At 38.2% G+C, this 576,716-nt stretch overlaps 1 protein-coding gene and 2 pseudogenes across 8 annotated transcripts; 1 reads left to right on the forward strand and 2 right to left on the reverse strand.

Moving 5' to 3' along the window:
- The first annotated feature begins 29,367 nt into the window (after positions 1–29,367).
- LOC129485594 (uncharacterized) lies at positions 29,368–29,512 on the forward strand (annotated as a pseudogene).
- A 128-nt stretch (positions 29,513–29,640) lies between these two features.
- On the reverse strand, positions 29,641–423,228 carry TPK1 (thiamin pyrophosphokinase 1). Of its 8 annotated transcripts, none has more exons than XM_055284385.2 (10): positions 423,102–423,192; positions 422,697–422,755; positions 353,716–353,787; positions 263,285–263,354; positions 229,562–229,634; positions 203,899–203,994; positions 170,560–170,706; positions 124,177–124,288; positions 107,963–108,068; positions 31,300–31,399 (listed from the first exon to the last, which is right to left on the reverse strand). In XM_055284385.2, exons 2-10 carry the CDS (start codon positions 422,737–422,739, stop codon positions 31,393–31,395), a joined length of 726 nt encoding a protein of 241 aa, XP_055140360.1. In that variant the 5' UTR covers positions 422,740–422,755; positions 423,102–423,192; the 3' UTR covers positions 31,300–31,392. The 8 variants fall into 8 exon arrangements, with proteins under 8 accessions (XP_055140357.1, XP_055140358.1, XP_055140360.1 ...); XM_063642321.1 differs by lacking the exon at positions 31,300–31,399 and adding an exon at positions 42,881–42,926; XM_063642322.1 differs by lacking the exons at positions 31,300–31,399; positions 423,102–423,192 and adding exons at positions 42,881–42,926; positions 422,838–422,970.
- LOC129485155 (putative elongation factor 1-alpha-like 3) lies at positions 227,610–229,398 on the reverse strand (annotated as a pseudogene).
- Positions 423,229–576,716: the final 153,488 nt, after the last annotated feature.

Raw genomic sequence — 576,716 nt, forward strand, 5'->3', positions numbered from 1 at the left:
TCAATATCAAGAGATCAGCATGGGAAAGGCCTACCCCCATGATTCAATTACCTCCCACTGGGTCCCTCCTACAATAGGTGGGAATTTGAGATGAGATTTGGGTGGAAACACAGCTGAACCGTATCATTTAGTCCCTGGCCCCTTCCAAATCTCATGTCCTCATATTTCAAAACCAATCATGCCTTCCCAACAGTCCCTTAAAGTCTTAACTTATTTAAGCATTAACTCAAAAGTCCACAGTCCAAAGTCTTATCTGAGACAAGGTAAGTTCCTTTTGCTTATGAGCCTGTAAAATCAAAAGCAAGTTAGTTACTCCCTAGAAACAATGGTCGTACAGGCATTGGGTAAATACAGCCATTCCAAATGGGAGAAATTGGCCAAAACAAAGGGGCTACAGGCCTCATGCAAGTCCAAAATCCAGTGGGACAGTCAAATCTTAAAGCTCCAAAATGATCTCCTTTGACTCCATGTCTCATATCCAGATCACACTGATGCAAGAGGTGGGTTTTCATGGTATTGGGCAGCTCTGCCCCTGTGGCTTTGCAGGGTACAGCCTCTCTCCTGGCTGCTTTCACAGGCTGGTGTTGAGTGTCTGTGGCTTTTCTGGGCCCATGGTGCAAGCTGTCAGTTGATCTACCATTCTGGGGCCTGGAGGATGGTGGCCCTCTTCTCACAGCTCCACTAGGTGGTGCCCCAGTGGGGACTCTCTTTGGGTGCTCTGACCCCATATTTCCTTTCTGTACTGCCCTAGCAGAAGTTCTCTATGAGAACCCCACCCCTGCAGCAAACTTCTGCCTGGGCATCCAGGCATTTCCATACATCTTCTGAAATATAGGTGGAGGTTCCCAAACCCCATTTATTGACTTCTGTATATTTGCAGGCTCAACACCATGTGGAAACCGCCAAGGCTTGGGGCTTGCACCCTCTGAAGCCACAGGTTCTACCTTGGCCCCTTTCAGCCATGGCTGGAGTGGCTGCAATGCAGGGCACCAAGACCCTAGGCTGCACACAGCACAAGGACCCTGGGCCCAGCCCATGAAACCATTTTTTCCTCCTAGGCCTCAGGGCCTGTGATGGGAGGGGCTGCCCAGAAGACCTCTGTTATGCCCTGGAGACGTTTTCCCTATTGTCTTGGGGATTAACATTTGGCTCCTTGTTACTTAAGCAGATTTCTGCAGCTGGCTTTAACTTCTCCTCAGAAAATGGGATTTTCTTTTCTATTGTATTGTCAGGCTGCACATTTTCCAAACTTTTATGTTCTCCTTCCCTTATAAAACTGAATGCTTTTAACAGCACCCAAGTTACCTCTTGAATGCTTTGCTGCTTAGAAATTTCTTCCACCAGATATCCTAAATCATCTCTCTCAAGTTCAAAGTTCTACAAATCTCTAGGGCAGGGGCAAAATGCCACCAGTCTCTTTGCTAAAACATAACAAGAGTCACCTTTGCTCCAGTTCCCAACAAGTTCCTCATCTCCATCTGAGACCACCTCAGCCTGGACTTTATTATCCTATTGCTGTCAACATTTTGGGCAAAGCCATTCAACAAGTCTCTAGGAAGTTCCAAACTTTCCCACATTTTCCTGTCTTCTTCTGAGCCCTCCAAATTGTTCCAACCTCTACCTGTTACCCAGTTCCAAATTTGCTTCCATATTTTTGGTTATATTTTCAGCAACACCCTACTCTACTGGTACCAATTTTCTATATTAGTCCGTTTTCATGCTGCTCATAAAGATTTACCCAAGACTGGGCAATTTACAAAGATAGAGGTTTAATTGGATTTACAGTTCCATGCAGCTGAGGAGGCCTCACAATCATGGTGGAAGGCAAGGAGAAGCAAGTCACATCTTACGTGGATGGCAGCAGGCAAAGAGACAGAGAGCTTGTGCAGAGAATCTCCCCTTTTTAAAACCATCAGATCTCATGAGACTTACTCACTTTCATGTGATCAGCATGGAAAAGACCTGCTCCCAAGATTCAGTTACTTTCCACTGAGTCTCTCCACAACCTGTGGGAATTTGAGATGAGATTTGGGTGGGGACGCAGCCAAACCATATCACTTCCTTATTCCCAATTTCCATAGACAACCTAAAAGTTCAATTTGATGAATGCATCTGGCACCCGTTCCAGGATCACTGAATGCTATACAATAGTCACTATATCAGATTAGGACCTGGCTCTTCTTGGTCTGCAGATCTAACAGCTAAGAAGACAAGTTTCTGCTGCCCATATAACTAGTACCCAGTGGTAGAACAAGAACAGATTAACATCAATAAACACATTCTGGAAAGCCAAGAATGGAAGTTATAAGCATTCACTCTTCTGCTTTATTGGCCTCTTCTCACTAGAAAGAAGGAGCTCTTCTTCCACTTTCTGGCTTTTTTCTGCTGTCTGAAAGGGGTCTCATAGTTCGAATTATAATGTATCCCACTGTGTAATTAGTGTAAATGATGTTAAAGTGTCTGGTGGGGAGGAGAGAGGCGAGTATCTTTGAAAGGGGCAAAGACATTTCCCAAGGAGGAAGAGGTCATGGTGGGAACCCAGGTACTGCTTTGGCGATGTTTCATACGGAGGGAGAGGAACCCCACAGGGTTGGCTTAGTTTGTTTCTCAGGACACCCAGGGGAGCTGCCATTCCACCTGTTTTTCCTTTTTCAAGGCTCAGTCTTTCCTTTCTTCTTCCCTGCCTCCCTTACATATTTCTGGAGCACATGCTGTGTGCAGACAGCACTTGGAAGTGGCCTGTGGATTTATCAGGGAACACGTGATCGTTCTTACCCTGTTGGCACCAATAGTCTACTGGGAGAAAGAATTATAATATTGTGTGATAATTCTTAAAATGGAAATATTATCAATGTAATCTGGGAGGAGAGAAAAGGAAATGGCCAGCCCTAGAACATTGGTTTCTTCAGTGAACTCTTTATTAATTTCTGTGGTATTGTGCTCTCCTGAATCCTTATCTCAAGAAATTCTTTGACCCTTTGTTTTTTGAATGTACTTTCTCTGTCTCATATCTTTGTACTTCTTTTTAATATCCAGAGGAATTTATCATGGGTCTGTTTTTGTCCTCTGGGTTTCTTCAAATCTTATAAACTGAGGCAGTATGGGAATTTATGGAAAAATATGCAAGTAGCTCATACATTCTAGCAGCAGTGAAAAACCAGACTTGGAAAATGACTTAGCAGAAGAGAGTATTTGGATATTGAATGTATAGACATTCACCTTTAGACATTCTACCTTCTGCATCCCTTGGAATTTGTATTTCCAGAAATTGAGTTTTGTGTGGCTGTTTTGGTTGAAACAGTATGAGATAACTGGAGGCCGGGCTCGGTGGCTCATGCCTGTAATCCCAGCACTTTGGGAGGCTGAGGTGGGAGGATCACTTGATCCTAGGAGTTCAAGACCAGCCTGAGAAACATGGTGAGACCCCATCTCTACAAAAAATAAGAATCTTACTCCAGTAAGATTCTGGGTAGGGCATTACCCTGGGAACCTTGACACTAGAGTGGTGGTTGCTGGGACATCTCTCAACTCTTTCTGCATTTTTGAGTCTCCAATTCAACACACCAAGTCCTGAGTGGAAACATCTAATTGACCTCACCTTGATGTGTGTTTACATCCTGGTCACTAGAGGGTAGGGGGAGGGAACAACTGACTTCTTTGCTCCCATAGTGAGGGGTGGGGCCCTGCTCCCACCAAGATCCACACAGTAAAGGTTCTTCCAAAATAGGAGAGTATTTGGATATTGAATGTATAGACAAGCAACTTCTCCCTCTGTCATTGCCTGCCTCTATTTTATCAGAAAATTCTGATTCATCCCAGATTTATAACTCCAGCTCTGACCATCTACTCCTGGTTTTCCAAATGCATTCAGGGGCATCCTCTTGGGTGCTCCATGGGATCTAAACTCACATAGGATAATGACCAGGCACATCATCCTTCTTCCCCTTCTCAGACTGTTTCTTTGATAATGACCAGGCACATCATCCTTCTTCCCCTTCTCAGACTGTTTCTTTGATAATGACCAGGCACATCATCCTTCTTCCCCTTCTCAGACTGTTTCTTTGAGAATCATCTGAGAAATGAGTTAAAAATGCAGATTTCCTAGACTTCCTCTCCGTCCTCTACAGTGCTGATTTTTGAGCTTCTGGAGGAAAGCCCAGGAATCTGCCATTTTCAGCAGGTGGCCCAGGAGATTTTCAAACTAATAATGGCTGTGCTCTTTGGGAAACAGGGTTTTCATCTATTACAAATTTTTGCTAATGTTTTCTCTGCTGTATCTCTCAAGTCTTCCCACTCTTTTCCCTAAAACAGTATGTCTTCTCTATTGCAAAGACTATGTTCAAGCCATCTTTATTATTGGCTTTTTACTGTATCTGTCCCACCATCACCAGTACAGAACTCATAGGCCTGTCTACCTATTCTGTGGCGATAGCATCAGGGAGATCCAGGGAAACTACCTTCTACCTTCTGCATCCCTTGGAATTTGTATTTCCAGAAACTGAGTTTTGTGTGGCTGTTTTGGTTGAAACAGTATGAGATAACTGGAGGCTGGGCTCGGTGGCTCATGCCTGTAATCCCAGCACTTTGGGAGGCTGAGGTGGGAGGATCACTTGATCCTAGGAGTTCAAGACCAGCCTGAGAAACATGGTGAGACCCCATCTCTACAAAAAATAAGAAAATTACCCGGGTGTGATGGTGCATGCCTGTGGTCCAAACTAGTGGGGAGAATGAAGTGGGAAGATCACTTGAGCCCAGGAGGTTGAGGCTGCAGTGAGCCATGTTCATGCCACTGCACTCCAGCCTGGGTGACAGAGTGAGAAACTGTCTCAAGAAAAAAAAAGATAACTAGAAAGGCACAGGTAGTGACCATTTAGAATGGGTACTGACTAGAAGCAATAGGTGACTGATGCAAAAGTGGCCTGAATCCTCATGATAGTAAACAGTAACTCTTTGACTAGACTTCTGTTTCTGCATCCCAACAGGTTTTCCCTAAGGCAGATTTGCACAGGTCATGCCATAAGTCAAATTATTTGTCAATGTGACCTGGCCCTGCTCAAGGGATGTTCTGTGTGACCTGCGGTGAATATTTACTCTCTCGTTTGGGCACAGTATGGGCTCATTATGATCCAGCCCTTATGATCTCCTTTGGATCTTTCTTTTCAACCATCCATGGTTTTGTACCATGGAACTATCCATAGAAAATTATTTTCGGGGTTCTTCTATTGTTCACTTGCCTGGCTTAAAAGTATAGCTTTACTTTCTGTCTTTACAGTAAGTGAGAGGTTAGAAGGATATGCTTGAATAAGGAGACGGCGTTCCTCTACACTGACAGTATTTCATTAAGAGGATTAGAACATTTTCTTTGTCTTGTGTTTTATATATTGATATGATTTTATGTCTTCTCTCACCTTGAAACTTTCTTTGTAGATTTTAAAAGGTGAAGAAGTAGGCCTCAATTTCCTTGATTCTTTGAACTCTGAGTTGGAAGATGATGGCAGTAAATCATTGGAGGCTTAGAGGTGACAGAGTACCATTTGTCCTGGGAGGATTCTACATCGTAAATTTGTACTTAGATGTACAAGAATGTTAAACACCAAAGAAAGAAACCTACATGATCTCTATTCTCGACCTTGAGCAAGGATTAGCATTGTCCTGGGCGGCCTGTAGGAACACACGGTATCACTGCTCCCTTGTGTTTGTGCGCTAAAGCTCTGCTCTTCCTGGTCAGTCAGAGCAGTACAACCAACAGCTGAATAATATGGGAACTTATCCTGAGAGCTTCCAATTTATTTAATAACGTATATATGAATCTAGGTTCACATATTCATATACGTGAGAAATACTTTCTTTTTTTTTTTTTGAGATGGAGTTTCACTCTTGTTGCCCAGGGTGGAATGCAATGGTGCGATCTTGGCTCACTGCAACCTCTGCCTTCTGGGTTCAGGCGATGCTCCTGACTCAGCCTCCTGTGTAGCCGGGATTACAGGCATGCGCCATCACACCCGGCTAATTTTGTACTTTTAGCAGAGACAGGGTTTCTCCATGTTGGTCAGGCTGGTCTCGAACTCCCGACCTCAGGTCTGCCTCGGCCTCCCAAAGTGCTGAGATTACAGGCTACTATCTTTGTCTATGTTCTCCAAGTCAGTCTAATTTTGACTTTGTAGGCTGTATCTCTCGAGGCTGGCAAGAAATTGGGCATGTCATTCTGAGGGTTTCTCTGGGTCCTGGGCCTTATACAGAAGAGACCGCCTGCTTCTCTGTTATTTGTCCTTATAGATTATCAGAGACATCTGCTCTCCTTGTCTACACATTCTCTTTAGGTCTGAGATGTCTCTGCTTGGGAAAACAAGATATTCTGGGCTGGGCATGATGGCTCACACCTGTAATTCCAGCACTTTGGGAGGCTGAGGCAGGCGGATCATGAGGTCAGGAGATTGAGACCATCCTGGCTAACATGGTGAAACCCCGTCTCTACTAAAAATACAAACGAAAAATTAGCTGGGCATGGTGGCACGCACCTGTAGTCCCAGCTACTTGGGAGGCTGAGGCAGGAGAATCACTTGAACCCAGGAGGTGGAGCTTGCAGTGAGCCAAGATTGTGCCACTGCATTCCAGCCAGGGTGACAGAGCGAGACTCCGTCCCCCTCCCCCCCAAAAAAAAGGTATCTGTAAACTGTAATCTGTAAACTGGTTCAGTGGTTCTATCTCTGTAGAAGCAGCACAGTCCTCTTCTCTGAGGTCTTGTTTCTCCTCACTGACACTCCCCACCTTCTCAGCCCATGGACAGATCTTTCTTTTATGAAGCTCCTTCCTGCTGTCTGCTTTTCCACTCCATTCTACAATTTCCCTCAAACCTTGTTCTTACGTTGAATCACTAATGACAAAAATTTAGTTTCCCTTTCCTTGAGAAAACAAGGACAAAGGCTCAGAAAGTGAGCTGTCTATTTGCATCTTATCCTTCTAGTGTAGCAAAGAAAAAAGGCTGATATTAGAAGTCTCATATCCTAACAACCAGGCATTTGTTGAGTTCCTACTATGTACAACACTCAATACGTATTCCTTCTTGTGAATCGGTGCTGACGGTAGCTTAGGCAGTCTGTTAAGCATTGAAGGCATATGGTCATCCTTGCCCACATCAGGTGAGGCTCAGGGTGCAGTCAACAAAAATCAATTCTTGCAAATTTAAGCAAAAGGGGCTGGATACATCAAAGAAGTCCCCACTCCCCTCCCGCCCCCTAAAAAAAAGAAAAAAAAATGATGTGGAGTTAGCCCGATGAATGAGAGAAAACACTTAAGAAACACGTAGGGGTCAGGTACCAGAAATGAAGAAAGGCAAATAACAATGAACAATCTAGGCTCTGCCCTCAAAGGGCTTTACAGCTTGGTGAGGAAATGGAGCTTTCTGCTCATAATACAAGGCAATGAATGAAAGGAGGCAAAGCTAGTCACAGTTCGGCTTGGAAATTGCAGCATCAGGGCTTTCAGAAGAAAAGTTGGTCTTGAGCAGCATATAACCTTTAAATAGTAACACAGTGGTGGAGTTGATGTTCAAATTGTCTGGACAGATCAAATCTGTCTGGACAAGGGAGAAGAGAGTAGGCTGCCTTGCATAAACAGTAGAACGTTCTAAATGGAGAAGCCACTTTAAAATTCTCTTCCTTGAAATCTTGCCTGGTCAGTGGCAAAATGTCATAGCTGAGTTTGGAAGAAGACGTACCGTTTGCATTGATTAAATCATTTTCATTAATCAGGGCAGTTAATATTAACAGTGTAATGCTACCTGCTGGATGGATGTGTTGTTAGGTACCATTGCTACTTATAAAATAGCAACACCTGATCAATTTGGAAGAATAACTTATTAAGGTGTTCATCTGTATTTTAGCATCATTGCTATAAACAAATCAGAAAGAATGGAAGCTATTATTTCTTTGTGGACAACTCAATCCTCTCACCCCACACATCAACATTTTCTTTACCTAACAAGCAGAAATTTGAAACCAAGACCAGGGATGGTGACAGTGGGGTCTTTGCTGTCCCTAGAGCAGATTTAGAGGAGTGCATTCCCTCAAATCTTTGAATCATGGTGTGGAGGAAAAAGGTAAGGGCTTTGAAGAGGCTGACGGGCCAAACCTGGAAGATAGTTTATCTGCAATGAGAAAAGGGGTAAGTTCATGACACCATTTCATTCTCTCTTTTTTTTTTTGTTAGTTTTTATCTCATAATCTTAACTCTGCAATCCAGCTAGATGTGGAAGAGAATAAGGAAAATAGAGAACCCAAAGAATTATAGCAAGAGCACAAAGATTATAGGATGCTGAGAGCAAGTAGGGTGGAGGGATGCTCTCCTGAGCTCCAAAAGGAATGGTCTGGTAGCTAAGGTAAAACACAAATCAAATTTATTAGATTTGTCCACAGTCAGCAGTGATGACCTTCTTACTGGTCTTGCCATTCCTAGAACAGAAGCACTCCATGGCTTCCACAATATTCATGCCATCTTTCACCCTGCCAAAGACCACATCCCTGCCATCCAGTCACTCAGTTTTGGCAGTGCAGATGAAGAACTGGGAATCATTTGTGTTGGGTCCAGCATTTGCCATGGACAAGATGCGAGGACCCGTAGGCCTCAGGATGAGGTTCTCATCATCAGATTTCTCCCTGCAGATGGACTTGCCACCAGTGCCATTATAGTGTGTGAATTCACCACCCTGACACATAAACCCTGAAATCATTCTGTGAAAGCAAGAACCCTTATAACCAAATCCTTTTTCTCAAGTTCTTAGAACAAGACTGTTTTCTGCGGTCTTTGGAACTTTGTCTGCAAACAGCTCAAAGGAGATGCTGCCCAGGGGCTTGCTATGGCGATGTTGAAGAACACTGTGAGGTTGAACGTGGCTAGTGGCAAGGGGCTCTGGGTAGCATGGGTGGCATAGGCAAATCTCCCCCCATGACTATTTCATGTGTGTATGTATGTGCATGTGTGTTTGTAATGTGTAAATGGTAAAGATCCATGCCCCATTTACACATTACTTCCTATTTGGTTAATAGAATTCTGTCTGATGTGTGAATGCTTGGGGTGGGGATAGGAGATGAACTCTGAGATCCATGCTCTTGAGGCTTATCAAGAAGGATTGCTAGGCCTAGGCTTAGAATAATGAAATACACCACCCATCTGTGAATGAATGACGTGGGCTCAGACAGTGAGCTTCTCAGCAGCAGTCTGCACTAAAGATTCTTATGCCCCAAACATTACTGAGTTTGAGTTTCTCAACATGTTGGTGCATGAGAGCTAAAGATCACATTTAATTTGATTCAGGTGTTATTACCAATAACATAATCTATAAAGAAGTTGCAAGGACTGCTTGCAAGGGTGTGTTAAAATGATGAAGCCAAGTTCTTTTTTTTTTTTTTTTTGAGATGGTGTCTTGCTCTGTCACCCAGACTGGAGTGCAGTGGTGAAGTCTCGGCTCACTGTAACCTCTGCCTACTGGATTCAAGTGATTCTCATGCCTCACCCTCCCGAGTAGCTGGGATTGCAGGCATGCACCACCATGCCCACCTAATTTTTGTGTTTTTAGTAGAGACAGGGTTTTGCCATGTTGGCCATGCTGGTTTTGAACTCCTGACTTCAGGTGATCCGCCCACCTTGGCCTCCCAATGTGCTGGGATTGCAGGCGTGAGCCACTGTGCCTGGCCGGAAGCCAAGTTCTAATTGTGAATTCTGTAAATACTTAGAGCTTTCTGATGTGGCTATGGAATAGACTGCTGTCCAATAGAACTTTCTGTGATGATGGAAACGTTCTAGATGTGCACTGTTCAGCACAGTAGCCACTATATGTGGCTATTTAAACTTTTAATTAAAATTAAATACAATTTTAATTCCTAAGCCACACTAGCCACATTTCATGTGCTTGGTAGACACATATGGTAGTGGCTTCCATATTGGATAATTCTGGAATCAAAAGAGTCTTCTGTATAGGTGATCTTTATAGCTGGTATTTGGGAAATAGTTTTCAACTTTTCTGCTAACTCTGATAGATTAATCGATCAGAAGGGGCTGCTTGAAGCATTGTGTGGGGAGGACTTGCAATCATATTTAGATACACTGAGAGAGAATGTTGTGGTAGATGGTAATCTGAGTGTGGGAATGAGGTACAGTGTTATGGTTTAATTATTTACCTTTTCTCGTTTTAAACTTTTCCTCACATCAGAGAGACCATGTGTGTTAAGCAAACCTTTCAAAACCTCACTTCCCATATGATCCTGCTTCCCATCTGTTTGGTTCGGCTGTCTCAAGGAGACATCTGTTTCTACTCTTTGTTAAGGGTGGAGACAGTGAATGCGCCCCCGTCCCTATCCCCACAAATCACATACAGTCACACACAGAGTGTACTGTAGTTGATCAGCAAACTTGCCTGTCCTGTTCTCTCTTGCAGACTTACATGTCAGATCCTCACAGAAGACTCAGGGAGATGGGAACTGGGCAGGCAAGCCTTGATTAAAAGGAGGAGTAAATGGTGAAGGAAAGAACCACTTTTTCTGTCCTCATTCCCCTATAAAATTTACATATTTTTTTTTCCCACTGAGAACAACAGTAACATCTCTGGTAATATTATGCTACCACAAACTAACATCTTCCTTTCTTTCCCTATTTTGAACCCTTGGGTGATTTGTCTGGCCATCACACATCGTGATTTTTGAAAGAGTTAAGTACATTGACCTCTTGCTGTTAGCATTTCTGTAGTTTGCTCAAGGAGTTTATTTGGGGAAGGGGAGAGGAAAGGTTCATAAGAATAATTTCTTTTTATTTTACTCCCTTATTGTGTATGAGTCAATTTTTTCCCCAATAGCTATGAGCTTCTTACAGTAAGGGACCATCCTGCAAGTAAGGATGTAAAGTATGAGTCTATTTTTTCCCCAATAGCTATGACCCTTACAGTGGTGTCTAGAAGAGAGGTTGACAAAAGCCAACGTGCAATATAGGATTTATTGAACTGAGGTGCCTGGGATTTAATGGAAAGCCTTGTATTTAGGACTATGTCAATGATACACTATCTGATTTTCCCAACTTCAATGGCTAAATGAAGATTATCAGAGCCCGAGTCGCTGTTTAGCCCTGGTACCCTAATAATGCCACTTGTATCAATCCCCCATTTTTTCAGTACTTCATCATTAGGATATTGTGCATAGGGTTTGCAGATGGTGGGCCCACTGAACTGAGCTGAAAATATAGATGTCTACTTGGCCAACAAGTAGTGGAAATAGACACACTACTTGTATATATGTGGAATATACACATCATAGTTTAGTAAGGTTTGACTGCCACCTGGTGGGGGAAATTCTGCAGTATGTTCATTTCAATGTCAAATGCATAAATAAGACTCAAGTCATTAGTCACCTAACTGTATGCTTGGATGCCTAAGATATTCCAAAATAGTTCAGTTGCCTTAAAGGAATTAAAGACTTATAATTGTGGTTGTGTTAGGGCATGCGCCTGCTATCTGCAAATATGATTGCTCATTAACCAAGTAAGTCCCAGGCACCAGATTCATTGTCTTCGAGGGTTCTTTTCTAGCTCTAAGGTTGTGTCAGTCTTCACCTAGACTTTGAGAGTAAACTTGAGGCCAGAATTATTAAGATTTTTATTGCCAGTTGGAGCTAACATACATCCTACCAATTCCAAGCCGGGTGTGAAATCTCCCAGAAACCACCCACTCTTAGATCTCATGGAACAAATTAGAACAGGAAGGAATCCTCATCTCTGTTTATCAGAAAATAGCCCTGTAAGCAAGGAGCATGTAAAGAAGTAGAATGGAAAAGCAGGCAAGTTAAGTTTTAACAATGCTAAGCACACCTAATAGATTTTCCTTAAGTTGATTCTTTTTTTTTTTTTTTTTACCAATGTCTGAAAAAAAAAAAACTACAAAAAACAAGGAAAATGATCTACTTTCGTTGGGTTGTGGAACAATCTAGCGTATAAGGAAGACATCTTGATCTTGTAGAATGACCAGTATAACAATATGTTGTATCAGATTTATACCCTTCCCAGATTTCCTTGCTCCCTTTTCCTGGGCCACTGGCTGCTGGCTCTATGAAGAGTCCCATCACTGCTGTCCCCTCATGGAACATCACTGTCCACCTTGTCTTCCTCCAATGGTGAAGGCCCAGTTCAATGGGTCTAGTCAGGTCAGGTGTGGGCACCAACACCGCTGCAGCTCCCACTGGGCCAGGTGCAGTGAGAGCCATGCTGGAGCTTACCTTCCCCTGGGAGAGGCCAAGGGAGATGTCACTGAAGTGCCTGGACTCGGCTTCCTCACTGGCTGCCTAGAAGAACCAGTGACAACCCTAGTGAAAGTGCAGTGGTAGGTGCTGGGTCATAGGCAGAGGGATTTGCTTGTGCAAAGGACTTGGGAGAGCAAAGAGAGTTCAGAGAACTGCACATTGTCAGTGTGGCTGGAGTGTGATGAGCAGATGGGAGAGGAAGGCAGACAGACGACACAAGGCTTTGCAGGATGACCTTGAACCTTAGCCTGTGTCATTGGTAAGCTATGTAAGCAAAAGAGTATTGCAAGCAGGTTTGTGGTTTAAGATCTGGCTGCACGGTAGGGACGTGATTAGAGGGAGACAGAGCTTGAGAAAGGGAGATAAGGAGGTGGTTGGGGGAATGGAGACTGGAGGTGATGGGGGCACTACGTGGTGGCAATTGACTTGTAGTCAGGTGACCAAAAGTCCTGTTCTGGCCCTGTCACTAACTTTGGTTGAATTATTTAAGTCGGCTGTTCCATGTTCTCATCTATGAGTCAGAGTTAAAACTACCTCAGCTGGGTTCAGTGGCTCACATCTGTAATCCCAGCACTTTGGGAGGCCAAGGCATGGAAATGACCTGGGCTCAGGAGTTTGAGACCAGCCTGGCCGACATGGTGAAACCCCCTCTCTACTAAAATACAGAAATTAGCCAGGTGTGGTGGCACGCACCTGTAATGCCAGCTACTTGGGAGGCTGAGGCAGGAGAATCACTTGAACCCTGGAGGCGGAGGTTGCAATGAGCTGAAATCACGCCATTGCATTCCATCCTGGGCCAAAAGAGCAAAACTCCATCTCAAAAAAGCAAAACAAAAGAAAACAAAAAGTACCTCATTCCTAGTCTTGAGAATTAAATAATTTGAATGCACTTACTAACTAATAGGTGCTTCATAAATATGATTTGGGTGTGAAAGGTGTGAGGACGGAGTGGCCTCCCCTGAGTTAGCACAGCTGTCAGGCCAGCTGAGCACAGCCACTACCAAGGCCTCACTAAAGTAGGCCCTAGGTTTTCTCAAGATAACAAGTGATTTACTTGGATGTAAGGAGCGTTATCTGTAAATACTGTCTCCACAGGATTAAGGGGCCAGAACGATTGCCGGTGATAGAAATGTCAACACCAAAAGGCCGGTAGGACGCTAGAAACAGCAGTCAGGATGTGCCAGCTGGCATTTGCTGCACGCTGTGCTATGCGTGTGTGAACACACAGGTAAACATTGTAATTAACCATCCTGGGATGATAGTATGTTCATACAGTCAAAACAGGTGATAGATTCAAAATGTAATTTGAACTTAATCATTTGGGTGGAGTGATTTCAGAGTCAACTAACTTAGCAAACCATTTTTAAAGGGTGCTAATTAAAAATTGCCTAGGGTTATCAATTTGCTGCCAGAACTGCAGAAGAATGGGCATGGAAAAATTTCAGTCCAGCTAATTATTGGCTAAAGCATAAGACTTGATTATCACCATGTCAGGGGAATTTTTTAAATGGGCATATTTTCATTCAAAGCTTTTAATTTTTTAATTTAGGGGAAGAATTATTGAGACACTAGAATTATTATTGGGAGACTAGAATCCCGGGATGGGAAAGACATGGTATCTTATTTGCTTTATTTTGTTCATCATTAATTATATCTAGCATCATTAAGGCAAATACGTTTCTGTGTACTGGATCGAGGAACCTTGGAGTCCTAGTTTGTAGACGCTTAATTGTCTGAGGTAGCGCTGAAGCCTAAAACACAAGTGGACAGTTACGGTGTTTATATCAGTTGGCAGAGTCTCAGGGTTTGATGAGAGCATTTAGTGTGCTGTGAGGGTGGCTGATGCAATTCTTCTTGGTGCTTTTCCACTTTCCTGTAGATATTTTAAAAGTTAGGTGACCAGGAAATCTCAATAAGAATCCGACTGTGAAGTTTAAAGGGACAGACAGCATGATGGTCTTACTCTGTGCTCAACTCCCAGTCCTGGCACATGGGAAATTCTCAGCAGGTGTTTGTTAAATGAAGGAATACATCTGCCCTGTTGCTCTAGAGCCTTGGGAAACATCAGTGAAAACAACAAAAGTCGCTGCCCTCATGGAGATTACATTCTAGCAAGGGGAAGAGAGATAACATAATAAATAAGTAAATTATGTGGGATGCTAGGTGAGGCATTCTTTGGAAAAAATAAAATTAACACTAAGTACGGGGCATTGAAAGTGCCAGGGATACGGTGGGGTGGAGTTGGGTTAGTGGGCCTATTTCTTTACTCAGTACGAAGCTCCAAGGAGGCCTTGTTGAGAAAGTGAGGTTTGAAAAATGATATGAAAATGGCAAGGGCCCTGGCTAGACGGACATGTGGGGAGGTGCATTCCAGGCAGAGGGAACAGCTAGTGCCAAGGCTGCAAGGGTTGTGTCTGAGGAGTAAGGAGGCCTGTGAAGCTTGAGCAGAGTGAGCAGAGGGAGAGCAAAAAATAAGATTAGAGAAGTAATGAGGGGAGTCAGTCAGGCCATCTAGGACATTTCAGTCCATTGTATAAAGACTTGCCTTTCTTCCTAATCCTAAGCAGGATTTTAAGTAGAGAAATGGCTGACTGGATGTGGCCACTGTGCTAACGGTCAGGAAGGAGCTCAGGGTAGAAATAGGAGCCACTGGGAGGCTACTGCAGTCCTTCATAAGAGAGACCACGTGGCCTGAACCAGAGTGATCATGACAGAGACAGCAAGAAGGAGTCAAAGTCCATTTTGAAAGCAGAACTAGCAAGTGCAAGAGAAAGAGGAAATCAGAATGACTCCAAGGCTTTGGGCTTGAAAACGAGAAGGACGGGATTACCAGCAATTGAGATGGGGAGGGAGGAGATGACACAGGCTTTTGGGAGAAGAGTACCAGTTTAGTCTTAGACATGCTGAGTGCGAAAAGTCCATCAGATATCAGAGTGGAGATGACAAGTAGAAGATTCAGTATGTGACTTTCCATGCACACGTTGTTGGAGACCATATGTACTAGGTGTGACCACTAAGAGTGAGCAGACACAATGAAAAATAAAAGAACAAGGCCTTACCTAGGAGCCGTCCTACATTAAAAAGCTGGAGGAAAAGATGAGGAACCAGTGAAGGGTACAGAAGACTGACCAGGGAGATAGGAGTAACAGCAGGAGAATGGAGAGTTTAGTGTCCTGGGAGTCAAGGGTAGAATGTGATAATTGTGTTAAATATTGATGAGATATGTCAAGTCCAGTGAGGACTGAGGCTTGACCACTGACTTTAGCAATATGGAGGTCACCAGCGCCCAGTTGTTTTGGTGGAATGGGGAGGCCAACACATGCTTGGAGTGGGTTTAAGAGAGAAATAGGAGGGGAATTGGAACTAGAGTGCACTTAAGACAACATTTAAAAGTATACTGGGAAGGAGAATAAAGAAATGAGATGGTGGCTGATAAAGGAAGCAGGGCCAATAAAACAATTTAAGGAAGTACTTTTTATGCCAGTTGGAATGATCCAGGGGAAAGGGGGAGAAAAACCCATGATGTAGGAAAGAGAGGGGCAGGTTGTAGGATGACCCTGAAGGGACCAGAAAGGAGAACTGTGCACAAGTGGATGGCCAGCTTTGATGGGAATGGTGGATGGTTCAACGATGGTAACAGAAGGAAAGGCGGCAGGGGCAGATGCTGGTGGGTGGAGAAAGGGATGGAGTCTGAGTTCTTTTTTGATTGCTACAATTTTCTCAGAGAAGTTGGACGCTAGGTCATCAAATGGAAGTGAGGAGTTGGGGAAGAGGTGTTGAAAGTCTGAGGAAGAGGAGCAGCCATAAAAGAGAAACAAAGAAAATGGGAGAATGAATGGATTGGGGACATGCAGTAGAATTGCCAGGCATCGTTAAAAACCCACTTAAAAAAGGTGTATCTGGATGTGTGCATGCACTTTTAAGTGAGGTCAGTCGTCACAGTTGTCATGTTTTGTTTTTGTATTTTTTTTTTTTTTTTTTTGAGACAGAGTTTCGCTCTTTTTGCCCTGGCTGGAGTGCAGTGGCGTGATCTTAGCTCACTGCAAACTCCGCCTCCTGGGTTCAAGTGATTCTCCTGTCTCAGCCTCCCGAGTAGCTGGGATTACAGGCATGTGCCACCATGCCTGGCTAATTTTGTATTTTTAGCTGAGACGAGGTTTCTCCATGTCGGTCAGGTTGGTCTCGAACTCCCGACCTCAGAAGATCCACCTGCCTCGGCCTCCTAAAGTGCTGGGATTACAGGTGTGAGCCACCGCTCCCGGGCCCTTGTTTTTTTTTTTTTTTTTTTTTTTTTTAATTCCCCCCCCTAGCAATTTTCAGGTGCAGGAGAGGGAAAGCGTGGGATTGTGATAGGTTTTCGCCTGGTAAGCCTGAGTCCAGGGGATAAGCAGTAGCATGATTCTGACTGAAATGGAGTTTGCCCAGATGCTTAATGATTGTCTGTTGAATGAATAAATGGTTTAAGGAAAAGCTGAAACTTTATAAAAAAGAAAAAAACATGTGCATGGGAATAATAAGTGCCATCTCAATGTCTGAGAAATTGCACAATGAGTCAGACAATGAGGGTCTTCATGCTGGCTGCTGTTCTTTGCGCCCTGTCAGCCTCTGTCTATTCCTCTGTCCTCCTTCTGTGGCCTGTCTACACATTTCTATTCATGAGGACCTTGGAGAATTAGAATGTGTCTGCCTCTGTGGGCCTCGTTGAGCCTCTCTGTTTCTGTGAATGTCTTCATAATGTTTGAATAATAATTTACTGAGAAGGTTTATTTTTTTCTTATATATATTTTAAATATTTTAAATCAAATACAACTGTTTTTAAAAATTCTGATTTATAAACATACATGTAACCTAATTTACAAAATATAGAAAAATGTAGATAGATTTATAATGAAAAAATTTACCTACAATATCATTATTCAAAGTCAACCATGTTAAAAATTTAAATATATTCTCTTCCAGTATTGGCTATTATTTACATACATGTAATCAAAATGTACATATGCACTGTATCCTTTATGCTCTTAATATTAGTCTGTTATAAATTTCTCACAAACATTGTTTTTACTGGATGCATAAAAGCCTATCTTCCACTTCTATAGTAACTTTGGTGTTAATAATTTAAGGTAGGCCAGGCACGGTGGCTCACGCCTGTAATCTCAGCACTTTTGGAGGCTGAACTGGGTAGATCACCTGAGGTCAGGAATTCAAGACTAGCCTGGCAAACATGGTGAAACTTCATCTCTAATAAAAATACAAAAAGTTAGCCAGGCATGGTGGCAAGCACCTGTAATCCCAGCTACTCAGGAGGCTGAGGCAGGAGAATCGCTTGAACCCAGGAGGTGGAGGTTCCAGTGAGCCGAGATCGTGTCACTGCACTCCAGCCTGAGCAACAAGAGCAAAACTTCCTCTCAAAATGACACAAAACAAAACAAATTTGAGGTAATGCTGTCACTCTGAGTGGTTTAGAAAAGGGAAGCAAACTTTCCATTCTCTTCTTCTTTCCCTGTCTCCTGTGCCCACAGTGAATGCCCCACTTTTGCACTCTCTGCAGTCTTCCCCGTCTGTGTTTCCACGTACTTCTGCCTCTTTTTCTTCCTCTTCTCATGTCTCTTTGACTCCTGGCTCCTTTCTCTCATTTGTCTCCTATTCATTTACCATAATGGAAGTTCTGTGAGGGCATCCTTATACCCTAATGTCTGTCTTACAGTAGGTACTAAAATTTGCGTGTAAGGACAATGACATGTCAACCTGGAATATCCCGTTTAACTGGACTGTCTGGTTTATTGAAAGTTAACTGCTAATGAAATGGCCAGGGTTAGTTTCCTGCTGGGGACTGTGGAAGTCTCATCTACCCAGGGAAACACACTTTTATCTACATTCTTGCATCCATAGTATTACAGAGAGCAAACTCTTCAGTCATAAATCTTCTGCTTAGAAACCTGACCAGTAGATGCAGTATTGGTAAATTTTCAATGAGGCCATAAGAATGCATTTACAAAAAGTACAAAGTTAAGGGTGCTTGTGATGATTTTAGTTAATCAGCACAATTTTAGAAGGAAGCAGATACATCTGTCCTTTCCCTCAAACTTCATATAGCTATAAAATGTTAGATTTCCTGGGGAGTTACTCAACACAGAAACTTGGAGATTAATTTAGAGGCCAGATCCCCACAAGCATTTGTCTAGACTTAGACTGAACACTTCTGTTGCCAGGAGCTTGCCATGTCTACTGGGAATGGGTCTGTTTTGTAGTTGTTGGATGGAAAAATTGTTAGCAGAGTCTTTTTTATGTTAAGATGAAAAGTACCTCCCACAGGGTCAACAAAAAGTTCTGGTATATGGAATTTTTTAAGGAGGCTAAAGTATGAATAATTGGAAACTTTAGTAATTTGAGGCTTCTGTGATTTCTCTGACTCCTTGTAGTCAATCCATTTATCCCATCCCCTTTAATGCTAACATTATTTACTTGATTTTAGTTCTGTGAAGCTTTGGCTTTCATAAATATTTGACACATCTACCCAAGAGAATGGTTAAGCCTTAGAGCAACTTGTGGAAAGTTTTCATTCCTCAAAACCGGAATGAATAACAATGGCCTCGATAAGACTAACATTATTAATGTATTTATATGGGTACATAATTACTAGCAATATCTAGAGAAGAAATTATAAAAATGATTTGCATATCCATTTCTTAAAATTTAGAGCAGGGAGGCCAAGGTGGGTGGATCACGAGGTCAGATCAAGACCATCCTGGCTAACATGGTGAAACCCCATCTCTACTAAAAATACAAAAAATTAGCCAGGCATGGTGGCATGTGCCTAGTCCCAGCTACTCGGGAGGCTGAGGCAGGAGAATCGCTTGAACCCGGGAGGCAGAGGTTGCAGTGAGCTGAGATAATGCCACTGCTCTCCAGCCTGGGCGACACAGCAAGACTCTGTCTCAAAAAAAAAAAAAAAAAAAACACTTTATCCTTTATCTCTCAAGCCTTGAAAATAATATATTGGCTTCTTCATGATTTAATCCAGGGCTTCCTCATGAAACTCATTGCTCAATGCCGCTGGCATGCAAATATTCCAACTGACCATGCTGCTCAGTTCCTTGCAATAGAATTGAATAAAAACTTGGATTAAAAAGTCAACTTTAAAATATGCCTAATAAATTCACTGACTAAAAGCTATCCCAACAACTTTCTGCATCATTTCTCTTCATCTCATTATTCATGTAGGCTTCCCTGAATTTTAAGGAATGCAAATAAAAGAGCAGAATGTGTGGAGCACTGGGGCCTAGGACATTTTTTTCATGAATACGGAACTAAAGGTAGAGTGAAAGGTATTTCTTAAATAAATTACGTTGATATGGTGTTGAGAGTATTGATGGATGCTTATGTATTTTCTATAGCACAAAAAAGTAAAACTCATATATTAACCTAAGAATCCCTTATTTTATGTCCTTCATATATTTGGTCCCATAGCTGTAATATTGGGAGCCTCATTACTTCAAAATGATTATTTTAAAAATTTCCTAACCTATGATACTAAAATTATTGGGGTTATTCAGGAAGTTGTGGTGGGACAAAGCATGAGAATTTCTATAAGGGAGAAGTGAGCAGAATGTCATAATACTACATAGAAAGCTTTCTCATGCATTCTACAAATAGTTGCTGAGTAACCGCATGTGTTAATAAAAGTGATATAAAGGTAACACTTTTGGAAGGAATGAGATCATGTCCTTTTCAGGGACCTGGATGAAGCTGGAAGCCATCATCCTCAGCAAACTAACACACGAACAGAAAACCAAACATTGCATGTTCTCGCTCCTAAGTGGGAGTTAACAGTGAGAACACATGGACACAGGGAGGGGAACATCACATACCGGGACCTGCTGGGGGTTGGGGGGAAATGGGAGGGAGACCATTAGGGCAATTACCTAATGCATGCAGAGCTTAAAGCCTAGATGACAGGTTGATGGGTGCAGCAAACCACCATGGTACATGTATACCTATGTAACAAACCTGCACGTTCTGCACATGTATCCCGAAACTTAAAAAAAAAGAATAACTATACAATAAAAATTCTAACTCAAAAACAAACAAAAAAGAATTATTATGAAATAAAGAAGAATTCTAACTCAAAAACAAAACAAAAGATAACATTTTTGGGAGGCTGAGGCAGGCAGATTGCTTGAACTTAGGAGTTTGGGACCAGCCTGGGCAACATGGAGAGACCCCATCTCTACAAAAAAATACAAAAAAAATTAGCCAGGCATGGAGGCTCATGCCTGTAGTCCCAGCTACTTGGGAGACTGAGGCATGAGAATCACTTGAACCCAGGAAATGGATGTTGCAGTGAGCTGAGATTGCGCCACCGCACTCCAGCCTGGGTGACAGACAGACCCCTGTATATAAAAAAAGCCCACGATCCCACCACTTTGGGAGGCTGAGGGGGGCGGATTACCTGAGGTCAGCAGTTCGAGACCAGCCTGGCCAACGTGGTGAAACCCTGTCTCTACTAAAGATACAAAAATTAGCTGGACATGATGCCAGGTGCCTGTAATCCCAGCTACTTGGGAGGCTGAGGCAGGAGAATCGTTTGAATCTGGGAGGCACAGGTTGCACTGAGCCAAGATCCTGCCACTGCACTCCAGCCTGGGCAATAAGAGTGAGACTCTGTCTCAAAACAAAACGAAACAAAACAAAAAAGCACTGAATCCAAATCACAAATAATGAGATTTAGCATAGGGAATTCAGTTGCAGACAACATAGCGTTTATTTTTTTATGGTTTTAGACTCCTCAGGCTAATTTCATATGCATGTTAAAGGTTTAATTTGTAGAACAAGTAAATTTAAACACAAGTAAAATATTAGAATTGAATGCCAAGGTCTCACAGTATTTGAAAATTCCATGTACTCTTTTTTTTTTTTTTTTTTTTTTTTAATTATACTTTAGGGTTTTAGGGTACATGTGCACAATGTGCAGGTTTGTTACATATGTATCCGTGTGCCATGTTGATTTCCTGCACCCATTAACTCGTCATTTAGCATTAGGTGTATCTCCTAATGCTGTCCCTCCCCCCTCCCCCCACCCCACAACAGTCCCCGGAGCGTGATGTTCCCCTTCCTGTGTCCATGAGTTCTCATTGTTCAATTCCCACCTATGAGTGAGAACATGCGGTGTTTGGTTTTTTGTCCTTGCGATAGTTTACTGAGAATGATGTTTTCCAGTTTCATCCATGTCCCTACAAAGGACACGAACTCACCATTTTTTATGGCTGCATAGTATTCCATGGTGTATATGTGCCACATTTTCATAATCCAGTCTATCGTTGTTGGACATTTGGGTTGGTTCCAACTCTTTGCTATTGTGAATAGTGCCGCAATAAACATACGTGTGCATGTGTCTTTATAGCAGCATGATTTATAGTCCTTTGGGTATATACCCAGTAATGGGATGGCTGGGTCAAATGGTATTTCTAGTTCTAGATCCCTGAGGAATCGCCACACTGACTTCCACAATGGTTGAACTAGTTTACAGTCCCACCAACAGTGTAAAAGTGTTCCTATTTCTCCACATCCTCTCCAGCACCTGTTGTTTCCTGATTTTTTAATGATGGCCATTCTAACTGGTGTGAGATGGTATCTCACTGTGGTTTTGATTTGCATTTCTCTGATGGCCAGTGATGAGGAGCATATCTTCATGTGTTTTTTGGCTGCATAAATGTCTTCTTTTGAGAAGTGTCTGTTCATGTCCTCTGCCCACTTTTTGATGGGGTTGTTTTTTTCTTGTAAATTTGTTTGAGTTCATTGTAGATTCTGGATATTAGCCCTTTGTCAGATGAGTAGGTTGCAAAAATTTTTTCCCATTCTGTAGGTTGCCTGTTCACTCTGATGATAGTTTCTTTTGCTGTGCAGAAGCTCTTTAGTTTAATGAGATCCCATTTGTCGATTTTGGCTTTTGTTGCCATTGCTTTTGGTGTTTTAGACATGAAGTCCTTTCCCACGCCTATGTCCTGAATGGTATTGCCTAGGTTTTCTTGTAGGATTTTAATGGTTTTAGGTCTAACATATAAGTCTTTAATCCATCTTGAATTAATTTTTGTATAAGGTGTAAGGAAGGGATCCAGTTGCAGCTTTCTACATATGGCTAGCCAGTTTTCCCAGCACCATTTATTAAATAGGGAATCCTTTCCCCATTTCTTGTTTTTGTCAGGTTTGTCAAAGATCAGATAGTTGTAGCTATGCAGCATCATTTCTGAGGGCTCTGTTCTGTTCCATTGATCTATGTCTCTGTTGTGGTACCAGTACCATGCTGTTTTGGTTACTGTAGCCTTGTAGTAGAGTTTAAAGTCAGGTAGCGTGATGCCTCCAGCTTTGTTCTTTTGGCTTAGGATTGACTTGGCGATGCGGGCTCTTTTTTGGTTCCATATGAACTTTAAAGTAGTTTTTTCCAATTCTGTGAAGAAAGTCATTGGTAGCTTGATGGGGATGGCATTGAATCTATAAATTACCTTGGGCAGTATGGCCATTTTCACGATATTGATTCTTCCAGCCCATGAGCATGGAATGTTCTTCCATTTGTTTGTATCCTCTTTTATTTCATTGAGCAGTGGTTTGTAGTTCTCCTTGAAGAGGTCCTTCACATCCCTTGTAAGTTGGATTCCTAGGTATTTTATTCTCTTTGAAGCAATTGTGAAAGGGAGTTCACTCATGATTTGGCTCTCTGTTTGTCTGTTATTGGTGTACAAGAATGCTTGTGATTTTTGTACATTAATTTTGTATCCTGAGACTTTGCTGAAGTTGCTAATCAGCTTAAGGAGATTTTGGGCTGAGACAATGGGGTTTTCTAGATATACAATCATGTCATCTGCAAACAGGGACAATTTGACTTCCTCTTTTCCTAATTGAATACCCTTTATTTCCTTCTACTGCCTGATTGCTCTGGCCAGAACTTCCAGCACTATGTTGAACAGGAGCGGTGAGAGAGGGCATCCCTGTCTTGTGCCAGTTTTCAGAGGGAATGCTTCCAGTTTTTGCCCATTCAGTATGATATTGGCTGTGGGTTTGTTGTAGATAGCTCTTATTATTTTGAGATACGTCCCATCAATACCTAATTTATTGAGAGTTTTTAGCATGAAGGGTTGTTGAATTTTGTCAAAGGCCTTTTCTGCATCTATTGAGATAATCATGTGGTTTTTGTCTTTGGTTCTGTTTATATGCTGGATTACATTTATTGATTTGCATATGTTGAACCAGCCTTGCATCCCAGGGATGAAGCCCACTTGATCATGGTGGATAAGCTTTTTGATGTGCTGCTGGATTCGGTTTGCCAGTATTTTATTGAGGATTTTTGCATCAATGTTCATCAAGGATATTGGTCTGAAATTCTCTTTTTTGGTTATGTCTCTGCCAGGTTTTGGTATCAGGACGATGCTGGCTTCGTAAAATGTGTTAGGGAGGATTCCCTCTTTTTCTATCGATTGGAATAGTTTCAGAAGGAATGGTACCAGTTCCTCCTTGTACCTCTGGTAGAATTCAGCTGTGAATCCATCAGGTCCTGGACTCTTTTTGGTTGGTAAGCTATTGATTATTGCCACAATTTCAGAACCTGTTATTGGTCTATTCAGAGATTCAACTTCTTCCTGGTTTAGTCTTGGGAGGGTGTATTTGTCGAGGAATTTATCCATTTCTTCCAGATTTTCTAGTTTATTTGCATAGAGGTGTTTGTAGTATTCTCTGATGGTAGATTGTATTTCTGTGGGATCGGTGGTGATATCCCCTTTTTCGTTTTTTATTGCATCTATTTGATTCTTCTCTCTTTTCTTCTTTATTAGTCTTGCTAGCGGTCCATCAATTTTGTTGATCTTTTCAAAAAACCAGCTCCTGGATTCATTAATTTTTTGAAGGGTTTTTTGTGTCTCTATTTCCTTCAGTTCTGCTCTGATTTTAGTTATTTCTAGCCTTCTGCTAGCTTTTGAATGTGTTTGCTCTTGCTTTTCTAGTTCTTTTAATTGTGATGTTAGGGTGTCAATTTTGGATCTTTCCTGCTTTCTCTTGTGGGCATTTAGTGCTATAAATTTTCCTCTACACACTGCTTTGAACGTGTCCCAGAGATTCTGGTATGTTGTGTCTTTGTTCTCGTTGGTTTCAAAGAACATCTTTATTTCTGCCTTCATTTCATTATGTACCCAATAGTCATTCAGGAGCAGGTTGTTCAGTTTCCATGTAGTTGAGCGGTTTTGAGTGAGTTTCTTAATCCTGAGTTCTAGTTTGATTGCACTGTGGTCTGAGAGACAGTTTGTTATAATCTCTGTTCTTTTACATTTGCTGAGAAGAGCTTTACTTCCAACTATGTGGTCAATTTTGGAATAGGTGTGGTGTGGTGCTGAAAAAAATGTATATTCTGTTGATTTGGGGTGGAGAGTTCTGTAGATGTCTATTAGGTCCACTTTATGTAGAGCTGAGTTCAATTCCTGGATATCCTTGTTAGCTTTCTGTCTCGTTGATCTGTCTAATGCTGACAGTGGGGTGTTAAAATCTCCCATTATTATTGTGTGGGAGTTTAAGTCCCTTTGTAGGTCACTCAGGACTTGCTTTATGAATCTGGGTGCTCCTGTGTTGGGTGCATATATATTTAGGATAGTTAGCTCTTCTTGTTGAATTGATCCCTTTACCATTATGTAATGGCCTTCTTTGTCTCTTTTGATCTTTGTTGGTTTAAAGTCTATTTTATCAGAGACTAGGATTGCAACCCCTGCCTTTTTTTGTTTTCCAGTTGCTTGATAGATCTTCCTCCATCCCTTTATTTTGAGTCTATGTGTGTCTCTGCACGTGAGATGGGTTTCCTGAATACAGCACACTGATGGGTCCTGACTCCTTACCCAGTTTGCCAGTCTGTGTCTTTTGATTGGAGCATTTAGCCCATTTACATTTAACGTGGAAAATTCCATGTACTCTTGTCTGGAATCCACCTCAACTCTTGACAGCCATGGTCATGCCTTGAACTTCCAAATCGAGAAATCGCTCCAGCTACAAGATTTCTAACTCTGAAAATTTTCTCTTAACCTCTTACTTCTTCTATTTTTCCTGTTAAATGAGGTCAATTAAACATGCTCTTCACTTGCTGGGAGTGGTGGCATGTACCTGTAATCCTAGTTACTTGGGAGACTGAGGCAAGAGCATCCCTTGAGTCCAGGAGTTCGAATCCAATTGGGGCAACACAGGAAGAACCCGTATATTAAAAAAATAAATAAATAAATGTCCTCTTTGTATTTACTTTGACTCTTTCAGCTTACACTAATATTCTAAGCCTATGTGATTACTTGCCTCATGGCTTTCCCATGAACATGCTAGCCATTTTAAGCAACTGAAAATTGCTTGGCCTTTTGATTTTCCTTTGTTACTAGCTGAATGTTTTGCCCTGGACAATGCCTTTAAGCCTGGCCTTGGACTTGCAATATCACTTTCTTCTTCAGATATGTGAACAATGACAGATGCAACCAGATTTAACCAGACTAGGTTTAGGATATTTATCTTTCAGATTGAGGAACCCATTCAAGGGCAACATTAACATACAGAGGCTTCTTGACTTATGATGCGGTTATATCCCAATAAACCCATCATAAATTGAAAATATCATAAAGCAAAAATGCACTTAATACACCTAACCTACCAAACATCATAGCTTAGCCTAGCCTACCTTAAACGTGCTCAGAACACTTACATTACCCTACAGTTGGGCAAAATCATCTAACCCCAAACCTATCATAATAAAGTTATCATAAAGAATTTTACATCAAAAGTCAACATTCAAAGTAAGGCTTCTACTGAATTCTAGCTTTTACACTATTGTAAAGTTGAAAAATCCTAAGTCACACCATTGTGAGTCAGGGACTGTCTGTATCTACTTTAAATCTTGGTTAGTTAGGGAACAAGGAAAGAAAAGAACAATAGTTGTCAGGGACTAGAGAAGCAGTGCAGTATGTTCCCTCAGCACGGGTACAAGCGGGGACTTCAGTAACTGCACTAGTGGTGCTGCACAAATATTCACTGCTCACTTGCTACAGACAAGGCCCTACTCTAGGAATAGGAGATACAGCAGATGACAGTCAAGGACCTCAAGGGGTTCATATTCTAGTAGAAGGTTCATACTGTTTAATGGTTAACAAAATTATGCCATTCAGATGAAACTCTGCTCAATTCTTGCATAATTTTATTCTCATAATTTCCCATGTTTATTGTTCAAAAATACAATGGGCTATTAAATATTCACTAGACTTTAGGCTTTAAAAATATAAATGTTATGGCATGATTTGCCACCCTACATTTATCAGTTCCTTTGACTATTAGCTAAAAACACTTTTCTACCTCTGGACTCTGTATGCAGCTCAGATTTCTTGGTTCTCGGGGACCAGCTATGGGTCCATTGTGAGAAATTTCCTACTTTTCAACTGTGGGTGCTATCAGGGCCTTGCTTACGTTTTTCAAGTTATCTGCAGGGATGGAATTGGTTTTTATTTGTTGTGTACAAAGTCTTGCTTTCGGCGGTAGAATGAAGTGCTTAGAGAACAGTCCATGGATCTATTTACTTCCCATGACCTGTGAAGAGGAGTGATGTTGCCAGGACCTCTTTCCTGGGTTGTACCCAGAGCTGTTTTGTGCACGCTCTGAGCCTCCAGGGATGCCACCCAATGGAGGCTAATTGATCAAGGCTGCCTGGAGAACTGTTTTGAGAGATTCTGAGGCTCAGGCTGGGGCTCATCAGAAAATAAAATTATGATAAGTGAATCTGCTGTGGTCAAGGAAGGGCAAACTTGTACTGTACATGCCAGGAATTTTCGAATCTGTATGTGACTCCCAAGAAAGGCTTGACCTTGTAGCTTCGATTTTAATCTCCGCAGGTATAAGGATAATTCATTTTATTTTGAATAGAATGCTCTAAAGACAATTTGAATAATCTAATACCCCTGACCATTTCCTAAGAAAGTTGTGTTGATTGTTTTATTCCCAAATAGGATCACATTCAACCCGCTGTCATTGGTAGATTATTCCTCTTAACACACATGTAAGAATAAAAACTATTATTAGTTTGGTGATAAAGGCAGTGAAACAAACATCAAGAATAGGAGTAGAAAAGTGTTCTGTGTGACCTTGGTTAAATTATGAGGCAAGTAAGTTGAAATTATCTCCAGATATATTCTCACTTAAATATGCCAGTTTTCAATAATTTATTGAAATCATTTAAATCCTGAAACATATTTTTTTTTTTTTTTGAGATGGAGTCTCGCTCTGTCGCCCAGGCTGGAGTGCAGTGGCGCAATCTCGGCTCACTGCAAGCTCCGCCTCCCGGGTTCACGCCATTCTCCTGCCTCAGCCTCTCCGAGTAGCTGGGACTACAGGCGCCCGCCACCACGCCCGGCTAATTTTTTGTATTTTTAGTAGAGACGGGGTTTCACTGTGGTCTCGATCTCCTGACCTTGTGATCCGCCTGCCTCGGCCTCCCAAAGTGCTGGGATTACAAGCGTGAGCCACCGCGCCCAGCCGAAACAGATTTTTTAAATACTTTAATAATGGGATATCTTAATACTTTGATGGGAAATATTTTTTAAAATTACACTCCTATTGTCCTAAATTTATGAAAAAAAAAGTTCAATGCAGAACACTTGCATAAATACACACACTTTTTAAAAAGGTACCTTTATGCATTTTGCTCTGCCCTTAGGTGCTCTTTTTCCAATCTAGAACATATTTCTGGATGTTTTTCAATTGAGAATAAAATTACTGGAGTACACGCATGTTTTATGGTGTTTGTCTGTGTCTACGGACTGAGTCACAAGGTATACCAGATGTATTTCTAGTGGGTCATGGTAAATATAGTCTGAAAGTCACCATTCTGACCATACCCCTCTCATAATCACAGAGCCTTGGAGAAGAGCAGTTTCTTGCTACGTACTGACTTGGCACATACCATCAGTCGCAATCACGCCAGATCTATGTGCTGCTTTATTTTCACAGTTCAAGTAAAGCTGTGGAAAAAGTCTGAGCAGCAGTAGTAGGCAAGGTCTGTGCCACCCACGGAAGCATAACGCAAAATGCATTCCACACACGTAGAAGCGTGACGCAAAAGTTTGAACATTTACCTGTATGAATGCCCCAGTCTGTGTCCACCGCTTCTTTGCTCTGAGTGATGTTCGCCCATGCCCCCCTCTAGCCCCAATTCCTCGAACCACACATATAACTTATTACATGTCATGGTCATGTGTGACTCCGACCAGGTTGCAATAGCTGCAGCCATTTTCATATTTTCCCTGCTTTCTAAAGAGAAGTGAGACCAGAGCATGTTTTCACTAATCAGTGATTTAGGTAGACAGATGACATTTGGGGGGTGACAATAACTAGATTTATAAATGCTATAAATCCGACCCATAGAAATAAGAAAGTGACTGTAGTCAGAAGGTCAAGGAGCACCTGTCACTTTCCCAGCAGGGCCCAACCTGCAGTCTCTTTTATGGCTGCAAGCTGGAGGTCAGGATCTGAACTGAACAGGAGTGAAAGAAGAGGGACTTCCTGGGGGGCTGATAGTTCACTGGGTGTACCTGAGATCTCACCATCTGCTGACTTGTATTGTTATAAAAATAAGTGGATACTTAACTGCCACGGTGGGGTAGCACATAAAGAGAAAAACACAGGTAGTTTTAAGGAATGGGAAGGGGTGAAATATAGTTGTCCCCTGATATCTGCAAAGACTGGTTCCAGGACAACCTCTCCAACCCCCAACCTGCAGATACCAAAATCCGTGGATGGGATACTTAAGTACCTGATATAAAATGATGTGGTATTTGCATATAACCTATGTACATCCTCCCCTATATGTTACATCATCTTTAGATTACTTAAAATCCCCAATACAATATAAATGCTAAGTAAACAGTTGTTATACTGTATTTTTTAGGAAATAATGACAAGAAAAATGTCTGTATGTGTTCAGTACAGATGCAACCATTCTTTACAAATATTTTCAATCCATGATTGATTGACTGAATGTATGGATGTGGAACCCACTGATATGGAGAGCTGACTGTAATAAAACCAGTACCTAGCGCTGTATGAAAGGAGAGAAGGTTAGCACTCCCCTTGACAAGAATGGAAGAGGCCCTTGGGCCTGACAACACACATATGGTTAAAACTAGCACCTAATTCCTCAGTAGCCTGGCAGGAACTGGGAATGGTGGCCATTGTTTTAAGAGAACCCCTTCTGTGGGCCCCCAATGGCTACAGCCTGATACTCAGGTGGTGGTGTGAGATAAGCCCCAATGCTTTTTTTTTTATCCCCTGTCCCCCAATATTTACTAAGCTTCAGGAAACTATATTCTTTTTTGATAAGTATCCATTTATTAACACTGGTAACATTTTTAGGGCAAACAGAACATGCATTCTTTGGTAGCAAAATTTTAAAATCATAGATATATTTCTTTTATATATTATGAATATATTTCTAGTAAGGACTATATAACTAGTCTTCAGAAACTGAAGATGGAAACATAGCTAAGCCTCAACTTCCGGTCAAGCAGAAAGTAATGAAAAGTGCCGAAAATGCTACAGTCACGTGGGCCACTGCTCCTTAAATGCCACAGTCACATGGGCCACTGCTCCTTAAATGCCACAGTCACGTGGGCCACTGCTCCCTTCATTCTCTACAGACAACCTGAGTCTCACACTGTCATAGCACCAAGAAGAAAACAGTTACTGTCACTTTTCTTATAGCAACATAGGGATTTGTGTACATAAAACATGTTGGACAGGATCTCCTTCAATCATGGTTTGTATGTCAACAGTTGGTTTCATAAAACAGATAGAGAAAGGTGGAAAGAAGATAGAAGATGGTCTCTTTACAAAAGAAAGATGAATACATTTCGATGCACCAGGTTGTTTAGGCTAAGTCAGTAACTGTGTGTATTATCAGCCCTATGACTGCTAAGTGTCAATATTTAGAATTTCGGTGTGGGAAAGAACCTCAGACACCATCAGTCCAACCGCTTCCATTTTACAGCTAAGGAAAAGGGTCCGGAAACTTAGGTGAATATCAGACTGGGATGAGAACACAGGCTTTGGAGTTACGCTCCTTAGTATATGAAGTTCATGTATCCCCACAGACAAACTCATTTTCTGGTAATACGAATATACTTCTGGATGAACCAACAGTTTTTCAGTCTAAGGTATGTCAGAAACGAATTCAATTTTTATGCTTAAGTTTCCTCTGCACAGCTTTTTCCATTTAGGTTGTGATGATGATGAGGACTGTCACCCCCTCTAGACTTTTGCATTCTTACTTTTGAATTTGGGGGTTAATGTGTGAATAGGGCTCCATGAATCATCACTTATCTTTCACATCATTTCTCTTTTCACCTATTGCTTATATAACTACCTATTTTTAAATTTAACAATTAGGTCAATGATTCTTGATTTATTTAAAAAAGACAATACCAAAGACAGTAATAAGGTCAGAGTGACCTGGTGCACTTCTACCACCCCAATCTGAAAGGAATTTTTTTCAGTATAAGATATATCATATACAGAAAACTAATACTAAAAGGTACTCAGAGGTAGCCCTTGTTGTTAGACATTTAAGGATGTTCTAGACTCCAAGAGGAACCTCAACAGTTTTCTCTGCTTCAAATTAAAAACAATTTTCTAGGATAAATGGAATGATTAATAACATAAGAAGAATAATCAGTACTGAATTGTATAGTGGAATGATTCCCATTAGGTTCCAACCAAATATAATGGAGCTTATTTGCTTTCTTAGCATGTATCTTTCCCACTACTATAAAATTGAGATCTGTCATTTATAATGTTACCTGTATTATCTAAACGCTAACATCTTTAAACCCAGTGGGCTTCCCCTAGAGAGGTTTAGATTCTTGCAAACCCAGGTGAATCGTTCTTGTTGAGCAATGAACCATTGAGAAATGAGATAAGGCAGAGGCACACTTATGGATGCCAGTCGACAGGTTAGTTTTTGATGGCCATGGTCCAGAGGAGTGGGTGGTCAGTTTCCACAGTCACAACACCAGACCCGTCGTAGGTATTGGAAGTACTGACTAATGTTCCAAAAGCAAGCACATCATTTGCTGTAAGAAAATAAGGGAAAAAAATTAGTAACTATTTCTTTTCTTCGTCCAGTGTAGATTAAGTTTGTCACTTACCAAAAAGCAAGTAAGCACACACTTTGATAAAAAATATATAAATGTGGGATAGGTGAAATATATGATATATGGCTTTAAAATGGGTTTCTATAACTTGCTGTAAACATTTCTATAACTTGCTGTAAACATTCTTCCTGGAATTGGTTATTGACCATTTTGGGTTATATATCATTCTCAATATTAAATTTTATTAGAATCTTTTCTTTTTCTTTACTAATTATAAAACCAAAACCTGTATTTTTAATGCGCTACTTACTTCCTTCCCTGGGTACAATTTTAGTTTCTCTTGATAATTCAGAATTAAAATCTAATATGTTATTACACTCTATGAAATGTAGTTTTAGCTTCAAGTAGAAATGATATGAGACAGATAGAAAATTACCTAAAAAATGCATGTGATTTTGGTCATTGTTTTCTCATAAAGAAAAGCCAAAGCGAATACAGCTTACATTCTGTAAAATTAATAGAAACTCAAAGGTCAAAGCCGACTTTCAAATGTGTAATCTTGAGCAAGTCAGTTAAGCTCAGCCATAAAGTGAGGGCAAGAGATGATAAGATCCTTTAAACTACTTATCAAAGTAAAAGGCTTATGAATTAAGATTAGAATTTATATATTTATACATTTCATAAACATATAGCTATAAATATAGTTTTTATTTTCTAACAAGTTAATGCCTAGGCATAGATTGGTAACTTCACCTCTCTTTGCTGATACAGGAGCAACTCACTTCATCAACATGACTCTAAACTCACAACTGTCCTATAAGCATCCCTTGGTAACCAATATTATTTTCTTTACCAAAATACAGAGAGAAAAATGAACAAATGTTATGGAGCCCAAACTATCAGAGTCAGAAGAGGCCCCTTTTCCTTCAAACAAAACCTATGAAGTTATACACACTGCTTTGGGGGAAATCAATCAATTACAATGCTCACTTCCCACTAGAGGGAGCCTCCTGTCTTCCTGAGGAAATCTTGAAAAGGCAATTTAAAAATTCAGGAACAGTACTGCAAGATAACCTATCGTCAATTTTACCAGTTCACACAGCTTATTTATTAAAACTCAAATTATTTTTCATAGTTCTTAATGTTTTTACTAGTGCAAACACAAAAGTAAAATTACACAGTAATACAGAGTGAATCTCATGTGAATATTGCCCTGATATGAACTTCAATATAGGAAGCTCTTAACTCTTGGGTCATTTGGGACTTGGGACTTCTGTGAGATGATGTTTCTGAACACTGGTGATATACACAAAAATATGTATTGATCTAGACACTGTTACATAGTTGGTAGATCAGGCTGGTGATCTCTGAAGGATTCACAGCAAAGTCAATTGAAATCTCTACCTCTCCTGAACGGTGGTCTTGCCTGGAACCTGGGTGCTTACCAAGTAGCTTACTGAGACCTATCCCAGGCCTATGGTTTCAAGGTTTTCCCAACAGCCAAGAGGGAGGGAGTCAGGCAGCACTTCACACCACTTCATTGCGAAGGCAATTTAGAGTGCTTCAGCAGGCCTGCCAACTTTAAAGTGGAAACTCTCTTGTGAAGACCCATGCATGCACAACCCACTTGAATTTGACACATACATTATATGATTCGAGAAACTGGATTAAAATCCTAGTTTTTACTTAGGCCCAAAGAACAGGAGTACAAAATTGTGCTTCAAGTTTATAGCTGCATATAAATTCCTTTCTGATTTTTGAAGCCATACTATGGATTTCAGAATTTCAGTGGTAGCTACCCGGATTATACATATTAGGCTAAGACACTGTTGTAGCCTAATTAATTTTCAAATGGGAAAATAATCAAAGTGGTTGTATTTGGGCATAAGAAGATGCAATTTTTTTTTGAAGGAAACATTTCTTTGAGTTAAGCAAGGCCACTGTTAGCCATACTTGTAAATTATGTTTTTATTTTATTTTATAATATTTAAAGTTCCAACAAGACCAGTTATACAGTTACAATTAATTAAAGACAACAATTGGTTTTGGTTATCTCTAACTTTATGGAAAGTACAATAAAAATGATAGAAAACTAAGATGAATAAGTTGAGAGACAAAGTCATGAATTTTAATTTACTATGTCATTACAATTATTTTGGAATATATTTTCTTCAAGTCACAGAATCATATTTTTAGACAAAACCTTAGAAAAATAAAAAATTTTTAAGGAAAATATTTGGAATTATGATGAACTTCTTCTTCCCCAAATATCTGAAGGCCAATCATGACATAAGTACATGAAACTAGTAAAGAGACAGCTGTGTACAGATAGTAGAAAAAACAAATTACCTCTTCGTTTCTACCCTAGAGGATTTGTCCAACACTTTAGCTGGCTGAACTATAGAAAATCTGACTTGGATTTCCCCCCCGCCCATTGTTTGCAGAGTAGACTACAGCCAACCATAGTTGCTCAAAGACAACCAGTTATCAGATCAAGTCCTGTTTTCAACAAAAGGCAAAAATAAAAGTTACAGATCTATGTGCAAGCTTATAAGCAATGATATTTTGTGTGATAAACACATTAACATAGATTTTACAATTTTCATCCATTATCTCAGGCTGTTTTATTTCCCAAAGGTAAGGATGAGAATTAGCACTCCGGGTTCTATTGTTTTCAGTGATGTCCTCCCAGCTTTTCTCTAAAGCTGGAAAGACAGGGGACTACAAAGCAAGAGCTGGCAAATCGGTGGAAACCAATTATTCAACTCTTTTCAGTTAGTGGTGCCATTTGTCCCTGGTTTCTTGCCCATCTTTCCTCCACAAGCTACATTAGTGAACTGTGGCTCCTTGGTTGGAGCTGGAAGCGTGAAGGAGTACTCTGCAAGGCCTCGGATGCTTTTGGCACTGAAAAGCAACAGTGGGAGGCATTCATTCTCTGTGCACCTGCATGACTTTTCTCATCAGGTGCTTTTATAGAAAAGGCATCTCTCTATCAAAGAGCATGACTCCATCATGATGAAGTTAATAAGTTAGACCTAGGTTCAAACCCTGGCTCTACCATTCACCAGCTTTACAAACTCAGTTATTTAAACTCTTTGGCCTTGTGTCATCAACAGTAAATATGTAGAAAGTATCTACTTCACAGGGAAGTTGTATGGATTATGTGGCCAGTCTTACATATGATACATATTCAAGTAATTTCCATCTTCTTTGCTTTCTCCTGTTATCCTGCCGATAAAACAGATCAGGTTTGTCTTTTAAAATTAACAAAAAGAGAGACGTCGTGAGCTGAACAACTAGCAAAGGCCTGAATTCAAGTGATTAGTTTATAGCCAGCTGAGAAGTAGAATGAGGTACACTCGTAACTTTTCCAGGCTAGCTTTTGTGAAATACTTAACATCATTTCAGGTGATTCCTTGGCCTGCATGTATGTATGCATTTATTTAATAGATATTAAAGCCTCATTCTGTGCCAGGCACTAGGGTTTAAGGATGAGTATCTCTGCCCTCACTAAAATGAGGACTCACATTTTAGTAAAAGGGAAAGATATACAATCAAACCCAGCAGACAGAAGAGAAGCATGAGGTGGGCCAAGGAGGGCAGAGGTGCCTTCCTGGCAGCCAAGATGGGTTGTGTATTCAAGAGGGAGGTGAAGCCTTTGACAGTGGGGGGATACTGGCATCCCTAGAGGCCTGCCCGCTGACCTGGCTTCCCAAGAATCTGTAGATCGACGCTGGTTCTTTTGTAAAAATAAATAAGTTATTTAAAAAGGCAATGGAAACATTTCTAAAATCAATAAATCCTGAGGGCAAAATGGAGTGAACTAGCTTTGCCTGGGAGGTGTTATTTGAGATGGGCATAATCCTCATTCATTCAAGACGTGATCTGAGTCCTTACAGTATACCAGGCACTCAAGGCATAGCTAGGTTTTATCTTCCATTTAGAGATAGGGAAAATGAAGCTCAGAGAGGCTAAAGTCATAGGCTATGATGATAATAAAAGTGGTCAGACACTAACAAGTTAGTAAGGGAGGTTAAGGCGATTCTTTGAAGAGCTCTAAAGAAGAGAACTGTTGCTGGTCTGTTCTCCTGAAGTACAGAGCTGTCTTTCGGCAGCCTGAAGGAGACTTAAGGAGATGCGTTAGTGACAGCCTAAAAATCACTCTAAGACTTAATGAATACTTTACATCTCATATAGACAAATGCTTAATGAACCCATTATGATGAATCTGAAGGCTCCCTACCATTCTGGAACATTAGGTTAAGTTCTGAGCGTTAATTAGACATATTAGACATCGCTAACTATTTAAGACATAATGGGACCACTGTCTACACTCACCATTTACTCTCTGAGGATTCTTAGCCTATGTGGAGAAATGGCAACAGATTAAGAAAATATGACTCAGATTTCATTACCAGGAAAAGCAAACTATACTGTCTGTAACATCAGGTCACTATTATAGGTCTTTAAAATTTTAATTTTTGACAAATATATTTTTTAAAAAGGTCTTTTATGTACACACATGAGGCAAAAGATTATATTTTAAAAATTGCTAATTTAAACTAAAATATGAATTCTGGGAAGGGTTATTAGTGAATTTGTTTCTTATAAAATGGCATTTATACTTATGGTTGCTCTTGAAAATTTTCAAAAATAAAATCAATATGTTGTGTTTTCACTTTCTTGAAGCCAAAAACTCAAAGTAGTCCTAATGTAAAGCTGTGGAGTACATGCCTTTTGTGTACTTATATTTCTATTAGAATCTTAGGAAATACAAATTTGAGACCATCTATAAATATATTTATTTATCTCAGCACTGCCAAATAAAAATAAGTGATCCACAAATCTAAATTTTCTAATAGCCACGTTAAAAAAGTAAAAATAGGAAAAATGTTAATATCTTTTTCATTTAGCCCAATATATCCAAAATCGTTTTAACATCATCAGTATATAAAATTTGAGGTCTTTTACATTCCTTTTTCATACTAAGTCTCTGAAATCCATTTACAGCATGTCTCAACTCAGACAAGGCTCATTTTAAGTATTCAATGGCCATACATAGCTAGTGGTTACTATATAGATTGAACAGTGCAGTTCTAGGTTGTTGAAGCAGGAACTATATTTATGATTCAATTATCTGCTTTTTTCAGAGGAACATTATTTTTTGGTTTGATTATACAGATACTAAGTTTCATTTCGTATGTAGATATGCAGTCACAGAGTCCAAGGTTATAAAGAGAACATTAAATTCAAAGTGAGCATATAAAATCATTTCGAGTGATTTAAACTTACGATGTGAGTGGATCAACAAACACTTAAATACTTAACACGTGCTCAGCAGCAAGACAGACTCAGTCCTCTGCCCTTCAACTTGAAGGCTGAGACTATCTAACAGGAACTGTAGAAAGGACAACCAAAAATCCAAAATCCAAGCAAACCTGATGTAAAATTACCAAGAGAATATATACTACATTCTATAAGGCATAGAATAAATAGATGCCTGCTTGGACATGTGTCAAATAATCTTCCTTTTTTTGAAGGGGGGAAGGAGTTATTTATTTTTATTTTATTTTATTTGTTCATTTATTTCCATAGGCTTTTGGGGAACAGGTGGTGTTTGGTTGCATGAATAAGTTCTTTAGTGGTGATCTGTGAGATTTTGGTGCACCCATCACCCAAGCAGTGTACACTGTACCCAATTTGTAGTCTTTTATCCCTAACTCACCTCCCACCCTTTCCCCCAAGACCCTCAAGTCCCCAAAGTCCACTGTATCATTCCTATGCCTTTGTATTCTCATAGCGTGGCTCCCACTTATAAGTGAGAACATATGATGTTTGGTTTTCCATTTCTGAGTTACTTCACTTAGAATAATGATCTCCAATTCCACTACTGGGTATCTACTCAGAGGAAAAGAAGTCATTATACAAAAAAGATACTTATAATCTTCTAATTGTACTTGCAAATAATCTTCTAATTTTTCTTCTAATAATTGCAAATAATCTTCTAATTGTACTCCTTTCTCCCAATTATTACCTTCTCTTCCCACTCCTCTAACCCTTGTGAAAGAATAACTGGCGGACCCTAATTGCCTATAATGAAATGTTCAGAACAAAGCAAACACATTCCCTCTTCCCGGCCCTAACATCCTGGCATGGCACTTAAGGCCCTTTGTCATCTGGCTACTTCCTCCCTGCTTGCCAGCCACTCTCTGCTACTTGCTATTCCTTGAATAGATCAGGAATTTTCTGCTTCTACGAAAATTTTTGACGTGTTCCCTCCAAGAACAAATGGGCTTTTTCTCTGCATATTTTATCCTTCAAGTCTAAACTCAATGTCACTTGCTACCCTGTACCGCTCTTTGATTCTCCAACTGCTACAGGCCAAATTAAAAATTCTCTTTTCTATTTACAAAGGACTTGATTGCTTCCCTGGAACACACTTTGTATTTAAAGCTGACTATTTAGATGCCTTGTCTCAAGCAGGCAAAGTACAGAGTGAGCTTGAAACATCTTGCTCCAGAAAGCAAGAGGGTGCTCAAAAACAGATGTAGACCTGTGAAAAGGACACAACGACTGGAACTAATTTGGGGCATTAGAAAAGAATCCTGAGAGAGAGAGAGGCATTATAATATATTGAATAATGAATTGCCAAAAGCAGGTGGAGAGAAGAAAACCTATTCTTTACAGAAGAATGCCAACTACTAAAGGAAGGAATGGCAGAATTAGAGAATTAGAAAGGCACCATTTGCAGCCAACAGTGTAATAACTAGTTTAGGCAAGAACCATCAATGGATGAATGCTAAAACTACTGGATAAAATGTGGAGAAGAAGGATAGCACCCATTTCCAAAGCAGTACTCCACGTATTGCTTTTAATTTCAAAAGAAAAAAAGGTAGGAGAGAGATCTCATGAGTCCGATCGTAGCTAAATGATCAACCTTAGCATCACCAATAAAAGGCCATACTGATATCATGTGCCTCCTGCTATGATGCTAGGGATGAATACAATATCACCCATGAACACTTTTGGCCAAAAATGCCTGACCTGAATTGAATCATGGGGAAATCGTAGACAAATGCAGAATGGGGGCAGATGACAGGTTAGTGGGCCTGAACTCTTAAAAGCTGTCAGTGTCATGAAAGACCAAAAAAGTGAAGGGACTTTTCTGGATTAAAACAGACTAAACAGATATGACAACTAAATACAATGCATGTTTTTTTAGTAGACTCCAGATTTTAGAAAGTTATAAAGGGCACTACTGGGACACTTGGGGAGTAAGAATATGGACTGTACACTATTATTCCATCAATGTTACATTTTGGGAGTAGATAATAGCACTGTAGTTATGCAGGAGAATGACCTTGTTCCTAGGAGATACAAGCTGAGGAATTTCAGGTGTTTATTATTGTCCTGTCTTCAGCTTATTTTCAAATAGTTCAGAATGCAATGCACATACATTCATACTCATATATTGTTTGGAGATTTGTCCCTGCCCAAATCTCATGTTGAATTGCATGAATCAGCATAATCTCTGATGCTGGAGGAGGGGCCTGGTGGGAAGTGTTTGGGTTATGAGGATGGATCCCTTGTGGCTTGGTGCTGTCTTTGAGATAGTGAGTTCTCTTAAGATCTGGTCATTTAAAAGTGCATGGCACCTTCCCCACAATCTTTCTCTTGCTCCTGATTTCCCTGTGGGGAGTGCCTGCTTCTGCCTTGCCTTCTGCCATGGGTAGAAGCTTCCTGAGGCCTTCCCAGAAGCAGATGCTGACATGATGCTTCCTGTACCGCCTGCAGAACCGTAAGCCCAATTCAACCTCTTTTCTTTGTAAATTATCCAGTCTCTTAGCAATGCAAGAATGGCCTAGTACACATATAAAGAAATAAATGCAAATGTAGAAAAAAATGTTAGTATTTAATGAGTCTCAGTGAAAGGTATACAGATTTTGCTGTACTGTCCCTTCAGTTTTTCTGTAGGTTTGAAGTTATTCAATATTAAAATTCCACATTACAATCTGGGGAAACAATTTGGGAAGAAAGGCTAGCAACTTAGAAAGGGAAGCGTTTCTCTCTTGGTTCACCTTTGGTTTCCCTGAAAGCTGAAGTAATGCCATTGCAAAGCATTAAGAAATGTTCATTGATTTAAAGTGCATCAAAATAAATCCAAGTTGAAAAAAAAGTGCCAAATTCAGGAAGAAATTATCTAGTCTATGATATATCTGCATTGCAGCTTCTTGGAAAAGTATATAGAGAGATGCCGAGCACACAGACTGTGTGTGGTGAGGACCCTTCCTTTGTCAACTCATTGAAGCTCACCAAGAACAGCCTTTACTTCTACTCATTGATGCAGGAGGCCCTGGAAATTAACATGCAGTGTCTACCAGAACTTCTTAGTGCTTGTGAAAATGATAAGAGTAGACTTATTGTTATGCGTGTCTCTGATAACAAGCCATCAGCTGTGCTTTCTTTTTGGGCCTTATCTCTCAAAACCCTGATCTGCTAAGACTCTTCCCAAGGTGAACACTCATCACTTCCCTCTCCTGACAACTAATCCTTCCTTGAACTCAAATGTCCAAGGAAGGGCTATTGTAATTCTATTTGAAACTGGCTGCATTTATCTTCATCTCTCTCAGAAGTCACATTTCCCTTGCCCTTGGATGAGGGCTGGAAGGCATTAGAAGGCTTCTGATGTTCAATTATTCTTCCTTCTCCACATTTTCTGTGTTATGACTCAGCCTGTTGATCGAAAAACAATTAGGCCAGGAAAATGCTGCTGCTTGGAGGAATCAAAACTAATTATGCCAGTCAGAAAATGTTTACAAAGATCATGACTTTCAAACGTTTAGCCCTTTCTAAAATAAACAAAATTGTTATTTTTATTTGTTAAAGAGAATTCCCTAATGTATTATGTCATCAGCATGTTCTACTCATAAAAGGTCCCATGTTCCAGTTAAAGAGCCAATCAGAGCTGCTTTAAGAAAAAAGAAAAGCTTACTGGGCTTATAAAATAAGAACCACAGTCCAAATCCACAAAATGTGACCTTTTTGCATTAATTATTAGAGGTAAAGTGAATGAACTGTGTAGAACTCTGTGAAAATTTTCAGTGTGGAAAGTCAGTATCAGATTTAAACATTTGTTCAAAGAAGAGAAAGGCTGTCCACAGGCTGTTCTGAACTGATTTACTTTGCTCTGTTGCCTTCAAATCCTGTGTCTTGGTGTTGCCTCCTGTGGACACTGGTCTGCCCCAAAACCATCCCACAGGGGTGAGAATTATGACCTGCAGATGCCAAAGATGACTGAGTCGCAGCCATCCTAATCTGTTGCTGCCCAGCTGTAGAGCAAGGCAAGTCATTTTGTACTGCTGGGCCTCAGTGCCATCCCTGAAAACAGAGAGTTGAACTTTTCACTGTAATATTTTATGACTTTTGTTAAAAGTCCCTCAGGTGACCTCAGCATCCATTTGTAAAATGCCAATAATACTTGTCTCCAGTTATCTCTAATACTGCCATTGTGAAGATGAATGAGTTAATGTGCGTGAAGAGCTTTGACTTCTCCAGAAAAGTGTTGAAAATGTGTTGTATTATTATCATCATTTCATCTGCACTGAGGAAGCTTTAAAGTGGCATTTGCTTCTATCCTTCAAATGTCAACAGAGATTATTACAAGTACATCAAACAAACAGAAATGTCATAGAAAAGTGAAGAAAGGGAGGAACATGTGTGGTAGCATGGTATGATTACTTAACATCAATCTCAAACCTGCAGGTGGTATCTATACAAATAAGCTAAAGAGACATAATCCAGGCCCTTTTAGAATTTACCAGTCAAGAGGGTCTCTGTGAATTTGCTGTGATTCTGGAGGCTGCCGGATTTGCAAATCGTTCACTTCTCAATTGAACTCTTTTAAATTTAATTCGGCTGAAGTTTTTCTTTTATCAGATGGTGTCAGAAGTGGGATCCAAAGTGGAGCTTCTAGTGTCCCCCAGCAGCGCTGAGTGAATATGCAAGGTACCTGCAGGACCCACTTGTGTCCACTCATCTCTCAGAGCCTCTGGGGATCATGGGTAAGCTCCCTCTTGGATTTCATAGCTCCACTCATCTCTCACAGCTGCTGGGGACCATGGGTAAGCTCCCTCTTGGATTTCGTAGCTCCACTCATCTCTCACAGCCACTGGGGATCATGGGTAAGCTCTCTCTTGGATTTCCAAGCTCCATGGATTTGTGTTTTGAGCTGAGTTTCTTTGAGCAAATTTCTTATCCAAACTCGGTTTGGAGTCGTGACAGAAACTGGACTGGGTCCAGGAATGGATTTGATCTGGGAATTAACTGGCTTGGATCCAGTTAGAGGCCTCTTACGTCTGACTGGGTCAGAAAGGAACTGGTAGTAAGCAGTAATATTGCAGAGTTATAAAATTTGGCTTTTGAAAAATCAGATTTTTGTGTTATACCCCTTTGTTTCATTTTTCTTACACTTAAGTAGGAAAAAAAATCACTGGCTAAGTTAATTAAGAGAACCTGAGCATAAGGCCAATATTTTAGGTAAAAATGGGATCCTTAGTTTCTGGAAAACCGAGTTCTTTCTGGCTTATACTTTAGGCCTGGGAGGCAGTGTAACAGAAACAGCATAATCTTACTAAAGATAACTTACAGTGGAATGTTCCGAATGAACAACAATGCATTTGAAGTACCTTTTAAAAATGAGGGCTCTCAATAAAGTCCCTTTTGTCTAAGAATGGGTTTGGCACTACAGCATGTCAACTGCTATTCTTTTTGGAATAATCTGCCTTGCAGTCTTTGCTGACAACTGTGGGTGACAGGATTAGACATGTACAGGATCGTGGGACATGGGGAGCTTTTTCCTCCGTAAAAGGGGAAACTTGAGAGATGATGGGACTACTGGAAAAGATCCCTTCGCTACCTAGAAGCAGCCGCCTGAACTTTTTTTTCAGTGTTGCTGCAATGGGTGGGTCTTTCTTTGGCCTCCTTGATCATTTCGCCTTCCCCACCCTGCCTCAGGCAATGCTTTTCTCTCTCTCCTTTCCCTTTCTTATCTTTTCTATTACTCAGGGCAACCATCTTGCCCAGAGACCACAGGCTGAAACTCCCGGTCGGAGGTTGGATTAACGATGATGGAGACCAACCAGGGGCAAATTTGAGCCTTGCCAGTTTGATACTGGGTGCTAATCAGAGTAGCTAACGTCTATGTTTTTGTCACACGTACTTGACTCTGGCCAGAACAGAAAAAGATAATTTTCCTTTCTGATGTGGCTTTGCCCCAGCGCGATGGTGTGGCAAGCTCAGTCACGAGGGCCGTTGAGGGAAAGAGAACCCAGGAGCCTGGCATTCCGGCAAAAGGGTAAGAATTTCTTACCAGTCAGACTTCTGGCTTCCCTCTTTCTGTGCAAATGGTTGACTGAATGGTAAAAACCACTGTTTATCTCCATCTTGTTTTATGTCCTTGGGAGCTTGACCTTGTTACTATGTGGCAGTACTTCCTCTTGGCCTCCGCCTTCCAGGGAACAGGAATTTTAAGGTTTATGTCATAATTAGCTCTAAAAATTATCTTGAGTAGTTAAAAGCCTTGTAAGCTCACAATTAACTACTCTAGATGCCTTCTGGGAAGAACAGTGAAGACTGCCCTGTGCTGTAGCTCAGTAGCTAAGGCTTTGCCCTTTCATACTGGTGGTCTGGTTTCGATTCCCTGCTTGTAAAATAAAAGCTTTTTGATTTAATTTCTGCATGACCTTGTCTAGTCTCTTCTCCTTCATGTACTATCTTAAATTTTCCTTTCGCTGAGCACCTGGGAGGTTACCTTTGGTAAAGTTCAAAAGCCGGAAATATTGGAGTGAAATTTAGGTACTATCAGAAGTCAATTTTCCATTTATTTGTGCTTGTGAAGATCTAGTCAGATTAACCAGATGACTGAATCCTTGAATTTACAGAAAACCCTTGAAGTTCTGAAAGATTTGCCATGTAAATCCCTCTAAGATACTGGCTCAATCTTCATCAATTCAGCCAGACTAACTGGTCCACTCAGGCCACCTCTTGCTGGTGAAATTCCCACTCCTCTCACAAAGGCATCTTCCCTGCTGCCTGTGTCCCTACGTGGTGCCCTGCTTTCCTCTTTGGCTCCACCGCCCACTCCACTTGAGATTCCCTGTCACAGTGAGTACTTGCCACTCTAGATCCTCCAGATCTCCTGCCACCCTCCTGCACCAGCCCCTCCCTGACCCCCTGCTTTACCCTACAAGGGCCACCAGCATGACTTGACCTTTGCTCCTTTAATAATAGATGGTCTTTCTTATACCTCAGTCTGAAACTGTGACAATCCCAAAAATGAAATCTCAGTGGTCATGGTGGCTTTTCATTGTCTTATGGAAAAATATTTACAACACAGAAATAGGGGATGAGTGTTTACCATCAAGCAGAATCCATTCAATCATATGGCTGTTTTGAGAATAGAATTTCATTTAGTGAGAGTCTGACCACTGCCTTTTGGGAAAAACATCATTTGATTTAAGTTCAAATGGTCTAATATTAACAGATATGACTTGTTATAGCAAAGGTAATGAAGCAATGTCTTAGACTTTGTCCATAAACCTATAAATATACATGCTTGCTCCTAATATATTTCATCATGACCTATTTTCATTTTTAATTTCCCCTTGCTGATATACAATAATAATATTTCATGTTAGGAATAGCTGTCATCTTCCTATATGAATATTCTAACAAGTCTGAAAATATTAGCCATTCTTAGAAACAAGCTACTTTAATTCACAATTAATATATTCTCTTTCTCATTCTAGTTATAATAATCAATTTTTTAATACTCATGCCATGGACTTTTTCCTGATGACAGCCTGAACTTCTCTTTTTTTGATGAACCTTCTTTGCATTAACTATCTGCATCCAAAGTTGCACATTATCCCAGGCTCAAATTTATAACCTTCTACTTAGCATTTTACTATATCATTGTGGAGTGCTGACATGTGTAATACTATCTTACACATTAAATGTTCAAATATTTTTTTCTACCAATTAGATTATAAGCTCCTTGTGGGCAGAAATATGACTTGGTCTAACTTCCTTTATTATAGAATGTCTAATCTGCAAGAAACCTTATCTATTATTTAGTTCAGTGGTTTAATACAGATAAAAGTGAGGCTGCTCCTACTTTAACCAATTTAAAGTGCTAGGCTCAGAGTTCTCTTCACTTGACTTTACCTTATAACCAAACCAAGTTGGCCTTTGGGAACCAGCTAGGTCTTCAGTGCTTCAGAGAATGTATTTAAAGAGCCACTGATGTAATATCCAAACACTTTATTTCAAGACAGGGAAACGAATTAAAGATACCTTATTGACCTCGGATGCCCAGCACTAAAATTCAAGTCTGTTGACTTGTAGCTCAGTGTATTCTCTATTATAACAAAATCAAACTATGGGCCAGGCACAGTGCCTCCCATCTATAATCCCAGCACTTTGGAGGCTGAGGTGGAAGGATCACTTGAGGCCAGGAGTTTGAGACCAGCCTGGCAACATAGTGAGACCCCATCTCTCTCTATATAAAAAAATAATAAATTTTAAAAACCCAAAGTCAAATTACAGGCTTTAACAAATTGGTTGGCTCCTCAGAAGTATTTTTGGATTAGCTAAGCAAAGCTAAATGATTAAAACTACATACTGAATATTTGAACTGCTTGAACATGTGGCTATGTTACCTATTTTTTCCTAAAGCTTAGTGAGTCACGTAGATTGACTAAAGTCACAGGCTTCAAGCCAGTGGCAAAATGGATTCAGAAGTTTCTCATCCTTGATTTTTTTGTAAGCTACAGACCACAGGACACAATGTACTTAACTCAAACACTCCGTACTGCATTTTCTTATTTAGAAAATGCACCAATTCCATTTATAAACCACTATCTATAGGAGTGTTTCTTTTGTTGTGTCAGCCATTATTTAATTAAGTAGTATTAACAGTCTAGACAAGGAGGAATGAGGAAATGGTCACACAGGCTTAGCTGCTAAGGCATGGTTCAATATTTGGCTTTTAGTAAAAACATTTTGCTGTATCTGTAGTAAACACATTAGATAAAAATTAAAGGTGAAATTTCAGTTAATCCACTTTCACTGCTGATATGGCAAGATTATTGGAAGACAGGCTAACTACAGAGCCTTTATTTATGATTTAGGAAAATAGACCTATATTGTTAGAGAAGAAAAAAACTCACTTGTTATGAATGGCTGTATTTGCAACTAAAAGAATATCAATATATCAGACATCAATTACACCAAAGATAAGATGATTACAAACTTTCTATGCAGAAAAAACTTTCATTTTGAAGTATTGGGAGACAGGGATGGAGAGTGGCAATTTTGTTTTTATACTAAAAAAATCGTTCCTCAAAAGCTGAGTTGTGCAGTTTGTACAAACTAAGATTATATTATATCAAAGCTGCAGGTTAGGAAGTCATATTTACTTGGTATGTATAGACAAATTTACAACTCTAATCACTTTGGTAAAAAGTCTACTAAAATTGAACTAATTTTTTAAAAAGCCTGTTATATCACAACTAGTATGTATGTGTAGAAATGGCTTGAGATAGCTTTTCTGTATTCTTAATTAAGAAATAAACAATCCCATATATTCCTTGCAAGTATCTAGCCTGAAAGGCATGAAAGATCCCTGGCTCCTCCCTGTGCCTTTGATGCCATCGGTGGTATCTAGTTGTTGGGGGTTTCGGGGGAGCCTCTGATTCAGACCCTTGTGGCACCTTGTTGATGACCAGGGTCTTACCTACTCATTGTGGTCCAATCAATATTGGGTGGAACCCTCTTGATGGCTACCATTTTGACCTCTCACCCTTTTTCTCTTAATCCATGACTCTCTTTGCAAGAAGCAGTCTGGCAAAGCAGATATCCCCCTTATTCTTCCTAAAACATCCAAGCCATCTGGAGAAATGTGATGAATAATTACCAATATGCCTTTTTAGTGTTGTGCCTGCTGAGTGTTGGTGAATCTCTTCCTCCAGAGATGATGGACACAGTTGTGATGTCTCACTGTTCTATACTTTGCTTGGAGGTGACTACAGACTGGCTTCTACTTGGGCACTTGAGGCCATCTGATGTGTCTGGAGTAACAGCTGCTTCTGATCTTGGGCTTGGGGCAGCTTCACTTATGAGTACTGACTGTGAGCCTCCGAGGCTTCATTCTGTTAGTGCTGGGGTATCTCATTTTCCACTCATTGATGGAGTGACAGTGACATGTGTCTCCTCTTCTCTGAGTCAAAGAGGCATCTCCTACAGGACACGCTGCAGGTCTGTGGATTGGTGCTGAGGTGTTGTAGGTATTTTTTGTTCTAAGCGTTAACAGGACTGACACTATCTATTTTGGCCCTTTTTCCATAGAGGTCTTTTCCTTCCAAAGAAATCCAAAGGCATACACAACCTATCCCATATTCCGTTTCCCTGTTGAGGGATGAAGAAATCATCTTAGCAGATTGTTTCTTTCCTTCTCATCTAAGAGATATGTTTATATGTGTACATGGCAACAGGGATGAGGAACCTCCAGATTCTTGGCACCATTTCACACATCTGGACACAGCCCTGCCTCTGGTATAGGGCCTGGTGTACTTTCTTCCTTGTATCCTCCCAGGCATTTCACTGGAGAGTGATTGATCTCTTCTTGAGTCAAGACTTAAATATACTTCAACATACTAATAACTTTTATTTACTAAATTTGCCATTTAAGCAAGTCTTTATCTTCCGATGTTGCCCTAGTATTTATAATATCTGAATCGAAGAGGAATAGATTCTTGAAAAACTGTGCCACACACTCTAGCCTGGGTGACAGAGCGAGACTCCATCTCAAACAAAACAAAACAAACAAAAAACTGTGCTACAAATTCAGGCTGCTTTTTTAAACAGTAGTCTTGTATGGCTCTTTTAATGTGCAATGCAAGAATAGTGCTATGTTTTAGCATGAGATGATGCTGCTTATATAAATGATTTTATATCTCATGAAAAAAATCTATAAAATCAAAGTAAAAAGTTATCTTTACTCTTTTAAAAAGGAGGCTCATATATTAACCATATTGAACCTTATTAGACAGATATCTATCAGGCTTAGTGATGTAAGCTCATGACTCTCAAATGCAGAACTTTAAGGCACCACTAAATTAATATACTGGCACATTCTGCAGGCAAAAGCATTAAATTTTTAACAGTACAATTTACTGTATGTGGTTCAACCTTGAAACATGTTGCTTGTGAGTAATTGCAAAATACACACTCTGGTATGTGACACGTGTTATTCGTTTCTAAAATGCAAAGACAGAAGGATCTATTTTCTGTTTTGATTTAGCCACAAATCCAGTGTACAAAGAATTTACTCAGCCTGGAAAATAGTTAAGAGGATAATAAGAAAATAGAAAAGTAACAGACTAACTTCAGACCTAGGTTCCTCCAGTATAGCTAATTTATGATATTTGAGGCTTAAGAGATGATAATAATTACCATGAGAAAGAAAAAAATTACATTTTAAAATCCTGTCTCATTTTCAAAGACTACAGAAAATTTCTACTTGGTGCTTTAATTGCCATTTTAGGATGCTTGAAATCTCTGTCCCTTTTTACTCCCTGGAAATGTTTTAACACTTTGTAAAAATGATGAAAAAGGCCAAGTTTCTATAATCTACAAATACATTCAAATGCTTTATTATGTGCCAGAGTAATTCTTAAGAGTAGGGAATTGTATATATAGCTTGAAAAAAATCCTAAAATTATAATTGTGTTACTTTAAGTAAATTTAACAAAATTTATTGTGAACATTCTGACATTACATGTGATCTTATGTTTAGTAAAAAAGAAAAAAAAAAGATTCATGGGTTTAATAAAGGTAAGAAACATTGGAATAAGCAAGCATTCAATAAGAATGCTAAAATGTGCTACCCCAATCATTTTGCTACTAATTCATTATGGTAACGGATTTGCCAAGTTCCATAGTTCAAGACTTTGGCATTATAACAAATACCAGCAGGGCTCCTAGGCAGAATTAAGGGTTCAGTGTGTGTGCACAAAATTAGGGCCTTGGTGTTATTAGCAAAGAACTGTATTAAAAAGAATGAGGGCAACTGCAATTCTGTTCTACCAAATAAAACATTTTGTTTAGAGATTAAAAAAACCAAAAACAATGAAGGCTATGTTACAGTTATGCAAGGGCTGTTCTCAATTAGTAGAAAACAGTATGCCAATTTGAGAAACTCCATTAAAAACAGAGAATTCCATAAAGGTAGCACCCTAGTTATTACATTAAACAAAAGTATTAATATTGAGTATTATTGCTACAGTTTGTTCATTACTCAGAATCATGTGAGCTCAGGAGAGACCAGGTTTGCTCTGTTCTCTATTATTCCTGTATATTTAGCATATTCAAAGAAAATATCCTAATTATAGATTATAATTACTACATAGCAGACTTAATATAAATATTTATTGAATGAATAAATGTGTATCTGAATAAAGATGTCTGCTCTGCAAACCTTCATCCAGGCCCTGGGTCTACATCTCAGATAATTCACCCAGACAGCCAAGACAAACAAACCCAAATTCCTTTGGTATTTCTTCTCCCTAAGCTCCCTGGTCAAGGGTCTCTAAATGGCTTCAAAGGAGGCCCCTTTCCTCGAACTCAGCATTTCCTTAACTGGTGATTGCTGATTGAAGCACACCACCCCCAGGCTTTCCAGAATGTATTTAATATTGCTTCTAGGCCACCTTATACGGGTGTGTTCAGAAGCACTGGGGGAAAAAGGAACACTGGGCTCAATGGCTAGATCCTTGTTTCCCACTCGTTCCCTTTTCATAGGTCTCCCTGCCCTTTGAGATCATGAGCAACTTCAGATTACCTCTGAGCCTTAGAATACCATGCATCCATGGATGGAGCTTTGGGAAATGCTGCTGTGTTTCTGATACACTAAGTGTTTGTGAAGCTTTCACTTTAGCACAACTTTAAAGTGGAAGTAATGACTCTTTCCAGCTGATATCAAGGTATTTCCCTCACTAGATGCAAAAACCACTTTCTATATGGCTCAGTGGTTTTATTACTGGTGGAAGCATCCCATTAGATTTTCTTATCAGGCTGTAAGGAGAAAAGAAATTCATTATGTGAAGAGAGACAAGGTAAGGGTTCACTATATAATCAATCAATGGTAATATACCCTTGTTTCTCTTATCAGGTAAACTGCCCCTCAAATATTTTATAGGAACAGGGGAATTTCTCTAATCTCAACAAAGAATCCTAAAAATATGCACACTCTGACATACCATTAATCCTAACATTTATCATCCCTTATGGTTAAACATTTATAAGGTTACATTCTCCTTAAACTTTCTTAAGCCTGTAAACAGCTACAATGAACAACAGGTAAGTTTATTATGGTTTTAGACAGCTCTGTGGAGTAATTAATGAAGCGTTTAGGTCGATGTTTTGCATTACTCAAACTTTCCAATTCCAAATTTGATAAAGAAATTTGCAACATGATTGATGTAATGGCTACTTCTCAGGTCAATGAAAATGAATGAGCGCTGGGTTCAAGTCCAGGCCCAAGCAAGTCACTTATTTCTTAAGTCTCTATCCTCTAGTCCATTGGTCTGAGAGATCTGGCCTGAAGTTCCACTTTCAAGTGTATTGGTCCGTTCTCACATTGCTATAAAGAACTAACTGAGACTGGGTAGTTTATAAAGAAAAGAGGTTTAATTGACTCAAAGTTCTGCAGGATATACAGGAAACACGGCTGGGAGGCCTCGGGAAATGTACAATCATGGCAGAAGGGCAAACGGGAAGCAAGCACCTTCATCACATGGCAGCAACAGAGAGAACGAAGGGGGAAGTGCTACACACTTTCAAACAACCAGATCTTGTGAGAACTCTATCTGGAGAACACTAAGGGGGCAGTTTGCCCCCATGATTCAATCACCTCCCACCAGGCCCCTCCCCTGACACGTGGGGATTACAAATTTACATGATATTTGGATGGGGACACAGAGCCAAACCATATCACATAGCTTGGGTTTACCTTGACCAAGGCTCAAAACAAGCTGATGCAGTTTCTTAAATTTTTTCTTTACTGCACAGGTTAAAATTACATGTTAATTTCTTAAATGTATTCCCACAAATTCTCTTACTTCCATTCCATTACTGATTATTTCCTGAGTCTCATCTGTCTCTCAGATTCTATATTCTTTTAACTAAAGGAACAAGGGTTTCTAAAGAGAAGGTCATTTCAAGTTTCAATAATAATAATAAAAGTGGTAGGAAACTTTATCTGGACAATTTTATATGATCTTGCCAAATGGACAATGGCAAGATCATATAAAAAATAGAATTCTGACCCCCACTGTAGAAATGTGCCCAGGAAACCAACCCCTTATCTGCAACAACTAGCCTGGGAAATCAGCCCCCCATAAGTCAGACTTGCAGGGATTCAGAACACAGGAAACCAAACAATAATTTCTGCAACAATTTGCCCCAAATGGCCATGACTTAACTGGTAACTGACAGTTTCCCTAATTTTTGGCTCCACTGCTAACTTTAGCACCAACCAGAGAAAGCCAAATATGCTCCTCTGACCTATCGCATAGGATGCTTGCTTCCAGTCAGCCTGCCTGCAGCTTCTTTGGGCCAACAGACTCCAATTAGGGTACATCAGAAGCCATCCCTTGCTCCACTACACAGCATTCCCATTTCTTTCCCTGCCTTTGAATCTCTGCTGAAATGAGTTACTCTGCAAGAGACTGAATAAATAGCCTTGATTTATTCTCTTTTGGTTTGTCTTTATTTATTACCACTGTGCGTGTAAAAAAGGATACAGAGAGCACACTCAGCTTCAACTAGATCCACAGTTGGGGCAATCTTTCTGCTTTCCTGGTTAATCATTAAGTTCTTGCTAGCTACTATTTAAAAACCTACACACTAAAACCTCCTACCCTTCCAAATGCCTAATGCCTATCTACTTTGAACATATGACTTTACCCCATCTTCTCAGGGAAAACAAGCCCAATAAAAACTTGCTCCACATCTTCTCAACATTCACGCCAGTATCTACAGCCTCATCCTTTCAATTCCTCCCTTCCTGTGGTTGTAATAGAAATGTAGACATGTCCTCTGTCCAGGCTTCTGGATCTCACTTCCCTTACTGTCTCACAGCTTTGATCTACAGATTATCATCACTCTCTCCTGTTCCTTCAAACAGTTCTCATCAACTTATTTATTTCTATGAACATTTAGATATGTTCATGGCTGTTTCATTTTACTCTCTCTCCCACTCCAAGTCCCTTTCAGTTATCAATCTCTCTCTCTTCCCCACTTCAGAGACCAAACACTGGAATTACTCATATACCTTTCAATTTCCATTCATTTCATAACCTGCTGCAATGTAGGTTCCACCTCTATTACTGCACTAAAACTACTAAGATCATCAGTGACTTCATTTTCCCTGAATACAATGTGTATTCTCAGTGCCTACAACTGTGACGGACATAGAGTAGAGCCTCACTTCTCTGGATTTCCTAATTTTAAAAATAGTTCTGCATTGGCTTATGGCTTTACCTGAATTACGTCATCTGTTACAACAACCTGATAAAGTAGGTATTATTAATGTGATTCAGATTTGGAAACTGGAGCTCACAGAGGTTAAATCTCTCCCTGAAGGACAGACATCTGTTCTGCCACCTAAGATTCATCCTTGCTTCTTCCCTCTGAAATAATAAGAGTATTAGATAGGAAAATATACTGAAAAATCCTTAGCAGATTTCCTGGTATAAGAAAAAGAGCTCAATATATGTTGAGTATTATCATTTTTCTACCACCTAAACCAGTGCCTGGCACATGAAATATACTCCATAAATACTGACTGATTAAATGTGCCCAGAGAGGTCATAACAGTGATGCTCAAATAATTATTTTTGCTGGGAACTGTGGCCTGCTGGGGCTTTAAAGCAGGTAGGGGCATTTTTCCTAGATCTGAAGGCCTCTAGAGGGCTTTACCTGGTCATACTAACTTTAGGGAAGAATAAGAAAAAAATATTTTTACTTCTTCGTTCTCCAAAATGTTCACTCATCCATTTCTGAAAAGGTAAAATTATAGACAATGTTACTTGGTAATCCCTATCATCTTTTTCAGAAAAGGATTTGCCTTTATCTTATTATAGCAAATATTAGTTTGTAGGTGTGAATTGAGAGGGAGAGCAGTTAAGTCCTTTTTTCTATTATGTACATGTATAAATATTGAAATTCATGAGATTTAAATTTGAAAATCTGCTGCTCTACGAAAATGAAGTATAGAGTTGAACAGAACAAAAGGGGAAGTAAAAGCATAGATGCACTGATTTACTATCTTGCCTTCCCTCCCACTGGAATCAATTTATGCTGGATAGAGGAGCTAAAGACAGCTGGAGGAACAATAGGTTGTTAACACAAATTATAAGGAAAGGAACTCCCTCTAATTTTTGGGAACTCAGCCAAGGGAGAAAATTGAAGTGAGATACTGTATTTATATTACACTATAACAGTACTCATGTAATTTTCTGAGCTCCTCAAAAATCTCTACTAAAATAAAAGCATTAGTATCTATTTCTCATTCTGCCTAAATATTGGTAAATGCATAGGCAAAAATCCCCAGAAGGTAGCTGCCAGTTTGCCAACATGTCCTATAAAAACTTTTTTACCAACTAGGAGACGTCTTTCCTTAGTGTAAGAACAAAGAGATACAACAGGATGCATGGACACTGTGTTACTTTAATGATGTTGCCTTTAAGAAAAGACAATTATGCTGGAATCCAAGATGCAAAAAGAGACTATATAGGAAGCAAAGAGTTCACTAGCTGCAGACTCAGTTGGGTTTCTGGCTTGAAATGCAATACAAGTGAAATATTTGGCAAGAAACCTGTAAACTACATAAAAGAGGCTTAAAAATCAAATTTGGAAGTTAAAGAAAAAAATCACCCAGATAAACTACAAAATGCAGGTAACATAGATGGATGTGATATATTTCTGGTTGTCATATTGAGGTCATGAGGATATTCTGGCATTCTCATAAAGGCTAGCTCAGAGCACTCCCAACCAGTGAGGTCCTCTATTATCAACAAAGAGCATGTTAAAATTCCAAACAACAGGGTTCTACATTTTATGACAGATGAAATATTGCTATTACATAGTCATAACTCTGAGGACGGGCTCACCATTGGAAAATAGATATGGAAGGGTTTCCTTAATTCAAGTGAATATGTTAAAAGATGGGAAAAATAGGAAAGCTAAAGATCTGGAAGGTCAAAGTATCAAAATGTGCCAAATTCAATAACAAAAAGGGGCTTCAAAGCTATGCTGGAAGCAAAGGCATTGATTTCTGCCTGAAGAAGATGCTGTGACATCAACTCCAGGACACTTACTTGGCACTCACATTCTCCATCACAGAAAATGATCTCACGTGTTGTACACTGGAAGTTGAACTCAAGATATGTGATGTGATATTAAAGTTCTGTTTACTTGGCCGGGCACGGTGGCTCAGATCTATAATCCCAGCACTTTGGGAGGCTGAGGCGGGTGGATCACGAGGTCAAGAGTTCAAGACCATCCTGGCCAAGATTATGAAACCCCATCTCTACTAAAAACACACAAAAAATTAGCCGGGCATGGTGGCAGGTGCCTGTAATCCCAGCTGCTCAGGAGGCTGAGGCAGAGAATTGCTTGAACTCGGGAGGCGGAGGTTGCAGTGAGCCGAGGAGGTTGCAGTGGGCCGCGATCGCACCACTGCACTCCAGCCTGGGTGACAGAACAAGACTCCATCTCAAAAATAAATAAAGTTCTGTTTCCTCAACTCAGATTACTGAAAATAATTTCCAGCTATTACTCTCGAGTGATGATATGCCTTTCAGAGACTATAATTTTATTTTTGTACATTACCAAGAATAACATGGTAAAGTATGGGCCAAATGGTTATACAGACATATGAATTTTGAGATATCAAATACTTTTCCCAAAGAGTACTGATTAGTGGCTGTTTGGAATGGCCTTGAATGAGGCAAGAGTCTGTCCTTGGACTACCTCATTCAATTTCCTATCACTGTCTTGGAAGAACACCAGTAAAGTTAATCTGATCTGTCAATAGAAAAATATTGAGGAGGGCTGGGGGGAGGGAGAGCATCAAGAAAAACAGCTAACGCATGCTGGGCTTCCTACCTAGGTGATGGGTTGATAGGTGCAGCAAACCACCACGGCTTGTTACCTGTGTAACAAGCCTGCACATCCTGTACGTGTACCCTGGAACTTAAAAAGTACTAGGAGAGAGAAACTAAACAAAGAATCAAGATTCACCAGGATTCCAGAAACTTAAACATTATGAGCCAAAAGCAATGGGAAGATTGCACACTTTAAAAGAAATAATTTAATGGTTTCTGAATTATGTCTTAATAAAGCTGTTATATTTTTTTAAAAAGTAACAGGAGAATGTTTAACTGGAAAATGTAAAGCCTCATATATTTGAGTTAAAAAATGTACTGAGTAGAGAAAGCTTCCCTGTTGATAGGCTGAGGCCTGCAGTAGACTGTGGGCTCAGGAGCAGGTGACAGTCTGCTGGAGTCTTGGCTTCCTCAGCGGCAGCCTCCCCCTAGACCCTCAGCACCTGACATCATGTCCGTCACAAAGGAATGCATAGCAAATACCTGCTGAATAATTATGCTCCTTAAAAACAAAACAACCAAGAAAAGCCAAGAACACAATCTTAAACTTTACAAAGTTAAAAATAGGAGTTTCTTCTCTAATAAATCTAACATGTATAGAGAAAAAAGACTGGAATAAACATCAAAATACTAGCAGTAGTTGTCTTTGGGTCAGAAGATTATGGGCAAATTGTGATCATTTAATTTCATATTTCTATTTTCCTGTATGTTCCGATTTTGTAGGATACAGAAAAGTATATCCTCTGTTACCCCTCAACCCTACCCCAAGGCTGTTTGAAGGACAATGAGTACGTTGAAACATTGAGCTGCTTGAAAAATTTTTTTATATATGTTACTTTGAATTATTTATATTTGTATGTCTTTTCTTTCCACTTGAACTGTAGATACTCAGATTGCAGAAGTGATATTTTATTATCCTTGTATATAGTCTGATGCTAAGGATGGCAGCAAATTCAACCACCTTCTCTTGCAAACGTTATTACAACTGAACTGGGAAAAAGACTAGAAGTTTACCCACATGGCTGCTCTAATGTCATCCTAATATGATATAATTTCTCTAAGAAAAGACACTTGACTCAAACTAAAACAAAAGTCAACACTATGACTCAAAGTTTAGGCTAGATGACATTTCTGAAGATCTTTTTATTTCTTGGTGGTGAAGAAAAAAAAACACTCAGATATTACCTTTTTTTTTTTTTTTTCCAGTGTATGTGATCGGTAGTAATTTATCTGACATTATCCCAATACTCCTGATGGAGGACTGTCATTTCAAGTTCTACTTCACAGGAGGATTTTATCGCCCTCTCAATCAGTTTTAGGAGTCATTAGAGCAATAACAGAGAAGAAAAATCAAGGCCACCTATTTAGGCAGGGTGCTTGCCACAAGGTAGTGAAACAAAACCTCTAAGATCTTTATGTCTGTACCAGTGTAGAAGGGAGTTGGCCATTTAGCTCCCATAGTTGTGGGGAGCACTAGGCCAGACTGCCTAGATGGGGCAATTCCCTGGGGCCTCAGAAATTAGTATTGGTAACAGCTTATATTTCTACCACTTCGCATGAAAGAAACCCAGAAATTAGCAATTACCCTTGAATACCCTGTATAAGTTTGCAGGCTTCTCTAGAAAGGCATTAAAAATAATTACAAAATAACATAAATCCACAACCAAGCAACCAACCCTATTCACTTTACAAGCCACATTTCATCTCTCTAATTTTCCCATTATTTAAGACCTGCAGCCAGAAAAACTTTAGTGGGAGAAGTAGAGGTGAATCCAATGCAACATGAACCAAATCTCTATCATCTTCGTGTCACCATCAGAAATGTTTTAGCTAAACAAATTTGATCGTTTGTGATATGTGCACAAATTGATTTAGATTATCTTGACAAGTCCAGTTAGTCCATCCAACCAAATCAACTCAGAAAAAGGAATCTAAGGAGTCAAAATAGAGAATTCAAATCAGGCTGCATGCATAGGCACAGCCACAATGCATCTGAGCCCAAATGACCTGAACCTCATTACTAATAATAATATTCTTAATTATTCAGTGCTGAAAATACAAAATGTTTAGTCAGAACATGGTTTGGGATTTAAAAACAGAGAAAAAGAAATGAATACCAATTTTTGGTATGTGGAGCTACAGAAAGATATAACAAATTAATCTGAATAATTATAAATAAATTTAAGAAAGTAAATGTGCCCTAAAATTCTTTCAAATAATTTGTTTATCCAAATAGTTTAAATGACCTATTGTTTATCCTGCTACACAAATCCTTTTTCTTTAGATAATATAAGATTTAATGAATAAACACACATTACAAGTTAGTGACATTTACATAAAGAATCATTAATCATACCACCTTCAAATATAGTAATCATAAATATTAGCAGTTACCAAGTCCTTTATCATGTATGGCCTCCATGACTTAGTCTAGATGAGAATACTACCTTTTGCAATTATGGGTAATACATTCTTTTTCAATCTACTTTTGAATTTGAGGATTGGAACCAAAGTTTATCATAAGAAACTGTGACTTAAGTTTCTCTATACATCTGACTGTCACATATGTAATATTCTCAATTTTTTTTCTTGCCTCTGGCTATTCTAGTCTTTCCCTAAAACCCACTAAAAGTTACTCATTTTAAAGCAATTGTTATTTACCGTGTACTACTAACTGCTTTCTGTGAAAAATGTGTATTCTTGGATGTTGAAATACAGGGAGAAGAGATGCTCCACCAGTAGCTCTGGAAACTTTTCCCATTAAAGTAGTATTCCACAACATACATTCAAACGTCACCACGAATATTGATGATCCTGTAAAGTGGCACTGTCTTTCAAGAGACAAGATTGATGAGGATAGAAAGAACCAGATAAAGAAGGCTTTGAATTATAGACTATTAAGCAGTAGAGAGTCATTGCATAACATTTTTATAAGGAGTGGTTGGATTAAACAATATTTTGAGAATATTCAACAAATATGATACAGCACACTAGTAGGAATTGAAATAAAATACTTTTAGCATCGAGCATTCAATATGTTGTTGCCCTACTAAGATAACTACTAATCCTTTGCTAGTGAAAACCCAGGCTTTAAATTCTTTTATTGAAAGCATTTAACTATTTATGTTGGTTGATGAAGTCAACTGCTCAAGTGAGACTGATACCCTGGAAATGTCTAGCTGGTCTTAATGGTTCAGTTTGGGAGCTCTTGGTTGGGAAAGCACTGATCTCAGTTCTTTTGACTAAGATAGCTTGATTCATTCATGTCTCCAACAAGTATTTTCAAATATCTACAGCTATATGTGAAAGCTGACAAATTTAAGAAAAGAATAAAAGTAATGAGGTTTCCACAACTTGATCACTTTTTGAGTATAAAAATTAGGGAATGGAGTGTAGAGGGTAAAAGCTATAATATCCATTCCTTAGGTTGAGATTTCTGATGCATTATTATTGAAGGTTATTGAAGACCTAGAGTTTCAAGAATTTCACTTAAATAAGAATATCAGTTTAACTATATTGTCTTTCTTTCGTGGAGGCTTTCTTAGGTACAACGTTAGGTCCAATTTCTCAGGAGTTCTCTTTGTGAGCAGTGTGTACTCCTCTGCCTCTTGATGTGGGGCCGGCCATATGACTGTTTTGGGTATATGACCAAAGAGGATCGTTTGCCAGGTCAGAAGCCAGGCCTTTGGGGTCTTTGTATGTTTCTGCTTGCTGTCTTAAGTGTCTGCCACTGCCTTGAGAAGAAGTTAGCCCCAAGTCCAAAGACAGACTTAAAGAGCATGGCCAGTCAGACACCCAAACATCTATTTTAAGAGGCAGAGCAATGACGTATCGGGTGCTGTGTACAGAAGTTCAGCTTTAGATGAGCCAAATCTTATCTGCACTGCAGCTGCAGTCAAGTAAATGACTGTTATGGACCACAGAGCTTTGAGGAAGTATGAAACACAGTATCTTTGTAGCAATAGCTAATGGATACAGTGGCAAAACAGGGATTAGAACTGAGGCTTGGAGGCTCTTATTTGAATGTATTTTATCTATCACTTTTTTTTCCTGTTGCACTAGGCATGACACCGTCATATGTAGAACTTAATCTGTTCTATTTTTGTGCCCTTTCCATTGCCTTTTTCAGTAACTTTTTAACTATCTTGCCTTCCCATTTTTTTTTTGTTTTGCTTCTTTATTTTTTTGAGACAGAGTTTTGGCCTGTTGCCCAGGCTAGAGTCCAGTGGCACAATCTCGGCTCACTGCTGGGCTCAAGTGATCCTCCCACCTCAGTCTCTGGGCTAGCTGGGACTATAGGCATGCACCACCACACCCAGCTAATTTTTGTAGAGATGGAGTTTTGCCATGTAGTCCAGGCTGGTCTTGAACTCCTGAGCTCAAGTGATCGAACCGCCTTGGCCTCCCAAAGTGCTGGGATTACAGGCGTGAGCCACTGTGCCTGGCCTGTTTTGTTAGTATGTATGTATTTCCCTGCGCTTTGGAACCAATTTTTCCACTTTACTGACATTTTGTTTTCTTTCCTTCGAAACTTAAGTCTTTCAAATAATGGCCAGTTTCTCTAACGTTTCTTTCCACCTTAAGATCCTTACAGACTTTGAAAAGCAAAAATATAAAAAAAAGCCACTCATAATAATCATTCTTATTATCTTATTATCATTTTTAGCTTTGTTTAATCTTATCCAAACTAGGTCATGACAATTTAGGGAATACTTCCAAAGACTTGCTCTGGTATTTTTTCTTTTTTAAAGAGAAGTCCATATATCGGAATGCATGAAGAAGAAATGTAAAGTTAGAAACATATCCCATGAAGTGCTTTGGACACTCTGACAGCTGCAATTTATCAACATAAATTACTGTGCTCAGCTGCAAAGCTTTTGTCACAGGGAGACAGGGCACTTCCTAAATGGCTTGCTGCCCTCTTTAATAATAATCTTAGTTTTTACAATCCAGATAACCTAGGGCAAGAGGCAGCCTGATGCATACAGAAATAGAAGAATTCAGGCTTTTATGTACATCACCAGGAGCACTGACATGCTACTCTATTCATTTTTAGATTAGAGTCTTTTCCCCCTTCTGTCTAGATGTGGCAATAGATGACTTAGAAAAGAAAATGTGGGCAGGAGAGCCAGGACAGGAAGCTTAGCAGTAAACAAGTCAGCCGGTCTGCTGTCTCACTTTCCTTTTAATCAAGGAAAAGGCCTAACAGAATTCACTGTCATCATCTTAGCGGTGGCTTCTAACAGCACTGGATAGGGAGAATCCTTTTATTTCTAGCATCACATCAACAAATTGATTTTTAAATTCATGCATTTAACATGTGTTCCTAAAGCCATTATCATTTAGTAAACAGCATAACTAAGTGTCTTTAAACTACTTTAGACATTTTAAGTACTATTTTTCTCATTTTAAAAAAGTTTCAATCTGTGTTAGAGATATTCAAGATATGCTACTATATAAAGTTTTGTACCTATTCATGAAAATCTAATTTTGGGGGGACGTGGTTGAATTCCGTATCTCAATATTGGACTTTTCTAATACGGTAGATGAGCTGAGCTGAAACCTGTTCCCAGGTCCCCTTAACTCCAAAGCCCCTGCTCACTCTACCGTACATGCTGCCTTTACAGAAAGCCCCTGTCTGTAAGCTCCATTTTAAGAAAACCAGTTTTAAGACTGCTATCCATAATGCCAAATTTCTAAGCTGCTTTATTCTAGTATTGGAAAAACAGAAATGTCTAGTTTAGCCATTATAATTAGGAATCAGTAACATGCATATCTGCCAAGTTCCCTGCCTTTATGATCTGTGCTCCTAGCCAAAAAGGGCTGTAAAGGCAAGAACAAAGTTATCTATAGTCTCTCTCTCTTTTTGAGTACTTTCAAATTTATCATTTGTCAACAGATGTACAGCAGTCTCTAGCTTCAGTACAACAGGACACGAGTAAAGTCATCTGGGGTACACACAATAAGAGCTGCCCAAAGATGTCTACCTTCTAATCCCTGGAACCCGTGAATATATATGTTACATGGCACATGGGGAATTAAGGTTGCAGATGAAATTAAGTTTCCTAATCAGCTGACCTTAAAATAGGGAGAGTATCCTGGACTATCCAGGTGGGCCCAATGTAATCAGAAAGGTCCTTAAAAGTCAAAGAGGGAGGCAGAAGAGGAGGTGAGAGTGATGTAATATGAGAAAGACTTGGCCCAACTTGGCTGGCTTCCAAGATAGAGGAGACGAACCAGAAGCCAAGAAATGTGGGTGGCATAGAGGCTGGAAAACGCTGGGAAACAGACTGTCCCCTGGAGCCTCCAGAAAGGATCAAAGGCCTGCTGACATTTTGTTTTAGCCCAGCAAGACCCATTTCAGACTTCTGAACTACAGAACTACATGAGGAGAAATTTGTGTTGTTTTAAGCCACTAAGTTTGTGGTAATTTGTTGTAGTAGCCACAGGAAATGAATATATCATTTATTTGTGAGACAGGTTACCAGGAAGGTTGTCTACCTTACAGATAACTGGGAGACAATTTGACAAATACTTGACAAATTATCAGAAATGTATTTGTTGTTTAATGGCAAAAGTAAAAGAATAATATGCTTTTGTTTTCTTTTAATTTATTTTTCCTTGCTGGATTGTGTGCTTTAATTTATAACTACAATTGCTTTGGCTGTTATTTGGCACTCCAAATGGATCAGAAGTAAATTGGGATTGATAAATAATTTTTGTAATTAAATATAATATTATAGCAAAGAAGAATTTAAAATATAAACAGCATCTTATTTCAATAAAAATAGTGTTAGAGAAGAACAGAAAATCATAAGTAACTAAATAAAAAAATAAATTTGACTTTATCACAAGTAAAAACTTCTGTGCATCAAAGGACAATATCAAATATGTGAAAAGACAGTCCACATTAAAAAATTTTGAAATCATATATCTGATAAAGGTCTAGTATCTAGAACATACAAAGAACTCTTGTAAGCCAACAATACAAAAGGCAAATAACCTACTTTTAAAAAGGGCAAAGAATATGGGTAGGTATTTTTCCAAAAAACTTCAAAACAATTGACCAATAAGCACGTGAAAAGATGCTTAACATCATTAATCATTAGGGAAGTGCAAATCAAAACCACTATGAGATACTAATTTACACTCATTATGATGGCTATTTAAAAAAAAGGAAAATGGTGAGGATGTAGAGAAAATGGAACTATAATACATAACCAGTGAGAATGTAAAAAGACACAGCCCCTGTGGAGAACAATTTGGCAATTCCTTGAAAAGGTAAATATAGAATTTTCATATGACCCCACAATGCCACTCCTAGGTATACACCTAAGAGCACTGAAAGCATGCTCATGCAAAAACCTGTACACAAATGTTCCTAGCAGAATTATTCATAATAGCCAAAGAGTGAAAATACCACCAATGTCCATAAACTGATACATGAATAGACAAAGTGTAGTACGTCTATACAATGGAATATTATACAGCTATAAAAAGGAATGCATAGGTGAGCCTTGAAAATTCTATGCTAAGTGGCAAAAGCCAGACACAAAAGGCCACATATTCCATTTATATGATATGTTTGGAATAGTCAAATCCACAGAGACAGAAAAATTATTTCATTGACACATAAGTGAGGGATATGAAATCTATTCACAATAGGAACTCATGGTAGGTATCATTTATGTAGCTGAGAAAGCTCTCAGGCAATAACACACAGGAAAGTGTGTCAAAAATATCTGCAGAAAATGTTATGTGAATGTCTTCATACATCCATTATATCCTTATTCCTCCTTCTGTTCCAAATTTGAGCTTTACTGAATAGAGTGTGAGCACCTGCAGGCAGGGGCTAAGTCTTATTTATCTTTGCATTCTCAGTGCTGAACATAATAGGCACACAATAAGTTTGTTCTATGACGGGATGAGGAGATCAAAGCAAAGAGTAATGGCTCGCAGTGATGGCTCCTGACAATAAGAAAGCCTTTGTAGTTAGGAAATACATTCTTAAATCCCTCAAATACTTATTTAAGCTACAGAGAGTGAAATATTACCTTATGTAGGAATGTTCAGTGACCAAAATGGGAAAATTACAAATATCTGTTGCTTTAAATTCTTTAATTTTTGGCAAATTGAATATTATGCATTTTTTCTATTTTTATTATAAATAATTTGTTTCAGTACTATGACTTATTTCAGTATAAATGAAATAAGTTGAGAAGGGTTATTTAAAATGGTAAACATTTAACCATTTAATGGTTAATTAAAATGAGGAATTCAAGTTTGAACATAACCATTGAAGTCTTTTTTTTTTTTTTTTTTGGACAGAGTCTCACTCTGTCACCAGGCTGGAGTGCAGTGGTGCGATCTTGGCTCACTGCAACCTCTGCCTTCCAGGTTCAAGTGATTCTCCTGCCTCAGCCTCCTGAGTAGCTGGGATGACAGGCATGTACCACCACGCCTGACTAATTTTTGTATTTTTAGTAGAGACGGGATTTCACCATGTTGATCAGGCTGGTCTCGAACTCCTGACCTCGTGATCTACCCGCCTTGGCCTCCCAAAGTGCTGGGATTACAGGCATGAGTCACTGCACCCAGCCCCATTAAAGTCTCTTAATTCAATGAAGGGTTCACTCAGCCTTATTTGAAAACATATTTGCTCACAGATAATTCTATTGTAATATTTTAATCCTCCAATATGTACTGATAAGGAACATTACAAAATAACAATACATCATTTTAATTTTATCTTTAGAGATTAAGGCCTTCTGCTTCTCTGTCAAAAAATAAAAAAGATCAAACAATACCAGCTGTGATAAGCATACAACTTGTGATTATATTGTGCTAATAGGTCCAAGGATCTATGGAGATAAAATCTGATTAATATATTTATCATCTTTTTGTTTCTTTTATAAAAGAGGATTCATAAGTTTCTATTTCATAAAGAGATATTTAACTTCTTCATCGGGTCATTCTAAAGTTACCTTTAAAACATAAGAAGTACCTTCTACCTCTTAGCCAAAGAAAAGTCAAATATACGCAGAATACAGAGGGATACAGAACAGCTAAGTGTCACAAAGCCATAAGCCTTCTTTCCCCCAAAAAAATAAAGATCAAAATGCTATGCTAGAGAACATGTTCAGGTTTTTGAAAGGGATGTAAGGATATGCAGGTAAAGAGCAAAGCCTCATTTCTTTTCTGCGTATATATTAGCATGGATTTTAGCCTATTTATATAAAAAAAAGAAATATAAAGGAGAGGAGTTTTTATTGGAAATATGATGACTCCATGTTTCGTATTTGATTTTCTCTGCTGTTCATATATGTTTTCTTAATTCCTTGAGAACTGTCCTTTTAAAAAAATTGTGAGTGTATCATTTACATGAACTAAATGACCAACACTACTTGCCCTGCCTAATAAGGAGCAATCTCTGATTCACCCAGGATACGTGGAGGCCTTAAAGTTTGAGAGTCCTTAATTGCGTTTGTGGCTATATATCTTGCTATTTTGCACCTGAGTGTGTTTATCACACTGTCTTATACATGGTAGGTGCTTACCCAATCATGACTAGTTTTAGATATGTTTACTTGGTGTCCCAAATAGATTCTAAGTACCTTGAGGGCAGAGATTATGTATTACATGTTTTTAGAGTATTTCACAACCTTTAGCTTGGTGCAGAGCACATGGGAGGTGCCAGTTAGCCAAGGCAGTGTAGACCCTTCTTTTCATTCTTGTTATGAGAAGAGTATAGATGATATTGGGACTCCTTAACTCCTTACCCATTTACCAAGACACACACATGCGCACGCGTGCATGTGCACACACAGTCTGTATTTGATGAAGCAGACGCAGATTAATGAAGATACATTTGATCACAGGGAGTTTTATTTTTACTCTGTGTGTCATCAGCAGTTTTTGCATATTACCTCTAGAAAATGTTCAGAAAAGTTGTACTGGTAAATAGAATTCCAATTCTTTGTGATGGAAAAAGTACTTCAGCAATAGTGAGCCCTATGGTGAGAGCTAAATCAGCAGCTGGCAGGGCCCTCTCTCCATTCTCCCCTCTATGGATCAGCACTCCTTGGTATTCAGAAAGTAGATTGTAAGCAAATAATTTTTTCTAGTGAGGCTGGAAGATTTACTGTGTAGTATTTTACAGAAAATATAAAGTCTTTGATAAAATGTAAAAGTCAGTTGTTGAGATAAAATATGACTACAATGAAGACCACTATAAATTTGAATATATTTTTCAAAGTAGCATTATAAGTAAGAGCTAATTTCTCTCTCCTAGCAGTGTAGAAGGTGGAGAGGAAAGAGTATTATGTGACAGGTAAGGAAACAGAGGCAGATAAAGTCTACATGATTTACTATTGATTGGGAGCCAGTAGCCAGAAGCCAGAACTCAGGATTCCTGGCTAAATCAATGAAAAAATTATTAATGACTTCTACTACTTATAAAATATTATACTAAAACTTTCTTTTTGAGATAACTGTAGAAGAGTTAAAAAGACAATATATAAAGATGTGATAAGTTAAATTACAACAGAAGCATTATAGATTTCCAAAGTAAATGATACCTATACCAAAGGGGGAAAAAAGAACATAAAAAAAACACCTCAGGAGATTGTTTGGGGCTGTGGTGTTTTGTAGATAGTAATTTCCCACTCTAAGTTTTTTCTCCTTCCATATTGAACACTGGGACTGGAAGATAAAACCATATTGATTTTCTGTCCTTCGCCATCTTGCCCAAACTTCTGTTTTTTAATCTTTCTTTCAGATATTGGAGGAAAATGTTTGTTGTTTCTCATCTAGAGTTAATCCCTTTTCTTACGTTCCATGGCTCCTCATTGCCCATTTATTCTATGTCCTTACTCCTCAGAGTGCAATCTGTGAGCCAGCAGCAGCAGCATCCCTGGGGACCTTGTTAGAAAGGCAGGATCTCAGTCCTCACCACTGCTCTAGAGAGAACCAGAATCCGCATTTTAACAAGACACATTCCAGTGGGAGACCTGCTGATCTCGGCCATTCTTTCAAAAATCAGCCTCTCCATTTCTAGCACCATTAGTCTCTCTTTTTCCCTCACTATCTCCTTTTCCCTTCTTGAACAACCCAGGGGTCATTATTAAGAAACAAAACAAGAAACATCCCTCCCTACTCCCCATCTTCAATGACTGAGATCCCTTTCGGCTTTCAGAGCACCTCACCTCTGTTTCTGTGGTGCCCACATTCCTGGAATGAATTTTATGCCCCTGCTCTCTTCATTTTTAATTCAGTCAGTTTCTTCTTAAAACTTGGAAACTTTCACTCTGAAGCAGTTTGAACACATAGGCCACGTGAACTCACACACGTGCACACAGAGGCACACACATGGGTGCACCCACATGCACACACACAGATGCAGATGATTAACTCTGATAAGGTTAGATCAACTTTTAAAATTTCCATAGTTCCTATACTGATGGGAACATTAATTATCTGAGCCACATTTGGTTCCTGATGATTTTGGTGTGCCCACTCCTATCGTGAATCTATTTAGGATCATCTACCTGTCTGTGATCCTGCTTAGGTGGCTGGACTGACCTACACCAGGCCAAATTTACTGAATGCCCCTGTGGTACAACCGTCCCAATCCTGAAAGGGAAATCTTGTATCTCTGCATAAATATCCCAGCAGTACACACAGATGTAGGTTTATGAAAGTGAAACAAAATGAGACCTTGTACTTAAGGCCTATCTAAGTTAGGTTTTCTTCCTGAATGCTTCTGCTAGGTAAATCCTAGAAGACAGAGGCCCATCTGTAGTCTTGTGTTAGACGTGAAGAAAAGGAAGAAGTTGCCAATAGATTCCCCACCATCAAGTATCATAGGAAAAAGCTTATACCATTGAGGAACCAAGAAATAAAAACAATCTTCTTCTTAATTCCAATGACTTTCTGAAGTCATTTCATACAACAAGGTTGGAAGGTTGAGATGTTTTGAAATTTACTGGGTACCACCATCCACTCACCTTCTACGGGTTTTGAGCAATCTGCTCACTAGTGATTGGATGTTGTGTTATTCATCAGGCCTGGTTCTTATGAAGAAAAATGAAGAGCATAAAAGAAAAGAACCACAGTGAAAACGGGGGTGTGCTGAAAGGTTAATGTGCTCTTCAGCCTAGCACTTCAGACAGAACACGGAGCGGCCAATCTGTTTATCTGATGCATGCAGACAGTACTGTCATGCTTCACCTTTGGAAATGGGCCATTACTTCTGCTGACAGATTATGAATTGTGGAATATGGCTGGCACCTGGCCAGACAATGGAGAGTTCATAAATCAGACTCAAAACGGAAATACCTGAGTAAAATTCTTGAGTTATTTGAGGGGTTGGAAAAGGATATGTAATGAGAGAATTCGTTAAACCCATGTGCGCGGATGTGTAGGTGGGCATGCTGTGTATGTGTATGTGTGTATGGGGCGGGTGTTGATTTTTAAAAGTCCTTTCTTAAGGTTCTACAAAGAAGTATTTTTTGTTTTGTTATTTTCTGGTTGGCTGAAGAATTTTGCTTCAGCATGGAATAGACTGGTAGTCGGGGATCAGGGTAAAGGATAGTTGGGATAAAGATTTTGGTTTTTAACAGGAAATTGGTTTGAGCCTTCCAAAAAAAAGAGAGAATCAATCAACTCTCTGAACAAAAGGAGTAAATAGTTGGTTTACAGGGATTAATGTTTGTTTATTTTACAAATAATCTGAAAAACAGGCCCATAGATCTGGAAAACAGCCACAACTGCGTAGATAATACTACACAAATTGCTAAACGGATGAGAATAAATTAAAATACAGGCATATAAGCATGTGAAAATAGCCAGAAAAATATCAACTAAAATAAAGTGTTGACGCATAAATGTCCTTGAGGAAAAATAACCTAAACTCCTCGTAAGAAGATGGGCTCTAAAGTTTTGTTTTGTGATGAAGGAATGAAACCTAAAAGTGATTTTTAAAACTACTATCTGAAAATATGCTCCAGTGTGTCCCCAAAGGCCAGCACAGGTAGGTAATCTTCTAGAAAGGTACTAGTAACACACAAAAGGTAGGATTCCAATATTGGCAACTCATGCTAGGTTGATTAAGTGCTTATGACCAAGGAGTTGAGAGTGGTTGTTTAGTTTTCCTCGTGCTCAACCTCAGACAACAGCCATCAGGCTGAGGGTAATTCTCCATCAGGATAGGACCACAAGAGTCTGTTCTTTCTTGAGAAGAAAAACAAGGATAGGTAAATATATAGATCATTACTATAATGTCACCAGCAAATTTTTAAATAGCTCTATTTGAAAAAGATCATTCTTTAGGCATTTAAAAAATGTAATATATAATACCATGTATAAAAAGTAGAGAAAACTTTTATAAGAATAAAAGTTATAATCAAGCCTTTTAGTACCATCTCTAATAATATACTTAGTACCACCTCTAATATTATACTTTGTACCATCTCTAATATATACTCTGTTTATCTAAAGGCTACCTCATGGATTTTCAGAATTCTGATAAATATATCAATTATTTTCAGCTATGAAGTACTATCCTTTTTTTTTTTTTTTCTGTTTATTACAAATATCAACGACTTAAGTTCTCCGGCCAAATTTAGTTTCTCTGGTGTGGAACTAACTTCCGACAGAAACCCTCTACTCTTTTTGTACAGTTGTGACATTGACCAACATTTTTACATCAGCGGCCAGACTAATCCTCAGGCCTGGAGTCTCACATTTTAGGCCACCAGCGAACTCCCTGTCAGGTGCTGCCTTTGCTTGTTGCTGGCAAGAGAGTCCAGTGCAACTGGTAGGAAAAGATGCTTCGTTAGCAGGTGCTAAAATGACTGGAAGCCCCTTACATAGATAACACATCCTACCTTTCAACTCTCTTTTTTCCTTTTCTGCTTCAAATGTGCCTTCAATCTTCCTTTTAAATGGATTTCGTCAGTATAGAGATGTGTAATACGAAGGCATGCATCTTACCTATGTGGCTTCTGATCCCTCTGGGCACCTGTGTCTGGATGCAGACCTGTGCACACCTGCATCCCAACCCCTGACGAGGCACATCTCTGCTGTTGGGGGCCTGTGTCAACCCTGAGCAGCTCCCCAAGGAAGCTGCTTTTCTGGGTCTGTCTAGCCAGCTAACCTATTATGTTCATTTTTCTGGCCCTTAGTTAAAAATGCTCTATTAGGCAGGGCACAGTGACTCACACCTGTAATCCCAGAACTTTAGGAGACAGGCAGGTGGATCACTTGAAACCAGGAGTTCGAGACCAGCCTGGCCAACATGGCGAAACCCTGTCTCTACTAAAAATACAAAAAATTAGGCGTGGTGGTACCTGCCTGTAATCCCAGCTACTTGGAAGACAGAGGCACCAGAATTGCTTGAACCCAGGAGGCGGAGGTTTCAGTGAGCCAAGATCACACCACCGTACTCCAGCCTGGGTAGCAGAGTGAAACTCTGTCTCAAAAAAAAAAAAAAAAAGCTGCTTTATTATCCGAGTGCTAAAAAAAAGGTATAGGCTTTCTTTGTCAAGATACCTTCTCGAAGTCAAAGTCTTTTATCAGTCTTCTACTGTTTTTCAGTAGGGTCCTGGTGTATTCCTCTGTCAGCAGCAATATAAATTCCAGTACCACACACACCAAAACTTTAAATACGTTGGTCAATTTTAGGTTACATACGTTATCTATGTGACGTGAATAACGTGCATTGTTTCTATGTTTCATTGCACCTGGTACAAGTTTAAAGCATAATAAAACATTTCCGGGCCAGGCGTGGTGGCTCATGACTGTAATCCCAGCACTTTGGGAGGCTGAGGCGGGCGAATCACGAGGTCAAGAGATTGAGACCATCCTGGCTAACACAGTGAAACCCAGTCTCTACTTAAAAAAAAAAAAATTAGCCGGGTGTGGTGGCGGGCACCTGTAGTCCCAGCTACTCAGGAGGCTGAGGCTGGAGAATGGCATGAACCCAGGAGGCGGAGCTTGCAGTGAGCCAAGATCCCGCCACTGCACTCCAGCCTGGGCGACAGAGTGAGACTCCGTCTCAAAAATAATAATAATACATTTCGGGCTACTTTGTATTTATTCTGTTGAAAAAGAATGTTAACAGTCGTCTGGCCCTGATTTTTCATTCTGATATTATTTCACTATTTCCTTCTAACATGTCTCCAAAAGAAATTACTGCCAGACATATGTCTTAGAGAAATAGTGATTCAATAATTATCAGTAAATTGCCAGATAATCTTTAAACTAGCCAGGAGTATTACAAGCAATATTTATCCTAAAAATCAATTTCCCTATCCCAGAAGAATAATTGTATTTTAAGGTTTCTGATGGAAACCAGTCTTTGAACATCCAAGCATTAGACCCAGTTCCTTACCCTCTGTATAAGGCATCCTGTTAGGGGCTATAAAGAAAATCCTCAAGAGGTATGAAATTTATATAGAAGGTGACACAAGCTTCACTTCATAGTAAGTTTAATTGCATTCAATCAATAATTCAATATAAATATACAAAGAATGGTAGGAGTCAATATGTTTTCCAAATGAATTATAGAAAGAATAATTGCTACAAAATTTACTACACTGGCATTGTATAGAAAAATTGGATGTAGAAAGATAAAAGTTGCCTTTCAAATAAATGGCTAGCTTTTGATTAAGAAGTAAGGAGGAAAGCATTTTGAGCACAAAAGCTCCATTTGTTAATTCCTCTAAATCTTCAACAAACAGAGTACAAAGACAGAGAAAATGCTCTTTAATTACTTCTTTTGATGTGAGCTAATACAGCATTAATAACAAAGCCTGTAAAACCTGGTTAAGATAACTTTAATAAATACAAAATAACTAGTGATAAATTTGACAAAAGATGTGCAGGAACTATAAACTAAGAATTATAAAACGTCGTTGAAAGAAATTAAGTCCCAGGGAAATGGAACAATATTGTGCTCATGGGCCAGAAGATTCAATATTGTGAAAAAGATCAAAGCTAGAGGATTTACACTATCTGATGTCAAGACTTATTATAAAGCTACAGTAATCGAGACACTGTGGTATTAGGATATGAATAGTCATACAACAATGGCACAGAAAGTCTAGAAATACACATAAACATATATGAACAATTTTAACAAAAATTTCAAGGCAATTCGGTAGGCAAGGGAAAACATTTCAACAAATGCTGTTGGAACTATAATATATCCACATGCAAAAACATGGACTTCAAACCTTAACTCATTTATAAAAATAAATTCAACATGTATCATGGATCGAAATGTAAGAGCAAAAAATGTAAGACTTCCAGAAGAAACATAAGAAAAAAAGGGCTGGCCACAGTGACTCAAGCCTGTAATCTCAGCACTTTGAGAGGCTGAGGCAAGAGGACTGCTTGAGCCCAGAAGTTTGAGACCAGCCTGGGCAACACAGTGAGAACCCATCTCTAAAAAAACAAACAAACAAACAAAAATACAAGATGATGTTTTAGAGACCTTGTGTTAGACAAAGATTTCTGAAATAACACACAAAAAGCATGAATTATGAAAGAAGAAAGTCAGTAAATTAGATTTGATCAAAATTGAAACCTTTTGCTCTTTAAAGGAAGCTATTAAGAAAATGAAAAAGCCTGGGAAAAATATTTGCAAAACATATTTTAAAAGTCACTTGCATCCAGAGTATACAAAGAACTCTTACAACTCATCAACAATCCAATAAAAATGGGCAAAATATTTGAACCATGGTTTTTCAACTATGCTGTCAGAGACACTAGGGATGGATAATTTTTTCATTGTGGGGAGGCTGTCCTGTGAACTGCAGGTTGTTTAGCAGCCTCCCAACATCCACCCAGAGATGCCAGTAGGATCTGAAGTAATGACATCAAAAAATGCCTTGAGATATTTGCCAAAGGTCCCATGGGAGGCAAAATTACCTCAGATGAGAACTACTGATTTGGATAACACATTAATCAGAGAGGATGTACAGATGACAAGCCTACAGAACCTATGATAATCAACTAGAAACTATGGAAAACAACAGAGTTTGAGTTATTTAATATGCAAATATTAGCAAGATGAAAATGCAATACTGTTTTTATGCCTGTACCATGCTGTTTAAATTACTAGAGCTTTGTAGTAAATGTTTTCAAATCAGTAATTGTGATGCCTCTGGCTTTGTTCTTTTTGCTCAACATTATTTTGGCTATTCAGGGTCTTTTGTGGTTCCATATGAATTTTAGGATTGTTTTTTCTATTTCTGTGAAAAAAATATCATTGCATTTTGATAGGGACTGCATTGTTTCTGTAGATTGCTTTGGGTGGGATGGACCTTTCAGCAATATTAATTCTTCCAATACATTAACATGAATATCTTTCCATTTATTTGTGTTGTATCCAATTTCTTTCATCAGTGTTTTATATTTTTCAGTGTATAGATCTTTCCTCCTTGGTTAAATTTGTTCCTAAACATTTTTTTTTTGTAGCTATTGTAAATGGGATTGTTTCCTTGGTTTCTTTTTCAAACGCTTTGTTATTAGGGTGCAGAAATGCTACTGATTTTCATATGTTGATTTTGTATTCTGCAACTTTACTGAATTCATTTATTTTAACAGTTTTTTGGAGGAGTTTTTATGTTTTCTATTTATCAAAAACATAAAACATTAAATTGTCTATACAGATGACGTGATCTTATAAGAAGATCAATTTAATTTCAGAGACAATTTAATTTCTTCTCTTCTGATTTGGATGTCATTTATTTCATTCTTTTACCTAACTACACTGGCTAGGACTTCCAGTACTGTCCTGAACAGAAGTGTTAAGAGTGGGCAACCTTGTATTGTTCCTGATCTTAGAGGAAGCTTTTAGCTTTTCACCACTGAGTATGATGTTAGATGTGGGTTTTTCATATGTGGCCTTTATTGTGTGAGGTACATTCCTTCTATACCTAATTTGTTGAGAGTTTTTATAAAGAAAGGATGTCAGATTTTGTGAAATGCCTTTTCTGCATCTATTGAGAGGATTATATGGTTTTTGTCCTTCATTCTGTTAATGTGGCATATCACAATTATTGATTTACTTAGCTTGAATTATCTTTGCATCCCAGGGATAGATCCCACTTGATCATGGTGAATAATCCTTTTAATGTGCTAGTGAAATCAGTTTGCTATGCTTTTTTGTGGATGATTTTTGCATCTATGTTCTTTGGTGATATTTGGCCTGTAGTTTTCTTTTCTTGAAGTGTCCTTATCTGGCTTTGGTATCAATGTATTAAATGTTTTATTTATTTAAGCTAAATAAAAGGACTAGAAACAAAAACAAGAAATTACTAACTCTGAATGACAGAAATATAAATGAGAACTCTATTATTTTTCTACACTTGGCATTTCAAGAAATTATCAAAAGAATTCAAAGTTTCTAGAAGGTAAAATAAATAAGCACATGTGTTTACCATGTCAGAAGACAAAGTACAAATTCATTTACAACACATACGATTCAATAACTAATAGAAAAGAATTTGTTCAATAAATGGGAAGATGAATAAGCCTACTGAAAAATGAGCAAAGACAAAGAGTGGTCAGTTCAAAAACACAAATTTACAAAGCCTATAATAATTAAGTAATTAACAATTAAATTGCAAGGAAACTTTCTACACTAGATTGACCAAAAATCTAAGTTTGAGGATATATATAAATATATATATCTTCACCTCCACCCCATGATCCAGTTGTCCTACATCTGGACATTGGGTCATCTTGACTATTTATATTAAATACAAGTACAAGTGCAAGGATTTTGATTGCAACACTGTAATAAAAAACCTAGATAATCCATATAGAAATCATATTGGAACTACTTAAATAAGTCACGATACCTCTATACAACATAATTCTATGCATATATTAAATGAATTAGTTAGATCTCATTTGTAAGATAAGACTGTATATTTAAAATACAGAAAATATGTTCTTAAGTAGAAAAAGCAAGTGTGGAAGATTATGTTCATTATTACTTTTTGGTTAAAAATATACATATATACACATAGAAAAAGTTCTAGGAAGAAAATTATCAAATTTTATAAGTGGTAACCTATGTGGTTAGATTGTGATAGGACCTCCATTTTGTATGTTTTAACTGTCTGTACTGTCTCATTACCTCAACAATATAATTTTTATACAAATTGATAAATTTTTATTTTAAAATGTATTTATTTTTCAAGCAGCTCTTAATCAAAGACATGGTTCTATAAGTGGCTTGGGATCCTCAATAGAATTTCTGAAGATTTTATTTAAAGGGAGTGAGAAAGTAATAGGATAGTATGTGTTTCTTTAGGCAATGTGCTCTATAATATTTTATTGTAATCTAGAGACTTTGTGGTAATTACTAAAGTTAAAGCAGTAATACCTTGTTGACTCCCCTCCTAAGTAAAAATAATTTTAAAGAAACAAAATAATCTATGCTTTTCCACACGAATACAGTATTTGAAATATTTATATATACTTAAAGTAGGTCATATTTCACCCTAGTTGTCATTAATTCATCTAATTCTTGACATGATATGTAATTTTTAATGACTTGCAAAAAATTCTGGAAGTACTCTCTCCAAAATCATCTAAGCATTAAGATAAACAGTTTTAGTGACACACTAAACATAGACAAAGCTTAGGACAATACTTCCTCCTTTTCTATCATAAAATAGTTAAGTTTAGCTCACAAAAACACAGTACAGGCAGCAATGGAGATTTTTCCATAGCATCTTTTGATAAATAGTACCACTGCAAACCTCAACAAAGTCCTAAGACATTTTAAAATTAGCAGTTTAGTTACTAGCTCCAAAATAAATCATTGTATTTATGCAATGGCTGAGACAGTCTTAGGGACATGGTAGAAAGTCTCTCCGCATCTGAGTGACTCAACTGACAGCCACCCCAAGTAATTCCCTTGAAGTCCAAAGTCAGAATCATTTCTAAGATTTGTCATCTCTAGTGGAGTAGCTAACGTGCTCTCTTGGTCCCTTCTACTTAAGTGAATTCAATAAATGATGCTGGAAGTACTTCACTAGGTAGGGTCTGTTAATTTACTAAGAAATGTGTTTGACTTCCCATAGAATGTACAAACTGAGTTTGTACTGAAGATTTCTCTAAGAACTGTTGTAATGCTTGGTATTTAAAGAACAACAACCAAAGCGAATACATTCAGCTGAGAGAATGGTTCATTTTAGGTGGCTTAATGAAGAAATAATTTGATACAATTTGACATTTACAGTTTGATAATGATAGGTAGACTGTACTTGTCCCTTTACTCCTTTACTAGGAGAACAACTATAGAACAGCTTAGGTTCATATGCAGAAGACACCTTATTTTTTCTGCATTTTTTTTTTTTTTTTTGAGATGCAGTCTCAATCTGTCATTGCCCAGGCTGGAGTGCAGTGGTGCCATCACGGCTTACTGCAACCTCCACTTCCCGGGTTCAAGTGATTCTCCTGCCTCAGCCTCCTGAGTAGCTGGGATTACAGGCACGCACCACCATGGCCGGCTAATTTTTGTATTTGTAGTAGAGATGGGATTTCACCATGTTGGTCAGGCTGGTCTCCATCTCCTGACCTCAGGTGATCCACCAGCCTCACCCTCCCAAAGTGCAGGGATTACAGGCACAAGCCACTGTACCTGGCCTGTTCTGCATTTTTATTATTATATAAATAGTATTCTCTAAAGGCTGGAAAATTTAAAAATCGCCTCTCATCTTATTATGTTTTCCCACTTTCTGCCTTTATGCATATAAGTGATTATTTTACACAGTTCAATCACAACATACGCAATTGTATATTATTTTTAAATTCATTTTCCTAATGAAAAATTGTTTCTCAACAAGCAACTTTCTTCTTAAAAATGACACAGCCATTTCAAGAAGGAAGGGTACAAAAATATTTTAATTGAATCAGCTACTTATTAATATAGTGTTTTATATTCTTTTTTGTAATATTTTGGAATCTCAGAAAAGTTGTAGATCTTTTCCTAATTCTGCTCTCATTAAGTTACTCTGAATCAAACCCGTTAAGTCTGACTCTACTCCATAGTGCAGTGTTCCTGCTGAAATACTTAGAGATTCAAATGCATTTGTTAGACACTTGCAAATTATCATTCACTTAATCTCTAATGTAAATGTTTGCTCTTTTTCACTTCTAATTTTACTTGCTTGTGATTTCTCCTTTTTTTGTTTCTTGATGGCCCACTGTCCAGTAGTGTCTCTTTTTAACAAATTTTTTGACTGCTTAACAATTTTGTGATTTAAAATTTCTCCTTTGATCGTCTTTGTGTCTTTCATTTGACTTCCTTATATTCACTGTATTATTCCATTTATGACTTCTTGACTTAAAAACTGATCCTTTTTCTTTTAAAAATATAAGTATTAAAAGCCACATATACTGTATCCTGAGGTGTGCAGGGATTATTTTTCAATTCTTAAAATGCCTTTTGATTTAAAAGTTGCTTAAAGGTACTTTTAATTTTGAGGATATGTTAGTTATGAATTTATGAATTATATTTTGTATTTTATTGCATTGGGTCAGACTGTAGAATGTATTTATTTATATTTCAGGGCTGAAACAATGTTTTTGTCACTTAATAGTCCATTTTGTAAATTTCTAAGCAAGTTTAAAATGGTTTCTGTTATACAGGTTTTAATCATATGCATATATATGTTGTATTTATGTATATTTCACATATACATATATGTATAAACATATATATGTATATATACATTTATCCATATTATGTAATCCTTACTAATAATTCACATCTTTCATATCTTTTTGTTTACTTTTCTTCCTTTCACATCTTTTGGTTACTTACTGTTTTTTGTTTTTTTTTTTTTTTTTTGAGACGGAGTCTGGCTCTGTCGCCTCGGCTGGAGGGCAGTGGTGGCACTATCACGGCTCACTGCAACCTCCGCCTTCCGCATTCACACCATTCTCCTGCCTCAGCCTCCCGAGTAGCTGGGACTACAGGCGCCTGCCACCACGCCCGGCTAATTTTTTTTGTATTTTTAGTAGAGACGGGGTTTCACCGTGTTAGCCAGGATGGTCTCGATCTCCTGACCTCGTGATCTGCCCGCCTTGGCCTCCCAAAGTGCTGGGATTACAGGCGTGAGCTACCGTGCTCGGCCAAGGTTACTTACTTTCTTAATCTGTCTTGGGTTGACAGAGGTTAATTAAAGCCTATAATTACCATTGTATTTGTCAGTTTCTTTTTTTAACCTTCCTTTAATTTATGCTATATGGATTTTTGTGCAATAGAATTTGGGTATACATACTTATACCCTCATTATGTCCTTTAATATTTATTACAAATTTCTTACTTATATCTCTGTTGACATGGTTTATCTTGAATCTAGCTTTGTACAATAAAAATCAACAACAGCTTTGTTCTTGTTAGTACTTCTAGTATATTTTATCTTTCTAAATCTAAGTTAGAACCTTTCTAATTCTTATTCTAGTTCTTCTAAATTAGAATCTTCTAATTCTAATAAGAACCTGTTCTTATGTTTGGTTTGAAGAAATCACACAACATACATTCTTATACACAAAAGTGTCTGTCCATCATCTAGATTCAAACTTCCTGGACAGTTCCATATTTATTAATTTTTGAATCCATTAAAATTCCCAGGGCCATGCATAAAGATTGGATTTAAAATACTTACGTTAGCTGACTTGAATTGAAATGTCAAAAAGAGTGAATCACCAGCAGTACAGCTGAAAAATAATCGACAATTCAGTGGTGATAAATTTGGGGCAGGAATTTTCCTGGCCTCCCTGGAAGCACAAAACCTCAGTTGCTACATCCTTCAACAATGTGCACCTGCTATTTCTGTACTTGGCACAGACTAATCGGACAGACACACTTCTAGTCAATAAGAAATAAAGCACAGTCCCTTTTCAGTCACCTTGCCTTTACTACCAATCAATCCACAGGCAGTTCTACTTTGGAACGAGAGTTTAACTGCCCTGCTTGCTTCTCCGAGATCAATGTAATGGATGAAAACAGCAATAAAGGAATAATTCAAACAAGTTTAAAATTCAAAGAAATACAGACAATTCACAGGCCTGAGAAAGAGCTGCATCCAATGTAAGACGTTCTCTCTTTTCTCATTTCACTTAAGCCTCTTGTTATCTCTGCATCCTTGTAAGTTATGCTTCACTTACTTTAAAATTTAGTCTTCCCAAATATCCTTTGATAGACACATTTCTGAATTCTTTAAAACAACTTTTGAAAGAATAAGGCTGCAGTCACTGCATTTTTCTTCCTATGCTAGGCTCAAGCAGATAGAAACTTAAAAAACATTTAAAAAGCAACTCCAAGGGTCAGTTGGCCTACCTGTTCTACCCACAGTAAAAAGAGTTTTGCCTTGAGAACCCTGAAAAACGTGGGATGTGGTGGAGAAATGTGGATAGGTTTGTTTTGTAGAAAAAAGGATTATATTTTTTAAAACAGGCATGTATGCTTAGAAGATAATCTACTAAGTGTTGTATTTCTGGATACAAATGGAATAAAAACAATCACAGCTAGATAGAAACCAAACGCTCGACTGATAGGAAGCTATGCTGAATGAATGCTTATCAGATTACCAGAACGGGCACTGTAAGTATGAAAATGCATGGTGTCTGGTATTTGAAAAAATTCAAAAAATCTCAAGAAAGCCTATGGCTTAGGGAAAGGAATACCTCTTCTCCTCTCTCCTTTTGGTAAAGAGGAAAACTAATTTTGAAAGGTCATGTTCTTTGAGTATTAGTCAGTATAGTTTTCAATACTATAGGGTAAGTTTTTTCACAATATATCAAACTAATGACATTGTTTTCTGAAATTGTTATATCAGTCAAGCTTTGTATACTCTGATATGAAGTAATTATGACAATAAGCTAAAGTTAAAAACAAAAAATCAATAAACGAAAAGGATGGTAGTTGGGGAAAATAGAAATGTAGCAAATAGCAAAATATAGAAATGTTTAGATTTATTATTCACTCCACTTTCTAAGTGGTTGTATCAATAACAGGTGGAAGATAGAAAACGTTCTTTATTTCTAAAACCTTATTAGGGTTGTGAATTTTGCTCTTACAGCTTTGGAAGAAAAATTGGAAAGAAATTGAGCAATATGGTTCTCTAGTATGATATACATATATATTTGACAGAAACTAAATAAATTCAAATCCAGGCAAATGAGCATCTTTTCTTTGTAAGTGTCAAAAAATAGAATTTGGTTTCCAATTCATTTATATACTTCAGGTTTCTGTATTCTTTATCACTCTTCCCAAGTTAAATTTACAAACTTTGCACAATAACTGTCAGGCCATTCACTGTAGATGACTGAACAGGTGGGGAGCACTCTGGTACCAAGCACCCTTGTACATGTGTTGAAACCGCTGAGCAAGCTACAGTCTCATTTGTCAAAGTTTTCACATTCTGACAAAACTGACATTTTTATTCCAGGGATAAAAAATCTGCCCCTGGTCTTTTCTTCGTATTTAAATTTAAAGGGGGTAGAAAGCAAATAATCTCTTTAAAAAGTGTGAACAGACATCTGACAAACATTCATGCCTTTGAATAATGGACGGGTGATTTTAAATGCCCACTTAGATTATTAGGCTCTTTAAGTCAAACGGCCCAATTGTTTCTTTTTCTTCTTCTTTTTTGAGACAAGGCCTTGCTCTGCCACCCAGGGTAAGTACAGTGGTGCCATCACAGCTCACTACAGCCTCGACCTCTCAGGCTCAAGTGATCCCCCTACCTCAGTCTCCTGAGTAGCTGGGACTACAGGCACGTGCCACAACACCCAGTTAGTTTTTTAATTTTGTAATTTTTTTTTGAAATGGGATCTTGCTATGTTGCCCAGGCTGGTCTCGAACTCCTGAACTCAAGCAATCCTCCCACCTTGGCCTCCCAAAGTGCTGGGATTGCAGGAGTGAGCCACCACGCCTGGCCTCCCAATTTCTTATTTATCTTTTGTTTGTTTGTATAAAACATACTGAAAATGATGACTCTAATTCAATTCAGTGGGGCTCTCCCTGGCTTCCATGGTTTGGAGAACATCACTTTTCTACTTTTGTGCTATATACACAATAACTCTGTATACATTTTTAATTCACAATGCTTTCTAAACAAACTTCCTCTATGGTGGTAGATCTCATATGGAAGAGAATACAAACCCCACAGTTTACAGATTTGGGCTGCAGCAATACTGGCTAAAAACAGTTGTCTGGTGCTGAGTTGTATCATCTCTGAATTCCATCAGAATTTAAGTTACAGGATGGATTTAGAAATAAATGGCTCAAGTGGCATAATGAAACTTGTGACTGGTGGGAAAATGCACCTAAAAGAACTGCAAATTCAATTCAAAAAATATTCAGAAATCTTCCACATTTTTGTGTTTTTGACTTAGGTCTTTAGGTCCTGAGGTTTTGAGGTTAAAAACAGAAAGAAACACCATCTATTCTCCATGGCAAAAATGGCTTGTAACCCCCCAATATCCATTTTTCTCTTCATCCACAAGAAGAGAACCACTGATTTTTAGCCAGATATATAGTTCCTGAGAATAGAGATAATACTTCTCAGCCTCCTTTGAAGCTAGGTAAGTCCGAGAAAGTTTCGGCTAAAAAGATATATGCAGAATTTGTGTAGCAATTAAAGGAATTTTCCTTAAAGAGACAGCTGAAGCTTTTGCTTCTTTATATCTACACTGCTACCTGGAACGCTGATGGGATGGAGCTCTAGATTCCATCTCTGACCATGAGCATGAAGGTCCCACCCAGGAATGCTCCAGGAACGCTGGAGCAGAAAGGCGGAAGAAGCGTGTCCCCGACAACTGTGTGAAGTGGAACCACGAGATCATCCCTACACTGACCTGAATGGGCTTTCACAGGAGAAAGAAACCCTTCCTGTGTTTAAACCATTGTGATCCTGGGCCTTTGTTCTTTCAGCTGGACTGAATCCTAATGGATACACTCTCAATGTAGGCACATACTGAAGAAGTAATTACATGTGTAATGAAAATAGAAGTAAAGAGTGTTTTAGAGGCTAAGCATATTGTCTATTCATTGTCTGTCTCCACACTTACTACTAATTGAGTGGTAGAAATGACATTTTTAGAATTCATTGTCTTTGGCTCAGTAATTTCTGAGCATTTATCCTAAGAGGACAAATCTTAAACACAGATAAAACTTCTTGCATGATGATGTCTATTTATTACAGTGTTATTTATAATAGTAAAAGCACCCTCATTGTTCAAAGGAAACAAACACAAATTTACATTGCATTGAATATTGTGTAGGTAATAAATATATAACCATAAGGACTATATACCAGCATATGATATGCTTCTAAGTCTGTTTTAAAACAGCATGTAAAAGCTGTATATATAGTGTAATAACTATGCACATAGGAACAATGAGAAGAAATATATAAAAACTGCTGTTATTAGTTATATTTGAATGATATAATTACTGATAATATTTAATTTTGAATGTATATAATGTTTAATTTTTTAACATTCTAAATTTTCTTTAATGAGCATGTGCCAGCTAACATAAAAATCACATCAAAACAAACTTAAAAACAATTTCCCTGGCTCTAGGAAACTATCAAGATAAAATGAAATAGGGACAGTAATAAGGTCTTGCTATTACATTTAAAATAGTAACAGAATGTTAGGGTGTCTGACTTACAGTATCTCAGGGGCCTGACTTACTTACAGTATCTCATATGAAAGAAACACAAGAGTATTAGTTGACTGTAAGCTCAATATGAGTTGATAGTGGTGTCATGTGACTATTAAAAGAGCTATTCTTAAGTGATATCGAAGAATAACCAGAAGGTTTAAAAAAGGATAGTAACAACCTATTGATCTATGTACTCATCAATCCAGTTTTAGAGCACCATTATCAGTTCTTGGCAACACATTTTAAGAGAGACATTGGCAACTGCCACATGTCCACAGGAGAGTGTTTTGAAGGTATCTAGAGAAAATATTATATGAAGAATCATTAAAGAAATTAGGGATATTTACCTTAAATACATGTTCACAACCAAGGCATGTTAATTGACTTCAAACATGTGGCGTGTGCTAGAAAGATCAGACTTAGACTCCATAGTTTGGGGGATAGAATCAGATCCAATATGAAGCAAATTATGAGGCTTTTATGAGACATGAAGAATTTAAGACATATATTGTTTAAAATCTTATTTTTAATTCTGTCTTCTTTCTACGACCCTTTGGGCACATATAGTCCATTTCCTCCTTGTCTATTAATGAGTATTTGAATTTTTACTAAAATCAAAATCCTATTTTGACAAGAAGGCATTAGTTAATACTTTTTTTTAATGAAACAATAAAAAGCGAATCAAACCTTGTAAATAGTAAGAGTCTTATTCAGCTCCAAGATTTTGTTGCTGAATCTGTATCTCTCTGAAATACCACCCAGGCAATACCTTTAAAGTAAAAGCTTCTTTCTTTTTTGAACTTAGCAACAACCCTGCATTATAAGATTATTTGATTTTTGTCCTACATATTTGTGGTCGGATTTTTCACCATGGTTTTGACTTCTTTCTCTATTTTGATATTCTATTTCAAATGACTTATTGCAAATTCTGCCAATCTCTTTGTGGAACAAAGGAGGCCACGGGAGTGCAGGGGAAAAGACTCTCACATTAGTAAATCAGGAAATATAGGTTTCTTCAAGGCCATATAACTCAACTATGAAGCAGATGTGACTAGAACTGAGAGCCTCTGATTCCAGGCCGATTTCTGCTCTCTCATGGCTGCCCCTCCAAACTCCTATTTCTCTCCTTCCCTAGTCTAGGGTTATCACTATGAACTAGCAGATAACACAATAAATAGTGATATGGACAGGAGGCAAGGAAATTCTGGGTAGAAGAGGGTGCTTCCCTGGCAAAGGCCCCCACCTAAAGCCTGGAAACCTGGTGGCCCTAAGTGGGAATAGGCATTCCTGTTTTCATGCTCAAATGTTGCCTTTTCCAAGACCACTCTGGCCTGCCACACTCCTATCCTGTGCTCATATAAACCCCCAAGCTCCACGAGCAGAGGAACAGAAGAGCAGCAGAAAGGCACAGCAGAGAAGGAGAGAAAAGAAGGAGCATTTGAACATCAAGAGGCGTTTGGCTGGGGACAGTCAGAGAGGAGATTGGCCGTGGGATGGCCAAGCTCCAGGGGATGATCATCTTCCCACTCCATCTCCTTTCCAGCTCCCCATCCATTCTGCTGAGAGCCACCTCCATCACTCAGTAAAATCCCCATGTTCACTATCCTTCAAGTCCGTATGACCTGATTCTTCCTGGATGCCAGACAAGGACCCGGGTATCAAGAGGGCAGAGTGTAAAAGGATGTCACCCTAACTCTCCACTGAGCTGGCGTTAACACTTAGCCATCCATGGATAGCAACTGCTAAAAGAGCATTAATTGTAACACACCTCTAGATGCTACTGTGGGGCCAGAGCCCAGAAGCACTTGGCCCAGCTCCTGCACCAGCCCATCTGCATGCTTCCTGTCCTGTAAGGGGGTGTGGGCCAAGCAAATGAGCCACACCCCGTCACAAGTCCTGTGAGGGGGTCAGGGAACGCTCCCATTTCATAAATAGATCCTCTATAACCTCATTTAATACATCAATTTCTTGGCATTCTTAAATTCTAAGTAATTTTTCATCATGTTCATGTTTGTCTTAACAACCTCACTTCAACTGGAATCTCCAAGGTATGACTACAGTTCAAAAAGATGGGCCAACTAGATAGGACTAAGTTTTCTGGATGCAGAGAAGAACATTACCACCTCCATATATATGTTGTTCATGTCTGTTTTTCAGGGAGTCAAATGTAGTCAATAAATGTGACCAAGATATATCTGCCCTTCCCCCGACACACACACAACTTTAGAAGGATGCTGAGAAATCACGTTATCTGAAAAGCATTAGATAATCTATATAAGCAGTTGTAAAACTTTAGGAAATGCAGTACTACTGAAGTATTTGTTTTTTTTGTAATGCAGGTCAAATGATTCTTCAACCCACAGGTGTAGGCTCCCTATCTACCCCTAGGCTGCCTAGCTTTCTAGTTCAGGTACTTTTATTTGAGAAATCAGCCATATTTGACTGAATTACCATGCTGAAATCCTATATTCTTTTCCTAGCCCTCTCACTCTAACTAGCAATTCTCTGAGACATAAAGTAAAAAGACTTGGGGAAAGGCACAGGCTAGAAAAGACAGCCTCAATGTTCCAAAGACGTGCCATATCCCCCAACCCTACCCAGCCACCCCAAGAAAACAAGCTAGAGCTTACAGTTTAGATTAATTACTCTCTGGTTAGAGGTTACTTTTCTGGTAGGCCAGAGGCTGTTTCCAGGAGTACAGAATAAGGCCATCAACACATAAAGCCATCATCAATCATTCATCAGTTACAATTACCATTGCATCCATTTATCTAATCACAGACTGCAGTAGCTACCACCCACGAACAATCCAAAATCAGAAACACAGAAACATTGAGGGTGATTATAATATAATTGCCTACAAATTCTCTAACACTATCAAAGATATATGTCTCCCCTGTTCATGTTTCATTTAATGAATAATATATGTTCTCTCTCCCCCATATCACAAGCCTATAGAGGGGTAAAGGAGGGTACAATAGTGCATGGCAACCAGAATATATGAGTAATCATATGCCACATTTCTTCAGACTAGAAAAGGCACAAATCCTTTGGGCTGCTCATTCCTGGGACTGTGGTTTTAAGCATGGTCTCTTTCTATGTATGTAACCACATGAAGTGCATGATTATGCAAAGCTGCCTTATACTTCCATTCATCTTCCGCTCTGCTCTCGCTCATTAGCTCCCCAATCATCATCTTCCTATTGCTGTTTTTGCTTTTTTTTTTTCTTTCAGCCAGGCTTTATCTCGGCAGTTTTTACATCAGGTTCTTTTCAAAATTACACTTAGCTTTGACATTTCTACATGTTCACTTTATCCATGACACCTTTTGGGTGTCATTATAAATACTAAAAGCTCTAAAGATGGTCACTGACAGGAAACTAAATGACCTCCCTTTTTTCCTGTATTCCGAAATGTCTCATGCCTCTCTTTTCATAGTCATGCACACATGTGTGCATGTGTGTGTATATGTGTGTGTGGACTCAAAATCATACCTCGCTGGCCAGACATATACTGAATTGGTTTCTGTTTACTTCTTGTTGCATCATTCACATGTTTATATACTTTGTACTCTATATGCCCTAATTTAAAGGCCTTGAACTGTCTAAACACTTGTTTTCCAGTCTCTAATTTGAAAATGCTAATAGCTATTTTATAGGGTTTTTATGATGAGTAAATAGTGCCTAAGACTGCACAAGGCATTTAAATCTGCATTTAATAAAGGTTTCTTCCTCTTCCCCTTTCTCATGTGCTCAAATAAGTCATCTTTTTTTTTATTTTTTTTATATTCTAGAGACAGGGTCTCATTCTGACGTGCAGTGGTGCAATCATGGCTCATTGTATCCTCAAACTCGTGGGCTCAAGCTACACCGGCACCTCAGTCTCTCGAGTAGCTAGGACTACAGGCACACATCACCACACTCAGCTACATTTTTAAAAAGAGATGGGGTCTTGCTATGTTGCCCAGCTTGGTCTTGAACTCCTGGCCTCACAAAGTGCTGGGATTATAGGCATGAGCCACCACATCCAGCTAAAATGGTAAACCCTTACCTGAATATTTAAGTATAACACAATTTATTCTGAAAAGATACATTTAAATAATATAACACCTAGGTGACAGCAACATTATTTTGTTGTTAAAGGATACAATTCTAGCAAGACTTAAATTGTATTAATTCACTGTAATAAGGTACAAAGACCTAGGGAACCAAGTAGAATATCTCTAGTTAAATGATGCCTATGTCACATAGGCTGGCCTTGCTATTGGCTGTATAAATACAGCTAAAAAACTTTGTAAGAAACTTCATGTTTTGTTACATTTCATGCTTGCCATTTTAAAATCTTAACACATTAAATTGAAGGATGGCATGGGAGAGAGAAAAAGGGAGCAAAAAAAAAAAATTAACTGTGGAGTTACCTCAGATGGATTTAACAGAATTTCTTTTGTTTTTATGGTAAAAGAATCAGTTGCTGTTTGCATCTTAGTTGAAAATACCCTCAAGGAACTTGAAAACTTTGGTCAAGACAAAGTACTATTTTCGGGTCACTATCTCCTCCCCTTTCTCAGCCCACATTCAGATCTGTTCTTCCCCTACAACGGGTGCTGAAACCTCTGTACTCCTCAGTCCTGTTATATATGAAGCAGCATAAAAATTGCCTTCACTCGGGTGTATGACAGGCCTATCTTTAGCCTGTAATAATATGATAATTAGGTTCCAGGATATTTTAAGTGGAAGGAGAAGGTGGGTTGCTCAGTTGCCAGGATGCTCATTCCTGCCTCCACATCTAGATCTGTATTCTCCCTCCTGCCCGGAATGTTCGTTTTCCATCTCTCTCACTTGCCTCTTCCACTTTTTCGCCTATTTATCTTACCCAATTGTTAAGGCTCAACTCAAAGGCCTTCCCAGAGCATGACAGTGATTTCTCCTATACTTCTTGCTACGTATTTTCTGAAATACATAACTGTATTTTGCTACATACTGTCTTCATCTATGTAGAAGATCTTACGTCTTCCAAGTGACTGTGATGCTCTTCAGATCAAACAGGATGCATGAGCACTGTGCTTGCTAGGCTTACAGGGATGAGTAATATTTATATTGGTGTTTCTTAGAACTTGGAATTTTATTTGATAGGGAAAGATGATCTCTTATGCCTTCAATGTTCAGCAATTGGATGTTTTTAGACTGTTGCAAAACTAAATAATGAACAAGTAATGTTAAAGCCAATTAAAATGGAGCTCAAATGTAAGCTCTAACTTGAATTTACTGTTGTGTATTTTAAATTAGTTTTTATTTTTTTTTGAGATGGAGTCTCGCTCTGTTGCCCAGACTGGAGTGCAGTGGTGCGATCTAGGCTCACTGCAAGCTCTGCCTCCCAGGTTCACGCTACTCTCCTGCCTCAGCCTTCTGAGTAGCTGGGACTACAGGCATCTGCTACCATGCCTGGCTAACTTTTTGTATTTTTAGTAGAGATGGGGTTTCACCGTGTTAGCCAAGATGGTCTTGATCTCCTGACCTCATGATCCGCCTGTCTTGGCCTCCCAAAGTACTGGGATTACAGGTGTGAGCCACCGTGTCTGGCCTTAAATTAGTTTTTATGAACATTATGTTTACAAACTTTAAAATGCTTTGACCATGGGTGTGTTATAAAACTAGAATCCATTTAAAGATGTTTTACAGTAGTAAAAATGGGTTAATACACTCATCAGCAGTTACGCATGATTATCTAAAGGAGTAATGGGATTTATGGTACATCAATTCTATAAATATATCCAACTGTTTATATAGCATTTCTTAGAGGTAACATGCAAAATGAAATACGCAGAAAAGAACTTGAAAAAATACCCCTTGTTCACATATTTTGAAATGCGACATTAGAATTATTTATTCATAAGAATTTCATTATACATTAGTAAGCATGCCGCAGGATATTTTGGAAAAGTAATGAAGGCTTAATAATGTGAAATTTTTCTCCAGCCTTCTTTTCTAAGAAACAAATGAGGTGAGACTTTCATTTCAGTCCAAGACTTTAGCTCTTCCTATTCATAATCTCATTTATCACTTCATCCTGTGCATTTGTATATCTGCTTGTTCTTTTATGAATCTGTTCCCACTCCTCTGCTAGACTCTAAGCCCTCTGGAGACAGATCCAGGATTTGACCCCTTTTTGCAAGGCCTAGTGGGAGAGTGTCCATTGTAAAGTACTTGCACATGATAAGAGCAACAAAAGCTTGCCAGACAGACAAGGGGAAAGGAATGAGAATGAATGTGAATGACGATCTGGTTAGCACCTACTGTCTACTCAAGACTGTGCCACTATGCTACCTTGGCACTTGATTAAACTTATTAATCCACACAGCTACCTTTACCCAAAATCTTCATGCGACATTTACTGAAAGCATCTTCACTCCTTGGCAGTTTTCTCCGCATGTCCCCAGGGAAACTCATAAACAGATGAGGACGTTAAATATACATATGGTACTGTGAGTTCTGGATTGTAATGGTCGGGGTAGGAGTGCAAGGGAGAAAGTCTCTTTGAAAAAGTGAGGGGCTGGCCTGAGTGAGAGCATATTGGCAGGTAGAGGAGCAGAAATGTCAACAGGAAGGTGGGAACAATTTGGGAGGTGCTGGAGTCTGAAGGCAGTTTGCTGTTGCTGGACTGAAAAGTGCAAGGCACAAAATGGTGAGGAATGAGTATTTAACAACAGACCATGTCCTAAAGGACTTGATGACCTGGTAAACGGGCTTGAGTTTTGTCTTGTGGGTAGGCAATGGACATCCATCAGCTATTTAGGGAGGAGAGTAACAAGATGTTTTGGATAGTTTACTCTGGCATCATTTCCTGGTTAAAACCCTTAGATGATTCTCTAATGCTCTTCGAATAAAACGCACACCTCCTGCGGTGGCCTACCAGTTTTCCCTCCTGCCTACCTTTTTCTCTCATATCCACATCAAATTCAGCCACTATTCCCTGTCCTAGGCCTCTTTATTGGTCTTCAGAAGTGCCAAGGCCTTTGCATTTTACATTTGTTTCCCCTCTGTCCAGATTCTCTTTCCTCAGTTCTTCTTGCAGTGGGTTCTTTCTCATTCTGTAGATTTTACCTCCCCAAAGGGATCTTTCATGGAAACGTTATTAATGGGACCTTCCTCAGTTATTCTGTGTGTTTTGAATTTGCTAATTTACTCCATGGTACTTATCATACTGTCTATCTTGATTGTTACACTTTTGTTATACTTGGTATATTATCACTTCCCTCCCAGAATGTCATAGGAGCCCTTGAATTCTTGAATTTATCACAGGCACATTAGCACAGTGGTACCTGGTACATGGACACCATTAAAATAAACGTGTATGTGTGTGTGTGTATGAATGCATGAATATAATGAATACACTTGGAAGGTGAGTTAGAGGAAGAAGTCCACTGGTAGGGCCAGAATTTACATCTAAGGCTTACCTGACTCTGAATTTCACTTTTATCCACTATCCAAAATACTCCTCTTTGTTTTAGAGTAAATATATATTCCATTCATTCATATTGTGAAGCAAATGCTATAAATGATGACTCAGCCTACAGACACTATTCTCAAGACAAAACCAAATATAAAATAAGTGAAAATGCATTTAACTTGCCTACGAGATACTTTTGTGCTACGAAGGCATATATCTATCTATAGAACTATTATAACAAAGAATGTTTGAATTCTTACATGGGTAATTAGCAAATCTGGGGAAAGATACGGTGTTTCCCCATTTATTTCTCAGAAAAGCCTTAAGAAAGACAATAGAGAAATAACCTCCGTGCAAAAAAACTATTTTTATAATATGTCAAAGCACATTAATATCCTCTATAGCATTTTAGCACCAAAATTAACAAGTAGAATTTCTTAAATAAAATTAAAGTCTGTCTTATACAAACTTAGGCTGGTTTTCTTTTGCTTCCTTTTTATATTGCTTCATATAGTATTTGTACCCTACCTTGGGAAATATATGTAAAATTCTCTAAAATTAAATAAACGATATACTAAAATGATCTTAATTTACTACATACTTCTAGATCCTTTTATTCTATTTTTTTTTAAGTCAGGTAATACTCTATACCATAAGCTAAATAATATAGAGCAATTAAAATATTATGTATTTTCCTTAAGACAAAGAAATATATCCAGTTAGAAATAACATCCTATCAGGAATAATGTGTGAGGATAATATTAAAGGTATAACTTCCATTTTGAATTCAATTCAATTTCAACCCCCTTTTAATGATATAAGTTCTCGAATATTATAATAGCATGCTTCAGGATCATCTGAGACTCTTAATAAACATGAACACTGGCAGGCCCCAACCTATGTGATGTGGGGCTCAGATATATACATTCTAAAAGTACTTCAGGAAATTATGGGGGGAAATGGGGGGATGTTTTACATTTTCTAAATTTCTAGAGCTCTACCAAAAGAAAAAAAAAGATTCTTGGGAAAATACCTAAATTTTATAGTACCTATAGTTTATAGCACTTTTCCATCCATTATTTCATGTAATTTTCAGTACAACAGTAATATAGGAAGAAGAGGTACAGGTGTGCCCATTTTAAAAATACAAACCAAAATTCAAGGAGAATAATTGACTATCTTTCCACATTTGTTCTACTTACTAGCAAAGTACAGTTATATTTATTCAGTCAAATAACAAATATTTGAAGACCTGCTTTTGTGCCAGGCATTGTTCTAAAAACTTGGAATAAATCAGTGAACAAAATAGATAAAAATCTTTCCCTCATAGTGATTATGTTCTAGCAGTTGGAGACAGATATAAGCAGTAGAGATAATAAATACATAAATAATGAAACTAATAGTCATTCCAATACAATCTATTCAAGGTAACCAGAAAGTCATCTTACACAGATTATCAAACAAATTTTTGAAACAAATGGGCTATCCAGTTCATCAATATAATAGGAAACAACACTCCATTGCCTTAGGAGTCTAGGTAATAGAGCCTTAAGTACAGCAACAGCATTTTGCAAATATGCAACCATTTTTCTATGTAGCAAAAAAGCCTTACTCTATGTACACAGCTAATTCTAAACATATACACATCTTATTTCCCTTGTGGCTACATTAGCTGAAGTGCACAGGAGAAACAGAATCCACATTATCCAATCTATTCTGTAGATGGCACTGCAGGTCCAACAGTGGGCTTGGCTCATAAGTCTTGCTATCACTGTCGGGCTCAGATAAGTGTCACACTGAACTGTAGGAAAAGCACATTCATTCTAAAAGCAGAAATCACTTTGCAGTGGCAACCGTCTTATACAATTGCAGGACACAACTCCAATTTGTAATTTATTTGAAATTTTTCTTATAATGTATTAGGTCATACAAAGGCTGAACTGGTGAAATCATTCTGTTTATCTTGTAGCATCTATTTTAGTTTATTGCCAGGAATAGAATAATGCCTGTTCCCTAAAGTGGAAAAACGTTTCATTGATAAACCTATACATAATAAATCATTCCTGTGGACTCTGGGTCTGACTAAACCAAAGGCACGCTTTTTATGGCATTTTGAGTTTCACTTCCTACCCCAGGAAGTTGAGTAATATTCTGCAGGGAGGCAGATTAGTGTCTGCTGAACGTAAAGGATGAAGGGATAAAGTCAGAGGTACTGCACCACAGTCGGACTCTAATGCCAAGGAGGGTGAGCCTGTCATCTTAAGCCAGAGTAAGGAGCTGCTGGAAGTCAGATGAAGTATCTAAGAAAGAGAAAAGTCAGGCTTTGGGTCCTGAAACCCAGACTTTTATTTTATCTTGTATTGACTGATGGATTGATTAACCTTTCTGCAGGGGTCACTAACGGCGAACGTAATGGAACTATAGAAAGAGGAACAAAACAATTCAAACTATGCCATAGGGATCAGACTAGTATCTTTTCCCATACACTTGAATTACACTTATTTTTTTTTTCTGGCAAAAAGCAAGTTCTAGCCTAGAAAACAAGTCACGGTTGATCAGACATTCAATCGCATATTCATCAGACTGGCTTTTCTTTACAGGTACATCCTGAAACATATAGCTGGGACAGCAAGTCTAAGCAGTTAATTATCATGGCAATTCGAGTGTCAAGTTGAAGTTTCTCAATTAAAAAAAAAAAATTCTAGCCAGGCATGGTGGCTCATGCTTGTAATCCCAGCACTTTGGGAGGCCAAGGTGGATGGACCACTTGAGACTGGGAGTTCAAGACCTGCCTGGGCAACATGGTGAAATCCCATCTCTACCAAAAATCCAAAAAAATTAGCTAGGCATAGTGGCTCATGCTTGTGGTCCCAGCTACTCAGGAGGCTGAGGTGAGAGGATCGCTTAAGCCTGGGAGGCAGAGGTTGCAGTGAGTTGAGATGGCTCCACTTCACTCCAACCTGGGTGACAGACTGAGACTCCAACTCAGGAAAAAAAAAAAAAAAAAAAAAAAAAATCTTAGATAGCTGAGACAACCCAGTGCTCCTACAGTCCTCACCCTCTTGGCTGTTTCTGCACTGTGTGAAACTGTGCCATGCAGGCTGTACTGAGCTCTTGCAGCTGATGAACACAGGGTCACCCAGGCCATGGCAATAGCTACTGCCATAGCTACTCTCTCTTGCCTTTTGTCTGAGTCAGTTACTTTCAGAGGCTGACAGAAGATGAGGTGTTCTCTTTCTCTCCCTTCCTTAGAGTGTGTTGCTTCAAGCAGTCACTCATATTTCCCACTCATATGGCCAACTGAACCTTAGTGACTTTTACCAAGAGTGTGGAATAATAGACAGAGATGCTTCAGATCCAGACACAGTCTGAGGGTGCTAGAATGACGAGAAAGCCGAGTGGCAATCTGGGCACACAGAGAAAGAAAGGATGTAATACATCAGTCCTGACCCACAGTTCCTCAGCTCACCACAATTATTTTATTTTTCAATTATCGAGGAATTGAGGTACTGAAAGGAATCTGACAAGGACCCAGGGCTCTTAGAGTCCTGGGGGGCAACAGCCTGGATCAGAAAACCAACAAACAGACTGTCAATGCAATGCCATTACTCTTCTTTTTCTATAGCGCAGGTTTTAGTGCACAGCTGAGTGGTTTGCCTTAAAGAAGTCACAAAATTTACAACAAGGTCAATGCATCATTTGGCATAATAATTTCAGTAACTCTAATATCACACATGATGTATTTTAATTGAAACAAAATCAAAATGGCAACTTTTTAGTGAGGCCCTGATTCAGCACTCATTGTTCTGTGCATTCACAGTCAGCAGTTACCAAGCGGGGAGCTGTTCAAGAGGATTCTGCTCTCTGCCCTCCAGCTAAAAGCAATCCTATAGGCTACTGGTACAAATTAACTTAGACCTCAAGAATATCAATTATTATTTTTCTCAATTCGTGTCTTTGTAGGCAATTATTTGTCTTCATGCTTCCAAGGATTCTGTTAATCCCTGTTGTAACACAATTCTCAGAAAAAAGAAAACTTACCTACAGGACATAGGAAGTTATGCAGAAAATAATTACAATTGTAATCTGGATGTAGAAAGAGAAAAAAGGAAGCAGGAAGCCACAACATAAATTCTAATTTGTAATTTAAAAAAGGAATACCTTTAATATGACAGGACAGTGAACTTAGTAGAACTAAACAATCATGATTTTAAAAAGTCACAAGACACCAAAATTAGATTGGGGGAGGAGGAACTTACGGATTTTTTGAGGGTGGGGTAGGGGATATTATACCACTAAACAGCTATTTGTTTTCTGCAATGAAAATCATGTGATGGTATATAATCCATTTTGTTTCCCAGAAAACAAGTGAATATACAGTTAATTACTCTAGACAGAAACATAATTGCATGCACATGCAATCACAGAAAACAGCTCATCTACTTGCCACTCCTTGGCTAATAATAATTTAGCGATGGGCATGTAAGTTATTATCGTCTTTCTTTACTTATATTTTGCTAGAGCTGTGGCTCCCTTCCTGGACACTAGCCATTTTGCTCTGTCATAGTCATAAGGAAGGGGTTGCATATGACATGTCCTCCGGCTAAAAGCTGTAGTGTGGGTTACTAAAGAAATATTAAGAGCTCCATGTAAAGAATAGGTTTCTGTTACCACTGCAGTTAATTGACATAAACAAATGTTTCCTTCCAACAGAATTTGTCCATTTTCAGTCCCATGTTCTATGCTCCAGTGCTTTTCCAAACTTTGAGATTGTATTGCCTCTCAAATCACAAACATGTTATAAGGCCAGGGGTCATAAAACGTATATACAATGAATGGGACCACCTAGACTATTGCTCAAGAATCCATTTGTGAATTCTTAGGGTATTACTGGGTTCTGTGGATTGATATGAAGATATTAAACGCTCAGGATTACTAAGAGGTCCTGTTACAGGAAAACAGAATGATTTCATTTTTGTGGCCCACCTTACTCTGCCAGTTGCACCTATGTAGCTGCACACCTTATGCAGGCAAATGCATGAGCACAGCAGCTCAGCTTTCAGAGCAGCCCTCTCAACCTTGGCTGCACAGGCAACACCTAGGGAGCTTTTTAATAAAACAAAACAAAACAAAAACCCAGCATCTAGGCTACACCTGAGACCAATTACCTTGACCCTCAACATGTGGCACCAAAGCAGCAGTACTTTTTACAGACTCCCAGGTGATTCCGGTGCACAGCCAGGGTTGAGAATCCAGCTCTAACTGCATTTGCTTCAGCAATTCGTCAGGAGGTATCAAAGAAGGTAATAAGAAAAAACAAACAAAAAAAAACCCCTGGCCCTTGGGCTTATTAGAAAGTCATCAGGCAACTAATGCTCTGCAAAATTCTCTTCAAGCATGTCTGAAAAGAAGAATCTCTCCATAGCAGACTTGTGAATTCTGAGATGCTGGTCAAAGATCCTATCTTCACGGTAGGTAGGAGTGTATCAGTGGTAAGCACATGGGCTTTGGCGGCAGTTGGCCAGAGGAAAAAATAAATCCCAACTCCACTGCTTACAGGCTTTGTGATCCTGGGCAACAAAGCTAATATTTATAAGCTTCAGTTTCCCCACCTGTAAAATAGTACTTGACACTGTTAGATTACAGGAGACAATTCACAGAAAGCAGTTGAAGAGTTGCTGACACAGAAGGAAGCACTCAGTATTCACTTCATTTTTATGAGCTATTATTTTTTGCAGGAAAAAATAGTCCATAAATAAAGTGTGAAATTCATGTACAATGTTATGAACTTATTTCAGTGATTTTAAAAATCTTACGTGATAAAGCACCCTATGTGATAGCATTTGTATTAGACTTCGGCCGAAACAGTTGCTTATCTATCTTTATGCTTTAAGATTCTAAGTAAAATTTGGTAAGCAAAGGCTTCTGCAGTTTAAGAAGGTGTTTAAAATCCTTTGGCTTAACGTCATTAATTTACTCTTATTGCGTAGATTTTAAAACACATCATTAGAAATATTTTGGGGCAATGGAATTTTCTTTATGAGGCCTCTCTGACTATGTGAATTAGATGGATGCCTGCTGTAAATGCAAGTAAAGCTACATGGCCAAGTTTTTGGCTTTCATGTGGTTTACGAGGCAGTTTTGTTTGGCACTGCACTGAGGAAACTCTGCTGACAGTGACAGTGATGCTGATGAGACTAAGGCACAGATTTTAACTGAATTAAAACCACTGGGAACATGATAAGCCTTGACTAGCACAGCGCTAAACATGGCCTTGAATGTTCAGAAACTTTACAAGGTTTTAATTTAATATTTAGGGGAAAAGTTTGATATTCAGTTCCAGTGGAAATACCCTAATTCAGCTGTCCATCACGCTCTCAATGAAGATAGAAGTATAATTTATTATTGTTATTACATTAGCTGGTGACTGGAAACACATTACCAATATACAAATTAGAGTCTCTAATCCTAAGGTAATTATCAGCCAATTTCAGAGTTGTTAACAGGATTAAAATTATGAATATATTAGCTGATTCACCCTTACAAATCAAATTTTGATTAGATAATACTACATGCTGATATGAGTAACATTCAAATGTCGTAAAAGCCTTCTTAGTATAAAAACTTTGATACAATTTTTCAATAATGTATGCAAAGCCAGAGAGAGTGAATGAATGATTGATGGTTTTTCCTTATAAGCCTTATTAAAGGTCCTGATTTGGTTGGTCTCCAACTGTTTTGGCTCAGAATTAGGAATTCTAGTTTTGATGACAGCTCATGTGCACTGATTAGAAAAACATCTCACAGAGCTATTAAAAAGGCAAGTTAATCACTAGAAGCATAACAGTGGATGGAAAATATTTCATACTGAAAGTTCTTGAAGATTCTGCTTTTCAGTTTGTTACAGGATATATCTTCTTAAAGAAGCATCATTGAACAGTTAGTACCTACCTTAGTACATACTAACTCATTTCATGTAGGTCCTCTGTGAATTCTACCTGTAAGCATAATCCTTCTAGCAACAGTAACGGGCAGTGTAAAATGCAGTCAGGTGGGTGAGTAGTTGGTGAGTATGTAATTGTGACATTTTTCTAATGTCTAAAGGACTTCATTTGTGGTACATCTGGACTTTAAAATACATCACTTCACCTTAAACAAAAGATAGTTGGGTCATCAGGTTTGGTCAGAACAACAGCACAGAATATATTACAGAAATAAAGTCCTACCACATCTCACAAGGAGAAGAGACATTTGCAATTTTGTTTTTTGGGAACAACCAAGTAATTCCACAAATCATAACCTTGAAGACAGAAAATCCTTATATTCCCTTCCATGTAAGCAGACACAGAAGGTGAATTTGGAATTTTAAAGGTAAATGATACATATTAAAAAAGATAATACAGTTAATGTAGCCAAAAGTTTTAAAAATGGTGCTCAATAGATTTTTTTTTTTTTTTTTTAGAATGAGTAAGAAATGCTTTTTTTGAGTGTTTATTCAGGTAACTGAGATAAGCTTCTAGTTTACTATATGGTCTGATTTTAAAAAGGAGCAAAAAATCTATTTACTGTATCTTTCTGTAATACAACTTGCACCTGATTCCAGAGGCATCTTTGTGAAACGCAAAGGTGAGCATTTCCCCCACACCCAGGCTTAAAATCTTTCCCCGTTACCTATAGAGTAAATCCAAACATCCTGTTATGGTACGCAGGGTCCTACATGAGCTGATGCCGCCAATACTTCTAGCATGCCTCTCACCTTTCCACCACCCATACTTGCTATGCCAGCGATGTACATATCCCTTACCCATCAGGACATACTCTGCAAATGCTGCACCACGTTCCCAGAATGTGCTCCTGTTTCTTTCTACAGTGCTCCAAAAGATTTCTAAGATTATTTGTAATTGTGACATATCACTGCATCCCAAAAGGAAAAAAATGAACTTTTGGTGTCAACGGAAATATTCAACTATGGGGATATATGCATTTATACATAAGTTACACATATTTAAATCCTGTGTGAGCAAGTATGTGTTTTTCCAAACTTAACAAACAACAACAAAACTTATCTGTCTTGATCCTATTCATAGCCCTAAGGCAAAATAGAAATTACTGTAATAACAAACTCATAGAAATACATGAGCATAATAACAGACTGCAAATAGATTTAATATTTTTCCATGTTCAGAAAACCAAGTCAATGTAGCTCATATCCCTACCCTCCTTGTTTTATGGTTCTTGGCAACCCTTTTGATTATTTCTGTTCTCAGGCAGGGCTGCCAAATCCTTTTCTCAGCTCCATCCACTCTACAGTTGAGGTCTCTTCGGTTCCAGCTCTTGCTGTGCTGCCAAGCTCCCCTTCATTGCCTTGGCATCAAAGATGAAATGTGGCCAAGGAAGGAAGCTCCCTAGCAATCAGCATGTGCAGGGCAAATCCAAATTTCCTTAAATCCTTCTCCTTAAAAAGATCAAAGAGAGCATAGCTTTGCATCTTATAGTCCTTTTATTGGGAGTTTGCTTCTGCTTCTATTATGTCTGCCTCCTCCCCGGTCCTTTCTCTTTATTTATTCAATTATGTAAGCATAAAGTTGGTTTTTAAGTATGCAAGGACATAAAATACCAAGATTTTTAGTGTCTGTGCTGCCCGGAATGAAAATTAAGAGATCTGATGAGAGCTGAAATAATTGAGTTAGTAATTCTGATAAATATCCTGAACATACACTATGGTCTACAATTGAGTATATTGATTCTTAGAACTTAAATTGCTGTGCCACACAGTATCCGAGAGGTTGGTTAAATGTTAGCATGTATTTTAGGCAAAAGGTCAGCAAGTTTCTAACTTTTAAGAAGTTTCTACAAAATTATATCAGCCTCCCCAAAGGCCCCCCGACTTTTTTTTTTTTTTAACAATGTAATCAGAACTACTTTTCATTCTCTCAGGGATCCATCTGTCCTCTGATAAACTTCCTATCCACTTTTCCAAATCAATGTGACCAGTGTATACTTTGATTAGAATTTCCTGTTTTAGAATCCATTCCTTTAAAAACAATTTATAAAGGCAAAAGATTCTGGGATTTGTTCTCCTCAAAGGTATAAAGCACAAAGTGAAGCATTATTAATACTTCTGAACACACATAACAAAAGAAATCATTCAGCACCATTTCAGCATATTCCCCACTCAGGAGATTCATGCATATTTAAATGAATTAATTTATTTTCTGCAATTTGCTCTTTAAGTGCTTAAGTGCCCATTTGCTATTGCTTATTTCAGGATTCTGTGCCCTTGTTCTCTGAGTAACCAACTTATAGCTTGAGTGCTCCAGGTGTATTTATGCTCCCAAAGTATTTTAAATTACCCATTGGGAAATCCAATTTCCTATTTATAGGACTCAGAAGTGATTTTCCACTGTTACCTTTTTCTTAATTAAGAATATGGGCCTAAATTCACAGCTGAGTTTTTGGTACAATATTTATTTATTGGCTCCATGACAGTCAATATTATAGAATGTACCAATATTAGACTCTCAGATAGTCACTTAAGATGGGCTACTCTTGGATTCTATTGGGATTGACATTTTGGGTATCCATAAAAATCATCACCATAACAACATCCACTACTTATACTGTGTGCCAAGCACTGGACATGCTCTGTCTCATTTAGTCCTTTCAACATTCCTATGAAGAGTTATTTTCTCTATCATTATTTGTTTTACAGATGAGAAAATATAACTTACGTGAAACACAAGGTCACATACCTAGCAAGTAGCAGAACCAGTATTTAAAGCACGCTCCGTCTTCCTTCTAAACTTTATAATGATCCATTTGTGTCTAAGGCATGTGATTGTGTTTTGGCAGGTATAGAAATGACTGAGACCCAACTTCTGCTTTTAAAGACACTCAATAATCTCACTCAATAATTTCAGACAGTGATGATTGCAATAAAGAAAACAAAACAGGGTGATGTGCTGGAGAAGCTTTGTTGGTGGGTTGGTCATGCTAATGCAGATCTGGTTATTAGAAACAACCTCCTTAAAGAAGTAACATCTAAGCTAAGACTCAAAAAATACAACGTGGGACATCCACTGAAAGACAGGAAAAATGGTATTCCAGGCAGAAGGAAAAGCAGGTACAAAGGCCTAAGGCAGAAAGTGAAAGGTCACTGAGACTAGAGTTAAGTGAGTGAAGGGAAACTGGCACCCAGGCTGGGGAAGAGAGAACAAACCAGGTCATGAGATGCAGGCAAGAGTGTGGCTTTTATGCTAAATGTGAAGGAAAGCCATTAGAGGGTGCCAAACTGGGGAGTGACGTAAGTTTTATTTTGGCTTCAAAAAGATTGCTCTGGTTGTTTTGCAAAGAATGATTAGACAAAGTGATCAATAAGGAAGGAGACCACTGCAGGATTCCATGGTAGAGATCACCTAGACTAGGATGGGACTAGGAGATGGAGAAAACAGAAGAATGAGTTTAAGGTTTTTGGTTTGAGCTATTGTGTAGATGGTGGTTTACTGACATGAGGAAAACAGAACAGGTGAGGCAAAAAGCAGGTTGTTGTTTACGGTCACTGGGTTAGACAAGGTTTTTAGGCATTCACTCAACAAAGATTTACTGAACAACTCAGTGCTCTTGAGGGCACTAGAGATAAGTTGTTAACAAAGCAGATGAAGTTTCTATGCTCTAGTGAGCTTACATCCCAGGAATCTTGGTGCAAATGGAATAGTCAGAGAGGGCAGGAAAGGAACTATGTATTTGAGAAACAATGGCATTCAGATGTATTTAAAGTCATGGGTCATGGTAAGATCATTTCGGGAGAATTTACAGATAAAAAGAAGAAAAGGACCCAGGACCAGACCAAGCAAAGGGGCATTTTCTGTTGAGAAATGGTGTACGCAAAACATATTTGATGACTTCTAGTTTAAAAATTTGTCTTCATTTTTTTTGAAAATACTGACTGATATGGCAAAGTGACCTCCCCTCTATCCCCGATTGTATTTTTAGATTGCTTAGATACAAGTGCAAGAAATTTGTTGATGCGCTACTCTCATTTTCTTCTTCCATTCAATACCTTCTTGTTATCTTTTTTTTTTCTTTTTCTTTTCTTTATGAGACAGAGTCTCACTCTGTCGACCAGGCTGGAGTGCAGTGGCTCAATCTCAGCTCACTGCAAGCTCCGCCTCCCAGATTCACGCCATTCTTCTGCCTCAGCCTCCCCAGTAGCTAGGACTACAGGGTCCCACCACCACGCCTGGCTAATTTTTGGTATTTTTAGTAGAGACGGGGTTTCACTGTGTTAGCCAGGATGGTCTTGATCTCCTGACCTCATGATCCACCCACCTCGGCCTTCGAAAGTGCTGGGATTACAGGTGTGAGCCACCACACCCAGCCAATACATTCTTGTTTTCTTTTTAAAGAGATAGAGTTTCACTCTGTCGTCCAGGCTGGTGTGCAGGGGCACGATCATGGCTCACTGCAGCCTCGAACTCCTGGACTCAGGCAGCCCTCCCACTTCAGCCTCCTGAGTAGCTGGAACTACAGGTGCACACCACCATGACTAATTTTTTGTATTTTTGCCCAATACCTTCTTTATTAAAAATTCATTCATCTGGCCGGGGCAGTGACTCATGCCTGTAATCCCAATACTTTGGGAGACCAAAGCAGGTGGATTGTTTGAAGCTAGGACTTTGAGACCAGCTTGGGCCACATAGCAAGATCACATATCTACAAAAAATTATCTGGGCATAGTGGCACATGCCTCTAGTTCCAGTTGCTTGGGGAGCTGAGGTGGGAGGATTGCTTGAGCCTGGGAGTCAGATGTTGCAGTGAGCCATAATTGTGCCACCACACTCCAGCCTGGGTGAGAGAGCGAGACCTTGTCTCAGAGAAAAAAATTAATTCATCAGAAAAATTACACAGAAAACCCAACTAACGATAAAACATGAACCACGAAACTCTAAATAATTTGTGGCTGCCATAACAATTAATGGTAAATCTGTAACAGCAGCTGAATCCATGAGCCACTTTCAGATGAGGGGGAAAGCACATATAATTTCCACAACCCTGATTCTAACTCCACAGGTTTCTTTTCAATTCAAGGAAGTACACTAAATCAACAGTGAGAGGCATTATTTTAGGAGCGAATTTTAATCTGCTTTAATGAGTTTTTAAAAACTCAATCAAAATCACGAGTACTTACACTTAGTTACAGAGTACTTGGGGCCTAATTGACAGGTGATTGAGACATATTGTGGCCCTTGAGAATGGCTGCCGAGGGCAGCCTTGCCCACAGTCAGGGCCTCCAGTCCACTCTGGCCACTATTTCCTACTATAATTCTGCTGCAGGGAAATTCAGAACTGAAAAATACTTTATGTTCAACATAGTTTAGTCCATGTTGTGGTTCAAAATTTAACCCACTCTCCTTGATAAGTATTTTAAACTTCCTAAATCCTACCCTTAACCCAGTGCCTTATCCCCGATGCTGTGGTCTCTGTTTTGGTAAAGACTCTTGCCACCTATCAGTGCTGTCATCTCTGAGTGTCTTCAGCTTCATACCTAACTCATCATCTCTCATTTCGTTGTCTCTACTTTCAAAGGTGGAGCTAAACATACTTTTCTTGGAAGGCTCCCACCCCCAGTCTGAATTCCATCTTCCATCTTGAGGAATACCACTTCCACACTTCACCCATCCTCTCCCCATTTCTTCCATCTCTCCCTGGATCTCTGGAGTTTCCTGGTCCTTTTTATCTTTCAACATAAATAGACTCCTCTCATCTTGGACATAAAGGCCTCCTTGATAATGAAGCCTTCACATGTATGTATCTTCTCGTATCACTGATAAACTTCTTTTTAAAAGTTTAATTTCCTGCCATTGTGCTTTCAGTATGTTTTTAACACCTTCTTAATGAATAGAAATCTGGCTTCTGTTCCTACTACGCTATTACTCCTCTGCATTTTTAAGAGTGACCAACACGTTTCTTTAGTAAAAATCCAACAATTTTAATCTCTTTTACATATGATCCAACTTATTAATCCCTCTTTCAATGATAGCTTAATTCTTGGCTAACTTCTTCCTGGCCTGCTCACCGTTCATTCTTTGCCTTTTGTTTTTTATATAGGATCTGCTATTTTTTTTTAACTAATCTGTAAACATGACAGTTTCCCAGGGCTAAGTAACCCCTTTAGTTACTTCTTCTAGTTAACAATGCCAGAGAAATGTGTAAGGTCTGAATATTTAAAAGCAGCAACCCTGATAAGGAATCCTATTATTAATCAATGCCAATTAAGCATCTAATATTAAGGATTTACTAACTACGATGAGCAAAATATGAAGGGCCTATAAACTAAAAGTGTATACAACCTAGTTATGTGGATAAAACATACAAAATAACTGGAACAAACATAAACCCACCTTTTACATATGTGTAACACCATTACAAATGCCTGTTGGAAACAGTAGAGTAAGGTGAACTAAGATTTTTCTGTTTTCTTTCTTTTTGCAAAGCAAATATTACAAGTTTTGTGAATGAGGACACACTAATGCAAGAACCAATTTCATTTGCCTTTGTTTTTACAATGATACCTGCTCTCAAATAAGAGTTCTGTACAATTTTCAGCATCTAAAAGGAGAATGAATCTAAATGAAATGCTTTAGACCTTGACTCACGCTCAGAGCAGTAAAGAAATGAGCCAGAAAAAAACATCTTGGGGAGCAGAGGATGCATTTAAAACTCCAAATCCCCCAAAAGGCAATGATTTCCAAAAATTCCTCCACTGCCACTCCCTAGGTAAGCCCCTGTCTGGACACACGCAGAGACACCTACACATACATTCACTTAGACTCAAAAACCCTCTTTTGTAATAGGCACATTTTGGATCATATTACTTTAAACCATATAACTTCTGGCAGGGTTTGCAAGTATTTTTACCCTTAAAATGGAACTTATTCTTCATTCTTCTAATTGCTTTAAAAGTTATAATAAAGAACTCTTGCTTGAACATTTTTTACCATAGCACAATTAATTCCGTGTCCCATTACAGAATTCATGTGGGTAAAATGCACTTGCTGATTTAAAATAAAAAAGGTGGTTAATTACATAAAATATGCAAAGGCACTATTCTGGATGACTAGGAGGGGACACAGAAGACAAGCACCAAATTCTTGAGGCAAATCTATTCTAGTCAAGGGAAAAAGCAATATGCACAAATAATGATGCTATTTATATGGAAGAGTTACATGGTATACTTTAGGAATTCAAAGGAAAGAGAAATTGCATTTAGTTACAAAAGCTTCATGAAGGATGTGATTTGAAATGGCCCTTGTAGATGAGTAAAATTTGTGCAGGGGGAGACGTTAAAGGGAGAACACATTCTGAGAATACCAGGGGGTGAGGTCATGTATTATGGGGAAAATGGAATATATGTTAGACCTCAAATGCTTTTAATAGGCTCTCAGGAGGAGAGGACAAAATAGTACAATTCTATTACTGAGAATAAAGAAGAAAGACTAATGCGAGAGATGAAAAAGATTTTGAGATAGTTTAGTTCAAAGTTACTCATTTTAAAGAAAGAGAGCTACATAGTAAGGATAGGGGAGAACTGAGCTCATACTTATATCATCATTGCAGCAGCAGGGGATGAAGAGGAGAAGGCTGCCAGAGCTATCTCTGTCCTCATTCACTTTGTCCTACAAGCACAAGACAGACTTCTCCCTTTGGTACTGCACCCACCCATAGGGAATGAGCCTTATTTATCAAATTTATATGGTAGTTGGCATGTACCATGGCAGCAGGAAACGGCACCTCTTCACTGTTATCTCTAGAAAATCAGCATTTGGTGGGATACAAGTTAGCGAAAACACCACAAGTTTCAATTTACATTTTTCTTAATTGTATGTCAAATTTAAATTGTCCACAATTTGTTTCTCTCTCCTGGCTGACTTGCCACTTGTACACTGCACATAACTAATTTCTTAATGGTTAAGACAAAAATTAGTTATCATCTGTAGTTGTTTAAGAAAAGAGAGTCTGAAAGCATTCTTGTTTTTTCCTAAGCACATTAACACACACACACACACACACACACACACACACACACACACGAAAAACCGGATTTATAGATAGATAGATAGTTGTTAATTTGAAATTAAATGTGTCCAGAAAACAGTTGAGTAGAAAAGGCTGATGTGCTTCTCCAGAAGTGAAACCTTGCAATTAAGATGAGAAGACAGCCCAAGTGTGACGCTGATGCTGGAGCGGCTGGGGGATCTCAACACGGCTAATGAATCATCATCAAAGTGATTTATTGACTGCAGCCAGAGCTTCAACTCTGTCTCAGTGTAAATGAGGAATAATAATAATTTCCCAGTCCTCGCTTGGCTGTGAACTTCTGAAGAGTGAGAACCTTCAGCAGGAGATGATAAACTGTAGTGATGCCATAGGATGTCTTCTTTCACAATGTTCAAAGCCACTGTCATACAGTGAACTACATCTCATAAAACTGACAAGAGACGGGTATGCACAGTGCGATGTCACCCCAACACAGCTTCCAAGCAAAAGTCCCCTGAGTCTCATCCTATTACAGCTTCTCATGGGGACCGTTCATTGCTGCCACACAGGAATGTAAGGAAGAGAGGGATGCCTCCTTAGAATATCAAGCTCCTGACATCTAGGATCTGGACTCATGCACTTCTCTGTGGCTTCAGCGGCCATGGTTTTCAAACAAAAAGAAACCTTAGCTACCATCTATCATCATATATACAATCAGTCCTCTTTGTATATATGAAGAATCCATGTTGCTTGTAGTACCATTTAATTCATTAGTTACAGAGTCAGACTTTGAACCCTATTGGCATCTTCCCTCCTCATTATGAATTGAAGTAAACAGATACATACTTTGTTTCTGCTACATTTTAAGGAAAACTCAAGGTATAAATTACACACAGAGAAGGTAAGTTATATATTATGCAATAATCTCCAGAGATTTTTTTTGTCAAGATGTTTAAAGCACTGATTTGAGTGTGAGCTAATACTGAGTACACACGGACACAAAGAAGGGAACCAGAGACATCGGGACCTACTTGAGGGCAGAGGGTGGGAGGCGGGTGGGAGGACGGCAAGGATTGAAAAACTGCCTATCGGGTACCGTACATACTACCTGGATGACAAAACAATATGTATAGCAAACCCCCACAACATGTAATTTATCTAGAGAGCAAACCTGCACATGAACCCTAAAGCTAAAAGTTAAAAAACGAAAAAATAAAAGAAGGCATGGATTTGTTCTTGTTTTTGACTCTTTCATAATAGTCTCAAAGCCAGAGGATCTTTACCCTCTCTTGCTGGTTCAATTCTACTCTTTTCTCTGGAATGGAAAGAAAATACTGTATAATTCCCTCACGTACCCCTTTAGCTTGGGAATTTACCTGCTCTCCATGTAACCTATGCCTTGATTTTCCTTGAAGTATAGCTATATATGCATATAGCTATGCAAATACTTCACTACTATTTGGGATACATGGGTATATGTAAAAGGTCTCTGATGCAGATACTTCTATTTTGGTCTCCATAATGGGCATTTCTCCAGTTTGATCTCCCCTCCTTTTAATTTAAACCTAGTGTTCTCCAAACATTTTTAGCTTTTCTACAGTTTGATCTCCAAACAATCTAAAGGACAAAGTGGTGGCTCACTGCTGAAAAACCTGCATGCAGTGTAAACCTCCTGCAACCTTGTCTTCCCAGCTCTGTTAACATGGTTCTTTTTCACCCTTTAATCTTTAGACACTTAAAAACACTGTTTTAACCATTTATTCTCCTTTGTGGATGCTAAGTATCTTTTTTCTTCCCTCGAATCCTTACCACAAATTCCTTGAGAACCATGATGAATGACAACAGTTTATAATTACCCTAGAAATCAGATATCACAGTAAGCCTAAGTTACACTTAAATTACACACTACAAATCTACTAGCTTGTGCACTTGTGGTTCACGGAGTGGAAAGGAATCTCTTGGATGGTGCCTAAAACATGATTTTAACTGCTAAGATGTTTGCTATCTTTTTGTCTTTGAGCCGGCCCAATTTCAGAAAAATTTCATTGTCAATTAGAAAAATGACTTGGAAATAGGCTATTTAACTACTACCACATCCAATGATTTTAAAAATGGTTATATAAATGAATCCATTTATGTATATAGAGGACTAGGTTAGAAAATAGGAACTTGGACAATTCATCTGGCATCTTGTGTCTCAGTTTTCTCATCTATAAAATGGGGATGATAATACTTTACATTTTAAAAAGGTTGATATTATACAAGAATGAGAATGAGTATAGAGATACAACAGGTAGGAGACACATGAAAGACTTATTCAAGATATAAAGTATTGTTATTTGGAACCAGCAGAAAATTATATCCAGTGTGCCATTCCCAGAGCAAAAGTTTATTCACCTGCACCCCTTGATTCTTTCTCTACAACTCATGTAATCACCAAAAGTTATTGCTTTCTTGTCTCAGTGTATTAACTGGATGGTTGAATGCACAGAGCTCACATCTGAATCAGCACAAAAATGAAACCCGGAGGAGGGGAAATAGAAAGGGACTTGGGCTTACACTGAAGTCATTCTCATCACTCAACCTGCCCACACAAATACTGAGAAATCAACTCATTTAAACAACTTGGGAGGCAAGCTTGGGTTATAATAATGTTCCTGAATGCAGGTCAGTGAAAAATTGGCCTGCACACAAATTCCCACTTGTCATATTCTCTACAAATGCACGTTGATTGTTTTCATATTTAAATGCCCAGAATCAACCATAACAAATGTGTCAAGTTGTTGCGAGTTTTTTAAAAACAAAACAGGATGAACTATGGCATATGGTAAATTATTGTGGGTTCCTTGTGCTCTCAGCAGAATCACAAAAGGGCAAGGACTTAAGAGAAATCATTTGTGTCTGGTTCAAATCCTACAACATAGAAAATGGAATTGGAGCTGAGTTAATGAAATATATTATTAAATCCCAGTTTGTAGTTGGCTGTGTGTCATTAGTCTTATATGCCTGAAAATGTAGTATTTGCTTACAAGTAGAATACTATACAATCTTCAGAATGACATAATCTAAAAAGTAATCTTGTTTTTCCATGTATTTTTCTCTATAGAGAAATAATATCTCCTGCTAATCAACCCCCTCCCCAGTCTTTGCCTTCTTCATAAAAGCTAGGTCCGAGAGTTTCCCACGATTGCCCACTGGTGCAATCATTCCTCAATGCTAATATTTGGAACTCATCAAAGGTGGCAGTTTTGTGGTCTATAATCCCCAACTGACCAAATCTTGTACATAATAAAAAACCTAAACTTGTATTATATCAGAGTGTAGGTATATGCGGGTGTGGAAGGGGGAGGAGTAAGAGTGATAGCCGTGTAAGTAGTCCACCAGCAGTTTAATGGTGTATGTGTGCTCAGTGAAGTCACTGATAATAAGGACCCTTAGAGTCCTGAGACTCATTATAATAACATGTGGCCAGAAAGGCAACAAAAACAGAAGGGAGAAAGTTTTGACTCTTTCTTGTTGCCTTTACAGCCACATGTTTTTAGAGTCTCGGGAATTTTATTTCCACATCAGATTGCTGCCTGTTATTGGTATAAAGTCTCTCGTATAAGTACAACTTAAAAAGGCTAAAAAAAGAGAAGACATGCAAAAAGGCTGGGAAACATATATCTAAGAAGAGACTGGCTAAAACCTACCACAGAGTGAAGAGCGAGCTCTAGCCTAAGTAAACCTGCTGACTTCCTTCCTGGTTCTGAAGCATCGAAATACACACGTGGCAAAACTTACTACAATTTTGGAGAACAGTAACTACATTGAATGGAAAAGGTAGTCCTCATTGCCTGTTGAGGGCATCAAATAAATCCTACTTGCACAATTCGTTTTGTTTATGTCTTGATTCTTCCTGAGGCAAGATGAATGACAACACTAAGTTTTTCAAATAGAATACAATTATATACCGTTTTTATACATCAATTTTCAGAGCAATTGTACAGATTCAATGGCATGATAATTGTATTCAAGAAGTATTATTTTAGAAAATCACTGGATTACTATCTGATATAGTAGGCTGAATAATAGGCCACTAAAAAGTCCTCAATTGTAATCCCCGGAACCTGCCAATATGCTACTTACATGGCAAGAGGAACTTTACAGATGTGATTAAGTCTGATTAATCTGATTAATCTTGGGACGGGATTATCCTTGGCTATCCAGGTGGTCCTAGTGTAGTCACAAGTTCCTTAAAAGGAGAAGGCAGAAGACTCAGAGGCAGAGAGAGAAAAAAAGAAAAAAACGTGACAGCGGAAGGAGAGGTCAGAAAAAGAGGGAGATTTGATGCTGCTATGCTGCCAGTCTTGAGGATGGAGGAAAGGGTTAGGAGCCCGGAAGTGTGGGTGGCCTTTAGAAGCTGGAAAGGGTTAGAAAAAACTTCCCTCTTACAGCCTCCAGGAGGAATGAAGCTCTGCCAGTGCTTGTATTTTAGTCTCATGAGACTCATTTTTGACTGTCCTCCAAACTGTAAAATCATGACTTTGTGTTGTTTTAGGCCACTAAGTTTGTGGTAATTTGTTACAGCAGCAATAGGGAACTGATAAATCTGAAAACTTTTGAAAATTTTAACAAATATTGTCAATTTTTTTCATCTACCTATCAAACAACACCCATTCTAAGTCTGTCTGTCTGCTATCTATCTATCTATCTATCTATCTATCTATCTATCTATCATCTATCTATCATCTGTCTATCTTCAAATATACTGTCAAACATAAAAATTTTCTACACTGTAAAATTCCCTCTATGTCATGTACCCCACATTCTGCATCTTGCCTGCTAACTCTAATTGGGTTGTTGTTGCTGCCTTGGCTGACTTCCCCAGTTTCTCTCTTGAATACCTGAACCTTAAGAGCAGATCTCAGTATTATCCTGATACTAAAACCAGACAAAGACATCACAAGAAGAAAAAGCCACAGAACAATGTCTGTTAGGAATATGGATGCAAAAATCCTCAACAAAATAGTCAGAAACCAAATCCAGCAACATATAACAATAATTATACATTATGACCAAGTGGGATTTATTCCAGGGATGCAAGTTTGATTTAATATCTGAAATTCAATTAATGTAAAACATATCAATGGAAGTTTTAAAATCAAATGTTCATTTCAACAGATGCAGAAAGATACAAAATCCAACACACTTTCATGATATAACCACTCAACAACTGGAAATAGCAAATAACCCCCTTAATCTAATAAAGGACATCCATGAAGAGCCCACAGTTAACATCATTCTTAAGAACAGAAAACTAGATGCTTTCTTCCTAAGATCAGGAACACAACAAAGATGTACACTCTCAATACTTTTATTCAATATTGTACCTGAGGCTCTAGCCAGGGCAATTTGGCAAGAAAAAGGAAGAAAAAGCATCCAGATTTGAAAAGTAAAAGTACTTCTATTTGCAGAAATCGTGATCTTGTATATAGAAACTCCTAAGAAATCTGCTAAAAATCCATTAGTCCTAAGGAATAAGTTCAGCAAGGTTGTAGGATACAAGAAAAATTGCAGAAATCAATTGTATTTCTATACACTTGGAATTAATCCCCAAATAAAATGAATTCCATTCACTGCAGCATAAAAACAATACTAAATAATGTAACAAAAGTACACAACTTATACTATTTAAAAAGAACATGAAAAGAAATTAAATGAGATCTAAATAAATGAAAAGTGTTCCATGTTCATGGATTAGAAGGCAACATTGTTAAGATGGCTATACTCTCCAAAATACTCTACAGAATCAACACAATCTCTATTAGAATCCTAGCTGTAATTACACAAAATTACTTAAATATAAAAATTAATTCAACACAGATCCAAAACCTAAATGTAAGCACAAAAACTGTAAATTCTTAAAAGAAAATGTAAGAATAAGTTTTCATGACATTGGATTTGACAACCAATTCTTAGATATGATGCAAAAAGCATAAGTAACAAGTGAAAGAAATAAGGCTTTGTTAACATTAGAAGTTTTTCTTTTTGCTTTAAAGAACACCATTAAGAAAGCAAAAAGAGAGCCCACAAAATAGAAGAAAATATTTGCAGATCATATATCTCATAAAGGACTTGTATCTGGAATACATAAAGAACTCTAACAACTCAATGATTAAAAGACAAATAGCTCAATTAAAAAATGGCTCAAGAATCTGCATGAAAGGTATACAAATGGCCAAGAAGTACTTGAAAATATATTCCACATCATTATTCATCAGGGAAATGCAAATCAAAACCACAGTGAGATATCACTTCACACACGCCAGATTGGCTAGAATCAAAAAGTGAGATAAAAATAAGTGTTGACAAGGACATGGCAAAATTGGAACTCTCATACACTGTTGGTAGGAATAGAAAATGGTGTAGTCCCTTTGGAAAACAGTCTGGAAGTTCTTCAGCAATTAAACATAAAGATACAATAATGCCCAGAAACTCTACTCCTAGGTGTATACCCCTCAAAAATGAAGACATGTCTACACAGAAATTTGTACGAGTATCTACAGCAGCATTACTTACAATAGGCAAAAGGTGGAAGCAATTCAAATGCCCATTAATTGCCAAATAGATAAAATGTGGTATAACCATATGGTGGAATATTATGCAGCCATATAAGTGAATGAAATACTGACAAATTTCTACATTGACGAACCTTAAAAATGTTATGCTAAGTGAAAGAAGTCAGTCACAAAAATCCCTATATTACATGATTCAATTCATATGAAAGACTAGAATATCTAGAGATAGGAAACAGAGCAGTAGTTGCTTAGGGCTAGAGCAAAAAGGTATGGCGGGGATGTGAGGGTGACAGCTAAAGGATACATGGTTTCTTTTTGAAAAGATGAACTTTCTAAATTTGGTGATGACTGTACACATATTTTAATATACTAAATACTATTTTTTTTTTTTTTTTTTTGAGATGGAGTCTTGCTCTGTGGCCCAGGCTGGAGTGCAGTGGCACAATCTCAGCTCACTGCAAGCTCCGCCTCCCGGGTTCACGCCATTCTCCTGCCTCAGCCTCCCGAGTAGCTGGGACTACAGGCACCTGCCACCACACCTGGCTAATTTCTTGTATTTTTAGTAGAGGCGGGGTTTTACCGTGTTAGCCAGGATGGTCTTGATCTCCTGACCTCGTGATCCGCCCGCCTTGGCCTCCCAAAGTGCTGAGATTACAGGCGTGAGCCACGGCACCCGGCCTACTAAATACTATTGACTATACATGTTAAATGAGTGAATTGTATGATATATGAATTATATCTCAAAAAATGTTTAAAAAAACAGATATCATTTCTTTCTAGCTTAGTTCACTAGAACTAGAATCAACGCTTGCCTCCTAGAAGATCATACCGGTCTGATTCCTCTTGCTTACCTTGGCTCAAAGTCATGGCCATGATCCTTTTTAGACAAAGATAGCACAGCATAGCTCTTTGTGAGACCTCTTCCCAGTACACAAATACGGAAGTGACATAACCAGCCCTTTGTTTCCAGGGCTACCACTGACCTCTACTTGGAAGTTAAATGGTATTTTGCAATAACAAAACACAGTTTTTAAAAAAGACTGCAACAGTTTGTGATCCTTAAAATATCATGAGTGACTGCAATTTGGTTTGTTAACAAACAGTTTTTAAAAGGTAAAATAATGGCTCATACAAATATAAAATGAACATGACAGATATTTTATTTAAGTCATTAATTAATGAGAAAACCTGTAAATAAAAAAAAAACTGCTTCAAGGAGACTCTACAAAGGACAGGCACATCTACAGATAATTGGGAATGCTGACATGAGTTTGCTAATGAATAGGAAACTGGCCAATTCTATAGGGTGAGAATCCACTGCATTTTAACAGAACAAAAACTCATTTGACTTATACAAACAGTAATCATTTACATTACAATCAGCCCCTTACAAGTTAGCTTCTAACTAAACAGAGTTGCAAAATCATCAAAAACAATGAAGGGCTTAACTTTCCTATAGAATCAGATAACCCTGAAAGGATCTTTTAGACCAAGTCTAACAATCCATCAAAAGACATTCAGGAATCTTTCTGTTTCTTAGTTTTCACTGTTCACTTTTATTTTAGGTTCAGGGGTACATGGTCAGGTTTGCTGTATAGGTAAACTGCGTTTTATGAAGGTTTGGTGTACAGATTATTTTATCACCTGGGTAATAAGCATGGCCCCGATAGGTATTTTTTCTGATCCTCTCCCTAATCCCACCCTCAAGTGGGCCCCAGTGTCTACTGTTCCACTCTTTGTGTTCATGTATTCTCATTGTTTAGCTCCCACTTATAAGTGAGAATACTTGGTGCGTTATTTGGTTTTCTGTTCCTACATTAGTTTGCTTTGGATAATGACCTCCAGCTCCATCCATGTTAATGCAAAAAAGACATGATCTCATTCTTTTTAATGGATGCATAGTGCTCCATGGTTCATATGTATCACATTTTCTTTTTTTTTTTTTTTGAGACGGAGTCTCGCTCTGTCGCCCAGGCTAGAGTGCAGTGGCGCGATCTCGGCTCACTGCAAGCTCCGCCTCCCGGGTTCACGCCATTCTCCTGCCTCAGCCTCTCCGAGTAGCTGGGACTACAGGCGCCCGCCACCACGCCCGGCTAATTTTTTGTATTTTTAGTAGAGACGGGGTTTCACCGTGGTCTCGATCTCCTGACCTCGTGATCCGCCCGCCTCGGCCTCCCAAAGTGCTGGGATTACAAGCGTGAGCCACCGCGCCCGGCCTTTTTTTTTTTTTTTTTTTTAACTTTTAGGTTTAGGGATACATATGAAGGTTACATCAATAAACACATGTCATGGGGGTTTGTTTTACATATTATTTCATTACTCAAGTACTAAGCCTAGTACACAATAGTTATCTTTTCTGCTCCTCTCCCACTTCCCACCCTCCCCCCTCAAGTAGACATCAGTGTCTGTTGTTTCCTTCTTTGTGTTCATAAGTTCTCATCATTTAGCTCCCACTTGTAAGTGAGAATATGTGTTATTTGGTTTTCAGTTCCTGTGTTAGTTTGCTAAGGATAATAGTCTCCAGCTCCATCCATGTTCCCATAAAAGACATGGTCTTGTTCTTTTTTATGGCTGCATAGTATTCCATGGTGTTTATTTATCACATTTTCTTTATCCAGTCTACTGTTGATGGGCATTTAGGTTGATTACATGTCTTTGCTATTGTGAATAGTGCTGCAGTGAACATATGCATGTGTCTTTATGACAGAAATAGTTATATTATTTTGGGTATATACTCAAAAATAAGATCACTGGGTCAAATGGTAATTCTGTTTTAAATTCTCTGAGGAATTTCCACACTGCTTTCCACAATGGCTGAACTAATTTACACTTCCTCAGCAGAGTATAAAGCATTCCCTTTTTTCTGTGACCTTGCCAGCATCTTTTATTTTTTGACTTTTTAATAATAGTCATTCTGACTGGTGTGAGATGGTATCTCACTGTGGTTTTGATTTGCACTTCTCTAATGAATAGTGGTGTTCAGCATTTTTTTCATATGCTTGTTGGCCACATGTATATCTTCTCTCGAAAAGTGTCAGTTCATGTCCTTTGTCTACTTTTTAACAAGGTTGTTTGTTTTTTGCTTGGAATACAGCTAACCAGGGAGGTGAAAGATCTCTACAATGAGAATTACAAAACATTGCTCAAAGAAATCAGAGATGACACAAGCAAATGGAAAAAGATTCCATGCTCATAAATAGAAAGAATCAATATTGTTAAAATGGCCATACTGTCCTAAGCAATTTAGAGATTCAATGCTATTCCTATTGAACTACCAATGATGTTCTTCACAGAATTAGAAAACACTATTTTAAAGTTCATATGGAACCAAACAAACAGCCTGAATAGCCAAGGCATTCTTAAGCAAAATGAACAAAGCTGGAGGCATCACCTGACTTCAAGTTATGCTACAAGGGTACAGTAACCAAAACAGCATGGTACTGGTACAAAAGCAGACACATAGACCAAAGGAACAGAATAGAGAGCCCAGAAGTAATACCACACACCAATAATCATCTGATCTTCAGCAAAGCTGACAAAAACAAGCAATGGGGAAAAGACTCCCTATTCAATAAATGGTGCTGGGGTAGCTGGCTAGCCATATGTAGAAGACTGAAACTGGACCCCGTCCTTACACTACATGCAAAAATCAACTCAAGATGGAGTATAGACTTAAATCTAAAAACTAAAACTATAAAAATCCTGGGGATAACCTAGGAAATACCATTCTAGACATAGAATCCAGCAAAGATTTCATGACGAAGACACTAAAAGCAATTGCAACAAAACCATATATTGACAAATGGGACCTAATGAAACTAAAGAGCTTCTACAGAGCAAAAGAAACTGTCAAGAGAGTAAATAACCTACAGAAAGGGAGGAAATATTTGCAAACTATGCATCTGGCAAAGGTCTAATATACAGAGTCTATAAGGAACTTAATTTTCTATTCGATTTGATCTATCAAATTTCATCAGTTCTAACATGGATATTTTCCTGTATCTGCAATTATAATTAGTATATTTTTTCTTAGTATACATAAAATAATACATATCTTACAATCAATGGCATCATAAATGTGATAAAATGCAATCATTTCACCAACTCGTTAACTCAAGAAAAGGGTTTGGGGGTGGAAGACCTCAGCTAGCATCTATTTTAGGAAGGACCAGAGGGGAAAAGATTGCTATTGCTAATTTTATTGTCACTTGTGATCTGTAATGCATCTTTTTTTTTTCTAGAAAAATGTTAACATATTTAATTCAATTCAGAGTAAGTTATTGATTATAGAAGACTTACAGTATGAAAGACATCGTCCTTGACTCAGACAAGAAATACTGATGTCACAGTTTCAGAGTGTCTTTTTTAAGCACTAGTCTGGAAAATCAATAATTAATATAATAACAAAGACATCTAAAAACACGAAACATCTCACACATTAGTGGCACTAGCTCACAAGAGGTTATAACCTAAGTGGGAATAGCTATAGCTATACTATGACAACTGCCTACAATCACTTTGTGAGTTGCAGTGGAGTGAGAATTAAAAGCATTTCTCACTGAAAATGCATTACTAGCAAGTGTAATTTTACAGATGCATGAAATGTTCCCTTGTTAGGATGGCACTTAAAAATTTTCATAGAAAACTCCTGCAGAAAACCATGGTACCTGTATATGCTTATTATAGCTTTTTTATTTTCATAGAGATGAAAAATCTTTTCAAACTGTTTTCTCATAATTTCTCTCTTTCAAAACTCTTTTCCCTAGGTTAAAAGAGTTGAGTCTCTTTTAGTCAATGCTGAGAAGTTATTTCCTTGTAATTTACTTCTATATTTCTTTGAAAAAAACATAAAAGAAAGAACAATGAATACATAATTTCAGTCTCAATATGAGTGCTATATAAAGGGGCCTGGGCAAATGGAAAGCAACTCCATTTAATATTTTCCTTAGGCAAAAGTATAGAAAAGTTAAAAGTTCTATCCCTCAGAATTTCACTTTTCTTGCCATTACTTTCCATTCTGTGCCATTATCTTCTCTTTCGTATCACCTTTGCTTTCTCATCTAGTTACCTTCCTCCTATCTTCTCTTTATCCAAAATTTACATTCTCTTTATTCCATATTTAAATTTTTTAAACATCAACTTATTTTATATAAGTCCTTCACTTACTAATTGGAAACAAACATAAATAGTATTGAAGACTTGATTTCAAATTTTGAGTGCATTAATCCATAATTATGTAAATTTAGGCCAATTACAGATTTTAATTACTATTTCCATTTCTGAAAAATACAGACAATCCAACCTGTCACTATTGTAATATTTAAGACTTTTTAAAAATGTGAAATATCATATGAACATTAATATTACAATTCTGATTATTGTTCCCATCCTTTGTGAAAAGTCAAAAACTTCTGGAAATACCACAAACCCATACATAGAGTATACTGCCACTTGACTGTATAGGTATTACATGGAATATCAACCTAAATACACCCTGCTAAATTCACCCGGATTATCTAGGAAGGAAACCTAACTTTGAGCTATTAACACCCATTAACACAAATTTATAAATCAGATTAAGTAGCTATCTCCTGGCAGGAGACTTTGAAAGACTGGAGGAGTTTTAGTAAATTATTGAAGAGAATCTTTGTTCTGGGAATATTTAGAGTATGGAACATGGCTGAGTAGGGAGACAAGAGAATGGGGAGGATGAAGCTATCAGGAGGCAAAATCCAGTGTGCTGGGTTCTGAAAAATATACAAAAAGGGGCAGGATTCTAGGGTTAATGATTAGGATGAGCAGTGGCTCCATTTAGAACTTCAAAAATCAGAGTAAGTCTGGAATTCAGATTTCCCAAAGGTGAAAATATGAGTGTTGGAATGTTTACAATAATGATTTGTATTTATGTTTCCATGAGTCAAAGTTTGAGTAGACTCACTTCAAAATATAATTGTGGCCTCTGAAAAACCTTGCTAGAGCCTTTGCTGTTAACTTTTCCCCTTCAGAGGGTTCCCTGATGCTACAAGTGTCCTACTCAAGCAACCTCAACTAGGAGATGTGGAAGATTTCCATTCTGGCCATACGGTAGCCCATATATCCTGAAATTCTCCTGATACCAGACTCTTAGACATAATACATAATTTATTATAAATGTTCTGTAACTAACATGCTAAGCTCGCAAGAAAATAAACTCTTCAGTGGTATAAAATTGAAGGAGCTGGAAAACAGGGCACCTGCACAGAGAATGTTGACTTCTTTCCTTAACTAAGATGCTTTTCTTTTCAGATACATGTCAATCAAGAATCAACATGTCGGGCCTTGACAAAGTAAGAGTTAGGACTGAGGTTCTATATAAATTCACTGCTACATCTTTAACAGAAGGGTAGACTTGTGTCTTAGTCTATTTGGGTTGCTCTAATAAAATACCATAAACTAGATAGCTTACAAACATCACAAATTTATTGCTCACAGTTCTGGAGGTGAATTACAAGATCAAGGCACCACAGATTTGGCATCTGGAGGGTCCACTGCCTGGTTTATAGATGGTACCTTCTTACTGAGTGGTGGAAGAGGCAAGTGTCTCTCTCAGGCCTCTTTTATAAGGGCATTAATCCCATTTACAAGGGTTCATGATCTAGTCACCTCCCAATGTCTCCATCTCCTGATAACATCACATTGATGATTAAGTTTCAACATACGAATTGGGGGCGGGGGCATAAACCTTCAGACCATAGCAACTAGGAAATAACTGGTCTGCCAGAAAAGGTTCAGAACAAGGAAACATCTCTCTATCAGCCTGGGCTTTCACAGATGCAAAAACTAAAAAAGACACCTCAATTCCTTGTGGTTTTAATTAACAATGAAAGCGTCTTCAGGAAAACCTTATACCAAGATAGCTAAGTGTTCCAGGATTGGTTATACCTCAGGGCACTGGCAGAAGCAACTTAAAATCCTATGTCAAAGAACATGCTTAACCTAACCTTCTACATATTTCCACAGGAAAAAAAGACAACCAAATATATAAAACACGGGATAAAGTGTCTATCACGAGTGAGAATAAAAGAAATATTTAAAAATAGCAGTATTATCAAAAAGTCAAAAAATTAATAGATGCTGGTGAGGCTGAAGAGAAAAGGAACACATATACTGCTGGTGGGAATGGAAATTAGTTCAGCCACAGTGGAAAGCAGTTGAGCGATTTTTCAAAGAACTCAAAGCGAATTACCATTTGACCCAGCAATCCCATTATTGGGTATATACCCAAAGAAATATATAATCATTCTACCATAAAGAACACGTACATGTATGCTCATCACAGTGCTAGCCACAATAGCAAAGACACTGAATCAACCTAAATCCTCATCAACAGTAGACTGGATAAATAAAATGTGGTACATATACACCATGGAATATCATGCAGCCATAAAAAGAACAAGACCATGCCCTTTGCAGCAACATGGATGGAGCTGGAGGCCATTATCCTAACTGAACTAACACAAAAACAGAAAACCAAATACCACATGTTCTCACTTATAAGTGGAAGCTAAATGCTGAGTACATATAGACACAAAGAAGGGAACAGACACCAATGTCTAGTTGACGGTGGAGGGTAAGGATTGAAAAATTACCTATTGGATACTATGCTTATTACCTGGGTGGTAAAATAATCTGTATATAAAACCCCTGTGACATGCAATATACCTATATAGCAAACCTGCACATGTACCTGTGAACCTAAAATAAATGTTAAAAATAATTGGAAACAGAAAATTTGAGACTCCCTCTCAAGAAATAAAGGGAAAATAGCAGAATTAGGTCAAAAAAGAGATGAAGAAACTAGAATGCTCAAATACCATACTGTATTCCACCCAATATAAGATACCATTTATTATAATAGGCCCCAATTTTTAAATATCTAAAAAAACTCCTATCAATTAAATTATGACATCTTTAACAATGTAATAAATAATTCACCTCAATATCTGATATTTTAAAAATCTGCTTATTTAAAAAATTAAATATATAATTAAAACACTGGCAACAAGATGTGGTCTTAAATTTTTTGAGATAAAAAAGAGTGAAAAATACAATCTATGAAATTCAAAACCCAATCATTAAATGGCAGATTAGAAACAGCCAAAGACAGAAATAGTGAAAAGAAAGATGAAAAAAAAAAAAACAAAAAAAAACTAGAATGCACAAAGAATAAACAAGGAAAAGAGATGATGAGGCCTAATATGTTTACTAACAGTTCAAGGAGAAAAGAATAGAAAAAAATGGAGGGGAAGCAATCGAAGATAAATGGCTAAGAATTTTCAGAATTGATGAACTATACCAATTATCAGATTGAATAAAAAGCAACTAGAACAAAAGAAAGGTTACATGTAAACATATTGTTGTAAAACTTTAGAATGTCAAAGCAAAACATAAGGTCTAGAAAACGTGACAGATTATAAACAAATCAGAATTAATTTCATTGATTGTAGGTTTTTCAACAGAAACAACAGCAATCCATATGAATATGGCTGAAAGAAAACTAAATTTTTTATGATACACATAGATAAAATGTTCAAGATGATGAATGAAGCAAAGGCATTTTTTGACAGAAGAGCAGACTCCTAGTCATTCTCTTCTTCCTTACTGATGGAACCTCAGTTTTATTTGGAGTGACAATGTAGTTGGATAAAAAATTGCACACGTAGCCTCCCTTGAAGCTAGGGTGGCTATGTGATACAATTCTGGCCACTGAGGCAAAAGATGAGACACAAGAAGGGTTGCTGAGAATGCCGGGAATCCCTGAAGTCTCTGATTCCTGTTACAGACCCTTCCTGCTCCCTTCCCTTTCCTCTCTTCTGATGCCCACTGGGCACAACACACCTGGAGTTGCAACAGATATCTTAGATTTTGAGGCAAAGGCTGAGGAAATAATAGAAACCTTGCCCTATAGGTACTTACCTCTGCACTTTGTTACATGAGGAAACCAACAAAAAGGCTTTTTTTTTTTTTTTAAAAAAGCCACCATTTCAGTCCATTATAGTAATTTAATTCTATTTGTCACAGACTGCAGAAGAAAACTTGATTATTAACAGAAACACGATTGTGTATAGAAAACCAAGTGACTCTATAGTCACATTTTCAGATATAATAAATGTTCATCAATATATTAACATTAAAATAGACAAAAATGAATTATATGTCTATATATCACCAACAAACAGAAAATGTAATTTTTAAAGTATAATTTATACTAGGACACAAAATATAGGGTTTATAGAAATAAATCTTATAAAAATGCATAGGATGTTTATAGAGAAAATTATAAAATTATTGAAAGGAATTTAAAAGTTCTAAGTAAATAGAGAGCTAAACTAAATTTGTGGATGGGAAGACTCAATTTCATGTAGACATTTTCTTCCCCAATTTTTCGATTCTTCCCAAATTAATCTAGACATTAAATGTAATTGCAGTAAAAATTATAATAGAATTGTGTGAGAGAGGCACTTGTCAAGTTACTTCTAAAATTTATAAAGAAGAGCAGGCTGAGTGTGGTGACTCAGGCCTGTAATCCCAGCACTTTGGGAGGCCGAGGTGGGTGAATCACAAGGTCAGGAGTTCAAGACAAGCCTGGTCAACCTGGTGAAACCCTGTCTCTACTAAGAATGCAAAAAAAAAAAAAAAAAAAAAAATTAGCTGGGTGTGGTGGCAGTCGTCTGTAATCCCAGTTACTCAGGAGCCGAGGCAGGAGAATCACTTGAACCCAGGAGGCGGAGGTTGCCGTGAGCCAAAATTGCGCCATTGCACTCCAGCCCAGGCGACAGTGTGAGACTCCGTCTCAAACAAACAAGCAAGAGCAAAATGCCGGGAACAGAGTGACAATTTTGAAGAACAAGGTCTGAGGACTCAACTTAGCACATTTCAATATTTATTATAAAGCTATGGTAATGAAGGCAGTGTGGCTCCAGCACAGGAAGAAGTATGTAAGCCAATGGAACAAAACAGATCCGAGAAACATACCCATACATATGAACACCTGTGCTACCCTGCAAATCACTGGAAAAAGGATTAAGAAATGATGTTAGGGCAATTCATTATCTTTTTTTTTTTTTTTTTTTTGAGGCGGAGTCTCACTCTGTCGACCAGGCTGGAGTTCACTGGCGCGATCTCGGCTCACTGCAAGCTCCGCCTCCCGGGTTCACGCCATTCTCCTGCCTCAGCCTCCGAGTAGCTGGGACTACAGGCGCCCGCCACCACGCCCGGCTAATTTTTCGTATTTTTTAGTAGAGACAGGGTTTCACCATGTTAGCCAGGATGGTCTCGATCTCCTGACCTTGTGATCCGCCCGCCTTGGCCTCCCAAAGTGCTGGGATTACAGGCGTGAGCCACCGCGCCCGGCCCATTATCTTTAAAAAAACTAGATCCTTATCTCATATCATATACAAAAATCAATTTCAGGTGAGAGAAAAGACCTAAACGCGAAACTTAAATGAGAGAATTTTATGACCATGAGGAATAGAAAGATAACTTACACAAAAATGACTAATCTGATACATTTTGACTGCATTTAACTCAATAAACTCTGTTCATATAAAAACACCATAAACAAATTGAAAAGCCAAAGTACAGCCAGGAAAAAGAGTCTTCAGAACTTCTAGGAATTAACATCCCAATGGAAAAATAGGCAAAAGAAAGTAGCAATTCACAGAAGAAGAAACCAGCATGAAAAAGATGCTTATCCTTATCAGCAGAGACCACAAAAACATCATTTACACTCATCAGGCTGGCAAAAATGGTTAAGTTTGATAATAGCAAGAATTGTTGAGGATATGGAGCAGGGGAACTTCATATGTATTCCTGGGCTGAGTGCACATTGGTACGACCACTGTGCAGAGCAATACGGTGTATCTCATAAAGATGAAGATGTGATTATCTATGACACAGCTATTTTACTGCCAACTGTATATATCCCAGAGAAACTCTTGTACAAGACACAAGTCAAAGAATATTCATAGCATATTGCTATGAAATAAAAGACTGTAAATATAGGTAGCTTCAGTAATATTTGAAAAGTTTCACTCCTGGGTGATCGGTACCTAGGTATCATTCATACAATTTTTTTTTAACATTAGAATGGCGTGTGAAATATTGCAAACTGGTAACAGATAAATCCAACTACTTTTAGAACTTCTGGCATCATGTACTTAGAGTGGGTGGAGATAGGTAGAGATCAAGCCACGGGGCCACACATGAGGACCTTGACAAGTTTCTTTACAAAAACTTGCTTACTCCCATTAACCCAAGAAGTGAGCTGCCCCCGAATAAGTGTCTGCATATTCTCTTTCTGCAAGCCCACCTTCACCCTGTCCCTTTGTAGCCATGACTGACAAAATAACCCTGACCTCAGGGCTCTTTCACAGACAACAGCACGGAGGAAGGCAGGGAGCCTCTCTGTGAATGATATCTACCCACTTTTCTTCAAGTCAACATGATGTCACATTTATTTTTATTAAGTTTTAATGAGGCAATGTTACCTATCAGAAGACCCCATGAATTAGCACTTTTACAACAGGTAATTGATGAAACACTTTGTGTTTCAACTTTATTGCTTTGCATATTCCATGAAGTTTTTTTTTTTAATGAAGTTTACAAAAATAATTACTTCAAAAGTCAAAGTGATGTGTAACCATATAAATAAGTAATGGCATATTACATGCAGACTGGATCAAAAGTTATCTCAGGAAGGTTAAGAGCCCTGCCCTCATCATGCTGAAGGCCCCCTTACCAGAGAAAGCCTTACACAGAACTAGGATGTGTGATACGATTTGACTCCAGGTTCCCACCCAAATCGCATGTTGAATTGTAATTCCCAATGTTGGTGGAGGAACCTGGTGGGAGGTGACTGAATCATGGGAGTGGGCTTCCCCCTTGCTGTTCTCGTGGTAGTGAATGACTTCTCATGATATTTGATGGCTTAAAAGTCTGCGGCACGTCCCCCATCACTCTCATTCTCTCTTGCTGCCATGTGAAGAAGGTGCCTGCTTCCCTTTTACCTTCCACCATGATTGTAAGTTTCCTGAGGCCTCCTGGTCATGCTTCCTGGTAAGCCTACATAACTGTGAGTCAGTTAAACCTCTTTTCTTCATAAATTACCCAGTCTTAGGTAGTTCTTTACAGCAATGTGAGCATGGACTAATACAATGTGCATATTACTGTGGGAAATACAGGATCAAAGGACATTCTAAAGATCCCAGAAGAATCATGTCTAACGTATGACTCTTTTTTATTACTATAAGATAAAGGAAGCTGGGGCACCTGCTCCTAGTGCCAACGTTCCTCTCTACTTTGCTCAGTGCTCCTTTGTCATGGTGCCAGCCCTGAAAAGTGTGATTGCTCCTAGATCCAGCAGAAAGTTCACCACTGTCTAGATTGGGTGCCCTTGGAAATAATGAGAACTATAAAAAATAAAACAGTTGTTTGGGGCCAGAATGTTTTCAAAAAAGCTTCCAATGGGAGCTCATGTCAATTTCAGCTAAACAGCTTCAAAGCCTGTCACATATTTCTGTGCACTGGAGGAGATGTATTCTCACAGTCCTTTCAAATTCTGATGAGCTCTCTAGACATTTGTTTCAAAATATCTCTAGTGTTTCCTAATTGTTTCTGCAGTGGCTCACAGAAAGGTCTTTTTACAAGTCTTTTTGTTTCAAAATATTTATCTCTTGGAAAAAAATTTATTTTCTTGTGGGAATCTAAGTGCTTTACTTGTTAGAAAAGAACGACATAGTTGCATATTTTACTTGTACAGCTTTGCCGTATTGGTCAATCAGGAGATGATCCCTTTGATATTCAATCACAACTCTTTGATTAAATTATTGCTATCCTTAGAAAGGCTAGAATTGATTCATTTCACAATGACTGATGATTCCTTTTGGAATCAGCATTTATCTCATGAACAGGACCCCCTTACTTTTTAATATTTTTAACTCAGATAGTTTTAGTACTACTAGGACCTAATACAGTTCACAATTACTGGAAAACATTTTAAAATTTAATAAGAACAGCAAATCTTATGTCAAAGATTTGACTACGAAAATAACTTGCTGCTTCTCCAGGAAAGTAAAGTAGGTTTTTCAAATATACAAAATTGTGAAGAAGGTGGGGCAAATAGTTATTTGATATGATATCAAAAATATGATCCATAAAAGAAAAACATAGACTTCATTAACATTTGTTTATTTAGTTAATTAAATTTCAGAAAGTGAAAATATATGCTAAAGGCTAAAAAATTTTTGCAAGTCACACACCTGGGTAAAGGACTTGTCTCTAAAATACATAAAGGACTCTTACAACTCAATGTAAAAATAGCCAATTAAAATATGGGTAAAAGAGCTGAATAGACATTTCTCCAGTGAAGATATATGAATGTTCCATAAGCACAAGAAAAGATGCTCGACATAATTAGTCATCAGAGAAATGGAAATCAAACCCCAATAAGATGCCACCTTCACATGCTTTAGGATGACTATAAGCCAGCAAACAGATAACAACAAGTGTTGAGAATGTGGGGAAACTGGAACACTCTTATACTGCACATAGAAATGTAAAATGGTTCAGGCACACTGGAAGGTAATCTGGCCGTTCCTCAATAGGTTAAACATAGAGTTACCATGTGACCCAGCAATTCCTCCTAGGTATAGACCACAGAGACATTAAAAAAAAAAAAATAAATAAAAATAAACAGAGAAAAAAAGAAAAAAAATCATTCCTTTATGGAAAGGTTCTACTTACTGAGGTTCCACTTGAGGCCTGTGGTTGTAACCTGCATACAAGGCTTTCCAACAGGAATAAGGCCACACCAATCACCCTCCATTCCAGTGTCTACATGCAATCTGTGCTTTCCCTGAAGGAGACAAGAAATGATCATTAAGAAGGGGAAGAGAGAAGGAATGTTAATGTGCACTGAAGACCTGAGCAGGATGCGTCTATAACCCTCACATGGCTTATCATACTTAATCCTCACAAAAAAATGTTTGCAATATGTGCTAAATAATCCTAGGAACTTTCACCTGACTTAATCCTAACAACAATTTTACAAAGTATCTGATATCTTATTGTTAATTATGTTTCACCTATGAGAAAATTGAAGCTGGCAGAGATTAACATAGGACCACACAGATAAAGATTCCTACCTACACCTGCCAATTCCAGAGACCAAACTGGCAGCAATAGGACTGTCGAGTTTGAAACCTATCCTAAATGAAAGGTACCACACAAAGAGAAACACACAAAGACAGCTGCTTCTCAGCAGCCATTACAATGTATTCTGCTTTTTTTTTTCTTTTTTAAGATGGAGTCTCACTCTGTTGTCCAGGCTGGAGTGCAATGTTGCAATCTTGGCTCACTGCAACATCTGCCACCAGGGTTCAAGCAATTCTCCTGCCTCCTGAGTAGCTGGGACTATAGGCGGGCACCATCACACCCAGCTGATTTTTATATTTTTAGTAGATATGGGGTTTCACCACGTTGGCCAGGCTGGTCTCGAACTCCTGACCTCAAGTGATCCACAGACCTTGGCCTCCCAAAGTGTTGGGACTGCAGGCGTGAGCCACAACACCTGGCCTTGGGTTTTTTTTTTTTTTTCTAAAAAAGTTTTTATTTTCTTTTAGGTAAGAGCTGCCTTTATTCCTGTGTATAGAATTCCCCCCTAAGTTTTTTATATTGAATAGCTTGAAAGCTGAAACTGGATCCCTTCCTTACACCTTATACAAAAATTAATTCAAGATGGATTAAAGACTTACATGTTAGACCTAAAACCATAAAAACCCTAGAAGAAAACCTAGGCAATACCATTCAGGACACAGGCGTGGGCAAGGACTTCATGTCTAAAACACCAAAAGCAATGGCAACAAAAGCCAAAATTGACAAATGGGATCTAATTAAACTAAAGAGCTTCTGCACAGCAAAAGAAACTACCATCAGAGTGAACAGACAACCTACAGAATGGGAGAAAATTTTCGCTACCTACTCATCTGACAAATATCCAGAATCTACAATGAACTCAAACAAATTTACAAGAAAAAAACAAACAACCCCATCAAAAAGTGGGCGAAGGACATGAACAGACACTTCTCAAAAGAAGACATTTATGCAGCCAAAAGACACATGAGAAAATGCTCATCATCACTGGCCATCAGAGAAATGCAAATCAAAACCACAATGAGATACCATCACACACCACTTAGAATGGCCATCATTAAAAAGTCAGGAAACAACAGGTGCTGGAGAGGATGTGGAGAAATAGGAACACTTTTACACTGTTGGTGGGACTGTAAACTAGTTCAACCATTGTGGAAGTCAGTGTGGCGATTCCTCAGGGATCTCGAACTAGAAATACCATTTGACCCAGCCATCCCATTACTGGGTATATACCCAAAGGACTATAAATCATGCTGCTATAAAGACACATGCACACGTATGTTTATTGCGGCACTATTCGCAATAGCAAAGACTTGGAACCAACCCAAATGTCCAACAACGATAGACTGGATTAAGAAAATATGGCACATGTACACCATGGAATACTATGCAGCCATAAAAAAGGATGAGTTCATGTCCTTTGTAGGGACATGGATGAAACTGGAAAACATCATTCTCAGTAAACTATCACAGGGACAAAAAACCAAACACCGCATGTTCTCACTCATAGGTGGGAACTGAACAATGAGAACTCATGGACACAGGAAGGGGAACATCACACTCCGGGGACTGTTGTGGGTTGGGGGGAGGGGGGAGGGACAGCATTAGGAGATATACCTAATGCTAAATGACGAGTTAATGGGTGCAGCAAACCAACACGGCACATAGATACATATGTAACAAACCTGCACATTGTGCACATGTACCCTAAAACCTAAAGTATAATAAAAAAAAAATAAAAAACATAAACTTATATTGAATAGCTTGCCACACAAATTTGAGATTTGTTTCTTCCTACCATTCTCCATTATATAAATAATTCTCTCTCAACATAGATATACTAAACATAATACAAATGACCATCCCTAGATGCCAAACATAGCACACTTTTAAAACAAATGCTCAAAGGGGTAACAAAACCTTCTTTCTAATAGAAAGAGTTGATGAGGCCAGGCGCGGTGCGCCTGTAATCCCAGCACTTTGGAAGGCTGAGGCGGGCAGATCATCTGAGGTCAGGAGTTCAAGACCAGCCTGGCCAACATGGTGAAACCCTGTCTCTATAAAAATACAAAAATTAGGTGGGTATGGTGGTGGGTGCCTGTAATTCAAGCTACTCGGGAAGCTGTGGCAGAAGAATTGCTTGAACCCGGGAGGCAGAGGTTGCAGTGAGCCGAGATCGTGCCATTGCACTCCAGCCTGGGTGACAGAGCAATACTCCATCTCAAAAAAAAAAAAAAGGAGTTGATGAGACAGACGTTTTAGAAATTCGGATTTCCTTAGCATTACATTGGCTTCAGCAGAGAAGGAACAGGAATTGGTGGTGACTTATCATGTAGGTGGATTGCCACCCAGTTTCCTGTTGAAGGGCAGTACTCTTAGGGTTCCCATCAGAAAACACAGCAATTTCAGAGGGGTTATAGGTAACCTGTAGCATTCTGGACATTGGGTTGCAGAGAGTGTAGGGCTCAAGAGAGCACCAGTGGAACAAGGAAAAGAAGATACACCTTGTCCAGCTCTCTGTACTTCTGCATCTGATAACAGTGCTTCTGACAATGAGACCTGCTGTTAGAGTGCGACTTCTCCATCACTTATCAAAGAGGAATTCCTGTGTTCTTGAGCTCTCTTATTTTCAGTGTGTTACAGTTAGTTCTTGTCTCTTAATTGATGACTTTCTTTCCTCTGTCTGTGGCCTGCTTAATGGTTTGGCACTACCTAGCTGAATACATTAGCATGTTTGGTGCTCCTAGGTGACTTCTGTTAAGAATGGCGAAGCAAAGAAGGAAATGTTTTTCAATTTGTGGTATTAACTCCCTAAGAGAGTATTCTTCAACTTGTATCGTATAATGCAAAGGAAACAGCATATATACATGCTAAGTTTTATTCTCCCAGGGAGAGAGGAGGGCTGTTATAAAATCCAATGATTTAAATGACATAGTAGTAAGCATGTTACATATTCATTGCCTTCCTCATTATTTTAAGAATCAACAGACCTTAACATTTTCAGTCTGGGAATAAACTCGTTTGTGGACTTGAGAAGCCACAGATAGGCCTTAGCCCACAATCAATTAACCATGTTTTCTCTTGTTCCAAAAAGGTGCTTAGCCATATGTGAATGGTCTTTGTGTTTATAAACATGCAAATACAGTTTTTATGGTTAAATGAGAGCAGTATTTTGCTTTCCTCCTGTATCTTCAAGTCTATATGACTTCTTTTGAAAATGAACAATTGTATAAAGGAATTTTTGTTCATTCCCCAGATTTCTTAATTCATAATATGTGCTAGCCTATATGTGATTTGACACAGGCAGGCATACAGGCTGACATTAAAGAACTTCCCTATGGATTTATGCCATTACTGGAGACTAGAGGCACATGAACTCATCATTTACTTCCATCTTCTCCCATGAATCATTTCACAGGTTCCTGCTCTGGCCTCTTTTCTGAACTAAGATAACTCTTTGAAGTCAAAGTCAGTCCTATATAGTAAAGAAAGAACAAAAATCAATTACAGTCAGGTTGTTTTTCCAATTGTGGTTATTTCAACACATCTAACAACCTTAGTAAGTATGAAATTGTAATTTAGGGAAAGGTAACACAGTTGTTGCTTGGTATGTGTGCTGGAAAGCATACTTATGAACATGTTAAAGACAAACAGCATAATAGTATTAGTTTCCCTAGACTGTCATGTCAGGGTAGAACAAAATACACACAAATATGAAGGGGTGAGAAATCGCTGTCCCTTTGTTTTGTATTATACCTCCACTTTCCAAAGGACAATGACATAACTGAGAGAAAAGATTGAAGCTGACTCTAGATTTTGCCTTTGAAAAATACCAAACATTGACTGGGCATGGTGGCTCATGTCTGTAATCCCAGGAATTTAGGAGGCTGAGGTGGGAGAATCACTTGAGCCTAGGAGTTGGAGACAAGCCCGGACAACACAGTGAAACCCTGTCTCTACAAAAAAAGAAAAAAAAAAATACCGGAGAGATATCTGAATTCTGTTTACATACCCACATCCTTAAATCCAATAACTATGCCAAGTTTTGTGCTAAGATATTTCAGTGTGGATATCACAAAATATACAGCAAATTAACAAGATCATTCACAAAGCACTGAACACAAAAAGAACATAAACGCATTAGATTTAGTGTAAAAAAATTCAAGGAGAAGGTGCCAATGCTAGTTTATAAAGTGGCCATGCATTAATCAAGTTGTTGTTAATGCTGAACCTACACTCTGAGGCTAATGGCAGCCACAATTAGTGGCACATGGTTAGAACCTGTATGAATGAAACATTGCTGTAGACGGATTTAACACAAGGCCAGTCTCTGGTAGCTCATCTTTTGTTAGCTGGTCCAGGTACTTAAAAAATTTATCAACAAACACTGCAGGAAATTAAATAGCCTGCAGGAAAGAAGAGTAAAAGAAGTAGACAGAAGTATCTACATTATACTTTGCAGGAAAAAAAGGTTACTTCTATACAACAGACTTTTGTGCTGGTATATTTTCATACTGTGATTGCTCACATAGCTGAAAGTAGTCACAAGATAAAGGGTCTCCCCAGTGAACTTGTAGTTGTAAAACCTCAGAGTTGGGAGTCTTATATATTTTCTTTGATTCTGCTCCACAAATGTAGAATTCAAAATAAAAGTGTATAGGGTTTATTTGAAATAGCCTGTATCAAATTAATGTTGCATGTATATATATTAAATTGAGGGGTGTTCCCTTTGAAAAAGCATTAATATGTTATCTACAGATAGCTTTTAGAATTTCAAATCATGTTAGAACATTTTCTAAAGTGCTTTCCATAGAACATTACTCCCACGGTCAAATACAGATTGGAAAAATCGCTTTGTCAATTCACCTCTTGGAAACCACGATTTTTGCCAGCATGTTAGATGTTCTAGGCAATCTTGCAGCAAAAACAAGTAAACAGAAACCCTGTTTACCTGAATAAGTGTTTCCCAAATTTACTTCACCACAGAACCTTCCTCTGCTGCTCAAATATCATCTCGTAATTTCCCATGGAAGCTTCATTTCATGAAATCAACTTAGGAAAATGTTGATTGGGAATAATATTTTTCACACAACACCTGAAACTAGCAGATTTTGGTTTAATATTTCCATAGTCAGAACATTTCAAGAATATGTTTTGAACTTAATAACTTCCATTTGATTTTTGTTTTAGAAGTTAATAACCTCTGGCTGAAATCACATACATGTTCTGACATGAGCTAGCTGTACTATTAAAGGGTTAATGACAATACTCAACAGTTATCCAAAAGAAAACCTTCTTAATGCTAGTTAAGTTAGTTTGTTTATTCAAAAGTCAAAAATATGTATGAAATGCCTACTGTTGTTAGAGATAGTAAATTACTCTAATGACAGGCTAATTTCCTTATCAATTGCCTTACGTTGGATATTTCAAAATAAAACATGACACTGATGTCTCTGCTTTGTTATCACCTCTGCATTTATGCCTTTTTTACAATGGATCATATCTTATCTTCACGCCTTCCTTTTATTCCAGTCAGAGAAAAACCCACTCTTGGCCTCTTCAAAAGATATAGACATTTTAAATGATGACTTCTAGAGACAATATTTACCCCAGAAGTAAGCATTACTGACAGCAGAAACAGGACAGGTTGCATTGAAAGATATATTTTGAGTTAGTGTGATCTCAGAGTTTTCAAATTAATTTAGATAAATGCTTTTCTTAAGATAGCATCTGATCAGGATGCCCATGCTCTCCTGTCTGCTTCTATACCGTTTCTCCATCCTTAATCCAGAGAAACATCAAAGCAAAATGCAAGCTTTACTTTTTTAATGAAAACTCCCTATGTGTTCTAAATAGCAAAGATGACTTCCTCCTGAATGCTACAACTTTAATTATTTATGCTACAAAATGTAGCACTTTGGTACTGTATTGCATCCCTCAGATAGGTTCATGTTGTATCCCTAAAAACAATAAACTTTCTTTGAAGAACAAGAATCTAATTTTTTTTCTATTGGACTTACAGCACAGTATAAGGAACATATGTATCAAATAAATGATTGTTTCATTGTTTAAAGAAAACGTATTGATGAAAAGGTGTCAATATGCTTTGAAAAATCTTCTCTCAGTATCTGAGTAGATGAGGGAAGGTCCAGGTGAACTGAAAGGACTCAACAGACAGACTCAATATTCTTTGTTAAGATCAAGCTTGCCCAACCCGCGGCTCATGGGCTGCATGCAGCCCAGGACAGCTTTGAATGTTGCCCAACACAAATTCGTAAACTTCCTTAAAACACTGTGAGATATTTTTGCTATTTTTTTTAAAGCTCATCAGCTATGTTAGTGTTAGTGTATTTTATGTGTGGCCCAAGACAATTATTCTTCTTACAATGTGGCCCAGGGAAGCCAAAAAATTGGACACCCCAATCTAGATAATGTTTGCTTAATTGGATACAAGTAAACTGTACATAACCAATAATCATGAATACCCTGTCACTAGTGCTCGAAATACATTTAAAATGTAATTTTATGTGTTTCTGTAAAATGAGGACTACAATATTACCTCCCTGAGCTATTTTCAGGACTAAATAACACATCGAAGGTGACAAGAATAGCATTTCAAGCACTCATATTATACATGTTGATTTACTTTTCTCCCTTTATCGGGTCCTCAGGTTTAATTTGAACCCACACTTTCTTTCCTTTCTGCTTTTTTTCTTTTTTTTTTTTAACAACCTGGCCACTTTGCTCCAGTAATTTTTAAAGAAAAATAAGTGTGATTAGCCCTCAGAAGACTAACGTAAAATATTAGCAGAAAGAAGGCAAAAGAAAAACATTTTAATGCTATACCTCCATGAAACATTAAGATATCTTTTTTTTTTTTTTTTTTTTTTTTTTTTTTGAGTCAACGTCTCGATCTGTCGCCCACGCTGGAGGGCAGTGGTGCAATCTCGGCTCACTGTAACCTCCACCCTCCAGGTTAAAGCAATTCTCTTGCCCCAGCCTCCTGAATAGCTGGGATTACAGGCACCCAGCACTGCGCCTGGATAATTTTTTTATTTTTAGTAGAGACGGCGTTTCACCATGTTGGTCAGGCTGGTCTCAAACTCCTGACCTCGTGATCCGCCCACCTTGGCCTCCCAAAGTGCTGGGATTACAGGCGTGAACCACAGCGCCCGGCCGACATTAAGATATCTTAAGGAGAGTCATTTCTCCAATTTGTCATACAGAAGCTCTAGTTTTTAGTAAATGAATTTTTAAGTAAGAGCATACCTCTCTTACTCTGTTCATCATTTTAAAAAAAGTTCTAAGAACTCCTTCTGAAGCCTAATGTCTGGTCACTAAACCCAACGTGAAATTCTTCAAGTTGTTTTTTGGAATTCTCAACATGAATTTAGCCAAATACTGCGATAACTCAATGTTATCTTTTTTTTAGTGATAGTAATAATTTAAGTAATATTTCATTCAGATTCTAAATATACTAACGTGTTTCCCACATTTTCTCATAATTGTTAAAGAGTTGATTGGAATGCTGGTACTGCAATACGTATTTCAACTTTCTTCCTGTATTATTAACTGCTCCAACTTTCTTACTATAAAAGAGCTACCAAAGAGAGTCCCCTTCAATAGACAATCAGCTTCCCACAATTACTGTAAGCACAAACATTCCCTTCTATCTGAACCCCCCACCTTTTGTCAGATGAGCTATTCATCAATCCCCATGCACTTCGCTTTGATGTTATCTCAGAAGCTACAAGTCATTAAGACTGGCAGGAGAATGGAGGATAAGAGGGGAGATGGTTCAACCGTAAGGAGAACTACTGGAATGATCCTATTCATTAACAAACTCCAGGCAGCGTTTCTGCTAGCTGAGAATGTGGTATGGCTGACGTTCAGCATGCTTAACTGAATGTTGGGTGTCTGGCGATTTTTTTCACTCGTGTTAATAATGCTCATGGGATATTGTTAGTGTTCCTGAAGAAAGTGTGTGGGGAAAGACAACAAATTTGCATTTATTTCGAAAACCAGCATGACTATCAAACTCTATAACCTGGAAGAAATAATGAGAAAAATCTAGTTAAAATAAAAACGGGGAGAAAAATGAGTATCTTGGCCAGGCATGGTGGCTCACGCCTGTAATCCCAGCACTTTGGGAGGCTGAGGTGGGCAGATCACCTGACATCAGGAGTTCGTGACTGGCCTGGCCAACATGGTGAAACCCTGTCTCTATTAAAAATACAAAAAAAAAAAAAAAAAAAAAAAAAAAGCCAGGCGTAGTGGCAGGCGCCTGTAATCCCAGCTACTCCGGGGGCTGAGGCAAGAGAATTGCTTGAACCCAGGAGGCGGAGGTTGCAGTGAGCCAAGATCATGCCATTGCCCTCCAGCCTGGGGGACAAGGGTGAGACTTCATCTCAAAAAAAAAAAAAAAAACAACAACAACAACAAAAAAACAGAAAAGAAAAATGAGTATCTTAGTTTATTTGGGCAACTATAATAAAACACCACAAACTGGTAGCTTATAAACAACATAAATTTACTTCTCAAATTTCTGGACCCTGGGAAGCCCAAGATCCATATGCTGGCAGATTCAGTGTCTGGTTAGCACCTGCCTGCTGGTTCATAGATGGCACCTTCTCAGTCTGTCCTCGCGTGGCGAAAGTGGCAAGGGGTCTCTCTCAGGCTTCCTTTAGAAGAGTACCCATACCATTCAAGGGTTCCATTCTCATGACCTAATCATCTCCTACAGACCCCATTTCCAAATTTGGGGTTTAGGATTTCAATATAGGAGTTTTGCACAGGGGAGGGGAGACACAAACATTCAGACCACAGCAGTGAGGAAACAATTTTTGAGTATTTGCTAGGTGCAAATATTCTGCTGGGCACTACAGTTCTCATAACAACCTTGTGTGGTAGAATTACTGCTAAAATAAAGATTGTAGACTCAGGGCAGTCATGAACTTGTTCAGGATAACTCAACTAGTAACAGTAGGTGTGATATCTCAACCCAAGTATGCTGTGATTTTAAAGCCCACTTGTTTTCACTATGTCATCATGTCTTTCTAGGCTCTAACTTTAAAAGCCAGTCCGGCTTTTTATCTCATTGCTTGCTTTTTCCCCATTCTTCCTTTTTGTTCCCTATATTCAATTTCCAAGTTAAGCTTTTGCATGACCTTGCCTAAAGTTTATCCTAAATAATAAATACTCGTACAGTACATGAATGAATTAATAAGTCAGTGAATGCCTATCTTCTTTGACCTCATCCACGTATCTTCAATAGAATGTCCCATTCTCTTTATTTACTATGTCATCATGTCTCCATTTATTTTGCTGTTCTGTGTTGGTGACTGAATATGGGGAGGATGCAGGTAAGTCTGCGTGAAACACCTATTCATGTTTTCAAAACATGCCTATTGGGTTTTCCAGAAGTTCACAAAGAATGGTTAAGGCAAAATCAATAACTGGGCTACGAACAAGAAAACTGAGATACAATAGTCATTTTTTTAAAAAAATTCAGTACCATAAGGCAAGAATAAACAGGACAATTTTGCTTCTCCTCTCCCCCGATCTTAGAAAATATTAATGAAAAGCAGGTAGGCTTAATATTCAGATGGTACAAGTCCCAACACTCAGTTCAGATGCCACCTAATCCGTTATCCTTCTTCTCAGAATCCTTCGTTGAACTTGTGATCTGGGCTACTTGCATACCTTCTCCTCTCCAAACACACTATTTCAAGTCTAATTGCCTTACCAGAAGATAAATGCCTCAAGGAGAGAAGCATATCTTATTGATTTTTTTTTTTTTTAATTTTGAGATGGGTTCTGGCTACATTGATCAGGCTGGCCTCAAACCCCTGGGCTCAAGTGATCCTCCTGCCTCAGCCTCCTGAGGAGCTGGGACTACTGGCATGTGCCACTGCACACAGCTTCACTGACATATATATGTGTGTGTGTGTGTGTGTGTGTGTGTGTGTGTGTGTGTGTATATATATATACTATACATACATATATATATATGTATGTATAGTATTAAGTAAGTACACAGTAGGAGTACAATAAATATTATCAAAAGGAAAACACTAAGCTTAGTAGTTTCCATATAACAACTCTTGACCTCCTTCATCTGCCATCTACCACCTCATTACCCCATTTATTTGTTCCCATTTACATTAAGATTCTTAGAAAAGGCTGTCTAAATTCACTGTCTCCAATTCTTCTCCTCTATTCGTCTTTGATATAGTTTGTATATTTGTCCCTGCCCACATCTCATGTTGAACTGTAATCGCCAACATTGGAGGTGGGGCCTGGTGGGAGGTGACTGGATCATGAGGGTGGATTTCTTATGAATAGTTTAGCACAATCCCCTTGATGCTATTCTTGTGAGAGTGAGTTCTCGTGAGGTCTAGTCATTTAAAAGTGTGTGGCACCTCCCCCCACCCTCTTGCTTCTGCTTTTGCTGTGTAATGCACCTGCTCCCCCTTCACCTTCTGCCACCTGCTCCCCCCTTCACCTTCCACCTCAGGAAGCTTCCTGAGTCCTCTCCAGAAACAGATGCTGCTATGCTTCCTGTACAGCCTGCAGAACCTAGAGCAAATTAAACCTCTTCTTTTATAAATTACCCAGTCTTAGGGATTTCTTTATAGCGATGCAAGAACGACCTAATACTGTCTTAGAGCCATAGCAAATAAGCTTTTGCCCCCATCACTCTTCCAAACTGGCTTTCACTGAGAAATCCAATGACCTCCAAGTTGCTAAATTCAATCATCAGCTATTAGTTTTCATTTGAGCTGACCTATCAGCAGTGTTTGCAATGGGTTATCATTTTCTCTTTTTGATAAATTATCTTTACTTTGCTTCCAGAATATCACACTCTTTTGATTTTCCTCTTAACCCATGTGTCTTTCACTGGCTCCTCCCCTTCTTTTCAAACTCTCAATGATAGACGGTCTCAGCTCCTTCCTCTCAGCAAGATCCTCCATCTGCCCATATTCACACTCTTTGTGATCTCAATCATCTAGATGTTGTGGAATCCCAAATTTGGATCTCCAGCCCAGACTTCTCTCCCAAACTCTGCTTTTGCATGTCCAATTGCCTATTTTACATATCTTGACCTTTACCTCAAACCCACCCCATTCACAGCTTTTGATCTCAGTTGAGAGCTACTCCATCTTTCCAACTTCTTAGGCCAAAGCATTTCTTTTCCCATACCCCACATCTAACTCATAAAGAAATCTTATCGACCCTATTCTAGTTTCAAAATTCCTCTCACTTCCTATCACATCTCACAGTCTCATTCATTACCACCCTGTGCAATTTGCCATAATAAGGTCTCCTCTTGCCTCACTAGAGTCTGTTCCCAAACCAACAGTTGAAAATGATCCCTTTAAAAAGTAAATCAGACCCACCTACCTCCAGGCTGACCCCTTCCCTCAAGAGAAACACTCCCAGGTTTCAGAAAGCATTCCATTTTCTTTTTCTAACTCGTGAGAAGTCTGAGGATACTACAGATTCTGTCCATGGAGTCTGAGGAAATCATTGTCATTGTTAGTGAATCCTTCTTCTGAACTTGCCTGGGTTAATCTACCCTGTATGCAGTGTGACCATTAAGAGTATTGTAAGCCACGCGTGGTGGCTCACGCCTGTAATCCCAGCACTTTGGGAGGCCAAGGCGGGCAGATGACCTGAGGTCAGGAGTTCAGGACCAGCCTGGTCAACATGGCAAAACATCGTCTCTACTAAAAATACAAAAATTAGTGGGGCATGGTGGCGGGCACCTGTAATCCCAGCTACTCGGGAGGCTGAGGCAGGAGAATCACTTGAACCCAGGAGACGGAGGTTGCAGTGAGTCGAGATCGTGCCACTGCACTCCAGCCTGGGTGACAGAGCAAGACTCTGCCTCAGATGGATGGATGGATAGATAGGCAGATAGATAGATAGATAGATAGGTACATACATACATACATAGACAGACAGACAGACAGAGTGTTGTAGGTGCTGGAGAAAGACTTCATGGGTTTCAATCTCTTTCTATCATGTCTAAGTTTCATTTTCTTTAACTACAAAACCAGAATAAAAATGTTGTTGTGGGAACTTAATGGCTTGAAACGCAAAGCCCTTAGAATAATGCCTGCCAAAGAGTAAATGTTCCAAAAACATCTGCTATCATGAGTTTAGAAAACAAACGGATTAAATCACAGGTAACACAATTAATTACTTTTACTTTTAGAAAGTCAACGTACCTGCCTTTCATTTTGGGGATCTCGAATGTTGGGATACAGTTGTCTGCTGAAAGCAACTTGAGAAGTACTTCATAACCTACAATCTACTGTGCTTGGGCAAGAATGTCAGAATAAACACTCCTTTCAAGTTATGTAGATTACAATCTTCATTGTTACAGCGGTCTTATTTTGATACTTCTTCTATATCAGATAAGATACTTTGATATGAGAAATGTAAAAGCACTGATACTGGTGTGTGTGTGTGTGTGTGTGTGTAAATATATAGATTTTTATCCTTTAAGGTAAAATTGTGGTAATATTTCTGAGAAAAATATGCCTTAATGCAACTAAGCTTTCTATTTCGGTGCTAGAAAAGATTATTGTAATGAAAGTATAATTAAGCATACTAGATGTGACAGGTTGGGTTAGAATTAACAACTGATATTAAGCAGCCTTTACACTTGTCACAAACCAAGCACAATTCAGGAGAACGTTATCACCCTCACCCTGGACTTGACTCAATTACCCAGTCTTCTCCTCTCTCCTGTTCATATAGGTCTGTGTGTCTGTTTGTCTACCACTCTCTCTCCTATTTCTCTGTGGCAATCAAGCTCCAAAACAGTGCCCAGTGAACCTTGCCTCCTGGTATTTGTGCCCTTGCGTTCCCTGCACTGAATAAGCTAACCTGTATGACCAACAGGAGATTGCAGAAGTGCAGGTATATTGTAAGTTCTGAAGCTAGATCATTAAAAAAAAAAATACAGCTGCCTCTTGCTTAAAGCGCTATTGAAGATTACTTGCTCTGGGGGAAGCCAATCCTTATGTTATGAGGACACTCAAGTAGCCCTTTGGAGAGGTCCATATTGAGAGGAATCCAACTTCACACCCATCGCTGCCACCAGCCGGTATCAACTTATCAGCCACATGGAATCTGATGCCTGACGCCAGGACAACCAAGCTATACAAGACCCTAAGCTTGAAACGTCCAGCTAAGCCCAAATTCCTGACCCACAGAGAAGCTTTGAAAGATAATAAATGTTTATTGTTGTGTTAAGCCACCAAGTTTTGGGGCAATTTGTTACACAGCAATAGAGAACTAACACACTCTCAGTCTCTTGCTGTCCCTCTCCAGATGGCTTTGTCTGCACCATTTTATCTTTGTATGCCCACTGCCTTTTTTCCTTCTCATTCCTTGTGCTCTTTCTGCTTTTTTAGGCCACCATAAAACAGAAAAATCATTTTTAGTGTTTTTTATGTGTTTGTTCAAAAGAGTTTAAGGGTCCCTTTTAAAATTGTAAAAAATAAGAAGTTTTATTTATTTATTTTTGTTTCTAAAATAAAAGAAAATGACCACTTTTCCCTCCTCTTCTCTGGGGGTTATCTGGACTGTTTTTTCCCCCCCTCCCGCTTATCTTTGTTTTCTCCTGGGCTATCAATCTGAGAAAGGTAATGGTGAAGTCAGAGAATAAAGGTTCCACTACAGTTATTTAATGAAGATGGAAACATAATCATTAAAACAGAACACTTTATGCTTAACAGCACTGTAAATGCTCAAACACACTGTACTGTATGTGATTGCTGAAAAAGCCTACATTTGAGCAAGAATGAACCACATGTCATGATGAATTTGGCATACTGGGGAAAAAAGCATTAAAAATATTATACATTAACTATCTCCGTTCCTGTCCAAAAACCACTTATGCTGTCTTCATTCAAATAAATGGTAAAATATGACCATATTGTTATATTGAATTTGATTGGACCTTGTAAAGTTTTCAAAATTGGATAGTCCAATTCCAGACACATTTCAAAAGCAACATGCAAAAAGCTGTTCTCTACCCTGTATTGCCTACTTTTCTAGTATTTTTAATACAATAAAATATTTTAGTTTTGCAGTTATCAATTTTTAGTATCCTAGTAGAAACTCCACAATGATGAAAAAGAACAGGTGCTCACAACAAAGCAGAATTACCAACATATTTATGGCCTTATCATTTGACAGGGAAGGTCAAACCTCTCAGAGTTTATTCATAACCTTGCATTGGCTTTCAATTCTTTGAAAATTGCTCCTTGATACTCGACTTCCCTGAAATCACAGAGAGTGGCAGCCACTCTCTTAAGGTATAAATCAGATTCTAAATAACTGATAGTGCTGTTTTCCTCTAGACATGGACAAGAAAAGCACTGCATTTTCACTGCTGAATGCCAGTACTTAGACCAGCGCACCAAGGATGTTTTCAGGGCTTAATTTCTAAAGTCATCTATAAGAAACTGTCTTTGAGATTTTTTTTTTAAAAAAAGGTCTGGCTCTTGTGTGTCACTGGCATTTTAACAACCTCTCTTCTTTCATTCTCCAAATTCAGATTTAACACAATCACAAACTTAGTGACTGTTCATCACTATAAATTCTATGACGATGTAGTTGTTCCATACTTAAGAAGATGTGGAGAATTTTGGCTCACTCTAATGCCAGCTGATGACACAATGGCAAGTGAAAATAGTCACATAGATGCATATGCAACTAACAATTTAGGAAAAAAAAAGTAAAATTAAGGACAAATAGAATAAGACAGGAAAAAATCTTGTGAGTTTTTTTTCTCTATGAGATACCAGTAATTGTTGCTGGGCCGATTAAGAAGTAGGTCATGGGAACTCTTTATTCTAATAATTAGTAACATTATTTAAAAATATTTGTCATTTAGCAGCTCAGTCATGGCAGCTAGACATTTCTTCTGAAATGTACTGACACACCTGGTGAACAGTCTGAAAGCCATACAATGTGAAAAACAGGAATCTTTAATCTGCTGCCATGTTTTCAACTCATGAGTTATCAATACACCCTTTATAAAAATAATGAAATGCTGCTTTTTCATTTAGCTGTTTATATTAATAAAATTAATATAATCATAGTAAGGTTCATCCAGATGTCTGTTTTATCACAAAATACTGGCATTTGATTTCAGTTGCTATATTTAAGTTTCAATTCATAATTGCTTGGCATCAAACAGTACCAAGAGAATCAGCATCATTGTAGTGAGATTCAGCACAGACTCTGGCATTTGGCTACCTGGGAACAAATTCTATTCTGCTACTTATTGGCTGTGTGACTTTGGACAGTTAAATTAATCTCTCTGTGTCTCAATTCCTTAATTTTCAAAATTGAGGTAATATTTGTCATGGCTAATAACTGAGATGGTTTTAATATGAGAACAAGCACTTGCATCAATTCAAAAGGCAGCAGTTGTCACAACATGTGATATGAATGAAAGTTCATTGTATAGCACTATACATGTGCTGTTGTAAGGCCTACATGATAGAGAACTCCAATGAGTAGGTATGAATGGCACTAAATCCAGTGAACATCCTTGGAAGTCTGTAAAGGAACCCGTCTGCTGCAGGGTATCAAAAGCTGAGGATCAGGTCTAGGACTTAATTATAGATAGCAGAGCTCCCTTGAAGGTTGAATTCTCAGCACATTCTTTTCCCCAAGTCTGCTACATCAAGGTCAGGGAACTAACTGGGAAGGAGTAGGACCCAGAAAAACAGAATAGGAACATCTGAGTTCAAGAACTCAAAAAACTTTGCATTGCTTGATTCATCTGAAATCTACGGATTTCAGAAGTGGCTCTTTCTTCCCAGTTAAAGGCTAGCACTCCCCTTCTCCTTGAGATTATTTAGAACCTCTGCCTTATAAGGGAACATGTCACCCTTCCAGATTTACCCCTCTTATTCCCTCCTGGCCACCAGTTCAATAACAAAGGTGAAGGTCCAACATAACCCAGCCATGAAAGGGCTGACACTGCTGAGGGAAGAAGGGACTACATTCCAATAGAGCTGCGGGACCTAGTCAACTTGGTATAATAAAAGGACTGGTCCCCAAAGATGCTGGATCAAACAGGGTGAAACCTAAGGTAAGATAAGGGCTAGTTTATGGATAATGAAACACTTTGGCATGACAGAGAACGTACCACCCTACAGAGGACTCTAGTAGACAGTGGTAATAAAACTCCAGTTGGCTCTGGAAAGTTGGGAAGAAGTGATGGTTTATTGTAAATGAAATTTAAATTTCTAGAATTTCAATGGCAAATGGTGAAGGATGGAAGGGATCCAAAGGCTCAGAGACGTGAGCACGCTAGAGTAGATATGCCACCCAAAGCCAAAGTCCATCAGTTAACTCTGCTCTGTGAGAAGCTGGAGGACAAAAGTGAGAAGGAATGAGCTAGTGAAAGGGATACCAGAATCCAAAAGAAGTCCTGTGGAAGCTGTCCTCTATAGACTAAGACTGGTAGGAAAAGACGCAAATGGCAGAAGATGCTACATAGAACTGGGCTCCAGGAGAGCAACTGAGATGACAGGATCCTAACATAACAGACCAGATGATGGCCACTAACTGTCAAAAGCAGGGTAGGCTCAATTATCACAAAGAGTGATAAGACTAGTTACAGCCAGGGGCACCTTAACCACAAAAAACTTTGGAGATGGTTACTAGGACACAAAGTTCCAGGAGACAAGATAAATGGATTGCAACAGAAATATTGCTTCATTTATATGATTAAAATAAATCAGTTAATAAAGTCATAACCTTTTGCCCAATTTCTGGCCATAAGCCAGTTCTCGGAAGTAGAAACCATTAACTGAAAGAGAGGATGAGTTCTCAGGAGGAAGGACTCTGTCCCCTCAGTTATATAACTGATGATTCCTAGTCCTTCCCTAAAGAGATCCACAAGTGTTTACTGAGGTAACCATGGGAACCTCTGGGGTAACCACTGGGCAAAGGAGGACACCCACACATTGCATGGAGATGAGCCACCACTGCTGAGTAAGAACCTGAGGTGACATTAAGACCCAGGGACCTGAAGCATCATCATGGCCCACTGTCAAAGTGGGGGTAGATGGGGTAGGGAGAGTAATAAACGGAGTCCGGGACCTAGTCTGGCTCACAGTGAGCCCACTCAGTCCATGAACTATCTGGTGCTTGACCATATGGTTAGAAGGAACATACTCAGTAGTTGGCAGAATTTCCACACTGGTTCCTTGGCCTGTGGGATAAAAGCTACTAGAGTGAGGAAGGCCAAGTAGAAGTATCTGAAACTGTCACTCCTCTCTCTCCTCCTCATTAAGAAGATAATCTAAAAATAACACTGAACGCAGGGGAGAAAGAGATCAGAGTCACTCTTACAGAGTGACTCCCTCACATCCTCATTTAATGCTTTACTCTGGTCTGCTACAAAAATCAGAAAGATGTGAGAGAATGACAAAGTACTACAAACTCAACCAAGTAGTAGCCTCAGTTGTAGTTACTCTGCCAAATGTGGTATCTGCTAGAGAATATTAATACAGCTTCGTGGCAAAGGAGGCTAGGGTACATCCTAGACTCCCCAGCAGTGGCCTGTAGTAGCCAACGCGAGGTGCAATGCACACTGCTTCTCGGCCTTCCATGCACATGCCTTCATTTTTTCCGTTTTTTTTTTTTTTTTTTTTAACTGTGTGAAGTAGACATGAACCCTGGCCAACTCTGGAAACTCTATGTTGATAATAGTAGAGCCTGAAACACTTTGGGTGCCTAAATGGCTGTGTGGACAAAAGTACCCCACTGAGCTGTTCAACAGCATACAGTTGTCATGTAAACACGAAATATTCTTCTTTGGAATTTGAACAAGCAAAAAGGGAGGCATTAAAAATATGCAAACAGAGAATAGGGGATTACAACAAACGGTTAACAGGAAAGAGTTGAAAGCTAGGGTAAGAGTCACAATCACTGACTGATGAAAAACTTCGCTTTCATTCCATGCATTTGACTTGTAACCATGCAGGTAATGGTTTCATGTTGCCATGAAGTATTAAAATATTTAGTAGCTTTGTTCTCTCCAATATTCTTAGTTTATTCTAAAAAGAAAAGTACTTTTTTCCATTTTTTTTTTTTCTGAGATGGAGTCTTGCTCTGTCCCCCAGGGTGGAGTACAGTGGCACGATCTCAGCTCCCTGCAACCTCCGTGTCCTGGGTTCAAGTAATTCTCCTGCCTCAACCTCCAGAGTAGCTGGGATTACAGGCACCCACCACCACACCTGGCTAATTTTTGTATTTTTCATAGAGATGGCGGTTTCACCATGTTGGCCAGGCTGGTCTTGAACTCCTGGCCAGGCTGGTCTCGAACTCCTGACCTCAGGTGATCCGCCTGCCTTGGCCTCCAAAAGTGTTAGGATTACAGGCGTGAGCCTCCGCACCTGGCCTTTTTTTCCCAAAGTTAATGTCATATTCTATAAAAGGGATTGTTTCGTATGGAACTGTAAAAGTTTGAATACAAGTAAATAAGGATTTAGAAAGATATTCAAGGATTAGGAATACTGAAAACAGAACATGATTAGTCTCAATCCTTAGAGTAGCTCAAAATATAACTGAGAAACTAAGAAATAAGTAAGTAAAGACAGAGACTATGTGTCAGTGTTAGAAACAAGAAGATCCCTGAAATAATGGGCCTCTGTTGGTACAAGAGTGTTGCAACAACAAGTTCAGAGCTAGCCATTACTTCTTGATAAACTTACAAACCTGTAACCATAAATTATAAATTAATCTATATTAGCCAGGCGCAGTGGCTCACGCCTGTAATCCCAGAACTTTGGGAGGCCAAGGCAGGCGGATCACTTGAGATCAGGAGTTCAAGACCAGCCTGGCCAACATGGTGAGCCCCATCTCTACTAAAAGTTCAAAAATTAGCTAGGCATGGTGGGGAGCATCTGTAATCCCAGTTACTCGGGAGGCTGAGGCAGGAGAGTTGCTTGAACTGGGGAGGCGGAGGTTGCAGTGAGCCGAGATGGCACCACTGCACTCCAGCCTGAACAACAAAAGTGAAACTACATCTCAAAAAATAAATAAATAAAACAAATAATAAATTAACAGATTAATTAACCTATATTAATCCTGTACTCTGTCATTAAAAAAAAAAAAAAAAAACCTTTTGTTAAATCTATCTTACTGAGAAGGTCAAAAGATTTTTCCATAACATAAAATGGTTGGCTTAAATTTCCAAGAAGTATTTATTTATGTCTTAGGCCAAAATATGGTTGGGTTTGTTTTGGTGTAGAAATCTTTTTTGTCACCTAACACCATAACTGTTTCTCACTGAAAATCAACTTTACTCAGTATAAGTTAACTTACTGTGACATCACTGACCTAATTTTAAATAATTCAAAATTTTGAAAAAGACTGATGCTTTCCTCCAAGTAAGAAACACAGGTAAAGGTATATTTCCTCTGTATTAGTCCATTTTCATGCTGCTGATGAAGACATACCCAAGACTGGGGAAAAAAAGAGGTTTAATTGGACTTATAGTTCCACATGGCTGGAGAGGCCTTAGAATCATGGTAGGAGGCAAAAGGCACTTCTTACATGGCAGTGGCAAGAGAAAATGAGGAAGAGGCAAAAGTGGAAACTCCTGAGAAACTCATCAGATCTCGTGAGATTTATTCATTATCACCAGAATAGCGCAAGAAAGACTGGCCCCCATGATTCAATTACCTCCCCCTAGGCCCCCCTTCAAAACGTGGGAATTCTGGGAGATACAATTCAAGTTGAGATTTGGGTGGGGACACAGCTCATCCTCCTTTTAAAATACACTTTCAAGTAAAATAATTAACAGATAACTTCACATCTCAATGCAGAATCTCAAAACAGTCAAATTCTAACTTTGATAGTAAAAAGTTACCTTTATTGAGAAATACAGTGCTGCTCCTTTACACATTGCTAGAGACTTACACTGAAATAGTCATTTACAGACTTGTTGAATTTTACTTTTTATATTTTAATCAAAATGTCTTATTTGGTAGTTCTACCCCCAGAGTGAAATAGACTGAAACTCATAAACAAATTCATTCACAGAAAGAGATAATTAAATATATCATCCACTGCTCTTCAATTATTTTTGCCAAATTTTGTGAAGTCGCACTCTGAATATGGAGATTTTGGCAGTCCAGGGACGATCATTCCTGTGCCGCTTTATATAACCCATGCTCTTACAATGTGCAGGTTAAAACAAGGCCAATGGCCTCATTGCTGAATTAAGATTTTTATATTGTAGATGCCTGAAAGGAAAATATGACCTGAAATGGGCAGAATAATTCTAGGATTCCCTGGTTATAAACATACCTTGAAAGGCATTTGCCATCCAGCCAGATCTTGTCTCTAACTATTAATGTAACCTTCAGTAGAAAACTAGACTTTATGGTGCCTCTGACTTCAAGTATTTCAGCTACATCAGCAAAATTAACCCTCATGTGGAGGAGGATAAAAAGGGGAGTAGAGAGAGGACTCTCATCTTCAAGCATTCCCATCCCACTGGGAGGAATCTCCCCAGCATGAGAATGAGCACATTCATTTTCCTAAAATCTGATACTATCAGACATCGGCTTCCTCTCACTCCTATCATGCTAATTCCTTCTTGACCATCAGTCCTCTGATTATAATTTGACTTCTAATATATAGTATGTCTCTTGGGAGGGGAGCAGTGAAAAAACATAGATAATATGGACCTCACGTTTTCTTGATGCTGTGTTATTTTCTTATAAATTACCGAAGTACTAATGAGAGATCAAGCTGCACACTATTTCAATTACTATCATAGATACATTTCTCGTTATGATGAGTGAAATTAGTTTTATAGTTTTCCATTTTTAAACAGGTATGCTGTATGAGGATAGAGGCTTTGTTTTTCACCTTTAATTATTCTCTAATTTTGCCAGACAAGCCAATGGAAAAAAACAAAAAGCAGGAGATGGGTTAAAACTTGTATGCATTGCTTTTACATGAAACACATTACAACAAATTCACCTCTGTCCATATTACCCGGGTTCAGCCTCAGTCCCCATCCTAAGATCAGTCTATACAGGAGTGTTAGGTCACTTTCCGAAAACCTCAAGGCTGTTGTGAAAACATAGACTAAATAAATGGGTATAGTGCCTAGTGTAGGAGAAAGAACAACCAATAACACCAAATTGCTGTTTGTCTTAAAAGCACCGTAATTTGAATACTTTTACATCCTAGCATCTCCATAAATGACATACATTCACGATTCAGAGTTTGGGCATTCTGTCCAAGTAGCAATGAAAATGTGAACCCTTACATTCTGACTCTAAGTTGGACATCACAGTGGATATAAGAAGTTATTGGAAAAATATAATTTTGTGGTCATTTTACATTCTCAATGAATTTTAAATACTACTTAAAAATTAGCTGTTCAATTTTTTATAAACTTTGGACATTGGTGGAACCGGAGCTAGGTTTGCACGTGCATCCAATAGAGATAAATTAGGATTCATTCTGAAGGAGTTGTCTTGTCCAACTTTCTTTTTGTTAAGAAAAAAAATCTGACATTACAAAGTATAAAAGGAAAGTTTTAAAAACCAGGCAGTTTTTCCCCTATTAAATAGTTTCTACTTATATTCATCTTCTGAAAGATAAAGGATGATGCCTTATTAGCTTTGAGTATTAATAAATGACCTCATTCAATTTAAGGAAGTTATAAAAAAAATGTATTCCGAAGGGAAAGACTGCTACTACTTCCTCAAGTGAGGAAAGTTAGTATCTAAATGTTATCGTAAATAATGTACTTTTGCAAGTAAAAGAATGATATATATGATATATATATGTGTATATATATATGTGTGTGTGTGTGTGTATATATATATATATATATATATATATATATATATGCTTTTAAGATAAGTAGCCACACATTTTAACTCATCACTTTTCAGATACTAATGAACAAAAACATATAGGTTCTCAGTCCCTTCTCCCCTAGCCTAAACTTCTACAGTTTCTGCTGCATAAGAAGTCTGCGTGTTACGGCAAAGGGCAGTGTCATGAGAGCACAAAATTAAGGTAAACAGATGCTTAATGACCTCATAGAAATCTAGTTCTCCCGACCCATTTGAATTGTACTCTTCACTTGCCCTCCACGATTAAATGTGTTAATGCATATGCTTCGTGCTCAATGGTTCGTTTGGTAATTCTTACTGGATAGGAAACTTCTAGACTAATCCAGTTTTAAAATAAAGGAAGGTGTAAAAGCTAACAACATCATAAAGTTAGGAGTGATGTATAAAAAATGTGAAAGAATTAGGGCAAAATAAAATATAAAGCTCCTGTACCTATGAGTACTCAGAGTTCTAGCACTGCCAAGATGAGTTGCTAAAATTGAGATGTGTCAAGATTTAACATTTCAGAGCTGGAGTCTAGGTTATGACAAGTCTTCTAAGCACTTAAAACTTAAATGACTATAGAGTGGATAATGAGATTTTTTTTTTCTCTAAAATGTAAACCTGATGAATGATGCCTGAAAGCACCACCAGGCATTTTTATGAGTCCTCAGCAAAGCAATACAAGGCATTTTTGTTTTTTTGTTGTTTTTTTCTTTCTCTGTACCTAAAAGGAAGATTTTCTTTATTTTAGCTTTTCTAGGATGGTCACATCCCCTTTTGGAGAAAATGTTACCTCTATAAACTTAAATAGCTAAGATAATATACTTTCTTCCTACATAATAAAAATCAAACTATAAATATAGTTTAGGATATAAATTGTAAATATGTATTAGTAATTTTATATCCTAATTAGGATTTTAGGACTATTTACAACAACCAAAAGTACATATATGTGATAATGAATTAGTTACAATTTATAAAAAGTCAAATTACAGATATATAATTGTGTATAATAAGAATAATTTTTTATATGAAAACAGAAAGTAAATCCTGTAAAAAAGAAACACAGTGTGGGAGGAATCTAAAATTAATTATCTTCGTGAACCTTAAAAAAAGTATATTAATATTAATGTTTGGCTCAAGTATTTTTTCCTGTTGTTTTCAAGCCCAGTTGTCAAAGATTAATTTCTAACATCAAAGACCTGACAAGAATTCTATGGAAGTGTCTTATTTCTATTGAAAAAAACTTCAACAATTAAAGAATTATTTTTATTAGCAATAATTCTGAAGTATTTTTTACCATGTAAAAAAGGATACACACTGCAGGTCTATAAACATTTTCTTCTCAAGGAAGACGGTCTTGAAAATATAATATTCAATGCTTGATAACTTAATCCCATGAACATATTATAAATTTGCATCAAAAATATCTATTTCCATATTCAATTTAAATATGAGAGTCACCTTGAGCTGTTTCTTAGAATCTAAATGTAAAATGGAGAAATACCACTATTTACAAAGGGAACAGTAAAATTTTCTATGAAATATATCCAGAGAACCCTTGAAACAAGCTAAGGGGGCCAGAGGGGAAGAGGACAAAGGGGGTTGGACTGCACATTTCTTTGGGAACTGTGACTATATATTGATTAAATATTTGGGATAAAATATATGATAAAAATTATATATGTAGCAAAATAAAAAATCCACTATGATGCAATTCAAAGTGCCTTCAACTGCAATTTCTTTTGTTTTTTCTTTTTTTTGAGATGGAGTCTCACTCTGTTGCCCAGACTGGAGTGCAGTGGCGCGATTTTGGCTCACTGCAACCTCTGCCTCCTGGGTTCAAGCAATTCTCCTGCCTCAGCCTCCTGAGTAGCTAGGACTACAGGTGCATGCCACCATGCTCAGCTAATTTTTGTATTTTTTGTAGAGATGGGGTTTCACCATGTTGCCCAGGCTGGTCTCAAACTCCTGACCTCAGTTGATCTGCCCCACCTTGGCCTCCCAAAGTGCTGGTATTACAGGCATGAGCCACTGCTCCCAGCTCCAGTTTATTAAGTAGAAATTTTGTCAATAGCTTTAAACAACAAAGTACCAGTTTTTTAAAAAAAGAAAACCTTCAAGAAACAAAAAAAGCAATTTTAAAGGTTGATACTAACAAAACCTCATCTTTATTCCAGATTCACATATCTCACTACTTGCTTAAGAATTCTACCTGAAGGTTCAATGCATCTCTAACCTAATACAGCCAAACAAAACTCCTGTTCCCTGCTCTAGCCTACCCTATTTCTCTCTCAGTTTTCAGAATATTTGTAAATAGTACCGTCATCCAACAAGCCAAAGATTAAACTGATGAATCTGTTCAACAAAGGGCATCATGAACAAAGCTAACAGACAGATGATGGTGTTAGAAAAGGTATTTTGTAATGTTAAAAACTGACATGATATTCATATTTAAAAGGAACAGTTACAAATCAGTTTAAAAAATACACAATCTACATATAAATATGGGTAAAATCTAGTAACCACAGGAAGAGGTGTTCAGACTCATTAGTAATTATAGAAATTTAAATAAATAATACAGTGAGTTACCACATGATACCTATATATTTATATCCAGAAATTTTGATAATAAAAAGTGTTGGTGGGGAAATGGGGCTAATTCTAAAACACAAATTAAACAAAAACCATGTTGCTGACCTGCTGAAACCATTCCAGACAGCAATCTGACACTAGTCAAATAAAACAAGGACATGTCTTATGTTCTAACAATTTCTTTCCTAGCTATATATCCCAAAGAAACACACAGGTCCTTAAGGGCATATATGTGAGTCTGTTTATTACATTATTTGTGGTGGTAGAGCTGAGTGGGGTTGGGACACTAAGATTTTGAAGCAACGTGGTATCCATCAGAGAGTGGATGGGCAAATGTACTAGTTGTCCATCCCATAGTGCTATTAAAAGGAAAAGAATCAATGCAGACATAACAACATAGATCTTAAATATATAATGCTAAGTAAAAAAAGATCATCAGAAAAGACACGAACGAAGCTTAAGTTTACATCACGAAACAAAACAAGCCAGTCTAAAAAGACTACATACTGTATTATTTCAATTATATAACATTCTGGATAAAGAAAAACTATAAGAACAGTAAAACGATCAGTCTCCCTGGTGTATGGGAAAGGTGGGGAGCAATGAATATGCAAAGCTCAAGGGATTTTTAGCGTCTTGAAACTATACTTCATGGTATTTGGTGGCTACATGATATTACAGGATTTATCAAAACCTATAGGGCTTTACAACACAGAGTGAACATTATTGTATTCAAATTTTAAAAAATCATTTAGAAAGTTGGAGGATCTCCGCAAAGAATGTAGACTGTGACAAGAAAATCTAATTGTATTACAAATATATGGAATGACCTCATTGTATGGGGTAAGAAAGGTGCTGACCTAACTTTGGAAATGAATAGAATCTGTAAAACTAAAGGCAAAAGGACCTGCACATAACTACTGCACTCGAGCTAATAAGGTTGTTTCCTACAGGGGTACACGTTAATAATTCTTATATCTGCCTACAAGTTCCTCATCTCCATCTGAGACCACTGCAGCCTGGATTTCATGGTCCATATCATTATCAGCATTTTGGTCAATGCCATTCAGTAAGTCTCTAGGGAGTTCCAAACTTTCCCACATTTTCCTGTCTTCTCCTCAGCCCGCCAAACTGTTCCAATCTCTGCCTATTACCCAGTTCTAAAGTTGCTTCCACATTTTTGGGTATCTTTACTGCAGCGCCCCACTCCTGGGACCAATTTACCGTGTTAGTCCATTCTCATGCTGCTATAAAGAACCGTCCAAGACTGGGTAATTTATAAAGGAAAGAGGTTCAGTTGACTCAGTTCCACATGGCCAGGTAGGCCTCAGAAAACTTATAATCATGGTGGAAGGGGAAGCAAACATCCTTCACATGGTGGCAAGGAGAAGTGCCATGCAAAGGAGAAAAAGCCCCTTATAAAACTATCAGATCTTGTAAAAACTCACTCACTATTACAATAACAGCATTAACCGCCCTCTTGATTTAATTATATCCACCTGGTCCCACCCTGGACACATGGGATTATTTCAATTCAAGGTGAGATTGAGGTGGGGACACAGAGCCAAACCATATCACCACCTGTATCAGAACTTGCCCCCACAAACATTTTTTAACTGCTCTGATTACAGCTTTAGAGTTAATTACAAAGATACAGAGGAAACAAATTATTTAGTGACAGTGCCATAAAATCAGTTCAGATTTTGGAAAATTCCATAGAACAAATGACAATGTTTCTTCAAAAAAATGTTAAAGGAGAAAAAGAAGAAGAACACAAAGAAGGAGAAGAAGAAGAAGAAGTGGAGACAGAGAGACTTATAGATTAAAACGGATTTTTAAAAAATAGCCAATTGCAATGTGTGGATGTTGTTTGGATCCCTACTCAAATAACAAACTATATATTCCTTTAAAACAATGGAGAAAACATAAACTCTATATTTTACCATATTAGTAACGATTTTTAACTTTATTTAGGTGTAATAATGGCACTGCAGTTATAGTTTTTTTTTTATTATACTTTAAGTTCTGGGGTACATGTGCAGAACGTGCAGGTTTGTTACATAGGTATACATGTGCCATGGTGGTTTGGGGCACCCATCAACCGGTCATCTACATTAGGTATTTCTCCTAATGCTATCCCTCCCCTATCCCCCAAACCCCCGGACAAGCCTCGGTGTGTGATGTTCCCCTCCCTATGTCCATGTGTTCTCATTGTTCAGTTCCCACTTATGAGTGACAACATGTGGTGTCTGGTTTTCTGTTCTTGTGCTAGTTTGCTGAGAATGATGGTTTTCAGTGTCATCCACGTCCTTGCAAAGGACATGAACTCATCTTTTTTTATGGCTGCATAGTATTCCGTGGTGTATATGTGCTACATTTTCTTTATCCAGTCTATCATTGATGGGCATTTGGGTTGGTTCCAAGTCTTTGCTATTGTGAACAGTGCCACAATAAACATACATGTGCATGTGTCTTTATAGTAGAATGATTTGGTATGTATAAAAATATCTTTAAAAATAGTCATAAAAACAAAATATATTTTGCAAATCACATACAAACAAAAAGATAAAATGATATATTATGATGGTTTCTTATGTAATGTAAAGGAAATCTAAAGAATGACAGAAAAAATAATCAGCAAATCCAAACCAAAGAATGAAACAAAGTGAGCGGTGATGATAACGTGCCATGAAATAAGGAGCAGGATTAATGCAACTATTTCCACTAGAAGCCCAAAGTAAAAAAAACAAACAAAAGCAAAACACAACAATGGTAATTTCACATGCATGGCCCCAAACATTTAATTTTCATGGAAATAATGTGAATCATCATTTCAATCTTACAGATGAAGACATTGAGACTGAGAGAGTTCCTCAGGATTGGCAGTCAGTATACCACCACAGTCAAGCCTCAAACTTCCCACTCAGAGCCAGAAGCCCCAGAACACCTAAACTTGTATGAAGTAATTTAAAATTTCCAGCCCTAACAAACCACTGGATTGTGACGCCATGTTGCTTCTTCATCCACTCGCTTATGAAATATCTATGCTCTAATTAAATATGATATACAGTCTCCTAGTTCCATTTCAGTTATGAATGATTCCCTTTCTTTGTGTATAGTTCCTTTCTAGAAGAGCCCTGTTGCAGTAAACTTGTTTCTCACTTCTATACTTATTTTTTAAGAGTTTTTAACATGAACAGATGTTGAATTTTGTTAAATGCTTTTTCTACATCTATTGAGATGTTCATGTAGCTTCTTTTTTTGGGGTATAAATGCACATTTTCAAGTAAAAAGCATTGTAGATAAAAGGAACAGAGAATGAAATTTTGAGCATCGATTTATTAATGTTGCAGTTCAACATTTTATGCTAAGTTCTAGTTAGAGTTGGTTTCATAAATTGTTTTAAATGAAGTGTATGTTAAGGATAATTTTTAAAAAATTATACACTATTTAGCTTTAGAAATAAAATTCTTTAAGACAACCTGGATGACATGCAGCATTCAGTGTTGCTGCTAATAATCTTAAAGCCACATTTAACCTATTCAAAGTTCTGTCATGAATGTAGCCACAATGAACTAGTGCTTTCAAGGGCAGCAATCTGTACATCTAAGATGTAAGTTCAATGAACACAACGTAACATCTGCATACTGAGTTGTATCTATGGCCAGTTGGTCTAGGCTCTTGTCATTAGAAACTGCTTCAATTTGTTTTTCTCAGGGAGAGGATAATGTAGCAATTAAGGGCATGAAACAGTGCCTGTGTGACCAGAATGCCGGGTACATGCCATCTCTGCACCTTGCTAGCTGTAAATAATACCTTGTGCTTATGTTTTTTCACCTGAGAAATTGGAAAAATAAGAATAGCTACTTTACAGAATTGTTATGAGCTTGTTATACAAGTTAAAAAAAAACAAAAACAAACAAGTTAATACACATAATCACTCAGCATGGCGCTGGACACATGGTGAGACTCAGTCAGCATTAGCCACGATCACTATTTTCATTACGAATGAAGAGCCTGGCTGCTCCCCACGTTTGATAATTGTTATTGATAACTAAATGTGAAGCTCCTATCTATGAATATCACTAAACCCTCTCCATGCTAACTTATAGGACAATGAGGTATGTAAGAATTTTTCTGAAATAGCTGGTTCCCAAGTAGAAGTCCATGGACAGACAGGCTCAGGGCTTCTATAAACTCTTCAGATAATATTTAAAATTTTACGTGCATTTATAAAGGTACATTTTTATGGAGAGAAGATTGACAGTTTTTATCAGATTCTCAAATGGGCTTATGACCCAGAAAAGTTAAGAATCTCTTTAAACTCTAAAAGATAAAATCCAAACTCTTTCCTTGGCACAGGAGCTGATATCTAATTGCTTCTCTGCCCACCTTTTTAGCCTTATCAACCACCATCTCCTTCTTTTCTCTCCGAGACACAACAGGTTTTCAACAGTTCTCCCAAATAAACTGTGCAGTGTCTTAACTGCATACATTTTGCTCATCTTGTCCCTTCTAGGGGTCTCCTGATCCCTTCCCTCTTGGTAACACTGATTCTTCTGCCTATTTTGAGGCAGGCTCAGGAATGCCCTCCCCCAGGAATCCTTCCTACGCCAGTCTGTGGCATGGCATGTGCTGCTTCTCTGGGCTCCCATAATATTCTGTACATACTTGCAATACTGTTTTTTAAAAAATCTCATTCTATAGCGTTGTTATATTTAGTGAAGAGACTGTTAGCTCTTTGAGAATAAATTATCCATCTTCAATCCAGCAAAGTGCCTGATACAAATAAGTCCTTAATAATATTTTGATCGAATGAATACTTTTAAAAAATTGTTCAGTGCCTTTTATTTTCATATGGCTTTCTCTGCTCCTGGAAATACTATATAGTATGAAATATGCTCAGAAAATAATGTTAAGATCCTTTCATAGCTTTCAATTACTATTACCAAAATTTCAAAGAGTGCCCACTTCTTAATAGGCTAGCATCTCTCCAGAGAAAATCAATCCTCCTCCACTGTCCCTTGAGCAACATTGTATGTTAAACTTGCCTGATAAAATGAGACCAATGTTCTATACTCTGTGCCTTTTACCTTGAGGTCTCCTACTAGGGATAAAATTGGCTTACTGTCATAAGACAGTAGGAAAGGCCAATGTCTCCACAGTGAATCAATTTTGGGGCTCCTCTGTCATCATGCCTTTTTCCACAAAGGAAGCAATCCAGTTTCTCATCAACACTATCTTAGCTAAAACAGAATATTCTTCCTTCTTGATAAGAAAACTGATTACATCTATTCATTTCTTTCTATTTAGAAATTTATCTATGTGCAATAGAAGGTGGCAGGTAACCGGGTGCAGTGGCTCGCACTTGTAATCCCAGTGCTTTGAGAAGTCAAGGTGGGAGGATTGCTTGAGGCCAGGAGTTCAAGACCAGCCTGGACAATCTAGCAAGGCCCTACCTGTAAACAAAATTTTTTTTTAATTAGCCGGGTGTGATGGTAGATGCCTATGGTCCCAGCTAATTGGGAGACTGAGGCAGGAGGATCGCTTGAGCCCAGGAGTTTAAGGCTGCAGTGAGCTATGATTACACGGCATTGCACTCCTGCCTGGGCAAAAGAGCAAGACGCTGTCTCAGAAAAAAAAAAAAAAAAGAAAGAAGGAAAAAGAAAAGAAAGGAAAAGTGGCAGGGAAGCCTACTTATCTGTTATAGAAGAATTTTATGGTCTTTATAGGTTATATTTGCATAATTCATTTACTTTTTAAAATTTACCTTTAAAATTACGATTCATTCTTCTACACTGAATGGCATCATACAACGCTCATGAATCATCTTTATGGAGACAGAACTGTGGAGTGGAGAGAGTTAAAGGCTCAGTCTAACAAGGTTTTGAAATGTGGCTTTATCACTAACTGAGAAAATAACCGTTGACAAGTCCCTTTGCCTTTTTTAAGAACCAGTTTGTCCATCTTTAAAATTGGGTCATATCACCTCTACCTCATAAGGTTGCTCTGAGAACAAAATTGTTCTTAATAGGAATCTACACAGAATCACTTGAAGAACATTTTCAAAACATACATGCCCATTAACTCAAAGCATGCACTACATCGTATGAGTTTCCAGTATGTTATTTCCAAAAGCTACACCTGCATAAATCATGGTCCATTTAGGTAAATCTACACAGTAGAGTAGTACTAAGCAGCCATAATAGAGGAACAAGGATGATCTCTATTACTGCATATAGAGTAGGCTCCAAAATAAAGTAAGTGGGGAAAAAAAAGAGACAAATGCTTATAGTATACTAGATTTCTTTTATTAAGAATAAGAGGAAAAGGAAATATATATACTTTTTAAATATTTTGTGCAAGAATTTCAAAGATTCTGAAAGAGGATGGTGGTAGTGAGGCTAGGAATGAAAAGAAGACATCTCCTAAGACTGTCTTCTTGTTGACCTTTGCTGTCTGAACTATGTAATTACTTTAAATAATAATGTGAAATTGAAAACTAAAGCCTTATAATTTCAAATAAACTACAACAAATGAATCTAATATTTTAATAAATTGATATAGTCACAGAAAGAACAAAACTTTGCATTTCAAGTGACAAACTTTAGAGACAATACTCTGACTGAGATATAACTTAACTACAGAAACACTTCCAAAGTCTTTAATTTCACTCAGTTTTACTGTTTGTATAAATATGAGTATCCTAATTTTGAAACTAATTACTATATATTATAGTATAAAGTATGTTATTTCAAACCAGAATTTTTAAAAGACATATAAACATAAAAAAATTTAAAAATTCATATTAAAACTGAATTCAAAATATCAATATTAACTCATGATTTATAGATATATATGTATACGTATACACACACACACAATTTTTCTTAGCTCTGTTCACTGGAAGTCTAAAAGCAATACCACCACAGTAGAAATAAGCACACTTATTGCTCAGATCTTGGCTTCTAAATATTATTCCCCATATTGAAGTATTTAGAATAATATGATACGATATCTGCAACATATTTTCAAGTGGCTCAAAAAGAAAATACTTCTATATAGAGATACTAAATAGAATATATGTGATAAAGTGTTAAAAGTTAAAAATGTTTGGAACATATTGTTCACTGTTCTATTTTTAAAAATTCTCTGTATGTGGCCAGGTGCGGTGGCTCACGCCTGTAATCCCAGCACTTTGAGAGGCCAAGGCAGGCGGATCACGAGGTCAAGAGATAAGAGACCATCCTGGCCAACATGGTGAAACCCCGTCTCTACTAAAAATACAAAAATTAGCTGGGCACGGTGGTGCACGCCTGTAGTTCCAGCTACTCAGGAAGCTAAGGCAGGAGAACTGCTTGAACCCGGGAGGCGGAGGTTGCAGTGAGCCAAGATTGCGCCACTGCTCTCCAGCCTGGCAACAGAGTGAGACTCCATCTCAAAAAACAAAAAAAATCTGTATGTATGATAATTTTCATAATTAAAAAATTGATTGGGGAGAAAAAAGCCACATAGATTATTTCAGTGCTGATATGGATATGTCCCCACTCAAATCTCATCTTGAATTTTAGCTTCTATAATTCCCACATATTGTGAGAGGGACCCAGTGGGAGGTAAATGAATCATGGGGGCAGGTTTTTCCCATGCTCTTCTTGTGATACTGATTAAATCTCAGAGATCTGATGGTTTTATAAAGGGCAGTTCCCCTGCACGCCCTCTCTTGCCTGCCACCATGTCAGATGTGCTTTTGCTCCTCCTTCACCTTCTGCCATGATTGTGAGGCCTCCCCAGCCATGTGGAACTGTGAGTCCATTAAACCTCTTTTTCTTTATACATTACCCAGTCTTGGGTACGTCTTTATTAGCAGTGTGAGAACAGACTAATACAAATGCTTACTCCTAGGTGAACCTCACAGTGCGTAGAAGATACGTAAAACTGGTTATTTTTTTCTTAATCCTTTTGGAGCCTTCCATATGTATCCAATAAAATTTAGAGAGTAACTATGGATTCTTATAAAGAAAAGGTATAGAAGTCGCGTTCAGAAAATTCCTGGACTGTTGATGGATTTACCATGGATTCACCATGTTGTTCTATGCATAGTTTCTTCATCTCAGAAGTAGGAAAAATGTACCTAGCCTGCTTACTTAAAAGGGCAGCTGGGAGAATCAAATGAGATGATGACGAAGGTAGTTCATAAATTGTAAAAGTGTTAAGTGTACAAAAGTGTTCAGTATATAAGTAAAAATGTTATTGTTTTTTAATTTTCCATCCTTTTGGATATTTTATAAATCATGCGCAGCAGTCAAGAGATTTAGTATATTAATATTCAGTATATCTTCAATGTTTAGACTATCGAATCTACTTAATATTTTATAAGCAGTTTCTCAGTCTGATTCAGAAAACAATATGAAATTGAGAATACCTCTCCTCTTCTATGTTTATTCAAAGTAAGTTTCTCTCTCTGTGTGTGTCTATCACCTTAGGTTATATCCTGCTAACCTGCTTTCAGACTCTGAAACTTTTTAAAAAAATATTTCGCTGGTATACTATTCTATATATATCTAAGTCATATATCATAATTCAGATAATAACAAAGTTATGAAGAATTAATTAGAGCTTTTAAAAGACACACATACCAGTTTTCAAAAACAAAAAAAAATCCTTCTCAATAGACCTGAGATCTAGAATCCTTACTTTCCTTTTTCTTAGTAAAACTATGTGGTGTGTGCGTGTACTTATATATTACATGTGTTCTATGTATATGTATGTATTATGGGGGAGGGAGACATCTTACACGATTCCTTGAAGGAGCTTCAAAATATCTAGGGTGAATGTACGGTCTGAATAAATACCCTCCAGCCCCACCTGTCCTAGCTTAACTTTCTTTGTAAAATTTTCCACTTTTCTTCACTTTAAGTTTTGATCACTTTCAGAACAAGTAAGATGAAAATTCTCCCACATTTGAAGGAAAAAACCTTAATTGGCCGAGAACTAGAACAACCCAGCTGGAGCTGTGTGGAGCTCTTTATATAGAAACGTTCACTTATGCCAATCTTCTTCCCAGAGGCTCATTTCATTTCCCTGCTGGTAACACTCAAATCACTTCACAGTTCATTGATAACTGCATTGGCAACCTTTTGTTTTCAATCAAAGGAAGATGCTGCAGCAATGCTCAATTGAACTAAGTATACATGACACAGTGTACCAGTGTCCTTGCCACAGAGGACTGTGGGAGGGGGGATACAGGAAAAGATGACATCCTGCATCCAATATTCCATTACTTTACCTAGAATTGGATTATAATAAATTATGGTGACAGAGCTCAGACAAATGCTGATGCCATCTTTCTATTTTCTATTGTTGCACCTGCACACAGCACTCTTATGGATTGCATCAAGTCTCCAAACTGATTCTCTGTCACTCATGGTTGAAAATAAAAGGCCAATGTACAAATAAGTTTTTAAACAATTTCCATGAAGATTGAATTTGATATTTCCTCCCTTACTGCTTTGAAATCACTGAGGGTCACAATAGGTTTTTGCTGATGAACATCTTTCTACAAAGCTTCCTTGGTGAAAGACTTCTTTAAGGTCAAGGAACCTCTATGCTGTGTGGGTGAGAGGCAGGTATCAGGCTAGTGTCTCACTCCTTTCCCCTTGAAACATCATCATATATAGGTTGCTTTAAAGCCCACCACCACCACCACCACCACCACCACCACTATCTGCATGTATTTGTTCAGCAGTAACATGCTACCAACCACCAAAAGAAACAATCACTGCCCCAAGTAAGCACCCAAAATACAAGGAAAAAGGCAAATGTCAAATGCGAAATAAGTGGAGCAAGTTATAGCCTCTGACTCCTAACCAGGGATGTCCAGGCAGCCCACATTTTATAACACGAGGCAATATTGGATGCTTCTGGTAATGGACTAATGCATTTAGATTATCTAAAACTTCCTATTTATTTAGACTTGGCTAGCATTAGATAAACTGTGATAACTGTTATTTCATCTTTTATCAAAACATGCAATTATATGTTTTTTAAAGTTCAGAAACAAGAAAAGTTATAACTCAATAAATTTTGTTTTAGGTTTAGAGTATTTGAGGCCCAAAGGAGAAAAAAAAAAAAAAAAAAACATTAAAAAAAGTGCTTGGTTGTTCCTAATGTTCCTCACGCACTTGCCTCCCAATTCATCTGTTGAAACCTAATCACCAATGTGATAGTATTAAGAGGTAGAGCCTTAGGGAGGCAATTAAGTAATGAGGGCAGAGCCCTCATGAATGCGATTAGTACCTTTAAAAAAAGAGGTCCTAGAGAGCTTAGTTGCCCCTTCTGCTATGGGAGAACACAGTAAGAAAGGGCCAACCAGCCAAGGGGCCCTCACCAGACATTCAATCTACTGGCGTCTTGATCTTGGACTTCCCAATCTCCATAACTATGAGAGATGAATTTCTGTTGTTTATAAAACCAAGTTTATGGTATTTTGTTATAGCAGCTGGAATAAGCGAAGACAAAAGATGATAAAAGTGATCCAGATGAAGGAGGTTTAGAGGGTTTCTTTGGAAATGCTGCATAGAAGACAAAAATTTTGAGTCGGGTTTTAAAAGACAAAAATGACTTAAAAATATATTTGAAAGTGTACAGTGAGTTCAGAAAAGCAGAGAAAAGAGTACTTGTGGAATGTTCGGACCAGTTTTCCCTAGACCAGAAAAGGAGTCTAAAAGGTTTGAAACAGAGTTCCACCATGCCTTAGCCCCATACCACAGATGTTCAAGTAGAAGAGGTGTCAAAGGGTTTATAAGAGATGTGGAGCTGGGGTTTGGGCCAGGAGATTCTTTTTCTTTTTCTTTTTTTTTTTCTGGAAGAAAATATTGGTTAAAAGTAGGGTGAAAAGTACTTCTCCAGTGTATGCTGGTATAATTAGTGTCCATGAATATCTGCAGCATTTTACAGACATGCAGCATGGCAGCTGCACTCTCAGTCATGCTGCACAAGATACAAAGGCAAAATCCCAAATACATGTGCTATGGTTTTGTTTTTAACTTGGAAAAATGGTCTCACCAAAACAGTTTTATAAGCCATTATTAGTTCCCAGTTTAGCACAAAAAAATCAACTTCTATAAGGGAATGACAAAAAAGGGTAAACAGTAACACAAAAGAAAACAAATATATTTCAACTGCCCTTCCCATTTAATACTCAACTCATAGTAATATAGTTTCCACCCATATTGTGCCATAGAAACTTATCAAAATTTCTTCCTGGCTAATTTCTTCCTAGCTGCCAAATCCATTGTATCCTATTTATTCTTGACATCCAAGCTCATCACTCTTTTGCCTTTTTACATATTGACAATTTTCAAGGTATACCTCCAGGCCAGACCATATATCCTTCGAGGCAATTCCATTTGGTTCCAAAGATAGATCTTTCTCTTTATATCCCAGAGTCAACTGCTGATCTTCCCATTTTGATCTGCTCTTCCCATTTGCTCTATCTCAAAGAAGGACAGCACCCAGTTCCCTAATGCAGGATGCAGGTATTACACCGACTCCTCCTTCTGCATTTCTACGATGAAGACTTCTGAGCACACCTCCCAACAAACTCCATCATCTTTCCTTCACTCTCATGTTTACTTAAGTTTACTCACCATTTGTTCCTTGGATTTCCAAGAGAATTGGTTGGCCTCTATTTCTTCCATAAACAATCTATACTCCCACCAAATTAAACTTTCTAAAATGTCAATCAAATGCCACTCATTTGATTAAAAAAACCCTTAAAACCTGACCTTTATTCTCAATATAGAGACCACTTCCTGGGGATTCAAGGAAGCCCTCATGCTCTAGAGCCTGCTTCCCTCCAGCTGCACCTCCAATGGCTCCCCATGATCCAGCAGTTTGCTGTTCCCCAAACGTGCCAAGTTTTCTTGTTGCTTTATATTCCTTCCACATTAAATGTCATTATTCCTTTCTTTGCCTGACTTCTTAGCAGTCTGGAGTTCAGATATCATCTCCATATCACTTATGGAGTCTTGATATCATCTCTTAGAAACTATTCAAGTCTCCAAAACTGATTCTCCATAACTCATGGTTGAAAGGAAAGGCCAATGTTCACATAAGTTTTCAAACAGTTTCCATGAAGACTGAATTCGGTATTTCCTCCTATACTGCTTTGGAATCACTGAGGGATCACCTTAAGTTTTTGCTGATGGACATCTTCCTATAAATCTTTCCCAGTGAAAGGCTTCTTTAAGGTCAAAGGGCCTGCATGCTGCATGGGTGAGTGGCAGGTATTAGGGTTGGGGACCACTGGCCCTGTGTCCCGTCTGGGTGAGATGCTTGATTCCTGCCATCCCCCTAGCTCCCCGTGTTTTCTCATACGTATTTCTGAATTTTAATATTTATTCTGTCTCTTGTACTAAACTGTGAGCAGCAGAATAAAGGCAGTGCCTTTTATTTCTGTACTCTGAGTGCCTATCACAGTGTCTATCACATCATAGGTATTTACTGAATGTTTGTTTTTGAAGTATCCTACTCTGTGAATCAACAAAACAGACAATAATAGCTACAAGGTAAAGACAAGTGTATAGTTTAACTTCTTAAATGAAAATTAGTTTAATTGAACATGGATAAAACCATAGAGGAAAATTTTCTATGGAGATTTAAAGGGAACATTAGGGCACTTAAAAAATGAGAACTGTATAGCTCTGGAATTTTATTATCTTGTTTCATACTAAAATGCAAGGTTTTCCTGCTTACGTGTATGAAATTAACACATACTACAACAGGATAGATTTTTGTGTTATTTTTTTAAATGCCATGTAGAGGAGGAGGAAAAAAAGAACACAAAGGAAAGGGGAAAGAAAAGGAGAGAATGAGTACTGAAAATTGTTTCCTAGAAAGCCAGGCAACACTTTAAGAGAGGGAAAAGAAGAGGACGCTTAGCAAAGATGTGTCCGTGTGCATTCCATGTGAAGAAGAATCTGCTGCACTGGCATGGCAGAGCAAACAAGTCCAAGAAAGGAGAGAACCAGGCAAGGACAGAATTTGAAGGTAAAGAGTATTTCAGCCAGGCGTTGAACCCTGAGTGGCAAAACTTTCCCAGGGCAACAAGCTGAGGTGGGTGTAGGCCAGGTAGGAACAGGTATTCACAATGTGCCTTTTGGAAGATGGAGGGAGGTTGGGAAGGTCAATGTAACAGGCCATTTCTGGTATGAAATGCCTATGGCCCTTTTTCAGACTATTACTGCATCAGATCTTTTTCAATTTCAGTATCAATTACCTACCAAAGAAACACTGCATATAACCTTGGGCAGATCACATAAATGTCTCTGCAATTGCTCATCTATAAAATGATCTCTAAAGCTTTACACTATTTACGCTATTTAATAGTTTATTATATTTAATAATATATATTTAATAGTTCTGTGATACTATGTAGTTTATACTAGGAATTCTAAAAGGCCAAGCAACAATAAAAATTACATGAAAGATACAGAGGAAGAATAAAATAATAATGATTATTCCAAAGAAGGGAATTAAAATGGGTAATAAATAGTGTGGGAAGATTTCAGTGTTGTCTAAAATTGAGAACTCTCTGTCGCCTACTTGAAATCACGCTGAGAATCACTTCTTTGATGTTATCACTGATGACGTTGTGCTGGACATGTGCGCACAAGGGTAGACCGACCCAAACGCCCAGTTCTCAGCAGAAACCATCAGGCATAACAAATTTATATCATGAATATTCAGCTTCTTTCTATCAAACTCTCAGCATATTTTATCATATTCATTACCAGCATTACAAATGTATAATGTAAATAATGTTAGGACATTATATAGTAAATAATTGATCTGGTGAAAGAGAAAAAAAAAACAAGCAGCAGTAAAGCATGACTAAAATGATGAGGAAGAAATATTTACAACATATTTGCAAGTTTGCTCCAGTGAGATAAAAACTGACAGAAGTCTGCTCTGTGTCACCTTCTCCTATATCAGATACTGGAATCCTGAGCGGGAATCCACCGAGCAAGGTTTAGGATAATCTAAAAGGCATGCCTTATTAACTCTTGGACATCTCATTTCTTGGATATAAATCCTATTAACTTGTATTACAAACTGCCATAAAACTTGGAGATAAAAGATAATTTATGCTCAGTGTACAGAAGCTAATGTTTCTGTACTCCTGAGAAGCACAGGACCAGAAAATGAGAAAGTATGTATGTGAAACCTGGAGCCGCCCACACTCCGCACAGGCAGCGTGATAAACATGGCTCCGAGCAGCTGACTCTTCAGCAGGAAGATGGCCTAACTAGTTACTGACATCAGCGATGTTTCATGTCTGAAATGTCTGTCATCTATTTCATAGCATCCCCTCCTCATAAAAGGTGATGATGTCTTATCAAGAACACATTTCTGGAAGTAAAAGAAGGATGTTTATTTTAAGGAAGGGACTATGATGGATCCTATTTTGAATTTTCTATTTTTCAAATGGCAAATTGAACATTCCTACAAAGTAAATGCTACCTACCAACGTGTTCACTCATAATGACATTCTGACCCATAGTAAGTGAAATATGCCCAAAATACCATATGAAAAACCTTACATGCTAAAAAAAGCAACCAGCTAAAAAAAAATTCCAAACGTCTTCCCATATTCATTTTAACTGGAACTACCTCATTGTATCCTTGTTTTAAAATTCAATTTATAACTAATAAAAATACATCACAGAGAGGGGACTGAAAAGAGAACACACACTTTAGACTTAAACAAACTATACACTTTAAGTGAATTGCTACTATGACATATAGATCAGTCTGAAATGACTAAAATAATCTTAATGAATGGAAGATAATTACTTATTTACACAACCTAGTCTCATGAGAGTCTCACATGTAAACACTCCAAAAGAAACACAGAACATCACAGAAAGATTAAGATGATACGAGGATAGGCTTTGTTAAAAAGATCAAGAAAAGTGCATTCTGGTTCCAGGGACTAGGACTATTCTAGCCAATTAAAATTAGTGTAGCAGATATAACACAAGCTCTCTTACCAAGTTACTAGACTAAAAAAATTATCAGATAAACAGTTGCTATAAGATGACTTATTCCTCCTATTATCTTTAATTTCAAATCATCTAATTGAAAAAAAAATTATAAAACACACTAGGCTCAAATCTCACACTCATAATAATTAACATTTATATTGAATTTTTACCACTTTAGCAAAGCTTAATGGTAAATCATTTAGTCTGCTTAAATGATGAAAGATTATTGTTAGATATAAATTTTATTATAAAACTTCAGAAAGTCATTTTTCCTTAAGGATACAGCAACAAGATGAGGTATATCCTTAAAGTGCATCCAAGATTTATCTTACTTGAAAATAATATCATAGGGGAAAAAACATTTATGTACACATACACACACACACACACACACATATATTTATATATACACATGCACACACTAACCAACCATCAGTTATATACTGCTTATGGATAATTACCAGCCTATGGGCTGTGACTTGTTTCAAGGGTTTATTATGTGCATCTTAGTCCATTAACCCATGAAGGAGGAAATGCAATGTTGTGGAAAAAGTGTTGAGACAAAACACTTCACTGTGTGACCATATTATCCTACTTTTCTCCCAGTATTGTTATAAGGCTCAGATGAGATGCTTCTTGTAAAAGTATCAGTATTATCTTCCTCAACAACTATATGTTGACTTTAAAAAAAATTAAAAATTTAAAGTTTTTTTTTCCCAGTAGATTGTATAACATTTTATTTTTTTGTTTTCTTTATTATTTATTATTTATTTTTTATTATTGTACTTTAAGTTTAGGTTAATGTGCAGGTTTGTTACATATGTATCTATGTGCCATGTTGGTCTCCTGCACCCATTAACTCGTCATTTAGCATTAGGTGTATCTCCTAATGCTATCCCTCCCCCCTCCCCCGACCCCACAATAGTCCCCTGAGTGTGATGTTCCCCTTCCTGTGTCCATGTGTTCTCATTGTTCAATTCCCACCTATGAGTGAGAACATGCGTTGTTTGGTTTTTTGTCCTTGTGATAGTTTACTGAGAATGATGGTTTCCAGTTTCATCCATGTCCCTACAAAGGACATGAACTCATCATTTTTTTATGGCTGCATAGTATTCCATGGTGTATATGTGCCACATTTTCTTAATCCAGTCTATCGTTGTTGGACATTTGGGTTGGTTCCAAGTCTTTGCTATTGTGAATAGTGCCGCAATGAACATACGTGTGCATGTGTCTTCATAGCAGCATGATTTGTAGTCCTTTGGGTATATACCCAGTAATGGTATGGCTGGGTCAAATGGTATTTCTAGTTCTAGATCCCTGAGGAATCGACACACCAACTTCCACAAACTAGTTTACAGTCCCACCAACAGTGTAAAAGTGTTCCTATTTCTCCACATCCTCTCCAGCACCTGTTGTTTCCTGACTTTTTAATGATGGCCATTCTAACTGGTGTGAGATGGTATCTCATTGTGGTTTTGATTTGCATTTCTCTGATGGCCAGTGATGATGAGCATTTTTTAAAGTCATTCTTTATCTGGCACTAAAGCATACGAGACATTTTCTTAAGCCTACTTTTGCAATATTTTTAAATGATTTCAGTTTAAATTTATAACATTTCTCCTGCCCGTCCTGTGACTGTATATTCTAAAAATAATGAACAGTCTGCTGTAGATGTCCATTCTGAATACCTTCCCCAAAGTATGCACACTATGTAATGCACAGGCACATTTAGTGCATGTATCACATATATTAATAACACAGTTATATGAAGTAACACCTGACAGAGCCAGTTCAGACCCAATGGTACAAGTCTCATTTTTAGGATGTAGAATGCTTCTGTGTAGTAATTCTATAATTGTTTTTTTTTTTTTTTTTGACGAAGTTTTCCTCTTGTTACCCAGGCTAGAGCACAGTGGCGCAATCTCGGCTTACTGCAACCTCCACCTCCCGTGTTCAAGCGATTCTCCTGCCTCAGCCTTCCAAGTAGCTGGGATTATAGGCATGCACCACCACGCCTGGCTAATTTTGTATTTTTAGTAGAGACATGGTGAACCATGTTGGTCAGGATGGTCTCAAACTCCTGACCTCAGGTGATTGGCCCGCGTCGGCCTCCCAAAGTGCTGGGATTATAGGCGTGAGCCACCACAGCTGGTCTATAGTAGTTTTTAACTGATCTTTAGTATTAAACCCATTCACAGGTATACAATTAAAACTTGTTACCAATATGGTGGATCACATGAGATCCATCCATACCTTAAACCCCTAAACATATTCACTTCAACATATGCATTTGTGTTACTAATTTTCTTGCTATTTGCTTACTAAAAGTGATAGAAAAGCAGAGAGCCAGGCTGTGTCTCCAGAAAGAACTCCCTAGAACAGAGTGGCCAAGACGAGCAAAGGCTGTACTGCTAACCCCACAGATGGAGGCCTGTGCCTGCCATTGTCACTCCCTTAAAGAACAGAGAGTGTAATCTTGCATGAGATTTTTGCACCACGCTATGTAATAACTACTTCATTAGGATAAGGTAATTTTGTAGTTATTCCAATGACACAAAATCAAAATTATCACAGAGAGAATCTACATTGCATTATATTTGAGGATTTGGCTACACAGGTACCCTTAACATGTTTACCACTTTAGAGAACTGGGGATTCTGCCTTAATAACTAACTAAAGCCTAACACATTGTATGTTACATTCCTATAAGTTATGTAGGGTCACGATTCCAGAATTTCTTTCAAGATATCCGTGTCTGGCAGTTTGAGGGAGACTTGCTTTGTAAATCAGTGTTTCCTCTTCCTGGGCCCACAAGCTTCATTTCCTAGACTGCCTTTGCAGTTGGGCTGGGGCAGCAGAACTTCATTCCTGCGGAAGGTGGCACAGGCTATAGGCAGGCCTGGCCTTTAAAAAACGTGGTGCCACATTCTACCAATCAGTTTCTCTGCTTCAGCAATGTGTTCCAGTTAGCTTAGATATAAAATGTGGGATGCCTCTCAAGCCACATCAGATATTCTATTAATAAGAAAAAAAAACTTAATAAACCTCATCTTGGAAAACCTCTCAGATCTGGAATTGATCATTACTGCAACATAGACAGGGGGTGGGGGGTAACTGAGGTACAGAGGCAATATGATAGATTAGTGCCCTGGCCAACTGAAAACAATAAAAATATTTAAAAAATATTAAGAGAATCTTCTAAAATGCATCAAATGTATCTTTAAAAAAAAAAGAATTCTAGGAGGCAGAGGCTGCAGTGAGCCTAGATCATGCCACTGCACTCCAGCCTGGGCAACAGAGGGAGGCTCTGTCTCCAAAAAAAAAAAAAAAGAAGAAAAAGAAAGAAAAAGAATTTTGCCCAGAAGCCAAAAACTACATTTTGATATAAAAAGAAGGCCAAGGCTAACTTTCATCTGGAGAGTGGTTAGCAAATCAGATGAACCTGAGCTTCAGTTTCTAAAGCCCCCAACTAGGGAAGGTTGTCAGAAGACAAAGCCCAAGGCCTGCCCAAGGTGGACATCTAAAAGGATGCTGTACCACATAAAGCAGAGATCCGAAATATCAAGATGAATATGAATAACACTCCCACTGGTCTGCTAGGAAAAGTGGCCAACCAAACTTTGGCACTCCATAACTGAGATGAGAAAAGTCTCCCCTGAGCATTTGTAACCAGACATCAAATTCTCAGCAGTGTTACACTCAAGAGTCTACACTGACAACGTGGTCCAAAATAGTCTCAGACAAAATGTCCTAAGTAGTTAATGCTCCCACAGAACTGGGCTACAAGTCCACTCAGCAGCCAGGCAAAAGCAAATGTAAATTCTCCTTGGATTTACTTTTAACCCACGCCTCAAATAATTCCCACACTTAAAGTTCTCAGAAATGTGAGGTCCCGCCGAAAATCATAAAACAGAGAAGGAATTGAGGTCACGAAATATGAAAGCAAAAGTGAACATAAAAGGCAGCTGGCTTACATTAGAATTATTCTAGACTATAAAACCAGTTTGATAATTATGTTTTAAGAAACAGCCCCTCGAAAATGTGAGTGAAGGGCAAGCATGTTAAGAAAGAATAATCATGGCAGGAATTAAAAATGCAGAGGGTGGGTCTAGCTGCAGATAGGTAGAGATGAAGCGGGACAGTGAACAGAACACAGAGGTAGTGAAGAACTTCAGAATGCAGCCGAGAGAGATTAAGACATAGAAAATACGAAAGTGCTGAGATATATATGGCACAAGTAGAGGATCTTAAATACATTTAATTGGAGGTACAGAAGAAAAGAGAAAAAGAAAAAGGCAATATTTGAAAACATAATAGTTGAGAGTTTTCCAGAAATGATGACAGACAACAATCTATAAATGGAAGAAAATCCAATGAATCCCAAGCCAAATGCATTTCAGAAAGCTCATAATTATACCAATTATAGGGAAAATACAGAAACCCAAAACAGTAAAAATACCTTAATGTAGAATTCATATTTTAGATGTGGCTTATTCTATCAGTGAATCTGCCAATTATAATTTTAAAAAGTATTGTACTGCATCTTTAACTAGTAATATATTGACCAGAGCATCTATACAGAGACAAGTTACAACTGAATACTTTAGCAGTCATACCATCAATTCAGTGCAATATAACAAAGCCCATTGCTTCACAATAGTAGTAAGTTTGAAACTTCAGAAACTGTTGGGAGTCTATGGGTATTTAACAAATTTGATAAGAAATCTAAAAAGCATATCTGTACTGCTAACCAAAATCTTTTAATGACTTTCCAAAACCTATGGCAAAAAGAAGTTCACATTCCATTGTGTGGAATTTAAAGCTCTTCATAATCAGTATCCCGATTAGTTTTCTAGTCTTATCTTCTGGCATTTTTCCATACCACAGCCCATATTTTAGCTGCACAGAATTACCTATAAATCCTATAACATATCCTGCATCTCCGTGTTTCTTTCCTGGCTCCTCTTGAATTAAATAACTTTCCCATCATCTTCCATAGCAAGAATCTACTCATCCTTGAAGACTCTGTTGAATTGTAAGCTTAGTAGAAGGTATGCTGCATGAAAGGATTTCTGTTTATATTGTTAACTGCTCTATCCCTAGAAAGGAGCCTGGCAAATAGCAGGTACTCAGTAAATGTTTGTTGAATTACTTGAGTGAATACAATGTGAGTGCCTCTGTGAAGACTTTTCTTACTACACACATGCCCCAGTTTTCAGTTATTTCATTTTTTGGTACTAATCTTTCAACACTGAATTGTGATTACATTTGTATAAATGGATCTTTCATTGCACTTAATCTGGAGAGCAAAGATCATACGCAACTATTTATTTTTATCCTTAATTGCTATGCAGTGCAACAAATACGTAGAAGGCAGTCTGTAACTGTTGATGAAATAAATGGATAGTATAGTTTGAAATCTGAATTCTTCTCCTCCCCTTCCATATTTACCCAGAAAGCAACATGGCTAGGACACGCAAAGAGCCAGGAAAAAAATGTAAAACTGGCTAAAGAATAGTGAGCATGCACTAAACCCACCCTATTAACCAAACCACAATTCCTAGTTACGCCGGCTACAGATGGTGTGTAGCAACAGGGTAGAAGCAAAATTGTAAGTAGTAGACTACAATGAGAGGCAAAAATGGAAGGAACTATCCACTAATATACCTAATGTTAAATGACGAGTTAATGGGTGCAGCACACCAACATGGCACGTGTATACATATGTAACAAACCTGCACGTTGTGCACATGTTCCCTAAAACTTAAAGTATAATTAAAAAAAAAGTTACCAAATGATATTTTTAAACTGAAATCCACCAATAAACCTCATAAAACTTGTTTGTTTAGTAAGAATTCTGTTCTATGCACTACATTGAGAGAAAATGTCGTTAATGTTTATCATTGGAAATGAAAGACATCATTAGAAATTATTCCGAGACAGAGAACTAATCACCAGGCAACTTATGAATAGTAAAAGCTAAAGATTGTCTTCTAAGTGCCTAATGAAATCAAAGCCAGTTTCCAACTATATCCAATTATAATGACAACACTCAAAATACATAAGAATTACATTAGCAACATTTGCCAAGCCTTGTGTTTCCCCTACTGAGGTTTTTCTCAAATATCATTCACATTCAGCTGTTCAAAACGCAAAAAGTGCTCAATTTAATTCTTAGTCGATTTAGAGTTACGACATTTTCTCTTGTTTTCTAGATAAAATAAAATGAAAACTTTCAGGATCCTCCTCCACATTTTTGCTGGTCAGTGACCTGGGACAAAACTAAAGTGGCCACAAGAAAGAGCACATGTTAAATCCACTCACAGTTCAAAGACCCAAGCAGGGCCAATGTTTTCTCCTAGTCTACTCAAGTGGTAGAAGCTTTGTGAAGGAAAGGACTTACATTATATTCACTTTTGACTTACTGGTTGGAGCAGGTAGATCAGCGATTCCTCTTGGATTATTATAATTGGAAAAGGAGTGATGTGAGTCGCTTGGAACAAGGTATTCACAGATGCCATAATCTGGTCAAAACGCCCAGCAAGGCCTCCTAGTGTCACGATCACATCAACCTAAGCAAGGAAGGTAAAACTGGGAGTCACATAGAGTCACATATAAAAAATAAGTAAAAATACAGAATATTGGTGTTTAAGTTTTAAAATAATACATTAAAAAGACTTAATGTGTGATCCATAAAGATGGCATGACTTTAGAATAATAACCTGTTAACCAAGCACCAACAGAACCTGTTCAATTCCTAGAGAAATAGGTGGTATCAGGTCATGAAGCCAAATGTTGTGTTTCTCTGCTTCAATGATTACACCAGGGATTTTGCAAAGTGCTTTACGTACAAGATGTTCAAGAGTTTGACGAATGAATAAATGAAGACATTGCAAGAAAAGACTCATTAGCCTAAGGAAGAAATAGATTAATTGCCATACTGTGGGAATGTATACTTCAAAATGGGGTTCCATAACAGCACTAAAAGTAAATTACAGAGAAGAACCAAGTTCTGAAATAAGTTTCCTATTTGTGACCTTATCAGAATGTAAAAAGAATGGGAATTTTTACTAAGGGTAACATGCTTCACATTAAGCTTAAAATACTTTAAGACAGGCAAACCAATAGCTAAAAGAGTGTAACTGTATTGTTTGTAACACAAAGGATAAATGCTTCAGGGGATGCATACCCCAGTTTCCATGATGTGATTATTACACACTGCACACCTGTACTAAAATATCTGTATGTTCCCCAGAAATATATACATCTAGTATGTACCCAGGAACATCAAAAATTAAAAATCAAAGAAACCAGGCAGGCCGGGCACAGTGGCTCACGCCTGTAATCCCAGCACTTTGGGAGGCTGAGGCGGGCAGATCACGAGGTCAAGAGATCGAGATCATCCTGGCCAACATGATGAAACCCTGTCTCTACTAAAAATACAAAAATTAGCTGGGCCCACGTGGTGGTGTGCACCTGTAGTCCCAGCTACTGGGGAGGCTGAGGCAGGAGAATCACTTGAACCCAGGAGGCAGAGGTTGCGGTGAGCCGAGACTGCGCCACTGCACTCCAGCCTGGGTGACAGGGTGAGACTCTGTCTCACAAAAAAGAAAAAAAGAAACAGAAACCAGGCAAACCATGTATCTGAAGGATCTATTATTCTCCCTGGAGATCTTTTTAGAATTCGAAGAATTAGGTTTTGTGGCTCAGAAAGACCATGTACTCTAGGAAGTATGTATTACTCCAAATACACAGGCAATGTCCAGGACATCTGTTAATATTCAGAGAAAAGAGTTAACTTGTAAGCCATTAGACATAGACTTATCAAACGGATGGATGGCTTCTGTTTGTGATATCAAGTTAGGTACATGATTTCTATTTATGTTTTGGAGGCCTTATTAAGAGGGCCTCTACAGACCAGCTGGGAAAGGCCCAGAGATTATTTATGACTTCAGGAAAACTAGAGCATTTGCTTTAAACTGAAGAGAAATAAGTAAATAAGAAATTGTATTAAAAATATAGAGAAAGTTCTAAGGCTGCAGTAAAAAGCTCATGGCATATTCCTATCCACATAATCCTAAATTCATATCAGAAGCAAGGCCTGACAAAAGTTTATTCACTATACAGAATCTGAAATCCCCTTTTTAGGTCCTTAATTTTTCATTACTATACACTAAGCCTTGAGGGATCCCATAACCTTTAAGACTGAAATTTAATCCCCATCTTCTGCAATGGGATATCATGATGAATAAGTAATATCTGTAAATCAATCATTAATTTTTTTCAGAAGAAAGTAGCAGCAAGATTACTTCTCATCACTACTCATTTTCCCTACAGGAGTATTTAGCAAGATTGATTAAAAACACTAGAGGATCAATGCAAGCTGCAGGTGGGGCAGAAAAGGAATTGGCTTTGGATCATTTTTGCAGTTCTTTAGTTCTGGCTGTAAGTAGGACATTTGATATTCACAGAGATATCGGAAAGAGGACAGAGTATTCAATCTAAAATAGACCATTTATAGACTGCAAGTGTGTCTTTTCTATGTGAACCCAAACCCCGGTGCATTTATTTCTAACATTAGCCAGTCACACTTTTTTATAAACATTGACATACTTGTGAATCTCTCCTTCTAGAGGAGGCCTATGAATCACAGTCGCTAGCACAGTGTTTGCAACAGAGTAGACAACAGGTATTTACTGAGCTTCCCTTGAGCATATAAATACTCAGGAAAAACTGAATAAATAACCAGAGAGGCAAGAAGCTAATTATTAGGCTGAGTTAACATCACCTAACTCCTACAAAATAGTACCTTCTTACTTGGAAATGATTCCAACAGGTAGTAACTTTTGAAAAAAAAGCAAACACGTCATATTTATTAGCTCAGATATACATCTGATGCTTTTATAAGCTTCATTTACAAGCTGATGACAAGAAAAATTCAACCAGTGTTTGTTGATCATTTACCATGTGCTAGGAAATATCCTAAACAATTAGGATATATCAGCAAAAACACATAAGCCCCTGCTTTCATGGTGTTAATATTCAAATGAAGGATAATATACACTTGATAAAAAGGTTTTTTTAAATGAACATATAAGTTAGAATGTGAAAAAGGTGGTAAATGCTAAAAAAGAATAATAGAGTGGAGAAAGGAAGATAAAAAATGTTGGCTGGGGGGATGTTTCAACTTTAAATAAAAGAGCTACAGTAGGCTGCATTGGAAAAGTAATAAAGTAGACAAAGACTTGAAAGAAGTTGAGGGAATTAGCCACATATGTGGACATCTGGGGCAGGAGAGTAGGGGGTGGGATGATGTTTCAGAGAACAGACTGTAGTAATATAGTGACAATGTTCCATGGCTACAGGCATTGGCAAAGAGCTTTAGAAGTTAAGTTGCTAGAGCAAAATGAGAAATTAGTAGAAGTAGGAAAAATCAGGGTAAGATACAAGTGTTAGATTTAGATAGAGCTTTGTTAAATCATTGCAAAGTCTTTGGTTTTTATTAACATTAAATCGGGGCCATTTTGGGCTGAGGATTGACATGATCTATATATTTTAAAAAGTTACCATGCTGCGTGTGTTGAGAATAAACTGTGGAAAGGCAAGAAGGAAAGTCAGGAGATATAAAGAGATCATTATAGTAATACAGATAAGAGATAAGTTTGCTACCCCTTATTACTCCATCAAACATGATTATCCATGGCATCTACACAGCAAAACTCAGTGGTCAATTCCCAGTCCTTTTATTACTTCACCCTTCAGCAATATCTGACAAGTGAAAAAAAGTAAGGATAGCTTAAGAGACTTATGGGACACCATCAAGTATAACAGCTTACACATTACTGGTGTACTAGAAGAACAAGAGAAAGAGAAAAGAACAGAAAATATATTTGAAGAAATAATGGCAGAAAACATCCCCAGCCTGGGGAAGGAAATAGAAAGCAAATCCAAGAAGCCTATGATAAATCAAATAAGATAAATCCAAAAAAGACCCACATCAACACACATCACTGTCAAAATGTCAAAAGTTAGGGTGTTGAAAGCAGCAAGGAAGAAGTGAATTGTCACATGTAAAGGAATCTCCACAAAAGTATCAGTGTATTTCTCAGCAGAAATATTGCAGGCCAGAAGGGAGTTAAATGATACATTCAAAATCCTGAAGGGGGATGGGGGTTGTTCTGTCAACCAAGAATACTACTCCCAGCAATATTGTCTTTTGAAAATGAAGAGGTAATAAACACTTACTCAGACAAACAAAAACTGAGAGAGCTTATCATCACTAGACTTGTCTTATAAGAAATGCCAAAGAGAGTTCTTCAAGCAGAAGAGGATACTAATTAGTAACATTAAAATATATGAAAGTATAAAACTTTAAGTATAAAAGCAAGTATATTGTCAAATCCAATACACTCTAACACCGAAACAGTGCTGGATAAACAATTATACCTCTAGTATAAAGGATAAAAGGCAAAATTACCAAAAACAAAACTACAGCTTTAATAATTTTTCAAGTGATTATATATTATAAAAAAACATAAAGCAAGACATTAAAAACATAAAATGTGGGAAGTAGAAGAGTAAATGTGTAGTGTATGTGATCAAAATTAAGATATCAATTTAAAATAGCCAGTTTTAAGTATAAGATGTTTTATGTAAACCTCAGGGTAACCACAAAGCAAAATCCTATAAGAGATACACAAAAGATAAGAAGAAAAGATCTAAAGCATACCACTACAGGGAGCCATCAAACCACAAAGGAAGAACATGAGAGGAAAAAAAGAACAGAAGATCTAAAAAACAACTGCTCTACAGAAAACAATGAACAAAATGGCACTAGTAAGTCTGCACCTATCAATAATTATTTAAATGTAAATGGATTAACTTTTCCAATCAAAAAGCATAGAGTGGTTGAATATATTGTTTTAAAGACTCAATGTGGAATGCTTTTTTTATTCCTTCATTTTCAGTCTATGAGTGTTCTTTGAAGACTTGCTTTACTTTAAAGGACACTCGTAGGCTGAAGGTGAAGAAATAAAAAAGACATTACATGAAAATGGAAACAAAAAGAATGCAGGGGCAGCTATACATAATACAAACAAAATAGACTTTAGGTAGAAAACAGTAAAAATAGACAAAGAAGATTCTTATATACTGACAAAGGGATCAATTCATCAAGAGGATATAATAATTGTAAATATATGTCCACCCAACATTAGAGCACCTAAATATATAAAGTAAACATTAAGAGATCTGAAAGGAGACAAAGACTTCAACACAATACTAGTAGGAGATTTAAATACCCCACTTTAAACATTAGAAACATTAGACAGGTCATCCAGACAGAAAATCAATAAGAAAACACTGGACTTGAACTGTACTTTAAAGTACCACAAATGGACCCAAAAGACATATATAGAACATTCTATCCAACAGCAACAGAAGACACAATCTTCTTAAGTGCACATGGAACATTCTCCAGAATACATCATATGTTAGGTCATGGAACAAGTCTAACAAATTTAAGAAGATAAAAATCATATTAAGTATCTTCAACATAGTCCTGAAAGTCCTAGCCAGAGCAATTAGGCAAGAGAAAGAAATAAAAAGCATCCAAACAGGAAAGGATGAAGTGAAATTGTATCTGTTTGTTGATGTCATGATCTTATTAATATATACAGAAAATCCTAAAGAAGCTACCAAAAAATGGTTTAAACTGATAAATTCAGTAAAGTTGTAGGGTGCAAAATAAAAAATCAGTAGTTTCTATATAGTAACAATGAACTGTCTGAAAAAGAAGAAAACAATCCCATTAATAACAGGATCAAAAAATGTTTAGGAGTAAATTTAATCAAATTATAAGTGAAAGATCTGAATACTAAAAACTATAAAACACTAATAAAAAATTAAAGATGACACAAATAAATTAAAAGATATTCCATGTTCTTGAATTGGAAGAATTAATATTGTTAAAATATCCATATTACTCACAATGCTACAGATTCAATGTAATCCCTATAAAAATTCCAATGTAGTTCTTCACAGACATAGAAAAAAAATTCCTAAAATTCATGTGGAGTCCTAAAAGACATCAAATAGACAAAGCAATAATCAATAAAAAGAATAAAGCTGGAGGTATCACACTACTAGATTTCAAAATATATTACAATGCTATAGTAATCAAAACAGCATGATACTGACATAAAAACAGATTCATCAACCAATGGAGTAGGATGGGAGCTCCAAAATAAACCCACATATCTATGGTCAATTGATTTTCAACAAAATTGTGAAGAACACACATTGGAGAAAGTGTAGTCTCTTTAATAAATGATGTTGGGAAAACTAGATATCTACATAAGAAAGAAAGAAATTGGAGGCCAGGCATAGCAGTTCATGTTTGTAATCCCAGAACTTACGGAGGCCAAAGCAAGAGGATTGCTTGAGGCCAGGAGTTCAAGACCAGCCTAGGCAACACAGCAAGACCCCATCTCTACCAAAATAAATAAATAAATAAAAGGTAAAAAATAAAAAAAATTAGCTTTGCATGGTGGCACGCATCTGTAGTGGCAGCTACTTGGGAAGCTGAGGCAGAAGGATCGCTTGAGTCTGGGAGTTGCTTGGGTCCTTACCTCACCCCTTATGAAAGAATCAACTCAAAATATATTAAGGATTTACACATACGAGCAGAAACCATAAAACATAAGAAGAAAACATAGAGAAAAAGCTCTATGACTGACATTATTCTGGGTAGAAACTTCTTAGATAATGACCCCAAAATCACAAGTTACAGGGCTAAAATAGACAAATGGGATTGGTTCAAACTAAAAGGCATCTGCACAGCAATAGAAACAATTAATAAAGGAGGCACCCATGAGCTGGGAGAAAATACTTGCAAATCATACATCAGATAAGGGGCTACTATTCGAAATATACAAGAAACTCAGACTACTCTGTAACAAGATAACAAATAACCCTTTTAAAATATAGGCAAAGGATTTGAAGACCATTTCTCAAAAGAAAACATAGAAATGGCCAACAGATATGTGAAGAAATGCTCAACATGCTTTAATTATCAGATTAATGCAAATTAAAACCACAGTGAATTATCACCTCACAACTTTTAGATTGACTATTATCAAAGAGTTGAAAGATAAGTGTTGGTGAAGATGTGGGGAAAAGGGAAACCTTATACATACACTATTGGTGGTTTTACAAATTAGTACAGCTATTTTTCAAAAAAATGTACGGAATTTCCTCTAAAAACTGAAAATAGAATCACGATATGATCCAGCAATCCCACTACTGGGACATACCCAATGGAATGGAAATCGGTATGCTGATGAGATAACTGCATTCCTGCATTCACTGCAGCATTATTCACAATATAGTCAAGATATGGAAATAACCCAAGTATCCACCAAATGGGTTAAAAACTGTGGTATCTATAAATAATGGAATACAATTCAGCCTTTAAAAATAAACTAGGAAATTACATCATTTGTGACATGAATGAACCTATATAAGCCAGAAACAATGAAACAAATACTGTCTGATCTCATATGTGGAATCTATAAAAGTCAAACTCATAGAAGTGGAGAGTAAAATGATCATTATCAGAGGCTGGTGTATGGGGGAAAAAAAGACATTGGTCAATGAGTACAAAGTTACAGTTAGAAGAAATAAGGTCTGGTCTATTTCACAGCACAGTGATGACAGTTAATAATGTATATTTCAAAATAGCTAAAAGTGAGGATTTTCAATGTTCTCACCACAAAGAAATGATAAATACTTAAAGTGATGGATACTCAAATTATCCTGATTTGATCATTCCACAATGTATATACATGTATCAAAATATCACTGTGTACCCCATAAACATATACAGTCAATTAAAAATTTAAAAAATATTTATGCATACATACATAAAGGTACTCAGCACATACCTATTATGCCATATTTTAAATATATAAAATGTAAAATATCAATTTCTGACTGCTTTCCATATATTTCCTGAAGTCAGGATATTTTACATGGACCTTTTTGTTTACCAGATGAGTGTGATGGGAATAAAGGTGGCCTGTGGTTTTCATATGCAATCCCATCTAGCGAAAAGGACCTTGAAACCCTGGATTAAAACATTGGAGGTCTAGCTATAGCACTGTATGCTACTTAAGTAGCCATAGAACCACATATATGTTACATGACCACTTTGTGATCTAGGTCATTCATCTGTAAAGGAAGGGGATGTACTAAATTCATTATCATATTTTTCAAGATTCTTTTCACTTATAAGTCCATATAAGGTTCTCTGTTTTCCACCATAATAAGTTAAATAGTCATAGTGTGTATTTTGTTTGGAAAATAAATGCAAAACTCAGCTTTGCATTATTTACCTTAATAGAATCATGACAAGACTGGTTGAGGGACATATAGCACCAAAAGAGAATTTCATTTTTCTATTATGGCAGTAAAAATCTTTTAGTAAACAAATGACAAGTTTTACTCCATATGTCCTCAAAAAGACTTAGAGACAGTATGCACGAAGTCTACAGCAGGCACAGTGGCTGTCAGCATATTTTAATTACATTTACTTTCCATAAATTGAATTCTAGAAATGCATAAATGGACAATTTCTTTGTGGCTCTCCCTGATAGATAGGGTGATCATAATATTTAATGTACAAACTGAGACACTTTTGAAAGTAAAAATGGGGCATTATAAATAAATTACACCAAGAATACAGGCATAAACTGGGACTATCTCATGTAAACCAAGGCATATGTTTACCCTACTGTCTGATAGTTACAACTAACATTAGCACAGCAACTTAACAAAATTAAACACTAGGGTATAAAAAATTTAGATTATGCTTAATAAGTTTCCTTTAACTCTCAAAGATGTGTACTGCACTCCAGCGAGGCTTCAACAGAATAATGAAATTCTTGGTTTGTTTGATCCTATAATTTGAAGATGGAAGAGCCAATAAAGGGTTTGGAGGAATGAGTGGGATCAAGATAGAGCAAGAACAAATAATCTAACCAAAAAAAAAAAAAAAGCAATACTAAAACATGTTTTAGTAAGCCTACAAAATAATTCTACTGATTAATATGAAGCTCAATGAGAAACCAGAGAAAGTAAAGAACTCGTATTTTATAGTACCAAGGTATGTTATATGAACAAACACAGGATATATCTTGTTGCATCTTGTCAGGCTACGGAAGCACTACTACAGGGATCCTGTTTCCATTTCAAGCAGGCTATATTATAATGTAAGGTCCAGTTTAATGTAAGCATGTTTGGGTGAGATAGAAATAATGCCTCTTGCAATGCCAAAATTTTGAGGCTTCCATTCATAGATAAGAAAACCAAGGAAACTCTAGATTTATCTCAAATAATGCTTATTTCATCATCGTTGCCACAGCCTTAATTCAGAAATCATAATTCTCACATGGATAATTCCACTGGCCTTCTTATCTACAATGTTGCTTCTATAACCAAGTCTTTCAATTGGTTATGACAGTAAGTTTTCCAAATATTAAATCTGAGCTTGCCAATGTTCTGCTTAAAATTAGGTATTGGTGCCGGGCGCAGTGGCTCACGCCTGTAATCCCAGCACTTTGGGAGGCTGAGGCGGGTGGATCATGAGGTCAGGAGATCAAGACCATCCTGGCTAACACGGTGAAACCCCGTCTCTACTAAAAATACAAAAAACTTAGCCGGGCGTGGTGGCGGGCGCCTGTAGTCCCAGCTACTCCGGAGGCTGAGGCAGGAGAATGGTGTGAACCTGGGAGGTGGAGGTTGCAGTGAGACGAGATTGCACCACTGCACTCCAGCCTGGCAACCTGGGCGACAGAGCGAGACTCCATCTCAAAAAAAAAAAAAAATTAGGTATTGGTTCTTCAGGCTCCACAAGATGAAGTCCATTTGCCTCCAGTTCTGTCCCATAAATCACATCTTCAACTCCCACCCCACATTTACATTCTAGAAATACAATCAGCTCTCTGTATCCATGGGTTCTGCATCCATAGGTTTCAACCAACTATGGATCAAAAATACACAGAAAAAAAACTGTGTCTGTACTGAACATGGGCAGATTTTTTTCCTTGCCATTATTCCTTAATCAATACAGTATAACAGTTATTACATAGTATTGACATTGTATTAGGTATTATAAATAATCTAGAGATGACTTAAAGTATACAGAATGAGGTACATAGGTTATATGCAAATACTATGCCATTTTATATCAGGAACATGAGCATCCACAGATTTTGGTATGCATGGTAGGTCCTGGAACAAATCCCCCATAGATACCAAGGGACAACCATACTTTAATTCTCAGAAAATGGCCAGGCGTGGTGGCTCACGCCTATAATTCCAGTACTCTGGGAGGCCGAGGCAGGTGGATCACCTGAAGTCAGGAGTTTGAGACCAGCCTGACCAATATGATGAAACCCCATCTCTACTAAAAACACAAAAATTAGCCGGAGATGGTGGCATGAGCCTGTTATGGCATGATGGCACACATCTATAGTCCCAGCTACACGGGAGGCTGAGGCAGGAGAATCGCTTGAACCCGGGAGGAGGAGGTTGCAGTGATCCAAGATCGCGCCATTGCACTCCAGCCTGGGCAACAAGAGCAAAACTCAGTCTCAAAAAAAAAAAAAAAAAATCCCAGAAAACATCACAAGATTTCCAACTTTAGTGCTTAAACTATCACCTTTCCCCTCCTTTCCTTGTAAAGCATGTAATTACTGTATTTCCAAACGATGCCTACCTCCACCACCTAAAAAAGTGAACTTGGTTGGATAGAGTGTTTTCATCCTACTTTTCTAAACTCTTAACAGAGTGTTATTAAGAAATGTGATAAATGTGTTGTCTTAGCTCTGGCCGCTTTAACAAATTAGACTGAGTAGCTAAACAGCATTTATTTCTCACAGTTCTGGAGGCTGGAAAGCCCAAGAGCAAGGTGTCAGCAGATGCAGCTCTGGTGAGGACGCTCTTCCTGGTTTGCAGATGGCCATCTATTCATTGCATCCTCACATGGTCAGGGCAGAGAGCAGAGAGGAACAAGCTGTTTTTTATAAGGGCTAATCCGATTCATGAAGTCTCCACTCCCCTGAACGAATTACCTTCCGAAGGTCCAACCTCCTAAATACAGTCACACTGGGGGTAGGATTTCAACATATGAATTTTGGGAGACACAAACACTCAGTCTATAACACATGATTATAAAAAATCTTTTTTTCAACACGTTATTTAAAAAAAAAAGATGTTTTTAAAAAAGGAGGATGAACACACACATGAAGAGTCAGCAATGTATACAAGCTTCTTTGCATCTGAAAAACTACGGGAGCTGTGATGAGGATCTGTGCTAAGATATGTGTCTGCTATAAACCATAATCCCCTGGTAAAAGTTTTAGCATAAAATCCCAGGCAGTCTATACCCTCATTAACTCTCTAGCACTGATGCCCCTGTACCTCTCTGAGAGCTCAGCCAAGGGACTCCAACTTCCTTGCATAAGTCTTAGTCTTGCTGGCAGAGGTCCTTGACACACTAAGATAGGAACCAGCAGTAGAAAAGTCCAGGAGAGATTGACCAATCCCAGTAAAGTTCTCTGCTAGCTTGTTAAAGGAAGCAAATGTAAATATTGCCTGAAACCAGGGTGTATGTGTGATTATTACATTCTCTCAGGACTGCCTACTCTTTGACAGCCTAGAATTAAGGGGTTTACCTTTAACTCTGAATACTCAAAATAAATACTCCCCTTATTCTGGTTAGCCCTTACTATACCTTCAAGACTCAGCAGACTGACCACCTCCACTAGGAAGGAGTCTTTAAACACTCTAGGCTGGAAAACGTTTGCTTCCAATGGGCTTCTCACTCACCCTATCAGACTTCTACTGTAGCACTACTGACAGTGTATGAAGATAATCTGATTACAAGTGCATCCACCCCAAAAGACAGGACCGTCTTAGAGTCAGAAACTGGGTCTCATTCAGTTTGCATTTCTCAATCTATAATACTTAGCAGAGTGCCTGGCACATGCATAATAGATATTTGTTAGCTGAATAGTTTTAGTTTTGAGGTTTCAATTTTGTCAAAAAAAGATCAATCAGCACCAAGTATATACTTTAAGGCTAATTTCTGAGGTCTCTATTCCTTTCTCAAATTCTTGATGGAGAAAATGACTAAAGTATTGTTCTTCAAAGAACACTATAATTGGTTCTTTTATTACTGTCATTAGATTTTCCATCCTTCAATGCAGCTTGCATACAACCATTACATTATTTTTCTAAATTGCCTTATGATTTTCTGTTCAAAATTGTTTAATAGCTTACCATTATCTATATAGATCAAGGTTCAAATTTCTTATCTAGAAATTAAAGATTCTTCATATGTTGACCCCAAACAACCTAAATCTGATGACTGCTGTGACATTTCTCCTCCTTTAGAGCACTCCCTAGCTACAATGGATGCAGTGCTTTTATCCTAGGTGTGTTCTGTTTACCCTCAGATTTCTTCAAAGAATCTCTAAAAGCACTTTAATTTCAGGTACTCCGGTCATGACAATGTATAGGACAATGACACAGAGTTCACTCCCTGAACAATGAAAACCTTTTCTGATTCACCCTGGACAAGGATTTTGAATCTTTTAATTAAACATTTCAAGCCTGGTTGCCTTATGATTTTGTAATAATCGTGGTTGTAATAACAGTGCTTTCCTCACAAAGCTGTCTTGAATATTGATATTTCCTTGATTAACTGGACTATAGGTTTTCAAGCCAGACCAATGAGATCCCTATAGATGGGACATTTTTTGCATATAAACAAAAACAACAGTGTTATATCTAGAAAATATAGAAATATGTTATTTTTCTTCCCCATATAAATACACCACGGGACAGGAAGGGCAAATATGCATGTATTTACATTTCCCTATATCAGAAGTGAGTGATAACGAGAGCTGAATGGAATAAAAAAACTCTTGTGGGAAGTTTCTTTTTTAACATAATTTTATTCAACTTATCTTTGCTGAAAATTAAATTCTTTGAGGAGAAGAGTAGGAATTATGAGTAAATAACAATACATAAAATTAGGGTCTGTATAAACAGCATAGATATTATAAAACCTACTAGAGGTAATTATGGTGTGCGAACCTCTCATATTCTCAGGATATAAAGATATTTTAGTGAATTCAAAGGCATTCCTTTTGACTTACAGAGGTTATGAGGAATGGAAAGATCCCATTGTTTGTGGTTTAGAATGGCCATAATAGCCAGTGTAGCATCTTTTTTTTTTTTTTTTTTCTTTTTTTTTGAGATAGAGTCTCACTTTGTCGCCCAGAGTGGAGTGCAGTGGTGCGATCTCGGCTCACTGCAAGCTCCGCCTCCTGGGTTCACGCCATTGTCCTGCCTCAGCCTCCCTAGTAGCTGGGACTACAGGCACCCACCACCACGCCTGGCTAATTTTTTTGTATTTTCAGTAGAGATGGGGTTTCACAGTGTTAGCCAGTGTGGTCTCGATCTCCTGACCTCATGATCCACCCACCTCGGCCTCCCAAAGTGCTGGGATTACAGGCATGAGCCACTGCGCCCGACCCCTAGTGTAGCATCTTTAGCACACTAGGTGTTTAGTGTAAAATGAAAAATGCAAGTGTGACTTATATCATATTCAGAAACAATTAGCTATTTGGAAGTAGACTTTGAAAGGATATTACAATTTTATTTTATAAATGTTGCTTGGTACACAACTGAAAACATCCCAAAATTTATTGTCGAAGTCTTACTCAAAAAGTACCAAGTATTGTTTACTCTGGTTAAAAATTCTCTAACATACATAATGTCCCGCTAAAGTTGAATACCTGAAAGAACACTAACCAGTCACTCCTTCCCTTTCTATGGAAAATGGGTTATGATAGCTCAGAATCTGTATCCTCTTTCTTCAGTCACACCCACCAATGGTCAAGTTGACAAAAGACAATTTTCCAAGCCACTTTGGAGCTGATTGACTGTGATAAAGACATGCTCTAGTCCCAGGAGATTAGTATATTTGTACTTGTGATCATTTCTTAATAAAAACTATCCTCTCTTTCATCATCATGATTCGTTTAAATCTGAAAATATTTCTTGCTTGAATTCAGCCATGAAATAAGTCTTAGTTGCATAGTTTCATTGAAAGTGATACATGAAACACCTGGCTTCCATGTCTGCATAAATTAGATTTGGCTATTTGTACTATTTTTGGTGTATTATTTCCCCCAAAGTTTAGTGGTTTAAAACCCTCTCCACTTTTTATTGCCCAGTTATAGCAGGTGGCCATCAGACTTGCTGTAGTGCAATCCTTAGATCTAGCAATCTGGTGTAATATACAGTTTACGTTAATTATCCCCTTTCCACCTTCTGGGAGAATAGAGAGCATTTTGATTGCAAATTTTGCAGTTTGTCATTAACACTCTGGTTTCTAGATACGCACTGGACCATTTAATAATGCCAAATGAGAATGTTAAACATGTTACTTCAGTGACATTAATTACTTAAAGTGTATTTCTTGCAATGCAGTAAGTTTGCTTCACAAGTTGAAGCAACCCCCAGGTTGACCTTAAAATGATAAGCAACACTATTTGCTATTTTACTTAAATGTATTCCATATCCATGAGCATCACAGTAAATCTGTAATCTGGGATAAAATATTTGTTCAAATAATAATTTCCTCTCTAAAATAATTCCCTTTATTTATAAGAATGCTTTACAAACAAAAATCAGAATCTTTAGAGTCAATCTGATAGGCATCTAAATTCTCTAGTAGAAATAGATGAGGAAATAGAATTAAACTGCAATCGATATAACTTGATTTAGATATTACTATTTCCTAATGTTTCAAGATACGCTGATCCAGTTGTTCATATTGAGAATTATATACATCGACATATATGTTCACAGGGGAAGGTACACAACAGATTCAGGAAAGAAGCTAGTATCATCTTATTTCTACTCCATGCATCTGGATTTTCGTATGCCATTTTCTGTTTTGAAACAGCACGTTAACCATGGAGTGCTAAGCACAAATGGAAAAGCAGAGGGTCATGGACACAACAGAAACATCTTCTACTTCCAGCTACTAACAGAGGAGACGGATAGAGAGTGAATACTATAGGATTCCATCTTCCTCTTTAACTTAAATGGAACTTTCTGAGATACCTAGGCTCATCACCTAACACAAAGCAAAAAATTACATGCATCTCTTTGCTTCATTATCTATTTAATCACCATTAAAAATATATCGATCTGACATATGTAGACCTGTAATGAGCAGTAACATCATTCCAGTTTTTCAGTCGTGACTTAAACTATAAGCCAAACATTTATTTTTGTTTGTTTGTTTTTGAGACAGGGTCTCACTCTATTGCCCAGGCAGTGGTGTGAGAACGGCTAAACTGCAGCCTTGACCTCCAAGTCTCAAGCTATCCTCTCCCCTCGGCCTCCCAAGTAACTGAGACTAAAGGTATGCACGACTACACCCTGCTAATTTTTGTTTGTTTGTTTTTAGAGATGAGGTCTCAGTATGTTGCTCAGGATGGTCTCAAACTTCTGGGCTCAAGCAATCCTCTGCCTCAGCTTCCCAAAGTGCTGAAGTTATTGGCATTAGCCCCTGTGCCCAGCCCCAAAACATTTCTTAAAAATATGGACAGTATTATCATTGTGGACAATCATAATTATAGATATAGGGACTACCACATGTAATATCTCTGGCTAAGGAATATACAGAATGAGAACAAATTTTATAATCTACTAAGTAATTTCAGGATGTTCTATTATATGTGAAATTTTCTTACAAAAATCCTCAATACATAGTTTCTCTCTCCATCTGTAATTTGTGCATTCTCACAATGTTGTAATTCAAAATAAAATACTCCTTTTCACGTAAGGTCAGCATGTCTTTTGCAGAGGAGCCCCACACCAACCAAATCTGGAATTCTCTGCATTAATAAGAAATTTTATCTGGCAAGTGAGTCATCAAGCTGAGATTCCTGGTAAGCAGATAAACTTAACCCTTGTCTTGGGGCCTATAAAAAGCGTGCTTCTCCTCTGGCAGGGATGGATTAGGTTGCCACAGCCTCTAAGGTAGTAAGCTTTTTATATCCGTAGCAACATCTCCCAAGTCACTTCCAAGCACTGAGTTTATCTATTTTCTCTCATTGCACAGCACTATAAAAAAGATTGCTGATCTCTAAGAAGGAGAAACAGAGATGTGAATTCCTCTTTTGAAGGCTTCTCCAAAATGATCTAGGAAATAGCCTGCTAACACAGGCTGATGCCCAGAAATCTTTTCCTTCTCTTTGCTTCTTTGTCTGATACTTAGCTTCCACTGCGTTTGTTCCAAAATCTGAACGTGTAAGTAGTTACTTTGGCACTCCACAAAGAGAACAATGTTGTTATATACTAAAAAGCAAGGAGTGGTGTATGTAGATATACTTATGTGTAACTGAATGATTGAATATATATAAATAAGTATATGTGTCATGTTACTTTCTAGAATCTTACACAAATTATCAATTTAAGCTTACCATATCCCTTTGAGGTACATGGGCACAGGCAAAAAGGTAGTGAAACTTGTCATAAAAGTATTATGATGCTTCAGTTACACAGCTGATGTTGGAATTGAACAGTATTCCTTTCCTTGTTTTTTCTTCAAGAAAGATAGCAAGATTTATTATTATCATCAAGTTCACAATGGCAATGGCATATGAGACAAGCTTTATGTATTCTCATGTTTTAACTCTTGACTTTTACAAATAACTTAGAACTTGGAAGAAGAAGCAGGTCCCAAAAGTTATAAAATACCAATTAAGGAAATGAGAGGAAGATATTATATGAACTGTACAATTTTTACTTACACACAACATACATCCTACTGAAGATTCTCTGTTATAGGTATAAATACTGAAGGTATTTATAATCAAATAATCATACATAATCATATAATAGTGGATATATAACCATTTATAATATAATTATATATATAATCATATAATAGTAGATATAATAATGGATATTTCCATGTACTGCCAAAATAAACTTACTGGGTAAGTTCTGTGGCAATAGAATAAGCCTTGTTAAGTTAAAGCAGATACTTAATGTTTGCTAACATTTGATAAGAGTTTGTTACAAGATTCTTCTGTATTTGTAACTACTGATTCATTTAATAAATATTTATGGAGTGCCCACTATGTGCCAGGTATTGTTTTAAGTGCTGAGGACACAGCAGAGTACAAATATGCAGAATTCCCTGTCCATGTGAAGTTTATAATATATTGAATGAATATGTAATAGAAACAAATATCCTAAATATGTAGTATGTCAGATGGTGACAAGAACATTGAGCAGGGGAAGATATAAGGACAGCTCACCCAAGGGATTCAAGACGTAGAGGTGAGGGGTGCTGCCTTAAATACGGTGTTCACAGAAGGCTTCAACATGAGCTGCAATTTCATTAGAAAAAAACTATATTATCCCATTTTCTCAAAAAGGAATTATATATAAATAACTGCAGAGTAATCTATCCAAAAGAAGTTGAATCTATTCTGAAGAGGCAAGTTACAGTATTTATTACAGTAGTCTAAATCATTCTATGGTCACCTGTAAATCTGCCTCCTCTATTAGACTGAAGGCTGTTTGAGATCATGGACTTAGTCAAGAAATCACAGCATATTGACTTAAAAAGAACAGATATCAAGTAAAAGTTTGTTAAGCTGACTGGAAGAAGATACCTAATAGCCTCTATAGTATATCTAAGAGGAGGAAGTTGGCCTGAGGAACTCTAACATGAACTTTTGCCTAATCTTAGGGTAATATATCCTTCCATGAGCATAAGGCATATAACGTCCATACTAGGATTAGCAAGGGTAAAGCAGATCCTTCCTTTTTTCTCCACACAAAGGCAAGGTACAAAAATAGTTACCTGGGTTGTGCAGGTTGTACAGTCTCTGTTGGATTCCACTATTAAATATAGCGATATATTTAATATATATAGGTTCCCTGGGAATAGGGGAAGTTTCAGACCTCACCTGGGAAATAAATTAACGTGTAAGAAGTTCTCAGTTTCATTCAAGTTTCTGATATTGAGAGTTCTTGTAAAATTAGAATATGTCAAAAAAAAAAAAAACCCCACAATACTATATTGAGAGTCCCATGAACCTGGGTAAAAAACTAATTTAAGAGATTTCTAAGACATAGTCTAATTCTTAAGTGATATTATTCCACAAAATCTATTACATTTAGTTGCACAAGAGTGTATTACTATTATTACCACCACTATTGCTAATTTTTAAAATAAGGACTTCCTATGGGACAGGCACTGAAGTAAGTGCTTTACCCTGTAATGCTCTGTTATAGGTGGGTTAGTATTCTTTACAGATGAGAAAATCGAGGCTTAAAGAACTTAAATACTGGCTGGGCGCAGTGGTTCACACCTGTAATCCCAGCACTTTGGGAGGCCAAGGTGGGTGGATCACCTGAGGTCAGGAGTTCAAGACCAGGCTAGCCAAAGAGGTAAAACCTCATCTCTACTAAAACTACAAAAACTAGCTGGGCATGGTGGTGTGTGCCTGTAATCCCAGCTACTCAGGAAGCTGAGGCAGGAGGATCGCTTGAACCCAGGAGGTGGAGGTTGCAGTAAGTCAAGATCACGCCACTGCACTCCAGTCTGGGTGACAGAGCAAGACTCTGTCTCAAAAAAAAAAAAAAAGAAAAAAAAGAAAAAAAAAAACAGTAACAAAAAAAAACTTAAATATCTTTCTCCTGTCATGCAGCTAAAAAGAGTGCCAGGCCGATCCTGAGCACCTGAATACCTGACTTCAAATTACAATGCTTCGAAGATTAACATTTTATTACAGTTTAAGGTGGTATTATTACTTTCAATAATAAGAATATTCATTATCACAATTGGTAGAGACAAGCAAGATTCTAAAGCACCTGGACACATGTCACAGGAGAATTAACATGGCATCAAGAATGCTAGCAAGAAGAGTCCTGCAGAAAGTTCTATATGCCAGCTAAGTTTTAGCATAATGTCCTTTGGAATGGAGAAAATTGATGTTATTAGAAATGCATTTATTCGTTAAATAAATATTTCTTGAATACATAACAATGAGAGACAATAAAAAATTTAAAGCAGATATAGATTTAAGATAAATGATATGAATTTTGGTAAGATAATGTACTGAAGGGGGCAAGCAGAGGCTAATAAAATAACCCAAGTGAGAAATGATAAATGTTTGAACTCACATAGTGGCAGGAAGACTGCAAAGATAAAAGTGGGCACAGGACAGAGATCTGAAGAATTTCAGGGAACTGTGACCAACTGTTGAAGGATGGTAGAGTAAAGCATAAAGTTACTCTTAGGTTTCCGCCAGGCAGGTGGATGGTAGCGCCATTGAATGAGAAAGGAAATACAAAAAGAGAAAACAAGATTCTTGTGAGAACAATGATGAATTTTGTTTTAGACAATAAAATGAAGTTCCTCTGGTCTTCCAGTTAGCAAGCAGAAAAACAGCTTTGGAGTTTAGGATTAAAGGTACAAATTAGGAGTTAATGAATGGCACAGAAGTGGTAAGTGAAAGTCACAGAAACAAGATAAAGAGGAGAAAAGCAAATATGTCAAAAAGTCAGCACAGGTAGTGCCGGAGAGAAAATGAGAGGCTGAAGGAGACCAGGACACAGACTGACAGGCAAGAAGGAGAGGCAGGAATGCACAGGTTAGTACTTCTAGAGTTAATTCTGATAAAAACATATCTAGTGACAGTTCTACCTTTAATAGAGTCTTATCATATTTTTAAATTTATCCCTTGGGAAAGTGGGAAAGAGGGAAAGTTGAGAGCATCTGGGCTGTCTCCATAGTTTAAAGACCATCGAATGTCTACCTAAGATTTTCTGCCAGGCATAATTTTCATGTAAAACAGTTGTCTAAATATGCAGCAGAAACTCACAATTTGAAATTTCCTGAGGAAATATTTTAAAGGTGGGAGAGTCCATAAAAGGCATTTTTTTTTTTTTTTTTTTTTTTTGCCTAAGTACTAAGAAGCACTTGCCTTTATTCTGTATTACTGTGAGCCATTCACTAAAAGATTACACCTGTTCTATGGTAACAGCATATTTGAAACAGTGAATATATTTTCTCAATGAAGTGTTGTGTTTTGGGATAATTTTAGATTTACTAAAAAGTTCCAAAAATAGTGCAAGGAGTATACTCTTCATCCAGTTTTCAGCAGTGTTAACATCTTGTCTAAACAAGGTACATAGGATAAAACTAAGACTGACATTGGTCACTACTATTAACTAAACTTTCAAGCTTATTCACATTTCAACAGCTTTCCACTAATGTCCTATTTTTCCACTACACAACAGAAATCAGGTTACCACGCTGCAGTTAGTTGTCATGTCTTCTTCATCTCCTCTGGCCATAACAATTTCTCAGTCTTTCTCTGTTGGCCTTAAAAATTGTTGGTCAGGCATTTTATGGAATATTCTTCAATTTGGAGTTCTTTGACTATTTTAAAGGTTAAAGTGGAATTACGGATTTTAGAGAAGAACTCCACAAGTGCCCTTCTCAACTTACATCCATGTAGGAGGGTGTTATTAGTATGATATAATGATGTTAATGTTGTTCACATGATTAATGTGGTATCTGCCAGGCTTCTCCACTACAAAGATTTTTTCCTTTTCAGAATACATTTTGACACATACACACACATATATTTTCCTTTAGATCATGCCAAAGATATCAGCTCATGAGTGAAGCAGGCTGTACTGAGACACCAGAGTACCTGGAAAGACATCTCTTCGGGTACTATCATGGTTTTTCCTGCAACCCCATGAGTCACATCTTTTTATGCTGCTGAGTAATTAGTCCAAACAGATAGTTAGCCTTAAATTTTATTTTCAATTGAGGAGAATGTTCATATTTAGTATGAAGATAAAACAAATCCACTAGTCCATTACAAAAAAAAATGTAGACCTAAATCCAATACTGATAGTTAGAAGATAAAATATTCTAAGCTCATAGAATTTGCTGATGTATAAAGATAATGTATCTATCTGAGAAATGCCATGTAGAATTTAAATAGAAAGACAATTCTTAACAGAGTCCTAATGGTCAAGAGTCAATAACTTCAATTTGGACATAATCAAATAATACAGAAATGTCTTAAAATATGTAAATCACAATTCAGTACTTGCCCAGCCTATTAAGAAAATAAAAAATAATAATATGTAATAAACCCATGGCCTTCAGTAGTATTTAATTCACAGTCATTTGTGTGTGTGTGTGTGTCTATGTGTACATATATATATATATATATATATATATAATATAAGCATTTGCCCTCATTCATATAACCTACTCACCATCCTTCATTACTTGATTTAAAAACTGCTTAAGAAATTACATGGCATAATATAAGCGGGCTAAAATGTATTGAGGTTTCAGCAAATAAAACTAGTATTGGTTTAAATCTCCAAAGCATTCAGACTGAAATTAATGGAAACTTTTCTGCTCAGATTTTGTCGAATATATAGTCTATGTTTAAAATTGAAGTAACTGATTCTGTTGCCATACAATACTAGTAAATATCCTAAAGAGACCTATCCTGTTATTCTTTGGGCCTCATAATTTATTTCTGCTTTATTGTAAAGAATGTGCATCTTATATGTTTAGATGTTTAGAGAGACAGCTTTTAATGTTTTCCACCAAATCCCAGGGTTTAGATCTCAAGTGTGTATCAAAGCATCCGAAAATATATGTGTCCTTTGAAGACTCAGACATATCAGATGGCATGCTGATAATGTATTACTCATGACTCAGTTACAGATAAACAACGTGGCAACATGAAAGCAAAGCCTTAAAAAGTCCCAGGTATGAGAGAATCCTTTTGCGGAAGAATAAATGTTAAGGGGGATTAGGTTTCAATTAGATGGATACATGAACTAATAAGGTAATTTAGGGGAATTAAAAAAAAATAATCTCATGTTCTAGATAGTAAACTCCTTTAGGATCAGGACAGACCTAATTCAAATTCTATGAATTTCTAACATATAGTTCTTTAATATATTAAATACTATTTTGCATTTTATTTACAATTAACATTTTATAGTAAGAGGCCTATTATAAAATATACTTTGATTATAGATTCATATTTATAATTTAATAAGTAGAAATACAAAATATATAATAATTTGATATGATTTATTAGATGGAGAAGAGGCATATAAAGATTTGATACAGTTTATGTGTATCATCAGGAGAAATTTTAAAAAGCCTTCATGATCTCATATGGAGGTAGGAGTATGGATGGAGGGAAATCTTGTATTATTTTCCCTTCTAATGTTGCTTTTCTCTTGCTATAACATCAAATAAAATCCAAGTTAAATGTAAAGTCAGGTGGAAGCTCACAGATACTCCACTTCCTCAGATTTAATATAATCACTCTGCCCACTTTTTAATGGGGTTGTTTTTCTCATGTAAATCTGTTTAAATTCCTTATAGATGCTGAATATTAGACCTTTATCAGATGCACAGATTGCAAAAATTTTCTCCTATTCTGTAGGTTGTCTGTTTACTGTTTATAGTTTCTATTGCTGTGCAGAAGCTCTTTAGTTTAATTACATACCATTTGTCAATTTTTGCTTTTGTTCCAGTTGCTTTTGGTGTCTTCATCGTGAAATCTTTGCCTGTGCCTGCTTCCTGAATGGCATTGTCTAGGTTTTCTTCTAGAGTTTTGAGAGATTTGGGTGTTACATTTAAGTCTTTCATCTGTCTCGAGTTGACTTTTGTATATGGTGTAAGGAAGCGGTCCGGTTTCTGTTTTCTGCATATGGCTAGCCAGTTCTCCCAGCACCATTTACTAAACAGGGAATCTTTCCCCCATTGCTTGTTTTTGTCAGGTTTGTCAAAAATCAGATGGTTATAGGTGTGTAGTCTTATTTCTGTTCTTCTCCATTGGTCTATCTGTCTGTTCTTGTACTGCAGCCCTGTGGTATAGTTTGAAGTCAGGTAGCATGATGCCTCCAAGCTTTCTTCTCTTTGCTTAGGATTGCCTTGGTTATTTGGGCCCTTTTTTTGGTTCCATATGAATTTTAAATTAGTTTTTTTCTACTTCTATGAAGAATGTGTTGGTAGTTTTATTATTCAATTATTCAATGGGAACAGCATTGAATCTAGTAATTACTTTGGGCAGTATAGCCATTTTCATGATATTGATTCTTCCTGTCCATGAGCATGGAATGTTTTCCCATTTGTTTGGGTCATCTCTGATTTCTTAGAGCCGTGGTTTGTAGTTCTCCTTGAAGAAGTCCTTCACTTTCCGCGTTAGCTGTATTCCTAGGTATTTTATTCTTTTTGTGGCAATTATGAGTGGGGAGTTCATTCATGATTTGCTCTCAGCTTGCCTGTTGTTGGTGTATAGGAATGCTAGTGATTTTTGCACATTGATTTTGTATCCTGAGACTTTGCTGAACCTGCTTATCAGCTTAAGAAGCTTTTAGGCTGAGACAATGGGGTTTTCTAGATATAGGATCACGTTATCTGCAAACAGAGATAGTTGGACTTCCTCTCTTCCTAGTTGAATGGCCTTTATTTCTTTCTCTTGCCTGACAGCCCTGCCTACAACTTTCAATACTATGTTGAATAGGAACGCTGAGAGAGGGCATCCTTGTCTTGTTATAAAATAACTCTTATCTTTCGGGGAGGTTCCAAGATGGCCTAATAGGAACAGCTCCAGTCTACAGCTCCCAGCCTGAGCAATGCAGAAGACGGGTGATCTCTGCATTTCCAACTGAGGTACCGGGTTCATCTCACTAGGGCTTGTTGGACAGTGGGTACAGGACAGTGGGTGCAGCCCATGCACCATGAGCCAAAGCAGGGCGAGGCATCGCCTCACCCAGGAAGCGCAAGAGGTCGGGGAATTACCTTTCCTAGGCAAGGGAAGCCGTGATAGACAGCACCTGGAAAATCAGTCACTCCCACCCTAATACTGCGCTTTTCCAATGGTCTTAGCAAATGGCACACCAGGAGATTATATACCATGCCTGGCTCGGAGGGTCCTATGCCCACAGCAGTCTGAGATTGAACTGGAAGGTGGCAGTGAGGCTGGGGGGGTTGGGGAAGGGCGCCTGCCATTGCTGAGGCTTGAGTAGGTAAACAAAGCGGCCTGGAAGCTCCAACTGGGTGGACCCCACCACAGCTCAAGGAGGCCTGCCTGCCTCTGTAGACTCCACCTCTAGGGGCAGGGCATAGCTGAACTTCTCCAGACTTAAATATCCCTGTCTGACAGCTTTGAAGAGAGTAGTGGATCTCCCAGGACGGAGTTTGAGATCTGAGAACGGACAGACTGCCTCCTCAAGTGGGTTCCTGACCCCCCAGTCACCTAACTAGGAGGCACCTACCAGTAGGGGCCGACTGACACCTCATATGGACTGGTGCCCCTCTGAGACGAAGCTTCCAGAAGAACGAGCAGGCAGCAACATTTGCCGTTCTGTAATATTTACGGCTCTGCAGCCTTTGCTGGTGATACCTACGCAAACAGGGTCTAGAGTGGGCCTCCAGCAAACTCCAACAGACCTGCAGCTGAGGGTACTGACTGTTAGAAGGAAAACTAACAAACACAAAGGACATCCACACCAAAACCCCATCTGTATGTCACCATCATCAAAGACCAAAGGTAGATAAAACCACAAAGATGGGGACAAAACAGAGCAGAAAAGCTGAAAATTCTAAAAATCAGAGCGCCTCTTCTCCTCCAAAGGAATGCAGCTCCTTGCCAGCAATGGAACAAAGCTTGACAGAGAATGAGTGATGAGTTAAGAGAAGAAGGCTTTAGAAGATTGGTAATAATAAACTTCTCCGAGCTAAAGGAGGATGTTCGAACTCATTGCAAAGAAGCTAAAAACCTTGAAAACAGATTGGACGAATGGCTAACTAGAATAAACAGTGTAGAGAAGACCTTAAATGACCTGATGGAGCTGAAAACCATGGCACGAGAACTACATGACGCATGCACAAGCTTCAGAGAAAGCAGGAAAGATCTAAAATTGATACCCTAACATCACAATTAAAAGATCTAGAGAAGCAAGAGCAAACACATTCAAAAGCTAGCAGAAGGCAAGAAATAACTAAGATTAGAGCAGAACTGAAGGAGACAGAAACACAAAAAAACCCTTCAAAAAAATCAATGAATGCAGGAGCTGGTTTTTTGAAAAGATCGACAAAATTGATAGACTGCTAGCAAGACTAATAAAGAAGAAAAGAGAGAAGAATCAAATAGACGCAATAAAAAATGATAAAGGGGATATCACCACTGATCCCACAGAGATACAAACTGCCATCAGAGAATACTATAAACACCTCTACGCAAATAAACTAGAAAATCTAGAAGAAATGGATAAATTCCTGGACACATACACACTCCCAAGACTAAACTAGGAAGAAGTTGAATCCCTGACTAGACCAATAACAGGCTCTGAAATTGAGGCAATAATTAAGAGCCTACCAACCAAAAAAATTCCAGGACCAGATGGATTCACAGCCAATTTCTACCAGAGGTACAAAGAGGAGCTAGTACCATTCCTTCTGAAACTATTCCAATCAATAGAAAAAGAGGGAATCCTCCCTAACTCATTTTATGAGGCCAGCATCATCCTGATACCAAAGCCTGGCAAAGACACAACAAAAAAAGAGAATTTTAAACCAATACCCCTGATGAACATCGATGCAAAAATCCTCAATAAAATACTGGCAAACTGAATCCAGGAGCACATCAAAAAGCTTATCCACCATGATCAAGTGGGCTGCATCCCTGGGATGCAAGGCTGGTTCAACATATGCAAATCAATAAACATAAGCCATTATATAAACAGAACCAAAGACAAACACCACACGATTATCTCAATAGATGCAGAAAAGGCCTTTGACAAAATTCAACAACCCTTCATGCTAAAAACTCTCAATAAATTAGGTATTGATGGGACGTATCTCAAAATAATAAGAGCTATTTATGACAAACCCACAGCCAATATCATACTGAATGGGCAAAAACTGGAAGCATTCCCTTTGAAAACTGGCACAAGACATAGATGCCTTCTCTCACCACTCCTATTCAACATAGTGTTGGAAGTTCTGGCCAGGGCAATCAGGCAGGAGAAAGAAATAAAGGGTATTCAATTAGGAAAAGAGGAAGTCAAATTGTCCCTGTTTGCAGATAACATGATTGTATATTTAGAAAACCCCATCATCTCAGCCCAAAATCTCCTTAAGCTGATAAGCAACTTCAGCAAAGTCTCAGGATACAAAAGCAATGTGCAAAAATCACAAGCATTCCTATACAGCAATAACAGAGAGCCAAATCATGAGTGAACTCCCATGCACAATTGCTTCAAAGAAAATAAAATACCTAGGAATCCAACTTACAAGGGATGTGAAGGACCTCTTCAAGGAGAACTACAAACCACTGCTCAACGAAATAAAAGATGACACAAACAAATGGAAGAACATCCCATGTTCATGGATAGGAAGAATCAATATTGTGAAATGGCCATACTGTCCAAGGTAATTTGTAGATTCAATGCCATCCGCATCAAGCTACCAATGACTTTCTTCACAGAATTGGAAAAAACTACTTTAAAGTTCATATGGAACCAAAAAAGAGCCTGCATTGCCAAGACAATCCTAAGGCAAAAGAACAAAGCTGGAGGCATCATGCTACCTGACTTCAAACTACACAACAAGGCTACAGTAACCAAAACAGCATGGTACTGGTACCAAGACAGAGATATAGACCAACGGAACAGAACACAGCCCTCAGAAATAATACCACACATCTACAACCATCTGATCTTTGACAAACCTGACAAAAACAAGCAATGGGGAAAGTATTCCCTATTCAATAAATGGTGCTGGGAAAACTGGCTAGCCATATGTAGAAAGCTGAAACTGGATCCCTTCCTTACACCTTACACAAAAATTAATTCAAGATGGATTCAAGACTTAAATGTCAGACCTAAAACCATAAAAACCCTAGAAGAAAATCTAGGCAATACCATTCAGGACATAGGCATGGGCAAGGACTTCATGTCTAAAACACCAAAAGCAATGGCAACAAAAGCCAAAATTGACAAATGGGATCTAATTAAACTAAAGAGCTTCTGCACAGCAAAAGAAACTACCATCAGAGTGAACAGGCAACCTACAGAATGGGAGAAAATTTTTGCAATCTACCCATCTGACAAAGGGCTAATATCCAGAATCTACAAAGAACTTAAACAAATTTACAAGAAAAAAATCAAGCAACCCCATCAACAAGTGGGAGAAGGATATGAACAGACACTTATGCAGCTAACAGACACATGAAAAAATGCTCATCATCACTGGCCATCAGAGAAATGCAAATCAAGACCACAATGAGATACCATCTCACACCAGTTAGAATGGCAATCATTAAAAAGTTAGGAAACAACAGGTGCTGGAGAGGATGTAGAGAAATAGGAACACTTTTACACTGCTGGTGGGACTGTAAAGTAGTTCAACCAGTGTGGAAGACAGTGTGGCGATTCCTCAAGAATCTAGAACTAGAAATACTATTTGACCCAGCCATCCCATTACTGGGTGTGAGGGATTATAAATCATGCTGCTATAAAGACACATGCACACGTATGTTTACTGCAGCACTATTCACAATAGCAAAGATTTGGAACCAACCCAAATGTACAAAAGTGATAGACTGGATTAAGAAAATGTGGCACATATACACCATGGAATACTACGCAGCCACAGAAAAGGATGAGTTCATGTCCTTTGTAGGGACATGGATAAAGCTGGAAACCATCATTCTGAGCAAACTATCCCGAGGACAGAAAACCAAACACCGCATGTTCTCACTCATAGGTGGGAACTGAACAATGAGAACACCTGGACACAGGGTGGGGAACACGACACACGGGGGCCTGTCATGGGGTGGGGATTGCGGGAGGGATAGCATTAGGAGATATACCTAATGTAAATGACATGTTAATGGGTGCAGCACACCAACATGGCACAAGTATACATATGTAACAAACCTGCACATTGTGCACATGTACCCTAGAACTTAAAGTATAAAAAAAAATACAAAAATAAAAAATACAATAAAATAACTCTTATCTTTCAAGCTTCTGCACGTAAGTTAAATGCTTCTTCACAACGTACTATTCTTTGTCCAATCTAGTATATAAAGCAACAGGCTTTAAGTACTTCTCTGGGTCTTCACTTCTTTATGTGGGCTCCCATGCCACGTAAAATTTGTATGAAATAAAATTTTGTGCTTTGCTCTTGTTAATCTATCTTAGGTCAATTTAATTCTCAAGGCGCAGTGAGGACCCTACGAGGATGGAGATAGGAGTTGTGCCCACTCCTACAAAGTGCTATACACACTCTGTGTGCACTACAGTACTTCCTGAAACACTCTTCTCCCCTTTGCTGTCTGATGTGGTCTGGATGTTTGTCCCCTTCAAGTCTCATGTTGAAATGTGATCCCCAATTTCTGAAGTGGAGCCTGGTGGGAGGTGTTTGGGTCATGGGGGTGGATCCCTCATGAATAGCTTAGTGCCACCTTTGTGCTAATGAGTAAGTTCTCACTCTTTTAGTTCACAAGAGAACTGGTTCTTCTGGTTCTTTTGTTCTTTTTTTTTTTTTTTTTGAGGCAGAGTCTTGCTCTGTCGCCCAGGCTGGAAGGCAGTGGTGCGATCTCAGCTCACTGCAACCTCCGCTATAGGGGATCGATCAGGGTGGTGGGAGAAATTATGAAGTTACAGGAAACAGACACAAACCTTCTCGGAAGGCCAGTGGGTTTGCATAGTTTCAGTAAAGGATTTGGCTGAAGACAACTGAATTCTCTTAAAAGCTTAGGGCAAAGATACATAGGAATGTAAAGGAGTTTATCTAAATAGCTTTTTTATTCATGTGGTCCTAAGACCAACCTTTGATCATGTGTGGGCTCATGACTGCTCTCTATTCGGGGGATCGACAATGTTAATTACCCTCTAGTGGTATTTACTTGAGAACTTTGTCATTTAATTTGTACTAAATAAATGCAAACTTTGCCATCTTATGGAGGTGGAAGCTGCAGACTCAGGCAGCAGAGCCCCTTAGCCCCACTGACAGGCAAAATATCTGTGTCAGTGTATGTCTTTCATCCGTTGCTGGGTCAGGGTCTGCCGGTTGGACCCGGCACTCTGCCTCCTGGGTTCAAGTGATTCTCCCTCCTCAGCCTCCCAAGTAGCTGGGACTACAGGCATGTGCTATCACCCCAGCTAATTTTTTTATTTTTAGTAGAGATGGGGTTTCACCATGTTAGCCAGGATGGTCTCGATCTCCTGACCTCGTGATCTGCCCGCCATGGCCTCCCAAAGTGCTGGGATTACAGGTGTGAGCCAACATGCCGGGCCAAGAGAACTGGTTCTTACGAAGAGCCTGGCATCTTTCTTGCTCCCTTCTTGCCATGTGACAGGCCTGCTACCCCTTCACCTTTTGCCATGAGTAAAACCTTTCTGAGGGGTCATGAGAAGCCAAATAGATTCTGATGCCATGCTTGTACGGCCAGCATAGGCATACACCAAATACAACTCTTACCTTTATAAATTACCCAGCCTCCGGTATTCCTTTGTAGCAATGCAAAATGGACTAACGCACTGTCTACCTCCTATTTGCTTATTATGTCTCAGCCTTCTCTAAAAAGCCTGTCTCCTAACTGTGTTATGTTCCACTCTCCTGTGTGTTCTTGTAGTGCATAAGACGTACCAAACTTTCAAGGAGTACTTCTTATATGCAAAATACTGCTGTCAAGTTATGAACAAGCAAACCTGAGCTCAGCTTCATGGGCTGTACAGTCAAGCTGGTAAGAATGACTTTAGGCAAACAATTAGAAATAATCAGTAAAATGATCAAAATTGTTCAGAATACCCTAAAGAAAAAATAAAGGAGTAGCTAAATCCAACCTAGAGTGATAGTTAAGGACAGCCAGTCAAACTCTGCCATGCCCACTATTCTTTTTTTTTTTTTTTTAAATTTTCAAGGCTAACTTTAGTTTTTTTTTGTTAAAGCTGTTCAATGCAGCAATTTATTTTATTATTATTATTTTTTTAAATGGGTCTCCTATACTTTATTATTTTGCAACTGCTTAAAATAAAATAATCGAAGGCTGCTAGAATTAGAAGGGAACTTGGAGTTCTCCAGTCGAAATCTCTCATATTGCAGCTAGAAGAGGCCCATCAGGCAGGTGCCTCACCCAGCAACCTGCTAACTCCTTATTCGGATTCCGTGGGGAAGCTCAGGCCACCTGAATACCACTTGGGCCACCAGTATTTCACTTTTCCATTCAGCCATCAAGTGTCTTCAGTTTTAGCAAATTTTTTTGTTTGTTTGTTCTTTTTTTTTAATTTATTTTTTTTTAAAAGTACAAACAAAAAGATGTATATCAAACATATTAGGAAGGCTGCACATGGGAAGACGGGGAATAGAAATGGGGGGTGGGAATTAAAGAAAATAAATGAGAGAGGGACTTTGTATGGATCAATGATAATAACTCAATCCTCTATTTGACACAGAAGAAGGAGAAGGAAGAGGAAGAAAAAGAAAGTGGGATAAAGGATCAGAAAGGGAGGAAAATAGAAAAAATTAGAGTATGACTCCAGGGTAGACCTGTTTTGTTGTTGCTGGGTTGGTTGGTTGGTTTGTCTGTTGTATTTTTCATGTTTCACCATGTTGGCCAGGCTGGTCTCGAACTCCTAGCCTCAAGTGATCAACCCGCCTCGGCCTCCCAGAGTACTGGGACTACAGGCATAAACCACCACGTCCAGCCCCCACATTGCTTCTGGCCTCTGTGGTAGACCTCCCAGATGGGGCGGCCGGGCAGAGGCGCTCCCCACATCCCAGACGGGGCGGCCAGGCAGAGGTGCTCCTCACTTCCCAGACAGGGCGGCTGGGCAGAGACGCTCCTCACTTCCTAGACGGGGTGGCGGCCGGGCACAAGGGCTCCTCACTTCCTGGACGGGGCGGCTGGGCAGAGGTGCTCCTCACATCCCAGACGATGGGTGGCTGGGCCATGCCCACTATTCTAAGCGAAGTAACTCAGAAATGGAAAACCAAATACTGCATTTTCTCACTTATAAGTGGGAGCTAACCTATGGGTGTGCAAAGGCATAGTGATACAACGGACACCGAAGATTCAGAAGAGGAGAGGGTGGGAGGGGGTTGAGGGATGAAAAACTACCTATTGGGTACAATGTACACTACACTGGGGTAACAGGTGCACTCAACTCTCAGACTTCAACAATGTACAATTCATCTATGTAACCAAAAACCACCTGTACCCCAAAACCCATTGAAATAAAAAATATATAAAAATAAATAAATGTATCAGACCTAAAAAAAAAAAAAAAAAAGAAAGAAACCCTCTAGCATGCATGATCTAGACAAAGAAAAGGAAAAATAAGATTCCAAGCAGAGGGGGCAACATACACAGAAACACGTTAAAGCAGGAGAGAGGAGAAAATACAGCATAGTTTAGGAACAAGGAGAAACACTGGTGTAGGATGGGGCTGGAGAATGCATTGGGCCCAAAGCATGTCGGGGCCTGAGGCAGCACAGGCAGTGTACCACTGCATTGCTCTTCAAAAAAGAACTCACTGTTAGGCTCTGTGGAGGCCAGTCATCCGTCATCGCCCTGCTGCAACCCCTTCAGCAGGCAGCACATCACAGCCACCAAGTCTGTACTCTTCCCCGGCAACCTCTGAGCCAAGTCCACACTCCTCATGAGCACCCTCTAGTCTGTGACTAAGCACAGTTGGAGTACAAGGTTGTTGCTATTTCTGCCCAATGCAGGGGTCCTCTAACAGCTACTCTTGCTTCAAGACCCCCCACAAGATTGGCCAAGACTGTCAGATTTGTTTGCAGGTCATACCCTCCTCTCCCAGTCTGGGGCTCTCTCTAGATTTGCGCCTTGTTGAGTTTAAGATATGATGATTTGTTTCAAAGCTCAACGACAGAATACTGTATTATAGATACTATCGGTTAGACACAACACATTAGACTCACATAATTGCATCTTAGCTTTTAATCATGTCAGTAGAAGTGCTGGGAAAAACAAAAGACAGCTGTGAATATTTACATTGTTTTTCCTAAGAAACACCAAATAAGTGATATCTGGATGAAATAAATAACTCTCAATTGGCTGTTTTCTGCTTTTATTAAACAAATATTTAATTATATCAATTTACTGCTGGAAACAGCACAATACATTTGATATAGATCAGCAAAGCTACAACAGAGATGAGAAATGTTCACTCAATTATTTTTGTTCGAGTTCACAGATTGAGCTACTTGCCAATTGTGAGTCAGCAAGATTTTACTTCAAACGGAGAAAAGAATTTACTACTTACTGCAACTTGGTAAATACATGCTAGAGTGTATCTTTAACCAACTTTTGCTAGAGAGTAAATTTTTGTTAGAGCTGCCACTCTGATATCTATCCCATCCTGCCAAATATGTATTAGCCACATAGTTTGAATATATAAGACATGTGGATTGATCCCACACCTGGCTCCAGCCCAAGACAATCAGGATTCTCTCATTCTCCTTTGCCAAGAGCAAGAGTAGTTTAATGGAGAAATCCTAAGGGTTAAGTCCGATGATGGTGGGAAGTATCTCCCCAGCTCTATGCCTTAATCCCCCTCCATGTGAAGGGTAAAATGTTACTGCAGGCGGCAGTTGGAGACAATCAGGGAAGCTAGTGTCAAGACAAAACCTACAAAGCGGAGCCAAGATAAACAAAAGAAAAAGAGCATGAGTTCTGACCGAGCTCTGTCTCAAGACTGCCCTGTATCACTTGGTTATTGAGAGCAGGTTGACATGCGTTTTCTGTTACTTGTACTACCAAAATCATTCTAATATACAAGGGTGTTTTCCTACTTTTCTTGGTTTAAAATTACACAACTGATCATTCATCTCAGCTTAAAACTTATTGCCCCTGCTAGTAGGGGGAAAAAAGGTCAATTGTCATTCATTGCTTCAGGTTTAATTTTGTAGCTCTTCATTAAACACAGTCTTAAAAAACTTTGCATACCATTTCAATAGGTATCAAAAAATAAAGCATAAACTTGTGTACTAACTAATTAATACAATTAAACATTTGGATGCTAGGTGAAAACCAGTACTGAATACCTTAAAGAGCACAGAATGCAAAGCAGTAGATTCTTCTCTGGCTTAAAAAAAAGCTGATAGTTGTTTAAATAAAAATTTGCAATGATAGCCCAGGGGCCAAATCAAGGCCATATTTGTTTTGCCCATATAACATGTAAATAGACATAGTCCAAAAATACATGTAGCTCTTCATGGCAACAATCAACTGTAGACGAATAGTAGCTAGTCGCTTTCAGGCAAGAATGAGTTCCCAGTTTTGATTACTTGACACACGGTCCAGCTCACCCATTTTATTACCATGCCACTGTAAGATGTTTACATTTGTGTCCCCTGGTTTAAGTGCACATGTTAATGTTTTGGCAACTAAGTGCAGATTTATCTGCTATACATGGGAAAAAAAACCTGACAGCAATCAAAAAAAAAAAAAAAAAAAAAAAAAAAAAACAGCACAAAAGTAAATATCCATTTCAGCTGAGTGAAAAAATAAACACAAATTTTTTTCATATCCTTGGAATAACCACCAAATACATGTATATATTACCTTTAAGTCTTTTTCTTCTATCTTCTTTTGGAGCATTTCAAGGCACTTAGTAAAGTCAGTGTGGTCTTGATCAGGAGTTGAAATGAGCTCACATCCCTATGTATTAAAGTAAAAGAAAAGGTAAGAATAAGTAGTAACTTCACCTTTATGAACAAGATCAAGAGTTACAAAAGAAAAGATAAGGTACCAATAGACATATCCTATCATGCCTTTACTATTCCTGTATCATTAGAATCATTATCATTATCTTTTTTATTTCACATCATGGGACGTTTCAGGAATGGTATTAGAGTGTTACAATAATGGACTGATTATGACAATCGTTTTATTTAAGAAAGTACAGATTATATTACATTAATGGGTCTTTAAAAAATACTGATGTGATGACATTCACGATTAACATAAGGACTTTGATATATGTATAATAAATTATATTCTCAACTACCTGAAATTAAAATGAAACTATTTTGATGAAACTTTGAAGTTCTTTAAGCAGAAATGACAAGTTTACATGAATGAAAAAGCTAATATGAATACTGAATAATAAAACTTCACATTTTAAGTAAAACCAAGATAGCTGTCCTATAATATTATTTGATAAAAGCCTCTTTCTCCCTTGTGAGACACAGAATAAGGAGCTATGCCTGTGTAAATATGTCTCCTGGATTATCTTTTGGACATCATGAAATTATAAGTTCTTTGCCTTCTCTACAAGATATCTTACCCAGTGAAAAACACTGAAATATATTTATAAGTATGAAGCCACAAAAGTGCCAGTTTGTTGGCACTAGTGAACTTGGATGGCTAAAGAGACCATATTTTTGAAATGACACCTTTTCCTCCAATGTCATACAGAGGCAAAGGTACGTAAAAGTGAGCACGATGGGACTTCAGACTTCTTAATTCAGGAATAAAACAATTCTTGGACTCTGACAAACAGCTGAGTAAGGTAAAGTTAAATATAATCTAGTATATAAAGTTGCCATTCAAAGAGTTTTCAAGGATACAACACCCATACTGCCTCTTAAATTATTCTAAGAACCATTCTCGGTAGATTTAAAGGTTCTTCTTTTACTTCAAGGTCTCTTTAAATGTGTCAAGCTCAACCTGTGCTTCATTCGTTTATGACTGTCCTACAATATAGTGACCAATGAAAAAATTAATTTCTCATCATTCAGAAATATATTATGCTCTAAAAGATGTATATGTCATCTTTACAAGATCATCGACATATACTTTCTTGACCCTAAAAGAACATTGAAATTTACTATAATCACCAAGCAAGGACATAAAGAAGTGACCCTTCTTAGGTTAACACTCCTAAAAAGGAAGATGGAAGCATATGGCAGGGCACACAGGAATATTAGCATGGTTGAACAGAACAGACTGCCACCAAACCAAAAATCATTACACTGAAAGTTCCTCAAGGGCAGGTTCATTCATTATTGTTTCCAGTGCCAGGCACCAGTTTGTTGCATAGTAAATGTTCAATAAATGTTTAAATAATATTCTTGAGGAAGAAAATTGATTTTTACAAATACACTTATAAAAATGTACACTGGCTAGGGAGTATAATCGTGCAGTATCTTATTGCTAAATATACCATAAATGATAACGAAAGTTGTCTTCCTCTTTTAAATGCTAACAATAGACATACTCACCAAAAAGGAAATAAAATTTAAATGGCAACTAGAAACTACAACATAATGGATGATTAATAGATCATTATCTACCTTCACAGAATCCACATAGAAAGCCATGGGAAAAATGATAGTTAAACAAAACCCAGGAAGTAATCTATCTAGTACCACCACAACATTTTGTAGATTAATAAAAACAAGAACAAGAGATAAAAACTGACTTGTTGACAACTGGACAGCTAGCTAGTAATTAGCAGCAAAGCCATGACTAGAAATCCTATTTCTTTACTCTCACAAAGTGAAACAAGTTCTGGGATAGCTGACTGAAAAATGTCATATTACATCTCTAGAGTTAGTTTCACAAGAAGGATACTATAAAAGAAAAGCTACTTGAAACATATGAGCAAGGTGGGAATATCTTACTTTACCTCATCATTTACAATAAACACATAGAAATGCTTGGCTCAGGACATGGACAGAGATTATTAGCACTGAGAAAATCAGACTGAATCTAAACCAAGAATTTCTATTAAACTTGTTGAAGGTGTTTAACTGCTAAACAGCAGCCATTCTAAAGTTGAAATGGTTCTAATCTCATTACAGACTGAGAATGAACTCACTAGAAGTGGAAATAGCTCTAATAACAGGGCAGCGTCCGACAGTTAGAAAGGAGACCTGAAAAACAAAATCTTAACCAAAGTGCAATAACAGGCCTGTGGCCAACTAAGGATGTGTTCACTGTTTTCTGGGTCTTAGGGTAACATATTAAGATCTAAGAGAGGAGAAACAGAAAGGTAAAGATGAGAAATGGCCAAGATCCTGCAAACAAGGAATAATGTAGAAATATTATAAGGTATCAAGTGATACTCATCTACTATATATTAATAGTTATGATTATTTTTATATAGAATAAAGCCCAATTTCCTAGCATCAGAAGCGCTGAGGTGCTGTGAAAAATTCCACTGATATGATATTTTCTTAAAAAAAAAAAAAAAAGACAACCCTCATACTCACTATCCAAGGACTGAGAAGACATTAAAGGCATGAAATTTAGCAAAGTAAGAAAGTATATGACTTTCTAATAAGTAGTTTGTAATGTTAGTTTCCTAATAGAAATGCACAAAACATAGACTTATGATGCCAGTGAGTGGGAATTTTTGTTTCAACTACTTCGATTTTTTTCTCAGTTACATAAAACATATTGTTTTTAGGATACAATGTATTATGTTATGAACCAACAAGTGGCTCCATTTTTCAGATTATACTTTTGCTTTTTTCGTTTTTTCTTTCCGAGACAGAGTCTTCCTCTGTCCTACAGGATGGAGTGCAATGGCACAATCACAGCTCACTGCAGCCTTGACCTTCTGGACTCAAGCAATCCTCCCACCTCAGCCTCCCAAGTAGCTGGGACTACAGGTGTGCACCACCATGCTCAGCTAATTTGTGATGGGGTTTTGCCATGTTACCCAGGCTGGTCTCAAATTCCTGGGCTCAAGCAATCCTACGGCCTTGGCCCCCCAAAGTGCTAGGATTATAGGTGTGAGCCACCACACCTGGCTAATTAGTCTTAAAATATAATTTTTCACATATACGTGGAAAGAGTATCAAAGACTCACAGGGATAGAAAGATAAGAAAAGTCATCTACTGAGTCGACGATATTTTTTGCGGAACTCAAACGATTATGATTTACATGAAAGAATAAGGGACCAAAAAAAAAGCAAAGGCAATTTTGCAAAACAACACGGTAGTTGAACTTGCCTTTCCGGATATTCAGATATACAAAGTAATTAACACAACAGGGTACTGGCAAAATGAAACAGTGGAATATTAGCACCACAGAAGCATAGGTATTTGCTTGTGTGATTCACAGCTGTCTTCTAGAAACTAGAACAGTGACTGGCACAAAGAAGTGTTCTTTGTGCCATATGGTTGGTAAATAGATATCTGAACAGAATTGGGAAGACAGAAATATATACAGATGCATATTTAAAAACATACTAGCAAAGTCTCCAAACATTTACAAAAAAAAAAAAAACAGAAAAGAAAATGATTGCAGTAGGTAGTATTTTAAACAAGGTGCAAAAATAAATATAAATCTGAAGAGAAAGAACTGATAAATTCAGCTACTTTTAATTAAGACCTTTCTTTCATCAACAAACAATATGCATAAAGTAAAAAAAGAAAGCTTCAAAATGAAAGAAGGTATTTTCCACAAACATAACTAAAAACAAAAGGTTACTATCCAGAATACATAAAGAATCTGTAAAAATCTATAAAGAATAAATAACTGGATGGAAGAATAGGCAAAATATTTTAATAGGCAAGTTAAAGAACAGCAAACCTGAAAAAGCCAATTGAATTAGTCCATTTGCATGCTGCTGATAAAGACATACCCAAGACTGGGCAATTTACAAAAGAAATAGGTTTAATGGGACTTACAGTTCCACGTGGCTGGGGAGGCCTCATAATCATGGCAGAAGGAAAGGAGGACCAAGCTACATCCTACGTGGATGGCAGCAGGCAAAGAGAGCTTGTTCAGGAAAACTACTCTTTTTAAAACCATCAGATTTCATGAGACTTACTCGCTATCAAGAGAACAGCAAAAGAAAGACCTGCCCCCCATGATTTAATTACCTCCCACCAGGTCCCTCCCACAACCCATGAGAATTCCAAATGAGATTTTGGTGGGGACACAGTCAAACCATATCACCAATACACATGAAACAGCCAATAGACCTGTAAGATTGCTTGAGCGTAGGAAATTGAGACGAGCCTCAGTAACACAGCAAAAGCCCATCACTACAAAAAAATTAGCCGAACATGGTGGTGCACACCTTGGGAGGCTGAGGTGGGAGAATTGCTTGAGCCCAGGAGGTCGAGGCTGCAGTGAGCCATGAAAGCAAATACACAAAATATTTTAATAGGCAAGTTAAAGACTAGCAAAACAGAAAAAGCCAATACACATGAAAGGATGTTGATTTTCATTAGTAATCTGATAAGCCCAAATAAAAATCACTGATATACATTTGTCGTACCTTACATTAACAAAAAATCTGTGGCATATTTAAACACTGGGTTATTCTATGACAAAAATGAACAACAACAAAAACATAGAAGAATAAATGTATGATACATTCATGAGTTACAGAATGACACAGGCAGTATAACTGCATACATATACACAATGTAAAAACATGCTTATTACCTTTACGTAGGTTTAGTGTTGCTTTTGTTAAAGTATTAAGAAATATAAGGGAATAAAAATTTTTAGATTTAACCATGAGAAAGGGCCACAGAAGTCTTGAACTGTATAGGTAGCATTTATTAAGTTGGATTGTGGCTACAAAATTATTTGGTTTATTATTTTTTATACTTGTACATATCTTAAACATTTCTGATATGGCTTGGCTGTGTCCTCATCTTGAATTGTAGTTCCCATAATCCCCATGAATTGTGGGAGGGACCAGGTGGGAAGTTATTGAATCTCGGGAGCAGTTTCCTCCATTCTGTTCTCATGATACTGAGTGAGTCTCACGAGATCTGATGGTTTTATAACCATCTGACATTTCCCCTGCTTGCACTTACTCCATCTTGCCTCCCTATGAAGAAAGTTCCTGCTTATCCTTTGCCATCTGCTATGATTCTAAGTTTCCTGAGGCCTCCCCAGCAACACAAAACTGTGAGTCAATTAAAGCTCTTTCCTTTATAAATTACCCAGACTTTGGTATTTCTTCATAGCAGCGTGAGAACAGTAATACAGTAAGTACCAGGAGAAGGGTGCTGCTGTAAATATGCCTGAAAATGAAGAAGCAACTTTGAAACTAGGAAACAGGCAGAGGTTGGAACCATTTGGAGGACTCAGAAGACAGGGAAGTGTGTGAAAGTTTAGAACTTCCTAGAGACTTGGATGGTTAAGAAGACAGGAAGATGTGGGAAAGTTTAGAACTTCCTAAAGACTTATTGAATGGCTTTGACCAAAATGCTGATAGTGATATGGACAATGTTGTCCAGGCTGAGGTGGTCTCAGACGGAGATGAGGAACTTCTTGGGAACTGGAGCAAAGGTGACTCTTGCTATGCTTTAGCAAAGAGACTGGTGGCATTTTGCCCCTGCCATAGAAATATGTGAACTTTGAACTTGAGAAAGATGACTTAGGATATCTGGCAGAAGAAATTTCTAAGCGTCAAAGCATTCAAGAGTAAGCAGAGCATAAAAATTTGGAAAATTCACAGTCTGATTATGCAATAGAAAAGAGAAACCCATTTTCTGGGGGAGAAATTCAAGTCCACTGCAGAAATTTGCATAAGTAACAAAGAATGGAATGTTAATCCAAAGACAATGGGGAAAATATCTCCAGGGAATGTCAGAGACCTTCATAGCAGCCCCTCCCAACACAGGCCCAGTGGCCTAGGAGGAAAAAAAATTGTTTCATGAGCTGGGCCCAGGGTGCCCCTGCTCTGTGCAGCCTCGGGACATCGTGCCTGTATCCTAGCTGCTTCAGTCCCAGCTGTGGCTAAAAGGGGACACGATAAAGCTCAGGCCATTGCCTCAGAGGGTCCAAGCCCCAAGCCTTGGCAGCTTACACATGGTGTTGGGCCTGAAAGCGCACAGAAGTCAAGAAGTGAGGTTTGGGAACCTCTAACCAAGATTTCAGAAGATGGACAGAAATGCTTGAATGTCCAAGGCAGAAGTTTGCTACAGGGGCAGAGCCCTCATGGAGAACCTCTGCTAGGGCAGTGCAGAGGGGAAATGTGGAGTCAGAGTCCACACAGGGTCCTGACTGGGACACTGCCTAGTAGAGCCGTGAGAGGAGGGCCACCATTCTCTAGACCCCAGAATGGTAGGTCCAGCAACAGCTTGCACTTCCACCTGGAAAAGCTGCAGGCACTCAATGCCGGCCTCTGAAAGCAGCCAAGAGTGAGGCTAGTCTGTACCCTGCAAAACCACAGGGGTGGAGCTCCCCAAGGCCGTGGGAGCTGACCTCTTGCATCAGCATGACCTGGACATGAGACATGGAGTCAAAGTAGATCGTTTTGGAACTTTAAGGTTTAATGACTGCCTTATTGGATTTTAGACTTGCATGGGGCCTGTAGCCCCTTTGTTTTTTGGCCAATTTCTCCCATTTGGAATGTGTATATTTACTCACTAGGAAGTAACTAACTTGCTTTTGATTTTACACGTTCATAAGCAGAAGGAACTTGCCTTATCTCACATTTGGACTTGGACTTTTGAGTTCATGCTGGAATGAGTTACGACTCTGGGAGGACTCTTGGGAAGAAGGAGTGATTGTGTTTTGAAATGTGAGGACATGAGATATGGGAGGGACCAGGGCCAGCATGATATGGTTTGGTTGTGTCACCACCCAAACCACATCTTGAATTGTAATCTCCATAATCCCCACAAGTCGTGGGAAGGTCCTGGTGGGAAGTAATTGAATCATGGTGGCAGTCTCCCCGTGCTGTTCTTGTGATAGTGAATAAGTCTCATAAGATTTGATGGTCTTATAAGCGTCTCGCATTTCCCCTGCTTGCACTCACTCCATCATACCACCCTGTTTAGAAGGTGCTTGCTTCTCTTTGGCCTTCTGCCGTGATTGTAAGTTTCCTGAGTTCTCCCCAGCAATGTGGAACTGTGAGTCAGTTAAACCTCTTTCCTTTATACCCAGTCTCAGGTATTTCTTCATAGCAGCATAAGAATGGACTAATATAATTTCACACTATTTTTAAAGTCATTTAGTGCTTATTACTAAGGAGTGGGGTCAGTTTTAATTCACTATGATATCCCCAGTACCTAGAAAAATGATTAATACACAGTAAACATACATTAAACATTTGGTATATGATCAAATTGAGTCCCTTCTTTATCCCTCACACTAAGCTGGTACAAATTTATAGTGACAGGAAATTTCTAACTAGCCCATTGCATATCTCAATAATTCTATTAAAATTCCATAAAATTATTGTATCAAGTATATCTCCCTTGTCTTGTAACTGGTCTTAGTTGTACCTTCTTGAGATCGTATAGAAAAGGTCATACATTTCTTTTAAATTAGAAAACTCTGTTTCATTTTCTTATCTCCATTCCATTGATCCTGAGATATTTAGGATCCAGATTTATACCCAGTAACATATAAACTATCCCTCTCAGCTCCAGTAGACACTCACAGAGGCGATAAGCATGTGTTCCCCAGCTGCGTCCACATCTCAGCCCAACACTGACTAGGACAGGTGGGAACAGAATCCTTTACCAAAACAGTAGCAGTCTCTCCAGTGCTGGGCATCTGAATATCAGTACAAGACAAGGCATATTCTCAACCAAAACCAAACTAAATGAACATATATCAAAAAATAACAGTCTGCAAAAGCAAGATATTTTATTAAGAAAATGCCATAAAGCATTAAGTATTATGTTTTCAAATATTAGTGTGTGATTTTTCCAAGAAAATAATTCCTCAAGATGATTTATGTCAAAATGACAAAGAACTTACAATGATTTTCCTGCAGTTTTTAAACAATTCAAATACTATTGCTTCTAGTTTCATCAACAAAGCTGTTATTATCAAAGCTGCTACCTGTATATGATAAATAATCATATACAGAGGCAGGGAAAGAAACACTATTTTCTTACATGGTATCCTGTAAGTAATGAAGATTCAGAAAATAGATATATCATGCTGTGAAACCTATAGTATGAGATGGATTGGAACTCATTAGAAATAATAACTTACTTAGAAAAATGGCAATAATAATTATAAATATTTCCTGAAGGTTCTACACTAGATCATTCACATAAAATTTTATATATACACATATATGCAAATCTATATGCTATGAGATATAAACGTATTAAATAAATGTAAAACATTATGACTTCAATGATGATAATCACTAACGACAAATATTAGTTATCTAACATCTGTTGAATCAATGAGCTAATAAATGAAAAAATATAAAAATTAAAACAAAGGCAAAAATAATTAGGAATGAAAGGTATAGGAAGAACACATTAATTGCTGACTAAATAGAATCTTCTCACAAAGAAAGAACAACGGCAAGAGGTGGCTGGTGCTTCTCCACTCCTAGTCTCTCTGACCACCACCACCACGGCACAAGAAAAAGTACACTAAGTGTGTGTCGCTATGTACATACTGTATGTGCTTGCTGTGCAAATACAAAGTCAAAACAGCTTCCACCTCGAACTCTACTCCCCTCTCCTAGAAATTCAGAACCCTCAAACTGCCAGGAGCACACTCAAATATGCCATATATCCTCAACATAAACTGAAGATTTCACTTATGAGTATTTATCAACCACAAAGAACTGTCATTTTCTACAATTCAATTGTTTACAAAATCTGCATGAACCAGAAAATTTCCAGCTCTCCCTAATTTTATACTGCCCCAGCCTCTTATGATTCTTGTGTGAAATATGAAGAGGATACAATTCATATCAAAAAGTAGCTGTTGAATTTAAATAAGACAGATATAAAAGGTCTTCATAACTTCTTTCCTTCATCTAATCTTTGTTAAAATTTCACCTTCTTAATGAGGCACACCCTGATTACCCTACTTAAAACTGTGACTTCACGCACTTCCCTCTGTCCGACCCTAGCAAGCTTCATCTTGACTGTCCCAACTGCCCTTACCCTACGCAGAATTTTCTGTTTTCTCCAAAGGAAATAACACTTTCTAACACATTACATATTATTTATTGTCTCTTTATACCAGGAGGCAGGGCTAATCCTCAGTTTTGTTTTCTGTTTTATCCTGAGTACCTCAAACAGCACACAGTAAGCACTCAGTAAATATTTACTCAATAAATGAATGAATGAATATTTGCTGTAATGCAGATGTCTCCTGCCACATGTTTGAATAGCAGTACACGTTCTACATATTGTACCTTGGTGAGAAAATACTATTGACAATGACAAAAGGAACATTTTGTTATTTCCTAAAATTACAAAGCTGCAAATATATTAGTCCACTTTCACACTGCTATAAAGAACTGCCTGAGCCTGGATAATTTATAAAAGAAAGAGGCATAATTGACTCACAGTTCAGCCTTGTAAGTTCAGGAAACTTACAATCATGGCAGAAGGCAAAGGGGAAACAAGGCACCTTCTATACAGGGTGGCAGGAAGGAAAACAAATGGAGGAGGAACTGCCATACGCTTATTAAACCATCAGATCTCATGAGAACTCGCTATCAGGAGAACATCATGAAGGAAACCACCGCCATGATTCAATTACCTCCAGCTGGTTTCTCCGTTGACACGTGCAGATTATAAGGATTATGGGGATTCAGTTCAAGATGAGATTTTGGGTGGGAACACAGCCAAACCATATCAGATATAGTCTATGCTTTTCAGCTGGACTGGCACCTCAATCTCTTGGTAGCCTAAATTAATCAATAGAAGACTTTTCCCAATTAAAAATAATTAAACAAGCAGTTTAACATTCTTGTAATAGATGAATGCTAATAAAATATTTTGAGACTAAACTCAAATAGGTGACAGGTGAATATCTGTCATATTCTTTGGAATTTTTCATTCCTCTGTATGTTAAAGTGAGACTACTGGAATTGATTTGTACCCTGCCTCACCTCACAAATACACCCAACTGCAAGCCTTTCTGACATCAATGCTAAAAACATACAGACAAAACATACAGTCCCAGCTAAAATGGAAACTTGCAATAGATTAATCTGTCATGGTAATATGAAGATAGTGTCCTTTTTATTTCTCCCATTTTCTTCAAGTTCTTAGGATGAACACTTCACCAGAACAAGTACAGTGGACCCCCTTTTCCATAGTTTTGAGCTCCAGGGTTTCAGTTACCCACAATCAACAGCTGCCCAAAAACAGGTGAGTATAATCCAATCAGACATTTTGAGAGAGAATCACATTTACATAACTTTTATTTCAGTCTATTCTTATCAATGTTCTATTTTATCACTAGTTATTATTGCTAATCTCTTACTAATTTACAAAGTAAACTTTATCAAAGGTATGTATGCATAGGAAAACAGTGTATATAGAGTTCAGTACTATCCGTGGTATCAGGCACCCACTAGGGATCTTGGAACATATCCCCTGTGGAAAAAGGGGACTCCTATATAGTAAAAAAAAGATACTACATCCCCAGCATGCATTCCTCCTCTTTATTAGATACTAGCACCTGACTTTTCTTTGAATATTTATTTACCCTCTCTCAAGTATACAATTAGATACTCAGTTCTGGAGGTATCAGGACTGGTAAAGATGATCAACATAATTTATCCCCTTATCCACTGCAAATTGTTTGGAGATGAGCACATGCCACAGTTCGGGCCAAAGAGAGCACAAGAATTGCTGGGGTGTGTGCATCAACCCTGCAAGAGACTTCTGCTCTTCAGCAGAAAGACATGTTGAGATGGCAGCCAGTCTGCAACACAAGAGGACAGCCTAGAGCCAGAGATCCACAATGTGGCACCCGAGAATGAAGCTGGCAGTGCGGGTCAAAGAGTTAAGAAACAAGAAACCAGTACCTGGGGGCTGTTTTGGTAGCCCATCAAGCCTCACTGAAGCTGAACTCTCCTCTATCCTTTTCGGTTATGCGAATAAATAAGTGTTTTATTTTGTGTGGTTAAAGCTATTTGTTTTCATTGCTTGGCAATATAAGCAGTTCTTACCACCAGCCTTCCCACAGATGAAGAAAATATTCATTTATATGGTAGGGCTGAAACAGAAGACACCTAACAAATGACTTCTTTTTTCATTTCAATGTTTCATTTATTTATTTAATTTTTTTGAGATGGAGTCTGGCTCTGTCACCCAGGCTGGAGTGCAGTGGCGTGATCTTGGCTCACTGCAACCTCCACCTCCCGGGTTCAAGCAGTTCTCCTGCGTCGCCTCCTGAGTAGCTGGAACTACAGGCACACGCCACCATGCCCGGCAAATTTTTGTATTTTTAGTAGAGATGGGGTTTCACCATTTTGGCCAGGATGGTTTTGATCTCTTGACCTCGTGATCCGCCCGCCTCGGCCTCCCAAAGTGTTGGGATTACAGGCGTGAGCCACCACACTCGGCCCATTTCAATGTTTTATCTGCATTTATACATGAAAATTACTACTAGGTGGATTAAATATTTAGATTCTTGCCTGTCATGCCCAGGTCAGTATCTAGGAATTTAACATCCAAAAATTTGAAGACTATGTACATTGGGAGGCCAAAGGAAGATAAACATTGAAAAGTGTATAGATCTACAGACTGGGAAAGCCGTGGTCCCTAAAGACATAATATGTTGGCGTGGTATTAGCAAACTCATCATCAGGTTGGGTAATGAATTTGTGCTAATCAAGTATTGTCATTATAATGGTGTTCTACTTCTTCAGCCATTTCAGCACAAGATAAGAGTTTATAATGACATATATAATTTTACCATAAAACACAGAGAATTAATAGCTTAGCAAGTGTTTTATCCTTGGTATTACCTAAAAGGTCCTAGGACATAATTGAAAATTAGCCAGAAACAACTGTAAATTAAGTAAAATAGGAACCAAAATTGCAAATTTTATATATAAATAGATACGTGTATGTGCACACACATATATACATCATGGAAAAGACAGAATTTAGGAACAACCTGGTAATACAAAAAAGAAATTTTCTTCCACATGTAAATTTTCCTTAAACTTTCATTTGACTAGAAACTAGAGACCTGCCAAAAAGTTTTAATAAATAATACATTATAAGGATATGTTCCATTATACTTGGCTGTAACAACAAAAATAATAAAAATTGAATTGAAAAGACATAACAAGCTGAATACCAAGTTCAATAATAACAAACTGAAATAATTCACAATGATAAAGGAAATATCACAAGTTCACATTAAAATGATGAATGCCCTAAGGTCTCCAAAAACAAAATTTGAAAGCAAATATTAAAGGTGCAGAAAGTTACAAATAAGGTAATTTAATCCTAATCGTCAACATGATCATTCATCAGGTTTGAGGAGACTGAAGAACAGAAAGAGGCAAAAAACTTACTAAAACAGAAGTAGTATTTTACAAAGGGATACTCATGGAACAACTTAAAGTGGTACAACTCAATCTCACATATACACAGGCAAAAATTCTCGTCTGGAAAATCTTGTCTATTATTTGGGGAAAACACGATCTTCAGGCAGAAAGTGTAAACGCAACACTCCATGCATACAGGGAAACTGACATCTGCACTCTCAGTCACTAAGTTACTATGGGCACATATCAATAAGTCAATAGACGTTTAGTGGCTAGACAAATGATGGTTGAATTAAAACCATTTCTCTCCTCATGAAAATAATGGTATTTTTCTCATAAACATAAACACATATAAACCAGAAAATGAGTCTCACACAGAGAAGAAACACTTACTCACTATATACTAATGCTGCCTTGAGGAAATTAAATAACTCTTTTCTATTTGGACACAATTAATGCAGATTCTTAAAATAACAAAAATTAGCATTTCATATGCAATTAAGTAAAGTTTAAAATACATTAATGTTAACAAAACTAACATCCAGTAAGGAAAATTGAAATATACATGCACATCGAGGTTAACAAATGCAGTAGTATAAAGTACTACAGAAAAAATTCAGAATATGTTTGAATAAGTTTTTACTTGTTTTTTTAAAAAAAAAAATGACAAGGAAAAAAACTGGTATTGGGAACTTAGCAAAAAATTAACAATAAACATTTTTCGGAACATGCCATGGAATGATCAGGGTTCAGCTCAATTTCCCATACTGCCAACATCTAGAGCTATAGCAAACATAAAATATATGCTTGTAATATATGGTCCTAATCACAATAAAATCACAGATCATCTAAGGGATAGGTTTATGTTCAGTGTGGTATATGCATGCATTTTTTAAAAATCAAGAGGGTCAAACAGTAAGGTTTATGATGAATATTTTAATCAAATAATTTTACTATTGGATTAACCTAATATTTTATTAGTATATTAATTACTTAGGTCTATATGAGTATGAAAGTCTCCATTATGAGTATTTACATATTTTATTAGAATAACCAAATAATTTTATCATATAGAATTATCAATCTACCCATGACTATTAAAATATTAATTGAAACATAAGCTTTAAGCTGTAAGCTCCTTGAAGCTACCCACTGTATTCCTTTGTTTACGATTGTATTCCCAAGACAAGGGCCCAACATGGTATGCAGCAAGTGGTAAGCACTCAGTAACAAATAAGGTCATTTATAAAGGCATAGCAGATGAAATAAATTATCCCTCTAGGCAAGGGATCAGCAAACTTTTCCTATAAAGGGCCAGATAGTAATTTTTTCAACTCTGCAGGCCACAGGGCCTGTGTCCAACCTACTCAACTCTACCTGTGTAGCATGAAAGACTCTAAAGCTAATAAATAAATGAATGGAAATGGCTGTGTTCTAATAAAACTGAAATTTAACTTGCTTACAATTTTCATGTGTTATAAAATTTTCATTTGATTTTTTTCAACGTTTAAAAACATAAAAACCATTCTTAGCTTGCCAAAACTAGAAAAACAGCTATCAAGCCATATTTGGCCTGCGAGTTGTATTACTAGTTTACCAACCAACCCTTGTTCTAGGCCTACAATTAGATATTGTCCATATACAACTAAATGCTGTATACTGTAAGAAATTTAATACGAGGAAAAAGGCTTAGATTGAAAAAAAATCCCTCTGAACTTCATAGCTCCATCTGTAACAGAACTAATATAAAAACCAGAATTGCTGGTAAGATTAAATGAGATGATGCATAGTGATGAATACATATCAAATGCTCACCTCAGAACCTGGGAAGAATCTTTAGAAACAGCAGCTATTACAGGCAGACCACCTCACATCAAAGTATACTACAGTGAGCAAAATATTAATATTCTCCAAAGAACTTTGTGTCAATATTTGCAAAACTATTTTTAATTTACTGACAACTGAAAGAAATTATTACAAGGCAATGAGTGTCAATAATCAACCTAATTTCAAAAGACCAATGCAAAAGCCATTAGACTGTCATTCTCAATTACTTAATTTACTGTCTGCCAATAATTTAACTAATATAGGTTAATGAGTTTATACATTTTACACACATAAAACCTATCAGGTTATACTATGCTGACTCCTCTAAAATTCTTTAATGGGAAAGAAAACATATCCTTTGAAAAAACTTGTAATAACATAATAATTGTTATTTCATGGACTATATCCAGAGAGACTTGGCTTCATAAAACAAGAGGCAAGGAGTTAAGTCTGGTGAAAACATTCCCAAGTTTCCTATTAGCTTATTCATTTTAGGTCAAGTCATCATTTAGTACCCATCCCTTTATCCAGGACAGAAAACACCTGTGCAAATTATCCTGGCAAGATGTTATGGGGCTCTGAGACATCTACTGTAACTTTATGGACTGAGTTTATAAGGTTAGGAACTTAGAAGTGCTATTTCCTCCTAGGTATCATGCATGTCAATTTTGAAAATTTATTTCCAGTGACTTGCATATAGACCCTTACCTAGTATAATTAAATACAAGGTATATATAGCTAATAAACTCTAGGATTCTTTTCAATAAACTAAAATTCTCCAACAAAATATAGCCTAATTCTCTGACAAATAAGATAACCTTTAAAGTATCCAATCTTAAAGGATATGATCTATTGACAACTGTCTCCCTCACTAAATGAGCAACATTAATAAGAACAGTTGAGTACATCTAGTATTATATGAGATATGAATCACTTTACATGAATTACATTTCTGAATCCCCATAATAACCTTATAAGGCAAGTGTAATTTTCACATTTTAAAATATGCAGACTGTAGTTCCCAGAGATTAAATAACTTGCCCAAGGTCACACAATTGATAGGAACACCGTGTGGGATCTGAACCTATCTTGCTTTGTACTTTGCTTAGTACCCTGCTTAATTGAACTTTTGTTATTTGGGCATGACTAAGCAGAAAAATGCCTTTATAGTTTATAGGAACATTTATTTAGTTATTATTCTCTAGTTTTAAATACCTGAACATCCATTAGCTGTTAGGCGGACATGATGACCCCACATGACCATGCTGCATCAGAAGACTTAGAAATTTTCATGGTTTTTGCAGCCTCCTGAAAATGGGCAATGAATGCTTATCTATCCCTCTCTCCCTTTTTCCTTCTTCTTCAACTCATTACATTATCATTATCTTTATTATTATATTTATGACATAAGTTGACTTTTTCTTTTTCTTTTAAACATATCATTACAATCAACATCTCTGTGTATAAATGTTTGGTTCTGGTTATTTTCTTAGAAATGAATTCTGGAAATAAAATTACTGGGAAAATTATGAGAACATTTTCAGGTTCCTTGATATTTGATGCCAGAGTGCTTTCTAGGAAAGTTGTAAAAATATATATTCCTATTAGTGGTATATAAGGATGAACAGTTCATCCTTTTAAAATATAAGTAATTTTAGGAGAGACAATTCATCATGGATTTCTTGCTGTGAATTAATTGAATTGATTTACTTGCTCCTTAATAGCAAACAGAAATCCGTTTCATTATGGGAAAGATGATTTCCATAAGAGGAGAAGGAAAGAGAAAGTTAAGATAATTTTGGAGTGTGCAACAGGGATAGGAAGTGGTTCTTTCAGTTGAGGATTGAGTGGCTAATGGACAGTATGAAAAGAAACGGACATGCTCAGAGGGGAAAACAGTTGTCTATCAATAAAGTAAAGTAAACGAGGTAAGAAGAAATCAAAGACCATCTTTAAAGTTGGCTCTGAAAACATGAAGTATAATTTCCTATACCTTCATATTCGCATATTGATATGGATTTTCTTTAGCAAATAAGCAATGATAAAATTTTACTTGGTTTTAACATGTTAGCTTCTTTATTTTCCCCTATTCATTGCTGACATTGCCTTTCTTCTCATCAGTATGCAAGATATACACTTAAAATATTTTGGGGGGATATTTTCAAGAGTCTTGGAAGAATTGAATATATTCAAGGTTTAATAATAAGAGTCCATAGTCATTCATTAAATGGAATTGACTGGAACTCTGTAATTAAAAACTGCCTGCCAGATAAAGGGCACAGCAGGCATAGAGCAAAATGACAGATACTCCAAATAACCAAAGATACAGGTCTAAAATTAGCTCAAACTTATTCTCAGATTTGCTAAGAAGGGGAATAGTTCCATAAAGTAAACTGAAATCTAAAAGATCTCTGTTTGTGGATACAGGTATGAACATCGTCTTTTTCCCTGCAGAGATATAATCACAAAATAACCAATTCCCACTTTCTTCTTCATTATATAAAGTATACTGTGGCAGATTGTTCCTTTTATTTACTAGGCTTCTAGAAACATTTATACTTTTCAAGCTAAAAAGGTTGTTTTTTAAATCATCAAATAACAGCCTTCAAGGAATGATTTCTTCAGCAAGAATGTCACAGGATTCAACTCTTAAAAACCTAAGTAACCGTATAAAAACTCTAAGCATATTGCCTAATATAATCTAGTATTCTCTTTCTGGTATCTAGATGGTGTATAAAGGAAAAGAAGAAATGCAATTTAACCTTATAGCAATTCTCCATTCTTTCTCAAACTTAAAGAGACATTCTAATCTAGCATAATCTTCATTGTCCTATGTGTTGTAAAATAACCTTTTCTTTCAACAAGGCATTGAACGAAAGCTATAGTGTTTCAAACAAGAAAGTCATCCCTTCTGTTAATGGAAGTCGAACGTCTTTTTAGAGCAGCACAGGGTTTTAAATGATGGCTTTCTTCCTAAAACCAGAGCCAGACTTCTGGGTGAAAGAGGGTACAGGGAAAACTCAGCATAGCAGGCTTGAGACTGCTGTCTTTAAAATGGCCTGCTTCCAAGATTGGCTTCTGGCTGGCATCAGGAAACTTGAATGGTAAATAGTTTCTACACTGATAGAAAACTTTCTTTCTTTGAGAAAGAGTCTCACTCTGTCTCCCAGGCTGGAGTACAGTGACACAATCTCGGCTCACTGCAACCTCTGTCTCCAGGGTCCAAACGATTCTCGTGCCTCAGCCTCCTGATTAGCTGGGATCACAGGTGTGTGACACCACGCCTGGCCAATTTTTTTTGTATTTTTAGTAGGGTAAAGAGTAAATGTTCTGGGTTGAAATACATTTGAGAAATATTAAGGTAAAATTAGATTTTTGGCAGACTTACTTAAAATGATACATGCACAGTGGGTTTCCAAAAGGGGCATAGAGAATGTGGCAAATTTCACAAAATCATTTGATCACAGAAATCTTTTTTATATGAAGCAAAGCAGGACCAGTGCTTTTCTGTTTTAGTTCTAAAAGAGGGATCAGATAACTGCTTCATATAAACTTCAATCTGAACCTACTAATGACTGGGGATACCAGGATGAATGACCGCAGACTTCAGCTTCCAGAAGTTCACATGTTAACAGGGAAAAGGAGTAAAATGATGATAGAATTGTTTATCTCAAACTCAGCAAGAAAGTATAAACAAGGGACTAACCACCACCTCCAGATGGGAAACTGTGAAGGGATGAATTCATAAAGGAAAGTGCATATAAAAATATCTGGCATATTTTAAGCACTAAAAATATTTGGTTATTACTTTTAAGATTATCATAGTTGGTTGGTTTAGGTGAAGGAAGAATCCCATGAGTCAGACGAAAGAGGGAAGACAGAGTCACAGAGGCCCTGGAGAACACAGAGTGTAACATCAGATGAATGAGGAGAGGCAGGCAGGTGCTCCTGGAGGTCCTGTGTGTCTCACTGGGAGCTCTTCAATGTAAAGGGCAAAGTCTCGCCCTCTCTAAAAGCCTTCAGTATGTTAAACAAATTCAAACAAAACAAGCTTCAAAAAACATCGATGGCAATAAAGTCAATTTGAAAGGACTATGATTGAGGCAAGCATAAGAATTAAGGTATATTCAAGAGATAGTTTCACATAATGTTCCCCTGGCAGTCTCATCATTCCCTTGGTGAGATGCTAATAAGGGTTAGACAGCCAGTCTAAGGAATATGAAGTGAAGAACCTGTCACTCAGTTGTCAAGGGAAACTGACTGTCTATAATTCCCTTAGCAAAGCCTTTATATCTTAGCATATGTTAATTAGACTTCATGCTTAAGCCTAAAAATTTATTACATTCCCGGCTTTGTTTCATTTTGTTTATATTTTTTAAAGAAATATATCAAAAAATGGAGTTGAGCTTTATATATTTTGTATAGTTTCCTCTGTTTGGCATAATAGTCAAACTTACTAACGGTTCACAATTTCTAACAGTCCAGTTTGTCATTTTCTCTAATTAATTTTTCATCTAAAAGTTGTTGGCATGTGTCTGAGAAGAACTGAAAAAGAGACGTAGCTAAGAGTAGAAAATAATAAGATTCATGAGATTAGGTGGATCAGTTCAGATGTTTTTAACTGGAGATTCTGTGAAATGTAAATAGAATCAAACCTGAGGCTTTATCAGATTCAAAAGGATATCCAGAGCAATTCTGATTATGAATTACATCTACATTCATAAATTATGCACTTACAAAGATGAAGTATTTGAAAATATTTTTAAAAAGCAATGTTACTGAGAAAAAATAAAATATTAAAAAGGTCTTAAGCAAACAATTTTAGGAAGTAAAATAAAACACTACCAGCTTATATTAAAATAGTGCTTTAGTATTTCCAGAGAACTCTACATGTATGCCATCATTAGATCATTACTATAAGCACATGAGAAAGTCAGGGATATAACACCATGATTTAGTTTCACGTGTGGTGGTAAGACTTTCATATATGTAAATTAACAACACAAATGTAATTTGCACTTAATTCAAGAAAACAATCACTTTACTACTTATAAAAGCCTAAAAACTAAAATGCACACTGCTAACAGCCAAGATTAAATATTAGTTATTTGATATCCACACTTGAATGCACCCTTCACCCAATAACCCGCCCTCCCCACTATTTGAGAATCAGTGTCCCCATCTTTAAATTGGAATTAAAATATAAGCATTTTCTGCTTGTCATCAGTAGTCCATTTATGAAAAATCAGATATTCTATTCAAATGCCAACCAGGTGACAATTTCCAATTATTTTGACTGAGAAAGTTATATTTAAACCCAAATCCCCAATTCCCTAAAATGTAACGGAAACACATTTATACAGGTAATAGCCATTATGATGAAATGCAAAATGATGAGACATTTTTCTGCTACTGCATCTAACACTTATAGTGTTTTATATTTATAAAAGGGAGTACTGGTTTTTAAAGATTAGATACACTACCTCTGCCCATCGAGAGCACTCGTCAAAAATTTGGGTATGGCCACGCAAGTATTCAATGACAATGGGAAAATACTATAAAAAATATTGGTTTTATAAGATATATTCTTCAATAATTCATGCAATTTGCTTTAAAAAACCCTTATCTTTCCCAAGAGGGAAAAAGATACAATGAAAGACAGGAGACAAAAATCTGCCTACATTTCTTTCTCCATTCCTCCAGTTTATAGTGCTAGAATTATCAGGGGACCTGGAATTATCTTATTTTCTCTGTAATAGAAAATCTGTGGTTCAGCATCAACTCACCCCTTCTGCTAGCCCTCATTCACCACATATACAGGGGTTCAATGTTTCCCTTAACCAAGCTTGTCTTCATAAACAGTTACAATGAGTCTTTGGGCACCTTGTTGCAATATTCTTGATGCTATGTTCTTCTAAGACTTGGAAGGATTAACAGAGAAGATAAAATCAGAACTTGGACCTACAGTCCTCTTCCTGACTTATGCTTGGGTTGTTTTCATCATACCGTCTAGAACATGGCCTTGTGTTGATAGCAACACTTTCTGGAATGGCAAAATACTCATTGGTAACACAAAGAAAGACATACTAAAAATTTGCCTGTACCCTTGATAATTTCATATTACCAAATCACTCTGATTCTTCAGTGTTCTTCTATCTTGGCTTAATCCAATATCTTGTAAGCAGCTTTTGTTAATAGGTAATTTAAGAATTTATCAGTTTATAAGGTTTTGCTCTTTCCTGGTCTGGTCCAACTATTGCACCTTTACCCTTGCTGCCTCAGAATCAAAGGTTCAGAGGGACATACCAGAAACATAATGTAAAGTATTTGATTATGTTGTTGACATTATGTCACAATGACAGTGATAGTGGCATTCATTCCCAGGGATGCTACATATCCAGCGCAAGGAACAACCGTCTTACCCAATAGGCCAAAGGCTTTACCTGTTGAGAAGCAGTAGCAGTGACCCAGTCCCAGTTCTAACAACATTCTTTTTACAGAAAACATGGACATTGATCCTAAAACTGTCTCTCACTAGTTCTACCATTTTGTTGAAGTCGCTTAGCTTTCTGGGCTTCAGGTCCCTCATCAAAAAATTGGGATAAAGAATATTGAATAATTTCTTCTATTTTAAATTACAGTAGGCCCTTCATATCCACAGGGGATTGGCTCCAGGACCCTAGAGAACATCAAAGTCTGAGGATGCTTAAGTCCCTTAGTAGGCCCTGCATATCCCAAGGTTCCCCATACACTGTTGGATGAATCCTTGGATACCAAGGGTTGACTGTATTTCATATTTTTATTGTATTTCTATATTTTAATTCATATCCTATAAACCTACATTTATAGCAATCCCTTGATATTCTGTAATTTTTAAGGCATCAGCTAAATCCTGCAAGTTGTTCCTTAACCCCCTAAATATTAAGGAAACAATTTTAAAACTCCCTTTCCTAAATCCATTGAAGACCCAACAGAATACAATAATGAAAGAATATCAGGAGTTTGATAAGATAGCACGGTTTCTTCTAAAGTTCTCAAAAAATTAACATGGTGGTAGGCATAATGGATAGAAGTAGGCGATTTTTAGCTTTCAATCAAAGAAGCACTGACTGACCCAGAAAAATGAAAAATAAAATATCAAGAGGAAAATCAGTAAGAGATATTCCTCATTCTGAGTTAACAGCAGTGAACCAGGCAGAGACGAACTAAGACAAATAGGCAAAAGGGAAAGCACCAAGATGTTACAGCTACCTGAAAACGAGGACTTTATAAACTAAGGACTGTACACCAGTTGCCAAGCTCAACACTTTGTATCAAGAAATGTTGGCTACACAATCCACTTTTTAACCAAGTTTTGGTATTTTAAATTTCTTCACTTTACTAGATCCCCAGTTTCACCTTCATTGCCAACTCAGACCAGGTAGGGAGGGGCTGTATTTGAAAATGAAGATAACCGCCTTTCAATTGTGAAAGAGCAGCGTAAACGCTGTTTAAGTTGGAGATAATGGCTTATATGAATTGTGTGTAATATTGCATTAACTTGTTGTAATTGTCATGGTTATTAAAACTACAGCCAAACACTCACTATGTGCTCTACAGGGCACATTAACTATATAAAAGACATCATCTGTGCCCTCTAGGATTAGCCTAAAAGTTCAAAGCAGTGAGTTTGATCCTCGCTGATACATGAAGAAAGTGGATTATACTGTATCAACCTAGAACTATGCAGTTCAAGAATTAGAAGATTCAGCTAAATCTTACTTTAAAAACTAAAACTCAACAAATATCATTTAGTTTTTAAGGTTAAAATAAAGTGAAGAAGGAAATATAAGAGAAATTCATCAAGAGGCATTAACTCAAATTTTTCCTCTATCCTTGACCCTCATTTTACTGCCTATAGATATAAAAAGGCTGGCTTCCCCTATTTTCTTATCTTGGATAGATGTGATCAGGCTGGCACTTCTGACTTTGGCAAGCCAGCAGCATTAAAGAAGGGGGAGAGGAGTCACACCTGACCAGATCTTCAACTTGTTTTTGAGTCTGCTTGTCCCTGCCTCTCTTGCTGTTTCTTCTGCTCTTGAAAATATGATTAACATCTATGCATCTGTAAAACTCTGCATTGTAAGCAAGGCTGTGGCTTTTCCATCCCAACGAGGTTGAGGTATGGAGTTAATGAGAAGTGAGACTGTGAGGAATGAATAGGAACATGCCAATGTTAAAGTAATTGAGCATGAATATCAAACACTGACTTGGGAACAGTCTTCATTTGCTGAGGGAAAGTCTGATCAGCTGGTGGGCAGATGGGATGTGCAGAGACCTGCATTCACTGCCAGCCCCAAAATTTCCATATCATAACAGGCTATACCTTATAAGCATAGCACCTTTGTGTTTCCACCTAGAATCATGTTTCCTTTTTCCTCTTTCTTTTCATTTTCCTACCTTTTTCTCTTCCCTCCTTCCTGAGAAAGGTTCCTTCTCTTCTTTTTGAATTTATCTCATCTCCCCCCAAGCCTCATGAAGAATTTAAAGTTTTGTGATTTCAATACCTGATGTTTCTTTTTAAAACAATGTGTACTTTGCTAACGCCAGTTTAGAATTAAACACAGATGATGGTGTTGTGGTTAGAAGAATTACCAATGCTACAATTTTTATTTGAGAAACTCTTCATTGTGTTCCAAAACCACTGAGACCTTGAACTATTGGTTACTTTAATACACTCCCACGTGCCTTATATCATTCCCAATTAGATTATTTATATGTTCTTAAGTGGCAAGGATCTTTGAAAGATGTGCCCAATATTGAGAAAATTAACACCTTTTCAAAAGATGTAGGTTATTATCAATCTCAAGTTGTAGGGAATAGTTTTATTCAAAACACAGCAATAATAATTTCAAGAAAACTAAATGTTAAAGAAAATTTTCTAACGTTAGTCCTAAATTCTTATGAATACACAATTATGCATTTTTACAAAAATTCATTTACAAAGATGATTTTAGCAGAGTTTACAAAGCAAAAAAATGCACACCTGAAACGTACATTAATTGGGAATTGGTTAAGTGAAATAAGGTACATTCATTAAATGAAGTTAAAATGATCCACGAGAAATATATAATAATTAATGAGGATATAGGCAACAATTGTGTATTATTAAATGAGCATATACAAATTATAAGCTCTTTTCAAATATATATGTTTAAAGGATTAATTTTTACATAATGGTGATAAAATTTCCCCAAGATTGTGTTCCAACTTGTCATTTTGTAAGTTTCCATTTTTTTTCCTCATTAAACTTTTTTAATGGGTCTCAAAATTCTGTGACAAATTTTTGGTCAAGTTGTTTCCATTAAAAAGTACTGATTTTAAAAACTAGTAACTTAAAACTGCCACACGCAAAAAAGAAAATCAAGGTGGTCCACAAAACATTCTCCTTTCCTTCTGAAAGTTTTATGATGCATTGTTATCATTAACCAGTCTTTTACTACTAAACGTAAATGGCCAATTGAAACAAACAGTTCTGAGACCGTTCTTCCATCACTGATTAAGAGCGGGGTGGCAGGTACTAGGGATAATATTCATTTGGCTTTCTGAGCTTTCTGGGGAGACTTGGTGACCTTGCCAGCTCCAGCAGCCTTTTTGTCCACTGCTTTGATGACACTCATGGCAACTGTCTGTCTCATAGCACGAACAGCAAAGCGACCCAGAGGTGGATAGTCTGAGAAGCTAACACACATGGGCTTTCCAGGAACCGTATCAACGATGTTAGCATCACTAGACTTCAAGAACTTAGGGCCATCTCCTAGCCTTTCACCAGAACAGTGATCTATCTTTTCCTTCAGCTCAGCAAACTTGCATGCAACATGAGCCATGTGGCAATCCAGTACAGGGGCACAGCCAGCACTGATTAGGCCTGGATGGTTGTGGATAATCACCTGAGCAATGAAGCCAGCTGCTTCTATTTGTGAGTCATTTTTGCTGTCACCAGCAATGCTGCCATGATGAACATCCTTGAGAGACACATTCTTGACATTGAAGCCCACACTGTCCCCAGGAAGAACTTCACTCAAAGCGTCATGGTGCATTTTGACAGATTTTACTTTAGTTGTAATGGTGACTGGAGCAAAGGTGACCACCATACCAGGTTTGAGAACACCAGTCTCCACTCGGCCAACAGAAACAGTACCAATACCATCAATTTTGTAGACCTCCTGGAGGGGCAGGTGAAGGGGCTTGTCGGTTGGACAAGTTGGTGGTAGGATGCAATCCAGAACCCCAAACAGCGTGGTTCCACTGGCATTGTCATCCTTACCGGTGACTTTCCATCCCTTGAACCAAGGCATGTTAGCACTTGGCTCCAGCATGTTGTCACCATTCCAACTAGAAATTGGCACAAATGCTACTGTGTCAGGGTGGTAGCAAATTTTCTTAATGTAAGTGCTGACTTCCTTAACGATTTCCTCGTATCTCTTCTGGCTGTAGGGTGGCTCAGTGGAATCCATTTTGTTAATACCAACAATTAGTTGTTTCACACCCAGTGTGTAAGCCAGAAGGGCATGCTCTTGGGTCTGCCCATTCTGGGAGATAACAGCTTCACATTCACCAACACCAGCAGCAACAATCAGGACAGCACAGTCAGCCTGCGATGTCCTTGTAATCATGTTTTTGATGAAGTGTGTGTGTCCTGGGGCATCAATGATAGTCACGTAGTACTTGCTGGTCTCAAATTTCCACAAGGAGATATCAATGGTGATATGACGTTCACGCTCAGCTTTCAGTTTATCCAAGACCCAGGCACAACTTGAACGAGTCCTTTCCCATCTCAGCAGCCTCCTTCTCAAATTTTTCAATGGTTCTTTTGTCAATGCCAACGCATTTGTAGATCAGATGGCCAGTAGTGGTGGACCTGCCTGAATGTACATGTCCAATGACGATAATGTTGATGTCAGTCTTTTCCTTTCCCGTTTTGGCTTTTAGGAGTAGTTTTCATGACACCTGTGTTCTGGCGGCAAACCCGTTGTGAAAAAGTGTAAGTTTCCATTTTGCATGTATGTTACAATTGCCAAAATAAAAAAAACTATGAAAAGTAACCAACCAATGAGTTTATCAATCTCTTCCTATACAGCATGACGATTGGAAACAACATAGAAAAAGCAACCACATGAGAAAGATCTTGAACAAAAAAAGTGTTTATAATTTACCTTAGTAGCATAGTATTCTCTGACTTCAGGCCTAATAGAATCAAAGTCTCCATTGATGAATTCAGGCAAAAAGCTGAAAGAAACAGTAAGTCAAGTAAGTCAACCAATTATTTCTATTTATTTTTGAAACTTTAAAACTGTGGCCAAGTGCAGTGGCTTGGGATTGCAACTGTAATCCCAACACTGAGAGGTTGAAGCAGGAGGACTGCTTGAAGCCAGGAGTTCAAGACCAGCCTGGGCAACATGGCAAGACCCTATCTCTACAAAACAATTAAAAAATCAGCTGGGCATGATGGTGCACACCTGTAGTCTCAGCTACTTGGGAGGCTACACTGGGAGGATCACTTGAGCCCAGGAGTTCGAGGATATAGTAATCCATGACAGCATAACTCCAGCCTGGGTGTCAAAGCAAGTCTCCATCTCTAATTTAAAAAATAAAAAATAATAACTGTGATTATAAGGACCAAAAAGAAAAGCAATGTACTCAGAACAAAACCAAAAACACAGAAACTATTTTTAGAGAGAATAGGATGTTATACCATATACTCTTGGTTTCAGTGACTGAGGCAAACAACAGGTATCCAACCAATTCATCAACTCAGTCACAATGTCAGAGAATATTTATCTTTTTAAACAAATCGATACAAATTAAAGATTACTGGTTTAAAAAATCCTAACAGAAATACTCATCATCTTTGCATATTACCTTGTACATATATATAACGTTTTACATTATTGTACCCTCGCACAAGTTCAGAAATTTCAACAGGTATGAACAGAACGAATGATCATGAGGATTCTTTGAAATCTGTGCCAAGCAAGAGTCAGTTCAAAGACATTTTCCAAATATTCTATTAACATATGTCTAGACACAGGCATCTTTTAGATAAATCTGAAATACTACAAGAGTCAAGGTTATTAAATATAGAGATTCCCAGATGTGGTTATTTCTAATAATATTACTACTGCCTTTACTTTTTTCCCTGCTATATTTTTAAGTCATTTTAGAAAGCATACCTTACTCCATCTATTATACACAAACCATCATTTGCTATTTTTACATAAAATATTTACATAACTTGGTAGAGATTCTTCCCACTTAAAACACATAATTGTAGAGAAATAAAACATCCCTGGATTTCTCAGTACTATGCAGAAATCCTTAGCCTGCTGAGCCTCAGAAATGTATATGATACAAAGAAAGGAATGGTTGCTTTCACTTACTGTAAAAATATTCCACCCTTCACATGCCATGAGAATTAAGACTGTAACCATTTATCTAGTTAATTGCTTTGATCCAAAATACTAAAACTTCTTAGGTCTCCTCAAGAGGGCCAAATTGTTATCCGATGAACTAGGTCCCTAGCTAAAGAAGACTGGGGTGTTATATTTGTGGGTATTACGTGTTAAAAAAGGTGAAGCCCCAGAACTTGGAGAAAACTCTATGTCATAACGAGAGATGACAGTGTGCTGGCAGCCCTCGCTCGCTCTCTCGGTGCCTCCTCGGCCTCGGTGCCCACTCTGGCCACAGTTGAGGAGCCCTTCAGCCCGCCGCTGCACTGTGGGAGCCCCTCTCTGGGCTGGCCAAGGCTGGAGCCGGCTCCCTCAGCTTGCAGAGAGGTGTGGAGGAAGAGGCGTGGGCTGGAACCGGGGCTGCATGTGGCGCTTGTGGGCCAGCGCAAGTTCTGGGTGGGCATGGGCTTGGTGGGCCCCACATTTGGAGCGGCCGCCCAGTGCCACTGGCCCCAAGTAGTGAGGGGCTTAGCACCCGGGCCAGCAGCTGCGGAGGGTGCACCAGGTCCCCCAGCAGTGCCAGCTCGCCGGCGCTGCTCTCAAATTCTCGCTGGGCCTCAGCTGCCTCCCCGTGGGGCAGGGCTCGGGACCTGCAGCCCGCCATGCCTGAGCCCCACCCCCCACCCCCCGCCATGGGCTCCTGTGCAGCCCAAGCCTCCCCGACAAGTGCTGCCTCCTGCTCCAGGGCGCTCAGTTCCATCAACCGCCCAAGGACTGAGGAGTGCAGGCACACTGCGCGGGACTGGCAGGCAGCTCCACCTGCGGCCCCAGTGCGGGATCCACTAGGTGAAGCCAGCTGGGCTCCTGAGTCTTGTGGGGACTTGGAGAACCTTTATGTCTGGCTGGGGGATTGTGAATACACCAGTCAGCACTCTGTGTCTACCTCAAGGTTTGTAAACACACCAATCAGCACTCTGTATCTAGCTAATCTGGTGGGGACTTGGAGAACCTTTATGTCTAGCTAAGGGATTGTAAATACACCAATCAGCACTCTGTGTCTAGCTCAAGGTTTGTAAATACAACAATCAGCACCCTGTGTCTAGCTCAAGGTTTGTAAATGCACTAATCAGCACCCTGTGTCTAGCTCAAGGTTTGTAAATGCACCAGTCAGTGCTCTGTGTCTAGCTAATCTAGTGGGGAACTGGAGAACCTTTATGTCTAGCTAAGGGATTATAAATACACCAATCAGCACTCTGTGTCAGTTCAAGGTTTATAAATGCACCCGTCAGTGCTCTGTGTCTAGCTAATCTAGTGGGGACTTGGACAACCTTTATGTCTAGCTAGGGGATTGTAAATACACCAATCAGCACTCTGTGTCTAGCTCAAGGTTTGTAAACGCACCAATCAGCACCCTGTCAAAAAGGACCAATCAACTCTCTGTAAGACAGACCAATCAGCTCTCTGTAAAATGGACCAATCAGCAGGATGTGGGTGGGGTCAGATAAGGGAATAAAAGCAGGCTGCCCCAGCCAGCCGTGGCAACCCGCTGAGGTCTGCTTCCGCACTGTGGCAGCTTTGTTCTTTTGCTCTTTGCAATAAATCTTGCTGCTGCTCACTCTTTGTGTCTGCACTGCCTTTATGAGCTATAACACTCACTGCAAGGTCTGCAGCTTTACTCCTGAAGCCAGCAAGACCATGAACCCACCGGGAGGAATGAACAACTCCGGATGGGAGAAATGAACAACTCCAAACGCGCCACCTAAAGAGCTGTAACACTCACCACAAAGGTCTGCAGCTTCACTCCTGAAGCCAGCGAGACCACGAACCCACCAGAAGGAAGAAACTCCGAACACGTCCAAACATCAGAAGGAACAAACTCCGGACGTGCCACCTTCAAGAACTGTAACACTCACCGCGAGGGTCCGCAGCTTCATTCTTGAAGTCAGTGATACCAAGAACCCACCAATTCCAGACACAATAATATATAAAACACGGGGGGGGGGGGTTATCTGGCTCCTGGAGACATTTTATTAATATACCAAAGGGGTTATGATTCAGGTCCAGAAAATTTCTATGGAGACTCTTTCACGAGGGGAGAAACACAGCTGTATATTCTACTTAATAATAAGAAAAATAAAAAATAAAAACACGTTGTCTTATCCTTCACCTATGGGTGTGCAACTACCAGCAGAGGACAATGGACCTGGCTCTCACTGCTTGGGCCAAGGGGTAACAAACTAGGGCAAAGGGGACTAATGACACATCTCTCTCAGAAAATCTGATGTGTGAGTTCAGAATAAAATTAATAGAGACAAAATTTGGAGAAAAAAATACTAACCTTGTCTTTTAGCACATTTCTTTTTGTAAGGTTCTTGACTCAACTGGAAATATTTCTGAGGTCAAACCTATCTAATTGGTCCGTGTTGGGCCACCTCTTCTTTGAGTTACCACAAAGATCTGTACCATATAAACTCCTTAGCTCGGATGAGCTAGGCCCAACAATTTTTTATTAGTCAATTCATTCCACAAATATTCACTGAACACCAACTATATGCCAAAGACTACAGCTAATTTCAGAAAAAAAGTAGAACTGGAAAGTAAATTAAGTACTTAGGTGTTCAAATCACATCTGGTTTCAACATCTTCCCATAAGCTTTCTTCCTGGAAACTTCCCTGCACACCGTATCTATTACTTTCAATTTCATTTTATACCTATTTAGGTAAATAATATATACCTTACCCCTGCTGTTAGGACCAAAAATAGACTATTAAGTTTTTTTCTCTTTATTTTTTCTTGTTGTATAAATTCATTCATTTTCAAAGTTTCTTTACAATGTTTCACCTATCACCATATAACTGCGTGCAAATTAATACTCAGATGAATCACAGAATATTAGGGCTGGAAGGAATAAAAGAAATTATCCTTCTACTATCCTCATTATCCTTTCTGAAGAACTGAGATCCAAGACATCAAGGGCATTTTGTGTGTAAAGCCAATATCCAATCTATTTCACCAAATAAAGCAACCATTTAAAATTAGGACTCTGGGTCTCTGCTGGTTCAAGCAACATCCTGGGAAGACTGACTTTATGTTGCTCTCCAAATTTCAGTCTGTCAGATCTCTAGAACCAATTTGGCAGTTTCCAAATAGCATATTGATTTTGTCAATAAATAAAAATGAAAAATAAAAGCTGATACACACAGGCAACTGAGCATCTATCCCCTTAGGGACAAATCATCCTAAAGACAATTAGATCTCCCTATATCTTACACTGTGAATAATGAAAGAAAGCATTCATACAAATTCACTTATATTTTAGTGGAAAATATTAACAGGAAAACAAACATATAGGTAGTAGATACCTAACTTCTGTTAACTTTTAATATAATTTTCTCCAGTGTAACATGTATGCTTTCAAATTGAATCAGGATGCTTACTTCTAAGAAGACCCATGCCAAAAATACACCTGGCATTCATGCTGAGATGACTAAAATAATTATAACTTTTCGTCATGTAATGCGCTCGTTTTTGAAACTTGCTGAAATCTACTTTTTGACGCTGCAATTAAAAGCCCGTCTCACTTTTCCTGAGGTGCCTGTTGCCATGGTGCCTGGGCATTCTGAAGAGGTACTTACTGAGGATGACACTTCACAGATGTAGAAGAGCTATGTTATGATATAAATGACAGTTTACATAAGCAGATTATTTTCAGAACTCTTTGGGGACTGATTACACGTAGCAACTGACTATGGGTATGTGGATTTGTGTAGCCACTGACCACGTTTCTACCTACTGTCGACTTAGACACACCGATCTATCTTTTCTTTGCTATCCTCAATCTATGGGCACTGACTTGTTAATACTGAAAGGTGTCCCAAACTCTCCACAAATAGCTCAGACTCCTTAAACATTTTCATTTTAACTCTTTCCATACTGGTCACTCATTCATGATAAAATAAGAGTCCAAAAAGTACTGAGATCAATTAGTGAACTTAAGATCCATCACACGTAATAATCGAGAGGGAGGCTGACAAATTTAGGAAATATTCTAAATACAATGGAGTAGATAGAATATAACCACTGCCTTTACAGGGTCTTTCCTGATCCCACTAAAGGAAACTGTCCCTCCATAAAGCCGTTTTTTTTTGTTTTGTTTTTGTTTTGCCCCCAGGAAAGATACTCTTATTCCCTTAAAACTTGAATAGCACTAAAATCTCTTACTTTCCATTTCATTTTAAGCAAGTTCTATGTCTTTTAGCTACTAACAGATGGTAAGGCCTCTGAAGCAAGTCTGTCTCTGATTGATCTCGGTACGCCCCAAAGGACGAAGGACACTGATGCTGAAAATGATATAAGATGAAGAGGCAGAGAAGGAGAAAGAAGGGAAGAGGGAGAAAATGGGGGGGGGGGGCGAAAGGGAGAGAAGAGGAAGTAGGAGGAACAAGGAGAAGAGGAAGTAGGAGGAACAAGGAGAAAAGGAAAGAAGGGTGAAATGGGGGAAAAGAGTGAAGTGGGGGAAGAGGAGATAGGAGGAGGTGGAAAATGGTACAAAGAGAAAAGCCAGGAGAGGAAAGATAGGGCAAGAGGAGAGTAGAAAGGAAGAATAAGGAAAGAAACATTTACTAGGCACTTATGCTTACAACTGCCCCTCCCCCCACTTCCTAGCTTGTGCAGATTATTTAAGCTTTTTCTGAACCTCATGTATCCATGTATAAAATGAAGATAATTTCAAATGCTTGTGAGGATTAGGAGTTAATATATGTAAAGCACTTGGAAAATGCCTGGCATACAGTAAGCACAGTTTAAGCTACTCAGTTCAAATAAAAATTATTGCAAGTGAAGTTAAGTAGTTTGCCCTAGATTATAAGGCTAATAAGAGGTAGAGCCAGAACTCAAATCCAGGCAGTTCACTCTTTGTTCTTTAATGGCTAAGTATACAGCCTCCCACATACATGCATTTACAAAACAGAATAATGATGTTTTTGGTAGAGAACGTTCTCTGCATAAATGTACTCTTTCCTGCTGATTTTATTAATCACTACTAATTTGGTCAACCTATATAGTTTATAAAGGTTTCCCTGAGGCACAAGAGAAAAAGGATTTGTGCTCGTGGTACCAGAAGTAAGGACAGGATTTTGAGGACAGACTATGTTAGAAGAAGAAAATTTGGGAATATTGTTGAAGAAGAGCATGACTACAGACATAGAAAGTAGTATTCAGTCTGAAAAAAGAAGGAATGAATCATTTAAAGATTTGTGCTAACATTCTCTGTAAAATCATATAAATTTGGTGGGGGGGAATAAGGGTGACACAAAATGTAATACATAAAAATGTTACCACATTTTGACTGTGTTTATAAACACAATCAGTTCAACTGTTTGCAATAAATAAGTCTCTAAATATAATAATAGTGTCAAAAGATATTTAAATATCTGTGTAACTTTGGGTAAGAGACATTCTTAGGAAAGACAGAAAACACAACAATAAATAAGTTGACAGATTATGTACAAATGTAACAATATGTTAATACAAAGGTCAAATTATGACTTTTACAAATGCAAAATATATAACCCATAAGAATTGCTGTCCCCAACACAGGAAGAGCACCCCACAGTCGTAAAGGAAAAAGATACAAATAGAAAAAGTGCCAAAGCCTATTCACACAAGCAGTAAGTATATGAAAACATGGTAAATCTAAAATAATTATCAAGGAAATAAATTTTAAAGCAAAAATAGAGTACTTTCTTCTACACAAAAACTCAAAAACTAAGAAAAGTGAAGTGGGTATTGACAAGGCTGAGCAAAAATAGGCGCAAACACAGACTAGTGAAGTCGTGACTAGGATACTGCCTACAAACCGGCAATCCCACTTTGGGAATCCATCCTGGCTTTTTTGTTTGTTTGTTTTTGTTTCGTTTTAACAGTACCTAGGATATCTGCACAGTAAAGCAAGGGATATAAGAAGGAGAGAAACAAACGGAATGTTCAACAATATAGGAAAGGTGGAATCAAACATTATGTAACCTGTTAGGGAAAGTAGGCAGCTTTTAGATGAGCTAATCACTGTCTACTGTTCTCGAGGGAATGCCCATCACACGTTACTAAGTAAAACAAGCCTAAATATATTTGTGCATTTTTGTATAAACACAAAGGAAGTTATGGAAGTGAATGATTCAAGCTATTCACACTGATTATCTCAGGGGATGGGATTAATTTTTCTTTGAAAAATGTTATAAAGCATACCTTAATTTAATAACTTAAAAGAAAATTAATAATGACACTTGTGAAAGCAAATAAAAATGTGAAGGAAAATGAAAAATTAACTGAAAACGCTTAGACTCTGATTACACAAGAACATTAAATAGTACTTAGCAGCCACTGAGGTTGTTATAAATGACTTAAGTTACCCAAAGAAGACAGTGTTTTATCTCTTAGAATAATTGATCGCATCGTCTCAAACTGTCTAGCCCAGGATTCATCACAAGGCAGAAAATAACAGTGTTTCCCAAAATAATTATTTAAAGATGTCTTTATATGCTAACAACATCCAGAGGGAAAAAACAGTAAAAAAAAAATTAACAAATGAAATACAGATAGAATCTCCATATCACACAGTTAAAATAATGACTGGGGAACAGAATGAGGATAGATCAATGACGAGAAAAAATATATAATTTTGCAGAAGACCTCTTCATTGAGACAAAGAGGGAAACACAGAAAAAGCTGCCAAAAAGAAGAAGACTTGAGGGCTCTTATCCTAGAGAAAACCTTCCAGGAAACATTTTTTTGAATATTTGTTCTATGCCAGTCTCTGCATTTTATTCATACATTTATGTTTATTAATTAATATAATTTTAGCTAATTTCCATAACACTCCCATGAGGCTGATTTTTATCATCTGAATTTTATGGTAGAAAGCCAGGGCTGAGTGATATGAAGCCACCTGCACTGGTGTCACACAGATTCAAAAGGTCTTCTCTCCTCCTCCTCCTGCTTTCTTCACTGAACAACATATGCCCTTGACCAGCACAGAGAAATAATCCTGCTCTACCTCCTTCACAGGATGCAGTTTCACTTCTTCCAAAATCCTGGCCCTTGTCTGTAATCTGCCTTGCTTGCATGCCCAACAGAGGTGCACAGTCATCAAGCCACAGCAAGAGGGCAATGCAAAGTTGCTCCACAGCACAAGTGACAGGTCCCCAGGCACACTCTCTCGTGAAGCTAGGTTCATGGTTTGTTTTTATGAACGGAGAAGTGGGGAAGGGAGGCACCATCACAAAATCACATGAGGCTTCCAGACAGCATATTTCATTCTAGTTAGTAAACAAATTGAATATTCAATTCCATAACTGAGCAATCAGCATAAGCAATGTAAATTTTATGGGTCAGTAGGAAATTAAAACATACAGACTGCTGCTTCCACCCCTGCAATGGGAATTAACCTCTCACTGCAGCCACTTAGAAAACCACACAAAAGAAGTAGAAATTCAGACAGTGGAAAAATGACAGCTCTGGGCAGTGATTACTGTATGATTCTATAATGGTGGATACATGTCATACATTTGTCCAAATCTATGCAATGTAAAACACCAATTGTGAACCCTAACGTAAACTACAGACTTTGGGTGACAATAATGTGTCAATGTTGGTTCCTCAATTGTAAAAAAAAAATTCTATCACTTTGGTGGGGGATGTTGATAACCAGGAAACTAGGAATGTGTGGGGACATGTGGTATCTTGGCTGTCTTTGTATCCTTCTCTCAATTTTCCTGTGAACCTAAAAACTGCTCTTAAAAAAATAGTTTTAACAGAATGGACAATGGACTTGAATAGAGGAGAAAGCAATCTGGCAATAAATGATTAAACATAGAGTTACAATAAAAACATGGCAATTTTATTCCTAGGTGTATTAATAGATACAGACAGAAATGAAAACACGTGCATACAAAATCTTGTACACTACAACTGGGATGAACCTTGAAAACATTATGCCAAGTGAAAGAAGCCAGGCACAAAAGTCCACGGAACGTATGATTCCTTTTATTTGCAAATACCAAAGAGGAAAACCTAAAGGGACAAAAAGTAGATTAGTGGTTGTTAGGGCTGGGGGAAGGAAGAAGGATGATAGTTGAAGGGTACAGGTTTCTTTTTGAGGTGGTGAAAATGTTCAAATTTGACAGCAATGAAAGAGAGTTCTTGTTGCTCTGCATTCTTGCCACCACCGAAAATGGAGATGGTTGCAGCTATCTATGAACACTAAAACCTCTGGACTGTAGACTTTAAATGGGTAAATTATTTAGAATATGGCTATATCTGAATAAAGCTGTTAAAAAGTAGTAAGAAAAACGCTATCAGACAGCTTCATCTAACTGGTATTTCTAGAATACTCCAGCCACCACCAACAGATATATACATTCTCTTTAACTTCCGCATGAAACATTCTTCAAATTAGACACTATTCTAGTCCAGGGAGCAACATTTTTAAAATTTTTTTTGAAACGGAATTTCGAATTTCACTCTTGTTGCCCAGGCTGGAGTGCAATGGCGTGATCTTGGCTCACAGCAACTTCTGCCTCCCAGGTTCAAGCGATTCTCCTGCCTCAGCCTTCCGAGTAGCTGGGATTACAGGCATGCGCCACCACACCCGGCTAATTTTGTGTTTTTAGTAGAGACGGGGTCCATGTTGGTCAGGCTGGTCTCCAACTCCTGACCTCAGGCCCGCCTCAGCCTCCCAAAGTGCTGGGATTACAGGCATACGCCACCGCGCCAGGCCTTACAATTTTTTTCTTAAAGAGCGAGACAGTCAATATTTTAGGCTCTACAGGCTATAAGGTCTCTGACACAACTACTTCACTCTGCCATGGCAGCATGATAGCAGCCGTAGAAAATAAGAAGACAATGGGCATGGCTATGTTCCAGGAAAACTCTGTTTAGAGTAGTTTGCCAACCCCTGTTTTAGGCCATAAAACAAGATTCAATCGATTTAAGAGGGTTGAAATCATAACAAGTATGTTCTCTAACACATACCTTTCTCTCTTTTCTCCCTTCTTCAAATTAATCAACTATAATTAGTACTCTCCAGAATGGACTATGACTGCTATCAGAATTAGTTGAGGCTTTAAAACCTCCATTTATATAAAGCAGGTCTGTATTAGTTCATTCTCACACTGCTATGAAGAAATATCCGAGACTGCGTAATTTATATAGGAAAGAGGTTTAATTGACTCACAGTTCCGTATTGCTGGAGAGCCCTCAGGAAACTTACAATCATGGCAGAAGACAAAGAAGAAACAGGCACCTTCTTCATAGGGTGGCAGGATGGAGTGAGAACAAGCAGGGGAAATGCCAGATGCTTATAAAACCATCAGATCCTGTGAGACTCACTCACTATCATGGGAACAGCATGGGGGAACCACTCCCATGGTCCAACTACCTCCTCCTGGTCCCACCCTTGACACGTGGGGATTATGGGGATCACAACTCGAGGTGAGATTTGCGTGATGACACAGAGCCAAACTGTATCAAGATCCTTGAATAACGTGCTTTCATTCAAGGTCATCTCCTTATAAGGTTGATGAGGAAAAAACCTGGCTAGAGCCATTAAATGTATAGGGTCTGCATGATCTCACTACGTCTATGTGGATTTTCTCTAGGTACTCTGGTTTCTACCTACATCCCAAAGATGTGCACTTTCGGTGAGCTGGCTGTCTACACAGTCCCACTGTGAGAGTGAGTGAGTGAGAATGTGTGTGTGTGTGTGTGTGTGTTTAAGTGTGCCTCAGAGTAGAATGTGTCCTGTCCTGGATCAGTTCCCTCCTTGTCCCCTGAGCTGCCCAGAGAAGCTCCAACTGCCCATCACCCTGAACTGAAATAAGCTGGTAAATAATTATCTTGCTTGTTGTTTTCATTGATCTTTCTTCACTTGATCTTAGCTAAAAGGCTGAGAAGTGATTTTTATTGATTTTTCTTAAATGTACATAGAGCTCATATTTATTTCAGTGTTAAATATTAGAAGTGTTTGGTCTTTATTCAGAAGTTTGGTGATGTTTTTGTGACAAGAAATATGCCATAGGAACTTAACTCTTGCTGATACCAATTAGCCTAGGGTAAAATGGGTTCTCTTTTATGCCATTTTGGTTAAAATCAGTTTCTAAAAAACTATCAACAATGTTAAGGATTTACTGTACACAATAATACTGATATTAATTGAAACCAATTATATTAAAGCAAGTTAAAAATTTTAATTTTCCTACTCATATTGTATCCTACTTATTTACACTAGTTTAAGTTGTCCCACTAGATTATATATTTAGTTAGATCTTATATTTAGTATTTATTCATAATTATATTTAATGAATATACAGCTAATTTGGAAATATTTTATAGTTCAGGCACACACAAATTTTGAAAAAGATACATTTTAAAAAGTCACTTTATCATTGCCTTACATTATAATTTCAAATTTTAATCAGTACCTAAAATGTTACATAAAGATTATTCTTTATAACAGTAATTTCATAATCACATATTTAATTTAAAAAGTTTAATATTCAGTGTAACATTTGCTAAGATACTATTATACTAGGCTTCGTATGATTTATCAGAAATGATTTCATTGTATCTCCAATGCTAGCAGTTTAGTATTATACATTTAGGTGGTAGAATGTGTTGTCAATAACTTTCATGACTCATGATGACAGATTTTCCCTATAGGAAAGAAAATATTGGGTCTGCTTTTATGGCTTTGCTAGGATTTCAAGGTTCAGAAAACTCTATATAAGTGGCCAGCAGCTTCTGGAAATGAGATTATGTCCAGTCTAGAGAACCAGTTTACATTTTTAATGACCGGTCTAGTTGGAGAAAAGGAAGGATGAGATATAAGGAAGAAAAAGGTAAAGTCAATAGCAAACCTAAAGTAAAAAGGTTTTTGATGAAAAGCAGTTTTAAAATTTACTATCAACTTTTCGCCCAAAATGTACTGTCCCCTTTGCTCTAGAAAAAGAAAGCTGAAATTGCTAAGAAAAGAGGACAAAGGAAATAAAACTTATAGAATATTAACAATACATACATGAAGAGCGAAAACTGTGCACACACAATTGTATACAATTTAGTTAGGTACTACATATGAGATACAATAAACAATACATTAATTTTTATGTACTATATATAACCTAGCAAATTTTCTCTGAGGTGATTAATATGGCAAGAACTAAATAGGAGTTTCTGTGAAGATAGTTTCTGTACTAAATCACGTGTTATATGATGTGATTCCAAAAAGCAAAATTTATAATTACACTGAAGCACACTGACTATAGTCATTTTATTCTCTTTCATCATTCCTGAAAGATGCTGAGAAAAAGAAAAGTGGGTTGCCATTTACTTAATTAAGGCTTATTGCTGCCCATCTAAACACATGGCAAGCAGAATGATTTAATATAAAACTCTTCCAACAAGCCACCACCATCTATTCCTATAAGATAGGCAAGTCACTAAGGCATTCTATAAGCTGATTCAATCAACCTTTCTAATCATATTTCCCAACATTCTCTTGTGTAAACAGTATACAATCTTAATTTTAAAATAAAAAAAAAAATGTGAGTCTTGTAAATAACAAGAATAAGAACAATATTTTAGAGTTTGAGATTATAGAATATTTCAGGGTCCAAGTTCAGCTAAAAGTTGCAAACGCAGAAGGAGAGCTCAGGAGAGGCCAGAGCCAAAACTACACACTGGTGAATCCTCCATCTATAGGATACTTAATCAAATTCATCAAATATTTATTAAATATATATTTTAAATACACTAGACTACTGATACAATAGTTGTCACAGTCCCAACAGGTTTGAAGTCTAAGAGTAGGGCTAGACAAGCCAGGCCATCATGGAAGTGACACTATAAGTAATTGACAGAGTGCTACAGTGGCACACAAGATGTGCCAGGCTTGGGGGAGCAAGCTAGTAAGAGAAAAGGAAGGAAAGGCTTCCTAGTAATTGATACGACAAGAAAAATCCAAATAAATAAATGAAGCCATGGCAAGAGGGTGAGAGAGAAAAATAATACCCACATTCAGGGAGTGGAAAGAAAAGTAGGAAGACAAAAGTGTTTGTAAAAGAAATGGTATGAAATGAAGGAGGAGCAAGGAAGACCATGAAGGCCACTTCATTTCTTAGCTCACAGCTTGCTATGTTCTGAATATTTATGCCTCCCCCGCCAAAATTCATATGTTGAAACCTAATTCTCAATGTAATGGTATCAAGAGGTGAGGCCTTTGGGAGAGGATTAGGTTAGATTAGTGTCTTTATAAAAGAGGCCTGAGGCTGTTTGCCCCTTCCACTATGTGAGGACAAAGTGAGAAGATACCATTTATGAACCAGAAAACAGTTCCCCACCAGACACAGAAGCTGCTAGTGCGATGATCTTGGACACTGCAGCCTCCAGAACTATGAGAAATAAGCTTCTGTTGTTTATAAACCACACTGTTTATAATATTTTGTTACAACAGCCCAATCACTTAAGGTCAGTATTGCTGTGTGTGAATTTGATCCTTTCATTATGATGCTAGCTGGTTATTCTGCAGACACATTTACGTGGTTGCTTCATAGTGTCACTGGTCTGTACTTCAATGTATTTTTGTAGTGGCTAGTAGTGCCACTACAAATATTTCAGGGTTCTGAAAAGGACCATATTTAGTGCTTTCTTCAAGAGCTCTTGCAAGGCCTGGTGGTGACAAATTCCCTCAGCATTTGCCTATCTGAAAAGGATTTTATTTATCCGTCGCTTATGAAGCTTAGTTTGGCCAGATATGAAATCCTGGGTTGGAAATTCTTCTCTTTAAGAATGTTGAATATTGGCCCCCAATCTCTTCTGGCTTGTAGAGTTTCTGCTGAAAGGTCTGCTGTTAGCCTGATGGGCTTCCATTTGTAGGTGGTATGGTCTTTCTCTCTGGCTACCCTAAACATTTTTTCTTTCATTCTGACGGTGGAGAATCTGATGATTATGCATCTTGTGGTAGATCTTCCCATGGAGCACCTTATTGGGGTTCTCTGCATATCAAGAATTTGAATGTTGGCCTAACTGGCTAGTTTGGGAAGTTCTCCTGGATGATATCTTGAAGTGTGTTTTCCAACTTGGTTCCATTCTCTCTGTCTCTTTTGGGTACCTCAGTCATAGGTTCAGTCTCTTTACATAATCCCATATTTCTCAGAGGTTTCGTTCATTCCTTTTATTCTTTTTTTGTCTATTCTTGTCTGCCTATCTTATTTAAGTAAGATAGTCTTCAAGTTCTGAAATTCTTTCCTCTGCTTGGTGTATTCCACTATTGATACTTGTGATTACGTTGTGAACTTCTCATGTTGTGTTTTTCAGCTCCATCAGGTTGGTTATGCTTCTCTCTAAACTGGCTATTCTGGCTATCGCTACTGTATTGTTTTTATCATAATTCTTAGCTTCTTTACATTGGGTTACAACATGCTCCTTTAGCTCAGTGAAGTTCATTATTACCCACCTTCTGAAGCCTACTTCTGTCAACTCAGCCATCTCAGCCTCAGCTCAGTTCTGTGCCCTTGCTAGAGGAGCATTGCAGTCATTTGGAAGAAACGAGGCAGTCTGGCTTTCTGAGTTTTCAGCAACATTAAGTGGGCTGAATGCCCCAATTAAAAGACACAGAATGGCAAGCTGGATAAAGAGCCAAGAAACATTGGCATGCTATCTTTAAGAGACCCATCTCATGGGCAAAGACACACATAGGCTCAAAATAAAGGGATGAAGGAAAATTAACCAAGCTAGTGAAAAACAGAAAAAAGCAGCGGTTGTAATAGCTGGAAAACCCCATTGTCTCAGCCCAAAAGCTTCTTCAGCTGATAAGCAACTTTAGCAAAGTCTCAGGCAAAAATTGCTAGCATTCCTATGAACCAGTAACAGGCAAGCAGACAAGCAAATTATCAATAAGCTCCCATTCACAATTGCTCATAAGAGTGAACAGACAACCTACAGAATAAGAGAGAATTTTTGCAATCGATTCACCTGACAAAGGTCTAATATCCAGAGTCTACAAAGAACTTAAACAAATTTACAAGAGAAAAAAACAACAACCCCATTAAAAAGTGGGCAAAGTACATCAACAGACACTTCTCAAAACAAGACATACATATGGCCAACAAACACATGAAAAAGAGCTCAACATCACTGGTCATTAGAGAAATGCAAATCAAAACAACAATAAGATGCCATCTCATGCCACTCAGAATGGCTATTATTAAAAAGTCAAAAACCAACAGATGCTCATGAGGTCGAGGAGAAAAAGGAATGCACTGTTGGTGGGTGTGTACATTAGTTCAACCATTGTGGAAGACAGTGTGACAATACCTCAAAGACCTAGAGATAGAAATACTATTTGGCCTAGCAATCCCATTATTAGGTATATATCCAAAGAAATATAAATGGTTCTATTATAAAGATACATGCACACGTATGTTCACTGCAGCACTATTCACAATAGCAAAGACATGGAATCAACCTAAACGCCTGTCAATGATAGACTGGATAAAGAAAATGTGGTACATATACACCATGGAATACCATGCAGCCATAAAAAGGAATGAGATCATGTCCTCATGTCCTTTGCAGGGACATGGATTGGGTTGGAAACCATTATCCTCAGCAAACTAACAGAGGAACAGAAAATCAAACACTGCATGCTCTCACTTATAAGTGGGAGCTGAGTGATGAGAACATATGGACACATGGTGGGGAACAACACACCCTGGAGCCTGTTGTTGTGGGGAGGGGAGGGACAGCATCAGGAAGAATAGCTAATGGATGCTGGGCTTAATACCTAGGTGATGGGATGATCTGTGCAGCAAACTGCCATGGCACATGTTTACCTATATAACAAACCTGCACATCCTGCACATGAATTCCTGAACTTAAAATAAAAGTTGAAGAAAAAAAAATAACAGCCCAATCAGGCTAAGACATAGCTGACTTCTCATTCAATCACTTGTATTTACATGTGGCTAGCCATGCTACAATTTTTAAAGAGTGAGTGACTTTGCAGGATCTCTTAGCCCCAAAACAGGGCTTTGTATAATATTAATGTATTCAATAAAAGTTGTACAAGTAAACATTTCCTCTGGCTCTGAACATCAGGTCACTTCCCCTTCAGTCACTTGTTGTAATTATTTGTTTTCCAAAAGAGGCCAGAAGGGGTGAGAAGAATGAAAGGTTATTTGAATAGAAACTAACCTACGGAATACTTTCCTAGAAGGATGTGGTAGCGGCAGTAGGGTAAGGTAGTGCCAGAAAATGCGATATAGATATTTAGAAGAATCATGCTAACCCCTATGTAGTCCAGAGTGGAAGGTTTCATCTTTTCTGATTTACACACATGAAAGGGTCCCAAAGTATATTTATAGGTTAATGTCAATTCTTCACCTTAACAAATATAAAAAGCTAGCTCAATGATAGTGAATTACTTTGTGTAATTTGTTTGCTTTATGCTTCTCTCTGTGATTCAGCTGAGACATAATCCACAGAATTCAATAAATACAGCTAGTGATTAATGCCATTAGGGTCACTAATAGGTTGTCTGCTCCTCCCAAGTTTTCCAAAGGGAAGAGTAATAAGCTGCCTAGCTACAGTTTCTGCTAGTAGAGTGTTTTTCATCTTGATTCTGCCTTTCCAATACAGCTTCCCTCACAGCAGGAACTAAAACCTTACTTAAGAAAATGACACAAACACACGAAAAAAGAATTTCTTAAGGCATACACTTTCTTGGTGAAGTAAGTACTGTATTTTCTACCTTGGATAGTTTCTGTTTTTATCTTGCTGCAGCTATCCATTATATAGATGTATGAGTCACTGTCCTAAAAGACAGAGACTACAGCATGGGTGGTTCTCTATGGTATTTAATACTGATCTCTGCATTATAGGAATCCAAAAGAATGCAGCCAGATGATAATGGCTTGGGTACAGGCCACCCAGAAATCATAAAATCATGAGATGACTATTATTAAAATTAAAAAGAATATTAGGAAAAACATTTGAAAGAAATACAAAAGACAAAGGGTGAGTATCCTTGTTCAGAGTTGATCCCAATAGTTTATTAAATGAGAATAAAATCACATAGGAAAAATAAAACAGAAAAAAGACATGACACAAAAAGGGAAGGAATTTAAATACCTTATATATAATCTCTAATCACACACACACACACACACACACACACACATTTTCCAATGTCAAAGACTTCCATATTGCTAAATCTAATGGTCAATTATCCTATGTTACTTTACCCATCAGATACATATAACACAAATGATCACTCTGTATTCCTTGATTTTCTTTCATCATTTAAGGACCATGACCATAGTTTCCTAGTTTTCCCCCCAACTCATGGGTTACTCCTGCTTTGTCCCTCAGAATTTTTAACACTGGAGTATTCCACAGCTCAGTATCTGTACTTATTTTGTCTTCTGTCTGCAGTCATTAGGTTATTTCACTGTCTCATAGCCTTATACGGCTCTCTATATACTGATGACTCTGTATCCAACAACCTACTCAATGTGAGATGGATAAATAACTCAAACTTAAATCACTCAATCTCTGCTCTTTCTCCCACTGAAACCACTACTCTTATAATCTCCCCAATCTCATCTAAGGAAACATCATTCTTTTCTAGTTGTTTAGGTCAAAATCCTTAACTTTTCTTGGAGTCATCCTTGACTTTTCTTTCTTGCACCTAGTAACTGATTTGTCAGTCAGTTCTATAGGCGAAAATACATTCTCAATCTCTTTCTTTGCATCCTCCATGGTACAATCCTGAAAAAACAGCTGATGGCATTCCTCTGCTCAAAACCTTCCAATGACTGCCCATCTCATTCACAGTAAATCATCAATATTATCTACAAAGGAGCTTTAAGACCTACCCTGTTATCTTTCTGATCACTCTCCTTCCTCTTAAGTTCCCCTCATTATCTCCACTTGTAGATTGTTTGCACAATTATCCATAATTATTTCCTCCTCCCAATCTATACTCCTTTATAATGTGACTTTCCAGACTGTTTCATCACAAGCTATTAATATGCATCCCATTCCCCACCTCAAGAATTTGTATTAGCCTTGAAACCTGCTTTCACTTAAAAAATGCAGTGGAAGTGACAGCATGGCAGTTAGGAATGGAGGCCTCAGGTGGAGCTGCAGCCTTCCCTTTGCTCGCTTGGAACCCTCCCCTGTTGCCATGAGAGTAATTCTGAGCATGCCTGATGGATGGAGGATGAGACTGGAGTCAGGTACAGCTTATAGACATCCAATCTCTAAGCATGTGAGTCCTTTCTACATGCTGACATCACCAACAAAACTGCCTACCAACTGTGATATCATGATACAAGAGGAAACAAACATTTGGTCTTCACCTCTGGTTTCTGATAAAAAGAGTTGCCAAGACCCTTGGAATCTCCACAGTAATGGATGTCTTTCGGTATCCTGATGAGATGACTGGTGGCTGGGGGCCTCTAGGAGAGTTTCAAGTTGGAGGCTGATTCCCAAGAAAGACAAAGGCATGATCAGAGTGTGGAATGTTCACACCCACCACTCCCAGTGGAGCTACAGATTATGCTAATCACTGATGGCCAATGATGTAATCAATCATGCCCATGTAACAGAACCCCCATTTAAAAACCCTAAACAACGTAGTTCAGAGAGCTTTCAGGTTGGGGAACATATCCACATGCCGGGAGGGTAGTGTATCCCAAATCCAAGGGGGATAGAAGCTCCTGCCCTAGGACTTCTCCAGATCCCACCCTCTGTACCACATCAGCTGGCTGTTCACATTCATCCTTTATAACATCCTTTTTAATAAATTGTAAACATAAGTGTTTCCCTGAGTTCTGTGAGCCATTATAGCTAATTACCAAACACGAGGAGGGAATTCTGGGGACCCACTAGTTGCAACTGGCATTTAAAGTGCGCGGCAATCCAGTGGGACTAAGTCCTTTATGTGTGTGTGTTGGAGAGTGGTGGTCTGTGCTTATTCTGAATAATGTCAGATTGAATTAAATTGTCGTATACCCAGTTGGTGGCCACAGACAACTGACAAATTGTTTGATGTATAAAACCCAGACAGTTAGTGGCAGAAATGTTGTCAGTACAGAAACAGTTTTCCTTTACCAACCCATGTAACTGGCACATGAATGAGCCCACAAGATATGCCTAGCTGACCTTAGACTTGTGAGTAAATAAATCATTGTTTAAAGCCATTAATATTTGGGGTAGCTTATGATGCAGCAAAAGCTAACTGATATCATTCTCATGTCTAAGGGCCTCTGCACAAGCATCCCCACTTCCTGGAAGGTTCTTCCTTTGGCTGAGCAAATGGCTTGCTTCTCCACCCCCTGCAGGTCTTAACTCAGAAGTCACTTGCTCAGTGAGGCTCTCCCTCACTTTAATTGCTAACAACCTACTGCAAAGCATGCTATCTCTTCTCCTGCATTATTATTCTCCTTCTCACTAGTAATATACTTTATATTTTAATTATTTGTCTTGCTTATTTCCTCTATGGAAGGTCAATGAGGTCAAGTATTTTGTTCTCTGCTACATCATAGGTGACTACAATAATGCCTGTTATACAGAATGACTCCATAATTAAAATATGCTAAAATAATAATGGAATATGATTTCCTATGTAATGCATCAATAAAACTTAATAAAGCTGGCAAAAGCAGAGAGAAATGTAAGTTGTCTTATACTGTTGATGAAGGTTAACTTAAGCACAAATATTCTGGAAAGCAAGTTGTCAACTTAAATACATTTTTTAAAATTTATAACTTCTGGACCATGTCTTAACTTCTGTGAAACTACTGTGTCAGAAACTCATACACTTATAATAATACTTAATGTTTTTATAATACTTAACAAAGTTTTATTTACCAAAGATTTAGTTATAAAAAACTTATAAGCTGTCTGGGAACAGTGGCTTACACCTGTAATCCCAGCACTTTGGGAGGCTAAAGTGGGTGGATCACCTAAGGTCAGGAGTTCAAGACCAGCCTAGCGAAACCCCGTCTCTACTAAAAATACAAAAACTAGTCAGGCGTGGTGGCGCACGTCTATAGTCCCAGCTACTTGGGAGGCTGAGGCAGGAGAATCATTTGAACCCGGGAGGAAGAGGCTGTAGTGAGCCAAGACTGCGCCACTGCACTCCAGCCTGGATGACAAAGTGAGACTCTGTCTCAAAAAAAAAAAAAAAAAAAAACACAACTTATGAGCTACATAACTTTCTGATATATGGAGAATGGTTGAGAGATAAAAATGTAACAAAATTTATATATAATGACCTGGTAGCATGTTCATAATATAATGTTAAAAAACAGGCATGATGTAAAGCAATGTATAGATAAAAATCTGTATTTCATTACATGTACACACATACATACACTGAGCAAGAAACATACAAAAATGTAAAATTGAAAAAAATTATATATGTAAAAATATTAACAGAAGTTATCTATAGGGGTGGGATTTTAGGTTATTTTAACTTTTTTCGTTATGTCTTCCTCTATTCCCCAAATTCATTATAATAATCCTATGTTCATAAGTGGGGGAAAAGTTAGAGGCGATAGCGGAGAATTTGCCTTTTAAAATATATAACGTTTAAAAGAAAGGTAAATACTAAATGATACAAATTTGAAGTGTTTATATATTTTGTAATTATGACTGCATCAAAAATTACTTGAATATGGTTTTATTTAAAATTGAACAAATAAGCTCAATTAAAACAAATAAGTTCTGTTCAGATTTCTGCCACACAATTTGGCTAAAATCTCACTTTGATAATCCCTGCCTCCTGTATCCTAACTTGATTGCATCCTATTAAAAGCATTAGACGGCATCAGTGTAATGCATGATCACTAACTCTCTCCTCCCACATCAGAATTAAGCTTTGGCGAGCAACTGCCACATGGAGAAAAGTCGCTGGGAAAGCTCTACTACTGCTCATAGGAATCATAAGGCCACACTATTATGCAAAAATGTTCTTTTTACTGACTGATAAAATGCCAAGATGACACAAACTGGAGTTGTTTTTCTTGTTCCTAACACATGGAACAGCTCTCCAGTTACTAATAACCAACTAATGCACAGTCGAGCAGGAAAAAAAATTGAATACACACTAGAGGCCGCTAGTGATAAATAAGTGAATTTTGCATGAAGTGGAAAAAAACTGATGCTAGCTCTACAAAGAAAACTGCATCCTAAGCTTCTAAGCTTCAGCTGCCCTCTTAACTACTGTGTTGGAAGTCAGAAAGCATTTTTTTCTTAATTATTTCTCGCCTTAAATATTCTTTTAAAAAAGAACTAAATCTGGGAAATTTTCATCTTGGGGAATTTTGTAAAAATTTATCATTATTGTATATTTAAATTAAAGCCTTACCTTTAAGTAATGAAACCTTTTTATATATTACAAAATTAGAAAAATAATGTTATTCTCTCACTTAGTTGTCACAAAGACACAAAAAACCAACTAAAGAAAGCTCTATGTTGTAAAAATATAAGCTTGTCTTGGTAATATTTCATTTAGAGGGGGGAAATATTTTTAAATGCAAAAGATATCTAAAAAAATTTACAACCCTCTCCCCGGAAAGTTATGAATCATAAGAGTAAAATTTTAAAGTTTACTTGGAGACAAATGTAACATGAATTCAGAAAACAAGAATCTTTTCATTAAAAAAAATTTTATAAAACTAAAGAGGAATTATACTTCTATATACTTTTTTTAAATTTGAAAAGAATGTTATTAAATTTCTCAGAATACACGAGAGGCTTTTTTGTCACTTATTTGCATGATAAATGACCATTCAATTCCCTTTCACTGTCATTAGTGAGGAATAAAAACAGTTCCCAACCAGGGGCATTTTATACCCCAATAAGTTAGGGACGTGTATGGGGAGGCAGAAGTAAGGAGGAGATTAATAAAGACTATTAGACTATCCTAGGGCATGAAGACAGCACAGGCAGCAGAGAAAAGATGCTGTTGATGTATACGCATGAGGATTCTTTTTGGGTGTTTTTGTTTGTATTTACAGTTGGCTGGTCCCACTTAGGTGTACAGAAATTAGCATGGTCTCAGTCTTGACGGGAGGCAAATCCCACTCCAGAAACAAACACAATCAATAGAAACAAGGACATGGGCAGATATTCTCTCAGAACCACTTCAACTCAGTTGAACACCATATTACACTAGAAAAGAAACACAGGAATTCACCTGTAGTACACCCAGTGGCCAGCTCACAGATGGCTAAGTGCAAGTCCTAACTTGTTCTTAAGAGTGTAAGCATAGCTGTGGATCTAGCTTCCAGCTTCCCTTGATTCCTAAATGTTTCCCAAGCCTCCCAATTCCTGCATATTCCCCCAGCCTTCCCACTTTCTCTATTAATTATATCACCCTTGATTTTTGTTTACATTGGCCAGAGTTCTTGTTCTTTGCAACTAAAAACCCACACCAATACAAAAAGTTAAATGAGTCCTAATATTGTTAACAGAAGAGATTTTGTTATCAGTCTCTGATTCTCCTCTTAAATAAAAATAATCTTAAGAATTACCTTTTTGGGTCAGAAACACACATTCATACTGCAATCCATGACAGTAGGCTATATGAAGTTTTGATGAGTATTTCTAATCATTTTTTAATAACTCTTAAGCACATAGTTAAGAACTAATTGCTGGGGATGAGACAGTAAAAATGCTAGAGAAATGTATGCTTTCACTGAGGTTACAGGCTGGTGGGAATACGCAAATAGGTGATTCTAATACGTTGTGATAAATGTTTGATAATGGAAGTGTTGGATAAGAGAACTTCAAGGACAAATTACGTAAGAGAGATGCAGAATAATAATGTAATATAACCTGGTAAGGTAAGAAATCTAGCCATGAAAGACCCTTAGTTTATTTAGGATTTGTCACCTACTTGCTTAATTGAATACGTGGGTAAATTATTTTCAAGGTGAATTGTCTAAAAGGAGTAATGCTGGTTAGTTAAAAATATTTACTTATCATCTATTAGTTATCAAACGTGATCCTAGCTGCTAGGATTATTTCCAAAGATGAATAAAACAAGAACAGGGAATTTTTCCCAATTAAATAGAAGCACCCATGGATAATTTCAACATCATGTGGCATTACGGTGAAGGACTGCTTTGAGAATTCATTCCTAACTTGGGTGTGTGGAAACTAAGATTTCTGGGGAGATACAACACATGGGCTGAGTTTTGAAAGATAATGATGCATAACACATGGAAGAAAGCAGGAGGCTTTTAGAAATTAATTACATAGTGTTCTGTAAAAACAAACAAACAAACAAATTTAAAAACTCCATTTGTACCTAAAACCTGCTCCTTGATATTTCCAAGGGCACTCCGATGGTTTGAAAATAATAGGCTTTTTTCAACATTTAGATGGCACAAAGATTTTAAATGATCTTTTAAACAGTGTTAACGCATACACATCTTCTCCCCGACATGGCTCCTCTAGCCCTGGGTATCACACCCAGGTGTCAGCACGCCTACATGACACCCAGCAGAAACGGATGGAACCTGACATCCAAGGTGAAACGAAAGTGTTCCCTGGTCTAAGCCCTGTAGAGAGGGACAACACCATCTTCCTTGTAGTCTAAGCAGAAGCACTGTTAGTCTCATTCAACAAAAGTGCTCCTTGCAATTCAAAATCATAGGATTTAGAAGAGTCAGTGTTTTTAATATTTATGATTTTTTATTTTAGTTCCTTTCAGTCTAGTCATTCATATACTAAATGCCCTCTTATTCACCATTTAAGTTCCCTTCCTCTGACTTTCTCTAGCTCTCTTCTACTTCCAAAAGCTAGTAACAGCCAGAGTTAACTATCGCGTAGTTAAGTATATTGCATATAATGTACACACACACAATGACTTTTTTCTTAGTCTGGTATAATATTTTCTGTTGTATTTTAAATGCCCTCGCTGAGATTCTTCAGCATATTCTTGACCTTGCTGGCTACAGAAGCAAAACTGAAGTCTTTAAGGAATACACCTCAAACAACTCTCAGATTCCTAACCCCACATTCCAAGGGATAGTTCAGTGCTCATCTTTGTGTAATTGCCATTTGGATATTTTCCCGTAAAATTTATTCACTAGCCCTTGCTTAAACTGAATTCCAGCTGTCACTTCTGTTCCCTAACAACTGGAAGACCATGGATAGCTCAGTTGCAATCCTATCATCAACTAAAATGTCCTGCCCTATAGTGATGTGTCAACAAGTAATATAAGCCATCTTGCCTAGTGTTGGAGTTATTCTGTTTGCTCTTGGCCCAATAATACAAATCCCAACTCTTAATAACAAGAAAACCATGCAGGAAGAATCCGAGGGTGTATTTGCAAGAAGACGTGTATGTGCGATCACATAAGTGTGTGTGAAAAACCAGACAGGGACCATTCCACAACTTTTTAAGAAACAATTTTGTTTGTGTGGTATTATGTGATTACTTTCAACCATCACTTCTTAACTCATTGATCTAAAAATCTATTAAAAATATGTCTAAAACATGACAAGAAAACATGAGTTCTTATATTAACAATCACTAAAACAATTCGACATTCTTTTTTAAAAGTAAAATTTTAAAAGCCACGTTACTCAAAACTTTTGACAAATGATCTAGCATTCTCTAAAAAATTACTGGAAGATAATTTACTTCTGAAGACTTCATCCACAGTGCTGGAAGGGAAAAGGGTTCTGTCAGGAACATACTTTATGAAATAGAATAGCCATAAAAAACAATTCCTCTGATTAAATTTAGTTGTAAACTGACTTCCTGCAGCTGCTTAAAATGGTCTCGCTCTGAAAATTTATTTTGAGTTCATGCATGATCTGAGAAACATAGCACCTTCGCATACACATTCCTCCCTCCTCTAACACTCCAAAATGATTCATAGCTATGCATGGATAATTTTGAGACCTCTGATTTATAGCATTTGATAACGAACAGACTAAAATATATTACTAAGCTAATCTAATCAATAATTTGATAAATATGCCTTCACAGTTTGTTGTGTAAGGTTCTTTAATACCAAGACTTCTGTTGTAAATTATCTTTTAAATGCACCAATCATTTTTACCTTCATCATTTTGATTCAAAGACCTAATAATGTTGACATGCTTACAGAGCTTGGTAATTTGATTGCATAAATACTTTTTAATGGAAATTTGCTGAAGCAAATGACTAATCACTGCTAAGGCTAGGCTTATAAGAATCAACTGAACCAAAGATCTTTGGTTCATATTTGTTTCCTTTCTGCATATGTTAAAGCATATAGAAATTACATGTTTTGACTATTCCATGAGAGGCTTGAAAAGCAGTAAAAAAAAAAATCACAATCAGTGAGAAAACTAGTCAGAGAGAGACTGAAATCAACTGCCACATATATTGGAGGTTATCAAGACCACAACTTATGCTCAGATACTTAACACCAACTTATTTCACACTGATTTCATGTTTATTGTCTTGTTCCTTTAAAAACAGAATTGAACGAGCTTTTACATACTTTTTACTAAGATACAGCAAATATAGACCTTACATATAAGTCTTTACTACTATTTTATATAATGTCTAGGATTGAATTGAAAACATTGAGAATTTTGCTTGGTTCCAACTAAAAGAACATGTATTCCAAAGAAGCACATAAAAAAATGACAACAAATTTCAACAAAAAGGCAAGTTTTAGAAATCAGGTTCATCAACTGTGTAAAATAAAGAAAGAAAACTGTGGTGTACCCATATACTGGAACACTACTCAACAGTAAAAAAGAACAAACTACATAACATAATAAATACATAAAATACATGGATGAATAAAATACATAAAATAACACGGATGAATCTCAAAAGCATATGATAAGTGAAAAATGACAAGACAACAAATTGTGTGATTTCATTTGTATGACATTCTAGAAGTCTACAGGGGGACACGGTGTGGGAGGAGGCGAATGACTGCAAAGCAAGAGGTAGGAACTTTTTGGGATGATGGACGTGTTTTAATTTTGACTGTGGTGGTGGGTATCAACCATATAACGCTTCAAAAATAATTGAACTGTATGTTTAAAGTGGATGAATTTTGTTGTATGAAATTATAGCTGAACAAAGTGGATTTAAAACAAATCAGATGCCAAACACTACCTTCCTATATGCCAACCACTATCTGAAAAATGCTTACAACCTTTCTGAAAAGTAATACAATTATTACATTCAGAATAGTTAAGTATGACAAAAATATTTACAGCTATGGCCTAAAACTACATCAGGTACACACTGAACTATTCAATAATTTATCATTATAGCTTTTAAGAGCCATGTTCCAACCTCTTGATTTATCCAGATCTTCTGTAATCAGACACAGTAATGTTACCTCATCAAGATTTCTCTGAATACTCCAAAAGAAAGTGATCTCTTCCTGAAAGGTCATAGATGAAGAAACTACAGCCCATGAAGTTAAATTACTTGTTAAAAGTAATGAAGTGGCAGAATCCTATTTTGAACCTTAATCTAACTCTCTGACTACATAATGTCCATTCTGGAGGCTGCTGCTACCTGCAATGAAATGAAACGAAATTGTTCAAAGTTACTCACAGATAGCCAGACTTAGACTGTCACTGATTAAAGAGTAAGCAGATACTTGCTACCAGATGCCTGGGTTAATTGTATTGATAAAGGCTTTAGAAGCTAATTCCTTTTTTTTTTTTTTTTTGAGACGGAGTCTTGCTCTGTCGCCCAGGCTAGAGTACAGTGGCGTGATCTCGGCTCACTGCAAGCTCCGCCTCCCAGGTTCACGCCATTCTCCTGCCTCAGCCTCCCAAGTAGCTGGGACTATAGGCACCTGCCACCATGCCTGGCTAATTTTTTGTATTTTTAGTAGGGACAGGGTTTCACCGTGTTAGCCAGGATGGTCTCGATCTTCTGACCTCGAGATCCGCCCGCCTCGGCCTCCCAAAGTGCTGGGATTACAGGTGTGAGCCACCATGCCTGGCCTAGAAGCTAATTCTTAAGACCTATCCTCCCAAATTATTCAGTTATTTTAATTATATTTTCAACTTCGTTTAGCTGGGGCACAAATAGTTGTAGAGTTAGAGTTACAACAGTCATCCCCTTCACACTTGACTAATCTAAAAAGTAGATCGATCTGATGAGTAAGTTGCATGATTATATAAAGCTCAAAGACTGAAATTGTAACTGTGAGAAAATTAATGAAGTGAGAGGAAAAAGGGATCAGGAATGTATTTTGCTTTTCTGTTTAAATAGGTCCTCATCATCCTGCCATTGGTAATGAGTGTTTAATTACGTGGTCATTTCCATGAATGCAAGGAATTTTTGTTAGGCGCCCATATTTAAACAGAAAGGAAACTCCTAAACATTTGAGCTACCCTTGAGTAATGTTTATATAAAGATACTCTCCTGTAGAACTTTCCATTCAGGATTCTATATTCATTAATTACTCTGAGAAAACTAACCTAAAAACAACCCTCCCCACATCCTACACACAATATTAAAGATATCGCAACTTCTTAGACTGTTATGCTGATGAGCCTGAGAATCTCTAAGTACCACAAAATCACAAATAAATAAAAAACCCTCACATTTAGCACTGATATTCATGGTACAAATTGCTCTCAAAATACCAATGAATTCAAAGGCAAGGACCTTAGTTCCAGGACAAAAGATTCATTTAGACAGGAATTAGAATGCAACGTAACATAAGATATTCTGGAAATAAGTGGGATATACATTATACATGACTTTAGACAAAAATACACAATCTTTTTAGATATAAGCCATTTCTGCCTTATAATACTATTAAGATATATAATTACCGAAAGTTTCTTTAACAACAAGATATTTCCAATAGCTGGTATTGTATCTTAGAAATCCTTGACTTAACAAAACTTAGTCTTACATCTCTGCTAACGTATCAAGGAAAAATCATGAATTCAATAAATTCTCAAATGCTCATTAGTGTAGTAGATATGAAGCATATAAAGATGATTAATTATGATTGCTGCCTTCCAAGAGTTTACCACCTAGTGAAGAAGATACATCTACCCATAGCTAAATCACAAGATAAAATGGGAAAGTAAATAATTACAAAGTATTATGCAAAGTTAAAGGGCAATAGAACACTAGCAATTTACAACCTAGTAAAGAATATAAGTCTTTACAGCTTTAAATCAAGGTAAAAGGTGAATGTAACATTGTGATTTAAGAGTATTATTACAGTGTAGGAAATGCCAAATCACTTCAGGCTGGAAGGGAAGAGGAGCCCTCCTGGAGTACATGGTGTGTTAGTTGAACACTGATGCATGGATAGGACTGCTACAAAACATGCTAGCACATGCTGCTAAAACCATCTAAGAATGAGTACAGCATAGGATCTACCATCACTGATTATTTCGAATGGCTGCACAATTGTAATGGACTATGGGTGGGGCTAATGTGTACGCGATCAGCCATGAGAAAGGGCCTGAGCAAAGGCAGAGAGGAGAAAGCGCACGGCAGATTTAGGACAGTGCGCAGTTCTGCTTGACCAGAATACAAGGGAAGAAATTGGGCATGCCTAAAAAGATAACCCTGCATCTCAAGGTAGTTAATTTAGATTTCATCCAGGAGACAAAGGAGAATCTCCCTGCCTTTCCCCAGTCGCTACAAATGCACACACATATGTATACCTCACATGCTCTGTGGTCCTGATCTTTTACAGCCCGTTAGGATCCTCAGAATATTTTCTAATACCTTCACTCTGATCTAACTGTCCTTGCTCCATGTCTTCCTTTGTTACAGAATCTATCACACTGAACTAGAATTTTCTCTTTATGTCATATAATCTATCATACTGAATGGCACCAGGGACCTTGTTTACTGAGCTTGCATCCACTTAACAAGTAACTACAGAAAAATTAATCATATGTCCTACTGTCCTACAGGTCAGAACCAATAGATATGAATAGATACATTGCAATTCACGATAAGAAAAAATAGTTAGGGCTTCTTTATCAAAACAAAACCTGATAAATGAAGAGAGGCTGCTTTCATAGTTGAAACAAAGACAGACGTTTATGAAAGATGGAATGGCCTTGAGGACATTATGCTACATAAAATAAGCTAGTCACAGACAGACAAATGCTGCAAGATTATCTCATCTGAGGTATCTAAAATAGTCAAATTCATAGAATCAAACTGTAGAATGGGGTTGCCAGGGGTGGAGGAAAGTGAGAAATGAGGAGTTACTCATCAATGGGCATAAATTTTCAGTTAAGCAAGATGAGTAAGTTCTGGAGATCTAATGCATAACACTGTATCTATAGTCAACAATATGTATTATACACAAAAATTTGTTAAGAGGTAGATCTCGTGTTAAGTTTTGTTACCACAATTTTAAAACAATTTTAATAAAGATGGTGTGCAAGTATTTCACACATGTAGTACAGAACTGGACCTAAGCTCACAGCTCTTTTCTTAATTAATAAAAGTGATAAATAAGAATTGTGTTACAAGCTATTATATATCAAATCATGAAATACCAATGGTTAATAAATACATGAAAAGACGCTCAACATCCTTAGTTAACAGAAAAATGTAAATTAAAATCATAAATTCCATTCACAAACACTAAATGGCTAAAATCAAAAAGATAAAAAAGAACAAATATTGGTGAGGATATGAAGCAATACAGACATTACTCATGGAAATATAAAATGGTACAACCACTTTGGAAAAGTGAAATGTCAGTTTCTAGAAAGTTAAATATATATTTACCCTGTTACCCAGAAACTTCATTCTTTGTACCTGCTTCTCAAAATTAAAACATGTTCACAGAAACCCTTGTATAAGAAGTGGCATTTACAAATAATAGCCAAAAACTGCAAACAACCAAATGTACATTTGGTGAATAAACAAATGTAACTGTGGTATATTCATACAATAAAATACTACTGAGCAATAAAAAAGAACTACCAATACATGAATGAATTGCAAAAACATGTGAGCAAAAGAAAAAAAGACACAAAAGAATACATACTATATGATTTCTTTTGCTCGAAATTCAGTAATAGATTTTTTAAGGTTTATAGTAATGGAAATCAGAAAGTAGTTGACTGGGGGTAAAAAACTGGATTATCAATCATGAGGGAATTTTCTGGGGCTAGAGAAATGTTCTCTCTCTTGTTTTGGATGGTGGATAAGAGGCTGTAAATAAATGTCTAACAAAACCCATGTAATTAAACATCTATGATATGCATTTTATTGTACATTAACTATGCCTAAAAATTATATGTGATTTATATAATACGCATGATTTATATATATGTGTGCATATATATATAACCTTTATATATGTACATAAAGATAACTTTTTACAAAGAACATAGGATCTAACTTAAAGAAGTTTATATTGGCCAAAGATGAGACAATTTGAACACTGAAAACAATGATAACTGCACATCTGTAATAAAATGAAACCTATCTAATATGTATAAGCCAAGAGTTTGGGAGCACTAGTTCAGTATTCTGAAAGCAGGTAACAGAAGAACATTAATCACCTCTACTTCATAAACTACGTTTCCGTTGTCTAATCTTGGACTTTCTGGGCTGCAGGATAAATGGGCACTATGTTTCTACTTGCTGATTATGGCCAAATCCAATACTCTTTTCTGAGTCTTCTTTCTACTACACACATCTCCCCATGGGTCCCAGCAGCCTCACCTGCCACACTTTAACCTTCCCTTTCCCTCTGGGTCCATGAAAGAGTAAAGGAGCCAGCAGGCCCAGGCAGGGGCCTGGAGCACACCTGGGTCTTCTTCAGGCTCTCCTAGGGCCCTGGCTCCATGAGGGACAGATGTGGACCTGAATGTCCCGTGGTATCCAGAAGCAGAGTGACACGGGGCCTGGGGCCTCACGCCCCGCCCCTCCTCAGCCTGAGCAGAGGAGAGAAGGTCCCATCACCGATTTTTCCTTCAGCTCTACTCCTCTGTAAACTTTGTTCCTCTACTACTGTCTATATGTCTTCCTTCCTTCCATTCCAAATGTACAAATCTTTTGTCTTCAACTGAGGATGATTCTTTAAAAATGCATGTTTTATCACATAATTATGAGCCATTACATTGTACATATGGATGTTAAGTAAATAAATAAGAACAAGGCAAGTAGTGGTCCTCAAAGTACATACTGGCTTTTTAAAACTCATGCATATTTTTTCTTTTTTTATTGTGATGCCTTTCTATTAGAAATACAATTAAGAGGAATTACGCTTAGTCACCTGAATCCAATTAGTTTGACTGGTTAGGGTTTGTATTTAGAGGCTGATTCAAGGACTTAATTCCCACATGAGACAATCAGTTTCACTCATCTTCCTATTAGAGATTCTACCCTCACCCAGGCCAGCGATGTCCCTGGGCATCAGAGTAGGATGCAAACACATAATTACAACTAGAAAATCAATGAAAAGTACAATGTTTTATTGAACATCTTCATACATGAACAAACAGTTGGTAAATTATATAAATCTTCTTGGAAGACTTCTGTAAGATTACTTATAAATGGGTTGAGACACATCACACGTGGTCACACGTGGTTATTGTGAAATTTGGGCAAAAAATAGTGGTACTCGCCCCCTAAATCTGGTAATCTGTTTTGCTTTCAAATATGAATAAAAGTGTTCTGTTTGAAATCATCTGCTTTGTAGCAACATGGATGCAGCTGGAAGCCATTATCCCAAGTGAATTAATGCAGTAACAGGAATCCAAATACTGCATGTTCTCACTTAAAAGTGGGAGCTAAACAGTGAGTACTCATGGACATAATGATGGCAACAATAGACACTGGTAACTACGAGAATGCGGACGGAGGGGGTTAGGGGTTGAAAAAGTAACTACTGGATATTACGCTCACTACCTGGGTAATGGGATCATTCATATCCCAAACTTCAGCATCACACAATATACGCATGTAACGAAACTACACACACACACATATATATATATATATGCCCTGAATCTAAAATAAAAGTTGAAATCATGTTTTAAAGTGCTCTGTTATCTTTCTTATTAGTGTCCACTCCAATTCAGTAAAAATAATCAATAATCGAGAGTCTGTATTTTTTCACAAGAATTGTCGACAGATCTTATGATCAAAGATCACTTGGAAGGCACAGTGTTGAGATCCTTTCACACTTGTCGTTACAATTACGTTCACAAGCTACACCTGCCATTAGAGAATACTTGGCACCAGATTGTTTGCCAGCAAGCAAGCTACAGGCCCAATACAGAAGCTTGGCCTCATGGGCATTACGCTCCTATCTGAAGTAACTGGCCTGGACCCTTTTTTTACAACACATACTTGAGTACTTTTTCACACATTGACCATGTCAGGTCTTGGAGGATACTGTCAGAGGAATCTGTAAAGTTACAAAATAAAGGAGCAAAAAATGTTAAGAATTTAAGCTGTCTTCTAGGCTGTCACTCTTGCTATATTTTTTGATAATGCATCTAGTCCCCAGACATTAGCATTAGCATGTCCAGTCTTGAAGGAAACATGCCTTCCTCCAATAAGAAACCGGCTGCTTTCAAACAGCAGCTCCAGTGTTAGAAATTTTGATCCCATAAAGAAAAATATATTATTTCAAAATACATACATTTAATTTGTACCTAGAGTGTGTTACATCATAATGTTTTTATTTTTTGCAGCAAGGAGGTAATTTATTTAACTATAAACATTTCAACATAATAATACATATGATAGAGATGAAACTATGTTTCATAGTTAGTCTACTTATATGTTCACTATAAATTCTTGTGTTTGCCAAGGTGTTTGGACTACAAACACGTTCACAATGAGCTAGGTTTAAAATCCGCTTCCATCAAATATATTATCTTATCTAAAAATACCTTACCGCATACAGATAAGAAAAATCAGACAGCAGGGATAGTAAATCTTAAGGAAACTCTTTATCTCCTAAGTGTATGCATAACTGAGAAATAATTAAGTTAAATTATACTGGGCTTTACTCAACACTAATATAAAATCTCATATTTTCTATGAGGGAATATACATCTACTTTAAATAAAATCAGTTTTCATTAATTTACACTGAATAACATCTCAAATTGCCATTTGAAGTTTTATTTTAGCTGACTTTCACAGTTCTCACAAGTATCAAGATCTGATAATGCTACTTAATGTGGCTTTGAAGTAGCAGAATGAAGGTTTTTAAAATAAGAATAGATGGGCCTCATTCTACTAAGAGATACCATTCAAAGCAAGAAATAATACAACATAGTTAAGCAGCTCAGGTTACTCTTCCCTCACTGAGGAGATTTTCTATAAAAGAGTCTAAAGGAGAATTAACAATGTCCACTTACAAAAAGAAAATAAAGAACAGAAGAGCAGAAATTCGTGGTACTATGCACACTGGCTAAAAGAAAGCATACCTTTCTCTCTCTCCTTCGGTGATATCATATAAGCGGTTGGCACCTCCATCGGCACAGGCTCTTAAAAGAGCTTCAAATAGAAAGAACAAAATCATTTCAATACAGGAGGCACAGAGCAATATCTTTCAAATGATGATCACTAAAAAGCAGGCACTCAGACGCACACAGTCACGCTAACCTCCGTGAATCATTTCACATTCATCTGTTGACACTGCTGGTACTAAAAACGATTTTATATTGCACATGACAAATGACAAGTTTACTTCCTTTCTGCTTTTTTTGTTTTTTGTTTTTTTTTTGTCTGAGATGGAGTCTGGCTCTGTTGCCCAGGCTGGAGTGCAGTGGTGTGATCTCGACTCACTATAACCTCCACTTCCGGGGGGTTCCAGCAATTCTCCAGCCTCGGCCTCCTGAGTAGCTGGGATTGCAGGCATGCACCACCATGCCTAGCATATTTTTGTATTTTTAGTAGAGACGAGGTTTCACCATATTGGCCATGCTGGTCTCAAACTCCTGACCTCAGGTGATCCACCCACCTCAGCCTCCCAAAGTGCTGGGATTACAGGCATGAGCCACTGCACCCAGCCTTTGCATCTTTTTGATTAAGTAAAGAAGACCGTAGATGGTGCTAGCATGTCTTCAATGTTTTTTGAAATTTTTTTCTTCTTTATAACAGAAGATAGGCCTCAGGCTCCATGACAGGCAACAGAAAATTGTTTGTTGTTTTTGTGGTTTGAGACAGGGCCTTGCGCTGTCACCCAGGCTGGAGTGCAATGGCTCGATCACAACTCACTGCAGCCTCAACCTCCTGGGCTCAGGTGATCCTCCCACATCAGTCTCCCAGGTAGCTGGGGCTACAGACGCACACCACCGCATCCTGCTAATTTTTATATTTTTTGTAGAGATAGGGTTTGCTCAGGCTGGTTTCAAACTCCTGGGCTCAAGTGATCCACCCACCTTGGACTCCCAAAGTGCTGGGATTACAGGCGTGAGCCACTGCACCCAGCAGGATATGGTTTTCATTGTGTTCTCTCCTTTTAATCATTTTTACATATACTTTTGATTTACAACATGTAGTATGGATTTCAATTTTTATTTTGATTAAAACATATCCTCTTAAAAATAAATGATCAGCATAAATTTATTTTAAAATATAAGTAAATAATAACCTAGGTAATATGAGCATAATGTAAAAATTGTGAAGGTGGTACAAAATTAACTGAAACTTGGAAATGCTAAGGTAATCAAATAAATCCTGCTGTCTCTCCAATTTGGGCCTTGGCCTCCTCCTTTCCCATGACTTCTCCCTGCTACTGCTCTCGGATTTGATGCTGCTAATCAACTGTTCTCTGAAGTTTTTGCAGTCCATGGAAAGCTATTTTTGTTGCTGGTGCTACATTTCTGATTTCTATTTTTCATAGAAATATTTAGTATCTTAGCATCAGCTCAGAATGAACATTGTTAGGCATCAAACTAGCAGGTTCTTTGCTAGAGGCCTAAGATAATCTGACAGGGTCTCCACTTTAAGCATCTTCTAACCAGTACAAATAAGCCAGAAGCCGATTAATTAAAGTCCACTCTCAGAATTGACCAACAAAGTGAGAAACTACTTTTCCTCGAAATTAAAATTAATGGCACAGGTAAGTGGAATTGGGGGAAAGAAAAACAGCCACTTTCCCTTATGTATTCCTCAGGTATTTGAAATATAAAATAGTTCAGATGAGTACAGCCTCTAGAAAAGACCAGTGATACATGATTTGTTTTAGAAACTGTAAAATAATAGATGCTAGCAAATGACCACTTAAACAAATAAAAATCCACAATTTCCACTGTGGGAATTTCCCCAGAATTTAATCCACCCATGAGGGCAAGATGTCTTATGAAAGTATTTGAAATAGGGTGGAATGGTCCCAAATCTCAGCAGGGGACCTAACCACCTCCTGACATTTCACACCTGTATACCCCACCCAGCTTTAATGCACATTTAATGAGCCTCTCTTGGTGGTAAAGATACTCCTCTTCTGTTTGGCTGCAAATGTAATGATTTCAGCTTCACTCTGGAATAATGGATTAGCTGAGTATAAATAATACTGTAAATTGGTAGTAAATTTGATGGTATTAGTACATTGGCTTCTGATTGCCATCAGTACACTGATACTCTCAGAAAGCCGCTGTCAGTCCAATATTCTTGTGTATCTAACCTGTTTTCTCTTTTTGGCAAATTTTAAGACTTCCTTTTTATCTTTGGTTTTCCAAATTTCACCATCATGTAGCTTATTTGGAATTAATTGTGCTTCCAAGGTTGGGCGTGGAGGCCTCAGGAATGTAATCCCAGTGCTTTGAGAGGCTAAGGCAGGAGGACTGCTTGAGCTGAGAAATTCAAAACCAGCCTGGGCAACATGGCAAGACCCTGCCTCTACAAGAAATTTTTAAAAATTAGCTGAGCATGGTGGCAGTCACCCGTAGTCGCAGCTACTTAGGAGGCTGAGGTGGAGGATCATTTGTGCCTGGGGAGGTCCAGGCGGCAGTAAGCCAAGACGGCACCACTGCACTCCAGTCTGGGTGACAGAGCCAGACCCTGTCTGAAAAACAACAACAACAAAATGTGCTTCCTAAATCTGAGGACCCATGACTTTCTTCAGTTCTGGATAATTCTTAGCCACTTTTAATTCCATTATTTCCTATCTTCCATTCTCTCTACGCATCAATTTTCTGACACTCCATTTAAACGTATTTTTAGACAGTCTCATTCTGTCCTTCACATTTCTTAAACTGTGTCACTTCTATCACCTTTTCTTTCTGTGTATGCATATAATTTCTTCAAACCTCTCTTGCAATTATGTTTAGTCACCTGTTTAAAACATTAAAGTTTATACTCTTACTGATTCTTTTTAAAGAAGTTCTATTTGGTTCTTTTTTCAATTCAAGGTCTTTTCTGATAATCTGTTGCTAATGTTTTCTATACCTTCTTTTATCTTTTTTTAAAAAAAATATCCTTTCCCTATGGATGGGATATTTAAAGAATATCTACCTGACTATATTGTCAGAAATAAAAGTTCCAATGTAATTTCCACTTATCCATGATATGTAAGACTATTTTCTGTGTTCTATGTTACATGAGAAATAAAGCAGAGGCCAAGTGGAAAAAAAATATTCATTTTCTCTGTAGCTTACTCACCTGTACATAAGCATATTACTTATGGAATAAGGTTATTAAGTAATTATTTAATGATTATATATAGTGCTCATTACAATACAAGAATACAATAAGCATTCAATAAACATTGAGTCCTCTTTCTCCATTTTTGTCAGAATGAAAAAAAAAACCTCAAAAGATTGTGTTTCTGGAAAAGAAAAGCCACATCTACTTAGAAAGTAAAAGACAAAAATAAGAGTTTTCATAAAGACATCTAAAAGGGATGTCTCATTTTACAAATTACCAACACACATTTCCTAGTAAGGAGTGGCACTCAAATTCAAATTATGTCACAAATATAACTTGCAGAAGATCACAGAAGATATTGCACATTTCCTAAGTATCAAAACCATCAAAAGCTAAAAAATGGAGATTATTTCACATATAAAATATAGCACAAAACAAGTGATTAGGGAGATAGAAATGACTCATTAATAGAAACAGATGGTAAACTATCAGTAATTATCTTTAGAGAATATAAAACAATTCTCTGTAAACAAAACTAACAAGTGTATGGAATATTTTTATATAATAACCGATTCACTAAAGTAATATGAAAATCTCAGAAATAGTTTTTAATGATCAAGGATTATCAAATAGAATGACTTGCCAATTTTTCACATTATACCATTTTGCAAAGATCGGTTGAATTCAGTATGTATTCCTATTATGTGCTAGGCTTTACATAAAATAAAAAGATGAACAACAAACATATCTAGTTCTCTAGGCTCATATTATAGTGAAAAACATGAAAACAGAAGCAAATACATGCAATGCACTGTAGACTGTGGTGAGGGCTGTAAGGAAGTCACCAAAATGCAGGAGGAAGACAAGGAAAGAAGAAATGAATTTCAGTGGGCAAATGTGTACAACTGCTAATAATAAATCCTGTTCAGCTAAGATCATTGTTACTTTTACAATAGAAAAAACACTAATGCCTGTTATTTCTAACATCCACCTTTAAATTGATATTTCTTGAGCAGTGTATAAAAAGCGAAACACCTATATCATAGGAAGTAAATTTGTCCACATCTATTCCTGCTTTAAGTGGCAAAGGGAGCTAAAATAAGCATGATGAAATGTTTAGACTATTTTCTCAGTGCATGTAGGTTGAGAGTAGGGATTTACTCAATCTGGAAGGAAAAACAAGTTCCAGTCTGTCCCTAAAACCATTTTGTTTTCAATAAGGCATGACCAAAAAGATGTATTCTACCTCTCCTACATTTTATTAACAAAGAGGTTTTCACCAGTTTCAAATATTTTCTATAAACATAAATAAAACTGCATTTGAAAAATAAAATGTTTCCAACACATTGTAAACAACATTGGCATAAGTTCATACACAGCGACACTTGAAAAATGTGTAAACCAGTATCACTGTTAGAGAAAGTGACCAACTAAAGGAACCAGAAGTAGAGGACATTCTTTAATTTTTGATAAATCATAATGAATCTGCCTTAAAAAATGTTCACTTTATCATCATTTAAGTTGTCCCAAGCTTTAATGAATAGAAGTTACTGCATGAGTTATCTTTTAATGTAAAAATTCCATTGGCTTATACAGCAAAATTTCTGCAGATTTGTCACATACCATAACTTCAATGGTTGAGCAATCACTTACCATGCAACAGGCTGATAAACAGATGAAGACTAAAATATATTAAAAACCTCTACAGCAACTTTATATTGTAGTAGAACCCGTAAGTAGGTGAAATACATCTTTAACTTTTTTTTTTTTACTTGGCATAAGTTAACATTACTGACAAATAATGAAGAGCTTCAGGCACAAGCAGAGGTTATTAGTTCCCTATTTCAAATAGTTCCCTATTTCTTTGGAATAAAGTTGAGTTGAAATAACTTCACTTTCTGCAAAGTAGATTATAAATTAGTTCTAAATATTAAAGTGGGAGAATAAAACAAAATAGATTATGTAGTTTCAGTTAACTCAAAGAATACAAGAGACAGACAGTGCTAGTCTAGATCACCACTTAGTCCTATGATGTTGAGCTAATCCTCAACATTCTGATTTTAATGCAAAATCAAGATCATTTTGTATATCCTACCAAAATCACACGCACAAAAATTCAGGGACTAGAAAGAGACAACATAAATAAAACTAGAAGGAAGGTGCATGAGGAAACATTATCTCACACGCTGTTGATGAGACTATAACATTGAGGGACAATTTGGCAGATTTATAAAAAATTTAAAGATGCGTAGCTTTTTATCCAGAAATTCTATGTAGCCTGCATAAATACTTGCCCAAAATTACAAGGAAATATGTACAAGGATATTTGCTGTGACAGTATGTGTAATCATGAAAAACTAATAGCAAACTTATATGGTCCACAGGTGAATACTGGTAAAATATACCATGGTCCTATTTCACTACCATCAAAATCGTTAGATCTTACATGTATTAGTATATGATCTGTTATGAGATATATTGTTGTTTTTTAAGTTTGAATAACCTTGGTCAGATCCTCCTTGCAATAGCAATTCATAGAAGGTATAGGAACATACCAAATCCAAGAAAACAAAGCGTCAGGTAAAGGTCCTTATGGCAAGATTGTAGCTCAAGTAATCGGCAATCAGCATTAATAAGATGCACCTGCACTGGAAAAGGGGCCCTAGTCTGGCACCCCGAAGGAAACAAAGGGATAAAAACTAAAGAGATCCCAAAATCAATGGCTTCCCTGGCAAAGCATATCCCAAATGTGGACTTACTGGTACATTTGAAAGCAATTACTGTGAAATGACAGACCTCACTAATTTTATCAAGCTTTACTACCTGCCTCATGCCCTTAAATTTGGCATTGAGTAAAGCCTATCATATCTTATTAGTTAATCCAAACACAAGACCACTTCTATATTCCATACACCAAACTCATTAACAGGGATTATTTATGAGAAATGGGGTTGGCATAACGAAAAAGATTTTTTTAAAAATTGCTTACAATAATCACTGTGCTGTTAAAAATATTTTTCTCAGTAATATGAATTATACTGTAATTACAATTTTAAAACTCACAGTAATAATTAAAAGGAAAAATAAGAGTTATAGACTTAAGATATAGTAAGAATGATTCCAGATACAACCTCAGGAGAAAGAATTAGATATTTTGCCAGGTTGGTCAGGATTGAGTCACAGGTGTCTACAGTTAAATTAGAGGACAGAGAAGGTCCAGAATCTTATTTAGAAGATGTTTCACTGAGTCCCAGGAGAGCTAAATAATTCTAATTACTTAAATCCTGTTTATTCCTAACCAAGTTCTTGCCCCTAGCACTCCAAAGATTCAATTAAGTCTTATGTTCCTGAAATCAATCTAATCTGTCAATAGTCATAGTTTGAGCTAGGGATTCTGTCCCAAACCCGAGAAACAACAGTAAACCACTTAATCTCCAACTTCTGGTAAGCCACCTCTAGCACCCGTAAGAGTTAGAAAGAAAATATATCCCGTCTGAAAGCACCTCAGAAACAGCCCACTAGCAACTGCACATCAATAAGGAAGTGATAATTATTTGTTAAACATGTGAGTACATACACAACTACACAGGTATCAGTTGAAAGTTTACTACCAGGCATGAAGAAGATAAGCTGAGCTTTTGTTTTTGTTTTAATTTGTATTGCATTAAGAACACAAGATCAGATCTAATCTCTTAAATAAGTGTATAAAAAACGGTATTGTTAACTATAGATACAATATTGTACAAAAGATCTCTAGAATTTGTTCATCTGGCATTGACTAAAACTTTACACTCATTGAAGGGCAACTCCCCATTTGCCCTTCCCCCAAGCTCCTGGTAACCAGCATTCTACCCTCTGATTGTATATGTTTGACTATTTTTGATACTTCGTATTAAGTAGAATCACGCTGTATTTGTCTTTCTGTGACTGGCTCACTTCGGTTAGCATAATGTTATCTGGGTTCATCTATGATGTCACATATTATGTTCATTCTTTTTTAAGGCTGAAAAACATTTCATTATATGCATAGTCTACATTTCTTTATTGATTTATCCATTGACATTTAAGTTGTTTCCACATCTTAGCTATTGTGAGTGGTGCCACAATGAACATGGGAGTGCTAGTACCTGTTTGGGATCCTGATTTCCATTCTTTTAGATTAAACACCCAGAAGTGGGATTTCAGGACTTTATGGTAATTTTATTTTTAATTTTTTTGAGGAATCACCATACAGTTTTCAACAGTGTAAACCAACCGAGTGCACGTGTTTTTCACTCCTACCACCGGTGTCCAAGTGTTCCCATTTCTCACATCCTCAACAATACCTGCTGTCTTTTGTTTTTGATAATAGCCACCCTAACAGGTGTGAGTCCATACCTCACTGTGGTTTTGATTTGTATTTCCCTGATGGTTAGTGAATTGAACATCTTTTCATGTACCTGTTGGCCATTTGTGTGTCTTCTTTAGAGAAATGTCTATTTTGAAGAGAGTAGATTTTAGATGTGCTTACCAAAAAAAAAAAAAATTATATAAGATGATGAGTATGTTAAACTGCTTACCTCTAATCATTATGTATATCAAAACATCATGTTGTACCTTTCAAAAGAAAACATACACATGGCCAACATCTAAAAATGCTCAATATCACTAATTATTAGAGAAATGCAAATTAAAACCACAATGAGATACCATCTCACATCAATCAGAATGGCTATTGTTAAAAAGTCAAAAAACAACAAGATGCCGGCAAGACTGTGGAGAAAAGGGAATTCTTATACACTGCTGGTGGGAATGTAAATTAGTTCTGCCACTATGGAAAGCAGTTTGGTGATTTCTCAAAGAACTTAAAACAGAATTACCATTCAACCCAGCAATCCCATTATTGGGTATATACCCAAAGGAATATAAATCGTTCTGCCATAAAGACAGACACACACATATGTTCACTGCAACACTATTCACAATAGCAAAAACACGAATCAACCTAAATACCCATCAATAGTAGAGTGGATAAAGAAAATGTGGTACAGATATGCCATGGAATACTACATAGCCATAAAAAAAACAGATTATGTCTTTTGCAGCAACATGGATGAAGTTGGAGGCCAGTATCATAAGCAAACTAACACAGGAACAGAAAACCAAATACTGCATACTCTCACTTATAAAAGGGTGCTAACCACTGAGAACACACAGACACAAACAAGGGAACAACACATACCAGGACCTACTTGAGGGCAGAAGGTGAGAAAAAGGAGAGGATCAAAAAACTACCTATTGAATACTATGCTTAGTACCTGAGTGATAAAAGTCTGTACACTAAACCCCATGACACAAAATTTACCAATATAACGAACCCACATATATACCCCTGCACCTAAAAGTTCACAAAAAATCATATTGTATACCTTAAATTTATATCAAAAACTTCTCACTTTAAAATAGGGTTATTAGTTTTCTCACTATTGAGTTCTAGGACTTCCTTATGTATTTTAGATACATGGTTTGCAAATATTTTCTCCTATTCCATAGGTTGCCTTTTCACTCCATTGCTTCCTGCTCTGCAGAAGCTTTTAAATTTGATGTAGTCCCACTTGTCTATTTCTGCTTTGGTTTCCTTTGCTTTTGATGTCACATCCATGAAATCACTGCCATGATCAATGTCATGAAGTTTCCCCGCTATGTTTTGTTTTAGGTCTTTCATAGTTTCAGGTCTTACAGTTAAGTCTTTAATTCATTTTCAGTTGAAAATCTGAGTTTTTAACCAGCTCTTTTCTTCTTTTTTTGAGACAGGGTCTTACGCTGATGCTCAGGCTGGAATGCAGTGGTGTGATCATAGCTCATGGTCACCTCAAACTCCTGGGCTCAAGCAATCCTCTTACCTCAACCTTCAAGTAGTTGAAGCTACATGTCTTTATGCCTGACTAATGTTTTTAAATTTTGTAGAGACAAGGTCTAACTATGTTGCCCAGGCTGGTCTCAAAATCCTGGCCTCAACTGATCCCCTCAATGTGGCCTCCCAAAGTGCCAGGATTATAGAGGCATGAGCCACCATACACCCAGTCTTATCCAATTTTCATCACTAGGGACAATACTGATGTACTTTATACTTTAATCAGCCAAGATGCTCTAAACTGATACATTCTTTCAGAAATATTACTTGCTGAAAAGTATTTAATTTACCTACAGGTATTTTTCTGCCTGTGTTAAAACCCCAAATATAGATTGACGCCTAATAAGATTTTATAAAAAGACTCATGGAAATTTTCACTTAATGAATTCCTAAGAATGTTTGGGTGGTCGGTTTTGATATTTCTTAAATACTTTATAAACAATAAAATGTCTATTTAGGATATTTCCATTATTTAAAAGAGAAGTTACGGTATTTCCTTGAAGATCTTCGTAAGTAGGGGGTATAAAATATATTGGTCAATGACAAAAGCAAGAGAAAGAAACACATACGATACTATACATATACAACATAAAAAGGTATTGATTTTTACATCTATAGAATTGTAAGTGCAATAAACTTGTTACAGTGGTGCTTCTGGAAAGAGAGAAGAGTTAGGACAAATATTTATATTGTACATAATTTAAATTTTCTTCAGGGAAACTTACTCTTGCACTCTCAGCTATAAGTGGTATTGAATCCCAACCAAATCCAAGCTCAGCATGTGGCTCAATCTATGCCATCACAATCTCCTGGCCAGAGTGACTGGTTCAGAGACAGAAATATGACCCAGGCGCCGGGCGCGGTGGCTCACGCTTGTAATCCCAGCACTTTGGGAGGCCGAGGCGGGCGGATCACGAGGTCAGGAGATCGAGACCACGGTGAAACCCCGTCTCTACTAAACATACAAAAAATTGGCCGGGCGTGGTGGCAGGCGCCTGTAGTCCCAGCTACTCGCAAAGGCTGAGGCAGGAGAATGGCGTGAACCCGGGAGGCGGAGCTTGCAGTGAGCTGAGATTGCGCCACTGCACTCCAGCCTGGGCGACAGAGCGAGACTCCGTCTCAAAAAAAAAAAAAAAAAAAAAAAAATGAAATATGACCCAGGCAAAGAAAATGAGAGCTAAGGAGACTTTGCAGGTTTCCTCTTCAACTGTCCTATAACTTGTGGGAATAGGCATTTGATTCTATGATCATGTATTACTCTGACCCTGAGAATGAAGCCAAAACAGCGAAGGTAAGGCAAGGAGACAAGAGAAGACACTGTTTGAGTGTCTATAACTACAGCCAAAGCCAGCCACTAGCCTTTCCAACTATGTGAGCTAATAAATGCTCTTTCTGGGTTCAGGCAAATTTAAGCTGGGTTCTCTGTCACTTAAAACAGAATATTTGTATTAATACAAATATTAATTTCTGCTCCAAAGATACAAAATCCTTTCATTTGGAAAATTCTACTTTATTATGCCTCAAATATATGTTGGAACAAGCAGGTAAGAGGAGGTGTATATTTTTGCAGGTACTTTGCCTATTATTGGTATATGCTATCATGAGCGAAGGTCTAAATGAGTTTATGGACGTAGTTAACAGAAACGGATTAGTATGATTTCCCTATCAAGACATTATTTCATGTGGAAAACTTGTATTCCAAGCATTTCACGGAAATATATGCTCTCCTTGAGAGACAGTAACAATTTACTTGGCTCATATGAGTGCTGAAATGCATAATTAATTGTTGTTTAGAGAATTCTTTCAGCATTGTAGATTGAAGGTTTTATTATAGTATATTTATGTGCAATTATCAAGAAAGCTCACATTATTTGTAATATCCTACAAATAATGAGTCTAATACTCTGAATTTTAGTCAAGTCTGTAGCACAGAATTACACCACATGGAATAAAAATCAGGTGGTATTTATATTAAGCATCTACAAGCACAGTGCTGTGCTAGTCCTCATGATATGGTTCTTACCAGGTAATGAAGAGTTTTATTACATTTTGGTAAACATTGTTGTGTAAATTCTATTACCCTTTTTCTCTAACACTTCCTGCCTCCTCCTCTCCTAGTTATATTCACTACGGAGAAAAAGTATGACATTTAGTCACCCTTGATCCTATTCATAAAGTCTTCAATCAGATAATTCTTTAATACTGAGTGACACTAAATACCTCATTACTAAGAAATCTGAGGGAAACAACCAAACATCAAACTATCTCTGTTCATCCTAAAGTGGCACAGAAAAATTTTTCTAAAAGATGGGCAAAACTCAGCCGGGCACGGTGGCTCACGCCTGTAATCCCAGCACTTTGGGACGCTGAGGCAGGTGGATCACGAGGTGGAGATAAAGACCATCCTGGCTAACATGGTGAAACCCCATCTCTACTAAAAAATACAAAAAATTAGCCAGGTGTGGTTGCAGGCACCTGTAGTCCCAGCTACTTGGGAGGCTGAGGCAGGAGGATGGTGTGAACCTGGGAGGTGGAGCTTGCAGTGAGCCAGGATCGCCCCACTGCACTCCAGCCTGGGCGACAGAGCAAGACTCCGTCTCAGAGAAAAAAAAAAAAAAAAAAAAAGATGGGCAAAACTCATATTGTATAAAAACTGCAAATAGGTAAACAGCACAGAAAAAAAATCTTGTATGTGTAAAGCTAGTACATGCACGTTTGTCCAAATATTAGTTGATAGTAACCATTAAGGTTTACATGTACCCTCAATCATTGAATTTTTACTAAAGATTGGCCATGCTTTAGGAATAAGCAGCAAACATGCAAGCTCAACCTTTAACGAATAAGAAAACTTACAAAAAAACTTTGTTGCTGTTTCTCTAGTACCTTGGCACTATCACATTTTGGGTCTTTTTATATGGGTAGATGTCTGGTGCATTGTAGCATAGTTAGCAGCATTCTTGGCCTCTACCAGTTAGATGCCAATAGTAATCCTCGGTTATGACAACCAAAATATCTGCAAATGTCAAATGTCCCTTGGTGGGCAAAATCACTACCAGTTGAAAACCAGTGCAACAAAGAGAGCACAACTCAAACTTCGGCAGGCCGTCCAGAGTCCCATAATACTTAGCTGTGTAGCAGACTGCTCGCTGTTATTCTCTAACTTTTCCAATTTTGAAAGCAAACCTATCACCCAGAAATTACATTCTACCTGGCAACCAAAGTCAGGTAAATTAACACAGCAATTTATGTGCTAAGTTGCTTCACATCTATCCCAGATGCACAGGCAACAACTTACTCTCTATTTCAGGCTTACTGAATCTTCAGTAAGACTTCTCATACAATCTGGATATACACGGGTAACTGTGATACTCTAGGTAGTCTTACAGCAGTCTTATAGCATAATCCCACATCATCTCCATTTGTGCCTCCTATTTATTTGAGAATCTATTCCCAAATTATTGCTATACTAGTGACAACAGTCAAAGTCAGGTCCTTCTGACTACCCTCTTGGATCTGCTGGATAGTTCACATCATCTCCCATGATGGTGAGAAAAAGAAAACATCCAGCTAGACACAGTGGCTCACACCTGTAATCCCAGCACTTTGGGAGGCTGAGGCAGATGGATCACTTGAGGCCACAAGTTTGAGACCAGCCTGGCCAACATGGTGAAACCCCATCTCTGCTAAAAAAATAAAAAATACAAAAATTAGCCGGGCATGGTGGCACATGCCTATAATCCCAGCCACTCGGGAGGCTGAGGCAGGAGAATTGCTTGAATCCAGGAAGCAGAGGTTGCACCACTGCACTCCAGCCTGAGCGATAGAGACTGTTTCAAAACAAAACGAAAGAAAGAAAGAAAGAAAGAAAGAAAGAAAGAAAGAAAGAAAGAAAACATCCCACATATATCACCACCATAGAGAATGTGCATCAAAAGTGACAATTTCTATCGGATCAGTTAACTTCATAATGTAAAAACATCAGTAAAGTGGCAGTATCAAAATAATGAAATGTGGCAGATATCTATGAATGAGCAAAATAATAAAATACATATAACTACCAAGAAGCACTGGAATAAAAGAAATGGGTAATAATAGCGGTTGGTCCAGTCAGCAAAAGTTTAAAAGTAAAAGTATTTAAGTAAAGCTTTTAAATTAAAATAACTGTTGCTGCAACCATATTGCATAATGAATGTAGAAGAAGGTGGAGAAGCTTGGAACTGTTTCACCTCCTTGCCTGTTTCTTTGTCACCAGAATTCCTTTTTCTTTTCATCTTTTCTGGATCAGTGGTCACAGATTCCAGAACTCATTTACAAGGCATATTTCAAATGAGAGATTCATTATTGCATATATCAAAAGTGAAAGCACATCAAAATCAGATACTTTGTTACACAAAAATGTGATACTTAACCTTTATCTTACTCTGTAGAGGTAGAAGGAAAAAAGTACCTAATCAGCTTATAGCTCCACCTTTCCTGGTACCTTTGATATATTTATAAAAATATCAACACAATTTACTGAGTAGGAGTTTCCAGCAAACACATCTATTCTCTTAAACAACGATCATTAAATCTAAGAGGTGAAAATAGGTTAACTTGGGGAATCAGACCTTAATGCCAAATAATTAGAAACTGAGAAATGATTGTATATTTTTACTACCGACTAATGCAAGAATTTCACATATTATGGTTTTAGAACTTGACTATGCTCTTTTTCTAAATGAGCACAATCAAAAGTTAATTCTTCCTCCTGCTTAGGAAACAGGGGAGACTGTGAAGACTAAGAATAGAAAGAAGGGAGAGGAACTGTGTAGTGTTTCCAGAAAAGAAAAATGGAAAGAAAAAGAGTAACTCGATTCAGGTTAAAAGCAAGAGATAATTACCCGAAAATTCATAGTGGGCCTTCTGTAGATGAAGAGCTACAATCTTGTGGGGTGAGGAGCAACTTAAGAGCAAAGTGCCTAAAGGAGGTCAAAGTATTTAAAATGAATGCTTTACTAAACTAGCACATTTCTTGAGTTGTGAAACACAGAATGGTTTTCAGTATTTAGGCTATCTCAGGGCATCTTAGGAATACATTAATCTTCATCCTTAAAATATGATTGAGCAAGGCATGGAAAAACTTGCAACTTAACATAACTAAAAGCAGGCCAGTTGTTTTTGAGTTTACTTAGATAACAGAATAATTAGATAAAGTTGAGAGGTAGTCAAAAACTGATTATTTAGACCACAATGATAAAGACAGTTTAAATATAAAGGGAAGTCATTAAAGATTTTAAGTTGAAGAGTGTTACAATCTAGCTTACATGTTAAGACCATTCTTCCATGATACTATAAGAAAAGAAAATCACAGGCCAATAAACCTGATGAACATAAATACAAAAGTCCTCAACAGAATACTAGCAAACAAACTCAATAGCACTTTAAAGGATGATTCATCATAATCAAGTAGGAGTTATCCCTGGGATGCATGGATAATTCAACATGCACAAATTAATAAATGTGATGCATCACATTAATAGAATGGACAAAAACCACACGATCATCTCAATAGATACAGAAAAAACATTTGAAAAAATTCTACATCCTTTTATGAATAAAAACTCACAACAAGTTAGGCATAGAAGGAATTTATCTCAACACAATACTGGCCACATATGCTAACACCATATCCAATGGTGAAAAGTGGAAAGCGTTTCCTTTAAGGTCAGGAATGAGACAAAGGTGTCCACTCTCACAGCTTCTTTTCAGCATAGTACTGCAAGTACTAGCCAGAGCAATTAGGCAAGAAAAAGAAATAAAAGACATCCAAATAGGAAATAAAGAAGTAAAATTGTCTGTTTGCTGATGACATGATCTTATATATAGAAAACCCTAAAAACTACACTATCAAACTATTAGAACTGATAAACAAATACAGTAAAGTTGCAAGGTACAAAATCAACATGCAAAAATCCATAGCATTTCCTTACACTAGCAATGACCTATCTGAAAAACAATCCCATTTAAAATAGCATCAAACAAATAAAATACTTAAGAAATATGATCAAGGAGGCAAAAGATCTATATGCAGAAAACTATGAAACAATGATGAAATAAGTTGTAAATGACACAAAGAAAAAGATATCTTGTGTCCATGGATTGGAAAAATTAATAATGTTAAAATGCTCATACTACCCAAAGTGATCTACAGAGTCTATGCAATCCGTAGCAAAATTCCAATGTCTTTTTTTCACAGAAATAGAAATACAACCCTAAAATTCATAGGGAACCACAAAAGATCTTTAATTCAATAATCAAAGTAATCTCGAGCAATAAGAACAAGGCCGGAGGCATCACTATCTGACTTCAAATCTACTACAAAGCTATAGTAATCAAAACAATATGGTACTGGCATAAAAACGGACACAATGACTGAAAGAACAGAGATGCCAGAGATAAACCCACATACATATATATGGTCAACTGAGTTTTGACAAAGGTATCATGAACACACAATAGAGAAAGAATAATCTCTTCAATAAATGGGGGAACTGAATATCCACAAGCAAAAGAATAAAATTGGACCCTTTTCTAACCCCATATGAAAAAATCAATTCAAATGGAATACAAAATTAAACATGACCTGAAACTGTAAAACTACAAGAAAAAAAACATAGGGAAATACTTCATGACATTGGGCTAGGCAAAGATTTCTTTTGCCAAAGGTATAGGCAACAAAAACAAAAATAGAAAAATGGGATTGCATCAAACTAAAAGTCTTCTGCACAGCAAAGAAAGCAACTAATAGAGGGAAAAGACAATCCATGGACTGAGATATAATACTTGCAAACTATATATCTGATAAGAGGCCAATATTCAAAATACATGAAGAATTCAAATAACTCAATAGCAAGAAAATACATCAATCAAAAACAAGGAAAAGACCTAAACAGACACTTCTCAATAAAAGACATACAAATGAATAACAGATAAACGAATATTCATCATCACTAATCATCAGAGAAATGCAAATTAAAATCACAATGAAATATCACTTAGCACCTGTTACAATGGCTATTATCTAAAAGACAAAAGCTAAGCCAGGTACAATGGCTCAAGCCTGTAATCCCAGCACTTTGGGAGGCCAAGGACAGTGGATCAGTTGAGGTTAGGAGTTCGAGAGAAGCCTGGCCAACGTGGCGAAACCCCATCTCTACTTAAAAAAAAAAAAAAAAAAAAAAAGCCAGGCATGGTAGTGTGTGCCTGTAATTTCAGTTACTCAGGAGGCTGAAGTGGGAGAATCGCTTGAATCCAGAGGTGGAGATCACAGTGAGCAAAGATGTACGCCAGCCTGGGCAACAGAGCGAAACCCTGTCTCAAAACAAACAAAAAAGAAGGCAAAAGATAACAAACATTGGCAAGGAAGGATGTAGAGAGAAAGAAACCCTTGCGCACTGTTGAGGAAATGCAAATTAACACAGTTTTTCCTTTTTCTTTTTTTGAATTTTTCCCTCTTTATTGGCATATTAGTGATAACTATTAGTTTTGTTACATGCTCTAAAATTTATAATATTTATTTTGAAATTTTCCTAGTCTACTTAGAAGTGATATAACTTCTCACATAGCACAATAAAAATATAAGAGTATACTTCCTTTCTCCCCTTTCGGCCTTTGTATGTAATTATGCATTCTGTTTTTCATATGGTTTTTGGGTTTTTTTTGTTTTGTTTTTTGATTTCTGGTTTTTTTTTTTTTAAGGGAGTCTCACTCTGTCGCCCAGGCTGGAGTGCAGTGGTGCAATCTCAGTTCATTGCAACCTCCGCCTCCCAGGTTCAAGCCATTCTCCTGACTCAGCCTCCTGAGAAGCTGGGATTACAGGCGTCTGGTAGCACACCTGGCTATTTTTTGTATTTTTAGTAGAGATGGGGTTTCACCATGTTGGCCAGGCTGGTCTCAAATCCCCACATCAGGTGATCTGCCTGCCTCAGCCTCCCAAAGTGTTAGGACTACAGGTGCAAGCCACCAACCCCAGTCTTTTCATATGTTATTAACCCCATATTATGTTTTTATCATTTTTGTTTAAATGGTCAATTATCTTCCAAAAATACTTAAGTCACAAGAAAAACATTTTCCTATATGTTGCCTTGTAGACACCATTCCCAGCATTTTTGTTTGTTTGTTTCTTTGTGTTGATTCATATTTCTCCCTGGTATCATTTTCCTTCTTCCTGAAGGACTCCTTTAACATTTCTTGGGTCTTCTAGAGATCAATTACTTTGTGTTTCTGAAAAAGTTTAGTTTGCCTCCAATTTGGAAAGATATTTGCTTTGGAAAGATAAAATTCTGAGTTGATATTTACTTTTTAAAATATTTTAAAGGTCTTAGTCCATTGTCTTTTGCTTGCATTGCTGCTTATGAGAAACCTGCTTTAACACAGCAATTTTGAAAAACAGTATGGAGGTTTCTCAGAAAATTTAAAATAGAATTACCATGTGAGCCAGCAATCCTATCTCTAGGTATATTTCCAAAAGGAATTGAAAACTGTATGTCAAAGATATCTGTACCCCCATACTCACTGCAGCATTATTCACAATAGCTAAGACGTGGAAGCAACCTAAGTGTCTGTCATCAGATGAATGGATAAAGAAAATGTAGTACATATACACAATGGAGTACTATTTAGCCTTTTAAAAGGGAAAGAAATTCTGTCATTTGTAACAACACGAATGAATCTGGAAGACGTTATGCTAAGTGAAATAAGCCAGACAAAGAAAGATAAATACAGCATGATCTCACATGTGTTATCTAAAAAAGTTGAACTCATAGAAGAGAGTAGAATGGGGGTTTCCAGAGGCTGGGGGTTGGGGTAGATGAGGTAAAGGAAGATGTTCACAGGGTATAAAGTTTCAGTTCAACAAGTGGAATTTGAGTGATCTACTGCACAGAAGCATGGCTATAATAAGTAATAATGCATTGTATATTTTAAAATCAAATAAAATGTAGATTTTAAATGTTTTCACCACAAAAAATAAGTATTTGAGGTGATGGATTTGCTAATTAGCCTGATTTAGTTATTCCACATTGTAAATATATATCAGCACATCACATTGTAGCCCCATAAATATATACAGTTATCATCTATCAATTAATAACATTTAATATGTTTCTAAAGATTATTCTTCCTTTTACACTGGGAAGAAGTTAGAAGGGTACAAGAGTGAAACTAATGAAACTGGTTAGAAGGTCATTCCAATAGCCCAGGAAAGATGGTGACTTGGATTAGGGCAAGGAAAAACAGATGTATGTCAAGATGTATTCAGGAGATAGAACTGGCTTGATTGGCTGAGACTGGATATGGAAGACAGTGCAAAAGGAATCAAAGATAACCTTCAAGTTCCTGTCTTGAGCAACTGACAGATTCTGGTACTATTTACAACTATTTAGTATCTTCTGTATTGTTTATTTGTTAGTTTGTTCCAATACTTGGCCACATTTCACAAGATGTTTCTTGCTATTCCTGGCTCTCTATCACCTTTCACAATTTTACAGCTCTGTTAGAATATATTCTAGTTATATGGGCCTTCCTATGATCTCCTTACAATGAATAATACAGTATTTTAGATAGCTTATCTCCCACTTTTCCACTTTCTCTACATTGCATTTACCCCAAGGTGTCTCTGCTTAATGGAAATATTTTATACTAATGGTGATTAAAAATTAAAAGGTATTATTTTAAAAAATGTTTAAGAATTTAAAACATTAAATAAAATTTGTAGAATAGATGCGTTGTTAGTGAATGTTGTGGTTCAGAGCAGTTTTGTCGTTTGGGCTTGAGTTTGGGTTTCCTTGTTTATTTTGGTTATTCCCAAATTAAAGGAAACATGGAAACAGAATGTTAATGATATGGTTAGGTTTTGTGTCCCACCCAAATCTCATCTTGAATTGTAATCCCCATGTGTCAAAGGTGGGAGGTGAATGGATCATGGGGGCAGATTCCCCTACGCTGTTCTAGTAACAGCGAGGGAGTTCTCATGAGATTTGTTGGTTTTATAAAGCAGTTTTCCCTGCTCTTGTTCACTCTCCTCTCTCCTTCCAGCATGTGAAGAAGGTGCTTGCTTTCTATGCCCCTTCCACCACGATTGTAAGTTTCCTGAGGCCTCCCGAGCCATGCAGAACTGTGAGTCAATTAAATCTCTTTCCTTTATAAATTGCCCAGTCTCAGGTAGTATCTTTATAGCAACGTGAGAACATACTAATATAGTTAGGAAGAACCTGAGATAAATCTAGATATGTGAGATAACTTCTAGAAAAGAAGCCATGATTTGGAAACCCAGGAACAACTGCTATAGCAAATAGCCAAAAGAGAAACCTAAACAGATCAGTCTTTTTCCTGCTTATTTTCAAAAAAGAATTGTAAGAAAACTACAAGAAATGTTGTTTTCAAAAAAATTTTACAAACAGAACAGAGGCTATAGAGATGTCAGACAAGCACAGGAAAAGATGTTCAACATCATTAGTCATTAGGGAAAATCAAATAAAACCACAATAAGACATCACAACATACTTTTTATTTTACATCAAATGCTGGTGAGGGAGCAAAGAAAATGGACTACTCATAGATTCCTGGTGGGAATGTAAAATGGTACAGCCGTTCTGAAAAACAGTTTGGCAGTATTATATAAAACTAAATATGGAACTACCCTACAACACAACAACTGCACTCTTGGGCATGTAACCCAGAGAAATGAAAACTTACATTCACAGAAAAACCTATGCAAGAAGGTTCATAAAAATTTTATCTGGGCCGGGCGCGGTGGCTCACGCCTGTAATCCCAGCACTTTGGGAGGCCGAGGCGGGTGGATCACGAGGTCAGGAGATCGAGACCATCCTGGCTAACACAGTGAAACCCCGTCTCTACTAAAAATACAAAAAAAATTAGCCAGGCGAGGTGGCGGGCGCCTGTAGTCCCAGCTACTCGGGAGGCTGAGGCAGGAGAATGGTGTGAATGCGGGAGGCGGAGCTTGCAGTGAGCCGAGATCACGCCACTGCACTCCAGCATGGGTGACGGCGAGACTCTGTCTCAAAAAAAAAAAAAATAAAAAAAAAGCAAGTTTTATCTGTAATAGCCCTAAACTGGAAACAACCCAGCTGCTCTTCAACACGTGAGAGGTAAAACAAACCACGGTATGTCATACTGTGGAATACTTCTCAACAACAAAAAGGAACAAGCTCTTCGTACATGTGACAATCTAGATACATCTTCACGGAAAGATGCTGGGTGAAAAAACCAAACCCCATAATGTTTTCAGGATTTAGTTCATATAACATTCTTGAAATGGCAAAATTCTAGAGAATAAATTAGTGGTTTCCTGAAGTTAAGAATGAAGAGCAGAGAGCCTGGTTATAAAGGTAGCAACAGGCACGCTTGTGCAGATGGAAGTGCTCTGTATCTTGATTGTGGTGGTGGTGGCTGCATCAACTTACACATAAGATAAAGTTTAATTGAACTGAATGCCTACATATACAATACACATAATGTAGAAGTGGTGAAATCTACAGAAGATGACTGAATTGTATCAATGTGTCAATTTTCCCATAGTGATATTGTAATACAATTTTGCAAGATATTATCAGTGGTGAAAACTTGCTGAAGGGCACATGAGATCTCTCTATATTACTTAAAACTGCATATGATTCTGTAAGTATTTCAAAGCAAAATGTTTAACTGAAAATAGTAGAACAGCAGCAATCACACTAACTTACATGAAAGATCCTAACTGATACTATTTTGTGCAGCATTCTTTCATGGAAATCTTGCTAATGATACTAAAGTTGTTCTAGGAAATATAATAATTTTGTTTATTAGTAGTATACGTTTTAAACAAGGACAAATTTTTTTAAAATAAGCTAAAGAACAGAACACAATATAGCTGCCACTTACTGAGGCCATATTAGAGAGCATACAACAGGCTGGGCATGGTGGCTGATGCCTGTAATCCCAGCACTTTGGGAGACCGAGGTGGGTGGATCACCTGAAGTCAGGAGTTCGAGACCAGCCTAGCCAACATGGTGAAACCCTGTCTCTACTAAAAATAAAAACTAGCTGGGCATGGTGGCACATACCTGTAATCCCAGCCACTCGGGAGGCTGAGGCAGGAGAATCGCTTGAACCTGGGAGACAGAGGTTGCAGTGAGCTGAGATCATGCCATTGCACTCCAGCCTGGGCAACAGAGTGAGACTCCGTCTCAAAAAAAAAAAAAAAAAAAAGGCACACAAAAGATGTCTAATACATGGCAGCTATCCATGATGATAGTACTCTTCCTCACATACTATGCCAAATGTTTTATTATAACATGATTAACCTTACAGCCACCAGAATGTCTCATGGAAAATGAGCTCAAAGATGCAAAGTAATTATATAAGTTACACAATTATTTTCCTGTGGTCTTCAAAGTGAGAACTTAGATATATGAGTTATTATTTTTGTGTTATACAATTATAATATAACTGTGGCACCTGAATCAGAAACTAGATCCAGATGGCAATAAATTCCACATTATTTTTGTTATACCACAAAGCCACTGCTGTGCATTTAGGATGGCAAAAGTGAAGCATAAAGGATGAAATATGAAATGTAAAAATCATAAACATCAACTGTAATAATGACAATAATGCAGATGGCTTTTCCAATGCAATACACAGTAGGAGCCATAGAGATGTTCACATCTACTAACCCAACAACCCATTCATAGAGCTAGGTTAAAGCACTACAGAAAGAAAAATGGAGAAAAGATTAAAGAGATCTTATGAGATCTTTTAAATATTAAAGTCCATTTTGTTGACTTTAGCATGCTGGAACAAACACAGTTTGCTTTCTCTATGCATCACAATGCAATCAGAAGGTCCCATGAGCTAACTTGAACAGAGTAAGTAATTTGTGAAAGTAATCTGAACTTGAGAGCAGATCCAGAGACTAGGAAGCCACCTGCCAGGACTAAGAAATGACATCACTAAGAAGGGCTCAATGGAAGACAAGCTGGACTTCCTCACTCCTGAGTGTTGGGGATACATCCACAGGGAGATGCCAGCCTTGAAACTCACTGCAAAGCCACCTGAAGGGTACTAGTGAAAGCAGGTGGAGGGAGGTGTCCCCACCTGATAGTAATCTTCTGCGTAACCATCTAAGAGGATGCCAGGAAACTGACCAAGGGAACAGACCACAGGGTACTTCAGAAAAAACACTGTGTTTCAGACACCTGACAAGACAAGGACATTGGAAGTGAAGAGTAGCCCTTTCATCCAGCAGCCTCCCTCTAAGCCCTCTACTGACGCAGTTCAACATCAAACTCATGGCAAAGGAGAAATGCTCTAAGGGTCCAGCTCCATTATCAGAGCAGATAATAAAGGCAGGATGCTGAGCTGAAAGGCAATACACTGATAACTCCATTAACAAAATATACTGCTTCCCACTCCAACAGTCAAGGTTTATTTATTCCATTAATCGTTTCCCAACTGTGTCAATATCCTAGAAGTATAGAGCAGTCATTTCCCCACCTCCTCTCATTTTCTACTCACTCTCTCCTAGTCATCCTCATGCTTGATGCAGTATCTGTACCTACAACAGGCATTCCATAAGTGCTTGTGCAATTGAATTAAAATACATCACAGCCTAAAGTGTTTCAAAGGCTCAGACCATTTCATATCTTAAAAAATACTTTTTACCTTAACACATGAGAATACAGAAAGCCCTGTGGGACACTGAGTTTTTAGGTATTTCCTAATATATTACAATTCCAGCCTGAGAGACAGGATAAAGTAAATTTGTTTATAAAATGCACTTTTGTACTTGTGTACATCAAAAGGGCTACTGCTCCATCTGTGCACCCGTTTACAGCAAAGAACTGAAATAATTTGTAAAAGGACTAAAATGAAAAAATATCCCTACTGTTTTTAATCCTAAATTTTTACTGTCAAAATACATTGTACAGACCCAAGGGAAATCCTCTGGGTCTCTGAGAATGCATAAAATGTATCTTATCAATTAAATCCCAAATACATCAAAGAATAATATAACACCTCTGTGACCTCCACCTAAAATTGCCATTTGCTATCATTCAGTGTTTTGTCATGCAGTAAAACTATAGAAGTTTTTAGGCCCTAGAGTCCTCTCTAATGCCCCCAACCCACTCCCACACCCCTTATTAGTAGTATATACTATTCTAGCTTTACCCTTATGGCTTAGCTGTGGTTGTTTTGTTTACTTTTATATGGCATGTATTTGCATCAACGAGCAGTATGTAATACTGTGTGATGTGTTATTTTTAATTTTTTAAATAGGTGTTCCAAAACATGCTTATATCATTCAACACTAGGTTTTCAAGGGCTTTCCATTTAGAAATACAAATCCAGTTCACTACATTCATTTGATTTCTGTACAGAGCTAATGAATGTGTCAAAATTATCTCATCTCCTAATAGTAGATGTTAGGTGACTTACATGTTTTCATGATTTTTTAAAAAGCTGCAATTATTAATAGGCCTCCTTATGCAAATATAAAACATTTTTTCAAAAGTACATATAGTCATGATCACATAATGACATTTTAGTCAACAACAGATTGCATATATGAAAGCAGACCCAAAAGATTATAATGGAGCTGAAAAATTCCTATCACCCAGTGATATCACAGCCATTGCAATGTCATGGCACATAATGTCATGGTTGTGTTACTTATGTGTTTGTGGTGATACTGGTATAAATAAATCTACTGTGCTACCACTCATGTAAAAGTATAACACATTCAATTATGTACAGCACGTATACTTGATAATGACAATAAATGACCATGTTATTCGTTTATGTATGTACTATACTGTATATTTATCATTATTTTAGAGTGTACTCTCTAGTTTTTTAAAAAGTTAAATGTAAAACAGCCTCAGGCAGGTCCTTTTAGCAGGTATTCCAGAAGGCACTGTTATCGTAGCAGATAACAGCTCCATGAGTGCTACTGTCCCTGCAGACCTTCTAGTGGGACGGATGTGAGGTGGAAGAAAGTAATACTGACAACCCTGACCCTGTATAGACATGAGCTAATGGGTGCGTTTGTGTCTTAGTTATAAACAACAAAGTTTAATACATAAAAAAATTAAAAGTAGACAAAAGCTTATAGCATAAAGATGGAAAGAAAAATATTTTTACAGCTTACAATGTATTTGCTTTAAGCTGTGTTATTACAAAAGAGTTTTTAAAAATTTAAAGTTTATAGAGTAAAAATGTTACAGTAAGCTAAGGTTAATTTATTTCTGAAGAAAGGAAACTGTTTTAATAAATTCAGTACAGCCTAAGTGTACAGCGTTTAGAAAGTCTAACATCATGTACAGTCATGTCCTAGGCCTTCACATTCAATCACCAGTCATTCACTGACTTACCCAGAGCAACTTCCAGGAAAGTACTGTAAGCTCCATTCACAGTCAGTGCCCTAGACAGGTGTACCATTTTTATCTTTGCTTCTGTATTTTTTAGTCTACTTTTTCTCTATTAAGACATGTCTAGATAAACAAATACTTACCATTGTGATATAACCACCTACAGTATTCAGTACAGTAACATGCCATATTAGTTTGTAGCCTAGAAGCAACAGGATGGATATACCATAATATGTTATGTAGTAGGATATACCACCTAGATTTGTGTAAGTACACTCTGTGACGTCTGCGCAAAGACGAAATCACCTAATGATCCATTTCTCATAACATATACACATTGTTAAGCAATGCATGGCTGTACCAAAATAATCACTGAGTCACAGGATATGCACACTATTCATATTTCTACGTAATACCGAATTGCTATCCATAATGACTGTACTAAGTTATACCAACTTAAGTTTTATATTTTGAGCAGCAAACCAAATTAGACACATCGGCCTCTATTTGTATTAAATGGGTATGCATAGGACTTGATTTTGAATTTGAATAGGACTACTGTGGTAGAAGGCGATTAGTCTACCAGTAAGAGTGATGGCTGACTGTCAAATGCTCTGGATCAAAGGATATCAGCTGGAAAGCAGACCCTGGATAGAGACTGGCCATCCTCTGAATTTCTTCTCCTATCTGTCCCCAGTAATCAATCCTTGGCAATTAATCTATTCAAAACCTGTCCCTACTGTCCTAACTTATGACTGAAATGTGCAGAATTCTCTGAGATCACGGTCCTATTTTTAGCCAATGTACCTTTAGGTCTCTGCATGAATGGTACTAACATTATTAGCTATTGGCATCACTCAATATAATATCCCTCCCAGCATATTTTACTCACTCATTCATTCATTCATAGGCACATATTTAATGGGCACTAACTGTAGCCATAAGTACAGTAAAAACCAGACATGGTTTCAACCCTCAAGCAGACCACAGACTAGAACTATTGTACAACAATATGGTAGCCACCAGCCATGTGTAGTATTGAGCATCTGAAATGCAGATCATACCAACTTAGATGTGCGATAAGTATAAAATAAACACTAGATTTTGAAGACTTAGTACAAAAAGAATATAAAATATATCATTAATAATTTTACATTAGTTATTTGCTAAAATGATAATATTCTGAATATAGTAGGTTAGAAGATAAGACCATATGAATTTGTCCTACTTTTACTTTTTTAACATGGCTACAGCAAGATTTAAATTTACGTATGTGGTTCACCTTATATTTTATAAATGTAAAATACATTTCTGGTCAAGAAGATAGGAGAGACAAGTAGAATCATACAGTGAGATGATTCCTAAGGTGGGTAAGTACAAAGCTCTATACAGGCATGCAGAAAGGACAAAGCCAATTCAGCCATAAGCACAAAAGAAAGCAAACCACAGAAACTGAGACCATAAGTAATCAAAATGGTAGGAAGTTTTATTATTACTTAAAAAGCTTGAGTTAACTGAGTGAGAAAACATGAAGGGAATGAAATTATTCCGGGCAGAGGCCCAGAGGCAAGAGAGAGCAAAAACTAGCTAGATTAGTCAAAACTAGGCTTGATTAGTTTGCTCTTGTAACCTTGGGCGAATAATAACAACAATCATTGTTTCTGTATTATTTCTTCCCTTAAAAAAGCAACTTTAGACAACTAAAACAAAAAACATCAAATATACAGAAAGTAATTTTTGACCATTTATCTACATAATACCGTCATATACTATAACAATCACCGAATCTAAAGGATAAGCAGCTTTAGAATAACACCAATTGTGTATGTAAACTTACACCACAAAAGATGAAGCTGAGGAATTATTTTAACCTCCAGGGCTTTTGCACAGGTCTTGACTCAAATCCACAGGAGAATAATAGAATCTTCACATTTTAGCAGTTCAAAAATGCATTATGTTATAGCTAGCTTTTCTCTGTTTTAGAGGCCATAGGCTTTGTCTTTTTACTCTATGCTTTTTAAATTGTGAAACAAAAAGAATGCAAAATTTTGATTAACTCACCTGAATGAAAGAGTAAGTTATATAAAGACAAGAATGCCTTTTATTTATATACTCTATTCCTATCTCAAACATCAAGCATCACTGAAAAACACTTACTCATAAATAAAATCAAGAAAAAAGTGGAAAAGGGGATGTATTGAGGTTTGTTGTTAGGTAACTGTTTTTAACAAGACTTAAAAAACAATTAATTTCAACAGCTGGAAATTACATTTGGCTCATGTTAAAGAAATGTTGCTGCTGCTGTTTGCAAATATGATGAATGGAAAACAGCTTGCAAATATATTGGATAAAAATAAATATTTCACTATGCAAAATGTGTTTTATTGTTCTGTTTGTAAATTTGAAACAATTGTAAGTACTGCATGGCAGCACATGCTGTTAGTCATTTTTACTGAATTGCAGGTAGTGACTTTTGTTTTGTTTTTTCTTCCCCATCCCAACTCTTTTGTCTGTAGTGCCTTTGAAAATAACTTTTGGTATTTGATGATAGAAACTAAAATAGTTATCTCCTCCACCATTGAAGTATAGAACTATGCACTCTTTAAAATTATATCTTTGATCTTTGAAATGTAAAAAGCAATGCTAAGTTGGTAACACTAAGTAGAATTTAATAATAAAAGGAAACCAGTGCTTCCAGAAAAATGGCAGGCAAGTAAAACCTATGCCTATTATTTTTAAAAGATGCATCCAGGCTTGCCTTAATAATTCATAAAATATACAACCTCATAAATGCACAAAGAAGTACAACATAGCCCAGAGAAATAAACTGAGATGGAAATATTGATCTCTACAATATTTTTAATAAATGCAATACCAAGTTATGCCCTCCAAACAAATAATCCTCACAGCACACTCATGCCCTACTTGTTCATAGTTATCTCATCTGGGAATTCAAACCATAGACAGTGAAATCTAGTCCTCAAGGAAAACAACAATGGGAAGAAGTATCACCAGACAATGAAAGGAAGGATGGAAGGAGTCAAGAAACCAAATCCTAAATGTTACTCTGAAGAAGGCTTTGTTAGCTGGAACACATTTACTGAAAGATGTAAAGGAAAGAAAAACCTTGTTTTAAGACAGTGTTGAGAAGAAACCTGCCCTTACTATATCCCAAAACAACAGAAGAATTTCTAAAAAGAAACAGAATTCCCATCTTAAATAAAGCTAGGCAAAAATCTATCATCCCACTCACAATGTATATGAAAGAGCAGTGAAACTCAAGCAACGGTGAGGGGATGGCAGAGGAGGGCTCTGCCACAGACTCACTCAAACTCCATGTGGGAAACACCATTATTAAAGTGGGTAGAAAACAGTGATCTGTGAACAGACTGTGGCTTCCAGGGCACTGGCAGTAAGCAGTCAAGGTTAAATCCTCTCTAATATACACTCCTGTGCTATAAAGGAAGAAATGCTGCTCTCTCTTCTCTTCCAGCCCCAACATAAACCTGCCTCAGATCAGAGGTCCAGGGGCAATTCAATTCATTCAAAGATTCAGAGAGAGGAACTGGCATAGGACCTAGAATAGACAAAGATATTAAAGGAGAGAGAGGGAAGGAGGAGGAAAAAAAAGAGGTAGGGAAGAACGGGAAGGGGGGATGGGATGGAGGGTTAAGTGATAGGAAAAACAAGAAAAACAGCTAAGAAAATGTCACCAGAAAAAAATGTTTCCAACAAGTAAATAAAAATCATGACTAAAATATCACTAAAACTTGAAGAACTTAATGAAAAAGTAAAATCACTCAAAGAACAGATAAAAGAGCTCTTGAAAGATATGGCAAAACCACAGAATGAGATGACTTATGAGCTTGCAGAGCTCGTTAAAAAAAATTAAATCTATGCAAGAAGCTGCTCAAAATGGAAAAGGCATCACTGAAAAATCCATTAAGGGGCATGAAAGACACAATGAAGAAATGAGCAAAAGGACATGGAAATTAACAATGAATTAGAAAGAAGATTAATAAAAATTACACGTGTCTAACTGCTTTCCCAAGAAGAACACGGAACAAATTAAAGACAAATTTTCCAAAACTAGCAGAAGACTTAAACTTATAGACTGAGAGGGCACACACATGTCAGGACACACCAATATGGAATGATAACACTGAATTGGGTATAATTAAACTTGCTGGTACTTAAAGACAAAACCCCAAAAGTATTTTTAGTGGAAAAAAAAAATCAAGCCAACCTCAGACTTCTCCATAGAAACATGCAACATACTTAAGCAATTAAAGATCCCTGTGAAGTCCTCAGGAAATGAAAGTGTAACCAAACTGCTGTTTAATTTTAAACCAAACAAACCCCCCAAAAGTTTAAAGGAAACAAATGCTTTTAAACATTTTAAAACCCACAAAATTTCATTTATATAGTTAAAAAAAACTACAAGAAAAACTTTAATATATAAAAAATTACTTGGAAATGCTATGACTGGCTGGCTCTCACTCCAAAGCCTTGTAGCAGCCACCTCTGCCTCAAGGTCCTCCTACTTTTCCTGCGGTGCCCCCTCCCTTCCTCACACCTCATATATTACCATGGTCCTTCTTCCTTTCAACAAGACTTTGCTCAAGCAGCAGCTTTTCCTTAAAATCTTTTCTGATTCCACTTTTCTGGCTTGTGTCCTTTCTGCATTTCTAATAAACTGACCAACTATATGCTATAAATAATATCCCTAAACTAAAAGAACTCTAAAATATTGAAAATGGGCAAAGGCTTGCCTTGTAATTAAAAACTAAAAGAAAGCAGGGGTCATACATCACTAGTGGAAGAAGCTTATTTTCCTTTCTCAATTCAGGAAGATAAGGGACAAATAAAAAATAACTAGTGAGCTATAATTAAGTGAAGTATATCAAATGCTGTGATATAAAAATAGATCTTTTCCACTGTCTTTTGAAAACTTACAAAAATAGATCTTTTTCATTGTCTATTGAAATATACCCAGGCCACAAAGAAAACTACACAAAAGATCCAAATAGCAAAAAATAAGCCAGATAACATTCTATGGTCACAGTGCAATACTATGAATTAATTATAAACTAGAAATAACACAAAAACCCTAAGAGCTAGAGATTTCCTTAAGTCAAAAGCAAAAGATGGGGTTGAAGAGTTAAATGAACTGATTATTTGGGGAAGGAAAAAAACAATGCTTTGTTAACCTAATCAGGAACATGAAAAGGAATCATTTAAAAGATAGAGTGCTGAACAGAACAAATAAAACTGAAACAACTAAAGAAAAAAATAATCTGACTGTAGCACCCCAGTTGTTGGCCTAGGTCTAACAAGAGAAGCCAAGAATTTGCCCACTCTTAACATTTTAGGGCTATTCTCTGAAGGAAACAATTAGGTCCAGAGGGAATTAAGACAGCTACCAAATGTACTGGTACTCCTGGGACTCAGAGGATCCCCCAGCTTCCTCCACTACTCTCCTCCACATTTAAATGAAAACTGTCACAGATTGGGAGACCACATTTGTTATACATATGTAGCAAAATGCTTGTATCTCAAATATACAAGCAATGGCTACAAATCATCAATAAAACCACCACCAACATAATGAAAATTAAGCAAAAGGTTTGAACTGATGACACTTCACAAAATAAAATACACAAATAGCTAAACAACCACATGAAAAGGAAATGAAAATTGAATCAAAACCATAATGATGCTATTTCACATCCACTAGAATGTCTAAAAATCAAGACAACTAAAACCAGATATTGAGAGGGTGTGAAGTTGCTGAAACTTCACTCATTGCTGGTAGAATTGTAAAATAGTTCAACCACTTGGAACACTTGCTGGCAGGTCATAATGTTAAATATACAATTACTCTATGGTATTTACCCCAAATAAAGAAAAACATACATCAACAAAAAAACATTTTTCCAGCTTTATTGAAATGTGATCAACATACAACAATTATGTATGTTTAAGGTGTTGTATTAGTCAGCGTTCTCTAGAGGGACAGAAATAATAGGATAAATATATACATTATATATAATATATATTATATGCATGTAATATATATGTTATATATGTTACATATATGTTACATATAATATATGTTATATATTACATGCATATAATATATATTATGAGATATCTATATAAATTTTATATCTATATATGGGATTTTATTAACTCACATGATCAAAAGGTCCCACAACAGGCAGTCGGCAAGCCGAGGAGCAAGGAAGTCAGTCCGAGTGCCAAAACTGAAGAACGTGGAGTCCAGTGTTCAAGGGCATCCAGCATGGGAGACAGATGTAGGCTGGAAGGCTAGGCCAGTCTAGTCTTTTCACATTTTTCTGCCTGCTTTATGTTCTAGCCACACTGGCATCTGATTAGATGGTGCCCATCCAGATTAAGGGTGGGTCTGCCTTTCCCAGCCCACTGACTCAAATGTTAATCTCCTTTGGCAACAGCCTCACAGACACATCCAGGATCAATACTTTGCCTCTTTCAATCCAATCAAGTTGACACTCAGTATGAACCATCACAGGTGTACAGCATGATGTTTTGATATACATATACATTGTGAAATGATTACCACAATCAAGCTAATTAACGTATCACCTCACAGTTACCTTTTTTTCTCCCAATAAGATTTGTACAAGGATTTTACAGCAGCTTGACTGACAAAGGCAAAAACTGAAAACACCAAATACAACCCATTAACAGAAAAATAGATAAAAAGTGTAGTTTATTCAATTAATGGCTACTATACGGAAAGGGATAGTTTAAAAATTTGCCCTCACCCAAATCTCATGTCAAATTGTAATCCCCAATGTTTAAGGTGAGGCCTGGTGGGAGGTGTCTGGGCCATCGGGACAGATCCCTCATGGCTTGCTGCTGTCCTGGAGACAGTGAGTAAGTTGTCTTGAGATCTGGTTGTTGTAAAGAATAGCAGCTTCCCTCCCACTCTCTTGCTCATACTCCTACCATGTGAGATACCTGCTCCCCTTTTGCCTTCCACCATAATTTTAAGCTTCCTGAGGTCTCAGGAGAAGTAGATGCTATGATTATGCTTCCTGTACAGCCTACAGAAATGTGAGCCAATTAAAACCCTTATAAATTACCCAGTCTCAGGGTTTTTTTTTTTTTTTTTTTTTTTTTTGAGACAGACTCTCACTCTGTCACCCAGGCTGGAGTGCAGTGGTGCAATCAATGCTCACTGCAACCTCTGCCTCCCAGGTTCAAGTGATTCTCCTGCCTGAGCCTCCCAAGTAGCTGGGATTACAGGTGTGTGCCACCACACCCAGCTAATTTTTATACATATATATATATATATATATATATATATTTTTTTTTTTTTCTAGTGGAGACAGGGTTTTGCCATGTTGGCCAGGCTGGTCTTGAACTCCCAACCTCAGGTGATCCTCCCGCCTTGACCTCCCAAAGTGCTGGGATTACAGGCATGGGCCACCGCACCCAGCCAAGTATTTCGTTATGGCAATGCAAGAATGGCCTAATACAGAAAATTGGTACCAAGGAGTTGCGCATTGCTATAAAGATACCTGAAAATGAGGAGGTGGCTTTGCAACTGAGTAACAGGCAGACATTGGAAGAGTTTGGAGGGCTAGAAGACAGGAAGATGAGGGAAGGTTTGCAGCTTCTTGAAGACTGGTTAAATCGTTGTGACCAAAATGCTGTTAGGGATATGGACAGTGAAGTCTAGGCTGGTGAGGTCTCGGATAGAAATCAGGAACTTATTGGGAACTAGAGCAAACGTCACCCATGTTATGCCTTAGCAGAGAACTTGGCTGCAACGTGCCCTGCCATAGGAATCTGTGGAAGTTTGAACTTCAGAGTGATAATTTAGAGTATCTAGTGCATAAAATTTCTAAGCAGCAAAGCAACCAAGATGTACCCTGACTGCTTCTAACAACCTATGCTCAGATGTGGAGCAAACAAATGTCTTAAAGTTGAAATTTATATCTAAACGAAAGCAGAACATAAAAGTTTGAAAAATTTACAGCCCAGTCATGTGGCAGAGAATGAAAAAGCCTCTCTTGGGAGAGAAATTCAAGCAGGCTGTGGAGCAAACACTTGGTAGAGAGATTTGCACAACTAAAAGGGAGCCAAGTGCTATTAAAATATCCAAGACAACAGGGAAAAGGCCTGGAAGGCATTTTAGAGACCTTCACAGCAGCCCCTCCCATCACAGCCTAGGAGGCCTCTTGCGGTCCGGCCGCAGGGGTTATTCAGGAATGCACCGAGAAGTAGTGGGAAGAATGATGAAAGAAAGACACAGAGAAGCGGGATTAGGAGGGACGGTCCCCTGATGGGGAAGCCACCCAAGTTCTGCTTTATTCAGTGCTTTTATACATGCCAGGGGTTAAAGGTCCACACAGTAATTGTTTTTGTCTTCTTCAATTGGTGCGGCCTCCGCAGTCTGACCTGTATTAACCATTAACTGTGAAAAGCCATTCTCAGTGCTTCACTGATCTGCTAAGAACAGGAAGATACCCAACAACAGGATCTTCAGTGGTCAGGTCGTTGACCATGCCACCTACTTCCCTGTCTGCAGGCCTTGCCAGTGCATGGGAACAACTCTGCTTTGGCTCCCCACAGTTCCCCTTTTTCTTTCTAAAAGAAGCCGTTGATGATTTATCTGGAGCTGGGTGATAACAGAGAAGGCTCCTCGGAGAAAGACTGGGAAAACACAAAGAATTAATAAAACAATACCTGCAAGGGTGGCTAGACTAATAATTATAGCAGACAACTGGGATGTAGGGGATAACTTATGAAAAATGGACAAAATGCTATCAGCAACATCCTTAGGATTCACAATATTTAAATGTGCCTGTTGCGTCTTTTGTATTTCATTATGTAGCGAGGCAATATCTAAAGAGAAGTTGTTAGCTGACCAGACTCCATGAAGGTGTGCCTGCACTTCTTCCTAGCCCCATTGAGATTGATTGTACTCATGAGCTGTTATACAGATCCATTCATAATCGGCATGACATTTTAGGGGGAGTCTAGTAGATAAGGCCTCTACTCTCATGCCTAGAAATTCAACAGCCTCCTCTAATGCATTTAATTTTGCATTGATTTTTAAATCGATTCGTTCCTGAGTTCCTAAAGCAGTGCTAGTATTTTTTGCAAGATCGGTTACAAAGGGAGCAGTTTGAATGGACTGTGTGATGGCCACAGCTGCAGTTGCTGCAGTAGCTATAGCAGTAACAAGTGCTAGTATTCCTGCAATGAGAAGTCCTAAAAAGCGTTTTGTTCGGGTAAGAGACTCAACAACTATTTGTAATGCAGCAAAACCAGGATCGGTATACTAGGTTTCATTAAGATGAACAGGCAGCATCACAAAAGGAGGCTGCTGTAAAATAGCCAAAGTTAGGTTGAAATTGTCTCTAGTAACACAGTTGGTAAGGTTACGATGCAGGCAATGAATAATGTATTCCTTCTCACCTTGACGGGGAATGCTATGAGCCAAATGTGGGGAAACCAACTTGCCCATGTGGGCTTTAACGGTAATATTGAAAAGTCTAGAAAGGAACACAGAGGGGGCACGCACACAGGCACGTAACCGAGTTCAGACTTGCTTGTGAGTGGTCTGTACTGGATAGAGGAATTCTACCACTCCTAAAGCAGCGGCGGCACGCCACATGTGTTCTTGCACTCGTCCCTCCTGAGTGGTAATAATAGGCACCGTCCAATCTCCAGTAGCGACATAGTGCGTCCCAGAAATGGGAGGAATGTAAGCATATAGGCGAGACCAGTCAGTAAGATTAATGCCATAATGAGGAATTTGATGTTGAGTTCCAGGTAGATAGGCACAACTTTGCCATACGGGATATTTTGAAACAACATGTCCAGGCCTGACAACAGGGCATGGGGGAAGGACATGAGGCGGATGTTGGCTTTTTGGGGCGACCGCCTCAGTGGAAAATCCCCAGAATGAAAGCTGCCACTGCACAATAGTATGTAGCGCCGTGGGTAGATATCCTGCCACACATCGAATTTCATGCCCAAGAGTAAGGCAACCAGCCATTGGAGTAAAGGAAAGGCAAATAGGCAGTGTAGCAGTGGATCCTGTATAATTACATATGGTGGAAACGGGGATAATGAAGTCTCCATCTAAGCCCCCAAATAAGTCAGTATTGTTAGTATACACAGGGACATTAGCATCATTCCATGCAACTGGGTGCAACAAGGGGGGCTCAGGCACACAGGCCCAATAAGTTTTCCCTTCAGTAGGCAGTACCTGAAGGCTCAGGAGAGCCAGCATGGCTAAAGTAAAGGGTGCTGTAGTCCTATACTGAACCACAGCAGCCTTAAGGTCCTTTAAAGTCTTAAAAGGCAGAGGCTCATGATATTGCTGATTTGTCTGTGGGTCAAGCCTGACGGGGAAGGCATGAAAACCTTCTAGTGATTCTCCAGACAAACGAGCATGATGCAAAGCACCCTCCAAAGGTGACATGACAGACGCAGGCAGAGTCAGGCTTATGAGAACAAGAGCAAGAACAATTAGATCCAGGGGGTTTCTTAAGAAAGGTGGCAGCGAAAGCACGTACCAAGGCCTCTTCATCTTCCTCTGGTGAAGGCAGAGGTGAAGCAGGAGAAGTGGGCAATGATGATTTTTCGGACTCCTCACAAGACAACTTCCTATCTCTTGGAGACGGTTGATGACAAACAACCAACTTTTCCTCAGCCATGATAGGGGCAGAAGGCTCCCCGCATGGCATAGAGCCTAAAGGCTTATAGGCTTCAGGACAAGGCACAAGACATTCCTGGGCCAGATTAAAGAGTCTAAAAGTCGCCACAGGAATGCCATCAGGGCCATGCAGAGTATAATGCTTCCGCAGGCATTATTATGGTTTCTTGGGCCAGGCACAGGCCCAGATGCCCTGCACAGCCTCAGGACACTGCTCCCTGCATCCTGGGTGCTCCAGCTCCAGCCTTGGCTCAAAGGGCCCCAAATACAGCTCAGACTGCTGCTTCAAAGGGTGTAAGCCATAAGTCTTCACAGCTTCCACATGGTGTTAAGCCTGTAGGCGTGCAGAGTGCAAGACTGAAGAATGCTTGGCAGCCTCTGCCTACATTTCAAAGCCTGGCTGCCCAGGCAGAAACTTGCTGCAGGGCTGAAGCCCTAACGGAGAACCTCTACTAGAGCAGGGTGGAGGGGAAATGTGGGGTTGGGGCCTCCACACAGAGTCCCCACTAGAGCACTGCCTAGTGGAGCTATGGGAAGGGGGCCACCGTCCTCCAGACCCCAGAATGGTAGATCCACCAGAGGTTGCATCCTGCACCTGGAAAAGCTGCAGGCACTCAACAGCCTATAAGCAGCTATAGGGGCTCCACCCTGCAAAGCCACAGGGGTGGAGCTGCCCGGGGCCTTGGGACCCCACTTCTTACACTAGTGTTCCCCAGATGCAGAACCTGAAGTCAAGGACTACTTTGGCGTTTTAAGATTTAATGACTGCCCTGCTGGTTTCTGAGCTTGATGGGGTCTGTAGTCTCTTTCTTTTGGCTGATTTCTCCCTTTCACAACAGGAATATTAACCCAGTTCCTATACCCCCATTGTATCTTAGGAGTAAATAACTTGTTTTTGATGTTACAGGCTCATAGGTGGAAGGAACTTGCTTTGTCTCACATGAGATTTTGGACTTTTGAATTACTGCAGGAATAAGTAAGACTTTGGAAGACTATTAGAAAGACATGAATTGTATTTTCCAATGCAAGGAAGATTAAAATTTGGGAGCCCAGGGGTAGAATGATATAGTTTGGATATTTGTCCCCACCCAAATCTCATGTTGAAATGTAATCCCCAATGCTGGAGGTGGGACCTGGTGGGAAGTGTTTGGGTTATGGGGGTGCATCCCTTATGGCTTGGTGCTGTCCTTGAGAGAGTGAGTCAGTTCGCTCAAGATCTGGTTGTTGTGTAATGTGGCATCTCCCCGCAAATCTCTCTCTTGCTCTTTCTCTTGCCATGTGAGACACTTGCTCCCTCTTCAATTTCTGCCATGATTATAAGCTTCCTGAGGCCTCCCCAGAATCAGATGCCAGCACTATGCTTCCTGTACAGTCTGCAGAACCATAAGCCAATTAAAGCTCTTTTCTTTTAGTCAGTCTCAGGTATTTCCTTAGAACAAAGCAAGAACAGCCTAATACATGGCAGTAAGGATGGAAGAAGTAGAAGTAGAAAGCAAGTAAACTACTGATACATGCAATAACATGGAAGAACTGCAAAATCTTATTATGCAAAAGGAGCGAGATGCAAAATGTGCATTCTTTATGACTCCATGTATATGAAGTCCAAGAACTGCAAAACTCCTCGATCACGATGGAAAACAAAACTGTGGTTGCCTATGAATGGGGTGGGAATTGATAGAAATGAGACTTGAAGGGACTTTCTGGGTTGATGCAAATATCCTCTATCTTAACTGAAGTGGTAGTTGATGCATGTATACAATTTATAAATACTCATCAAATTGCACACTTACTATGCCAACTCATGGTATGGAAATTTTACCTCAATTTCAGAAACGAAACAAAAAGTAATAAAGACTATATATATGTCAGAATTTCCAGCAGTATAGTGTGCATAGTTTTAGTTCAGAGACTTCCTTAGGTAAGGATAATGCCCATGTCTAGTTAAGAATCACTACATTAGATTTACCACCATGTTTGGCAGCTAAAGTTCAACATTCAAACAAATGACTGACACTGCGGTAGGTAGCACACGTAAGACATGGCAGAACTGGGAGTCAAGGCCATGAAATCTCATGTCATATCCAGTGTGCTTCATTCCCTTATATATTACAGATCCTTCATATGGTCAACCCAAGTTACTAAGCTCAAATATATAATATAGTTCAATTAGACCTAAGACACATAATCAGAAAGACACATCACTGTTATATATATAACACCAAAAAAGAAAAGCTCTACCAAGGAAACTATGACACAATGTGTATGAGTTGAATTTTTATAATACCTCAGTACTACATTGTATGTAAATGCCCTCCAGCTTCAGTCTTGGAAGGATCCTAAATTATGGCTCTCCTTACTTGAAAGAGCTTACATATACTTGTCCTTCAGTTATGCATATATGTGTGTACACACACACACATATATTGAATAATTTCATCAAGAACATTTTCTATGACTTAGTGCTTGAAAATGTACAGGTAAGGTAATCCCAGCATTTTGGGAGGCCAAGGCAGGAAGATCACTTGAGCTCAGGATTTCCAGACCAGCCTGGGCAACATAGGGAGATACCATCTCTACAAAAACATTAAAACAGCAGGGAGGGAGCCAAGATGGCCGAATAGGAACAGCTCCGGTCTACAGTCCCCAGCGTGAGCGACTCAGAAGACCGGTTATTTCTGCATTTCCATCTGAGGTACCAGGTTCATCTCACTAGGGAGTGCCAGACAGTGGGTGCAGGACAGCACACCGTGTGTGAGCCAAAGCAGGGCGAGGTATTGCCTCACTCGGGAAGCGCAAGGGGTTACCCCTTTCCTAGTCAAAGAAAGGGGTGACAGACGGCACCTGGAAAATCAGGTCACTCCCACCCTAATACTGGGCTTTTCCGATGGGCTTAAAAAACGGCACACCAGGAGATTATGTCCCGCACCTGGCTTGGAGGGTCCTACGCCCAGGGAGTCTCGCTGATTGCTAGCACAGCAGTCTGAGATCAAACTGCAAGGTGGCAGCAAGGCTGGGGAAGGGGCGCCCCCCATTGCCCAGGCTTGCTTAGGTAAACAAAGCAGCGGGGAAGCTCGAACTGGGTGGAGCCCACCACAGCTCAAAGAGGCCTGCCTGCCTCTGTAGGCTCCACCTCTGGGGGCAGGACACAGACAAACAAAAAGACAGCAGTAACTAACCTCTGCAGACTTAAATGTCCCTGTCTGACAGCTTTGAAGAGAGTAGTGCTTCTCCCAGCACGCAGCTGGAGATCTGAGAACGGGCAGACTGCCTCCTCAAGTGGGTCCATGACCCCTGACCCCCAAGCAGCCTAACTGGGAGGCACCCCCAAGTCGGGGCAGACTGACACCTCACATGGCCCGGTACTCCTCTGAGACAAATCTTCCAAAGGAACGATCAGGCAGCAGCATTCGCGGTTCACGAAAATCCGCTGTTCTGCAGCCTCCACTGCTGAGACCCAGGAAAACAGGGTCTGGAGTGGACCTCTAGCAAACTCCAACAGACCTGCAGCTGAGGGTCCTGTCTGTTAGAAGGAAAACTAACAAACAGAAACGACATCCACACCAAAAACCCATCTGTACATCACTATCATCAAACACCAAAAGTAGATAAAACCACAAAGATGGGGAAAAAACAGAGCAGAAAAACTGGAAATTCTAAAAAGCAGAGCACCTCTGCTCCTCCAAAGGAACACAGTTCCTCACCAGCAACAGAACAAAGCTGGATGGAGAATGACTTTGATGAGTTGAGAGAAGAAGGCTTCAGATGATCAAACTACTCCGAGCTACAGGAGGAAATTCAAACCAAAGGCAAAGAAGTTAAAAACTTTGAAAAAAATTTAGATGAATGTATAACGAGAATAACCAACACAGAGAAGTGCTTAAAGGAGCTGATGGAGCTGAAAGCCAAGGCTCAAGAACTACGTGAAGAATGCAGAAACCTCAGGAGCCGATGCGATCAACTGGAAGGAAGGGTATCAGTGACGGAAGATGAAATGAATGAAATTAAGCAAGAAGGGAAGTTTAGAAAAAAAAGAATAAAAAGAAACGAACAAAGCCTCCAAGAAATATGGCACTATGTGAAAAGACCAAATCTATGTCTGATTGGTGTACCTGAAAGTGATGGGGAGAATGGAACCAAGTTGGAAAACACTCTGCAAGATATTATCCAGGAGAACTTCCCCAATCTAGCAAGGCAGGCCAACATTCAGATTCAGGAAATACAGAGAATGCCACAAAGATATTCCTCAAGAAGAGCAACTCCAAGAAACATAATTGTCAGATTCACCAAAGTTGAAATGAAGGAAAAAATGTTAAGGGCAGCCAGAGAGAAAGGTCGCGTTACCCGCAAAGGGAAGCCCATCAGACTAACAGCTGATCTCTCGGCAGAAACTCTACAAGCCAGAAGAGAGTGGGGGCCAATATTCAACATTCTTAAAGAAAAGAATTTTCAACCCAGAATTTCATATCCAGGCAAACTAAGCTTCTAAGTGAAGGAGAAATAAAATACTTTACAGACAAGCAAATGCTGAGAGATGTTGTCACCACCAGGCCTGCCCTAAAAGAGCTCCTGAAGGATGCACTAAACATGGAAAGGAACAAGGGGTACCAGCCACTGCAACAACATGCCAAACTGTAAAGATCATCGAGGCTAGGAAGAAACTACATCAACTAATGATCAAAATAACCAGCTAACATCATAATGACAGGATCAAATTCTCACATAACAATATTAACTTTAAATGTAAATGGACTAAATGCTCCAATTAAAAGACAAAGACTGGAAAACTGGATAAAGAGTCAAGACCCATCAGTGTGCTATATTCAGGAAACGCATCTCACGTGCAGAGACACATATAGGCTGAAAATAAAAGGATGGAGGAAGATCTACCAAGCAAATGGAAAACAAAAAAAGGCAGGGGTTGCAATCCTGGTCTCTGATAAAACAGACTTTAAACCAACACAGATCAAAAGAGACAAAGAAGGCCATTACATAATGGTAAAGGGATCAATTCAACAAGAAGAGCTAACTATGCTAAATATATATGAACCCAATACAGGAGCACCGAGATTCATAAAGCAAGTCCTGAGTGACCTACAAAGGGACTTAAACTCCCACACAATAATAATGGGAGATTTTAACACCCCACTGTCAACATTAGGCAGATCAATGAGACAGAAAGTTAACAAGGATATCCAGGAATTGAACTCAGCTCTACACAAAGTGGACCTAATAGACATCTACAGAACTCTCCACCCCAAATCAACAGAATATACATTTTTTTCAGCACCACACCACACCTGTTCCAAAACTGACCACGTAGTTGGAAGTAAAGCTCTCCTCAGCAAATGTAAAAGAACAGAAATTATAACAAACTGTCTCTCAGACCACAGTGCAATCAAACTAGAACTCAGGATTAAGAAACTCACTCAAAACCGCTCAACTACATGGAAACTGAACAACCTGCTCCTGAATGACTATTGGGTACATAATGAAATGAAGGCAGAAATAAAGATGTTCTTTGAAACCAATGAGAACAAAGACACAGCATACCAGAATCTCTGGGACACATTCAAAGCAGTGTGTAGAGGGAAATTTATAGCACTAAATGCCCACAAGAGAAAGCAGGAAAGATCCAAAATTGACACCCTAACATCACAATTAAAAGAACTAGAAAAGCAAGAGCAAACACATTCAAAAGCTAGCAGAAGGCTAGAAATAACTAAAATCAGAGCAGAACTGAAGGAAATAGAGACACAAAAAACCCTTCAAAAAATTAATGAATCCAGGAGCTGGTTTTTTGAAAAGATCAACAAAATTGATAGACCGCTAGCAAGACTAATAAAGAAGAAAAGAGAGAAGAATCAAATAGACGCAATAAAAAATGATAAAGGGGATATCATCACCGATCCCACAGAAATACAAACTACCATCAGAGAATACTACAAACACCTCTACGCAAATAAACTAGAAAACCTAGAAGAAATGGATAAAATCCTCAACACATACACCCTCCCAAGACTAAACCAGGAAGAAGTGGAATCTGTGAATAGACCAAAAACAGGTTCTGAAATTGTGGCAATAATCAATAGCTTACCAACCAAAAAAAGGGTCCAGGACCAGATGGATTCACAGCCGAATTCTACCAGAGGTACAAAGAGGAACTGGTACCATTCCTTCTGAAACTATTTCAATCAATAGAAAAAGAGGGAATCCTCCCTAACTCATTTTATGAGGCCAGCATCATCCTGATACCAAAGTCGGGCAGAGACATAACCAAAAAAGAGAATTTTAGACCAATATCCTTGATGAACATTGATGCAAAAATCCTCAATAAAATACTGGCAAACCGAATCCAGCAGCACATCAAAAAGCTTATCCACCATGATCAAGTGGGCTTCATCCCTGGGATGCAAGGCTGGATCAACATATGCAAATCAATAAATGTAATCCAGCATATAAACAGAACCAAAGACAAAAACCACATGATTATCTCAATAGATGCAGAAAAGGCCTTTGACAAAATTCAACAACCCTTCATGCTAAAGACTCTCAATAAATTAGGTATTGATGGGACATATCTCAAAATAATAAGAGCTATCTATGACAAACCCACAGCCAATATCATACTGAATGGGCAAAAACTGGAAGCATTCCCTTTGAAAACTGACACAAGACAGGGATGCCCTCTCTCACCACTCCTATTCAACATAGTGTTGGAAGTTCTGGCCAGGGCAATTAGGCAGGAGAAGGAAATAAAGGGTATTCAATTAGGAAAAGAGGAAGTCAAATTGTCCCTGTTTGCAGATGACATGATTATAAATCTAGAAAACCCCATTGTCTCAGCCCAAAATCTCCTTAAGCTGATAAGCAACTTCAGCAAAGTCTCAGGATACAAAATCAATGTATAAAAATCAGAAGCATTCTTATACACCAATAACAGACAAACAGCCAAATCATGAGTGAACTCCCACTTACAATTGCTTGAAAGAGAATAAAATACCTAGGAATCCAACTTACAAGGGATGTGAAGGACCTCTTCAAGGAGAACTACAAACCACTGCTCAATGAAATAAAAGAGGATACAAACAAATGGAAGAACATTCCATGCTCATGGGTTGGAAGAATCAATATCATGAAAATGGCCATACTGCTCAAGGTAATTTATAGATTCAATGCCATCCCCATCAAGCTACCAATGACTTTCTTCACAGAATTGGAAAAAACTACTTTAAAGTTCATATGGAACCAAAAAAGGGCCCGCGTCGCCAAGTCAATCCTAAGCCAAAAGAACAAAGCTGGAGGCATCACGCTACCTGACTTCAAACTATACTACAAGGCTACAGTAACCAAAACAGCATGGTACTGGTACCACAACAGAGACATAGATCAATGGAACAGAACAGAGCCCTCAGAAATGATGCCGCATAGCTACAACTATCTGATCTTTGACAAACCTGACAAAAACAAGAAATGGGGAAAGGATTCCCTATTTAATAAGTGGTGCTGGGAAAACTGGCTAGCCATATGTAGAAAGCTGAAACTGGATCCCTTCCTTACACCTTATACAAAAATTAATTCAAGATAGATTAAAGACTTACATGTTAGACCTAAAACCATAAAAACCCTAGAAGAAATCCTAGGCATTACCTTTCAGGACATAGGCGTGGGCAAGGACTTCATGTCTAAAACACCAAAAGCAATGGCAACAAAAGCCAAAATTGACAAATGGGACCTAATTAAACTAAAGAGCTTCTGCACAGCAAAACAAACTACCATCAGAGTGAACAGGCAACCTACAGAATGGGAGAAAATTTTCGCAACCTACTCATCTGACAAAGGGCTAATATCCAGAATCTACAATGAACTCAAACAAATTTACAAGAAAAAAACAAACAACCCCATCAAAAAATGGGCAAAGGACATGAACAGACACTTCTCAAAAGAAGACATTTATGCAGCCAAAAAACACATGAAAAAATGCTCATCATCACTGGCCATCAGAGAAATGCAAATCAAAACCACAATGAGATAACATCACACACCATTTAGAATGGCCATCATTAAAAAGTCAGGAAACAACAGGTGCTGGAGAGGATGTGGAGAAATAGGAACACTTTTACACTGTTGGTGGGACTGTAAACTAGTTCAACCATTGTGGAAGTCAGTGTAGCGATTCCTCAGGGATCTCGAACTAGAAATACCATTTGACCCAGCCATCCCATTACTGGGTATATACCCAAAGGACTATAAATCATGCTGCTATAAAGACACATGCACACGTATGTTTATTGCAGCACTATTCACAATAGCAAAGAATTGGAACCAACCCAAATGTCCAACAACGACAGACTGGATTAAGAAAATGTGGCACATATACACCACGGAATACGATGCAGCCATAAAAAATGATGAGTTCATGTCCTTTGTAGGGACATGGATGAAACTGGAAAACATCATTCTCAGTAAACTATCGCAAGGACAAAAAACCAAACACCTCATGTTCTCACTCATAGGTAGGAATTGAACAATGAGAACACATGGACACAGGAAGGGGAACATCACACTCAGGGGACTGTTGTGGGGTGGGGGGAGGGGGGAGGGATAGCATTAGGAGATATACCTAATGCTAAATGATGAGTTAATGGGTACAGCACACCAACATGGCACATGTATACATATGTAACAAACCTGCACATTGTGCACATGTACCCTAAAACTTAAAGTATAATAATAATAAAATAAAATAAAAATAAAATAAAATAAGAAAATGTACAGGTAAGAAAATACTGTTTCATTACTAGTTCAATGATATAGTCCTGCATCTACTATCAAATAATGTCAGAATTCTGACTACTCAAAATATGTAAACACATTCTACTGTCACATAAGTGCAGAGTCCTACTCAGGTAACACAAATTTAACATCTTTCAGCAATCGCGAGCCTGCCAAAGTTCATCTTTAGTATGTCAACGGTCAGAGTGGTGTTCTGCAAACCTGCCTGGTGAGAATCTCCTGGGGCACTAGTTTTAAAACGACAACCCTCAGGACCCTCCCCACTGGAGACGATGGATTGTTCTGAGTGAGAGCCTTGGAATCACATGCCATTTGTGAATCTTACTAGGCAAAACAGGGGAACACTATTCCAGTATATGTGAACTCTCAGAATACATAATCACAGAAAACATTTCAACAATCATGAGAGTTGCACAAAGACCTTTCAAATTCATTACGAATAAAAAGCAAATTTTTATCTTTCCTGTGCCTGAAATTCTGTTACAAATCAAAACAGAGGAAGCCTGGGGACAGATATGCATATTCAGACTCTATTTGATGATTCTGAGGAATCTACAAAAGAAACCCAGGAAAAAAAAAAAAAAAAGTCGAGCAATTTCACAGATTCTGTCGATAAACTTGCAACCAGGCATCACTTTAAAAACAATTCTGCTCTTTTCCTATTTTAAAAGCAACTTGTATACTTAAAATACAAACATTTTATTCTAATCATGAAAGCAAAATTAAATCGTTCATTTAACATATTTAAAATCTATAAATTCTTCTAAGTGTTATGGTCTTGACTTGCCCAGTAGGATGCTCCATGGTGATGGAGATGTTCAACATCTGTGCTAATACAGGTACCTCTAACCACATGTGGCCATTGAGCACTTAAGATGACTTAAGATGACTAACTGAATTTCACATTTATTTAATTTTAATTAATTTAAATGGCCACATGTGGCTTGTGGACACAGGTCCAGAAAATAAAATGGTTACGCATCTAAAAGTTTATTTTTGTTCATGATCTAGTTTGAGAGTGTTTTGAGATCCAGGTGAGCTGAATCACCAATGGGATAGCATGACCAGCAGGCAATGCAAAATTATCAAAATCACCACAACTACCAACAGCTTAAAACTTTTTAAAAGTATAGTCTCTTCTTAATTTCCAAGAGTTACTTCTGGTAATGACCTCTTCGAGCTTTTTATTAGCTTTATTCTTTATAATGTTTCGCTCTTTTAAACAATATGAGAATTAGAATATCTAAATATCTAAAATATTAGTCCCATTCCTAACAGCAAAAACAAAGGGTACATTTCTTTTCCACTCCAACTTCTGGGCTCTCCTTTTTTTTTTTTTTAATTATTAAATTTGCAGCATATCTTTTCCTTTCCTTTTTTTAAAATCCATAACTCTTCTCTCAGGCTTCTTCTCTCCCTACTTAAAACTGCTCTTACCACTCACCTGTATCTTTTTTTTTTTTTTTTTGGTCTTTTTTTCCTATACACATTTTACATTTATCCATCTCTTACCTAGCTTTATACACTATCCTTTTTTTTTTTTTTTTTTTTCCCAAGACAGAGTCTCTTTCTGTCACCCGGGCTGGAGTGCAGTGGCGCAGTGGCGTGATCTTGGCTCACTGCAACCTCCACCTCCCCGGTTCAAGCAATTCCCCTCCCTCAGCCTCCCGAGTAGCTGGGATTACAGGCGCCTGCCACCATGCCCGGTTAATTTTTTGTACTTTTAGAAGAGACAGGGTTTCACCCTATTAGCCAGGATGGTCTCGATCTCCTGACCTTGTGATCCGCCCACCTCGGCCTCTCAAACTGCTGGGATTACAGGTGTGAGCCACCATGCCCAGCACTATCCTTACTTTACATTTCCCCTCCTTCCCCTTTTTTTCCTGTGCCAGAAAATCTAAAGCTTATTTGCTCATTTAATGAGCCTATTATTACAAAAAGTCTTTTCAAAGGGGTTTAATCAATCTCAGAGCCTCCATTTTTCCTTCTGCTTGAGTGTAAAGGTTGAGGAGGAGCACTCACCACTCACAACACTCATAACACCAGCCCCTTCATTGATAGGAGAGGCATGGTGATAAGGATGAGGATAAGGATGAGAACTATGTAAGGATATTAACTACTCTCCTTCTTTGTTCACCTGTATAAGAAGTGAAAGGTGTATTAACTGGCATAATGATTAAAAGAAAATGCAACAAGGAAAAGATGGCCAACTTTATTTTGAAAAGTCCCTGCACCCAAGAAGGTATTTATCCAAATTAGACACAAAAATCCATCAACAACTGGAAGATAATACAAGAAAAAAGCAAAACCAAAGATCCCATTTCACAGCATCAACTATTCACACTTGCGGAAATTCTGAAAAGGGGAAGATACGTGTAGCTTGGAGCTATCAAGATGGATTTGACAGGAAAGGCAGAAAATATGCTGGACTTTGATGGAAAGGTAGACTATAGATCAAAAAGAAGACAGATTTATAAACCGAGGAGAGTGCAGGCAGAGCAGAGGCAAGAATTGAGTATGACCCAAAACACAGAAAGGGCATTCAGGACAGCAGCCTAAAGCTTGATGTTGGTAAACAGAAAAAGATGTAGTTACGAAAGGGTCATCTTGAGGAATAAACTGAATATAAGAAGAGAAATGTAAATGGGATGAATTAAACACTGTCTTTAATACAAAGATATGGTGAGAGTTAGGAAGGGCAATCTCTCGAAATCTTCAGATTTCGAGAGATTGCCCTTCCTAACCGCAACAGGAAGGAAAACGTAATCAGAAAAAAATCACTGAAGACACCTAAATTTCTTTTTTTTTTTTTTTTTCTTTTTTTTAGATAGAGTCTTGATCTGTCATCCAGGCTGAAGTGCAATGGCGTGATCTTGGCTCACTGCAAACTCCGCCTCCCAGATTCAAGCAATTCTCATGCCTCAACCCCGAGTAGCTGGGATTACAGGCATGCACCCCCACACCTGACTAATTTTTGTAATTTTAGTAGAGATGGGGTTTCACCATATTCCTCAGGCTGGTCTCGAACTCCTGACCCGAGGTGATCCACCCGCCTCAGCCTCCCACAGTGCTGGGATGACAGGCATGAGCCACCACACCTGGCCTGACAACACTTATCATAATCAGTAAGTGGCAGCAATGGAGATACAGAGTTAAAAGTGAATTAAAGAGACACTTAAGGAATGAAAATCAATAAAGTTTGAAGATATATCTAAAAGGGGAGAAGGAAAAAAAGGAAGCATCAAGGATGACTCAATGTTTCCATCCTGAAAAGCAGAATGAAGGATTGGTGTCACATATGATCACAACATCTAAAACACATAAAAATTCCATCTGTTTTCACATCTTTCTTGGGCAGCTGGCTTGATTCGTGCATGCCAAATGAGGCCCTCCAGCATTTTTCAATACAATAAGCTTAAGTATATTATGATAATATTAAGTGCAACCACATGAAACAAACTCTAGGAATATTTTTTCAATTATTTCCTTATTTATGGATTAAAATGACATATCCCACATTTGCTTGCAAATACTCCAGTAGAAAAGGGTAATACCAAGCAAAATTGGCCATGAGCTAGCAAATGCTGAAGATGGAGGCTCATTAAACGATTCTCTCCATTTAAAAACAAAAACGTGCTCACTGCTTTTATGTATTCACACGGATCTAACTATTCACTGAGCACTCCCTTCTAAGGAAAAAGATTGTGAACTTTGACAATGAAATTTGTAACTAATTTTTACTAAAAAAAGGCAAGTCTAACACACTATACCATCATTAAACATAACTACAAAAAACATTTAAAAACAAACTGAAAAACCCTACCTCATTCTACCCTGCCCTTCCATAAGCCTGTGTGCTTTAGATGATGTCAAGAATAAACATAAAAAATGATTCAAATGCTATGTTTTTTAAAAGGTATTCATAGAATAATATAAACAAGACATATCAAAGCAAACAATGATGTTGTAGTCAGGCAGTACACAAAATGCACAGTACTTTGGGTCAAATATATTTATCAAAGTTTACACCTTGGGCAAGCTGTAAATATTCTCTAAATATTAACTGATATTTTAACATTAGTGGATATTAACTAAGTAATTGAATAAATATTAACCAATGTTTTAAATATTAACTAAGTATTTTACCGTTGGTCATTGCATCCTAATAAAAATGTGACATATAATTGACTGCATGAACATCAAATATTATTAATCTTAAACTGTGGTTCATCTTAAACTTTAGTTAAGACTCAGTAAATTATCTTTAATAAAGTGTAAATGGTTAACTGAGATCCTGAGATAATCTAAAACACAAGAGACCCTTAAGGCATTTGTTTTCCTGGAACTGTTTTGGGACGCAGAGCATATGTTTAAGCTCTTAGGGATGATGAATGTGTTGGATCCCAAGCGTGTAACCACTGCTGCAAATTTAAGCACTAAGATCCAAAGACTCAAAGCCTGAAAAAATGTTTTGTCACATTACAAACAATATAACTAGATAAAAGTTTATAGTCTCACTGTTTTCCCTAGTAAGATGTGTGGGGGTTTTTTTGTTTGTTTTGTTTTGTTTTGAGATAGAGTTTCACTATTTTTGCCCAGGCTGGAGTGCAATGGCATGATCTCAGCTCACTGCAACTGAGTAGCTGGGATTGCATTCGTGCGCCACTACACCCACCTATTTTTTTTTTTTTTTTTTTTTTTTTTTTTTTTTTTGGCAGAGACAGGGTTTCACCACGTTGGCCAGGCTGGTCTCAAACTCCCAACCTTAGGTGATCCACCCACTAGGCCTCCCAAAGTGCCGGGATTACAGGCGTGACCACTGTGCCTATCCCCTAGTAAGTTTTGTGTTTTTTTTTTTAACTTTTGTTAAACACTAACAGTGTTTGAAAGAGGGCATTTTCCAAAACAAATTACTAGATTCTATTATATGTTGTAATCATTAACTTCATACCATAAAAAGAGACGAATCACTAATGACTTAATAGAAAGTTTAGTTGACCAGATATACATATAAATTAGGGGTTAAGCCCAACTCTGCCACTGGCTGTGTGACCTTGAGCACATGTGACTTGCTATGTGATCTTGAGCAAATCATTAATCTATCTGAATCTCAATTTCCTCATCTGTTACATGAAGATAATAAGAGTACCTGCTTCTCAGGGTAAGAGTTAAATGAGTCAATCTATGAAAAGGTCTCAGAACAGTGACTGACACATAGTAAACATGATAAATTGTTAGCTATCATTGTCACTGCCACCATCAACACCGTCATCATCATCAAACATCTGAAATGCTACTATATCTACAATATGAATCCATTTTAGTAAATAAGATCACATGCCTATGCAAACAAAACTAGAAAGAAATGGTCCAAGGTGTTAGCGGGGGATATTTCTGGATAGTATAATTATAGACATTATTATTATTTCCCCTGGGTGCTTCTTTTTTATTGTTTTGTCGAAGTTCTTAAATTGCATTTGCAATTTCGATAAAATTATTTTTAAATTTGTGTTTTTCTCTCGGTTTTGCTCTTAAGAAAGAACAAATGTAATACTGAATCAAGTTAAGGAAATAATCTAATTATAGTCCTTAAACATAACAAGGAGGGTAAGTTCATGGGACCATAGGTATACGACATTTATGAAATTCCCTAAGATGCTGAAAAGATAGAAATTGTACATTGTTCTTAATAATAGCAATTCTAATAATGGCTACCATTTATCAAGTAATTACAACCTTCCAGTTTAGATATTATTTTATCCTCACAGTAATCTAATAAGATATTTTTATTGTTTCTATTTATAACTTAAGAAAACAGAGACTCCATTGTAAAAAACAGGAAGGCATATGCACGCGCACGCACACACACACACACACACACACACACTCTCTCCCTCTCTTCACTTAAATTTTCAATGGGGATGTGGTGCTATTCTCTAAATGTCTAAAAGATTTCATCATAAAAACTCACTACCACTTAACTTCTAAGTTTTACCTTTTTAAATATTTATTTCCATTATAAACTCAAATTTTATGCCAAGCTATACACCAGTGTGTACAAATCCCACTAGTATTGCAGCAGTGATAACTACATCTTCTTTATTATAACACTTAAAAAGATAATAAAATCTTTCGATCCCAGAATAAGTTTTGTTCAAATGATTATAAATCACATATCAGGCCAGGCGCAGTGGCTCACGCTTGTAATCCCAGCACTTTGGGAGGCTGGGGCAGGCAGATCACCTGAGGTCGGGAGCTCACGACCAGCCTGACCAATATGGAGAAACCTCATCTCTACTAAAAATACAAAATTAGCCAGGCGTGGTGGCACATGCCTGTAATCCCCGCTACTCGGGAGGCTGAGGCAGGAGAATCGCTTGAACCCGGGAGGCGGAGGTTGCGGTGAGCCAAGATCGTGCCATTGCACCCTAGCCTGGGCAACAAGAGTGAAACTCCGTCTCAAAAAAAACAAACAAACAAACAAAAAATGACATATCAAGGACATTCGGCATTAACATGCTTCCAGGATGCCAAGAGTGGCCCCTTCAGAAGGATGATGGAGAGACAACTGTCCACAGTCTGTTGAAGCATAAAGCATGTTTCATTATATCCTATTTTGGCCAAAAGACAAGCCTCATTAGCATGACATTCCAATTGCAGAATATTTTACTCCAATTGTCAAAGGGGAAATGATCATAATTTTATCTACATAAAAAATCATTTAAAAGTTTTAAGCCAAGAATAATTGTTCAAACCTCATATGATTGAAAAAAAATTCTAGTTGTGTGCATTTTTTATTCCTGATTTCAGGCCTGCCACAGTGGCTCACACCTGTAACGCCAGCACTGGGAGGCTGAAGCAGGAGGATCACTTGAAGACAGGAGGTGGAGACCAACCTGGGCCACAAAGCAAGACTCCATTGCTACAAAAATTAAAATTTAAAAATTAGCCACACATATTGGTGCACACTAGTTGTAGGTCCTAGCTACTTGGGAGGCTACGGGGTGAGGATCACTTGAGCCTAGAAGTTCAAAGCTGCGCTGAACCATGATCACACCACTGCACTCCAGCCTCAGCAAGAGCATGACCCTGTCTCTAACATAAATAAATACATATATACATAAATATCCTATAAAAGTTACTAGCACAGTAATGTATAATTCCCTAATGTTAAATAACAGAACAATTCAATTTGGCCATCTCTCACTTTTGTCACTCTATACAGGCAACGTAAGGAAACTGGCTAATACCAAAATTAGAGGTATAATGGAATTCTGTATATTTACTTTGGATTGATTCCATTTCCAATGTATATATTAAAATTCTCACTTTTTTAAAAATGATCTTTCCCTCCAAACAGTCTCTGGCTTACAGTGATATCAGTTCGTGAACTAAACAACATAAAGGAACTATGGGCTCATTCCATCCATACTGGTTAAAATATGTCATTGGGCCATTTTAAAACTTCCTTGTAATCAAAGGGTAGTTACTGACTTGCCTACTACATGGGGAAGAAATAAATCTAAGGAATAGCAAAGGAGGGATTAGCAAGAATCCTCACTATTTACACGCACTGGAACAAATCAGCGGAGGGTGCAGCAGAGCAGTAAGGAAGCCTGGCAGCCAGAGGAGCTCCATTTGTATGTTTTCTGTCCTGGAAACTCCAGAGGGTTTCTTATCTATGATTTCACTTGAGGAAAAGAATTTTGCTGGTAAAACAAAATTAAAGCACTGTAAAAGGTTTTTGAATATATACAAACATATGTTTATATACGTTTTATATTAATATACACATATGTATTTGCATATCTAATCCCCAAAACACACATGTGAAATGAAGCTGGACAGAGCTCCAATAAACACACTAGAAGGAACAAGCCTTACCTGCCAGGGTCTGAATTAGGCTAGAGATATTTCCATTTTAACTCCAGCACTTCATTAAAAAACATTAAACAGTCTCTGTACAGCATCAGTCAGTGTCTCTTACTCTTGTCAAACTGTTAGTTACAGGGAATTGGAAGGATAAAATAAAGAACCCTTTCCAATCCTATTCATCAAGCTTGAATAATAAAATGTCATTATTGAATCATCATTATTCTGAACCAAATGTGATATAACCATAAAACACAACATGGAAGGAGTAAAAATGCACATATTTTTCCTAAACTTGTTAAGGATGACCATTAAACTCCACTTTCCTCTGACAAGTGTGATTTAGATGGTAGCCAAAAATGCATGAAAATAAATTGTCTATTCTATCTCTTCTTTCTCTTCATGCTGTCTTTATTTATGATGGTCGTAACTCCGCAACTCATAAAGAGTGGTAGTGAATATTGTGTGAAGGCAGCAAAGTCAACATTAACTAATAAAGACAGGTTTTATCAGAGGATAACAAAGTTACTAGCAAACCTTAGGTTACTGAGAAAATAACACATAAATCTACTGTAAGACTTCAAATATGAATGTGTGTGCTGACTACTAAATTTACCTTATATTTTTAAATAGATGATTGAATGAGCAAAGATAATATGTATAATTCATTTTAAATGTCATTAATTAGATGTCCAAATCATTATGTTTAATATATGTCTATTTAGAAGGAGACACACTGAGTGATTTTTAGAGGCAAGGCCATCAAGCTGACTTTTGAAAACTAAGCAGATAATCAAAACTAATTTAGTCTTAAAAAAAAATTAAACTGCCGGGCGCGGTGGCTCACGCCTGTAATCCTAGCACTTTGGGAGGCCGAGGCGGGCGGATCACGAGGTCAGGAGATCAAGACCATCCTGGCTAACACAGTGAAACCCCATCTCTACTAAAAATACAAAAAATTAGCTGGGCGTGGTGGCGGGCGCCTGTAGTCCCAGCTACTCGGGAGGCTGAGGCAGGAGAATGGCGTGAATCTGGGAGGCGGAGCTTGCAGTGAGCCGAGATTGAGCCACTGCACTCCAGCCTGGTTGACAGAGTGAGACTCCGTCTCAAAAAAAAAAAAAAAAATTAAACTTAAACAATTCTTTCTGCATATTGAATTATCAATATATTCCAAAAATTATGTATCATGGATCATTCAATTCCTTATAAAATTATTTTCTCTTGGTGAATATTTCTTTCAAAAATTTTCTCCTAAAATAGTTATATTTTAAATAATTTTTATGCTATAGCTGAACATTATATAAAACCTAAAAAAAAGTTACCAACAACATCAAAGATTTTGCCTAAATAAGAACATTGCCTTTTGTGTGGTTCATTATTTCTATGGGAACAAATAGTGTTAATTTTCAAATTAGGATCTCTTTACCCCCATACAAAAATCAATCACATTTCTATCTACCAATAATGAACATGTGGAAAACAAAATTTAAAAAACAATGTCATTTATAATCACTTTAAAGAAAAAGAATACTTACACAAAAACATTAAAATATATGTACTATATTTTTAAAATATCATTTTATGGTATTTAAAATACCATCGTTCATCAGCATTTTGGTAATTTTTACCATATATTTTTTAAAAATGGTGTTTAAAACAGTATTTTAAAAAATATATGGTAAAAATTACCAAAATGCTGAGTCATGTCAGGTACAAATTTCAATAGTATTTACATACTGTTTACACAGAGTTTATCTAAACATTGAAAATTACACATTAAAAACTCGGTACTTTTAAAAATATATGGTAAAAGCTACCAAAATACTGATGAAAGAAATCAAAAAAGACCTAAAAAACAGTAATTTTTCAGCAATGTCTAGTTTTTAATGTTCAAGTAAACTTTGTAAAAACAATATATAAATATTACTATTAAAATTTACATCTAACGTGACTATTCTCTTGAGCAGCCATATTCAGTGGCATGAAGCCTGGTGTAACAAATGTCCCACGTATAAATTGAATTGTTCAGTACTTCACACTTCTGACATTGCTAAGACTTCAATTTTCTTCATTACAAATTGATACTACTTCTTAGTCAAATAAATTTTGTCAAAGCCAAAGGTAAACCGTAGAAACAACATTAGGCAATTTCTAAAGTCTGTTATTTTCCTGAAGAAACATTTTGGATATCTAACAAGTTCCTAGTTATCTTCCCTTTGTATTAATTATGCATCAAAAAGTCATTTATTGGTGAATCTAACAGTGTTATATATATATACACATATATTTTTTGAGAGAGTCTCTATCGCCCAAGCTGGAGTGCAGTGGTACCGTAATGGCTCACTGCAGCCTCAACCTCCTGGGTTCAAGTGATCCTCCCACCTCAGCCTCCCGAGTAGCTGACACTACAGGAACAGAACACCATGCTCAGTTCATTTTTAAAATTTTTTTTGCAGAGATAAAATTTTTTTTTGCAGAGATGTTACCTAGGCTGGTCTTGAACTCCTGGGCTCAACTGATCCTTCTGCCTAGGCCTCCCAAAATGCTCAGATTATAGCTGTGAACCACCACGCCTAGACTAAAAGTTATATTATTAATAAAAGGTTATTTATTTCCCAAATACAAGAGTGATGTTTTTGAAAACCACAGTAGTATCTTCAGTTAAAGAAAACAAAAGCTAATGGAAAAAATAGGGTTGGCGACAAAGTCATAAAATAAAAATCACATCAGCCCTCAAGGCTGATGTGACTTTTATGTTTTATTGTATACAAATGCAAAACACATAGATAATGAAATTATAGTTTACGAATTTTAATGGGTCAGAATAGGATCCCAACTTGAACTACCTTAAGCTAAGCAGGTAAATTTATTTATAAAAGTCCTTGTTAGCATCATGGCTTTCTGCAGGTTCTGCCCGTCACTCCAAGCCAGAACACATGTCTGCAAAGGAAACTGAAATTTCTTTCATATTTCTTAAACAATGTCAGAAAAGCACTTTACCTGGCTAGTTCCAGTTTAAAAATAAAATCCAAAGAACACAGATAGGACTGAGTCATGTGTCCATCCCTGAGCAAATCTCAGTGGCCAGGGGGACCATCGACCTGGATACAGCTCAGGGAATCCACCACTGCAGCCAGTGTCTGGACTCTGATGACTGGCAGCTTCCACTAGAACTACATGGTTAGAATGAGAGAGAAGAGGTATTTTTGCCAACAAAGGGGGAGTATTGAGCCAACAAAAAGAATAGCTATCTACATCATTGCGTAATAATAAGCATTTTTTTTTTTTTTTTTTTTTGAGACAGAGTCTCGCTCTGTCGCCCAGGCTGGAATGCAGTGACGCAATCTCGGCTCACTGCAAGCTCCGCCTCCTGGGTTCACGCCATTCTCATGCCTCAGCCTCTCCGAGTAGGTCGGACTACAGGCACCCGCCACCACGCCCAGCTAATTTTTTTGTATTTTTAGTAGAGACGGGGTTTCATCGTGGTCTCGATCTCCTGACCTCGTGATCCGCCCACCTCGGCCTCCCAAAGTGCTGGGATTACAAGCGTGAGCCACCGCGCCCGGCCGCATGTTCTTTTTATATTTTAACAATCTGAAAATAGGGTATGTCTCAAAAACATTTGCTGACCTGATGACAATCATGACATAGTGTCATTATCCATATATGCAAAAACTGGGTGACGTATCTGGGCCAGAAAACTTTTCAACATTTCAATCAATAAGCCATTTGAGAACCATCTTAGGAAGGTAAATGAATATTCATATTTCACTGAATCCTTTCTAGACTCACACGGTAAGATTATGAAAACACTAGCATTGAAACATGCATCTTTGATGACAGCAGCTTTAAGGAAGGTCTGGAAGTCAATACTCTACCATTCGTTTAAAAATGCTTCATCACCAATGTTATTAGTGGCACAGAAGACAATATTATGTCGAAAAACATGAACATCAACAACTCTCTTGCAAAGTGATTCAGAAGAGTTAGACAATAAACGCAAGGTTTTAAAAAATATCCTTGACCATTTTTTTCACTTATATCTTTAAGAACGCTGTGGTTTCAAATATGTCCACAAATTCCTTGTTTTTCCTCGTTTGACACGTAGAAGGGTAGAGTCTAATCTTCTCACCCTTGAAAGTTGGCTTGACCTAGTGGCTCACTTCTAACAAATATATGGAGAAATAGGAACACTTTTACACTGTTGGTGGGACTGTAAACTAGTTCAACCAGTGTGAAAGTCAGTGTGGCGATTGCTCAGGGATTTAGAACTAGAAATACCATTTGACCCAGCAATCCCATTACGGGGTATATATCCAAAGGATTATAAATCATGCTGCTATCAAGACACATGCACACGTATGTTTATTGTGGCACTATTCACAATAGCAAAGACTTGGAACCAACCCTAATGTCCATCAATAGACTGGATTAAGAAAATGTGGCACATATACACCATGGAATACTATGGAGCCATAAAAAAGGATGAGTTCATGTGCTTTGCAGGGACATGGATGAAGCTGGAAACTATCATTCTGAGCAAACTATCGCAAGGACAGAAAACCAAACACCGCATGTTCTCACTCATAGGTGGGAACTGAATAATGAGAACACATGGACACAGGAAGGGGAACATCACACTCCGGGGACTGTTGTGGGGTGGGGGGAGGGGGGAGGGACAGCATTAGGAAATATACCTAATGTAAATGACGAGTTAACGGGTGCAGCACACCAACATGGCACATGTATACATATATAACTAACCTGCACGTTATGCACATGTACCCTAAAACTTCAAGTATAATAAAAAAAATTAAAAAAAAGAAGTAATGAAATGTGATTTTGGAAACTAGGTCATAAAAGACATTTCAGAATCTTTCTCACTTGTTCTCTTGGATCATTTACTCTAGGGAAAGGCAATCACCATGCTGTAAAAGTAGTCAACCATCTCCATGGGGGACAAGGGATTCTCCCATCAGCATCAACAATGTGAGTACGCCATCTTGAAACTACATTCTCCAGCCCCAGGAAATCCTTCAGATGACCACAGCACCAACCAACATCTTGACTACAATTTCATAAGAGATACTAAGCCTGAACCACCTATGATAACTAGCTCTTGAATTCTTGCCCCAGAGAATCTGTGAGATAATAACTGTTAATACAATAAATAGGCTGGGCACAGTGGCTCATGCCTCTAATCCCAGCACTTTGGGAGGCTGAGGTGGGTGGATCACCTGAGGTCAGGAGTTCGAGACCAGCCTGACCAACATGGAGAAACCCCATCTCTACTAAAAATACAAAATTTGCCCAGAGTGGTGGTGCATGCCTGTAATCCCAGCTACTCGGGAGGGTGAGGCAGAAGAATCGCTTGAACCTGGGAGGTGGAGGTTGCAGTGAGCCGAGGTGGTTCCATTACACTCTAGTCTGGACAATAAGAGCGAAGCTCTGTCTCACCAAAAAAAAAAAAAAAAAAAAATTTATATATACATATACACACACACACATTCACACACACACACACATATATGAATATATATACATATATAAGAAAAACTTGCTTATTAAACTATATATACATATATATTTACATATATAAAATAGTTTATATGTATATACATATATATTTACATGCATACAAAATAGTTTAATAAGCAAGTTTTTCTTTCCTGTGGTACATAAAATACTCATGCATCATAAAACTGATAGAGTCTCTTAGACTCAATAAAATGCAGCAATTAATTTCCATTTACAATCTATGGCTTTGTTGTTTTGTTCCACTGCATTTAAAACAGAAATATATACTCTTTCTCCACTCTGTACTTTCTTTCTTGCTGCCTCCCACCTAGCATGCATTCTCTGAATCCTCCTGGAAGCCTTCCCTGATCTCCCTCAGGCAAATTATATACCTTGCCTCTGTGTGCCACTGTATGCAGGGCCTATCTATGTCATACATAAGTGTTATCCATATGTTTATTGAAAAAATAATTGAATACTCTATCTATTAAGCATTTCTGAATGTGATTTTTCTCAAATAAATTGGAGATTCAGAGCAACACAGAAGATTGCAATGTAAAAAGGTTTACTAACTATTAGACAGAAAACAGTCGTGAGAAAAGCTTTTCTAATATGTATTTCTCAAAACCTTATTATAGTTCTGCCTATAACCAAAGAAGATGTCTACAGTCACTTCTGTTTGTACACATATCAGCTCCCACTCTTTCACATTGTTTTTAATTGTCTTCAATTTTAACTACACATACACAATTTATATCATTACCTCAAATCGTATACGTATAAATGTGTTCATATCATAAAGGCTTTTATTTATGCTATTTTTGCAGTTTTTCTTTTTCGCTTGCTCTCTCCCTCTCTCTCCTCTATGCTCACACCTTATTCCCTTCCACAACCCGGGTCTAAGAGACACATTATAGGATCCCTGTTTCTCCATGTTTATACAGAGACAAATTTTCACCCATACACACTAAATATGTATATGTGGACTTGTTTACTTCACTTATTTTATTAAAATCATATCAAATAATGGGAACTTTTCTGCATCCTACTTTTCTCCTCACTCAATACCTCACTGAAATTCCAAGGCAATGAGTGCAGCTCTAATTCTTGTTTTTCAAAATGGCATAATATTCTTTGACACTTATATGCCACAATATATAACTATTCAATGATGATTGGGCATTTACTTTGTTTATACTTATAATTCCATATCTACTGTTTTTCTACTAACACTGATTATGGTATTTTATGCCAACGAAAATGTACTTTTTTTTTTTTTTTTTTTGAGATAGGGTCTCACTGTCACCCAGGCTAGAGTGCAGTGCTGTAATCATGGCTCCCTGCAGCCTCCACCTCCTGGGATCAAACGATCCTCCCACCTCAACCTCTCAAGTAGCTGGGACTACAGTTGTGTTCCACCACACCCAGCTACTAACTTTTATACAGTCAAATGCTCCTAGCTTTTAAACTTCTACGTTTCCAATCCTAGATGAGAAAGACCCTCCCTAATCCTACATTCATATATATCCTGATTGCCTTCAAAAATTTTTGTTTTTCTTTTTTACATTTATGTATTTTTATATATTTGGAAATATTTCCACATGTGATATAAGGGTCCGATACAATCACATAGTCTTTATAGATGAGGAAAATATTTTGAAGACATTTAAATCAGCAGTGTTACAAAACAGTTGAAATTGACTGATTCATTTCCTTATTAAATTATTTTTGCAATAAGGTAAAAAAATGTGAATAGGTATTATCTATCCATCATATTTATAAACTGTTGGCTAATTCACCCTAGCAAGCATCTCTCCTCAATTTAAAAATCTGGCTAAGTCAAGGAAGCATGTTCTCATTAATTAAAAGTCATAAGGCCTAGGCAAGACTATATTGATATAATAATTACAATATCTGACTGCAATTCAATACACATACATAAAGCAACTATAATGAGTAAAAAAGTTTTAGGTTAAATTCAAAGTGTTTTCAGCAGATAGTGCCTAACTGTGCTACATGACATTCTCCATACAAGTCTTCCAATGTAACTGTTACTGTTATATGAAGGACAGACAATCCAATTCTTTGGCTAAAAATGGATGTTTGAAATCAAATTTTCCACGGTTATTAGGACTTGAGACTGTTCTAACACTCAAATGTGGCAGATAAGTCCAAAGTAGTAGGTTGCTTCTAATATTCTCTATATTACGATCTTTTTCATTACATTTCTGCCTCTGCTTATAAAGTAGAATTCTTAATCCTAGTGGCATACTTCACTTCAACATTGTGAAATATTTTAAGTATAACTTGGCTGGGTTTTTGGCTTCCAGGTTCTTCTACTTTTCCAGAAGGATCCTCGAACACTGTCACGCCAGCCAAAGCTCCAGAAAAAACATCCTCTATAATACAGTAGAAGAGAGAGGCACTAAACTGGTCAGCGTCAGTCAGGATTCTGCAGTTTGAAAGGTAACAGCTGTTCCCTTCCACACCAGCGTAATAAATAAAGAATTCTATGCCCTGGTGTTTTTTTTTTTTTTTTCCTTTTTGAAACATCACTTTTGATCTCCTTACAATTTATTATCAGCGATGGCATTTTTGCCTGCAGCAGTTTTTCAGCCAACTCCTGACGTGTGTGCATCCACGCAGATCTCTGCTCAATCCCTAAAATCCCTTTTAGAATTCCAGCAGCATGCATATACTCCCCACCACACAAAATACTACACGCATACAGGTGGTTATTTCTTGTGCTGGGTTTCACCTTCAGTACAGGTTAAAAACTCTCAAGGGCACAGCCTTCCTTATCTGCCTCGCAAATTCCCTTTCAAGTATCCTGCACAGTACATTGGTAAAATTCCAGATGCTACATAAATCCTCACTGACTGATTTACAACACACACTAACAGATTGTAAATCCTACTAAGGAAACAGTCCTGTCTGTTGTCTTTGTAATCCCAGCAATCTGCTAGCTCCTCAGCTCATGGAGCTCATTCATTTTCTAACTTAATAAGCATTTTGAACATTATTAATTTGCAACATTGGACAGAGGCTTAAGAACTTTCTAGTGACATAATCCTAAGGATATTTCCTTTTCACTAAACACTTTGCTTGTTTGGTTTAAATCAAGAAGACAAATTTCTTCAGAAAGCAGTGTCCTTAATTAAGAATTTAATGCTAATAATGAATGCTTGTCACACTCTTCCACATAAAGCTTACCCTAGTAAAAATACTGTAAACAAGAGTGTTCTAATTAAAATAAACAAAGATCCCTCTTTGATCTGGGAATTAAAATAATAAGTACTAAAAACAGTGAAGTACACCAAAATATGGTAACAACTGACATTTTTGCCTAGCTTCATAAATGTATCACTTTTTAAAGAAACTTTTTTCTGTTCAAAATATTTAATTTCTATAGTATTACATTCTATAGTATTACAGAATTTCTAAGCTTTCTAAGGGCATATTTTCAAAGAAGTAGTTGCTGTAAACGTTAAAGAAAATCAAAATTAAAACTCAGTAAACAAAAGCTTTCGCTTAAACATCAAACTTATTACGCAGAGAAGAGGAGGGAAGTATTCACAAAAGGAAATATAATATTAAAAAGCTATGTTCTCACTGGTAAAATATAAGAATTGATGCTATATGAGATTTTAGTAGGGCTGAAGTCTAAATCTATGAAGGCCATTATCTCAGAATCTAATAAAAGTTGTGCTAAAACAAAAATGGTCCCACAAGACCTAAGCCACTGGTTCTCAAACCAGACCAGAGGGAGGGAAAGGAGGGAGGGGAGGAAGAAAAGAAAAAAGAGGAAAAAAGAAGACAGAAGCGAGAAAGACAGAGAGAAATAAAGAAAACAGAGACAGACAGACAGACAGACAGAAAGAGAAAGAAAGAGAGAAAGAAAGAAAGAAAGAAAGAAAGAAAGAAAGAAAGAAAGAAAGAAAGAAAGAAAGAAAGAAAACAAAACAAAACGTGGGGGAAGAAGGAAGGAAAGGAGGGAGAGAGCGGAGGAGAGGGCAGTGGAGGGCAGGGGAGTGGAGGTGAGGGAAGTGGGGAAGGGATGGGGGGAAGGGATGGGGAGAAGGGAGGGGGGAAGGAAGAGAAGGAAGTAAGACAGACCTGCTAGGAATGTTAATTCTTTTTTTTTTTTTTTTTTTGAGACGGAGTCTGGCTTTTTCGCCCAGGCTGGACTGCAGTGGGGAGATCTCGGCTCACTGCAAGCTCCGCCTCCCGGATTCACGCCATTTTCCTGCCTCAGCCTCCAGAGTAGCTGGGGAATGTTAATTCTTAAATCCTATCCAAGACCCACTGAATCCAAAATACTGGGCTAGGGCCCTCCAGTTAATTCTGATGCATGCTAAATTTGAGAATCATTGGCCTGTAGCACATGAACAAAATGAACATATCCAGAAGTGAGGACAGAGTATAAAATAAATTTTGTTATAAGTTACAGCTCATAAAAAAGTGAACATCCTAATCAAGACAAATATTACATTGATGGGATAATAAAGATTAAAAGATAATAAATTACACCTTAATGTCTATTTTGGGGGGTAACACCTTATTGAAATATAACTCACATACCATAAAATTAATACATTTAAATTGTACAATTAATGGTTTTAGTATATTCACAGAGTTGTGCAACCATCATGACCAATTTTAGAATATTTTCATCATCCTAAAAAGAAACCCTACACTTTGGTAAGTCTCCCCTATCGCCCTAATCTCCAGTATCCACTAATATATTCTGTATCTCTATAGATGTGCCTGTTCTGGACATTTCATATGAATGGAACCATAATATGTGTTCTTCTGTGTCTGCATTCCTTCATTTAGCTTAATATTTTCAAGGTTCAGCAATGTCACAGCACGTATCAATACATCATTCCTTTTTATGACCAAGTAATTTTCCACTATATGAATGGAACATATTCTTTATCCATTGTTTTTTCCATTCATCCATCCATTACTGGATGTTTGGGTTGTTTCTACCTTTGGGCTATTATGAGTAACACAGCTATGAACATTTGAATATAAATTTTGTTTGGACATATATCTTCATTTCTCTTGAGTATATACCTAGGAGTGGAAATAGCTGGGTCAAATGGTAACTCTATTTTTAACAATTTGAGGAATTGCCAGACTGTTTTCCAAATTTACTGCAAAATTTTGCATCCCCACCAGCGGTATATGAGGGTTCTGCTTTCTCCACATCCACCCCAACACTCGCTAGTATCTGAATTTTTTACTCTAGCCATCTTAGAGGATGTGAGGTGGTATCTCATTTGGGTTTTGATTTCCATTTCCTTGATGACTAATGATGTCAGGCATCTTTTCATGTGCATGTTGGCCATTTGTATATCTTCCTTGGAATAAGTCTATTCAGATTCTTTGTTCGTTTCTAAATTAGATCATTTTTCTTATAATTGAGCCGTAAGAATTCTTTATATGTTCTAGATATAAGTCTTTTATCAGATATAAGATTGGCAAATATTTCTTCCCATTCTCTGGTTTCCTTTCACTTTCTTGACAGCAATCTTTGAAACACAAAATGTTTACTTTTTAAAAAATATGAAAAAAAGCCAAATTAAAAAAAAGCAAAGAAAAAGAAACAAAAACAACAAAAAAACAAAAAACAACAAACAACAAACAAAAAATACGGAAAAAAGTTTACTTTTTCAATGTTTCCTGAAAAATATTGGTTTTCAATCCACTATATAATGCTAAGTGTAATTTTCCATTAAGATGCTGGATATTAACGTATAGAAACTTACAGGTTTTGCGGTGGACGGTTTATTGGAAACACTGTTCATGTTACAGAGCTATGGCATACAACCACCACTTGGTGGCAGTTAACTGCCAAAAGAGTATTACGAATAAGTTACCTGAATGTAAAAGTCAATGGTTCTGTGACAATCTTGCCATTATCTACATTAATTAATCACTTCCACTGCATGGATAATCAGAAATACAGAGATATACAAAATAAAGAGTCCATCTGCTTTCCACGGAAACGCTTTAAAAATACTGTATACACTACAAGGATAATTTCCCTTGAGATACAACATGCAGAGAGCTCCCAAGGGACTCAAGGAAGCAATGCAAAGATATTCTGAAAAAAAAAAAAAAAAAAAAGACTGGTTGTAGAAGTCTTTAAATTTTAGAAGAAAAGTAAAAATTGAAAAGAAAAAAAAACTTGCTTATGTGCTCACCAAAAAAAAGGGGGGGGGGATCAAATTGAAGTAGCCAGTAGACATCAGACCAATTTTCCTCAAATGGAAAATGCAGAACATGAAGTCACAGTAAATAAATGGGCATAAGCAGGCAGACAGACAGGCTGCCAGACACACAGAAAGAAGTGCAGGCAGGCAGAAAAACAGAAATGTACAAGTAACAGAGATTACAAGAGCTAGGAATGCTGATCTCATGGAGGTAGTGAGTAGAAGGATAGTAACCAGAGGCTGGGAAGGCTAGGGGACAGGCAGATGAAGAGAGGCTGGTTAATGGGTACAAACATAAAGTTAGATAGAAAGAATAAGTTTTAGTATTCAATAGCACAGTAGTGTAACTACAGTTAATAATATATATTTCAAAATAGAAGAGCTAAAGTGTTTCCAACACAAAGAAATGATACATGTTTGAGACAATGAATATGCTACTCTGATTGGATCATGACACACTGTATGCATATATCAAATATCACACGTACCACATAAACATGTACAACTAATCTGCATCAATTTAAATATTTTCTTTAAAAAGAGATTCTCTTCTTCAACACAATCTCCAATGGTGCACAGCATGCAGGGTGCTACACGAAGCACGAACATAAAGAGAGAGAAGCCAAAGACTTTATGCTCAGTCTACCTGTGAAGACACACATATACGAGTAAGGATGGGAAAGAAATTTCAAATATAAATTGTAAACACTTCTTAAAGCCTAAGGAAGCTGGACGTCACACTCTAGGAAATGTTTACACCTGCAAAGCTTCTGAACTGAGAGAACAAGAACATAGACAAATGAATCTAAAGGTAACGTGCAGCATAAATGTAACTGGAAAATAATCAGAAGCAGACAACTCAGAGAACAGCTGAAATAGAATAGGACAGAATTAGCATCAAGAAGAGATTAGGTAGGAAGTAAAAATGGATGAGAACAATACAAAAACACAGTAAAGAAAAACTTGACAATAGTTGATCCTACACATAAGGATGAAAAAAAAAAAAAGGAAGTGGTGGGTAAAAAATAGCTCCATAGAGTGAGCCTTAGTGAATAAAAAAGGAGGTAAGTCCACAGAAGTTCTGATTTTAAGACAAAGATGAGGTGGTTTCAAATGTGTCAGGTAAGAGACTTACATAGAAACATCCAGTAGAGGCCAGGCATGGTGGCTCATGCCTGTATTCCCGGCACTTTGGGAGGCTGAGCAGGAGGATCACTTGAGGTCAGGAGTTCAAGAGCAGCCTGGCCAACATGGTGAAACCCTGTCTCTACTAAAAACACAAAAATTAGCCAGGCGTGGTGGTGCACACCTGTAGTCTCGGCTACTAGGGAGGCTGAGGCAAGAGAATCATGTGAACCTGGGAGGCAGAGGCTGCAATGAGCCAAGATCGCACCACTGCCCTCCAGCCTGGGTAACAGTGTGAGGCTCCATCTCAAAAAAAGAAAAAAGAAATATGCAGTACAGAGCACATTTCAGGCTAAGAATAATAGAGTTAATATCAGTTTAGCAATTTGAAAACAAATAAATCTTAATCCAATATTCAAAGTAAACAGCCAAAACAATTCTATTAAATGTAGTCCCCTATGGAAAACTTCTGTACTGTTTTAATTAAAATTACCTATTGCTATTCTCCAAGCACAGTTATAAAGCAAAACTTAGATGGGCTTGTGGGGTGGGAGGGAGAGAGGGGATACAGAGTTAAAAAGTACCAGTTTATATATGGAATATAGGTAGCAAAAGGAATTGGAAGCAGACAAAAGCTGAAGGGAAAAATAAATGTAGCCTCAATTTCTGACATTAATGTGGCCATTAAAAGCTTAATTATTGCTTATAATCTATGTCTGTGCTGTATTAATAAATTTAAATCTCATGAAACATAAATCTTCGCTTTTTTTTTTTTTGAGACAGTCTTGTCCTGTCACCCAAGCTGGAGTGCAATGGCACAATCTCAGCTCACTGCAACCTCTACCTCCTAGATTCTAGCATAAATCTTCACTTTATTTGCTACTATCTAATGCTTATCTCCAAAAGCTCAAAAGAACATTATTGCCTTTACCTTTATAAAATTTGTATAGGAAAGACTCCATTTCCTGAGAAAATAAAGTTAGGAGAAATTTAGTTTTTCCAAAATTAGAAAACGGTCCTTAACTCATCTGGATTTGGAATTGTTGTTATTGTTGTTTTGGCACATTGAAAGATACCTGTATTTTACAATATTCCACAGAGTCAGATAACAGACTTAAATAAATACTTTAAATTAAATACTCATAAAGAATACTATTCTTTCCAATTCTTTAATTTCTTTCAGTTATTAGTTATATTTTAACATAATAGTTATTAGTATATTTTTAAAAGAAAGTTTCAAATAGCTAGTTTAAACATTAAAAATACCATCTTCATCTATTACATTATCTAAGGTGCTAAGATTTTAATCATTCCAAATAACAATGATAGTAGATAAAATGTGCAAAACTCATGCAAACTTTGAAGAAGTCAAAAACAACCCATTCCATAAGTTAAAAAAATAAAAACACATCTGTTTACTAATGCTTTAAGAAGAAAGATAGTGATAAATATGTTATTTTGGAGAAATGTTTTCTCTCACTTTTTGTTATGGCACCAAAACTGAAAAGAAAATGGGCTATTTAGTAAGGTCAAATAAAGATAATGGTGGCACCCAATTAAGCAATCAAGTATAATAACCACCTAATTTTATGTAACAACACAGTAGTCAGATACCATCCAAAGACTGTCTTAACAAGATTAAGGTTACAGTCACACTGGAGGAGATCGTACACACACACACACACACACACACACACACACACACACACACGAGATGACATTAAGACAGGATTACTTTTGGCTGGAGGAAGAAATGGGTGAAGCTTGGTGAAGGGGAAAAACAGAAATGAGTAACCTGAGTCTGTAAACATTTTGCAGGATCCAAGTGGCTTCTTTTACCTCCATTGATCTGTCATTTCTGGAGAACCAAAAACTACTAGGCACAAAGTATCTCAATCAGCACTCTTCCAGAAAGTAAGAGTTTGACCTGATTAGAAATTAGAAGTTTGTAGGAAACTATAAGGTAATATTTGATTAGGGCAGTCACATCTCTAAGCAGATGAGGAAAGCCTAATCAGAATGATGGGTTATTCTCTGGGAAATATCCTGATACTAACATGGTGAAGTGGGTCTCACAAGGCAGGTCTCACAGGCTCAGAAGAGGCACAAATCACAGGTTATAATACTATCAGCCCTATTAGTACAAGTCTTTCACATCTTTATTAAATCTGTTCTGGTACCTAGCATTTAACTCACAGGCACACATGAGACTGGGTGGAAAAGAGAACGGAAAGACAGACTATTCTCAATAATAACAAGGATGATGCCGTATAGTAATAGAAAAGAATGACTTCAAAAAATAAAGTAAAAAAAATAGAGGAAAAGAAAGAGCAAGGGAAAGAAATACAGTAGTCAATATAAAATAAGCCTCTGGGGTAAATACAGCTTCCAGGAATACATCAAAATGCTTCCCAGCATCTTCAGGAAATTCTGATGTCCAGTACTGGAAAATCTCAATATAAGGTAACATTCATTTCCATTAATATGACATTTTTCTAAACGTATATGCTTGAAGACTAAGGTGCCAACACTTCAAAAATTATTATTCAAGACAGAAAAAAAGCATTGACAGAAAGTTATAAAAATAAAAAATTATAAAAAAGGCAATGACAGAAAGTTCAGTGATAAATATCTTCTGTATACATTTTAAGTTAATTTAGTTTTATAATTTCTTCATTCCACAGTTATAAATAACTTATCTCTATAATCTTTTCTTTTTCATTCTGCTGACGTATTTAAGTTTGCTTAAGTTGCAGAATTATGCAGGTATCATTCATTAAATGAAAGAACAGAAGTTTAATTATTTATGACTTTGGCTTTTATTTGAAATACTCCTTAAATTTACTAAGGTAAATACTATCCACATACTATAATTTATAATTATCTTTTAATTTTGATTCAAAACTGAAAATAAGACCAGTGAAATTATAATTAGTTCAATGTTCAAGATAAAAAAGGTAGACATTGGCCAGGTGTGGTGGCTCACACCTGTAATTCCAGCAGTTTGGGAGGCTGAGGTGGGCGGACCACAAGGTCAGGAGATCGAGACCATCCTAGCTAACATGGTGAAACCCCATCTCTACTAAAATACAAAAAGTTAGCTGGCTGTGGTGGCACATGCCTGTAGCCCCATCTACTCGGGAGGCTGAGGCAAGGGAAACGCTTGAACCCAGGAGGCGGAGGTTGCAGTGAGCCGAGATCAAGCCACTGCACTCCAGCATGGCAATAGAGCAAGACTCCATCTCAAAAAAAGAAAAAAAGAAAGACATCATCAACTGATATGGTTTGGCTGTGTCTCCACCCAAATCTTATCTTGAATTGTCACTCCCATAATTCCCACCTGTTGTGGGAGGTAATTTTATCACGGGGTGGGTCTTTTCCATGCTGTTATCATGATAGTAAGTCTCATGAAATCTGATGGTTTTATAAAGGGACGCTCCCCTACACACACTCTCCTTGCCTGCCACCATTTAAGACGTGACTTTGTTCCTCCTTTGCCTTCTGCCATGATTGTGAATCATGTGGTACTGCGGGTCAATTAAACCTCTTTCATTTATAAATTACCCAGTCTCAGGTATGTCTTTATTAGCAGTGCGAGAATGAACTAATACAGTAAGTTGGTACCAGGAGTGTGGTGTTGCTGTAAAGGTACCCAAAAATGTGGAAGCAACTTTAGAACAGACAGAGGTCGGAATAGTTTGGAGAGCTCAGAATTTGTACTGGGGTAAACATCACTCTTGCTATGTAAAGAAACTGGTGGCATTTTCCCTTGCCCTAGAGACTAATACATCAACAGTGTATGATAACATAAAATTGGTTAAAAGGGATACAAAATGCTCACCAGTAGGATAAAGTAAGTCTTACATTAATAAATTGGAATGCTAACAAAGTTGTTCCAGGTATTACATTGAAATAGATATATTTGTTAAGTAATACATAATCACGTCCAGTTTGTTTAAACATGTGTTTAACAAGTATCAAAATCCTCACAAAAAGTAGCAAAAGTTCCTTACATAATAAGCACCATAAAAAGCATAATTGAAACCCACTCCAATGGCAAAAGATCCTGAAGTACCAAGGTTAATACTCAGGATTTGAAGACTCATTAGTGCAGAGATAGAATAAATACAAGAGAATGAACTGAATCTTTACCAAATTTTTAAATACTGATTGGGAGTTTGACATTTATGGTTTATAACTTCTAAAAGCAGAGTTAGCAGAAAAATTTCTACTTTGCTAAGATATACAGTTTATCAAGACTGCTAGGATACAGGTATTGTATCACCTAATCCTCCCTTCACTGGAAGTCAGAAACTTAAACATCACACGTGCCTAATACAGAATAAAATACAAAATGCAAAACACAAAAATATCTTAGCCACAAATTTTTGTTAAACTGGATTAAGGAGAAAAGAAAGAATGCCTCCAATTACTGTGAAAGCCTCAGGATTCTACTTTGCTATGGTAGTTCACAGTTGCATTATCATGGAAATATAAAGGATGTTATATTTCATTTTCTACAAGTAGACCCTCACAACCTCATTTAATGAAACATATATAAAGTAATGCAGCCATAGCCTTTAATACTGTTAAGTATAAAAATATTGCTTATCTCTTTTTTAAACAAAAAGTTTGCATATGCTTCCTGTTTATTTTCCCCCTCACAGAAGAAAGAAGTGTTGCTTCTTTAAAACTAGAAAGCAGATATACCTAGGTTTTTTAATGTACATTGAGAAGATCAATAGCTCAACTCTTCAAAAAACGTGAAGAAATTATTAAAGCATGCGAACAATTCTGCAATCATTGGATAGAAAATCCTAATTTTAGACAAAACAATTCTGCTATGATTGGATAAAAAATCCTAGTTTTAGACAAAACAATTCTGCTATCATTGGATAGAAAATCCTAGTTTTAGATTGAACAATTCTGCTATCATTGGATGGAAAATACTAGTTTTAGACTAAACAATTCTGCTGTCATTGGATAGAAAATACTAGTTTTAGACTAATCTATAGCCAAAAAATGCACTTTTGCTTTGTTCTGTAAGACAAGATAAAAAGGGCACAAATGAAATGAAAATTCTCAAGGCCTCTGCTAAAAACTCCCCATAAAAACTAGAAACAGCATTCTGATTGTAATATTATAAAATATTCCTATTTCATTTCCAACAATAAAAATGGTATTTTATTCAACCAGCAAGAGTTTTAGAACACAGTATTTAGAGGCCTATTGAATGTTATAGTTGAAAGCATACTGTCTCATGAAGGTCTTTGATTCAATAACAATTGAGATTAATACAATAAAAAGCAAGGAAAAACAAAACCAACAGACCTACCTACATAATCAAAGCAAAGGAGAGTCTGGCAAATTTAAGCATATGGACATGGATAAGCCATATGGATAACTGAAACCAATCAAAACAATTGGGTTAAATAAATATGGTTAAGTTGGCATATTTATATTTCCCAAGATCCTAAATTTGCTTTCAGTGAACACTCACATCCATGTTCCTCTAAGTTGCAGTTTATATTTCCTTTTTTCTTCTCTCTAAGATAACAGACCCAGCCTATTTGCAAGCAGTTCCAAGATGATGCCCCTGTTTTTATTCCTGCAGTGTTTTATGTGCTATTGAATGTAGAGAAGGAACAATGCAACGAAGCACGATTAACTGCAACTGAAAACCCAGGAGAAAGACTGAAATTACTGAAGGCATCATTATAAACAAGATGTATAAAGTAAACATAAAGCAAAAAGTCTGGCTTGGATTTGTAACTAGTTATAATTAATAAGTTCAATAAATATTTGTCCAATGAGTGATCCAGGCTGATAATGACACATACATTTTAAATATAGTATTATCATTCCTTTTTTAAAATAACCAAACATTGCTGGCAATGGAAAAAAAATCAGCTGTATCTTATCTGTCCTCTAAGGTCTCCTCTTCTGAACTCTCAAGAACAAATCTCATCACTGAGTAAATCACAGTACTTCTCCACAATACCTCAACGGAGAACAAGAGGGAGGGCACATTTTGGACACTTCAAGGTAGAAATCACACAACAATTTTCCTTTAGTGACAGAATTGTAATTTCAAAAACTGAAGTATTCTGGATGATTCTCCACTAACTTCTACTACAACTTTGGGATGTGTTTTAAACACTCACCATTTATATCTAGATGAATTTAAATGTAAAGGTAAAAATTTCAAAATAAAATACTTTATAATGTTAAATTCTTTCTTACATTAATTATGTTTTCTTGGAGAGGGGATAGCCACCATCACTGATATTTTTCCCCCTTTGTTATCTAAGTTGTAGGGAAAGAGAGAGAGACAGAGGAAGACTGGTAACTTTGAAAAGGTACGAGATTTGATGAGTATATCTTGGCTGATTTCACTGACCTAATTTATATACCATCCTTAGACAGTCTGAGGAATTTTCACGAAGGACAAGCCAATGAGTCTATTCACTTCATAAAACTCAAATGTTTATATTTATATTTGCATTAATACAGCAGGAGTTACGGGAAAAAGGTAGGTTGTTTTTCTAATGAAGATATTCAAAAGGAAGTCACATATCTTAAATATTTTTATTAAAGGTCTATATATATGTTCCCATGTCAAAAACTCAAAATATAAAAACAAAAAGAACCAAAAAAAAAAAAAACAGTATGCATGGCAGCAACCCTTCTTTTATAAAAATATACACATCTTTGTCTAAAAGCTATTGTGCCCCACATCTAAAACCTCCTTTCCCTCAGTGATCATACCTAGTACTGAAAGAGTTTTACTAACTCTTTAAATTACAGTTGCCAGTGGTGGCAACTCTAATCTCTTATTTACCATTCTGTGAACAAATCTAGGGTAATGGGGCTGGCTATCATACTACAAGCCGACTACATCCTATAAAGAAGCAGGTTGGCCTCACTGTGCAATGACCTACAGAATACCTTCATTAAGGTTTATGATAGTCCCAAAGTAATTCAATGAATCCTAATTGATGTTTTACAAGAAAAGCAAATTCTCATCTATATAAAGGGCAATAGATTGATGCCCAAATAACCATAGATAGGTGAGTTATTTAAATATCCACTTTAGGCCAGGCATGGTGGCTCACGCCCGTAATCCCAGCACTTTGGGAGGCCGAGGCAGGCGGATCACGAGGTCCGGAGATCGAGACCATCCTGGCTCACACGGTGAAACCCCGTCTCTACTAAAAATAGAAAAAAAGTAGTCAGGCGTGGTGGCAGGTGCCTGTAGTCCCAGCTACCTCAGGAGGCTGAGGCAGGAGAATGGCGTGAACCTGGGAGGCGGAGCTTGCAGTGAGCTGAGATTGCGCCACTGCACTCCAGCCTGGGCGACACAGCAAGACTTTAATCTATTTAATCTATACTTTGTTCTATATCTGTTTCAGATGTCCAAAATATATTCCCTAAGTTCTCATTATTTTCAAAAAAATATGTAATACAAGAGGTATTTCCACTGTTTTCTGAAGTCAGCGAAATTTCTTCTACAAAGAGGGGCCAATATCAGACCCTAGTTATAACATAATTCTAAGGGAAAGTTTAATGTCTAACAGCAATTGATTGGAGCTACAAAGTACTAAGATAAGATTGAGACTGCCTACAAGAAAACCTGGCACCAAGCTCATAAATGAAAAGGACCTTTGAGATCATGCTTATATAGAGAAAAGAGAATTGAACATTTCTCAACTTGGCAAGAAGCCTTCTAAATAATACACTTGAATCTTTAAAGAATATTATGACGCAGTTAATTTTAGCCCTTTAAGAACAGGATGTATGTCTTTCTCACTGTGCTATCTCCAGACTTTTTACACTGCTTGACACAGAAGGTGCTCAAAAAATATTGAGTAAAAACAATAAATGGAAACATTTTTGCCTCTCAGGAAACATATTTTTAAAATGTTATACTGTAAAGCTTGGACTTAAAAAACAACTTCTCTTATAAACATTAAGTGAAACTCTTCACACACAGTATCACAGAATTAGGAAGTATAGCAAATTTATAAACTCACTTAAAATATTAAGCTCTTGAGACTTTAGCATAAATTCCTTGAATGTCCTGTGATACTGTGATTACTAAAACAAAACAAAACTTATAAGGTTATAAAATTTCATAAGAAGGATTCCACACACATATAATGTGATTATGAAAAATGATGGTTCAATGCTAGCTATTTGAGATTCATTCACTTTACTTACTCTAAAAGAAAAGGTTGTGAATATTTCCATTCAGACTTCTTTTTACTACTTTCAAATGTTTGTTTTATATTTGTTATGACATAACATTTAATATAAGAGAGATTTAGAATGCTTGGAATATTCCTTTACGAATGATAAGTTTTGAAACTAATGATCTGTTAAACAGAAAAACACTCAGTCTGAAATTTAAAGCTATTGCTAGGAGGAATGTTCATTGAGACCCCTAACAGAACGTGCAAATGAGGACTCAGTATCCTATAAGTTAGCAATATTTCCATGAAACACACTTAGGCTTCCCAGTTTCTAGAAAAGCCTCTCATCCCCTTGAAAAAAAGGAGGAAAGGCTAAATGCAAGAAAACAGCCACTAAGAGCTGAAGCTCTAAAGCAGAGAGGTCTGGCTTCAGTCACTTTCTAGCTCTGTTATCTCCGTACTCAATGTTTCTCATTTAACAAATAAGAATAATTGTAATAATTATCCCATAAGACTGTTGAGGTGATTACATTCAAACTTGCACAGAGTGCTTTAGCAGAGTGACAAGCACGCAATACATAGTTACTACTATGGTTATCATTAATAAACATGCCATTGATTGGCCGGGCGCGGTGGCTCACGCTTGTAATCCCAGCACTTTGGGAGGCCGAGGCGGGCGGATCACGAGGTCATGAGATCGAGACCACGGTGAAACCCCGTCTCTACTAAAAATGCAAAAAAAAATTAGCCGGGCGTGGTGGCGGGCGCCTGTAGTCCCAGCTACTCGGAGAGGCTGAGGCAGGAGAATGGCATGAACCCGGGAGGCGGAGCTTGCAGTGAGCCGAGATCGCGCCACTGCACTCCAGGCTGGGTGACAGAGCGAGACTCCATCTCAAAAAAAAATAAAAATAAAAAAATAAACATGCCATTGATTAATCATAACCTATAGATACACATTTTCCATCACCCATAGAAATGTTTATGTGTAAATATAGGTACATGCACGTGTATGTTTCAAGAAACAATAATTATCCTACTCCTGATACATTGTCTTTTAGTTTTCAATTTTCATTTTTTGGAAATACTGGGCTTACCCCATTAAACTGTTTTCATAATTCATTAGTAGGTAACAATTCATAGCTCTAAAATAGAGTCAGGAAATCACATTCTTACTTCTGAAGAAGGGATAGGTAATATTTGTATTAATAATTATAACTAATTGATGTCATCTTAGATATATTTCTGAATTGTGATCTTTCAATCCTTTACACATTTGTTATTACTCTTTATTTCAGTTTCATGAAGAAATCAGGCATGGCCACTAAGTGCCATGCAATGAAAAATTGTTACTAATAATTATTGTAATGGCTATGCATTATTAATATTTACAGAAAAGAAATAAAAATGTGAAAAGCCTTAAATAATTATAAACATTTTTATAACAATTAGTCAGAAAAATAATCATTTACTATCAATATTGGAAGAAGAGGTCAGAACAAATGATAAAGCATCTGCATGTATATGAGAGAGCATATGTGACAGAGGAAGCATATGTGACAGAGTTAGTGACAGAGGAAAAAGTGACAGAGAAGGAGACAAAATATGTAAGCATGAAAAAAATGAATGAGAAGGAGGAGAGAAGGAAGGAAAGAAGAAAGGAAAAGAGAGAAAACACACTAAGAAAAAGATGAGTACAAATGAGAGAAAATTGGAAAATGAAGAGTATGGTAACACATTTTTAGGTAAGGAGAAAGACTCGTTAGATAATGTCCTTTTTAGTAAAGCAGTGACAATGTCTTTTGTCAGGCAGTTTACAAGCTTTAAAGCAAGACACTTATTTGGAAACCAAGACCAATAACAAAACACTTCATTCTCTCTAGTAGATTCCTCAAAGTACACCCTATTTATAGCTGTTATAGAAAAATATACAATATATACAATTCAGGTGCATATGATGATATAGAAGATAATTTAGTTGTCATTAAATATCAAATCTATATACCCTCAGTTGGCAGCACAGCATGACTTCCACTAGCCAACTTGGTAAGCCTGTTCACGAATGAGAGATGGTAAGGAAAGTAAAGCGATAATTCAGGCTGACCATTCAGATGCTAGAAAAGATAGAGAAGTGAGAGGGTAGGGAATTACCATAGGATAAATATTATCACTAAAATCAGGGTCAGAATAAAAGCAGATAGCAACCAATATACTATGAAAATTGGTATACACTAAATATCTGAATGCAATAAAAAAATTAGGAGCAGAATCAGTAAGTACGAAAGAACAGGAGATAACTATCTACCAGCCAAAGAGAGAAACGTATGATCCTGAGACACTGAAGGTGGAACAGTTTTCCAGGAAGATATCCAAATTCCAGATAGGAGGTACTGGCTGGTAGCTAAAATGGATTAGGGGATCAGGAAACTATGGCCTATGGGTCAAAATCCACTCCTCTACCTATTTTTGCAAATAAAATGCTTTTAGAACACAGCATCTGTTGTTTCCTCACTTTTTAATGATCTCCATTTTAACTGGTGTGAGATGGTATCTCATTGTGGTTTTGATTTCATTTATCTAATGACCAGTGATGATGAGCATTTTTTCATGTTTCTTGGCCACATAAATGTCTTCTTTTGAGAAGTGTCTGTTCATATCCGTCACCCACATTTTGATCGGGTTGTTTTTTTTCTTTTTAACTTGAGTTCCTTGTAGATTCTGGATATTAGCCCTTTGTCAGACGGATAGATTGCAAAAATTTTCTCCCATTCTGTAGGTTGCCTGTTCACTCTGATGACAGTTTCCTTTGCTGTACAACAGCTCTTTGGTTTAATTAGATCCCATTTGTCAATTTTGGCTTTTCTTGCCATTGCTTTTGCTGTTTTAGTCATGAAGTCTTTGCCCAGGCCTATGTCCTGAATGGTATTGCCTAGGTTTTCTTCTAGGGTTTCTATGGTTTTAGGTCTAACATTTAAGTCTTTAATCCATCTTGAGTTAATTTTTGTATAATGTGTAAGGAAGCAGTCCAGTTTCAGTTTTCTACCATATGGCTAGCCAGTTTTCCCAACACCATTTATTAAACAGGGAATCCTTTCCCCATTGCTTGTTTTTGTTAGGTTTGTCAAAGATCAGATGGTTGTACATGTGTGGCATTATTTCTGAAGCCTCTGTTCTGTTCTCTTGGTCTGTATCTCTATTTTGGTACCACTACCATGCTGTTTTGGTTACCATAGCCTTGCAGTATAGTTTGAAATCAGGTAGTGTGATGCCTCCAGCTTTGTTCCTTTTGCTTAGGATTGTCTTGGCTATACAGGCTCTTTTTTAGTTCCATATAAAATTTAAAGTAGTTTTTTTCTAATTCTGTGAAGAAAGTTAACAGTAGCTTGATGGGGACAGCACTGAATCTATAAATTACTTTGGGCAGTATGGCCACTTTCACAATATTGATTCTTCCTATCCATGAGCATGGAATGTTCTTCCATTTGTTTCTCTTTGATTTCCTTGAGCAGTGGTTTGTAGTTCTCCTTGAAGAGGTCCTTCAAATCCCTTCTAAGTTGTATTCCTAGGTATTTTACTCTCTTTGTAGCAATTGTGAACGGGAGTTCACTCATGATTTGGCTATTATCGGTACACAGGGATGCTTGTGATTTTTGCACATTGATTCTGTATCCTGAGACTTTGCTGAAGTTACTTATCAACTTAAGGAGATTTTTGGGCTAAGACGACAAGGTTTTCTAAATATACAATCATTTCATCTTCAAAGAGAGACAATTTGACTTCCTCTCTTCCTATTTGAATAGCCTTTATTTCTTTCTCTTGCCTGATTGCGCTGGCCAGAACTTCCAATGCTATGTTGAATAGGAGTGGTGAGAGAGGGCATCCTCGTCTTTTGCCAGTTTTCAAAGTGAATGCTTCCAGGTTTTGCCCATTCAGTATGATATTGGCTGTGGGTCTGTCATAAATAGCTGTTATTTTGAGATACGTTCCATCAATACCTAGTTTGTTGAGAGTTTTTAGCATGAAGCGGTGTTGAATTTTATTGAAGGCCCTTTCTGCATCTATTGAGATAATCATATGGCTTTTGTCATTGGTTCTGTTTATGTGATGGATTACGTTTATTGATTTGTGTCTGTTGAACCAACCTTGCATCCCAGGGATGAAGCCGACTTGATCGTGGTGGATAAGCTTTCTGATGTGCTGATGGATTCGGTTTGCCAGTATTTTACTGAGGATTTTCGCACTGATGTTCATCAGGAATATTGGCCTGAAATTTTCGTTTTTTTGTTGTGTCTCTGCCAGGTTTTGGTATTAGGATGATGCTGCCCTCATAAACGATTTAGGGAGGAGTCCCTCTTTTTCTATTGTTTGGAATAGTTTCAAAAGGAATGGTGCCAGCTCCTCTTTGTACCTGTGGTAGAATTCGGCTGTGAATCCATCTGGTCCTGGACTTACTTTGGTTGGTAGGCTATTAATTATGCCTCAATTTCAGAAACTTGTTATTGGTCTATTCAGGGATTCGACTTCTTCCTGGTTTAGTCTTGGGAGGGTGTATGTGTCCAGGAATTTATCCATTTCTTCTAGATTTTCTAGTTTATTTGCATAGATGTGTTTACAGTATTCTCTGATGGTAGTTTCTATTTCTGTGGGATCAGTAGTGATATCCCCTTTATCATTTTTTATTGTGTCTATTTGATTCTTCTCTCTTCTTTATTACTCTGGCTAGTGATCTATTTTCTTAATCTTTTCAAAAAACCAGCTCCTGGATTCATTGATTTTTTGAAGTGTTTTTTTGTGTCACTATCTCCTTCAGTTCTGCTCTGATCTTAGTTACTTCTTTTCTTCTGCACTAGCTTTTGAATTTGTTTGCTCTTGCTTCTCTAGTTCTTTTAATTGTGATGTTAGGGTGTCGATTTTAGATGTTTCCTGCTTTCTCCTGTGGGCATTTAGTGCTATAAATTTCCCTCTAAACACTGCTTTAGCTGTGTCTCAGAGATTCTGGTATGTTGTGTCTTTGTTCTCATTGGTTTCAAACAACTTACTTATTTCTGCCTTAATTTCATTATTTACCCAGTAGTCATTCAGGAGTAGGTTATTCAGTTTCCATGTAGTTGTGCGGTTTTGAGGGAGTTTCTTGATCCTGAGTTCTATTTTGATTGAACTGTGGTCTGAGAGACTGTGTGTTATTATTTCTGTTCTTTTGCATTTGCTGAGGAGTGTTTTACTTCCAATTATATGGTCAATTTTAGAATAAGTATGATGTGGTGCTGAGAAGAATGTATATTCTGTTGATTCAAGATGGAGGGTTCTGTAGATGTCTGTTAGGTCTGCTTGGTCCAGAGTTGAGTTCGAGTCCTGAATATGCTTGTTAATTTTCTGTCTCATTGATCTAATATTGACAGTGGGGTGTTAAAGTCTCCCACTATGATTGTACGGGAGTGTAAGTCTCTTTGTAGGTATCTAAGAACAGGCTTTATAAATCTGGGTGCTCCTGTATTGGGTGCATATATATTTAGGATAGTTAGCTCTTCTTGTTATGTTGATCCCTATACCATTATCTAATGCCCTCCTTTGTCTATTTTAATCTTTGTTGGTTCAAAGTCTGTTTTATCAGAGACTAGGATTGCAATCCCAGCTTTTTTTTTCTTCCATTTGCTTGGTAAATATTTCTCCATACCTTTATTTTGAGCCTATGTGTGTCTCTGCAAGTGAGATGGGTCTCCTGAATACAGCACACTGATGCGTCTTGACTCTTTATCCAATTTGCCAGTCTGTGTCTTTTAATTGGGGCATTTAGCCCATTTATATTTAAGGTTAATATTGTTATGTATGAATTTGATCCTGTCATTATGATGCTAGCTGGTTATTTTGCCCATTACTTGATGCAGTTTCTTCATAGTATTGATGGTCTTTATATTTTGGTATGTTTTGCAGTGGCTGGTACCAGCTTTTCCTTTCCATATTTAGTGCTTTCTTCAGGAGCTCTTGTAAGGCAGGCCTGGTGGGATTTTGTACAGCTGATTTTGCACTATAACAGCAGAGTTAAAGAGTTGTGACGGAGACCACATGGTCTGCAGGGCCTAAAATATCTACTATCTGGATCTTCACAGAAAAACTTTCCCTCCCTGTCTATGAGCTGAGGGCATAATCATATAAGCCTTAACACTAACATTCAAGTCACCAAACATACATATGCCTGGCACACACTATACAAATATTTACACTGTTTGAATTATCTGCTTGAGTTTAATTCCCAGCTTTTCCATTTACAGGAACTGTGAATGAAAACTGGCCAATCAATCTTACAGTGCCTCAGTCTACTCATCTGTAGAATGAGGATGATAATGGTATTGATCTCACAAGGTTGACAAAGGATTAATTTAGTTAATCATGCAAAGCTGTTAGAGCACTACTTGGCACATGATAAGTACTATCTGTGTGTTGGCTACTGTTAAATGTAGTAGGTTCATAATAGTCATTAGTCGAATGCTGAATGAATTAACTAATGAATTAATATATTTGAGAGATAAATTCTAAGACAGTAATTTACTGAAAAACATGGTGGTAGTTAATGGTAAGAAGCTTGTGGATGAAGTAAATTCAAAAAAGAAGATATATCATTTAATTGTGATAGAGGAATATCACCAAAACTGGCACTGAACACAAAGATTAAGTCATTCCATCTCATCTGAGAGAATCCTGGGAAAGGATTCACAGGCCTTCTTAAAAATTTCACAATATTTTTATGATAATACCTAGAATGATTAAATATTGATTTCAATAGAAATGGGCCATCATTTTGGGGATGGGAATAGAATTTACCTCTGGCCTCATAAAAAGAAATATGTATTTTCATCTGTACCACCAATATATTAAAATGTCTTATATATTTAAATAATCTTTCTGCAGTCCCCCAAATATTTCTGTGTGACTGAGAAACATCTTTTCTGCCAGCCTTATTTACAGAAACTACAGCTTGTACATAACTGTTTTGTTCAATGGACCTGAACCAAGTATGCAAATTGCTCATCAGATCTTTGGCTCAATGTTCACTTAAATGTGCTCAAAGCATAAGTTCTATGAAACACTAAACACAGAAACAGACACAAATAATGTCAATTTGGTACTTTAATACAACTATAATAGCTGAACTATTACAGAATTCCAATTCTAATGAATAAAGCTACTCAATTCTAGAACAGATGCCTCCCAGATCATTCTAACTGAAATTCAGATATCCTTTTAAAGCCCAGCATTTTCCAGGTGAAGTGACCTCCTGCATCTCTGCCTGGATGCATTTAAATGATAAAAATGTACATGGCAGTCTGCCTGTTCATGTACTCGTAACGAGCAAATCCCTAAAAGCTACATTCGTGACAACTACTTAGATAACAAAGAAGCCTTACCTAAAGGTATCACTATTTTACTTCCATAGAGATTCTGCCACTAGATATGCCAGAGTGCACACTATTCAGTTCTTTTAAACATGTTCAAAAATAGAATATTTCTTCCCCCCACAGTTCCTCTTCTACCAGCATAAACAAGTGTTTCAGCCCATGGTTTCTCTCATGTCACCCCATTCAATTTGTTCCAGACATCACCTGTAAACTCTAAACATAGAAAGAATGTAGACCAGACTTTCAAATGTCTGTCTCCCAGTGAATTGGAGGACAGCATGCTTTTTGTTTTTTAATTATACTTTAAGTTCTAGAGTACATGTGCACAATGTGCAGGTTTGTTACATATGTATACATGTGCCATGTTGGTGTGCTGCACCCATTAACTCGTCATTTACATTAGGTATTTCTCCTAATGGTATCCCTCCCCACTACACCCACCCACGACAGGCCCCAGTGTGTGACGTTCCCCACCCTGTGTCCAAGTGTTCTCATTGTTCAATTCCCACCTATGAGTGAGAACATGCGGTGTTTGGTTTTCTGTCCTTGCGATAGTTTGCTGAGAATGATGGTTTCCAGCTTCATCCATGTCCCTACAAAGGACATGAACTCATCCTTTTTTATGGCTGCATAGTATTCCATGGTGTATATGTGCCACATTTTCTTAATCCAGTCTATCATTGATGGACATTTGGGTTGGTTCCAAGTCTTTGCTACTGTGAATAGTGCCGCAATAAACATATGTGTGCATGTGTCTTGATAGCAGCATGATTTATAATCCTTTATACCCAGTAATGGTATGGCTGGGTCAAATGGTATTTCTAGTTCTAGATCCTTGAGGAATCGCCACACTGTCTTCCACAATGGTTAAACTAGTTTACAGTCCCACCAACAGTGTAAAAGTGTTCCTATTTCTCCACATCCTCTCCAGCTATTGTTTCTCCACATCCTCTCCACCTATTGTTTCCTGACTTTTTAATGATCACCATTCTAACTGGTGTGAGATGGTACCTCATTGTGGTTTTGATTTGCATTTCTCTGATGGCCAGTGATGATGAGCATTTTTTCATGTGTTTGTTAGCTGCATAAATGTCTTCTTTTAAGAAGTGTCTGTTCATAACTTTTGCCCACTTTTTGATGGGGTTGTTTTTTTCTTGTATATTTGTTTAATTTCTTTGTAGATTCTGGATATTAGCCCTTTGTCAGATGGGTAGATTGCAAAAATTTTCTCCCATTCTGTAGGTCGCCTGTTCACTCTGATGGTAATTTCCTTTGCTGTGGAGAACCTCTTTAGTTTAATCAGATCCCATTTGTCAATTTTGGCTTTTTTTGCCATTGCTTTTGGTGTTTTAGTCATGAAGTCCTTGCCCATGCCTATGTCCTGAGTGATATTGCCTAGGTTTTCTTCTAGGGTTTTTATGGTTTTAGGTCTAACATTTAAGTCTTTCTTTTTTTCTTTTGAGATAGAGTCTTCTCTGTGTGTCACCCAGGCTGGAGTGCAGTGGAACAATCTCAGCTCACTGCAAGCTCCGCCTCCCGAGTTCATGCCATTCTCCTGCCTCAGCCTCCCAAGTAGCTAGGACTACAGGCACCCGCCACCACACCCAGCTAATTTTTTTGTATTTTTAGCAGAGATGGGGTTTCACTGTGTTAGCCAGGATGGTCTCGATCTCCTGACCTCGTGATCCGCCCACCTCGGCCTCCCAAAGTGCTGGGATTACAGGCACGAGCCACCGCGCCTGGCCTAACATTTAAGTCTTTAATCCATCTTGAATTAATTTTTGTATAAGGTGTAAGGAAGGGATCCAGTTTCAGCTTTCTACATATGGCTAGCCAGTTTTCCCAGCACCATTTATTAAATAGGGAATCCTTTCCCTATTGCTTGTTTTTGTCAGGTTTGTCAAAGATCAGATGGTTGTAGATGTGTGGTATTATTTCTGAGGGCTCTGTTCTGTTCCATTGGTCTATATCTCTGTTTTGGTACCAGTACCATGCTGTTTTGGTTACTGTAGCCTTGTAGTATAGTTTGCTGTCAGGTAGCGTGACGGGAGAAGAGCATGTTATATCCCCTCATGATCTTTTCTGCACTATGGACTTTTCTTTCCATAGACCCCAAAGCAGCTATCACTGTAAAACTGAAAGCTCAAAAGCCTCAGTTGCCCCCAAGAATTAGTACTATTTAAAAAGTTCAAGTTATTTTTTAATCTATAATCATATACAAATGCTCAGTGTAAATGTTCTTTAATTCACCTATATTCAATTAAATGGCATGATCTTAAAAATAAGATTCTAGAAGGAATCAATCTTGGAACAAAGTATTACAAAAGAGAAGCAACATAGAATGACAATTTAAATATACATAGGAGAAACAATAATATCTATCTAACATATAACATTATGTAGAGCCTATAGTAGGGCAGGGCAAAAATATCTGTTTCTATATATTACTATACACTATGCAATGTGGGAAAAAAACGAAGGTGAACCCCACCATGTTTCTCTGGCTGCTTTCCCAAGCTTACATTTTCAGATGTCTTTAAAACTAACTGATTGAATGTACATTACAAGTGAAATAGAAAGGAAAAAAAAAAAAAAAAAGAAACACCACCAAGGAGAAAAGACCTTAATTACTCCGTAACAAATATATTACCAGGAAAGTAAATATTTGTTAAAAATGAAGATGTCTGTGTTTCAGGAAAAGGCATTTGAGACCCAAGCGTTTTGACTGGGAGAATGATACCACACCTTCTAAAGAACTGGGCACCAACAACTATAAGAAATGCAAAATGTTGACTTCACCTCTAGTAAATTGTCTGTTTTGAAGTTCTACTTACATTTTCTAGTTTTATGTAATAGCCTACCACTTGGTTAGTATAAAAATAGAATTCTTTGTGTTTTTTTTTCTTAATTTTAGTTTCTTTCACTAAGGGTACAGCATCACAAAAGATACTACTTAGCCTCTCTAGCAAGGATAATTATTAGCAATGTGCTTAAACTCCTCAAATTATCCACACACCAGGCCCACTTCACTGAAGCAGACAAAAGATAAAACTGTGTGTTTGTTTGTGTTTGTGTATCTGTGTGTGTATGCATATACAAGTGAATTAAACATGGAGCAAACACTCAAAAAACATACATAAAATGTTGAATGTTAAAAAAGAAAACATAAGTAGCCATACAAACTTGGCAGTCACTTTCTGGATACATTAAAAATTGACATACCAGTTGGACAGAGATCTAAATGGCATAAAGAGTGAAGTAAAACAGGCAGTTGAAATGTCTATACTAACTGCCATGAAGCACACAGAGTCACATGGTCTTACAATCACCAATTCAGGGGCATTTTTCTATTTAGTAGTAGTATTTCACTTATTACCCTGTTCAAAATTACATTTAAAAATCATTTCATGAGAAATAATGAAAAGTAAAATTAAAAGCATAAAACAAAGATAATGACAGAAATAACAGTTCATGGGTCTGGGCGCAGTGGCTCACACCTGTAATCCCAGCATTTTGCGAGGCCAAGGTGGGCAGATCACTTGATGTCAGGAGTTCGAGACCAGCCTGGCCTATGGCAAAACCCTGTCTCTACTAAAAATACAAAAATTAGCTGAGCGTGGTGGCGGGTGCCTGTAATCCCAGCTACTGAGGAGGCTGAGGCAGGAGAATCACTTGAACCCAGGAGGTGGAGGTTGCAATGAGCCGATATCGTGCTACTGCACTCCAGCCTGGGCAACAAGAGCGAAACTCCATCTCAAAAAAGAAAAAGAAAAAGAAAAAAAAAAAAAATATATATATATATATATAGTTAATGGGGACTGACATTTTTTATACCAAACTGTGAGGTTTTAACTTTTAAAAATGCACACATGGTTCTATAATTAAAGATGAAAAATCTAAGGAAAAACTGAAGAATTTACATTTGTGAAAATAAGGTTAATGGCTGGGCACAGTGGCTCATTCCTATCATCCCAGCACTCTGGGAAGCCAAGGCAGGAGGATCACTTGAGGCCAAGAGTTTGAGACCAGCCTGGACAACATAGGGAGACTAAACCTCTACAAAAAATAAAAAATTAGCGGGTATGTGGTGCATGACTGTAGTCCTAGCTACTCAGGAGGCTGAGGTGGGAGGACTGCTTGAGCTCATGAGGTCATGACTGCAGTGAGCTGTGATCATGCCACTGTACTCCAGCCTAGGTCACAGAGTGAGACAGTGTCTCAAAAATAAAAAAAAAAAAAATAAAGTTAATCTACAGTTCTCATAAACAAGTTATTTAACAAAAAGGATCCAATATATGACTAATCTCCTTAGACAATGATGTCAGAAGACAATGGTACTGCTAACTTATATATCCTTCTATAATTAAAAGATGCACCCTATCATAATATCTTAATAGACAAAGAAGATATATTCAAATGATACATTTACTGGCATCTTAATTGTCAAAGGCATGAAACCAAAAAGGCAAAAAAAAAAAAAAAAAGAAATACATTTTTGTACATGCACTATAACAAAAGGAGAGAGTAATGAAAATATCAGTTCTGATGGGGTGTACCAGGAAATATCAAGTAAGTACAGAGGAGTCATAGAACAGAGAAAAAAAATGTGAGTGACAAAGCTCAAGTTTAACAGAATTAGAAAAGGGACCCAACTGAGACTGAAGACCAAAGAGGAATCCGGGGAAAGAGAGAGAAAGAGAGTGCACGAGGAGGCGCAAGCATGTGCCTGCAGCCTGCTAACTGGTCCACATCAGCGCAAGAGGATTTCCAGGACCTGTCTTTGGCTGCATGAAAGACAGGCAGTGACCTTCCCCACTTGTCAGGATGACCCACAACAGCTACCAGGGCAGTCTCACAAGAACTAAGAAAACACCATCAGCTAAGCACTTTGTATCCATTTTCAAGAAGTTCATCCTCAAGGAAAGATAAGGTGACATTTGAGAAAATCTATCTCTACCTGGGGAAGCTAAGGAAGCTTTCGGAAGAGGTGGCATTTGAGTTGGACCTTAAAGGATGGGTGAAAGTCTGCAATATAAATAAGTAAAAGTCTATTTTCTGCAGAAAAAAAGTAAATGGCAGCTCTATTTAGATTAATCATTAAATACACAGGAAGGATTACCATGGAGATGAGACCAAAGGAAAACACTATGTTGGATATACATTTTTGGGGGGACTGGCCCTTCCAGGGTCAGCTTAAAGAAATCACCTTAAGGTGATTTCAAAATTTCAAAGTTATCCTCAAAAAACATGTTTCCCTTAAAATTCCTCTAACAGGAATAATACATACAATAGATAAAACAGGATTAAAATAGTAACTGATACCAAGCATATTAAAGCATAACTATCTATTCAACCAATCTACACACATAAAAGTGACAGGTATCTGATTTCTCTATTTTAATGAGAAAAAAACACATGAGACACCAAAATTGGGATAAATAGGTCCCACTAAATAGAGAAGAATGAAAAAGGAAAGATAAAGGAAAACTTTAATATAAAGTTTATAGGGTATAAAACTTTATATAATATAAAGTTGGTTGTGTTTAACTTAATCAAGTGAAAAGAGGCTTACACAAAAGCCTGGGGTACATAATTTAAGAAGGAAAGAGTTTGTTACAAAAAAAAACTAAATTGAAGTAAGGTGCTTTATAGCAGATTTCTACCTCATTTAAAACAAATCTAATGCCAATACTAACACTAGCACAAGATTAGCATAATTACTATGGCAAGTCTATTTAGTCTATTAAAAACTATTTAGGTAGAGTGTTTTCGTTTTAAAGACAAGCAAATGGAAATGAACGAAGTAGAGTCAATTAACCAACTATTACAAAAATATCAATTCTTAAGAAGCAGGGGCATGGCTAGTTCATTCTAAGCACTTGTGGCTTGGGCAGACAGAGCTTTGGACATGCCGTCACAGGAATAGGCAGCACTTAACAGACTCCAACTCTCAATTCTAGCCACTATCATGTCTCTAGCAACCAGCCCAATGCCTGACACAAAAGGGCCTCAACTAGTGTCAGTCAATAATAAATGGAACATAACTAATGCTATAAAACCAAAGACCTTGCTTATACTTTAATTCACGAATGCTACTTGTGCCTCTTTTTAATCTGTAAGACCTGCCTGATATGCCAAATATTTTATGACTTCAGTGTCAATGAAAATAAGTACGTTGCCCATACCCTGAGGTGATCTTAAGGATGACAGTAAAAGAATCTGATCATCTAGCCATAATCTAATTAACATGATCACCACTGTCCTGTAAATCATGTGGAAAAAGTGGAGAAAGGCTGTGAAAACATGCTAACAATGAGGATATGTGTTAAGCTGAACTCCTAGAAACCTCACACACAGTCACTCAATATAACCTTATTCCAGTATGTCTGTTTTTCATGATGTTTTGTAGCACAGAGATCTCCACTACTAACTCTGAGAACGCTGTCAGCACCGTGACCCCAGTCAAGAATAACTAACCTACAAGAAATAGGCAGAGCCCTTCTAACATACATATCCCTACTTTTGCACTTATCACATATTTCAGGAAGAGAAAGACATGTCCTGAAATAAAGCCTGACTCAAAATATTTTTAAAAACATGTTAGTAGCTGGGCACGGTGGCTCAAGCCTATAATCCCAGCACTTTGGGAGGCCGAGGCAGGCAGATCACGAGGTCAGGAGTTCAAGACCAGCCTGACCAACATGGTGAAACCCCATCTCTACTAAAAAATACAAAAATTAGCCGGGCGTGGTGGCATGTGCCTGTAATCTCAGCTACTCAGGAGGCTGAGGCAGGAGAATCGCTTGAATCCGGGAGGCAGAGGTTGCAGTGAGCCGAGATCGTGCCACTGTACTCCAGCCTGGGCGACAGAGCAAGACTCCATCTCAAAAAAAAAAAAAAAGTTAGTAAATCTAAGACCAATAGCAAGTCACAAATACCAATAACCTCTGATATTACAGAAAAGTTAGATATTAACTCTACTTCAATCTACCCATCTTTCTATTTACCCATCTACCTACCTAAGTGCTTACTTTGTCATCAAACCAAACGTAGAAAATGCTGGAACAGGTAGAGAGATATGCTCCAAGACTTCTAACCAAGAAAATCACTAAACTTCATGATATATAAAAGAGAAAATACATTAAAACCTCCATAATTTTAATCTCTCTTGAACTCCCTCCTTAGGCATCTAAGCTAAATCTCATAACTCATATTGTTAGAGTAGGTAGTTAGGCAGACATGAGCACAGCAGAAGTCCCCTCCCCAGAAATGTCAGGGGACCATAGGTGATGGTCAGGCAATTGTTAAACTGTTTCTCTAAAATAATTAGTGGCAGCCAGCACCAGGGAAAGGCAACCTCCCAATAAATAGCAAACACCTGGAGCTGGTGATCAGCTGCTTCCTTATAAGGTCTCTGGAGTTGGGCGAGGAGGCTCAGCATGCACACTGCAAGAGGCAAAATGGTGGAGTTTAACTGGTATATGATCTTCCTCTAGGAATACTTGACTGGTAAGGGAAAAAAGGCTCACATGAGCATGCACACAACTTTAGGAAACACACTGAGCATGCGGCCCCTCCCAAGTGCTGGCTAGCCACTGGGCCACTGGCCTGCTATGCATGCAGACAGCCCACCCTAAAGGAAGAATCAGGGGAGAAGAAACACAAACCCCGAACTACGGCCATGTATAAAACCCCAAATCAAGGTCCAAACAGGGTACTCGGATCTCTCAAGTCACCCGCTTGGCCCTCTTCCAGGTGTACTTTGCTTCCTTTCGCTCCTGCTCTAAAACTTTTTAATAAACTCTCACTCCGGCTCTAAAACTTGCCTCAGTCTCTCCCCTTACCTTAAACCTACTTCTGCCCTCAGCTGAATTATATCCCTGAGCAGGCAAGGATGGGGTTGCTGCAGACCCGTACGGATTCGCTGCTGGTAAAAATATCACCTAACCATTGCAGGAAGAAACTTTAAGATAAACTTTCAACATAGTCTTTTCCCTGAAATGAATCTCAGGAAACATCTACTTAACAGAAGTCCTTGGCATAAAGTGAAACTGCCAGTTTTATGCAGGAGTCTTATATACTATGCAACACTCTTCAGATTTCTCTGCATTTTGAAGCTTGCAACCATTTTAACAGCCCGGTCTTCATCCCTTCATTTCAGCTCTTCACAAATCTTTGTATCATAGAACAGAAGTTACAGAAAATGTTGAGCACATGGGTTAAAAGGTAATGGGGACAGCACCCCCAAGCCACTTCATACTTGCTAATACCCCAACCCATAATACTGTCTCCTCTCCCAAACTCTCAATGCTGCGCTATCCATTTTCCTAAGCCTTTCCTATGTTAAGATTAACAACTCAAGCTCAGTACTTCCCTATTTTGTTTCCTTTACTTGGAAGAAAAGAAACACAAAAGGGGACACTACAAACATAAAAAGCACAGCTTCTGTTAAGAGAATCACAAAAAACCTACTCTTTAGTATTTATCAATAGGCCTGCTTCTTACAACGGTTAAAGGCTCCAGAACACCAAGGATTATCCTAGTATATACGTGAAAGAACTTAACATCTCAATAACCTAAAAAAGACAAATTATTTTGGAAATGAGAATTAACTGGCCATTTCAGCATACCTGATACTTCAGATACCTTTAGTTTTTTTTCACGTACAGACTGATCCTTATAGAAAAACTAATGAAATGAGGAACTTCGGTCGGCTCAAAAATCTACATCATTCACAATATGTGCAAAATTAAGACCCTCAACTCCCCCAAACATAACAGACTTCTTTAGATGTAGCTTTGAATATTCAAGGTCTCCAGCGGTTTGCATCAATGGTTATTCTCCCTATTTCTAATGTTTGCAATAAAACAGTCACTCACACTCTCCCCAAACAATATAAAATGTGATATAATAAATTCAATTAGAAAGGATATACCTAACCATTTTAGTATTTTCTAGCAATATAAGCCATACCAAATTCATTCTTTCATTGATTGTCATTAATAGCAATTATGTGACAGATACTGCACTAGGCACTAGAGACACAGTGACAAAAGACATTACAGCCATTCATATAACTACCTGATTAGTGGGGTGCTAAGAAAGAAAAGTTAATGGTTAAATAATTTTTATGCTTTGAGAGAAATGTTAGTACAATTGTAATGTGAAATTTTAAGTTCACTAACTTAAACATAGTTCAATTTAGAATACCAAGAGTTTTCACTATAATTATATTAGACAAAAAAGTTCTTTACACAAAAATCACTTGTGATAATTTATTCCCTCTAGTATCACAACTATCTCAACTACAGATGTGAGCTTATTCACATATGACGTTTGCATTCTAAGAAACATAAACATAATGTTGAGAATACTAAAGAGTTCTACGATGGTAAGAGGGAATCGGGAATTGCAAAAATATGCATCAAGGCATCAAGAATCAAGTTCTTCTGCCTATCTACCTTGGCCTAAAACTTCCACTGACAACTCAACAAAAATGCTCCTTGGAGAAAAAGAAAAACAAAAAAACTCATGGTTTCATGGGAGAAGAACAGAGATTCAAAACAGCAAATGATATTGAACATTATTTTCCAACCTAGAGATAATCCTATAAAAGTTAAAGAATAATATAAATAAACAATTAATGAAGACTGTTTCTTACACAAAACCTTCCAATAGTATCAATTCTGTGACACTATCCCATCTTTAACTGTATTTTTTAGCACCCCAAGAGGTTCTTACGTACTAGCATCATTTTCTTTTTTGATTTTGCAAATCTGATCACCCTGCAGATATCTTATTGGATGCTGCAACAAATGAGGCATGTGGATGCTTTTCTGCTATCACTGGTGCCAAAAATAATTTACACTTGAACAAATACTTGTTGAGGATTCAGGCTTAATATCCACACTGTAGTTCTGAAATACGGTACGGTATTCCGTCCTTCGGGGTCCATGCTTTGGAAATCACATTTAAACAGTTTAACAGAGAAGTGGTAATAAGTTATTCTAATCATTAATAATTGAATCACCTTATTATGAATTCCACTTTTTAGTCAGGTTTCAGGGTACTTAATAGTTATGCTGGTCAGTCCCAAATAAAGAAAGCAAAGAAATAGAAATGCTAATTAAGATTACCTTTGTTCCAAAGATGACGAAAATAGTTGTCCAAAGGCTGATTAAGAATTACAAGGCAGTACTTCAAATTCCCTACAGAAAAAAAGAAAGCAAAATAAAATAGATAAGTGAACTGAGTCTTTTGTTCCCCTTATATGAGTCTAAAATCATACCCTACTAGTACAGATTTTCAGTATACACAGAACTAAAGTTCAATCACAGTGAATTCTCCACACCTTAATTTTAAAAGGCATCATATATTAACAGGTCCTGTTTTACTTAGTGTATCTGTCACATTACTATATTGTTGAGCAATGTATCACAGAAACAACTGGGTAAACTTTTTGTAGGGGGTGAGGAGCACAAATGTTCTTGATATGAATTCTCATCCTTCCAATATATCCACTACTTTGACACACCTATCCTTCTACCTGGCTAGTTTTATATCATCCTGACCTTATTTATCAAATGGTATGGGTCTAGTGGGTGTATATTTTCACATTCATTCATATTCTTTTTCTCTCTTTCTTTCCTTCCACCCTTACCCTATCCTGAACTTTCCAAAGCAAAACCCTGTGTGCTTTCACAAACCCTACTAAGTCTTCTCATGGTTCTCTTATTCCAGGTTTTAAATGACATTCCAAAGACAAAGATGAAGAAAAGTTACTTTTAAGACAATCATTCCACACCTTTTATAATGTACCTAAAACAGTGCAAAGCAAAGTACAATCAGGTATTGAAAATCTGTCATTCAGTTCAGCCCAAGCACCCTCCATTTCATTTGTGAAACATTAAATGTTTAAGAAAAATTGTTTTTTAAGCAATCTCACTGTTGGAAATGGAACACAATAAGTAAATAAAAAGGATATGCCATCATCCATAGCAAATATTATTAAGTGCCAATTGCATACCAGGCACTGGGAGTACAAAAAGGGATAAGATTACAAGCTGTGAGATGAGACACTTACAATAAAGATGATTTATTCAAAATACAATATAACAGAAGCACAAGAGGAGTGCCAGATAAATAGATAAATGAGTATAGTGGGAGTTCAAAGGCTAGGAAGCCAATAAAGTCTGGTGTCATCCCAGAAATTTTTGTGAAATGTAGATTTTTGAACTTGATCTTACAAAGAGAAAGAAGGTGCAAAGAATAAAGGAAGGGGCTTTCTAGACAAGAGAAACAGCCCACAAGAAGCTGTTCTCCTTATCCATTAGGGTTACTCCAATGAACAGTTTCAGAATCAATGCCCTAATGATGTGATCACAGGACATTAATACTAACATCAGTAATTTTATTATCTTAAACATAATGTTTAAGATAACACAGGAATTTAAGTTGATGCCTCAACTTAAATTCCTCTACAAAAAGAGTGATGCAGTAATGAGTAGTACACACAATTTATATAATCTGGAATCCATACAGAGATCATAGTTGAAGGTAAAAGAGTAGGCAAGCCACTGAGATACTGCACAAAGCAGGGGAGAGCAAAGAGAGAAAAGAATAAAGATGAAAGCAAAGACATTGTGTTTTCCTCACCGTAACAGAGCTGAAGGAGGTCAACAGAGAAAATACAGAAGGAAAACCCATAAAGGCAGAAGGATAAGAAGGTATTTCCAAGAACATGCAGTCGATAACACAGCATGCTACAGAAATGTCAAGGAGATTGAACAAGAGGCCGAGGAGAGGGGGATCTCAAAGAAAATCCGAAAATTCATGGAGGGAGACTCAAGACAGTGAAGTGACCAAGGAATTAGTGAACAGTCAGGAGTTGATTAAGAAGGAAGAATAGTCTCCTTTCCTTAAAATATAAAAAGTTAACTGTGAGAAATGGAAAAAATAATGCAACAAAGTCAAGATAAAATATTTTAAATATAGAAACAATCTTATATCCTAAATAGGGGAGTGAAGTAAGAGGAAGAAGGGAAATTATGCATTTGTTCTTTCAACAGGTATTTTCAGAGCACACCTTGTTCAGGCACTGCTCTGAACAGCAGTCAAGAGAAATGGCATGTCCCCCACCCCCACCCCCACCTGTAATGTGTATCTCCTACTGAAAAAAAAGAGACTGAGATTGAGGCACATGAAGGCGCATCATGTACCTCAAAACTGAGGTTGTCTTTTTTTTTTTTTTTTTTTAAAGAGATAGGGTCTCACTCTGCCACCCAGGCCAGAGCACAGTGGTACGATCATAGCTCACTGCAGCCTCAAACTCCTCGGCACAGGTGATACTCCCGCCTCAGCCTCCTGAGTAGCTGGGACTACAGATGCACACCACCTTGCCCAGCTAGTATTTTTATTTTTTGTAAGAAGCAGTTTCCAACTCCTAGCATCAAGCAATCCTCCACCACCCAAAGTGCTGGGATTGCAGGCGTGAGCCACTGCAACTGTCCCTATTTATTAATTTTTAGAGATGGAGTCTTGCTCTGTTGCTCAGGCTGGAGTACAGCAGCACCATCTTGGCTCACTGCAACTTCCGCCTCCCAGGTTCAAGTGATTCTCCTGCCTCAGCTTCCCAAGTAGCTAGGATTACAGGCGCCCACCACCACGCCTGGCTAATTTTTGTATTTTTAGTAGAGGCAGGGTTTCACCATGTTGGCCAGGCTGGTCTTGAACTCCTGACCTCAGGTGATCCACCCACCTCGGCCTCCCATAGTGCTGGGATTACAGGTGTGAGCCGCCATGCCCAGCCTGCACCTACAACTATTTAAAACAAGGTAAAATAAAGTAAGAGGGGAGAATTAGAGTGGAATATGGAACATTTTTAAAACAACTGTGTAAAAAACAGATTACAGGACATGACAATCCACAATTTTAAAAATAGAAATAAAATTGGAATTAACTAAAAGGTAATATGAAATCATATCTGTCTATAATTTTAGCACTTTTCCCACTGATTATGAGGAGGAGACTTAAGAGTAGGCGTAAACAGGATGGTGATGATAGCTGGTTTTGACAAGTGGCAAAATCACTTGCCAAGAGGTCAACAGAATCCAGGATGTTTATTTGGGCAGCTTTAGAGTTACTGATTATGGTGAAGACCAGTAACAGCCTCTTCTTTAATAAGAGGATCCTGAGGGGATTTTTGTTCATTTTACTGGGCCAGGTAAGAAAAAAATAACCTTGTGGCAAAATGTGGTCACAAGGCTAAGTTCTGGCCAAAGAGATGTATATAGCTTTCTTTGTTATATCTGGAAAGTCTCCTTAAAATAAAGGGGGATTTATCTTCTACTCCTTTCCTTCCTCCTTCCTGCCATCTGGAAGTAAGAATTGATAGATTCATTGAATGAAATTCTAGCAGCCACCTTGGATCATAAGAACAAGGGCATCAGAGTAAAGAAGCCTGGGTTGCTGATGACTTCATGAATCTTCCTCCATTCCAGCACTTCACGACCTGCCTCAAAGCTTATCTCACATGAGTGAAAAATAAACTTTTAAGTCGTTTCCTAATCTTGGCCTTAATTCTGGGGAGCACTCCTAGAAGCAATAGGTCCTACCATGAGTTCAGGAGCCAGGACTGGAAATAGAGCCCCTGCCACTACTTTATGAGAATTTATTAAAAGGTCGTGAGACTGCAAATCAGTTTCTTCCTCTCCTTTCCTTTCCTTCCCAGTGGTTCTCAGATCACCCAGAGGAATTTATAAGACATGAAAATTTCTGGACCCTATCCTACACCTTTCAAATTATATCCCTTGGCATGAGGCATGGCAATCAACATTTTACAAGCAAGTTATTCTACCACAAGTGGTCCACGGACTAAGCTTTAAGAAATCCTGCTTTGTTATCACCATACCAGTTTCCCAAACCCAGATGGTGCTTGTTTCATAGGCTAAAATCTATCGTCTCAGTGGGGGCAGTGAAGGTTAATCGGGCAAGGTAATTCATTTATTATTTCAAGTAATATGTGTCAAGCCCTGAACTAGGTTTTGGGGATGCAAAAACGAAAAAAAAAAATAAAACATACTTCTATGCTGTACAAGTCACTGTTATTTTGGGTTTCTATATTCTAGAGAAAAAAAACCTAATTGTAATGAATGCAGTGATCACAGTCCAGATTGTGTTAAGGTAAAGATGACCTAGATAAGAATTTGAGATGACTCTAAAGAAGAGTAGACAAGCATCAAAATGCAGGACATTAGCTCATTCATTCATTCCACCTGGATGGAGCATCAGTTTAAGAGATTCAGAGTCTGGTTCATGGTAAATGCTCAATAAGATTTCAATAGCAAGGAGCTAATAATTTGGATAACCCAATGGTCCTTTTCTCTGTAGCAAAGTCTACACTGCCAAAAGAGGCATTCAACAATACTGACTGTAAGTTTACATGAGTGATTGAAACTGCTGTTACTGATTATTTGATATATGAACTTGGTATTTGTGTGCCTCACAGAGCCATCTGATAAGAGAGGAAAGCACTATTATCCACATTACTGCTCCTCTAGACCAATAGTTTCATTAAGGTAATATCCGTGAAGGCATTTGATTTTTGAAAAGAATTAAGCAGTATAAAATGTATAGTACAGTTAGGCTTTACTAATGATGTTATTAATAAAAAAGAATTAACTACTTCAGCTATTTCTATACATAACATTTATGGTAGGCTGTTTCTGTATATAAAGTTATTTAGGTAATGGGATCTGACATTCTTTTCTAATCTAGTTTAGTTTTCTAATAAGATCTGATAGTCTTTCCTTTTCTAATCTTGTCTCCCCTGGAAGTCAGTATGGCATTTATTTTACGCTCAAAGCCTTCCTGATTACTAATCCACAGCGGGTTGCAGAAAAAGTAGCATACAGAACCACCATGATTCCTAAATAGCGTATGGGTGTTTCTCAGCCAAACATTCCACCACAATATAGCTCCATATCACTCTCAGATACTGAATTATGGGACAATGCCTCTGGTTCTAAATGCCCCAAAATTCAGAAAACTCTGGGAACCAAGGAAGTAAGAAAAATCAATAGTCTTATTTCAAGTAGTTCTCCAGCTGTCACATTGATTCTGTTCCTGGGATATGCAAAAAGATTTAAGAAAAAAACTAGAAAGAACTTCTTCATTATGTTATAAAAATTATAAATTTTTTAAATCAGGTGTCCTAAGGCAATCTCAAAGACAAATGTAGGCACAGACAGCAGGATTTCAAATGTGATGGTGAAAGAATCTTTTCATTATTTATAAAAATGTATGATGCACTCCATTTAAAAGAATAAAGAAAGACAGACTAGTCTTAATCCTTCAAATGTTAAGGCAAAAGTCCCTGAACTGCTTTCTCGAATGCGCTTCAATTACAGAAGATGAAAAATCCCTTATCATGGATGTACTGAAACCAAAATGCTCCAAATTGCATGAAAATCCTGAGTTAAGTCCTAGTTTATAACATGAAAATAAAAATGAGGTCAAATCATCAGCCTTGGGCTAAAAACGGAAGAGGCCCTTTGAAGGTAAAAAACTAAACATAACAAGTTCAGATTTTAAGAAAGGGGGAGGGGCATCCCATCTGTCTTTACTGTATGTAGTTCTCCGTCTTCTGTAACCACAACAACAAAATCCTGCCTCTTTAGAAAAATGGCTGATTCTATTATTAAGGAACAATTCAAGATGAGCTTGGAGCACCAGGTAGTTCCAAGAAAGAAGGAAAGAACATGATCCCCCAAACAAACAAACAAAATACCCACAGAGATCAGAGTAGGTCAAATGGGGCACAACGGTCAACTGAAAGAGGTCCCAATGGCCAAAACTTAACAATTTGAGCAAAAAATAAAGTAGCACTGGATTACAACCCAGAGTATGAAATAAATATCCATGAGTCCATATGGGTTAATTAATACATAGGTAACAAGAGACAAATCTCCCAGGCAGAAGAATTCCAAATAAATTATACAATCCTCCATCCTAAAAGAGAAAGAACATAGCTATAGGCTATACACAGCAGAGAGTGGGCTGCACATAGTAACTTCCTTCCAAAGAGGATTATGAAAAGGGGGAGAAACCTTTACAGTAGAGAAATATAATAAACACTACACTTCAGGATGGTGATCAAGGTCAACATCAATACTCATAAATCATGTTTATAGTATGTACCTTTAATATGATGTGATTAAAATGGCACTCTGTCTCCGGGTTCTCCCCGAAGTCTATAACCCTAGTCTAATCAGGAGAAAAATATAAGATAAATTCCAATAGAGGCGCATCCTACAATACACCTTACCAATATTACTCAAAACTGCCAAGGTCAGCAAAAACAAAGAAAGTCTGAAAAACTGCCACAGTCAGAGGAGCCAAGGGGACCTGACAACTAAACGTAATGTGGTATCCTGGAGGGGATGCCTGGATAGTAAAAGGACGTTGGGCAAAAACTAAGGAAATCTGAATAAACTACGGAATAATAAACTGATAATAATGTATCAATATTGGTTCATTAATTATAACAAATGTACCATACTAATGTCCAATGTTAATATAGTGGAAGCTGCTCATGGGGCTTGTAGAACAATTCTCTGTACTATCTTCTCAACCTTTTCTGTAAATCTTAAGTTATTTTTTTCAGTCTGTTAATTTTTTTAAAAAGCTCTGAGGCAAGCAAAAACAGAACTGAACAACTATTCCATCAGGTATTCATTCAGTGATTACTCCATGGGACAAAACTGTCAACCCTTACGATGAAAGCCCAAAAGAATGTTTGGACTTCAGGAAAAAAGGCAAAAAGAAACCCACTACGCCAGAAGGCAAAGATAATTCTATTCCATCTTTGGAAAACTAAATGACATCCAGATTTTCTTTTAATTAAGAAGTAAAACAAGAACAGAAGAGAAAATCTCAAGAAAACCAATTTCTTTTTATTTCCGACTCTGAGAAGGAAAACTATTTGAATTCTATGAGAGAGACCACAGTCACATCTCTAAATCTCGAAAATGCAGTCATGCAACTCAGGAGTGAAAGGTTGACGTATTTTTTAATTAAAAAGAAATTAAGATGATATTTAGTATGCAGACGAGCACAAGGACCTCACTTGTCCTTATAGTAGATGGTCACAGGTTATCTGCCATTGAGACATGCTAAGGAAAAGTGAGAGCTGCACCACACAGAGGTGTCAGCAGCACCTCATCCTCTTCTCCAGCGTATCAGGATGACCTGCAGTTTACCTGTGCCCAGGAAAGTAAAACTACAGATTATTCAGTTTTGCATAATCTTCATAAAATGGGTAAGTGACTTAAAGATATTCTTTAACACATATTAAAGATAATACAAATTCTGCACAAGCATGCAAAAGCATACAAGTAAATGCTGAACTGATCACTTCTTCCTCCTAGAACTAGGAAGTCTTAACAAGCTTGAAGTAGACTCTAACTAGCTCTGACAAGAACTAAGGTCTGAAGAAAGGGATAGAGGGAGGAAGGGAAATTATAAACACATCTGAACTTCAGATTTACATCAATTATCATAAATGATAAATTTATCCTTCAGTATATAGAGTAGTAGGTCTCAGCCTCTCTGTAATCACAGATTTTTTTAGTGCCAGCTAGCACAGTGGCTATAATCCCAGCACTGTGGGTGGCCAAGGTAGAAGGATTGCTTGAGGACAGGAGTTGAGGACCAGCCTGGGCAACACAGCAAGACCCTGTCTCTATAAAAATAAAAGTTTAAAAAATTAGCTTGGCACAGTGGCACATGTCTGTAGTCCTAGCTACTCTGGAGGCTGAGGTGGGAGAACTGCTTGAGCCCAGGAGTTAAAGGTTACAGTGAGCTATGATCATGCCACTGCATCCCAGCCTGAGCTACAGAGTGACACCCTCTCTCTAAATAAATAAATAAGTAAGCAAGCAAGCAAGCCAACTCCTCCCCCAAGAGATCCTTATTCAACATGCCTGTAGTAGGGCCTATGCATCATAATCTTTTACAAGCACCGTAAGAGTCTAACAGGTCACCAAAGTTGAGAACCACTGGTGTGGTGTCTTATGCTATTAGCTAATGACAGTGGAAAGCCCTCGTAACCAGCAATGTTACTTTAAAACACTATTAATTTCATCTGTATCTCACTCTTTTTTCATTGCTGTTCTCTGAAAATTTTATATATAAATAGCAAACGATATTTGTAGATTTTCATAAACATAAATGAACTCCCCTTTGAAAACTGATATGGTATTAGATTTGTTTAGGAAAAAAACTGAAGCCCAGTATTGTAAATGAAATTATGTTACAATAAAACACAATTTACAATAGAAAAAAATTAATGGCGAGTTATCAAGCGTTTTTATGTTCTGTTTAAAAAATTACTGAAACTCGGATAAAATGAATATTAGCCAAAGCACATGCCAGTCATTATATAGTTATTTTGCCAAAGGACCAAACACTATTATTATGAATATCTCATCCCTAAAAAGTATTTCAATTAAACCATGAAAACTCTAGAGTACTGAGTTTCGTATTCATATTGCACAAACTTCTATATTTAAGCACAGGATTTTTTTCAAGTGTGCATAGGGAAATCAAAACTGTCAAGTCAATTCGTTCTTTGAGGAAATAAATTGCATGTGGACAAAGCAGAACTATTAAAAGGCTCTGAACAAATATTCCATACCAAAGTCTATTAAAATAATTGAATTACCAATGGACTAAAAAAATTGGTAAGTCACATATAAGAAATTGCTTCAGAGAAAGTAAACAAAGAGTAGAAATAAACAGGTACTTGAGAAATCTTTCTTGCCCTCTCCCAAGAGTGACCATATGGTATATGCCAGTTGTACCAGCATAACAACAAACTGTGTCCCCTTCCATTCATTCGCAAATTGTCCTGGCTTGGATAATAAATTATATAATCACTGTATCCTCCATCATCTTCGGCTTCCGCCTCATCCTTCTATTTCAGTCTCCAGCAAAACTTACTTCAATGAGATGTACATCCTACCATATCCCATAAATAATGCTCGTCAGGGTCACCAGTGACCTCTTCTGTAAAACTCAATGACTAATTCTCAGTTCTCTTCTTGCCTAACACATCTCAGCAGCATAGCAGGGTAGATCACTCCTTGAATGTTTCTTCTTGAATGATCAGGGATGGGGGCAGGGGGGGAGAAAGGAGGGGGATAGGAAATAAAGTAGGGAGAGAGTTGTGTGGTTGCACTTTGTGAACCATCTCCAGTTTCATTAGATTGTTCTTGAGCTATCATGATCAAAACATGATTTAACAATTTGAAGCCAAGACAATTGGTTTTTGCTGTTGTTGCTGTTGTCCTTTCTAGTACCCTTCCTGGAACATTTTGTATCATATTGATTTAAGCGTAGTACTCAGGGCTTCAGGACCTAGAAAGGGCCACTGAGTTTTAGGAGGCAGTAATTTCATGCTGCAGAGAATCACTTTAGGCAAGCAATCCCCCTCCCCATCCCTTGACTTGAGGAAAACACTCTCTATTGGTTCTCCTTCTATGTGACTGACCCACTCCTTCTCAGTCTTGTTTGCTGCTTATTCCTTATCTGCATAGAAAGTACTGAATAAAACTTGTTGAATAAATAGTGAATATCTCTAGCTTCTATATGTAAGAGTGCCCAGTGCCCCAGGTGCAGATCTTTGGACCTTTTCTCAATCTATACCCACTCCCTAAGTAACCCCCTTCAGTCTCACGGCTTCAAATGCCATCTATAATGGTGACTTCCATATGCATGACACCAACCCGGGGCTTTCCCCCTAAATTCCAGAACTCTACGTCTAACTGCCTATTCAACAATTCTACTTGTAGAGCTAACAGATATCTCAAACTCAACAAGTCCAAATCAGATTCCTGAATCTTCTCTCCATGCAAACCTGCTCCATCCACAGTGCTGCCCATCCCAGTACCATATCTACCACCGACACTCTATTCCCCGTGAACAGTTTTCATCTCTAGACTGTATAAAACAGCCCTCTAATTGGCCTCTCTGCTTCTACACTTGCCTCTCTTATACTCTATTCTCCACACACCAGCCAGATGCATCTTGTTAAAATATAGTCAGAGGAAGTCATTTCCCTGTTCAAAAACCTCCACTGGCTTCCTTTCACAATAAAAGTCAAATTCCTCACAAATCGCCTACAAAGCTCTACATGACCTGGCTTCTCTCTCTCCCTACTTTATCTCCTACCTCCCTCTCTCCTCCCCCACAGCCCCCATCACTGCAACAAACACACTGCCCTTCTTGCTGCTCCTAAAACATACAGAGCACAATGCCACCTTTTAGACTTACTGTAGATAGCCACATATTCGGTTAATGCCTTACTTTCACTTTCACACTAATTCCTCGGCTCTCTGCTCAAATGTTAGTTATCATAGAACTTCCCTGAGCAATCTATGTGAGATAGAAACACCTTCGACTCCACACTAGCACTCACTCTTAACCTGATTTGTTTTTTATAATAAATGTATCACCAGTTTGTTCATTCAATCTTTTTTCTAATGTCTGTCTCCCCACACTAGTACATAAATTCCTGGATCCATTACCTAAAACTGTGCCACATACACAGTAAGCACTCAGTAGGTATCTGCTGAGTGGCTCTTTCAGCAATGACTTTATGTCCATTTACAATAAATCAATTCCATATACTTTCTTTAAAAATCAAGTGACTTGTCCCCAATTTGAATAGGTACTCTTCCCTTGGTTGCTTGCCCAAAAGGATTCTTTGCAGAATGAAATTATTCCCTCCTAAAACTCAATGGCCCTTTCTAGGTCCTGAAGCCCTGAGTACTACACTTAAATCAATATGATACAAAATGTTCCAGGAAGGGTACTAGAAAGGACAACAGCAACAGCTACAAATGCCAAATGTCTTCCCTTCAAATCGCTAAATCGTGTTTTGATCATGATAGCTCAAGAACAACCTAATGAAACTGGAGATGGTTTGAAAAGTGCAACTATACAATTTCAAAGTTTGTAAATATTTTCTTTGAGAATAGATTAAGTATTTTTGAGGTAAACAGATGTTTAGGCTTACTACCTACATAGTGAAAGAAATCCATGTAATATGCCTTGAGCCCTACAAACCTGAGCATATATCTAGTTATTGTCGTCCAACCTTTCAAGTTGAAAGTGTAAAGAGACTCTGAATGGTTTAAATCAATTTCCATCTGAGAGCATTACCTCCCATAATGCAACTGTAATGGGTCTGTCCAAGTTTACTAAACCTAATATTATAAAATCTATGCCACAATAAACAAAATGCCCCAATAAATTCTCACAAGAATTTATATATGTTAGAAATGCATGAGAAAAAGAATACTTTATATTTTACAACTAGTAAGCTTCTGCTCTGTAGGAAGTGGGGGGAAGTGCAAGTGAAACCTGACAAAGTTCTGAGTCTTTCTTGACATAAAAGTAGAAGGCTATAGCAAGAAATGTTTTCTTTCTTTACCCTTACAAAGCTTAGCCATATTCTTGTTGCCAATAAACACATTCTAACTATAACCAAATGAATGAAGTTGAGTTCTTTATCTTGGCACACTGACACCTCTGGATTGCTGGCAGAGTTCAAAGCTGCTCCATCAACTGTCCCTTGCCCTGCAGACATGGGGCACAATAAACTGTGTTTCCTGTCAATCAAGAAAATCACTGCCCAGCAAACTGCACATGTAATGCCATAACCCTAAGGGTTCATCATAAAGTACTAAAAATTATAGTCCATCACATCAGTTTTGACATGTTGACAGCAGGGCCCACAATAGTCTTTACACCTGAAAAGCCGGTTCAAAACACTTCCTGAAGGCAGACTCTAAGTTTGGAATGCGCTTCTAAATCAAACAGAAAGCCTAACTTTTATCCTTAGGCTACTCCTGCAACCTCAACCCATGTCCACCCATATCAAAAAGCACAGAATCTCTTCATGGCAAGCAGTAGAAGAAAGACCAAAGAGGTTCAACGTGGCAGTAAATACTCCCTTTGAAAACCCTTTCTACTTAGGTTTGGTTAGGTTTGATGAGAATTATTTTGGGAAGAGGTGGGCTTTAAAGCTTTGTGGGCTTCACATGTATAACTGTATTCGTCCATTCTCACACTGCTATGAAGAAATACCTGAGACTGGGTAATTTATAAAGGAAAGAGGTTTCATTGACTCACAGTTCCGCATGGCTGGGGAGGGCTCAGGAAACTTACAATCAGGACGGAAGGCAACTCTTTACAAAGCAGCAAGACAGAGAATGAGTGCCACCAGGAGAAATGCCAGACACTTATAAAACCATCAGATCTTGTGAGAACTCACTATCACGAGAACAGCATGGGGAAAGACACCCCCATGATTCAGTCACCTCCCAGCAGGTCTCTCCCATGGCATGTGGGAATTATGGGATTACAATTCAAGATGAGATTTGGGTGGGGACACAAAGCCAAATCATATCAACAATACTAAGAATAAACAATTATAGTATGTAGATCTTTTCTTTCTTTAATATTCCTTAAAGAGGACTTTGACTTGAGTTATACTTTGACTCGAGTTAGTAGAGATGGGGTTTCGCCACTTTGGCCAGGATGGTCCCGAAATCCTGAGTGATCCACCGGCCTCAGCCTCCCAAAATGGTGCTATCAGGCGTGAGCCACCACATCCAGCTTATATAATTGTGTGTGTGTGTGTGTATATATACATATATACATATATATACACATATATACGTATATGTGTACATATACGTATATGTACACATATACATGTACGTGTATATATACGTATATATGTACATATACGTATATACGTATATATGTACATATACGTATATATGTATATACGTATATATATATAAAAGTGTGTGTATATATATAAAAAGGTGTGTGTATATATATATAAAAAAAGAGTTTGCTAAGTATATATATAAAAGAGTTTGCTAAGTATATATATAAAAGACTTTGCTAAGTATATATATATAAAAGACTTTGCTAAGTATATATATAAAAAAGAGTTTGCTAAGAAAGAGTATTCAAAGATTTTGTTTTTCAATAAAGAATGGAAAGAACACAAAAGCCCACTGATGTCCCACATAGTGAAATAGCTATATATTACCTAAACTATAGGAATATGGGAATAAACATGGAACATTCTCCAAGACAAAAATAAGTAGGAAAGCAGGGTTCAAATAACAGATGTTACATTACCATTTGTGTAAAAAAAATTTTTTAATATATACGTATACTTTTACATATATATCTTTTCATCCTTAGACTATCCATCAAAAGGGAAAATGTTAGAACAGTGAAAAGAAGCACTACTTTGCATATCTTACTCTTGTATCTTATTAATTTTGTACTTTTTAAAAAAATTTATTTATTTTTTTCTGAGATGGAGTCTCGGTCTGTTGCCCAGACTGGAGTGCAGCGGCGCGATGTCGGCTCACTGCAACCTCCACCTCGTGGGTTCAAGCGATTATCCTGCTTCAGCCTCCCGAGTAGCTGGGATTATAGGCACGTGCCACCAAGTCCGGCTAATGTTTTGTATTTTTAATAGAGATGGGGTTTCACCATGTTAGCCAGGATGGTCTCGATCTCCTGAACTCATGATCGGCCCGCCTCGGCCTCCCAAAGTGCTGGGATTACAGGCATATGCCACCACACCCAGCTTTTTTTTATTTTTTGTATTTTTAGTAGAGATGGGGTTTCTCCATGTTGGCCAGGCTGGTCTCAAACTCCCAACCCTCAGGTGATGTGCCTGCCTCGGCCTCCCAAAGTGCTGGGATTACATGAGCCACTGTGCCTGGCCTTTTTTTTTGAGACAAGGTCTCACTCTGTTGCCCAGGCAAGAGGGTAGTGGTGCAATCATGGTTCACCAGTAGCTTCAAACTCCTGGACTCAAGTGATCCTCCTGCCTGCCTGTCTGACAAGTACCTGGGACTACAGGAACACACTACCACATCAAGTTAGTTTTTTTTGTTGTTGTTGTTGTTTCTGTAGAGATGAGGTCTCTATGTCAGGAGCCCCCAACTCCCCAGCCGAATACCAGTACTGGTTCGTGGCCTGTTAGGAACTGGCTGTGCAGCAGGAGGTGAGCAGTAGGTGAGCAAGTATTACCACCTGAGCTCTACCTCCTGTCAGATCAGTAGTGGAATGAGATTCTCATAGGAGCACAAACCCTATTGTGAACTGTGCGTAAGGGACCTAGGTTGCGTGATCCTTATAAGAATCTAATGCCTGATGATGCAAACTGGAACAGTTTCATCCCCAAACCATCCCTCACCCACCCCACCCCTTGTCCGTGGAAAAACTGTCTTCCATGAAACTGGTCCCTGGTACCAAAAAGGTTGGGGACCACTGCTGTATGTTGTCCAGGCTGGTCTTGAACATAATATATATATATTTATATATGTGAATATATAATATATAAATATATATTTAATATATAAATATATGTAATATGTACTTATATATAATATATAATATATAAATATATATTATATATGTGAACAAGTTATATATATATATATATATATACACACATATATGTGAAATAAGTAAAACAGAAGAGTTTCTGATGAAAAGGAAAGCGACCTCCCAAGCAATGTATCCCACTCCTAAGAAGTTGTTGGCCAACAATCCTTAAACATTAGGCTAGAATATAATAAAGGGTCACTAAAATGATAGATTGGGTTTCAGACTACAAGTAAAGCAAATAATTTGTGCAACACTATCTAGCATCCTTTCTTCCCAAAAATTATTAAGTAATTCATGCTGATTTGTCTGCGTAGATTGGAAACTTTTAAGAGACTAGAGAAAGGGACTTAGAACCACTAATTCCCTAAACAGCAAAAGGAGATGCAACTCACTCTAAACACCATGGAGGGGTTTTTCCTCCACTGAAATAAGTTATAGGGAACTCAGAAAACATTTGTTCTTCAAAGCTTAGGGGAAGATTTTATAAAACAGTGTTATATTTAAGAACTTACTCATATCCATATCCATCCCAATTTCTAATTTTATTCATCTTTTTAAATTACTTCTCGACATACAACAGTTCTCTTCATCAATAGTTACTAGAAATGAATATAGAAAAGGTGTAACATGTCAAAACCATACCTTAGGAGAGTAGAAATGAAAAGCAGAAAGGGAAAATTAACTTTTTCTATATTTGCCTTTGGATCGGATAAATGTTTATACTAAGTCTGTACTACATTTAAAAGCTTTGTTAAAAAGAAGTGAGGATAGGAAATTTATGAGTAATTACAGAAGATTAAAACACATTGGAAAATTATTAACAGGCTGAGGTACACTTCAAAATATTTCTGTTCTGTCAGGGGAAGAAGCAGCAGCACACCAGCCACATATTAGTTAAAGGAAAGCAATGTTGCGTTTGCATTAATTTAGTCACAGATTCATTTGATACTCATTTATGAAAGTTTTAAGAATTTTAACAGCATGAGCAATGCACTTTTTAAGTCAATAGCTTCAGCACTGAAATTATGAGAACCAAGTATATCAAAGTAGTAGTAGTTCAACAAGGAAAATAAAGAGGCCTCTTTCTAAGAAAAAAAAATTGAAGATAGCCGGGCACAGTGGCTCACGCCTGTAATCCCAGCACTTTGCAAGGCCCAGGCAGGCGAATCTCAAGGTGAGGAGATCGAGACCATTCTGGCTAACACGGTGAAACCACGTCTCTACTAAAAACTACAAAAAATTAGCCGGGCATGGTGGTGGGTGCCTGTAGTCCCAGCTACTGGGGAGGCTGAGGCAGGAGAATGGCGTGAACCCAGAAGGCGGAGCTTGCAGTGAGCCAAGATGGCGCCACTGCACTCCAGCCTGGGCGACAAAGCAAGAGTCCGTCTCAAAATAAATAAATAAATAAATTGAAGATAAAAGATACCTAAATTGCTTGCCTCAATTAATTTCAGAATAAAGTTATAAAACTACATCTCTATATATACATAGTGTGTATATAGGTACACCATATATGTCTATATATATATAGTGTGTGTGTTTGTGTGCGGAGAGAGAGAAAGAGAAGATTCTCACTGTTTGTGCTACTATAACAGAATACCATAGACTGGGTAATTTACAAAGAACAGAAATTTATTAGAGTTCTGAAGGCTGAGAAGTCCAAAATCAAAGCGCCAGCATCAATGTCTAGCAAGCGCCTTCTAGGCAGGGCCCTCATGACCCAAGCACCCCATCTCTCAACACTGCCATGTTGGAAGATGAAGTTTCTAACACATGGATTTTGGGGGACGCATTCCGAACAGAGCACATGTACCTAATATAGTTTTGAAACTATAAGATAATTCAACAATCTAGACATTTATATTGAGTGAGGAAGTACTTCCTAGGCAAACAAGCAAAGCAAGAAATCATCACTGAAAGTCTCAGTTTTGTTACCAGACTCAGCTTTTAAAGGCAAGAGCATTCTGAATCCCCAGCACCAAGCAAACTGCCTGGCACACAACAGATACTCAGTAACACTGATCAAAAAACTAATCAATGACTGAACAGCACATCCTGGTTTGACAGAGACTGTGTCAGAGACCAAGTGTCCAGCTCCACCTTGGCTCTAGTCTAGCAGGCTGATCCTGATTCTGTGAACCTGTCAGGAACCGTCATAGTTCCCAGGTCTTTGTTCATGGTTTTTCCTCTGTCTTGAATATCTTTCAGAATAGTACAGTGATTAAGTACATATGAATAAGAATAGTACAGTGATTAGGCACAGTAATTAATACAGTGATTGGAATCAGACCTAGCTCAAATCCAAGTTTTCTCATTTATTAGCTGCCTGACTGGAATATTTGGGAAATTAATTTAACATCTCTAAGCCTGCAAAGTGTGTACTATAGTAACAGGAGACTCAGTGAGATTATACATATAGAGAGCTGTATAGTGCCTAGCTATATAAGTAAATATTCAACAAATGTAGATTCCTGTCCCTGCCAAAGACCTACTTATCTTTCAAAACCAACAGAAAATACTTTACCCCCTCCCCTTTCCCTACATCTTTTCTTTTTACCCATTAATCATTTTCACCTGCCAACCATGGTACTGAATTCTTTCTTCTAATAATAGCTATATACATCTCATTTAACAGTTTATAAATTTTAGATATGCTGAAAACATAACTTATTCATCCTATTAGCTTGAAAATTCAACGTAAGACCTGGCACAAAGAAGTTATACAATGAACTGTTTCTAACATAACCTAAAAAAGCCATTCATTGTGCTGTTTCCTGTGTCACGAAAATAGTTACCCATAAAACTAAATGTGTGCACATGCACACAAACTAAACCATCACAATTTCAGAGTGTTCTAAATTTCTTTCCACTTAATCTTTAAAACTTGCTATGTCAATATTGCACAATAGAAGCACAATATTGCTTCTAACGATACTATACTCTGAATGAACAGAAACAATCTTAAAACAGATGGGCAGATGGACAGATACACAGAGACAGAAAAAACAAGATAAAACACACTCAATATCAGCATCCCTCACTTAATGAAGTATATGATCCAATTCTAAATCAGCTAGAAACTGAATTTTATTTCTTCTCATGATATTCATTATAAGTTAGACATTGAATCTGAAGAAAATGAAACACGCCCACACTTGCAGGGCCAGTTAATAATAAAAAACACTTATAATTGCAAATGACTGGAAGGTTTCCATCTAAACTGCACTCCCCTCCCATTCTTCCACTCATATCCACACCTGGAAATGATCTCGGCCAACAAAAGGGAACATACAAAGTTTTCACACATTATGAGATGCATATCCATAATTTTATGAATAAACAATGTGGCTAATCAACTCTGTACTTACAATTCCCTTACTTTATATGTAGATTATTTTTAGTATTACAGGAATGGATTATGTAATCTGCTGGGTTCCCAAATCCTTTGTCAGGTCCTCCATCTTTCGGTTGTCTAGCATTTATGAGGACTTTGCTGCTCATTAGTACATCTACCAAAGGCAATGAAGGAAAGGAAAACAAACAAACAAATCTTTCATTTTGTTCAAGTGAGTTCTTACATCTTTTTTAGATGTATCACCAATTTAAAAGTGAACATATTTACACATTTTAAATCTCTGATGAGCATTCTAGAATACATTTAGAATGCATTTTACAGTCAATGAGATCTTAGCACAGTGTGGGTGTAATTGGCAATTGTTGTTACTTTTCTTAGTGGTACATAAAACAATGATGTATCTTATAATTAATGACATCAAGGATGCAATTTAAACCAGTATTTAAGCTATACTTATTATTATTATTTTACACCAATATCATGAATATTTGTGAGTTGTAATGAGGTTCATAAATAAATCAAAATTTGTGGAATTAAGATACTAGGATAAAAGATACCAAATATTAACAAAGAATAATCAATATGTTCTCTGCTTTTCTAACAAAAGCTAATGTTTATAATATTTAAAAACCATGATTTCCTTATAATGTGATGAAAAAGCAGATGATATTGTTATTAATGCTTTGGATCCAATGAAGAATACAGGCCCAAAAATAGTGTGAAGAACAAAAGACTGAAGAAAACACCCAATGTGCCAAACGCAATGAGATCACAGGGAAGGGGAAGCTGTCCCAGGGGAATGGGGAAGGAGTCATAGAAGAGTCATTCTAGCAGTACTGAAGGCTGTTACAGTGCCCCATGTGGAGGAGGTAGGATAGTCCCAGAGAAAACACCACATGCAAAGGGTCAAACGCATGAAAAGTGGCCAATACTGTGAATGGGGAAAAAGAGGTAATGACAGCAGAAAACCTAGGAGAGAGGTGGTGGCCACACAGTAAAATATATTTTAGGCCATTTTAAGTAATGATCACCAGCTCCCTCTCCCCATCAATTTCAGCTGGAAGACTCAAATAAATGATTTTTTTAATCTCCATTTTGATATGGCTATTACTGGCCTTATTGCTTAGAGCAATGTCAAGGTGCTACATATAGCCCTAACATTGTCAATGTCTTCTTTAGATTTGATGCACTAGAATTAAAATGAAATCACTCAACATTATTTTTGCTAATCAACTCATGTTCTCCCACATTATGATTCAGGAGCTATGGCTTCTAAAATTACAGACTTCTCAAAGAAGCTAAAAAGAACTTGTGAATAAGATTATGAATGAAATCTAAGAAGACACGTTAAATCTGCTCCCAAGTATAAAAGCCAAAGAATTTATCCATTAGCATCTGAATAATAAGTGCCAACACAGCAAGCTGTCATCTGAAACTCTTGGCAGTTCCTTCCTTTGAGCCCTGATGAAGCAGGAGCCATAAGGTATGGATGTGTAAGGAGGTAATTAGAATTCTCATTTCCCCAGGTATTGTCAGCCCCAAGAGAATAACAAGGTGCTATTATTTTATTACACAGTAAGTTCTACTGTTACATAAACTGTATGTTATATTACAACTTCTTACACAGATTACTATGTATCAAGTACTGATCTCACTCCACTAAGAAAGAAGCTCAACTGTGAGCTGAATTTTTATCTCCTATTCACTAGGTATCCCTAGTACCTAACACAGAGAAGCTTAGTAAATACCCAGTAAATACAAGTAAAAAGAAAAAAAAAAATTAGAAATCAAAGTATCATATATGCACTCTTTCATTTAAGCCCTACAAATTATGGGGAGAATCCTATTACTTTTCCTATTTGCCAAAGGAAGAACTAAGGCTTGAGAAGGAAAGTAACTGACCAGAGGTCATTTGCCAAGTGGCATAACAAAGCCAGACTACTTTAAGCCAGTCTCCTGCTTAATCTCTAGGCCGCCCCTTTCCTATCTACGTGGATTTCCTTGATGACTACACTTGATGCAAATCTCAAGAGGTCTGTAGCATTAGGTTTAGAGAAAACTCAGGAAAGGCTAAGGGAAAGATTTTCTGCAACCCATTAGCAAACTGAGTTTCCAGCAGATTAACACACTACTTATGAACCTTTAAAGTAGAAAATAGAAAATTAGAGGAATCTTAAGAGCAGCAGAATATACCACTCCAAAGTATGTCACAACGTTCAATGACTGTTTTGAGCTAATGGCAATTGAGAAGAAACAGATACAAGAAAAGTTCTCTGCCTTCCCCCTATTTGCCTAAAAGCCAGACATAAATTTATAAAAGTGCCCCTCTTTCCTTCTCTATCAGAAAGGAAGGTAAATCACCAGAGATGACTTCTGACCCTTATCAGTCTAGAGAGGGCGCCAGAGAAACCTCTGTCCAAAGTACACTAACTGCCATTACTTTGCCCTATATTTATTTACCATTAGTCTCCCCTATATTTATACCTCCCCAGAATGTGTACCCCTAAATACTCAAGGTTCTTTTCCATTGTCATGTCCCCCCGTAAACATTTATCATTTTGGGGGGAAGATGCTATATAAGCCATAGTTCTAAGCCACCTCTTTTGAGAGTTATTCTTTCCTTGAGTTTTCTCCCTTATAAGATATATACAAGTTAATGAATTTGTTTCTCTCTTGTTAGTCTGTCTTTTATTACAAAGGTCCCAGCTAAGAACTCAGAAGTGTAGAGGGAAAATTATTTTCCTCCCCTAAGAACCTCAGAGATAAAGGACAATTTTGGTGGAAAATGCGGTTATTGGAGTATCTTAAATTTTTCTGATTACTAATTTGTTTCTATTTTTACACTATTATTTTCCTTCTATTAATCTTTTAAAAGCATTTCCCAAATTATATCCAATAACTACATTATTTGGATTTTTCAAAGTAATATTTCATTTCACTAAATCTAAACCAGAGCTTATGAGAATGTTTCAAGTAATAATTTTCCACACAACTAGGTCATGACTGCCACCTGGCTGACAGTGATTGCAAGGTGCCATCCAACTGTAGGAAGCTTAAAATATGACAGAAAAATGTGTCTCTAAGAATCCATGGAAAAAGGGAAAGAGCAAGAGAGTATCTCAAGAACAGAAGCATCTTGCTTCTTTTTAAGAGCCTTACAAAAAATGGAGTACTAAGTAGAAGCTCGATAAATATCAATTGAAAACAATTACTGGTTTGCTTTGAAATTCTGCATATGTAGATGACTTCCTTTTTTAAAAAATATTTAATCTATAATATCTAAGGTAAAAAATGTTCAACAGAAAAGTATATAACTTTTTAATATTTTTCCATATAAACTGGAAAAAATGAGTCATTTCTAAACTCTTAGATGTGTTGACATTTTATGAGAGACTGCATATTTAAATTAAAAAATAAATAAATAAAATGGAAAGAATGCACAGCAGATAAACATTACTTCACACAAACATATGACTTAGTGCTTGGGAACCCCTACAAATGCTGAAAGGTTTCAACGGAAAACAAAAAAATAATTTTACTTGCATAGGCTATGGAGCAGGCCCTCACTGTTGGTAACTGTAATTGTGGATTTTCATATTATAGTTAATTTATATACTATTCTATACCATGTGCATGACAAATTAATCTTCATGCACACTTTATCAATATAAATCAACAATAAACAAAACACATCAATATAAAGCTTGATGTCCAACTTGCTTTTCTTCAAACGTGTGTGTGTTTGTATTTGCATCAAACAAAAATAAGGTAGAGCTATAAGAACTTTAAGTTGTCAAAACAATGTAAAAATGGTCTCTAGTAAGAAAGCAAATACTTTAAAAGGCTGATATAGTGCTAAGGTTATACAAGCAAGGACTTTCTCCTTTTTCTGTACAACTTTTGATGGAGGAGCAAAAGAGAATAGTAGAATAAGAATCAAGCATATGAGAAAACACAAAAGTTTGCGGTCAGAAATTTCAGCAAGGGCACCGACTTAAAAAAAATGGAGAATTATCTACAAAAGATTTTGATAAAACTATATATAACACAAGCTCAAATGGATCTGAATAAATTTTGGGGAATATACCATGTTAAGGAGGAGTAGGATTAGACACCTTGTGATTAGGCTGAATGGCAACTGACATGTCAATTATGGAACAGGAAGAAAAACTATCCACAGGCCCATCTCTGGATTAAATATACTCTTTCTTAGTACCACGGGGCAGGGCAGGGCAGGGAAAGTGGAGAAACAGAACTTGATAAACACCTGTTTTGGGGGCTAAAAAGCAATATAAAAGAAATCACAGCCGGGTGCAGTGGCTCATGCCTGTAATCCCAGAACTTTGGGAGGCCGAGGCAGGTGGATTACCTGAAGTCGGGAGTTTGAGACCAGCCTGACCAACATGGAAAAACCCCGTATCTACTAAAAATAAAAAATTAGCCAGGCGTGGTGGTGCATGCCTGTAATCCCAGCTACTTGGGAGGCTGAGGCAGGAGAATCACTTAAACCTGGAGGGTGGTGGTTGCAGTGAGCTGAGATTGCACCATTGCACTCCAGACTGGGCAAAAAGAGTGAAACTCTATCTTAAAAAAAAAAAAAAAAAGAAAGAAAAAAGAAAAGTAAAGAAATCACAGACCTAGTCCTTATCCTTGGCTACCAAATGGGAAAATATCACAAGTCCAAATGGACTGAGTCTAACCACGAAATAATATCATGGATTCAGCCATTACGACTCTTTAGAATTTTCTCATTTATTCTCCATTAAAGAGCAAAGAGTAGACACAGATGTAAAACTGGACCTGAGTTCCAGTTCTGCCAGTAGTTGAACCTCTGCTCTGTAAGGGCTATATGACAGCTCTGTCTGCAGGACTCAACAAATAAGAAATGTTCAGTATATAACTGGAGCTTTTTAAAAGTCAGTCCTCAATTTTCTCATCTATCTGTTTATTCAACATGTTTTAGCATGCTTGGCATTTTTATGAGCTCGGCATAAGGGCACTGAAAATAGAATATTGTACCTGCCCTCCAACAGCCCAGAGTTTAGTGGGAGACAGACCGTTAAGACAAGGTTGTGGAAGAGAAATAAAGGCGTAAGAATAAACCTCAAACTGGCATAGCTTCAGCGCCAAAGTCATTTAGCCAATCTATCGCAAAACTGTTCATCAAAATTGGTATTAATCTAATGAGATAAATAACTCCTACCCATTTCTCAATGTATAACTACCACCAACCATTTTTAATAAATTAGAATATCTGCATAAAATTAATTATAAAATTGATTCACTCTGTCTTTAAGTTATTTAAAAGGATTACAGAAAAGGGGAAAATGCCATATACCTGAATCACAGCCAGAATCTTTTAGATAATTTCTCAGATACCCCACTGTTAGCAATAAAAATTCATGGGTCTTATAAAATGTATTAATTTCTAATCATGAGGCCTATATTTGAGATTTTCTTAAGGGAAGAATCTCTATGGATATAGAGTCAGCTCCTTTATGAATTAGCTCCTTAATTAGTAGAGGGGAAAGAAGGCTCTTTTGCACTAAGAGGAACCACCTACATGGCTTCAACTTGGTTGTGTTCCCCAGAGAATGTTTTTGAGTCACTGATTTCTTTTTTTTTTTTTTTTGAGACAAAGTCGTGCTCTTGTCCCCCAGGCTGGAGTCTCGGCTCACTGCAACTTCTGCCTCCCGGGTTCAAGCGATTCTCCTGGCTCAGCCCCCTGAGTAGCTGGGATTACAGGTGCCTACCACCACGCCTGGCTAATTTTTGTATTTTTAGTAGAGACGGGGTTTCACCATGTTGGCCAGGCTGGTCTCAAACTCCTGACCTCAGGTGATCCACCTGCCTCGGTCTCCCAAAGTGCTGGGATTACAGGCATGAGCCACTGCACCCAGCAAGTCACTGATTTATTAAGAACATTATGAGTAATCTCCTGGAAAAAAAAAATGTTCATGTACACAAAATGTACATACAAATGTAGGAAGTAACTTTTTCTTTAAGAAATATATATGTATTAGCGCCTGCATTGCTATAAAGAAATACCTGAGACTGGGTAATTTATAAAGAAAAGAGGTTTCATTGGCTCACAATTCTACGGCTGTACAGAAGTATGGTGGCATCTACTTGGCTTCTAAGGACGCCTCAGGAAACGTAATCATGGCAGAAGGTGAAGGGAAAGCCAGCACTTTACATGGCCAGAGCAGGAGGAAGTGGCAGGGAAGGTGTCACACACTTTTAAATGACCAGATCTCAGAACTTACTATCAGGAGAACAGCACCAAGGGGGAAATCTGCCCCCATGATCCAGTCACCTCCCACCAGGCTTCACCTTCAACACTGGGGATTACAATTCCACTTGGGATTTCGGCAGGGACACAGATCCAGACCGTATCAATATACTTAGTGCCCATTTTCCCTTCTCAAACAATTCAGGTGTGCCAGAGCAATGCAGGTGCAGGGGTGCGCGTGTGTGTGTGTGTGTGTGTGTACGTGTGTTGAAGGGTGAGAAGGCAGCCACCCAGGCCCACAGTGAGGTGTCAGAGCCAATCAAGGGTGAAGGGGGTGGGGTTGGCTGACCATGCGATGTCAGAGTTCCAGTGGGAGCGGGAAGAAAATGTCACTCTCATTAAGCCATCGTGGGGATTAAGTCATATGGACAGTTTAGCGCAATGTCTAGCATAAAGTATGTAAACCCATGGGGTAGGAATTTTTACCTGTTTTGTTCAACACTGTAGTCTCCGTGCCTAGGTAACTACTACCTAATCAATGTTCAATCATATTTGACAAACTGTTAAGTTTCAGTGTTAACTCTCCACTCAATAATTGGAATTATGATAAGGTAAAAGGAGTTAGAGAAGACCAAAAAGGCACAGTGAGTAAAAAAGGAAAACAGGAGGGACTCCCCCTAGAGCAAAGACGAGCTGACTTCACAGGGAACTCTTCTATACACTGTTGTGGTGTCTTTACCTCGGAGTATGTAGTAAGAAGCATTAAATGCCTGTACTTCCCTGTCTCATAAGAGCCAGAGGGGATCACTCAGATGAGGAAGAGTGACATATAAAGTGCTAGTTGAAAATGTAAATTGTTTCTCAACCCTTCTCCCTGTCTGTGGTCCAACAGAAGCAAAATAGAATCCCAGGAGAAGGGTAATCACAATCTTGATTAAGGACTTAAAGGCAGCAGGGGTAGTAAAGAGAAGCAACATCTCAATACAACCAACGGCCACATCTGGCCAGTGAAAAAGACTAACAGGAGTTGGAGGCTTACAGTGAATGTTGATCACCTGCATTCAGTTGTTGCTGCTAGAGTCCCAGCTATTCTAGCCACTGCAACTGTAATTGAAACCACTGCACAGGCTGCTGGCACTAAGTCTGAGGTCCTGGGCATTACCTTGTTTTTCATCCTACAGGTACCTGAGGACGAAAATCCATTTTCGTTTACATGCAAGGCCCCCAGGTACTCCCAAACAGGAAGCTACACTCTTTGGGGCTATATACCAAGAGGGAGTAGAGGATTTTGTGCCTTGTGACATCTAGTTTTCACCACAGAGGGACAGCCTGTTGGTAAACAAGTCAGAAGCCTCACTTTCAACAGTCCTGACTGTGGTGTTACCACACCTCTGCCTGAAAAGGAGGCTGAGAAACTCTCACAATGTACAAGAACCTTCCCAAGTAAAAGTTCTTGGGACTATGAAGACAGTTTTCTGCTCAATTCCTTAGGCAGTTAAGGAATTATGCTGTCTTATTAGTCTCTCTGGGTACAGGAAACAGTATGTACCTCACCTTGGCATTCTACTTGGTGCTTTCCTTTGGTTAGTTTGCAAACCAGCACCCTTGGAGCATAGCCCAGAGTCCTCACTGGAAACCGAGCAGCGAACTGTGGCACACTCTCAACCTCTGGTGCTCCACAGACTCACAAGTCTCTATGATGAGTTTGTGAATCCAAGTATGGAGTGAAGGGAGATGATCTCCAACCAGCAGCAACCTTTGGGGTTCTGGGCTCATCACCGCCCTGACGTGGCTGCCAGGTACATCCCTTTTAAAAGGCAGCTATGAGCTTGCTGCCGGGCTCTCGTTTAAACTCTCCACCTAACCTACAGAGGCCTTGTGACTCACTTGCCTGATAGTCCCACTGAAGGACTCCATAACTATCAAGGTGGGTAGGACTCAATAAGCCTAGCTTATCAAATAGAAATGATACCTTCAAGAACCAGCTAACCTACTCCCAATGGCATCGCAGCTTTACCTTAAAAAAGTGGCAGCTATCCCTCTGGGGAAAACTGTATCCTCCCTCCCCCCACCAACTCTGGCACCTGAAGCAAAGTCATTGGCTCATGCAGCCATGGGTTGCCTGGGCTTGGTTCATTGATGGTTCAGCTAAGCTGAAACTCAATGTCCACTGGACTGCTACAGCTGTACAATCTCAGTGCTCAACTGTGCAGAAATGAAAATAGCCATGGTGTTTCTGCACAGGGAGGCAAAGCTCAAAGCCACTCTCACAGCTTTGGCCAATATTTGCCTTGATGTACCTTATTATATCTCTACTGACTAAAATTATTCCTAGTGTTCTATCTCAGGTTGGCCTCATTCTGCTGCTTGGACTATTACTGATAATGCCCTTGGCTAAATTTCATATGAGACAAGTTGAACAGTTTGGTCTGAGTCTCTGTCAATCCAACTAATCAGAGTAGCTGACAGAGTGGGGTATTCAGGTTAAAATTCATCAGAAGCCAGGACAGCACAGGAGCAAGTGTAGATGGTGTTGAGAAGTAGTTCTCTATGGGTCTCTCATGTTTCTGTATGTCTTGTGAGGTACCGCCCGTTTTTGTTCCAGATCATCTTTTCAGGGATAGCTTAGAGGACAGAGACAGTGTCAGCTCTGGAGCAAAAGGCAGCCATGCTTACTAAAGGTAATGTCTCCTTCCAGGGCATTTACTTAACATTATGAAAAATTCAAGAGTCATAAGCTCTGGGATTGTCTCAGGCAGCCCTAGGTGTCATCTGACTGTCTTCCCATCATCCTATGGGAAGCAAAGTCCAGAAAACTGGCCCAAAATGCTGCTTCCACTGCTGTAAGAAATTGTCCTTCATCTCTGACTCAGGAGTCTCATGTCTCCCACCAGTATCCATGAAACTGTGGCTGACTTGTTAGTTTGCAAGAGGGATGAAATCTGAAGCAATTCCCTGTTCTTGACATTTACAGCATCACATATACACACGAGAGTATTTTATCATATTTTTAGGCATAAGAATGAGCTGCAAGTAACCATTTATGAAACCCCTGAAAAAGTTAAGAAAAATCTTTTTTTTTTTTTTTTTTGATGGAGGCTTGCTCTGTCACCCAGGCTGGAGTGCAGTGGCACGATCTCAGCTCACTGCAACCTCTGCCTCCCAGGTTCAAGTGATTCTCCTGCCTCAGCCTCCCGAGTAGCTGGCATTACAGGCACGCACCACCATGCCCGGCTAATTTTTCTATTTTTAGTAGAGACAGGGTTTCACCGTGTTGGTCAGGCTGGTCTCAAACTCCTGACCTCATGATCCACCCACCTCGGCCTCCCAAAGTGCTGTGATTACAGGCGTGAGCCACCATGCCTGGCAAAAAATCTTAAACTTAATAATGCATCCTCTTCTCCTCTACTCAGCCTTTCCCCCTACCCACAAATATCACCAATATTTGTAAACGACTAATTTTATTATTTATATCATGCTATTTGAACTTTATAAATTCCTAATATTTTATTTTCAGCTATGAAACAAGAGTGAAATTATCATTGAGAGCTGAAGAACATTAGTAAATTACAAAAGACTTATTTCAAAAATTTTCATGGACTAAAAAATGCACCAAAACCTAAAATATTGTCTCTTGGGAATTTGTAGTTGTTTTAGTATGAACTTTTCTCAAAATCTAAAATTCTAGTATATGCTATAAACACTATATCAGCAGAGGATAAATATAATAGCAGTTGCATTTCTGAAATGTTTAAGAATACCATGGTTTATAGAAATAGTAAACATGTCAGAAGAATACATATTCAGGCTTGCAGGTAGAAAACATATGTCTATGTCAACAAGGCTGCTGAAAATGATAGTTGATTTTCTTTCCTTCCATAAGACAATATCAACTATCCCATAAAGCACAAGACACTTTTGTTCACATCATAAACTACCAAGTCAGAGTATGTGCGTGAATATAGTCATGGAATATGTCTTAGTAAATGCCAGTTATCATTGTCATAAATTTCTAACAGTTCATTATAAACAAAACCCAGGAATAAGATTCAAAATTATGTTATTTTAAAGACAGGTCATCATTCATGATTGATTTCTGTACAAAACTGAGGTAGAGGCTATTGTATAGTAGTAACTTTTAAACCCTGTAAGAAAAAACGATTTTCACATTTTTTGAGAGTTTTTTCAACACGAAGGCAATAAACATATTACTAAAATCCAAGATATTGTATCATTTCATCTGTAAATATTTCAGCATGCATTACCAAAGGAGTTCTTAGAAAAAAAAATAGACACACTATTACCACATCAAAAATGAACAATAATTGCTTAATATCAAACATTCAGAATGTTCAAATTTCCTGTCACATACAAAAAAAATTGTATACTTCATTCATTGAAATGAGAATCCAAAGAAGGCCCACACATATGTGTCTTAAATCTCTCTTAATCCAGATTTATCTTCCATTTCTTTGTGTTGTTTTCCTTGATGTTTATCTGTTGAAGGAACTAGGTTGTTTATCCCACATACTATATTTTGCTGATTTTATCTAATGATATCATTTGATATCTTCCTCTACTCCCTGAATTTCTTATAAGCTAGTAGTTTGTGTCTGTTGTCAATTTTTTGCCTCCAGATATAAATCTATTCTTCCTAGCCAGCTCTGCAAGAGTGGGGTTGAACTTGGAAATATTTCTCCTCTGAAGAGCTATCCCAGTACAAGTCTTTGTCACCAGAAGGCAGTGGAAAGACACGCAGAAGGAAGAGCTTCTCTTTCTGGATCTAGTGTATTTGTCTCCCTGGGCTTCAGCATGGCATACAGTTCCTTACAGCCAAGCTGAAAAGCCAGCATCAACTAGCACCTTCCCATGGACGTCACACACACACACACACACACACACACACACACACACACACACGGCCAGTGTATCCCTCTTGGGAGCTTCCACAACCAGTGCCAATAGCAGGGCACTTCACCATCACCAGCCTCCCCCAACTCAACCCCATCCCCAGGAGGTTTTGCAATAGAGCACAGGAGCTGCCACCTGCCTTTGGACGACCTCCCTGGAGCCCCCAGTGCCCCACCCACAGATGGCTGTGCAGCAGAGTGGCAGTGAGTACTGATTGATAGGTGGTTTTCCACTGACACCCACCATCAGGTGTCTTTGAAGAAGGGTGCCACCAGGTAAGCACCTCCATTTGAACAAATCCTCTGTCACCTACCCATTCCAGAGAATAGGCTGACTCAGTAAATTCCAAGCCATTGTGTCTTCCTGTGAATACCTCCACAGCACTCCTGAGAATGGATTTCCAGGCAGCACAGAACCTCGGCCAACTAGCCCCAGCAGTAAGCCACAGCTGCACAGCCTCCACCCCGGCTAGGCTCTCAGCCCCGAGAGTGGGTGGCCTCTTCCTTGGACACTTTTCTTCCATGCTGGTGGTGGTGACTGCTCTCCATATATCTGCTATTCCTATACATCTTTGCCTCTTATTCCATCCACCTACTCCACTCCCCTAGTGACCATTCTTTAGATGAAACTTTCCATTTTCAAATAACTGTATGGTTTCTGTCCCTTATTAGACCATGACACATATTCAGTTAAATCTAAAGGCTTAATCAGACTCAGGCTTATTTCCTAAGTCAGGCTGAGTACTTCTGTCAGGAGGCAAAAGTCTGGTTGTCTATTTTTGTTATGATTATAATCTAGACATCTATCATTCTGTTAGTGGTTAAAATTCTAATTCTAGAGGGAGGGGCCAAGATGGCCGAGTAGAAACAGCTGCGGTGGAAGGCTCCTATCAAGAATGAAAACGGTGAGTGAATCCTGAACCAGCAATTGAGGTATCCAGGTTCTCCCATTGGAACTGACTAGACGGTTGGAATGAACTACAGAGCTGGGTGCAGCGACAGCCCACCCAGGAACTGCACAGGGCACGGGGAGCTCCCACTCTTAGCTAAGGGAGGCGGCAAGTGATTGTGCTGCCACACTTGGGAAACCATGCGTTTTCCACGGATCTATGCAGATTCTCAGTGGCTGCCTGTCTACAGACTGCCTAAGACTATCGAGGTCCTGCAGGGAAAGGGGAGGCCACCATCACTGCAGATGCCTGCTGCCTAAGACCTGAGCTCCTGGGTGGAGGGGAGGCAACAACCATCACCGCAGCTCCAGTCTGCCATTTTCCCCTGCCGGTGCCCGGGAGACTGGGCGGTTTGGACCCACAAGGAATTCCCCACAGTGCAGCAAAGCAGGTGTGGCAGATCATGGCCAGACTGCCTCTTCAGGCCAAATTTGGACCCATCACTCCTCACCAGGCAGGGCCTCCCTGCAACAATTTCAGCAACTGCAGCCATGGATATATGAAGAGAACTCTGATATCCTTAGTACAGAGCCTGTCGGAGAAGAGTCAGCCATGCTCTCCACGGATCAGCAGACTTAGTCTTTCCCTGCTAGCTCTGAGGAATCTGGGCAGTCTGGACAAGTGGGATTCCCCCCAGAGCAGCGCACCCGCAACCTCTCTGCCAAAGGGCAGCCAGAGTGCTTTGTTATGCAGGTCCTTGATCCCGTGCCTCCTGACTGGGTGAGAACCTCCAACAGTGGTCGCCAGACACTTTGTACAAGAGCATTCCCGCTGGCATCAGGTCGGTGCCCCTCTGGGACAGAGATCCCACAGGAAGGAGAAGGAAGCTATCTTTGCTGTTCTGCAGCCTTCAATAGTGACACCTCCAGGTGCAGATAGGACCCAGGCAAATAGGGCCTGGAGTGGATCCCCAGCAAACCTCAGCAGCCCTACAAAAGAGGGGCTTGTTAAAAGAAAAACAAAGAGAAAGCAAGAACAGGAACAGCATCACAAAAAAGTCCCCACAAAAACTCCATCCAAAGGTCAGTAGCCTCAAAGACCAATGGTAGACAAAGTCACAAAGATGAGAAAGAATCAAGGAAAACAAGGCTGAAAACTCAAAAAGCCAAAGTGCCTCTTCTCCTCCAAATGACTGCAACACCTCTCCAGCAAGGGCACAGAACTGGGCTGAGGCTGAGATGGATGAACTGACAGAAGTAGGCTTCAGAAGGTGGGTAATAACAAACTTCACTGAACTAAAGGAGCATGTTCTAACCCAATGCAAAGCAAGTTAAGAACCATGATAAAACACTATTAACCAGAATAAGCCATTCAGGGAGGAACATAAATGACCTGATGGAGCCGAGAAACACAACATGAGAACTTCACAATGCAACCCCAAGTATCAATACAAAATAGACAAAGTACAGGAGAAAATTTCAGAGCTTGAAGACTATCTTGCTGAAGTAAGGCAGACAAGATTAGAGAAAAAAGAATAAATAGGAACAAACAAAACCTCCGAGAACTATGGGATTATGTAAAAAGACCAATCTTCGGTGGCTCACACCTGTAATCCCAGCACTTTGGGAGGCCAAGGCAGGTCGATCACAAGGTCAAGAGATCGAGACCATCCTGGCCAACATGGTGAAACCCTGTCTCTACTAAAAATACAAAAAATTAGCCAGGCATGGTGGCAGGTGCCTGTAGTCCCAGCTACAGGAGAATCACTTGAACCCAGGAGGCAGAGGTTGCAGTGAGCCAAGATTGTGCCACTGCACTCCAGCCTGGTGACAGACCAAGACTCCGTCTCAAAAAAAAGACCAATCCTACAACTGATTGGGGTACCTGAAAAAGACAAGGCGCACGGGACCACATTGGAAAGCATACTTCAGGATATCATCGAGGAGAACTTCCCCAACCTAGCAAGACAGACCAACATCCAAATTCAGGATATCCAGAGAACCTCAATTAGATACTCCATGAGAAGATCAACCCCTAACACATAATCATCGGATTCTCCAAGGCCGAAATGAAGGAAAAAGTGCTAAGGGCAGCCAGAGAGAATGGCTAGGTCAACTACAAAGGGAAGCCCATCAGACTAACAGTGGACCTCTCAGCAGAAACCCTACAAGCCAGAAGAGATTGGGGGCCAATATTCAACCTTCTTAAAGAAAAGAATTTCCAATCCAGAATTTCATATCCAGCCAAACTAAGCTTCATAAGTGAAGGAGAAGTAAAATCCTTTTCAGACAAGCAAATGCTGAGGAAATTCATCTCCACCAGACCTGTCTTGCAAGAGCTCCTGAAGGAAGATATTAAATATGCAAAGGAAAAACCATTACCAGCCACTACAAAAACACACTGAAGTACACAGACCAATGACACTGTGAAACAACTACCTCAACAAGTCCGCAAAATAACCAGCTAGCATCATGATGATGGGATCAAATTCAAACACAACAATGTTAACCTTAAATGTAAGTGGGCTAAATCCCCCAATTAAAAGACAGCGAATGGCAAGCTGGATAATGAATCAAGACCCATTGGTATGCTGTCTTCAAGAGAGACATTTACCAAGCAAATGGAAAAAAGAAAAAAGGAGAAGTCACAATAGTACTTTCTGACAAAAGACACTTTAAACCAAAAAAGATTTAAAAAGACAAGGAAGCACATTACATAATGGTACAGGGTTCAATTCAACAAGAAGAGCTAACTATCTTAAATATATATGCACCCAGTACAGGAGGACCAGGATTCATAAAGTAAGCTCTTAGAGACCTACAAAGAGATTTCAACACAATAATAGTGGGAGACTTTAACACCCCACTGACAATATTAGATCATCAAAACAAAGTTAACAAAGACATTCGGGACCTGTACTCAGCTCTAGATCAAGTGAATCTGATAGACATCTACAGAACTCTGAACCCAAAAAAACAGAATATACATTCTTCTCATAGCCACATGGCACTTACTCTAAAATTGATCACATAATCGGAAGTAAAACACTTCTCGGCAAATGCAAAAGAACTGAAACAATAACAGTCTCTCAGATCACAATGCAATCAAATTAGAACTCAAGATTAAGAAACTCACTCAAAATCACACAACTACATGGAAAGTGAACAACTTGCTCCTGATTGACTCCTGGGTAAATAATGAAATTACAGCAGAAATCAAGAAGTTCTTGGAAACCAATGAGAACAAAGAGACAAATGTGCCAGATTCTCTGGGATGCAGCCAAAACAGTGTTAAGAGAGAAATTTATAGCACTAAATGCTGACATCAAAAAGCTAGAAAGATCTCAAGTCAACATCCTATCATCATAACAAAAAGAACTAGAGAACCAAGAGCAAACAAACCCCACAGCTAGCAGAAGACAAGAAATAACCAAGATCAGAGCAGAACTGAACGAGACAGAGACATGAAAATCCTTCAAAAAAATCAACAAATCAGCTGGGTGCTATGGCTCATGCCTGTGATCCCAGCACTTTGGGAGTCTGAGGCGGGCAGATTACTTGAGGTCATGAGTTTGAGACCAGCCTGGCCAACATGGTGGAACCCCATCTCTACAAAAATATAAAAATTAGCAGTGCATGTTGGTGCATGCCTGTAATCCTGGGTGCTCAGAGGCTGAGGCAGGAGAATCGCTTGAACCCAAGAGGCAGAGGTTGCAGTGAGCTGAGATCGTGCCACTGCACTCCAGCCTGCGCGACAGAGCAAGACACTGTCTTAGAAAAAAAAAAAAACAAACCATGAATCCAGAAGCTGGTTTTTTGAAAAAATTAATATAAAATACGACTATTGTATTAATAGTCTAGCTAGACTAATAAGAAAAGAGAGAGGAATCAAGTAGAGACAATAAAACATGATACATGATAAAGCCACGATTGCCACTGACCCCACAGAAATACAAACAACCATCAGAGAATACTATAAATACCTCTATGCAAACAAACTAGAAAATCTAGAAGAAATGGATAAATTCCTAAACATATACACCCTCCCAAGACTGAACCAGGAAGAAGTTGAATCCCTGAATAGTCCAATAACAGGTTCTGAAATTGAGGCTGTAATAAACAGCATACCAACCAAAAATGCCCAGAAACAGACATATTTACAGCTAAATTCTGCCAGAGGTACAAAGAGGGGCTGGTACAGTTTCTTCTGAAATTATTCCAAACAATTGAAAAGGAGGGACTCCTCCCTAATTCATTTTATGAGGCCAGCAACATCCTGCTACCAAAACCTGGCAAAGATACAACCGACAAAAGAAAGCTTCATGCCAATATCCCTGATGAACATCGATGCAAAAATCCTCAGCAAAATACTGGCAAACCAAATCTAGCAGTATATCAAAAAGCTTATCAACCACAATCAAGTCAGCTTCATCCCCAGGATGCAAGGCTAGTTAAACAAGTAAAGTCAGTAAATGCAATTCATCACATAAACAGAACTAGAGACAAAAACCACACGATTATCTCAATAGATGCAGAAAAGGCCTAAGATAAAATTAAACATCCCTCATGTTAAAAAATCTCAATAAACTAGGTATTGATGGAACATAGCTCAAAATAATAAGAGCCATTTATGACAAACCCACAGCTAATATCGTACTAAATAGGCAAAAGCTGGAAGCATTCCCCTTGAAAACTGTCACAAGACAAGGATGCCCTCTCTCACCACTCCTATTCAACACAGTATTGGAACTTCCAGCCAGGGCAATCAGGCAAGAAAAAGAAATAAAGAGTATTCAATACAAAGAGAAGATGTCAAACTCTCTCTGCAGATGACATACATGTTCCTGTATCTAGAAAACCCCATCGACCCATCCTGAAAGCTTCTTGAGCTGATAAGCAACTTCAGCAAAGTCTCAGGATACAAAATCAATGTGCAAAAATCACAAGCATTCCTATACACTAATAATAGAGAGCCAAATCATGAGTGAACTCCCATTCACAATTGCTACAAAAAGAATAAAATACCTAGGAATACAGCTAACAAGGGAAGTGAAGGACCTCTTCAAGGAGAACTACAAACCACTGCTTAAGGAAATAAGATAGGACACAAACGGATGGAAAAACATTCCATGCTCATGGATAAAAAGAATCAATACTGTGAAAATGGCCATACTGCCCAAAGTATCTATAGATTCAATGCTATGCCCATTAAACTAGCACTGACATTTTTCACAGAATTAGAAAAAAACTACTTTAGAATTCACATGGAACCAAAAAAGAGCTCATACAACCAAGATAATCCTAAGCAAAAAGAACAAAGCTGGAGGCATCGTGCTACCCAGCTTCAAACTATAATACAAGGCTACAGTAATGAAAACAGCATGATACTGGTACAAAAACAGAAACATAGACCAATGGAACAGAATAGAGATCTCAGAAATAAGAATGTACATCTACAACCATCTGATCTTTGACAAACCTGACAAAAACAAGAAATGGAGAAAGAATCCCCCATTTAATAAATGATGCTGGCATAACTGGCTAGCCATATGCAGAAAATTGAAACTGGACCCTGTTCTTATATTTTATACAAAAATTAACTCAAGATAGATTAAAGACTTAAATGTAAAAACCAAAACTATAAAAACCCTAGAAGAAAATCTAGGCGATACCATTCACGACACAGGCATGGGCAAAGATTTCATGATGAAACGTCAAAAGCAATGGCAACAAGAGCAAAATTGGACAAATGGGATCTAATTAAACTAAAGAGCTGCAGAGCAAAAGAAACTATCATCAGAGTGAACAGACAACCTACAGAATGGGAGAAAATTATTACAATCTATCCATCTCACAAAGGTCTAATATCTAGAATCTACAAGGAACTTAAATTTACAAGAATAAAACAAACAACCCCATTAAAAAGTAGGCAAAGAAGATGAACAGACTACTCAGAAAAAGGCATTTATGTGGCCAAAAAAAAATATGAAAAAATGCTCAGCATCACTGATCATTAGAGAAATGCAAATCAAAACCACAATGAGATTCATCTCGCACCAGTCAAAATGCATTATTAAAAAGTCAAGAAACAACAAATTTTGGTGAGGCTGGGGAGAAATAGGAATACTTTTATACTACTGGTGGGAATGTAAATTAGTTCAACTACTGTGGAAGACAGTGTGGCAATTCCTCAAAGACCTAGAACCAGAAATACCATTTGGCCCAGCAATCTCATTACTGGGTATAAACCCAAAGGAATATAAATCATTCTGTTATAAAGATAAATGCACACATATGTTCACTGCAGCACTATTCACAATAGCAAAGACATAGAATCAACCCAAACGCCTGTCAAAAATAGAGTGGATAAAGAAAATGTAGCACATATATACCATGGAATACTATGCAACCACAAAAAGGAATGAGATCATGTCCTTTGCAGAGACATGGATGGAGCTGGAAGCCACTATCCTCAGCAAAGTAATGCAGGAACAGAAAACCAAACACTGCGTGTTCTCACTTATAAGTAGGAGTTGAACAATGAGAACACATGGACACAGGGAGGGGCCTGTCAGGGGTGGTGGCAAGGGGAGGGAGAGCATCGGGAAAAATAGCTAATGCAGGCTGGGCTTAATACCTAGGTGATGGGTTGATAGGTGCAGCAAATCACCATGGCACACGTTTACTTGTGTAACAAACCTGCACATCCTGCACATGTATCCCAGAACTTGAAAAGAAATTTTAATGCTACTTTTACTTATTAATTCTAACATTACTCATAAGGGGCTAGTGAGATTCAAATTCTATCGTGAGTGACTACCACATTTATTACCTGGAGTATGTGGGTAAGGAAAAACTGCCTCATAATAATCATTTGTTTACCCTGATATTTAGTTTATACAAGAATGGCAAGATAAACACTTGGCTTCTTTTTCCTTATCTATCAGTCATTCTGGGAGGAATTTCTCTGTGTGTGTGTTTTTTAAAGCCATAGAGAAAAGATACTGTAGTAAGAAATGACAATCAGACTGAAAATTTACTCTGCAGCAACATGGGAATCCAGATGACAGTGGAATACTATAAAGTGTCCATACTTTGATACCTAAAATGAACAAAATATATTTACAGACAATGAAAGCATTTTTTGAATGAATAAACTCTCTTACAAAGAATATTCTAAAATGTGTATACTTCATGGATAAGAAAAAGAATTCTAGAAGAAAGGTCTGAAAAACGAAGTATAGAGAGGAAAAAAGTAAACATGAAAAAATCAAATAAGATAAATCTAAATAAAACATTTGTAAAATAATTAGTGATATCTACAGTAACGAAAGTGGTAACTAAGAGTAGTCTAAGTCTGAGAAGAAGATACAAGAGTCAAAGCATTCTGAGATCCCATACTTTGTTTAGAAGAAAGGTAAATATAGTGATTGATATGGTTTGGCTCTATGTCCCCATTCAGATCTCACCTCAAATTGTAATCCCCATAATCTCCACCTGTCGCAGGCAGGACCAGGTAAAGGGAGAATTGGATCAGGCCCCCATGCTGTACTTGTTATAGTGAGTGAGTTCTCATGAGATCTGATGTTGTATAAGCATCTGGCATTTCCCCTGTTTGCACTCACTCCATTCTGCCACCCTGTGCAGAAGGTACCTGCTTCTTTGCCTTCCACCATGATTGTAAGTTTCCTGAGGGCTCCTCAGCAATGCAGAAGTGTGAGTCAATTAAACCTCTTTCCTTTATAAATTACCCAGTCTCAGGTATTTCTTCATAGCTGTGTGAGAACACACTAATACAGTGATTAACTTTATACTTCAAGTCAAACATCCAAGAAAGAAATTTTATAAGGATGAAAAGAATGTACACATGCAATATGTAACTTTTCAAACAGTAAAGTTTGAAAAAGTAAAGAAAAAGAAAATGAAACCAAAATAACAAATAAAATATAACAACAAAGTGCCTAGAGAGGAAAGTTGAGAGAGGAGGTTTCAAAAAAAAAAAAAAAAAAAAAAAAAAATCACACTTCACACCAAAGGACATTACATTACAGTAAAAATTGGTAAACTGGACTTTGTCAAAATAAAAACTTTTGTTCTGCAAAAGATCCTGTTAAGGAGGATAAAAACACAGGCATGGACTGGGAGAAAATATTTGAAAACCATATACCTGAAAAAGACTTGTACCTAGAATATAGAAAAAAACTCTCAAAATTCAACAGTAAAAAAATGAATAATCCAATTAGAAATGCACAAAAATCATAAAAAACATTTCAGCAGAGAATATATGGATGGCAAATCAACACATGAAAAGATGTTCTTCATTAGCTACTAGGGTAATGCAAATTAAACCACAATATGTTATCATTATACACCTATCAAAAAGGTTTAAATAAAAATAATAATGATGGCCGGGTGCAGTGGCTCACACCTGTAATCCCAGCACTTTGGGAGTCCGAGGCGGGTGGATCACCTGAGATCAGAAGTTCGAGACCAGCCTGACCAACATGGAGAAACCCTGTCTCTACTAAAAATACAAAATTAGCCGGGCATGGTGGCGCATGCCTGTAATCCCAGCTACTCAGGAGCCTGAGGCAGGAAAATTGCTTGAACCCGGGAGGTAGAGGTTATGGTGAGCCGAGATCACACCATTGCACTCCAGCCTGGGCAACAAAAGCAAAACTGTCTCAAAAAAAAAAAAAAATAGTGATGATATCAAGTGATTCAGAGGTACTGAAAAACTGGATCACTCATACATCAGTGGTGAGAATAGCCACTCTGGAATGCATCTACCATATAACCCAGCAATTGTACTCCTATGCATTTATCTCAGAGAAACTGATATGTGAATGTTGACAGCAGCTTTACTTGTGACACCCAAGAACTGGAAATGACCCAAATTCATCCATTAAAGGGTCAATGGTTAAATAATAGTGCACTTCTCACATGGATACATATGTAACAAACCTGCACATTGTGCACATGTACCCTAAAACCCTAAAGTATAATAAAAAAAAAAAAAAAAAAAATAATAGTGCACTTCTACCATGGAACACTGCTCAAGAATAAAAGGAATGAATTATTGATAGGCTGAACAACTTGAATGGATACCAAGAGAATTATGCTGAATGAATAAAGATAATCTCAAAAGGTTACATACAGTTGGTTCCACTTATATAAAGTTCTTAAAATAAAATTATAAAGATAGAGAACGGATAAGAGGATGTCAGGGATTAGGGATGGAGGGGGAAAAGAGAAGAGTATGTGAAGCTATAAAGGGGTAACATAAGGGAGTCTGGTAGATGTATCTTGAAGAGGTACTTACACAAATGTACACAAGATAAAACTGCATAGAATTAAACACACACACAAACGCACACACACACCAAATGTATGCATGTAAAATGGCAAATCTGAATAAGCTGTGTGAATAGTACCAATGTCAATTTCCTACTTTTGCAATTGTACTGTATTTATACAAGATGTTGCCATCATGGTAAACTGGGTGAGGCATGCATGAGACCTCTCTGTATATTTTCTCTGCAACTTCCTGTAAATCTATACTTATTTTAAAATAAAAAGGTAAAAAACACATCAACACTGCTATGGTCTGAATGAATCTTCCCTAAAATTACTATGTTGAAACCTAATCATCAGCATGATAGTATTAGCAGGTGGGGCCTTTGCAGAGGTGATTAGGTCACAAGGGCAGAGCCCTCAAAAATGGAATTAGTTCCCTCATAAAATAGGCCCAAGGGAGTTTGTTCCCTCTTTCCATCCTTTGAAAACACAGCTAGAAAGCACCATCTGTGATGCAGAAAGTAGGTCTTCACCAGACATCAAATTTGCCAACACCTTGATCTTGGACTTCCCAGACTCCAGAACTGTGAGAAAGTTAGTTTTGTCATTTACAAGCTACCCAGTTTATGGGGTTTGGTTACGGCAGCCAGAATAGACTAACAGATACAAACTTTTATGTTACATAAAATCAGAGAAATGAATATAAATTTACCAGTAATCACGGTCAAAAAACAAAGCAAAATCTCCAGTTTAAAGACAGATTATCAGACTGAATGTAAAATTAAAATCCAGCTATACGCTGTTTACAAGACAGACAGCTAAAATATAAGGACCCAATAAGTCTAAAAGTATAAAATTAGAAACAAATATGTAATAGGAAAACACTAACCAAAAGATAGCTACTACAGTTACACAAGATAATGAAATCATCACAACTAGCTTGTTATAGTTACTTATTTCAGGATATACATTGTCAACTTGACACAATCTTTCAAAAACAGGGTATTATAGAAATACGTGCCAAATAGTGGTGACATTCCTGTAACACTTACAATGCCTAAGAGGGTTTGGGACCAATATTACATATTCAAATACTGTTGACTGATTGACTGAATGGAAAGTGTTGCCAGAATTTTCAAATAATGTAAACCTCCAGGCAATGGCTGTGGGGGTCTGTTTGCTAAAATATTTATCACAGGCCTCTACACCAGGGCTCAAAGTGTGTAAGGTAAAACTTAGATACCAGTATATCCCTTATCCTCAAAAGCATATAAACACAGACAGTATTTTACTCTCATTTAAACGAACAACTTAATTTAAAAGAAGATATATTTGTCACACACAAAATATTTAAAACCTCACATTGAAATAAATCTTTCTCTAAAATTTGATAGTGTCTTTCTAAGGGCTGTTTTCTAGTTAGCACAGGTGTATCCAATAAGCAGTTAAATATTAAAACAATGCTGTATGAGTCCATTTTCATGCTGCTGATAAAGACATAGACAAGACTGGTTAATTTATAAAGAAAAATGGTTTAATGAACTCACAGTTCCACATGGCTGGCGTGGCCTCACAATCATGGTGGAAGGCAAGGAGGAACAAAGTCACGTCTCACATGGTGGCAGGCAAGAGGGCTTGTGCAGGGGAACTCCCCTTTATAAAACCATCAGATCTTGTAAGACTTATTCACTACCACAAGAACAGTATGGGGGAACTGCCACCATGATTCAATTACCTCCCACTGTGTCCCTCCCATGACACGTGGGAATTATGGGAGCTATAATTCTAGATGAGATTTGGGTGGAAACACAGCCAAATTATATCAATTGCTATCCTAATCCAATTAACCTTCACTCAATTTTCCTAGTAATTATTAAATCAGATAATAATTAATGTCCTATTTTACTCGGTTACTCATTTTCATGAAATATTAAAATGCTACTAAAACCATCCTTATTTTAACACTTTGTCATCCTAAATGATACAATATTCAAAATACCATTTTAAAGCAAATTTTACAGACTATATTCACTCTGTAAGTATACATTATCTTGATTCAAGTACTCAACAATTTTCTTACGGCAATAATAAAATTCACTTGCAAATAAGTACAAAACACAAAATTCAACACTTGAATTTTGTATTTTTGTCAAGAATGGAATTATAGTCTTTAAAAGGCATCAATAAAAAGGATGACTAAACATTATTTTAAGAACAAGTCTAAGAAACTACAAAACCCACAAAGCACATATAAAAATACTAGTTTGAGAATAAAGTTTTCTTAGTTGACCACATCTCCCCCCAAGAAAATAAAATTCCTAAACTGATTAGGTATTCTGTAAATTTAAAATGTATTCATGTGGTAATTACTGTGTAATCCATTAATTAAAACTGGTTAGGGATAGTGATTTTATAACCTGTTACATGCAGATGTGACATCTCTTCTCCAATCCTACCTAACCACTAACATAGCATCATTTTATAATCACCATACAGTAAGAAGCTAAATTTGAGTACTCTAACTCCATGGATTTAAAAATAGGGGTAACAGACTACATTTGGTTCTGGTAAAGATCAAATTTTGATATCATCTCTACCTCAAACCTCAGTGGCAGAAATCTGGTCTTCTATTTCCTTTCTATCTCCCCTACAGCATCGTCTATAGGGCTTTGCACTGAGCAGGTGATCAACAAATGCTTCTTAACTAAAACAAGATCCAAGCCACAATATTCCATGAAGCCACCACTTTCATAAAAGATTTCATTTTTTTATATCCAATAAGCAACAGATCATAAAAGATTTCTATTAGCACCATGGTTCACTGAAACTCAATTACAATGAACTATTTTATAAAAATGTCTCATTTAAAACAGAAGATCTCTCTTTTCATCAGTAAAACAGCACTTTTTGCATACTGCAGTTTTAATTCTCTAATACTTCAGAATTTTTCTAGGGTGCTGGCATAGCAAATAAATTTTTACAGTAAATGACCACAAAATGTCACATTTCCCCAGAATATCTATAAATACTTCCAGTTTTTAAAAAAGCTAATAAATCCTCAGTTTAGAAGGGGCATTCAATTTAAGGTAAATATATAGAAATTGTAAGCCTTTTATTGCTTCCTCCTAAAAGCAAGATAATGCTCATGCAGTGTTTTAATTATGATACTGAGACTTGTATTTGTCTTTCCATTCTGCTTTATTCACGCAGTTTTTGATGGCTAGCCAGTTTGATCACAGATCTATGAAGAAGCCCCCAAGAAGTCTCTGTGTCACTTAAACCGCTTCTGCACAACAAGAGGCCTTTACTGGAGAGTACGAGTCCACCCAGAATCAGAAGAAAAGTGCCAGTTAATATCACAGCAAGTCAGATCTGGGCCTAACTTACCCAGATTACTTGGACCAAATACTTGGGAGGATACTGACTGAAACATCTTTTTTCCAATTTTGACAACAGCAAAGCTATGGAACAAAGAGGCATTATAAATACATCAGAATTATATGCAGATGAACTTAAAAGTTGGAAATTTTTAAAAAAGAATTACACACAGAGATTAAATTTCAGGCCGGGCGCGGTGGCTCACGCTTGTAATCCCAGCACTTTGGGAGGCCGAGGCGGGCGGATCACGAGGTCAGGAGATCGAGACCATGGTGAAATCCCGTCTCTACTAAAAATACAAAAAAAAAAAATTAGCCGGGCGTGGTGGCAGGCGCCTGTAGTCCCAGCTACTCGGGAGGCTGAGGCAGGAGAATGGCGTGAACCCGGGAGGCGGAGCTTGCAGTGAGCCGAGATTGCGCCACTGCACTCCAGCCTGGGCGACAGAGCGAGACTCCGTCTCAAAAAAAAAAAAAAAAAAGATTAAATTTCATGGAGATGGATAAAAATAACCAACCTCAAACCAAATGAAAACAATGTTAAAAAGTTGCTGATGTGCATTTTAGGGACAGAGAGATGGCCAAATGTGAATCAGCTGCAACATGGGTGCACACAGGGTCTACAGTCTGCCACTCTCTTCTAGACTATTTATTACACATCTTCTCTCACCTCAAACCTCTTTTCCCCATTCTCACTCTCCTTATAATGTCATACTCCTCTTCAGTGATAAAATGGAACCAATCAGAAAACTTCCACAAATTCAGACAAACACACGTATCCAAGTACCATCATCTCTCTACTCATACACTCTGTGCCCCTTCCTATACAAATAAACAATGTATGCTCCTAACGCTCAACTAATCCTTTTGTGCCTTGGACCCCATCCACTTGCACTAGGAACTGACAATAATTTCCGTAGTTCTTCCCTATTTTCTCCTACATTATAAATTAATTCCCGTTCTGCTGCAGCACATATAATGCTGTTAATTCTCCATGCTTTAAAACACACACACACACACACACACACACACACACACACACACACACACCCCTAATTCCTTCTCAGGCTACCCCATCATTTCTCTGCCCTGTTATAGCAAAATGCCTCAAAAAGTCTTTTGAGAATTTTGTTTTAAAATAGTCAGTGGATACAAATCCAAAATAAATGAAAGAACACTCAAAAGAAGTAAGAGGTTTATTTGGTTTATTTTTAAAAGATTTGCAAACTTTCTCTAGATTTGAGCCAACATTAGTAGATTTAACAGGTCAATAATGGGTACCTAGAGTAATTGATATACTTTAAAACATGAGCAGTTTGTTCTGGCTGATAAATTAGACAGCTGTTCTGAATTCGATTTCATGCTATTTTCACAAACAGCTAATTTCCTACTACCAGTAATAAAGCTACCTGAAACTATACACAGTTAACATCATCACCTTTATCTTTCAAGAAAGATATCAAATTACTTGCTTACAGTTGGTTTTGGACATATCCAAAAATATGCCCCCTCTTCAAAATACAAATAGCTACTACGTTAGCTTCATATTTATTTCAAAATTATACTATACAAAAATCATATTACAATATGGAGCTTTAAAAAATGCTATTTTCCCCTCTGCAAGTTTTCTTAAACTAATATATTCTTTACTTCCCACGTTTTCATAGGTCAAACTTGTAAGCTCAGGGAGAAAAAAAATCAAGTCGTACCAGTCTTTGATTGCAAAATCCAATTTACATTTTCATCTCCAACCCCTACTAATTAGCGTTATGCAAATTGCAATATAAAATTTCAATTCTAATAAAAATTTAAAGAATAAAGACTTTAATTTCAAAGTTCATTTTTCAAGCATGAGATTATTCCATTTTAACTTAATATAAAGGAAATAGTTCTAAAGTAATTCCAGAAACACACACATTTGTAAATACTGAATATCAGCATGATATTTCTAAATAAACATCATCAAATTTGAGAAACAGGTAACTACTCAGAATCTCTTTCCTCAATAAGTTGAAAAAGTTCATGCTTCTGGATTTGTTAATAAACAACAAATTAAGTTTATGCAAGGCTCTTTAAGTGACACTGTATAGTAATGAAAATTCTGACTATAAAAAATGATAAGCTAGTATTTACCGTTGTGGTTATGACATTCTATTAAAATAATTTATCCTCCTGAAATTTAAGTTTCATTTCTGTGTTCCTTAGTTAAATGTGTAACAAATGTAAAATGGATTCTACACAAATATGTATATACACTCACTGGAGGTTCCAAATAAAAATATTTTCACAGCAAATTTCATTTATTCCTCTATATGTAGCATGTAGTAGCAGAGGAAAGCTACTTTTCTTCCCCTGTATATTTATCATGAAATTTCACATTTTAAAAATAAGAGTTCATTTCAAATCCTGAAATCACTGAAAAATCTCCAGCCTTACATGAAACTTCTTTTAAGTCTTTTCCTTTAATAATACATCTCTACATACAATTGCAGCGATTGTGATGGCTTTTATTAGTATTATATTTCAACAGTTTGTCGCTTTTTACATTCTCTTACTGTTCTGCAAGAGGCTTATTAAAAGATTCAGTGACAAATGCCAAGATAGTCTGCTATATCTGTAATTATATTAAATAAAATGCCCACCACTTTTTCAGTAAAAAAATTATTTCTTCAACACGTTGGCTACTTTCTACTGAGTCACAGCAGGAGTCCTGAGTGACCTACGATCAACTCAGACCACCAAGCCTGAATTCTTTAGTTAACAATGACTCTCCATGATACACTTTATCATACTTCTTGCCTTCACTGCCCTTTTACCAGAGGAAACAAATCGTATTTCATCACCTACAGCCAAGATGTCCAAAATCCCTAACTACTTCCTGTGACCAGAAAAAAAAAAAGTATGCTTCACTAGACTGGGCACACTGCTGGTCCTCCCCTTTGTCCCACTCTGTAAGGCAAGCTAGCATCACAGGCTCCTTGGCTGAAAATCAATATAAGTTAATCCAACCACCCATCCAGTTCAATCTCTCCCAAGAAGGCCTTGAAGACTAATGTTCCAACACCTCAAAAATAGGAAGATTATAAAAAGGCAGAATAACAATAGAGTAGTATCCTTCCTACAAAGACAAAGATGTGCTGGGCAACATCTAGAGAAAAGAAATGCCAAATCTGAATTTAGACAGCCATTTCAACCTGAAATTAATGTTATGACATCCAGAGCACAGCCAAAAATTATAGTCAGAATAATCCACACAAAAACTGTAGCTACGTGATCACTGTTGAACTAAGCCAAAGCTTCCTTTAAATAGCATCCACATCCCAATATTATTTCTCTTTACAGCAAAGAAATCTTGTATTCTCAAGAGCTGACTGCAGCATTATCGAAATAGCCTTACACAGAGGCAAGTTTGGGGAAAAAAAAAGGTAAAGGAAATTTAAAGTTTATAGCTTCAGAAGAAACTCTCTACCACCATTTGTTGGATGGAAGAAACATGCCAGAGATAGAAAACCAGAAAACCTTTAATTTAGAGTAATTCAGCCTATTTTGTCATCCCTTGGAAACTTTACCATTTCTATGTAGAGTATGGGCATTCAACAGCATAGAATTCAGCTCTGCAGGAATTCACATTTTAAAACATCATTTTTTAAACCAACTGGATACATGAGAACTTTCAATAAAAATATAATAAACTTTAAAATCTTGGCATGTGCAAACTATCAGATCAGCTGCCTAGAATTCAAGCTCGCAATAAAGACTGAATACACCTGAAATTACATGTGTAGGACAGTAATGGTTACAGCCCACAAGAATTATTTGTATCATTCTACCACTAGTTTGACAGTGTTGCCATTAAAAAAGGAGAACTGCTTTTCAACCCTCAGTGAAAATTTAGCCTGCTATCACTGTGTGAGATTCTGACATTATGGAAAAGAACAGCTCTTCTGAAAATTAGTCCTTATTTTAAAAGCTTAAGATACTGAACAAAGATAAAAGAAATTAAAGTAATTCTCAAAGAAAAAACTGTCAATATATTCCAAGCTTCTTCAAGAACACAGAGATTTCAGTTTCACATTATAATTAGCTTTCACAATTGAAACTTAGAATTGCTCATGCACAATGATTACATGAAGGAAAAAAGAAAAACTAAAATATTATAATGCAGCCTGTGATTTACTGGGAAAGTAGAGCTTTAATACATGAAGTGAGGCTCAAAGAAAAATGGGCTGGAATATATAATACAGGCAACCAACCAGATTTAGAACCCACATATTTAAAGGGCCACAGCTTCTGTCGTGCTTGGAACCTGGGGACACTTTCTCCACTGTCTTCCAGCCTGCTACCACTGCCACTTCTGGAGTCTCAATCTCACACTTCCTGCCAAAAATTCAGAAGCCAGGAAGCATATCCGATTGCCAAAAGTACTAAAATCCTGCTACATTATGCATTGAGTGAGTTTTTATGAGGTAGTCTAAGACCTTAGCCAACATTGTAATTTCATTTCCATGAGAAAATATATTCTGAGTTTAAAACTACAAACAAAACACAGACTTTGGATAAGGCTGTCTGCGCACATTTAAACTTAATTAGAGCTAATCAGCATAGCTAATAAACTTCTTTTACTAAGGTAAACCTGACACTTTCCAGGCTCAACCATTCACCATTAACTTTAAAAAACAAATTAAACCAAGCAAGTATCTTATCTTCAACTATGCACAAAGGCCAAAAACTGACTTAAAATTCACAGTACCTGCATACAACAACTTAAAAAATGCGCATGACCCACAGCCCTTTCCCGTATGCTATTACATGGCAGAATAAAGCATTTAGCACATATTACCATGAATCCTATATTGATGACGTTATGGTAATTGGTTTTGGATTTGTTTCCGTGTTTTCAAACACTTTCTAGTTTTGCCAAAAACAGAGTGAACATAGTCCTATAAGTAATTTATTGACAGAATCCTATATTTTAAAACTGACTATTCATCAAAGATTCTGTGATGAGGTAGGGCTAAAATAGGGCAGGTGGTGGTTTGGACAAAGGGACAATTTATATTACAAGTGATTTTGAGAACTTTTTTATATATCTTATATATATATATCTTCATTCCATTTTAATAACCTGTTTTGAGGACTTCTTTAGTTCCCTTTATTTATATCTCAATACACAAATCCTTAAGATCCAGGGCACATTGAAAGAAAGCTTCAAACAAAGACAGGAAAAGTAAAAAAAAAAAAAAAAAAAAAAAATCTAAAAGGCTGAGAAGAGGGAAAAGGGAAAGGGAAGAAGGCCAGGAATAATCTGTAATCAATCTTTTTTTTTTTTTAATTAATACTGCTCACTGTAACTTACAAGGTGCAGGTAGCCGTTGCAGGTCCAATTTCAAGTTATATCGCTAAACCAATGAAAAAACTTTTTTATTACTTTTCTGCGATCCCATTTTGTCCTTTTTAAATGAACCCTTAATTAGACCTAACTTTGATGAACTCAAACCAGCAATTAATACTTCCTAGACCCACTGACTTTCGTTACTTGTTAAATCCTCCTGAGACATACATTAAAATCTGATGTTTTCAGTAGCCATAGCACTAACACAAAGTAGTGAATATATTTACATTTTCATTATACCTTGACAGCATTTTTTCCTTAATAGATTAATTAACATACCATAAACTGTAATATGTGCTGAAATTTTTCAGTAAGCGGGCTATTTATATAACATTCACCCAGATGCTATCTAATGCAGTTAAGTTGACTAGAATAACACTGTGTAGACAGCCATTCTTCTATGAGTTATGGCTCACATAAAAAATATTCGGGCAAATGTAACTGCTATTGTTTTTAAACTCCTTTAAATATGCAATCACTACCTCTCTTCCTACAATGGCTTTCCAGGTCAACTACTTTTTTTTAAGTCTAAAATCCTGTCATAGTGTTACCTTCTCCAAGTTCCAATTTCCTCCCATTCTATCATAACCTTCATTCATTTGGCATTCAGTCACTACCATGTACCATCTAAATTAGAAGCTCCACAAAAGACAAAATCTCTTGGTCTCCAAGGTTTTCTACATGCCAGCCTTCATTTCTGTTTTTTAATAAGGTTATCCATACATCATGAGTAGAAAATCTTCCCCAACCTTTTACAAACTCAGCCTCATCTAGAAAACAATAGAACAGTAATTTAGCCACTATAAGCAAGATTTAATGTATTAGACTGTTAACATTCTATAAGAATACTAGACCATTCTACTAAAAAATCTTTAAAGTAAAAACAGGCAGGTTACCTAATTATTTTAAAACAACTGGTGAAAGGGATATGGCTGAAAAGACATTATCACTCTCATATATGTTATTACTTAACTCTTTACACATATATCAAAAGGAACTGTTTTTAATTTTTACATATTTTAAGTGTTTAAAACTGCATGGGATGGCCGGGCGCGGTGGCTGACGCCTGTAATCCCAGCACTTTGGGAGGCCGAGGCGGGTGGATCACGAGTCACGAGGTCAGGAGATTGAGACCATCCTGGCTAACATACTGAAACTCCATCTCTACTAAAAATACAAAAAATTAGCCAGGCGTGGTGGCGAGTGCCTGTAGTCCCAGCTACTTGGGAGGTTGAGGTAGGAGAATGGCGTGAACCCAGGAGGCAGAGCTTGCAGTGAGCCGAGATTGCACCACTGTACTCCAGCCTGGGCAACAGAGCGAGACTCCATCTCAAAAAATAAATAAATAAATAAATAAATAAATATGCATGGGCAACATACACAACTAAAGAAATGTAAACACTGTCTCACTGTACCACCTCACCTCTCCAGCAAACTGAGACTCTAACCAAAAGCATGCAAGATACTTCTGTGCAACAAATATAGAAGTCAAAAGGTCCAGGAATAAAGAAAAACACACACAAATTTTCCTCAGAAAATAGGCTTAATGCCTTCATTTGCTACCTATTTTTCCTCTTTTCCTACCTTCCTTCATTTACTCCTATGGTTGACAATTCTAACAACTATTTGGTTTGTAAAACAATTGAAAGTAACTTTGGAAAACAGTATTTTGGCTAGATACTGCAAGGCTAAAGACAAAAAGACTGTACACAAAATTCTTACTCTAGTTAATAAGTCTGTTTCTCACTTTATATGTATACATATTAAGCAAAGCCACTTTAAATGTATAGTATGTATGAGCAAATAAGTGTATTACAGGTAATGAGAACCAAGTTTTTCACTGTCAGAGAAATTACAAATAAGGAAATTGATAAGGCTAGAATGAACTCTGTGCTGTTGGACTGTAATCCAACATATCAGTATGAACTAATGTTTTTTATTATATATGAACACTAATACATAAATATACATACCAAAATATAGATGTGTATGTATGCACGAGTTAGTATACATATTTTCCTGACTCTAGTCACTGAAAGGACCTTGAAGCAATTGACACCACAGTAGCAATGAGCACAGGTAGCCCTGAGACCTTGGCTTCCAGATACCATTCTCCAATAAGGGGCCAAGGCACCTTGAAGTGGTTGATTCTGGGGCTGGGGCAGGGAACAAATAAGATGAGCCTAGAGCATCCTGTGATGCCAGGTATTAAGAATGCTCAGAAAGAATGGGAATATATAAAAAGGGCCCAGGAACCAAACTGAACTTCCCAGGGCCAAAGCTAGAACACTGAGCAACAAAATAAATAGCATTGAATTATAATACATAAAATACCTATGTATTCATATTAATATAAATTATAATAAATTTAAAATAAATGGAGCAGCTTTTCCTTACCAAAAAAATCCTAATTAATACATGTAAAAGGGAGCCAGGCGCCGTGGCTAACGCCTGTAACCCCAGCATGTTGGGAGGCCAAGGCAGGTGGATCACGATGTCAGCAGTTCGAGGCCAGCCTGGCCAACATGGTGAAACCCCATCTCTACTAAAAATACAAAAGTTAGCTGGGCATGGTGGGGCATGCCTGTAATCCCAGCTACTCAGGAGGCTGAGGCAGGAGAATTGCTTGAACCTGGGAGGCGGAGGTTGCAGTGAGCCAAGACCAGGCCACTGCACTCCAGCCTGGACAACAGAGCAAGACTCCGTCTAGAAAATAAAATAAAATAAAAATAAATGTAAAAGGAAAGAAGGAAATAGAAAATCACCATTAGAACAGCACAGTAATAACTGTTGCACATAAAAACCCATCGAACAATGGGATATAAAAATACTGAGCCAAAGTTTGAGAAGAAACAGGATATGTGCATAATTCCAAAGTATCTACCTGAAGATACTTAACTGCAAAAAGAAAGTAGCTTTACAGTAGAAAAAGCTGGGTAAGAACATCTTATTCAAGCATGAACAAGGTTACCTGCACCAGTAAGACGCATCAACATAATACACCCTTGACATCATGCACTGAAAAGGGTACATCGTTTCTGTGGGCCTCTTGCCAAAAATGCATTACTTAAACCTAATCATGAGGAAACATCAGACAACCCCATATTTAGGGACATTCTACAAAATAACTGGCCACTACTCTTCAAAAGTATCCAAGCCATGAAAGACCTGGAAAGATTAAGGAGAAGTGGCAAGTAAATGCAATATGGGACCCTGGTTTTGATCCTACACCAGAAAATGGGTATTAGTGAAAAAACTGGTGGACACTGAAAAAAGCCTGTAGTTTAGTAAAGTAAACAGCATTATATCAATGTTAATTTTTAATTTGGGGTTATGCAGTATGTTAACATTAGTAGAAGCTACGTGAAAGGCATAAGGGAATTCTACTATTTTTGCAACTTTTTGGTAAATCTAACATTATCTCAAAATATGAAGTATAATATTATGGTTACAACTTTAAAAGAAGGAAGATAGTTTTAATAACAAAATTCACTGTAGATAAAACAAAATGGAATAAAATGCACTCCTTCCACAAAATTGGCTGCATGAAATTATACACAATGTGTATAAAATGGTAAACCACTCCGTTATATTGATGGTACCCAAATCACACCCCTAATATCCAAGTGCTTGTACATCTAGCTCCCAGCTGGGTCATGTGATGGCTTTGGCAGTGTAACATTAGCATGCATAAAGCAAGCTTCTTTCTACATCAGGGATTACTTTCCTGGTATGCACCTTCTTGAAGCCCTTAGTAAAGAGGTCCAGGAACCACACTGGAGAAATCATGTGGAAAGACAGGCCCAGCCAGGCCTTTTCCAGGCCTACCAGAAAAGGCACCTAACATGTGAGTAAAGAAGCCATCTTAAATGTTCCAACCTCAAAAGGTGGCAATTGGAGCAGAAGACCCACCTGATCCAGCCCAGATTGCAGAATCATGAGGAAAAAATAAATCATATTGGGTGATATACACAGTTCATACAACAGTCAGCTGTCTATTAAAGGTTTCAGTGTATTAAGATTCTTTGCTTTATAAGAAAGACAGTTTTGGAAACACAGCAGACTAAGCTGATACAGAACTTTTTTCTTTTTTTTTTTTTTTTTTTTGAGATGGAGTCTCGCTCTGTTGCCCAGGCTGGAGTGCAGTGGTGCGATCTCGGCTCACTGCAACCTCTGCCCCCCAGGTTCAAGTGATTCTCCTGCCTCAGCCTCCCAAGTAGCTGGGATTATAGGCGCCCACCACCACACCCAGCTAATTTTTGTATTTTCAGTAGAGACGGGGTTTCACCATGTTGGCCAGGCTGGTCTCAAACTCCTGACTTCAGATGATCCACCCCCACTTAGCCTCCAAAAGTGCTGGAATTACAGGCGTGAGCCACCATGTCCGGCCCATATACGTAACTCTTTTAGCATGAACCCCTCTAAATGCTGGATGGAATAGAATAAATAAATACTGCTCTCTAAAAACACAGCTGCCCTCACAAGAGAGGGAAATCGCCAAGTTTGTGTGTGGTTGGGGGCAGGGGTTGCCAAGAGGAAATTTGAAGCTAGAATAACATACTCATGAACAGATGCTGCTGAGGCTCAGTAGCAACAGGGGGAGTGAAGGAAGCCTAGCCAAAGGCTGTGGGCCTTATTGGTTAGGGTTTTGACACCAATCAAGGATAGGGGAAAAAAATCATGGGACATGCAAGGTAGGTATGTCTTAGGTATTTATGACATACATCACAGCTTTGATAAGTTAACCCACAGAAGATTACCATGTAATGTTTAATGTAAATGCCTGACTTGGAATTTGATTTGGAGCTGAGCAGCCTGGCAACTCAACTTAAAGTCAACTCATTGTCTAAATATATGTGGTAGGATGCTTAGCATAGGAGGCATAAAGAAGAATTCATGTCACTCCCCTCCAAGAGCATAGATAAGCACACAGATCAACTACAGTACCACTCAATAAGTGATACTGCCTTGTGATCCTCAATTTACTTTTCTCTGAACTCTCTTCCTCTCCAAAAGCTTAAAAATAGGCAATCTTTTGTTAGACATAAAGAGCACACATAGGAATATCAAAAGGAAAAAACAATATGAGAATAAAAAAAATTATGTCCCAAACCATTACAACTACATTTTAGGTATTTATGACATATATCACAGCTTTGATAAGTTAACCCATAGAAGATTACCAAGTAATGTTTAATGTAAATGCCTGACTACTCATTAAAATTTGAATTTCAGATAAAAGCAAATAATTTGGTGGCATGCTACTGTCATTTTTATATGCTTTAGCATATAATCAGACCACCTAGTTATCTTAAAATAGTGCCTGACCAATGATATGAACACTGAACAAAACTGCGACATTAGGAATGGTTCAATACAAAATAAGCATCTCAGGTAAGAGAAACAAAAAAATCAAAGCAGATTATACTGTGGCACAAAGGACAGTATCAGAGAAACCTATCAACAAGTAACAAGGCCTCATCACTAGCTGGAATTCAGGAGCAAGAATGTCATATTTGAGAAGCTCTGGAATCGGCAGAAAACAAAGAGCAAGGTAAACTCCCAAATCCAGAGAAACCACATTCCTGAGAGTATTACAAAAAGGCTTCCAAGAAAAAGCAGGAATTGAACCACTTAATCTGAGATCAAAGACGGCAGATGTATCCTGGAAACTTTCACCTCGAACACTCAGATCCCAACTACAAGCAAGATTACAATGATTCCAAACCTTGAGTATTTGGCTAGAGTTCTTGGAAGTCATCCTATGGCCAATTCTGTCCACTGTCTCCACCACATCCATCCTTCTAACTTCTCTGTCAGTACCACTTCAGTTTATTTAGTTGCAAGTATGCCCATATCTCAGTCCCAGAAGATGAACTGTTCCTGGCCAAAATCAGTCATAAGAACAGAATTCCACGTGATTGCTTTTTAGGAATGGCCACATAACCTAGTTCTGGCCAATATGAAATAAAACAAAAGTGAATTATGTGGATTGTGGATCTTTGGAGAAGGCTTTTAGTTTTCTGCTACAGGGGGATGAACCAGGTTGGCGTGACCCTTTTTAAAATCCCTCCATACTTTTTTTCTGCTTACAACGCATCCTTGATGCCTGAAGTTCTAATAACTACCTTGCCTCTAATAGGATCACAAGCATGAGGCTAATGGCCAACACAGAAAGACAGAAGAGCAAAGAACAGGCCTGCATCCCTATCAACAGTGTATAGCAGCTACGCCAGCCCTCCACCACCTACCTCCAGATTCATCGTTTAAGAAAAATCAATTCCTTATTGTTGAAGCTACTGTGAGATGAGTTTCCCTATTACTTACACCCAAATGCATTCCTTAACTGATGTACTGTTTCCCACTAAGGATAGTGATAGACTCACTCACCAGGTTGAGAATAAACTTAAAGTGATCTCAGAGACAAGAGATGTAGAGATTGGAGAAAAAAGTTTCAAAGAGAAATAAAACTCCATCAGCCATACCAAATATACACATACAAAATCAGTATTGTGGTAGTGGTTACCCAACAGGCTCTGCAGCCAGACTACTTGGGCCTAAACCTCAACTCTGCTGCTTCCTGGACCTGTGACCTTGGGCAAGATAGTCAACCTCTCTGTATCTGTCTCAGCATTCTCATTTCTAAAATGGGGGTAACAGTATATTCCCCTTAGGAATGTTTGTGAGAATAAACAAGGTAATACATAGAAAACCTGGAATAGCTCCTTGCATACAGTAAGCTCGCAGTAAATACTGGTCATCATCTGTATTATGCAAACATATATAAATATATAAAAATGAATGATACAGTTTATGCAGCGCAAACATGACTCAAATTGTGTGGTACAAGTGAGCAGAAAATTCCTCACAGAACTCACCCACCTCTAACACATTGTCTCAACTGAGTAGTGCTTCTCTGTTAATAGCTGCATCAGCAGCTCTAACTCTTGGATGGCATAAAAATGATGCAATTTCACAACAAGAAGATTGACTAAACATAAGCCATTTACACTTCAAAAAGCAGTGCAAGGGCAAAAGCGTAACATCGGATCTCATCTCAAGTATTGTTCTTACCTGGCAAGTGGAAACAATAACTCATCTCCTAACAGTAATAGAAAGGTTGAATTTATGATAGGCTTCAAGTATACAATACCACCATATGCCTAATCCTTTCATAGTTACCTAGTGTCACAGTCCAATGCACACTTCAATGGAATCACTAGTTTCTATGAATGTCATTAGTACGAGCTGGTCTGCACATGGGTTCCCTTCACTTGCATTTTTTTTTTTTAATCAACAAGAATTGTCGCAGGCAGATTCTAACAGATCCACTGAAACAGATAACACTAAATCAGTTGAATTGATAATAGGCAAGAGAGAACGTTCAGAAACCAATTGTTCCTATGATAATAGCAATCTGGATCAAGACAGACAGCAAAAAATAAACAAGGAAACTATTTTACAGTTTTGAACAAAACAGTACAAATATTCCACCAGGCTTCCCACACCCTAACTACTCTGTTTTTGTAAGCTACTTTAGAGCTTTGGGTATTGGACACCTACTTGCAAATTGCCATTCCCATTTTATTTTTCTCAGTCCTAATCTATGCCTGACGTTCCTATGTAAACATTCCTAGCCTTGTACTTCAGTTTAGGCCAGCTTCTTTCACTTTCCATTCCTTGGATATCTCATCAAGCCTAAATATATTCTATTTCCAAATTTTAGTTATAATTTTAGAAGTTTAAAATTTGAAGGAGAAGAAAACATTTTTAGAGCCTACTCCAACACTCACTGGTTTGGGGAAATAAAGTCATTTCTGTAGTTAGAAGGTAATACTTGGCACACGGAGACCAAGCATATGGAAATTAAAATGACAAAACTATGTAATTGCTGTCTAAATGTAAAGTTATGACTACTGGATACATTTCACTTTTTTAGAAAACAAGTGAGGGAATATAAAAACAAACGCAGCTGGTCCTGGAGTTCATTTCACCTCCTTCCCTTCCCCAATTTCTGGATCTTTTCAAGGAGCTAGTTCAGCAGGTCAGAGTTAACAGTCCAAGAATAGGCTGAAATTATCTGCTTAGCAACACAAGCTCCCCACTCTAGTAACCTGGAAGTTCCCAGACACACAGTGTTACAGTCACCTGGAGGTTCCAGCAAATATGTGGAACTTTTGTGGGGGTGGGAGGGCAGCAGTTGAGATTCCTCTCCTGGAGTGATTACCAGGGCACCCTGCAGCACAGGCAAGCCTAGACTAAGTCCTTTCTATGGGATGAGCACCTGAGGAATCCCACAAGCTCCAAGGTATGTGTGACCTGCCCACTTTGCACATTGTCCTCAAAGGCTCCATGCTATGCTTTTACAGATGCAGTTTCACTTTTAATTCTCATAGTCAATGACTGGTCATTTATAGATAAGGAAACCGACTTCAAAGAAAGTTAAGATGACCTATTTACTCACCTTTTAAATTAACAACAAATTAAGGAGAATTTAACTGGTGCTTAAAGTGTAATTTCCAAAAGGTTTAGAAGCACGACCTTCATGCAAATATAAAAGGAACACATGCCAAAGATGTTATTCAGCTCATCAATTAATGAGGTTATTAGTACAAACTTGAGTGAGTGTGTGTGTGTGTGTGTGTGTGTGTGTAGGCGGAGTATTACTGAAATCAGTGGGGAATCTATTATAAGAAGGGTTCCCAAGCTGAGTGGCAAAGCATTCAGGGTGCCTCACTGAACTAACAGGGACACTGTACAAACTACTGACAGTTTTTTGGACCCAATTACTTAATACAGTTACTATTAGGTATTTGGTGCTGGTGGCCCCATGAAGAAATTACTGAGACACTGAAGACTAAAACCGAAAGTTTAGTAATCTCCGCTATAGAGCAATGAAACATAGTATCTGGGGATGTTTCTTCAGGGTGGAAATCAATTCTATCCCACTGGACAAAATTCATTTACATTATTATAGATAAGAATCGTGGCCGGGCGTGGCGGCTCACGCCTGTAATCCCAGCACTTTGGGAGGCCGAGGTGGGTGGATCGAGGTCAGGAGTTCAAAACCAGCCTGGCCAAGATGGTGAAATCCCATCTCTACCAAAAATACAAAAATTAGCTGGGCGCAGTGGCAGGCACCTGTAATCCCAGCTACTCGGGAGGCTGAGGCAGGAGAATTGCTTAAATCTGGGCGGGAGAGGTTGCAGTGAGCCAAGATTGTGCCACTGCACTCTAGCCTGGATGACAGAGTGAGACTCCATCTAGAATCGTTTGCATGACTATTAGTTAACTTCTATCCCTACAGCATTGCAAAATTGCCCAATCAAAAAAAAAGTGAAAGGTATACACCCTGTATCTAGTCACTTCAGGATCCATTAAAGAAGCCCAGCGTTCCACTGAAAAGACTCCTAATAATCTCTTCTGATCATTTTCAAGTCTTGGACAACCTTTCCCACCTTAGATTATGGGCAGTACTACCAAGAGTACCACAAAAATCACGATGTGGGAGTGAAAAAGCAGGAGCAGCTATAATCCATGAATATTTCCATCCAGAACTGCAGAACATCCACTGCCAGCAAGGACATATTGAAAGGGACACACTAATATGCTGATAGTGCCACATAACCTGCTACAGCCTTTCTGGAAAGCCACCTAGGAACGTGTACTGGAAACCCTAGAGGCTCATAACTTTGATTATTTAATTCTACTCCCAGAAATATACACTCAGCATACAATCAGAAGTGGACTAAGGTACATAAACATTTCACAGTGTTAATCACAAAAATAAAAAATTTAAAACAAGTTAATGTACCACCTTAAATATTTCTTCTTTCCAGACGCCTTCAATAAACCCCCAAATCCTTCCTGTGTGACCCAAGGTTGCCCTTACATGTCTCTTATCACACTGTACTCTAATGTCTCACTTGCTTATCCATTTGCCCTACTAGGCTATAATCTCAGTGGAACCTTGGACCATGTATTTCAATTGCATGGATTTAGTATGATGCTACATGCCTAACAGACAAAAGTTGGCTCAATAAATAAAATGTTAAACAGCCTGAAAACATATGTTTCCTCTATAGAAATGAAACCATAATTACAAGTATTTTTCACAGAGGCCATTTTAATTCCATTTTCAAATGGCTTTGATATATTCTGACTTATAGTAACCAATTCAGATGCCAGATTCACCAAAAAAAAAAAAAAAAAAAGTGAGGTCAGAAAAGGCTTTACTGACTTCAAACTTCAGAACTCTTCAACTATCATTCCCCAAAATCAAAACCATGTGCTTATTTAATAGGATGATATCATCCAGAGAAAAGAATGTGATTGTGTGACTACTTTCTTTGGCTTTAAGCCATACCTAGAAGAATGTATTCGGTCACTGATGTCTCATTTGTAAAGGGATACTCAAGAATTGAAATGCCTGAAGAAGCGTAACTTACAAACATCTCTCTGGTTAACGATTTTCCAAAAGAAAATTGTTTGCGTGATTTTAACACCCAAACTTTATAGAGTGTATATATCTCATAATATAGTAATTTTTGGCCAATAATTCCAAAGGAAAATTTTAGATTTACTTCCTCCAAACTCAATAAAACAGCAAAACAAAATTATGTATGAGAAAAGCCTGAAGTTATATCTTAACCAACTACGTTGATAAAATATCAGCATTACATGTAGACATTTTGAAAGGCAGACCAAGGGCCAAAAAGTGGATATGCACCTCAGATGTGGCTGGTGTGGAAAAAGGTATCACCTCATCGCACTCAGGTGAGCCATCCTCTGCCACTGGGTATGTGTCCTGAATGCCTTATCACACTATACATTTTCACAGACAACAATAAAGCTCAAAAGAAAACCACTGGATATTAATCGTTGAAAAGAAGTTCTAGATAATGATAAATGTTATCATTAAATGTGATGGAGGGTGTTTTAATTATTTTAAAAGGAAGGTGCTATTCCTCTTGGGTAGTGCCTTTCACATTTTAAGGAGCGTTAAGGCTGACCGAGGGTCTTGTTAAAATGCAGATTTTTATTCAGTCAGTCTGAAGTGGGGCCTGAGATTCTGCTTTTCTTACACGCACTGAGGCATGCCAATGCTACTGGCCTAAGAATTTCAATTTAAGTAACAAGGTTTTAGAGCAACATACAAAGAAATTTATAAACTTAAACAAGGTATGCAACTGTGCGACCTTCCATTTTCCTGCTCCCGCTTCCTCTTTTCATTTGTTCTTTAATCCCAAAGCACTGATTGTTTCCTGACGGTTTATCAAGACCTTCCTGTTCAGGATTCTCAATATCCTGCAGAAGCTGCAATTTAAGATAACAAAAACAGGCCAAGCATGGTGGTACACCTGTAATCCCAGCACTTTGGGAGGCCAAGGCGGGCAGATCACCTGAGGTCAGGAGTTCGAGAGAACCCTGGCCAACATGGCCAAACCCCGTCTCTACTAAAAATACAAAAATTAGCCAGGCATGGTGGCACGCAACTGTAGCCCCAGCTACTCAGGAGGATGAGGCAGGAGGATCAATAGAACCTGGGAGACAGAGGTTGCAGTGAGCCAAGATTGTGCCACTGCACTCCAGCCTGAGCAACAGAGCGAGACTCCATCTCCAAAATAAAATAAAATAAAATAATGAAAACAGGTCCCAGTAAGCATTCTTGACAAGGACATCTGATTTTCCAGAAGTAGATAACTGATACCTATATTGGGATAGGCTGGAAAGCATTACATGAAAAGAAAATTGTTGATATGTCTTCCCATGCCTAGAATGGTTCCCAGTACACAGCAGGCAGGCACTCAAATAATTGTTCAACAAATGGCTATGATCTGGTTAAGATTTTTCAGTATTTGAAGGGTAATTAGGTAGAAAACAAGTAAAGATCTTCTATGCTATTTAAGGTGGAAAATAGAGAGCTAAAGGTAAACTTCAGCTTTTTTTAAATACACATTTTAGTCATCAGTTGTCTGTCCAATAATGGTACATGTTTTCTCAAAAAGACTGAGCTATCTAAACATGTTCCAGCATAAAAACCAGATGGCTATCTCAGAGGATTACTAAGGAAGACACACATCAGGAACAGTAAAGGTTTTAAACGTCTCCTACCCATCCACAGGATTCACTCAGAGCATGTGTATTTGGATTAGGAAGAAACTTTTTCTAAAACAGTTTTCCTATTTTGAAAAAAGAAAAAAAGGTTTTTTGGCAGCAATTGGGCTGGCAAGCCAAAACCTTACACATGACCTATGAGTAAATCAAAAGCTTAAATTCACTGGAAGTCATAAAAACAAAAGAAACTATTCCACTGTGAAAAGTGAATACCTTCAAAGACAATGGTGTGACAAAGACACAGAAATACTCAGAATGGCATCCATTTGTTTCAGCATTTGTTTGCCACCTACAAAGAATAACTTTCGGATGCATTTTACCAACAGCAACAAAAAAAATAAAATTTATTTGATGGGAAGTTAATGCACAAATACACCTCATTTTCCTAGAAAACCTCAAAGACATTTGGTATTAATGTGTCAATACCCACAGATTTTTTTGGTGTAATTATGCCGTAACATTTTATCATTGTGAATATTAAAACTACCCCACAGGCTCACTTGATATTTTCAATTTTTTCATCTAAAAAAAAAAAACCCCATTTTTTCTAATAATGCTACAAAATAAAAATTTAGATAATTTTTTAAAGATTTAAAATTATTTTTAAACTCACTTTAGAAGTTTTAGTTTCTAAAAGCATGAACTATTAAAATGCTAATATGGAAAGATGGGGAAGCAGGTGCCATAAAACTAAATACCACTGAATCAAAGGAAATTCATTGTCTAGATGATGTGGAAAAGATAGCTTATAAAGTTAATGAGATCTTATTTAAGGCAAGAGAAACAATTTGCTCATTGACAATGAGGATGAATCAAAATATTGTCATCAAATATAACTAATCTAATTAAAAGTACAGCAAAGGCTGGGCACGGTGGCTCGGGCCTGTAATCCCAGCACTTTGGGAGGCCAAGGCAGGCGGATCACGAGGTCAGAAGATCGAGACCATCCTGGCTGACACAGTGAAACCCCATCTCTACTAAAAATACAAAAAATTAGCCGGGCATGGTGGCGGGCGCCTGTGGTCCCAGCTACTCGAGAGGCTGAGGCAGGAGAATGGCATGAACCCGGGAGGTGGAGGTTGCAGTGAGCTGACATCACGCCACTGCACTCCAGTCTGGGTGACAGAGCAAGACACCATCTCCAAAAAAAAAAAAAAAAAGTACAGCAAATATTAAGGCAAATATGAAAATAAAACAAAATACGAAGAAAAGTTAAACTATATCAAATACAGTAAGTAATAAGTAAAAAATAAGTAAAGGGTAGTTAACAGCAAGTCTTAGTAAATTAGAAATAGGTTGAAAGAAATAAAAAAGGATTCCAACAATTATAAGTTATACGCCAAGAAAAGCATAAACAGTCAACACAGAGTGTCCTGGAAACATTCCAGAGATTTGAGGGCTACACAGGAGGATTTTGATTGGGTAGGAGAGTATCACAAGATCCCTGAAACTCTGGAATTCACAAATTCGTATCTGCCACTATCTTAGATAGCCCTTGATAACAAAAATATCACAATACTTAAGCAGCAGATAAGGCTAATCCTTACACAGCAGCTTTAGCCAGAGATTTCTTTACCATACCAGATGAAAGTGTCTTAAAAAACCAATCAACAACAACATCAACAACAATAATCCTGAAAGTTTTCTAGGTTTTAAAGCAAGAATACTGCTTTAAACAACAAGAACAAAAGTCATTATAATTTTAGGGGAAATAGATAATCAGAAAACCTAGGTTTTAGTCCAGTTCTATCTCTAGTATCTATTTCCAAGGCTTTCTTTGGAAAAGAAATATTCTTTTCCTTGCCTATGAAGTTCATTCCAAAGTTACAAGGCTACCAGTTACTCCTTGCTAATACGAATAAAAACAAACATCTGACAAATTATCACAAATTAAATATAGATCAAGTATGTCTAATGAAAATTTATCATCTGAATTGAGATGTGCCAGATACGTTAACTACACACTTGAGTTGGAAGATTTTGTGCAAAAAACGTAAACTATAGCATTAGTAGTGATTTCTATTGACCACATGTCAAAATAATATAATTTTAGATTAAATAAGACAAACTTAAAATTTATAAGCTTTTTAATGAGACTATTAGAAAATTTTGAATTATATGACATACGAAATTACATTTCCATTGTGTTGTATTAAACAGCCTGTCATGTACTGAAATCTTTCACAGTAAGATTTGTCAACCCTTTTTTATTTTCCTACAACATCTATTAGATGTGTGGCCCATAATGGATAAACAGGAATGAACAGAGAAACCTTTGTATATAAGTAGAAAACAGCAATTAAATAAGACCAAAATTGACTCTCTGATTCATATACTAGCTATATGCTATATAATTACATGTTAAAACCTCTTTTTTGGAAATCATGGTAACACTGAAATATGGACCCAGTCATTTTTTTTTTTTTAGTTTACAGCTGAAAAGCTAATTGACATACCCTATTTGTTATGAGCTAAATTGTGCCCACCCACCCCTCAACTCCCACCAAATTCATAAGTTGAAGTCCTAACCCCCAGAACCTCAGAATATGACTGTATTTGCAGACAGGATCTTTAAAGAGATAAATACAGTACAGTGAAGCCAGATGGGTGGGCCTCCCAAAGTGCTGGGAATATAGGTGAGAGCCACCACACCTGGCTAAATATAGCACTTTTGTCAATCATGCCTCAAAAAAGTTGAAAAAATAAAAATAAAAAGATCAGTATTCTTAGTAAACTAAAAATTAAAACCTCTGTAACTGCTGTGTCTTAAGAGTCTGTGAAATAAGTATATGGCAAATAATTGTTCTGAGATTTGACTATTTACCTTTATTTTGGCTATAAAGTGTTTAAAGTAAATCAACTTTTTTTAAAAAAAGTTTAAAGCATATTAATTTCTGAACATAAATCTTCGTGATAAAAACTGAAATGATCACAGGCACTGAAGAACAAAGCAAAAAGTTTAGATGTCTAAGAATATGCTGAAAAGGCACCTACATTTACAAGGCCTCAAACAGCAATAGTACACCCTTACTGGTTAAATATTCTGTATTAATTTAAAAATAAAAACCCTTCAGATGAAAAGTTTAAAAAGACAAAAAATACTTAAAATGCTTGAATTCTTACATGTCACCATTACATGCTTTACACATATTGTTTAATTTTCACAACTCTCCTTGGAAAGTGTCATTCTCCTTATTTTAATAATGAGAAAATCAAAATGTAAAGAACTGCAACCAGAATATATTAAAAAAAACTCCTAAAATATGTTTCTATAAAAAATGAAAGATAACCTAATTGAAAAAATGAGTAAGAGCTATAAACACTTCAGAAGACATGCAAAAGTCAATAAACACATTATGAGAAATCTGTCATAAGGAAAATGACAAAAATCATAGAGACATCTCTATACACCCACCAGAATGGCTAAAATTTAATAATTCTAAGTATTGGCAAAGATCATTCTAGGTGGCAAATTTAGCATGAGCTAAGGGAAAATACTGAAGCACGTCCTATATGGCAATAGTGGGTATGTGAGTTTACCTTAGGTGCAAAGAGGTGACTGTACCATCACAGTGACTATAGTTAATAAATAATATATTGTATGCTTGAAAACTGCCTTCAAGATAAGGACTTTAAAATATAGTTGGTTGGCAAATCAGAACCATGACATCAATGACACAACTAAATGAGTTTAAAGTACAGTAGTCCCCCTTATCTGTATATAACCTGCACACACCCTCCTGTATACTTTAAATCATCTGTCGATTAGACTGTCTGTGGCCAGTTACGAACCCACCCACACAGTAGGGCAGGAAGGAGTGAAGCTGAGCTCTACCTCCTGTCAGGTCAGCAGGGCATTAGATTCTCACATGACCCCAAAGCCTATTGTGGACTGCACATGCAAAGGATCTAGGTCACGCACTCCTTACGAGAATCTAATGCCTGATGATCTGTCACTGTATATATTACATGTAATAATAAATACCTATATACATTATATATTACAATGCAATAATAATAGAAAGTGGACAATAAATGTAATGGCTTGAGTCATCCTGAAACCACCACCACCCACCCCTCTGCTGGTCCATAGAAAAATTGTCTAATACAAAACCAGTTCCTGGTGCCAACAAAAGTTGGGTGACTCACTGCACTGGAGTTCTTAGAATATATCACTTTAGGATATGGGGGGATTACTGTTTATAAAAAGCTGCTTTGTATAGAATGTTCCAAAGGCAGAAGACACAGAAACTTTCAAAAACTATCTCTTTCTCTGCAATAAATGTCTCTTCCTCCACAATCTGATTCTACCCTCACTGTTCAACCACATTCTTCCAAAACCCTCATGAGCACTCTCCAACCTAGTCACACTCTCTCTCTCTCTCACCACCGTGTCCATTTTCACGTCCAGATGCAACACTGAGCTCTCTCTCTAGGATGGCCCATCACCTGTGATGCTCTTCTGGAAACCTCCCTGTGCTTCTCTCCATTTAAATCCAGTGCTCTTTTGGAGGCCCAGCTGATGTCTGACTCACCCCATGATTTATCCTGCCGACTCCAGCCTGCCTCTCATCCCTGTGTCTACAGTTCCTATGTGGGTTCTACAATACATAATTCAGCATCTCACTGGAATCTTATGTTTTGTCCTTGACACTCAATTAGACCATAAACTCCTAGATAGAAGGAACCACTTCTTTCAATTTTGTATCTCCCTCAGCACCTAGTACCAAAGGGTATACACCAGTTAGCTGATAGATCCCCTTTGGCCTGGCAACTGCATTTCTAGAAATTTACACTACTAAAATACTCACACAAATATGAAAAATAGTATGACCAAAAATATGCATTGTAGACTGTAATAGTACAAATTGGAAGTAACATAAATGTCTATTAAGACCAGTGAGGCCAGGCCAGGCGCAGTGGCTCATGCCTATAATCCCAGCACTTTGGGAGACCGAGGTGGGTGGATCACCTGAGGTCAGGAGTTCGAGACCAGCCTGGCCAACGTGGTGAAACCCCATATCTACTAAAACTAGAAAAATTAGCCAGGCGCAGTGGCAGGCGCCCGTAGTCCCAGCAACTTGGGAGCCTGAGGCAGGAGAAGCCAGGAGGCGGAGGTTGCAGTAAGCTGAGATTGCACCACTGCACTCCAGCCTAGGGGACAGAGCGAGACTCTGTCTCAGGGGAAAAAAAAAAAAAAAAAAGACTAGTGAGGCCAGGCACAGTGGCTCATGCCTGTAATCCCAACACTTTGGGAGGCCAAGGCAGGAGGACTGCTTGAGCTCAGGAGTCAGAGGTTATAGTGAGCAATGATCACACCACTGCATTCGAGCCTGGGCAACACAGCAAGACCCTGTCTCTAAAAAAAAGAAAAAAAAGAGAATGACCAGTGAATTTCAGTCCACACTGCCCATTAAAAAAACAAACAGTTGGGATATCTATACACATAGACATAACAAAGTAGTAGGTGAAAACAGTTGCAGAAAAGGGTATTCAATAGGCCTATTTTTGTTTATTTATTCATACACACAAAATTTAAAAGAACACATAAATTTTTAGATTGATAATGTCTGGTAACTAGGACACATTTTTTAGTTTGGAAAAAAAATGAACAAAGGGCACATGTGAGGTTTGTAGTAACAAATATTTATGTATTTTAACTCACTGCCCCCAAACAGTAATTTACAAAACAATTTATAATATGAACCCATTTTGTTTAAAGTATGAGAAATAATAGTTATTTCTGGAAAAGGGAGTACAGGAAACTTTCACATTCTAGGGTAGATAGTTGTTTTTTCTTAAATAATGAGCACTTAGTTACAAAAAAAAAAAAAAAAAAAAAGAATTTAAAAAAGAATTCCCTCTTTCCCTGGGCTAGTGATCATCCCAGAGGGTAAGTATTTTGGTCCACAAAACTTTTCTTAGCAACTTCTTAATCTGTAGAGAACTACTTTTATTGTTGGACTGTCCACTATACTAACTCTTAAAAAGCATTACTGATAAATCATACCAACAAATCAAATTCACAGAAGCTGGTATCAGAAAAAACTTCTCTGCCAGGTGAGTATTAAACACTAAATCTGATAACAGGAATCTCTCCAATAAAAAATTAACCTCAAAAATTTACTGAATTACTGTAAAAAATCCAGCATTACACTGGCCCTTATAGTAATAGTTCTGTTGTTAAACACCTTATACATATCCAGAGTAATCACAAACTTACCCAAATCCTTGTTTCAAGGTCAAAACTAGAGATAAGACAAGACTCCTACACAGTTTTACGCATAGGAACAACAGGAGGAAACTGTGAGAACCACCCAAGGGGGCAGGCACTGGATTCTGTCCCCTGGATCTGTACTTCATATATTGCCATTTCCCTACGGGCCTTGCTCCAATGTGGAACTTACAAATGTCCTGACTTAAGCAGTCAAGGCCTTCTCCACTAAGCCTCTATTAAAAACAAAGGGGCAGAGCTATCTGCTCCCTCCTTTTCCATCTCAGCATCCACCCTGAGATTCAACTGCCTTTTTGCTTTCCCCTCAAACTTACTGCTGAACAGCTTACAGCTACTGAAGCTAAGTGCTTGATTTGTACTAATTCATTTATACACATAATAACCCTATGATGTATTCCTATTTTACAGATGAAGAAATGGAAGTACAAGGTCAAATAACTATTAAGTGGCAAAGCTAGGATTTAAACCCAGATAGTATAGTTCCTCAATACAATCTTTATTACGCAGCAGTCAGTATCCCTGATATATGCCTTTTAACCTAGAAACCATTAGAAATCTTCACACAGTAATGCTCTTAGGTTTAAGTAACAAATCTGAAAGTCAACATTTCACCCAAATCAAATGTTTGCTCTAGAAAATGCTGTTTGTCCTGGTAATACTGGACAAACAAGAACTAGGAAATTTGCAAAATGTGCTTGCCAATGCCTTTTGGGTTTTTTTTTTTTTTTTTTTTGGATTGTTTTTGTTTTTGTTTTAAGATGGAGGATGGAGTCTCTCTCTGTCTCCCAGGCTGGAGCACAATGGCGCAATCTCAGCTCACTACAGCCTCCACCTCCCAGGTTCAAGCAATTCTCCTACAATTCTCCTACCTCAGCCTCCCAAGTAGCTGGGATTACAGGCGTGTGCCGCCACACCCAACTAATTTTAGTTGAGACTATTTTTAGTAGAGAGAGGACTTCACCATGTTGGCCAGGCTGGTCTCAGAATTCCCGACCTCAGGTGATCCTCCTGCCTCAGCCTCCCAAAGTGCTGGGATTACAGGCCTGAGCCATGGCGCCTGGCCTTTTTTTTTTTTAACTTTTGAAAAGCTGTTTAAAGTAATAAACACTCAACCTTTTAACCTACTAAAATAATAAAGGGGTGAAGATTCTAGTTATGTAACTGTTTTCCTTCACCTGCAGAATAAGACATAAACATGTATATAAAGCATTTAGCATAACTGGGCGTGGTAGTTCATACCCATAATCCCAGCACTTTGGGAGACTGAGGCAGGAGAATGGGATCACTTGAGCCCAGGAGTTTGAGACCAGCCTGGGCAACACAGGGAGACCCCTTCTCTACAAAAAATTTAAAAATTAGCCAGGTGGGGTAGTGCACACCTGTAGTCCTAGCTACTCCAGAGGTTAAGGTGGGAGGATCGCTTGAGCATGGCAGGTCGAGGCTGCAGCGAGCTATGATGGCACCACTGCACTCCAGCCAGGGCAACAAAGCAAGACCTTGTCACAAACAAAAACATGACTTGGGAGTAAGGAGTGAATGTCACCTACTACTCCCAGCATGTGGAGAAACGTACAAGTTAAACTCAATGCCCTAAACAAGACCCATGAATTCATGTTGACAGCAAACAAATGTAAACATTTAAACAATTACGCTTTCTGTTTAAATTTATGAAAGTTATAAATGAGAAAATAAAAACTAAGTTAATTAAAAATAATTTAACATTACCAAATTATCACACAGTAGTCAATTATTACACAAGAATGAATGCTAATAACCTGCCTCATAAACTCATTCATTCCATCTATTTCCACGTGAAGTACCTGAATGTCGTTTTCAAGTTTTTCTCTTTCCTGTGCCATGCCTTGTCTTACCTTTAACAATGAGATAATAGTCTTTGCTCTCCTTCTTTCCCCCACGAACCCCCTTACACAACGTTTCCCTTATCTAATTATGTGTTCGTCTGAAGTTCCAGAGACTAATCTTGAAACAATTCAGGCGACTACTGAATTCTCCTCCACCTGGAGGTTACTTCAAGCCTGCAGTTAATTTGCAACCCAGTTATAGTCAGGGGCCAGCCCATTCACCAGATGAGGCACCAACCCAAGATAAATATATGAGCAAGTCAGGTAGACTGGGGCCCCCGAGCCCCAATACCAAGCGCCCCTTTTTAAGCTCTTGCATTTTGTCCAAATTTGAAATGGTTTCTTTAAGGCAGAAGCTTGGACCACTTCCCCATTGCTAGCTTTGGAAAGTAGTCACCTTCCTTTCCGGGCACTTCGTCCTTGTTGATTGGGTCTGCAAGCAGCGAGCAGCCCGGCCTGCACTCGGTAACACAGTAATTTCAAATCTTGGAAGAATAAAAATCCTGAATGTTATATAGATTTAAAGCACTTGATATAATCATTTGCCAATCTTTTATTAGATAAGCTCGGGGCACTTTCAATGGATTAAAAATGCATCACGGTCAGGCAACGATGACCGTCCTTAATGCCTGCCATGTCTAATGTTCCGCTATGTTCCAGATTTGTTCGCGCTGTTGGTGGAGGCGCAACAGCCGGGAAGTGCTTACTGGGCTCCAGACGGACTACACACACCATATCTTGTCATTTCGTCCTCACAGCAAGAACTGATACGTAAGCTCATTTTTCAGTTTAGGAAAATGAGACCGGCGAGAGGCTGATAACGCTTAGCGGTACAGAGCTAGGAAATCAGGGACAGAACCCAGGCTAGAAGTCACGCTGGCTCTAGAGCCCCGTCCTTTCGACCTGTTCCCGTCGCTGGGGAGGGGCACGTCAGTGACACTAAAACGTGGAAAGAAATACAGTACCAGTGGAAAGCAGGGGCTCCAACGGGGTAAAGGCATGCTCCATAACGGATTATTGGCCTCTGCATTTAAAAAAAAAAAAAGTTAGACTCTCAGTTTGAATTAAACATCGCGCAAAACCAACAGCACGGGAGCCGCCTGAACCTGGCACTCGGCAGCGGCGCGCTCCGGGACTCAGGAGCCAGCTGAGCTGCGGCGCAGCACACGGCGTTGGGGAACCGCCACGGCTCGCCTACAGCGCCGCCGGGGGCGGGGGCCCCCGGAAACCGGCGCGCGCGGGCCGCTATGAGGTCCGAGGGGTTGCCCCTGCCGCCTCTCTCCGCGAACCCGTCACCATCCGGGAACCTGGGGAGCGAGAGACGGCCGCCCCCTTCCGCGGCCCGCGCGCCCAGCTGCAGTCGCACTTACACAATGGCTGGTGGAGCCACAGACTGGGGAGCGCAGGCTGCGGGAGCTACGGCGATCGACCGCTCGGCGCGCGGCTGAGACGCCTCGGCGCGCGGTCCTCGCTCGCAGGTTTTAGCCCCCGGGAAGCGAGGTGGCCCCGCCCGCTTCCGGGAGCCGGAGGCAAGTGGGAGCCGCGCCCGGTGCTCTGCGTCCGGTACTACCCGCCTCAAGTCTCCAATGCTGCGTTCTCAGGGCTGGTTCTGCTAGCTGTAGTATTGCTGCCGGGCCCTCTGCACTCAGCTTTAGCAAGGAGGCCACCATTTGCTCCAAACTAAGTGGCGAATTCCCCATCACCCGTGCTTGACCTAGCTTCCGAGCCAAACTTACTTTCCACTGTGCTGCTTCTAGTCCTGCTTACCGGTGTCCTCCCTGAGCCGTCGGGTTAAAAGCTTTCCTTCCTGGCCGGGTGCGGTGGCTCACGCCTGTAATCCCAGCAGTTTGGGAGGCCAAGGCAGACGGATCATGAGGTCAGGAGTTCGAAAGCAGCCTGGCCAGCATGGTGAAACCTCGTCTCTACTAAAAATACAAAAAATTAGCCGGGCATGGTGGCGCGCGCCTGTAGTCCCAGCTACTTGGGAGGCCGAGGCAGGAGAATCACTTGAACCCAGGAGGCCGGAGGTTGCAGTGAGCCGAGATGACACCAGTGCACTCCAGTCTGGGCGACAGAGTGAGACTCCATCTCAAAAAAAAAAAAAAAAAAAAAGCTTTCTTTAGGGAACACTCGTTAAGAGCTTTCCTTCCTTTGCTTTGTGGAAACAATTTTTTTGTTGGAAGAAACTTTAAGCCGCCTATCTGCAGCTGCAAAGCGTCACTCTTGCAATACAGGCTTTTCCAATACTGAGCAAACCTAATCTCCCTCTACCCTCTTAAGGTTTCCACCTGGGCCTAAGAGGTTAAATTGACATAAGACAGTTTAACAGGAGAAAAGCTTACAGCTGTGTGCATGGGAGTCCACAAGAAAAGACCCAAAGAAGGAGGAAGCCTGAATGCTTATATACGGGTTTAGCTACAACAAATCTCAAAAGTCCATGTTTAAATCTGACCTTAATGAACCTAAAAGACAATTGGGGTACAAGGAAACTATCTGCACATGTAATAAGCGGTTGCCATGTGTTTATCCTATGAAGAGCTGTTACCAGTTGATGTGTCCAGGTTCTTGGCGTCTTGAACAAAGAATTGGACAAAACACACAAAGCAAGGAAAGAATGAAGCAAAAACAGATGTATTGAAGATGAAAGTACACCCCATAGGTTGGGAGCCCCCGAGCATAGGGGCTCAAGAGTGCCTTTAGAGAATGTTCTGGGGTTTAAATCTCGGCTACAGGTTTCCATTGGTTACTTGGCATATGCCCTATGTAAATGAAGAGGATGAAGTAAAGTTCAAAGTCATTTACTGGATATAAGCCCTGTGTAAATGGAGAGGATGTTTCCTGTCATTGCTGAAGTATTTCAATTTGATTTAGTTCTAGGAAGTCAGCATGAATCGGCCTTGCATTCCCTGCCTCCAGACCCTATTCTGCCTCAGAACTACATGTCCATTAGTAAAAGGCAAACCAGAAAAATCATGACCAAGGATATAAACAGGCAAGGCAAATTATAGAAGGTAGTCAAATGGCAAAAACACATCACCAGTATTCAGAACGAAATCTTGAACAATGAATTCAATGGCAGATAGTAACCAATTTTTTAAGCAGTAATAAAAATTTACACTTACTGATCAATTATTATGTTCCAGTCAGTGTTGAGGTCTTTTATATTTTATTTAATTACCCTAAAATGTAGGCTCCAGGAGAACAAGGACCGAAATTTAGTTGTTCACCTTTGAATCCTCACTGTAGCACAGTTTACTTGTTAATGATTTGTCTCCCTCTACTACAGAGCTCGCTCTCCAAGGGCAGGAGCCTTGTCTGTTTCCTTCCCTGCTATTTCTCCAGCCACACAGTGTGTCTCACCAAGAGAAGTTCGGTAAATGTGAAATAGATTAACAAATAATGGGGGAAGAAATGGAGAATTATGGTACTTCATACCGGAAATTACAGGCATACCTCCTTTTATTGTGTTTAGCTTTATTGTGCTTTACAGATACCACATTTTTTACAAATTGAAAGTTTGTGGCAACGCTGCATCAAGCAGGTCTATCTGCAACATTTTTCCAAAAGCATGTACCTGCTTCATGTCTCTGCGTCATATTTTGGTAATTTTCACAATACTTCAAATATTTCCATTAATATATTTATTATAATCTGTGATCAGTGATTCTTAATGTTATTCTTGTCATTGTTTTGGGGTGCCACCAGCCATGCCCTTATAAGATGGCAAACTTAATAGATCAATGTTGTGTGTTTCTGACTGTCGCAGGACCAGTACATTCTCCTATTTCTCTCTCCCCTTGGGCCTCCCTATTCCCTAAGACATGACAATATTGAAATTAGGCCATTTTATATCCCTACAATGGCCTCTAAGTGTTTAAGTGAAAAGAAGAATTACATGTATCTCACTTTAAATGAAAAGCTAGAAATGATGAAGATTAGTGAGAAAGTTTTGTCAAAAGAAAGCTAGGCTTTTTGTATCAGTTAGCCAAGTTGTGAATGCAAAGCAAAAGTTCTTTAAGAAAATTGAAAGTGCTACTCCACTAAACACGTGAATGATAAGAAAGATAAACAGCCTTATTGCTATGAAGAAAGTTTGAGTGGTCCGTGTAGAAGATCCAGTCAGCCACAACATTTCCTTGAACCAAAGCCTGATCCAGAGCAAGGCCCTGATTCTGATTTCTCTAAAGTCTGGGAGAAATGAGTAAACTGCAGAAGAAAAGTTTGAAGATAGCAGAGGTTCATGAGGTTTAAGGAAAGAAGCCGTCTCCATAACGTAAAAGAGCAAGGTGAAGTTGCAAGTACTGATGAAGAAGCTGTAGCAAGTTGACCAGAAAATCTAGCTAAGATCATTGATGAAGGTGGCCATTTTTCATGGAGGTGAAACAACCTTCTACTGGAAGAAGATGACATCTTAAGACTTTCATAGCTAGAGAGGAAAAGTCAATGCCTGGCTTCAAAGCTTCAAAGGACAGGCTGACTCACTTGTTAAGGCCTAATGTAGCTGGTGGGTGTCAGTTGAAGCCAATGCTTGTTTACCATTTTGAAAATCCTAGGGCCCTTAAGAATTATGGTAAATCTGGCCAGGCGCAGTGGCTCATGCGGATCATGAGGTCAGGAGTTCGAGACCAGCCTGACCAACATGGTGAAACCCTGTCCCTACTAAAAATACAAAAATTAGCTGGGCATAGTGGCACGTGCCTGTAATCCCAGTTACTCAGGAGGCCAAGGCAGGAGAATCACTTGAACCTGGGAGGTGGAGGTTGCAGTGAGCTGAGACTGGGCCAATGCACTCCAGCCTGGGCAACAGAGTGAGACTCCGTCTCAAAAAAAGAAAAAAAAAAAGAATTATGCTAAAACTACTCTGCCTGTGCTCTAGAAATGGAACAACAAAGCCTGAATGGCAACACATCTGTTTACAGCATGGTTTATTGAATATTTTAAACCCACTATTTTACTGCTCAGGAAAAAAAAAAAAAATATATATATATATCATTTACAAATATTACTGTTCATTAATAGTGCACCTGGTCACCCAAAAACTCTGATGGAGATTAATGATTTCATGCCTGCTAACACATCCATTCTGCAGACCATGGATCAAGGAGTGATTTCTACTTTCAAGTCTTATCATTTAAAAAACACATTTGTAATGCTGTGGCTACCATAGATAGTGATTCCTCTGATGGATCTGGGCACAGTACATTGGAAACCTTCTAGAAAGAATTTGCCATTCTAGATACCATTAAGAACATTCATGATTCATGGGAGGAGGTCAAAATATCAAAATTAATAGAAGTTTGGGAGAAGTTGATTCCAATCCTCATGGCTGACTTTGAGAGGCTCAAGACTTCAGTGGAGGAGACAACTGCAGATGTGGTAGAAATAGCAAGAGAACTAGAATTAGAATTGGAGCCTGAAGATGGAACTGAATTGCTGCAATCTCATGATCTTGGCTCACTGCAACCTCTGCCTCTTGGGTTCCAATGATTCTCTTGCTTCAGCTTCCTGAGTAGCTGGGACTACAGATGTGTGCCAACATGCCTGGCTAACTTTTATAATTTTAGTAGAGATGGGGTTTCACCATGTTGGCCAGGCTGATCTCAAACTCCTGGCCTCAAGAAATCCACCCATGCCTCCCAAAGTGGTGACATTACAGGTATGAGCCACCACACCTGGCCAATATACCATATATTTTGAACGCCACCAGTACAAGAAAATGAGGACAGAGCCACAGAATATTTGGTGAGGAAGACAGAAGAGCCTTCTTTGTACTGTGGAGAAAACTATATAACTTACTACTTGGAGTTCCTTCCTACTTTGTGGAGTCATACTGTGGACCTGTTTACCATCAGTATTAACCTTTTTGGGATCATAGAATCAATTGAAAATTTGTTTGAAGATTTAGAATCTCTCCCCTGAAGACTGTTCCATGTATGTATATATGTATGCACGCATGTTTATATTTACCCTGCTTTCCTTGGAAGCCCCAAATATACCAATGGTTAACAATAATTGCTCATTAAATTTCTTTTAATATACATTTTTATAAATATCTTAAACTTCTTTAATATACTTATTGAAAAAATATGCATTAATGTAATAAAAAAAGTACATGAAATAAAAATTGATATCATTTTCACCCTACTGGCTCCTACCTACTGCATCCCTTTTTCTCAGAGGTCATTTTAACAATTCAGTTTCTATGACTTTCCAAATCCATTTTCTATGAATAATCGAAAACAGATGTGAGACTATTCTACCATTTACATTTACAAAATTGACTCTGTTGTGGACATTTTTCCACATGAGGCCATATTTATCTAGCTTATTCTTTTTAACACAGCCATACCTTGGAAATATTGTGGGTTTGATTCCAGATACCGCAATTAAGTAAGCTGCGCAAATTTTTGGGTTTCCTAGTGCATATAAAAATTACCTTAGGGCAGTCGGGCACGGTGGCTCACACCTGAAATCCCGGCACGCTGGGAGGCCAAGGTGGGTGGATCACAAGGTCAGGAGATCGAGACCATCCTGGCTAACACAGTGAAACCCTGTCTCTACAAAAATACAAAAAAATTAGCGGGGCATGATGGCAGGCCCCTGTAGTCCCAGCTACTTGGGAGGCTGAGGCAGGAGAATGGCGTGAACCCAGGAGGCGGAGCTTGCAGTGAGCTGAGATTGCGCCACTGCACTCCAGCCTGGGCGACAGAGCGAGATTCCGTCTCAAAAAAAAAAAAAAAAATTATTTTAGGGCTGGGCGCGGTGGCTCACGTCTGTAATCCCAGCACTGTGGGAGGCCGAGGAGGGTGGATCATGAGGTCAGAAGTTCAAGACCAGTCTGGCCAACATAGTGAAACCCTGTCTCTACTAAAAATACAAAAAATTAGATGGGTGTGATGATGTGCACCTGTAATCCCAGCTACTAGGTAGGCTGAGGCAGGAGAATCACAGTACCTTAACACTATCCTGTAGTTGCCCAGGCGGGAGTGCAGTGGCACGATCTTGGCTCACTGCAACCACTGCTGTCCAGGCTCAAGTGATCCTCCGACCTCAGCCTCCTGAGTGGCTGGGACTACAGGTGTGCACTACCACACCCAGATCATTTTTGTATTTTTTGTAGAGACGGGTTCACCATGTTGCCCAGCTGGCCTCAGATTGTGAGCTCAAGCACTCCACCCACCTGGGTGGTGTAATACCAAAGTGCTGGGATTACAGGCATGGGCCACTGTGCCCAGCCTAAGCAGCTTCTTTACTTGTGTTCCTCGGAAGATGTTTAAAAGTGAATAATGTGTTATAAACCCCAAATGATATCGGTGATAGTGTGCAGTATTTTCAAAACTTATTTCACTATAAAGCACTTTTATTATAGCATTGTTTGGAACAATATTATATTTAAAAAAAATTTTTTTTTTTTTTTAATGACAGGGTCTCCAGGCTGGAGTGCAGTGGCGTGATCTTGACAATTAAGGAGATGGCTTTATTCAGGCTATTGTAATAAGCAGAACACCCTAGGCCCTAATGTCAGAGTGTCTTGGCAGTGTGATTTTCCTTTAGATCTTTTTATTCGTTTGTTTGTTTTTAGCATAGAAACAGCATCTGACTCCGCCTCCCAGGCTGGTCTGCGGTGGCATGATCCGAGTTCACTGCAGCCTCAAATTCCTGGGCTCAAGCCATCTTCCTGCCTCAGCCTCCTGAGTAGCTCGAATTATAGGTGCATGCCACCACACCTGGCTCTTTTTTTTTTTTTTTTTTTTTCTGTAGAGACAGGGCCTTGCTATGTTGCCCAGGCTCCTCTTGAACTCATGCCCTCAAGCAATCCTCCCATCTCCACCTGCCAAAGCACTGAGATTACAGGCATGAGCCACTGTGCCCAGCCCTACTTAGACTTTTATAGGAAGGAGTAGACATGGGGCGATTGCCATTTGGGGTTGTTTTGCAATCAGGGGAAGTCCCAGTCAGTTGGCGGAACAGGAAATGTTTATGTCTGTGTTTGGCTAGTTTCAAACAGACAAACTGTTCTAATCTCTGCTAAGTCATTTATGAGACAAACAATGGGGACTTGGAGCGTTCATGACTGACCTTCTCAGCAGGTTCAGGCAAAAACAAGGGAGTCATCTGAGAGTACTACAGAAGCCAGGAGAATGAGACACAGAGTCTCATCTACCTCATGTGAGAAAGGGTAGTTCTCTGAGGTAATTCATTCCTGAAACACAAAAGGCGGGGCTAGGGATGGGTTTCAGAAAACAAAAGGTGAAGGAATTTCTCAGTCATCACTGTTTTTCAGTACAGGGCTCAGGCAATGTTAGAAGCTTCCTGAAAGTTTCACACTATACTTTTGCTTAAAACAAATTGTGACTTGAACATATATATATATATATATATATATATATATATATATATGAATTTGTGAAGGATTCATTAGCCACCATAAGGTCTGCATATCACACAGCAATGTCTACTATATCATAGAATAAATATAAACTAAATCAATACTATCATTTAATCTATGGATAATATTTAGTACATAAAACTTTGGGGACACCTGGTATCACTCTATGAACTCCCAGGCATCAACACCCTACAGGCTGGAAGTCACTGGCATAATAGAAAGCCTCCTTGTTTTAGGAGTCAGCAACCTGGCCCTCAGTAGTGAAGGGAACAAACTCCTTTCTTGTTTGTTAAACCACTCTTCTGTTTGTGAAAGTTCTATCTTGTTTAAACCACTCTTATTTAGTTGGGTTTTTCTGAGGGGCAAGGGGGAAAGAGTTAGTTATATGATACTCACCCTTTGTCCTAATTGATACATCTATTAACAAATGATGGCAAATTGATCTAGAGTGAACAGAGTGAAAAGATTTGGAAAATATTTTGGGACCAGAATTGACATTTTGGTTATGCATTAGATATAGAGTGTGAGAGATTTGACTCCTAAATTTTTAGCTTTTGCAAAGAAGCATGTTGTAGTTTCATTTACTAAGATGGGGGAAGACAAGACTAGTTAAGGGGGAGGAAAATAAATTTAAAATGAATACTATATGGCTGGGTGTGGTGGCTCACGCCTGTAATCCCAGTACTTTGGGAGGCCGAGGCTGGCAGATCACCTGAGGTCAGGAGTTCGAGACCAGCCTGGACAACACGGTGAAACCTCGTCTCTACTAAAAATGCAAACATTAGCCGAGTGGGGTGGTGGGCACCTGTAATCCCAGCTACTTGGGAGACTGAGGCGAGAGAATTCCTTGAACCCAGGAGGCAGAGGTAGCAGTGAGCCGAGATTGTGCCACTGCATTCCAGCCTGGGCCGCAGAAAAACAAAAAAACAGAAAACAAAAACAAAATGAATGCTATAATAAATTTACTTAAAAACGTCACCTAGCTTCCTTCCTTCCTTCCTTCCTTCCTTCCTTCCTTCCTTCCTTTCTTTCTTCTTTTCCCTCTCTGGCCCAGGCTGCAATCTACTCGGCTTGCTGCTGCCCACACCGCGGACTGCCTGGGACTGCCGGCGCACGCCACCGCCTGCCTTTTCTCCTTTCGCTGCAGGCACGCGTTCGCCATCTTGGCCATGCTGGTCGCCAGCTCCTGACGCCGAGTGCTCTGCCCGCCTCAGCCTCCCGAGGTACTGGGACTGCAGACGGAGTCTCGCTCACCCAGTGCTCGGTGTTGCCCGGGCTGGAGTGCGGTAGCGTGGTCTGGCCTCGCGGCAGCCCCCGCCCCCCAGCCGCCTACCTTGGCCTACCAGGGTGCTGGGATTGCAGCCCCTGCCCGGCCGCCGCCCCATCTGGGAGGTGGGAAGCGCCTCTGCCCGGCCGCCCCGTCTGGGAAGTGAGGAGCGCCTCTGCCCGGCCACCCACCGTCTGGGAAGTGAGGAGCGCCTCTGCCCGGCCACCCACCGTCTGGGAAGTGAGGAGCGCCTCTGCCCGGCCACCCACCGTCTGGGAAGTGAGGAGCGCCTCTGCCCGGCCACCCACCGTCTGGGAAGTGAGGAGCGCCTCTGCCCGGCCACCCACCGTCTGGGAAGTGAGGAGCGCCTCTGCCCGGCCACCCCGTCTGGGAAGTGAGGAGCGCCTCTGCCCGGCCACCCACCGTCTGGGAAGTGAGGAGCGCCTCTGCCCGGCCACCCCATCTGGGAGGTGAGGAGCGCCTCTGCCCGGCCGCCCCGTCCAGGAAGAAGTGAGGAGCGCCTCTGCTTGGGCGCCCCGTCCGGGAAGAAGTGAGGAGCGCCTCTGCCCGGCCGCCCCGTCCGGGAAGAAATGAGGAGCGCATCTGCCCGGCCGCCCCGTCCGGGAAGAAATGAGGAGCGCCTCTGCCCGGGCGCCCCGTCCGGGAAGAAGTGAGGAGCGCCTCTGCCCGGCCGCCCCGTCTGGGAAGAAGTGAGGAGCGCCTCTGCCCGGCCGCCCCATCTGGGAGGTGAGGAGCACCTCTGCCCGGCCACCCATCGTCTGGGAAGTGAGGAGCGCCTCTGCCCGGCTGCCCCGTCTGGGAAGTGAGGAGTGCCTCTGCCCGGCCACCCATCGTCTGGGAAGTGAGCAGCGCCTCTGCCCGGCCGCCCTGTCCGGGAAGAAGTGAGGAGCGCCTCTGCCCAGCCGCCCCGTCAGGGAAGAAGTGAGGAGCGCCTCTGCCCGGCCGCCCCGTCCGGGAAGAAGTGAGGAGCGCCTCTGCCCGGCCGCCCCGTCCGGGAAGAAGTGAGGAGCGCCTCTGCCCGGCCACCCATCGTCTGGGAAGTGAGGAGCGCCCCTGCCCGGCCACCCATCGTCTGGGAAGTGAGGAGCGCGTCTGCCCGGCCACCCACCATCTGGGAACTGAGGAGCGCCTCTGCCCGGCCACCCCGTCTGGGAAGTGAGGAGCGCCTCTGCCCGGCCGTCCCGTCTGGGAAGTGAGGAGCGCCTCTGCCCGGCCACCCATCGTCTGGGAGGTGAGGAGCGCCTCTGCCCGGCCGCCCCGTCCGGGAAGAAGTGAGGAGCGCCTCTGCCCGGCCGCCCCGTCCGGGAAGAAGTGAGGAGCGCCTCTGCCCGGCCTCCCATCGTCTGGGAGGTGAGGAGCGCCTCTGCCCGGCCACCCCGTCCGGGAGGAAGTGAGGATCGCCTCTGCCCGGCCACCTCGTCTGGGAGGTGAGGAGCGCCTCTGCCCGGCCACCCATCGTCTGGGAGGTGAGGAGCGCCTCTGCCCGGCCACCCATCGTCTGGGAGGTGAGGAGCGCCTCTGCCCGGCCACCCATCGTCTGGGAGGTGAGGAGCGCCTCTGCCCGGCCGCCCCATCTGGGAAGTGAGGAGTGCCTCTGCCCGGCCACCCATCGTCTGGGAGGTGAGGAGCGCCTCTGCCCGGCCACCCATCGTCTGGGAAGTGAGGAGCGCCTCTGCCCGGCCACCTATCGTCTGGGAAGAAGTGAGGAGCGTCTCTGCCTGGCCGCCCCGTCTGGGAAGTGAGGAGCTCCTCTGCCCGGCCGCCCCGTGTCTGGGTAGAAGTGAGGAGCTCCTCTGCCTGGCCGCTCCGTCTGGGAGGTCTACCACGGAGGCCAGAAGCAATGTGGGGGCTGGACGTGGTGGCTCATGCCTGTGGTCCCGGCACTCTGGGGGGTGAGGCGGGTTGATCACTTCGGGCTAGGAGTTCGAGACCAGTCTGGCCAACTTGGCGAAACATGAAGAATACAACAGACAAACCAACCAACCAACTCAGTGACAACAAAACAGGTCTACCCTGGAGTCATACTCTAATTTTTTCTATTTTCCTCCCTTTCTGATCCTTTATCCCACTTTCTTTTTCTTCCTCTTCCTTCTCCCTCTTCTTTGTCAAATAGAGGATTGAGTTATTATCACTGATCCATATAAAGTCCCTCTCTCATTTATTTTAACTCCCACCCCCCATTTCTATTCCCCGACTTCCCATGTGCAACCTTCCTAATATGTTTGATACGCATCTTTTTGTTTGTATGTATTTTTAGAAAATGTTTATTGTCTTTGTATGCAAAAAAAATTAATAAAAAAAAAAGTAAAAAAAAAAAAAGTCACCTAATTTAAGGCAATCTTGATGATTATGTATATTTCAATCAATAGATTTTAGAAGTTTGCAAAGCCTACAAAAGTATATACCCAAAGGAAAATAAATCATCCTACCATAAAGACACATGCACATATATGGTCATCACAGCACTATTCACAGTAGCAAAGACATGAATCAACCTAAATGCTCATCAGTGGTAGACTGGATAAAGAAAGTGTGGTACATATATGTCATGGAATACTATGAAGCCATAAAAAAAGAACAAGGTCATGTACTTGGCAGCAACATAGATGAAGCTGGAAGGCCATTATCCTCAGTGAATTAATGCAGGAACAGAAAACCAAATATCACATGTTCTCACTTACAAGTGGGAACTAAGCATTGAGTACATATGGACCCAAAGAAGAGAACAAAGGACATATGTGCCTACTTGAGGATGGATAGTGGAGGTAGGTGAGGATTGAAAAACGACCTGTTGGGTACTATGCTTACTATCTAAGTGATGAAATAATCTGTACACCAATCCCCTATGACACACAACTTACTGGTATAACAAACCTGCACATGTACCCCAAACCTAAAATAAATAAAAGTTTAAAAAAACATTTCTAATCCCACCATTAGAAAAATAAAGTATAAGGCCGGGCGTAGTGGCTCATGCCTGTAATCCCAGCACTTTGGGAGGCCGAGGAGGGTGGATCATGAGGTCAGGAGATTGAGACCATCCTGGCTAACATGGTGAAACCCCGTCTATACTAGAAATACAAAAAATTATCCAGGTATGGTGTCACGTGCCTGTATTCCCAGCTACTCGGGAGGTTGAGGTGGAGAATCGCTTGAACACAGGAGGAGTAGGTTACAGTGAGCCTAGATCACACCACTGCACTCCAGCCTGGGCAACAGAGCAAGACTCTGTCTCAAAGAAAGAAATAAATAAATTTAAAAAAAAAAGAAAAAGAAAGTATAATATAAATTGGTCCCTTTTTTAAAAGGCTTTTATAAATAAAAACTCTTACCATTTTCTTAAATGAGAAGACTTGTGATGTTAAAACAATAATAATAATAACATAAAAATCCCTGACCGGGCGTGGTGGCTCACACCTGTAGTCCCAGCACTTTGGGAAGCCAAGGCGGGCAGATCACGAGATCAGGAGTTCAAGACCAGCCTGGCCAACATGGTGAAACCCCATCTCTACTAAAGATACAAAAAATTACCTGGGCGTGGTGGCATGCGCCTGTAATCCCAGCTACTCAGGAGACTGAGTCAGGAGAATTGCTTGAACCCAGGAGGCGGAGGTTGCGGTGAGCCAAGATCATGCCATTGTATTCCAGCCGGGGTGACAGGGCGAGATTCCATCTCAAAAAGAAAAAAAAAAAAAGAAAAAAATCCCCAAGTAAATCTAATAAATGTAATATAATACTTTTCAAAGTCTCAAAAATATGTTTCGTGGAAACTTTTTCCTGCTATGTATAGAAAACCATATATTACCATTATAATTAAAACTATGTAGCATCAGCATAGAAATAGTTATATAGCTTGATAGAACAAAATAGAGTTCAGAAACAAAGTAATATATGTAGGAATTTAATTTATGATAAAGGTGACGTTTTACCATAGAGGGAAAAGTATAGTGGTGTATTTAATAAATATTCTTGATATAATTGTCTATACACGGAAGTGAGCAAAAGTCAATTTCTACTTCATGCCATACAAGATATATTTCTAAAAGCTAAATATAAAAGTCAAATCAAATTATAGAAAAAAGATTTTTAAGAAAATTTGTATAGTGAAGAGCTTCCACAGTAATCACAAAACTCGTAAGTCAAATCAGATTTGACTAAAAAATTTAAACTTCTATAGAGTAGAAAACAAAATTAAGAGAGATGCAACACACAAGAAGGAAATACATGCCACATAAATATATGACAGGCAAAATCCTACTATCCAGAACATCAAAAGAGCTTCTGCAAAGCAATAAGAAAAAGACAAAGATCAGATCATGGAAGAAAAAAATACAAAATGCCAATAAATACATCAAAGATTCTCAACTCTCTAATCATCATTGGAAATAAAAACTAAAACAATAAAAATTTTTAATTAAAGCATAAAAAGATTAATAATATCTAACGTCTAAGAGGACTTGCAAAAGTGGTGTTTTCATACACCTCGGTGTATTCTAAATGGGTAAATCCTTTTCAGGTAAGTGACTTTGATAATATCTATCATTAATTTAAATGTGCATCTCTGATACAGCCATTCCATTTGTCAGAATCCGTCATTATCATTCAGCTGGAATTTTATAAATTCCATTAATCTTCTGAAAAGATGCTTTTTAAATTTCATTAATCCTCTCAATTTTTTTTCTACTTTATAAATTTGAATATTTTCCTTCTACTTATTTTGGATTTGATTTGCTCTTTCTTTTTAGCTTTTTAAGTTGGAAGGTTAAGTTTTTGGTTTTAGATTCTTTTCACCAAATATAAGCATTTAAATCTAGAAATGTTAAAGCATTTCAAAAGTTTAATATGTTGTGCATTGATTATCATTCAGTTCAAAATATTTTCTGATTTCATTTATGATTTGTCTTCTTTGGTTTATGCACAATTTAGAAGTGTGATATTTAATGTCCAAATAATTTTGAATTTTCTAGCTATCTTTTTGTTACTGAGTTTCGGTTTTATTCTACCATTGTCTGAGAACGTACACTGCGTATTTCCACAGACTTGTTTTATGTCCTGGCATATAAGCTATCTTGGTGAATATTCCACTTGTAAAAAAAAATTGTATTGTATTGTTTTCTGTAGTGTTCTGTACATGTTTATTATATCAAGTTAAATGGTAGGATTGTTCATGTCACGTATATTGCTACTGAGTTTTTCTCTAATTATTATGTCAATTACTAAGAAAGTAGTGTGTAACTTTCCATCTAAACTTGTGTATTTGTCTGTTTCTCCTTTTAGTTTTATCAGCTGTTACTTCATTTATTTTTAAACTACAATCAAGCACAGCATAACAATGTTTTGGTTAACAACAGACAGCATATATGATGGTGGTCCCATAAGTTTATGATACCATGTTTTTACTATACCTTTTATATGTTTACATATGTTTAGATACACAAATACTTGCCATTGTGTTAGAGTTGCCTGCATATTCAGTGCAGTAACACGTTGTACATTTTGCAGCCTAGGAGTAATGGGCTATACCATATAACCTAGGTGTGTAGTAGGCTGTATCATCTATGTTTGTGTAAGCACATTCTGTGATGTTTGCACAACTACAAAATTGCCAAATGATGCATTTCTGAGAACTTATCTCCATCGTTAAGCAATGCATAATGATTAGGTATAGTCACACTTATGATTGTTAAATCTTGCTGGTGTATTGACCATTTTTTCATTATAAAATGTCTTTGTAAAGTCTCTGTTAATACTCCTTTTCCAGAAGTCTACTTTGTCACATACTAATATAAGCACTCTAGCTTTCTTATGATTACACTGCATTTCCATGGACTATAACTTTCTATGCGTTTACTTTTAACCTATCTTTGCCTTTGTGTTATTTTTTAATTTCAGCTTTTATTTTAGATTCAAGGGGGTTCGTGTACAGGTTTGTTACCTAGGTATATCACATGATGCTGAGGTTTGGGATACAATTGATCCCATCCCCTAGGTACTGAGCATAGTATCCAATAGTTAGTTTTGCAACCCTTGCCCCACCTCCCTTCTTCCCCTTTTAGTAGTCTCAAGTGTCTATTTTCGCCGTCTTTATGTCCGTAAGTACCCAATGTTTAGTTCCCAATTATACATGAGAATGTGCAGTATTTATTTTTCTGTCCCTGTGTTAATTCCAATATCCTGCTTAGGATAATGGGCTCCAGCTGTATCCATGTTTACGAAGAACATGATTTCATTCTTTTTTACAGCTGTGCCATATTCCATGGCGTATATGTATACGTTTTCTTTATCCAACCCACCATTGATGGGCACCTAGGTTGATTCCATGTCTTTGCTATCGTGTACTATATTGCAAGGAACATGCAAGTGCATGAATTCTTCTGGTGGAACAATTTATTTTCTTTTAGATATGTACCTGGTAATGGAGTTGCTGTGTCAAATCGTTGTCCTGTTTTAAGTTCTTTAAGAAATCTCCAAATTGCTTTCCACAATGGCTAAAGGAATTTGCATTTCCACCAACAGTATATAAGTGTTCTCTTTTCTCCACAGCCTTACCAGCATCTGTTGTTTCTTGACGTTTTAATAATAGCCATTCTGCCTAATATGAGATAGCATCCCAGTCTGGATTGATTTGCACTTCTCTGATGATCAGTGATGTGGCGCATTTTTTCATGTTTGTTGACTGCTTGTATGTCTTCTTTTGAGAAGTGTTTGTTCTTATCTTTTGCCCCTTTTTTTCAATGAGTTTGTTTTTGCTTTTTCAATTGTTTAAGTTACTTATGGATTCTGGATATTAGACCTTTGTCAGATGCATATTTTGTGAATATCTTCTCTCATTGTGTAGGTTGTCTGATTACTCTGCGAAAAGTTTCTTTTGCTGCGCAGAAGCTCTTTAGTTTAATTAGGCCCCATTTGTCTATTTTTGTTTTTGTTGCAATTGCTTTTGAGGATTTCGTCATAAAGTAATTCCCAAGGTCAATGTCCAGAATGGTGTTTCCTAGGTTTTCTTTTGGATTCCTGTAGTTCGAGGTCTTCCACTTAAATCTTTAATTCTCTTGAGTTAAATTTTGTAAATGGTGGCCGGGCGTGGCGGCTCACACCTATAATCCCAGCACTTTGGGAGGCTGAGGCGGGCAGATCACGAGGTCAGGAGATTGAGACCATCCTGGCTAATACGGTGAAACCCCGTCTCTACTAAAAATACAAAAAATTGACTGGGCACAGTGGCTCATGCCTGTAATCCCAGCACTTTGGGAGGCCGAGACGGGTGGATCACGAGGTCAGGAGATCGAGACCATCCTGGCTAACACGGTGAAACCCTGTCTCTACTAAAAATACAAAAAATAAGCCTGGCGTGGTGGTGGGCACCTGTCGTCCCAGCTACTCGGAAAACTGAGGCAGGAGAATCGCGTGAACCCGGGAGGCAGAGCTTGCAGTGAGCTGAGATCATGCCACTGCACTCCAGCCTGGGTGACAGAGCAAGACTCTGTCTCAAAAAAAAAAAAAAAAAAAAAAAAAATGTGTAAATGGTGAGAGGTGGGGGTCTAGTTTCATTCTTCTGCAGATGGCTAGCCAGCTATCCCAGCACCATGTATTGAGTAGTGAGTACTTTCCCCATTGCTTATTTTTGTCAACTTTGTTGAAGATCAGATTACTGCTATTGGCTTTATTTCTGGGTTCTCTATTCTGTTCCATTGGTCCATGTGTCTGCTTTTTTACCAGTACCCTGCTGTTTGGGTTACTGTAGCCTTATTGTATAGTTTGAAGTTGGGTAATGTGATGCCTCTGGCTTTGTTCTTTTTGCTTAGGGTTGCTTTGGCCATTCGGCCTCTTTTTTTAGTTCCATATGAATTTTAAAAGAGTTTTTTCCTAGTTCTGTGAGAAAGGACATTGGTAGCTTGATAGGAATAGCATTGAATCTGTAGATTGCTTTGGACAGTATGGCTGTTTTAATGATCATTTTAATCATATTGATTAGTCCAATTCATAATCCTTGTTTGTGTCATCTATGATTTCTTTAAGCAATGTTTTATAATTCCCGTTGTAAAGGTCTTTCACCTCCTTGGTTAGATGGGTTCCTGGGTATTTTATTTTTAGTTTGTAATTTTGTTGCTATGGTAAATGGGATTGCATTCTTGACTTGGCTCTCAATTTGAACATTATTATTATTATGACTATTTTTAAAAGAGAAAGGCTGACTGCCCCATGCAGTGCCTCATTCAGATGTGTCTGGAGTCTTGGAAGCTTTACTATGTTCTCCTACAAATGGATTTTGAGAGCTTGTTTGGAGGTTCTAGCAGGGAGTGCAGCCATTTCTATACCCTTGAGTGAAAACAAGTCCTCCTCTATCAGGGATGGTTGTCCTCGTTGACCAACCGCACAGCTTTGGGAGGAATACACATGGGGCTGTGAGGGAGAAAGGGGACACCTGCCTAGCCAGCCAGATCAGCTGAATCAACCCTGGTGATCAATGGGGTGACAGATGTCACAACCAGATCGCCCTCACCTCTGAGTTTGAACATTACTGATGTATAGAAATGCTACTGATTTTTGTATATTGATTGTGTATCCTGAAACTTTACTGAAGTTGTTTATCAGCTTCAGGAGTTTTTGACAGTCTTTAGGGTTTTCAATGTATGTCATTCTATATATAATATGTGCGTGTGTGTTTTATTTTTTAAAAAATGTTTCTTTTATCATAGGTTTCAGCAATTTAATTATGATAGTTTATTTGTTTCTAGCCTACTTGTACTTTATTGAGCTTCTCAAATCTGTGGGTTCAGAGTTGTAATCAAGTTAAGAATATTTCTATTATTTCTTAAATAGTTTTTTCTTTCTCCGTTACCTCTTTCTGCCACTCCAAGTACACATATATTATACTGTCTGATATTGTCTCAAAATTCATAAAAGTCCATTCATTTCCTGTCAGTCTTTTTTCTCTTTGTGCTTCAGTTTGGATAGTTTCTATTGCTATATGTTGAAGTTCAATGAATTTTTCTCTTACAAATTCTTATCTTTGGATACATAATTCTTTGAATTTTTTATTTCAGTTATTGTGTTTTTCAGTGCAAGAAGTTCCATTTATTGTTGTAAAAATATCTTCCATTTTCCTTTTTTTTTTTTTTTTTGAGATGGAGTCTCACTCTGTTGCCAGGCTGGAGTGCAGTGGTGTGATCTCAGCTCACTGCAACCTCCGCCTCCTGGGTTCAAGTGATTCTCCCACCTCAGCCTCCTGAGTAGCTGGGACTATAGGCGTGTGCCACCATGCCAAGCTAATTTTTGTATTTTTAGTAGAGACTGGCTTTCATCATGCTGGCCAGGATGGTCTTGATCTCTTGACCTCATGATCCACCTGCCTCGGCCTCCCAAAGTGCTGGGATTACAGGCATGGGCCACCACGCCCAGCCCTCCATTTTTCTTTAAATCCTTGAGCATAATTATAATAACTGTTTTAGAGTCTCTATCTGCTAATTCCATTGCCCCTGCCATTTCAGGATCTCTTTATTGCATTTTTGCTTTTCTTCCTGGTATAGATCAAGTATTTCTTCCTCTTTGAATATCTAGCAATTTTTGTTTAGATGATGGACATTATAATTTTTATGTGGTTGAGTGTCCAAATCTTGTTTTCTCCCTTTAATGATCTTAAAGTTTGTTTTGGTAAACAGTTCAGTTAAATGTGGATCAGCTCTACTCTTTGGAGGTTTGTCTTCAGGCTTTGTTAGTATGGGTCTATGCTACCCTTTACTTTAGGACTATTTAGGGCTAGTACTAAGGCATGCCTCTTCTGAGATCTCTACCGAATGTCCTGTGAAGTTAACAGCATCTTTTCCTTTTCGGGTGGTAGGAACTCTAGTATTTCCAAACCTTGTATGAAATCTGGAAATTGTTCAGCTTATAGTTTTCTGGGTATTATACTTTGCCTGGTTTTATAGAGTTTTACTTAACACACGTCTAAAATTGAAAAATATTAGAATGGATCTTTCTGCAGAGTTCTGGAGCTTTTTTTTTTTTTGAGACGGAGTCTCACTTTTTCACCCAGCCTGGAGTGCAGTGGCACGATCTCGGCTCACTGCAACCTCCGCCTCCCAGGTTCAAGCGATTCTCCTGCCTCAACCTCCAGAGTAGCTGGGATTACAGGCATGCACCACCACGCCCAGCTAATTTTTGTATTTTTAGTAGACACGGTGTTTCACCATGTTGGCCAGGCTGGTCTTGAACTCCTGACCTCAGGTGATTCTCCCACCTCGGCCTCCCAAAGTGCTGGGATTACAGGCATGAGCCACCACGCCCAGCCTGGAGCTCTTCTTCTGCATGGTTCCCTGGTACTCTGCCCTTAAAATACCTGCCACTTTGAATTCCTAAAATTCTTATCTCTTATCTTTTCATGTCAGTGAAGGTGTTGGCTTTACTTTTCCCTCCCTATGCTGTGGTCTGAAAATTAGCTCCAGATGGGAAGCCGAGATGATCATAGGGCTATTTTGGTTTTATTTTTCTTTCCCCCCACCCCTCAAAGATCACAGTTCTGCTCTGTGTGTTGTTTCATACATTTTGCCTGGTTTTCTAGCTGTGCATGCAGGAAGGCAGGTCCTGTACTATATACTTTTTTTTTTTTTTGAGACAGAGTCTTGCTTTGTCACCAGGCTGGAGTGCAATGGCGCAATCTCAGCTCACTGCAACCTCCGTCTCCCGGGTTCAACTGATTCTTCTACCTTAGGCTCCCGAGTAGCTGGGACAACAGGCACTCGCCACCAAGCCCGGCTAATTTTTGTATTTTTAGTAGAGATGGGTTTTCACCATGTTAGCCAGGATGGCCTCGAACTCCTGACCTCATGATCTGCCCACCTCGGCCTCCCAAAGTGCTGGGATTACAGGCATGAGCCACTGCTCCTGGCCACTATATACTTTTACATGGGAGGAAGTAGAAGTTATTTCTCGTAAGTTTAAGATTAAAACTTAATTTCTGAAAAGTTTGTTAGAAACTCCGCATGCGTGGTCAGGAGTTTCTGACTGTTGGATACACAATAGAATGGGTAATTGATTTCATTACCCTTCCCCATAAAAGTCATTCTCTGTAGAACCTTTCTATTGGGCATCTTATTTTGAAACTCAGCTATTCCTGAGTTCAGGTCTTTTTTGGTTAAGTGTCTTCAGAAGATAAACCTTTGATTTTCTATTAGGGTGGTCCAGCAATTCTCTCTTTTTTTCTGTTGTTTAGTAGTATTCTGAAGATATTTTTCTCTTGCTTTTGATATTTTCAGAATTAGTTTTAATTTAAAATCTGCTTGATCTTTTATTCATACTGTTTTATGTTATTGCGGTGGCTTTCTTTTACTTCTTTAATCACTTTAGGTTTATTTTGCAGTCTTTTTCAGATTGTTATATTATCTGTACTTTGTAGGTCTTAATACTTCTGTTGGTTGTATTACAAATAACAAATATTGTTATTTGTTTCCTTATATGTTTTAAAATTTGTGGTTATGTGTAAGCAGCAGTTTTTTATTTGCTTATGACTGCAGCCTTTGGATTTTATATACATATATACATATGTATATGCATATATATACATATACACACACCTATATATACATGAATATACATACATACATAAAGCATATTCATACATCTATGTATATATATTTATACAGTTATATATTTAAATTTAATCAGCATTTCAATTTATTTATAGATGCATCTTCCCTATCAGTTTAGTCTGAAATATGGCTGAAACATGCCTGGAATTCCTTTGAAATGTTGGCATGATTACGTATATTTGGGTGTGCTTGTGTGTAAGCGAGGGAGAGGAGTAAAGAAAGAACAGTTTTGTTTTAAATTACAGAGAAAATGTAGTACACTTATTAGTGAATTCACATTCCTTCCCTGCATCAGAACTACTCTTCCCTTGTGAAACTTTATTACCTCTTCCTTGTACACATCTATCCAACCACATACTGAGTTATTTTAAATGTACCACCTAAAAATTTCTCCAAGTTGTACACTACCATCTCCTTATTTCAGAGCTTCATTATATTTCAATGGATTTAGGCAATATTTCCTAAAAACAAAACAAAAATCCCTACCTTCTGTCGTGTTCCCACTCGTCCTACGTGGACAGCATAGAGATCTCTGTTAAACACAAGACTGATCATGTCATTTCTCGCCTGAAAGAACTGAATAGTTTCCAACTACTCTTTGGATAAAGGCGAAAATCTGTAACATGTCCCAAAGACCAACATGTTCTGTTCTTGTCTCATTCTACAGCCTCATGTATGGCATTTCTTCAGCACACTAACCTTTCAGTTCCTTGAGTGCACCAAGTTCCCTTCCATACACTACTCACTCTGCTTATAATATTTCAGGAAATTACAATTAAATAGGCCGGGCATGGTGGCTCATGCCTGTAATCCCAGCACTTTGGGAGGCTGAGGTGGGCAGATCACAAGGTCAGGAGTTTGAGACTAGCCTGGCCAATATGGTGAAACTCTGTGTCTATTAAAAAAAAAAAAAATTAGCCGGGCGTGGTGGCGCATGCCTGTAATCCCAGTTACGTGGGAGGCTGAGGCAGGAGAATCACTTGAATTCTGGAGGCAAAGGTTGCAGTGAGCCGAGATCACACCACTGCACTCCAGCCTGGGTGACAGAGCGAGACTCCATCTCAAAAAAAAAAAAAAAAAAAAAAAAAAAGAAAATTACAATTAAATTCTTATTCCTATAATATTTTAATTAAATGTCTCCATAAACTATATGTTCCAGGAAGGCAGGAACCAGTCTTGTTCAAGTTCTTAAGAAGGTACTTGGGACACAAAATACACTCAATAAATATTTGTTTAAAGAAGGAAGGTTGGAAAGAAGGAAGTGAAATAGCAAGGGATTTAATTTGAATGAGTTTTTGTTAAAGTGAAATTGATCCAACTATAAACTAAGGTAAATAATTGACAATGCATTCCATTCTAGTTTTGACAAGAAAGGAAAATAAATGAACTCGTTTTCTCTCCTCAGTAAAGAAAAAAGACATTTAGAGAGAGGACTTTAGGAATAGAAGTCAAAGTATAAGCATTTTACTACCTTCTTATTTTCACTAATTTACTTATCATGGAATGAATTTTAAAGTTGCAACTTGAGATCCTGAGACAATTTCTTCCTACCACTACCAATACAGCCAATTCTGCTTAATATGACTTATTAGGTTTTTGGAACACTGTTTTAATAAAGTAGCAACTTTTGGGGGTAGTTTATAATAATACAGAATTATAGAGGTCTAACTTTTATAAGAGGAAAGAAAGAATTATAACCTCTCATTTTTAGTTTGCCATTGTGCCTTTTTTCCCTTTTTCCCCCAAAGTAGAGTTTTTAATTAGCATTCTGCTTTTCAATTAATAAAAACATTGTATATATCCAGGCTCCTTGTAAAAAATTATTGATACTTACAGTAGAGGGCAGCAGAGGAGCACATCTCAAGACAAAAATCCTGGGACACATCCCAATCCCCTTGTTAAGGCTCCCCTTGGAATGATGTGTGGCTAGGTCATTAAGAAGAAGTCAAGCAATTTGAGAAGATAGAAGTTGAGAAGCTATAGTGACTATGAGGTGGCTAAATATCTCAAAATTTGGAAAACTCAAAGAATTTTATACGTCTTGATTTTTGAACGTATATATTTTATATCATTCTCCTGGACAGAAATATGCATAATGTGCATAATATTATTAACGGTAGCAGACCCTGGCTTTTCTTACTTTCTGTCTTTAATGATTCACCCTTGCTTTCATTGAAAACCCAAAAGTGATGAGTTTTTTTTGTTTTTTTTTTTTTTGAGACGGAGTCTTTCTCTATCCCCCAGGCTGGAGTGCAGTGGCGCAATCTCCGCTCACTGCAAGCTCCGCCTCCCGGGTTCACACCATTCTCCTGCCTCAGCCTCTCCAAGTAGCTGGGACTACAGGCGCCCGTCACCACGCCCGGCTAATTTTTTGTATTTTTAGTAGAGACGAGGTTTCACCGTGTTAGACAGGATGGTCTCGATCTCCTGACCTCGTGATCCGCCTGCCTCGGCCTCCCAAAGTGCTGGGATTACAGGCTTGAGCCACCGCGCCCGGCCAAAGTGATGAGTTTTAAATGGGTTTGTGTTTATTACACAGATGAAGGGAGTTTAAGTATAAGCTGTAAACATTTTTGATCCTTCTAAAGATCATACTTAGGAATTAATTTCTATGTTTTGTCATCTAATATTTTTCTTGTTTGCTTGAGTGAACTAGGAAGGTTACTGAACTTAGAGAAATATATTCTGTGGCATTGCATACCTTGAACTATGAGACACGGCGAATCACAGAGGCAAAGCACACGCTAAATGACTCCAAAGATACTTCTGTTGACTGAGAAGCAGTGCAATGCTGTGTTCAGCTACGCTGAGGCTATCAAATGAGAATATGTAGGTTTCATGGAATTTATATAAAGCCCTAAAGTCGGTAAAGCTTGACAGATGGAGCAATCATTTATTTTTTAGCTTCCCTGTCACAGGAGGAAGTAGAAGTTGAAAGGAAAGCAAGTGCAATGGTCTGGTTTATATACTTGGTTGTACTTTTGGGCCAATCACACAGAGTCACTTTATTTATTTATTTATTTTTTTGAGAAGGAGTCTGGCTCTGTCACCCAGGCTGGAGTGCAGTGGCACGATCTAGGCTCCCTGCAACCTCTGCCTCCCAGGTTCAAGCAATTCTCCTGCCCTCCTGCCTCAGTCTCCCAAGTAGCTGGCATTACTGGCGCCCACCACCTTACCTGGCTAATTTTTGTATTTTTAGTAGAGATGGGGTTTCACCATGTTGGCCAGAGTGATCTTGAACTCCTGAACTCGTGATCTGCCCGCCTCGACTTCCCAAAGTGCTGGGATTACAGGCGTGAGCCACTGCACCGGCCGAGAGTCACTGTTAAAAGGGAAATATGCCCCCTTATTTACGGGAAAATCTATTCAGGAGTGGTGCCATTCCTAGTACCTGGAAGACTTTGATACTTCTGGATATCCAATAACTGGATATCAAATTATTGATGACATTTGGCCAGAGAAAGCCCCCACAAAAATTTATGCTGCAAAAGAGAGACATTATTTTCTCTACTACACCAAAAAATTACTGTAATACAATAGTTTCTATGGTGTGGAAGCAGATTATCTTCAGGATGTTCATTTTTGTTCAGTTAGAAATATATTCATCTGTAGCATACAAATGATTTTGATAATAATAGCCATAATTGTAATAATAACAATAGCTATTTGTATTGATAATAACATAATTCCACACTTCACAAAGTCCAAGATACATTTTTTTTTTCATCTTCACATATTGTCATGACACTTTTGACCTTGGGAGCACCTATAATTGATGATGGGCTATAGTCATTGTCAGCCAGAAGGGACTTAGTTTCCATTGCCTATGAATGCACAGGTCGTTTATAGCTGTTTATGCCATATTGAAAGATACTGTGCCCACAGAAAACCATAGAAACAAATGTGTGACATACAATTAAGTATGTCTAAGTAAGATTAAAAAAAGGATCTTTCAGTAAGTATAAAATAACAATTCTAAGGGATAAGAAAGCATTGTTATAATTTAGGCAATATTTTGTTTTCCCTATTGGTACATAAAATAATGGTGTGTGTTACAACCAGTGGTGTCTCAGATTTGATAAAATATGGCATTTTTATACACATTTAATTATTAAGGAATCTGATGCTCAGAAAGACTAAGAAAGTTTTAAAAAAAAAGCGTAATGCAATATAGTTCCATGTATAATGAGTTGCCACATAGTCTAAATAGGTTAAAAGTGACTATTTCACACCTTCATTCTTACCTTCTTTCCCAGTCGAGTTTTCCTTTACAACTGTTCACATACTTATACCTATTAATATAAAAATAAAGTTACACCTTCATAAATGCATTTTTTAAAAAAACAACCAGAATGTCTATTGAGAACAAAAAAAGCAATCAGGACTATGATGTTCTGTGTTGTCACAGAAAATGGATTCTTAAAACACTAACAATTAAAAAGTTTATTTGATTAATCATTAAATTCATACATAATTAAAATAAATTATGTGTTATGGGAAGTTTATACCATGAAGCTGCTTAAAACCCATAACAAAGTTTAAGGATTAACCCTATCCAAAACTTGATTGTCTGAACATCCTTGAGTACCCTATATATTTTTTAAATGCACTGATATAAAAATAGAATATTTTATTACAAATTTTATATCCTCTTGTTATCACCAATTTCACGTCTCTTTGCTCTCCAAGTAGAGTGAGAGTATGAGAGAACTTGGAAGTCAATACACTCAGAAAGCCAACTAGTCCAGTAAACAATAACTGGGCATATTTTGTAGGATCACCTGACAGTTTTAATGTTCAAGTAAGCATCAGGCTTTGGATCCAGCTCAAATTCACCCTTAGCTTTTACCTCTGGCAAGAAAGTTCTAACTGCAGTCCTCATTTATCACATCCCTACAAAGAAGGCACTTTCAGGTGCTGTGGGTCTGCATCATTATGTAAGCTGAGATTTTGTTTGATTCTGCAGAGTGCAGAGATGGAATTCAATTTTAATGCTGGCATTTGAAAGAGAAAGGCATTTTACTAGTGACCTTGAGGATAACTTTCTGCCAGAGAGGTAAAGGCTGTCTCATGCCAGGTTCTGGTGTTGAAGGCATTATTTCCTACGAAGTGCAGAGCTCTTTGCAAATATCGTGTGCTGTGCATTACTAAGCAATGCAGATGGCTCTGTGTATTTCACTCCCTCGTGATTTACTTGGGATAAATAGAAAGGGTTTCTTGGAGGTAAAAAGCACCAAAATAGTCTACTCTTTACATTTCACAAATTAGACATTCACTTGTTCTAACAAAGTTCTCTTTGGAATGACAATGCCATTTGCTTTAATCGGAGAGGAATCTAGCTGAACTCATTCCCAGGGAAAAGGAGTTTTAATTTAAAGCAAAGAATAATTAAAATAGAGGAAAGGCTACAGAAGTAGGTGGACAAATATTCACAGATACATTCTTTATCTCTCTGATATCAACAATATCTATCTCTCCATATTACTCATTTCTCTTACTCATTGAAATTTCTAGTAAACAGGGGTGGGAAAGTTTCTATACATAAACTGGGCCATTTAACAACTCAAGAAAACAAAGTTTGAAATGCATTTGTTTTTTGGTCAATGATAATTGTATTTACGCCTTGAATTTAGACTGATTTACATGTCTACAAGTGGTAAAATGAGTAGAAGTTATCTTTTGATTAAGAATAAGGAAGAATTTTTATTTTTTATTTATTTTTTATTATTTTTATTTTTATTTATTTATTTTTTTATGAGACGGAGTCTCGCTCTGTCGCCCAGGTTGGAGTGCAGTGGTGCGATCTCGGCTCACTGCAAGCTCCGCCTCCCGGGTTCATGCCATTCTCCTGCCTCAGCCTCTCCGAGTAGCTGGGACTACAGGCGGCCGCCACCATGCCCGGCTAATTTTTTTGTATTTTTTAGTAGAGACGGGGTTTCACCGTGGTCTCGATCTCCTGACCTCGTGATCCGCCCGCCTCGGCCTCCCAAAGTATTTTTATTTTTTTTTTGAGATGGAGTCTCGCTCTGTCGCCCAGGCTGGAGTGCAGTGGTGCGATCTCGGCTCACTGCAACCTTTGCCTCCCGGGTTCACGCCATTCTCCTCCCTCAGCCTCCCAAGTAGCTGGGACTACAGGCGCCCGCCACCACGCCCGGCTAATTTTTTTTTTTTTGTATTTTTAGTAGAGACGGGGTTTCACAGTGGTCTCAATCTCCTGACCTCGTGATCCGCCTGCCTGGGCCTCCCAAAGTGCTGGGATTACAAGTGTGAGCCACCGCGCCCGGCCTCGCCCGGCTAATTTTTTGTATTTTTTTTTTTTTTAGTAGAGACAGGGTTTTACCGTGTTAGCCAGGATGGTCTCGATCTCCTGACCTCGTGGTCCGCCCACCTCAGCCTCCCAAAGTGCTGGGATTACAGGCGTGAGCCACTGTGCCCGGCCCAAGGAAGAATTTTTAAAATCTGGGATTCTCCATTAATGAAGTATTCAGTTGTATGTAACTCAACAGTTTCCAGCAATGGCTGAGCAGCTACTTGTTAGAGATCAGGTAGAAGGGTTAGATATTAAAATGGTTTAATCATTAAAACTCTGGTATTTTCCCATTGATTTATAAAACAAAAAAGGATGAATTTATGAACACTATTTCATGTCATTCAGTAGTAAAATGCATTTGAAACATCATTAATCCATCTTTATATAGGACTGAAACTTTGAATAGCATTCACTTGTCTTATATTGTCTTGGCTCAGTTCGAAACCTAAGAGTTCTTTGAGAATCACTTGAACTCAGGATGTGGCAGCTGCAGGAAGCCAAGATCGCACCACTGCACTCCAGCCTGGCGACAGAGCGAGACTCTGTCTCAAAAAAAAGATAAAAAAGTTCTTTGAATCTTAGATTTTACTTATTTATTTTTATGTATTTATTTACTTATTTTGAGACAGAGTATTGCTCTGTTTCCCAGGCTGGAGTGCAGCAGGAGATCTCAACTCACTGCAACTTCCGCCTCCCAGGTTCAAACGATTCTCCTGCCTCAGCCTCCAGAGTAGCTGGGATTACAGGTGTGTGCCACCACACCCAACTAATTTTCATATTTTTAGTATAGACAGGGTTTCACCATGTTGGCCAGGCTGGTCTCGAACTTCTGACCTCAAGTTATCCACCTGCCTCAGCCTCCCAAAGTGCTGGGGTTATAGGCGTGAGCCATCGCACCTGGCTATATTTAAAGCCAGGTGCGATGGCTCACGCCTATTATTTATATATATATAATATGTATATATAATACGTATTTTATATATATAATACATATTATATATTTATATTATATTATATATAAATAAAAATATATATAAATATATATATATATATTCTGGATTTTTAAATTATTCTGTTTAGAACAAGTTTCTGGGCTGAAGATTATAGAGGTCAGCCCTAGAGAGAGAAGATGTGCATCATCCACCTAAAGGGAAGAAGGGACGTTTGTGCTTAGAAGCTATGCAAACCTTCCTGCTTAAGTTGTCATTCTCCAACAGGCTATACATAGCATCACTTGTGTGAAAGGGAACCTCCTAACTCATTTGTAGCAGATGAAATGTTTAGCAGCACGTTGCATCTACTTTATTGGTCTGGTTATTTAAGTTCAGTAGTAGGCTGACAGATGACAGAGTTCCTATTTAAATCTTAGACACAAAGAGCTTCAAAAGCAATCTTATTAAGGGTAATGGAATGAACTTACATGTCCCTAGTTGATGAAGAGGTAATGAAATACCCAGTAAATTGCTCACTAAATGTCTTGTCATCTCTGGGTCTACAATGAAAGCCCACCAATGGATTATTCTATTGTTTGTAATGAGTACAGATACAAATATAAGACATCATTGTCATTTGTTAAGCAACATTTTAAAGGCCTTTTAATTTAACATATAAAATGTTTTATTAAACGTATTACATAAGTAGAGGAAGTTATGTTAGATATGTTTAAGCTAAATGTGAATAACCAAACTTACTTAAAAACTATATAAAAATTTTGAATTAATTCAATGTAACCAAAGTGGGGGTATTTCTTTTCTTTTCAAATACAAACAGATTTGCAAGTTTTAATTGGGGGTATTCATGCTATCAGTTTGAGTCAAGTTAAGGCACATGGCTGAAAAAAGAAATCTTGAAATGTAAAATTAATCACTACCCTCTAGATGGAAGAAATGGAATACTTAATCATATTACTATTTTAACAACAGTTAAGACAAATTAAAAAAAATATATCCAGGACAAAGTTTCTACAATTGGAAACATTTAAATAAATCACTTAGTATTTCAATTGTTATTCTCTATATTTTACAGTGGCCAGTTGTTAGTTTTTCACATTTTACAATTCAAACATTAATATATTCTGACTACTCGTTCACCTAACTCACTAATGAGTGAGGTTTATTCGTTTCCTGCAAGCATTTTGTCCAGGCAAGTTACTACTCTGGTATCATTAACAGTACCCTGTAAAGATGAAGATTGGTAGATACTGGTAAATCAGGTTCAGTTTCAAAACATTATTATTACTTAATAATGCAAGATGAATTCATCACACTTGTGTGTTTGTGTTTTTCAGGGAAATATTTGCTTAGTTCCTAATTAATGAAGGAAAGTGAAAATAGAGTGCAAAAACTAAGATTGTCATTAAATGCTATGAAGTGAATAGAGAAGAAAGGAAGTAAATCTAATGGCGATTGACTACGAAAGGTCAAAAAACATATCTAGGAAAAATTGGGAAGAGAAAAGAATACATTACAAAAGTTAATTGAAGAGTGACACTATTATTCTTAATACCAAGTATCAAAAATTTATAGAGATAGCAATAGAGCAATTGTTTCATTGTTATCTTCATTGTTAGGTTTTGAGCTGAGAAAAGGAAATCTTTTATGTTACTGGAAATGAATTTGTAATCTACTAGAATATGCCTTTGACCTGAAGCCAAAAAATAAATAATTGCTTTAGAGGGTATAAAATTGTAACATTTTATGAACACAATTATTTGGCTATGGATCCACATGGGGAGTATGGTTTACTCTTAGCCAATATGTAAAATTATCTGAAGAGCGATACCAAATTTCTTTTTCTCAATGAAAGTTAATATACTGTTTTTACCCCAATCATGTGTGAAAACATTCAAGAAAACCTTTTCTCCATATGCTTCTATCCCTGCTCACCTCCTTTTCTCTTGTTAAGCTATTAGTCCCTACTGTCAGCAGAGAGCTGAGAATTTTTCTGAGCAGTTTTCTCTAATCTTGCCAATCAAAAAATATTTACTGAGATATCTACAATGTGGAAGGACCTAGGATTTTGGTGCTATGGCTGAAATTTTAAAAGTATAGCACATAGTTGTATTTTTTGTGGGAAACATAGCTTTTATGCACATGAAAAGATAATTAAGAATAAAGGCAGTCGATTTTAGGTGTTGAACAAGTTGATATGTACGGAGAGATCACGACAGTTTGGGATACAGAATAATGTCATAGTAGGCATCTCTGGGAAGACACAAGAAATGACAACTGCTTGTCTCTAGGGAAGGAAACTAGAAATTTGAAGTAGAAGAGACGTGTGCTTTTTACTGTATACCCTTTTGTATGGTTTTATTTACTTATGCTCTTATATTTTTAAATATGTTTTCTTAAGGCAGTGTAAAACTAAGGTTTAGACTTATTTATAGTTTTTCTCCACAAATTACCAAGTTGGTAATTTTTTTTGACGTATTTGGTGTTACAGAAAATTATCAGCCAGATGTGGTGGCTCAAGCCTGTAATCCTAGCACTTTGGGAGGCTGAGGTGGGTGGATCACAAGGTCAGGAGTTTGAGACCAGTCTGGCCAAGAGGGTGAAACTCCGTCTCTACTAAAATATAAAAATTAACCGGGTGTGGTGGTGGGCACCTGTAATCCCAGCTACTCGGGAGGCTGAGGCAGGAGAATTGCTCGAACTTGGGAGGCGGAGGTTGCAGTGAGCCAAGATAGTGCCACTGCACTCTAGTATGGGCGACAGAGCAAGACTCCATCTCAAAAAAACAAAAAAAAACAAAACAAAAAAGAAAAGAAAATTATCCTGCTGCAATTCTGGAAATACCAGAGCAATGAAGGACTAGATGAAAATGTATAATGTACCAGATATTTTTTAGTATAATTTTCTGTACTTTTCAAATTACTGATAATGGCACACTTAAAAAAATTTAAATAGCTTTATTGAGATGTAATTCACATACCATGTAATTCGCCCATTTACAGTACACAATATCTGCACGCATCACTGAGGTCAATTTCAGAACATTGCATCATGTCAAAAAGAAACCTCATACCCTTTATCTATCATCTCCCTTTCTCCTCATATCCCCAATCCCGAGCAGCCCCTGAGACCCGAGCAGCTATGTTTTGTCTCTATAGACTGCCCTATTCTAGAATTTTATATGAATTGAATCACATAGTTTGTCAACTTTTGTGACTAGTTTATTTCACTTAACATAAAGTTTTCCAGGTTCATCAGTGTTGCAACATATATCAGTATTTTATCCTTTTTACTGCCAAGCAATGTTTTATTGTATGATACTCTACATTTTGCTTATACATTCCTTAGCTGATGAACATTTGGGTTATTCCCACACTTTTTGGCTCTTATGAATAATGCTGCTATAATATTTCTTGTATAAGTTTTTGTATAGACATGTTTTCTCTTGGTTATGTGTTTAGGAGTTGAAATGCTGAGTCATATGGTTACTCTACATTTAATTGTTTGAGAAACTGTCAGATTATTTTCCAAAGCAGCTACCTGACTTTACATCCCACCAGCAGTGTATGTGGCTTTTGATTTCTCCACATCCTTGACATGCCTATTATTGTCTGCCCTTTATGATTCCGGCCATCCTCGTGTGAAGTGGTTCTCACTGAGGTTTTGATTCGCAGTTCCCTGATGATTAATACTTTTGAGCATCTTTTCATGAGCATGTTGGCCATTTGTATATCTTCCCTGGAGAAATGTCGAGTCAGCTTCATTGGTCATTTTTTAATTGGCTTGTTTTTGTTATAGAGTTGTAGGTTCATTACATATTACGGATATGACTTCCTTATCAGATATATGATTTGCAAATATTTTCTCCTATTCTGTGGGAGATAACTTTTTTGCAATAAATATTTTTAATTGATACATTACAGTTGCACATATATATGGGATACATGTGGTATGTTGATAAATGCATACAGTGTAGTGATCAAATCAGAGTAATTTAGGATATCCATGACTTCAAACATTTATCATTTCTTTGTGTTGAGAACATTCCAAATCTCTCCTAGCTATTTTGAAATATATAATAAGTTATTATTTAACTATAGTCACCCTACTATGCAACTGAACATTAGAACTTGTTCCTTCTCTCTAACTGCATGTTTGTACCCATTGACCAATATCTCTTTATCCCCACCCCCACACTCTTCCCAGCCTCTGGTAACCACCATTCTGCTCACTACATCCATGAGATTATTTTTTTTGGCTTCTACATATTAGTGAGAACATGTAATATCTGTCTTTCTGTGTCAGGCTTGTTTCACTTAACATAATATCCTCCAGTTCTCTCTTGCTCTGTCACCCAGGCTGGAGTGCAGTGGCCCGGTATCAGCTCTCTGCAACCTCTGTCTCATGGGTTCAAACAATTCTCCTGCCTCAACATCCCCCCATCCCATAGCTGGGACAACAGGCACACCCGACAGCTTCTGGCTAATTTTTGTTTTTTTTTTTGTAGAGACGGGGTTTTGCCATGTTGGTCACGGTGGTCTGGAACTCCTGACCTCAGATTATCCACCCGCCTCGGCCTCCCAAAGTGCTGGGATTACAGGCGTGAGCCACCATGCCTAACCTGTCTTTTTGATAATAGCGATTTTAACTGGGGCTACATGATATCTCATTGTGGTTTTGATTTGCATTTTCCTAATGATAAGTGGATGTTGAACATTTTTTTCTATATCTGTTGGTCACTTGTATGTCTCCTTTTGAGAAATGCCTGTTCAGATATTTTGCCATTTTTTAATCAGATTTTTTATTTTTGCTATTGAGTTGTCTGACTTTCTTATATATTCTAGTTATTAGTTCCTTGTCAGTTGGATAGTTTGTGAGTATTTTCTCCCACTGTTTAGATTGTCTCTTCACTTTGTTAATCGTTTTCTTTGCCGTGCAGAAGCTTTTTAGCTTGATGTAATCTCATTTGTCAATTTTTGTTTCTATACCCTGTGCTTGATCTTACTCAAAAAATCTTTGTTCCAGATCAATGGCCTGGAGCATTTGCCCAATGTATTTTACCAGTAGTTGCATAGTTTCAAGTCTTACATTGAAGTCTTCACTCCATTTCGATTTGATTGATAGGGGTCTAGTTTCATTCTTCTGTATGTGATTATTGTTTTCTCAGTACCATTTATTGAAAAGACTGTCCTTTTTCCAATGCATATTATTGGCACTTTTGTTGAAAATGGGCTGCTTGTCAATACATATATTTATTTCTGCATTCTCTATTCTGCTCCATTATTCTATGTATCTGCTTTTTATGCCAGTCTCACGCCTTATGGGCTGATTGCCAATGCATATGTTTATTTATGGGTTCTCTATTCTGTTCCATTATTCTAGGTGTCTGTTTTTTATGCTAGTACCATGCCTTACTAGAACTTGGTTGTCTATTTTGAAGTCAAATAGTGTGATGCATCTATGCTTTGTTCCTTTTGCTCAAGATTTCTTTGGCTATTCAGTGTCTTTTGTGTTCATACTAAATTTTATAATTTATTTTCTATTTATGTGATGAATGTCATTGTTTGATACAAATTTCATTGAAGGGATTGCTTTCTTCATGGTGTTCTTTGAAGTACAAACATTTTCAATTTTGAAAAAGTCCAAATTATCTATTTTTTTTCTTTTGTTGCTCATTGTTTTGGAGTCTTATCTAAAAATCTTTTTCCAAATTTGAGGTCATAAAGATTTAATCCTACATTTTCTTCTTAAAGTTTTATACATTTAGCACTTACATTTGGGTCTTTGATCAATTTTGCATTAATTTTTTTTGTATGGTCAAGATAAAGATCCGATTTAATTGTTTTGTGTGACTATCTGCTTGTCCCAGCATCATTTGTTGAAAAGACTGTTCTTTCCTCACTTAAATGGTCTGGACACCGTTGTTGAAATCAGCTGACCATAAATACATGATTTTATTTTTGAACTCTCAATTCTATTACTTTGGTCTATATGTCTATACTTGTGCCAGTACCATACTGTCTTGATTACTATTCCTTTGTTAGTAAGTTTTAAAATTTGGAAGTGTGAATTTTTCTATTTTTTCATCCTTTTGAGATTGCTTTGGTGATTCTAAGTCCCTTACAACCGCATATGAATTTTAGAGTGAATTTTTAAAAGTTTATAAAGAAGGCAGCTGGGATTCTGATGGAGACTGCATTGGATCTGTAGATCAATTTGGGGAGTATGGCCATCTTATCAACCCATGAACATGAAATGTTTTTCATTCATTATGTCTTTAATTTCTTTCAGCAATGTTTGGAGTTTTCAGAGCATAAGCTTGGCACTTTTTTGTTAAATTTATTGCTAAGTATTTTATTCTTTTTGATATAATTATAAATGGAATTGTTTTCTTAATTTCATTTTAAAATTGTTTATTGCAAATATATAGTAACACTGTTGATTTTTTTATATTGATTATGTACCATGCAATCTTGTTGAACTCATTTGTTAGTTCTAATAGTTTGTGGTGTACTCTTGCCATAAAAGAAGAAAAATAAAAAGAAATGTCTATCGGCTTATAAAAGCTTGCATGGAAAGGGGAGAGGGCCACGACCCCCATAATTATGTCAAAATCTGTCCTTCTGTTGGTTTATGTTTTCCTCCTACCTGTCTAGAGCTGGAGTCCAGTTTCTCAGTTCCCCAATATGTAACTAACCTACCCAAATGCTTATGTATTAACTGAGCTCATAGCAGCCACCTCTTCCTTCTCCATCCGGATTAAGGACATTTGATTTCTAAATCACAATTTCAAAGAACAGAGAAAAAAAGAAGTTCTGAACATAAACCCTCCATTTCAAACATCTATGTATCCTTTCCTTCTCTATCTCATATGAATGAAGAAAATCCTAAAGCAATTCTTGCTTTCTGAAAAGAAAAATACAAGAAATTTATTATTATTTTCTTTTTAAATTTGAATTTGAGTTTTAGATTCAGGAAATGTAAGTGCGGGTTTGTTACAGGAGCATAGCGCATGATGCTGAGGTTTGGTCTTTTATTGATCCTGTTACCCAGACAGTGAACATAATACTCACTAAGAAGCTTTTCAGCCCTTGCCCCACTCCCTCCATCCTTCTGGAGTCCCTAGAGCCTATTTTTCCATCTTTATGTCCATGTGTACCTAAGGTTCAACTTGTAAGTGAAAACATATGATATTTGGCTTTCTGTTTTTGCATTTTTTCACTTAGGTAATGGCCTCCAGCTGCATCCATGTTGCTGCAAAGGAGTAATTTCTTTCTTTTTTATTGCTGCATAGTATTCCATAATGTATATGTAAACGTTTTCTTTATTCAATCCATCATTGATGGACATATAGATTGATTCCATGTATTTGTTATTGTGTACATGAGTACATGTGTCTTTTTGGTAGAACAATTTATTTTCTTTTGGATATATACCCAGTAATGGGATTGCTGGTTCAAATGGTAGTTCTGTTTCAACTTCTTTGAGAAATCTCCCAACTGCTTTCCATAGTGGCTGAACCATACCTTCTCACCAACAGTGTATAAGCATTCCCTCCTCTCTGCAGCCTCACCAGCATCTGTTGATTTTGACTTTTTAATAATAGCTATTCTAACTGGTGTGAGATGGTAGCTCATTGTCATTTTCATTTGCATCTCTGATGATCAGTGACACGGAACATTTTTTCATATGTGTGTTGGCTGCTTTTATATCTTCTTTTGAGAAGTGTCTGCATGTGTTTTGCCCACTTTTAATGGGGTTGTTTTTTTCTTGTCAATTTAAGTTCCTTATAGATTCTGGATATTAGTCCTTTGTCAGATGCATAGTTTGCAAATCTTTCCTACCATTCTGTAGGTTGTCTTTTTACTCCATTGATAGCTTCTTTTGCTGTGCAGATGCTCTTAAGTTTAATCAGGTCCTACTTGTCAGTTTTTGTTTTTGTTAAAAATGCAGGATAATTTAGTTAGCTTACTACTTATTATCAGTTCATAATATTGAATTGGTCATTATTTCTTAGTAAAAAGATTGAGAAAAAAAAATTCAGTCATTTCTGAGGTCATTTGTGGATTAGCTTGTCAGCATCATTTCTATTCTCCTAGCCTTCTTCATAGTGTAAATATCTGCTACTGGGATATATTAGCACCTGTGACTCTTTTCCAGATACCTATTTTTAGTTTCAAATTCTGATTTTTTCGCTCGATCCTCTTATTGCAATATGATTGTCAAAAATGTTTTTTGCTTCAATATCTTATTTTTGTATTTGATTGTAATTAATTTGAAAAAGTGTTTTTCAGTCCTTCCCCCTCCCTAATTAAATCTTAGGAATTAACTCTAATCCTTTAAAAATTTCTTCATCAAATTTATAAGTAGAAATACTATTGAATTCACAGTATTCTGCAAATTTTTCATTTGCAGCATTTTAATTATTTTTTCTGGATAGCTAAGCCTGAATGTGAAGAGATCATATTTCTCCAGATCCTTAAAAGTTTTACTAAATTGATAGTATGCTCAAAAGAATTGTTACTATTCAGTGTCCCACATTACCATCTCCGTTTTCACTTTTTTTTTTTTTTTTTTTAATAACTAGGAAATCCTGGGAGAAAAGGGAAGAAGTTCTAAGTTTGGGCTCAGTCATCTCAACTAGAGAAAACAATTGTTCAAAATATAAATTTTGCAAAAAAAAAGGATGGACAAAATTAACATATGAAAAAGTCCATTGTAGGAGTAAATCAGGTGTCATCATTTCTTCTCCCTTCCCTCCTCAAATATTTCAGGAAATGAAAACTGGAGATTGGTAGACGCCTGCTACACAGATTAGTTTTTGTTTGTTTGCTTTATTGTTGGACATTTATAATTTTTATTTATTTATTTATTTATTTTTTGAGATAGGGCCTCATTCTGTCACCCAGGCTGGAGTGCAGTGGCATGATTTCAGCTCACTGCAGCCTCGACCTCCTGGGTTCAAGCGGTTCTCCGGCTTCTGCATCCTGGGTAGCTAGGATTACAGGCGTGCGCCACCATGCCCCTCTAATTTTTGTATTTTCAGTAGAGACAGGGTTTCACCATGTTAGCCAGGCTGGTCTCGAACTCCTGAGCTCAAGTGATCTGCCCGCCTCGGCCTCCCAAAGTGCTGGGATTACAGGCGTGTGCCACCGCACCTGGCTATGATAATTTTTGAAAGCCCATCTCAATTTCTGCATGATTAAGGATGAAGCAATGAGCGAAAGTTTTATTCAGTTTTATTTAATCACTAAATAAACAGAGAAAGGAAGCAACTAATAAACCAATGTGAATCTCCAGAAACATGCAGTATTTTCAAAGTGTGAAAACATTAATGACTTACATTCCCCTGGGCAGCTAGAAACTCAAAGCTTTGGAAAAAAAGTGAGTTTTCTGTGTATTTAAGAGGAGGAAATAGGTAAGTTTGCTAGATCCTATTCCTCTTTTTCTTTTATTTTTCTCATTCCTTGAGTAAAGTGGAATCTGAGACTCCTCGCTTTTCCTAGCTGCACCATCCGCGCAGTCAGCAGTAGCCGTAATAGCTTGGAGATGGGGGCAGGAGGTGCAAGCACGTGGCAAGCCCTTTTATGCATCTAATTCCATGCTCTAGCTATAGCCTTGGGAACATGAGAAATCCCAGACAGATGCTTTTTCTAAAGGTAAGGAAGAAAGTAAAAACTTATCCTGCTAAAAAAGAGATAACAAAAAGTACATCTGTGAATTATTTAAATCCGGCATTAAAAGGGTAATGCTGAAGAATTCATTAGCAAATTTAAACACTTCTGTGCAGGCTCCTGATAATTTAATTTTTTCAGCTACTTTATGCAAATTTATCCTCTAATAATTTTTTAGTTTTATCTTTCCTCCTGTCCAAAGTAAAGCACCATAAACTAATATATGTATATATATTTTAAATTACCTAATATGCATAATACAAGTTGCTGTGTTGTTTAATCTTTAGTCATGCATTCAGCCAAGCTTTATGACTGTCTCCCATGTGCCAGGTTGGTGAAACTGTGGGAGGAAGCTGTGTTTTAACAGAAAGGATATAGGGCTTGGCGCAGTGGCTCACACCTGTAATCCCAGAACTTTGGGAGGCTGAGGTGGGTAGATCACCTGAGGTCAGGAGTTTGAGACCAGCCTGGCCAACACAGTGAAACCCCGTCTCTACTAAAAATACAAAAATTAGCTGACTATGTTGGTGGGTGCCTGTAATCTCGGCTACTCAGGAGGCTGAGGTAGGAAGATCACTTGAACCCAGCAGGCAGAGGTTGCAGTGAGCTGAGATCGAGCCATTGCACTCCAGCCTGGGCAACAAGAGCAAAACTCCATCGCAAAAAAAAAAAAAAAAAAAAAAAAAAAAAAAAGCGGGGGTGGGGGTTATAGTCATCAGATTTGGACATCTTTGGATTTGAATCAGGCCTTCCTATTTGCTATTCATGTGACTTTAGAAAAAACATATAACAGATAAAGAGTATCTGCCATTAATATTTGCTCTCTAGACAAAGACTGACAAAAACTTCAAGTGGGGCCTTCCCCCTTGTCCCTGAGTAGGAAGAAGGCTTGGATATGCGCAGGAAGAGGTGAGGTCCACCAAGAATAAAGGATCAGACCGTGGTTCTCAAACACCTGCTTTCAGAGAGGTAGACATTTTTATGAGAAACAAAAGACTACTACATTTTTTTTAAGAGATGGGATCTTGCTGTGTTGCCCAGGTTGGACTACAACTCCTGGGCTCAAGAGATCCTCCCACCTCAGCCTTCCAAGTAGCTGAAACTTTAGGCATGCTTGGCTAAGAAGACCATTATCCGGTGTACTGTAGTAGCCTGCTAGGACTGCCATCACAGACTGAGTGGCTTAGCAACCTCTGCCTCCCAGGTTCAAGTGATTCTCCTGCCTCAGCCTCCCAAGTAGCTGGGATTACAGGCATGTGCCACCATGCTGGGCTAATTATTTATATTTAGTAGAGATGGTGTTTCACCATGTTGGTCAGGCTGGTCTCGAACTCCTGACCTCAGGTGATTCACCCGTCTCAGCCTCCCAAAGTGCTAGGATTACAGGCATGAGCCACTGTGCCCAGCCAGATATTTCTTTTCTCATGGCTCTTAGAGGCTAGACATTCAAGAGCATGAGGCTGGCAGGGTTGATTCCTGGTGAAGCCTCTATCTTTGGATTGAAGATGGCTGTCTTCTTGGCTGTGTCCTCCCATGCTCTTAGTGTCCCTTCCCTTCCCTTCCCTTCCCTTCCCTTCCCTTCCCTTCCCTTCCCTTCCCTTCCCTTCCCTTCCCTTCCCTCCCCTCCCCTCCCCTCCCCTTCCCTCCCTTCCCCTCCCTTTGTTTCTTTCTTTCTTTTTTTTTTTTTTCCTGAATCAGGGTCTCACTCTGTTACCCAGGCTGGAGTGCGGTGGCATGATCAGGGCTCACTGCAGCCTCAAACTTCTGGGCTCAAGCAATCCTCCCGCCTCAGCCTCCCAAAGCACTGAGATTGCAGGCCACCACACCCAGCCTTCTTTCTTTTCTTTTCTTTCTTTCTTTTTTTTTTTTTTTTTTTTTGAGACAGAGTTCTGCTCTTGTTGCCCAGGCTGGAGTGCAATGGCATGATCTTGGCTCACTGCAACCTCTGTCTCCCAGGTTCAAGCAATTCTCCAGCCTCAGCCTCCTGAGTAGCTGGGATTACAGGTGTGTGCCACCATGCCCAGCTAATTTTATATTTTTAGTAGAGATAGGGTTTCTCCATGTTGGTCAGGCTGGTGTCAAACTCCTGACCTCAGGTGATCCGCCAGCCTTGGCCTCCCAAAGTTCTGGGATTACAGGAATGAGCCACTGTGCCCTGCCTTCTTTCTCTTTTTATAAAGACTCCAGTCCTACTGAATTAGGCGCCCAGCCTTATGACCTCATTTTACCTTAACCTCTTCCTTAAAGACCCTGTATCCAAACTCAGTAACATTGAAGGTTAGGGCTTCACATATAAATTTTGGGGTGAAACAATTCAGTTCATAACATTCAGGAAAGCCATTGATTCTGTTTTATAAGGTCCATAATGAAATGCAACCTGGCAACTATTATTTATTTGTGGCTTTCCCTCATCACATTCTCTCTCACACATGTATACACACATGTGCACACACGCACACACACACACACAGACATCCCTGCCTATCTCACAATCACACAGACAGGCTTGCCTTAGTACTTTGCCTCTGCTTCTGAGTTTTCTACAAGATTTTCTGATATTCATAATGCATGGCTAGTGATTGTTATTGTTTATTTATATTTCTAGTGATTGATTATTTCAGGGCACGGTTTTACTCCATTCTGCAAATCTGGTTTGATGATAATAACAATAATAATAATAGTGGTAGTAAGTAATTTATTGAGTGCTGAAGATGGTACTTATTTCATTTGCTTATTTAATTTTCACAACAACCTGTTGAAGTGGAAACTGTTACTGTCCCTATCTCACAGATGAGGAGCTAAGCTTCGGGAGGTAGTGACTTGCCTTAAGCCTTATAGCTAGTACATTCCAGGCTGCCTGACTTTAAAGCCAGTGCTCTTAACCTCTGTACTGGGGAAATTTCACACATTGACAAAAATCTGAGAGCCCAGACAAGTCTCCTCTATCTTTATCTTGCAACTGGATTTTCAGCCTAGTTAATCCTCGAGTTAGATTTTTAGTCTTTCCCTGAGTGAGGAGTGCACTGGACAGGGTCTCCTGCCTATACCTTATTAAAGTCTTTTCTGTTCATTTTCATTATGTTTATCACGCTCATCTGTAAGCTTCCCTTCCCTGTCAGTGCACTGCCCCAGAAAGATTAAGAGGATTAATAGAACACTCTTCCTGGGAGAAGCTCAAAATACAATTGGGAGATTGATGTATTCAGTTATTTAAATGACACCATGATGAACTTGGTACTTTCAACAGTAAGTTCAAATTGTTGTGGTGGCAAAGAGATAGGATGCCTTGAAGGGCCATGAAATAGTTGCTTATGGAGGAAGCTTCCAGCCATAAACGGAAAGTAAAAGTTGTCCAGGCAAGGCAGAAGGTATTCCATGCTGTGTATTCCACATTAAAACATTCCACTACGTGTTTTTAATCTTATGGTATTTATGTTTAGCTGTGGTTTGTGTTCTGTAGCATTTTAAAAAAAGAAGTAACGCATCTTGGCTCCAGCCTGCTACATCCTCACTCCCTCACCCACCACCAGTGTTTCCTGTCCTGTGGATATGTCCTCCAGGTGAAAATAAGGTGCCAGGCATCTGGTAACCAAACCTGGCAAACTCAGGATTCTATAAATTGGATATTCAGGGAGAACAATCCACTTGATTACTTTTATTTGACTTAAAATATATATGAACTAATAAACCTCATATAGTATCATAATTATACAATTGAATCAACAATGTGATTCTTTTTTTTTTTTGATATGGAGTCTCGCTCGGACACCCAGGCTGGAGTGCAGTGGTGCGGTCTTGGCTCGCTGCAACCTCTGCCTCCCAGGATCAAGTGATTCTTGTGTCTCAGCCTCCCATGTAGCTGGGATTACAGGCGCCCACCACCACACCCGGCTAATTTTTATATTTTTAGTAGAGACGGGGTTTTGCCATCTTGGCCAGCTGGTGTCGAACTCCTGGCCTCAAGTGATCCATTTGCCTCAGCCTCCCAAGGTTTTGGGATTACAGGCATGAGCCACTGCACCTGGCAACAATATATTTTTAAGTCAATCAGAATGCCATCTCCCACTGCCACTCCTTGGGGGGAGAAATATTTACCCACCCAGCACGAAAAGCCTCTCTCTAATTTACTGTCTTACTGACATCCCTTCAGTGTGAGGTTTACCAGAACCCAGCTGATATGGTTAGGCTTTGTATCCCCACCCAAATCTCATCTTGAATTGTAATCCCCACGTGTTGCGGGAGAGACCTGGTGGGAGGTGATTGGATCATGGGGTGGTTTTCCCAATGCTGTTCTCGTGGTACTAAGTCTCACGAGATCTGATGGTTTTATAAAGCGCAGTTCCCCCCCCCCCCCACCCCGCTTGCTCACGCTGTCCTGTCACCCTGTGAGGAGACTGGCTGCTTCCTCTTCTGCCGAGATTGTAAGTTTCCTGAGGCCGCCTGAGCCGTATGTGGAACGGTGAGTCAATTAAACCTCTTCAGTTTATAAATTACCGGGCTCTAGTAGTAGTATCTTTATAGCAGTGTGAAAATGAACTTATTTTACAAAGGAGGAATTTTTTTTAAACACCTTATCTTACATCATTTCTGGAGCAGTAAATTATCCTATTTTTTAAGTTACAGATTTCATACTTCCTGCCAGTTTAGTACCAGCCCCTTAGCTACTCTTAATCCAGGTCAATATGTATATCTCTCTCCATCTGTTCTTCTCAGTCCTTTCTCTAAAAGTACAAGGGATCAATCTTCTGATAATGGTATCTTTTCTACCTGTGCCCTTGTCCCTTCCTCCCTCCTGTTCTCATAAAACCTTCCCACCATTTCCCTCAGTTTGCTCACTCCCTGCTGAAAAAGCAGGAGCAACTCGTGTGGAGAAGAAAGCAACAGGGAATTAGACAACGAGGTGACCTTTAAACTATTTCTTTTTTTTTTTTTAGCCCTTTCCTCATCCCTGAAGTACACGTCTCTATGGCCACATCTGTGGATGATCCCTTCTGCAAGGTTGCAGAGCTGGGACCCAAGAGGGAATCGGAAAGCAGGGGTTGTGTAGGGGGCAGAGGCAAGGGTTTGGCGAAGTGAATGGGAGAAAATAAGAATTCAGTATATTTCCGTGGAAATTAATATGAAAAATTGGCAAGGAAAAGTTCTGAAAAATCCATTTAAAACGCAAACAGTGTAGGTTAATGAAATATCTGCAGAGAAATAAATCTGTGGTTTTATTTCAGTGATAATCCAAATAGAGAATATATGGGTTAACATTTGGGCAGATGTCCTTAAGATGAAATAAATTGAATAGTAATGTCAGCTGACTGCAGTTTCCCACATGTGAGGAAGCAGAGCGGGTGAAGAGTTTCCCAGGTGGTAACTGAGCTAGGTGCTTTGAACAGTATTTCCTGCACATGGCTGATTGTCAGAATCACCTGAGGACCTTTAAAAAAATACACAATATTGCCCTTCCCTGGACCTGTTTAATCTGAATTTCTAGATGCACTGCCCCCACTACCCCCCACCTCTCTCTCTCTCTGTGTGTGTGTGTGTGTGTGTGTGTGTGTGTGTGTGTGTGTGTAAAATTGTCAACTCAATCACTTGGGATGTTTCTCAGGTGATTCAGATGACCAGTAATTTGAGCAACCACATTCTCATGTAATCCTTTCAACAAGCCAATGCAATAGGTTAAGGAGGATGGGCTTGCTTCTTGATAATGAACTAAGGACTGCTGTAGGAAGCTGCAATTCAGGGCTTCTAGAGCTGTAAAATGAACTTTTTGCATAATGCATCTGGTGGTGAAAGAAATAATATAGTGGGGAAGGCTCATTAAAGCTCAGCATGTGGGCCCACATCTGCTTGGTGGAACATACTCATTCACTCTATGCTACTCTGCTTTCTGGCTTCTGGCTCTTGCATGGAGAATAGTTACAGTTGATCAGTTTCTTAACAAAATGTTCCATTAGACTGATCATCCTTTACAGATAAATCCTGGGACATGGAATGCATAGGAGAAGCCGTATGGTTTGTTATCATGGTGAACAGTTTGTTGAGATGTATATTCACACAAGCAGAGGCATACTGCATATTTGAGAGTCTGAGTGTGACTCCTGGCTCTACCCCTAGGCTGCTGACCTCAGGTATATTATTTAATGTCCTTCTGCCTCAGATTCCATAAGTGCTGGGATTATAATACGGTCTACTTCATAAGGTTGGTTGAGGATTAAATTGGAAAATGCCTATCAAGAGCTTAGAATAGTGTCTAAGGACATAATATATGTTCAATAAGGAAATGCATATGTTCTTTTTGTTTAAGTTCGGGGGCACATGGGCAGGATGTGTAGGTTTGTTACATAGGTAAACGTGTGTCATGTGGGCTTGTAATACAGATTATTTTATCATTCAGGTATTAAGCCTATTATTCATCGTAACTTTTTCTGATCCTCTTCCTTCTCCCACCTTCCACCCTCTGATAAGCCCCAGTGTATGTTGCTGTCCTCTGTGTCCATGTGTTCTTATCATTTAGCTCCCACTTGTAAGAACACGCCATATTTGTTTTTATTTGTTTTTCTTTTCCTGCATTAGTTTGCCAAGGATAATGACATCCAGCTCATCTATGTCCCTGCAAAGGACATGATCTTGTTATTTTTATGGCTGGAAATGCATATTTTCTGAATAAGTCTCTAACATATTCCTAATGCACAGTGGCACACATGAGAGAACAGAGTGATTACATGGCATAAGGTCACATATTTGGTAAGTGGGCGATTTAGGTTTTAAATCTGAGTCTGACTGACATTGAGCCAGTCTTCTTCCTACTACTCAATGGTGAACCTTAGCTACAAGAAATAAATGATCCTAAATCAGAGATGGTCAAAACGTGGTGGTCTGAGTGCCCTGAAGAAGACAAAGAGGGCATGTGGATAGAACCAAAAAGGATGGGTCACAAAAATAACAGCAACTTGCCCTACTGTAGGGGCCAAGGAAAACTTTCTTTTCACCCTCTGAAGGTTCCCAGAAAAATCAACTCTCAAAAGGTAGATTAATTGGAGAAAGGGCATACAAATTGATTAGTAGGTCCAGGGGAGTGATTGCCCAATATTACAATGGGAAACCCGGCATGGTGGCTCACACCTGTAATCCCAGCGCTTTGGGAGGTCGATGCGGGCAGATCACTTGAGCCTAGGAGTTCAAGACCAGCCTAGGCAACATGGCGAAACCCCATCTCTACAAAAAATACACAAATTAGCTGGGCATGGTGGTGTACGCCTGTAGTCCTAGCTACTTGGTCAGGGCTGAAGTGGGAGGATCGCTTGAGCCTGGGAGGCAGAGGTTGTAGTGAGCCAAAATTGTGCCACTGCACTCCAGCCTGGATGACAGAAAGACTTGGTCTCAAAAAAAAACAAGGAAGTGGGGGGGGGGGGGTGGGCGGGGCGGCTACAGATGCTTATATACCCTGTGTCTTAGGGGATTGGGGGAGTATGGATGATTTTAGGGGGAAAGTAACGATTTTTAGGGGAATTCAGTGGGCTTGAAGAATATACAATGGCCTGCAACAAGTCTGTTGGGCCTGCAGAGCAGACAATGGTCTGTGAAAAAAGTCTGTCCAAGCGAGTAGATAGACTTCCATCTTTCTTCCTGTGATAATGACTACAGTTAATGAAAAGTTAGGGAAGGGACCAGAGGTCATTGTTTTCTCCTTTGGCAAGTCTGGACTTTAGGCAGATAAGAAACCTCAGAGAACAACTTCATTCTGTGTTTTGGGAGACACAGAGAACTGAGAGACCCGGGTGGGGTGGGGGGAATGTCAGAGACACGATGTGGCTCCTTCTTGAATTCAACATGTCAAAGTGCCATATTTGGTGTATTGGTTTCTGAGCCCCAACATGACCTAGAACAATCCAGAAATCAAAGGAGATGAAGACATGACAATATTGGAACTAAAATAGAAACTACTGAGGGAATCAGTGATACTTGGTAGAATATGTGCTATGATCAAGAACTTGATTTTTAGAATATGAAAAAGACAAATAGTAGGAGCAAAGGACAAATAGGAGCAAAGATAATCAACTTGAAATTCTAGAGGGAACAAATGGTTATACAAAAAATGGAAAACTAATCACAATACCCTACTCTGTAGTAAACAATAGTACATATTTATAGTAATTATGCTTTATTGATTTAACCTAAGGAATCATATTACTGTGTTAGGTGGATCGGGAGAAATAGTGTACAGGAATTACAGCCTCATCTATCATAGCAGAAAATCAAATGTATAAAATGGAAAAAGATAAAAAATATTAATGTAAATCTACTTAGAGTAGGGAGATAACTGCAAAAAGAAAGAAAAGCATCAAAGGGTTAAAAATTGCTTTTCAAGAAAAAGAGAGGATTTGCAGGCTGGGGGCTAACATGGAAAACCCTTTTAAAAATACACTCACGATATTTCTGACATCAAATGTGTGGAGGCTTTTCCCACATCAACCAATTCAATTCTTACCAGACACCGACTGGGTGTCCTACAATTTAGTTCTGACACTAACTGCCCTGAGTTAGCACAGACCCGACAAGTTAAAGGCTCAGTTGCACAGGACTGCCCTCCTCTCTCCACTTCAGATGCCAATTGAGAGTCCCAGGTTGTGACCTATACTTCTGACCAACCGACTGTAATTCAGGGATTTCCACACCTCCTTCTTGGGTTTGATAATTTGCTAAAACAGCTCGCAGAACTCAGGAAGGCACATTACATATGTTTATGGTTTATTGTAAAAGTTACAAGTCAGGAACAGCCAGATGGAAGAGGCGCACAGGGCAAAATGTAAGGAAGGGGCGTGGAGGTTCCGTGCTCTCTCTGGGGTGCACCATCCCCCCAGCACCTGCATGTGTTCAACCCAGAAGCTCTCTGAACCCCACTGTTTGAGCTTTTTATGGAAGTTCTGTTATGTAGGCATGACTGGTGAAATTATTGACCATTGGTGATTGAACTTAATCTCTAAGCACTCTTTACTTCCCAGAGGTTGAGGGGCTGAAAGTCCCAACCCTCTGATGACATGGTTGGTTCCTCTGGCATCCAGAGCCCGTCATCAAAGTTACCGCATTAGCATAAACACAGATGCGGTGGAAAGGGGCTCATTATGAATTTTAAAAAAGATATTGCTCTCATCTCTGTTACTTGGGAAATTGCAAGGGTTTTAGGAGCCCTATGCCGGAAAGAGAAAAGCAAATATATGTATTTCTCATTCTATCATAATATCACAGGGAGAAGGAAACTGTTTTTCATTTAAAAACTTCCACGCACCCCTCATCCCCCCACCCCGCCACCCCCTCACCCCGCACCCTGGCCCCGACAGAGTTTTGCCCTTGTTACCCAGGCTGGAGTGCAATGGTGCAATCTCAGCTCACCGCAACCTTTGCCTCCTGGGTTTGAGCAACTTTCCTGCCTCAGCCTCCCAAGTAGCTGGGATTACAGGCATGCGCCACCACGCCTGGCTAATTTTGTATTTTTAGTAGAGGTGGGGTTTCTCCATGTTGGTCAGGCTGGTCTCCAGCTCTCGATCTCAGGTGATCTGCCCACCTCAGCCTCCCAAAGTGCTGGGATTACAGGCATGAGCCACTGTGCCCGGCTAAAAAACCTTTGACTTGGGCCAGGCACTTTGGGAGGCTGAGGCGGGTGGATCATGAGGTCAGGAGTTAAGACCAGACCAGCCTGGCCAAGATGGTGAAACCCCGTCTCTATTAAAAATACAAAAATTAGCTGGGCATGGTGGTGGGTGCCTGTAATCCCAGCTGCTCAGGAGGTTGAGGCAGGTGAATCGCTTAAACCTGGGAGGCAGAGGTTGCAGAGAGCTGAGATTGCACCACCGCACTCTAGCCTGGGTGATAGAGTAAGACTCTGTCTCAAAACAAACAAACAAAACAAAAAACCTTTGACTTGACTGGGTGAGGTGGCTTGCACCTGTAATCCTGGCACTTTGGGAGGCCAAGGTGGAAAGATAGTTTGCATCCAGGAGTTCAAGACAATCCTGGGCAACATGGTGTGAGATCCTGTTTTCTAAAAAAATAAAAAATGAGTCTTGCATGGTGGCATGCACCTGTAGTCTCAATTACTTGGGAGGTTGAGGTGGGGGTATTGCTTGAGCCCAGGGAGTTGAGGCTGCAGTGAGCGATGGTCATGCCACTGCACTTTAGCCTGGGTGACAGAGTAAGACCCTGTCTCAAAAACAAAAGAAAACAAAAACCCTTGAGTAGTAAATCACATCTTTGTATTTTTAATAATTAAAATATAGTACCCATTAAAAATTCTGGTTTTCCAAGGATCTAGGACAACTGGCTTGCCTCAATGACAGATAGTTTTGCCCACCCTCTTTTTAAGATTATGTGGGATTTTTGTTGTTATTTGACAATACTGTCTTGGCTTGATCTAGAGAAATAGGAAAGGATTATGTTGTTGAGAAAAAGCAAGTAGCAATTGGTTTAGATTCAAATGGGAATATAAGTAGGGAAATCTTAGGACAGAGAATGGAGGTGGTGGATGAACAAATTCTATATTCCCTAGAAGAATAATTAACATCAAGAAATGGTGAATAGTGATGGCTAAAAACAATATAGGCTTTACTATATACCAGGCACTGTTCCAAGCTTTTCACAGTTGTGGAGTTGTGTTGCTCTCCACAACTCAATGAGGGTTGGGTACAGTTATTATCCCTATTTTACAAATGACAAAACTGAGTTAAACAGATATTATGTAACTTTATCAAGATTACATGGTTAGCAGGTGCCACAGTCAAAATCTGATCCCATACCCTCGTTCTATATGATATTACTTCTGAATACAGATGTACATCTCAGCGTCTGGGTTGAGGTGGAAAACTTAGAAAAGACTGTCACAGTGAGTACAGGGGGGTTGTGGGGAGTTCGCCTGGGAAGCTTGCTTCTGAGTATTGCTTTCAGCTGCTAGCGGGGGGGTTGTGGAGAGTTATCCTGGGAGGCTTGCTTCTGCGTATTGCTTTCAGCTGCCACAGTGAGTACAGTGGGCTGTGGAGAGTTAGCCTGGGAGGCTTGCTTCTGTGTATTGCTTTCAGCTGCCACAGTGAGTACAGTGGGCTGTGGAGAGTTAGCCTGGGAGGCTTGCTTCTGAGCATTGGTTTTCACTGGCTAGAGGGCCACTTGCTTGTATCAGTTCACAAAGTGTGGTGGGAAGAACTACAATAAGTGTGGTAAATAACAATTTTGTTCTAAAGTGATGACGAAGATTCTCTCCTTTAGTGAAGCTCCTCTGAGCTCTCTGCTTGATAAGGCCTGACCTTGGTGTTCCATCTCTATCCCTGTAGAACCCAATGTTAGCAAGAATCCTGCTCAGTTTCACCAGAATTTCTCACCCTCCTTGTCTGATCACTTGATATCTGATCAAATATCCTTATCACCCGCTTTCCCCCAGGTGTTATCTGATGATCCTGGGCTGCCTTTGGCAAGAATCCCAGTACCCCTGATGTTTACTCTTAGTAATTTTCCATCTGCTGACATGCACCCCCTCCAATCCCAACCTGTTCTTTGGCTGTAATCCCACTTGTCCATGCTGTTTTTGGAATTTAGCCCAATTCTCTACTGAGGTCTCTTTTTTCCTATTGCAGCAGATACTGGGTCAGATCAGTTTTTACTGATCTAGCTACTGTCCTGGCTCTGATTTTGTTTGACAGTGGTCAAATCCCTTCTCATATGTGGGTAGCCATGGTATTAGGAATCACTGCAGAAACTACTACACTACACATTACCTTACTGGACTTTGCTTATGTTGCTCAGGAAAATCTTTTTTTGTTTGTTTGTTTGTTTTTTTTGAGATGGAGTCTTTCTCCGTCACCCAGGCTGGAGTACAGTGGTGCAATCTCGGCTCACTGAAACCTCCACCTCCCAGGTTCAAGTGATTCTCCTGCCTCAGCCTCCTGAGTAGGTGGGATTACAGGCGTGTGCTACCACACCCAGCTAATTTTCGTACTTTTCGTGGAGATGGGGTTTCACCATATTGGTTAGGCTAGTCTCAAACTCCTGACCTTGTGATTCACCTGCCTTGGCCTCCCAAGGTTGTAGGATTACAGGCGTGAGCCACCATGCCTGGCCTAGGAAAATCTTATGTATACTTTTACCCCCACCCCCACCTCTATTCTTCAACCCCATTCTGCCTCTCCCCTCTGTCGCCCCATCGCCCCAGGTCACTGAAGCAGGTATCTGGAAGTGAGATCTAGAAGGGAGAGTTCCAAATGAGCAGCATAGGAGGTTTCTCCCAAAAGTAATGAAACAAATTGGCTGAAGTTTATAACAGGAATGTGATAATGGTGATTATATATAGATTTGGAGAGAGAGAGACTGAGACTGTGTGTTCTAAGGTTAAGTTGTACATGAATGATTTTAAACATTTAAAATATTATCTTCCTGATAAAAATATTTGATAACTCATTTTGGAGCAAGTCTGGGGGAGGCATATAGAATGTGAGTAGAAGATACCCAAGGAGCTACTTGGGAAAATTTCCCAGCTGTTTTTTTTTTTTTTTTTTTTGAGACGGAGTTTTGCTCTTGTCGCCCAGGCTAGAGTGCAATGGTGCGATCTCGGCTCACCACCAACCTCCACCTCCTGGCTTCAAGCAATTCTGCCTCAGCCTCCCAAGAGCTGGGATTACAGGCATGTGCCACCACCCCCAGCTAATTTTTGTATTTTTAGTACACAGTTTTCTCCATGTTGGTCAGTCTGGTCTCAAACTCCCAATCTCAGGTGATCCGCCTGCCTTGGCCTCCCAGAGTGCTGGGATTACAGGCGTGAGCCACCATGCCTGGCCTCTTTTCTTATTGTGATTAAAATAGATTGACTCTATTCAAGTCTTACCAGGAGATCCACTTTAAAAAATCTTTTCTCTCCTCTTATTTCCTATTACTTTGTCTTTCTATTTTATTTTCTCTTTTCAATTCCATTAAATGTCTAAGAATATTTTCCCTCCTCTATTTTATAATTTCCAAAAACTTATTCCTGATATTTAAATGTTATTCATTTTTTTCTAGCAATGATGAATGCAATTATCTTCTTTTAAACCTTAGTTTTACTGAAGTTTTTCTAGTCCCTGTATGTCTAACCTCCAAAATCCTTTTCTGTTTATTTTTGTCACCATCCTTTATGCTAATGCTGTCCTTAAAATATCTAGTGATCTATTGTCCATGTACATTTAAAGTGGAGTTATGAAAAACAGTCTGGGGTAGAAGGCATTTTGGCTAGTAGGCTGGTCAGCCTTTTAGTAGGGCAACTGATTTGAGGAATTGGCCATTTGGTTAAGGGATATTCAAGTGTCAGTAATTGTAGATCCTTTTTTTGGCCTGGTTACTTTCATCAGAAAGAAATTACCTTATGGCCTGATACTCTGTAATGGGAGCAGAGTGAAGTTAAGGGGAAGGTCACTGGGCTGCTAAACTCACTTTCATTTCATTTGCTCATTTGAACATAGCCCTTAGCTATGCCTGGGGTCTCAAGTCCAGGGACTTGCCGATTTAATCATTCAAGAAAGGCCAGTCATCTGGCTGTGTAGGTTGGGTAGGGGATGGCAAGGCCTAATTGCTCCTTGTCCAGACTCTCAACTGATTCTTCTAATTTTACCTCCACTTTGAATTCTTCTCAATTCAGTTGTGCTGGGAGCCTATTTCTGCTTTTGGGTTCCCTACAGCCTGGCTTGGTAGCACTTTCATTTTAGCTACTTTATCTTTACTCAGCTAATAAGTATCTGCTTATTCTTTTTTTTTGTTTCTAAATTTTCATTGCTACTTTCCATCTACTGTTGTCCCTCATAATTTTTTTTGGGGGGGGCGGGATGTAGGGGTAGAGCTATATATACTTTATACTTTTTGTTTGTTTAATCCTTACTGTTTTTTGGTGGCATTTTCATGACATGGCAGAAATAAACACATATCATATCTACCATATTTATTTAGAAGTACAACTATTCACTCTCTTTAAATTTTAAGTGTTTAGAGACAGTCTTGCTGCATTGCCCAGGCAGGTCTTGAACTTCTGGTCTCAAGTGATCCTCTTGCCTCAGCCTCCTTAGCTGCCGAGATTACAGGTGTGAGCCATCACACCCAGCTAACTCTTTCAATTTTGGGTAGTGGGCTATTGGTGGTATCAAGTGAAATAGAAATTTCATGAGTGTTTTTTAAAGTTTTAATATTACCAAAGAACAGGGCATATTGAATCAATTTTTTTGAAGCACATTTCTAAATGACTCAGGCTGAAATTGGTGATCTATAAATTGATCAGAGTCATTAACTGTTGAAAGCTAAATCCAAAGAACATTATAATCAATTCCAGATTAAGCTGTACCATCTTGGGCAAAATACTTTCTTCCTGAACCTCAGTAAAATGATGGCAATTAGATTACATGGCTTCTACGATTCCTTCTAGACTAAACATTTTGTAATTCTAGTAGGTAGTTTAAAATTTCTACTTGAAGTCATCACTCCTCCAAATACTGTTAACTGAAGTGTGAAATGCACATCACTGGTCGTCAAACAATTTTTAATGGTATAAGAATTAACATTTTAATTCATAATTTTATTTATATAATTATGAATTTTAATTTTTATATCAGAAATTTGTAACTAGTACAACAATTTTTTTTGTGAACAGATTTACTTAAGTTTAAAAATGTGAGTTGACTTAAAATTGTGAAAGAAATAATGGAACATGGTATGTGGGTATGATAAAGTTCTGAAGATGCCCCGCAAGAGTGCAGCTTCTGAAACATGGCCCTACCATGATGTCCTTTCATGACTCTGCCTTTGCACACACGTTAGTTTTCCACTTGGCAAAATCATTAAGTGTCCAGCTCAAAGGTTACTTTTTTTACTGAACCATTCAAGGTAGAAGAGTTTCATCTTCTAAAACAGTTCAGTTTGTTATAAGTGATCTGTTTACGTGGACCAGGGCCTGTGTCTTATTCATCTTTGTATCTCCAGCACATTGCTGTGCTTGAGTTTTTTTTTTTTATTTTTTATTTTTATTTATTTTTTTTTTTTTTGGAGACGGAGTCTCGCTCTGTCACCCAGGCTGGAGTGCAGTGGCGCAGTCTCGGCTCACTGCAAGCTCCGCCTCCCGGGTTCACGCCATTCTCCTGTCTCAGCCTCTCCGAGTAGCTGGGACTACAGGTGCCCGCCACCACGCCCGGCTAATTTTTTTGTATTTTTAGTAGAGACGGGGTTTCACCGTGGTCTCGATCTCCTGACCTTGTGATCCGCCCGCCTCGGCCTCCCAAAGTGCTGGGATTACAAGCGTGAGCCACCACGCCCGGCCGCTTGAGTTTTAATGGATGCTCAATGAACATTTGTTGAAAGAATGAACCAAGTCAGTATATCACCTAATGTAATGGGCAAATGTTTCCTGTTCTTGATTTCTTTTCAGCACCTATCACTAACTCTGTGTGAACAGCCTCAGCCTTTATTAGTTCCAGAATACAATATCCACAAGGACACAAATGGAGAAGAACAGGCTTGATGTGAGAGGTCAAAAATAAACAAAAACTCTTGGAAGCTGTTGAGACTAGTCTTGGATCCCTGTGAAGTTCAGAAAGGATATATTTCAAACATGATTGAAATTTGAGATTCTGAGATACTAGGGTCCCTGGGATAAACAGCTGTTCCATAGAAATGGACGTTTCATCAGAGCAATTTATATTTTGTAGACTTTATACTATGAAATTGAAAGTTTACAGTAGTTTGAATTTACAAAGCATTTCTGTACGTATCATTTAATTTTATCCCCACAATAATGCTTTGCTGTTGGCCTGTTATAACAGAAAGGGAAAGTGAGGGCTAGAAAAGTTAAATAATTTTCCAAATATCACCCAGCTAGTAATTGCCTAGAACAGGGGTCAGCAAACTCTGATGGGGTGGGTGGAGGCAAGTCTGGCCCACGGCCTGTTTTTATAAATAAAGTTCTTTTGGATCACAGATGTCCCTAAGAGCGCTTAAGTCTATTTTACACATGAAGAAAAACTTGAGGCAAAGAAATGGTTATTACTTCACAATGTCACACAGCCAGACAGTGGCTAAGCCAGCACTCACACCCAGTGTCCTCACTCCTGAGCCTTTGCGTTAGCAACTGCACTAGAGCTGGCTCTGGTGTCCAAATCCTAGCTCTAGTTTTGTGACCTGGGGGAGTTTACTCCTTTAATCTCTTGTAAATTAACACTTGTTAAATACTTAAGACAGGGCTTGGCACATAGTAAAAGATTCAATAAAATGATTATTTTTAAAAATTAACATTAAAAGCCTTTCATTATCCTGTTTCTAATAGTAAAAATCAAATCAGTACTGTGGCCTAGATGGTCTACATATGCTGTCTCATTTAAGTTTGTAGTAGCCAATTATTAACCTCCGTTTAGAAGGAAAAGGAGAGGTTCTGAAGGGGTAAATAATTCACTCTGGTATTGATTTCGATTCTATCTGGTTTTTGAACCCACCTTCACTACACTACTTCTGGTCTCATCTTTTTTCCCCGCAGGAACTCGGTACTTGGGGGGAAAAAAAATGAATGAATCATCTCTCCCTTCTCCCCCAACCAACCAACAAATTAATCGACCACCATCAACAAAAGGTAGGCATATTCACTCTGCTCAAATGCATCTTGGGCTTCCCTGCCTTGATTCCTTTAAGCAAGCTATTTCTGGAATCTGAAATATGCTATCTCTGCTACTCTACTGAAATCCTATTTATCCTTCAAAGCCAGATTCAAATAGCACTGAATCCTCAAAGACTTCTCTTATCACCAAAGACAGAAGTGGTTTGTTCTCCTCAGAATCCAATTGTGTTTTGGTTTGTGCCATGCTTATGAAATGCATATGGCATATACTGATTGACAGTATTTTTTTGTACATACTTTAAAGTACTCTCAGAAATTGGTAATATTAAGCCATTTTCTAGAGGAAGGTGGGATATATAGAAATACCAAATAAAAAAAATTGAGACTTCTAGTACAATATACTGGAATGCTTCTTTTAAAAAATATCTCAAATTATTGTTTTGTATGCACTTATTAAGATACTCCTTCTGCACGTTAAATGGTAGGAACTCAGTATTTACTCATTCTGGATCTCAAGTTCTTTTTATAATGCCAATTTCATATTTCCATTAGCTCAGTACAACTAATTTAGAAGCACCAAGATAAAGATAAATAACATAGAATAATTTATTCAAACATCTTATCTCTGTTCCTCATTTGAAAGTGTCTACCTCTATTTTATATTCTGTGTTTAGCAGCTTATGTATTTTGTTACTTGAAAAAATAAAACAACTTTTGGTAGATTGCAACCCACCTTTGTAATATTCATAATATGAGTGATTTATCATTCAAAATGAATCCTTTTAAAAAAACCAGGGCATGATAATCTATTTATTTGCGTTCGTATGTTATCAGCAATCTCAACTTGGTTTTGCAGCCTCTGCTTTATTTTGAATTTGATTTGTCTAATATAATTCTTAATTGGAAATGGAGAATGCTTTACCAATAAAATATCATCTATCTGAATTAGTATCACAGGTTTTGGAGGGGCAGTGTGAGAGAAAGCACCAGTTTGAATTAGTGAAGAACTGCATTATAGAAAGTTTTTAAATGCATCTTAAGTATATCAGCAACCAACTAACAGTATCTTCTAGTAGAGGCTTTAATGCCAATTTTTAATTAGAATTTTTTATTTGCATGATAATAAAATGTATTCAAAATTTAAGTTTATTGTTAGTAGGCAATTCTTTTTGGTTAAAATATAAATGTGCCATATAAGTAGTTTCTCCTTGATATATTCATGATAAATTCTCACAGATTCTGAAATTGCAGTTGGTTTACTAAAATATATTCTATATCTATAAAATATGCCTGTATGACTTTAATCAAGACAGTGAAGTCATACCACGTAATCTAATTGTTTGAATTATGGTTATAGAGATTTATCTTTTTTTAATTCAATTTTTTTGAGATGGAGTCTTGCTCTATTGCCCAGGCTGGAGTGTGGTGGTGCAATCTCAGCTCACTGTACCCTGCGCTTCTGGATTCAAGCAATTCTCCTCCCTCAGCCTCCCGAGTAGCTGGGATTATAGACACCCACCACCACAGCCAGCTAATTTTCGTATTTTTAGTAGAGATGAGGTTTTGCCACGTCGGCCAGGCTGGTCTGGAACTCCTGACCTCAAGTGATGGGCCAGCCCAGGTCTCCCAAAGTGCTGGGATTACAGGCATGAGCCACAGCGCCCAGCCGAGATTTGATCTTAAAGTAGAACTTGGTAACACTTGGAAGCAAGCTGAGAATTTATCCATGCCATCCATCTCATTCATACTAGTGCTTTTGTAGTCATCTTAAAAGTAAAAAGGGTTGGATGACCAGATTATCTGATGTCTATTCCTTCTTAGAGGAAACTTGGTGGTTCTCAAGCCTTAGTGTGCATAAGAACATCCCAATGAATATTAAAAAAAAATGAATACTGTACTTCATAGGAATGTAAATGACTTGCAAGGCCAATTTTAACTAAGTGCAATTCTTACCTTGTGTACTGTCTTAAAACATAACCTTCACGGTGTGCGCTGTCATTAGCCTTGCCCAGTGTCTCTCATGAATGGGTTTCAACTTACCTTTCAGTTCCATCACAAGCTGCACTCAGGGGCCGGTCTCAGTGGCTCATGCCTGTAATCCCAGCACTTTGGGAGGCTGAGGCAGGTGAATTGCTTGAGGTCAGTTTGAGATCAGCCTAGACAACATGGTGACACCTCATCTCTACTAAAAATACAAATATTAGCCGGGTGCAGTGGCGGGCGCCTGTAGTCCCAGCTACTTGGGAGGCGGAGGCAGGAGAATCGCTTGAACCCGGGAGGCGGAGGTTGCAGTGAGCCGAGATCATGCCATTGCACTGCAGCCTGGGCTACAGAGCAAAACTCCTTTTCAAAAAAAAAAAAAAAGTTTCTTCTATAATTTATCAATAAACAGTTTAAGTGTTTATTGTACACATCACTACTAATTTATAGTGTATTATAGAAGACCAGAAAGGAAACATAAAACAACTTGATAAGTACTATTCTAGAAGCATACAGAAATAATTGGTTAAGGGCAAGTATAAGAAGAGTTCTAAAGAAGGCAAGGTTTAAGCTGAGTCTCAAAGGATAAGTTCATTAATATGATCAGATTTTAATTCTACATGGAAAAGAATGAAAAAATTCAGAAGCATGGTATGTTCATGTTGGGAGATGTAACACTTGCAGGCAAGCTGGGAATGTATCCATGCCACCCATCTCATTCATATTAGTGCTTTTGTAGTCATCTTAAAAGTAGAAAGGGTTGGATGACCAGATGATCTGATGTCGATTCCTTCTTAGAGGAAACTTGGTGGTTCTCAAGCCTTAGTGTGCATAAGAACATCCCAAAGAATATTAAAAAAAAAAATGAATACTGTATTTTGTGCTTCTGAATTTTTTCATTCTTTTCCATGTAGAATTAAAATCTGATCATATTAATGAACTTAACCTTTGAGACTCAGCTTAAACCTTGCCTTCTTTAGGAACTCTTCTTATACCTGCCCTTAACCAATTATTTCTGTATGCTTCTAGAATAGTACTTATCAAGTTGTGTTTTATATTTCCTTTCTGGTCTTCTATAACACACTATAAATTAGTAGTGATGTGTACAATAAACACTTAAATGTTTATTGATAAATTATAGAATAAACTTAAATATTTATAATAATGACTCTTTTGGTATCATATACAGTCCTTTATGTTTTGCTTGTTTCACCTGACCCCGAAAATAATTAGAAAATATAGTGTACCTGGATCCAAATAAACATCTGATTGCTAAAATATGCAATTTAAAAAGGTTATGAGATATCTGAAAAAGCTAAATAGAAGATAATTGACATACTTTAGTTCATACTTCTAAAGAATCAAACCTCAAGGTACAAAGGACAGTTGCAGAAGTTCATAAAGTAGAAATAAGAATGTTTGTCTCCATAGCTAAAGTAACCATATGTCTGGGGCTGCTCAGGATGATCTCTGTTTGTGCCTGATAGCACCTCCTTTCATTCTTACAAGTGCCCAGGTTTGGGTGATAAAATATATTGTCACCCTATATAGTCTCCAATAATGAATTTAAGACTGTAATGGGGAACCCAAAAATCCTGTGGAAAAAAACATGTCGAGAGAACTAACCTTTCAAAGGCAGTATCTACAGATATTTGTTATATTATAGACTGTAATATATTTTAGCATGAAAGGGACTCACAAGTGATTAGGTCATAAATTCAAGCCAGGTCCCCAAAGTTACGAGATTTAGAATCCCTTGACATTATCTCATTTTACTGAATTGTACCTGCTTCTGCTAAGAGATGAGGTTACTGTGTTTCTTAGCCATCGAGATTTTGCCTGGATTGTCCTGTTGCCACTTTATGGCATTTGTACTACATTTGTATAGCACTTTCCAGTATACAGAACATGTTCATGTACATATTACATTTACAGTACTACAAGCTTTTAAGTGCTGTGATTTTTAATATTTATTGTGTCAGATCAGAAATGAAGCATTTGTTTTGCAGCAATCGATGTTTCCTTGGCTTCTAAAGGGGATAAAGCTTGTAAAGTTAACATTTGTCATGATTCGTACATAGTAAAAGGGTTAATGTGGCTAAACCTGCTAATATGGTGATTGTTTTTAGCTATTAACTGGTTTGGGCTAAATGCAGAGTAAAGTTTTAAAACTGTCCTAACATATTAGGTTGTCTTGTATATTCTGGTAGATAATAGTGTATCCCATGTTACTAAATAAGTATTACAGTATCTATTAACTTGATTCCTATCAGAGTGTGTTACAATAGACACTGTTTGTACAACTGAAGAAAAATTTCTATCTGTATATGGGGTAGTGAATGCTAAGTTTAAGAAAAGTACAAATAGTAATACTGGATTACCTTATGTTACTGACTGAATGTTTGTGCTTCTCCCCTTAATTGGTCTGTTGAAGCCCTACCCCCACCCCCACCACCCACAGGTGATCATATTTGGAGATATGGCCTGTGGGGAGGTGGTAAAATCTAAATGAGATCGTAAGCATGGGGCCCTGATCTGATACAACTGGTGCCCTAATAAGCGGTAGAGAAACCAGAGCTCATTCTGTCTGACCATATGAGGATACACTGAGAAGGCAGCTGTATGCAATCCAGGAAGAGAGCCCTCACCAGAAAACCGTGCTGACACCTTGATCTCAGACTTCCAGCCTTCAGAACTGTGCTAAAATAAATTTCAGTTGTTTAAGACATCCAGTTTGTGGTATTGTTATGGCAGCCTGAGCAGACTACGATTCCTTAGGTGAGCAGTTAGTGATATTAAAGTGTTTCATCATCATGTAACTTTAGTCCAAAGATTACAAGGATGAAAACTGCTGGGAAAAGTAAACCAAAAAGTCAACTAAATTTAAAAGTACGATATTACTGTATCTTTTTTTTTTACAAACCCAAAAGACTTTCCACCTGGCTTATCTATTTTTAAATGATAATATTATGAGTTCAGAAAAAGTTCCTTGATGAATCACTGTTAGCTGATTGCTGACAATAGAAAACTTCCAAATAGCAAAGCTTTTCATGTTACACATTTTTTTATAAAAAAGGCTTAAAATAATAGCATGTTCATTTATGATACTCAAGTAATAAATGATTGATTTTAGAAGCTTTTTGATGGAGAGATTGAAGCAAAAATCCAAAGCTCTAGAGAGTAGATCCAGCCATTGAAGCAAAGGTTATAAAAAATGTCATTGAAGGGGACACTTGCGTATTTCAAATTTTGCCACAGTTAGTTTTGGCTGTTTGAATATGGGATGGTGTCAAATCAAAGAGATTGAAAGCGGGTGAAGGATACTGGTGGGGCCTGGTTCTTACATTCTTGAGTGAGCAGTAGGAATGAGAGCTGGGATAACAGCAAATCTAGTGTGCCTGCCACGCACCACCCTAGTGATCTTGCTCTACTCATTTCTCCAGACTCATCTCATGGTATGTCTGGCTTCTGAAATTTTGAAAGTTCCCTGAACACACAATGTGGTTTCATGCCTCTGATTTTTCATACATTCTGTCTGGAATGCCCTGTCCTTCCAATACTGTCTATGGGATGTTATTTCCCCTTTTCTATTGATATTGGAGTCCTCTGTCTCTCCGTCCAACACAAACTGGTTGTTCCCTAAGTCTGCAGCAGAGCTATTATCCCAGGCCTTTCTTTAACTAAACTCTTGGGTTGGAGCTACTGTACTTGAAACACTTTGTCTCCTCTGTGTTCTCCTTTGTTTTGCCGGATTGCACTTTTGAGCATCTTTCTAGGAATAGATGTCTGAGAAGTAAATACTAAGGTTATTGTATATCTAAACTTATCTGTGTTCTGCCATCATATTGATGGATAATTTAGCCAAATATACAATCAATTTTTGTTTTATAATTTTCCCCTCAGAATTTTAAAGGTATGGTTCCAGTCCTGCAATTGTATTAAAATGTTGTCTTTGTGTATTCGTATCAGTTATGCATTGCTTCAGACTACCTGATGTTTTTTATTGCATATTTCATTTTTCACTTCTAGAATCTGTTTGATTTTATTTTCAAAACAGCAGTCCTCCCTCAAGTATTACACACTTAACCCAGGGTGATATATTTGGTTATTCCCATGGACCATGGAGCTTCAAATCATGGTTGTAGTTGTTATTTATGTCACCTGGAGATTTCTTTTCTTGCTTTTCATACGGGCTTTAATAAACTATTTTTAGACTAAATACTTTAACTTTTCATTTATTTGTGTTTGGAATAGAAAGAAGTGGTTTCCATGAATTAGCTTATTTTGTCATTTTGTTTAGAATCTTATTTTTAAAAATAAAATATAACAATTAGGACTCCACTCACCAAGATTGCTGATAAATTGCGGTAGCCTCTTTTGGTGTCCTGCACAAATCCTCTGTGTCCACCCTGGAAGTTTCTCACAGACAATTTCAGCTTCCTGTGTTTCTCTGAGCGCATTCTCTGCAGTGCAGATAACCTTGGGGGCAAGTTGACTGCATGGTAGAAGTTATACTCAGCAGTGACTCTCAATTAGAGAGAAGGGTTGATGGATAAACTCCAAATTCTTTGTCCTCCACTGAGTTCTACATGGTCTCTCAGAGGGTCCCCGGTAAGGATGGACCCCACTTGCCCACAACAATAACTTGTTCTTTACTCTCCAGTGCTTCTGCTGGCTTTCCTTTCTGACTACAAACTTCCTCACGTTGCTTCCTGGAATCACTTCCAAAATAAGCTATTTGTATCACAATCCTGACTTTGGGTATATTCAAAGATACAAGTTCAACAATGTCTATTATTTTGGGGATACTCAATCTCATTTCAGAGTTGTATAGGAGCTGCAGAAACTTGTAGATGTCCTCACACTTGTAGGGTTTCTTAGTCATGTTCACGATTCTGCTGACTTTCCAGCTGCCATTGTTTGGTGTTGCTCCTTCACTGTACATGGCTCCATATGAAATGACCCTTCCTTGCTCCGCTTCCTGCTTAGGTAATGTGATAACTCATCATTACTGTAAGAGGCTGTCAGCAGACTTAGTTTTTTCATGTCAAGCTCATCTGTGGGAGACTCTGCTTGGGCTCCCAACACTCCAGCACTATCCCATCTATGGTCTTCCAGTATGCAAATCATTCCTTGCAAAGAATGGGCCTGCTTGAGTCTAGTGCCCATTTCTGGACAAGGGTCTGGAGAATCCTTTTAACCAGTCACATCTACTCCTGTGTCGTATATGGAATTTGTAATTGTCAATACTGTCAGACAAGGAAGAGACAAAGGGGTTTTACACCAGAATGGAGGAATGCAGAACAGGAAGAAACAATGGATGTCTACAAGGTTTCACCTCTTGGATGCCCACATATGTGTACACATACACTTACGATCTCAAACATGTTCCATTAGCATAAAGCAGCTATTATATGTAACCTCAGATATGCACTCACCTTCTCATAAACAAATATTAAAGTCTCATCCATTTCTAGGCTCTGGATTTCTTAATGGTATAATCTTGTTAAGTGGAGATATATATCCTAATCATGTAGCAACTTATGCCTAACTTACACATTTAACCACCCAAACACACCCAGGAAGTAAGGTATACGGAAGACAGGATGACTGCAAAAAATATTTCCCTTTTGAAAAGGGGAAACAGCAGTTGTGGTCTCTGTCCCCAGCACCGTCCATCCCTTCCTGGCAGGGGGGTATATTCTTGATTAGCCTCACATTTCCCAGCAGCATCTTGTATGGCCAAATTTGAGAGATGCTTTGGGGAACATTTCTCTGGCAGATGCTTGGCAATATTTCTAAGAGATACTATGTGTTTGCTTAAATACTTGTTGAGCAAGTGCCTAAATCAAGAAATATCAAAGCATGGTAGAAGTTGTAAGATTTATCTGCCTCAACTACTGATCTTGCTAAGTTATCACTACTTCTGTGCCACAGGAGTACCCCCAGGGAGAACTACAACACTGTATTTTAGGGTTTTTTTGATTTAATAGATCCTTTTAAAACCAAACTGAGCTAAAAGGACTGTACTTGTTCTATTGATTGTCAAACATTCTTTTTTTTTTTTATTTCAACATATTGAGTGAGTTGGTAGAATGCTCACCAAGCTGCTGGGGCTTGCCAATTAAAGCTCACATTGAAGTGTTATTAAAAAGAACAGTTTATTGTAATCACAGATACTGTATGTAACATGGCAATTTTCTTCTTGAAAGCTAATTACAAAAGTTGTTTGAAATAATCAGGACCTTATTCAGCAGCTCAGGGATGAGAACAGCTGTATAAATACTCACCACAGCAGCAACAGCAAAAGAGTAGAGTGGGAAAAAAATAGGTTAGTTAAAAGTTCAAACAAAGATTAAAAAACAAAATGGAAATGAATTCCCTTAGCTCTTTTCAGGGACTGTAGTGAACATTCAAGGACGTAATGTTCCAGATTTTCAACAAAATATTGAAAGACACTTTTGATAATAGATTCTATTAGAATTATAAAGCTGAGTATCTAATTAATTGCATCTAAACTTCCTGGAACTCTCCCGTACAGTAAACTCTTGTAGCCTGTTGAATCATGTTAATTTTCTCTAGAGAAAGGGTGCAGAATAGTACCAACAAAACAGATGGCATTTAAAGTCCAACAGTCTCACTCAATGGAATAAATTGGCATCTATAATATAATATCAGTAAACCTGTTCTGTTGTTTTGCATGGCCATTTGTAAGCGTAAGTTATGCTATTCCACCAGTGCTCAACACTTTGTTCCAGGGACTTGGCTGTGCATAACTAAGAAAAGCATGTTTCTTAACTGAGTGAGCAGCTGTACTCCTAGAATATAATTTAGTCACTCTATTTTGCTATGAGTTAAGACCCAGTGGCATTGTCCCCAAAAGGAAAAAAATCACAATTTGACAAGTTAGTGGAGCCTTGACAGTCCAGAACATGTGCCTTCAAGATTAAGTGCAAAAATGGCATAACCATTTCAGCAGGGTGAGCTTTTCAATCCACCATATTGCTAGTCATAGATTTCAAATATATTGTAAGAATCACTTGATTTGTAGCCTCTTTTGATCCACCTGAAAGCCAGTTCCTATACTTAAAAGGAAGTGTTCCTATTGTTCAAGGAAGTTTATTTTTTTTACAAAAGAAAGTTATTGGGGCAACAGAGAAATAAGGTTATTTGTTGAGTTAAAAGATCCCAGTGGAGTTATAAATATGTATGCACCCTGCATAGATAATCTCTACTGAGCATCACTTCTTAAAACTTCTTGACGGTCTCTCTACACTCATAATGAATCCTGGCCAACCCTAATTAAATTGGGGTTCAGGATCCACTAGTATTTTATCTTTTACTGAACTTTTAACAGCCTCTTCTTTATTCACTAGACCAGGTGGAATACACATAAATAGCAAAGAACAATGCAATATTTATTATCTTTTTTTCTGGTAAAATATTTTTACATAGCATTTTCTTTTTATCCTAAACTTAGAGTTATTTTCAATATTTAGTACAATCTAGAAGAAACAGAATATCATTGCATAATTGATACATCAAGAATTAAAGTATTTTGAATCATTTGAATATATATATATATATTTTTTTTTTTTTTTTTTTTTTTTTTTTTTTTTTTTTTTTTTGAGACGGAGTCTCGCTCTGTTGCCCAGGCTGGAGTGCAGTGGCGCAATCTCGGCTCACTGCAAGCTCCGCCTCCCGGGGTCACGCCATTCTCCTGCCTCAGCCTCCTGAGTAGCTGGGACTACAGGCGCCCGCCACCACGCCCGGCTAATTTTTTTTTGTATTTTTAGTAAAGACGGGGTTTCACCGTGGTCTCGATCTCCTGACCTCGTGATCCGCCCGCCTCGGCCTCCCAAAGTGCTGGGATTACAAGCGTGAGCCACCGTGCCCGGCCCATTTGAATATATATTTTAAATATATTTTGGTTTATAATCTTTTTTATCTGTGTGACTTAGCACAAGAATTAAGTATATACTTTTCTAAAAGACAAGTCTTAAATTAACATATCAAATAATTAAAAAGACACTATAAACTTTTAATTTACTAATTCAATGCTTAGCATGTATGCCTGATTTCTTTTGACTTCACTGTAATATTTGGTAACACTGTTTCGTATAACTATATGTTCATCTAGAAATAATTTGTTGAAATGGCTGTCTCTCCATTAGAAGAGCACCATTCCCAGGGGTCAGTAGCTTTTTTCCTTCCCATTTCCATATAGCATGGTATCAGGAATATGATAGGCTATAAAAATTTATTGACTGTATAATAAATAATGAAAAAACTTTTATGAATTTCCTGTTTTTCTACATGTTTTCCTTTTTCTTGATTTCTTTCACAATGTATTTTCAATCAATAAATACAGTATTTATAGGTGTTGTCTATGTGCCAAGGATGGGTTAGGATCACAGATATAATCTGTGTTTATATCCAGAGAATATATTAATATTAATTATATATTATTAAGTCTTAATTAATTAATTAAGATTTGTATAGCATGCTACTGTACTGAATACTGTAGGCAGTTGTAACACTGTGGTATTTGTGTCTCTCAACATATCTAAACTTAGAAAAGGTAATCTTTGTGCTGCAACATTGCAATGGCTATGACATCACGAAATGGTAGGAATTTTTCAGCTCCATTATAATCTGGTAGGACCACTAGGTTGTATATTTGGTCTGTTGTTTGAAACATTGTCAGGCAACTGTATTAAAAAAATAATGAATAGTGTGATAAGTGCCACAGAAGTGTGGAACTATGGAGTGCAAAAAAAGTTGATCACAGGGGATTAGAAATCTATTCTGAAGGACCAGAAAAGTCTTCTCTAAGAAAGTGAGATGTTAACTGAGAATCGAAGAAGGAAGAGTTAGCCAGGAAAAGTAGGGGAAGGAGACAGAGCAAGGAAGAGATTTATAGCAGAAGGATCAGAAAGTTTGATGACTCAACTTCATTTATCTACATTTTTCAATGACTCTTTCTTAGTCTGTTCTAGCCTCCTGACTGTGGTATTTCCAAAAATAGTTGTTCTTGATATTATGCTCCCTTGAAAAACTGATTTTCAGCACTTTTATAATTACCCACAGACCGATGGCTATCAAACATGCAAGCTCAATTTTAATGCATTGTACCTGGAACTATTAAAGATGCAAAAGACATTTAAATATACCTTGCAGAATCTGCAACAACACTGTTAGGGAAAAAACTCAGAGGGTCAAGATTCCATATGTATTATATACAATGGAATATTACTCAGCCTCAAATAAAGAAAATTCTGCCACTTGTGACAGCATGGATGAAACTGAAGGACATAATGCCAAAGAGCCAGGCACAGAAATGGAAATACTGCATGAGCTCCTTTATATGTAGAATCTAAAAAAGTTGAACTTATGGTAATAATAGAATAGTAGTTACTTGGGGCTGGATGCGGAATGGGGGAAATAGAGTGATATTGGTCAAAGGGTGCAATCTTTGTCATAAGATGAAGTTCTAAAGGCCTAACATATTGTGTGTGGACTATAGTTAATGTAATTTTGCCATGAAAAAAACTGCAATTGAAATTTAACTTTTCTATGTGAAATAATGTTTTAAAGTCAAATGATAGAAATCTTTTGTTAAAAACTACTAGAATATTTTTCGTTTTATTTTTCCTTGTAGGACTATGGTGAATTAAATTCCTTTCTCCACTTGTGCTAGTAAAATGTGTGGATCAATAACAACCTATTAGTCTCTTTGTATTAGCTGAGGCTTTTGATTGAAAGCCACAAACCCTACTTAGCTTAAGACAAAAAAGAAAAAAAAAATGAATACCCACAAAATACCAAAAATATGAGCTTACGAAATTCACTGAAGAGTAGCAACCGAATTTCAGAAAGGGCAGGAGGAACTAAGATAACTAGAACAAGAGACTTAAAGGATAGCAGACTGCCATCATCTTCACTTTTTCCTGGCTGTTGGCTTTATTCTTACTCTTTGCAGACTACATTTCTCCACTTGGTAAGACACATGGTAAGTGACAACTCCCCACACTTAATTTTCAAATCGTCAGCCTCCAAATGAAGACTTCTGGATATCAGATTCCAAAACTCTAGGTAATGGACTCATTGGCCTACTTCAAGTCAGGTATACTGCTGGGCCAATCAACTGTCATCAAGTGTGGGCCATATAAGATAGGAACAAGTCAGCTCCTTTGTTACCAAAATAGTTGGATGGGATCAACAATACACGAAGTGTATGCTGGGAAGACAACATCACAGAGGCCCACTCACATTTCTGAAACCTTATTTATTCCAGGATCAATTAAGACATCTCTGTAAAAAACATATATTTTTAAACAATGTAATTCTATTTAAGGCTATCATCAAATGGTAACTGTAAGTTCCCAAAGGCCTGGAGAGAATGCCTAATATAGTGCTTTTTACATAGCAGAAGCTTCATAAATATCTCTTGAATTATGTTAATTTAAGTAGCTATGTGCGTAAGATGCTGTGTAAAACTGGTTAGACACAGTTCTGTTCTCTTGGAACATACTCTCTAAAAGGGACTAGATTAATACGAAAAAAGTGAATAAAACTGAGATAAAGGACTACTGTGGAAAACATTTTAGACCCCCACAGAAAGAAGACCTAATTTGGTATTTGCATTGTAATATTTCTATTTTGGTTGTTTTTTTTTTTTGGCAAATTTCTTTTCTCTTGTGTGTGTTTTCTTTTGAAACAGTTTCACTCTTGTTGCCCAGGCTGGAGTGCAGTGGCACGATTTTAGCTCATTGCAACCTCCGCCTCCTGGGTTCAAGCGATTCTCCTGCCTCAGCTTCCAGAGTAGCTGGGATTACAGGCGCCTGCCACAACGCCTGACTAATTTTTTGTATTTTTAGTAGAGATAGGATTTCACCATGTTGGCTAGGCAGGTCTCGCACTCCTGACATCAGGTGATCCACCTGCCTTGGCCTCCCAAAGTGCTAGGATTACAGGCATTGAGGCACCATGCCCAGCCTTTTGGCAAATTTCTTAATTGGTCCACTCCAGTTTTATCATCTTTGAGATGAAATAAAAATCTGTGTCTCAGATTTGGAAAACTCAAGGGAAAGCTCTTCATAAGGAGCTACGTAGATTTGAAAGATGATATTATTAGTGTGGCATATGGAATGAGCAGCAAAGCCTCGACCTTTTATCCCCCTCATCACAAAGTTCCTTTGTAGAGCTTTTTTCAAAAGCTTAGAAAACAACCATTAAGACAAATATTTGTGTTCTCTTCTTAATAATTAAAATAGGCTATTAGGTCAGAGCAATTAAAATACAAACATCAAACAAAAGAAAACAAAATGTTGCTTTTCCAGGATAAAAGAAACCATTTGGCTCAGGGGATAGGGCAATCTGATGCTAATTGAGAAAATTCTTTCTCAATATCAGATAGGACTATGTAGTCTGAAAATGGTTAATGAGAGTTTTAAGTAGCTGTGCTTAAGAACAATTTGATGTCATTCGGAGCTCTGAGGCCTAAAGGTCTCATTGGCAAATAATATTGAAAGGAAGCTCAGACTGGAGAATCATGATCCCACTTTACAATAGCACTGGAGCCCACTTTCTTCTGTGTAAAAATCAACGTGATGAAGGCTGTACTTGGGGGCTCATGCCTGTAATCCTAGCACTTTGGAAGCTGGAGGCAAGGACAATCATTTGAGGCCAGAAATTCAAGATCGACTTGGGCAACATAGCAAGGCCCTGCCTCTACAAAAAATAATAAAAATATTAGCCAGGTGTGGTTGTGTGCACCTGCAGTCCCAGCTACCCAGGAGGCAGAGGATCATTTTTGAGCCCAGGAGTTCAAGGTTGCAGTGAGCTATGATCACATCACTACATTCCACCCTAGGATACAGAGAAACACCCTGTCTCTAGAAAATAAAGATCAATGTGATGATAGATGTTATTGTCTACTGGCTGAAGCATTCCCAGGAGCCTCTTAAGCCTGCTTGATTCACACTTGGGCATGGTATTGGGTGAAGGGAAGAAGGATCCATAGGAAGAGATTTCTTTCAATAGGAGGAGGTAGCAGTTTCCCCAAGGAAAAAAATTTGGAAATTCATAGTTAACATTGTACGTGCGTGTGTATGTGTGTGTGTGCTGAGTACATTTAAGATCTATTCTCTTAACAGCTTAAATTATGTAATACTGATAGGGCTTGGCCATGTTGCCACCCATATCTCACCTTGAATTGTAATAATCCTCACATGTGGTGGGAGGGAACTAGTGGGAAGTAACTGAATCATGGGGATGGGTTTTTCCTGTGCTGTTCTCATGACAGTGAATAAGTCTCATGAGATCTGATGGTTTTATGGGGAGTTCCTCTGCACATGCCCTCTTGCCTGTTGCCATGTTAGACGTGCCTTTGCTCTTCCTTTGTCTTCCACCATGATTGTAAGACCTCCCCAGTCATGTGGAACTGTGAGTCCATTAAACCTCTTTACTTTATAAATTACCCAGTCTTGGGTACGTCTTTATTAGCAGCATGAGAAGAGACTACTAAAAATATAGTCTGTTTTTTTCTGTTACTGTGGTTAAGTTGCAATACAGTACTATTAACTACAGTTACTGTGTTGTACATTAGATCTCCAGAACCTATTCATCCTGCGTAACTGAACTTTGCAGACTTTGACCAACATCTCCCTATTTCCTGCAAACTTTATCCCCTGAAAACCACCACTCTGCTTTCTGTTTCTGAATTCAACTGTTTACATTATATAAATGAGATAATGCAGTATTTATCTTTCTGTGCTTGGCTTATCTTTTTTTTCCTAGCATGATGTCCTTCAGGTCCATTCATGTTGTCATAAATGACAGAATGTTCTTCAGGCTGTATAGTATCCATTGTATGTGTGCATATATATGTATCATGTTTTCTTCATCTATAATGAACACTTAGGTTGTTTCCATATCTTGGTTGTTGTGATAATGCTGCAATGAACATGAAAGTGCAGCTGTCTCTTTGACATACTGATTTTATTGTTTTGGATATATACCCAGTAGTGGGACTGCTGGATCATATGACAGTTTTATTTTTATTTTTTTGAGAAAACTCCATACTGTTTTCTATAATGTCGGTACCAATTTATATTCCCATATATATTCAGAGGGCTGGGGGTGTACAAGTGTTCCCTTTTCTCTCCATCCTTGCCAATGCTTGTTATCTTTTGTCTTTTTGATCATAGCCATTCTAGCAAGTGTGAGGTGATATCTCATTGTGGTTTTAATTTTTAGTTCTTTGATAATTAGTGATGTTGAATGTTTTATACTTGTTGGCCATTTCCATGTCTTCTTTTAAGAAATGTCTATTCAGGTTATTTGCCCATTTCTTAAGTAGGCTATGTGTCTTCTTGGTATTGGGTTGTGTTCTTTATATGTTTTGGATATTAACCCCTTATCAGATGTATGGTTTGCAAATACTTTCTCTCATTCAATAAGTTATCTCTTCACACTGTTGATTGTTTCCTTTTCTGTTAAGAAGCTTTTTAGTTTGATGCAATCCCATTTGTCTACTTTTGCTTTTGTTGCCTGTGTTTTTGGAGTCATATCCAAAAATCATTGCCCAGATAAATGTCAAGAAGATTTTTTTCTATGTTTTCTCCCAGTAGTTTTACAATGTCAGTATATAAGATCATGTTACTGGCAGAGACAATTTGACTTGTTCATTTCTGATTTGGATGCCTTTTATTTCTTTTTCTGACATAGTTTCTCTGATAAGGATTTCTAGTACTATGCTAAATAGACGTGGCAATAGTGGGCATTCTTGTCTTGTTGCTGATCTTACGGGAAAAGCTCTCGACTTCTCACTGCTAAGTATGATGTTAGCTGTGGGCTTGTCATCTATGGCCTTATTATGTTAAATTTATCAATTTTTTTTTGCATCTATTGAGATGATCATATGTTTTTTTATCCCTCATTCTGTTAATAGGGTGTATCACATGTGTTGATTTGCATATATCGAACCATCCTTGCATTCTAGAGATAAATTCCACTTAATCATGGTGTATGATCCTTTTGAAGTGCTGTTGAATTCAGTTTGCTAGTATTTTGTTGAGGATGAAGGGTTTGAATTAGCAATAGAAAGATTTAAGGTAGCACTTGGAAAATGAGACACAATCCTGAGGGAGTGTGGAGGGGAGTGGGCATTTTGGACCAGAGGATTAGGATTTACATTTTTACCTGCCTTTACCTTATAGTTACAAAGGAAAGTATAATTTACCTAGAACTTTGACCTTTTCCTTCACACTGTAATTCTCTTGAAATTGTCTTAAAATTTTAGTAGAGCAATTCATGTACACTCAAGGCTAATATTCATTCAGTATACAATGTTATGGCCATACTCATTGTTAAAATACTTAAATTCTTTCTTATGCTACCCTGAGATTCTCAAAATGTTACTTTTTATACCATCTCAGCCACTTTAGACTCATTCCTAGGACCCCCATCTCCTCAGAATCCAGAAAGTAAATGATTAACTGCTGGCGTAGAGCTGATTAACTGCCAGAGATCCTAGGGAGCCTCTAGGACCCTTGCTCCAGAACTAAAGACCCTTATCTTTTCTTATAGGTTCATGCTTCTGCAGAGCCAGTTGTTAATCTTTTGAGTATCACTCCATCTTTTTATCTGCACAAACCAATGTACTAATCTTGGGGATTCTGAAGGTACAGAAAGGTGAGTAATGAGAGCTTGTTTCACACCCATCTCTTTTTAAGGTCCACTGATGATAGATTCCCTTCTACCAAATAGACTGCTACTTCTAGGGCATAGTCACCTCTACTTCAGAGGGCTGGTCATAATAAAAGTGGGAGCCGAAATAAAGACTATATAGCCAAACAAGCACTCTAGAGAGGACAGATGCAAGAGATAGAACTTTCTGCTTACCTCTTAAATTAGAAGGTGGAGTGAGGCATGCTTCTGAATTATACTAGATATTGCTGAATAGAGACATAGGCATCCAAATATCTTGGATGGACAGTTTGTTCTTATGAGTCAACAATGGGTTGAATGGTGAGGTGAATGCATTTATAGTTCTGTCTTCCAAGGGTCCATTTTCTAGTGTACAAATTTGTAACATAGTCAAGAAATATTTGTTCAGGTCCAGGTAGCCTTTATCGATGGGATGCATTATAGAGAAGTTGCCCATGAGTTTTCAATTGATATTAAAGAATGATTAGGACCAGTATCTTAAACATATGTCAATTTAAGTAATTAAGATTTTATAAGTTGTCCAGAACCCTGTAGTGACCAGAAGCTATTACATTGCTTTGAATCATGAAAAATTACTTATTGTTTTAATTATGTCTTTAACTACCTTCTCCTTATCTGGATGAAGTATACATATCTAAAAAATCATATAATAGTATATCTGGAAGGAAACTGGAGTTCATTAATTCAAAATTACTAGTTTTAGGCTGGGCACGGTGGCTCACACTTGTAATCCCAGCACTTTGGGAGGCCAAGGCAGGCAGATCACTGAAGGTCAGGAGTTTGAGACCAGCCTGGCTAACATGGTGAAATCCCATCTCTACTAAAAATACAAAAAAAAAAAAAATAGCTGGGCATGGTGGCGCAGACCTGTAATCCCAGCTACATGGGAGACTGAGGCGGGAGAATTGCTTGAACTCGGGAGGTGGAGGTGGCAGTGAGCCGAGATCACACCACTGCACTCCAGCCTGGGCGACAGAACGAGACTGCCTCTCAACAAACAAACAAACAAACAAAATACCTAGTTTTAGAGACAGAGAAACCGAAGTAACATTTAAAACCTGCATTTGCCAAAACTAGATCCAGTGTTGTTTCTACAACAGCACTTATGTCAAAAACAGCATACGGTTATTTCTATGACTATTTAGGTTAAATGTAATAGATCATATACAAGCAGTACCGTTACATTGTTGAAGGTCAGGGATGCCACTCACACTGGTACATGAAGAAGGTTGATTTGTAATTGATTTATTCAAAATAGCTATTGAACACCATTATGTGCTGGAACTGTGATGGGGAAGCATGTGTACACACCCTGGTGATTCACGTGCATTGAGTACGAATTATGTGAAGAAAGTGACAAGGTGAGACTGAAACCGACATTCCTTTGTTTAATTCATTCATGCTCCACTCACTAGACTGGCTGAACCTGGGCAATTCCTTGCCTTGGTTAACTCAGTCTGATAGAGCATAAAACTCTTGCTCTCAGAATTACGGTGGCCATTGTTGGATGTCATCATGCTTTCTCTTCTCTTCAGGTCTCTTTGTTTTATTTGCATGATTTACAGAGGATCTAGGAATACATTAGTGAGGGAAACAGATAAGGTCCAAGTCAAGCTTCATGGAGTTACAGTGTTACAAGGAAAAAGACGTTAAACAGGTAGTTAAATAACCAATTATTTAATTGCTGTGGTGATTATTCTGTGAAGTACAAGGTGAAATACAGCTTTTACTGTACTCAAAGTTATACTAGGTCTAGAAATTGAGTAAGTCCTAATCCAATTTCCATAAGTAATTCCATAGTAATAGTGATCAGTTATCAGTGTCATACACTTCATATAAATTGTTGAGAATGGCAACTCTGAAAAGTAAATTTTTCCCCCATTTTACTGGTGAGTAAACCGAGGCTCAGAGAGCCTAATATCTTCCTAATGTTTTATAGTTCATAATGTCAATGCTGGGATTTGAACATTGGCCTTTCCAACAGCTAAACTCGTGGGCTTTCCATTATTACATTGGTTCTATGGGCAGGATACCTGAGGTGATAGGAAAGTCAGGAACTTATTCTCTCAACCACAAAATATAAGGTTTCTTTTGCTTTGAATTGCAATATTATGTTATCCTTAAGCTCAATAAATATGTGCTAATTAATGGACTTTTAGGTTACAAAAATGCTCCCTTTCTTTAAACCCACATATCTTGATATGCTGAGTACAACACTGGTGGGAGTCTTTATGGAAAAGACTGGCAGTTTCTTTTGCTCATTTACTGCTAACAAAGCATTTTTAATGTCTCATCCAAAGCTAGAATTTCATGTATTGTATTGTCAGAACAACAATCCCTCCACTGAACTGAATTGTTGTTCTCCTTTTCAAGCACACTCTCTTCTGTAACAAGAATACAGTTTGTAGCTGTTTTTGCATCTCTTACTTGGTCCCGCATTTCTAATTGCAAGTGAAAGTTACCCTGCTAATTGTTGCATAAATCACCTAGTGTTCAATCGTACAGAAAATAAGGTGTAATTTTATAATTAATAATATAATAACACTTCCCAAACTATGATTATGAAGCAATATGGAGAAGCTATTCTTCCCACAGAAAGGAAATAAATTCAAAGCTGAAAGCCTGGTTATTCATGTAGGGTTTATAGCAGTGAATTTTTTTGTCTGTTTTATTAAACTATACATGATGTAAAATTTACCTTTTTACTCGCTTTAAAGTATATAGTCAGTGGCATTCAGTTGTAAACCAAAAAGCATCTGAGACAAGTCTCAATCAATTTAGAAGTTTCTTTTGCCAGGTTAAGGACATGCCCATGACACATAGCCTCAGGACGTCCTGACGACATGTGCTTAAGGTGATTGGGCTACAGTTTGGTATATAGTTTAGTGAGACCTAAAACATCAGTCAATGCTTGTAAGATATACATTGGTTTGGTCTGGAATGGTGGGACAACTTGAAGCAGGGAGGGAGGTTTCCAGGTCACAGATTAATTCAAAGGTTTTCTGATTTGCAGTTGGTTAAAAGAGTATCTGAAGACCTGGAATCCATGGAAGGGAATATCTGGGCTAAGATAAGGCATTGTGGAGACCAAGGTTCTTATACAGATGAAGCCTCCAGGTACCAGGCTTCAGAGAGAATAGATTTTAAAGGTTTTTTATCAGACTTAAAAAGGTGCCAGACTCTTAGTTAATTCTCTCCTGAATCAAGGAAAAGACCTGGAAATGGAAAGAGATTTTATATAGAATGTAGATTTTCCCCACAAGAGATAGCTTTCTAGGGTCATTCCAAAATATGTCAAAGAAATATATTTGAGGGTAAAATACTTTGATTTCTTTCAGGGCCTGCTATCTGTCATGTGATGCTACACTAGAGTCAGGCTGGAATTTGATATCTTATTGCTACAAAAAGTCTTAAGATCTCTTTTAATGTTAATGCTGTTCAGTTGTGCATTAATTCCAAAGGGAGGAAGGTATAGTGAGTCATGTCTGACCCCCCTTCCCATCATGGCCTGAACTAGTTTTTCAGGTTAACTTTGGAATGCCCTTGGCTGAAAGGAGGTGTTTATTCAAAAAGTTGGGGGGCTCAATTTTATTTTTGTTCTTATTCTTAGTTTACAAAGTACATTTACATTGTTGTGCAAACATCACTACTACTCATCTCCAGAACTTTCTCATCAGTCTGAAATGAAACTCTGAAAGGGCATGGTGACTCACGTCTGTAATCCCAGCACTCTTGGAGGCCGAAGTGGGAAGATTGCCTGAGGTCAGGAGTTCGAGACCTGCCTAGCCAACATGGTGAAACCCTGTCTCTACTAAAAATACAAAACTTAGTGGGGTGTGGTGACGCATGACTCTAATCCTGGATACTCGGGAGGCTGAGGCAGGAGAATTGCTTGAACCCAGGGGGCGGAGGTTGCAGTGAGCCGAGATTACACCACTGCACTCCAGTCTGGGCAACAGAGCAAGACTCTGTCTCAAAAAATAAAATGAAATAAAATAAAATAAAACTCTGTACCTATTAAAAAAATAACTCCCCATTTCCCCCTCCCAAGACCCTGTTATCCACCATTCTACCTTCTGTCTATATAAATTGGACTCCTCTAGGTATCTCAGTGGAATCATATAATATTTGTGAGGTTTTTTTGGTCTGGCTTATTACACTTAGCATAATGTATTCAAGGTTAATTCTTGCTGTGACGTGTCAAAATTTCATTCCGTTTTAAGGTTAATATTCCATTGCAAGTATACATACACTTTTTGTTTATCCATTCATTCTTTGGTGGACATTTGGGTGGTGGTAAATTTTGAATCATCTTAATATAATCAATGATTATCTGTGTAGAAAGTGAAGTAAGGAAATGAAAATATTATACTTGAAAAGAAAATGGAAAAGACACATGATTCTGAGCTGTACTGTTCAATACAGTGGCCACGCTTGACACGTGGCTAATCTGAATGAGACGAGCTGTAAATGTAAAATATCCACTGAATTTCAAAGACATGGCATGGAAAAAGGAATGTAAAAACAGCTCATTAATAATTTTAAGAAATATTTATTACATGTTGAAATAATATTTTGGATATGTTGATTTAGATAAAATATACTATTAATTTTACCCATTTCTTTTAACTTTTAAAATGATTTGTAGAATAGTTAAAAATGTATATGTGGCTTACATTACATTTCTATTGGACAGCGTTAATATACAAAGTCAGATCTGGCTGGGTGGGGTACCTCATGCCTGTAATCCCAGTACTTTGGGAGGCTGAGGTGAGTGGGTCACTTGAGGGTCAGGAGTTTGAGGCCAGCCTAGCCAACATGGTAAAACCCCATCTCTACTAAAAATAGAAAAATTAGCTGGGCATGGTGTCACCAGCAATTCCAGCTGCTGCAGAGGCTGAGGCAGGAGAATCGCTTGAACCCAGGAGGCAGAGGTTGCACTGAGCTGAGATCGTGACATTGCACTCCATCCTTGGTGACAGAGCAGAACTCTGTCTCAAAAAAAAAAAAAAAAAAAAAAAAAAAAAAATTCGTAGGAAATCACTCTCATGTGTTTTTTTTTTTGGACATAGAGTCTTGCTCTGTCACCCAGGCTGGAGTATAGTGGCATGATCTTGGCTCACTGCAACCTCTGCCTCCCAGGTTCAAAGGATTCTCCTGCCTCAGCCTCCTGAGTAGCTGGAATTACAGGTGCATGCCACCACGACCTGCTAATTTTTGTATTTCTAGTAGAGATGGGGTTTCGCCATGTTGGCCAGTCTGGTCTAAAACTCCTGACCTCAGGTGGTCCTCCTGCCTCAGCCTCCCAAAGTGCTGGGATTACCATTGTGAGCCACTGCACCCAGCCTCACGTGTTCTTTACTAGCTAGACTCAGATGGAATTGGATATGCTCATTCTAACATATTAGTCTCCAACTGTGAAACACCAGGCAAAACAAGGATGAACACAATTTTGATTGTCAGAAAGTCCTTCTCTTCAAGTTCTGTAATATGGAAGACTGCATCCTTTTACCTTGTCATGAGGTTGTTGTGATCATATTCTTTGTCTAAAAAACACGCATTCATAGAAATGCATGAGCCTTCCTCTCTCGTGGCTCCTTCCTCCACTTATATCATCTGTCTTCATTTGGAACCTTCTGTTCACAGGAACTCTATTTATTAGAAAGTGTTTCTTGAGGTCCTGTTGGGCATTTGTTTGAAAGGTCCCCAGGTAAAAAGTACACTGGATGCACACTAACCGACTCTACTGTTTTGGTTGATTAGCCTCTCAGAAAAATAATGCCAATCCTTAAAAGAGCAAAAGGAAACACGTGGTCCATCGATTCAAATCAAAACCATTGTGAGAAGTCAGGAGTCCTGCTGTCTCTCCTCAGCCCACACAAGGCTCTTTCTGCCTCTAGAATGGAAGTACCAAGGGTAAACAAGGACAGGCTTTGAAGGTACAGCAGTAAAAGAAATTGTAAGTCATAATTAGGTAGGCAGAATATCACATATACTTTTTTTTCTACTTCAGCTGTTTTAATACAGAATCTTCTTACACTGAGATGTTATGGTTTTGCCTCAGATAATACTTTATCTGAATATATCTCTCTTTTCAGCTTTTTAAATTCAGCCCCAAATTTCTGCTATCAGGGGCCATGTCTGTTTTCTTCCTTTTTCTTCTTGCCTGAAAGATAAGCTATTACTATAGTTTTAAAGAAGTTCTCATAGATATTTTCAGTACTTTTTATTTATATATGAAGTTTTCTTCACAGACATATGCAGATTTCAGAGCCGCTGTCCAGAATATTAGAGCACTCAAGGGCTTGCCTTTGAAGCTTCCCACTTACTATCATCTGAGGGGTGAGATTTCCCTTGTGGATGAATTGGAGGAAATATAGATCAAGATCGTTCATTCTATTTAGAGAAAATTCTATTCTGAAAAAGTCAATGCAAGATGGGGAAGTGGAGTGGGGTTAATGGCAAGGGCAGGCAAGGTGAAGCGGAGAGAAAGGAGAGAAAAGCAGAAAGAAAGTAGGGAGGAGAAAAGGAGGCGAAATAGGGAAAAGGGAGGTGGTGAGCTGTGGACTTTGAAATAAGAGGTAACTAGGAAAGGAGAGAGATTGAGAAAGCCGAGAAGGGAAAGAGAAAGAGAAACTGAAAATGCAAAGGAGAGACAGAGAAAACCAGCAGAGAAGGAAAGAAACAGGGCAAAAGGCAAAGGGAGGGGCAGGAACTAGGGAGCAGAATCAGGCCTCCTAAGGTCTACATCCCTTCTCTAAAGCGTGGGAGTTTATTTGAAAGAAGGACTCACAAAGGTGAAATAGTAACAATAGCATAGAAGCATTTATTATCTCGTTGTTGCTAAAATAATGTACAGGCTTCTCCAATTATTAAATGGTTAACACTTGCTCCTTTTTTTGGATATATGCAATAGTTATGAACAGTTCCACATCACTTAAGAATGCAATGTCATATTTGGTTTCTTTTTTGCTTTAATTAGAAAAAGCTCAAGATGCTTCCCTTGTATACTCCACCAGAAAAAAAAAATGAAAAAAAGAGGAAAGGAAACCAGTATCAGTTGCTGTTTCAGAGTCTTCAAAGCTTTTAATTCCTGGACTCTTACAAAGCTCCTTTATTTTTCTAACTGGGTCACAGGCAGGAGCCCTGGTCTTTCAGCTGTGGCTGCCATCCTCTGGAGGTTCCTTTTCCTTTCTGTCCTACCATGGTGGGTCGGGGGTCTGGTCACCTACCTTCACTACCTGCTGCTCCCTGGCACTCCCAGGTTCTGTAGCCTGGGAGAGCATCCCCTGCAAAGCAGATCAGCAGCTCATGTCTGCTAAGCTCACTCAGGCCTGGAGCCAGCCACAGGCTCCTCACAGCACTTAACACATCCCACCCCGGGTTCTGAAGCCTTTCTGTCTTCTAGGCGATGCATCCATGCATCGCATCCATGCGCCGCCCTCAAATTCTCTGCAACCTTTCTCCTTTAGGCTCCAGAGAGCCATCCAAAGGCCAGCTGCTTTCTTTTTGTCCTTCCTTCTTCCAATTAAATAGAACAAATTCCACTTCATACACATTTCTCCCTCCACGGAACTTGCTGGCTAATCAGCAAGTGCTTCATTTCTTAGGGAGCCAGGCTTCAAACCCCAGAACCGCAAAAGAACCTGCCTGCTTTACCTATCTCCCTGGACAAGAGGGCTAGTATTTCGGAATAAAATGCCTTGTAACTCTTCTGGGAGGGAGAAAATAACCTTTCCTTTATTCCAGATAAATATAGAGCAGTGGAAACACAAAGCAATTATTTAATAGGTTAGCCTTCTATAGCATTTTTTTTTTGCTAGACAGTATACAAAATGTTTGATATAACGATTATTTAATGCTAAAAATTCTGCAAAGATATGTCCCACTAATTTCATTTTTTCTTTTAATGAAAGGGCTGAGGTCTTGAGAGTTTAAATAGCTCGTTAGAGATCATACCAATAATAAATAATAGTCTGGATTGAAGCTCAGATCTGACCTCAGAGCTTATACCAGTTGCACCACATCACATATTAAGATATAGTTAAGCTAGATAAAATCACTCCACTTGTTTAGAAGCCAAATGTTCCAAAGAACAATGGTAAAACAATAAGTAATCATAGGCACATACATTGGAGACAGCTACGTTTTCATATAAACTTACAAAAGATCAAATCTTAAGCCAATTAGAAATCTCCGAGAAATTATTTTGTATTAAAAACAAACTTTAGATTTATTTAGAGATAAAATAAGGAAAACCCAAATGCTCAAAAAGAAAAAGGCTATAGATTTGGTGACATAAACATTTAAAATAATTGGCACGATAACAAACACCTGAAAAAATAAGCAGAATTTGAAACAAAAAGAAAAATCAAAGAAAATAGATTTTGTGAAATTAGGTCCATGGAAATATATATCAATGTCTGAAGTAGCTTAGTAGAGAGACTCATATACATGCACACCAGATTATGAGCTTTAAATATCAGTAAAACTGCTTTTGTTTACTATAAGGCAAAAAGACATTCTGCTATTTTCTGGGGTTCCAGACTGTTTACCTGGGAGCCATTTATTAGTGTGGTCTTGACAAAAAGTAGACATAGAATGAAACTGTTAATACACAGCCATAAATTCAACATTTCACTGTCAAAAATGTTTCCTGCAAATAGGTTTTCTGCCAGCCCACTCCCTCCCTCACTCTCTCACTCCCCTCTGTACCCACCATTTTTGTAAATCTGTGAATTAAGTACGTGTCCTCTATGGCACTTAGCACAGGTGTAGATTTACGTTTATTTGTGTGATTATTTGATCAATAACGTCCTTCTCACTATATGTGAGCTCCATGATGGCAAGGATTTTATTTGGTTTTGTTCACAACTGTAGCTCTAACGCCTTTCATAGTCAGTGTCTAGCACAGGGGAGATACGCAGCAAACATGTTTGTATTGAATAAATAGCCTAATGGTCCTGGAAAGCAGGCAACATGAGACTTTCGAGAATTTCACACATTTACAAGTGACTTTGGATGAAAGAGTGGGAAATGAAGGTAGGAGTTGGAGGTAAAGGGTCGTTTGACGAATACCATTTTGCAACTGAAACCAGCTAACAAGAGGAATCCCAGCAGGTTCATACTGAGGTGCAATGATGCGTGGATATGCAAGTTAGATATACAGTCCTTAAACTTAAGCCTATGTGTCTGATAGAAATAAAATGCATTTTTTTTTTTTCAGTTTCCTTGCCCTTAACTTTCTTTTGGTTTGAGATTTTTCTGTGACAGGACAGATCTACTTTTCCCCCAAAGAAACATTGAGAGTGACAGGTCGTTTTCAGGTCCATGTGAATACAGTTCTGAAACTTCTCGGTAATTAAAACATTAAGTTAAAAACTAGGTCTTGTGGCCGGGCGCGGTGGCTCACGCTTGTAATCCCAGCACTTTGGGAGGCCGAGGCGGGCGGATCACGAGGTCAGGAGATCGAGACCACAGTGAAACCCCATCTCTACTAAAAATACAAAAAGTTAGCCGGGCGTGGTGGCGGGCGCCTGTAGTCCCAGCTACTCGGAGAGGCTGAGGCAGGAGAATGGCGTGAACCCGGGAGGCAGAGCTTGCAGTGAGCCGAGATTGCGCCACTGCACTCCAGCCTGGGCGACAGAGCGAGACTCCGTCTCAAAAAAAAAAAAAAAAAAAAAAAAAACTAGGTCTTGTTTTAAAACTAAGTTTTTAGCTTAGTTAAAAACACCCACGAGGATGGCCAGAAACAATTAGTCAAAGCATAACAAGTGTTGATGAGGGTGTAGAATAATCAAAACCCTCAGATGCTGCTGGTAGAAATATGAAATAGCACAGCCACTTTGGAAAACTGACAGTTCCTCAAATGATTAAACATAGAGTTATATGACTCAGCAATCCTACTCCCAGGTATATAGCCAAGAGAAAAACATATCCACACAAAAACTTGCATATAAATCTTCATTGCAACATTATTTATGATAGCTAAAAGGTAAAAACAACCCAAGTGTCCATCAGTGGCTTAATTGAGAAACAAAATGTGGTATCAGTCAGGGTTATCCAGAGAAACAAAACCAATAGAATATACAGACCTACTTAACAAGAGATTTGTTATAGGAAATTACTTTGACAACCAAAATGACTGATTGAGGCATAAGTCTCAAATCAAGGCTTATTGAGCCTGCTTGAGGGCATGCCTGGGAAAAACACGAGTCACGGAAACTTCTGTGGATGTTTTTTCCGAAGAAGTTCTTAGGAGGTTTAGTTGTTTGTTTTTTTGTTTTGTTTTGTTTTGTTTTTGACAGAGTTTCGTTCTTGTTGCTCAGACTGGAATGCAGTGGTGCGATCTTGGCTTACTGCAATCTTCACCTCCCCGGTTCAAGCGATTCTCCTGCCTCAGCCTCCCAAGTTGCTGGAACTACAGGCATGTGCCACTGTGCCTGGCTAATTTTTTTTTTTGTATTTTTGATAGAGGCAGGGTTTCTCCATGTTGGCCAGGCTGGTCTCCAACTCCTGACCTTAACTGATCTGCCCACCCTGGCCTCCCAAATTGCTGGGATTACAGGTGTGAGCCACCATGCCTGGCCTGCATGTTTTATTTCACAGAAGGTAAATTTGAACCAAATTTTTCACTGGGTGTGAGGATATTTGACACAGTGTTGGTTTCCTGTGTGTAAAGATGGCAGTGTTTCTACTAAAGTGCAGGTGTGCTCTCCTCTGCATTGTGCATAAAATAGTGAAAAACTAGGAACATCCAAGTGTCCAAAAATAGGGGAAAGGTTAATTATTCTATTACTTCATGATGATAGTCACTTTGTATTTTTTTGTAGAATTTTGTAGAAAGAAAATGAACAAGATAATATGACACAAATAGAATAACAATACACATAAATACACATCCAACCAATACCATACCACAGCCTTCTGAAAAGTATACATTGATAGATTAAGAACAAAGTTTGGGAAAGGACATAAAATTAATAGTCGTGGTTTTATTACGTTGGTGGGACTCCAGCTGCCTTTTATTTTAAATAATTTACATTGTTTTAACGTTGGTTTAATAACATACAGAAACTGTAATAGGTTAAAAATACCTACTGCTCCTTGTCCTCTATTTTATGGACTCTATTAGAGAGATAAAACAAAAGTTAATTATAAAGGAAGGTGGACAGTATTGATGAAACTCCCAGCTCTTAGCAAAGGAGCTTTCTTAAGGGGAATAGGTTATACTTGACAACATCCTGAAAGGACATTTTTAAGGCTGATGAATGATGTCTGCAAGCCTGCTAATTAGCTGCGTCCCCATGAGCAAGCCATTTAACCTCTAAGGATCTCAATTCCCTCATTTGTAAAATAAGGGATTTAAAAAAATACCTTTTTGACATGCGGAGATGTGGAAGCTGGGGGCTTGAGTAAAAAAGCAGCCATCTTAAATTCTCAGATGAAGCTTGTGTCTTACAAAACTATGTGATCTGCATTGCACATGGAGAAAATGAAACCCAGAGTTCTGGGATGAGGGCCACATCCAGAGATGAGGGGACCCTGTCTACTATTTTTCTTTTCCACTCTTCAAGGATTGCTGCTGCTTGTCCTCGTGTACTGGGATACTATTAAAATTTTTTTAAAAAAGTTAATTGCAAAGGAAGATGAGCAGTAGAACTCCCCCCCAAAGACATCACAAAGAAACAATTTCGAGACATAAATTGCATATAAGATTTCTTGTAATAAAAATTTATTAAATATACTTACCTAAATGTGATACTGTGTTAGGTAGAATTTGGCAGATTCTCTTTCCCTGGTAACCTGCAATTTCAGGAATTGAAGTCATCACTGAGGCACACATGAATTTAAAAGGCAACCAGGCCAATGAACACACATCAAATAAGCACACACATTAAGTACAATTAAATTCTCAAGTAACGGGAGAGACTAAAACTTCCTCTTAAAAGAGATGCTAAGTACTTTCTGTTGTGGATGAGAAGAAAATTGTAGTGGTTATATTACTGCTAACTCTGAACTCAGACAAACAACTGGGAAATGAGAGAGGGTCACTCTAATCTCAGAGTTCATTAAAAGGATGAAAGAGGACTGCGCATTTTAATTTACATGTTTCTACTGCTTATCTTCCATGAGCAGTAGTCTTCCTATAGACAGGACCATTTTATATGAATTCCAAAGCCTCAGAACTGAGCTTGGAGGAATTTACTGGCTTCAGGCATCATGCAGCCAAAATTGTATGCATGCTTGGCTGCAAAACCAGGTGAGTCCTTATTCTGTTCTTCTCTGATGATGCTCCCATGCGGCATGGAGGCTGCCTCATCACCTAGGTCCTCCCCACCCTTCCTGTGCACCCTCATGTTCTCCTCAGCTATGTTATCTCATTTTCTGCTTGTTCTCAACCTGGAGGCTGATAACCTATTAGCACTTACCTTTTGGGGTCTGTATGCCACTGTTAGCTTGCCCTTCCTTATCAGGGTTTTTTAGGATGCCTACACTTAATTTACTAATTCTCAGGGCTTCATTTCACCTCTATTTTCCTGTTTGAAATGGCTTCACCAGTACCTAAGGTCTGATTCCATCCTGAACAGTGCCATCAGGGAATAGTAAGGAAGCTCGTGTCTCTTTTGATGTTGGAGAGCCATCTACCAGGTTTCCTATAACAGATACTCTATGATATGTTCTTATTTTTTTAATAGAAAAGTATTCTTAAAATATATATTGCTTTAAAATATTAGCTCTTCGTCTCTGAACTGGAGATTAGAAAAAATAAAATATTTGCTAAATTGATATTTCTGGAAAACGTTTATCTTTTTTTATTTTTATTTTTTGAGATAGATCTCACTCTGTTGCCCAGCCTGGAGTGCAATGGCATGATCTCGGCTCACTGCAACCTCTGCCTCCCAGGCTCAAGCAATTCTCGCACCTCAGCCTCCCGAGTAGCTGGGACTACAGGTGTGTGCCACCACACCTGGCTAATTCCTGTATTTTTAGTAGAGACAAGGTTTCACCATGTTGGCCAGACTGGTCACAAACTCCTGACCTCAGGCAATCTGCCCACCTTGGCCTCCCAAAGTGCTGGGATTATAGGCATGAGCTACCACACCTGGCCTTGTTTATCTTTTAAATAGGTGTATTTTATTGTATGAAGACAGAGAGTAGAACTAATCTTGTTGCTTTTTTGTTGTTGTTCATCAACCATTTTATTTTGTTCTGTTCCTGTTTAAAACTGGTAGAAATACTTAAAATGAGATCTGCTCTCTTAAATTTTTAAGTGTACAAAACAGTATTGCTAACTATAGGCACATTGTTGTATAGGAGATAAAGGTCTCTAGAACTCACTCATCTGGCATAACTGAAACTTTACGCCTGTTGAACAGCAACTCCCATTTTCCCCCTCCAGCCATCCCCTGGCAACATCATTCTACTCTATTTCTATGAGTTTGACTATTTTAAATACCTAATATAGGTGATGTCACACGGTGTTTGCCCTTCTGTGACTGGCTTATTTCACTTTGCATAATGTCCTCCAGGTTTATGTTTGTTGCATATAACAGGATTTCCTTCCTTTTCTACAGCTAAATAATATTTCCTTATATGGATATACTATGTTTTCTTTATCCATTTGTCAGTGGAAATTTAGATTGTTTCCATGTTGTGTCTATTGTGAATTTGTGGTTCCCTGACACTAGTGATGTTGAGCATCTTTTCATATACGTGATGGTCATTTGTGTGCCTTCTTTTCAGAAATGTCTATTCCAGTCCATTTTTAATTGTGTGAAGTTTCTTTTTTTTTTCTTTTGCTATTGAGTTTTAGGAATTCCTTGTTATATTTTGTATATTAGTCCCTTATCAGATACATGGTTTGCAAAATTTTTTCCCATTCTCTAGGTTGCCTTCTCACTTGTTGATTGTTTCTTTTGCTGTGCAGAATTTTAGTTTGATCCCGCTTGTCTAATTTTGCTGTTGTTGCTTGTGCTTTTAGTGTCATATAAAATATTTTTAAAAATCTTAGCAGAGTACTATAAAATTACCATATTTTGGCAATTCCTGAGATAACCAGATACTTAGGTTATGCCCCAACCAGAGAAAATGGGACTTAATAAAACATAAGCAGGATTTGGTATTATGAGAGAAACCCTGTGAATCTTGATGGTAGGTTCTAATATCTTTCCTCATGCTGAGGTAAAATGCTATATTTCACAGTTAATTCATCATTCTAGTCAAATAATGATAAAAATAGACATTTTATTGCATTTTTAATGTCATTTTGCCATGGCTTAAAAACACCATCAGCAGGAGGGAGACAGGTAAGTCATAATGCTGGAGAAAGAATGAGAGCTGTTTAAATTAGATTTAAAGAAAACTATGGGCAGGGCACAGTGGCTCATGCTAGTAATCCCAGCACTTTGGGAGGCCGAGGCGGGTGGATCACCTGAGGTCAGAGGTTTGAGACCAGCCTGGCCATGACAAAACCCCCGTCTCTATTAAAAATACAAAAATTAGCCAGGCGTGGTGGCAGGTGCCTGTAGACCCAGCTACTCCAGAGGCTGAGGCAGGAGAATTGCTTGAACCTGGGAGGTGGATGCAGTGAGCCAAGATTGTGCCACTACACTCCAGCTTGGGGGACAGAGTGAGACTCCATCTCAAAGAAGAGAGAGAGAGAAGAGTCCAGGCGCAGTGGCTCATGCCTGTAATCCCAGCATTTTGGGAGGCTGACGTGGGTGCATCCACGAAGTCAGGAGATCGAGACCATCCTGGCCAACATGGTGAAACCCCGTCTCTGCTAAAAATACAAAAATTAGCTGGGCGAGGTGGCACATACCTGTAATCCCAGCTATTCAGGAGGCTGAGGCAGGAGAATCACTTGAACCAGGGAGTCGGAGGTTGCAGTGAGCTGAGATCGCACCACTGCACTCCAGCCTGGCAACAGAGTGAAACGCCATCTCAGAAAAAAAAATAAAAAGGAAAACTATGAAAGACAACATAGAAGATGATTTAAATTAATGAATATTGCACCAATAACAGAAAAACAGCCAAATAATGAGTGAACTCCCATTCACAATTGCTTCAAAGAGGATAAAATACCTAGGAATACAACTTACAAGGGATGTGAAGGACCTCTTCAAGGAGAATTACAAACCACTGCTCAATGAAATAAGATGACACAAACAAATGGAGGAACATTCCATGCTCATGGATAGGAAGAATCAATATTATGAAAATGGCCATACTGCCCAAGGTAATTTATAGATTCAGTGCCATCCCCATCAAACTACCAATGACTTTCTTCACAGAATTGGAAAAAACTACTTTCAAGTTCATGTGGAACTAAAAAAGAGCCTGCATTGCCAAGACAATCCTAAGCCAAAAGAACAAAGCTGGAGGCATCATGCTACCTGACTTCAAACTATACTACAAGGCTACAGTAACCAAAACAGCATGGTACTGGTACCAAAACAGAGATATAGAAAAATGGAACAGAACAGAGCCCTCAGAAATAATGCCACACATCTACAACCATCTGATCTTTGATAAACCTGACCAAAACAAGCAATGGGGAAAGGATTTCCTATTTAATAAATGGTGCTGGGAAAACTGGCTAGCCATATGTAGAAAGCTGAAACTGGATCCCTTCCTTAAACTTTATACAAAAATTAATTCACGATGGATTAAAGACTTAAATTTCAGACCTAAAACCATAAAAACCCTAGAAGAAAACCTAGGCAATACCATTCAGGAAATAGGCATGGGGAAGGACTTCATGTCTAAAACACCAAAAGCAATGGCAACAAAAACAAAAATTGACAAATGGGATCTAATTAAAGAGCTTCTGCACAGCAAAAGAAACTACCATCAGAGTGAACAGGCAACCTACAGGATGGGAGAAAATTTTTGCAATCTACCCATCTGACAAAGGCTAATATCCAGAATCTACAAAGGACTTAAACAAATTTACAAGAAAAAAACAAATCCCATCAACAAGTGGGAGAAGGATATGAACAGACACTTCTCAAAAGAAGACATTTATGCAGCCAACAGACACATGCAAAAATGCTCATCATCACTGGCCATCAGACAAATGCAAATCAAAACCACAATGAGATACCATCTCACACCAGTTAGAATGGCCATCATTAAAAAGTCAGGAAAGAACAGGTGCTGGAGAGGATGTGGAGAAATAGGAACACTTTTACACTGTTGGTGGGACTGTAAACTAGTTCAACCATTGTGGAAGACAGTGTGGCGATTCCTCAAGGATCTAGAACTGGAAATACTATTTGACCCAGCCATCCCATTACTGGGTATATACCCAAAAGATTATAAATCATGGTGCTATAAAGACACATGCACACGTATGTTTATTGTGGCACTATTCACAATAGCAAAGACTTGGAACCAACCCAAATGTCTATCAGTGATAGACTGGATTAAGAAAATGTGGCATATATATACCATGGAATACTATGCAGCCATAAAAAATGATGAGTTCATGTCCTTTGTAGGGACATGGATGAAGGTGGAAACCGTTCTGAGCAAACTATCCCAAGCACAGAAAACCAACACCGCATGTTCTCACTCGTAGGTGGGAATTGAACAATGAGAATACTTGGACACAGGAAGGGGAACATTACACACTGCGGCCTGTTGTGGGGTGGGGGGACGGGGGAGGGATAGCATTAGGAGATATACGTAATGTAAATGACGAGTTAATGGGTGCAGCACACCAACATGGCACATGGATACATATGTAACAAACCTGCATGTTGTGCACATGTACCCTAGAACTTAAAGTATATAATAAAAAGAATTAATGAGTATTGTTATCCTTCGTGATCACTGGTTTCATAAAACCCTTAATAATTTAAAATGAGAATGTCTGCTTCTTTCCCTATTTCCTTATAACAATTTCACCTTTTGGAAACTTCCTGCTTTGTCCAAATGTGCCTTGTAGAAATACCTTAACACAGACGATGTGGAAACCTTGGACATGAAGCAGAAAGGGGATCAGGTTCACTACTAAATTGTCCTGCAGTCATATCCAGTGTGGCTGTAAAAGAGACATGTTGGCTGGGCATGGTGGCTCACGCCTGTAATCCCAGCACTTTGGGAGGCAGGCGGATTACCTGAGATCAGGAGTTCGAGACCAGCCTGGCCAACATGGTGAAATCCCGTTTCTACTAAAAATACAAAAATTAGCTGGGCGTAGTGGCACAGGCCTGTAATCCCAGCTACTCAGGAGGCTGAGGCAGGAGAATCACTTGAACCCAGGAGGCGGAGGTGGCAGTGAGCCGAGATTGTGGCATTGTACTCCATCCCGGGCAACAAGAGTGAAACTCTATCTCAAAAAAAAAAAAAAAAAAAAAAAAAATTTACATGTCTGCCCCACAAACAGAGCATTAAGCTCCTTGAGAGCAGCAACTGTGTCATATCCATCTTTATATCTTGTGCATTTCCTACTTCTCATTCCAGATCTTCTTCAACCTCTGCACCTAGTGCAGTGCCTGGCATATTCTAAGTACTCAGCACATTTTTTGCTATAACTAACGTGATATGAAATAAGAGATTTCTTAGATGGTTCCTCAGAATCTAGTCTTTTCTTCCTTTCTCAATAGCCCACGTTTTTAGCTGTGTGATTTAGGTTAAATAGCCACCACTGTCAGCTCCTAAGTTAGAACGTAACTGCCTTAAGAAAACATGTCCCATTCCCTTGACTACAGGGGTTGGTTGAGGCATTTGTGTCAAGTCAAGCCAAAGGGTCCCATAAAACTTAAAATCTAGATTTTTGTTTGTTTGAATTCTTCATGCAGCAGACTTTTTTGAGCTTTGAACCTGGGACTGTGTAGCTCAGGAAAATGCAAAAGCGGTTTTAGGGTCTCTAGAGGTGAGCCTAACAAAAATGGAACCCATATTGAGGAGGCAGGACAAAGAAACTGAGAGAGTTTTCAGTTGGGTCCAGTTCACATTTTTTTTTTTTTTTAAGCCACTGAAAAAGACTTGCCTAAACCCTCATTATCTTGGGACTTTCAGTTCGCTGAGGCAATCAGTTCTCTTTGTAGTTTGGCCATGTAAGCTGGGTTTTTTTGTTTTGTTTTGTTTTTTGTTTTAATTTTCAATGAAAAGCAGCCTATTATACCATAGATTGTCTAAAAAGAGAAGGATTCTTTTGAGGCCGCTGCCTCAGTGTCTGGCAAATGTCCTCACTCACACCTCTCCTTGTCCCTCAGTGTGCCCGGGAATGGCAGACTCCATGGAGTAAACTCTGTGGTAGGTCCTGCTGTTCTCGAAATCCTGGGAGTGGATTCTTCCCAGAGTGTCTTGTGTTGAACCACATTTCACCCATCCTCAGAAGGACCCTCTCCTCCGTGAGATGGAATGATAACGTGTCTTCTCCTCTTGTTGGATCCTTTGTGATCAATGGGCCCCACACAGTTTGCTTTCTTTGGCTAAATGCTTAAAAATGTATTTGCACATCATTATTGAACATTGGTTAGTTTCTCAGTTATTGACTTATCAAAAGTCTATCCGTATAAACACATGAAATTGATCTTGAGCACTTCAGAATTAAACACATACATACACACAAATCAAAGAAATATATTGAGGGTATTTAACATTATCAAATTTCAGTAATTTAACAATTACATTTTAGAGAAAATTCTATGACTATTTCTTGCTACTCTTCAGGATGGCATGTAGTCATGGTGTTTATAGAAAAAGTAATAATGTTGCAGGTAAGCCTCATCAAAGCTAATAGAGCTCAGCTCTGTACTTAATGTTAACTGAATACTAAAAGCAGTAAAACTAAATGGAAGAGTCAACCACTCCTCTAAGAGTTTATGATTAAAGTTACACAGACAAATCCAATGAGATATACCAAATAATTATTTAATAAGTTGATAATCTTAATAAATAATAAAGTTCTTTTCCTACTCCTACTTCTATTTTACTCCATTTGCCTAGGTAGGTAAATTTGTTTCAGCCAGTTATAGGATTATTAAATTATTTGAGCAACTGTCTTAACTGGAAAGAACACTGTACCAGTCTGTATTGTTTAAATTCACTGGTCACATATTAGGATTCTGTAGTGATTATTTTTTCGTGATAGTGTGTGTGTGATCTCAATATACAGTGTTAATTCTGCTTAGTGCTTCTAGCCCTCCAAGAGCTGCGTATAAGCCAAGGAACTGAATAAAAGATCCAGAAGGGGAAAATTAGTCAAAAATCTTTAGATGATCTCTTAGGTGACTGTAATTCTGCTCTTCAAAAAAAATATGTTAACGAAAGAAGATAATTAGAGTTAGCCATAAAATTGTCAGTGCTTAAGTCAGCCCCTAATTTAGATATACCCTTGTAAACATTACCTCTGAATCAACTAGCCAGTTTTTATGCATTTGCTGTGTCTGAAATTTCATCAGGTACTCTCTGTCTCTAGATGGGCATTCCTTCTGTGGTTCACACACACCCAGCGATCTCTCTTTAAACTGATTTCTTCTTTTTTTCCTGTTTCACTTTCACCTTATTTTCATCAGTTCTGATCTCTTTCCTCTGATATGTTGCATTCTACATGTGCCAAAAACCTAGGGTAGAACATTGTTCAAGATGGACGTGATCATTCCCTTATGGCCCTTACTGTCTAGAGGGGATAACCAAATGTTTAATGGGCAATGACAACTCGGTGCAATAAGATCTACAAAGGGAAGCACAGAGCATAGATACCGAGCCTGCATTTTGGGGTCAGAATTGACATTTCAGAAATGGAAACCTTTAAGGTTTGGAGAATGGGAAAGTCTTATCCAGGAAAAAGTGCAGGAGAAGCATGGGTTCAAGGTAGTGGGGACACAAGATTAAGTTCCAGAATTAAGACAGTGTGTATTTGATTTGAAGAATTAGAGAAAACTCAATATCACTGGGATGTAAAACGAGGTCAGGAGAGCAAAATAGACAGCTGGAGGGTAAGCAATAACCAGATAATCCACATCTTGTAAAACAAAACAAAACAAAAAAACTGTTGGGCTTTTGCTAAGAACAATGGAAAAACTTTGTATGGTTTAAGCAAGAAAATGTCGAGTAAATTTTTAATTTAGAAATAGTCATCTAGTCCTGAGCACTGAGAATGGATCAGAGCAGACCAGGGAAGGGACTCATGCAATTTTATAGGTAAGAAACGCCAGAAAAGTAAATAGAGTTTGGACTTGATGAGTTTGAAGTGGCTCTGGACTATTTAAATGTAGATGTTTGGCAAGGCGCTACGTAGTCATGCACCACAGCGATAGATCACGTGAACAATGGTGGTCCCGTAAGATTATACTACTATATTTTTGCTGGACCTTTTCAAAGTTTAAATACACAAATACCATTGTATTACAATTGCCTGTAGTATTCAGTGCAGTATCAAGCTGTACAGGTTTGTAGCCTAGGCACCATAGATGCCATACGTACCATGCAGCCTACCATCTAGGTTTGTGGAAGCATGCTCTATGATGTTCACGCAACAATGAAAGTGGATAACAATGCATTTCTCAGAATGTATCGCCATCATTGAGCAATGCATGACTGTATATCATCACATTACTGTGTATCCCATAATTATATATGATTATAATATTTTAAAATAAAGTGAATGAAGCCTAATGTATCTATCCCTGTTTATAAGATATATACTCTTTTCCAGTATAAAGGTGTGCAAAGATATTTGAAGTTAAAAACCACATTTTTTCTAAGTACAGTTTTCCAAAGATCTAATATAAGCTATGTATACTATGAATGCCAAGAAACTGTTTATTGATTGATTAACATTGATCAGAGATCCTAGGATCTCATTTAATATTCAGAAAGTGGATAGAATGGGGAGGCATGCTAGATACATATTTACCCAAGGGTAGAACACAGGGCAGTGAAAGAAATGAGGTGGTGTTTGGTTCAATGTCCCTGAAAGGAAAATCACTAGTAGATTGGTTCCTTGTGACCCTGAAATATTGTTCACTTAAAACTGATTCTTTCATTTCAGTAAGACCAAGGATGATTCTTTTAGAGAAAGAAAAGTGTTGATTTTTCTTTTATGAATCAGTAACTCACTGAAACTAAATCAATTTTGCATCACAAACAAGCAAAAGTAACTTATTTGATATTTCAGATACAATACAAATATATGTATTATCTGGTCAGTTAAAATGACATACTGTGGAAAGTTACAAAAGTGATAGAGAAGAGAGAAAGGAAAGGAAAAAGTTAAAGATAAGAAAGGAAAAGGAGGGAGGAAAAATGTAAAGGGGAAGGAAAAGAGGTTACACAAGGAAAAGGAGAAAGAGACAAAAAAGAGGGCTTCAGAAAATTGTAATAAACATGGGTGTGCAAGTATCTTTTTCAAATAATAACTTCTTTTCCTCTGGGTAGATACCCAGTAATGGGATTGCTGGATCAAATGGTAGTTCTACTTTTAGTTCTTTAAGGAATCTCCACACTGTATACCCTAATAGCTTATGGAAAAAAAAAAAATCTTAAAACTCATCACAAGGCCGGGCGCGGTGGCTCACGCCTGTAATCCCAGCACTTTGGGAGGCTGAGGCAGGTGGATCATGAGGTCAGGAGATCGAGACTATCCTGGCTAACACAGTGAAACCCCGTCTCTACTAAAAATACAAAAAAATTAGCCGGGCATGGTGGCGGGCACCTGTAGTCCCAGCTACTCGGGAGGCTGAGGCAGGAGAATGGCATGAACCCAGGAGGCGGAGCTTGCAGTGAGCCGAGTTTGCACCACTGCACTCCAGCCTGGGCGACAGAGCGAGACTCGGTCTCGAAAAAAAAAAAAAAAAATCACACACACAGAAAAGAAAATTGTAATAATTACAAGCATAATTTCTAAGTTACTTCCTTTGGAAGAATTTTCACCTTGATCATTTGTTTTCCATGATAGAACAAGAGTTCTTTTTTTTAACAATTAAAAATTTTTATTTTAAATTGTCAATTTATGTATATTATTTTACTTTAAGTTCTGGGATACATGTGCTGAACGTGCAAGTTTGTTACATAGGTATACATGTGCCGTGGTGGTTTGCTGCACCTATCAAGCTGTCATCTAGGTTTTAAGCCCTGCATGCATTAGGTATTTGTCCTAATGCTCTTCCTCCCCTTTCCCTCCATCCCCCAACAGGCCCCTGTGTGTGATGTTCCCCTCCCTGTGTCCATGTGTTCTCATCGTTCAGCTCCCACTTATGAGTGAGAACATGCAGAGTTTGGTTTTCTCGAACAGGGGTTCCTCTCTGCTGATAAGATGTTTAATGGATGTAAATGACACTTGTTCTTCAGTTCCCTTGGCTTGAATGTCTCCGAGTAAGTTGTTACCGGTTATTTCTACTCTTTGAAATTCTGATTACAGTGCCTCTGGTGGCATAGAGCCACATTTTCTTATATGAGAAAACAGCTTGTCAGTTTTTATTTCCAAACCTTAAAGTTTATTTTTGAAATAAATGTTTACTTCCCCATGGGCTTCTGAATCTTTTGCAGGTGTGTGAAGGAATGATTCAGGCTTTAGAAAATTGCTTTGGAACATTAAAGATATCTCTCAATTTACTAGGTATCACCTGTAGTCCCGTTGGCATAGAAAACTCAGATTGTTTTATTTTATTCTTTCAGTGGTCAGATTGTTTTCATTACAGAAAAGTAAAAAGTTTACATTTGTAATTGGAGTCTATTTGCTTTGAGATGAAATATTTTTTCCCTTTACATATTTAAAAAATCTAAGCCAGAGGTCATATTCAAAAATTTAATAAGAAGTGTGGAGGGGGAAACACCAATTGGAATAAATGCCCATCCCTACCGGCATATGGGCTAAAAATATCCACTGTTTTCTAATTCCTATTGGGAATAATACAGAAATCTCAAATCCTAGGTACTCTCCATTAAGAAAATCCTTTAGGCTGGGCGCAGTGGCTCACGCCTGTAATCCCAACACTTTGGGAGGCCGAGGTGGGCGGATCACGAGGTCAAGAGATCGAGACCATCCTGGCTAACACGGTGAAACCCCGTCTCTACTAAAAAATACAAAAAATTAGCCGGGCACGGTGGTGGGCGCCTGTAGTCCCAGCTACTGGGGAGGCTGAGGCAGGAGAATGGCGTGAACCCAGGAGGCGGAGCTTGTAGTGAGCCGAGGTTGTGCCACTGCACTCCAGCCTGGGGGACAAAGCCAGGCTCAGTCTCAAAAAAAAAAAAATCCTTTAGGAATAAACAGTATTAACCACGCTCTTAACTAGTCTTACTACTTCATCTGTCTTACTCTGTCAAGCAGACTTGAGAGAAAATAATGAAGTGGAAGAGGGAAGCAGAGGTGAGAGGCAGAGAAAAACAAATACTTGAGTCATTGCATTAATTTGTTCTCATGCTGCTAATAAACACATACCCAAGACTGGGTAATTTTGAAAGGAAAGAGGTTTAATGGACTCACAGTTCCACGTGGCTGGGAGGCCTCATAATCATGGGGGAAGGCGAGGCGAAGGTCGGAAGCAAGATACGTCTTACAAGGCAGCAGGCAAGAGAGTGTGTGCAGGGGAACTGCTCTTTTATAAAACCATCAGATCTCAGGAGACATACTCACTGTCCCAAGGACAGCATAGGAAAAACCCACCCCCATGATTCAATTACCTCCCACGGGTTCCTCCCATGGCATGTGTGGATTATTACAATTCAAGGTGAGATTTGGGTGGGGACACTGAGCCAAACCATATCAGTTAAGCTATTTTCTATTTTCGGTTTTAGCATTTCCAAAGCCAGGGTGCTTTGCTGACCTTGAATTCTGTGAGAACTGTTGAGCCCTTATGATAACTTCCTCCCTCCTTTTTTTATAATCAAAATTTTGAATATGAAGTTACATACAGAAAAGTACATGTCAATCAAATTTACAAAATAAACCCACCCATGTAACCACTATCCAGATCAAGACAAAGAGTGTTACTCAGAAGCCCTGGCTATGCCTCTTCCTGCCAATTGTCCCCATTTTCCTTGCCAAAGGTAAGCATTATCCTGACTTCTAACTTCATAGATTAGTTTTGCCTATTTTTGAATTTCATTTCAGTGGAATCGTAGAGTGTGTCTTTTTTATGCCTGGCTACCTTTGCTTAAAGCTGTCCTTGTGAGAATCATCCATATTGTTGCATGTAGTGGAGCTGCCTTCATTTTTATTTCTATATTGAATTCCATTTTATCAATATACTGTAATAGATAATTGTCCATTCTACTGTTGATAGACATTTAGTTTGTTTCCAGTTTTGGGCCGTTAAGAATAATGCTGTGGTGAACATTCTTGAACACGTCTTTCGTATATGTGTATTCACATTTCTGTTAGATATATAACTTGGCAAAATAAAACATTTCTGAAATTTTCAGTGTTCTTGTAAAGTCCTGGATGGGTGCAGTGGCCCACATCTGTAATCCCAACACTTTGGGAAGCTGAGGCAGGGGGATCACGAGGTCAAGAGATTGAGACCATCCTGGCCAACATGGTGAAACATTGTCTCTACTAAAAATCAAAAATTAGCTGGGCATGGTGGCGTACACCTGTAGTTCCAGCTACTCAGGAGGCTAAAGCAGGAGAATTGCTTGAACCCGGGAGGCGGAGGTTGCAGGGAGCCAAAATCACTCCACTGCACTCCAGCCTGGGCGACAGAGTGAGACTCTGTCTCAAAAAAAAAAAAAAAAAGGTCCTAGCCACAGAAACAAATATAGTCATGTGCCGCATAATCAATGTTTTGCTCAATGACAAGCCGCATATATGATGATGGTCTCATGAGATTATAATGGAGCTGAAAAGTTCCTGTAGCCCAGTGACATCATAGCCATCATAAGGTCGTAGCGCAATGCATTCATTACTTGTGTTTGTGGTGATGCTGGTGTAAATAAATCTGTGCTGCCAGTCATATAAACATACAGCACATGCAGTTATGTGTTATATACAATACTTGATAATAATAAATGACTATTACTGGTTTATGTATTTACTTCTTTTATTTTTAATTTTGTTAATTTTTTTTTTTTTTTGAGACAGAGTCTTGCTCTGTTGCCCAGGCTGGACTGCTGTGATGTGCTATGGACTCACCACAATCTCCGCTTCCAGGGCTCAAGTGGTCCTCCCACCTCAGCCTCCTGAGTAGCTGTGATTTTTTGTAGTGATGAAGTTTTGCCATGTTGCCTAGGCCAATCTCAAACTCCTAGACTCAAGCCATTGGCTTGCCTCAGCTTCCCAAAGTGCTGAGATTACAGGTGTGACCCAACGCGCCTGGCCTGTACTTTACTTCTTATTGTATTTTAGAGTGTACTCCTACTTATAAAAACAAAAAGTTAACTGTACAACAGTGTCAGGTGGGTCCTTCGGGAGGGATTCCAGAAGAAGGCATTGTTATCCTAGGAGATGGCAGCTCCATGCATGTTATTGCTCCTGAAGACCTTCATGGGACACGATGTGGAGGTGGGGGACACAGTGACATGGATAATCCTGACCCTGCGTAAGCCCTGGGTAGTGTGTGTGTGTGCGCCTTGGTTTTTAACAAAAAAGTTTTACAAGTAAAAAATAAAAAAAATTTAAAATAGAAAAAAGTTTATAGAATGACGATATAAAGGAAGAAAATAATTTTGTACAGCTATACATTGTGTGTTCTAAGCTAACTGTTACCACAAATAGGTCAAACTTTTTTAAAAAAAGTTATAAGTTTATGAAGTAAAAATGTTTCAGTAAGTTAAGGTTAATTTATTATTGAAGAAAGAAAATTTAAAAAATGAATTTATAGTAGTGTAAGTGTACAGTAGTTTTGAAGTCTACAGTGGCTTTGCAGCTTAGGAGCAATAGGCTATACCATCTAGCCTAGGTGTGTAGTGGTCTGTACCATCTAGGTTTGTGTGAGTACATGTATGATGTTCGCATAAGGACAAAATAGCCTAATGATGCATTTCTCAGAATGTGTACTCATGGTTAAATGATGCATGACCGAACACTATAAAGTTAGAGAATGTTGCTTCCACATTTCTTAGAAACACCTTCACGTACTATGAAGATTAGATCTGTAGCCATAAATTTCCCTAACGAAGGAGTTAATTGCTGTGATCCCAAAGATAAAACATCTCTTATCTCCCCTAAAGCTAAAGGGATAGGCACCTAGGTTAGCTTTGCACCTGAAAAATCTGTAGCCTTCTCCATTTAGACATTTGCATTTCAAGGAGGAATGAGGCCCTCTTCAAGCCTCCTAAAAGCCAAGACTATCTGGCCACTGGGCTCCTGGAGAAGTTTTATTTACATACTAAAGAGCTGAAATCCAGAGGAGACACTTTCAGAAGGAGAGAGAAAAATTATTTCTCCCTTATCCCTAGTTTGTGGAGAACCTTGCCACTGTGTATGAAAAATTTCCATGGCTTCATTGCAGGATCCCAGGTGAAAGGCCAGGGGTAAGGCAGGCAGAGTAGACCACACGCATTATTTATGGTGAGATAACAATTAAGAAATCTATTTCTGACCCAGAACCCTTCATGTATGCATTCAGGATAAAATTAATAAAAATGAATATTAAAACTCAGTAACTAGGACTTAAATTGCTGCATCTTAGGGTGTGTATATACTTACCCTTAGCAAATAGTTCCAAACTTTCTTTTAAAAAATAATTTTGGCCGGGCGCGGTGGCTCATGCCTGTAATCCCAGCACTTTAGGAGGTCGAGGCAGGCAGTTCACGAGGTTGGGAGTTCGAGACCAGCCTGGCCAACGTAGTGAAACCTCATCTCTACTAAAAATACAAAAATTAGCCGGCTGTGGTGGCACACGCCTGTAGTCCCAGCTACTCGGGAGGCTGAGGTGGGAGAATTGCTTGAACCTGGGAGGCGGGGGTTGCAGTGAGCCAAGACCACGCCATTGTGCTCTAGCCTGGGTGATAGAGTGAGACTTCATCTCAAAAAAGAAAAAAAAAGGTAAAAAAATTTCAACTTATATTTTAGGTTCAGGGGGTATGCGTGTAGGTTTGTATATGGGTGTATTGCAGGATGATGAGGTTTGGGGTACAACTGATCCTATCACCCAGGTAGTAAGCAGAGTAGTCAATAGTTTTTCAGCCCTTGTCTCCCTCCCTCGCTTCCCTCTCTAGTATCTCCAGTGTCTATATTGTTGCCGTCTGTATATCCATGAGTACCCAGTGTTTAGCTCCTACTTATAAGTGAGAACACGAGGCATTTGGTTTTTCTGTTCATTTTTCGAAGTAGTCCTATCAGTTTCCACCCTCAGCAGCAGTTCTTGAGAGATCAGATGTGCTCAGCAATGCTCAGTGTTGTCAGTCATTTTTAATTGTAACTATTCTGGTAGTTCCGTTAACTTCTCTCTTTGTGGTTTTGATTTGTGTTTTTTCAGATGACCAATAAGTTGATGACTTTTTAAATATGTTTCTTGGTACTTGGATTTTCCCATTTTTCATAGTGCAATTTAGGATTTTTGCTGACTTTTCTATTGAATTTCTTCTACCCACTTGTGCCTTGAAATTATAGGCATATGAGCCTTGACTGTGAGCTCTTTGAAGTTGTAAGGATCACAAATATCTTTCCACACTGGCTTATTTTTCTTTCAGTTTATGGCTAACTGAAGCTCCCAGTTTTAATGTACTATCATTTTTTAATCTTCCTTTATGATTAGTGCTTTAAAAAAAATATTTCCCTGTCTTAAGGTCATGAAGATAGTCTCACATGTTATCTAGAAGCTTTAATATTTCCTTTAATATGGTGATCTACAGATCACCTGGAAATAATTTTCATGTTAGAGGTCAAGATTCATTTTTCTTTTTTTTACTCATGTAGATATTTAATTGACCCAGCAATTAAAGGATATTCAAAAGAAATATCCATTCTTCACTGTTTGCTTTGTAATGCCATCTTTATCATAAATTTTATATATCTTCAGGTCTCTTTTGGGCTCTCTATTTTGTTCTATTGGTCTACTTGTCATTCTTCTATAAGTAATGTATCTTTTGTAATAAGTGTAGATATTAATAAATATTTACATAAAATACATGGTGAGATTTTTTGCTACAATGCATTGAAATATGGGCCAATCTTAGGAGAATTGATATCATGGCAAATTGAATGTTCCAATTCAAGAACATGGCATATAATCTTTATTTTCACCTTTAAGATACTTTAAAAACTTAATTTCCTATTTTTTCAAATAATTACAATTGATTTTTTTTACTTGGTCTTTCAATCCAATGGCCTTGTTACATTTATAACACAGTTATAGTAACATTAATTATTATGGTTTATATAGAGATACTTGGGTTTTCTATTTGTATAATGTGGTCTGACAATAACAGTTTTATTTATTTTTATTCTTTTTAGTTTATCTCACTGCTTCAGTCAAGGGAGAAATAATAGTTTAAATTTATTTCCAAGAATCCTTATATTGCTCCCAATTTCAAGGGGACATCTTTCCATATTTCACTGTTAATATGATTTCTGTTATAGGAATCGTATATTCTTTATCTGATAACTCTTCCTAGAGGGTTATAAATTTTTAAAAACTATAAATTAGTATGAGATTCTATCAGTATTTTTGCATTTATTGAGCTGATTATGTCTTTTACTTTATTGTGTTAATGTGGAAAGTTATTGTTGAATTTTTAATTATTAAACTGACCTTGCATTACTTGCATTGCTGGAATAAAACCATCATTTTGATATATTTTCCTTTTTATATATTGTTGGATTTCATTTGCAATTTTTTTAAAAGATATTTTCATCTTTATGAAATAGATTGACAATATGTGATCTACTTTTGGTAATTTTTCCTTGTATTTCTGGAAAGTGCACAGTTTGCAGCTCAGATGTTGTAGATATGCCAATTAGGTCAAGTAGCTTGTATCTTTATTTTTGTTGGTGTGTTGTTCTATAAATTACTGAGACAAGTGCGATAGTCTCCCAGTATGACTGTGGATTTGTCTATTTCTCCTTTTAGTTCTGCCAAGTTTTGCTTCATATGTTTTGAGGCCATGTTATTAGGAAGATACACATCTAAATATTTAATTGTGGTAAATTGACCCTTTTATCCTTAGAAAGTGTCTCCCTTAATTTCTAATACTTCTTGCTTTGAAGCCTCCTTCATCTAATACTGTAGCTATGACAGCTCCCTTTTTGTTAGTGCTTTCAAGTTCTATCTTTTGTCTATATTTCAAACCCAGACATTCTCATTGTTGAATAAGTTAATATTCATTTATATTTATCCACATATTTACCCATATATTGCTGTTCCTTCCTTCCCATATCTCTGAGCTTCCAGCTGTGATCATTTTCCTTCTTCCTGAAGAATCCTTTTAATATTTCCTTTCATGGTGCTCTGCTACAGAGAAATTCTTTCAGTTTTGTTTGTTCGAAATAACTTCATTTTGCATTTATTTCTGAAGGATGCTTTGACTATTCCATTTTAATTTGGCAGTTATTTTCCTTCAGTATTTTAAAGATACATTTTCATTGCCTTTTGGCTTTCATGGTTTATAATGAGAAATCATCTGAAGTCGTACTACTCCTCCACTGAAGATAAGGCATCTTTTTCTCTCTGCTTGCTTTTAAGATTTTCTTTGTCTTAGTTTTAACGTAATGAGCTTACATTGATTTTTTTTTTGGTCTTATTCCTGCTTGAGGTTCATTGTGTATCTTGAACTTGTGGAATATAAATAAATACACACACACACAGTTGTGGTAAGAACACAACATGAGATCTACCCTCCTGACAACATTTTAAGTGTACAATAGATTTTTTCTGGAGATGGAGTTTCACTCTTGTTGCCCAGGCTGGAGTACAGTGGTGCGATCTTGGCTCACTGCAACCTCTACCTTGCAGTTTCAAGCGATTCTCCTCAGCCTCCCATGTAGTTGGGATTACAGGTCTGTGCCACCATGCCCAGCTAATTTTTGTATTTTTAATAGACACGGGGTTTCACAATGTTGGCCAGGCTGGTCTCGAGCTCCTGACCTCATGATCCACCCACCTCAGCCTCCCAAAGTGCCGGGATTACAGGCATGAGCCACCACACCCGTCCTAGAATATTAACTATAGGCACAATGTTGTGCAGTTGATCTAGAGTTTATTCATCTTTCATAAATGACACTTTATACCCATTGAACAACCTCCCATTTCTCTATCCCCTGGCAGCCACCATTCTACTCTCTGCCTCTATGAATTTGAGTATTTTAGATACTTCATACAAATGGAATCATGCAGTATTTGTGCTTCTGTGATTGGTTAATTTCACTTTGAGTAATGACCTCTAGATTCATCCCTTTTGTTGCATGTGGCAGGATTTTTTTCTTTCTTCTTATAAATAAGGCTGAATAATATGTCATTATATATGTATATAATATAGACACACACATATATACTATACATATACACACACACGTATATATGTATACTATGTTTTCTTCATTCATCTGTTGGTAGACATTAGGTTGTTAGGTTGTTTCTATATGTTGGCTATTGTGAATAATGCTGCAGTGAACATGGGGGTACAGATGTCTCGTTGGCATGTGGATTGATATCTTGCTTTGGAAATTTTTGAAAAAGCTCTAGATTCAGATTCCAAATACTATTCTGTTCTATTCTCTCTCTTTTCTCCTTCTGGAACTATAGTTACACTTTTCATCCTGTCTTACATGTATCTTATGTCTGTTTTCTGCATTTTTAATCTTTAAAACATTTTTTTTTAATTTTTAAAAATTAAATAAAGATGGGGGTCCTGCCATTTTGCCCAGGCTGGTCTCAAATTCCTGGGCTCAAGCATTTCTCACGCCTTGGCCTTTTAAAGTGCTTTGATTATAGATGTGAACCACCATGCCAAGCCTATTTTTTTTTTTATATCTTTTTGCCTCTCTGTACTTCACTGTGAATATTTTCCTCTGATGTATCTTCTAGGTCAATAATCTTCTACAGCTGTTGCTAATGTGTTGGTAAGATTGTCTATCCATTGGATTCTATTTGCAGTTATTTTTTCAGTTTTAGAATATCTGTTTTATTCTTTGCCATTGTTTTCTATCTTATCATTAAATATATTGTACATATCATCAGCATTGTAATATCTCCACCTGGTAATGCCACTTCGACACCACCTGCTTTTATTTGCTATTTTTTCTCTTGGTTTTCTTGGTTGTTTTAAAATTTAAATGTCTCATTTTTGTTTGTATTTTTTTTTTTTTTAATTTTGGAGTGTATGGCTCATTGCCTTGTCTTCCTTTAGGAAAAATTTCCTTCTGCAGGCAGTTAGGCTTAGGGCAGATCACATAAATCTGTTCAGAAATTGAACTACGTCAAACTGGTGTTTAGTCTTTGAAGCTGGTTTATCACCAGTACACTCCTCTTCCTGAGGTGTAGTTCTTTGTGCTAACAACAGACAGCTGGTGGTATTTACCAGGGCCTCTCTCCAAAGACTACCTCTAAGGTCAGCTCTAAGAAAGCCTTAAGTTCTATGAAACTGCCAAAAACTCTGCTCAGCCTTTTAGCCTCTCCATTTGTGCTTTCTTCTTATCTTTTGAGTCTCTCTGCCACTGATTGAAATCAACAAATTCTCAAGGGAGAAAGCAAAGCCGAAAACAGATTCCTCTCTCTGGTCTTCCTTTATCTCTAGAATCTTAGTCCCATGTGCCCCCATGATTTATGACAGGGAATTGGCTTCTACAACGTGAAGGCTGGCTATGCAGCCTCCACACATCCACACATGTGATAGTTATCTCCACATTTGATGCTGAAGCCCCAAAACCACAGCCAGCCAGCCAGCAATGGAAGACTGTGAGCAGGCTGGAAACCCAGGAGCATCAGTTAGAACTTCACAAGGACAGTCGACATCCCTGTCTGTTCTTGTTGCCTCTGACCTTAGTGATGAGGGTATGCTACTGAAGCCAAAGTTTTTCATCATATAACTTTACACACTGATATGGCTTGGCTGTGTCCTCACCCAAAGTTTCATCTTGAATTATAATCCTTATAATCCCCGTGTGTCAAGGGAGAGACCAGAGGGAGGTAATTGAATCATGGGGTGGTTACCCCCATGCTGTTCTTGTGATAGGGGGTGAGTTCTCATGCGATCTGATGGTTTCCTGCGTTTGGTAGTTCCTCGTGGGTTCATTCTCCCTCCTGCAACCCTGTAAAGAGGGTGCCTTGCTTCCCCTTTGCCTTCTGCCATGATTGTAAGTTTCCTGAGGCCTCCCCAGCCATGCTGAACTGTGAGTCAGTTAAACCCCATTCCTTTCTAAATTACCCAGTGTTGAGCAGTTCTTTACAGCAGTGTGAGAAGGGACTAATACATACACACATCTGGCATATGAGTCAAGAAAACCGAAGAAAGTTCCAAACTGAAGAGAGCCCAGTAGGCCGGCCCAAGGGTTGCTTTAGGCCAATGAAATGAATTGGCATATTAGCAAAAATGAGGTGAATGTAGAAATCTCAGAATGTAGAGGTATCTTATGTTTTTTTTTTTTTTTCTCTCCTCTGCTGCTTAGGGTCTCTGAACCTCAGGGAGGGCTCAGTCTCTTTAAATGGCTTCCACGTCATTAAATCCAGTCTATCCAGGATATTCTCTTTTGATTAACACAAAATTAGCTACGTTGGGACTTTGATTACATCTGGATGCTTTCATTATAGCAGCACTTGGAATAGTGTTCAACTGAATAAATGGAAGAACAACAACTATGAAATGACTCCTCCCTCCCTTCCATCTTTCCCACTCTCTTGACAAAATCTAACTGGAAACAAACTAGAAAGGGAATTTTTTGGGTAATGCAGTTTAGCCTACCTACGTTGACACATCTCAAGGCCACCACAACATATGCTACAATGACTGTCACACCTCATACAACTCCCATAGATCCACCCACATTCCTCTTCCTCATACCCTTTGTCTCCAGTCTTACAATTTGTCCCCGTCTAGGTTCCTTGGCAACCAGCCAAATTGCCATTATTCATACATTTGTATGTATTCTAACCTTCAGTGACTTCTCTTTCCACACAGATTGAGTGACTAGGCAAATTGTCCAAGGTTCTGCCCACTGGGAAGTTTCACCTTCACTGATTTCTTTCAAGGCCATCTTGTTTGCTTTTCCATGCCAAGACAACCCATCTGTAATGTAAGTTTAGCATTTTTCTTCCTCAATCAGTTGGTGGAAAGGGACTACACATATATCCCAGGTGTGAGCTGAGGGAGAGGAGTAGTGCACTAACTGTGGATGCCATCAGGTTCTTACTTGTGCCCTCTGGCCCTGGTCAAGCCCCATCCCAAATTAACTAAAGTTTTACCATAGATTGCTGCTGGGCCCTCCTGCCTTTGGTGGGTCTGAGATAATTCACCTTATGACGGGCAATTTTGGCTTCATGGCCCTTGATGTCCATGCATGCATAATCATCTGTTCTGTCTCTATTAGAATATTTTTTTTTTCCCAAAAAGGCATGACCTTTTTCGGGACCCATAGATCAACATTGATCTACCTAGGAATCTCCTGCAGATGGCATGACCTTGCTTGAGAGTCCTAGGGATCCACATTTAGACATGGAGTTAGGATGTCTGGGATGATATGCTTGAAAACTTAAATCTCCTGATCCCTCTTGTCTTGAAGAAGAGGCTCATGGTCCCATTTATTCCCAATCATAGGGACCCAATAGACATAGCAGATTTGTACAGTTTTATAATTCATTCTTTCTGGAGCTCTGCTATTCTTATAATTAAGTCTTGGACCTGTTCTTTCACTTTTTCTGCTCTCTGGCTGCAGAAGAGTTTTAAAATGCTGACAAGGGCCTCTGGCTTTTACACTTCCTTCTTTTTCCCTTTACTTCCTCTTCCCTTCCCCTTACCTCCTCTTCCCTTCCCCTTACCTTTCTCCTTCCCTTTCCCTCCCCTTCCCCTTCCGCTTTCCTTTCCCCTTCCCCTTTCCCCTTCCCCTTCCCTTTCCCCTTCCCCTATCCCCTTCCCCTTCCCTTTCCCCTTCCCCTATCCCCTTCCCCTTCCCTTTCCCCTTCCCCTTCCCCTTCCCTTTCCCCTTCCCCTTCCCCTTCCCCTTCCCCTTCCCCTTCCCTTTCCCCTTCCCCTTCCCCTTCCTCTTCCCCTTCCCCTTCCCCTTCCTCTTCCCCTTCCCCTTCCCCTTCCTTTCTTTCTGGAGTCTCACTCTGTTTCCCAGGCTGGAGTGCAGTGGTGGGATCTAGGCTCACTGCAACCTCCACCTCCCTGGTTCAAGAGATTCCCCTGCTTCAGCCTCCCGAGTAGCTGAGATTATAGGCACATGCTACCATGCCTGGCTAATTTTTTTGTCCTTTTAGTAGAGATGAGGTTTGACTATGTTGGGCAGACTGGTCTTGAACTCCTGACCTCAGGCAATCCACCCATCTCAGCCTCCCAAAGTGCTGGGATTACAGGTGTGAGCCACTGTGCCTGGCCTTTTACATTTCTTAAATTGGCAATCAATCGCCCTCATCCTTTCATTGTCTTTCTCCAAACTAGCCCCTAGTCACTGCCATCCCACAATCTTTATAATTATTAATATCATTTTCCCTGTATGTCTCAATGTTTGATACATTGTAACTACCAGGGTTTTTTTCCCCTACTGGTATTCTGTCTCAGTTCATCATTAGTGAAAATTTTAACAATTACATAGCCACCTGGTGCCTGGATCTAACCATTATTGTGAAGCAAACATTGAGATGTGCAGGCAGAGAATTTACGGGTGAGTGATCTAGGGTTCAATCTCTACGGGAGAGTGAAGGAGATATCACTGAGTGGAAGGAGGATTTGAACTACAGTGCAGCTGCAACAAAGGTCCCCAGCCAATCCTTCCATGATGCTTTGCTGCTAGGATAGCCCTTTAGAGTTGAACCATGCTGGGGTGAGGATGCTGGATCTGTTTGCTCTATCATCATTCGGTCACTGGATGAGGACTTCCCCAGTAAGGAGGCATAACTTGGGATTAGCTGACTTTCTTAAACTGATGACAAGTCTTTGAGAATGACAGTTGAAAGTGGAAGGCTGCCAACACTCTCAGCAGCTGGGACAATGGGTACTTTATTGGGGCAGATAGGCAGTGAGTGAACCAGGATATCCACTATACTAGTTTTCTGAAGCATTCAAGCAGTTTTAAAAAATATCTTGTCGGCCAGGCGTGGTGGCTCACACCTGTAATCCCAGCACTTTGGGAGGCCCAGGCGGATGGATTCCGAGGTCAGGAGATCGAGATCATTCTGGCTAACACAGTGAAACCCCGTCTCTACTAAGAATTCAAAAAAATTAGCCAGGCGTGGCAGCGTGCACCTGTAGTCTCAGCTGCTGGGGAAGCTGAGGCAGGAGAATGGCATGAACCCGGGAGGCGGAGCTTGCAGTGAGCCAAGATTGCTCCACTGCACTCCAGCCTGGGTGACAGAGCGAGACTCCGTCTCAAAAAAATATATATATATCGATATGTTTTTCTATATATATATAAATCTATATCGATATATATATATATGTATATCTTGTCAATGTAATTTAGTTATTCCTATTGGAATGTTTGGTTCAAAATAAGCTAGTCTGCCAATACCTGAAGTGGACTTCCTTGCTTACCCTTTTATTTTGCTTCAGCTAGGTCAAATTCTCTTAAAATTTTACTTACAAGCAAATTATTGAATTCAATACACTCATGGCAAAATTGCCAACCTAAAATTAAAAAAAATTCTCATATTTTCTTTTCTTCATGTGTGCTTTTCTACTGTTGACTTTCTCGTACCATCTTTGATCAACCCTTTCATCTCCAGGGTTCAATCTTGATTTTCTTTCTTCTTTATTTGCCACTACTCATGCCAATCACTTAAGTTAATTTCCCCCCTTTGGTGAATGTTGTTTATTCTTTTACTCATTCTTTTTGGGTTTAAGTGATTATGCTTATAAAGAATGATAGCAAATTAGACAAAAATTACCTTTATAAATATCTAAACAAACACACATTACCCTTCAGTATGGTGGTTGGACTGGAGAACCTGTAGTGTCAGTTGGGTTGGACAACCCAACTCAGACTTACAGTCTGACACTTTCTACTTTCTCCCTTCTACTTTCTACTTTCTCCCCTTACATCTAATATAACTGGAACTATGGTACAGCCTTCACTCTTACTTACCCTGTTGATGGGTCATAATTTAAGTAACAGAGATAGAATTATGGATAGATATATTGTACCAATTTACTCTTTAATATGAATAAAGGAAGCATATTTGGAGCTCCACTCAGGGATGCATTTAATATACAGAAATCAACCTCCAGTAGTTAATTGTAGTGCAGGCAATGTCACAGCCATTGACCAAAATCAGAATTTTAATTCTTCTTTTCTTGGTGAGAACTAGGTAAGACGTGGACAGATAAGCAGGAGTATGGATGCATGGACTGGTATTCCTCCTCCCAAACCGTCCATACTTCATTGGGCTGATGACTACAGCAATTTAGCTGAATATCCACTCAGTATTCCTTTCCTTGATATTGAGAAAAAGAAGCACTTATACCCTTGAGAGAGAGGGAGAAAGAAGACTTCGGGATAGTACAAAGTTTAAAATATATCTCACCAAGTTTATACATTCATTTGCCCTTGTGGGCATTTTTTCTCATGCTAAGATGTTAATGAAAATTCCCATTAGCATTCTCGCCTCTGTGTTTATGCCTGAGGTTATAGTGTAGATATTTAATGGTTACATCCCTAGCATCCACTTACCCATTTTCTGTTTTGTTTGTTCTTAATGACTCTGAATTTTCCTGCTGTACAGTTTGGGTAGGACTGACCCCTAGCCTCAAGCTCTCAAATGCATGTGGTGATCCCTGATTGCCTGCAGTCAGTCAGCTCATCTTAACACTTGACAATAGTGACTGGCTTGAAGATGAGACTGGGAGACTATTAAGGCTAATGAGATACCAGGAGACATTTGTTAGCATCTTTTTGGGAAAGAAACTTCCTCTTCATTCCTTGAGAGCAACTAAACAACAACAAAAAAAGACACTTCTGCTCTTAAAGTAGAAAGCCTAAAGCCCCCATTAAGTACTGGCAACTAACTTGTTGCCATTAGGAGAACCACAAGGGGACTCCTGTTAAGATGAAGCCAACATTGCATACAGGAGGGTGGAGGTACAGAAGGAAATTGGATTTTTGTGACATTGTTGGGCCAAGGCATCAACTGGTACTTGAACCATCTGTGTACTTTTGAGTTCCATGAACCAATACATTGTTTATTATTTAATATAGTTGGAATTGAGTTTTATGCTGCTTGCTGTCAAAAGCAGTCTCACTAATACTGGAGGATCCAATAAAACATTCTCCCATAGAAGGTGTTAGTGCTGCCTGTTTCTTTTGGTACAGTGTATAGGTCACGTGCAGTTTTGGTGGATCCCTCGCTTAAGAATCTGTAACTGTTTGACTAAGGGTATTCTTCAGTCATAAGGTCATGTTTAATACCCTAGTAGACACATTTAAAAGTATACATAGAAACAGGCTAAATTAAATTAATAATGTAGCTTATTTAACCCAATATAGCCAAATATTATAGTTTGAAAATTTAATAAATATAAAATTGTTAATATAATATTTTACATTTTTTATACAAAGTCTTTGAAACTAATCTCAATTTGGACTAGCCATGTTTCAAGTGTTCAATAGCCCTCCATGGCTAGTGGCTACTGTATTGGATATTGTAGCTCTAGCACATAAAAGTAATTTATTTTTACCATTAAAAAATGCAGAGTAGGCCAGGCATGGTGGCTCACGCCTGTAATCCCAGCACTTTGGGAGGCTGAGGCGGGCAGATCACAAGGTCAGGAGATCGAGACCATCCTGGCTAACACGGTGAAACCCCGTCTCTACTAAAAATACAAAAAATTAGCCAGGCGTGGTGGTGGGCGCCTGTAGTCCCAGCTACATGGGAGGCTGAGGCAGGAGAATGGTGTGAACCTGTGAGGCGGAGCTTGCAGTGAGCCGAGATTGCACCACTGCACTCCAGCCTGGGGGACAGAGCGAGACAAAATCTCAAAAAAAAAAAAAATGCAGAGCTAATTCACAGGCAATATTTTGGTTGCTCTCTAAAGGCACAGCTCTTTCTCTCAAATCTCTGTGTGAGAGAAAGGTCTTCTCCTTTTACTTACATTTGCAATTATAGTGGACATAATATTGTTGTCTTTATTTCATATTATAAACTAATCTTATATGAGGTTATACTTTTCATTATTAAATAGTTGATATATGAATATTTTTATGACTAAATGTCATTCTGTTGCTTTCCAAGAAAACCTCCAATGTTAAAGAATATATTATACCACAACTTTAACAAGGTTAAAGTTAAAATGAAAATTTCTTTTGCTAATAAAGTGATATCTCACTGTTGAGGTCTGTGTATCTTTTATGATTATTAAGGATAAGATCATTTCATGTTTTCTCAACAGCTTTTGTAATGTTTATTTTTTTAGTGAATGGAGAAAGCACTGAAGTTTTTGAAAAAAATTATTTGGAATTACATCTAAACCATTGACAAAAATCTTATGTTTGAGAATTTAGTTTTTATGGTTTTTAAGCATTTTATTAGGGAAAAAGGAATGTGATTTACATAATTTTATTAAATCACTAAATGTAAAAGGAATGACTTCAGATACTTAGAAAACAATCCGTGAAATTAGGCACATTTTCCAGAGTTGTGCTTATATAATGGAAATCAAAAAATAAATCAATAGTTTCTAGATTTCCAAATGGCAATTTAGATCAAGACGGGGTTCATTAAGTTGGTTTTATATTCAAGAAGGCAAAAAAAAATCCCTTTGGTGGCTGCATTCATACAAAATTATATAAAAATAAGTGAAAAATCAAATAGCCTCCTTACCTCGAATAGGATGCAGAAAAATGTTCTAGAATGTTCTCACTGTGATGTTACTTTGATATTATTAGACACAGTTAATGGCACAAATAAAAATGGTAGGGGATAAAAGAATCAGTTTTCATGTAGGCAAACATATCAAACTCTTTTGCCATTCTTCTCCACACTCCTCCTGAAAGTAAGCAGCCAGAACATTATGATAGCATTACAATTTAGCTTCCTAGTATTACACACTAAAAAAAAATCCATAGCTCTCTTCTTGTCTTTTTTTTTCTTTGAATCATATATAATTGTAGCTCCCATACCATATATTTTTTTAGTTTAAGATGACTTTCAGGCCAGGCACAGTGTCTCATGCCTATAATCCCAGCACTTTGGGAGGCTGAGGAGGGGAGATCACTTGAGGCCAGGAGTACGAGACCAACCTGGCCAACATAGTGAAACCCCATCTCTACCAAAAAATACAAAAAGTTAGGTGTGGTGGTGCGCACCTGTAGTCCCAGTACTCGGGAAGCTGAGGTACGAGCACTGCTTGAACCGAGGAGGCAGAGGTTGCAGTGAGCTGAGATTGTGCCACTGCACTCCAGCCTGGGTGACAGAGCAAGACTCCGTCTCAAAAAAAAAAAAAAAAAAAAAAATGCTTTTCAGTCACCCATTAATTCCATTTTCTACAATGCGGATAATGACAAATGCTTTTATTTATTTTCAATGTTGCCCAATATTTAACTCTTTTTGTTGTAATATAATTAAACCCAAATTTCTAAGATAAAAACCCAATAATAAATACTGGTGCATGTAGATGGGAAGGGCACTGAGAAACAAAAGACCATTCACACCAGTTCACGTCTAGCTTTGCTACCAGATCAGTTCTGACACAAATTTACAACTGTTTCGGGGGTTTAGTGGTTTTCTGAATTTTGGATAAGGGATAATGGATCTGTAATATGGTGACTGTAATCTTTGATACTTGTATTCTTATTCTGAAGAGAGACCTCAAATGGAGTCATCTTTGTTCAGAAGAAATACTAAAAACAGGGTTGGAAGGATGCTGGATTATCAGTTATATTCCAATTTGTGGTCCCTTTATCTTCATTCAATATACATTTCCCCAGGTTCTAGGTCTATCACAAAAGCAAATATATAAATCCAGTCCTCAGGTAGCTCAGGCCCTAGTATGGGAGGAGCAGAGATAACAAAAAAGAAAGAGAAAATAAGAGCTATATGGGTATGATGGGAGGAGAAGACACTTTACTTCTGACCATAAAGTAGTGAGAACTGTGTCACTGGAGAAAATATGCAACACAACTGTTTGGAAGAATTCAACAGATGTGCAGGGAGGGTCCTGGAGAAAGTGAAAACACAAAGTGCTCCCTGTCCCTGGGGATACCTTCCAAACTGTGATGCACAGAAGTGAAATCCAAAGAGTAGTTTCTTGCTGGGTGGATGAAACCATTTGAAGGCTGGGGCTGCTGAGGGAGCTGTGATTTGTGGGCTGGGTTTGGGAGAGGAGCCTGGGAGCGTCTCCATCTTCCCTGGAGGTGGTCAGGAGGGCTGCAATAGGAGATAACACCTTTTCTGCCCAGTTAAGCTCTTTATGTGCTTCCCAAAATGCTTAGGATTTGTCCTTTAGTAAATATTTAAGTTCCCTGGGATGGTTACAGCAAGTAATTCCGGTGGCAAGCCCCTATGCAGATCAGGAACCCTCATGTGTGGAAGAACTGCTCAATTACATTTTCTGTAATCTCTGATTTCATTCCACGTATATTTGGCGACATTTCCTAGGAAAAAAGCTCAATTAAAAATTACTGATAGCATAATGATTTGAGGAATGAAAATATTTCATGACATCAAACTGATTTTTGAAGGTTTCTATTGAAATATGTAATTTCAGTAAAAGCGTATAAAAGCTCAGTAAATTAAACTCAAAACTATCCAATATGGAAATAATGAAAAATAATTTTTATCTCCATTATTACTTCTTGGCTCTGCAGTCTTTCTCAGCATCTCATTCATCCATGCACTATTTTATAGAAATTCAAAAGGCTATTTCCCAGGTAGCAAATTATACCTCTCAGAAATCAATTACATTTCAGGACAACCCTAACACTACACATCTTTTTATTAGGAAATAAAACCACAGGATATGGATAGTAATAAAATGAGAATTATTTTATTGGCAATGTCCATAAAAGTATCCAATAATCTCAAAATCAAAGAGAAAAAACATATCCAAGATCTGCTACTGAGCAATATTAGCAGTATTATTTCCCCCAGGTTCACATTAATTTCCTTTCTCCGCTTTGATATATTGCACACATTTTAAAAAACCATGTGTTATTTGCTTACTCCCCAGTTATGAAATGCTGGGAAACTTTTTCACATTATGTTACACTTGGTATCTTAACTCTACTCCCTTTTAATTGATTAACGAGGGGGGAGTGAAGGAAACAGTGTTAGAGAAAGATTTCATTAGGTATAAATTGCAAGACATTTGTTCGAATGAACATAATATCTCAGCTCTATTTTGATGGGCCTTGGGGGAATGCTTTAAGTATTACTGTAAGTACCAAACCAAGCACTGAACAGTTTAATGGTGCCATTAGAGTATGGCCTTGTATCTGGTTTTTGCTTCAAAATGTTCTTGGGGAAAACTTCACTGACTGGTAATAGGGACCAAAATAATGCTTTCAAGTATGTGTTACCAACAAATACATCAAATGGGAGTTATTTAAGGTAAACAAACAAAAAGTTTCTTTTTTTAGGCTTAAATGATTCTGATATATCTTTTCCATGAAAAATAAAATCTGGGTATCTCAAAGCTATATTTATTAATCAAAGCCCAATTCCCCAACCAGATGACTTAGGACTTGTGAAAGTATTAGCTAGCAACCAAGATTTCTTCAGTTATTTTTAACTACCAATAACTTCTGCTGTCTGTTATACAAACACTAATTTTTTAAAATCTTTAAAACGTTAAAAAAGGATAAAGAATAATATACAATCATCTACTTTTTCTCCATCTAGAATTGGCAAATGTTAATATTTTGTCATAATTTGCTTTATTTTTTTCTTAAATAAAACATGATAGATTTAGCTAAACCACCCATAATCCTGATCTTGGAGTACTATGATGTTACTATTCCAAAATACATACTCGTGTGTAATCTATATTGTGCTTTATGTATGTGTGTGTATGTATATATCATACGTATTTTGTATTAGCTTTTTATAATCTGTCATTAAGATCAATCTGTTTATATATATACAAATTAGCTCATTCGTTTTCATTCCTATGTAATATTTCATCGTACTGCAGTTTTTTCATTTTTATGCTTACAAAAATTCCCCCCTTGTTTTTTTTTGTTCTTTTGCTATTAAAAATGCTGCAATAAACATATTGAATATGTCTCCTTGTGCACACATTCAAGCTTTTCTGGGGTGGGGCTTGGGAAAAAGAGGTTGTGTACCTGGAAATTAAATAGCAGGGGTTCCAGGTTATGAGTATTCTTAACAGTATTTGATTCTCCTTAATTGCCCTCTGAAGTGGCTGTACCTGTTTCTGTTCCCATGTGCAGTGTATGAGAATTCCTTTTCCTCATATCGTCACTAACATTTTACACTGGCAGACTTAAGTATTTGACTTGGTGGGTGGAAAACGGTATCTCATGTTTTCAGTCAGCAATTCCTTGACTATCGTTGACATTAAGCAACTTTTTGAATATTTACTTTCCATTAGTGTTTCATCTTCTGCCAGTTGTCTTTTCCTATTTTATCCTATTTTCACCGTTAGATTAATGTATTTTAATTATTTCCAAGAATTCGAATTATGTTCTGGATAATTTTTACTTGTCTTGATCTTTACTTTTTATTTTTTACTTATTTATTTTGAGACGGAGTCTTGCTCTGTCACCCAGGCTGGAGTGCAGTGGCGCAATCTCGGCTCACTGCAAGCTCCGCCTCCCGGGTTCACGCCATTCTCCTGCCTCAGCCTCCCAAGTAGCTGGGACTACAGGCGGGTGCCACCACGCCCGGCTAATTTTTTGTATTTTTAGTAGAGACGGGGTTTCACTGTGTTCATCAGGATGGTCTCAATCTCCTGACCTCATGATCCTCCTGCCTTGGCCTCCTAAAGTGCTGGGATTACAGGCGTGAGCCACCGTGCCCGGCCTTTTCTTGATCTTTAATATTGGTTATAGTTTCTTTAACCATATGGAAGTTTTGAGTTTTGATACGTGAAAACCATATCTTTGCTATCTGTCTTTTGATTTGGGTGGTTTAACATTTTTTCTACTCTGAGGTGTAAAATTCCCTCTTTGTTTTCATTTCTAAAAATTGTCTTAAGTTTTCATATCCCTTTATTTTTTCTTGTGAATTTTAAGAGAAATGTTTGTTAATTAAATTGAAATTGTAGGTTAATTTGAAAAGAATGTATTCAACGTTGTCTTCTCCTTCATAAACATAGTTTATGTGTTCATGTATTCATAAATAATTTATATCCTGGCCCAGTTAGTCCAGGCTGCTATAACAGAATATCTCAGACTAGGTGGCTTAAACAAAAACTCACAGTTCTGGAGGGTTAAGAAATCCAAAATCAAAGTGCTGGAAGATTCGGTGTCTGGTGAGGGCTCACAAGCTCTCTGGGGTCTCTTTTATAAGGGTGCTAATTCCATTCAAGAAACCCCCACCCTCATGACCTAATCAGCCCCCAAAAGCCCCACCTCCTAATACCATCACGTTGCAGGTAGGATTTCAACATAGGCCAGGAGCTGTTCGTTAACAGGCTCCAGGGAGATGTCCTGTATATGCAGAGCATAGGACCTGGCTAAGAACAAACTGGGATCCCTACACAGGTGTCTAGGGCTCCTCCTCTTCTGTTCCCTACCCACAGATTCCAGCTCCCTCAGCAGCCTAACTGCCAAATACTTTCCTCAGCCCAACAAAACCACTGCATTCCATTTGGGTTCCACTTCCCTATGTCGCAGTTTGGAAAGTAGAGTTTGCTTTATTTTTCTCTTTCTCTTAAGGACCATTCCCTGCACACTTGTGGTCCAATTATTGGGAATAGTTGTGTTGACTGTCCAGTGTGATAGTTGCTTATCAGTGATAGGGCAAGACCAATACTTATACAATTTCAGGGTCCCTAAATATTCATGTATCTATTTCCTTTCTTCTTTTTGTATTAACTCATCTTTCCTGTAGAATGCTGACTAGAAGTACTAATAGCAGATTTTCTTGTCTTGCTTTTAATATTAATGATAATGTTTTCTAAAGTTTCACCAGTAAGTATGATCTTCGTTTTAGGGTTTTGTGAGATTTACTTTATCATGTAAAGTAAATCCCCTTATATATGCAGTTTAGTAGCATTTTAAAAATCATAAGTGGATACTGATTCCTTCAAAAAAATTTTTTTTCTGTTTAGGTGGTTATATGTTTTTTCCATGAATCTTTAATATGTTGGAAAACATTATAATTTTTAATGTTGAATCATTTTTGCATTCCTTTGGGGTAAATTCTACTTCATCATGATATATTACATTTTTATATATACCTTCGGATTTAAGTTACTGATTAAAACTTTATTAGAATTTTTTTCTGTAATTATAAATAAAATTGGTTTATAGTTTTCTCATTCTGTAATGGTTTTGTTAGGTTTTGGTATCATGTTAATAGAAGTTTCCTAAAGTGAAATGGGTAACTTTTTTCTTCTCTGAAGAAGTGTTCAAATAATAGAGATTTGGTAAAACTTACCTATGAAACCATCTGAACTAAGCAGAAATAAGTTCAGTGGTTCTGTGGTCTGTGAACTTTCTATATCCTTGTATTTCTGAAATATCTTTTTATCCTTTCATTAAAATGACAATTTGGCTGTTTAAAAATTTTAGATTAAAAATTATTTAATGTCAGTACTTTGAAAATATTCCTTCACTGTCTTCTGATACTGATTTTTACTGATGTGGTGTCTGCAACAGTCTGTTTTTAGTTCTTTGATAGGAAATCTCCCTTTTGTCTTTAGTGGCTTTCAATATGTTTTGTTTCATCCTTGATAATCTATAATTTAACTATATTTGCATCTAGGTATAGCTCTTGGATCAAGGACTTATTTTATTTTTTGAGACAGAGTCTCACTCTGTCACCCAGAATGGAGTGCAGTGGTGCGATCTTGGCTTACTGCAACCTCCGCCTCCCGGGTTCAAGCAATTCTCCTGCCTCAGCCTCTGGGGTAGCTGGGATTACAGGTGCATACCACCATGCTCCACTAATTTCTGTATTTTTAGTAGAGACAGGGTTCACCATGTTGGTCAGGCTAGTCTTGAACTCCTGACCTCGTGATCCACCCACCTCAGCCTCCCAAAGTGCTGGCATTACAGGTGTGAGCCACCGTGCCCAGTCAAGGGCTTATCTTTTAGCTAATTTTTAGAAGATTGTTAGCCGTTATCACTTTACATATTTTCTCATATATTTTCAGTCATATATTTTCTCCTCTCTTCTGGAACTCTCCTTAGATAAATGTTGGAATTTCTAATTTTCATTGTTCTTCAAGTGTTGACTTGTCTTTCAAAGTTTCTTAATTTCTCTGTGCTATATTTAGGGAGATGTCTTTTTTTCTTTTTCCTCCAACACCCTAATTCTCTTTCTGCTTGTGTCTATTATACTCTTTAGTCTACTGAGTATTTTACTCTGATTTCATTGGCTTTGTTTTTCATACCTACAATTTCTACCTTCTCTTTTTGACATTTCCTCTTTTTTGATATATTTTTTCGTTACATTTGATATATTTTTTTCGTTCCTGTTAAAATATTCTATTCCTTTGGTGTATTAGTCCGTTTTTACACTGCTAATAAAGACACACCTGAGACTGGGCAATTTTCAAAGAAAAAAAGTTTAATGAAGAACTCACAGTTCCACATGCTTGGGAAGCCTCACAATCATGGCAGAAGGCAAGGAGGAACAAGTCACGTCTTATATGGATGGCAACAGGCAAAGAGAGAGCTTGTGCAGAGAAACTCTCATTTTTAAAACCATCAGATTCCATGAGACCCATTCGCTATCATGAGAACAGCATGTAAAGACCCACCCCCATGATTCAATCATCTCCCACCAGGTCCCTCCCACAATGCGTGGAAATTATCGGAGCTACAAGGTGAGATTTGGGTGGAGACACAGAGCCATACCATATCACTTGGTAATTCTTTGAACACTTTAAACAATGCTATTATAAAGTTGTGGGTTTTTTTTTTTTTTTCCGGTTTGCTTTATTCTCTGGTTTCTGCTCTGTGAACTTTCCTATTTGTTGACTTTTTGCACTGCCTCATATGGCTTTGAACTTCCTCAAATATTTTGTAATCCTTGTCCACACTGATTATCTGAGAGAATAATCTTCAAATGTTCACAAGAGAGGACCATCATAAAGCTTCACCAAGGGATTGGCTCTCATGTGGTGTCTTTCCCTCAAACTAATTTTTACATTAGTTTTGGGCTTATGTACTCTATGTAGAGTGCTTGAATTCAGACCGTATAGACATGTGTAGCAGAAACTTAGTATTTCAATTTTTTTTTTTTGAGACAGGGTCTTACTCTGTTGCCCAGGATGGAGTGCAGTGGTGTGGTCATAGTTCATTTCAACCTTCACCTCCTGGGCTCAAGTGATCCTCTCATCTCAGCCTCCTGAGTTGTTGGGACTATAGGCATGCACCACCACACCCAGCTAATTTTTATTTTTTAAAGTGTGTTGTAGAGATAGGGCCTCATTATATTGCCCAGGCTGATCTCAAACTCCTGGGCTCAAGTGGTCCTCCTGCCTTGGCCTCCCAATGTGCTGGGATTACAGACATGAGCCACTCCGCCTAGCCTCAATTTTTTTCCATATATATATATATATATTTTATTTTTCATTTTTTATTTTTTTTATTATTATACTTTAGGTTTTAGGGTACATGTGTACAGTGTGCAGGTTTGTTACATATGTATCCACATGCTGTGTTGTTTTGCTGCACCCATTAACTCGTCATTTAGCATTAGGTATATCTCCTAATGCTGTCCCTCCCCCATCCCCCCACCCCACAACAGTCCCTGGAGTGTGATGTTCCCCTTCCTGTGTCCATGAGTTCTCATTGTTCAATTCCCACCTATGAGTGAGAACATGCGGTGTTTGGTTTTTTGTCCTTGCGATAGTTTACTGAGAATGATGTTTTCCAGCTTCATCCATGTCACTACAAAGGACATGAACTCATCGTTTTTTATGGTTGCATAGTATTCCATGGTGTATATGTGCCACATTTTCTTAATCCAGTCTATCGTTGTTGGACATTTGGGTTGGTTCCAAGTCTTTGCTATTGTGAATAGTGCTGCAATAAACATACGTGTGCATGTGTCTTTATAGCAGCATGATTTATAGTCCTTTGGGTATATACCCAGTAATGGGATTGCTGGGTCAAATGGTATTTCTAGTTCTAGATCCCTGAGGAATCACCACTCTGACTTCCACAATGGTTGAACTAGTTTACAGTCCCACCAACAGTGTAAAAGTGTTCCTATTTCTCCACATCCTCTCCAGCACCTGTTGTTTCCTGACTTTTTAATGATGGCCATTCTAACTGGTGTGAGATGGTATCTCACTGTGGTTTTGATTTGCATTTCTCTGATGGCCAGTGATGATGAGCATTTTTTCATATGTTTTTTGGCTGCATAAATGTCTTCTTTTGAGAAGTGTTTGTTCATGGCCTTTGCCCACTTTTTGATGGGGTTGTTTGTTTTTTTCTTGTAAATTTGTTTGAGTTCATTGTAGATTCTGGATATTAGCCCTTTGTTAGATGAGTAGGTTGCAAAAATTTTCTCCCATTCTGTAGGTTGCCTGTTCACTCTGACGGTAGTTTCTTTTGCTGTGCAGAAGCTCTTTAGTTTAATTAGATCCCATTTGTCAATTTTGGCTTTTGTTGCCATTGCTTTTGTTGTTTTAGACATGAAGTCCTTGCCCACGCCTATGTAGTGAATGGTGTTGCCTAGGTTTTCTTGTAGGATTTTAATGGTTTTAGGTCTAACATTTAAGTCCTTAATCCATCTTGAATTAATTTTTGTATAGGGTGTAAGGAAGGGGTCCAGTTTCAGCTTTCTACATATGGCTAGCCAGTTTTCCCAGCACCATTTATTAAATAGGGAATCCTTTCCCCATTTCTTGTTTTTGTCAGGTTTGTCAAAGATCAGATAGTTGTAGATATGCAGCATCATTTCTGAGGGCTCTGTTCTGTTCCATTGATCTGTATCTCTGTTGTGGTACCAGTACCATGCTGTTTTGGTTACTGTAGCCTTGTAGTATAGTTTGAAGTCAGGTAGCATGATGCCTCCAGCTTTGTTCTTTTGGCTTAGGATTGGCTTGGCGATGCAGGCTCTTTTTTGGTTCCATGTGAACTTTAAAGTAGTTTTTTCCAATTCTGTGAAGAAAGTCATTGGTAGCTTGATGGGGATGGCATTGAATCTATAAATTACCTTGGACAGTATGGCCATTTTCACGATTTTGATTCTTCCAACCCATGAGCATGGAATGTTCTTCCATTTGTTTGTATCCCCTTTTATTTCAGTGAGCAGTGGTTTGTAGTTCTCTTTGAAGAGGTCCTTCACATCCCTTGTAAGTTGGATTCCTAGGTATTTTATTCTCTTTGAAGCAGTTGTGAATGGGAGTTCACTCATGATTTGGCTCTCTGTTTGTCTGTGATTGGTGTACAAGAATGCTTGTGATTTTTGTACATTGATTTTGTATCCTGAGACTTTGCTGAAGTTGCTAATCAGCTTAAGGAGATTTTGGGCTGAGACAATGGAGTTTTCTAGATATACAATCATGTCATCTGCAAACAGGGACAATTTGACTTCCTCTTTTCCTAATTGAATACCCTTTATTTCCTTCTCCTGCCTGATTGCCCTGGCCAGAACTTCCAGCACTATGTTGAATAGGAGTGGTGAGAGAGGGCATCCCTGTCTTGTGCCAGTTTTCAAAGGGAATGCTTCCAGTTTTTGCCCATTCAGTATGATATTGGCTGTGGGTTTGTCATAGATAGCTCTTATTATTTTGAGATACGTCCCATCAATACCTAATTTATTGAGAGTTTTTAGCATGAAGGGTTGTTGAATTTTGTCAAAGGCCTTTTCTGCATCTATTGAGATAATCATGTGGTTTTTGTCTTTGGTTCTGTTTATATGATGGCTTATGTTTATTGATTTGCGTATGGTGAACCAGCCTTGCATCCCAGAGATGAAGCCTACTTGATCATGGTGTATAAGCTTTTTGATGTGCTGCTGGATTCGGTTTGCCAGTATTTTATTGAGGATTTTTGCATCAATGTTCATCAAGGATATTGGTCTGAAATTCTCTTTTTTGGTTATGTCTCTGCCAGGCTTTGGTATCAGGATGATGCTGGCCTCATAAAATGAGTTAGGGAGGATTCCCTCTTTTTCTATCAATTGGAATAGTTTCAGAAGGAATGGTACCAGTTCCTCCTTGTACCTCTGGTAGAATTTGGCTATGAATCCATCAGGTCCTGGACTCTTTTTGGTTGGTAAGCTATTGATTATTGCCACAATTTCAGAGCCTGTTATTGGTCTATTCAGAGATTCAACTTCTTCCTGGTTTAGTCTTGGGAGGGTGTATTTGTCAAGGAATTTATCCATTTCTTCTAGATTTTCTAGTTTATTTGCATAGGGGTGTTTGTAGTATTCTCTGATGGTAGATTGTATTTCTGTGGTATCGGTGGTGATATCCCCTTTTTCATTTTTTATTGTGTCTATTTGACTCTTCTCTCTTTTCTTCTTTATTAGTGTTGCTAGCGGTCTATCAGTTTTGTTGATCTTTTCGAAAAACCAGCTCCTGGATTCATTAATTTTTTGAAGGGTTTTTTGTGTCTCTATTTCCTTCAGTTCTGCTCTGATTTTAGTTATTTCTAGCCTTCTGCTAGCTTTTGAATGTGTTTGCTCTTGCTTTTCTAGTTCTTTTAATTGTGATGTTAGGGTGTCAATTTTGGATCTTTCCTGCTTTCCCTTGTGGGCATTTAGTGCTATGAATTTCCCTCTACACACTGCTTTGAATGTGTCCCAGAGATTCTGGTATGTTGTGTCTTTGTTCTCGTTGGTTTCAAAGAACATCTTTATATCTGCCTTCATTTTATTATGTACCCAATAGTCATTCAGGAGCAGGTTGTTCAGTTTCCATGTAGTTGAGCGGTTTTGAGTGAGTTTCTTAATCCTGAGTTCTAGTTTGATTGCACTGTGGTCTGAGAGACAGTTTGTTATAATTTCTGTTCTTTTACATTTGCTGAGGAGAGCTTTACTTCCAACTATGTGGTCAATTTTGGAATAGGTGTGGTGTGGTGCTGAAAAAAATGTATATTCTGTTGATTTGGGGTGGAGAGTTCTGTAGATGTCTATTAGGTCCGCTTTGTGCAGAGCTGAGTTCAATTCCTGGATATCCTTGTTAACTTTCTGTCTCGTTGATCTGTCTAATGCTGACAGTGGGGTGTTAAAATCTCCCATTATTATTGTGTGGGAGTTTAAGTCCCTTTGTAGGTCACTCAGGACTTGCTTTATGAATCTGGGTGCTCCTGTGTTGGGTGCACATATATTTAGGATAGTTAGCTCTTCTTGTTGAATTGATCCCTTTACCATTATGTAATGGCCTTCTTTGTCTCGTTTGATCTTTGTTGGTTTAAAGTCTATTTTATCAGAGACTAGGATTGCAACCCCTGCCTTTTTTTGTTTTCCATTTGCTTGATAGATCTTCCTCCATCCCTTTATTTTGAGTCTATGTGTGTCTCTGCACGTGGGATGGGTTTCCTGAATACAGCACACTGATGGGTCTTGACTCCTTACCCAGTTTGCCAGCCTGTGTCTTTTAATTGGAGCATTTAGCCCATTTACATTTAAAGTTAATATTGTTATGTGTGAATTTGATCCTGTCATTATGATGTCAGTTGGTTATTTTGCTCATTAGTTGATGCAGTTTCTTCCTAGCCTCGATGGTCTTTACAATTTGGCATGTTTTTGCAGGGGCTGGTACCAGTCGTTCCTTTCCATGTTTAGTGCTTCCTTCAGGAGTTCTTTTAGGGCAGGCCTGGTGGTGACAAAATCACTCAGCATTTGCTTGTCTGTAAAGTATTTTATTTCTCCTTCACTTATGAAGCTTAGTTTGTCTGGATATGAAATTCTGGGTTGAAAATTCTTTTCTTTAAGAATGTTGATTATGGACCCCCACTCTCTTCTGGCTTGTAGAGTTTCTGCCAAGAGATCAGCTGTTAGTCTGTTGGGCTTCCCTTTGTGGGTAACCCGACCTTTCTCTCTGGCTGCCCTTAACATTTTTTCCTTCATTTCAACTTTGGTGAATCTGACAATTATGTGTCTTGGAGTTGCTCTTCTCGAGGAGTATCTTTGTGGCATTCTCTGTATCTCCTGAATCTGAATGTTGGCCTGCCTTGCTAGGTTGGGGAAGTTCTCCTGGATAATATCTTGCAGAGTGTTTTCCAACTTGGTTCCATTCTCCCCGTCATTTTCAGGTACACCAATCAAACGTAGGTTTGGTCTTTTCACATAGTCCCAAATTTCTTGGAGGCTTTGTTCGTTCCTTTTTATTCTTTTTTCTCTAAACTTCCCTTCTCACTTCGTTTCATTCATTTCATCTTCCATCGCTGATACCCTTTCTTCCAGTTGATCACATCGGCTACTGAGGCTTCTGCAATCTTCGCGTAGTTCTCGAAACTTGGCTTTCAGCTCCATCAGCTCCTTTAAGCCCTTCTCTGTGTTGGTTATTCTAGTTATCCATTCTTCTAATTTTTTTTCAAAGTTTTTAACTTCTTTGCTATTGTTTTGAATTTCCTCCCGTAGCTCGGAGTGGTTTGAATGTCTGAAGCCTTCTTCTCTCAACTAGTCAAAGTCATTCTCCATCCAGCTTTGTTCCGCTGCTGGTGAGGAACTGCGTTCCTTTGGAGGAGGAGAGGTGCTCTGCTTTTTAAGAGTTTCCAGTTTTTCTGCTCTATTTTTTCCCCATCTTTGTGGTTTTATCTCCTTTTGGCCTTTGATGATAGTGATGTACAGATGGGTTTTTGGTGTGGATGTCCTTTCTGTTTGTTAGTTTTCCTTCTACCAGACAGGACCCTCAGCTGCAGGTCTGTTGGAGTTTGCTAGAGGTCCACTCCAGACCCTGTTTGGCTGGGTGTCAGCAGCGGTGGCTGCAGAACAGCGGATTTTCATGAGACCACAAATTCAGCTGTCTGATAGTTCCTCTGGAAGTTTTGTCTCAGAGGAGTACCTGGCCAAGTGAGTTGTCAGTCTGTCCCTACTTGGGGGTGCCTCCCAGTTAGGCTGCTCAGGGGTCAGGGAACCACTTTAGGAGGCAGTCTGTCTGTTCTCAGATCTCCAGCTGCGTGCTGGGAGAACCACTTCTCTCTTCAAAGCTGTCAGTCAGACAGGGACATTTAAGTCTGCAGAGGTTCCTGCTGAATTTTTGTTTGTCTGTGCCCTGCCCCCAGAGGCGGAGCCTACAGAGGCAGGCAGGCCTCCTTGAGCTGTGGTGGGCTCCACCCAGTTCGAGCTTCCTGGCTGCTTTGTTTACCTAAGCAAGCCTGGGCAATGGTGGGTGCCCCTCCCCCAGCCTCGCTGCCACCTTGCAGTTTGATCTCAGACTGCTGTGCTAGCAATCAGCGAGTCTCTGTGGCCATAGGACCCTCAGAGCCAGGTGTGGGACACAATCTCTTGGTGTGCCGTTTTCCAAGCCCGTTGGAAAAGCGCAGTATTAGGGTGGGACTGACCCAATTTTCCAGGTGCCGTCTGTTACCCCTTTCTTTGACTAGGAAAGGGAACTCCCTGACCCCTTGCACTTCCTGAGTGAGGCACTGCCTCGCCCTGCTTGAGCTCACGCACAGTGCGCTGCACCGGCTGGCCTGCACCCACTGTTTGGCACTCCCTAGTGAGATGAACCTGGTACCTTAAACGGAGATGCAGAAATCACCCGTCTTCTGTGTCGCTCAGGCTGGGAGCTGTAGACCAGAGCTGTTCCTATTCGGCCATCTTGGCTCCACCCCACCCCATATATATTTTTAAAATTATCTCTCAAGACCTGAGTCTATTGGCTTACTTACAGCCATGACCCAGGTAAGCAAAGGTTTATATTTAAGAAGGGCAACATCTTCCTGGATCTCAACCAAGCTGGTAAAGTCTGTAAACAATACAGACCTCTCCTTTCTGTTCTTATTACCTAATTTGCTGTAACATTCCCTCAAATAACACCAACCATTCATTATCCCTAACTGCCTAGCTCAGTAAATTGAATCTATTAGGTCTTCAAGTGGTAGTTGTCATTTTAAATCTGTTTTGTTTTAAAGATTGTTTTATTTTATCTACTGACAAAGTAATGTGTATTCATTAAAAATTTAACATATAGAAAAGAAAGAACAAACAAAAAAATTAAAATAACTTCTAATCCTATTTTCCAGAGATAACATTTTTGGGTATGTATTCCAATTTAGTAATCTACTCAGCAGTAGTTATTGTGTGCCTGCTATTTGTCAACATAATTCTAAAAAATGAATTTCTCTAAGTGCCCACATACTTTTTAAATGTGTATATATCTTTTTTTTAACATAATGAGGCTATTTATTTTTTCAAAAGGAACAAACTAAATGATATCCAGTTGGAAGTGTGGGATGTCATTTATAGGTTGTAATGAGGCATACTTATATTTTTTCTTGGTGATATTCTCTTAGTCATAATGACATTGTGACTTAGAAATTTTGCGTGTATTCTATTTTAATAGCTAGTCATAGAACTACATGTTTTTATTTTGTCATCTATTTATAAAACTCCTGGGTACAATCAATATTTTTCTGCAACTAATTGTACTTTTAGTTTTCCATTTATCATCTTTTAAGAACTGCTGTTTAATGATCCCACATGGAACTTCACTTCATTGTTGGGCTTATTATGCCATCTCTTTATTGCCAAGAAGTCCAATCTCAGTCCAGTGTTTTGGTATGATTTATAGATTCATTACACATAATTAGTCTCCTTCCTGTAGTATATATGGCACTTAAGTATGTCATTGTATTAGTTTGACTAAACATCATAGAGTAAATCTTATTAATGCATTATATGTCATGTTTAGGGAGAAGAAATTAATGTGAGCCCATGTTATAACTAAGCTTGTTTTGTTAGGTTTAAATTATGATTTTAAATATCCAAGGGTAGCCCAGGCGTGGTGGCTCACACCTGTAATCCCAGCACTGTGGGAGGCCGAGGCAGGTGGATCACGTGAGGTCAAGAGTTGGAGACTAGCCTGGCCAACATGGTGAAACCCCATGTCTACTAAAAATACAAAAAATTAGACAAGTGTGGTGGTGGGTGCCTGTAATCCCAGCTACCTGGGAGGCTGAGGCAGGAGAATCCCTTGAACCTAAGAGGCAGAGGTTGCAGTGAGCTGAGATCATGCCACTGCACTCCAGCCTGGGCAACACGAGTGAAACTGCATCTCAAAAAAAAAAAAAAAAAAAAAACTTCAAGACTATAGAGGACAAAAATTCTTTAAGAAATTAATTTTATTACTTTGAGGCTGAGTGTTTAGATCTCATGTAAGGAAAACATCTTTTCCATAGAGACAAATTATTCGTGAAGAAGATGAATGATAACTACAGCATTAAGACTTGGTTTTCAAAGACTGTTTTGTCTGTATCTTCTTAAAAAGAATGAATTCGAGTAATACACGCACATGTTCTCAAAACAAACTTAAAGTAAATGGAGTTCATCTTCCTTTTCACAGTTTATGGCTGGCAAGAGTTTGGTTTACATCTTCCCAGATCATCATCTAGGCATCATGTGTATATACAAAAGGTTTTAGAACTTTTTCAATGTTAGTACGTATTTATTTGCCAAGGAAATTTGTAAATGATTTTGAGAGCGTCATTGGACATTGTTCAGGGAAGGAAGAGAAAGTCATGATCTTTTCTCAATTTTTCTGTTTTGACTTTGAAAAGCAGTAGGAAGAAATCACAAGAAAATTCTCCATGACCCAAATATGCAGACTGTATTTTCCTGAGATTAACAAAAGCAAGTATTACCTGTAGCTTATGTGATTAGCCTTGCTTACAGGTAACCATGTCATAGAGTTGTGGCCAGTGAGGAATGTGGTCAGGAAGATGTTTATAGGCACCAGTTTTCCCATGTCCAGCGTTATCTTTTCTTGAAAGGGATGTGAGGGCTGCAGCTACAGTGTAGCAGTGATCATATGTCCAAGAAAGGCCAAGAAAATAATGGACACATTGCACCTGTTATCGTAGAGCCACTGAACCAAGGTCAGCAGTCTCTTTATATATATATATGTGTGTGTGTGTGTGTGTATATATACACATATATACACATATATACATGTATGTGTATGTGTATATATACATGTATGTGTATATGTGTATAGATGTATATATACGTATATGTGTGTGTATAGATGTATATATGTGTATATATGTATAGATGTATATATACGTATATGTGTGTGTATAGATGTATATATGTGTATATATATAGATTTTCCATATATATATATATACACACATATATATATATTTTAGATAGATCCCTCCTTGATTTAAAAAAAAAATTAAAAAAAACCTCTGCAGTCCAAAGCATTCCTGACTATTAGAGTAAGTTTCTAGTGATGGGTTTTCAGGGTCAATGAAATAAAAGGGTTTTATGTCCCAGGGGAAAGAACACTATCTGGCCCAGTGAAACTACCTCACCATGGCATGGTGGACCAACACTTCCAACTTGTATTTCCTCTGGAAAATAGAAGTGATTCTAATTTTTTTTTCCTGTTCTCTCTTTTCTGCATCTTAAATTTTGAATGAATGCATACTGCTTTGTCATTTGATAAAATACGTGATAAAACAATCTGTAAAACAAAATGGATTAAAATGGCAAATACCGCTTGAAGACATACTAGATTTAAGTTACTGGGCTGTTAGGAATAACTACACTTCTACCGTGATCCTGCTGATAGACATCCTGGTGAGGTAGCAGTAGAGGAAAAGAGACTCACAGAATAGGCAGACTCCATGGTCACAGAAGTGGCTGCCTATCTTTTCAGAGAACAGTGCTGAGGAAAGTGATTAGGCAATTGGCAATCCCTGATTTCTGTGGCTCTGATTCCTTGGGTACTTGCTAGTACAGCATAGCAGGGAGTATACTGGTCTAGATATAGAAAAAATTGGGGTCTTGTCCTAACTGTGTATATAGTTTTGTCTGACACTTCAGAATAAAACTGTATTTGAAATCAAGATATGGATTTCTTTACTTTTTTCACTAAAAATTTTTTTTTGAGAACTAAGTATATATTATTTTAACTCCCTACTGTGATAAAAATCAAACTGACTTTCTTTGAAGGCTACAAGTAAATGGTATCCAGTTAGAAGTGTGCAGTGTAATTGACAGGCTGTATTGAGGCATACTTATTTTTTCATTGGTGATATTACTTTAAGCATAATGACATTTTTACTGATAAATTTTGATGTAGAACTACAGTTCCACAATTAGCTATTAAAATGTTTTTATTGTTCACTTCTTTATGGGGACAATCATTATTTTTCTACAACTAATTGTCCTTTTAGCTTTCCATTTATACTCTTTTAAAAACTCTCAAACTCAGTTTTGTCATCCCTATGAAGTGAAGCTGGTGATTACCTGCCCTTCCCACTTCACAGCGTTGGGATCCTCAAATGAAACACCATGCGAAAGAGTGCTTTGGAAATACAAGGTACGATACAGTGGTTGCACGTGGTTGCGAAGTGAGGGTGATTGTGCAGGCACAATCTGCCTCATGGTATTGTAGGAAATGAGATAATATATGCAAACGTGGTTTGGAAATCAGAGAGGACTGCGTAATTGGAAAGCATCATTGTATCACTCAGAAGGCTGGTCATGGAGGAGCTGTTTTGGGTGGAACATCTTGGCTACACAATGCTGTACTTGAGCACAGAAAGGTATTTCATATTGGAGTTAGGAAGGGAGAGATGCATTATGAAGCACTTACTATATGTGTAGTTCTATAATGAGCAAGTTTATTTCCATTACATATATATTTTGAAGACTAGTTTTTTAGAGCAGTTTTAGATTCAGAGATTTCCCATATATCCTACACAGGCATAGCCTTCTTCATGATCAGTATCCTCCACCAGAGTCATACATTCGTTACAACTGATGAATCTACATTGACACACCCTAATCACCCAAAGCCTATAGTTTATGGATTTAGACATATGTATAATGATATGTATCTATCATTATAATATCATATATTTTCACTGCTCTAAAAATAGGCACTGCCTATTCATTTCCACCTTTGTATTATTTCATATGAACTTCTATGCCATAAAATAATAATCTCCATTTTATATCTAAGCAATAGTGAGAAATCTGGAATTCAAACAAATGTCTGCTTGACTCTAAAATCGATCTCTCTATGGCTCTCTACTTAAGTAGTAGATGGTTTGAGTTTGAAGTGAGGGAAGATACAAGTTCATAGATTCCTGGATTAATGCTAACCTCAAATAGTTATATTACACTAGACATGTCATTTACTTTCTATGATTTTTCTTCATCTGGAGATGGAGGTTTTAAAATGGCCACTATTTTACTAAGGGCATTTTCAACTTCCAAATTGTGATGAGGCCAATCCCCTAGGGACATGGAGGAGTAACAAGAGGAAAAGAACTGAATGCCAGAATTACTTATGGAAAAGAGCAGTGCCACCATCCTAGACTAGCTGGGTTGCTATAATAAAGACAAATAAATGTTTTTTAGGCCATTGTATTTTGGGGTCTTGTTGCTATGGAAACTTGATCTTTTCCTAAGTACAGGATATTTGGGTTATCCTTATCACCAAGAAGACAGCCCAAACCATTCATAAGGGATCTGCCCCCATGATCCCAATACTTCCCACCAGGCCCTACCTCCAACATTGGGATTGCATTTCAACATGAGAGTTGGGCAGAGATAAATAACTATATCAGTCTGCCCCTTCCCCTCCCAAATCTCATGTTCTTCTCACGTTGCAAACTACAATCATGCCTTCTCAACAGTCTCACAAAATCTTGATTCATTTCTATGTTAGCTCAAAAGTCTCAACTGAGATGAGGCATGTCCCTTCCACCTATGAACATGTAAAATGAAAAACAAGTTATTTACTACCAAGATACAGTGGAGGTATAGGCATTGGGTAAACATTTCCATTCCAAAAGGGAATAATCAGCTAAAAGAAAGGGGATATCATCCCCATGCAAGTTTGAAACCCAGCAGGGCAGTCATTAAATCTTAAAGCTCCAAAATAATCGCCTTTGACTTTATGTCTCACATTCAGAGCATAGTGGTGCAATGTGTGGGCTCCCAAGGTCTTGGGAAGCTCCATCTCTGTGGCTTTGTAGGTTTGGCCTTCCAGGCTGCTCTCATGGGCTGGAGTTGAATGCCTGTGGATTTTTCAGGAGTAGGATGCAAGCTGCTAATGGAACTATCATTCTAGGGTCTGAAGGATGGTAGCCCCCTTTCCACAGCTCCACTAGGCAGTGCCTCAGGGAGGCTTCTGTATGGGGCTTCCAGCCCAACATTTCTCCTCCATGCTACCCTAGTAGAGGTTCTCTGAAAGGGCTCCACCCCTGCAGCAGGCTTCTTCCTGGACACCCAGGCTTTTCCATACATCCTCTAAAATCTAGGTGGTGGCTCCCAAGCTGCCTTCACTTTTGCATTCTGTGTGCCTGATGGCTTAACACCATGTGGAAGCTGCCAAAGCTTATGGCTTATACCCTCTGAAACAGAAGCTTGAGCTCTATCTGGAACCCTGTGGGCCAAGGCTGGCGCCAGAGCAGCAAAGATGCAAGAAGCAGTGTCCTGGGGTCCTGAGTCTGCACAGGGTAGCAGGGCCCTTGGCCTTGCCCATGAAACCATTCTTCTTTCCTAGACCTGTGGGCCTATGTTGGGAGGGGTGACCATGAAGATTTCAGAAATGCCTTAGAGGCCTTTTCCTCATTGTCTTGTATATTAGCACTTGGATCCCTTTTAGTTATAAAAATTTCTCTGGCAATTGATTGCTCCACAACCTACTTGAATTCCTCTCTTTTAAAAGCTTTTTCTTTCTTTACCATATGGCCAGGTTGCCAATTTTACAAACCTTTATCATCTTCTTTCTGTTTAAATACAAACTCCAACCTTAAGTCATTTTGTTGCTCCCACATCTCAGTGTCGCTTGTTAGAAGCAGCCAGGGCACATCTTGAACACTTGGCTGCCTGGATATTTCTTCTACCAGGTACTCCAGATCATCACTCTCAAGTTCAAACTTCCATAGATTCCTAGGGCATGGACTCAACATAGTCAAGTTCTTTGTTGAGGGATAACATGGGTGACCTTTACCCCAGTACAGGGTAAGTTCCTCATTTCCATCTGAGACCTCATCAGCCTGGATTTCACTGTCTATGTCACTATCAGCATTTTGGTTGCAAATATTTAACTGGTCTCTAAGAAGTTCCAAATTTTCCCTCATCTTTCTGTCTTCTTCTGAATTCTCCAAACTCTTCCAACTTCTGCCTATTACCCCACTCTTTGTACCAATTTTCTATATTAGGCCATTCTTGCCTTGCTATAAAGAAATACCTGAGACTGGGTAATTTGTAAGGAAAAGAGCTTTAATTGACTCATGGTTCTGCAGGCTCTACAGGAGGCATAGCTCCAGCATCTGCTTCTGGGGAGGCCTTGGGAAGCTTTCAATCATGGTGGAAAGCAAAGCAGGAGCAGGCACTTCACATAGTGAAAGTAGGAGTGACAAAGTGGGAGTAGGGGAAGTGCCCCACATTTTTACGTCACTGTGTCTCACGTAAATTCAGAGTGAGATCTCACTTATCACCAATGGGATGGCTCAAGCCGTTCATGAGGGATGTACCCTCATGATCCACACATCTCCCTCTAGGCCCCATTTCTGGTACTGGGATTACAATTCAACATGATATTTGGTGGGGACAAATATCCAAACTATATCACCCCCCAAAATGCTAAATATCTTTATCAAACTGAGAAAAGGATTCTGAAATTAATACTAAGAATATAAAACTTTAAAGCTGTTTCTTTCTGTTTTAATTCAGTCCTGTGATCAGGTCAGGTACTAGTGTACAAGTATATAATAAAACTACCTGAGATGGTTCATGGGTATTAATCTTGCCATCCCATATCACTTAGGCCTGATTTCTGTCTTTATGTCTGAGTTAATGCCAATAGACTTTAAACTCCAAATTTAGACATTTATTGGCATATTTGAGATGGAAAGTGTCTCAGAATATCCAGAATGTACAAGAATACCAGGTTTTGGGGAAAACCACTGCTTCCTGGAAGGAGCTTTTCACTGTATGAGATGTAGTATGAGTTCACCTGTAAACTAATTGAGGTCTGTGAATTTCAGGTATTCACAGGGGGAGGTAACTCAATTATATTGATATCTCTAAAGTTTAAATTACATCTGGATCTTGAAAAGCAGCTCTCCAATGGTCTGAATAGCTCAGCTTCTCAGCTCATCTCCTCATCTAGGTTAGCCAGATATTCCAGTTTATTAGGTATGGATGGGGCCTGGGAGTTTGTAGTATTTGAAACCTGCTAAATGATTCTGTTGTGAAGTCAATATTGAGAATTACTTAATTTGATGAAGGGAAATCTCTGCAGATTAGTTTTGCATGTCAGTTATTTTTTTTAGGGAGGTTTCCATATAAAAGATTCCCTTATTTTTGGTCAACATTTTCTGTATACGTAGCATGGTTTTTGTCTTCTACTGCTTATCAGCTCTTATTATATGTCATGTCTTAATTTACATTATCTTGTTTAATTCTCATGAAAATACACTTTATACATATAGAAACTGGGGCTTAGCGAAAGTAAACAACTTGGTCAAGATAACTTAGTAACCAGTAGTGATGAGTCAAACATATGTCAGCCTGAATCCAGTCTCTATATTATCAATCATTACTTTTAATTCTCTCAGAGTTTTAAAAGCAGACTGAAAAGAAGAGAATTCTGTGACTCCCCTTGATATAGTTTGGCTGTGTCCCCACCCAAATCTTACCTTGAATTGTAATAACCATCCCCATCCCCTGCCCTGTGTCAGTGGCAGGGCCAGGTGGAGATGGTTGAGTCATGGGGGTGGTTTCCCCCATACTGGTCTGGTGGTAGTGAATAAGTCTCATGAGATCTGATGGTTTTATAAATGGGAGTTCCTCCTGCACATGCTCTCTTGCCTGCTGCCATGTGAGAAGTGCCTTTGCTCCTCCTTCACTTTCCACCATGGTTGTGAGGCCTCCCCAGCACTGTGGAATTGTGAGTCCATTAAACCTCTTTCCTCTATTAAACTTCTTTCCCAGCCTTGGGTATGTCTTTGTTAGCAGCCTGAGAATGGACTAATACCACCACCCCCATCCCCTCCGTCTATGCAGTAGAATGATGTTGGCCAAAAGTAGGCTGTGCTCAGTTAACTCAGCTGTGTATGCTTAAAGGTATTTGGTAACAAGGCACATTAGTAAGGTGTATATTTTAAGCTGAATATAGGAAGAGCTACTTTTGCTTTACGTGCTTATGTTTTTTCACCTGTATACTGATCTCTCATCACCTGTTAAGTACTTTTTGTGTCATACTGAATAAAATAGTTGTGAAAATGTTGGAATAGCTTATTAAAGGAATGCCTTTAAGACATAAGACGTCAAAGCTTAAAGGAAACCTAGAGGTCATCTTAAGTTCTTCATATTGCAGGGAAAGATAATGAAGACCAGCGAGGCTGAGTTGCCCAGGTCACAAACCTCTGGAGGGCTGAGCTGAGACCTAAACCCTGTGCTCTGAGCTCTGTCCAGGCTTCATTCTACCACAATCACAGCTGTATTGCTTCAGTAGAAGAGAGGAAGAGCCCTAGGCTTGATGCCATAGCCACAAACAAAGTTCCAAGTCCTCAGATGATTGCACTAAAGGTAGAGGAGCTGCCGTGATGGATCTGAGTAGAAGAATGAGGATGGACTCTAAGGAGTAAATTTACTTATTAGGAGAGGGTAACTGCTCTCTGAACAAGTGCCTTACAAGAAATTTTTTTTTCTAGTGTGATATACAAAGACTTAGATTAAGTACAAAATTAAATCTTTGGATTCTATCTTTTAGTGCATAATTTCTAATACCTTTTCCTAAAGCATCCTGAGTTTTGAAGATTCTTTTTTAATTTTTTTTTTTTTGATTAAACAAACAAAAATCTTGGGTATTGCCATTGTTCAATAACATACTGACTACACAGCCTACTTTTTAAGATCCCTTAGAGTCTGGTTCAAACCTTCCTTTCCAGCTACCTCTTCTACTATTTCCCTATATAAAACCCAAGATCAAGTCATGAAGGTAACATTTTTTATTTTGATCCTGCCTGGTATTTTTTCTATTATGTTCAGCGTGTCTCTTCTAGCTAGAATGTCCACTTTCCTGACCTGTGATCCTTATCCATTAAAATCTTATCCACCCTTAAGGCCCAGATCAAAAACCATTCCTCCCCCTGCACAAAGAGTTTCCTCTCTCTAGCCAGCAGTGATTGCTCTATAAATGTAAAACTTTAATAGAATTCCTATCACCTTTACAAAGTACATCTGGATGGGCTTGTCTGCCTTACCCCACATCCAAACAGCTGTGGCATCTGGTGCTGGGGAAGATGCTTGTGAAGAGGATAAGAGAAACTGATATTTTCTCTGGTTTTGACCCTAAGAAAGGTTGATTTCCTGTTAAATCAGTTTTTTTACCATCCTGGATAGATTTTTCATTGAGAAATAATTTCTGTAGCTGACTGTAATTAAATTACTTAATCACTTCTTTATAGAGCAGGGTTAAGCCATTTCAAAAAAAATTTTTCATTCTATTTTTATTTTAATGAAACCATTTACATTGAAATCAATTTTCTCCATAAATTTTACAACACAGATTAAATTCATCTATTAGTCTAATATTGGAGATTAACATTTTTACTACTGTCAGTTTTCTTTTGTATCTATTTCCTGTGTACAAACAACACTCAATTTCCTTGAGTTAGATTTTGCAGATCTCTCTTTTTCAAGAAATGCTTGACATTTCCAACCATTTGTAGTCATTGGTAAATTTTAAACTCATAACTGTAGTCTCATAACTGTAGTCACCAGTTTGAGTTTATAGTGACTTTTACTACCAGAAAAATTTATTAGAAATTGGGTATATGATTAATAGCCATTATTTAATTCTTGACACACATAACAAAGAGAATTAGTAATTCAAAGGTGTAGAATCTGGGACACTGGGGAGTAAATTGGATCAGAATATTCTGTGTTGGTCAATAAATGGGCAAGAAATCTAATGAATATTATACAGTGATTACTAACCAAGGAAAGAATTCTCTATCCTGGAGCAATTCTTCCTTCAGTTACTGAATGCATCTTGATTTATGCGGGGGACAATTTGTCTCAGGCTTCACTTGTTTCTCTCTCAGCCTGGCCCCTGCTGAGCCCACACTTGCGGCACTGACCTTCCTGCTTTCTCTTAAAACTCTCCCTGTCTGCCCTGTCAGTTCTAAGCCTTATTCTATTTTATGTTGCTTCATTTTATTTTATTTTCCTCTTTCAATCCTATTCTTCTCTCTCATCTTTACCTACTCCACCTCAAATATATATATCATTCTTTTGTTTTTGTGTTGCATATTTTTGGAAATATAAGTAACATTTTTTACTCTAATTTTGGGTGGTATGATTTTGAATTTGCAATAATGCATTTAGCTCAAAGTTTCTTCCTGTTTTCTGTTGCTAGAGGATATCAATAGCATGTAGTGGTTAGAGTTAGGTGTCCTGGTTCTCAGTATTTTCTTTACCACTTATTAGCCATCTGACCTTGAGCAAGTCTCTTAAATTTGCTGTTCTTCAATTTCCTCATAAATAACTTGGGAACAATGACAACATCTGTCTCATAGGGTTTTTGCAAGGAGCAGCAAATGAATTAATAATGTCCAGTGCTGAGAATAATGCCTGACACATAATAATTGCTACATGGGTGTCAGCTATTACATTGTTTTATTTGTATTTTCTCTCAACTCTCTTGTTTTTAAGATCAAACCATGTTGCTGTTACACACATGTAATTCCTTATTCTGAATGCTGCCCCGTGTTCCATGGTATGCACCTACTTGACTTTACTTATTCAATAGTCTAATAATGACTGCCCAGGTTGCTTTCAAATTTATGCTTTTTTTTTGGAGACAGAGTCTTGCTCTGTCACCCAGGCTGGAGTGCAGTGGTGCAATCTCGGCTCACCGCCACCTCTGCCTCCTAGGTTCAAGTGATTTTCCTACCTTAGCCTCTCAAGTAGCTGGGATTATAGGCGTGCACCATGCCCAGCTAATTTTTGTATTTGTAGTACAGACGGTGTTTCACCATATTGGCCAGGCTGGTCTTGAACTCCTGACCTGGTGATCCACCCGCCTCAGCCTCCCAAAGTGCTGAGATTACAGGTGTGATGTGAGCCACCATGCCTGGCCAAATTTGTGCTATTACAAACACAGCTGCAATGAACATGTCCTCTTATAGGGCTGTGTAGGATTTTTTCTAATATGATGGGATCATAAAATGTACCCCCACTTCACTAAATACTTCCAGATGTTTTTAGAATGGCTTTACCAGATTACACTCCCACAAGTGCACATTGCAGCTCCGTGGATGTGGCGAGTTGTCCTTGGCTTCTAGTCCCATGTACAGGATCTGCATCTGTACAAAATCACCCCACTTAGCCTCCAGTTGTTGCTCAGAGTCTTCAAGGATATTGCACATATACTCACAGTACAAGTTCATTCTGATACTATGAGGTAAAGTCACTTTCTTCATTCCTACTCCAGGCCCATTTAGTGAAGTTTCTAGCCCCCATGGCACCACAACTGCCTTTAGAGGGTCTTACAGCTGCTGCTTATGTTGCCAGGGAGAAGACTCTTTTTGCCTCTGCACTTGGCAACTCTTTTTGCTTCCAGAGATGGTGGCATTAGTTCACACCCTAGTTCTGTCTTTCTCTGCTGCCTGGGTACTATCACCACTCCACCATCCTCTGCTATGTCTGCCACATCTGGATCCCTGCTGGTCTATGTCCTTAATGTTCTAGGCCTACATTTTGTTCTCTGGGTCCCTCAATGCTCCAAAGCCATGGAATTTTCCATGGAAAAGCGGCAAGAATGCCTGGCTCCCCTTCTGTGTTTCCCTCTGCTTAGTCTGAGACAGTGGTGTGTGCCTGCGTGTGTGTGTGTGTGTGTGTGTGTGTGTGTTTGGGTCTTATGTTTGTTTTATGGAAAATAGTCCTTTTAGTTTTTTCCTTACTTGCAATGTTGCTTTGCAATCTCTAGGACTCAGATGCTCCTCTATTGTGGTATGTGGACCACTGGTGACATGTGATGCGATTTTAAGTAACATAGAGATAAGAGCAAGTTAAAAAAATGCATTATTCCAACAAAGTCAATGTGATGGAAAATACTGAGCAAACAATTCAGGTGGTGTGAGAGCTAACAAAAATTGTGAAAATGGTACGCAAAATAACTAAAGTTTAAGAAACACTGCCCTCAGATAAGGTCTAGAATTTCCTCAGTCCCTAATGTAAATATTTTTCTGGAGGACCCAGCTCCACAGTCTACCGCATATGCCCAGAGAAGTCTAAAGCTCTTTGGTGGGATACAGCTTAGCCTGAACCTGGGGCCCCCAACTCTAAACCATGTAGCATCACCTGGGGACCCTTTCCTGTGGCTTTACTTCTGTCCTTATTTCTTTTTCATAGCATTTCCTCTTCTCTCTTTGATTCCTAGAGTTTAATAAATTTGAATTCAATGAAATTCAATATTTAGTGAGAAGACTTTTATCTAGGTGTTTTTTTTTTTATTTTTGTGTTTGTTTTACTTTTTATTTTGAAATAATTTTAGGCTTGCAGAAAAGTTGCAAAACAGCATGGAGAGCTTCTTTCTATTCTTCACCCAACATCGTCTAATGTTAACATACAAGACCATCATACCATTATCAATACCAAGAAATTGACATTGGACAATGCTATTCACTGAACTACAGACTTTATTTGGATTTCACCAGTTTTTCCATTCATGTCTTTTTTCTGTTCTAGGATTCAATCCAGGATCTGTTATGTCTCTGTACTCTCCTCAGATCTGTGACAGTTAGTGTCTTTCCTCGTCTTGCATGACATGTATACTTTTGAAGATTATAGTTGTTTTATAAAACATCCCTCAGTCTGCATCTGTCCAGTGTTCTCTCATTAATGGGTTGAGATTGTGCAGTTTTTGGTAAGAATGTCACAGAAGTGACATGTCCTTTTCAGTGTGCCTTATCAGGGACGCGTGATGGCTATGTGCCTTATGACAGTTGATGTTAAGCTCGATTACTTGCTTAATTTAAGGTAGGATCTACTGGATTTCTCCATTGTTAAGTTACTATTTTTCCTTTTTGATTAGTAAATGTCTTGGGGGAGATAGTTTGAGACATTCCAGTTTCTCAAATTTTCACCTGCTAGTTTTAGTATCCACCAGTGGGGTCTTGCCTGCAGACTGATTACTGTGGTGGTCTAATGGCCACTTTCTAGTTCCCTCATTCCTTCTCCACTTATTAATGGAAATTCTGCTATAAAGAAGAGATACATTACTCCCACATTTTTGATATTTATTTTTTTCTATGGGTTAGAATACTATTTATTTGTATATTGATTTGTATTTGCTCAAATTTTTTCAGCTTTGGCCATTGGGAACACTTTAGTTGGTTCCTGTGTTCTTTCCCTTTGCCCTCTCATCTGTTTTGGAATAATTCCTTACCTTATGGCTCCTCAGGATCATCTTGTTTCCCGTCTGAGCTGTAAGAACAACCACTTCTCCAAATGTTTCCTTTTACTGGAGAAAGTCTTTAGAAACCAAAATGTGGGCCGGGCACGGTGGCTCACGCCTGTAATTCCAGCACTTTGGGAGGCCGAGGCGGGCAGATCACCTGAGGTCAGGAGTTCATGTCCAGCCTGACCAACGTGGTGAAACCTCATCTCTACTAAAAATACAAAAGTTAGCCAGGTGTGGTGGCGGGCACTTGTAATTCCAACTACTCGAGAGGCTGAGGCAGGAGAATCACTTGAACCCGGGAGGCAGTGGTTGCGGTGAGCCAAGGTCACGCCATTGCACTCTAGTTTGGGCGATGGAGTGAGACTCCATCTCAAAAAAAAAAAAACAAAATGTGGGTCCTAAGATGTGTTAATTTCTACTGGGTATTATTGCTTTTAGGTCCTCTCAACAGGCAGAATTAGGAAATTATATATACACTAACTCATGCGTATATGCAGATTGTCATCTATTATCTACCTAGCTATCATCTGTCTGCCTGCCTGCCTGCCTGCATATCTATCTATCTCTCCCTCCCAAACAATACGTTCTAGATAGGCACTTCTTTGTATCTTGCTTTTGCTTTAACTGTTCTCTGCCTACTTCACTCTTAGGTCATATTTTTTCATTTGATCTGCTTTTCCCCTGGGATTTTTTGTTTCCCATGGTAGAAAGTAGTAGGATCTCCTGCTTACCTATTACTGAGCGAGTTTTACCTACAGCTCCAGAGGTTAATGTATATTCACATATATTTATATCTCCATCAAAATCTGTCTATCTGGTAAAAGACTGCGAGTTCATACTAATACCTCCAATTCCAATTCAGCAACACAGGATTTATTCTAGTCTTCTTTTTCCTTTTTTACTGTTTGTACTTCTTTCTTCATTAGTGAAAAACCTGCCTTTCATTGTCTGTAAACTACTTATTTGCTTAACATTAGAATACAATTAAAGTATATTTAAATTTTCTAACCTGTGCCCCTTCAAGAAACAAGTTTACTAACCTGAGTACAATATTCAGGTATGGCTCCTTCAGTCTTTAGCCTCAAAATGTCCAGTTAAAATACTGCTTTAAAAATGTACTGAGGTTAGTTGTCTTTTTCCCTAATCCCTTTACTATGGTTAAAAAGGATATTATGAAACAAAGACTGCAGTACTATAGTCATGAAGATTTTTTGGAGGCCGGGGTGCAGTGGCACAATCTCAGCTCACTGCAACCTCTGCCTCCCCGGATCAAGCAATTCTCCTGCCTCAGCCTGCTGGGACTACAGGCATGTGCCACCATGCCTGGCTAATTTTTGTATTTTTAGTAGAGACAAGTTTTCACTATATTGGCCAGGCTGATCTTGAACTCCTGACCTTAGGTGATCTCCTTGCCTCAACCTCCCAAAGTACTGGGATTACAGGCATGAGCAGTCACGAAGATTTTTAAAAACATGTATTTCTTCAGGTATGCAATTATTGAAACTTATAGCAAACACCCCCAGTTTGTCTCCCAAATCTGACCTGTACCTGGCTTCTACTTTTCTTTCTTAGGACATCTAATAAATCTGTTTGTTCTTTCTCTTCATTAAAATCCAATCCTTGATCCAGCTTCAGTTTTCCCAGTGGACATTCAAGGAAGCAAGAGTCAACTGGCTATTTTTGTTTTCCCCAGGGCCACATAATTTGCTGTTACCAAGCTTCTGTGACTCTCCATGTTTTTCTGATTTACGTCAGAACCTCGGGTAAAAGTTCAGCTACTAAAACTCTTATTTTGGGGAAGAAGCTAACAATGAAAGTTTTAGGAGACTCAAAGATTTCTTTCTCCACTGATTAGGTGGGTATGGCTGCAGGCTGGCTAGTGATGACCGTTATATGGCATAGGCCTAGAGGAAGTTTGGTTAGATGAGAATAAAACTCCTTGGACCCAGAATTCTTCTAGTAAGAAAGATCCATCTAGGACAGAGTTGCCAAGGGGATGTTTGTCATTTCCCCAGATAAACTACCACACTGAATTGTGGGAACAACAGAAATCCTTGCAAAAGACATAATTCTGATGTCATCTCAGATGATTTTTTCTTCTAGCCTTGAAACATTGTTTTAGCTTTCACTGTTGTTACTTCTTTGACCGTGATCCCTCAGATCCAGCTAAGCACGTCTTCACCAGCTCAGCCAGACACCACTGGGGCCACGTTCTATCCCGTGTGTCTCTGACTACTTGCTTTAATGCCCAGTCATGACCCCAGTTTGCTGTCTCTGTTCTACTTTTGCTCATGTAGCAGCCCTACCCTGAACCCTGGTGGTGACTGTGATGCTGAGTGCACCCTTTACTTAACCCAAGCAAAACAGTCCAGGCAGGTACTTTCCTGTATCTTGGTTTTCACTTTAACTGTCCTCTGCCTACTTCATATTTTTTTATTAGATCTATTTTTCCACGGGATTTTTGTTTCCATGGTAGAAAGTAGTGGTCTCTCCTGTTTACCCATCACCAAGGGAGATTTACCTATAGCTCCAGAGATTAATAGATATTCATATATATTTATATCTCCATCAAAATACATACACAATAAATCCTGAGCCTGATCATAAGGAGGATGTGACACTGCCATCACCTATACTGTCATCTGTAGTTATTAAGCTGTGAACTCTCCTTAGCGGCCTTTCCTCACCCTACTGATTTTCATACTGTTTCATTAACTCTTGCTGTCCACATTTTTGGCTCTTCAGGCATATGTTTGTCCCTAAGGGGAGGGTTGAGGATTTTGGTCTGAGTGAATTACAAACCACATGTCCTGTTGGCATAAACTAAATTATTTCTGTTTGCTAAGCCTAGGTTCTTCCACCTCTATAAATCTCTGGAAACTTCTGCATGTATATCGTTAAATTTATTAATTTTACTCTGCACGAAGATTATTTATACTTCTTCAGTTACTTTGACTTACTCATCAGAACTGCTCGTGGCAATGAAATACTTAGTGAGAAACCATATAAAGACAATTAATTTGAGTTTCCCCCCATCTCTGTTCAGATGTGGGTTGGAGGCATGGAGCGAGTCCAAGGGGAGAAAATTTGTGAGTAGATGGAACTCAGCTTTTGGGAAAGGGACTTTTAGTGCTATCACTTATCAAGCTTTATTAGGCTTCTGATCAATTTCTAATTAAAGAAAACATGAATCCTCATATGACAAGGGGAAAAGGTGATTCCTAAGTAAAGTACTGAATGTCTTGTCTCTTAATTCCCGATCTGTCAAAACAAATCAAAACACTCACTGGTAATTTTAATCTAGACTCCCACAATTTTTTTTTTACAGGCCTTATTTGCTTTTAGGTATAAGAAATCCCAAAAGTTCTTCCTACATTTTTATTCTATTGTTCGAGATCATTTTGGAAAAAGAAGTATGCTTCAGATCATTTGGTGAAAAGATGACAAATGTTAATTTTATTTTAGACTCTATAAATACAATTTTATATTATTTATTTGAGATAGATTTATTACTTTCAGATTTCTGCTCTGGTATAGCATAATAATTGATCCCATATTTCTTAGATAAGCCGGTAAGGAATATATCACTTTGATACAGTGTAACTCTATAGGAAAAAAACCCAGTATTTTTTTATGAAATACTAAGCATAAGTTTGTTTAATCAAATTCCTTCGGAAGACAGGTGAGAAGGGAGAAGGTGGACAATTTATTATGAAATAATAATAAGATCAATTTCATGTCGACCAGTTAGCAGAAATGCCAGTTTATCACACAACATGTACGTCCATTTTATATAATTAAGTTTGTTTCTCAAACCAGATATTCATAAGTAAATTCTGGGCTTGTTTTATGTTTTCCCTTGGTCATATAAATTATATTTATGGCTAATCCATTCACAGAACTACCAAGCTAGAGGGGATCTTAAAAATAATTTAGCTAACTTCCCATTTTATATACGGGGAAACTGAAGGAAAAGTCAAGAGACTTAGTGTCTTTAGCTACTTTTTTTTTTTTTTTTTTATTATACTTTAGGTTTTAGGGTACATGTGCACAATGTGCAGGTTTGTTATATATGTATCCATGTGCCATGTTGATTTCCTGCACCCATTAACTCGTCATTTAGCATTAGGTATATCTCCTAATGCTGTCCCCCGCCCCCCCCCCCCCCCCACCCCACAACAGTCCCCGGAATGTGATGTTCCCCTTCCTGTGTCCATGAGTTCTCATTGTTCAATTCCCACCTATGAGTGAGAACATGCGGTGTTTGGTTTTTTGTCCTTGCGATAGTTTACTGAGAATGATGTTTTCCAGTTTCATCCATGTCCCTACAAAGGACACGAACTCATCATTTTTTATGGCTGCATAGTATTCCATGGTGTATATGTGCCATATTTTCTTAATCCAGTCTATCGTTGTTGGACATTTGGGATGGTTCCAACTCTTTGCTATTGTGAATAGTGCCGCAATAAACATACGTGTGCATGTGTCTTTATAGCAGCATGATTTATAGTCCTTTGGGCTTTAGCTACTTTTTACTCTCCTTAATAGCCTTTGCCTAATTCAAATAATACCATATTCACGGACGTCACTTTCTGTATGCTCCTCTGCTTTTAAGCAGGTGTTTATCCCATATAAAGAAAATGGAGGTCGAGAGAGAAATAACCTACCAGATAATCGGTACACTTTTCTATGAAGATTTTGTGAATCTGGTAACATAATCCTTGAAGCAGGATGAGAACGACCTGTTCCCACTATCACCTGGCTCCTTCCTTCTTGAATAAGAGTGTGAACACTGGAGGGGGTCAGCTGGTGCTTATTCCAGTCTTTCCACCTGGATGCTACCTCCTTTGCAACACATATTTGAGTTTATGCTTTCCATTTATTGTTCAAGTAAAGAAGTGGCAGAAGTGTGATATAAGACCACTACTATGGTGTCAAATAAGGCACATCACTGATGGGTGCATTTCATAAAGTTATTTAAAGGAACTTTAGCAAATAGAGATAAGAGCTGGAATGGAGGCAGAGTCTCGGTGAGTGGAAGTGCCATGCAGTGGAAAGAAGGCTGGTCGAGAAATTCAGTCTGAGCACTGCTTCTCTGCTTGTCATGAGTTATGTGATGTTGGGCTAGCCAGTTAAACTTCCTGGGACTAGTTTTCCGAAAATGATAAATGAGAAAGTGGATTAGATGAGTAGTTCATAAACTCAAACGCCTTTGAGGGCCATGGGGTTAAAACAAGAACTTGAAATGTCTTAACTATAAAACAATGAGGAGCTATAGAGACTGTGAATGGTGCACACATACCCTAAACACATTCAAGTGAAAATTGATTGAAAACATTGTACTAGGTATTGGTGAAGATGTAGAGCAACTAGAATTCATATATTGCTGGGGAGTATATACATTAGTTCAGTTGTTTTGGAAAACTGGTTGGCAGTTAAAAGTATAATTTTAAACAATTACTTGTCAGCTCACAATTTAACTCCTGTGTAGAAACACATTAGAAATCAATGTTTATGTCCACCAAAAAAAAACATACAAAAAACACTTTTCAGAGCAGCTTTGTTCAGGCACGAAAGGCTATATATTATTCCATCTGTGCAAAATATAAAAATAATCAAAATTATTCTGGGGTGATAGTTGTCAGAACAGAAGTAATTTTGGGTTATTTCGGTTATGTAAGAGGGGTATAAGGGACCATATATTCACATGCACGTATATGTTCATCACAGCACTACTCACAACAGCAAAGACATGGAATCAACCCAGATATCCATCAGAGGTGGACTGGATAAAGAAAATGTACGTATACACCATGGAAACGTGCACATATGCAGCCGTGGAAAAGAATGAGATCATGTCCTTTGCAGCAACATGGATGGAGCTGGAAGCCATTGCTCTTAGTCAATTAATGCAGGAACAGAAGACCAAATGTTGTGTGTTCTCTCTTGTAAGTGGGAGCTAAACATTAGGTACACATGCACACAAAGACACAAACAATAGACACTGAGGCCTACTTGAGGGTGAAGGGTGGGAGGAGGGTGAGAATCAGAAAACTACCTATCAGATATTATGCTCATTACCTGGGTGATGAAATAATCTGTATGTCAAACCCCCACAATATGCAATTTACTCAGGTAACAAACCTGCACATCTACCCCCTAAATCTAAAATAAAAGTTAGAAAAAGAACTTTATTTTTTTATCCATTACAATTTTTTAGAACATTTTATATAATAATTTTTATTCAACATTGCAACACCATGTAAATCTTATTTCTATTTTGATCATAAATTTGTTATTTCTGAAGACAATGTATTTAAAGAAAATTAAAACACCCTATCAAACACACACACACACACACCCTACTCCCCCACACATGGAGTGGTATAAGAAACTTTGTGAGAATTTTCTGTATCTTGATTGGGGTGTAGTTACATTAGAATATACATATATAAAAGTTCACTTAAGATGTGGACACTTTACTGTAGCTAAGTCGTATCTTGATATATAGAAAAAAAAGTAAAAAAGGAAGAAAGAAGAATTAAGAAAATAAAGAAAAAGAAACATTTTGTTGGGGAAAATAAAACCATCTCCATAGATAGAATTCTGCCGAGAGACTGCCACTTTTCTATTCCTGGATTTGGTGATCTTTAAAATCCTCTTCAGCTATAACAGGCAATGATTGTTTGAATAAGAAAAAATGTAAGGTGAAAATTTGAGAATGGCAAAGTAAAGTTAACACCAACTTTTATGGCCCAATATTATGATTGTCAATGGGCACATTAACAAGAAAATGATACTAACTGTAAAAATTCTAAATTGCTGTGTCAAGTCCCCACTTTCCTTACCCGAAAGCTATGGTTACCTTGTGCATCGTAACACTGACTGTAAATTAGGAAACTCATTTTACTTCCTCCATCTGCAGAGACCAGTGCTTAAAGAGGGTGCATTTGAAATGGATTTTACAATTCAAATTTAGTTACACAAAGTCTTACCACTCTGAGCAAAAATAAAAATCTTCCCTCTGCTATTATAATCAAAACAATAGCCTGAGCTTACAGCTCTTTGTACGTATTGCAACCAGAGTGATTTAGGTTAAACTCTGGTTCAAACATCTAAGAAATTTAGAAGCAGGTAAAACCAGCATCTGCTTTATTGGTATATTTGGTGGAAGGGAAGGAATTGTTACCCACATGTTCAGAAGAACATCACCTTCTTCCCATGGTTTTTTTTTTTAAAATTTAAGTTCCAGATATATGTGCAGAATGTGCAGGTTTGTTACACAGGTATGCATGTGCCATGGTGGTTTGCTGCACCTACCAACCCATCATCTAGGTTTTTATCCAAATACTAATAATCTAGTATTTATCCAAATACTTATTGGTAGACATTGTTGCCAGTAATTAGAGACAAGAAGATCAGTGTATTAGGGTTCTCCAGAGAGATAGAACCAATAGGGTGTACGTGTGTGTGTGTGTGTATCTGTGAGTACATATCTGTGTGTGTATATATACATATGTATACATTTATATTCTATAAATAGAGTACATATATGTATATACATGTATATAAGTGTATATGTATTCTACTTATATGTGTTTATGTATGCCCACATATGTATTCTATATATTTGTATTAATATTTTATATATACAGAAACATGTATATGTATTCTATTTATATGTGTGTATATATGTATATATAAACACATTCTATTGTATTCTATATGTATTCTATATATGTGTGTATACATATAAGTAGAATATGTATATATGTTTGTCTATATACATGTAAAATATGTGCAAGAGGGGATTTATTAGAAGCACTGTCTCCATGATTACAGAGGCTGAGAAGTCCCATGACAGGCCACCTGCAAATTGGATATCCTGGACTGCCAGTAGGGTGGTTCAGTTCAAGTTGAAAAGCCTCATAATCCGGAAAGTTGGTAGCGTAACATCTAGTCCAAGTCTAAAGGCTTGAGAACCAGGGGTTGAGGTGGGGACCACTGGTAGAAGTCTTGGAGTCCAAAGGCTGGAGAACATGGAGTTCTGATGTCCGAGGGCAGGAGAAGGAGAGCGTGCCAGTTCCAGGGGGAAGAGACAGACCCATTCACCTTTCCTCTATTATTGTACTATCCAAGCTTCCAGCTAATTGGGTGGTGCCCACCCACATGCGGGTGTATCTTCTCCACTCAATCCACTCAGACTCACACGTCAATCTCCTATGGAAACATCCTCACAGAGACGCCCCCCAAATAATCTTTTACCAGCTTTCTAGGTATTTCTTAACCAAGTTAAGTTGACACCTAAAAGTAACGATCACAAACAGTAAGATGTGGCTTTGACTTGGGAAAACCTATAGTCCGGGGAAGGAGATGAATATACAAAAATTTCAATAAAACCTAAGTGGTGTGTTAGAAGGTCTTAGTGGATCATTACGTGTAACATATAGCCATGTTTAGGGACACTAAGAAATGTTTTCTAGAGGCAATGAATGCAAGTGGAGTCTTGAAGAATGAATACAATCTTCTGGCGAAGGGGATGCAGAGAGGGAAGGGCACTTCATGAAGAAGAAACAATGTGCAAAGGCGGAGTTAGGAAAGTAAAGGGTGTGTGTTTGGAGACAGTATTGTTAACTTTATATAGCTGGAAAATGAGGAGAATGGCAGGATACAGGGCTTTCACAGGTTTGGAAAGGGCCTAATATTCACATCAATGATGTTAAACTTGGTTCTGTGGGCAGTAAGGGACATATCAAAGGTTTTTAAGGAGAGGAGTGACATGACAAGGTTTATAGAAAAAAAATATATACTGCAAGTCCGTGGGGGATGAATTAGAGGGAGGAGGTGGTGGGGCAGAAAGACAAGTTAGTGCAGGAGCCAGAAGATGAATGCCTAAAATAAAACAATTACAGAGGAAATGAGAGAAAAGATGATTTGGAAAGTAAAGAGTTAGAATCGACAGGACTTGATATGAGAACGTCTCTAAGTTTGGATTCTCTCAGATGCTAACTCTGAGATAAGGATGTGAGTAGATGAAGCACAGAAAATGCTGGAAGGGAAGTGGGAAAGGGGCGAGGTGGAGGTAATGGGGCTAGCGGTGCCTTGCTTCCTAATGACCACAGCAAAACTCAAGGGAACCTGGGAAGATGTGCAGAATATGATCCTCAGAATCCTCCCTCTTGGGGAGTGAGGGAACTTCACCTTCAAGTGGGGTAACGGAGAGGGGAAAGTTGTGCTGATTTGAAGAGTGAATGGGATGCCTGAAAATAATAAAAATGAGTCTAAAATCGGTTTAATCTATTGTTGAGAAAGAGTGAAGGCAGCAGTTTGAGAAAGACACAAAATCAATTTCAAAAATTGGGGAGATTGAAGTTTCCTTGTTGGCCGAAGGGAACAACATAGCAGAAAGAGACCGAAGATGAGAGAGAGAGAGACTTGCCATTATGGATGGAAAACATTTCCAGACATGTTGGAGTTGCAAGTGCCATGCCACAGCTTCAGCAGCTGCCTCTTCTGAGAGAAGTGGATGGACACTTTGTCCTCTCAGGTGAAATGGAGAGAAGTGAGGATTGGGGAGGCATGCAGATACATTTTTAGGTGGAGGGAAGCTCAGTGGAAGGAGTCCATGTTTCTGTGCAGTAAGGAAAAGAACATGAATGAACCTAAGATAGCGATTTATCTTCGTCACAGATGTGAAGAGCAGGAGGCTTCTTTGTCACTGGATCCCTAACATCCTGAAGTATGGATGGAAAGAAAGACTCCCCCTAAACAGTTATTGAGTTTAATGAAAGAACTAAAAGTGAATCACACTTCACCGATGCTAAGAAGCAGGTGGCTTCTTTGTTCATCACTGGATCCCTAACATCCTGAAGTGTGACTGGAAAGCAAGATTCCCCCTAAATAGTTACTGAGTTTAATGAAGGAACTAAAGGTGTATCATAGTATACTAACAGGAAAAGTGTAAAAAATGTCTGGGTTCAAATCCCATCTTGCTGTATCACATTGGATAAATTACTCAATGTTAATTTCTAGGGATACAATGAGGATTCAATATTATTTGGTAGATAGAAAAATAAAAAGTAATTATACATAATTTTTATCCTGCTTGTTATACATCTCAAATAGTAAGCATACCTTGATTGTAGGGTATGAACATTTCTTGAACTTTCCTCTTTGTTCTGTCCTGTTATAAAGAAAGCATACATTAAAGCTTGACTTTTTATTCAAGGACTCTTAAATGTTATATTCTCCAATAAAATAAAACCAAATTATTTGAAAACAAAGAATTTGTCATCCTAAGGTGAAATATGCGTGCACATATTTTCTCATTCTGTCAGAATTAAATATAGTACTCAAAGTTTGAAAAGGAAGTTATTTAATGATGTTGGATTTTAAAACTTCCCTAAATGCAGGAGGGATCACTAATTTCACAGAAAGCTGAATTAATATACAGCAGATTTCTGAGAAGTTAGAGAAAGAAAAGAAATCAATAGAGTGAGGTTTAATCAAGATAAATGGAAAGCTATCCACTAGGGAAAGACCAAATCTGAAGGGAAAAAAAATAAGCCAGAAAATGTAGGTTAGAAGTCATTAATGTGAGTGGAAAGAAAGGTGCTAAGGTGATAGTTATTAATAAATTTGATGCAAGCTCACAATGAGATCCCACTGCAAAATTGGATGAATGTCATATAAGAAAGTCTTCACTGATATATGTAAGAGCGAGGGAATAAATATTCCCTCCCCACCTTTTTTTTTTTTTTTAAGCAGATTGCTTAGTCTATATATAAAACAATTCAGTTATCCTATGGCCCTCACTTTCTGCTTCTTGAAATGGCTGTGAGATTTAAGACACGATGCAAAACAACAACGAAAGTCATCCACATAACTGGAGAATTATGAGGGCTGTTGCATCACACTGGACTACTTGCTCTTCCTCAGACTGCTGCATCTCATTACCCTTCTGTGCCTTTGCTGTTTTTTTTCCCTCTGCCTGCTCCTACATTCCTCTATTCTCTGGGTACAGAAATTCATTTCATTCATCTAGGGAAACTTCAGATGTAACCCCATTGGTGAAGACTTTTTTGAATTCTGCTGCTGTCTTCAATATGCCCCACTGCCTTCTGTCTGACTGCCTTCCCATGAGAAGCAGGATGGGGTGGGAGGAAAGTACTAGAATGGGAGAGGAGGTGAAGGGGGGCGTGTGCTATGGGTTTGACCTGGGCAAGGCTGGGTCTAGAAATTTTAGAATTACCTATATTTAAGGATCTTTACATTATGGGATCACTTTACATTATAGGATCACAAGTAGAAAGCACACTCTGTGAGAGATGCTCTTGAGGATACAGAGATGCTTGGGGGATAAATGACTTCAATAGGCCTCCTTGAAAGCATATCACTAGATCTCTACACCAGTTATCAAGGCTTTGTCTCTCAGCTCCAAATGCATGATTAAAGGGGGACAGAACGTAAGACTAGATCAGCAAAATTCATCTGCTTGGTAGCTCTTTTTTTGGCACATGGATTTAATACTTCATCAAGGACCTCAGGTGAGGAGGTGTACTCTTGCCAAAGGACACAAAAATAGTAGGAATATTGCTCCTTCCCATATACTGAGTGATATGGAAGGCTGTCAGTATTGAGTGGCTCTGCAGAAGATTCAGGCTGTCCTTGGATTTGGGTCATATAATCCAATTGACCCTATAATATTGGTACTAGTGGTGATAAAAGATTCAGTGTAGATTTCACGGCAATTCCCAATGAGAAAAGCACAACACAGGCAGGTCCCTGGAATTTGAAGCCAGACCATGGCAATTGCGGCAGAGAATTATAAGTCATTTTAGAAACAGTTCCTCATATGTAGGGATCCTGGTAGAGACTGAACCCTTGAGCGTGAGTCACCAAGTGACTATGCGTCTTGAACTACCTATCATGGGCTAAGTGATGTAGGAACTGCAGAGTCAAGAAGTCAGATGGGTCAGCAGCACTGGATCACAAGATGGAAATGGTGCATCCGGAACCAAATCCAGGAAGGGCCAGAGGACATGAGCAAGATGCATAGGCAAATACCTCAGCTACCCACCACAGTACAGCACCAGACTTTTCACTTACCACAGTGGTCATGTGGTGGGTCTGGTATGACTGGCTAAACAAAGAGGGGGCAGCCTAAGTTTTGTTTATGAATGAGTCTGCTTGGTATGTGTGTGGAAGCTGAAAATGGATAGCAGCTACATTATAGCCACATTCAAATATGGCTTTGAAAATAGTGGAGAGGGAAAATCTTCCTTATGTGCAGACCTATGAGCCACGAACTCCACTTTGTATGGAATGAGACGTGGACCAAGGTAAAAATATATGCAAATGCCTGGGCAGCGGTTAATTGCCTGGCTGGCTGGTCAAGGGCCTCAAAGGAAAAGAAATAGAAGGTCAAAGACAAGGAGTTCTAGATTTGGAGCATGTGATGGACGTATGGGCATGAGTGTAATCTGTCTATTACACGTTGACGCTACCAGGAGGCTTTCACTGTGAATGGGTCATGGAACACCAACGAGACAAAATGGCATGGCCAGTCAGTGTTATCCAGCCTTTATCACCAGCCTTCCTGGATCTGGCCCAATAAACACATTACTGGAGTGGCCATTGTGTCATAGATGAACACTGTGCATGGGCTTGATAACAGAGTCCCCATCTGCTGAAGTCTATCTGGACACTGGTGCCTCTGAATGTCTAACCTGATACCAACAAAGACCAAATTTGAGCCCTCTAAATGGCACTATTCTTTGAGGAATCTGATTTGGTGGCAAGGAGACTGCATCCTGGAAGGGATAGGGATTTGTCCAAAGAGACGCTTGTGTATTCTTGGTATGAATTTGCCTTCTTGGCCCTTAGTGCTTCAGCTAGCACTGTCATCCTGGAGCTTTTAGAATGCTTGATCCACAAGTGTGGAATCCTACTCAACAAATCATCCCAGGTATGATCCACTTACAGCAAAGGAGGCGTGAGAATGGGCCTACAACCGCTGGATTTACTGGTTGTATCATATACTTACAGTATCAAGAAGTAACTGGCCTGTTGCTGTAACAGGCCTTCTAGCAATGGCCTTCTCAAGACACAGGTGAAGCTCCAACTTGAAGGCAATACTCCGAAAGGATGAAGAAGCACCATTCACAGAATGCACACTATACGTTTAAACAGAGATCTAAATGTGGTGCTCTGCCAATAAGAGGAAGAATATATGGGCTCAGGTACCAAAGTGGGTAGCAGAAGGGTTCCTCTTGCCATCGCCTCTGACATACTGGAGGACATTGTACTTCTTATCCCTATAATTCTGGGCATTGCATTGCTAGAGTTCCTTGTCTAAAGTGAGAGGACTCTTATAAGGAGACATAGCAAGAGTTTCATTCAACTGGAGCACTTTGGACATCTTGCGTTCAGGGTCTCACAAGTAAGAAGAGAGTCATCATTTGGTAGGGTAATTGACACTGATCAACAGAAGGAGGTAGCGAAGCTTTCAGACATTGATGGTTGGGAGGAATGTATAGAAAGCAGGTAATCTCTGAGCACATCTTGGTACTCTCTTATCTCAACATAAGTCTAAATGGACCTATGCAGCAACTCTGAAGAACCATGTGAAAACCAAGAGATCAGAACCTTCAGAAATGATGTTTTGGGTCACACCACCAGGCAGGCCACCAGGACCTGTGAACATGGTAACTGCGGGGAGGGAAATACAGAGAATCTCAAATTTGCTTTTCATGTTACTGATCTCATTTGCGTTTTTGTTCTTTATTAACTGCGATGCTAATTTAATTTTGCAAATATATTTTAAATGCTTTACAATTCTTATGCACCTCTCTGCTTTAAAATTCTTATTGTCTCTTTTTCAAAAATTTAAAACTGTGGAAGTTGGTATGACTTTCTGCCAAAGTTTCACAGCAATTTTTTAAAAATATCTTTCTGAGGATTCTTCTACTTTATGACTTAGAAGTCTTCTCTTTATCTAAGCCTTCTACAAGATGTTTTCTTTTCCTTGTCCTGCAGTATTCAGAATTCTTGTTTACATATATATTTATATTTATGTATTTATTTTTGGGGGGAATAGAGTCTCGCTGTGTCCCCAGGCTGGAGTGCAGTGACGTGATCTCGGTTCACTGAAACCTCTGCCTCCTGGGTTCCCGGATTCTCCTGCCTCAGCCTCCCGAGTAGCTGGGACTACAGGCACGTGCCACCGTACCTGGCTAATTTTTTTGTACTTTTAGTAGAGATGGGGTTTCACTGTGTTAGCCAGGATGGTCTTAGTCTCTTGACCCCATGATCCACCCGTCTTGGCCTCCCAAAGTGCTGGGATTACAGGTGTGAGCCACTGTGCCTGGCCTTGTTTACTGACATTTAAATGGTAAGAGCTCTATTCACATCTGGCAGTTGCCAACCACCAGGGTATATATATATATTGTCCTTGGCTTTAATCTCTGTCCATTTGGCAGTAGGTTAAAGCTCCTTTGCATATTTTTAGCAGCTTGGCAAGTTGATGTGTTCAGCTCAGACTTAAATTCTCTCTGTATAATGAGCTCCACATATTTTCTAGAACTATATTGGCTTTAAGTAGCAGAAATGGTCCTAGGAAGCTTTGGTAAAAGCAAAAACAAAGTTTAAGATGAAGATGCAGAAGTATATCTTGGAAACTGATGAGCAATAGAAACCATTGGTCACTTTTTTTGTCTCTTCTTTGCCTTGTGTTTGCTTCCCGCCATTCTCTTCCTGTCTCCCGCCCTCCTCCTCTTGTTTCTGGCCAGTCTTCTCTAATTCACTCAACTCTCCTGCTATTCCAGCTGGTGTGGTCTGAACCACGACCATTATTAGCTCTCAAATAATGTGTCTTCTGTGGTGCAGCTAACCTGACTGATCTGAAATCTTCTTTTCAAATCTAAATTACCTAGGAAAGGAGTTTATTGGCTTAGTTATTTTTCTCCCATGGTGCAGTCAGCTGTTTCCCATGCAGTGCAGTCACATGGTATCAAAATAATCATTACCCACATGGAGGGGAGAAAAATGGTTCTCCGAGAAGTGTGTGCTGTATGGTGTTGGGGCAAGGCAGGGGCTGAGGGGTAGGCAGGAGGGGGCTGGATTGGCAGTCTACTTACTAGGTGTTTATTCACTGTTATCCAGTGTGAACTCCTCTACCCTAGCTCCTTACACCTAGCTCCTTAACGATGGAAACAAATTGGAGAATGGAAAGTTCCGTCCACTGTAAACACTGCTGATAAGGCTCTTCTTGCTTCTATCATTGTCTACTCCTGACCCCCTTGGTAGAAATTTCAGTTTCCAATTTTCCATCTGCCATTGCCAATTCCCTCATGTTCTGTTTATTTATTGATGTTTCTAACCAGATATAGGGAACTGGTATTGGACGGATAAGGGAATGTGTGAGGCTACCTCAGAAAGTATTGCCTATGCAGGATTTGGAGCAATTTTCTGGTTTATTTTTTAAGGCATAGACAAAGAGGAAGGATGAAAAGGAGTATTTCTACTTATTTCCAGGTGGGTGGTGTCATAGCGCAGGTGGCTCACAGGTGTCCTTCTATCCAGTCCTGTTGTCCTTGTCATCGATGAAGATTTATTACAGATTTAGTTGGCTTTCACTTCTCGTTTACAATATTGTGAGTTTTCATCCTTTTTATTTTCTTAATTGGGTATTATATTTTGGAAGTGGAAGTGAGGCCAGTGTTAGGGTCCCTAACCCTAATCTGTTTAAAACTGAATATTGATTATACTATTATTGACCAAACGATTTCATTCTGTTTTGAAATAGTTACCATTTTTTTTTTTTTTACTAAGGAATCAGCATATACTTCAGTGTATACATAAAAAGACAACAAAACAATGATCACAGTGAAAAACTACAGTTATACCTTTGGACTATGGAGTTTTCTCTCCTTTAATTTACATGTATTAGAAATGCTTTGCTAACTGAGAAGGACTAATTTTTCTATTAACTTGATTTTTCTTTATATTTGATTTCTGAATAGCAGAGCACTTTTAAACATTATAATTAAAAATAAAATAGGTTAAATAATTTAAAAAGCAATGTATTATTAAACATAACCAGAATATCCATCTGTTGTGGTTAAATACATAATTTGTTTTAAAATATGGGTATGAAAAATACAGTAATTTATAAAATCAGCATGGGAAATAACTAAAAACTTTAAATAGGGTTTCCCACCTGGCTACTATTTTTGAAATGCTAGCAGGCTATAAAAGGAAATTAGTATTTGACAAAAAATTAGAAAAGTGAGTAGAGATTTAGTTAAGTAAATCAAGAAAAGGATTTTTAAAATATGAATGGAATAGTATCAACACTATTTTGTAGAAGAATATTAAGCCTACCAAGAGAGTCCTGAAGCATTTTGTGCATTTTAAATGCTGTTGATTCTTCTAGGTAATGATGCTCTATTATATGAAGAGTCAATATTTGTATGACACAAGATTAAACAATAGATTGTCTGAATTGGCCTCATTCATTTGACTTGCAGGATAATATCCTCTGAATTGAGAAGCATATATTAATATTCATTTTGAGTTTTGAAGTGCCAAATTAGGCTATGAATCCGGACTAAAATATAGTACTGCAAATTTGAAAGCACAGCAGCCGATGTTTAAGGGGTGCTGTAGTTTGTATATGGTTTGTTTGGCCCCTTCCAGTCTCATGTTGAAATTTGATCCCCAGTGGTGGAGGTGGAGCCTG

This window comes from Symphalangus syndactylus, chromosome 6 (assembly GCF_028878055.3).
Source record: "Symphalangus syndactylus isolate Jambi chromosome 6, NHGRI_mSymSyn1-v2.1_pri, whole genome shotgun sequence".
Lineage (NCBI taxonomy): Eukaryota > Metazoa > Chordata > Mammalia > Primates > Hylobatidae > Symphalangus > Symphalangus syndactylus.

Coding starts and splice junctions, on each gene's coding strand:
- TPK1 (XM_063642321.1), bottom strand. CDS start 422,739: ATGGAGCATGCCTTTACCCCGTTGGAGCCCCTGCTTTCCACTG. Junction 353,788..422,696: donor GGAGCCCCTGCTTTCCACTG/GTACTGTATTTC, acceptor TTTTTTCTGTAG/GGAATTTGAAGTACTGCCTT. Junction 170,707..203,898: donor TAGAAGAAAAAGACTTAAAG/GTAATATATACA, acceptor TTCCTTGCTTAG/GTTGATGTGATCGTGACACT.